We start from the raw sequence: 540,651 nt of genomic DNA, 5'->3' as shown, positions 1-540,651 counted from the left end.
GCCTCAGGGCTGTTCCCCCGTGTCCCCTGTGCCTCTGCCCCGCCACGGTGCCTGTGCCACCATGTCCCCCTGTGCCCTCTATGTGCTTCAGGGCCCTGCCATGTCCCCTTGTCCCCCTGTGCCTCAGGGCTGCTCCCCCATGTCTCCTGTGCCACAGGGCCCCGCCATGTCCCCCTGTGCCTCAGGCTGCCGTGTCCCGCAGGTACCTCAGGGCCCCGCCATGTCCCCGTTTGCCCCGGGGCTGAGTCACGGGCCTGTGTCCCGCCGGCCCCTCGGGGCTGAGCCGTGTCCCCACATGCCTGGCAGCCCTGCTGCGTCCTCCTGTGCCCCAGGATCCCGCCACGGGGCTGAGCTGTGTCCCCACGTACCGCGGGGCTGAGCTGTGTCCCCACGTACCACGGGGCTCCACCGTGGCCCCAGGTGACCCCACACGCCTCAGGCCCACCCTGTGTCCCCATCTCCCCCCAGTGCACCTCATGGCCCTGACGTATTCCCAAGGCACCTGGTGTGCCTTAGGGCCCTGCCATGTTCTCCTGTCGCTCTGTGTTCCTCAGGTCATCACCATGTTCCCGGGCCACCGCTGCGTCCCCCTTGCTCCCCAGTCACTGCCAGTGACCCCAGGTCCCTGCCGAACCCCCTGGGCTCCCATCGCCACAGCGGTCCCAGCGGGTTCCTCCCTGCCACCCCAGCATCTGGGCACTGGTGTTGCTGGGCCACTGGCTGCCACGTGCTGGGACACAGAGAGGCTCAGGGACAACGGCCTCTCCCACACCTGACTCTTTTTAACAGGCTTGACACAGTTTCGTCTGCTTTTTGGGATAATGTCAGTGGAGATGAGTTCTTCCCTGGGGTCGTCCATACGGCCACAGACATAGGGCTACAAACAAGCCAAAGCAAGAAAAGGCAAGTGGGAAACTCTCTGGAGCAGGAGGAAAGAAAGGAGGGAAAACGCTGGTTGAGGGAAAGGTTTGTTCAGAGGAGATTTTCAATGCACCAGGTGAAAATATAGCCAGAGTGTTAGACTAGTGGCCAGCTGGACAGACCTACCCAGTCTCTGGGTGCAGAGTAGATGGACATTTGGAAGATACTGCTTAAGAGCAAATGATAGAACGTTGCTCTGCTCCAGAAAGCAGGAATGCTTGGTGTTGGCTAATCCTGTCGTCCTTACAATCAATCTTTCTGTCTCCTGTGAAGAATTTTTGCTCATATTTTGCAGTGTGAGCAAACATAAATGAGTTTTCGATTTCATGTCTTTATGGTCTGTTGAGTGGTTCTTTTGTGCTGTGAGGCAAGGAGAGGTACAGCCCCTGGTATGTCTTCAGTAAATTGCTCGTTGCTTTATTGATTTCTTATCATTTCTCCTCATTTGTGTCTTCTAAGTCTTATTTAGAGTAATCTTTTCAGGGTCCCCTTTTCCAGACATCCAGCTGTGCAATGGAGCCATGCAACACGTCATACCTAAGTGAGGCAGTGCAACAACAACAAAATATTCCATATTTTCTCCATTGCACTCCTGAGACACCATCGGCCCCACTTTGAGTGAGGCAGAGGGCGAAGAATGCTCCTGTGAAAGCAGCTGTGTTTACAATTCCCATGACACACCTCCGCAGGGAGCAGCACCCCTGCCCCTTGTGTTGGTGGAGAGTCGAGGAGCTGCAGCAGAGTTTGCTGCTCTGGTGCAGGAGAGCAGATTTCTGCTAGTGAGGTTATGAACGGCCTTCTTGTGGCTGCCTGGGAAAACATACTGGGCAGCCCTGTGTGTGCTCTGGCTGAGCGTGGGGCTGGGAGGTCAAAAGGGTGTTCCTGTTTCATCAAGGAAATGTGGCAAGAGGTTTCCCTTTAGGAGTATCTTTGGAGTGTGCCTGCTCCTGTAGGACACATCCATAGTACTAAATGAAGCAGCTCCTGGGGACACTGCTGGGTACAAGAATGTCATCATGTGTCACTACAAACTGCCAGGACAGTCCTTGGCCAAGGCTTGGGGTAGAGAATCCATCATGTTCCCCAGGGGCCGTTCCCAGGCAGGAAACATGGTGGGAATGTCCCAGGGGCTGCTCCCAGGACACATCAGGATGCTGTGTGCCCAGAGATTTTACCAGCAGGGATGTGCCCGGGAGCAAAGGACTCTGTACCCAGCAACAGGGCCAGGGGACTTTGGGACAGAAGGATGGAGGGGCTGAGATGAACCAAGGAAACTTGGATAAGGAAAGAGGTTGGACTGAGGCATGAGAAAAGAAGGGGCTGGGGCTGTATCATGGATCTGGAAAGCTCTGAAGTGGGCTGAGCATAGAACTGGGAGCTCTGGGAGAGGAAGGAAGGACTCCAGGTGAGGGTGGAGGCCTCTGGGGCAACAGAGCTGGGGTGCAAGGGGCTCCCCCCATGGAAATGGCAGCTACTAGCAGGAGTCACAAGCCCTGAGCAAGGCTGGAAATACAAGTGCAGGACTGGGCCTTGACATGTCCCTGCTACAGAGCCTGTCTGGATATGCTGCTCCTCTGCAGTTCAGCACAGACATGTTCTCCCTCCAGGGCACCACAGGGCTCCCAAAGCCATCCTGCCAGGCTGCCCCATCCCCAGTGAGCTCAGGTGGAGCTGGAGCACCTGCCTCTGGTGATGCACACACCTGGGAGTAGCTACAACAGGTATGGGTGAGGGTTGGATGTGTGACAGCGCTCAGGGCACCCTGCCCTGGAGCAGGGATGTGTGCTCCCAGCAGTGTCCTTCACTCCTGCCCGTGGCCAGAGCTGCTCTTGTCCACGTTACATCCTGCCAAAAGCAAACAGGAATGACAGGAGTAGGGGGCTGAGTATGGCAGGAAACACTGGACTTCATGCAACAGGCTGTGATGGTCTGGTTTGTGCTTAGCTCATCCAAGCCACCAGGTCTGAAATGGATCTTCGGTGGTTGCACTGGTTTCAGCTGTCACTGTCTGGCTTGGATGTTGGTCGATGGTGGCCTCTGTAGCTCCGGCAGTACCACACACCTCAGCTTGCTGTCCCCATGCCACGTGCAACAAGAAAACTCACCCTTTAAGACTCAGGGATGAGTTATTTTGTATTGAAGGCATCTCCAGATAGATTTTGCTGGCCCAGTTCGTTCTGACAGATCCTGTTCCCCCCACACCAGCTCTCTGCAGGGCACTGCCAGCACCCCCAGCAGTTCCCGGGGCAGGTCCCATTGGGGTTTCAGGTCTGGGTGTCTGAGAACTGCAGGGCACTGGCTCCTTGGGTCCTGCTCAGATCCCGTCTCTGCTGCCCTCTCCTGATGCCTCTGGGACACGCTGGGCTGTGGGAAAGCCCTTCACCGCCGAGCTCACAACCACCTAGGAAAAATGTCACCACCACCATTGTTAGACCTTTTTCTTTCCAGCGATCTTGGCAGTTTCACAAAACTCTGCGTTCGGTTATTGCTTGTGATTGCAGGTCTGCCCCTGCCTACACAAGGGGTGTGGGGACCCTCTGAAGGTCCTATCCTGGACCACCACTCACACAAGACATGTCCCAGCTGCTCCTTAGGCCAGAGGGTTCCATGGCAGTTCATGGGCAGATTGCTTGTGTTGTTCAGTAGAAATTAAGTAGCTGAATTCTGTTAGTGATTCAGCTTTTTTCACTTTTTGGAGATAAGCAGCTCTCTGTAATTCTGGGGGCTGCAGCTGCCTGGTCTCCTCAGTTTGGGCCCGTAGTGCCACACTTGGCTTTTCCACACCTCTCCTGCAGTCACTGCATGTGTGATCCAGCTTCCTTCCATCCCTGGGTCACACCCAGCTGCTTCAGGTCACTATAAAGCAGTTGAGTTCTGCTCTTATCAGGGCCAGAGGAACTCATTGCTGTTGTTGTGAGCAGTCTTGCTTCCTGAGACACATGGCTGAGCAGCAGCTGGCTGGCATGACGTGGAAAAGATCTGAATTAAGTCCTAAGCAAGTGAAAGAGGCCAAGGAGGTGGTGAGGTCTCCATGCTTGGAGATTTTAAAAGTTGGGTTGGACACAGCCCTGAGCAACCTGGCCAAAGCTTGAAGTTGCTGTGCAGAGTGGAAGGTCAGACTGGAGACCTGAAGGGCAAAGCTGGGGACTGCAAAGGCACAATGTGGCCTTTTGGGACTGACCCTCATGGGAAGGAGCTCTGATACATGAGGTACGTGAGCACAGAGCACGGGCCATGGCTTGGGGGAGGTTTTCCAAGTGTCCTTTCCCCAGGCACGTTCTTCACAGAGTGCTGGGCTGGGGAAATCCCGGGCAAAGTTACTCAGACTCCTCAGGATGCCTAAATTAGGACAGCTGGATTCCAGCCTCAGGGGCTGGCTGGTAAGACAGCCCAGGAAATCCAATAAGATCAAAAGATCATCCACTGAATATCCTGGACTGTGTGTTTCCCGTAAGGAGCCATGAGTGGCTCTGTGCAATAAGCCCCATGGCTGGACAAGGAGCAGATGCAGGTCCTGAGCCAGATGTCTTCATTCCTGACTCGTGCAGCCTGCTCGTGTCTGGGAGGCAGCAGCTCCACTCCCAGCACCTTGCCATGTAGCCCCCAGACACCATCGCCTTCCCTCTCTTCAACAACACCTACAGACACACTGCCCTGCACCAGTGGCAAATCCCATCTTTCATGCACAGAATCACCAAGTGCTGCTGATCTCCAGAAACCCCCTGAGATACATAGAAATGGCAGAAGCACTGGGCAGCAGGGACCACTGCTGATGTCTAGTTCAGCCTCCCCCTTGACCAACCCTCCTTCCCAGCCTGTCCCATGGTTTCCTTTAGGGGCCTCCCAGCTTTTTCCCAAGAAGATATCTTAGCCCAGTGCTGTGGTGTGTCCCATCCCATGCCTGACCAAGGTCTGTGAACCCTCTCCTCGTGCTGGGCACCAGGGTCCTGGTGTCCAGGTCCTGCTGTGGCCCTGACCCCGCTATTCTTGCTGGTTGGACAGTTTTATTTCCCCAGGACAGTCAGCACTTTCCAGCATGCAGCAGAGCAGCAAACATTCATTTTAAAACCATCTCAGATGAAACATGTAGTGAAAGTCTGATCTTAGCAGTTTTATTCTTACAGTGCTACAGGGGAAGGAAAGAGGAGAAGGTCTTTGCAGTGTCTTCAGTTCAAAACCTGAGTTGCTTTCTTCTAATTTCTGAGAACTGACAGTAAATTACAACATGCAAACGGAGGCACTGAGAAAGGTTATGCAACAGTGACAGGTAGGTTAGCACAGTACAAACCCGAGCCAAGAGAGCAAATCTAATTCCTGCAGCTTTTTGTTCCAGCTCTTGGAAACCCTGATCTCTCATCACAGTCACAAATGAATCAGCACAGCTCTTGCTGCAGCCCTGGGCTTTCTTCAGTGCTTCTTCTGGCTGCTCCTGGCCCCATGTCACCCTGCAGAGTCCTCGTGTCCCCTCAGAGGGGTGCAGGAGTTCACAGGCCACCTCTGCTGCTGATGGTGCTCCAGCAGCTGATGTCCAAGAGCAGGAGGAGGAGGACAGCTGCTCACACAGTTCAGTGCTCTGCACGGGAGAAGCTGGTCAAGCACTGCCTGCAGGAGGCCTGGGGTTGTCTCCTTGCGGGTTGTGGCACATCTGCCGTGGTTTGCACGAGGGGCTGGTGCTCATCAGCTGATGAGACAACGATTGCCAGGGTCTCAGACACAGCTGTGCCTTCTCTGGAGCTGTTCCCTGCAGCCCCGAGCTGTGCAGCCAGCAGGGCTGCTGGAGCACAGGGCAGCTGCTCTCCAGGGCTGCCTCCCCCAGCCGCTCTCTCCTGCTCAGGAGTCTCAGTTAGGACCTGCATGAGGATCATGCCAGCAAAGAAAAGCAGCCACCGCTTGACTAGGTCTTTCTCCTGACGTGGCAAATATCTTCTCACCTGGGCTGGGTACAGCACCTTCCTGGCTTTCCTGGTTCTCTTGGTTGGAAGGCCTGGAGATCTCCCGACAGATCCGACAGCAAACATCGGCCCGGGCAGACTTTCTGAATTGTTTTTCAGCAGGTCTGTGCTGGAGAAAAGATTGTCTCCAGTGTGAGAGAGCATGTCCTCAGCAGCCTGCTGGGGTAGCTCTGAAAGCTGGGAGAACTCTATGGAAACAGCTCCTTGCTCGGAGGTGCTTTTCATTCAAAAAGCAGGCTGATCAAATCATACTAAGAAATATTAGCAGTAACAACAGCAATTTTATTCATTCTCCTTACAGCAAAAACTGCAGAACCCCAGAGCTGAACTCTTGGAGTGATTTATGCATCTTTCTGGGCAGCTCTTCTTTGATTTCTCTCTCTACTCCTACCTGTGCTATAAATACTTGCTTCGATGAGTGAAGTTGTGCTGGGAGGAGCTCGGCTGACTCACAAACGGCTCTGGAATGTCTCTACCCCCAGCACCAATTATCTGCCCACAGGCACTGGCTGCTAACAGGAGTGTAAGACCATGCTCCAACTTTTCTCCTCCCCACTTCTGTTCTCTTTTGTTAGAGCTGTCTATCACAAGACTTTGCCTCCGGACATTTCAGTGCTTTTGAGAGTGTATCCTTCATTAAAATTCACCCTCTCTGCCACACAGAACAGAAATGGGGGCTGAGGACACAGGCATCCTCTCACCCTCCTCCCCTGCCTTCCCATCCCATCTGCCAGTATCTCTGGCCTTGAGCTGGAGGTGGGAGACCCCAGTTTCTGACACTCTGCAATCTCAGCACTTATGCCCCAGAAAACCAGCAAGCTCAGCACTTGCTCTGGCAAGCTCAATCTCAGATATGCCCAGAAAAGGAAAAAAAAGCAACACTCACGTTCAAATTCTTTGTGTCTTATGATGACTAAACAGAGCCTGAAAGGGCTGAGTGCCCACAAACCTGCTGAAGGCATCTCCAGCTTTCTGGGATCTGTGTCACGGACTTAGAAGATTTAGCTGCAAATTCCATGTATTTTTGTCAATATGGGGCAGCTCACCCCCCCACCCAGCAGCTGGGAGGGAGAGATGGACTTCTGTAAAAAGGCCTTGGCCAACCAGCTCTGGATGGCTAATGTAAAATCAAATATCACCTGTTATCTCCTAAGTCTTCTCAGGCAGACTTCATCAACTACAAAGCAGCAAAGGGCAAAAATTAAATTTTAGAACTATTCTTTGACCTCTCCTCCTGCCCTTTGGGCTCCATAACTGTCAATTCTTGGAAGAAAAAGATTGTGTTGGCTTTAAGTCACGAGGCATCCAAGTACTTTCAGCACTGTGAATCACCATCATGTCACCTGCTGTCATGACCTGAAATCTCTCAGCCATCAGGCTTATCCCCCTGGAAACTTAAGTCTTGTGCAAAACCCAAAATGTAGCTACTAACACAGTGACTATGATACAAGGAGTCCCCACTTCTAGGTATGTACCACCCAGCACCTCCAAGGTCGTCAGTTCCATGTGGCAACACTGCTTGTGGCTTTTGCAATCCTCCCTCATCCCCATTTCAACCAAGCTTCACCTCAAGACACTCCCTGCTGAAAAACACCTTCCTCAGGGCAGTCCCTTACGCTGCCCAGGTGGGTGTTTAAACCTGAGCCACAACCAGGGCTTGAAGACACAACTTCAGAGGTGTTTGGTCATCTTCTATCCCCCCCCTACAAGGCTAAGTCCAGAAGAGGGTTGGGAAACCAACTGCTGCTTCCAAAATCATTGGCAACACATGGCAACTCGTAAAATGTCAGGGATTGGGTCAGTTGGCCACCTTAGCCACCAGAAGCTGGTCAGAGTGGGGTAGAATGGCTTGTCCCTCCACTCTGATGGCTGAAGCTGTGCTGGGTGGCAATGTCCTCCCTGCCAGGCACCCACCTCCCACGGCTGCTTCAGGCAGCTCTTAAATCACACACGAGGGCTGTGAAAGCAGCACATGATAGGAGAGTAATTTCAGGTGGGTTGGTGTTGCTGGATCCTGTGAGCCCCCAGGCCCACCCTGGTCCCAGCACACAAATGAGTCAGGCTGGGGATTAGTAACAAATCCTCCCCCTTGCAGGCCATGGGGCTCAGGGCAGCTTGGCCCTGCTCAGAGGAGAAAGTGCCCCCCACACACAGGCACTGCCCACGTGGACACCAGATGTGTTGGATGTTGAGTGAATGGTGGATGCTGAAGGCCAAAAATCAAACATTCAGCTGTTCCCTTTCCTCCAACCAGGATCATATCCAAGGAGAGGGACAGAAAAATCAGGTTGCTGGGGCATGTCCAGAGAAGGGCAACAGGGCTGGGGAAGGGGCTGGAGCACAAGTCTGAGCTGAGAGAGCTGGGGGTGTCCAACCTGGAGACAAGGAGCTGAGGGGAGACCTGCTGGCTCTGCAGCTGCCTGAGAGGAGGTTGGAGCCAGGGGGGTTGGTCTCTGCTCCCCAGGAACAAGTGATAGAACAAGAGGAAATGGCCTCAAGTTGTGCCAGGGGAGGTTTAGATTGGATCTTGGGAGGAACTTCTTCCCTTAAAGGGTTGTCAGGCCCTAGCACAGGCTGCCCAGGACAGGGGTGGAGTCCCCATCCCTTAGAGGTGTTAAAAAACCATGTGGATGTGGCCCACTGGGACAGGGTTTAGTGGGCACGGTGGTGTTGGGTTGGCAGTTGGACTCGATGATCTTAGAGGTCTTTTCCAACCAAAAATGATTCTATGAATTTACCATCTTCCAGCTGTCCCGTGAGCTGTGTTGGCCTCAGTGCAGTTAGCAAGTAGCTCCCCTTGGACAGGATCTCAGCCTGCCCAGAAATGGACTCCAGCCCTGGCACCAGTGGCCTTAATCACACAGAGGTTTCTCAGCCAAGTTCCACCTAACCCATCTCATTGGATTGCCCAACACCCAGCTGTAGGGAGGCAAATAATAACCCAGCTTCACAAGGAGCCCTAGGAAGAGGGGTCTCTACCTGTAGGGACAAATCTGGTTCTCACTGGCAATCATTGTTACCCATTAGCTTATTGTCATGTGAGTATTACACAGGGATGTATTTATAACTCCCAGGTGAGCTTGTCCGAGCAGGTCACTGGATCCTCCTCAAGTGTAAAGAACTATGATGAATCAGCACTGCAAGAAGCAGATTCTTCTGCCCACCAGGTGCAAGCAGAGGGAAAACAATTTCTGTTGAGCTGGATCCAACAAACTGAATTTCATCAGCCCCCTCTAGCCCAGAGACTTCAGTGCATTTCACCAATGGATCACTGAGGCTAAAAAACTGAGCCTTGGATGCAGCAGCATTCAGAGGTGGAGGTGCTGGATCTTTGGCCTAAGGGTGCAACCTGAAGGGCCTTGGCATGGGCCATGGGAGTAAAAGAACCAGCATGGAGTGGCTTTTGCAGCTGAAGATGAGAGAGGCCACAGCACTGACGGGGCTGAGGACGCTGGGTCGCGTCAGGACGTGGTGCTCTGCAACACTCAGTACCTGCTCTGACCTCCAGGCATCCCAGAACCCCCGTGCAGTTTGTGCTGAAGTCTGCAGGGAGGGGCAGAAAGGCTCATGACATCATCTGAAATAGCTGGAGCAAACCCAAGGCTCACAAGCCCTTTTCCACCCTGCAGAGAGAAGCAACAGCCTTGAGGCCAAGGACCAGCTTATGCTCAAAGCAAATGTCAGAGCTGACTTTCCAAGGCCCAGCAGCAGCCAGGGAGATGGCAGGACCTGCTCGAAGGCAAAGCAAGCCTGGGACTCAGAAACCTTGATCCCACACATGAAGTCATCTCAGGAAGAGCTGGGAAGTTTGCTGTGACATAGCAGAAGCAGCATGCAAGAGCCATGCCAAGTGGTGCCAGCTAAGAGGGGTATGTCAGTCTCCAGTTAAAGCCTTGGAAAAGCTACTGGGAAACTGAGAGCCGAGTTGTGAAACTGTGGAAGCAGGAGAGGGCTGGGTGGGAGCAGCACCAGACTCCCTGACTTCAGAGAATTGTGTCTGCAGCTCCTCTTGTACCTGCACACAGCTGGTGTTGGGCAGCTGAGGTCTGGAAGGAAACAGGGCAGCAGGATGGTGGGGTGGGATGCACCAGTGGGAGCTCCATCAGTGGGAGCTCCATCAGTGGGAGCCTCCAGCATCCCAGGGCACAGAGCTGCAAGGGGCTGGAATAACCTGGGGGCTACACAGGTACCCCCTGGCCCTGGGGGTCTGACCCTGCCCTGGGAGCCCAGAGCATGAGCCAGGCCTGAGGAAAGGTTTTCCAAGCAGTCTTTTCCCAGGCCTGTATCCCCAGGCAGGGTCTTTTCCAGCAGGCAGGGTTGGGGAAGTCCCAGGAAGGCTTACTCAGACTTCCTCAGGATGCTGAAATCAGGGCAGGTGAATCACAGCCCAAGGGATCAGTTGATAAAACAGCCCAGGAAGAACAAAGTGCCAGTGAACTCAAAACAGCATCCACAGAAGATCCTGGGCTGTGTGCATCCTGCACCGAGCTGTGAGGGGCTCTTTGCAGTGATCTCCAGAGCTGGGGCAGAGCAGCTGATGCCAAGTCCCACACTGCAGAGATCTCCCACACAGTGACCTGCAGAGCAACCAACCAGCTCCACACCTGTAGCTTCCTGGAGGTGGCTACAAGTCCTTTGAGGTAGCTCTAGACATAGATCCTAAAATCATAGCCAATATCTATTAAACCCTAAATTAATATCTAATATTGTGGTGGTTTGGCTTGGCAGGCTTTTTGGTGGTGGTGAAGAGTCCCCAGAGGTGGCTTTTGTAAGAAGCTACTAAAAGCTCCCCCAGCTCAAGTGGCCAAGGCATTAGACACATAATAGATGTGCCTCCACAATGAACATGTGAAGGAACTGATGGAAGACCTGAGAGAGCAAGGAAGAAGAGCTGAGCTGGAGAGGAGAGAGCAGTGCCAGAGTGGAGAACCTGAGGTTGGTGAGGAAGGAGAGGCAGAAGGTGCCCAAGCAGAAGTTTCCCTGCAGCCCGTGGGGAGATGGCAGCTGTGCCCCTGCACTTGTGGAGGAACATGGTGGGACATTCCCTGGAGGCACCAGGAGGGGTGAATGTGGATTTGTAGCCTGTGGACTTGGAACTGCAGCTGTGGAAGCCCCCAGGCCAGGGGAGGTGCCTGTTCCCAAAGCAGGGCAGGACTGTCAGGAATCCTTCTCCCTGAGGAGGAAGGAGCAGCAGGAACCACCAGCCTGGGAACTGACTCTAAACCCCATCCCCACCCCCTGTGCTGGGGTGAAGGAGGGAAAGAAATGGGGAGCAAAGTGATTTGAGCCCAGGAATAAGGGAGAGGTGGGGTAACGTGTGAGCCCTGCTCTGGTGTCTGTGTCCTGTGGGCACCAATTAGTGTGAAATTAAATTACTGGTTTTCCCCAAATTGAGTCTGTTTTGCCCAGGATTGTAGATGGTGAGTGGGTGAACCCTCCTTGTTCTTGTCTCAACCCACAAGCTTCTCCTTGGCCTTTGTCCTCCCCATCCCACGGTGTAGGGGGGTGAGGGGGCGTGAGTGGCCACGTGGCTGCTTCTTTGTCATGTCAGACCCAAACCAGGACATACCTGTTAATAAACTGAATCAATAAGGGAAGTGTCAAAGGGAAGTAGTCAGGGTTCTAGGTTAGTTCAGTTATATGATTATCTCTCCTGCATACTCTAGTTTCAGTTCTGACTGATTCCTTTGTCCTCTCACCCACCCCACCCAGGGAAACCATCCGTCTGGATCTCACAGCACCTCCCAGGTTTTCAGGTGCAGGTGTCTGAAACCTCACAGCTAAATCCAAGTATTTTGAGTAATTGAAACAAATCCATTCCAGAGGAAAAATGTTACCCTGGTGAGATCTCTGCGAGTAAGCACTGCAAGGAAGGCCAGCTGTGTGCTGGGCAGGAGAAAGCTACAGCTGCACCCTTGACAGCACCAGGGGGTGACAGAAGACAGGCACCCTCGTGAGACCCCTCAGCTCTGGCTGACCCATCCTCCTCTGTCCCCAGGCTCAGCAGCAGCAATTCCACAGCCACTCTAATCAACCCGTTTCAGGGCTCCACTTCTGCAGCAGTTTTCCTGAAGCTGAACCTAAATCTCACTCCCCAGAGCCAGCTCCACACCCTGCCCCAGGAAGGGCTGAGCCAGCCCAGCACCACCACCTCCCTCCTGCCAGTCTTTTGCATATTTGAAAACCTCTTATCATGCTTCACCTGAAACTTCCCCGGGCTGCACGAACCCCCCTGGCTGGCTCTTGCAGGAGGGGGGGCTGGTGCAGGTGGGCACCCCGGGCTCCCTCCCCAGCAGGGTGCCCAAATAAGGCCAGAGCGGCACCGCGCGCAGCCCCGCATGACTTCATCCCTCGTACATGCAACACACCTATCCACACATTGCAATGGGACTGCTGCCTCTCACAGCCCCGTGGGATTGTTCCTCGTGCAGAACATGAGCGCTGTGATCCCCCCCCCAGGCTTGTTTTCCTTCCAGCCCTTCAGCCTCCCAGTCCTGGAACGTGTGTTTGCCCAGTCCCACCCCCTGCAGCTCCTTCTTCCAGACCTTTCCTCCAGTTTATGCTGCTGGTTCCCAAGCCTGGCTTCTGCACACTTCCCAGCTCCCCATCCCTTCCAAATTCAATGGGCAAACTCCCACCTCCGTCCTCCCCACCATTTGGGGAATATTGAATTTCCCCAGCTCTGGAAAACTCTTTCCAGTTCATCCCAGTAACTATTAACAGCCCTTATTTTAATATCCTGTCAGAGGATGAAATTACAGTCCCCATGTAACTTGAAAATGCTGGATGTTATTTCTCCCATCTCTTCTACACCCACAAGTAATGGATTTGCTCTGGTGTGTGCCTGTAGCTTCCTCCTCCTTTCAAGGGAGGAGGTGCTTTTCTTCCCTTCACCTCTTCAGAGACTCACCCCATCTCCCTGTGGTCTGAGAAGCCACTGCAGAGAGTTCCCTCTGCACCCTGGGATGAACTGCACAGTTCCCAGCTATTGGGAAAGCTCTAACTTACCCCTGCTGCCCTTGCTCTTTTCTCCCCTGCTGCAGCCCATGATCTTCCCCTGCCATCACTGATCTTAAGATTTGCCTTCCTGGTTGCACCTCATCTGCTCAGTGAAGGTCATGGGAGATGGAAAGAACACAACAAAGCACTTCACTTTGGAGGGTTCAGCAGCAGCTTCCTCGCCCTGTAAGGAGATATCATCAGTGTACATGGAGATGGGCCCATGGTCACCCCTGCACATGCTGCCTGGATTTGCATCTGCCTGCAAACACTGCTCAGGTGCCCTGGACCCATGTCGTGCATCCTCTGCGAGTCCTGGTACAGCCTTCATGGCCAGAGAGGACAAGGTCCTGCCACAGGGCACCCTGCAGCAGGAGCAGCTCCAGCAGCACTTGGGGCCCAGGCAAGCCCAGCAAGGCTGGCACGATGCTGGGGTGTGGAACAGAGCAGCTCTGGGCCAGAACTGTGCCAGCACTGGAGCATCTTCCCGCAGCAGAAAGAAATCCCAGGCCTCACAGCCAGGCTGGCCGTTCCAGCCCTTTCTGGAGGTGGCTCTGGACAGGCTCACCTTGATTAATGGAGACAGCTGGAATTAGCTCCTTTTTAGGAACACTTGAATGCAAACCTCATTTCCTGGAGGCAGCTGAAGTTGGCCAGAGCTCATGCAGGACGTTTGCGTGCACCTGCCTGCAGCAGGGGCTGCATGATGTTCATGGTGTGGGATATAGTTCTCCTGGCCAGCTGGGCTCAGCTGCCCTGAGTTTTGCTCCTCTGAGCTTCAGCACCTGGCTCACTCAGACCTGCTGGATCCCTCTGGAAAACCCCACACCATGGCTGGCCACCAGCTGAACCAAAGCGTCCTCGGCTGCGGTCTCTGACAGAACAGGGTTCTCAAGCACTGCAGCTCCCCTGAGCAGACCATCGACTATAGTTCTGTCCCAGGGAAACCAGGACAACCACATCCATGGGGAAACACAGGACGTGCCCCATGTTTCCCTCTGGATTCCAGTCCAACCTGGATGGCACAGGGCAGGCAGGGGCAGGGCTGCAGCAGCATGCTGGGCTGCACACCCACCTGGGGACACCCCCACCAACACCTTCCCCAGCCAGGCTGGTCCTTTCCCTGGGCAGCTCCAACAACAGGTGCTTTGAAAGGGAAGGGGGTGCAGGTGTTGGGAACCTCAGGTCACCCAGCTCAGGGGGGCTCTCCTGGTGCCACGGGAGGGTTTGGCCAGCACAGGTCAGGCCCTGGCCACAGCTGGCACTAAAGGGAGGAATGCCACCTTCCACTCTAGCTTTGGACACCCATGGGGAGGTGACAGGGTTCTCTTCAGTGTTCAGCATCAGCTGCCCCCTTGGCCTGATGGCCTTTCTAGGCCCCCCACACCAAGATGGCCCCAGCAAGAGCAGGGCTGCCCCTGCAGGGAGGAGGGAGTTAGAGGCATCCCAGGTCCAGCAGAGCCCATGCCACAGTACCTGCATGGAAGAGCAGGCAGGTCCAGCCAAGAGTCCAGAGCAACCCAGAAGTCCAGATCCAGCAACACCATGGGAGTGAGATGGGTCCAGTGTGAAGCCAAGAAGAGAAGCCACAGATCAGGGCCACATCCACAAATGGCCAGGTAGGTCCATGGTGATGGTGCAAGAAAAAAATATCAGGCTACAGGCTGGGGTCTGTGGATCAGCAGGGACTGTGGGCCAGGCACAGATGAGGAAAACTGGACACCAGCTCCTCCAACACAGCTCCCACAGGCACTGATGCCTCCAGCTGAGCTTAAATAGGATTTCTGAGCATGCTTAGAAAATTCTTCCCCCGCAGGGAAAGGTCCTGGGTGTCAGGAGCTGCCAGGTGAGCCTGATGTGGGGAAGATTAATAATTAGGGCCTTCAGAGCTGGAGATAATTGGTGCACCTTCTGTATTGGGAGGTATCTGTATCTGGAGGAGGCTCAGCTGCTCTGTCCCAGATATGAGAAGACAAGTGATGGGAACATAGTTCATCATGAGACCCAAGACCAAAGTGGTCACAAATTGTTCACAAATATGGCCACAAATTCTACGAAGCATCATTTCCTACTGCCTGGTGCCCCCCTCTAGCAGTGCTGTGCTCCCGTGGGCACCACCAGCACAGCCCCACTGCCCCCTCTCCAGAGTCACTCTGCTCTTTCCCCAGGTCAACACAGAAAGAGCATCTGGCCCCAGCACCCCTCTGGCTTTGGGATGCTGTTGTGGGGTGCAGAGAACCTGCTGGTGTCCCCGTCAGCCCCCACCCACCCGTGACACTCACCCCAGTGCTGCTTCCCTGGTGGAACCGGCCCGAGGCAGAAGGTGGTGCCATGGCCACACTGGGGTGGGAGCTCCAAGCAGGACAGGATGGTGTTCCTGACTCAGGAAGAGCTCTTGCCAACCAAGGAAGCCTCCCCAGTGCCACCTGCAGCCACCTCGACAGCAGGTCCCACACCCCAGGCAACCCCATTCACCTGGGACCCAGAGGGGCTGGGGGAAGGCACAGGACACGTGCAGCCCCAGCAGTTCTTTCCACCCCTGGCAGTATCTCCTGCAAGGTCCTGTGCCTGGAGCTTTCGATTCCAAAGCAGTTATGAAGAGCAAGGAAGGGCTGAAGGGACCCCTTAGAGATGGGTGAGGCTATGGGGGGTACCCTCTGCCGTCCCCCTGCTCTGTTGGGTGTTGAGCCCACTCCTGAGGGCACGGAGGGAAGAGCTGGCAACAGGAGGGTGGCCCAACCTGGTGACTTGGACCTAGCTGTCCCAGCATCCTGGGACACCCGTGGCCCAGTGCTACTGGAAGAACCTGAGCCAGGAGAAGGGAGCTGACAGGGCAGGGACGGGGGTCTGGGCTGCCCACCAGCCTTACAGTGCCCAACTTGGCTCTGCAGGGCAAGAGCAGGACCAGGAGTCCCAGTGCCCCAGCCCAGGGGTCCTCTCCTTACTTCAGCTTCAATCCCATCCTCCAGCTCCACCTGCATTTTCCCTAGAAAAAGCAATGGGGTAAATAAATCCGTGTCAGGCTGAGGAGGATGGAGTCCATGGTGAAGGCACACACGTGGCATCTCAGCCAGCCCCACCGAGTAAAAGCCCTCCAGGAGAGCCTCAGGTCCTGTGCCAGGAGTGTTGGAGCCTGCAAGAGACAGAGTGGGACCAAGGACAAGCCACTGAGCTCTTTGTGTTTTGGTCCCCAAATTCCAGCCTTGGACAAGCCGCAGGAGGAGCTGTTGACTTCTCCATCAGCCTGAGCTGTGAGCTTGGCCAGGCATGTGTGGGAGCAGCTGTGGTGATGAGCAGCTCCTCAGAGAGGTTCTCCTGGCTCTGAGCCAGCATGACAGTGCTCCTGTGCCCAGCAGAGGAGGAGAACTTCAGCAGTCCTGGCACAGCCACCGTGGGCAACAATGAGCACTGAGAAATGAGCCCTTGGTCTCCTGGTGCTCAGCCCCTGTGCCAGCTCCACAGCCTTGAAAGCTCCTGGCTGGGCTGGTGGCTTTGCAAGAGGATCTCAGGGCAGCTTGGGGACCCAGGACAGAATGGACAGATATCTAAGCTGGGATCCTGGGGGAGACTGGGGTTTGGGACCACCTGAAGAGCCATTTGAGCTGCAGTCCAAGTCCTGGGGCAAGTTGGCAACGGGGACAATGTGGCCAATCATCCTCATCTTCTGGCAGGGAAAGTCCTCTCCATGGCCTGGAGGCTCCTGTGCTTTCTGATTAAGGCCTCCAGAGGTACAACATGCCATGTGGGCTGGGAGCATGGGAAGGACTGGCACGTCCTCAGCACTGGCCAGCTTGTCCGCTCCAGCACTGGCCGAGAGCTGAGGAGGTGTTCTTCTGGGACCTGCTTCTTAGCACTGAGAGGAGCTCTGTGGGAGGCAAAGACCTCAGCAGGTTTTCAGGGTGCACAGGGCACCTGTGCACCCCCCATGCCCTTCACAAAGTGCTTGGGACAGCTTTCCTTTGGGTTGAAGCTGATGTGTAGAAGCGTGGTGAGATGGAAGGGGAGGTGAGACAAAGGGATATATCCCTGAGCAGAGGCATGAGAGACCTTGTGCTGCTGAGCCTGAGGGTGCTGAGCTGCTCAGGATGAGCCCAGAGCCACGCAGGGTGCAGCTTGGGGGACACACAAAGGCATGGGCTGGTGCCTCAGCAAAGCTCAGGCAGGTCACTTGGGGCAGGGTTGGGACCCCTGGTTTAGGGCAGGTGAACGTTGGAGGGATGAAGAGTCCCTGAAGAGGGACTTTTGACAAGGGCATGGAGTGATAGGACAAGGGAGGCATGGCTTTAAACTGGAAGAGGGGAGATTTAGGTGAGACATCAGGAAGAAGTTCTTCACTCTGAGGGTGGTGAGACCCTGGCCCAGGTTGCCCAGGGAAGCTGTGGCTGCCCCATCCCTGGCAGTGTTGAAGGGCAGGTTGGATGGGGCTTGGAGCAGCCTGGGCTGGTGGGAGGTGTCCCTGCCCATGCAGGGGGTTGGAACTGGGTGATCTTTAAGGTTCCTTCCAACCCAAACCAGTCTGAGATTCTATAACAAGCTCTGCAGATGCTCACTCCACTCCAAGTCCCCCTCCCCTCTCGCATGGGATGATGGTTGGTGCAGAGGCACCCAGGGGCCTCCAGCACAACTGAACACCCTGTGGATGCAAATGCAGACAGCCAAAACCAAGCCTAAATCCCCATGGAATCCCAGTCTCTTATCCAGAACAAAAACATGCTAACTGTGCTGGTAGCAGAGTCTCACTACGCTGTGGAAACCAGCTCATACATGTCTCTTTTTGCAGACACTTGCATCTAGAAGTTGACTTAGTTTCATTCAGAGCCTTTCCATGCAGGCAGCTCTTCCTGCTCTCTGCCCAGCTGCTCTCGTGGGCTCTTCTGCCAGAGAAAAACATTCTCTACTGGATGATTTCAAGAGGAGAAACCATGGCCAGGCTTTCCAGCATCATCTCGGCCAAGGACACACTTCCCAGTCTCCAGCCTAGTCTCTGCTGTGCAGCTCTGGGGGACAGAGGAGCCAAGTGGCACAGAGATCTTGGCTCTGCTGCACTGGGTGGGCTTTGGGCCATGGGCACATCCCAAGGAGCTGCACACACATGGAGGTGGCCTGAAAAAAACATGCAGCAAACCTGAAGGCCTTGTTCCCTATCCAAGTCACCGGGAAGCACAGGCGTGGTGCAGCTATACCAGCCCAGAAGAGAAACTGGGGAAGAAATCCACATTTCAATCAGATCAAAGAAATGCACTTTGAATTATTTTATTCAGGATAGTTTGGTTTTATTCCTGACAACAGCTCTGGAAGCAGGAGTTCGTGATGGAATTCTTTGGAGCCCAACAGGTAGAAAGAGGCAAATCAAACCACCAGTGTAACCATCCACAGGATGACGTCCCTGATAATTCACAGCAAATTGTAGACAGGGATTTAGGCCCAAAACCAAAACCTGAAAAAGCATCATCATAAATACCTGCTGAGTTTGCCTGTTCCACATGAGGACGTGTGCTTTTCCTGAGGTGCTTCCAGGCAGCATCAGAGCACGCCAGGGTCTCAAGGACTGAGAACCTCACTGGACTGGGAACAAGCCCAGGATTCCCACTGCGCTCAGCCCAGACAGCCCAAACTGTCTTCTCCAGTGTGTGTTGCTTAACATCATGTCAGTTGCTATTTTGGGCCTTCTAGATAAGGAGCATGGTGAAGTGTACCCAGAAGCAAAAAGCAGAAGAGCTCTCAGGACGAGTTGCCACCACCAGACCTGAAACAACCTGGCAGTTATTTCTGCACCAGCTGGCACAGCCAAGCAGTCTTCAAGACGAGCCCAAACAGACTTGCAGGGCAGAAATCATGCTGGAGGTGCCAAAGGTGAGCTCAGGTATGAGCTCAGAAGAGCAGCAGCTCAGGAGCAGGTCCAAAAGCAGCCTCCGGAGCACGTGGCCAGGGGAGAGCAGAGCTCTGACTGCCCGAGCATGTGGGGTGAGGAGCCACCAACCCTCACAGTCCTCCCAGGTGTCCAGCAGGGCCTCTGCTCTGCCCCCCACCAGCCAGGACCAAGAAAAGCCAAGAGCTGAAGACTGCGAGCCTGGAGAAGGAGTGAGACACGGCTACGTGTCCTGCAAGGACAGTGACCCAGTTCCTGTCTCCTCCTCCTGTTCACATCCCGCAGCGTCTGTTCTCATCTCATAACTCCTCAATGACAAGGATCCCAAACGAGCCTGTGAGGAACAAAGCACCTCACAATTAATGGGAGGATGCCTGGGCTTTGCTGCCTGTGACTTATTCACAAGTGAAGCATCTGGAGGAGAACAGAGACCACGTTGCAGAGGAGCCTGGGCTGCTGTCCCTCTACCTTGACCAGGACAGAGTCAGTGCAGGGCTGGGAAAGGACACCTTGACCACAGCCTGCTCCTCCCTAAGCCCAGAATTTTGCAAATCCTGAGAGCAGGACTTGGTACTGCAGTCAGTCACTACAGCAGGTTGACTTTGGCCACAACCTGCTTACAGCCCATCCTGGAGTACTGCTTGTCCCCTGTAGTGTAGTAACTGAGCTGACCCGCTAAATTTTCAATGTGCTTCTGGTCAGGATACAGCCCTTCCCTCCTCATCTCCTCCAGGAAGCAGTTTATGACATGAGTCTTCTCCAGAAGAACAAATGGGACGATGTCTGCAGATTTCCAGAGAGGGTGGACATTGATCAGTACAGGCTGGATGATGCTCAGCAGTTCTTCAGCTCCCCTTTGCTGATGCAGAAGCTCAGCAGACGCGTTCTGGATAACGAACTTGGTGATTTCACCACCTCCTATGTTGCTTATTAAAATGTAGATGGCATTGAGGAACTCGTTGGTTTGGTTGGGCTCGAAGAATCGGCTGAGAGTATCCAGCAGGACCGGAGACATGAGTTCAACCTCATCCAGAATGAAGAGTGGTATCTTCTCCTCTATTTCAGCTCTTGTAACCATTTCAGAAATCTTCTTGGACAGATCTATTTCACAGGTAAGAGGTGCCACCCCTTTGGGGCAGTGATGCATAACAAAGTACTGAAGCACAAAGTCATTGTCCATGACGGAACGAAAGTGTTTGGCCAGCAGCCAGCCAACGTGACTCTTCCCAACTCCTGTCGGGCCATTTAAAGAGATCACTAGAGGCTTGTTGTGTATGTGGGTAGCCAGGTAGTCTTTCAGCAACTCCATCATACTTTCCACAGCGACCTTCTGCCCAAAGACTTCCCGGTGCATTGTTTTCTCCAAACCATCTAGGTCGTATTTTTGGAGGTTATCGTCCAGGTTCTCTATAGCATTGAGGATCTGGAAGAAGATAATAACAACGAGCAAGAGGAGGCAGCGTTTTGCCTTGCTCTTCTCCTCCGTTGGAAGGTACCTCTTTGTTTTATCCGGGTACAGCACTACCCGAGATTTCCTTCGGTTCTTTTTCCGCCTGCATTTTTTCATGGCGTGTTGCTCCACAGATGTGTCAAAGGTGAAGTACTGGGAAGTTTCCAAGCTGGTCTGGTTAAAGAAGGACATGGGTGGGCCGTACAGGCTAGTTCTGTTCAGGGAAAGCTGCCTTTGGAGCAGCCTGGTATGGACCAGCTCTGCAGGCTTTTCTCGAGGGAGCTCCAAGTGCAGACGGCTTTTCTTCTGCACCCGGTACCGCCGCCGCAGGCGGATGATGGCCCGCAAGGGGGAGGAGAGGGAGGACATCTTCTTGGAAGCAGCAGGGATTTCAGTGTCTGGTGCCTCTTCCCCATCACTCTCGTAGCAAGACGCCTCCTCTCCCTTCGCGTCGCTCTCGGCACAGGGCGTCTCCCCTTCCCCGTCGCTGTCAGTCCCAGGAATCTCTCCTTCCTGGCTGCTCCCAGCACAAGGTGCTGCTACTTTCCTGCTGCTCTCAGCAAGGGGCATCTCTGCCTCCATGTCACTCTCAGCACAGGACATGTCTCCTCCCAGATCCTCCGTGGCAGAGGACTCTTCTTCATCCACCTTCGTGGGCAGCTCTCGGTCCATCTCTGGTTCCTACAGCCCATTCACATCATCTTCTTCCTTAAAAACAAGGCAACGTAAAATTAATCATTGCAAGATAAAGAAGTGACCGACAACAGCCAAATGAGGCAGATATCCCATTTCTAAGGGGTAATGATCACCTGTAGCAATCAGCAATTTCAGACCTTCTGGAAGACACTCCAGACACACAAAACTACAGATGAAATCCAGTGTAAATAAATGCAGATGGATACCACAAAACCAGCCCTGCCTTCCCATCTGGAGGGAGAGCTCAGATCCTGCTGGAGCCAAGCAGGGGCTCTGCCTCGTGCTGCTGGGAGCCAGGGGCAGGACACCAGGCAGGGAGTCCCACAGTCCCACCAGGAGCTGCCCAGTCCTGTTTCCTCACACTGGCTGAATAAAAGCAAGGCACAAAACCCCACCTCTGCCCTGCGTGTGCTCACACCCACGTACACACCCACAGGAACCCGTCACTGCCCACCCACCGAGGCCCTTCAGAGTGTCTGGGATGTTTAGGGGAGTGACTTGCTGTGGGCACACTGGTGTGGCACAGGTTGTGGTAGCATGGCATCTCCTCGGGGGAGGAGGGATTTCTCCTGCCTGTGCCAATGGGAATACCACTGGCAGTCCAGCCAGCGCACGGCTCCCCGGCTGCCCTGGATGGGGAGGGCTCAGACAGGTTGCAGAGAACTGACGTGGTTGTGACTGAGCCTGCCAGCAGCACGTGGCTGTGGGAGAGGAGTGGGGCTGCCCCACAGCACCCCGGCCCCCTGGCACAGCCCTCCCTGCCCCCTGTGCCCACACACTCACATCCCTGGACCTGCAGTGGCCGCTGCAGGTGAAAGTCACCTGAAGTGACCTTCCCATGGGAGACCCCAGAGCCGCGCAGGAGCCCGAGCATCCCTGGGAATAACTGCATGGAGAACACATGAACACCTTTGGTTGGTGAACAAGGAGGAAGAGGAGAGGACACACTCTGGCAGTGGGATGCAATGCCAAGAGGCACAGAACCAGCAGGAAAACCCTGGGGAGGAAACATCTCTCCAGGCTTGGCTGCAGCCATGCGGCAGGACCCCACTCCACGGCCACCCCCACATGCTGCAGCCCTGGGCTGGCTCCAGCCCCCAGCACCAAGCTGGTGGTGCAGAAGAAGCTGTGTCATGGTGGGAGGGCATTTCCTCCCTGCCTCCAGAGCAGAGCGGCGCTGACGCAAGAGGCCAACTTGCCCTGGTGACATTGCCAACCCCTGGAGCAGGAACCCGGCACCGGCAGGACCAGGAAAGCCGCGTTCATGGACCTCCCGGAAAAACCAACCCTTGGTTTTGCCACAAGCATCACGTCTCCGGGGAGGAGGTTCCCCCAAGGATTTGTTATTAACTGGCTTCAGCTCAGCACGCAGCTGCCAACCTGCAGAGTGTCACGCTCTGCTGGCACTGCCCCGGGGCGGGTGACGCAGGTGGCGAGCGAGGGGGCGGCTGCGCAGGGACCCACGGGTGCTGGGAAGCACGTCCAGCTCCCACCTGCTCCACCCTGCTCCTTTCCCAGCTCCCCCAAAATGCCAGGACACCCCGAGTGAAACCTTCACTGCTGTTGCTGCAGGGGCAGGTTGGTTCCTGCACCACGTGCCGGCAGCCGCCTCGTCACGGGAACCAAGCCAGGGCGAGCGGATCCTCAGCCCTGGGATCAGCTGGGCAGCAATTAGCCCAGAGTGCTAATTACTGACTTGCGTGCAGGGCTTGGCCATGCCCAGAGCAAAACCAGCCAGACAAGATTCGGGCAGGAGGGCTGGAGGCCACTGGGAGGGATGCCAGTGGGGACTCCGGGCTGTCCCCGTGCCACCCTGGGGTCACACCCTTGCTTGTCCCCATCTCACACGCTGTGCCTTGCTCACACAATGCCTGGAGGTCCCCGACAGGGTGGCTGTCCCCAAAGCACAGACCAGCATGGGCTGCAGTCCCCAGGGAGTGGGGACACTGCAGAGCCCAGCCTGGGGTGATCCTGGGGTGATGCCATAACACGCATCAACAAACACAGGGGAACTTCCTCAGCCCCAAGCTGGTGCATATGTGGAGGGGGTTGATTAAATGCCAGAAGAACTGTGGGAATTTACAGGAAAAGGTTTCGGGAGCAGGTGGATGCTGGCAGGGAAAGATGAGCCATCCCAAACACTTCCCCAGAGATGCTGCTGTGCCCCCAACCCTGCCCTGAGCCCCAGCTGAAGCATGAAGCCATCCAGCTCCTCACAGCCTGGAGCAGATCCTCCTGCCACAAGGTCCCTGCGAGGCCAATGGCAACAGGCAAAGACTGAGTGTTCATTAGCTGGAAGATGCTCCAGACCCTCTTTCCCAAAAGCCAAGGGCCCAAACAGCACATCCAGCCCACCAGGATGGGATGCCCAGCCCTCCAGATGAGCAGGTTGGAGAGACCAAATCCCATCTCAGCAAGAAATCTGTCCAGTCACACATTTAATAATGCCATTAATATCATGACTCAGTTCCTAATACCTGCTGGTGTTTACCTAGGACTCACATTTTGTAAGAGCAGCCCCACCTCGCTCAAGGTCATGATTGGTGCCAGGGCCAGTGTCTGCCAGGCTGCAGAGATGGGCTTTCAGCAACTTAATTAGCTGTTTGGTGAAAACGATAGGAAAAAATAGGCAGCAATTAGGTCTGCAGCATCACGAGTGCTCGTGTAAACACCGTTAGTCACTGCTCTGCGCCAAGTCCGGCTGCACCACGGGAAGACTTGCCCTTAGCTCTTGGAAACCCTCCTGAGAAACCTCCTGTTTTCCTCCGTTAGATTTTCCCCTCATGTTTGCACTCGTGTGTCACCCTGCTCCTGCCAAAATAAGGTTTCCACAGCAGACCAGCCTGCGTGGGCAGCCAGGCCAGGAGGGGAGTGGGCTGGGGACAGCCCCTGGGCAGACAGCACCCGTGGGCAGAAAATTCTCAGTTTGTGGACATTCCAGCCCAATGCCAGCCAAAGAGACGTGTCCCAGGTTAAAGTGCTGGCTGCTGAACCCCAAGGACAGCATCGGAGAGGAGGGAGCTGCACCCCAAACTTTGGGCTAGCTAAGCTGGTGGGACATGGGAACAACTGAGAAATCCCAAAGGCTGATCCTGGGGCTGAAAGCCAACCCCTCTGTCTATACTGAGTGTTTTCAGGGGGATAAGCAGAGCAAAAGGGCCCCTGGCAGTGAGGGGCTGTGGATTGTAGGATTTCAGTAGCTGGGAGTGGAAGCCCTGGATCCCAAAGGCCAGCACAGCTCCAGCACCCCGAGTTCCAGCTCCCCGAGTTCCAGCTCCCCGGAGGCACCACTTGGAAACCAGCTGGGAAGCAGGGTTTGCTTCAAGGCTCTAGCTCAGGGGGTGCAGGTGTTCACCCTCCCCACAAACACAGCTGGAGGGGGGCAGCCAGGGCCGTGCAAACCCACCCGTACCCCCCAGCAGCCTCTGCCCCCCCCCCCCGCCCAGCCCTTCCACTGAGCCCCAAAGACCGAGAGAGCCGGGAAGGGCAGCAAAGCAGAAGGGAAGAGCCGCGAGTGGAAGAAGAAGGTTCCCACAAAACCAGGGCAGTTTTGGGAGGGAAGGGACCAGTGGGGATGAGCAGGAGGTGGGGATGGAGCGGGACGGGGGGGGCCGGACCGAGCGCAGTTACCAGCAGCGTCTCCCCGGGACCGGCCGCTGCTGCTCCCTCCGGCCGCCGAGCTGGGCCGGGCCGGCTGCTCCTCTGCCCCTTTCTCATCCGCATAAAAACCCGCCCGTGGAGAGGAAATGGCGAGGAGGAGTGGCCCGGGGTGGCACTTCCTTCTCAGGACAAGCCGCCGGCCGCTTTCCTCTCTCCCCCCCGCCCCCCGTTGCTCCGAACCCCCCCGGGCTGCTGCGCCCATCGCGCCGAGAGCCGCGGATCCCGGCGGGCCGGGCAGCGGGATCAGCTCATCCCCTGCGTGGCCTCCCGAGCCCCGAGTTTGGGTAAAACATCCCCACCCTCCGGGCTGTCATTTGCCTGGAGCCCGACACCGGCAAAGGTCAAAGCCGGGATGATGTGGAGCGGTTACCGGGGCTTGACCCGGCCCTGGGGGGGGAACAGGGAGAGCAGAAAATAAGAGTGAACCTGGGGAAAAAAAAACAAAACAGCGAGTCCACCAAAAAAAAAAATAGCGAGTCTGGGGGGGAAATAAAATAAATTTGAAAAATAGCAAGTCCAGAGGTGTTGGTTTGTCTGTCCGTGGGCAGGGTCCTGCTCCCCAGCAGCTCCTGCCCCTGCCCCCGGCCGCCCAGACCCGGCCGAGGCTTCTGGGGACATGGGGACATGGGGACATGGGGACATGGGGACAGCAGCTGCGGGACCAGCCTCTGGAAAACACGCTGTGACCGCCCCGAGCCCCCGCTGCACAAAAACTCCCCTGGGGAAAAAAAACAAAACGCTTTTGCCATCGGTTGCAGAAAGAGAGAAGGAAGCAGCGAGGTTTTTCCGCACCTTCCTCCTCACCCCACCTGCAGCTCAACTTTCCTGCAGCCCCACCCGCCCCGACACCCCCCTCCTCTCACCACAACCCGGCCCAGGCTTCCTCCCCCTCCCCAAAACAAGCCCATTTGGCAAAGCCAGAGCAGCCCCTGGACAGCCAAGCTCCTGGTTCTGGAGGAACCCCCGGCTGGAACCTGCTGTGCAGGACCAAACATGGGGAGGTGGGGAGGGGCAGGGAACAATTTGGGGTGTTTTGGAGCATCACAGCTCAGATCCCACCCTGGCTGTGATGCACACGAAGGTCCCTGCATCTCCCTAGGGAGGAGATAGTCTGAGCAGGGTCCCCCCAACCCGGACCCACAGTCTCCCCGACCCGGTGCTGGGCAGATGGACGAATCTCCTCTGTGGCCCGGGGGGGGACGGCAGGGATTTGACTAACAAATCCTTGCAAATGTGGGGATTTCTGTGTCACGAAGGTGCAGGAGCTCAGCCGGGGCAGGGGCACGGGCACGGAGTGGCTGGGAACTGCTCCCAGGATCGGGAAGCCCAGCAGTGCTGGCCCCAAACTGAAGGTCCCCTCTAGAGGAGCCCATGCAGGAGTTTGGGGAGCAACCATGAAAAGAGATGTTTTCCTGGCTAACTGAGGTTTTTGCAAAAGAAGAGGGAAGAGCTGCCCCCCGAGCAGCACGGTTGAAAACCATTTAAAAAAAAAAAAAAAGGCAGCAATGCCCCCCACACCCCGACAAACCCTGCAAGAAGGAGTGAGAGGAGCAAGAAGTTCACAGCCACCACCCGAGGGCTGTTAGCAAACCTCAACAGTCCAGAAAAAAACATCTTGCTGTAATGGAGAAGGAGGGGGATCTGTCCCCAGTGCCCAGGGAACACGGGGGGGCAGGAAGCCTCTGAACATCATCAGGAAGCCAAGGGCGGGTGGAAGCTGAGCTCGAAGTGCCCGGGGGATGCTCACCCGGCTCTTGAAATGGGGTTTCTGAACCTTCCCGGGCTGCAAGGACAGAGACGGCAGGGCCACAGAGCAGAGGGTGACAAGCTCCCGGCTATGGTGAGGAGGTGGGACCGACCTGCGTGGGACCCCTGCGGTGCTGGGAACCTGTTGGTGCATGGGGAAGGGGACAGGAGTGGGGCAGTGTGGCCACCAGCAGCCCCTGCCCAGCCCCAGGGCTGTGCCGGTGACAGTGTGAGGCAGGGCTGGCACTCACAGCTGGGGACGTGGTCACAGTGTCACCCCTGACCAGCCTCCGGAATCGTTCGCTCCGTCTGGGGCAGCTGCCGAAAGAGCCGGGGGGGACCCCAGGGGGGAGCAGGAGGCCGGGCAGGGGCACCGCTGCCACCAAGAGGTGCCTCACAGGGGGACCTCCCTCCGGTGTGTCCACCGGGGACAGAGGGGACATGGAAAACAGCCCCTGATCGTGTTCCTGGCTGAAATGTCACCTCGTGCTGCTGCGGGCACTGCCACAGCCCTGCCGTGGGGGCTGCGTCCCCCCGAGGGGCTTTGAGGACCCCCAGCACCCCAAAACAGGGGATCAGGCTGCCATGCCACCAAGTGCCGTGGGAGGGGACATCCTGGGACACACACACAAGCAGGTGTGTGTGGGGGGCATATGTGGGAGGCAATGTGATGGGGTGGGGACTGCACTGGGGGGCAGGGCAATGGGGGGGCTGGACATTGGGGTGGCCCCCATGTGCAATGGGGAGGGTTGTATACAGGGGGGCTGTGCCATGGGGGAAGCAGGCACGGGCATTGGGGGAGTGCATTGGGGGAGCTGGGGGGGCAGGCATTGGGGGACAGACAGGGGGAACGTGTGTTTGGGGGTGCAGTGCAGCTGTGGGGCCGTGCACTGGGGGGGGGGGGGGGCTGGACACATGCAATGGGGCAGGGCAAAGGGGCTCTTAGGCATGGAGGGGGGGGTCCAGGGCAGGGGGGGATTTAGCAGAGGGGTGGCTGGTGTGCACTGGAGCCAACCCTCTCTCCCCTGCCCCTCACCTCGGGGCCACAAGCCCTGTTCCCTGTGTCCCTGCTGAGGCCAGACCCCCCCGGCTGGGCCCCACGTGAGGAGGAAACTGTGTCTGGGCTGGGAGGGAAGGCGGCTGCGGCTGCCACGGCCCTTTCCTGCAGAGCCACGAATGCAAATCCTGCACAAACACGGCCTCTGCCGTGGCTCTGGCACACCACGGGGCACCCTGGGGGGAAAAGGGGCAAGAAAACACCACGGGACAGGGGGACAGTGACCTCTGAGCCCAGATTTTGGAAACAATCTCTGCTCAGTACCCACTGGTCTGGGTACTCGCAGGCAATGGGCAGCCCCCGGTTTTGGTACCCACCAGAAGGCAGCACTGGAGGTCACAGTGGCCACAAGACCCCTTGCTGCTGGTCACTGACTTCTATGGCAATTTTAGGGTATTTTTTTCCCCCTCTATTTTTTGGCGTGGTGCTTGTTTAACCAAAACACCTCCAGGGCTGATCAGCAGCATCTGCACCCCGGACACATCCCAGCCCCTCCACTCCCCCAGGAAGGCAGAATAAGGCAAGTGAACCCCTGGGGCTGGTGGGTCCTTCTGGGGTTTAGGGTGAACCCTGGCAGCACTGAGCCAGGGGGTCCCATACCCACAGCACCAGCCTCCCCTGGAACAACTCTGCAAAAAAAAGGGGGGGGGAAAAGAAGCTACAGAAGGCTGAGAAGGGCCTGGAGCCACCAGGAAAGTGGATGTAGAGACCAGAACTACGCACCGTGGATGCAGAGCCTGGAGCCCAGAAACAGAAAGTGAGAGCCCACCAGTGGAGAAGGGGAAATGGCTGCGGGGTGGGGAGACACAAACCTCAGGGCAGCCCCACGGGCCCTGACCTCAGAGCCAGCCCCTCCTACGGCCTCAAAAAGGGAAGAATAAGAAGACAACAGAGTCATTGGATCCACGGTGGGAAGCAGCTCCCTCAGCGTGGGGCTGCTCAAGCAGACGGGAACAGCAGCCCCTGGCAGGCAGCGTGGGCAGGAGCTGGGATCACTCACAGCCCCACAGACCCTGTTTCCAAGCCCTTCGTGCAGCTCCACCACCCACTCCCAACCCTGTGGCCGCCTCAGCGACCTCTTGGGTTGTTGGGTGGGGTGTTTTTTTCTTTATGTATCATCCAGGCATCACCCACTTTTCTTTATGTATCACCCACCTTACGTTGATCATCCCTGAACTTCTGCCACTGCTCCAGCCCACTTCCAGCGGTCTCTCTGCTCCATCACCCCTCCTGCATTTCAACCAAGCAGCAGAAACAGCAGCAAACTCAGTGTAAAACCAGCTCGGTGACTCCGCGGGCAGGATGGGACCCCGTGCTCTTCCCACTCTCACTCTTAGCAAAGATTTCCAACCTCTGTGAGCAACTCTGCTCCAACGCATCCCAAATAACCCAAACAGTTTACCCGTGGGCCGGGGAATGTCCCCTGCAGGGACCCGCATCCTGCTTGGGTTATCATGGCCCTTCTAAACAGTTTATAAATAGACCAAGGTAAACGAGGCGACCGCTCAGTTCGAAGGCAAACAAGGGGGGGATGTTCATTTCTTTCTTTAAAGCCATTCAAGGAGCACCAGCCCTGACTTCTGCTCCTAAATCCCTCTCTAAATCCGTTGCTTCCTCCTCCTCCAGGTGACCTCCATCCCCACACCTCACTAAAACACTAAAAAGAGGGGAAAAAAGACAGAGAACTGGGTTTGTTTGGCAGCTTCGTCCCCTTCACGTGCCGGCGGCGTCACGGGGACACCAGGGAGGTCACGGTTGTGCCATGAGGTGCCTGCTGGGCCCAGAGCCAGGACACACCAACAGGGCCAGTGTGGGCACTGGGGGAGGGCAGGGACCAGCAGCAGGGTCCTTGGGGAGGGATTTGGGGGCCAAACTGCTTTGGGGAAACAAAAAAACAAAGAAAGAGGCATATTGGGGGAAAAACTGGGAAAGTTCAGAAATGACTTGAAGATGGAGAGCAGCAAGTGCCTGCAGCTGCTCCTCTGGCAGCTGTGGGGACAGTCACCAACGCAGTGTCCTGCCACCAGCGTCCCCCCCAGCGCCATCAAGACCAACTTGTTCCACCAGTAGCAACTGGAGAAGATCCTTGGAACACTTTCCCACATAACAGAGCACTTAAAGGGTTCACAACGCACAGCAATGGTGTCTGCAAAGCTCGGGGGGAACTGAAGCCTCATCCAAGCACCTAAGGAGTAAAGAAATGGGATTTTACTGCCATTTCGAGCTATCAATTTTTTTTTCTCTTTGCTGCAAAAGTGGAAGTGATTTGCAAAGACAAGGGACCTGGGATGGGGCTCCATGGCAAACCATGCAGGGAAGAGCCCAAAGCCCTTCTTTTTTTTTTTTCCCCAGCTTCCTCCATTCAGGCTGAAAAACTGCATTTCCAGCTTGTTTCAATTAATTTTAGGACTTTCACATTCCATAAAAGCTGAAGCACTCATTAAACCAGAGTTTTTCCTATTATAACACTTTGAAACAACCACACTACAAGGCAGCTGGTGGCTCTGGCTCAGCCGCTCAGGGACCTCCCACGAGGAGAGAACTGGCTCCAGGTCCCCTCAGCAACACTCACCCCCCCAGCTCAAGATGGACAAACTCATCACAGCCCTGGGTCCATCCTATGGCTGGAGCTTCAGGGCAGCTGGGAAAGATCAGAGCAGGAAAGATGCGGGTCCTGTGCCCTTCCCCATAGCAGCAACCGTGGCTTTGGGCTGGATGGCTCCCTGGTTGTGCCACTGCCAAGATGGGGCACAGCTGGGGCATGATCCCTTCCCCACAGCACCCTGCCTTGAGGGGTGAGGAAGCACCACTAGTACATCCATCTGCATCCATAAATACATAACTAAATGAGTATCCTGGCCTCTATATGATTTTTGCATCCATAAGTGAAGCAGAACCAGCTGGGTCCTGGAGTCACTTGCAGCCGCGTTCCTCGCCAGCCAGCCCTGCCTCCCTCGGTGGCTGGGACAGCCCCTGCTGCAGAGCTGCAAAAAGCTGGAGGTTTCTTTGATCTCAAAAGATCAAAACGAGCCATTTCCCCACCCTGAGGCAGCTGCAGCCCTGCCCAGACGTTGGATGGTCAGCCATGAAGCACAGAGCAGGACGTGCTGGGGCACATCCCAGGCAGCTCTGGCTCCCGGGGTGCAGACATTGGCTCTGCTGCCCCACAGCTGCCTGCCTTTCCAGACCCTTCCACGTGCTCAAACAACGTTATCTCCTGAAAAAATTAAACTAAATAGTAGAAGCTATTAGAGGCAGCCGTGGGGCTCTGCACCTGCAGGGCATACAGCAAAGAGGTGTCCTCGAGGATGTCCACGCCCACTTCTTGCTCCCTCACCCTCCCAGGGCACGTGGAGTTTGGATGAAGCCCAGACACTTGTGGCTGCTTTGATTTACTCAGTGGTGGGTGAGCATCTGAGCAAGAGCTGAGCAAGGAGAGGAGGAGCTGAGGAGCCTGTGAAGGAATAGGGAGAAGCCCCAGGAGGTGTTTTCTGCAGGGTAACCCCCCAGGCCCTGCTGCAGGAGCACCGAGCGGGCAGCCGAGACCTCTGCCTGGGGTTCAAGGAGCTGCAATTCAACAAGGTTCTGTGTCTCATGTCCTCGATACATGGGTCCCAGGTGTGGCTCCCAGGGATGTCCCCAGCCACATCCCAAGCTGGGCACAGCAATGACAAGGCCACTGCCATGTCCTGGCCACCTCACCGAACCTCAAATGACAACAGATCCAGCTGGGTGTCCCACCAGGGTCTGATGAGGCTCCTCGAGTGTCCAGGCATGGATTTCCCTCCTCTGCCTGCTGTGACTCAGGGTTAGCTGCTGTTCCTCCGTCCTGGCTTCACCTGGCGTAATATCCTACACAGACTGGGGATTATGTAGTTATTACCAGAGCCCCTACAGCACAAGGGACCTTCTTAAGCTTCACAACAGAACACACCAACCAGCTCCTAGTGCTGCATAAAGGATGCCCAGTGTGGGACCCATGGGCCTTTAGACACCAAAAAATGAGGTTAGATGTTAAAGACAGGTGGTTTTCCATGTTCCACGAGTCTCTCATGCACCTGGATGCACAGCCAGGGTTGCTCTGATGGTTTAAGTGTGGCCCTTTGGCACCTCAATTCCACCTGCTGCAGTGCTCACAGCCTGGGATAGAAAATTCAGCAGATGAAGGGAAACTTCTTTGCTTCACAGAGAGGAAATGTTCAGTAAAAGCCAGATTTCCCCAGCATATTCCTCCTGGTGAGCAAAACCCACCCAGAAAGGAGCGAGGAACCCTGAGTGCTATGGAGACAGAGCACAATCCTGAAGCCACTGTTTGATACCCAGGTTGGGAGCACAATGTTTAAGCAAGAGAGCTCAGGGATCTCATCCAACTGCCTGGCTGACCCCAGCAGTGCCAAGAGCTCTGAAGCTCACCAAGACAACACACGTCCAGGGCACCCACTGTGCTGCTGGAAGTGAGACGTGTTTGTGCCATAGTAACAACCCTACCAGTGCCTGGATGATCCTGAACAACTGCTACATCTCATCCATCTAAAGCATTCTTCATCCCACAGTAAAATTATTCCACACAGTCCCAACAAAGGGTAAGTGAACCTTGGAGTCTTCCCCTCAGGGAAGCCAAAGGAGCTGGTGTGAACATGGCTTTTGTGCAGGGTCCCACACATCAGAGCCAGCTGCAAGATGGTGCTTCAGCCACACACAGAGACCCAGACAGCAACAGGAGCCAACAGCCCCCTCCCAAAACTTCCCCAGGCTATGGATGGAGACCCAAGGGAAGGGAGACAGTGCCCAGCAGCCTGGGCAGTTTCCTGCCTGCCCTTTTGGCGTGGGAAGGCTGATGCCAGGAGTGAGCTGCTGAGAGGAAAGAAAAGACTTGGTATGGTCTGAAAAAGCAGACTGCTGTTTTTTATTAAGCAGAGAAGTGGGCCCAGACACTCATGTATGGGAGGGGAAGCAAGGGGGGAGCAGGCCCAGACCCAGAAGTTGTGGGGTGCATGGCTCAGGCTGCTGCTGAGCTGCCTGCAGGTGGAAAGGACACTCATCTGGGGAGGAGAGCCCAGCAGCCCCCCAGCACAGCTACCCAGGAGGACACAAGAGAGCTGGGCAGCACTGGAGGCCTGAGCACAGGCACAGAGCACTGAGGCAGAGGAGGCACAGGGATGCTCACAGTCTAGTTGCAGTTCTTGGGCAGGCGATAGACACCTCCAGAGTAGAAGAGCTGCTGGTCCTGGACCTTCTTCTGGAGGAAACCCTGCAGCTCTTGTATATCAATCTCTGTAACCACCGGGCCAGTCATCACAAACATCTTCAGCATGCTGTGAATCCTCTCCAAGGACAGGCTCTCCAGGTTGGTCAGCATGGCCTGGATGTACGTCCAGAAGAGCTGCAGAGAGGGACACACAGGCAGCAGTAAATCACACTGGCATCTATAGCATGAAGACAAGTGTGCATCAGCATCCCAGAGCCCAGACACACAGCAAAGCTGTGGGTGGCTGCAAGTTCTGCCTCAGCCATGAGCATGTGGTCTTCAACCAGGAAACATCCCAGAACAGCACCAGGCATTGGGACACACAGCTAGAAAGCAGGATCAGACGTGCAGTACATGCATGACCCTCAGTGGATAAACACCAGTATGACAAGTGTGTTGCACAGTGGCACAACACACACCACACCACAAGGGTAGGAAAAGCAATGGAAGTGTCCAGGAACCACAACAGAGAGCAGGCAGAGGTCCAGCTGTTAGAACTGGGTAAGCCTTTTGGGCAGTCTAAGTGCCAAAATGAGCTGTTTGGGTGAATCTGAACAGTTATGACTGTTTTCAATTATGAAATCATGTCTCATTTTTTTTTTTACTTTTTTTTTTAACTGAAAAACCAGATTTAGAGATATCCAAGTGGTTGCCTGGCTCAGCAGCTGGCACTTTTCTGGAGGGAAGGCAGGGATTCAGCATCTGCACCAGCAAGCACCAACCAAGAGAGACTCACTTCAGAACACCCTCATGCTGGACTTCGCCAAGGCAGTGAAAAATGCAAATCCAAAGTGCAAAGTGAACCCATCATCTTCATCAGATTCCCCAAAGTGAAAAGCACAGGATGTGACATGGTCCTGCCAGCCCCACAAGCAGCCGAGACACATGGAGAGGTACCTGCAGCTCCTCCTCCTTCTGGTCAGCCTGGGATGCCATGGCCGAGTCCCCCTCCTCATCACTGTCTATCAGCACCACCTTCTCCACCTGGTCCTTTTGCTCCTCCTCAATCACAGTGAAGGTGCCCTGGGGCTCCTCACGCAGCACTCCCTGCTGCAGCCACAGCGTCATCTTGCGCTTCAGCGACGTCACCGGCACCTTGAGCACCTCACTCAGCTCTGTCAGTGTCCACGTACCTGTGGAGACCATGGGTATCAAAGGAGAGAACAGGACAGTTGCCCACCTCTACTGCCAGGAGCTAGCAGCCATGTGCAGCAACTGCCAGAAGGCAGAGCTGTGGTCTTGCTGGGCGCTGCCTGCTAGGAGAGCTGGAGACCTGGCTGAGCCCTGTGGTAGAGCCAAGCCCATGAACCATGTCTTGGTTCTGCTTCCAGAGCTTTCAGAAACTTCAGCCACTCAAGCAAGGTGGCCTTCCCACCCATGGTAAGCCCACAGACATGGTGGTAATGCCAAGTCCCTGCCCTGGCACTCACTCTTGGTCTGGAAGTGCAGGATGATGGCAGCATGCACAGGAGAGACCGACAGCGAGAGGGTGCGATCTGCCAGCTCCACGTCCAAGCTCACCAGGCCCAGGTGGTACTTCCAGTTCAGGGTCCTCATGGCCTGGAAAAGGGGGAAACAGCTGCTCACAGCAGATTTTCTACCAGGAACCACCAAGTGCTGCGTTATTGCAAGCACCCCTGCACCACCAGGGCCAGCTGCACTCCATCCACCTCTGCCAGACACAAATGCTGCTCCACTCCCGAGTCGCCCAGCACTGCCACCACCCAACTGTCCCCTACTCCTCACAACAAACATACTCCTTGGCCCAAGCTGTTGTGCAGCCCTTGCCCAAGATCAATGTCAGCTCTCTGGTGGGGTAAGCACAGGTTGAGGAAACACTGAAAAACCAACTGAGCTGCTCAGGACAAACTCCTACCAGCAAATCAACAGTCACCAGGGGCAGGATTCCCTCAGAAGAGGAGCAGTCTCTTCTGATACTGGTGTGAAAAGAGCACTGCTTGCTTGGAAGGCTGAGGATGCTCAAGGAGGCTGCTCCCTCCTTGCATCCCCTCCTGCATTCTCTCCTAACTACCTTTTGGCAGGCAGAGGACTCAGCTGGCACCCACACCTGGCACAGAGCTGCAGAAGGAGAGACAGGATCTAGAGCCATGAGCTGCCTGGTCTCGTGGCATGTGTCACCTGTTGTAGAGGTTCAAGAAAGGATATAGAAAACCAAGCCTCAAGTGAAGTCAGAGCACATCTGCATGGAGGAACATCTGCATGGAGGAACATCTGCACGAGACACCGACCTGTGTTCAGGTTGGCTGCAAAGACCCATCTGTGTGTGCACACAGACACTAGACAGTGTGTGACATGACAGCTAGACCTGGATCATCCATGCTCCAGGTGTGTGCTCTGCACTCCACCAGGTAAGAAGCTGCTAGTTGAGAAAGCCAAGACCATAGCTCTGGAAGTGACCTAGATCTCTCCTTGACTTCCAGACACGTGCTCCTGCTTCCAACCCATTCTGTGTGTGCAAAGCAAGATGCACCTCAGCTTTCTCTAACTGACTGCCATGGTCAAGTGCCTGGAGAACAGAAGAACATTGCATGGTTCCTTACGTTTGCCCTGTGTGCCTCCCTTCCATCATTCCATGCTGGTTTTAAAGTCATGGATTCAGTTCTTGTCTGAGCCACAACCAAACTGACCAAAAACCTTGCACCACAAGTCTCTCCCATGGAGTTAAGGGACCCTCCAGAAATTAATGAAACAACCCAGGAGAAACCACGGACAGAAGCAGCAACTTTCACCTCCAGGCTAACAGTGAAACTGGACCTGAGACCATGTTAAAAGAGCTTCTTTTCAGGAGGACAAGCAGGGGAGGAGAGTGCCAGAAGAAGAGAGGCTCAACAGGAACAGGATGCCACTCTTACTAGTGCAGAACTCAAGCTTAGAACAGACTTCAGATGCAGAACTCCCACCTCAGCACCGTTTACTGAACAGACACTGGGAAACTCTCTTCCCTAACAGCAACCACCACAATGAGGCACCCATGGAGACAGACCCTTCTTTTGGCAATGGCCAAGCCAAAAGCTTCCAATTCCGACTGAAAGCTGAAGGACTCTGGGATTCCACCATCACAGCATGGATGTCCCAGCAGCTAAAATTTCAGGCAGGTTAAGGAGGGCTTTGCAAAAACCATGCTCTGTAACAGTCTGGACAGCACACCCTGTTTTTTATGGAGGGTTAAGGTTGCCTCACCTTTAATTTCTCATACTTTTTGGAATAGGCTTCCATGGCTTCCTTGACCTGCTCTGGAAGCTCTAGCTTCTCCTCCTTCAGTGGTGGCCAGAACTCACTTGACAGGATAACAGCAACGAGGTTGAATGGAGGCCTCTCCTCCTCTGGGAGCTTCTCCTCCTCATCACGAATGTTGGCGTTGATGCGTCGCGAGTCAGCCATGTCCTGGGAAAGGCAGAGGAAGCTAAGGCAGCTCCTTCTCTCCCAGGTCAGTGCTAACCCTTAGTAAAGGAGAAGCTTGACAAGGTGACTAATGTTGTCTCCAAATGTGTGTCCACCAGAAAGTCTGCTACATACTCAGAAATATTTCTGGGGAGGTTGAGGAAGGGCTTACAACTCAACACCAGCCTACTCTGGAGCCCTTCCAGACCCGTATTCTTCCCACAGTGCTCCAAGGGAATTCAACTCCAGAGTTCCCAACCCTAGGGGAGCTGGAAGAGCCCAGCTCTTCAATGCCAGAATTCTACACTGCAGGAAGGGCAGGAGAGACAACAGCACCAGAGCAACCATCCCCCAGAGGTGATAACCCAACCTGCAGGGCTTGAGAAACAGACACGATTTTGATTGCGCTTCTGCCTGTCACAAATCGGCCCCTTCACTGCGATTCTGGGAACTCCACTTTCCTAAAAGATCCTTTTTTTGGGTCACTCAAGTCCCTCCCCCTCCCAATGAGCTCCAACACCCAAGGCTTGAATTTTTCTTTAAAGAAACAAACATTACTTTTAACATGACTTCACAATAGTGCATCTGAGCTTCCCCAAAGCGCAGCTTCAGCAGCTCCACGTTCCGGATCTCCCTGGTAAGAGAAACAACAGCTCAGACACGGGGCCCTGAGACAGAGAAGCCTGGTCTGATCTCCACGCCAGGCAGCACAGCTGGAAAAGGTAGTCCCTGGCACAAGGGTGCTCTCCCAAGGCTCAGGATCTGAACAGGATGCCTCCTAGCAGCTAAGTAAGGAACAGTCTCGTTCTCTGCAGCCCAGCAGCTTTTCATAGTAGTATTATAGTACCCTTCTGGTTGGAAAAGACCTTCAAGATCATCAAGTCCAACCACCACCCTAACTCTGCCACGTCCACCACTAAACCCTGTCCCCTGGCACCACATCTGTCTGTTTAGGTGTCTCCAGGGATGGTGGCTTAACCACCTCCTCAGACAGCCTGGGTCACCAAGTCCAGCTCCTGCCCCAGAACAGGACAACCCCAAAGTTCACACCATGTCCCTGAGGGCCTTGCCCAAGTGTTTCTTGAATATTGTCAGGCCTGGTGCCATTACTGCTCCCCTGGGGAGCCCACTCCAGTGCCCCCCCCACCCTCTGGGTGAAGAATCCCTTCCTAATGTCCAACCTAAATGTCCTAATGTCTCCTGCACATCTTCCCACCATTCCCTCGGGTCCTATTGTTGGTCATCAGAGAGGTCAGTGCCTACTCCTCCTCCTTCCCTAGTGAGGAAGCAGTGGCTGCCATGAGATCTCCCCTTCTTTCTGAAGACCTTCCCATCCCATTCCCGTCCCACAGACAAGCACAGCACTTCACCACGATGACATGGTGCCACCTCAGCATTCCCCAGCCACCTGCCTGAGATGGCCCCTCCCAGACCTGGCTCCCATGAGCTGCATTTCACAGCAGGGAAAACCACTGCAACTGCTGAACACAGATACAGTTGGGTTGCAACTGAGGTCTCCTGGTGCTTCATCCCTTTTTTCTGTACTTCGACACTTCCTGCTGACCCTAAGCAGCCTGTGTAGGTTGTGAAGGCCACCAGAACACATGGGATGGAGCTAAGAGGGTCTCAGTGCCTCCAGTTTCCTACATGCTACCCTACTAGTGTGAGACAAGGGCAGGACTGAGCAGGACGCCGCCTGAGAAGAGATGAGCACAGGGAATTCTAGATGCAAACCCAAAGCTGCCAAGGAAATGACCAGAAAGAGCTGTTCACAGGAGCAAGGCTGAAGCACATCTTTTTCAGGTGATGTCAGCATGGAGAGCTCTGGGGTCGGGCACTTGGAGCTCACCTCTCAGCACTGTAGTTGAACTGATGCAGCAGCCGGTCAGCCAGCAGCGTGCGGTACTCGTTGATGAACAGGTCCTTGCTGCCATAGATGCTCACCAGCAGGCTGATGATGTCTGAGGACCGACGCTTGGAACTGGATTTTCCTAGTGAAATCCAGCAGATGACAGAGTGAGGTTAACAGAGAACTGCCCCAGCTCTGTACTGGGAGGGTAACAGGGCCCTGGGACAGGCTGCCCCGAGAGGCCGTGAAGTCTCCTTTTCTGGAGACATTCCAAACACATCTGGATGTGTTCTTGTGGGATCTGCAGTAGGTGACACTGCTCTAGCAGGGAGGCTGGACTAGATGATTTTCAGAGGTCAATTCCAACCCCACCCACTAGAGACAGAGGACCAGCAGATGAGCTGCTCAAGAATCCAGCCCACCAGGGAGAAGGGTGGGCTGCCAAGGGTCTTGGCCTCTAACCTGGATCTGCATCAACCGGGTCAGGAACCCAGTCCCCTGGTTCTGAGATGTCATCGTCACTCTCCTGGCCATTCTCCAGGGTCACTGGGTCAGCTTTTGAGAGCTCATTTGCCAGATCACTGGAGCCCTCAGCATCTCCCGTGAGACCGGCCACGATTTGCCGCACCGTGTCCTCCCGAGTCCTGCCAACAGGCAAGAGGAACAGAGTGAGCGAGGGGAAGGGCTGGAAGGGGATGCCTAAGACTGCCCCCCAAGCCTCCTACCTCAGGTACTTCCTGATGGGCTCACAGGCGACCTCCAGGATAACCATGGAAGGGTCAAGCTCCCGCAAGGCTTTGATGGCCGAGATGTAGAGAGTGATGATGTCGGATGTGTTCACTCCTACAGGAGGGGCAGAGGGAGTCCAGAGTCCCAGAGCACAGACTAAGGGCTTGGCTGCAAGGAGCTGGATGCTCCAAGCCCTCTATCTGTGGAGCTGGAGGGTCAGGGCTTGCTGCCCTATTGTCTCAGCTGAAGGGAGAGATTTGATCTGTGTGACTAAGAAACCAGTTGCAACTGGGAACTCAGGCTCAGAGACTGCTATAGTCCAGTTGAGCCCAGATTCTGTATTAGGAGCTCAGACCACACACAGCAGAGAAGCCTCCACCCTCCTGGAACAAAGTTAAACATCTAACTTAGCTCCTCACCATGTCATAAAAATGAGGCAAGTAGGGACCGGGACACAATCAACTACTAATGGCCAAGGACACTCCAGCCCTGAGAGCACAGAACATGCACAGCCCAGCTCATCCAGTGTGAATCCAGATGATGCTCCCAGCAGATCCCCCCACTCAAGTCCAGGCTCCTCACCATGTCATGACACAGACAGGGATGTAACACCCACCAGGATGCAGAAGTCGCATTTCCAGGGCACTTTTCAGGGAGCTGAGCAGCTGCTGCCTCTGATTGGTCCTTTCCAGGCAGAACTTGAGGTCCTCCACAGCAGGCTTCGACTCTGGGAAATCTACAAACCAAGCAGTGGTTAGGAACAGTGCCATGCTCTGTGGGATGGCAAGAGGTGACAGCATGGCAGCCCAGGAGGTGGGAACAGATCTGTCAGTGATCCAGTCCAAGAGTGAATGAGCAGGTGACACCCACCTCGAATGATGCTGAAGAGCTCCTCGATGCGCATGCTGGCGTAGATGCGGTAGAAGAACCTCTGGACGTGGCACCGCCAGCGCTTCAAGGTGCTGCTGGCTTCTGGAGAGGACTGTGCCAAGGGACCATCTTGCAGAAACACCCTGCTGAGCCAGCCAATCACCTTCTCGATCCACTGCACAAGGAGAGGGAAGGGACAGAGACGGTGAAGAGCACAGCTGGATGCACAGCCATGTCCCGCGCTCAGCCCGTCGCCAGGCAGCCCCACGAGCAGCACCACCTCCAGCTCCTCTCCTGGGTTACAGCTGGGGAAAGGCCCACAGAAAGAACATGGACTTGAACTAAAGAGACCAGCTCTGCAGACACGTCTGAGAAGATCAGGGGTGACTGAGGACTGTGCATAGGTGCTGGGCTCCAAACAGGACAGGGTTTCATCAAAAACTTGCAGCCTGTTCTACTCTTGCAGAATTCCATTCCATCCTGTGCTCACAGAACCTTTCTCTTTTAGAGAACACCAGCAAATCCCCATCCCACCACCCTTGGCCCAAAATGTCTTGTTCCTGAAATCATGGAAGAGCAAGTCAACCATTCCAAGGACTCACAGACATACCAACCAAACTCAGGGCACTTGAAACCAAGACCTCAGATACCAGCCTAGGCCCTGAATAATAAAATAAAAACATGAACAGAGAGCATCAGAAGGTTAACTTTTTATATCTGAGATTTGGTTTTCTATAGAGAAACGTGTAATTGTCAAATTTCAAAGGTACTCAACTACAATATCCAGAAATTCAAAATAAATGTGGTTTTTTTAAATTTTTCCTTTAAGGTGGCAAAGGCACAGCCCCTCCTAAAACAGTACTTGAGCATTAATAGCTACTAAATAATAGTATTTTTGATGACCAGATTCCAGCAGCCTGAAACAAAAGCACTAAGTCAAGGTCTGGTTTGCTGATCCTGAATTTTAATTATCTACTCCACTGAGAAAGCACTGAAGGAAAGCACAAGTTCTGCTCATGACAAGACAGGATGACCCTGAGAACTACAGAACACCTGGACATTGACCTGGGCAAAAATGTGGAAAAGCTGATAAAGACATTTCCTAAAGGACAAAAGGAAAGGACTAGACCTGAAGCAAAGCAACTCAACTTTCAAGAATACTACCATTATCAAACCAGCCTGTTTTACCCCATGGGTTTATCTTCTCTGAGTGCTCTTATCCCAGCCTGAGCAGGGACTGATACTCCTGACCACTGCTGATGTGTCTGACCAGGGGGTTTGTTGTCAGCACCTGTACTTTCAACAAGCTGTTCCTCTGACTTCTCCTATTTTACCTTTTAAATTTGTTAATTTCCTTTAAATATCTTCCCAATAATTGTTTCTTCCTAATTCTGACACACTCCAATATTCCATACTGGCCTTTCTGAAGAGGTGGGAGCAAGGGGACCTTCTGCAGGGACTGACCAGGGGAATGCAGCTGCATTTTCTCTGGTGCCCTTAAAATATCCTTGATCAATCTCCAGGTCATCCAAAAGCATTTCACACTAAGTCCAGTAAAGAAAGTGTTGCACAGCAACTAAAGGGAAGTAAACATAAAATGAGTGATGACGTCTGCAGACAACAAAAGGGCTGGTGTGGCAACCAGCAAGGAAACTGGGGCAACCAGAGAGGAGTCTGGTTTGCATGGCAACCTGACTTCACTCATTGTTCTTCCAGCCAGGCAAGGGCAAGGTCATGCTTCAAGGAACAAAGAACTCAGGGCAAGCCTGCAGAGCCAGGACCGTACCCGGAAAAGAATTTTATTTGGATTATATTGGGTAAACAGCCCAACATGAACTCTGTTTAAGGCAGCAGGAAAACAACTGGGAAGGTGCAAGGAAAGATCTTCATGTGGCCCAGTGGTGAGATCAATACCAGAGTTATCACCTCCCATCCTCACCTCCCATTTTAAAGGGATGCTGAGAAACTGGAAAGAAGGAAGAGAACAGCCCCACAAATTCAAACTAGGGGCCCACGTACAGAGAGGGAGGGCTCTCTGCAGCCCAGGTGGCACCACCTGTTCCTGCACTTTGTGAAACTGAACCACAGGAATTCCCTCATCGTGAACTTCCCCAGGTGAAATATAATGGTCCATTACACCCAGGTCAGAACCTTCCCCTCTAGCATTCCATCACCATGGAGAGTTTTAACCACCTCTTCTGCCAGAGATGGTGGGAGTCACAGCCCAGGACCAGGTGTTTTCCACTAGAATTTGCTTTTAGCCCGAACCGCTCAAGCAGACACAGGAGCAGCCACCCATCCCCAAAGGAAGGGCCCTCATGGCCTGCAGGGGCTTCCCTACCTCCTGGAACTCGTTCAGGAAGGAGTGCTCATACTCCCCCCTGCATCGCTGCTCCATCCTCTCCTCAATCATCCTGTGCAGGATGGTGGTGACGGCCTCGGCGCTCACCCTCTCCAGCAAGTTCAGCCGGCGGCTGCAGACACAGACAGCGCCCAGGTCAGAGCACATGGAAGCAAAGGAACCAGCACCTCAAGACCATCAGACTGCCCGAAGGCACCTTCCTCCCCCTGTGCTCCACAGATGCAGGCAGAGCTCCTAGTTTAAATGCTCTGATAGCTGCATAGGTGCCCTACATGGATAACACATGACTCAACTCCTATCCCCTCTTCCTTAGAAACAGCATTTTCTGGCCATCAAAAGCTTCTTCATTTAGAAGTTTGCTTTTTTATGGACAGAAGGCCTTAGAGCAAGAGAGATATTGTCATAGCCAGGGAGAGGAACTTGTCTCCAGAGATCTGCTCTAGTTCTGTCACCCACTGGCAACCAGCTGCAGAACCCTGTGTCAAGCTCTCTAACCAGTATCACAATCACAGAGTGGTCAGGACTGGGCAGCAACTGGTTGGTCTGAAAACCTTCTAGTCCAACTCCCCTGCTCCATCAGGATCACCTACAGCAGATCACACAGCAACACACTCAGACCCATTCTGAGTGACTCCAGAGGAGGAGACTCCACAGCCTCTCAGTACCATGACACCTCTGGACCTCACACAACTCCTCCCATTTTCAGGTATTACAAAAACCTGCTGCCCCCCCTGCGGACGCCCCGCTGGCTCTGAGCGACACCCACCACCCCGTCACCTGCGTACAGAATGTCATTGAGCTGCTGGAACTGCTCCATGGCTTTGGGGCACCAGCACTGCTCCCTCCTGCTGCTGCAGCCAGCACACAGAGGGCCCTCTCCTCCACCCTCCTCCGTGTCGCTCTCCTGCTCAGTCTCACTCGTGCTGCTCTCACACTCGTTGGTTCCATCTCCTCCTTTCTTCCACTGCCGCATGTAGATCCTGAAAGTGCGGCTGTAGAACTGCTGGATCATTTCCTGGAAGGACTTGGTAGTGGAGAAGAAAAGGATCGCTTTGAACATGGTGTAGACCTTTTCTTGCAGCATCTGAGCACCTGTCCCCAGGAGCAAGCCTGCCTTGGTCCACCTCTCCAGAAGTTCCAGGCTGTTCAGGTAGGGGTCCAGGCGGCACTTGAGAAGACTGAACGCGTCCAGGAGGAGCAAGGAGCACTGGGGCTCCTCGGCTGTGTTCTCATACTGGCCGATGCAGTTCCAGAACTCAGGAGCTATGTTGGCCTGCAGGTCTGTCTGCAGCACCTCGATGAACCACTCCTCCAGGACAGAGTGCAGGCCATAGCAGCGCAGCACCTCCAGGGCTGCCCGCAGCTCCGCGTCCCTCAGCGGCCCCGCGGGGTCGGACCTTGGAGCTGCCTGAAAAGCAGAGGGGACACCAAGTTACGCACAGAAAAGGACTCCTCCAGGAGGATCTGCAGCAGAAGAGACCGCTCATCCCAAAGAGCAGGGTCCAAATGCCCACAGGCCCTGCTGTCGAGCTGCAGCAGGGGGATATCACCCCTTGCTGGGGTCTCAGCCTGTGCCCACCCCCAGCACTAACCCCCAAACACCACCGGCCCTGCTGCAGGGAGCAGCTGCGGGGAGGCACCCAGCTCTGCCGACGGCAGGGCCCCCAGCCACCCTCAGGCCCCCAGAACGAGTGGCTCCGGGGCAAGCCCGTCCTTGGCCGGGCCAGCTGCCTCGGGGAGCGGGCAGGGCCGCGGCAGGCAGGGGAAGCAGCACATCCTCCTGGCATTTACGCTTTCCTGGCCAGCGGGATGAGGAGCGGGGGGATGGCTGGAGCCCCCCGGCCCTTCCCTGACAGCCCCCCGGGCCGGCACAGGCCCCGCCGGCTCCCCCTCCCCAGCCACCGGCTCCAGCCCTTTCTCCCCCCCAGCCCCGGCCTTAAAAACTCTCCCCAGGAGCGGCAGGGCCCGGCCGGGCCGGGGATCAGCCCGGAGCCACCAGCGCGGCGGGGTCGGGCCTGCCCCGCCTTGCCGAGGAGGCCGAACCCGCCAGGGCCCCGAGACGCGAGGGCGGCAGCGTGAGGCGAGCGGGGCGGCCTGGCCGGGCCCCGCAGCCCCCGGGCCTGCCCGGGCCTCCCGCAGCCCCCGGGCCTGCCCGGGCCTCCCGCAGCCCCCCGGGCCCCGCAGCCCCCCGGGCCTCCCGCAGCCCCCCGGGCCTCCCGCAGCCCCCCGGGCCCCGCAGCCCCCCGGGCCCCGCAGCCCCCGGGCCCCGCAGCCCCCGGCCCCGCAGCCCCCGGCCCGCTCACCAGCCCCAGCGCGGCGGGCGGCACCAGGGCGCTGCTCAGCGTGTGCCAGGCGGCCGAGAGCCCCGCGCCCGCCCGCGGCTCCATCGGGCCGGGCCGCTCGGGAGGGCGGAGCGAGGGACGCGGGGCCCGCGCGATGAGCGAGGCCGGGGCCGCGCTGCGGGGCTACAGCGCGGAGCTGCGGGACGGTGAGCGGGGCCGGGCCGGGAGCGGGGCCGGGAGCGGGGCCGGGAGCGGGGCTGAGGGTCCGGGGCTGAGGGTCCCCCGCGCAGGGCTGTCCGAGCTCCGCGCCCGGCGGGAGGAGCTGAACGGGCGGATCCGGGAGGAGGAGGCGGAGCGGACGCGGCTGCAGGGGCAGGTCTGGGCGCTGAGCGAGCGGCTGGCCCGCACCAGCGAGAGCCTGGCCCGGCACCTGGCCGCGCGCAGCGAGCTGGACCGGACCATCGCCGAGACCGAGGCGACCTACGGGCAGGTACCGGCGGGCAGGGGCGGGGGGCTCGGGCGGGTCGCGGTGCCCGGGGCGGGGGGGGAAGCGGGAGCATCCCCGGGTGCGCCCTGGGACCCCCCGTCCGGTGAAGAGCATCTCACAAACCATCCCTGGGGGGGGGAGGAGGAAGCCAGAGGCCTGTGGACCCCGGAGGCTGCAGTTACAGAGGCAGCGAGGAGCTGGTGGAGGAGCTGCTGGGGCTGCCGAGCGCCCTGCCCTGCCTGGTAACGCCTCCCGGCGTTAGCGCCGTTAAACCAGCCGTGTCCGACCAGTGGAGGGGTGGGAAGGAGGCCGGCGGTGCCAGGGCTGTCGCTGTCATCTCAGCTCCTGGGAGGTCTCTACCCTTTCACCTTTCCTGTGTCTGTCAGCTGCCGGGGGCTGCTGGATCCTGGGTACAGGGTGACAGCTGAATCCGATCCTGAGTTACACACCTATCAGGATTTTTGAAAAGTAAAAGAATCTTTCCAGCCCCCTTTCCGATCAGCCATGATCTGCCCTCTAACCAGAGGCTGGCAGTTGAAGAGCACCCCCTCTCCTCTTCACTGCTGCCCAAGTTCTCCTTTCCCTGTTTGTTTTTTTTTAATGTGATCAACTGCTCTGTGTCAGATCCCCTCCCAAAGTCAGTACCTTCCCATGACCATTACTTTTCAGATAAGGCTGGAGCCGTTTTCTCAGCCTGCTTCAAAGCCCTCATTGTTTGGGGTGAAGTGGGGTGGCAAACCCACATCAACATTTCACAGCTGAAGCGTTTTGTGTTGTGAAGCTGCACAAACAAACAGCACCTTTCAAAAAAAACCTTCCCTGAGATACAAGGCACAACCCCCCAGCCTACAAATGAATTAATGTTTATTGAAACGGAAAAAAAAAACACTCGCAGGAGGTGAAAAACAGAAGTGGTTAGAGAGGAAATGAGGCATCTTCTTCCACAGACAAGGTCCCACCAACACATTCTGCCGGTGTCTCATCCTACAGGGACACTTACCTTCATCTCTGACCACTCTGAATTCCACACCCTCACAGCAACATAAGTGATCTTTGGGAATACAGCCCTATTGTCACATTTTGTTTCAATTTTCCACCATGTTAAAACTTTGAAGTGGTGAGATGGACAGGCAGGAAGATCTCCTAAACCTGGTGGAGCTTTGCTTCCTAGAGCATAGTAAGTGGGAGTGTCAGGTTATGTGCAACATAAGGTAGAAATGAGAAAACTAATATAAGACTTAGGCCAACTTAAGGTCATTGGTGGAGCTGAGTTAGTCTTGAAGCAAGAAACCTGAAGTGTGCTGTTCAACAGTGGAAGGCAGTTGAAACAGGGTCAGCTGAGCACAATTTAATACTGATTTTAAAAGCCCCAGGTACCAACATCCCCCTTAAAAAAAAAACAACAACAAAAACCAACAAAATCCAAACATTCACCCCACAGCCTGCTTCAGGAGCTGCTCTGCCTCGTGCTCCAAGACAGATAAATTGCTTGAGGTGTTTCTTATTCTGGTTGTGGGCACGAACCAGAGAAGTTTTTCCACAGAAGTTCCCACAGTGAGATAGGATGATGAGCCACCAAGAATCAGATGTTGGAAGGGCTGGAGAATTCCTCTTGCTGCAAGGTAATTCGAAAGGGAGCTCATAAGAGAAACAGTTTATGTAAAAGTAAGCTCTTTTTATTTCTTTCCCAGATTCTGGAGAGTTCTCAGACATTGCTAGATGCCCTAAAGAAAGGAATTGAGAATGCTGGCAAAGCCAGTGAGCCACAAAGCACTTCAAAAGAAAAAGAAGAAGCAGCACATGGACAAAAGCATTACTGAACTTGTTCTTCAACCTGGAAAGTCCTGTTGGTCTGGGACAGCTGCTGTTCTGTTACATTAATGCCACATTTAATAAAAGTCTTTGTTTTGCAGAAGTAGATTTTCCTTTCAGATAAACTTTGGTTTAGAGATCTCCTAAAGTTAATCCTGAAATCCTAAAGATCAGAGTAGGTATCTGATTAAAAAATACACACTATTTTGAGCACCATGATACTGAAGCACATCCCAGGAGGTGGTTGATCAGCTAATGCTTCTGCCCTCAAAGCAGCATTCACCTTGCTCTGCCAAGCTAAGAGTTCAGCTGGCACAGGCAGGGATTAGAGCACAAAGCTGGGAAGTGCAGAGGCAGCACTTGGCAAATCACAGCTACAAGGTAGAGCAGGAGAACTGGAAGGAGTAGAGAAGCCAGCACCACAACAGGGCAGGCTGAGCTCCTCTGGAGGAGCACACTCTGCACTCCCACACCTCCACTGAGCCTCTCCTGAGCAGGGAAGTTGTAGGCACAGAGCTAATCACCGAGAACACAAAGTACCAGAGCTGCAGTTTAGCATGGAACAAGCTGCAGGATGTTGCTGGCATTAGCATTTCTCGTTGGTCCCCAGCAGAACAGAGTCAGGGCTAGTTCAGACACCTGGTCCCTAACTTTAATTACAAGCAGCTTTTGCTTTGCCACCTGCAGTTTTGTTGAGTTGCAAATCTAGAGGCAGAGCTGCCTTAAACTGGCCTGAGCCTTCCCACAGGGCAAGATGCTCCCTGGGACCTTTTCTGCTACAAAAGCTGTGCATAATCTTTGCTTCAAATACAGTCCCTGATCTCTGGCTCCCTGCACAGCTACTGGCTGTGGGCACTGCCCAGTGTTTAACTCCACACGTTTGATAACTTACTCCTCCCTTAAATCTATCAGTCACTAGCAGCCCTGTATTTTTCCTCATTCCACCCCAGTCAGCTTCTCCTCCTGAAACATTTCATTAGTGGGAGAAGCCTTAAGACATGCTGTTCCAACAGAACTTGTGTCATGTCAGGCAGATGTGCTGCCAGCCACACACTGCTCCTGGGAGGTCCCACAAGGAGCAGATCTTGAGTTACCCTGAAAAGGACAAGCCATAGAAGTACAAGAAGGTGGAAAGTGTTCCCTTGTGGCCCCTCCAGCCAACAACTAACAAGCTGCTGAGTACCTAATTTTTTTTGCATTATCTTTCCAGAAATATTTAGGCACCCAGGGCAGAAGAACCAGAAGTATGTCTTAACTTGCAGTCTGTATTTTTCAGCAGGAACACCTTCCTCCTGCTGCTACAACATACACCCAAACAAGTGCAAGGTATGCAGAGCACTTGCAGTTCATAAACCAGTGTCAGCTTGACTAGATGTTCATCGTGTGTGTGTATATATAAAATAGACAAACCAATGAAAGTATCAAATTTAATCAGCCTGTTCCTTTGGACAGAGCTGCACGCTGGGGTCCCCCTCATTTCATAAAGCCCAAGGAGGCCATTCTCTATTCCAACTGCATCTCTTTTAATCCCAGAAGTACAAATCACATTAGCAGCAGCGTTCTGTCTTCTCCAGAGTGCAATTTTGACCCTGAGTTTACAGTAGTAGAAAACGTAAATGGAACAGTCTAGCAGATTCCTTTGCATATTGGCTGCATTAAACAATTACAACAGAACTATAAAAATCCTAGAAAAAAAAAATACTATATTCCTTGTTCAAGTTCTGCAGAAGAAAGGAGTGAAATGGCCCTCCTGTGCTTTGCATGAGAGGAGCAGAGCGAGTGTGGCCTGAAGGAAGCCTCCCTGCCAACCAAGACAGGGAAATCTTGGTCCTGGCCACCATCAGATGCTGGAACGAAGCCACAGGAGGAACTGGCAAACTGAAGCACAACCAGCAGAGACCCAATGCCAGGACTGGGGATGGACACATCAAAGCTATGGCCAATGTTTGGGAAACTTCAAGAGGATCAAGCCAGTCTGGACAACTCTGTTTAAAGATCAGTGCAAAAATGACACCTAAAGCTAAAGGCATGTGTTTCCCTCCCACCCCTCACACAGTGGGTTCAGCTTCCTTCACAAGAACTTAACTGGCACACCCATGATGGTTCAGTGAAACTAGACCCAGAAACATGCTGAGAACAAACCACAAACCACAACAGTCCAAAATGACACCCAATCTAGCTGTCAAATCACAACCACCTCTGGGAATCCAGCTGACTGCACAGATACTCCCAGTGCTCCAACTCCAGAGCTGTTCTTCACTGGGGCTTCTGGTGGGAGAGGAGTTACAGAAGCTGTCCAGACCCTGCCGAGTACCTGGATGAGTGGACTCAGACAAGCACTGAGAGAATCTACCTCCATCCCAGGATTACAGATCCATTCTTATGATGCTTGCCTCATCAGCAGCTGATCTTGAACAAGGAATATATAAGGCCACAGGCAGAATAAAAACCATATATGCCTTAAAACTAGTAGTCAGGTCCCAGAATCCAGTGCAAATATTCTCCGAAGATGCCCAATAGCATCTAGTCCATCCTTGGCATCAGGATCCAATGAAAACCGTGGTGAGGGAGGGACCCAGAAGCTTCTTTCTGTGGAGCTTGCAGGGAGGTTGGGAAGCTGCACTGTCACATCCCGCCCAGCAGCTGCTGCTGCAGACCAGGGGATGGAGCATCAGAAGTAGAGAGCGGGTTCGCTGCTGAAATCAGAGAGCCCGCCCTTCTCGGCTGGGGTGAGCTGTGGAGAAAGCAGAGGGGAGATGGAGGTGGCATCAAATCCAAAGCAAATGAGTGCCCACACCTTTGGAGGGTGAAGGCTGCGTTGGCACCTTGCCTGGGGCTAGCCAGCACATTTAGTTTCCCCCCCTCCAAACCCTGGGGTAGGAAGGTGTCCCAGCTGCCTCCCGGGGAGAGGCAGGTTGTGCTGGGATCAGACACGGGCTCCAGGGTGAGAAGCAGTGGAATCGTTTATTATGGGAAAATGCTCCCTTATGTACTTTTACAGTGGGAACTGAGAATAAGCAACTGGGGTAGAGAGTGCAAACAGCACTCACACCTGCTCCTTGGCACATACACAGACTTGGGGCTCCCAGGATGTAGCCAACCACACACCGAGCACATGATAAACACTGTTCTGATTTTTGTCAACCTTCACCCTGCTGCTCACAGCCAGCCCTGGCCCTTAGCTGGTTTCATATTGTTGTGTCTACTTCTTTACAGACAGAGGAGGCCCTTTTTCTTTTCCCATGGCTATTCTCCACAGTGGGTCTGCCAGTGCCACCAGGACCTTGTGTCCCACTTCAGTGGCACAGCTTGAACAGCCACCCTGGGCAGCCAGCACAGCCACAGGTGTTCAGAGGAAGGCACATCCCGTCCCATCCACTACCCAGACCCACCCAAGCACCAGATAAGAGCACAGCAGGACACAGCCAAGCCCTGCTTATTTCAAGTCTCACCATCTCTTGGTTCCCATGGGAATCAGCTTCCTTTGGGAGGGATCCCTCCACAGCAGGCATCTCCTCATACTTCTGCTCCTGCCACTCACTGAACTTCACAGAGTGCTTTGGGGTGTAGCTGGATAAATCTGTTGGAAGGACAAAGCTGACGTGAGTATTTCTCATTGCCCCAAAATGAAACAGGATCAGGATCCTGGCCAGGAGAGCACGGAAGCTGCCCACCTGCAGTTCCCTGTTCTGGTTGGGGCCCTGTCCCCACCAGGCCCCAGTTCTGCTCTCAGCTGGCAGAAGTCACCTCCATTGTCATTTCCAGTTCTGTGGAGCCCTGTAAGGGGCTGCAGGGAACATGGACAGTGTCAGACACCACCAGTAACTCCCCAGTGCCACCACAGTGCCTCGCTCACCTGAGTTAGGTGTACTGGGATGCAAAGTGCTATTTGGACGCGGAATGTAAAAGGTGCGAGATTTGTCCTCCTCTGTTTCAGAAGCATGTCCTTCCTCTTCCTCTTCTGCCAGCGAGCTCTCTGATGGATATTCAAACATGGTCTGCAAACTTGTCTCATTGAAAGAGATCTTCATCTAGACAACAGCAAAGGAGAATTATTAGAAAGCAGCACAAGAAATCCAACACTTGCTCTGACAATGGCCACCTCCCACCCCAGGTTTCACCCTGGTTTAAGGGAGCCATTGCATGTCCCCCCACCTTTCCCCACATGCCTTGTCAAACCTCTTACTGTGCTGAGAGAAACCACAAAGGCAGGTAGCCAAAGGGATGGGATGGAGTCAGGAGGCTGAGAGCTCCAGAGTACCTCTGGATTTTTGCCCCAGCACACACCTGGCCATCACCTAACATGGATGCCCAGCAGCCAAGAGGAGCTGCTGGCATGACCCTCAAGAGGGATCAGGGTTGCCAAGGAGGACAGGAAAGCATCCACATGGTGGAAAGGTGACATTGCTAATGCCTGCCAACTTGTGTACCCCTGCTCTAGAGTACACAAACATCAGCAATCAGGACTGCATCTCTGGGAGGACATCCTGGCAAAAAGCTATTGAAGCTAAATAAAAACAGGGTTTAACACCACAAGTGAGAAGATGGAAGCAGCTAAAGGAGAGATGGTGACAGGTGACAGTAGAGGGAGAACACTGGAAAAGTGGAAGGTACCTAAAGGTTCTGTTTTGAGAAGGGTTTTATTTAGTACTCTCACTAATGACTTTTGAACAATAACAGAGAGATGGAGAATGACAATGACTCCAACATGGGAGTTCACCACAGAAAAAAACAGATTTTTATGGGTCATTCAGAAAACTGGAGAGCAAGAACACTAGAAATGAGACAATGTTTAACTTTGCTCTACAAGAAACTCACCACCTGTGAATAACTGAGAAAATCTGGATTGGCTACAGGAGTGTAATCATCATATTAAGGAGTAAGGACTGCCTGGCTCCATCCTCCCTGTAACACCCAGCAGGCAGTGGAAGGCAGCAACTGGACTCCCCCATTCTCTCCTCCAGGCTGAACAAACCAGTTCCCTCAGCTTCTCCTCATATGCCATTACCCCCAGCCCCAGGAGCTCTTTGGTAGCCTCTGCTGGACTTGCTCCAGTTTTTCCACCTATCCTGCAGCAGGATGCCCAAACCCAGACACAGTAACTCCAGATGTGCTCTTCAGAGTGAAAGCTGAGGGAAGGGGTTGTTCCTCTGCAGCTTTACATGTCCTAATCATTATCTACTGTTCTGCTGAGAAGCTCTGTTACAAGTCATCTCAACAGGTGGAGAGCAGATTCAGCCTGTTCAGAGTAAAAATGAAGGCTGAGAAAGAGCACAACAGCTCTTTGTAAGTACACCAAGAAAACAAACACCAAGGAGCAGAGGAGAACAGCTGATGCCAGCACACAACAGACAAACAAGGGGGATGAGCTTGCCAGGAATTAGTTTATGCCAGAAGTAGGGAAGTATGTAGCCAATGTGGATCAAGGTTCAGGAGCCTCAAAGGGTGTTGTGATCCCTTTACTTCTAACTACAATTAACATTGAGCTACTAGGGTTCTGAACAGAATTAAAAGGGCATGGTTGCTGGTGATAGGAGAAGGAAAGATGGAAATAGCATCCAGAGAGGGCAACAAGCTGCCTTTCCCCATTCCCTGCCCCAGCCTGAGCCACTCTCATCTTCTCCAGAGGACCCATAGCGAGAGGAATGATTACATTCCAGAGAAAAGGGGTTGGAATAAAAAGGCCCTAAAGATCAGAGCATCCCAATTGCTGTTCCCTGAAGTTCTCACCCTTGCTGCTGACCTAGATGCTCCCTGATCCGAGCCAAGCAGTGACTGCTCACAATGTGGAGCCTGTGCTGTGGGGATGAGCCAGCCTGCCAGGCACCAAGGCCACGAGGGCTGAGCTGCCCAGAGCTCCTGGAAGCTCAGAAGCTACCCCAGAACACAGCTCTCCACTGCACACGGGCTGCTTACCAGTGCTGGCAACTGTGCTGGTGGGCAAAAAGTACGTGGCCAAACACAAAAAATAAAAGGGATAAGGAGAGATGTGCCCTGTTTTTAAAATTTAAGACTGGGAGATGGAACTAGGTTTTTGCTGGATTTCTGGTATCAGGAGGAAATCTGTAAGGAAAGTTACTTTGAGTCCAATTTGGACCAAAGCTGTGTGTAGTGCAAGAAGAGAAAACTGCCCTTCCAGGGAGTAAAACCAAAGTAAGCAGCAGAAATTACCAGGAGACACTCCCCCATGCAGAGCCCAGAGGAAACCTGCCAGCAGCCCAGCCCAAGGGCTGAGCCAAGGCAGCTCCACGTGCCCACAGCCACGCTTGCTCCCTGGAGCAGGGCTGGGTGTCCTGCAGAACGCTCTGCCACCAGGGTTGGTGGGGTTGCAGAGAGGCCCCAGCGCTGCAGGAGGCCAGGCTGGAGCCATTCAGACCAGTAATCATTAACCAGAGCAGTGCCAGCCCCAGGCACCCAGGGCCCCAGCTCAGGACAAGACAACCTGCTGCTTCAGCAACACCTCCAGCCAGCACTGCCCAGGTGGGGCCTGACACCCTGGCACAACACCACCCCAAAAACCCCACGCTGTCGTGCTCCAGGGTCACATCCTAACCCCCCCCACCCATGTCCTGCTGCCAGGAAGCAGGAGGAGCCCCAGGGCTGCTCCACAGCAGCGTGTCGGGGCGCACCCAGGCAAAGCAAACACCGGGAACAACCCGGTGCTGGCACAGGGTTGGACTCCTGCAGGTGACCCACCTGCCCATGCAAAGCAGAGGGAAAACAGCCCTGGAACCCAGAGCTACAAGCCTGCCAAGAGCTGTGGGCACCACTCAGGTTCCCCACGTGAACTCCCCTCCCCAGATGTGAGGCTTCAGGGGAAGCACAAAGCAGCTCTGAAGTTGGGAGCACAACTTATTCAGGTGGAAAGAGGGGACACATGGGTCGATATGAGCAGCACTGAGGACTGTGAGTAGGGAACACAGGCAGGTTTGGTTCCAAGAAATATCTAAAAGAAAAATCAGGAGCCCAGCAATGACCCAGACAATAGGCCTGCACAGCCAGCCCTTTGCCAGCCCACGCAGACTTCTATGGAAACACAAAAGGCAACAGAGATAATTTCCTTTAAAAGGAAAATGTATCCCAGAAAAGCCAAGCACACTCCAGCCAGAGGACATATTTCATCATGTCTCAGCAGAAGTTCCCCCGCTTCTGCTGCTAGCTGGAGAAATGAGGAATTCTGCACCCTTCAGCTGTGGATGTTTGCAGGGATTTGTCACTATTTGCTCAGCTGAATGCTTCACCCAGAACTGTCACAAAACCAGGGTCCAACCCAAAACCATTTACCTATCTATTAATACCTGCCCAGCAATCAGAAAGAATAGGGCAGGCTTTTCAGGGAATATTGTGCTGTTCAGCCCCCAAATTCCTGTTGCCATAGCAAAGATCATTTCTTTATTTGCTTGGAATTGAACAGTAATGAGTAATGGAGCACCCAGGGGAAACATCATCAACAAGCATAAATACGAGCAGTGATATATGTCTCACTTTGAAAAGCAATATAAATTCAACCTTGTTGCGGGTGACGCAGGCTGGCAGGACCCAGTTTAACCCCAAACAAGTGTGAAAGAGCTCTGTACTAGAACTAAAACAGTTTACAGAAAACAGCTTGTGACAGGAACAATGCAAATCAGCAGTCACCTCACCTCCAGAAGCCAAGGTGGGAAAGTCTACAGGGATAGGGATATCATCATGAGTCTCTGGAGCAAACCATGGGGCTAATCAGCATCCTCAGAAGCAACCTCTCTAATGTGGCTTTGCTCTTCTCCCCGTATCATCATAATTGCTCCCTGGCAGGTGTGGCAAAGCCAAAGTGTAACGTAGGGTGCTTTACACCCTTTCAATAGGGACCCTTTTGGTAGTGCAAATCCTCACCTTGTAATAGTAAGAAAAGAATACTGTTCTAGTATTAGAAGAAAAAAAAGAAGGTGAAAAAAAACCCCATCACATTCCAGCAAGGACAGTCAGGGTCAGCATACTGATCCCCCTTGTAGCAGCCTACCAGAAATTATGGAGCCCATTTCCCCTTCCCTGCAGAGAGATTGCCAACAGCCACCCCCCAAGCCCGTGGCTCTCACAGGGGGCTGGAAGGGACCCCACTGCCATCCCTGCTCAGCACATGGAGCTGAGTGGGGTGACAGGTCATGGAGCACAAGCTGGAGTTTCTCCCTGCTAACACCACAGGGTGCCTGCAGCACTTCCAAACGCTGCTGCAGAGCCTGGAGAAGGGCAGCAGCTGTTTCATGGAGACAAGAGGGGGACAGCAAGTTTTAGGTAATGTGGTTACACTCCCAAGTACTTCACAAGATCCACCAGCTGAGTAGCACCAGGGATCAAGATTTGCTCTTTTCAGGTACTGATTTTCCTCTAATCATCCCCTCTCCCCCAAGTAATATAATGCTGAAATGACAAAAATCAGTGACCGTGCTGCCTCCTGAGGACATGCACCAGCTGCCAACCTGCCAGCGTGCTGCTGGGTGTGATCTAAAGCAGCTGGTTTAACAGCTTGTCACACCTGGTCAGCCAAATGCCTCCTCCCTTCTCAGCAAAGGCAGCAGGAGGGTTTCGGCTGTATCTGCAGGAAGGGTGGACAACAATTCAGCATGAAAACAAAAGAATGTGACTGACATCTCTGACAGGACAAAGCATGGACAAAAAAAAATCAGTGGTTTGAAGAAAGATCACCTTATGCTTCTGTGCAGTCCTTACACTGAGCTTTGTTGCTGCACTAGTTGTCCAGAGATTCGGTCAGTGAGACAAAAACACAAGACCAGGCACCTGAGAACTGCAGCACCCCAAGCTGGGCAGGAAAGCTCCTCAGGCACCAAAGCCCATTTGGTAGGGTGGTGGAGGCTCTGCCCAGCAGAGCTCAGGATCTGTGCTAGGAGGTGGGCCCCTCAACACCTCACACCTCTACCATGGGGTGAGAGGGAAGGTCCCTGCACAGACAAATAACTGCCTGTGAGACTGGACACAGAGGGACCAAGCTGATATTTTACAGTTGCTGAAGTTCCCCAAAGGGTTTACCCTGATCCTTCCATCTGACTCAGCCTGACTGTTCTCACAGGTCAGCAAATTTAGTAAAACAAGGTGGAGGAGGAACTCATAAATCACATCTCTCTGCAGGGACCTTCATTTTTTTTGTTACAACCTGCAGTCAATGATCTGGACAGCTCTCATGAGATGCAGTTTTCTCTATGAAACTTTTAGATAAAGAATTCTGGGGGAAATAAGCCCTTACACAGGAGTTAGTAATCAGGTTATCTGCATGCCTGTACTTGTCCTGACAACACGGTCATGTGTCAGCCCAAATGGCTGAATTAACTCCAGGCACAATCTCTAAGCACAGCAGCCTGGACTAGTACCCTGAGGGCTACAGTATCATCAGCATATTACCAAGACATTTGCTGTCATTCAGGAGCTTTTGTACCATTAAAGCCTTTCCTTGACACAGGAAGAAAGAGTTTTTCCCTGACAGGGACACCTAGGAATGGAAGGGACTTGAGGCTTGGTTCCTGCAAGATTATACCTGCACTGCTCTGGCTGAAGTAGCCTGAGTATGGCCAGGAAATTGCAGATGGCATTGCAGAAATGTACTTTTCTGTCATTCAGTACAGAAAGAAGAGTTCTGGGGCACAGGAATTGGCTGCTCCACTTGATCATACCTTTCCAGGAAGTGTTTCCCAAGAGTAACACTGAGTTTTGCTCAGCCATTAACTTACTCTTGCATCACAAGCCAGAAGCACTACAGATTTACAGCAGTAGCATGTCAAGGGAGCGGGGTGTTGCTGGCAAAGGGGAGTTTGCCTCCAGGACCACATCCCAGCTCCCAAGCCACAAGGCAAAACAAGAAAGTCTCCATTTACAAGGCAACCCACAAAGCCAGCTCTGTGTAATCAATATGCTGAAGCACATGGTAGACAGAGGCAATGCATGGAGATTCGAAATATTAAACTCCTTGTTCAAGACACAGGGAAGTTTCAAATTCCTGATGAGAAGTGACAGGGTAGGGACAGTCCGAAGAGCATGGAAAGGCAGGCAACTCTTAGTTAACTCTTCCCTTGACTCTGTTGGACAAGAAGAGATTCCAGTGCCCAAACAACCACAGGGCAGTTGGAGCCCCAGTCTGACAGGGTACAAAGCAGCAATTCACCCACAGATCCCTTCATTCCTTTGCACATCTGTGGGCAGAGGAGCCAGAGCCTTCCATGGCTTAACAAGCTACTTGCTTGGCCCAAAAGAACTGGTCAGATCTCCCTACATGTATGAAACAGATCTCATCTGAATACACAAAGAGAGCAGGCATAAACAAGACACAACTAGTGCCAAGACTTGGTATCTTCATAAACACCACACAAAACTCCCAAACAGCAGAGGATTCTGATCTCCAGGCAACTCCAAGCCTACATTTGCTGTAGCCTATATGTGGCTACAACGGGTGCAACGCTGGGAGGTGCCACCCACAAACATTTCTGTGCAACCCAGACTGACCAGAGCTGCCCAGACATGTATCTTGGTTTAGTACAAGTGAAGCATCTCCAGCCGGAATGGGACAGAAGGAGCAACGTTTCCCAGGAAATATGGGGAGGGTGGGAACAGAATTACTTCCCACCCTGGCAAGGAGCTCTTTCTAGACGTCAGGACCAAGAGTGACACAAGGCTTCAGTGACACAAACTGTATCAGCCAAGTGAGAGAGTTCATGTCTCTCTTGCCCTTCTTCTGTACTACTGATATGCAAAAGATATTTCCTCGAAGAGAAGTGACTAAGTGCAGCAAGATCCCCACGGGACTTACAGACGTGCCCTCAGACCCACATTTTCACTAGCTGCAAGCTGTGCAATTTCCCTAAGCACAAGCAGTTTGCTCTCATGGTGCCTTTGAAATAGTTTCTTCAGCCTGCTTTTAGTCCAAATGCCTACAAAACAGCAGCTCCATCCTGCCAAGTTCCTAAGATCATCTGAAGGGCACTTCTCAGAAAACACCAGCACCAAGTTCCTCCAGCTCAGACTTTCCCAGGATGTTTGTGAAGTGTCTCTGCATGACACCGATGCCTCACGTGGCTCTTCCTACCCTAACTGTCCAGGCAGAGATATTGTTCCAGCTTCAGGGCATACCCATGTTCCATGCAGGCACAAGGGAGAGTCTGGGTTTATACATTGCCCAGGCTTCACTTGGGAGGGGAGTGAGCTGTGAGCTCTGCCACTGAACCTGGAAATGAAACATTTTCATTTTTCCTACTGTTTCCCACGTCGGACACAGAAAAGCAGGACTTCTGCCCTAGCCAGCCTGAGTGTGTACTTCCTCAGCCCTTCTGAGGAACACCATGGAAAAAACAGAGAGGGAAGGAAAACCCAAACCCAGGACAAGCTGAATACTTGAGATAGAGGGATGTTATAAACCATCTCCAATCTGCTCCACAGATTAAGGAAACCGATTAAGATAATGTTTAACTGTAAGCCCTGTGATCAGAACTCGGAGCACAAAGCACTCCAAATCTCTCAAGCTCTGGAGCAGGCTGAGCTCTGGGCATGTCCTAACCAGCTTCAAGGACAGACTTGTCTCTTATCTGCATAAGAGTTTCTATTTTAGGTCTTCTGTCCCATTCCCTGTGCTGCCCACAGAGGAGGAGGAGAAGAGGGGGAATTTGGGAGCAGCTCAGATTGTCGCTGTGGCACCAGGCGAAGTGTGGGAGCAGCCAGGCCACAGAGAATCTGAGAGAGGCAGAAAATTTCCCACTACAGGGATGAGATAAACATGACTCATCTGCTCTGTTGAGTGCAACAAAGAACCAGCACTCCCAGGAGCTGGCAGGCAGTGGGGCAATAGAAACCAACCAAGCCCCACCAAGCGCCTCAGGTCCAGCTTGCAAGGTGGTTTAAAGCTGAGAACTGCAACAAGATTCTGACTTCTCCAGTCTTCAGCCACCAGCACCATGGGCTAAAAATCCGAATTTAGAGAAGGACAGGGAAATGGCAGTCTGGGTGACACAGCCCTGCTCACATCTGTCAGCTGGTGGAAATCATCTCCGCAGGGCAGGGACCACGCCTGATCACCCCAGACATGGGCTGGACTTGTCACTGCTGACCTCACCTACCAAAAATGCAACACATCCATGTCAGATAAGTCAGCCCCTCCTTAAAGGTGGCAAGTGTCACGCCCCCCAGAGCACAGCCACAAGGCAGGAACCAGAAGGGGAACACACAGCTCTCCAAGAGCTAAACAACACAAATCTTTGCCCTGAGCCCTCCAAAACACAGGGACGGAGGAATCGACGTCAAAAAGGTTTTTGCTTCTATCACCAGGTTACTTTAATGGTGTTATGGTTACCTTATTTGTGTTATACATCACAGAAAAAATACTTCAGGCAGCCACCAGTATTTAGATTCCATGCTGTGCAGACTTGCTCCAAACAGGTCTGGGCAACCGTTGGAGGTGTTGATCCCTGCCAGCATCTGGAGCCTACACCTGGTTCTCACAGGAGACTGAATCCAGCAGAACTGAACAGATGGAAAGCTACAGAGCAAGAAGTTCAGCAGGTTGGACCAACAAAACTGCTGCCCAATCCTGCCCATGATGAAAAGCTGAGGGATGTTTAGAGTAAGTCTTTAACAGACATTTAAGTGGGCACCTGGAAGCCACACTCAGGCATTATGGAGATCAGAATGTTAGAAAATGCAACAGGCTGAAGTCCACGTAAGCTGGAACGTTTGAAGCTAAGCTGAGGCTGAACATCTTTGAAGACAATTCACAAAGAAGCAGGAAACCATTAGACTCCAAGAGTTTGGATCCCACCAGCCTTGCTCTTCTAAGCCTGTTCACACCAGGGTCACCTTCCTGCACTCAAACTGCTGTCTGTGCCAAGCAAAAACCATTAAAAACATCAACAATCCGATGCCTGTTGGCTTGCAAGTCCTGTTATTTACAGGACTTTGGATGACCTGGGCAGAAGTCACCTTTCCTGCAGAATCCCCAGGAGGTTCCAGGTCCTGGGGCAGATAAACATACCAGGACTTGGGATGAACTTCAGGAGTGACAAGACATAAGGAAAGAGCACAGTCAGAGCAAATTCTGTACATGCAGGACCTTGATAGAATCCTTTTGGTTGGAAAAGACCTTTCAGATCACCCAGTCCAACTGTTCACCCAGCACTGCCAAGGCCACCACTAACCCACATTCCTCAGCACCACATCTACACGACTCTGAAATCCCTCCAGGGATGGGGACTCCACCCCTGCCCTGGGCAGCCTGGGCCAGGCCCTGACAACCCCTTCCAGGAAGAAACTGTTCCCAATATCCAATCTAAACCTGCCCGGGGCAACTTGAGGTCACTTCCTCTTGTCCTGTCCCTTGTTCCTGGGGAGCAGAGCCCGACCCCCCTGGCTCCAACCTCCTCTCAGGCAGCTGCAGAGCCAGCAGGTCTCCCCTCAGCCTCCTTTGTTCCAGGCTGAACTCCCCCAGCTCCCTCAGTTACTCCTTGGCAGACTTGTGCTCCAGCCCCTTCCCCAGCCCCGCTGCCCTTCTCTGGACACGCTCCAGCCCCTCCATGTCCTTCTTGCTGTGAGGGGTCAGAGTCCAGACTCCAACAAGATGAGAAGATGAAGTCTGAAGACAGACAGCTACTTCTCAGGCCCCTGCTGCCTCTGCAGTCCTTTCCAGTCCCTCGCTCCAACATGCCAGTCACATGTTTTACAGAAACCTAGATTTCTATATTGCTGACAAGTTTCTTATACATTATCTTGGCAGGTAACCAGATCAAGACTGGTTCTTGTCTGCTCAGCCGATCTAGACTTTATCCTCTGAGATCCCAAAGACCCACATCCTGCAGCAAAGCCTTCCTTTCCTCCTGGGGCTGCTATCAGGCTGAAGTGTCATTACTACTCCGGTAATAACAGAATACAAAGACAAGCAGTGAGCAGAGGTCACCAGCAGTGATCGGCACCCTCTCCCCCACTCCCTGTTTAGAATAAAGGTCAGTAGGTCTCCTTCCACCCCTGCACACGTATCCTGTCCTCACTGGCAGAGCTCACAACCTCTGCCAGCTGCTGCCCAGCACACCCATGCAAAACTGCAAACGTTCACTTGGTTTTCAAACAGAAGTCACACCCCAGTGCTTCATCTGAACGAACTGTGATGCCACTTGGAGAGGTCTCAGCAGAGCCACAGAGCGGGTGAACCACCCTGGAGGGCATCCTAACACCCGTGGGAGGACAGGAGCTCAGACTCCCTGCCCACAAGGGCAGCCTGGTCCCTGTGACACACACAGCTGGGGCTCTGCCCTCCACCTGCAGTTCTTGATCATGTCCCATCACACAAAATCCCACATTCACCTTCACAGCCCTGGGTGAACAGCCGCCCCACCACAGCAGCTCTGGTTGCACAAGAGAGCTGGGAGACCATTTGTTATTCTGACACAGGAACAGCATTTCTCTCTCTCCATCCTCAGCTCAAAATCCAGCTCCAAACCCAAAACAAACAGCTGCTTCACATATTTGAAGTGTCTGGAAGGAGCAATAAAGCTGTTTTTCCTGAAAGGCCTTGAAGACCAGCAGGCCACAGCAAAGTCACAAGTGTAACTGGGTCCTGCAGCCTTGCAGATGAGAGCAGGGGCTGGAGCTTGTCCTGTGCTGAGAGCAGCAGTGCTGGAACCCACCCTCACGCTGCCCTAGCCACCCTCCCACTCCAAAAACCATAGAGCATGTAGCCTGGAGGATGAGGAGCAAGTCACCTCCATCTTGCTGGCATCTCCACCATAGCCACGCAACCGGTGGCCAGACCAAGGGATGGAAAAGGAAGCCTGAATTTCCCCATTTGTAGAAAAACACCATTTGCATCTCACAGAACAAACAGTCTAACTGCCACCACTGCTGCTCTCCCTCCTAATAAATCATTAGTCTGACTGTAAGCACAGGGATCTAGAGGAACGTGGCACTTCCAGGCTGTGCTAGACCTGCACTTTATCTCACCCTGATTCCTGTTGGGCAGCAGCAAGAGGATAAAGTTTTCCAAGTCATGGAAAAGTTTCACTAAACACCACTTTCTTGACCCTGACCCTTCAGCAAATCCAAGGCAAAGTTTGGAAAGGAGGTGGGCTCATCCAACAGGTCTGCCTGGAGAGAATGACCCCAAAAGGCCTGGATAGCTGCTCAACTGACACCAGCATCAGGCTTGATTTTGATAACCCCAAAAGGGAAAGGGACATTGGTTTCACCAAGGAACTGCAGCTTCCAGCTCACAGGAAATGTCTGCTTCTGCCCAATTCAGGCCAAAACCGTTTCTGAAAACCCCGTTGCATCTACAAAACAGAACCCTTGTTTTTGGCCAGTTGCCTTAGCAACACTCAGCAATCTCTTGGGAAGAAACCAAGGAATGCGTCCAATTACTAGCTCCTTCCTTTTCAGGCATCAACACTCAGACTTATTACCCAGAGTAAAAGCCACAAACATCCTCTAGGTTAAGAGTAAACAGAAATCTTTCCATTTGCTCCAGCATCAGCACCTTCTAAACCCTGGCTACAAAGTCCAACTCCACACTTGCCACCCCCAGCAAGAAGGGAACTGAAAGAAAAGCTGCTGTTTCTCCTACTGCATTTAACTCTTCCCAGAAACTTGTGGCTCTTCACTATATCTCCTTAATCCAGATCTTATTTTCCAAAGGGTGCCTATTTGTTCGAGCCTCCTGAGCCCTGCAATGTTACAGGCAGTTCCTCCTTTCCCTTTTAATATCTCCCTTCTCAGAAGCTAGATCTTCAGTCAGGTCCTCACACAGGCCATCCCCCCACACAACTCTCAGCCAACACTGTCACAGTTGTGTGCTCCTCACAGTGTTTAGCACACTTGAGGGTGTCTGCAGAGCGGGGCACTTAATGCTATTAAGAAGATAAGAACAGAAGCAGAGGAGCTACATGACCTGCTCAATGTCACACAAATCCAGCATCAAGCAGACACAACACTGGTAAACAAACTTCTAAGAATCACATGGCATTTTAGGTTGGGAAAGAAACTTTGGAGGTCTTTAACCCAGACTCCTGCTCTAAGCAGGTCCAACCAGATCAGTTGCTCAAGGTTGTCCCCAGGCAAGTTTCAAATACCTCCAAGGATGGAGATGCCACCACTTTTCTGGGTCCCTGTTGTAGCATTTGTTGCTGCACCAGCCTTGTCCTCATCTTCCTTCCTCCTTTTTGTACAGCTTCCACCACACATCACTTAACTGTTTTTGCTTAATTGAGGCTTTATTCTCTCACCAGCATCGCCCGGCCCAGTGAAATGAGCTCCACTGCCTGCACCAGAAGCTGGGCTTATCTAAAGAGTCTGCCCCACAAAGTCTCATGTGTATTTTCTGCTCCATCCTAAGATTACCCCAGAGGTAACACGTCTTCTGGATATTTTCACCATTTATACCACACACCTGACTTGATGAAAATCCAATGAATACCCCAAACTACAGAGAGACAAGAGAACAGCCAGAATGAGTACAATCAGTGAGGTATTTACACAGCAGAACAATTCCAGTCTGATTAAGCACTTCCTTGTAGGAGGACAAGGGGAAAAACACAGGAGCACTGAGCAAGAACCAACCACTCCTGCTTATTTGCTTATTCTGGATCTCATGGCTCTCATGCTCCAGGTCTGCTGCCTGCATTAGTCAATCACACTAACACCCAGGGCGCGTCTCACGGAGGAACCCAACAAGGTTAAGCCACGAGAAGCAGCACTCCCTGCCTCCCTTCTCAGTGAGATACACCCTGTTCAAAGGATTTCCTCAAATTAGAGTGCTCAGTGCCTCAGGCACCCGTGTGGATTCAGTCCATCAAGTATTTAGCTGAATGTAGGTAACGGAATGTCAAACACCTCTTCCCGCTACGGAAACACGTGTCACATCACAGGCCTGGGAACAGGGATGTGTCACCTCAGTGTGTGGCTTTCAGAGCCCAACAATCCGTGCCTGCTCCTTCTCCAGCACAGCAAAATAAACTCCCTCTTCCAGGCTGACTATGTCTTTATCACATCCAGATGCACTTCACCACGCCATACAAAGGCCAATTCTCAATTTAAGGCTCGCAAGGATCCAACTTAGATTCCAAGCAAGTGAGAAAACCTGGCGCTGGCTCCCAAGATCCAAAGTTGGATCCACCAGTGTCTCGTGGTTCGTCAGCCACGCAGCCAGAGCGAGCAGACAGCTGGCACAATCCTCTCCTGGGGAGTTAAGTTGTTGCTGATCTCGTCCTGCCTAATACAGCCCTCATTAATTCCCCAGCCTCTATCAATAGATCACTAATGAGGGGGAAGATGCCCATGCCATGCTGCCCACTACTGAGCCACAGGCTGAGCGTGGAGCTCAGCATGTCCAGCACCCCCAGGCACGGCGGGAAGGGCTGCAGAGGGTTCAAACCACAGAGCTCATTCCCCACCTTCTAAACACTGGGAATATTTTCCTTTCTGTTACCACAGCTCCAAGAAGCTATGTAGGAGAGGCCCTGCAGTTATAGGGCATATCCCACTCCCATCTACTCAGTGGGTCAGAACCCAGTGCCCCCTCCCCCAGGGCAAGCCTGCGGCTCTCAAAAAGGACCAGAAAGACACTGCCCATCATCCCACCCGCGGCCTCTTGGAAAGACAAGCCAGAAGTAGGACTGAGCTACCTCCAGCCGGGCTGTCCAGCACAGAGGTGCCCCAGGCAGTTACCTTCTTGCGGCGGGAGCCCGCCTTGCTCATGCAGGACCTCTCCAGGGACAGGTAGCCCCCAATGACTTCGATCTCATTCACCGTGGGGTAGCGCTTTTTATGGGACATCCCTGCTGGGGGCCCAGCAGCATTCTCCACAGCTTTGCCTTTTCCTTTGCTCTCTTCCTCCTCCTCCTCCTCTTCCTCCCGCTGCAGCCTTCCTCTGGCATCAGCAAGAGTCTGCAGCCCCGAGGGCTTCCTTTTGGGCATGACAGTGAAGGTGCTGCCTCCTCTCTGATGGGGGACAGAGTGTGGTCTGTAGACGGGCACGGAGGAGGTCTCCATGTCCAGGTCAGGTCCAGCTCCTCCAGGCTGATCTGCCAAGCTCCCCGTCCTCGCAGCCGAGCCAGCCCTGGGGGAAAGCTCCCCATTGTCCAGCTCCACAATGTCATCGATGTAAGTCACAGGCACCAGCGGATCCAGAGGTGCTGGCGGGGAGGTGGCAGGCTCTTCCTGCTGCGGGGCAGAAGCCCTCGGGGGCTCCTTCGGTGCCTTCTCCTGCGGGGCAGGTGGCGGGGCCGGCCTGGCGCTGGGGGCCGGGGGCAGAGCCGGGCTGCCCTCCCGGCGGGGCACGAAGAGGAAGGAATTGCGTGAATTCAGGCGCAGCTTGGCCAGGGCCTGGGCTTGCAGGTCATGGGCTGGAATGGCAGCCAAGTCAGGCTTGGGGGCCGGAAGGATCTGGAAGGAGGTCCCAGCCCGGGGGGCTGAGGCGGAGAGCGGCTGGCTGGAGCCGGTGGCACTGGGGGCCAGGCTGGCACTGGGGGCCGGACTGGCACTGGGCTGGGGCAGGGCGGCCGCTTCGGCCTCCTCCAGCTTTGGCCTCCTGGCGCTGGCTCTGGCGTGGGCAGCGCTGGCGGGTGGCACTGGTGGCACTGGGGGCCCCTTGGCCGCCGCGGGGACGGCGCCGGGCTCGGGGAGGCGGCTGCCGGGGGGCAGCCCCCGGGGGGTGACGGTGAAGGAGTTGGAGCCGATCTTGTGGAGAAAGCAGTTGGCCGGGGGGGCTGCGGCCTTGGGGGCGGCCGGGGCTGCCTGGGGGGCTGCGGCCTTGGGGGCAACCGGGGCTGCCTGGGGGGCTGCGGCCTTGGGGGCGGCCGGGGCTGCCTGGGGGGCTGCGGGCTGGGGGGTGGCAGCCCGGGGGAGAGTTGGGGACACGGGCTGGGGCTTGACAGGCTGGGGGGTGACGGGCCGGGGGGGAACCGGGGAAACGGGCCGGGGGGCGACCGGGGACACGGGCCGGGGGGCGACCGGGGACACGGGCCGGGGGGCGGCAGGCTGAGCAGGGGCAGGCTGAGCAGGGGCAGCCCGGGGGGCGGCCGGTGCCGGCTGCGGAGATGCCGGCCTCGCCTTGGGGGCCGAGGCCCGCGGGGAGCCGGGCCGGCGCGGGGGCGCTGCGGCGGCGCGGGGGGAGTCCGGTCCCACCTGCGGAGGGGCAGCCGGCCCGCCGGGCCCGCTCGGGGTGTCCCCGCCGCGGCGTCGACGGCCCCGCGGCCGCTGCCCGAACTTCTCCAGCAGGCGGCTGACGGTGCCGGGCTCGGCGGCCTCGGGCGGCTCGGCCGCCTCGTAGATCACCACCTGGTCGGCGCGGATCTCGGCCAGCGCGGCGCCGCGCCGGGCCAGCAGCTCCCGCAGCGGGTCGGGGCCGGCAGGCGCGTCCCGGCGGCGCCCGGGCAGCGCGGCCCCCTCGGCGAAGCAGGCGGCGGCGTCCGGCTGGGACTCGATGATGAGGATGTTGTCGGCGCGGATGGTGCGGATGCCGGGCACGGCGCTGTACAGCTCCAGCAGCTGCTGCAGCGGCCGCGCCGCCGCGGGGCCGTGCCCGGGCAGCCCCTGCCGCAGCCGCCGCCGCTCGCTCTCCAGCCGCATGAAGGGGTTCTCGCGGAGCGGGCCCAGGCTCTCCGCCACCACCAGCTGCTCCCCGCCCGCCGGCTCCGCCTCGCCGCCCGCCGCCCCGGCCAGCTTCGCCCGCTTGCGCTCCAGGATCTCCCGCTTCCAGGCGGGCTGAGCCCGCGGCCCGGCCCCGAGCGGCGGCTCCGCGCTGCTCATGGCGGCGGCCCCGGGCGCTCTGCGCGGCCCCGCGCCTGCCCCGCCGCACCGCGGCACGGCCCGCCCGCAGCCCGGCCCCGGGGCGGGGCGGCCGCCATGGCCGGCCGGGGAGCCGGAAGCAGAGTGACCCGCACGGCCGCGGTGCTGCCCCCCGCACCGCTGCCCCCCCCCGCACCGCTGCCCCCCCCGCACCGCTGCTGACCCCCGCACCGCTGCTGACCCCCGCACCGCTGCCCCCCCCCGCACCGCTGCTCCCCCCCGCACCGCTGCTGACCCCCGCACCGCTGCCCCCCGCACCGCTGCCCCCCCCCCGCACCGCTGCTCCCCCCCGCACCGCTGCTCCCCGCACCGCTGCCGCCCCCCGCACCGCTGCTCCCCCCCGCACCGCTGCCCCCCCCCCGCACCGCTGCTCCCCCCCCGCACCGCTTCTCCCCCCCGCACCGCTGCTCCCCCCGCACCGCTGCTGCTCCCCGCACACGCAGCCCGCAGGCTCCGGGGTGGCGGCCTCGGGGGTCCCCGAGCGGCCAAGAGCCGCGGAGACCGGCCCCGCTCTCGCCCCCCAGCCCCGAACACCCGCTGCTGGGCTGCGGCTGAGGAAGGGCAGCGGTGCGGGCACGGGCAGCGGTGCGGGCACGGGCAGCCGTGCGGGGCGAGGATCAGGCCGTGGGCACCGGGGAGGGTCCTGCCCGGGCCCCCGGGAGCGCCGAGATCTCTGCGGGGCACACCTGGGGGCTTGCGGGGCACACCTGGGGGTTGCAGGGCACACGTCGGGGTTTGCGGGGCACACCTGGGGGGTTGCAGGGCACACCTGGGGGGTTGCGAGGCACACCTGGGGGTTTGCGGGGCACACCTGGGGGCTTGCGGGGCACACCTGGGGGGTTGCAGGGCACACCTCGGGGTTTGTAGGGCACACCTCGGAGCTTGCGGGGCACACCTGGGGGGTTGCAGGGCACACCTCGGGGTTTGCGGGGCACACCTGGGGGGTTGCAGGGCACACCTCGGGGTTTGCGGGGCACACCTCGGGGCTTGCGGGGCACACCTGGGGGTTTGCGGAGCACGCAGCAGAGCAGGAAAGCGTTTTCCCTGCCAGCTTGAAGGGAAAAGAGCCTCCGTGGAATTGCTTCCAGGCAGAGCCTGTTCCCAGCGGCCAGCAGGTTTCTTTGGGAAGTCCGAGCCACCGGGGAAACAATCACGCGATAGATCAGGACTTTCCACGCCTCCAAATTCCTCGGCCCCGGAGACATGGCAGGCACCCCGTGACGTAAATAACCTTTGGCCAGAAGTTGGGGTGGCCCCAGCCTGCCCGGGAGCTGCACCCCGACACCGGGGTGCTCCAAAGCCTTCCCCCCGCTGCAGCCGGGCTGCAGGAAGCAGGAGTGTTTACGGGAGGGAGCACCATACCCTGCCGATAAAGCTCTTACCTTTGCACTCCTGAGCCGTATCAGAGAGCAGCTGCACCTTCTTCAAATGATAGGTGGAGCTGACACTACTGCAGGTGGTGTTTTGCTGCCAGAGCTGCCCGTGTGCCTGGAGCCGTGGGATGCCCAGATGTGCTGTGTGCCCCGAGGAGCTGCTCAGCTGGAAACCAGAGCTATATGGGATCATAGCATCGTTTGGGCTGGAAGGAGCCTTAAAGATCACCCAGCTCCAACCCCCTGCATGGGCAGGGACACCTCCCACCAGCCCAGGTTGCTCCAAGCCCCATCCAACCTGCCCTTCAGCACTGCCAGGGATGGGGCAGCCACAGCTTCCCTGGGCAACATGTTTAGGGAAGTTGTGAAGAGGAGGCAGCACTTTGCCATCCAGCTTCGATAAAACAAGGGTGATTTAAGGTTTATCCATGACCCAGAGGACTTCTCCCAAGCACAGATCCAGGATGCACCACCCAGGGCCTGCAGTGGGTGCCGGGGGTTGAGGGCAAAGAGGGGAGTGACATTTCCCCGCCTCTGGTGACTCATGGCTCGGGCACGTACAGACCCAACAATGTGCCTTTGTACTCGGTGGATCTCAATGGATTTCTCTTTAGTGGTCTTGTCTGGTTGGCTTTTGAGCCTGTGCAAAGCCCATAAATCCTGAAATAATGAATCCCACAGTTTATCTGCACCTGGTGCAAAGAAAACACTTCACTTTGTGGGGATTGAACTTGACATCTGCCAGCTCTGCTGCAAACCCCCCCTGCCCTTATGACAAAAAAAATAAATCCAGCCATTATTCATCTCCTCCCCTGTCAGTCAAGATTTGAGAGCCTTCTTTCACTTTTGTCAGCTCTTTTCTTTCCTAGGCTGAGTCAGTGGAACAGTGTTAAGGACTGGACAGTGGAACTTGGCAAGTGAGCACTTTGGAGCTAATTGCCTGTGTTGACACCCGGAGCAGTGCCCGAGTGCTGCTCCTCAGAGCCCCCTGGGAACCCCTCTCAGTGCCCATATTTTGGCATAAAACCTGGTGTCCCAGCAGCACCAGGGCACCGCTGGCCTGGCTGTGGAGCCGGCCATGGGACGTGCCCTCCTGACACCTCAGTGCCTGACGTGGCACCACTGCTCATGAGGGAGGCAGGGCTGGCCTGCCTCCTGTCCCAGGAGGACCTGCTGGGACAGCCCAAGTACAGCCAGTGACAAGGGGACAGGAGAGAGCAGGACCCAGCAGGACTCAGAGGCGTGTGATTCCACCTGAAACCCCCATGAGCCATCTCAGTTCCTCACCCTTTTACAGGGCAGAGCAAAACTTCCCCTGCACAGCTCCACTCTGGGTTTGTGTCCTCACACCAGCAGAGCACAAAGGGAGAGAGAGGAAGGCAGTAGGTAAAAATTATCTGCTGTAACTGGGCTTCTGCAGCAAATTTTACTTTGTACCCTACAGTGCTGTTGTAAAAACAGGATGGTGCCAACACAGGATGGCTCCAGGATAAAGAATAAAGAAGGTCTGGCCAACTGGAACTCTGGGCACCAATGATGCTGCAAAACTCTTAGGGAGAAGCGTGGCCAGGTCTGTGCCCAGAAGCTGGGTGTGCAGTAGGTGGCAAGAGATTAGAATGATTTCTGTCATCTGTCACACTGGATACGACCCTGCTGGGGTGGTGGCACATGGAGAAGGATGTCTCCAAACAAGGAGGATGCAAAAATGAAGGCTGAGAGACCCCAGCACTGAAGAAAAAAATGCCTTCAATGACAAAGTTGTGCAGCCTGTTTTTCTCTGCCTCTGCTCTGAGGAGCTGTAGTTACCACACTGAACAGGACATGATCATGCAGGTGTCAGCAGGGAGGGAAAGGGGAAAATTCCAGCTGGGAGTTCAAGCCAGACCTGCTCACTTTGGCAATGAAGTCAATTAGACCTGTGACCAAAAACAAAGGGGCTTATGGCAACTTGATGCCTTCTGCCCTCCTGGGGATGTGCTTTATTTTGGAGCTGGTCTGTTTTCCCCAGAGGGATTACCAGGCCTTTGGCCTCCCTTGGATTTCCCCAGGGCTGTTTCTCAGTGTCAAGGATGGTGCCCAGGGCTTGTCCTTCCAGTGCCTGCTGCTTCGTGAGCTCCTCAGCCCTCCAGCCCATCCTCCCTGAGCTGCAGACACTGCACTGTCCCTGGGTTTGTACCTCTCATGTGCTCCCTCTTCTAAGGCATCAGGAGTTTTTACCTTCCTCCCCTTTTAACTGCACCTCTGGAGCTCTGATCTCCAGTTCTCACCAGCTCCCCTCACTGCTGCTGCCCAGAGCTCAGGTGCCTGTTCCCTCTCCTGCCAGCACAGCAAAGCAGCCACCAAGTGCCAGTTCCTGGGTCTATGAGCTCAGCCAGAAACTAAACACAAAACCCAAACGCTTTCTGCTTTCCCAGAAGCATCTCTTTTTATTAAATCACATCTTCAAACCTAGAAACATTCATGAATTGGAAACCTGGTTATCATACACCAAGCAGCAGATAGTCTGAGAAACATCTTCACAGAGGCAGCAGATGATGGCAGGTGTCTCCAGCGTGGTGGCCACGTTTGCCCCATCCTGGGCAGCAGGCAGCCAGCCAGAAACCACCTCAGAAACCAGGGGGAGTGCTTTGGAGTAATTTCCTTCTAGCTTTTCCAAGGAGCCAGCCTGCTGGCCCAGGGCCCACCAAGACCTTGGAGTTCACCATCTACAAAACTCTCTGATAACTTTCAGGCAGTTGTGGCCCCAGCATGTCTCAGGTTGGGCTCTCTGACCCAGAGGCTCTCTTGGCACCAACATATCAGGCTCCTTACCCACCAGTTCTGCCTTCAGCTTCCTGCTGGGATGAGATGAGCAGCAGAGGGGCCCGAGAGCTGGGACACACACAGTGGATCCAGCCTGACTGAGCAGACAGGTCACCCTGCGCTTGAGTTTGGGTTGGAAAGGAGCAGGATGCTGTCAGCTCCCTCTGAGAGCAAAGGCAGAAACAGACCCCAGAGGGCTTTATCTTCACATGCTGTGTCAAATAATCCATTACTATTCACACTGGGGTGGTCTGGGGTTTTTTACCCCCATTATTTTGACAACTGTGTTTATTTCTTTCTCTCATGTGCATGGAAGTAATTGAAGTGTCTCAGAGTTTAGGAGCACTCCAGGATATAACCTGTCCTGCACTTCACCAGGTCTCTTTCCAAAGCCTGCATCATCACCTTTTCCACTTGTTACTCATGCATTTGTTTTTTTTTTTTCAGAAACCTGGTCCCCTCTCACTAGTGGCTCTGCAGAAGCAAGGGAGGGCTCACAGCTGAGCAAAGGAGCTAAAAAGGAAAACATGTGCCTGAACTTCCCAGGGGAAGCAGTAAAGATCCAAAAAGCACAGACTCCCAGCTTCTGCTGTTGTTTGGCATTGCAACTGAAGCCACCCCAGTTCCAGGAATAGTTTTGCAAAAGAACAGGAAACACACAGCAGAAAAACTACAGCCCCTTCTCGCTCACTCGGGTACAATTCCAGCCTGGTTTCCTGGGATGGGGAACACCAAACTTGCTCAGTTTCTGCAGTCATCCCCATCTTCACACCCAGCAAAAGAACGTCTCATTTACAGGGGGCACGGCCAGCACCGGGGAGCAGGGTCCATACTCAAAGGGCTGTGCTTGGCTGTACTTATCTGTGATGACTTTAGAGCATTTCAAATACAAGGACAAGGACACCTGGCCTTGAATTCCCTGCTCTGCATCAGCTCCGAGTTAACATGACCTTGTCACGGGGACTATATCACTGCCACTGAGTCTTAGCACTCAAGAAATCATTTTAAAAAGAATAATAATCTAATAACCTTACACTTTTTGAGTATCAGCAATGTGCATCTGTGCTGGTCCTGAGCCAAACAGTGTCACCCTGGGACACCCAGGGACAGCAGGGAGGGGGCAGGGGCTGTGCCCACAGGTCACTGCTCCCACACAGGGGGAGTCACAGGAGGGGCCACCCCAGATGGATTTGGGCTCCATCAGCTGCTCAGGGTCTCTATGAACACATTCCCTTTCCTGAGGCTGAGCAAGGGCAGTGGAGAGGCTCCCCTTGCTGAAGGGCTATAGGGCCTGCACTTGTGTGATTAATCACCAGTTCATTTAGGAGATAAGGATAAAGGCTGGAGTGCCCAGTTAATTAGCTAAATACAGCCTGCCCCCCACCACAGCATGTGCACCAGCCCTAGATGGGTCTTATCTATCCTTAAGTGTGCCAACCTAGAGGATGCTCTAAAAGCAAATACAACAATGTGAAAAATTATGAGGCTGTGTTAGTTCTTTAAAATTTAACAAACATTTATGGAAAAATACAACTTAGCTTCCCTTCATTAAATGGGAATCTTAAATGGGATTTTTAAGTGTCCATAACATTTATTCCCTCCAGTCTGAAAGTTTTCCCCACTGATCAGCAGTAGGTTGGGCTGATTTCATTTCTGAGTCAAAGCAGCCACCAGCTCCTGCACAAGCTCAACAGGAGATTGTGAACTGGCACCTCAGGAGAGGCAGCAAACTCTGGTATCTTGGCATTAATTGAGCCAATTACACAGCAGGATTACCTGGGAGTGACAACGATCACAGCCAGGTTCATGGTCACTAAACCACCCGTTCACTCCCTCAGCTCAAGTACACGGTATTATTAGCAGGCAGACTCGTCATCAGGACTGTAACAGTTTCCAGTTGACTTTGGCTTGTGTTTCCACAACTGAGAATTAAAAAACACTCCCAGGGAAGATGCAGAAACCCACGGATACTCTGTGATCAGTGGGACAAAGCACAGGATCACAAACAATGTTTCACAGATGGTGTGGGAAATGCTATTGCTGCTCCCTGTCCCCACTGAGGACGCCTGGGGGAGCATCTCTCAGGAGGGGCTGCCCAGGCCCTCAGCTCCAGAGGTGCAGGGCAAAGCCCAGAGTGACCCAGCTCTACATGTACCTGCAAATCTCTGTCCTGGCACCCTCTGGTGCTCAGATCCAGCAACATGTGCCAATTGACAAGGAAGGACAAGGAATTCTGGAAGGACTTTTCTAATCATACAGCAACGTGCCTTACCCTGCAGCAGCACATCAGCAATATGTGTGACTCAAACAGGGTCGGGATGGGTTGCATGTTTACACTTACACCAAGAGAGAAGAGAAAGCCTGTTGTCCCACCTCCTGTCTGGGCCGGGATGAAGGACACACTCCCACTTCCAGATCCTGCCAGGCTGGCTATTTTAAGTCACCATTTTCCATTCTTTCAACTAACCCCACTGCTGTTGTCTGAAGGTGACAGAGCCACGTTGGCAGCCGTCCTGCCAGCAGAGCCTTGGGAACAGGAACTCCCAGCCACAGGTCACTGACACAGTCACATCCCGAAACAGCAGCAGGTGTTGGTGAGATGGACACGTGCCAGTAGCTGGAGAGATGGTAACACAGGGCGGACAACAGCAGGAACACTGCCTCACACCCTGCTGCACATGGCAAAGCAAGCGCGGGCAGTCGAGAGGGAGCATCCTCCCCAGACCACAGGAAAGAGCCCGTGTGTGAAGAGATGATGTGAACACACATACACACACACTCCTGATGCCCCTGGAGCAGGAAACCCATGCCGAGCTCCAGGCAACAAGTCCAGGCTGAGAAACGAAGAAGAAACTCATTTGCAGAGTCCCCTTGGCAGAGCAGAGGTCCCCACGGGCCACGGGACGTGGCTCAAGCAGCTCTAGAGGCACTGGGAGGAGCAGCAGGTGGGATCCCACGGGTGTGCACAGCAGGGTCCTCACACGGGGCTGGCTGAGTGGGCTGGTTGCCTTTTGCAGTCAGATGTTTTGCTGGAGCTACCAGGATTTTTCTGGTTTTGTTTTGTTTCCAGGAAAGGATTATCTGCTCACTCATCCATTTCCTGTCCCAGGCCTGGAGGTCTTGCTGCAAAGGCAAGTTGGTGGCTGCAGCATGAGGAGAGGTGCAAAGAGATTATTCTCCATTTTCTACCTACTGCAACTTGGAATTTTCTTCTTCCCTCTTCTTGCCAGGCAAACACGAGGAAGAGAGGAAAGCCTCTCTGGAAAACCCTGTGTAAGACACATGCTACAACCAAGAAGACAACCCCCAGGCCTCTACAGCTGAGTGAACATCCTTTGCAGGCAGCAGAGAACATGGTCAGGGGCTGCTCCCAGCACATGAGCCAGGCTGAGGAGCAGCAGACTGGAGAGCTGATGCACTTGCTGCCCACCCTTCTCCTCTCCTGGAGGCTGTACCACAACCAGCAGATGCTGCAGACGTTCCTCACGCCAAGCAAGGTGTTGAGAGGTCACCTCCAATGCTGCTGCGCAGCAAGAGCAGCAGAAACTCCCACACGTGGCTGGGTTGAACAGCCAGGGCTGGCACCCAGTTTAGCCATCCCAGTTTAATCTGCTTCTCTCCAGGGTTAACCAGGTGCCTCTGCTTCTCCTGCCCTTGCTGAAAGCCAATCCAGACCAGGCAGGAGCTGCAGCAGCAGCAGGTCCCTGTTGGGGGGTGGGTGTCACAGTGTGACAGGGCTGCTGATCCTGCAGCAGAGCAGGCAGGACAGGAGCTCAGGTGGGACAGGAGCTCAGGTGGGACAGGAGCTCAGCTGCCCCATCACCCACGTGCTCTGACTGCCCTCCTCAGAGCTGAGCTCCACCAACTAACTCGGGCAGCAATTACCGAGAACAAACTGGTCCCAGGGCTTCAGCAGGCACAGCCCAAGAGCAGGCAGTGGCAGGCTGGGAGGAGCAGGTAGAAAGGGAAGGACAAACTGTCCCGTGCACTCAGCAGCTGCAGCTCCCACGGGCACACCCCAAGGGCCTGTCCTCAGTGGCACCTGCAGAAGGTGCTGCAGAGGCACCTGGGGTGCAAGGGACATCCTGGCTGTGACTGTGCCGGTGGCGAGCAGAGGTCACCCTTCCCAGGCTGCTCCAACTGAGGAAGTCACAGGCTCTATTTTTAACTCTGAAGTTACATAATTACAATTTATTTAATTTCTTTTGCACCCTATCCTCTGCTGATCCCTTCCTTTCCCAGCAGCTACTTGAAAAATTCAACCAGTTAAAAAGGGGAAGAAACTTGTTTTCCTCTTTCAGAAATGAATCACAGAATGTTGGGGTTGGAAGGGACCTCCAAAGATCATCCAGTCCAACCCCCCTGCCAGAGCAGGACCCAAACCAGGGCAGGTCACTCAGAAAGGCATCCAGACAGGTCTGGAAAGTCTCCAGAGAAGGAGACTCCACAGCCTCTCTGGGCAGCCTGTCCCAGGGCTCTGTCACCCTCACAGAAAGAAGTTCTTCCCCACATTCAGGTGGAACTTCCTGGGCTCCAGTTTGGATCCATTGCCCCCCATCCTGTCCCAGGGCACAAGTGAAACATTTAACTTCAACGACGCTATTTGCACAAAGGACTTTAAACATCAAAACTCTGTTGTCTTTCCAGTCACAGCTTTTAGAGCATTTCATCTCTTTAGTCAAAATGAATGCCACAAAGGAAAGGATACGCTCGTGTCATAAACATCACAAAGTATGAGGAATAGAGGTCTTTGGAAAAGAGAGAAAAGCATTAATTGTTTGTCATGACACTGAACTAGAGTCAACTGCACCAGTAAAACAGTCTGTAAGGATCATTCAAACACACATCCTCCTACACAAGTTATGCAACTGTACAATCTACCTTCCTACTTGGCACCCCTAGTTCTACAAGTGGTCAGTGAGGATAGATATACAACAGTTCTACAGAGAAATCACTGAAGTGGATACAGAAATGGGCCTTTTTGGAGTGAAGTAAGTTTTTCAATAGTTACACAATGCTACATTCATGCTACCAAGTTCACTGAATTGGGAAGTTACTTTAGAAAAGAGAAAGGAAGAACAGTTTGTCTGTCTCCAGTTAGGAGTTTAACCACAGGAGGTAAAAGAGTCAGAAAGGGAGAGAGTTTTGTGTCAGCATTTTAATCCTGCCACTGCCATTTCCTTCTCCAAACAACACACGACCTCATGCTTCCATCACCCCTACAGCTCCCACCTCTCCCAGGCACAGCTGCTGGAACCTGCCATGCAAAATAATAGAGAATTGGCAGACATTCTGTTTTTCTTTTTTACAGCTGGCATTTTGTTCCACAGGATACAGACCAGTACCTATTATCCCCTTCCTTACAAGTCTGGAAAACACGACTGAGTCAAGAGGACAAGAGTCCAGCCAGGGATGAGGAACAGCCACCAAACCTCCTGAGGCCAGGACAGCTCAGCAGGGCAGTTCCCAACAGCTCCCAACCAGAGGGGGAGGCAACAGCCCAAACCTTTTGGTTCAATATGTTCCTTTCAGTGACTTTAAACCATCTTCCTCCACCTATTCCTCTCCCTACTTGCTGTATGTACATTATTTCTTTTTACTTTTGCTATAAAACTGCTATAAATGTACAGGGTTCAGCAGCCAGAGGCCTGCTCTCCAAAATTACAACCACAGATATGTCACAGGGGAAGGAAAACTCTACAGATCAGAACAACTAGTTCTTTTTGTAAGCATTTGAAAGAAGATTTGCACATAGATTTTCCTTCACTTCACAACCAACTGATTTTAGATACAAGGAAATCAAGGTGATCATTCCCTGTTACTTCTCCAGTATATTTTACTTAAGAAAGGAATAACTTGTATCACCTCCCAGAATTGTCAGAGTGACCTACACCACCTGTAAGTAGTTATTTCTCCTCTGAACAGGAGTAGAAGATGAAAAAAAGCCTTCCCAAAACAAAAAAGCAACCCCTCAACATAAACAAAGAGAAAGTACCTATATTCCAAAACATATCTTCAAAGATCAAGTACAGATCTGGGTTCTCAACCCAGGGCTGCTCTGACAAAGCTCAGGGTTTACTCTGTCCTACACAGGAGGGGCCATGAGCAGCACAGACCAACAAACAGGTCATTTTAGCACTGGGAAGGAGGTGGTGTTTGCACAAACAACTGGCAATCAAGTGAACAGAGGGAAGATTCCAAGTCATGCTACAAACCCGTGCTGTGTCCCTCCAGAAGCTTTTCTTCCCAACACCTCAGTGAACAGTCTCCTTGGAGGATTCCTGAAGGTGGTGTGACCACACTGCTCCACACAGCAGGATACAGAGAGAACTCATCTCTGGACACACAGCAAAACACTGGCATGAACAAGTAATTACCATGGCTATCAATTTCTAATTCATTTTTATACCAATAGTGAACCTGACAGAAGTTCCTCAGCCAGGTACCCCGTTTTCTAACCTAAAATACTTCAGCAAAACTAAAGTCCCATAGTTTTGCAAGCAGCAAAATAGAAAGTTAACAAAGTTGTGTCTAATTGGAGGAGAAATATACATTAGTGAGAGCACGTCCAATTAGTGCAACAAGCTACTCTGAAAGTAATGAACCAAACTGGATTAATCAATGCAGCAGACATGCAGGGTCTGCTAAAGTTATGTTAAAACCATGTTTGCTGGTGATTAAATATTGTCTACAGAAGATATATTACCATTCTGAATATATTTTCAAGCAGACCAAAAATACCTCATCTATTGGTTACTGGTGTGTTATTTTTAACTAATTAAATACTGGGAGGGATTTTACCCCCCCTCACTATAAAAATTGCACTTATTTTCTATGAAACAAAACAAAACAAAAAAACACCCAGATTTTGATTCTAATATTCCAGTATATATTCACATTGAAACTGGATCCTCTTAATCTAAGCTTGCAGGAGTAGGTGTAGCAGTCCTTGCTCTCCAAGCTCCCCAGCACAGCAGGTCCCACAGTACCAACCCCTCCTTCCTCTGTGCTCTGGGCACTTCTTCACTGTAGTGCACGGGTAGTGGATTGGATTTTTTATTATTATTTTTTTTTTAATGTAAGAAAACCTGAGCTTCAAAAGTCTTTAAAAGGACCTGGAATCAAATCTGGCCCGTTCTGACCCAAAACAGCTCAGTTCTGCAAGGAACTCCATCCTGTCCTCGGTTCACACAGCTCCTCCTGAGACACCACGGCTCTGACCTGGGGCGACTGAGGTGTCAAACCCTCTCCCTCCAGTCTCTCGTGACCCAGGAGACCTTCCTCCCGACACACTTCCGAGGGCTCCTTCCTCCCTCCCTTTAGCACTGCTGCCTCCCACTGGGCTCCCTGTGCCAAGAAAAAAAGTCTCTCTGCAACAAGCATGACTTCTTGGGCACCGGTGATCAGCTTCCTCTTGCAAAGTCTTCTCCAGCTCATAAAATGTCGTCGTAGTCCAACAGCTTCGAGTGCTGGCGGGTCTTCCAGAGGCGGTAAAGGCGAAAATCAAAGTAAGTCTCAATCATTTGCTTACCTGGGAGAAGAGAAAGGAAGCAGAGGGGTTACACCCTGCAGCACAGCCAGAGATGTGAGAGGCTGCAGCAGCAAAAAGCCCCAACCCTCCCATAGGTAAAGGTAGAGGAGAACCCAACGGAATGCTTCATTTGGTGAGGAGCACATGAAGGTGCCTCTGAGAAGCAAACACCTTTATAGAGCTCCTCACACCATGGAAGGCTCCATCATCATCATCCCCTGGCAGGGTTTGTCCATGGGAGTGGGAATTGAGCACAGAGTCTGACTCCAGACTTTGATCTCTCTGCAGGGCCTGCAGGAGGGGAGGCTGCAGAGGATCAGACAACAGCTCCAACAGCCTGCATGGAGCAACCCAGCCCAGGGGCTTCAGAAAAGCACCAATCAAGAGTGAACTCTTTGTGAAGAGTCATGGGAAACATCACAAATAATTAACATTGGAAGTTCAAGACATGTTTTGGTTTTAATTTAACGTTAACAGATTGTCTCTGTCCTGCAGAGCTGGCTCTTCTCACAGCAATGAGCTCAACAGGACACACCAGTGCAAGTTCTGCCCCCCTGAAAGGGCTGGGGGGTCTCAAGAGGCCACCACGGAGCGAGCACTGTGTGCAGGAGGCAGCAACTGCCTTTGTAAATACAAGGACAAACAACCCTGGGCTCTGAAGCAGGGCTCAAGGAGGGGATTTTCACTTTGGAGGGCTGCTCAAGATTAGTTTCCGATGACTTTGCAAAGGATTAGAGAGGTTACACTCTCAGTGCATCCCAGATTGATCCAGGGGATAAATCCAGGTGTATCCTTCAGCCCAACCTCCTGGAAGATCAACTAGCTCAGTGAATGTGCACAGAACCTGGTGCCTTGCCTGCCAAACTCCACATCAACCCAGGGATTTCCCTGCAAGTTGCTTCTTGCAGGGTCTCTCCTTCCACATAACCAGTGATAGGACGAGAGGAAATTTCCTCAAGTTGTGTCAGGGCAGGTTCAGATTGGATATTAGGAACAATTTCTTTACTGAAAGAGTGGTCAGACATTGACACAGGCTGCCCAGGGCAGTGCTGGAGACACCATCCCTGGTTAAAAAAAAAACACAAATGTGTGGACATAGTACTTGAGGCTTAGTGGGCATGATGGTGTTGGGTTGACATTTGGACTTGATGATCTTAGAGCTCTTTTCCAAGCTTAATGACCCTGTGACTCCCTGATTCTAGGCACACACACACGAGCACGTTCACTGGGGGGTCTGTGCACACTCTGTATAAAGCTGGGCCCAAACCTCAGCACAGAAAACCCCGTGCAGCTGGGATGTGCTCAACTCCTAAGCATTCCTGTGGAGGTAAAGGAGGAGGTAAAAATAACCCAGCAGGGCCCATGGCAGCTGTGAGCAGCAAAGGAAGTACCCAGAGGGCTTCCAGCCTAATGCTCCACGTTGTTACCTTCCAGGAGAACCAGTACCAAGGACTACAGCACAGATAACACAGCAAGGGCAGATTCAGACTTTGTGCACTCACAGTTACTTACACTGGCCAAAAACCAGGAAAAAAAATCCATAGCCCCTTGAAACATCTTAAGCTACAGGCAGAAAAAGCAAAGTGTGCTGAGATGTGAAATGGCTCTAATGGGTGACATCCCAATTTCTTGTTGATGACACAACTTGGGACCAAGAGATCCCTGCACACTTGGTTACAGAAAAGGTTCTGCTCCCATGGGCATTTCTCCCATGGACTTCACATGTCCTAGTAATGTGACAAATCTCCTAAACACAGGCTGGAAAGCTGCCTATTCTCCAGGCAACCTTGATAGTGCCAGAAGCCTGGGAGAGGGCTCTGCAGCTTCAGGCACAACAATCAGGAGAGCTGAAATGTGAACGTGGGGGAATTGCCAGGGAAAACCCAGGGTCAGCAAGAGAACTACACGAGGCTGTGACCAGCAAAAGAATGAGCAGAGCAGGGCCTAAGGGAGCTCAGAATTGCTTTTTCATGAAGATGCCCACTGAAGGAGGCAGGCTGATGAAGAAGACATGTTTCTTTGCATAGAAAATAAATTACCTTGAGCTGATAGTTCAAGTGGAGACTCAAAGGCAACCCTATAAGGATTCATTAAGTTTTTCAGATTCTGAAATAGCTGGAAGGAAAACATATCAAGAGTTAGCAGCTGAAAACAAAGGTGAACTCCAGGACACTCAAAATTACCCATCTTTGTTCCCTACCTCTAGAAATCTTTCCACTCATGTCCTTTAAAACATCTAGTTCATTAGTAAATAAATAAAGTGCTCTGAATGAGCATTCTCCTCAAAGGCTTCAGCATTTGTCCTGCATGTCACTTCTCCTTCCTTCTGTGCCCTCTGGGGGGGCACAATCCACAGGGTGGTTCACCCAGTCACAGCCACTCCTGGAACAGGAGGGTAGCACGTTCCCACAGAGCAGAAGAGGAAGGTTTAAACTTCACAGTGTGACTGTTGCTTCCCTGGGCTTGGTGCTACTCAGCAGACAATCCCAGAGAGGTGACCCAGGAAGCTCTTACCTTCTCCCCATTGGGGTTTCCAAGAACATAGCAGCCCATGATGTGAATGATATTTGGTTCAGGATTGACTTTACTCATCAGCCGGCTCAACCTCTTCCAGAAGCTGGGAGAAACAGGAAAAAGCAGAATACATAGTTTTAAAAAGGTCTATCTCCTCATATGCAGGAGTGATCACCTGGATGTGTGTGCACACGCTGCTCAGAAGGGGCCTGAGGAACAAGCTGCTCAGGAAGAGCCATTGGTTCTCAGACAAGGAAGAGCACGGGCAGGGCAAGGGTCTGAGGAGCAGGTCCAAGTCATGTGGTAGAGAGGGAGGAACAGCCCATCAAGCCAAGGAAGCTCCAAGGTGAAGAGAAGGGAGCAAAGTCCACCAGGTCTGCTGTTAGACTGTTTAACTAAGCATCCTCTTCTTGTAGCAGTTCCCTCCAATGTCCTCCCTCCCATCTCTATCAACAATTGCCCTTTCTAAAGGGCATTATCAGAGCACTGGTTCATTCCCACCCATTCCATCAGCAGAGAGCAGCTGGAGAGGTGGTTCTTCTACATAGCCAGAGAGACAACACCAAGCCAGGCTGCTTCATGTTAGGCAGCACTTGGTGCTGCCCACCAGTCAGTCCCACTTCACATTTTGTGACCACTGACCAGGCACACTGTGCCCAGGGACACGAAGGACAGCCACTTCCCCTGGGCAGCAGCTGGAGCAGCCTCCTGGTGGGCTCCAAGGCCCAGCAGGTCCTCTGTGGGGTCTGCAATCAGGCTGAGCTTTTCTCAGGACTGTCTCCCAGGCACCTACAGGTTGGATACAAACCTTCACTTCCAGGCATCCCAGTTTTCAGCTGTGTGTTTCTGAGCATCCCTGAATTACCAGCTTCAGACCAGCTAGGCCTGGCATGTGCTCAGAGCGCGTACACACGTGCCGCAGAACTTTACTGACAGTGTTTGTGCCAGAGCACAAGAGCCCTGAACAGATGTTGATTTTAATACTCAGTTCTCATGCCAACAAAAAGTTGTGTAGAAGCAGGCTGGTGTGCATCCTTTCCCCAGCACTGGTGGCCAAGTAAGATTGAGTCAGCACAAGTGAGCAGGCAGCAAAACAGGCAAAGCTTAACTCTGCAAGGAGAAGCAAAATTGCCTCAGCAGCCCTGGCTGACAGGCTGGCATCTCAGTGAAAAACCTGCTGGACTCTGAGCAGGCTTTGCAGAGACTAATTTAATTCCCCCCTGCAATTAGGAGGGCAGTTGCCAAAGTCAGCTCTGGGGGAAAGGTTTGCATTCCTGCCACTAGTTGCCCGCATGGAAATGCCATCTCAGCCACTTCTGAGCAACAGAGGCACAAGGTGCACGTTCTGGTTTCTGGTCAGCAAAGGAGAGGAAATATCTCTTTCCCCCTAGTCCAGACAGACACTAAGCAGCAGATAAAAGCACACTTTCTGGTGACCTGTCCCAGGGCTGCACCACCCCAGGGATGAGCTCAGCTCTGTCACCTTTGCAGCTCCCCCTGAAGGAGCTGTAAGCTGCTATTATGTCCCACTCAGCCTTCTCTGCCCCTGACCAGGCCACCCCAGATCCCTCAACCTCTCCTACTAGGGCACATGCCACAAACACTGAGCAAACCAAGCAGAAAAATACCATGCAAGTCCAGAACATAACACAGCCACTCACAGGATCATATCTTCCTCCTTCTCCACTTTGGCGAAAGTGGCAACTTTGTTCTTTAACAAGTACAAGTGCCCAGGACCTCCCTGCAAGAGAGAGACAGGCAGATGCAAACCACTGTGCACAGGCCCTGAAGAAACAACCCCAGGATGTTTCTTGTCCTGCACAGCCATTCCCAGACATGCCACAAGGAAGCAGAGCAGACACACCAGGCTGCCATGGCTGCTGCAACCTCCATCGCAGCCACTGGCTCAGGAAAGTAAAAAATTATCCCTTTTTTCCTGTTCTAAGCCCACCTCACTCTATAAAAGCACAGTAACAGACAAAAGTCTTCATTGTGGGTGGCTGGAGAGTAACAGGGAAGAGAAGAAAGTCCCTTTTATTTAGGGATGTGAGGAGACTTGCTGTCATAGGCAGATGGGAAGCTGAGCAAAGCCGGGATAAGCAGGCAAGACGTCAGTGTAGGAGACCTGGACTTTGGCAGGAACAGGCATAAAACAGTTGAGCACAACATCAGGAAGATTAAGAACTGCCATCTGCAGGTCAGCCTGCTGCAGACTCTGTTATTTTGCAGCATTAGGCACGTGGGAGGGAGTTCAAGTTAGGTTACTGCCTCACTTCTCATGGCAAGGTTGCTTGCACAGCTGCTGGGGAACCCCAAAGCTGACCATGCTGAGGAACAAGAGGCTTGGGAAGGAAATCCCCAGCAAGCCCAGATCCAGCAGGGCCTGAATCTCCCCCCCCCTCCAGCTCCAAGCTGTGCCATCTGCCAGTCTGATCCACAACCCCTGCCACTGTCATAACAAGGCTGTATGAAAACTACAGCCATCCCCTCACAAGTGCTTGGTCCTGTCTCTGCAACACCCCTCTGAGGTCTGTGCTAATGCTGTTTTGCCTGAATTTCCTTGAAAGCAGCCCAGCTCTGGACTTGGCCACACTAAATCAGATTTTATTTCCTGCTGTGTCAGCAACTTGAGGCTGTTCTTTGTCTGGGAAACGAGAAGTGAAAGCCTTACACATCTGACAAAACCTGACTTTGGAGTATTGGTTCCTCTGTGTTATTTTCTCTGCAGAAAAAGACAAATTTCTAGCAAACCACCCAAGTGCTCAACAACTTTCACATACCTGGCAAAATATCAGCATCTTCCAGATTTTGCAGCCTTTCCGATAAATGTTAAGCTTCTTCTCTATTTCCTCTGTAAAAAACATGTTGGAAAAGATGAACCATGGAGGAAGTTAAAAATTAATCTTATTTCTTCTCAGGTTAGTCCTGAAGGCAGGAGGCTGAGCTGTGAGACTGACACCATCCCCACGGATGACACAGCAAACCCTTTGCTTCTGTGCTGTGGAAGGCAAGAAACCCCAAGAGATCCCAGGCAGAGAAGGCAGGTGCAGCACCAGACCCTGCTCTGCAGTGACCACAGCACTGGACCAGCCCCAGCTCTCCTGACCTTCTGCTAGAGCTCCTGCTCACCTACAAGGGTACAACGAGCAGGGATCTTTGCTGCCCCATGCCTCAGCTTCCCCTTCATACACCAGAAGCTTGGCATAGAAAATGGGCCACAGAAGTGAAGTGTTACAACTGCAGCATATCCCACAGCAGCTGACTGACTGTCAGGTGTCACTGGGGTGACAAAACCACCTTTGTGAGTGGCAGCTCAGGCACAGGGCAGTGCAGTGACTTTAATGTATTGATCAGTTACATTTGCCACAGGCAAGAGTTAAGGAAATAACACTCACGTACCTAGGATGTCATCAAAGGTGGCATGTTCATGGTCCTGGAAACCAAGAGAGGACACATATCAAGGTTCACTGTCACTACGTCAGCCTTCCATGACATTATTATAGTCTCTAACACTGCACACAATCCCACTCCCAGGCAAAAAGCACAATTAAACCAACTTACGGCTTCTGGTTTCATCACTGAATGGTCTATGAAGACCAAATCTATCCAAAGGCTTGAAGATGAATCCAGCAGACACGTTCAAACCACATTTGCCTCTTAGGCCATGTTTTGTAGTCAGGCTCTGGCCTCACACGTGTCCAAGCTGGCTACAAACAGCCACACACCCAACACCCAGCAGGGTCATCAGGACAACCATACAATTCCCAGAGGACGAGAGAGGCAGCAGAGCTAAACCTCCCAGCAGCACTACCTGCTTCATCTGGAGACTGAGTTTTCTAGGCTGTCAGTCCCACCCTTCCCTTCCAATGGAAGTGAATATAAAGTGATTAGGAAAAAGAGACCCATGACTCCTTGCTGGTGTTCCAGACACCTGCTCAGGCAGGACTTCTCGTGAAAACCAAGGTGAAATTAATGACTGGGAGGGAGGCAGCACTGGACATAAGGGGATGGTGCTCACAGTCCACAGCAGAGCTCTGAGGTGCTGCTCATCCTGTCTAAGGATGAGCACAAGGAGGAGCCCTATGCCTGGCAACACGCAGCTCTGTTGTGTGCTCAGGCCTGCCCTGCCTTCCCTCCTTCACCTCCCCCTGCTGCCTGGCTGTGCCTGCATGGCCTGGCAGCCCATATGTGCAATTTTCACCCCACCTTACTCTTCCACCTAGACCTGAGCTCTCACAAAGCTACCCCAGGCCCCAAATCTGGGTTCAGCACACCCCCAGCCCATCCTGACAGCTTTTCCAAATCACGTCAGTGTTTCAGAATCACCGTAACAGGAGCAGAGACAGACAAAAATAAATAAATACATTAAATTCTCTGTATGAAGCCTGCTCCCACACACCCAGACACAGCAAAACTGATACACTTACGTAGAGAATGGGGATGATAGAGGGGTCGTCCCTGCGGATGATTGTCGGGACATACTCTGCTTTGGGCACCTTGGAAGAAATGAGCTGGAAAGGGAAAAAACAAGTGCAACAGCATGAGGAGAAGCCAGTTGAATCTGGACAGAAGCACAAAGGGCATGATAATGGCACCCTGTTTAGTTGCTCTCATATATCACCAAAACTAGCAGCTAATCCATCCTATCTGCATCTCTTTGGAAGGTCCTCCAAGCCTTTGGTCCACCAGAGAGCACCCTGAGGCCTGCCAGGTACCCCATGTGTCACAGCCTCCTTGACCCTCAAAAAATGAGCAACAGCTCTGCCTAAAAGGCAGTACTGAGCCTGAGGTAACAGTCTGTAAAGGGGAGACCAATGTGCAGAGGATGGAGAGGTCTGTGCATCACCACAGATGGCTGAGTCCCATGAGGATCCCTTTGAGCCTCCCCCTGTGTGAGGGTCTGTTCCTCTGCTGCCCAGGGCTGTTCAGGCTGGCCTGGTGGTGGGACAGCTGCACATCTGACCAGGAACCAGTCAAGGGGTGAAATGGCATCAGGCACAGGTAGGCACACACAAGGTGTCAGGCTGCCTGACAACTGGCTGAAGGTTCAGCTGGCTCCATCAGCAGGACAGCCTGAGAGGATGGGCCTGCCCTCAGCACAAGCCCAGGGCTATAGGAACACAGGAAATTTGGCTGTGCTGGGGCTTCAGGCACCTCTCTCCAATGCTGTGACAGTGGAGCAGGCAGTGGTGCTGGTGGGCATGTAAGTGCAGCCTGGGTTCCAGCCTGGGCTGCAGTCAAAGCTCTCCCTTCTGGCAGGCAGCACATCCCTGACAGCCACATGGGAGATAATGCAAAGTGTCTGAGAAGTCACAATATACTGAGTTCAGGGATGGACACTCCTCACCTACACCACCTGGGAGACACATGGGGGCACCAAGGGCTTAGCAAACCAAGAGCTGGGCTCCTTATGTTTGGGTGTCAGCTGATCACTTTGCCCTTACAGTGCTTTGGGCTGAGACTGCACAGACAGCCTGGGAACATACATAAAATCAGATTGTCTCCATGTTCTTTGCTCTTCTCAAGCCCTAGCAGGACCCATCCAAACAGTACTTCTGTGCTGAACTGGCAGTGGTGCCCTGAGAAGAAGCTAGAAGCTCAAGACCCCATTTTGGCTCATACTCGTGCGTTTGGCCAAGGAAGGGATGTGTCGGAACGTGGTTGTGTCTGCCAAACCCCACAGAGCAGAACAGGGGAGCACCAAGGAATGATAACAGAGCAGGAAGCATCCCAAGGGATGACTTATGGCTCCAAAGCAAACCAGGCAGGTAACAACAAGGAGGAGGAACTGCTGGGCCTGGGGACTCAGGTCCCTATTGTCAGGGTTATGGAGACTGAGACTAACTCGATTCAGTGCTGGTGACAGACCTGCTCTGATCTGGGGTTGGACTACAGGCCCTTCTAGTTTTCTTTCAACCCATCATCCCCAGTGATACCAGATGCTGAAGACACGTCATGTCTTGGCTGATCTCTGAGTGACCCTCACATACCCCTGAAGAGCCAGCTATACAAAAGTCCTGCCTCTTCCCATTAAGATCCTGAACTTGGCAGCTCTGAAAGGACAGACAGAGCCTGAGTAGAGACAGGCAGCTGAGCTGGAAACACTCACCATTATTTTTGGTGGAATAAAGTCTTCTCCATCACATGCCATGGCTTCAAGTTCCTTTTCTGCTTCCCAGTTCAGGTCAAAGTCACCATCCAAAGTGCCGCAGGAATCCTGAAGGTCATGGCCTGCCAGAACACAGTGTGCATTACAAGGGCAGGACAGTTTGCTTTCCCCACATGCTCCTGCCTGGTAGCTACCTGACCAGATGTCCCACAGGCCATGAGACCTGTGCCCCTCCTTTCCTCCACAGAGCAACAGATGCCACACTTTGGGGCTGGCACCTCTACACAGACAAACACTTAACGAATGACGAGCGCGCACACGGAGCCTGGTGCCACGTACCACGGACACTTCATCACTCTCACAGTCACCAAGATCAGCTGTCAAATGCTAACTCACAACAGTCACCCTGTCATTCCAGAAACAGAGGAGACAGAACGCAGACACTTTAACACTGCCAAGCTGATGAGCAAGTCCAAAGGCTTCGAAGCTTGTCTCCTTGTAATAATTACTGCTCTGTGTCTTCTGAGCGGTTATAAAAATCTCTGCCTTGCTGGTCAAACTGGTCCTGGCAGAAAAGTCCCAGAGGATGAGGGCAGCCGTAGCAAACAAGTAGTATTGCAACAGTGGACTTGAACTTGTTCTCCACTGAACTGACCTTACCTGTTGGCCTTCAGTGCCTCCTGGGGAAAAAAACATCTGGAAGGAATATAATTGACTGTTAAAGACTAAAATCAGAGATGGTTCCCTGAAGCCAGGGACTGCAGAAGGAGAACAGAGGTGCCTCTGTTTGTGCCTTTTGGGATGTCCGGGTGGCACTGGGCAGGGCCCAGCCTGTCTGAACCAGGTCTTTTCCATTCGCCTCTGAGCCAGCTGAGGGAGCAGGGAGAATCAGACTGCAAAGGAACAATCGGGTCATGTTTTGAACCTGGCCTTTCATACATCCCCCTCTGCAACCTGGTACCTTGTCTTCTACAGCTAGGAGGGCTGATGAGCTTACCTGATTGCTCAATTCATGTCATTAGTGACATTCATTTACCATACAACCCATTTCAACATGGGCAAAGCCATATCCACTAAGTCCCCTGCCTAGAGGATTGCAATGAAATCTGGGCAAATCAGCCATTCCCTTTATAAAAAGACAGTGGGAAGATGCTGGCATTTCCTCCTGTAAATTAACACAACAGCATCTCCGTCCCCACAAGAACACCACAGCATTACTGGGGATTCCCAGAGGAATTCCTGGCAGCCCAAACAAAGATCAGATTGCCCCAAGCTATCATCTGTGCAGCCAGCATGGCCAGGAAATCAAAGCTACACCTCCTGCTCATGCAGCTCTCTGCTGTAGCTGTGCTCTTGAGCTATTCTAGCCTAGGAAGGAGCTCAGAAGGGGCTCCTGCACGGGAAGCCAGGCAGGTTAGCCCCACTATGGTGAGTGTAGCCTTGGACTGGTGTGCTTCCAGGCAGGTTTTTTGGTCCCAAGTGAATAAGGGTGATGGGAACAGAAGGCTATAAGAGCTGTAGCACTGGGTGTCCTTTGAAACTGCACAATAATGAGGTTAGAACAGGTACACACAGATGAACAGGTGCAACGCCTGGAGTGTTACTTGCTCAGAGCTCATGAAACTAGAAAGATCACAGATAGGACAAAAGGGCACAGAGGAGTTCCTCCAGTGGAGCTCCATTCAACACCTCTGCTGGAGGGCCTGGCCACAGGAGGAAGCTCAAAGGACTCAGAACTCACTTTCTCGAGAGTCATGGAAGGAATCGGCTTTGATGGGAGTCGGGTCACTCCAGGACCTGCTGAAGCTCCTCTCACGCCGTTCGGCAAATGCTAGGATAGAACCAGAGCACGACATTAACAGACTCCAAAGCCACCTCTGTTGCTGCCAGCAAAACAAAACATCCAGCAGAACTCCACCAAAGCCACACATCATGGACTCCCCTGTGCTTGTTCTTCAACTCGCCAAACGTGAGTCCTTTCCACACAGCAAACAAGGGTCTGTCTTCCAGACAGACAAAGTGCCCACCTTCTGAGCAGGACCATCATGGGGTATGTAACACAGGAACAGGAGGACACTTGATGGTCTCTCCTCAAATGCACACTGCTCAAACCTCAGTGTAACCATGGGTATTCCAATTTCCCAGTGTAAATGCTCTGACTCAAAGGATCACGAGAAGATGCACTTGACAGCTACGGACACATACATGAGCAGAAGAAGGCAGCAGTTCTCCAGTCACTCCTTCCTTCATATTCTAGTGACATCCCAATCAGAGCCAGACCAGAGGGAGGCCTCTGAGAAGCTCATGCTTTCTAAATTTTGTTGCAAAAGAGGAAATCCTTCCATTTTTGCTTGCCTGTACTCTTGTGAGGACACTCCTCCAGCGCTTTTTTTTTTCCCCATTTTTTCTTCCAAAAGGCATTATATTGTTTGTACCAGCATTTCCCAAGCAGAATCCAGGGAGCTTGGCCCAGCTGGCTGCACTGCAGGCAAATTCCTGGGAACTGCCAACCCCAATGTCTGACTTGGCAAGCTCATGTGAGAGCCATTATGCCTAGACTAACAGCCACTTATAGCCACTACTACCTATTTCTGGTAGCAGACAGAGCCAGTTTGCTGCAGTGTATCTAGTAACAGCATCTTGTGTCAGCAGCACAGGAATTCACTGTAGATCTGCACTACGAGACCTGAGAAGCAACATGTCCTCTGCTGCAGTGTGTCCAAGTGTGGGAGTCCAGGGAGAAAAATGACACAGGAAGTTCTTCAGGTGATCTCTATCCTTAACTTTCATTTCAAACCAGGAATTTAGCTATTGTGCACAGGAAGAAAGCCTCAAAAACATGACCCGAGAGTTACCAAGGCAGAGAGACATGCCTGAACTTCAGACAGCTGGAGGGGGAGGTGAGCCCTGTTCATTTCAGGCAGTGCTAACTCAGATGCCATTAAAGACACTTCAAAGGGCAACGCTGTTTGCTGATCACTTCCCACAGCACATGTAAAAGGAGAGGAGAGAATGCAAATCCAGCTCAGCAAGGCTTTGCTGTGGGCAGTCTGTACATGATGCCTGGCCAGGGGGTGGGAAGAACAAGCTGTTTCCTCTTCTGGAGCAATCCTCAGCTCTCAGGAGCTAGCTACACCATTCTCAGCCCACTCCACAGCGATGAGGGAGCTGCCCCAACCAAGTTATAGAGGAATGTTGCCTTTCTTAGGGAAAGGGAACTGCTGTTTCCCAGGCCTAAGAGGTGATTTCTTCCTCAGTGAGATGTACCAGGCCCTTATTTCCCCCTTGCTCGAATCTCTTCCCTGTTCCTCTTCTTCCTCCCTTCCAGAGTCCTCTCAGCTTTCAGCAGGCAACTTTCCCCCAGGTCCTGCTGCAGAGATGGCAATGGGACAGAGGAGGAGAAAAGAGAAAGCCACCAGTCCATGGAGCACATGAAGCACCAACTCTCTGCAGGAGCCATAGCTGGTCCACAGCTTCAGGCAGCCCTGGCCAGCTCTGCTGAGCTCCCAGCTCTGGTTCTCCTCACCTCTGCACCAGTGTTCAATGAAAACAACATGCACATGGGACAAGGATGTTGCAGCTCCTTCCACTCGTTGTGCTGAGGCCACAGAGAACTCTCACAGCCAAGGCAGAGGGTCCTTGGGAACAGCTTACAGGCTGCTTGCAGATACCCATGTGTCCTGGAGACCTGCAACAACCTGGTTTTCTTTTTGCAGGGTAAAATGGCATCAGCAGGTCAAGTCCTTTCTCCAGCCCAACGCAAGGTCCTCTCTACCCACATCTGCACACAACCCAGGGTTCCCTGTGTCCCAGGCACAAACCCCAGCTCCTCACAGCCACATCCCACAGGTGCTCACTTACTTTGTGCTTTAACCCTTCGGCTCCCCACCATGCGGAGGTGCTTCCGAAAATTCCTGAAAGAGAGGCCAAACAAAACCTCTGAGAAAGGTAATACAAAGTGATACCTGGGCCCAGCAGGACTGAAAAAACTGGGAGGAAGAAAAAATGAAATTGGGAAGACAGCATATTTCCTTCTGGGTGTTCAAAAGCTGGAGACCAGGTTCCCAGCCTGCACCTATTCAGTTACATCTGTCAAGAGTGTGGCTTTCTTCTGAAGTCCCTGGGCTGGTGGCACAGGGCAAGGGAGGTCCTACATGGCAGTCCTCTTCTCACAGCCTGTTTTCTCTTTCTGATGAATACGGCACCTGTGCCGTGACTCTGCTGAAGACACTGCCCTGCCCAGGCAGTTCTGAGTGCAAGGAACCTGCTTCCCTTAGTTTCTCATCACTCACCTAGACAGGAACCAAACAGGACAGGAACCAAACAGGACACCAGAGGAGACACAGGGAAGAAGCAGCAGGTGGACTAGCAAGAGATGTGCCACTCCTCTGTGAACTTTACTCAGGGTGCCTTCACCCTGCCCTGCAGCCCCCATGGCCCCCAGGGATATGAGAGAGCCCATGTACCAGAGGTCTGCATGGAGTGTGGGAGCCTTCCTAGAGTCCCTCCTTCCCCACCAACACACACCAGGGACATCAAGCAACAGAGACTGCTGGTGGTGAAAGAGGTTAAATGACAACTCGTCTGGCTCACACACACATTAGTGGGATGAGTAAGGACATGTTACAACCATGCAGATGCTTCAGCAAGCTAACTGGACTAGAAGATACTTCCAGCACCAACAACAAGTTGTTCAGAGCAAGTCAGATACATTTACTCTAGTACAGAGAGCTCAGCCCAAATACAGCCCCCATGGGAGGGACAGCACTTAAACCACACCACCTCCTGCTCTGGCCCCCCTCTGGTCCCCATGGCATCATCAGGATCCAAATTCAGCAACTCAAGAAAGAAAACTAGCACCTGGGTAGTGAAGCTGGGAGCAACATTATTCCACAACAAATTTCCACCTGCACTCAGGCTATTAATGTTCTTCTACAAAGCTTTATTTTAGCTCTACTTGCTTATGTGAAGATTCACTGCTGTGGATCAGACAAATGCCCCTGTTGGACAAGGAACAAAACCAATTTGCCTCAGTAACACGTGCTGGACTGGCTCCACGTACAAAGCCCTCTGAGGTGTGGGATGACAGGTAATGGGGGCTGTCCTGCACATTAGATTCAAATCCAAATACAGTATTTTAATTTTAATACAATATTTTAAGGGAATGAGGGTTATTATTTTCACAGAAAGACCTTAAACAAATATTGTAACTCATCAGAAAGAAAATCTTTATGGTCTATTGGGAGAGCAAGATCACACCAGACACTATATTAATTGCCAAGGCCACTGTTATATCCTTTGGGCTTTTGGAATTTTGGGGTAAAATCTATTTCTCTGTTAAATGCTCAGCTGTCCTCTCCACAGAGAAGTTTCTTCAGACCCTGGGGGGAAGGGGTTAAAGCAGTCTTTGCCATAGAGCTGCTCTCAGCTGCCTAGACAGCTTGGTCTCTCTTCTGCATGTGGGTTGAGGGCATCCATCTAGATACACCTCCTAAATACTCCCAAGAGCAGTTCCAGGAAGAACCCAGCTGCTCAAGACTAACCATCACACTAAATGCTCAGAGAATGAGATGAAGGTATTTTTCCCTCCTCAGCTCTTCTAGAAAAAAAGCACTTTGGAAAGGAGTCGTGAGCCTGGACTGCCCTTAATGGGGCATCTCTTAGCCACCTAGATCCTTCTGAGGGCTTTTTGCATATGTCTTGGTCCTCAGGCCCCTCTGTGCTTGCATGTTGGCATGAAAGGACTAGCACAGAACCCCTGGGGGAGCTGCAGTCTGCTCTGAGCAGTGGGGCTACACACACCTGCCCAGCTCCTACCCGGAAACCCAGCATTACTCACTAGCAAATCTCTTCACCCATCAAAGTTCAACAAGCATCCCTCAAGTGACAGGGATAAAACCTCCCTATTACTCCCTTTCCTGAACAGAGCTCCTCCTCCTCACTGGCTGCAGCTTGCCACATGGTCTGCACAACCCTAGGACACCTCCGTGGTGTCCATCAAGGCCGAGGGTCCCCCAGACCCTGCAGCAGCTCATTCACACTCTGCAGAGGAGCCTTTCCATACCCAACCAGAGGCCAACAACAGAATTACTGAGATAAGTCAGTGCTCTGCAGAACCTCCAGGAGCACCTCTCATGTTCTCCTCCCCAGCTCCTGCCTGCAGCATCACAGAATGTCCCTGGCTGGAAGAGACCTCCAAGCTCATCCAGTCCAGCCTTAGACCCAACACCACAAGCTCACCACTAAAACAAGTCCCTAAGCACCAGGTCCACATGCCATTTGAATGCCTCCGGAGATGGTGACTCCATCACTGCTCTGAGCAAACTATTTCAAAGCTTGACAACCCTTTCAGTGAAGAAATGCTGCCTAAAGCATCCCCAAATCACAAGGTTCAGCAAAGCACTGGGCATCGCTCACTCTTGAGGCAACAACATCCATTACCCCAGCACACGTGCTGTGCCACACAGACCAGCCTCCCTGGGCACCAGACACGCAGGGCCAAGTGCTGAAGGGGCTGTGTGATAGCAACTGACCTTCTGAAGTGCCTGAGGCCACGAGGGGCTGCACAGTAAGCTGGGAAAGGGGGGCTGGGGCCCTCCTCACCCCCTGGAGAAGAGAGCTGAGCACTAGCTGCCAGCAATCCTTGCAGCTGGCCAGGGTCTGCCTGCCCGGCACAGCCAAATCCCACCACTGCTGTCCTGGCTCCTCTTTATGACAAGATAAATGCAGATGAGCTCCCACTGTACAACCCTGCCTAGACCTTCAGTGCCCACAGGAGGTGAGAGGACACGTTGGCCACTCAACACAAGGATGACATGACTCTGTCCTCAATCCTGACTACACAGCACCGAGGACTCCTGTGCCCACAGCCACAGGAACAAGCCTTTTTCTTACAAAGAGTTGCCTCTGTTTAGCAAATCCTGAGAACTCTCTTTCTTTTTAAAGATACACTGTCTATTTATTTACAGCTTCATTAGTTTTGATTCTTATTTATCTTCACTATTGATGAAAAAAACCACTACCCTTAAGTTGCTAAAAAAATATTTATCTTCCTGGCAAATTCCCAGTTAAGAAAACCTGATGTTTTTCTCCCACTTTGTTTTGAATAGTGCTCAAGTGATCAAGGCAGCTTTTAACCAATGACACAAATGCTGTGTTATCCTTCTTAGGAGGCTGCCAAAACACATGAGCCTTGGCACATTTACAAAACCAAAACAGTTCTGATTTTACCACAGTGGCTTAAGTGATGTGCCCTGTGAAGCTAGCAGAGGGAAATCAGGGCCCTTCTGTAATACCCAGAAAAGGAATCTGTCTCCATCCCCTTTTCTTTCCTTTCAGTTTTTTAAAATAAAAAAATAAAATAAAAATTCTGGTCACTAAAGATGTTAATTTTGCCTAGTGAGATTACTGAGGTGTTTGTAGATGCAGCAATAGTACATGGAAGCATTCAACTCATCTCAAACAAATTCCAAGTACTTGGGAGAGGGCTGGGGAAATGTTATCTTTGATTTTTTTTATATCTATATTATACATTTTTCTGCCCAAGACACAGATCCTGTGTCTTGTATCTGGAAGCTTAAAAGAAACTTGACAGTGTTCCTTTAAGAAGATGGAGCTCACCTATCCTGAGCACCACAGCACCATTCACCTCCACCATTCCAGCACAGCTACTGCTAGTGTCCCTACAAAGAGCAACACAGACAGGGACAGCCACGTTCAACGTTGCCAAGGGTCACTACTGACACCCAGAGGGCCCATGCAACACCAGGCAGGGTTATGGCTATGGCAGAAAACAGGCCCTACCTCTGTATAACAGCTGCAGAATCATTCTCTCGTTTCCGTCTCTTCCTCTCTGCGTAGCCCCTGAACGCCCTGGGAAACCATTTCAAGCCATTAAGCAACCACACAGCTTGGAACTGGAGAGGACAGGACACACAGACAGGAAAGCTCTCAGCAGACAACGGAGAGAGACTAGGCTGACCCAGGAAGACATCCAGCCTGTGCAGGACTGCGTGTGAGTCAGGGGTCAGGCAGAAGACTCACCCAACCAAAGGTCCTCACTCCCTAGGGCAGGAGGCTGGACAAGCAGTTGTTCCTAAAGCCAGGAGTGGCCAGAGCCCAGAGCACAGAGGTGAGCAGCCATCATCCCTGCTACGGAGGAATGGACCTAGGAGACTGCAGACACAAAACCTCTGTGCACCAGGATCAAGAGGGGCAAAAGCATGCTAGAACTGTAGCCTCCAGTCCAAAGCTGAGGATGGTCACAGTGGAATTCCTGTTGGCCTACAAGGTGTAGCCATCTAACCTCTTGCCAGCTGACAAACAGCCCTAGCATAGGGAAAGCATGAGTGAAAATGAAGGAGAGGAGAGTTTGTCCAGGACACCAACAAACAAGGAAATAAATAAAAATATGAAGATTATACTTACGAGATGCTAGAGATTCCAGGAGATGCAGGAAAAAGAAAGAGAAGAGGAATTCATTAGTACTCAGCTCCAACCAGCTTTCTGAGGGAATTCTCATTCCAGAAGGAATATTTCTCGTTAGGTAGAAGGAAACAGCTTTTTAAATTAAGTATTTCTCAGTGGTGAGACTCCTACTTGATCGAGTTAAATGCTCCTTGGGGCAGAGTGGCTTGTGGCATGTGGCTTGGATGCAAACTAAGCTCCATGTAGACCCAGAGAACACGTAGATGTACAACAGACAGCCGAGTGTGGCCCATGAGGCTACAGCAGGAGCTCAGCACCATGGGCTTCTGGAACAAGGAGACCTTCTCCCACACTGACACAAGACTTGTGAAGCGAGCTCACGCTGGCTGGTCTCAGAGACCAAGAGGACAGGGGCACCTGGGGGAGCCACCCCAAGCAGCTCAGGGAACTGCCCTGAACTTCTGAAGAAGTCCCAATGCAACTTCTAGAGGCAGCACAGAATCTCCAAAAATATGAACTGAGGAGCTACCTTAGCCAAGGGAGCTGTGCTCCTCAAGGGTTTCCTTAGGGCAATCCCACCTTAGTCTTCAAGCCCTGTGAGCCCTGCCATGGGCCATCATCTGGCCAAACCCCTGTGGCCAGCAGAGACAACTTCAGATAGCAAAGAATCTGTCTGAAGGCAAAGGACACGTGGCTGTGCAGGGTTTCGTGTGTCAGATGAGACCTGTGAAATACCATTCCCTGTTACAAGCCAACATCTCTAAAGAGCAAAGCAGCTGCCCCAGTGCCCTCAGGCTGCCCACGGGCCCTGCCAGCCTGGTGCCCTGCAGTGCTGCCCACCCAGAGCCACCAGATCTATAGTCCCTGAAGAGAAGGCAGAAGGACACAGGAGTGAGGCAAGAGAAGCAGCACTAGGGCAATGCAGAGAGAGCAACCCAAGGAGCTCAAGAAGGTAAAACCAAACAAGGGGGAGTAGTAGGAAAGAGAACTAATAAGTGCAAAAAATAAATCAGTAAGAGAAAAGGTTCTCTCTCACCCCCAGAATACGGTGCCAAACACACAAATCACTTACTCCAGGCTCTCAGATACAGCTCTGAGTGTGCCACAAACTTTCAGCTACACAATAAAAGCTATGGCAGAAGCTTCACTTACGCTTGCATAGTTGTAGTAGCAGTTTGAAAACTGAAGAGGTTCTCTTTTGGGAACCAGGTTCGTATGGGGACATCATCTGGAAGAGACAGAAAAATCTTATAATCCAGCAGGCAGAGACAACATTCAGACAGCAAGACTTTCCCAGTCTCTCTCAGTACTTTCTTTCAGCATCCTGCCCTGCACCAAACAGGAGAGTCTCATCCTTCTCACATATATGCTCACTACCACTAAGTGCTGTCTAAGTTTGTACTAAGCCCATCTATCAAGCTGCTAAATACAGAATGAAAGCTTTATCCTAAGCATGGAAGATTAGAATAATCCAGGAATTACAGAAGAGGCATTTGAACAAGAAAAAAAAAAACAAAACAGGGGAAAGAAACAATTTTAATCAAAAGCATTTTCCAGCCTCTGCCTTTTCCTTAGTACTATCTGTTTGAAATGTGCCATTGATCCAGTTCTTTCTGTAGAAGACAGACTTCTACCTCCTGTAGAAGACAAAAAGCATTCACCTTTCTCTCTTCACAACTGTAAGCCTGAGATAGACTGTCTTTTTCTAACATTGAAATTACAATAAATCCCTCTAATCTGCTCCTGACAACCTGGCCTGGTGAGTTATTCTGTTGTTAGAAGCCGAACCCCACACCAGCTGTACAACCTGCAGGTAATTCTGCCCTGACTTGGACCCCCAGGTTTGTAAACTCCCCTGCCTGAGCCAGCTGTGGACTCTTGCCTAAGGCAGCTGCCTTAAGACACCACATCATCTTTGTGTGATGTCCACTGAGACAAAAGAGCAGGCAGCAAAGTAAGTCACTAATGACACGTGTGGGATGGTGGTGAGGGAATCAGAGGTGTATTAATATCTGCTGACACTAGATGGGAGAAATCTCAGTGGACTGGATCCCTGGGGTTTGGGGCTATCTGATCTTTCCTCTTCCTTAACATCCAATTTGTGGCTTGTTTAATGCCTTGCCACATGTTGCTGATCATGCATCTTCCTCCCCTCATTCAAGTCTGAAGATGATTAGCAATTACAGCACCTCAGCCATTAATATGCTGGCATTGTCAAGAGGTTTTTTTTCTTCACTTTCATTGGCCAAAACCCAATCAAACCCTGCATACCTACTGCAGACATAATTACTACAGCCCAGATACCTTACCAAATGTTTTGTGCAGCTCATTATCTACTACACACTGATCCTGCTGTTCCCTGGAAGTACAAATAGTGGCTGCAATTACAGGTGGGAAAAAAATGCTAAATACAACTGGGGAGGCTTCCTTTAGGGTGAAGCTTCCAACAAATCATATAGAAAGCTGTATGAGACATTCCTCAGCTAATCATTCCTCAGTTTGTGGCAAGCCTGGTATAAAAGCATGCTCACCTCCAAAAAACAGAAAGAGAAGAAATGCAAACCAGCTCAGACTGTAAATGAATTACTTGTTTGAAGCTTTGACCTTACTACAGTGGTGAAGGAGGAGAGGTTATACAAATTCCTTCTTAGCCAACAATTCTGTACAGACCACTCAGGGACTACATCTCAAAGGACTGACCATCTCTTAATATATTTCACTTTTTTTAATGTAAAGTTTTTAAGCCAGTAGCTTTGATTCAAAGCAGAGCTTATGAACAACAGCTAACATTCTTATGAGGCTTTGCCTGGACAATTGCTGGAAGCCTCCTCTCCTTTTCCAGTTAGACAGAAGCCAGTGTAGGCAAGCCATCAGTCCCCTACCACAGCACCCAATGGAGAAGAAAGGATTTGTGACTCTTTACCAGCCAGAGGTAGAACACAGCTGGGGACTAGGAAGCACAGCTCAGCTCCACAGCTCACCCACTCAATTAAAACTCTGAATCTGAGTAAAGCTGTTTTGCTTCCAGGAGCAGGCAGCACACTCCTTTTTACTCAGGCAGAGCATTTTGTTCTCCTTTCTTGTTACCATCAATTGCGACCAAACAGTCAAGGAACCCTGGGCTAGGCAAGACTGCAGGACACGACCACCACATTCAGCATCGTGCCAGGCTGCATGAAAATCTCAGCACCTCTGTCCGTGAGTGGATGTGCTTGTGTCAGATGCTGGGAGCAGCACAGGAGGCAACAGCTTGTGCTTCTCTGGAATGGTGTTAGGCATCATAAACTCAGCATCAAAATCCATATTCAATTATGCCAATCTGGCCTTACTGCCATGAGTATTGGTTTGCAGCAGCAACACGGCATGTAAATCCAGTCAGGGAAAGCAGCACTGTCAAGTGAACCTCTGGGGAAATCAGTCTCTCATCTCTGTTCATCTCTGCTGTTTCCCTCCTAGCCATGCACAAAGGACATTCCAAAAGACACTCCTTGCAGCCTTTGGCAGCTGTGCCACTTGATTCTTGCCTTTCCTCTGAGTAACAACACTTGGACAGACCAAGCTGAGCAACCTTTCATTCCATGGTGCCTGTGCTAGGATGGGATTGGGTCCCAGAGGCACAGCACTGCCTGCAAGCAGCTTGGGAGCTTGAGACAGGCACCCAGGGCAGCTGCTGCCTGCTTGTATGAAACACCAGATACTCACAAAGCATCTGCAGGTTCAGGGCGGTCCAGTTTGCTCCCATTTAAGGAGCAGTATATTCTCAGAAAGGCCAATGGCCATTTCCCATTGGTAACTAGCCTAAACAAAAACTGCTGCCTAGTTGAAAATAAAATTACAGACTCATGGAAGGGACCTCTGAAGATTATCAAGTCCAACCCCCCTGCTGCAGCAGGAGCACCCAGGGCAGATCACAGAGGAACGTGTCCAGATGAGTCTTGAAAGTCTCCAGAGAAGGAGACTCCACAGCCTCTCTGGGCAGCCTGTCCCAGGGCTCTGTTACCCTCACAGGAAAGAAGCTTCTCCTCATATTGAGGTGGAACTTCATGTGTTGGCACTTGGTGCCATTTCCCCTCATCCTGTCACAGGCACCACTGAACAGAGACTGGCCCCACCCTGCAGATATTTACAGACATTAATGAGATTCCCTCTCAGTCTTCTCTACTCCAGACTAAACAGCTCCACGTTTCTCAGCCTTTCATAGTATGACAGATGTTCCAGTCCCTTAATCATACTTGTAGCCTCCACTGGACTCTTTCCAGCATATCCCTGTCCCTCTTGAACTGGGGAGCCCAGAACTGGACACAATACTCCAGATGTGATCTTACTAGGGCAGAGAACACACATTAGAAATCCCAAGGTGCAGAAACAGATGATGGCATCTATCTATAGCATTTGCTAGGACATGTTTTGCAGCACAGAGGCATTTAGTTCCAGCTCTGAGGAGTTCAACTCTTCCATTAGTGATCTGGAGCTTTGCTCTGGTTCTGTATCAAGTCCCACAGTACATAGGCACAATCTTTATTTGTTCAGGAAAGCTTTTAGCATAAACCCATCAGCATTAGAACAGGAAATCTTCACTTTCTTAATTCCATAAACATCATGAGGCTGCAAGCAATTCAACTCAGCACCCTGATCTCCCCATGACCAAGCTCCTGGGGTCAGTGATCTCCTTTTCTGAAAGCCTGGGACTGGAAGGGCTTTCTTTTGTATATTCACTCAAGCTTTCTGGCTGTGTCATCATACGCAGGGCCATCTTTTAGCAGGTAAAACACATATCATCATAAAACAATAAAAGGTTTCCATACAGGAAAGCTGGTTCTTACTCCTTTTCTTGCACTCTAAGTCTAAACTTGTACATGCAGTGTCTGATGTGAATCCCAAAAATCACAGCAACAAACTGAGAAACAACGGTTAGAAACTCTGCACAGGAATTAGTGGGACTGTGGGTGTTCTGCACACACTTGACAATCAATTATTTTCTAATAATTATTCTTTGGTATTAGTCCATGTATCAATTTAGTCACAGAATTTCAATTATCTAGGAATTAATACATGGTCTAGAACCCAACCTTTCCGTGATTTTACCTGCAGTAAATATCACTATAATATTTACTAGAAAACTATGAACCCAATAAAGATGTATAGTTTGATCTCCACATTTAAATTCAAGGAGAAAGCTTTGACCTTGCCTGGCTGGACATTCCACTCTAAAACCCTTGATGTGTGTTTACAAAAAAAAAAAAATCAGATAAATTAGGTCAGACTCTTTGCAAGCCAGATAAAGAGCTGACAGGCAAAGATGGACTCTGTACTGTCTTATAATTCAAAGCACACAGGTCATGATATATATTTGATTAATATTTAAGTTTTTTTCAGGCAACTGGGATTTTTTTAATGTTATTGTATAATTACAAGCCCTATTCCCTGAAAATATTGAGTGAATGGATATAGTGAGAGGGGAAGACAGTTCAATATTGTGTTGTTTGCCAGTATATGTGAGGTGAGGTGGCACTAAGTGAGGGATCCTGCTAAAAAGCTTCCAGCCACTCAGATGAGCATTTTGGGGACAGAACACTGTAGGTAAGCTGAGCTGCTCCCTTGGAGCACCCTGGCAGGTTCACAAAGATTTCACCTGTCTCAGCCCCAAAATCACAGAATCATAAAATTACAGAATGTCAGGGGTTGGAAGGGACCTCTGAAGATCATCGAGTCCAACCCCCCTGCCAGAGCAGGACCAAAAACTAGGGCAGGTCACTCAGAAAGGCAGCCAGACAGGTCTGGAAAGTCTCCAGAGAAGGAGAGGGTCCTGCTCTGAACTGCCTCCTGGCTGAGCATAAACACGGGTGCTTTGACACCATCCCTGCTCCCTTGCTCTTTCTTCAACAGAAAGAGATCAACCACACTAAGGTACATGAACCTGGCATGAAAACCACCCAAGACATTTGCTGCTGACAAGCCAGAAGGAGAAACAGTGGGGCTTGGATCAACAGGCCTCAAACTAAACTCAGCTCATTTTACACTGCCCCTCTGACATTCCCCCTCCACGGATGCTGGTGCCAGGTACCAGCAGGTGCCAAAGAGGAAACACTACAGGATCAGATTCAAGGCACACAGCAACGAAACCTCCACGCTGGGCTAAGATGGGTGTCACCATTCAACCCGGACTCAACCAGTCCCTTTGCGTCCTTCCAGCACCCAACGCTCACCCTGACTTACCAGACACTCTGTCAACACTGTACATCCTCTCCAGCCTCTTTCTCTGCCAGCCCACCTCTCCGGATTGCTGCTGCTCCAGCTCAAAGGAATGCTGGGAGGGGGCAGCCAGGCGGGAGCAGCCTGGGCACTCCTTGGAGCCCTGCCGGCTGCCGGGCCAGCCCTTGCAGTGCCTGCTGACGCCGTGCGAGCCGCCAGCGCCGTGCAGGTGGTGGCCGTGGTGGCATTCCTCTTGGGCAGCCCCCTTCATCACCACCAGCTCCATACTTTCGTTCTCGTGGTCCGACAGCATCGGCCTCTCGCCGGAGATGGTGTAGACGCGCGGCTTCGGCCCCTCGCTTGCCATCTTCTCTGCCTGCTCCTCAGAGAAGCTCCTCTCAAATTTGCCGTCGGAGATGACGGAGAGCCTGCGCTTGTTCTGAGCCGCCTGCTGCATCTCGGGGGAGTCCTCCTGTCCGATGTAGGACTCTGCTAACAGGTGATCTGAAACACAGGACACACTTCCCTTAAAACCAAAGCACCCCAGACGCCAACAAATTCCAGAGGCTGGTCGTGACTGCTGCAGAAAGTCGAAGCGAGAGACAGAGGTGGGAGGTTCCCCCGGGAACCTTCTCAGGTGCCCACAGTCTGGTGAACCTCCAGAGCTAGTGCTGAAATGAGAGACATTTCTCACACACATGCCCAATATTTTAAGGGTGCAGGTGGCCACCAAACGAGGCTGGAAGGAAATGCACAGCCTGAAAATGTCTGTGCACAGCAGCCCTTGTTGAGCTGCACAGTCCTGCTGCAGCAGGTGTAGCCACACAAGGGCTACTGAGCTGCTGAACCTTTGCAGGGCAGGGAGCAGCACTGACTCCTCTAAGTGACAAACTGTGAGTGTTCTGTGCAACAAGTTGTTATTTTTTAGAGCTAAAGGAAACAGGCAAACCAGCAGGGTTTGTTCCTAACCTTCCCGGCCCCCCCAAATATTCTGCCAATGGGTTTGACACAATAGAAAAGCAGAAAGGCTTGAGCTGAGAGCTGCAGCACAGTGTCCTGCTCCCTGCAGCACCCGTGGCTCACAGGGTGACAGAGGGTGACAGCACAGCCTGAGGAACCTGTCCTGAAGGGAAATACAGCTGCTCCCTCTGTAGGATAGGAAGATGGAGAGAGGCCCATGAGTGCAACTATCTTTGGAGCCCACACACTGGATGAAGTGCCACGAAATCTCAGCATTTCCATGGCAATTCCATGCATGAACTCAACAGTAGCTCCCACCCACCTGCTAATCCTTTTTTCAAGTGGCTGTTAATTACCTCTTACACTTCCCTTCAGTTGGGAAGCAGCTAGGGGACTGTTAAAAAGGCTCAGCCGGGAATGCATTATTCATGTGCCTATTACCCCAGAAAAAATAAAATCATTAGTGTCCAGCACAGACAGCAGCATTTTGAACAGAGGCAGAAAGTGAACCCAAGCCTTTACTTCATCACATATTTAATGAACATCTTTCCTTTAGCTACTGAGCCATGGCCTGGAAGAACTCAGAATGAGGAGCACCTCGCTGATACTGTCCATGTAGAATATGAAAGGTGGGCAGTGCTCTACTTCATCCATGGTCTCCTGCACAGAGCATGGACATCTGCACCTCCCCCAGGAAGACAGATTGATGGACAATAGGGCTATCACCAGAACCACTGCAAGCCCTTCAAGTGGAAGAGCTGCTCCACCAGCTGTCATCCAACAGCTCATCCACCAAGTCCTACCAGCTGCAGGACACAGTATCATGGACCAACCAGTGCAGAAAACATTTACAAGCTCTGAAGTCTCTCCAACCACTTATGACCCCTCAAGAGGCAGCAGGCCACCACATCTGTTCTCCAGCAACTCAGACTCTCTCCAGTTCCAAGACTAGAGTGGGCATATCTTGGGAAAACACCACCAAATGATTCTTGAAGGTCTGCCAAGATCTGTGCTGGCTAATAGTGCCAAGCACACTATTTTTTAAATTAAAAACAACGGCCAGTTCTAAACACTCAGCTTGTCAAACTTACTAATCTGTGTGGGCACAATGACACTACATATTTCTTAAGACACCACAAAATAGTGGCTGACAGCTGCCCCTGCTGCTCCTGAAATGAATACTTCTATGGAAGATGTTCAGTCTCCTCAGAGCAAACAGTCAGGATTGGGCACCTTTACCCACGCACTGACAGCACCACAACCCAGAGATCTGAGAACTCCTGAACTCTGTGGCTAAAGGGAAAAAACGAAGTGCTCAAAGTATGTCTGAAAATGCTGATGATCACAAGCACAGAAAAACCCAGTTCCAGTCTGTTTTATAAGCACTGAGGTCTGTTCAGCTCCATAAAATTTACCAACAGGTAAGTAAGACATGAGTGGTCAACTTTTTACTGAAATCATGGCAGGGTTACAGTTCTTGACTGGATAGATTGACATAAAATACCTGTCTGATCTAGCACGCAAAATGCAAGGATAATCCTTTCTTTCTACCTTCCCTGTCCCTTACTCAAGGTGTTTTCACTTGTACCTATCTAGGAGTTTTCATGGTGTGCACTACTAAGGTCTGTCACCACACCAATGTGCTTGCTCTTTGTCAAACAATTGGATCATTATTTCCTTTCATTCCATTTAGCACCTTGAGTAACTACACACTGGAGAAGACCTTCATATGGAAAGGGCACGTGAAGCTTTATCCAAGACTTCCAGGTAATAAAGAATTTATCTAAAGAAAAAAATAACAGTATGAAGATTCAAACACCCATTACAATGAATTATTTACTTCTAAAAATGAACTCTCACCATTTCAGGAAGCAAGTCTGTGCTGGCAGTCACACAGGTGCTCATGTATACCAGCAGCACTGAGATGTCACCAGGGACTGGTTCCCTTGTCTGTGCTTGCAGTGAACTGGATTCAGGTGCCAAAGCACTGCACCTGCTTCCACCATGGCATTCCAGGTTAGTAGTTTGCTTCTGCTAGGAAAGAAATCAAGCTGGTCCAGAAATCAGTGCTGAATTACATCTGAGCCACAGGGATGTTCAGTGAAGAGAACCCAGAACCAGTAAGAGGGGACTTCAGCAGTAAATGGATTGCCTCCTGAGCCAGCTGAAGCAGACTGCTGTTAACACCCTCTGCCTGCTCACTGCTGCTCCCTTTCATTTCATTCTCATGTTGCTCTTGCTACCACTCCCACACCCAGCTGCTCCATCAAACAGCCACATCAGCCCAGGACAGTGTGACTTGGGCAGCCTGGCCTGGCACTCTCCTCTCCAGCCACACCAATGGAGCTGATTTGGTAACTACTCTGCTCCCCCACTTGCTTCCATCACCAACACCTTGGTGTCACACAGCTGCAGAGTAACCTGGGAACAGACAAATCAGGTCCCTCCAACTGACTTATTTTCATCTAGAGTTGTGCTCTACATGGATTTGTTGTGCCTGAGACACTTAACAGGAAGATAAAGGGAAGAAGACCCACGTGCTTGGTCTGTAGATCGTGTGTCTCTTGGTAACAGAAACATTCACATCATATTTTCATCATTTCTCTGTTGACCCCAAGCCTGGGGCTCAACAGCCCAGTCTGGAGAGCCAATCCACTTCCCACCCCCCTTGTTATTTACTTGAACATGTCTCTTTGGCTTCACTTACTCCTTGCTGATATTTCTCTCTCGACCTTCCATGCAGCACTGCCCAACACTTGTTAGGGCACGTGTATCACACAACCACTGACAGCAACTATCATCTGTACTGGTTGATTTGTGGTATCTTAGAAAAGAAAGAACCCACAGTCTCAGTCCATACAGTTCCTGATAATTAGGCCCTCATTAGTATCAGATACCTACAATACATTCTCTCATCCAGTAACTCTTAACTTGAGCACTTACTCTGACCCATGTCACTAATCCTGAAAGGACTTCCACATTTTCTTTTGCTGTCACAGGGTTTCTCCAGAGGAGGGAACATGCTGGGATAAGCCTCAGCTGACTGATGCCCATTCACAGCAGTGGAGGGACTCACCAAGCCAAACTTATTTCTGATGCAGACTGCCTTCTAACCCCATGGGATGAGAGGTTTATAAATCAAGGCAAAAAAATAGCCACAAGGCATAGACAGGAGCTTAAAAAAGGTCCCAAATTTATTACTGTATTTAGCAGCCAAACTGATGATTAAAGCACCTTAGATTTAAAACCTCAGGTCCAAGATCAGAAGCAAAGTGGCAAAGGGGAATGCTGATAAAACCTTTTAAAAACCTATTAAAACAACATCTGTCACCTCAGAAAAACAGAGAAACAGTTGTGTCCTCCCTGCTCCATGTCAGCTGGACCTCTCTGAACCTGGTGTTTATGGTACTAACCTGGAAGAACTGCCTTGGCCACTGAAAATGAATGGAAACACTTCAGATTTACATCATACGGACTCACTGCATTGTTTGTAGTAGCAGGAATGAAGTTAATGCTTGTTTTGTTTTACACCAGGAGTCCAGGTGATACTCTCAATGAGGAGGGCAGATGGGTGCCCTGGCTAGAGCCAGCACTGCAAAAATAGTAACATCTTCCCAAACAGCACAGCTGAGTGGCTTCTCTTGCAACTTCAGCTCTGAGACGTCCCATATGCTTGTCACAGCCCCTCAGGTGTGCTAAGAGGCTGTCAGGTCCTGTTCTCCTCTGCTCCCTCTCTGAGCACACATCAGAGCCACGATGCCAAGCTCCCTCCCCTGTCAGCTCCATCCCTCCCAACACCACCGTTCCACAGAGAGCACAGGGCTCCTGCCTCCAGTGGGGCTGGCACCAACCTCGCTGGGCTGTGGGGTGGAAATGTTGTCAAGAAATAGGCACGGTAAAAACCAGGAAACTTGTTCAAAATACTGCAGCATGAGGCAGGGAGATAAAAATGGAGAGACAGGAATTTAAGCAAAGGTCACGGTGGCATTTCAGCCAAGCAAGTAGCTTCAGAGTCAAGAGAGCAAATGACACACACAACATTGGCTGTGGGATTACCCAGAGCCTGACCAAGCCTGCCCTGTCATGACTTTAATGGGCACCCTGACCCTGCAGCTCCCAAGGAAGGCATGTCACAAGCTTCTCTGCAAAGCCCCCGAGCAAAGGAAGGGCCTCTTTGGTACAGGAGCTGCTCTAAGAAAAGAGAAGGTCACTCAGCTCTGACAAAATGGTCCCCATTAGTCCTCTGTGCTGAAACGGGCCTAGAAAACAAACTCAGTGCTGACATCATGCCCCACAGATGAGTAACCTTTTCATTTGGCCTGTAACATTAATGTGAACAGATGAAATTGCTCCTGGGAGACATGACCCAAAGGAGCAAGTGGCAGCTCCACCACTGGCCTTGGCATTTCCATGGTAACAGCTTGATCTACATTTTTATTAACTTTCTAAGCAAACAACATACTCCACAGCAAATTTTAGGATACACCCACACTGTACCTGTGCTGGCTGGTCCTGGAAAAGCCTGACACCCTCAGAGATGAGATTTCACATCCCTGCTGTGCCCTGGACTCAGGTTGCCTACGGCCCCCTCCAAAGCCAGGGCTTTTTCTAGAAAGCCACCTCCATTGCTGAAGGCCAGTCACCCCACGTCAGCACAGGGACAGACTGACCGAGCAGGGCCAGACACACTGCTGGGGCTGTCCTGGGGATGGGGTAAACATCCTCTGGAGAAAAAGGCAGATTTGGTGCTTACTCCAAATCAGGCTCCACTGGCAACTTCCTGGTCTGAACACTGGCAAACTGAAGGTCCCCCTTAGAACACTGGATAGCTGCAGCCTCACTGCGTGGCTCCATCAAAAGCACAGCTCGCAGCTCACCTGCTTGGGCTGAAGCACCTGCAAAGCCTCATGCTGGAGTTTCTCAGGCCCCAGGTCAGCTCCTGGCAGGGTCAGGAGCCTCCTCTGGCTGCTGCTCTGCAGACACACTCACACCCTCTCCTGAAGCAGCAGTTCAGGGTGCAGACTCCAGTGGCTGCTTCGGTGCAGTCCCTGCCCGTGGCACAGCAGTCTTGGCAAACACATTTCTCCTGCCACCACCACCTGCTGCTGTTTGGCTTGGAGAAGCTCACAGGTGCCCTCTTCTCCTCACACACTCAATGCTTTCACTGATTGCTGAAACTTCATGCACAAAGGAAAGAAGCATAGATGACTTCTTTTGAGCTTCACCAGAAGTTCCTTACAGATTCAGGTAACAACAATTCCCTTTGGTTTGTCCTGATGCACACCTGTCAGGGTAGCCACGCTGTTCCAGCAGTCTTTGGGTCAAGACCTGGCAGGCAGCTCTGGCCCAAGGCCCATCATCTCTGCAGCACCAAGCCCACCTTACACTTGCTGGGATCTTTCCCTCTCTCCTGCTTCCAGGAGCTTGCACCTGCAGCTTGCCCAGAGCAGCCAGCCTGCAGCAGGCAGCCCAAGCTCCATCCCACAGCCCCAGCACTCCTCCAGCAGGAGCTGCTCCAAATAACCTGAGTGAAACAGAAAATGCCCGAGAAAGAATTACCAGGAAAAAAATCCCAGCATACCCACCTGCCCTTCCTCAACAAAGGATCCTTGCATCTCAATCCCATCTAACCAGGATGCATCACTGCTTCCCCAGACAGAAGAAAGTTTCTCAGATGACTTGCTGTCATTTTTAACTTCACTGTCCCATGCCCTGGGTAGCTTTTTCCTCTCCTAGTTCCAATACACCTAAAGCAGTATCTCGGTTGGGGTCTCTGACACCTAAGGTGGGGGAATCGGACTCTGGAAATGTCCAAAACTCTCTATCCCACAAGCACTGGTGAGGGTCAGTGACTATTACTTCTACATTTCCCTTTCACAACATTTCAATCCTTTTCCCTGTTTCCTAGATCTGTCCCAAGGGACACTCACTCCTACACTATAACCATGTCACAGACAAGATGGAAAGTCTTCAGAAGGTACCAGAAAGCTACAAGAGTCAGCCAGGACTCCAGCAACAGCCCTGCAGTCAGAATGAATGCTGAACTTGGAAGTGTGCTCTTCCTGGGAACCTTCCCAGACCTCCAGCCTGCATGAATAAGCCAGCAATGAACAGAGGCAGGAAGAGAGCAGGAGATGCATCACCACCTCAGCACCAGCTCCCTTAACAGATCTGACTCTTGCCAGCTGCAGCAGAGTCTAACTCCCCTTCTTCTAATTCCTCAGCACATCTCAAAGATCAGGAGAAAAAAAAACAACTGAGTGATCCCAAGAGGACGAGCCCTTCATCCTCTGCCAGCAACTCATATCCAGTCACAGCTTCCCTGTACTGAAAGCGAACCAAAGAGAAGAAAAATTTGTCTTGCCATCATACCTGCTGTAACTTCACAGAACATGGTCAAAGCACTCAGAGCCAGGCCAGAAAGGTGAGGTAAATGTCCCCAGTCACCTGGAAAAGCCTCCTCCAAAGCAAGACACCAAAGAGCTGCACAGGGACAGTCACACAATATTTCCAAGCCATTAAATTCTCAGGCCTCACAACACAAAGAATCAGAAGTTGTGATCAACAACAAACACCCTCTCTCGCTTCACCTTTCTCTCACAACATCTACCCTGCAATCCTCTCTACTTCCTGCTGATGTTCAGTTCCATACCCACTGCCCTAGTGAGGCAAGCAGAGCATGGACAGACTGCAATTTTCTGGAAAACAGAAGGTAAACAAAGCCTTGCAAATAACTCACCCCTCATTAAAACATGGCAGCTGGCCCGTCCTGCTGACAGACAAATCTCTCTGTAGTTCTTCATTACCACTCCTCCATTTCTCAAAGTCATTCTGCCACACACATCCACACAAGCTCTGCAGGAGGAGCCACCAGAAATAGACTGAGGTGTGAAAGTTACCATCAAAGAGCAAGCTCTTTGATCAGTTGTAGAATGTGAAGAGGTGGGATGCAGAAGCTGTTATACCACCTCCTTTCCTTGGAGCCAAGGGGCTCTGAAGATAAAAAAATGTCAAACCAAAATGGATGATCCCCAGAGAATAAAGTGCAGCAGCAACGAAGTTGAGGCAGTCTCTACATACTTGGCATCTCCACCCAGTCAGTGGGATCTCCTGGGTCTGCTGGGGAGTTACAGAGCTCCACCCTTCTGCTGAGGAGTTCAATTACCAGGTAAAGCAACAAGAGAAATGGCAACCCAAAGATTCCATCCACCTCCTTTTCTGCATGAGGATTGTCCTCTGCAGGGAGACAAGAGAGTTCTAGCTCCTGGATCTGCAGAAAAGGAGGATCCTGCCTTTCACTCCTCCTTTTAGGTCTCTGCTGTCCCAGTGATAGCTCTGCCACACATGCTCCTCACAGAACACAATCCTCTTCTCTCACTGTATTCACCAATTACTTTAAACCTTTCTTAAACCTTATTTCTTTCTGGTCAATAAGCTGAACTCCAGGCCTGCCTCCTCCCATCCACATTTAGAGCTTTAATCCCAGCTGCAGTCTGCTGGCAGTGCAGGCAGCACCCCCTATAGAGCTGGGGCTATTCTAGGAGGAAGCAGGCCTGTCCCTCCAGGTGAAGATACTCTGGTGAAAGCCCAGAGTGCTCTGAACAGAGACAGATGCACCAAAGACTCAGTTCTTCAGTGTGCTGAGCTTTCTGGACCTAAGCCACCAACACACACAAGTAGGAATTTAACTAGAGGCCACCGGTGGGCTGGGACAGCCACAGCACTGCCTCTCCCTGCTCCTTTAGCCAGGCAGATGCCTTGGAGCAGATTCAAACACTTCTATATTTCAGCTACATCTTCAGCTTATGCAGAAGAGGCCCTTCATTTGTTTCACTGGAGTCCCTGGATGAGAGCTAATCACACAGCTCCAGCTCTGCTGAGCCAAAGGCGAAGTGCCCAGAAACTTGGAAAAGCAATTCTGAGATACACAGAATTTCTGCAGAAGTGTTGACTTCTCTGTTATTGGACTACTGAGATGAACACAAGGGAGCCAAATTTTCTCCTCTTAACATTTTCACAGGATAGCAACCTTCCTACCATGGTTATTTATAAAGAAATGTTACAGACTGTGTTAAATTATACCCTGCAGAATTTCAGATTACTTAAAAATGATTATTCTTTTTTTTCCTCTTCTCTAAACATTTAGAGTAATTTCTAGGGAAATGTATTTATTTCCAAGTCAATACTTAAGGATTCCATAAGGATTGTGGTATATCCACGTGTACTTCTTGCTGCTTGATTCTTATCTGCTGCAGCAACTAAATTGGTTTGGATTCCAATATGATGTCAAGCCTGATGCACCAAGGGGGCAGTGGGTATGGGAAGGCTTCCCTGGAGAGCTTTCAGGTACATTACAAGCACAGAGAGGGCCCAAGAGCTGCTCTGGGGAGACCAACAGTGGGACATTATCCAGGAGTCACATCAGCTCCATTCCCATGGACTTCTTATCTATAGTAAGAGAAGAACAAGCAACCACGAGCACCCATGAGGCTGAGTAAAACAACAGCTTTGTACGTGCACACGAGAGAGGCTCCTACTCCTTGGCTTTGGCCAGGACACCCCAGGGCTCAGGCACCTGCAGAGATCTGCCCTTTCCCCACCTCCACCAGAGATTCTCCTTGGCCTGAACATGACCCCAGGGGACTATGAGGGCTACAAAGTGATCAGGAGACAACACATGTCCCTGTAGGAAGCTGGGGTCGGGGACTGCAGCAAAGACTCCAGCTGACAGAAGCAGCTGCAGAAATGGCCATAATAGAGGGGATGGTTTTGCCATTCTGGGAAGCCTCCTCAGTTCTGTCTCACTGGAGCTTCTCAGGCCTGAAAAAAATCAAAGAAAATGGCAGTACAATGTTTGAAAGCCTCTCCATTCACAAACTTAGCACAATTCAGCCAAGGACAACTTCAAGGTCACTAGAGCAGATCCAAGAAAAATGGCAAGGACTCATTCAGCAACTGTCAAAGACTAGTGTGGTTGGGCCAGCAAGAGGCATTTCCTGCCTGTAGAGGTTTAAACACACACACACAGTTTGCCTAAAATGATAACATCGCTCCATGTCACATTCTATTCAATAACTTTATCCCCTGCAAAACAGTTCAATGCTACAGAACAACCTGCCAGTTGTTCACACAGCTTCTTCTGTGGATTCCACAGAATTTTCTACAGTTTTTTAAGTGAATTTATTGCCTGCAGAACGTTTTCTTTCCTCACAGAGAAGGCACAGCCCTGTTAGAAGTCAAGTGAGTTCCTCTTGTGCTCTCTTGCCCATCAAGCTGAACTCCCCATAAGCTGACAGGAAGAATATCTGCTTTTTAAAAAAACAACTCATTAGCTAGCACATGCTGGTCTCCTGAACTACACAAGGCAAATCTCATTTTAACTCCTGTTGAACTAAACTCTGGGAATAAATCCAGAGGTTACTTTTGCCAGCAAAGACAGATTGCTGCATGTACTCCAAGATACCAGTTAACACTCAGTAACTCAGCTCTTTTTATTCCCCAGCAAAAGCAAGTCCTGGGAGGGACACACCAGTGCAGAAGGCCTGTGCAGTGCAGTTCTTCACTTCCCAGCTGAAACTTCTTCCAAGGACATCAGCTCTAGAGGTGAATTTATGACAGGACACTTGTCCACTAAAACTGAACTTGTTCCCACAACCCACCCAACCCTGGAGCCACCAAACTGACTTTTGTCCTCAAGGGCTTTACAGGTCTAGATGGTGACTCCTCCTGCCTCTCTGCTTCTGAGGGCTTACACTAACCTTTCATACGATAAATAAACTCACTTTTAGTCTAAGGCCTCTCAACAACTAAGCTCATGCACACACAGATACAAACAAGGTATGTTGATGCTCTTACCTGAGCCATTTCTGCCTTCAGGATGATTTTGTGAAAGATACTCTCCAAAAGCCCTTGCAGCTCTGCATATCCAAGCATCACATGCGGCAGCAAAGGAGAGAAAGAGATGGGTACTGGTTAAACATCATGGAAAGGAGGAACAGTTCAGTGTCCTGCTGCTTTCCTGCTGTTGCCCTTCCCTAATCTTTTGGTTACACCAGTTTAAACACACTGTGACAGCACTGGGGCTTCCTAGTTAACATGCCACAGTTCTTCCTTGGCCAACGGGGAAAACAGAGTGGGACTACAAGCCTGGGACTAGTTTGGTCTTTAGCTTCTCCAGTAAAACTGAAAAAATAAACAAAAAACCAAAACATTGAAATGCATCCGCACTTGTGGCCCCGTTTCTGTGACATGCATAGGGTGGTTAGAGACAGTGATGCAGTTCCTAAGTTAAACACCTTCTGGCAGCCCAGGGAAGAAGGCATCTCCAGCCCAGTTCCAGCAATCACCCCAACTTTCTACTGTGGTTCTGGTTCCTCTACTACCTATGAGCTATCACAGCTCAGACATTAAACACTAACACCCATTTCACCTACCTTAACCCTATGTTCTCAAGCACCAGCTATGTCAGTATTTGGATTACTGGACAACCTTGCTTCAGAGATCCCCACACCACCCCACACAAGCAGTTCCTGGTTCTGTGATGGATTCAGGTCCTGTGGGTGACTGAGATTTTACTGAACTATATTAAGAATCAACCAGGCAGGGTGAGCTCAAGCCTTATCACACATCAAGGCCCACATAGGAGAGCAAACCTATGAATATTCCAACCAGGGAAAAGCTTTCTGCTTGCAACCCACATAGGAAAGGAAATCTTGGTCAAGGCACAAATTCCCTCCCATACAGTAAACACAGCCTCCTATTGCCAGGACATTTGTAACATCCTGCTGCCATGCTTGTTCTTCTGTTTCCTATTGGAAGCACACCAGATTTTCCATGCCAAGGCATCATGTCCATGGTCCTCCTCCTTCAGAGGTGCTCAGCCTCAGAACATTCCTTTCCAGCTCCAGGTGTCACAAAAAGCCACTCTCCTAACAGCCATTAAACATCTAAGTGCAAAAGACTTTGACCTCCAAAACAACCTTCTGCTTTGCAGCACCATATCCCAACCTGTTTAGCCAGGATTTTCCCTCACTGCTTTTATACAGCTCCTCCCAAAGAGGAAAAGATTAACAAAACCAGAGCGTACCTGCCAGAGAGACTAGAGCTGCAAGGAGTGGGAAGTCCATTTGTCAGCCACAGCCAGCAACAGGAGATCAATATGAACAATGAAGAAAGAGTAATTTAATCTCCTTGAGACTAAATTTCAGCACAGCCAAATGCAAACTGCTTTGCAGCAGAGCAGCTGGAGCTGTGCAAGAAGCAAGATTTAACATTCTGTGTTATCACAGACTAAGACAAAGTGCTGAGGTTTCTTCTGTTTCCAGACTCTTGCCCATCTAGTACCAGGCTGCACCTTTAGACACTAGCCTGGGGTGGCAGTTGCCCAAACTGTGCCTAAGCACCCCCAGACAGTTCAACAGAGGCTCTGTCACAGGGGGAAGCTGTACAATTAGCACACAATCCTCACTGTGAAGAGCAAAGGGATGACTTTGTGGTTCATCCACCCAGGAGAACATGCACTTTATGGATGTTCCTTGCACCCACTACCTTTCTGTCTGGGTAGAAAGCAGGACTTGGTCTCAGGGCAACACACAAGAGTAAAGTTGAAAGCAGGAGTGTGGCAACTTCAGGGAAGTGGTGGAGTCCCCATCCCTGAAGGTATTTAAAAGACATGTAGATATGGCACTTTGGGACACGGTTTAGTGGTGGGCTTAGCAGTATTAGGTATTGGTCTTCTCCAACCTAAATGATTCTATGATTCTATAATTCTAATGTCAGGCTACACAGCTGCAAGAGCACTCCTGAGCTGCTCCATCTTAGAGGTGATGAAGGCTCAGCCAAAGCAACAGCTAATCTCATGCAGCACTGCCAACAGCCTCACTTTGAGATGATGGGTTTGAGACTTCCAAGATCTCTCACCATGACTTCTGAGACTCCAAGGCTTCCCATGGAAATGCCTGTCCTTGCAAGGCATCATCAACATCACTCACCAACAAGGCACTTACACCTTCAGGAAAGGCTTAGAAGCTTTTGTTGTGCATCAGCAGTCATTCCATGTAGAAAAAACAGCAAGTAAGTTCTCAGGTGAATTATCAGCGAAAGAACATGGTGAATTACACCAAAAAATGCTGAAATACAACAATTAAATTTAGTCTGTAACTAAGTCAATAGCTCCAAGAGTTAGTACATGTTAGTTCATCTGTCATGAACTGAAGCTGACCTGTCTGCCCTAAAATCTGAACCCATGCTTCACCCTTACCTTGCAAACCACAGGCTCAAAAAATCAGTACCGAGCACTTCTAAGACCCAAAGTGCCAATGGCTCACCTGGAGCCAGAGGAGCAGTGCTGCCCTCCATCCCACCTTGCTCCACGGTGAAAACAGTGTCGCTCAGAATAAGAGACTGGCTTTAAAGGTGCTGTAGTGTCTCTATCTCACTCTCCTGCTTCCCCGAGCAGATGAGATAAGAAGATAAAATCCCACATGCTGCCAGAGAACAGGAGATGCCTGGATCTCTCCTCGCAGGGCAGACTCAGGGCTGAGGAGCATAGAGCTGCTAAGAACTACTGCTGCTGCCCAGCCCAGGCCAAACCTGCAGCTCTGCCACTGCCATTCCACCCCCACTGCTCTCAGAGCTGCAGGACAACCTCAGAGCAAACTAACATGGACACTGGATCACAGCTCCCTAGTGACAGCTAATGAGGCAACGACGCATTCACCAGGCAACGTGCGACGGGGTTTTCCAGCCAATTACACCGCCAGCTTCACACTCATTCTTTTGCTCATTATCTCAGTGGTTCCTTTCTACATTCCTGCTTCCCAAGTGCCACCAGCTTTCCCTTGGCTGTGCCTCAGCTCATCTCCCACAGATGTCTGCACGTGCCCTTTGCCAAGGGGACTGGGCTGGCCATGCTGGCTCCTTATGCCCCGTCTCCCCTTGCCAAGCCTTTTGTGTTCATGCTCTGCCCTCACTGTGCTCACAGTCACCCCAGTTTACCAGCACCTGCCCGTATCATTAATGTGCCATCAACCCCCTCTCCTTGCCTGCCCACTGACTCGATCAAAATAAAGTCAGAGCAAAATTCACACAGATGCCTCCTCCTCTATTCATCCCATTCTTTTCTATTCCTTTTATCAACACACTGTATTGATACGAGTCACACAACTGTACTTTTCTCTCAGCACAGTTTTGTCTCAACTATCACAGGCAATGTAGTTAAAATCCCATCGAGCCTTCTGAAGGCCTTGGACAGAAAACCCTTCAACTGGTCTGAGCAGGAGACACTCCAGGATAATTTAACAGGCAAAAGCTAAAAAAGGAAACTTGTTTCACATAAATGAGATGAAGTACAAGGTGCCTTACAGACACACGGGCCCATAAGCTACAGCCCTGAGTGTGACACTGCAAAAGCTGCATACAAATGAGCAGGTAGCACTGAGAGATAAGCAGCTGATGACATGACAAGTTTAGGCCTGACTCATCTAGAGAGAGGTTTTCATTTTAGCAGCAGATCATACCTGCATGTTAAACTGTCAGCACAGCTAGATTTAACAAAAGGACATCAACCAGGGATCATCGCCCTGCTACACTGCCCAGTCTGACCAGTAAGGACAAGACTGCTGCGACCTCAGACAGACCACCACCATCTTCTTCAGCTTCTTCTCCATCAGAATGACTTCACGAGTGCAGAGGGTGGGATGGGGTAGCACAACACAGGCAGCAAATGCCCTTCTGAGGGCATTTTTCAGTATTCACTGGGCATTAGATGCCAAAGCTGGACTCTGGTCTGGAAGAGAACCTTAAATTTTGGGAAAAAGCACAGAGGGTCTAGACGTACATTTGCTAGAAGGAGGAAAGCTGCCAAATAATGAAGATCTCAACTGCAGTGTGATGAGCATGGAATAGCCTTCATGTCTCCGAAATAATCACATCATTAGGTTAAAGGGGGACTTAATTGCATACTAGCAGCTCCAAGAAATTGATGCACACAAGTTTGTGCAATTCACCAAACTGAGACTGAACTGAGTGAAGAAATGTGTATTGAAACACTCAGAAATACATGAAAGGCCCGAGATAACTCCATTTAGAGCACAGCAGCAAGCTGAACAAAGCCTGGATTATTCAGGAGTATTACATGGAAAAATAAAGAACACACCCACCACCTCCCCTTTTCCTTCAGAAGTAATGCCCAAAGGAGTTGCAGCAGGAATCTGTTGTGACAGCCTCTGACAGTGCTGCACCTCAGGAGAACAGGAGAGAAGAGACCTCCTGCATCATCAGGACCTACGTCCCCCTACAGCAGCAATTCTGCTCCTGTCACTAAGGAGAGAGGGGAACACCACCAGCATATCCACAGTTAACAGCTCAGCTTGGTTGACACCTACATTGTTTAAATCTAATAGTAACAATACCCTGACAAATATTAGTTTTCTGAAAAATCTACGTAGGGAGATGGTAGCTGGAAAACTTTAAATTCTCAATTTTAAAAATTTAAATTCTCACTCTTGAGAAAGAGAAATTGGATGCCAGCAATGATCTTAAAGTCAAAGATGCCACAGTCCTGGAGGAGTTTATAGTCACAAAGCCTGGGCAGAAGGAGAAAGGACAGAGCAGAAAGACGTTAAAAGAACAAGATAATCAAAGCTTGGAGAATTCATACCACTCAGAAAAATTCACAAGCAGAATAAAGAGGAGTCTAGACCCCATGAAGAATCCTGATCTAAGCCAAAAATTGCCCACAGTAAGAAGCCCTCACTCGAGGGGGAGTGAGACAGAATTCTTATCACTCTGTGGGGTATCTTAGACTAGACACCAAAGTCCTGAAATTGGGCAAGACAAATCACATGTGGACTCAAATCAAGTAGAGAAGTTTCTGGAACACCCAGCAAAAGTCTCATGTCTGTTTGCTTGTACTATCACACCCTCCCAAAGAAAAGCTGTAGCCAGAGTAACATAAAGCTAAGCTGCAGAAAAAAACTTAATTTATTGTCACATTTGGGGTGACAGAATTGCTCTGTAGGCGTCAAGGCAGCAAGGACAAAGAGAGCCCATTTCTAAAGGCTTTGGCTCGTCTGTGCCCTTGGAAGTGTGTTGAGGAGGCCAAGGAGCGTGTGTCAGACACCAGGGGCAGAACCCTGAAGAGAACCTGCCCAAGCCCAAGCAGCAGAGCCAAGGAGCTGCCAGTGGAGGGACAGCACCAAGGTCACAACTCAAGGACAAGTGCGTCATCCCTGCCTTCAGCACTTGTGCCCCAGGGAGCTGCAAGGCAATAAAAAGCAGATGTGGGAAGGAAACACAGTAAGACAGTGAGACCTCACACACAAGCTCTTCAGATCGGGCCAACGCCACAGCACCAAGCCATGGTCACCTCCTGGGGGATGGACACAGAATCCATACACAGTTCACTGCAACTCTCCCAGGAGAAGACAAGATTACAGAGACCAAAGCTGTCAGTGTCCTGGATGCTCTCAACAACACTAGCACAGAGCAACTACACCATTATGTTGTAAGAAGCTATTTCAAAGACCCAGCACACAATGAGCTGCATAGAGCTTAATTAATTCTTCTGGGACAGGAGGGTCCCCTGAGTCGCTCTGCAGAGATGTTAATTTAAGAATCTGGGGAGCTTGCACCTTCTGCTTAGATCACGTTGCTCACGACAGCAAACAAATGATGCTCCCTGCTCAGTAAGAAAGACAAAAGCACACACACACACTCCAGCCACACGTAATAAATATACATCAGTGGCCACTTGGACTTGCAGTAAATTTCAGGAAATTATTTTTCTCTCTAAAAGAAAAGTTAGGAGAAATAGGAACAGGGCAGAGCTTAGGAGGCACAGAGAAACAATCCCAAGGCATCTCCTTTTGCTGCATGAGAACAGGATTCCACAGCTGCCTACATGAAAATGCAGGGGACCTGATCATTGCAGCAATGATCCAACTCCCCAGCCCTCCTGGAAAGGACAAAATAGTCCATCTGTGTAGCTTTATCTGCTGTCCTACAGAGTCGTCTTCTCTAGATAAGGAAGATAAGGACACAGGAGGTACACGGAGGAGGACCCAGGACAGAGCAGAGGAGCTGTGTGCAATGTGTTCTGGGAAGCCTGAAGGAAACCCTTCAGCAGGTGGGTCATCACCCTGCAGAAATTCTGAAGGTGGCAGAGACCTCACAAGGCAGAGACCGAGACATGCCTGCGCGTGCCAGGATGGAGGCACAATAGCAACACTTGCCCTCCCCAGCATCTTCTTCATGCAAAGAGGCAATGGAGGGAGCTCCTCAACAAGTTCTCTGCCCTCCCCAAAGGCTTTTTCAATTAGGCACTTCTAGCACAGGGCAGACACACGAGAGCACCTGTCCTGTGCCATGGTCTACGTGACCAGACACTCGTGAAGGACTTCATGTTCCGCAGCCCAAGTCCAGTCAGTTAACTCTTCTGGTTAAACTACCACAATTCACATCACTGAGAAACATCTTACAGCTCCCACACAGCAGCAGCAGCCGCTTTCCAGTAGTTACAGCAGGTATATATCAAACCAGGATCCAGAGACACCTCCTGGACTCTACACAGTCAATCCTACTTGAGTAGCATCTGCCCACCCTGGTGAGGGCTAACAAGCCCTTGCATTCCAAACATGTTAGTTGCTCCCAAACACCCACATCACCATTTGAAATTTCACCATTACCAAATCCATTGTGTGACTTGCTGTCTAATCCTACTCCCAGAGCCCCGTTACAACAACTACAGAGCATTTTGTGTCACTTCTGTATAAACACCTGGCTGACACCTGCCAAAAAGAATCCCACTTCCAGATCTTTGAACACCAGTGAGAGCGCTCGCGTTGGTGTTACTGGTTATGAATGGGATGCACCAGAGAGTGGGGAAAAGTTCCAGGTCCTGCCCAGACAGCTTTCTCCAGAGGCACTCCAGACTTTGAAGGATGGATTTCTTTACGGTGTAACTAGACATCTTTGGATCTCTTCACTTCAAGCTGTAAGACTACCCTTCCTCCTGGCACAGCAGAGATGCCATGATGCTGAGCTACAGTCCCAGAGAGGTGACAGATCTCTCAGCAGCACAGCTCCAGCCCTCCACACGACTCCAGGTTATTCTAATGCACTTTTGTCTAACACAAAGGAGATGTTACATAATGCAGCTGGAAAGTTTATTTCTCCCCCCCCCTTTTTTTTTTTTTTCCCCAGCAGCAAAGAGCTAGTCTGGATGTAGCAGAGACACTGACAGACCTACCCCTTTACACAACGGTGCTGTAGGTGCAGCTAAAAAGCTGCACCAATGTCCCCAGAGAGACACCAGCTGCTTGCTCTGACACTTGCACTGCAGCGAGGGAGACGGGTCATTTCCATCTCCCCAGGCAAAGGGCACTCTAGCAAAGCTCATCTGCTTTCCTAAAACCTAGGTACAGTCAAACCACATGCATGTTTTCTAGGATCTCACATGCTTTATGCTAAAAGGCACTAGGACCTGAGAGCAAGTGGAATTCTACGCTGCAGGACAAGCAATATAAAAATGTAACAGGCACAGAATAGAACCCAAATCTTTTAACTGGTCAATGTACTGGGCTTGGGATACTGCTGGAAAAGGGCAGATGTGGTGGGTCCGGATTTCCAGGCAATAGGTTTTCCATTCCAAGGAGCAAGACCCCTTGAAAGCTGCTGACTTCGCCCTCGGACACGCAGATGCTGTTTCAGCAGACAAGGAACCACCCAGCAAACTGACCGCGCTTCTAGTTCCCCAAGAACAGAAAGATCCAGCCCTGACAAACCCACTTCTAACCCGCTCCAGTGAATAAAACCTGCGGACGAGGTCAGCCGAGACGGCAGCAAGGAGCAGGGACAGCTCTGGAGACAAACCAGCTCTCCCCGGGCAGTGCCCGCGGGCTGCGGGGGCACCGGCCGCTCTGTCCTGCGGGCACACGTCGGGGCTCCCTCCAGGCTCCGCTCCTGCCCCGGGCGGCCGTTCCCAGCCCCGAGCGGGAGCACCCCGGGATCCAAGCCCCGGGTGGTGCCAGCCCGAGGGGCTCGGGGCCTCCCCCCTGCCCGGCGGGCCGTGCCCCCGGCACCGCGGGGCTCCCCTGAAGGAGCAGCCCGGAACGGGCTCCCGCTTCCCCGGCACCCACCTCACTTTAGCCGCCACCGACGACATGGCCTCATTCCTCAGCGTCTTCCTTTTGGACACGGCTGTGCCCATATTCGCGCGGGGGGAAACGGCCGGGGGAGCGCTCATCGCAGCACCCCGCGGCTGCCCATGGCGCTGGGCTGCGGGGTGCCGGGCTGCGGGGTCCGGGCTGCGGGGTCCGGGGTGCCGGGTCCCTGGGGTGCCGGGTCCCTGGGCTGCGGGGTGCCGGGCTGCGGGGTGCGGGGTGCCGGAGCGTTCGGGTGCCGGGGCCCTGGGGTGCTGAGGTGCCGGGGCGCTGGGCTGCGGGGTGCCGGATCCCTGGGGTGCCGAGGTGCGGGGTGCCGAGGCGCCGGGGTGCGGGGTGCCGGGGCGCTCAGGTGCCGAGGTGCGGGGTGCCGGGGTCGTGAGGTGCGGGGTGCCGGATCCCTGGGGTGCTGAGGTGCCGGGTCCCTGGGGTGCCGGGGCGCCGGCCGCCCCTCGCTGCGCGCGCTCCCCTCAGCGCCCCGCCATGCCGCCGCCCCGCCGCGCCGCGCTGCCCCCGGCCGGCGCAGGGCTCCGCTGCCTCCTCATGGACTGCGGCAGGAGGGAGGGGAGGCGGGAGGGGAGGCGGGCAGGGAGGGCCGGGGCGGGCCCGCCCGCCCAGGAACCGCCGCCCCGCTCACTGCCTCCCCCGCCTCCCCAGGCTGACATCATGGCGGGCGGGCCGGGGGGCGCGGGGAGACCCGCCGCGCTCCCCTCAGGAGACAGCCGTGCAGCAAGAGCAGTAGTGTTGATCTCCAGCTGCCGCCCGCCCTTGGTGGAAGCGGTGAAAGGCTTCAGGCGCGGCGTGTTTCCCCGCGCGGGACGCGGGGCGGGCGCTGCGGCCCCGCACGGTCAGCAGGGCCGAGCGGGCGGCTCTGGAAGGCGGCAGCTCTGAAGGGCCGGCACAGGTGGCCGCGGTTCCCCGCTGGCTTTGTCCCCTCGGGGCTCTCCTCCCCGCGCCCGGGGCTGCCTGGGGGGAGGCGGCGCCGTGAGGAGCAGCCGGGTGCGCAGGGACCTCGCCCCCCGAGTCTCCTGCCAGAGCAAAACACCTTCTGTGCTGGAAAACGAGCCCGGTGCGGGGAGCCGAGCGGCCCCTCCGCAGCCAGGCCTGGGGGGGTTCGCTTCACAGGGTCACAGAGCTGCGTGTGCTGGAAGGGACCCCCCCGGGTGGGACAGCCGGACCCACCACGGCAGCAGGTCGCTCCCAGCCCCTCCAGCCCGGCCTCGGACACCTCCGGTCGTGGGACATCCCATCCAGGATCTCACCACCCTCATAAAAAACACCTTCTTTACGTGCCACGTAAATCTACCCGTGCCCTTTGTCTTGACGCCACACGATGTGGTAAAAAGTCTGTCTCCATCATTCTGATAAGCCCCCTTTATACATGGAAAGGCTGCAAGAAGGTCATCCCAGAGCCTTGTCCATCTGAACAGCCCCAGCTCCTTCATCCTTTCTTCCCAGCAGAGGGGTTCTAGCCCTCAGGTAAACTTCATGGATGAAGTTTGGGAAAAGCAGTAGTCTTCTCTCTCCGTAGTAAAATCTGCAAGAAGACACGTGAGGATTTAAGTAAATTAAGCCCAACTATTCCGTCTATTAATCTACAAATTGAAAAATAAAGTAATTCATGTTGCGAGCAAAATAAAAGATTAACAAGGTACCCAGCTCCCCCGGGGTGTGTTGGCACAAGGAGAGGGGTGTAACTGCCTCATCAACTGGAATTTTATCATACTCTGGGGAACTCACTGTCAATCACAAACTTCCAGAAATGTATCTTAGACCTAAGCTGTGAGCAGAAGTGCCGTGTGTGTAAAATAAAGATATCAGCCTGCTTTTATAGCTTGGAGCAGCTGACAGAAGGAGAGGTGCTAAGTGACATCAGCTGCTCCAACACTGCCACGAGTGAGCTGGTCCCCGTGTCCCACAGAGCTGCTCTTGCTGGTGAGTGGCTCCTCTTCCCCTGGGGTTTTGTATCTCAAACAGGGTAGGATGAGGGGCAATGGATCCAAACTGGAGCCCAGCAAGTTCCACCTCAAGATGAGAAGAACTTCTTTCCTGTGAGGGTGACAGAGGCCTGGGACAGGCTGCCCAGAGAGGCTGTGGAGTCTCCTTCTCTGGAGACTTTCCAGACCTGTCTGGATGCCTTTCTGAGTGACCTGCCCTGGTTTGGGTCCTGCTCTGGCAGGGGGGTTGGACTTGATGATCTTCAGAGGTCCCTTCCAACCCCAACATTCTGTGATTGTGTGGCACAGCTCTGCTCCTGCTCAGCGCTGACTGAGAGGCCTTTAAACCTTGTGGTCTTGTGCTGGTTTGGCAGGATTTTTGGTAGGGGGAAGGGCCCCAGGGTGGCTCTGGTAAGAAGCTGAGAAGCTCCCCCTGCTCCAAACCAGCCAAGGAGCCATCAGAGGGACAAGAGATGAACCTCTGCCATGAACATACGAAAGGACTGAGGGAAGAGCTGAGCAGAGAGCAGCTAAGAAAGAAGAGCTGAGCTGGAGAAGGGAAAGGGAAAGGCAGTGCTGGGGTGAAGATCCTGGTGGTTGGTGAGAAGAAGGGGCAGAACAGAAGGTGCCCAAGCAGAATTTTCCCTGCAGCCCGTGGGGAGATGGCAGCTGTGCCCCTGCACTCATGGAGGAACGTGGTGGAACATTCCCTGGAGGCACCAGGAGGGGTGAATGTGGATTTGCAGCCTGTGGACTTGGAACTGCAGCTGTGGAAGCCCCCAGGCCAGGGGAGGTGACTGTTCCCAAAGCAGGGCAGGACTGTCAGGAATCTTTCTCCCTGAGGAGGAAGGAGCAGCAGGAACCACCAGCCTGGGAACTGACTCTAAACCCCATCCCCATCCCCTGTGCTGGGGGGAAGGAGGGAGAGAAATGGGGAGCAAAGTGATTTGGCAGGAAGAAGGGGAGAGGTGGGGTAACGTGTGGGAGCCCTGCTCTGGTGTCTGTGTCCTGTGGGCACTGGTTAGTGTGAAATTAAATTGTTGTTTTTCCTCAAGTTGAGTCTGTTTTGCCCGGGACCTTAATGGGTGAAGAGCTCTCCTTGTCCTTGGTCTCGACCCGTGAGGTTCTGGTTGGGTTTGTCCTCATCCCAGAGTGTGAGGGGAGCTGAGTGAGCAGCCACGGGCTGGTTCTTTGTTGTGTTGGGCCCAAACCAGGACAGGTCTCCATCCCAGGAGCTAATACTGGTGAACAGATTTTAGGACAGGTAGGTCTCAGTCCTGCGTGATGGAGCCAAGTGTGGTGCAGCTCAGGTGTGCTCAGCCCAGCCATGCTTCATGCTTCTAGAAAGACAAGAGATTTGAAGGTGCACACACAGTCAAAAGAAGGGAGAAAAGATAAATACATGGGAACATTTAAAAAATAAGGTCAGCCTGAGCCTTTTGACTGCACTTTCCCCCCCTTTCTGTCCTGCATAATTAGAGGGGGAAACACACTCTTCCTTTCTGTGTTTAGATCTTTTGTCAGCCGTGGCAAATGCTGTTTTTAAAAATATCCCCAACAAAACTGACAGACAGGTGTACTCTATCCCTGATATAATCCCCACCAGATCTACCTGGAAACACCCCAAAGTTGCTCACAGTGACATTTTACAGGTGCAAAACAAAATCCAGAGTCAGTGTGTCGGATCTGCCCACAGAAGATGACTCCCACTAAACTTCTACTCATGACTGTTCCACCCTCCCTCTAGTTTTTGTTGTACAGTCATGTCACCAAAGAGCTTCTACAGCAGAAAACAAGAGAAAATCCATCTGTTTTTAGGGAACACCTTAAAGAAACTGCAGAGAACTGGAGCCACTCAAGCAGTGAGAGACTCAGTGAAGCAGTCTCCAGTACTGTTAATTCCTGAAGCTAAAAAGCAGGAATACCTCCACCTTCATCCTATTTTCAGACCACTCCCTGCCATGTTTGTGCCCCTTGGAGCTCTCTCAAGCTCTCACTTGCCCATTATTTGGCAAAGTCTCACCCTTTGAGGCTGGAAACGTTCCAGCCCAGTGTAGGGCTGATGTCCAAGGGACATTGGCTACTCAGGGCTTGGCCAGATGGATTTTTTAAGACCTCCAAGGATGGAGGTGCCACCACTGCTCTGGTCCATGTGCCAGGGCTGCATTACTTTCACAGAAAAAGGTTATTTTCCACATATTTAATGGGAATTTTCCTTTTCAGGTGCCTGGTGCCTGTTGACCTGTGCACACTTGAGAAGCACCCAGCTCCATCACTCCACCAGCACTGGTCCATCTCCCTGCAGTTTCCCCCTTGCTCCCTGCTCCCTTCCCTACCTTCATTTAGGATTTCTCCCTCCCTTTGGGTTTCTCCCAGGTAGCTGGGGGTCTGGGTTACCCTGGTGTGGCACAGAAGAGGAAGCAGCAGGCCTCTGGCTCATGGCAGCTGGAGAGATGCCTCTGCTTCCTGCTAGGAAAAAAAAGCCAGGCTGTTCTCCATCGCTTCTCCATGGCAACAGGCCTTCCAGACACAGGGATGTAGGCAGCCAGGCCGAGGAGGCAGGGAGGGATCACCTGCACCTCCACTTATGGGGCTCTCTCACATCATCCTAGGGGAGCAGACCCCAAAACAGCTTCCAGGATAATCACTGCTGGTCAGAGAATAGCTTCCCTCCTCCCACCAGTAAAGATGCAAGATCCTGAAGCCCAAGGCAGGCAAATCAGATTCATCCAGGCTGGTGGGGATTTTTTGTCCATATAAATGTGTCACTTTAAAAATCTGGTATCTCAGCATCCTGCCACACCAAACAGCACGTCTCTAACTAGTGGGAAACCCAGAGCTTTAGACCTGGTTAGGTCTTAGATCAGGCTGAGATGGCCTGATGATTCTCAAACTTTAGGGATACAGCCTCTTTTGTGTTTAGAAAAGGGTTTTTCTGTCTAAACAAGCAAAAGAATGTGTATCCTGGCAATTTGGATGTGAAAGGAAAAAATAAGACAAGACAAAACCACTTATAGGAACAACCTGCAAAAGGCAAAGCCAAATAGTAATAAATACTTCTTCAAACACATCCATCCCAGAAAGCCTGTTGGAGTCTGGAGAGGCAGATTTTGGCCACAGTGCAAGAGGAGCATTGGTAGGAGGTAAGGTCAGAACAGAAGAACAATGAATCTTTTGCGTCTGCAGGCAGTGAGGAAAAGCTCAGGGAAGTTCCTGTGCCAAAAGTCAGCTTTATATGGACATGGCATTGGATTTGATTCATATCTAAGTGTCAGCAGAAGAAGCTGTGCAATAAATAGCCAAACCAAAGAGTACAAATTCACCAGATGGAGACAGTTCACCTAAGTGCTGAGGAACGCAGAACTGAAACAGTTTAGTTACTTAATTGTAGCATCTAATCACTGTGCAAACAGCCTTGGTGTCTGAGAGCTTCAGGGTGACAAATGAGAAGGATTTGTTATTATTACAGACCATGAAGTCACAGAATCACAGAGTGTCAGGGGTTGGAAGGGACCTCTGGAGATCATTGAGTCCAACCCCCCTGCCAGAGCAGGGCCAGAACCAGGGCAGGTCACTCAGAAAGGCATCCAGACAGGTCTGGAAAGTCTCCAGAGAAGGAGACTCCACAGCCTCTCTGGGCAGCCTGTCCCAGGGCTCTGTCACCCTCACAGGAAAGAAGTTCTTCCTCATCTTGAGGTGGAACTTCCTGGGCTCCAGTTTGGATCCATTGCCCCTCACAGGGCACAAGTGACACAAGGTTGTCCCTGTCTTCTTGACCTCCAGCCCTCACCTATTTATACACAATAATTAGATCCCCTCTCAGTCTTCTCCCCTCCAGACTTCAAAGCCCCAGATCTCTCAGCCTTTCCCAAGTCTGAGGTCCCTCCTGGTCAAACTGATTGAGATTGTAATAACAAATACAATCAGTGCATAGTTGGATCCATGTAAAATCCTGGAAAGGAAAAAAAAAAAGAGAGAAGATACTTTTCCTTGAATAAAGGAATGCTCCATAAATCTATCACAGTTCTTTAAAGGAGTTGATAAACCTGTGGCATAGTCTGCCTGGATTCCCCAAGGTCTGTTGCAGGAGTTTGTTACAGAAACACAGATACCATGGGATTACCAGGAAAGGCTAGAAATGGATAAATAACTGGTTAAAGGATTCTCAAAGGGGAGCTGTCAGCAGGCAGGCTCCTGACTGGAGGCAGGACTTGCCTGGAGCCACCAGGGACCTGTCCTGGGACCTGCTCACTTCAGCATATTCAGAAATAATCTTGAAAAGTGATTGGAAACAGGGGTGACAGAGTTTGCTGCTGATGCTTGGGTGTTCAGGGTCATAAACACATGAGCTGCAGTAAGGAGTTATACAAGGACCTCATGACAGTAAATAACTAGGTAATAAAATGGCTCAGGACATCCAGAGCAGATAATTACACAGATACACACGCAGGAGAAAACCAGTCCCAGCTTCAGCAGCACAGCACTGGGCTCTGCACTGCTCCTCATCCTCAGGAGGGGTCTCTTTTTCTCCCAGGTTCTTCAGAGCGTTGTCCCCACCCACGCTGTGTGTTCCTCACACACTGGTCCCTGGCTTTGGAGGGAGGACAGAGCCAGGAGGTACCAGGAAGGGACTCAGCAGGGGGCAAAGCCTAAAAACAGGGCAGAGCAGGATGTCTGACTGGCCATGGGAGGTGACTGCAGCTTCTTTGGTCCAAACTGAGAGCAGGATCATTGGTGGGCTCTGCAGGTAAGGCAGGTAGGGAGTCCCTGGGAAGGGCAGAAGAGCAGGGTTAGCAGTGCTGGGGGAGGTGTGGGACCCTCCCCAGGGCTGTGTCACCACAGTGTGTCCCAGGGGCAGGATGTGGGGAGGGGACAGGCTGAGGCTGGGGTGACTGTAGCCCCCTGCTCTCTGCTCCCATCCTTCTCCACAAAACAGCACTGGTAACGGACAGGCCAAGCACCGGGCTGCAAAGAGAAGACAAAGGGCTGTGCCCGTTGTCCCTAAGCCCAGCATCTCAGTTCAGCTCTTCTGGCAAGTCACAGCAGCCCTGAGAGATGGTGATCAGTCCAAGGTGGGGGAGGAGCTGTTGGGTTCATCTGCATGGCACTGCTTGGAAAAAGTGTGAGGACAACAGTTATGACCCACTGCACCGGGAAGCTCAGGGTCTCCCAGATACCAGGAGGTCACTCCAGTATCATCTGGCCACCTTCTCACTTGGCCAGGTTAGTCCCTTTGAGACGTCCTTTTGAATTCACCAATTAGAAACTTCACTCTAATGAGACACTGTAAGAAAATAACTTCCCCAACACTGGCATAATTAAAACCAGGCAATACATCCCAGAAGCCACATCGATAGCTAAGGAGTTGGAGTTGGCCAAGAATTATGGGTTTGTTTTGAGGGGATTCATTTGGAAAGAGCTGTGCTTAAATGGCCAAGCATTTGACACCAGATAAATAAGAGCTTGTTCAAACAGAGTCCCAAAGACAGCCCTGAGCTCTGGATGGAGAGCTCTTCTGAACCAGCTGGGATATGGAGCACTCAGACCCAGTGTTAGGGCAACTCACCCCCAGCTCATTTTAATAAAAGACCTCATCAGTAATTAGCAGGATGGCTGCAGCTTTCTTTTTGCTCCTGACATGTACCAGCCCCAACGTGCTGATGAGAGCAGCCTTGGAGGAGGGGAATCCAGACCCCTCAGGCCCTGATCAGTTACCTGTGCTGCAAGATTAAACCCTCTCCTCCACCTTCCCACATCACCTTGCTTTCCCAAATCTTCTCATTTTGTCAGCATTGTGAAGGAGGAAAATCCTGTCTTGCATAATCTGTCTGCTCCTGCAGAAGGCAGCAGGGTCCCCAGCAGGGCAGGGCAGAAGCAGCCCTAGTCCAAAGGGGCAGAGGAAATGGAAAAGTAGAACCTTTCTATTCCAAATTTGGAAAAAAACACCACTATAAAGGGCCTTAGAGCTTCACTTCCCGTGCACAGCTCTGGTTTGGAGGGGATCTGGGGGCTGGTGCACCCTCCTGGGATGGGAGCAGCAGCCCCTGGCAGCACGTGCTGCCCACGCTAGCAGGGCTGCTCGTGCCGGGGGGACCCAGGCACAGAGGGTCAGGCTGCTTCCCTCCAGCTCCAGCTGCTTCAGCAGCCTCCACTGACCTTCCAGGCTGGCTCAGGTGCTGACTCAGAGCAGAAGCTCTTCCCAGCCAGGTCCGGGGGCATCCTGGCTTCCCGCTGCCGGGCGCCCGGCGCGGCGCTGGATCCACCGGCTCCACCCAGCTCTGCCAGCACAACCCGACCTACCCTGGCTGTGTTTGCCCTTCAGAGAGACGGGCGGCCGGTGAGGCTGTGGGGTTTTTTGGGGGGTACCTTCTTGCCAAGACCAGTGCCAGAGCCTGAGCAGCCATTAGAGATGGGGAGGATGAGCCTGTCACTGCCACACCACAGCCCCTCTGCCCGGCTGCAGCAGCAGCCCTGGCACAGCCCGGCCCCAGGGGGAGGCATCACACTGCTTCAAGAAAATCACGTTGCTGGCCTTTTCATTATGTTGCCCAGCAAATGTTCCCATGAAATATAGGCCTAATTATCTACCCACATTCAGATTACTCGGAGATGCAATTTCCTTCTCCTCTGCGGAGTTTGCCTTCCTTCTGTGGATCTGATGATTGAAATACACTCAATTAGCTACCACTCTGCTGGCTGAAACCTTGAGCTGCCTTCCCAGCAGCTGCTCCGACCAGGTCTCACCACAGCCAGGTGGCACAAGCTCACATGCAAGCCACCAAGAGGTCTCACCACTCAGCCATGCCTATTGTTTATCAGATTTGTGTTGCAAACAGAAACCCTAGTCAGAATTGAGGGCTTGGAATGGGAAAAATTGAACAAACCTGCCTTAAAACATGGCCCCAGAAGGCTGTAGTAATTTTCTAGGTGCAAGTCATGCTTTGTGCCAGGTAGGCTGGAGCCAGGCAGACCCAGTCCTGTGCATAGCCTTGTTAATATGCATGTACACCAGCTCATAAAGTAATAACAGTAATAGTAATAATAATAATAATTATTATTATACCATTCAGCCACCTAAGGGAGGACAGGAGCACAACCAACCCCACCACCCATGTAGACCCTCTGTCCTCTCCCAGACTCCACCTTGAACACTGCGAATTTTGCATCACTCCTTCTCACCCCCTGCACTCCCAGCCATGCAGTCCCCTCCTCCAACTCCTGCCTCCCCTCCTGTCCTCCTTGCTGCCCAGCCAGTTTTCTGGCCTTTTCCTGAGCCCAAGAGCACCTGAGCACCAACACTGGGCACCTGTGCCCAGGGTCTGTCATGTTCCAAACCAGCACAGGCACGTGGAGCTGCCAAAGAGCCTGAGCAAAGGAAACGGAACCAGCAGGGGGGATTGCTGTGATCTGTGTCCCCTCCTGTGTGGGATCATATCAAAACCATGCTCCTAAATCCCTGGAAGTCACTCTGTCCAGGAGATAAAGTCTCAGGATGAGACACCAGGTTTCTGAGGCAGGAGAGCTGGCAGGAAAGGGGGAATTTCTACAGCAACACAGTATTATTTTCCTCCTCTTAAAATGATGCAGCAGGTGGAGAGAAACAAAGGCCCCTGACAGTCAGAGGAGCATTGGCTACAGCAGGAGGGAGGATTTGAGCAGGATGTAACATCACCTCACTCCTGGTGCCTAAATCAGTGGCATCACACTGATGTAAGCCAGGCCCTCAGAACAAACAGCAGTGAATAAAACCAGTCGATGTAACAAAGGGAACAACAATGTGGATATTTCATACAGGGAAAGGATTCCTTGACTTCTCCAGGGAAACGTGGAGGCACTGGTGTGAAGGCTCTCTGCAGGTCTGTGGTTGCAGCAGAGCTGTCACCTACCCCAGAGCAACTTTGCTTGGCCATGTTGTGACTCGCTGGATGGTGATCCCCTTCCCACGGAGACATGTTCCTGGACCACACCACCCTCCTGGTGAAGGGAAACTGATTTTGCACCTACCAGAGACAGGTAGACACCTACCAGAGCCTCCCAGGGTCTCCAGCAGCAGCAGGAACCATTTAGCAGCTCTGGAGGTGCAGTCCTTGGCCCGTACAATGGAGGTTCCTTAAGGTCGGGATTCCCGAAACTGCTTCAGGAACAGATCTGATGGGAATTGATTGCTCAGTGATTCAGTGATTACTCAGTTATCACACCTCAGTATTTAATTGTTTGGCAAAATAACAGCCTGCCTTTGTCCTGACATTGGCACCATGCAGCAGAAGAGGAGCTGAAGTTTGGAGTGAGTCACAGGGAGCGGATGGGTTGGAAGGGACCCCTGGAGATCATCTAACCCAAGCTCCTGCCAGAGCAGGGTCACTTGCCCTCAGCAGTAAGTAGGTTTTTCCTTAGATTTAACTTGACCCTCCTGTGCTCCAGTTTATGCTCATTGCCCTTTGTCCTGTCACTGGACATGGATGAAAGGAGACTGGTTCCACCCCCCTCCTGACACCCCCTGGAGATATTGAGCAGCACTGATCAGATCCCCCCTCAGCCTCCTCCTCTCCAGCTGAGCAGCCCCGGCTCTCCCAGCCTCTCCTCACAGGGCAGATGCTCCAGTCCTCTAATCATCCTTGTGGCCCCTGCTGGACTCTCTCCAGCAGTTCCTGATCCTTCATGAACTGGGGAGCCCAGGACTGGTTCCATCTGTGCCCTCCTACCAGTGACTGTGTTATATTTGAGATGGAAGAGATAACATTGCTGCAAAGGAAGGTTGTGTGAACGTGTCCCTATAAACATCTCACTCCTGAAGCTCTGCTCCAACCCTGCCCTGCATCATGGTTGTGGCAGAAAGAGAGAGAAGCCGAAAGGGAGGTGAGGAAAAGAAGAGCTGGGCTTTTCTATCCACATGCTCTGCAGGGCTTCCCGTGGCTCCTGACTCTGCCCTGAAGCACATCCCTGTGCCTGTGCTGGTGACAAGAAGCAGCACAGGGCAGCACACACACCAGGGCCACCAGCAGCTCCTGGCCATGGTGAGGGTGTTGCAGAACAGGTGCCACCTGCTTCAGCTGGGGCATCGCATGAAGGTGCAGGCAGGAAGGAGCCTCTAGGTTAGACCCTGTTGGCAAGAACAACAAATTCCACAGTTGCAAATAAAACAGCCTGAGGCACAGACACGGAGCGGCTGCAGGGGGGTGCAGCAGGGAGGTTATCTGTTCTCATGTCCTTGCCCATGCCTCACTTCTGAGCTGTCCTGCAGGGAGAACCAGGAGCAGCCCCCAGAGGCTCCTGGTGAGATCAGATGGGTGCTGAGGGAGATTCAGCAGGGAGCTTGGGGTGGGCAGCAGCTGAATCTGTCACCATTCTGCAGGAAAGGGCCTGGCTGCTGCTGCAGATCTGCAGCTGGACCTGAGCCAACAGTGCTGTGCTTATGAGGAGAAGGTGAACATCATGGCACGAGAAATAGAATCACAGAACCATTCAGGTTGGAAAAGCCCCCTAAGATCACCCAGTCCAACCATCATCTCTACAAAGTTGTCCCCTAAACCATCTCCACCAACACCACACCCAAACAACCCTTGGACACATCCATGGATGGTGACTCCACCACCTCCCTGGGCAGCCTGTTCCAGTGTCTGACCACTCTTGCTGTGAAAATTGTTCCTACTGTCCAGTCTGAACCTGCCCTGGTGCAGCTTGAAGCCCTTCCCTCTTGTTCTGTCACTAATGACCTGTGAGAAGAGACCAGCACCAACCTCTCTACAATGACCTTTCAGGCAGCTGTAGAGACTGATGAGGTCTCCTCTCAGCCTCCTCTTCCTCACACTAAACATTCCCAGCTCCTTCAAGTGTTCCTCATCAGGTTTTTACCCAGTGACCTGTCATCACAAGAGGTCTGGTACGAGGGCCAGAGGTCCTGGTCCAGCCCTGGCTGTGGTGTTCAGAGCAGAGCTGGGCTGGTTGGAGAGAGCTCAGAGGGGGCACAGGAAGGGTTGGATGGTGCCAAAGTGCAGCTCATGAGCTGAGGCTGAAAGCAGGATGGATTCACCCCAGAGAAGTAAAGACTTGGAAGGAACCACCTCAACATGCTCCAGTTCTGTACGAGGCTGAAGGCAGGACAGGGCAAGAAGCAATGGGACCAAACTGTGGTGGGGAATTTGGGGTTAGACCTAAAGAAAAGCTGTCTAAGGATAGTGAAGCAGTGGAACAGACTGCCAAGGAGAGCAGAGATGCTCCAGCGTGGGAAGAGCAGCTCAGGTGCTGCTGGTGTGACCAGCTGGAGCAGAATCTCCCTGTGGCACCAGGTTGGATGGGATGGCCTTGGCCACACTGCTCCAGCTCTCCCCTAGTGTCTTAGTGGTCTTTTCATCCCTCATGGAACCAGCAGCTTCACAGACTTCTTGGAGATGGTGACAATCATGAGGAAAATAGAAGGGGGGAAAAAAAACAGCCCAGAGAGTGGGAAATCAGCAGCTCCTTGAGCAGAGCTTGCAACGGGGCAGAAAAGTGAACACTGAAGAGTCAAGAAAAACTAACTTTGGCTGAAAGCCCATCCTGTAAGTTGGTAACCTGAAAGCAGCAACTGGAAGCAAAATGACAATGTGTGACAATGAAGAGGAGGAAAGTAACAGATACTAATTAATATGCATCAATCACCACGAGGAGCTGTGATGCAGGGGTACTGAGAGAGGAGGGGAAGCAAGAAAATCCATGCCTGGCAAAGCCATGACCAGGAAGTTGTTGTTCACTAAGTATATCAGAAACAAAAGAAACATGAATGTTGGTGCAGGTTCATTTCATAGGATTAGAGAAGCATAAAAAGATCTTGACCAGGGGAACCTCAGGTGTTTCGAGTCCAACCTCCTGCTCGGGGCAGGACTGATGCCACAGCAAGAAGGGACCAGCAGGGGATCCCCAGCTGGGTTCTGAAAGTCTCCAAGCACAGGGAATCAGGGCATTTCTGGAGGAGGAGGAACATTGCTAGTGACAAGCCCCCCAGTGAGTCTCTTCTGCGTTTGGACAGGATGGGGATGCAAGGCATGAGGATGGTGAGACACTCCCTGGTCTGTAAGGACTGAGAGCACCTCGGGTGGCAGCTCTGAGGTTTCTGAGCCAGCAGCTCCACAGGATCTGCACCGCAGGGCCCTCCAGCAGCAGGCCCAGCTGAGCTGTGCTCACTCCCTGCGGGAAATATCTAAGCCTTGGAGCTGCCAAGGGGGGCAGGGGCTGAGGTGGGGCTCAGCAGGTGCCCTGGTTCACAGCGGGTCTGTCCAGCGCGACAGACTGAAGGATGGAGAGGACACAGAGGATTCGATTAATACAGAATCCAGGGATTAAAAATACACCCATCAGCCTGGTGTGATGGAAAATGCCTTGTCAGACGAGCCTCATTTCATCCTTTGGGAAAATTACAACGTTGTAGATAAAGGTTACCATGTAGCCATTATCTGCTTAGCTTCTGGCAACATGTTTGACTTAATCTCATATGACACCCTAATTACAAATTTAGTGCTATACAATCCCAATAAAGCCCACAGCCAATGGATGGAGGGCTGCAAACCCCTCTCCAAAACAAGGAGCCATCAGTGAACAGAGATGATTTAGAGGGATTCTGCAGGAGTTGGTCCCAGCCTGACACTAATCAATGTTTTCATCATTGATTGAGAAATGAGCACAAAACACAGCTGATTAATGACACAGCTGATTAATGACACAGCTGCTGGAAGCAGGAGGACTGGCAGGGAATAGTTGTGACAAAGGAGCTCTACAGAGCAACTGGGATCTTTTCTGTGCACAAACCCTTTTTCCCTTGGCAGCATTAAAATAGGGCAGCCCTCAAACAGGACTGAAGGAGATGGTGCAAAGATGGGGTGCAAAAAAAATCTCAGTATCATCAGGGGAGGGCTGAGTCAGAAGAGTTTTGCAGCACTTCAGCAAGGTGCTAAAAACTGCCTCACTTTGGAGGCAGAGGATGAGAAAAGCAGGGCTGTCCTGGCTGTGCTTTTCTGCCGTGCGTGGAGCTGTGGCCAGAGGTGGGACGTCCGAGGGCCCAAAGGAGAGAGATGAAGTCCCATAGAAGAGATAAATAAAGTCCCATAGAAGAGATAAACACAGTCCCTGAGCTGCAGGCACCCAGGGGTGCAAGCCATGGGGCTGGGGACAGGCTCCAGCTCACAACCTCCTGCCAGCCCCACCACACAGCAGTGCAGGGACCTGGCCACACTCATCCATATCCCCTTGGTGCCCTCCAAAAGTGACACTGGAATGAAAACATCATCTTTCCTAAGAGGAAAAAAAAAAAAAAGGCTTGCTGAGTTCTTGCATCAGGCCTGGGTTTCACTCCTCCTGGCTTGATTTTCTACCACTTACAGTTTACATTTATAATAAAGAGAAGCTGAGGTGGTTTTCTGAGGTGGCTGGAGATGAGACATCCAAGGCTCATGGGAGGGTCTCTGCGAGGAGCAGGGACCAGCTGCAAGTAGCATCTCAGGGATGCATTCACACTGGTAGAGAGGGTGTCACTGTCTTGGGCAGATTCTGGACCTGCAGCCCCACGGGGCCCTTTTCAGCTCCTGCTCCTCCTTCACCCCCAGCAGCCCAAGGGCCCCGGTGACCCTCCTGGATGGGGCCAGGATTGGGGCACCTCACAGTCAAAGTTCAACCCAGCTTCAGAGCTGCCAGGGAAGCACTGGGCTCCACTGGTATTTTTAGCTCTGCCCACAGCAGCGCCCGAGCTCACGGCCCGACCTAGTTTGGAAGGTGAAGAGCTCACCCCGCTGAGCCCTGGGCTGGGGAGGACCCTGAGGGCTCCAGGAACAGCTCCCTGGGCTCCGTGGCCCCAGCACATCGTGCACTCTGCCTCCCTGGGGCACTGTGAGCCTGGCACTCTGTGCTCTGCCTCCCTGAGGATCAGCTCAGCTGACCCGGGAGCAGATTTTGGGGAGGAGAAGAAAGGTCCCACAGTTCCCAGGGTTGCCCACTGTGGGGACTCACCTGCCTCCTGTTGGGACTCTGAGCTTCCACTTTGTTTGTGCCTCGAGTGCAAAAGCAGCAGCTCCCAGGCTGATGCAGGTGCAGCCTGGATTTGGGTCCCCAAGGAGTTGCCTTCAGCAGCCCAGCTGTCCAAGCTGTGTAGCCAGCCTGGCTGGTCCCCTGTGGAGCCCCATCCAGCTGGACTCTGCTGATGGGCAGTGGGGCTGCTCAGGCTCTGGTGTCCACCCTGCCCATGGCTCCAGCAGGGAGAAGGATCAGCCCCAACATCCCTCAGCAGCTGGTCCCTCTGCCTTGACCTTCTGGAGATCCTCCCCAGCTGCCACTGTGCTGAGACCTCCATGGCAGGCTCAGCTCCACAGCTCTGGCTGCAACCAACCCCACCAGAGAGGTGCTATTTGAAGTCATCCACCCCCTGCCAGCACTTTAAAAACCCCACTGGCCATCCTGGTTTTACTGCAAGGGACAGAGTGGAAGCACTCTTCTGGTGCCACCCAGCTGGCACCAAGGAATGGCTGCAGCACAGATACCATCTCCAGGATTGTTGGAAGCTCTTGGGCACTCAGAAAACATCTTTCCTGACACTTGGAGTGCACTGGAAGGTTCATTGCCCTTGGGAGAGGAGCCCCAGCAAGAGGCATGCTCATCCCAACTACTTCTGTGGGGCTCAGCTTTCCCCTTTGCTTTCAGGGACCAACATCTCCTTCACCACTGGGTACGTGTCCCAGCAGGAGCCTCAAAGCAGCCCATGCCTGGCTGGGCTGTGCTGGCTCTTTCCCACCTCATTACCCCAGAAATCCCAGGGGGGCTCTGCTTCACCAGCCCTGCTCTAAAAGCTTTTCCAGCCTTTGCTTTGGTAAAAAACCTTTCTATTTCCAGCAGGCAGGAAGCAGAGGGGAGGGATTTGACAGCCCAGGGTGACTTGGTGCTGCAGCTGAGCAGCAGGTTGAGGGATGGCCCAAGCCAGGCTGGTGTCCCCCAGCTCTGCAGCAGGGTGAGAAGTCACCCACCTAACTCAGTGCCCAATTGAGGGGCAGCAGCAACAGGCTGGTCACACGCTGGAGGAGCAGACCCACGTAGTCCTGGAGGGGGGAAAAGCACCAGGGTGGGACTGAGCACGATGAAGCCAAGGACAGCAGGGCTGGCACCAGGGTCCTTCCCCACAACAACCACCACACAAGAGCCAAGACACTGCACAGCCCAGGCAAACTCTCACTCAAAGAGCAGAAAAAAAACCAATCCCAGCACCAGCAGCAACGGGCTGGAAACTGCCCCCAAGGCCTTGAAGCAGCACCAGGCCCTGCAGGAAGAGTTCTGCAGCTCAGCCCCTGAAGAGGAGAATGAACACGCACCTGAAACAGAGTGGAAAAAAAAAGATTGCGTTGGTTGTGGAGGCAGCTGCAGATCCAGGCAGTGCCAAAAAGCACCTGCTGTGCCTCCCTGAGCCCAGCAGGGTCGGAGCACCCTGGCAGCCCCTGCATTGAGGGCCACCTCCAACCAGCCCCTGGTGCTGCAGGAGGGGCACAGCTCAGAGCTGTGGGCGGGTCAGGGCTGCTGGAGGGAGGCACCAGCCTTTCTCAACACGTTCCTGCAGGGCTGTGCATCACGCCTGATGTGTCTTCCTCCAGGGAAATGTGTCATTTATGGTGCATTTAAAATGAATGTGCATTTGTTGTTCTCCCCGAGCCCAGCTAAGACACCATGAGTGCTCCAAGGTGGAGCTGTGCTGGTCCCTGGCACCACTGCTGGACACAGGAGGTCCCAACATAACTATCTCCAGCAGCATCACTAGTGTTTGTACCTCATGGGTGCCAACTCCTGCCTGGTGCCAGGGGTGTCCTGTGCCAGCCAGGGGGGTTGGGCTCAGCACAGCTCTGTGTCAAGGCCACCAAACTGTCACTCCTCACTGCCAGACCTCTGCGTTTCCAGAGCTGGAGGCTGCTCCATGGTGGGAAGCACCTTCCTGCCCATAACCCCTGAGGCTGTGAGGATCCATGAAGAGTCTCTGCTGGTGGCAGGTGGGTCCCCAAGGAGTTGCCTTCAACAGCCCAGCTTCCCCTGTGGAGCCCCATCCAGCTGGACTCTGCTGGTGGGCAGGGGGGCTGCCCTGCTGCCCAGGCTCTGGTGTCCATCATCATCCTTCATCAGATGCCCTCAGGGGCATTTCCAGCACTCAGAACACTGCCCAGGGCTGCTCCTGCAGCAAGAAACATGTCTCCAGGTACAATCTCAACACACAATTGTATAGATTTTTGGTATATTCACTTCTAAAACCAGGATGAACATTAACACCATTTTGGTTTTACTTTTCCTAATTATTTTTTTAAATAACAGGCAAATAAAAGGCTTTTAAATAAAAGGCTTCCCTGGCTTTTGCTGGTGCCAGTTTTCCCCAGAAGCCTTGATTTCAGTAAGGGAAGGGGGTTTGGCAGAGCTGACTTCCCCACGTGGGTGTCCCCAGGCTGTGACAAACCAGCCCTGCTGGCACCTCCCAGCCTTCCCAGCCGGGGCCAGCAGGGAGCCCTGCCCCATCCCTGTTTCCCGAGGCAGATCCCAGGCACAGGATGCCAGCACGGGTGCCCTGCCAGCTCCCAGTGCCTTTTGCAGCACCACTGAATGCAAATTCAGGCTATTGGGGAAAACCAGGGTCATAGCCACTGTGACAGAGGAAGGGATGGGGACAGGAGCACGGACACAAACCTCACCAGACCCAGCAGAAGTGGAACAAGCCACCAGCCAGGAAGGGACAGCTGATGGCAGCTTGTGTCCTGGTGCCAGCTAAAGCCACATGATAAAATCATGTTCATCAAACAACATCTTGAACAACCCCAGGGGCTCCTGTGGGAAGCCACGATCCTGCAGCATCCCGTGGCGTGTTCCAGTGGGGGCAGCAGGGACCAGGCTGACCCCACCAGCACCTGAGGGAAAGAGCTGCTGCATTTGTCATTTGCTGATTTTATCTCTGGCTCTTCTGACAGCAGCAGTGAATTCATCCCAGGGGAGCAGTAAAGGCCCCAACTGTGACAGCTCCAACACTGCCCTCGGGAACCACGCAGGAAAATCCCACCTCGGAGGAGGCGAGGGGAGCACGAGTGAAAAAAGATCAGATGAATTGTGGAACAAGATGCAGTGACAGTGACATCTGGCAGGGAAGGAGCATGGCTGGGTCCTGCCACGGCCCTGGCTGCTCAGAGCAAAGCCTGGAGGGGCTGCCCAGACACAAGTGGCCCAGCGAGGGAGAGGCCGGAGGAGCCGCCGCAGGAGCCGGAGCTCACGGGAGGGAAGTTTTGCTCCTGCCTGGATGAGGCTTCCCAGGGATTTGGGACAGGTGATTCCACGTGCCACGTGGGCAACAGTGGTTCATTCTTCTTCCTAAACCCTACCAGAGCTGTCTCTAAGCTGAACAGCTCATAAGGCCTCGTTAACAAAGCGACTAAGTTATTCCTTGCACGGAGCCATTTGGCACAGGGCAGAGCCACGGGGCTGCTCCGTGGGGCAGGAGGCCTGGAGAGCCCAGCTCTGGTGTCCCTTGGCCAGGCAGGGATGGCAGCTGCACCATCAGCCCTCCCTGCAGGGACTGGGGATCAAGTTATAGAATCCCAGACTGGTTTATATTGGAAGTGACCTTAAAGATCACCCAGCTCCAACCCCCTGCATGGACAGGGACACCTCCCACCAGCCCAGGTTGCTCCAAGCCCCATCCAACCTGCCCTTCAACACTGCCAGGGATGGGGCAGCCACAGCTTCCCTGGGCAACCTGGGCCAGGCTCTCACCACCCTCACAGCAAAGAGTTTCTTCCCAATATCCAACCTCAATCTCCCTCTTCCAGTTTTCATCCATTCCCCCTCATCCCATCCCTCCCTGCCCTTGTCCCAAGTCCCTCCCCAGCTTTCCTGGAGCCCCTTCAGGCACTGGAAGGTGCTCTAAGGTCTCCCTGGAGCCTTCTCTTCTCCAGGCTGAACACCCCAACTCTCCCAGCCTGTCTCCAGAGCTGCTCCAGCCCTGGGATCATCTCCATGCAGCCCCTCCTCAGCCCAGGGCAAGCAGGCAGGGACGGATTAAAACCTCCAAACATGGAATTGCACACACGACCACAGGACCATTTGGATGCAGGATGGAGCTGAACCAGCAACAGGACCCTGCATCACCCAGCTGGGCAGACCACAGCCAGAAGCAGAGCAAGCTGGAAAAACAGTTTGTTTTTAGGAGTTGTCCCAATTGTTTCACACTCCTCTACACAGAAGACAAGATGTTTTAACGTCCAGGGCTCAGCTCTGGAGAACACGGCCAGGGAGGAAAGTTGTGATCCATTATTTAGAAGAGACTTTTAGTCTCACGTCAAATATTTCTTTTCCATCTTCATACATCTGAACTAAGTGCCACTTCCCCATGGAACAGGGCACAAAGCAAACAGAGGCTCTACTTAGCACACCCAGCAGGCCCATGTTTTTCTGGTTTTTGCTACTTCTTCAACCTATGCAGCCACCAGCCCAGCAGCTCACCCAGCTCCAGGAGCTAGTTTAGCTGCCAGGAAGTTCAGTGTTAGAAAACCCAACCTGGAAATCAATTACCTGTTTGATCAGAGGGAAGTTCTCCTACAACAGCACAGAGCAATACAAGAGCAGCTGTGATCAGGCTGACAGACCCATCATCCCTCTGGAAAATCACCCATGGTGCTTGTCCTGCCCTGGACCACTGGGCAGCTGGGGCAGAGGGAGCAGGCAGGACTGGTTGCTGCTCTGGGAAATGCAACACACGTGTTTGATAAATGACAATCCAACAATCCATCATCGTCAGGTTTGATCCAGCATCTGCTGAAGGAATTTTTGGTTTTAAACACACCCTTGGAAGGCTGAAGACCACCAGCCAAGGATGGGCTCAGCCAGAGGACTTTGGCCATCCCTGGGATTAGCCCTATTCCTCATCTTCCAGGGAAAGGTTCCTGTACTGTAACCACCTGTAAAGCAGATGTTGAAGGGACTCACAGCTGGTTTATGCCCCCTCCTCAGAACACCACAGAGCTCTAAACTGTGCTGCTGGTGCTGCTGAAGGAGACACTCCTGCTCTGTTGGCTCTGAGCCCCTCTGCAGGAGCAGAGCCCCCATGGGGAGCTCTCGCCTCCGCTCGCTCCCAGGCTGGGACCCCCTCATGAACCTCCTGGTGACACTGACCCCAACCCCCTGCAACCAATCTCAACAGAAATTAAATCTCTCCAGCCCAACAGGCAGCCTGTGCCTTCACAGCAGCCCCTGGCTGCTCTTCTTCCACCTCAGAAACCACCTTTTATGTTTTCTTTACAAGAATTCTCCTCAATAGCAGGGAACAACTCCAGCACCTGCAGCATTTTCTGAACAACTGAATTAACCAAAACCTGCATCAATGGAAGAAAACATGATGGTAGGGAAGAGAAGCCTGTGCCACGAGGAAGTGCCTGGGAGAGGAGGATAAATGCAGAGAACAGGCCACACTTGCAGCCACCACACTCCTCACTGGTGCCACCAAACACTTTTCTGGCCTCGAGTCAGGCTGCTCAGCTCTGGCCACGCCTGGAGGCTTCACCACTGGCTGCTGCTGGATTTCACATCTGAGAAACAGGAGAGCTCAGCACGGGAGGCAGCTTGGAGGAATATTTTTGGTGCTCTGCTCAGATGACAAATCCCCTCAAGGCAACAGCACCTAGAGCCAGAGCTGAGCAGAAGAGTTCACATAACTCAAGAATCAGGTTGATTATCCAGCCCAGCGGAGCCGACGGCAGCGACAGATGTGAGACAAGAGCAGCAAGCACCAGGGGACCTCTGAACATGCTCCAACTCACCCCAACTGCTGCAGCCCTGAGGGCAGAGCATGGGAGGTTTCTTTCCAATGCTTAACAACACCTGGGGTGACTCCTGCACTGAAAACCACACGACTTTGCAAGTCTGATATAAGCAGAGGCACGTTGGGCTCTCGGTTACCAACGTTCTCTCTGTGGGATCCAACACAAAGAACCACACAGCCATTTCAAGCCAGAAAAATAGATTTATTTCACAGGGCAAATACAGCCAAGGAATCATTCCAGAGTTGCCCAGCAAGTGTCAGCTCCATGATCAGTAAGTGTTGTGCTGATGGCTTGAGGACACAGGCTCTAGAGCCACGTGACTTGATTTCTTAGGTTTAGATTTCAAGTGAAATACATTCAGCCCTGCTCCTGTCAGAGCTCACAAGCAGGTGGTTGGAAGTCACTGAGGAGTTAATCACACAGTTACCTGATTCATATGAAGCAAGGCTGCTTGACCCACAAACCCCTCCTTCTCTCTAGTGCTGCTGCTTGGAGCCTTCTCAGCAACGGCAGGAGAACATCCCAACCCTTCCTGGGGCCTTCACAGTGAAAACAGCGACTAGAACACACAGCAGCAAAAATCAAGGCAGACTCAACTGCACGTTCCCAGCATGTTTCCCCTCTGCCAGTCTCAGAATGATTAATAACCAGCTGCTCCTGCTGGCACCTGTGTAAAGGTGGCACATGGCAGGAGGTGGCACGTGGCAGCCACCCCTCATGGAGGGTCCAAAGGGACTCAAGTGTGATGCAGCTGCTTGTGCTCAGGGCTGGCTGCTGAATGCCCCACGCCCTGCCAGGAGGGGGAAAGTTTCCTTAATTGCAACTTTTGCTTTTAAAAATATATATTTAATAAATAAATATGGCTGCTGTCAGCAGGGGCGGGGCAGAGCTCTCAGCCAGCAAGACCCTTCTGAGCCCTAGCCTGGCTCTCCTGTGCTGCCTGCCAGGCCGTCCACCCTGGGGAGATTCCTGCGCTTCCTGATCTGCACATCTTCATCCTGAAGGAGAACAAAAGAACAAAGCACAGATTCATTCTTCAGCATCCTCTCTCAGCTGGATAAACCCTGTCCTCTCCTCCTCGCCCTTTCTTTGTCCACCAACCATCACCCATAGGAAACCAGCCCAGCACACAACATCTTTACACCAGCTCCTCACTCAAAGCACTGAATCCATCTTATGTCCTCAGGTGGGCACCTTCCCAAACTGCTCATGTGCCCCCACCCAGAAACTCTTCATGTCCAACACAATGGGCTCCCTCACCTTTTAAACCTGCAGGACACCCTAGGCAGAGTAAGAAGAGCTGGGATTTGACCCTTCCAAGCTTTGCTTCCCAGGCTGTGGGCCACACTGTGTGAAGTCTGGCCTCAAGGTGCAGGATTTCCTCAGGGTGGACCTGAGGTCCCACAGAATCAAACAACTTTGGTTGGAAGGGACCTCTGGGAGGGCACAGTACAAAACTCTGCTGTAAGCAGGGCTAACACTAATGCTGCATCTGGTTCTTCAGAGCAATCTATTTGCTTTTCAAGTATCTGCAAGGCTGGAGATTCCACCACCTCCCTGCACAGCCTGTTGTGGGTCTCAGCCAGACCTCCCGGGAAGCATCTGCCCCTGTACCCAGTCAGGATTTCCTTTAGCTCAAGTTGTACCTGTCACCTCTTGTCTCTTTGCTGCACATCTCTGCTGCTGTCTTCTCTGCAATCAGATGGCACTCAGATCCTCTCTTTGTCTCTTCTCCTCCAAGCTGGAGGAAGCAGCTCCCTCAGCCTCTCCTGGTGCTCTCCAGCCCTGACCCACCCTGCAAGCTGCTTGGACAGGTTCTGCCACCCATGGTAGATACCTGACATGAGCAGGGTGAGCAGACCTCATGCAGTGTCTGCACTACATGAAAAACAAGCTTAGCTCTGCACAGTCCTCCTCAGCAAGTCCCTTCCAGGTGCTTCTCCCAGGATCCTTCCTGACCCCTCCAGCTCACACAGGACCCAGCACCACTCCCTGTGCCCAGGGCAGTTCCTACCGAGTCAGAATCCTCCTCAGCCTGGTTGCTCACAAAATCAATATAATCATCCTTCTGGTTGTCCAGAATTTCTTCCTCATATTCAGTCTGGTAGTCTGATTCATCTAAGGAGAGAGGAGAGAAAAGCTCATGGGTGTCAGGTCTTCAGAGGGGCACAGAAAAGGGGAAGAAGAACAATCTCTGAGTCTGCAGAGCAGTGGAGCAGGGCAGGGTGACTGCTGCCCAGCTCTGCAGCTCAGGGAACTGGGCCTACTCAAACCAGCAGATCACAAAATAAACCATGTCCTGTATGTGAACAGGTGTCCTGGAGCCCTCTGGAAGCTGAAGAGCCTGGAGCAGAGCAGTGAGATACAAACTGTGTTACCCTGGTGGTGCCAGCTGCCCGGCCCAATGGGACACAAAGGCTGGCAAAGGGGAGATGCTCCCATGTCCTTGTGACTCCTCTTCCCAAAGAAGTTGTTGTTTCCCACCCATCCATCCAGACAAGGCCTGTGGAACCCCTTCACCAGACATGTCTGTGAGCCAGTCCAAACCCCCTGGACACACTGGTCACAGACTCACTGGAAACTGGGACTTCCAGACATAGGGTGAGCTCTTCCTGGTGCAGAGATGACAGTGACATGTCCCAACACCTCTGGTCCACAGGGGACAGTGACATTTACACTCCCATCCTCTCCACAGGGGACAATCACCTGCTCTCTCCAGTAATCCAGCAGATTCAGAAACCTCAAAATTAAAATAGCAGAAAAGCTGCTTTTTTAATATACATAAACACACAAGGTTTTCCACCACTTCCATGAGTTCATCCAAGTGTGCTTTGAGTTGCTGAGCAATCCCTGGTTTCCAGCCCACTAGTGAAGAAAGTGGCTCGTGTTAAACTGGATTCTTGATTAAGTATTTCTTTTGGGAACAGTCAGTAGCATCTGCTCCACTCTGAGGACAACAGCACAGTCTGTTCCACAGCATTTTCTTCTAACACAGTAACTACAACCAACTGCCAGAACATTAGGATTAAAGGCATTTGGTCTTTTTTTAAAAAATTATTTTAAAAATTATTTTAAAATATTTTTTACTATGGATCAGAGAATTGTCATTAGTTTGTACTAAAAACACAACTGATAATCTTTGATAAAATGCACCAGAGAAATTTGAAACCCATTTGAAGAGCAACACCAGCACAAACAGTAGTTTGCAGTTTACAGCTTCACCAAAGCTGCCAGCAGAACCAAAGCCCCTGGATTTCCAAGCAATATTCAGCATTTAACAGCTATAGATCTATACATACAGACATATATAGAGATCATATAGCTATATATATATACATGTAATAAAAAACAAGATAAGGTGTCCCTTGTCACACCCTTCACACAGCAGCTCCAGGTGCTGGAGGACTAGAGGGGGAAAAGGAAGACAGAAGGTGGTCCTGCTGGCCCTGAACACCCTCTTCCATTGCCCCCCTTGAGTCACAGAAACACAGACTGGTTTGGGTTGGAAGGGACATCTAAGGTTATCTAGATCCAACCCCCTGCATGGGCAGGGACACCTCCCACCAGCCCAGGCTGCTCCAAGCCCCATCCAACCTGCCCTTCAACACTGCCAGGGATGGGGCAGCCACAGCTTCCCTGGGCAACCTGGGCCAGGCTCTCACCACCCTCACAGCAAAGAATTTCCTCCTCATGTCTCACCTAAATTTCCCCTCTTCCAGTTTTCATCCATCACTCCTTGTCCCATCCCTCCCTGCCCTTGTCCCAAGCCCCTCCCCAGCTTTCCTGGAGCCCCTTCAGGCACTGGAAGGTGCTCTAAGGTCTCCCTGGAGCCTTTTCTTCTCCAGGCTGAACACCCCAACTCTCCCAGCCTGGCTCCAGAGATCAAGGTGCAACTGCTCCTTTCCAGCACAGAACCTTTCAGGAGCATCCACAGCAGGACCGAGACCTCACTGTCCTGCTTGAGACACAACACCCAAACTCTGCTGTTGGAAAGTGAGCCAGCTCAGAGATGACATCTTTAAGATGACACCTTAAAGGTACCTTTATCAGGGGCAGTGTGGCCACAGCAGAAAGGACACGCAGCCACTTCTGGAGCTTTCAGCATTTCTTTCATACGTGCCTGATTCCTGCAGGGCACACATCACATGAGGAAAATCAGCTTGCTCCTTCAAGAATACTGATGGGCTTTGCTGTAAATCAGGGAATCTGGTCACTCCCCACAGCCTGAGGTGCTTTAGGGCTTCTTGATAAAAGTACTTTTTAAAGCAGCAAAGATGCAGAGGGTGACCTAGTGCCCAACAACTGTGGCCCTTGGGAGGTTTTGGAATGTTTCCTGCTTCAGCTGTGCTGCAAAACCAGGCTTTTCACACCCTAACCATGTTCCTCTCTCAAAGGGCTGTTGCTACAGCTGCTCTGCTACCTGATTTCATCTCCTTCAGCCACCAGGTGCAGCGAGTGTGCTACCTCACCTCACACCATGAGACCTGGCCAAGGGGACAGCCTGAAGCATCACTGCTTTGAAAAATGGGACAAGAAACTGCTGTGGGAAATGACCAAAGAGCCTGTGGGCTTGGGTTCTCAGAAACCCCTGAGAGGGACATGGCTGAGCCACCCCTGGATGGCATCTGTGCAGCCCTCACCACAGCTGTGCAGAACACAGTGACAGGTGAGCAAAGGCAGAAAGTCCCACGGGAGGAGGTGCTGGATGCAGGACAGACACTGCCACGAGCACTGCAGTGGCTCAGCTGTGGAAACCAGCTCCTGTTCTGCAGACACTTCCCCCCTGCTCACCAGCACCACTGGTACCCTGGGGCCTGCACAGACCTTCACCCAGCTCCTCCCTGCTCAGCAGCCTCCCCTTTGCTTTGTTTTTTATGGTTTCAATCATTGCTCTCAGTTTGCTCAAGAGTGGAGAAGAAACATGACTACCTTCTGTCCCCAAGGAAGATCTGGGTCTGCCCTGGGGGCCTCCACCCATCAGGGCCTCTCCCCCTTTGTGCTGACACTTCCCCCTCCTCTCAGTCAAGAAGAACGTGATCACTGGCATTTTTGTCCTCCCTCACAAAACTGTTGACACCATTTCTCCACCCAGCCTGACACTTGTTATACACTGTCAGGACAGGCAGAGCTTTTCCAAACCCCTGCAGTCCAAGGTCTCGCTCAGGAAGGGATTTCCAGGGGGAAGAAAGGTTTCACCCTCTTTGACAGTGCCCTTTCCCAGCCAGGCTTCCAAGCAGCATCCTGACTTCTTACTGACATGGGACAAAAGCAGTCAGACCATCTTCACCACCATCTCTAGCAGACAAACCCCAATGCTCACCAGCACAGGAACCATCTGAAAGCCACCCTGGGGAGGTGTCACCCTCCATCTGAGCTCACCTTGGCACAGCTTGCTACCCTCAGTAGCTCCAGAGACCTCATTAGCCAAAGCGATGCCACCCTGGAGGCACCAAGGAGATGCTGCATGCAGAGGAAAGCTTTTACAGCCCCCACCCACCAAAACCAGGCTAGGTCCCTGCAGGCAGTGTGTGGAGTCACCCACAACACGAATCTAAGAGGTCCTTCAAGACACAACACCCACATGCATGACTCTCCTACCACCCTCTTCTCTCCTCTGGGGTCTCCACAATCAACAGCTTCCAGAACCCATGAGGAGCATGTGGCACTTGCCCATCCCACCCCAAGTGCCCCCCACACAGCCCCTCCTTAGCCCAAAATCTGCCATATCTACTTTCTGAAAGACATACACTCCTTCCCTGCTGTTCATGGCCTCACCCAGCAGAAAGCAGGTCCTCCTAACAGAGACAAACCATTGGCAACTATATAAGGCAGAAAGATCTGTCCCAGTTCACTGGTTACATCTGAGCAGGTCTCCATGCTCATGTCTTAAATAACTATGAGACATGAACCCTTCATTCTTACTCACAATGGCTGCTTCAACCACATTTGATTAATATTTTCTTGGTAAGGCATATGATTGCAATTAGCATTTCAAATTACCACAGGGACATCTCTCCAAACAGTCACAGATGGGAGGACAGCTAACTTTAGATCTCCCTCTGCCAGAAGAAGAAATGGGGAGGAGGGGAGAGACTGTTTATGAAGAGCTCCAGCACTGGTGAAAAGCTGTGAGGTTTCAGAGCCACAAAGCTCTGATCCTGTTTGTTGCAGGAGCTTTGGTCACAGCACGAAGGGAACAGCCCTGCAGGGACAGGGCACTGAGGGGACCTTCGTGTGGAGGTGCAGGAGTCCTGACCTGCTCCTCCTCAGTTCACTGGTGTTCCCTGTTGCAGGAATGTAAATGGAGCCATAAGCCAGTGAGTCACTCCAGATCCTGCTCACAACAGCAAGGAAAAAATCCTTCAGTCCCAGCTTTCCATCAGCCTCCTCCTGTCTCAAGAGGACAGGGAGCAAAGAGTGAAGTCATCACAAGGACAGGGACCTGCACCAGGGGAACGACAGCCTGTCTGGGCAGAGTCACCACAGTTACCTCACTCAGATGAGGCTAAGGTGGGCAGGAATTATTCCCACCAGGAAACCACACCAGTTGGGCTGGCAGCAGATGTCTCCCTGCAGCAGGAACACCCGACTCCCACCCTGCTGAGTGGGACATGGAGGCTCTGGCCTGGGACAAGCTGGGGCTCACCTGTGGGCAGGGGGACACCAGAGCCAGCCCTGAACTGCCACCGCTTGCAGCACGGGCTGTGACAAGAAGGCAGTGAGACACAGCAGGCAGAGGAGGGAGCAGCCACCCCTCCTCCCTGCCCTTCCCAACACCTCCCCAGCCCCACAGGGTCCCCCCCCACTCACCATCTGCCAGGGGGGCCTTCACAGGCTCAATCCTGGACACGATTTCTGCCAGGTCCGTGAAAGAGGTGGTGGGACAGGTCATGTTCTGAAACACAGCCACGAGTTTTAAGTATGTTAACAAACAGACACCAAAAAATCCAAACAAGTCAAGACTCTATAAAAATGATCTTGAACAGACAAAGCTCCAGACACACTAATTCTCCACAACTGCCCCCTCAAAAGCCATTAGTCATTAATGAGTAATTCTCAGAGCAACTCCTCTGCTGCAGGTCTGCTGGCAGAGATGGGATTCCCAAGAGAAACAATGGGACAATCCCTCATGGCTCCTCCATCCATGCAACAAGAAGCCTTATTAAAAATTTAGCAAGCTATAGAAAAGACCACAAAGACAAGAACTGGGGGGCTCTGAGCTCCATGACAAACTGTGTTCATTTTACATGTTTGTCTTCCATCATTGTTCCCTTAGAAGCAGGACCAGCCAGGCCAGGTGCAGCCCACAGGGAGCTTTCATCTTCCCTTGGAAGAAGGAGGAGGGGCCCCAGTGCCCAGGTGGGACAGACACCACAGGTGGGACAGCCCTGAGCCTGCAGAGCAATGCCATGGGATGCTCCACAGGCAGGTGGGCACCAGCAGAGGCACCAGGGTGACCAGGACCCAGCCAGGGACACCCCAAAAAGCCATGAGGCTGGTGGTGCTGCAGCAAACAAGAGGGGTACATGGTCCACCCACAAGGAGAAATATTTCCCACTGTAATTCCTCTTTTCACTAAACCCTTTCTCTTGTTACTCTGTCTCACCCAAGCAGTGGGTTGAGTGTTCTCACTGTGAGAAGTTCTCTGCTCCAGTTTCTCCTCTATTAAAGCTCAATTTTGGCATCTAAGAGCCATTTTGGTCTCTTTGCGCCCCATGTCTTGGGCAGCCTGACCTGCCTCCTGGGGGCCAAGCACAAGGTCACCAGATGGAAACCTGAACATCCCTGGCCTTTTTTTAAAAGCAGAGATTTGAATGAGTGCAACAACAGACCCCCCAGGGGGACAGAGACGGGGAAAAGCTGCAGGGGACACGTTACGGGCACTGGGCTGCCAGGAACTGCTGCGACATGAGTCTGGCGAAACACCCAGACCCATCCACGTGCTTCCAGACAGGGCAGTTTCCTACCACAGGGGTTTTATTAGCAATTCTTTGCTCTTTTGGCAAGAACACCAATACTATGACTCATACAACCCCCGTGGGGGTCACAGCAGAAGGCCATTAGAGCTGCAGCAGGTTGCTCTCTGCTGACCTTTAATCCGTAACGAACTTTTGATGTAACGTGGCATGGCTGAAGCAAGGTGCAGATCCAGGACAAATAGCTGGTGGGGAGCAGGGCACAGAGAAAAGCCCAGAGGGAATTAAAAAATATCTGTATGAAATGAAACAGCAGTAGCTAAGGACACACAGTGTAAAATATACAGAAGTTGGGAAGCTCAGAAGCTCAGTTTGAACATTAAGGAACCGTCAGGAAGGGTGAGTCAGTCCAGTCTCCTTTTGAACATCTGACCTGGACAGTCCCAGTGAAGCAGATGCATCAGGCTCTTCTTCCCCAGGACAGGAAAAAGAGCAGCTCTGCTTTGTGCCGGATGACTAATTGAGGAGATGTGCAGACTGGCCACCCAGCAGACACAGCAAACGTTCCACTCAAACACCCACAGCTGCAGAGCAGCCCCGGGGGCTGCGCCAGCACCCCCAGACAGGCTGTCCCTGGGAGCACAGAGCAGGCAGGGACCAGCTCTAGGGGGACAAGAGCCCAGGGCACTGTATGAGCAGCTGAACAAAATCCTTGCAGCTGCCAAAAGGTGCTTCAGGAAAGCCAGCAGCAGCTCAGGTGCTCCTGCCAGGACAGGTGAGTACGAGGCATCTCAAGTGCAGCATCTCTGGGGGACAAGGAGGGTCCCGCGTGTCCCTGTCTGGGGACACGTGCGGAGGAGCTGCACCCTAAAGTCTCAGCACTGAGACTGGAATGTGACTTGTGGGAAACCAGGTGTCCTCCCACACTCATCTGATGCTTTGCAACCAGGAATTTAATGTTTAAACACCTCCTCTTGCTACTTTTAAGGACAAAACCGCACTCCCATCAGTTAACACCAGGCAAAGCAGTGTCTCTGATTCATTTGAAACCTTACCTAAAACCTTCCTGCTCAGGTTTTTTTTTTCCCCAAGGAGGCAAGAATTCTCTTTGGCACAATCTTTATTAAAGAAATTAGAAGAGAAAGACAGTTACTATTGTAGTCTGCCAGATTATATTTAGCTTTGACTATGAATAACACTTCAGTAGACAAAACTTCCCTGAGGAGATCCAATTAACAGCACAGCATTATTCTGTGCTGGGGAAGAGTAAGGGTTGTTCAGTGAAATTTATGCAAGGTTCCTATTGATGGTGGCTTCAGTATTTGCATTTTGAGACAGGATAAACAGTGATTGAATGATGAAAGCAAAGGAGAAGTATCTAAATTATTCAATATCTGGAGTTTTAAAAGTAAAAATTCAATGCTTACGACACGGCAACAAGGTGGTAAGAAACAGTGCTCAGCTCTGAGATTTTGAACACTCCAGAAATAGCTAAAGAACTAAAACATCAAACCTCACTAATGAAAGGCAAGTTCAAAATATCAGCTGTTATCCTTGGAAGATAACTGAGCTAAAGGACTTAACGGACTGAGAAAAAATAAAAGACAAACACCCCAGCAGGAGACAGCAATACTTGTTATTTTGTAGAAAGAAATGTACTAAAACAAAGGTCAGATGAAAAATATCTTGGTTTTTACCAAATTCCAGAGTTTTCAAGCTAGAAGACAGACCTCCTAGGTCCTGGGAAGAACAGCCTGGAGCTGAGCCTTGGCAGCAGTTTGGGGGAATGCATCAAGCTGATGGTTCCTGCTCCATAACCTGGGCAATTTGTTGAGTCACTCTCCTGAGCTCATTATTTCCACACTCTTGGCATCTCAGCAATCAGCACTTTCTGCCTCATTATCAGGAGCACACACAGAAATGCAGTGACAGGCTGTGTCCACAATGAGTACGTGACAGACCTGATCTCCGGGGCAGTGGAAAGGCCAAAAAAAACCCAGGCAGATTGTGATAAATGTGCCACATGCTGCTTGATGCACAGCTGTACCATGATGATTTCACTGAAATATTAGCCTGAATATCATGGGCAATTTTAAAAGAAGTCTTCTTAAAAAGAAGCATTTGTTACAGCAATGAATATGTTTGAATTTGTTACCAGTTTGGTACAGAAATCAGAGGATGAAAAAGGACCTACAACCATTTGAGACACACACAGATCTCTCCCCTCACTCCTTCTCATGACTATTACAACATACAAACACACCAGCTTGTAATCAGGCTGAACACAGGGAGTCAGACCCATCTTCTGCAGCTCAGACTAGCGTATCTCCAAGGCCAGTAAGAAATGTCAAGCTGGTGGATGAGTTTTGGGGCTCCTCAGATCACCAGTTCCTTTCCCATAACGCCTGGTCCCACGTGTTCCTCTGTAGCCACCCTCCCTGCCAGGCAGCGTGGGTGGGATCCACCTGATGACAAGAAGCCATCAGCACTAGTCTTCCTGGCTTCCTTCATGTGCCCTGAGCCACAGGTGCCACTCATCTTACCCCAGTGGAGCCATTTCCATTTCATCAAGGGACTCACCCCCATGGACCTCACCTCAGGTGACAAATGGGGGTCCAGGGCAACCAGCTCAGATGTGGGCAGCATCCACCCCTCCCTGCTGAGCTAATACCCATCCCTGCCCTTCTTCTGCCCTTGCTCACACCACCTCCCTCCCAGCCAAAGTGTTCTACCACCAACCTCTGGGAGAGCTGCAAATCCTCCATGTCATTTTTCACCTCCATTGACCTTCTTCGTGAGGCTCACGACAGTTACGCTACATTTTTGCCATCACTGAAAACGTTACTGCTCATTTCCCTGCCTCTAAAAGATGATAAAGATGAATCACTGGGTAAAACATGAAGCCTTTGGAGCACCTGAGTTTTAAATCAGAGGAATTCAAAGGAGGGTCAGGATAACAAGCCAATATATTATACTATTGTACCCCAGCTCTCAAAAAGGTGATAACTGTTTCTTAAAAACAAATGAAACTTCCCCAGCAAGAAATTCAGTCCATCACTGAGTTCCTGAACCTCTAGAAGCTGAACTCAGTCCTTGAACTGTAAACCCAGGAGATTTGTACCCTGCTTTTGAGTAGAAACCTGACAAGGACTGTAAGCACACACAGCACGGTGCAGCCTGTGGATTTGTCAGCATCAGGCATTTACCAAACTGCACATTAACTGCTCAGATGTGGCAGCAGAACGAGGTGTGTGACCCCAGTGCCCAGGCCAGGCCTCAGTGATGGCTCCAAAAATGTCTGTTCTAAGAGAGGAGGGAGGATGAAAAGCAACAAAGGAAGAAACCTATGGCTTTGCAGAGATTTTAGCCCTTGGCTAGAATCACATCTACAGCAAGGGTTTAATTCAGGTTTTTTGGAAGCATCTGAGAACCCTTTGAGTCACACCCTGAAAACCACCAATGGCAGAGATCAGTGCCAGCAACCCTGATTCATGTCCCCTGCAAGGAGCACTGGGCAGCTGGTGGGAGAGCCCCTGTCCTAGGGCAGCTTCTAGTAGCAACAATATCCAGGTACCACCTAAAGTTTGTGGCACAAGAATGAATGAAAAATAATTCATAGAAGGTTACTCTGGGTTCTTATCCAGCATCACTCAGGGATACAGTCCATGCACACGTTCAAGGGATGGATACAAATGTGGCCCATCCCCTGAAACCATGGAACATCCTGTCTCCCAAGACCTAAGGGCACGGTCACAGCCTCCCCTCCAACAGCATTTGGTGCCCTGAAGACCTGCTGACACACACGGAGAAAGAGGAGGGAAAAGTGGGCCCATAAATGTGTACACATCAGCTACATGTCAGAAAATGCTGGTTTCTGGTGAGCATCCTGCCTTCCTTCAAGGGGATTTGTGTTGGCAATGATTCCAGGTCACAGAGTACCAATAACCTGCTGGAACGAAGCAGCAGCAGATCTGTCTGCAGAGTGCTGGGTCAGTGCCCGGGGTTACTGAGACCGTGTTGGATTTGCTCAAGATCTCAGAATCCCAGACTGGTTTAGGTTGGAAGGGACCTTAAAGATCATCCAGTCCCACCCCCTGCATGGGCAGGGACACCTCCCAGCAGCCCAGGCTGCTCCAAGCCCCATCCAACCTGCCCTTCAACACTGCCAGGGATGGGGCAGCCACAGCTTCCCTGGGCAACCTGGGCCAGGCTCTCACCACCCTCACACTGAAGAGTTTCCTCCTAATGTCCAACCAAAATCTCCCCTCTTCCAATTTAAAGCCATTCCCTCTTGTCCTATCACTCCATGTTCTGTAAAAAGTCCCTCCCCAGCTTTCCTGTAGCCCCTTCATGCACTGGAAGGTGCTCTAAGGTCTATCCAAGGATAGGGATGGATCTCCACATGGGCACACAGCTGATACCAGAGATGGACAGGCAGACATTGGAGCTTGGGCTCTGGCAGAGCACACTCAGCCCCAAGAAGTTACTGAAAAACTGATAATACTTTTTCTTGCCTAAAATAAACATTTTAAACCAACACACGTGTGCTCACAAGAAGGACTTGAGGTGATGGATCGTTCTCCTTCCTAGCCCTGCCTAGTTCTGGCTGCATCAGGTACCTCCTGCAGGATGGTGCCTTTCAACAAACACTTACCTCAGTTTTGGATTTGCAAGTCTCTTGTCTGTCTGTCAGCATCTTGTCAAGGACTCCACTCCTGCACCAGACATTAAATACTGTTTTCCCATGCTGATATCCCACTTCCTGAAAAACAGAGTTGGGGGAAAAGAAGAAATGAAGGCTAAAAACACCACTATGTCACATCTTCTGCAAATCAGTAGGAAATCTCTGGGTCTGTCCCACAGCCAGGTCTTTCTGCTGCCTTCCAGCCTCAGCTACAGAACCTGCTCAGCCTAGGAACTAGGGCAACAATTAAGCAAACAAGGTGCTCCTTTAAGTCCAAATGCTGACCTGACTTTTGACCCCACAGCACGCAACGAAAAGTGCCACCTGGCACAAGTATTTTTACAGCAGTGGCTCCAAGGAGGCTGCTCACAGAATTATACCACATTAAAGAGAAGCTTAGGATGGATAAGTGCATGCCCTTCCAGTACTGGCTCATTCTTTGGAAGAAGGTAACACCACAAATTCACTTGTCTTCTCTCTTCTTGACTCAAGAATAGCCAAGAAAAGTTTTCTAGCAAAGAAAAGTTACTGTGGGACACCTGGTTCCAAGATCTCTTGCAATGAGTTACAACAGACTGTGCTGAGTATGAAAGTCTCTGTTTGCTGGAGCAGAAAGGATGGCCCATGGACAACACCAAACCCATGAGCTCCACATTCCTCTCATTTGGAAATATAAAGTAATTTGCAATTGGAATAACACCAAAGCATTACACCATCACCTGGAAACAACCGGAAAAAACTCCACTGACTGCTCCGAGTTCTACTCTTATTTCTAAGAAGACAATAAAAATAGTGTTGAAAAAATCAAATCGAAAGGACAGGGCAACAGGTGCCAGAAGTCCTGGATCCTGTTCCCAGCTGGCAGCACACACTAGACCTCAGGCTTGTGTGGCTGCCCCGAGGGCTGGAGCAGCCCTGGCTGAGCTGCTCCTGCCTCTCCTCTGGCTTTTGACCTGGGGTTCAAGGCATAGGAGGCCCTCAGGCTGGAATTCACCCCTGGTCATCTATGGTGGCTCCTCAGGCCAGGGTGGATGTGTTTACTCAGGAGGATAAGGGACTTGATAGATCTACACCTGGCTGGGTCAGGTTGATCCAGCATAACCAAGGACCTGAGCTTTGGTGAAGGACTCGTGGCTCCAGGCTGATACAGGAGAGGACTTCTGACAAGAAGAGGGGATTTTTGTTCTTTTGAAGGTGCTGACAGGCTACGTGGTGCCCATTTCCATTTGCTGTAGATGCAAGGTAGACAGCTGAAATAAACCCCCACTGCTTCACAGGCCATAAGGGTAAAAGAATGCCAAGGATGCCCTTTCCTTTAAGGTCAGCGTGGTTTAAAGCTTCCCTGTGGGCAAAAGTTACCTGGCTACACTGCAGGGAGAGAAAGTCCAAGGGGTGCTGCCCCTCCACACCTGCAGGGTCTCATGCCAAGAACCTGCCCACAGAGCAGTGCCTTTGAGAACCCACACTTTGCAGAAGTTCTGTGCCACTGAGAAAAAGGTGCCTGGTGCCTTTAAGTCTCTTCAATGACACCAAATCAGTCAGATACAGCAGAATGATTTGACAACTTATTGTCTGTCACTGTGATGAACTACCAGACCATTCACCAAGGTTTTCAAAACAGCCAGGGAATTCCACCTAGAGAAGATTATTATTTGTCTTCAATCCACCCCCAGCAGACAGCACTGTTTGCCCAAGAGCTACTCTCATCCTTGAGAAAATATTTATCCTGGGGAAATCAGCTGGTGGTTTGGAAGAGCTGCAGTCCTAAGGACTCCCTCAAATGTGAGTCTGCAGGGCTTAATGGTATTACTGGGTTTGGTTAGTATTTATATGACAGCACCACAGGAATCAACCTGCAGCCTACTGACTATGGTAGGTTCTTACTATATCTGTAAAGGAGACCAGCTGAGAGGAAAATTCATTGTGGGTTGTTTTGTTGTTTGTTTTTTTTTCCCAGCCTTGATAAAGAGCAAATCTGGGCAGAAACACCTGAAGCTGGAAGATGGTTGCACGGCTGAAGCAGGCAAAGAATGGACAGGCAGTAAAATAATTTCCTTGCCAAGAGGCACTGAGCCAGAACTGGGATCATAACCTCAGCCTGGGCTGAGATGGTTTTGTTGGGAATGCTGAACTATGTCACTAAGGCAATTCAGCTGCACATCTGGAGTCAGTTCTTGCCATGCTGGTTTCTCCCATGTAAACAAACAAAACTAGATCCCAGAGACATGTAACCTGGTACTACCCTTTTGTAACCTGGTTCCACCCTTTTTACAATGTCCTTGCACTGACATTGGTGCCATTTTCCTGATACTCTTATCAGATGTAGAGGAATTGTGGATGATATGTTCTATTAATACAAGTGTTGAAATGTTAACTGAGCCAGGTATTTTTGCCTTCCACTCCAGGGATTCACAGCCTCCCCTGCAGACTTCTTCAAATCTTTCATGTAACAACAAGCTACATAATGCAGAGAAATGACATCATTTGACAAACCCCAACTGCCCAAAGCAGCTCAGACACCCAAGAGTTTTTACCAAGCAGCTGAGCAACAATTGTCATGAAACAAAGCAAGGCGACTGATCTGTTCACAGGTCATCATATAAACAAGATTATGAACTTGATTTCTGCTGTTAATCCAATCTCAGAGTCATGATATCATTCCACAGCATTATTTAGTGTCAATTAGTCACCCTGTGCCAGCTGACTCCTCTTACTCTCAACAGCTTAGGCACTAAGCAGCACCACAAGCCAGCAGATTTCACAGAATCACAGAATGGTTGGGGCTGGAAGGGACCTCTGGAGATCATCTGGTCCAACCCCCTGCCAGAGCAGGATCCCCTAGAGCAGATCCCACAGGAACACGTCCAGGTGGGTTTGGAATGTCTCCAGGGATGGAGACTCCACAGCCTCTCTGGGCAGCCTGTCCCAGGGCTCTGTCACCCTCAGGGTAAAGAAGTATTTTCTCACATTTAGGCTAAACCTCCTGTGCTCCAGTTTGTGCCCATTGCCCCTTGTCCTGTCACTGGGCACTGCTGGGAAGGGTCCGGCCCCATCCTCCTGACACCCCCCGGAGATATTCATAAGCGTTAATGAGATCCCCCCTCAGCATCCAGGCTGAGCAGCCCCAGCTCTCCCAGCCTTTCCTCACAGGCAGATGTTCCAGCCCCTTCAGCATCTCAGTGCCCTGTGCTGGACTCTCTCCAGTAGCTCCTTGTCCTTCTGGAACTGGGGAGCCCAGAACTGCCCCAGGGCTCCAGCTGAGGCCTCACCAGGGCAGAGCAGAGGGGCAGGAGACCTTGACCTGCCACAGCAACACGGGGGAACTGCCTTCCCCAGGAGGCACTTACACAGATTTCATCGAACTTGCCGAAGTCCAGGGTGCGGTAGCGGTCGATGGGCGGGCGGATGTACTCGCAGTAGTCGCTGCTCTTCACCATCTCCAGCTGCCTGACGCAGCACACGTACGCCAGCCGCGTCTGGATCTCCGCCATGTTCAGCACCTGCAGCAGGGCCAGACACACCAACCACCTCAGAAATGGCACTGCAGAACAAGTTCTGGTTTCATCATGGAGAAAAAGGCAGTTATCTGTCCTTGGCTTTTCTGCTCCAAGAGCACAGAGGAGGCTGCTGAAGCCTCCACACGTCAGCACCTCCATCTGTTTCCCAGGCAGAGTGGACAGGCCACCAAGGAGTCTCCATCATCCACAGCAGAAAGGAAATTGCTTTCCCATGTATCTCATAGAAGGATAGAATAATTTCTGCAGCTCAAGGTTGAACTGACCCTTTCATCTCAGCATAGAGAGAGATCTGTGCTGAGCTGAGAGGGGTACAGTGACCCTTCAAGGCAGAAATAAGTCATGTTCTCTAGAGGACCAGGGCAGAGATCCTGACACAGGCAGGCTCAGCTGGGACAATTTGTCCAAGACCATGTCCAGTGGAGTTCTGACTGTCTCCACAGATGAAGACTCTGCACTCTCTCTGGCTGGCGTTTCACCACCCCCAGCACAAAAAGCACTTTCAGGTGCTCAGCAGGAATCCCATGTTCTCACGTGTGCCCACTGCTCTCTGGGCAGTTCATATTTCACTGGGCACTCCTGAGCAGGGTAAGGGGCTTCCATTCTCCCTCACCAAACACTCCCACTACGTGCTGGGAGCAGGATGGTCACAGCAGGGCACTCCACAGCTGCACCAGCTCCATAAGGCCCCTCCTCAAGGAGATGAGACCTTTTCTAGGGAAAGGAGTTGTTAGTTGTTTAGGGAAAGGAGGAAAAACTTTAGATTCCAGAGCAGCACCCACAGCTTGTATTTGTATTGTAGTATTTTCCCTAACTTTAGGAAGCACAAAGAAGTATTTTACTTCCAATTCCAACAGGGGAACATATTAATTGTAGTTGGAAGGGAAGAATTAAAACCAGCGCTCACTTGGGGGACAGCTGCAGAGCCAGATAATTTAGGAAATGCAGAAGGTAACAGAGCTGGCCTGACTGCATGCAACAAGAAAAAAAGTCATCATACTCTGCAGCCCAGTGTTTATCAGGAGCAGGAATGTTAATTACTGCCTGGTGCCAAAATCTCCCTAAATCAATAGTTTGGAGACATAGGATAGAAACACTCCATTGCTTTTATTGGTAAAATTTGCAATTCTGACTTTATTAAAACTTACTGCACCTCCAAGAAAAGGTTTCATTGCTCTAACAATTCTACCATCCCCTTCCCAGACTGAGGCTCTACACTCTCCCACTTCACTGTCCTTCTCAATGTCCTTTGGGATCAGGCTACAGCCCAGTTTGTTTTCTAAGAGCTGAAAGCAAAGGAACAAGATGGGCTGTCACCAGGCTCACACCCTGGATGGACAAGGGGAGGCTTCCAGCTCTGTACATGGAACTAGCTGCCATTATAGCACAGTCTGCAATACCTTGACTTTCTCGGCCAGTGGATTCCACTTCTTCCAGAGCAGCCACCAGCCAGACAAGCAGTCCCCATAGTTGGTGAGGTCTGTCTCGTCCCGGCTCCCCACGTCGATGGCGATCACCACCTTTGCGCCCATGGACTTGGCAACGTCAGCTGGTGGTAAAGAAGGTGGAGTCAGCACCCATGCTGCCAACCCTGCTGCTGCTCTCCAGGCCTCAGCAGTACACAACCTCACCTCGGACCCACCACAAGTTCTCTGAACAGCCTCAGACATCACCACTGGCAGCAACTCTGCCAAGAGACCATTTCCCCAGGGAGGCTCCTGCCCCACCTGCTCCATTTCAACAGAGACACCCCAGGGTGCTGCCAGCTCTGTACCACGATTCCTATTTGGAAGTGGGAGAGAAATGAGGTAACACTTGAAGGCCAACAAAAGGACTAGGTGCAGGCTTTGGGTATGGGAGAGGATTGAGGGAAGTGCCAAGAGAGGGAAAGGCAGGACATACACCTCACACAATGAATTTATACTTCTTCCCCGCCCCCGGAGTCCAAGATAGTTGCAGTTGCCAGAATAGTTATGCGTAGGAAAACCACAGCTCTGAAGAGCCAATTTAGATGCTTAATTTAGACACTTATTTAAATCAGATCTGTTCTGTAACTGGGGTTTATATTTCTGGGCTCCTTCAGGCTCTTGTATCTTTTTCACCCAGTGTCACCCACATGTCTGCTCTCTGCACCCTCCAGGTGTGCAGGTGAAAGAGGTGCCCTGGTTTGCAATTCATACTTTGCCTGACAGACACAAACAGGGAGTGTCAGATGAAGATTTTGGGGGTCCACTTTGTGTTATTTCCATTTCTGGTTTTTAGGCAACTACCCTGATGGAAATACATAGCCTGGGTTTGTCTTGAACATGTCAGTTATTTTGGTTGCTCAGATGTGGAATCTCTAGCTTAGATTCCTTCCTCTTCATTTGTACAGTTTTAGTCACAAACTGCAATGACACCACATGTCTCTCCTCTATCTTGGCCACCCTCCTGAGCTACCCACCTTCCAATGCCTTCTGACTAGAATAACATCTCTGACATAAAACACTTCCCAAAAACACACAAGTGAATTCCAACACCTGGGACTCTTCTGGGATCAGTCCTCACAACACCCTAGACTCCACATCACTCTTTATAGCACCACATCCTTCCACCTCTGCCATGTGCAAGCAGCCAACCAAGACACCAGTGTCTGCCAGATGAACATATCAGGCTCTGGGTGACACCAGTTTGAACAATGAAGAGTTAATGCTGTTGCTTTCTCAGAATTATTTCTTATTCAACTGACACTTTTTGAAAAGAAACTCAAAGACTGACTACATCTTTGCACTTCAATTTCTGCTCTCTCCTTTCCACTAAAATCAATTCAAAATTAGCTTGGAATTAGATGTTCAGAATATGTCCATTAGAAAATACTTCAAAACAAACAAAAAAAAATCATCTTAATAAACCATGATCAAGCTGAGGAAACTGAGACCATTGACTCTCAGTAACCAGGTGTCTGCAATATTTCTCCTCATCTCTTTTTTTTTTTTTTTGGGAAAAAATCCAACAAGAGGACAATGTTTTGCAGCTGTAATCTCAGTAGCTTCTTCCCCAACAGATCTGTGCACCTACCAGGAAGATTGTTGATATAACCTCCATCCATCAGAAGATGCCCATCCTTTGGGTCACAGAGAGGAGGCATATACCCAGAGAGGGACATGCTGGCACGGACATACCTCCACAGGGAGCCTGCAGGAACCAGAGGGAGGGAATGGCAAGAGTGTTATTTACTGCCAGGGAGGTAGGGAAAGCTTTTGCACTCATTAAGCTAATTGGGAGATAGAGGATCTCCTGAGAATGCCATTGAAAAGTTATTAAAGCAGTTTATTACTTTCTATACCATAATCGTGGCCAAGGGGAAAGAAAGGAAAAAAAAGGCTACTCAGACACCCTATCAGGGAAAGGCCTTAGAAAGCAGAGTTTTAAGGCCATGCCTCATATTTATTGCCTTCAAGAAGATTGCAGCAGATGCCTGACTGCTGGGATCATCTTCAGTGCTTCGTTGAGCTTGCACTGATAAGGAAAGGCAAAGGCTTCTCCTGGGGGCAAAGGGACAGGAACAAGGAGCAGGCTGGAGAGCAGGGAGAGCTGTTTTGTTCTGCAGAGATCCACAAACCCCAGATTTTTAGCAGGAGCTGAACATGAAAAATACATGCTGTGAGGGCCCAAAAATTCTGTTTGCTCTGGAACCAGACATTTTCACTTTTAAAACTAGTGGAAGTGTGTGGTGGAGATCTTAGCTCTTCTTAGGACATTTCTGCTAACCATGATGTAAGAAATGAAGTTATAATCCACTAAGCTGTTAGAAACAGAAGGTTTAATCAAATAGAAATGGATTGGATCTGTTTCCTGTAAAATATTCTGTTGCAAGGCTCCTATTTACTGATTTCTCTCTTAACTTTTGCATCAGCTGAATTGGGAAGACGCTGAATTGGGAAGACGCTGAATTGCCAAGGAGGTCACAAGTCTCCTCTGAGAAGCAAATCTTTAAAATATCAAAAAATAAATCAGACTTGCAGTGTTAGCTCCCTTTTCAATAATTAACTACTTGGCTCTTCAAACAGCAACCCCCTCTAGCAAACTGGGAATTGTTTTTCTTATTTTATTTTTAAAATACATAACAGTTCTGCTTCTAATTATAACCCAGACACTCCTACTGTTCAGCACAGGTCAGTACTGGCAGATCTGGGATTTATTATTAATAGTTTCAGTTGAGATGGAACTTCCACCCAAGAAAAATGCTGACTTCTTGTGTTACAGCCCTCAGATGGAACCAAGATGGGCAACTGCAGCACCTGGGAACTTTCTTCCTCTCCTTTCAGTGAATTCTGGACCATAACTATTTTCCAGCTGTTTTCTATGCTTATATTAAACTTCCATGGGGACAAGCAGCTGGATGGAGTGAGACTCCTGAGAGAAACTGGCTGAACCTGCTGCAGGACAGGATTACAAAGCCTCAGAGGAAGGTTGATCGTTTGTCTTCTTGTTTAGCTCCCTTGGTTGTCTTTGGTCAACAAAGTCCAGTATCATCTAGGGGTTCTGTAACCCAGGGCCTAGCACCAGGGCTGGAGAGCCTCAACTGTGCCAGCTCAAACTACAAATCACCAGAGACATAGCAGCAAAGAGGGTACCTGGGAGGCTTCTGCTCTCTGCACTGCAGCCTGAGTCACTGCTCTGTCACCCCAAACAAACACAAGCTAAATCAAGTGTCCTCCAGGGCTGCCAGCACGTTCTGCCAGCAGAGCAGGCAGCTCAGATCCATCTCCCCTGGTCAGTCAGTAAAGCACATCACAGTTTTCCACCAGAGAAATAAAGAGGACTGAGCACAAATGAGACCCTAACCCAGCTTCAGGCACAGGAGTCTCTTTATTGGGAAAACAGCTTCATTTATGGGGACTGTGAATCTTAAAATGCTTTGGTTGCATGAGTTCTGATTTATGGCTAAAGCACCTGCGCTTCTTGGGATGTTTTAGGGAAACAGGAGTGGTGTCACTGGGCCCATTTTCTCTAAACAGTGAATACAACATCTCATTTAATTTCTCCCCAACAGCTCTGCTCCTTGTTATGTGTCCCTCCACAGTTTGGTGCTCAGCAAATAGCAGAGAAGGGAGGAAGAAAGACAAATTTAATGGCAAGGAAAATCCCAGGAACAAGAGGCGACACAAAGTCTCATCATTATTCATGACCTGCCACTGGACAGGCCACCTACACACTCACCATCCGTGTGGACCCTCATGGCTGAGGCAGTGATGTCTGTTGTGATGGTGAAGTAAGGAATCCACAAATCCTGCAACAGAGGAGGTCCCAATTTTACTAAGTTACTGAATGTGTGACCTTGCACTTAAACTGAAACCCATGCCTAACAAAGCAACAACCTCTGTAGACACAAACACCTGCATGGATGGAGAAAAACCCACCAGCCCTGTGCTTAGGTTCACAAATTTTTTTCTTACGCAAACATTTCACGAAGCACCAAGGTGGACAAAAATCCTTCTTCTCTTTTTTAATAGCAAGGAACACTTGTTCCAGAAGACTGCCCAACACAGAGCAGCACAGGAACCTCATCACTCACGTCAGGAGTTCACCTCCTTTCTGATATCTGCTGTTCCTTCAGATGAAGTGTGGGGGTCTGATGATAACTCTCATCTAAAGAGATCCCTGGGCTGCTTCTTGCCCAAGGACAACATAAAGGGAAGGCCCATGTTTATGTATTCAGCTTTCACCTAGTTCACCAAGTACCTGCTGCTTTTGGCCTCCCCTGGAGACATGGCACTAGGCTAGAAAGACTTTTGATGTCACCCAGCATCTTTCATTTCACTCAACTGTTGCCACTCCAGGTGCTGTTCATCCACTACACAGAGCAAGTCCTCCATAATGGCATTCATCATGGATGAGCAGGCAAATACTCAGGTCCTCATGAACCCAACCTAAGACTGTAGCAGGCTTCTTGCCTCAGCTCCCAAGACACCAGTGTCCGAGACAGAGAGGGAAGAACGTGATTCATGGCCTGTTGACTAAATCACTTTCAGTTTGTACCTCATGGTGATGAAACCAGGGGTCATTTCCGCAGGAGATGCAGATGCTACTGGGACCCAAAGCCACCTAGAGACCAAGAGGATAATGCAAAGTTTTGCAGCATTACCTACAGGAACAAGGGGTCCTGCAAGGTAGATCTTCAAGATGACCCCAGAGGTTGCTTGAGATACTACAGAGTAAAACATCAGTGAGGAACCTAATAAGATTCCTACCTAATAAGCAGGATAATATACAAGAAGAATGGCTGAGCTAAGACCTTACAAGTTTACCCAACAGGAGCTACACCAAGCCAACAAGCCCTGCTCCTGGCAGGGAATGTTCTCATTGTTTCAGCCGTGTCTGTTCTCACATCCCAGTAGCTGGAAAAACTGAATGGGAAGGTTACCTTCCAACTGCATTGGAGTTTGTTGGAGAGAGGATAGTTTTGGAAACTCTCCATGGTGCCTACTGAAAGGGCAGCCTGCAGAGGGGAAGGAGGAGGACTTGATTGAATAAACTGAACCTAAGAACAACAGCTGAAAGTTCTCTGTCCATCAGCAAAGCTGAGTCAGGACCCAAGAGTTCCCCGCCAGCCTCTTCAGTCCCAGTGCCTGGGCCTTCCCTAGCATAGCTCTGATGTGCCTTAAAATCAAGCCAAATGTGGTTTATGGCTCCAGCCACCAGGATGAGCTGAGAGACACTCCCTCTGTGGTCAGTCTGGATTTCTGGTGTAAGTTTCTGTGCTGCTCAAGATGAAATTCCAAACTGCCAAGAAGGAGGATTTTTTCTAGCGAGTTTAATCTCTTAAGCAGCTTTGCAAAGATGGTGGAACTGGGGAGGACTAACAGATGCTGCACAAGTATTACAACCCATCTGGTGTAAATGCCAGAGGAGGATGGATGAATCAAGTGTGATTGGAGAGCATTAGGGGGGCCTCTCCATGCTGAAGATATTCTGGTGACTGCAGATCTCAGTGCAGCAGCCACGTTTGAAGCAAAAATAGGGGAGAGGGGAAAGGAAAACGAGTCTACCTGACACTTCCTTTCATATTCATGCAAACACACAAAGGAAACTAAACCCAGACCTGCCAGGCAGTAATAAAGGCTGCATTTCTCAGCTATCATTTCATTTATTTGGGAGACACAACATCACCCAAGTGTGAGACAAGACTCTGAAATGACTTACAAAAGCATTGCTTCTGGAATGGGCAATAAAAATTCCAGCATGTGGTGCTCTCCTAGAAGGACGGGTAATTTCAGAGGAGCAATATAATTGTATTTCTTGAGAAATAGCTTTCAAGTGCCCTACCCTGGATTTCTGCATGTTTTCCTGGAAAAACTTGCACAGGCTGATCTCTGCTGGTGAGGAGCCTTTGGCTGACATCTGCAGCAGCAATCCCGGGGGTTGCTGGTAACCAGGGCTACCCCACAGCAGCACTGCTGGCAGCCAGGAGACACCTACACATGTCACAAGGGCTGGCAGGGAGCACATTTAAGAGAAAATGGAATCCTGCCTTTCAATGTCAGAAATAACAGTTCAACGTAAGTGCTTCTGCTCCCGGGCTCTGATGCAGAGGAGGGATGAGGGTACATGTGGGAAGTGCAAGAGTGAGACCTCACAGCCATAGGTAGTAAAAAGGAGGATTTGGCTCAGTGCTTCCTAATTTTAGTCTTTTCTAGAGACACAAGTTCCAGAACCCACCCTAGGCTCTTGGGTAGGAAGTTCTCAGGTTCTGCTGCCATTGCTGTGGACCCTCCCAGGAACAAGCTGTTGTGACCAAGCACAACCTGTGTTTGTATGACTCTAATCAACTCCTGTTAACATGTATTTCCAGTTGGAAATCACTGCTACCCACCCTCCTCCAAAACTACTCCAAGTACCAAGGCAAGATGGATATTTGCAGTTTGGATCTTTGAAATAATGCTTTAAAAACACAAGGCTTAATGTGCCTCAGTTCAGCTTTTGTTACTTTATATCACCCTTTACACTTAGGTAGCTTTAAATTTCATTCTGTCCAGTGACACCACTAGTTAACCTGTGCTGATCACACGGATTGCATGGAAGGAGTAACTGCCTCATTCCTTGCAGAGCTACACAACTTTTCTCCTTATTTATCTGAAGAAAGCCTTCCAATGTGAGGGAACCCCTGGCACAGATGGAGGGTTTAGCTCAGGACACTCAGCACACGTGCACAAAGGTGACACTGATGTGTGCCTCACAACTGGATTTCCCTTGGACAAAACCTTCCTGTGACTCCAGGGTTAGAACAGACCATCCAACCACAGCTGTTAAAATCATGGGGAGGAACCTGCGGTGTCTGACAGGGAAGCACAACAATCTGATTGCTGAGATCCAAGGCATTGACAGAGCAGGGGAAGCCGAGGCCATCTGAGCTCAGAGGTGATTCTCTTCCATTTAGTCCTTCCCAGAGCTCTGCTCCAGCTGCCCCCTGCAAGGTCTCACCCCCACTTCACACCCAGGGACTCCAAAGCAGCCCAGGCCCTCGGTGCTTTGCAGGAGGCAGCTCCTCCACTACATCAAAGCCAGGGGAGAGGAGCTAATTTAGTCACTGGACAATCTCAGCTTCCCCACCAGGCACTGCTGGGGCCCCAGACAGGAGCTGGAGGGCCCTGGGAAGGGATACACATGATTAAAGAACTGGGAGCACAGCTGGTGCTGCCCAAATAGCCAACAAAGATCATTCCCAGCCTCAGAAAGACTGAGCACTCCAAAACCCATTTGTTCCCAGCAGCATCCACCCTGCCCAGCAAAATGCTCTTTTAAGCCACATGATGATTAATCACTTTTGAACTTGCATTGAAGTAGGGAATATTTTAGATTATTTTAAATATATTTAGAGTACATATCGTGTTAATTTGCTACATAATCTTTCATCATAAGGATTCCAAACCCAGGAATGATTTGGTTAAAACTGCAAATGAGGAAAGACTACAAGACTATGCAAACACTCTCTAAGCTTGGCAATCTAGGAGGACAACCACTGATAAGGTGCTTTACAAATTGCTGCTGCTGAGGGGGGGAGGACAGGTGGGATCCTGAAGGAGCCCATCAGCTCAGGAGGACCACACAACATCCAGCAATTACAAAGGTGACCATCAGCAAACCAGGAAACAACACACTTGGGCATTATTGCACTTTTCAGTGGGCTGTTGATAAAAACTTGCCCTAGCTTCAAAAAGACAACAAATTTTTGAAAGCCAAATGCATTTCTACCTTCTTCAAGACCTTCTGGTGTGCCCCAAAGGTCTCTTAGACCTGATTTGCAGAAAAATAATGATAACACAGTCTCAACAATTATCCTTCAGTGACACAACTTTAACTTCTGATCTCAGACAACAGGATCCCTTTGTCAAACAGAAGTAGCTACAAATAATCTACTCCTTGTGTTCTTTAAATCCACCAAAATGGAAGAATAGGCTCCTTCCTATATTCTTGTAACATGACATTCACTGTTATAACATGTTGTCAGTCATCCCACAGCCCCGTATCTCATATCAGCATGGAAAAAAAAAAAAAAGCTATTTCTGCTACAACAAAATACAGTGATATCATTTACTACACATAAAGTGAACAAACAACCTACCTCTATCTGCTTATCTTTGAAGATGTTGTTGATGCTTTTGTTAAAAGCTGCTCCAGAGAACATAGAGGTTATTGGATATGTCAAGTCTAGAATAGTCTTAAGCACTGAGTTCATAACCTAAAAAGAAAGGAGGAAAAATAAAACATTTCAAAGGCAAATCTATGGAAGGATCCATATTAATGTATGTATTAATATAGGCAATTTGAGAGACATCACATTCCAGGTTCTACAGCCAACAGGTTGGAAGCATTGCTATTTTAAGTACAAAAGTTGTTGTGAGGACAGAAATAAAACTACCAAAACTACAATCAGTGACTCCTTGCACGGTGCTGTACATTTAGAACAAAAAGCAGCCCACTCTGAGGCCAGTGTGCAATTGGGCTATGGAAGAATGTCCATGGGCTTGGCTTCCCTTCTACCCAGAAATCAAAATGGCCCTCAAAAGCAGCATGCACAGGCTTCTGCCTTCACAAGTGCACATGAATGGTACAGTTTAATTCTTGATTATTTTTTTTAGTAACAAGATATTAGTGATCTCCCTTATCACCATCCTTTCCACAGTGCACACGCAGTGCACTGGCATGGAAAGGAAACCTCAAATCTTCATGCATCTGTATCTTATCTGTATCTTAGTGGATCACACCTTATTTTTCTCCCAGTCTTCAATCTCTCAGCTGACCCAGTGCAAGCACTTACAAAAACGTGTGTTATTCTCTGGGACTGCAATGAGGTTCAGTCAGTCCCATGTTAAAGAGCTTTAAACACATTTTCTAGGTATCAATGGCCATTATTTTTTCACTGAGTGACTTGAGTTCCTCACCTGCTGCTTGGTGAAGATTTACATAAAGCACTCAAGACACTACCATGAGCACCCTACACCAGCTGCATAACCCACCCAAATCAAGGTCTCCTAAAGCTCTGTAGATGCCTCTGGCATTACACAGCAGCACCAGGCACTGTCACGTGTCTCCTGTAAACACACAGATACTGTGATGAAGTTTTCATGGATTCTTTTACTATTTTTTTTCCATTTCAAGTTAATTACATCTGTGCACTAACCTACAAGAGAAAACATCTAAGCTATATGGCATTCTGGCCACTGCATTTGTCCTATAACCATTCACTGGTCTCAACCCTAATAAACCCTAACGACATTCAATACCCAATATATTACATCATGCTCAGTAAAAACACAATAGAAGACCAAAAAGCCCCAATTAACTCATTTGCCATTAAGTAAATTTCAAGGGATGAAATCTTTCTATTAGATGCAACATCTCCTCTCTCTACATGTTCTCCATGATTTAACAAACAACAAACAGGGGATTGTGCCCAGGCAGAGACCGATGGCACGAAGCAGCCCCTAAACCTGTTACCTGTTAATAGAGCTATGATCAATATCTGGCCTTTGCTTTACCCCAGCAAAGAGAATGTGTTCAAGTGTGAAAAAAAAAAAAATAATACAATTAAAAACAAACATATAAACCTGGGAGAATGTAGAAGTCTGAGCACAAACCCAATTATGAACTCGTCAGCTTCATTCACATCCTCATTTTAGGTTGTAATGGGGTGAGGACAGTGTGCCAACCTAACTATAGACATGCTGCCCACAGCTTCAGAGTTAAATTGAATTAGTTTTGTACTTAAAATAGGGATTTGGTCTCTGACATTACTTAGAATGATTAAATCAGGGAAAGAGGCATTTACAAAAAGTCCTTTATTTAATACTGAAGAAAAATCTCTCCCACTCAGCACCAAACATCAGGCTGTCCTTGTTGCAAATTACCTTTATAATGCTGAGCCTCCACATTTTCCCTGCAATTAATTCTCGCACTATTCTTACTCAGGAATAAAATACTTCTAATTAACAGTTATTTCTTAGTATTCTCATTTCTTGTAACCAGAAGATGCCCTTTCAGCTGACGCTGAGGGCCAACAGCCTCCCTCAGCCTTCCAAGAATAGCTGCTACCACCTCCCATTCTCAAGATAAATTAAAGATATTGCTTTGGAAATGCAGCCAGAGCCTTTCAACTTCTGCTCCACTTCCCACTTCTCCCCACCAGCGTCTCCAAGAACACCAGAGCTTTGGTGCCCCCCAGCACAGCAATGAGAGGCCCAGCCTTGAGGCACCTCTACCAGTTCTCTCAGGTGAGAGCAGGTATTTTACAGTTCTTCATTAACATCTTGTGCCTTTTCATTTCTAGAGCTCTGCTGCAAGAAGAATGTTATTAATAAGACCTTCAATCCTAAAATTATTTTTAAAAGCTACCCTGTGGCACGTGGAAACTTCAATAGGAAGGGACAAGGTGGTTCTCATAGAGCTGAAGAACAAGAGCAAATGCACATAACGGTGGACAAAAAGAAGCCTGAGTTGTGGTCTCTGGCTATTTTGTTTTGTTATGCAGAATAGTTGTAAACTGGTGTCAAAAAACATTATCCCCTGGGCTCCCCAGTTCATGAAGGATAAGGAACTACGAGAAAGAGTCCAGCAGAGGCCACAAGGATTAGAGGACTGGAGCATCTGCCCTGTGAGGAAAGGCTGGGAGAGCTGGGGCTGCTCAGCTGGAGAGGTTGAGGGCAGATCTCATCAGTGCTGATCAGTATCTCCAGGGGTGTCAGGAGGATGGGCCAGACTCCTCCTGGTGTCTAGTGACAGCAGTGGGCACAAGCAGGAGCACAGGAGGGTCAAGTTAAACATGAGAAACTTCTTTCCTGTGAGGGTGACAGAGCCCTGGGACAGGCTGCCCAGGGAGGCTGTGGAGTCTCCTTCTCTGGAGACGTTCCTGAGCAAACTGCTCTGAATGACCCTGCTCTGGCAGGGGGGTTGGGCTAGATGATCTCCAGAGGTCCCTTCCAAACCCCAACATTCTGTGATTTGTGATTTTTCAATATTCCCAAGCATAACATGAAAGCAGGAGGGTGTGGCAGAATGTGTTGCAAGATCAAAAATTTAAAATAGCAGAACTGATTAAATATTTTTTAAACTACTAGAGACAGCATCCAGAATTGCCTTTAGTGCCTTCTCAGTGTTCACATACAATGCTTCTGTGGAACAAGCAAAGAAATTTACAAAGAAAAAAATGTTAAAACAAGAAGGTAACTCAGGCCTACAGTTCCAGATAAACAGAACTACTGGGATATATCATCCTGGAGGCAGGAATATATATATTTCATATAATGGAAGTTTTGATTTAAAGGTAAACTATTAAGAAAGCTGAGAGTTGAAGAAAATTCAAATCCATTTTAGAAACCATACCCACCTCAGAGCTGGGTAAAGAAGAGAGGCAAGGGGAGTAAATGTAGGGTTAAAATCAGACTCAGATGAGCTGATGGTGAAACATGAACCTGCTGCCTGCCCAGGCTGAGCTGGTCACTGCAGGACAGAAGCAGGATGGTTTGGTGCTCTAACTGGACATTTCAAAACAATAGGCATGTTCTGTGTGTAACTTCTAATCTAAACTTCCCAAGTTGTAACACTTGAAGTCAGGTTAAATTATGACTGAATAATACAATTGAAATGGTAAATATGAACCATCAGGCCTTATCTCTACATGTAAACAGATTTTTCTTGCACCTCTTAATGTAAGAAATGTTAAAGATTTAACAAATACACTCCCAGGATTTTTGTCTTCCATTGTTAATGCTCTCAAACACAGAATTCCATCTGAAAGGCAACCAGAGGGAACATTGCAGCTGGCTCACAAGGGAAAAGCAATCTGGTCTAATTTTTACAAGCTGAGAAGCCTGGTAAATAAACCCTTCCAAACCAGTGAGTGAAGTTTTAAAGCTGCAATTAAAAAGCACCAGACCACAGCAGAGTGCACCTTGGCAGGCTGATGCTGTCCTCAAGCACCAGCAGGCTGGAGGACACCCAAAGCAGGTTCATTCCTGCAGCTTATCAACCCAATTTAAGAGACAAACTATGCACGTTCATTAAGGTGCAATTGGTAACAAACCTGTTACTCACTTAGGATTCACTGTGGGCTTTAAAGCTGCTTTAGCTTGTGTTACACCTTTTGGAGTGCCTGAGATAATATCATAGAAGCCCAGACTGATTCGGGTAGGAAGGGACCTTAAAGATCATCCAGTCCCACCCCTGCATGGGCAGGGACACCTCCCACCAGCCCAGGCTGCTCCAAGCCCCATCCAACCTGCCCTTCAACACTGCCAGGGATGGGGCAGCCACAGCTTCCCTGGGCAGCCTGGGCCAGGGTCTCACCACCCTCACACTGAAGAGTTTCCTCCTAATGTCCAACCAAAATCTCCCCTCTTCCAGTTTTAACCAGGACTGCCTTCACCTGGGGGACTGGGGCCAGTTTATCTTGCCCATCTCCTCCAGTCAGGAGGTGTCTGTCCCATAACATCCTGCCTGCTCTTCATGCCAACCTTGTCTGGCAAGGTATGCCCACTCAGCTCAGCTGTGTTTGTTTGCAGGGATCTGCCCTTGCAGCTGCTGCTGTAGAGAAGATCTGGCACAAGGACAGACTGCACAGTCAGGCTGTAAAGCCCTGGACAAAGCCCTGCCCCTTCCCACCCCACTCTCCCTCTGACCTCCACAGCCAACGGGCCCTGGATGGTCCCCAGCAGGTGGGCATCCCACCAACCCTTCTGTGGTCACACAGGCACCCTGCTCCTCCTCTTTGTGCTCCCCAGGCAACCCTAAACACAGGCACTGTGTGTAGCAGCATCACCCCACAATGGCAGAAAACAGATTATTTTGCCTCAAAACAACAAATGTGATGGATCAAGAAGAGCAGCAGGATCCAGTCTGGTGGCAGCTTGATCTGAGCCAAACTGGGGCTGATGGTTCTGCCCCCCCTGCCTGGGTCCAGCAGCAGGCAGTGCTGGGAGCTGAGCCAGAAACTGCCTGGCAAAAAGAGAAAGTTAAACTTTTGGCCAGATCAGCTCTTTAAACTGCAGAATCTCCCAAAGTGCAAACACTAGAGCAGTGTTAGGGAGAGGCAGAACCTCAAGGCTGGGACCTCAGAACCCCCTATTTATTTCAGCTGTCACAGACTGCAAACCACTGCAGCATCCTACCCAGCAGTTCTTAACTCTCATTGTGGGAAGCCTTTTAACTACACATCTCCACAACCATACTCCCTTCAAAGGCAGAATAGCCCACTCTTTGTGAAATAGTTATATTTTGAAATATTAATTCTCCAGTAAAAAAAACGAACCACAAAACAACAAAAAACAAAACCAAAAAAAAAGAACTAAAAGGAACTAAAACCCCAAGAAAACCCAACAATCTGCAAATAGGAAAGCTCTTGTTTTGCTGGTTAAACAAACACAGGTACAGAAACACGATAAATAATAACCACCCTGATGGGTAATTTTCATACCCCTCTGTATTTTGACAAAAGAGTCATTTATTTTTTGCTGCCTCATTAGGTCCAGGAAACACATCCCATTAACACAGCCCTTCCCTCAGCCCCAAATCTACAATTTGAGAGATGCCACTTTCTAAAAAAAATACCAAAAAGAGAAATAACTGGAGGACAAAACCAGCACTTATTTTGATGGATTAAAGCAATTAATTAAAAAAAAACATCAGAGTTCTCTAATCCATCACACAACAAAGACATTTTTAAAAAAACCCCACAGGCTAAAAAAGCCAGGCTGCAAGGTTTTGTACAAAGAGGACTCAGCAATAACCTTCAGCACCAAAAGCTCCCAGGCTTTGGAGGAGCAGAATCGGCAGCCTGGGTGGCAGGGAATTGATCCAGCCTTTTTGCACAACCTTGGCTCAAGGAAGGACCCCCCCAGCACAACAGTTGCTCCTGCCATGGTCCTCGCCACCAGACACTGCTCCAGAGGACCAAAGGAATGGTCCTGCACCTTTTGGACACTGGGAATTTGGGGCTTATCTGCTGGGTTTGTGTTCTGGTTTGGTGGGTTGATAGCAAGGGAAGGGCCCCAGGGTGGCTCTGGTAAGAAGCTGAGAAGCTCCCCCTGCTCCAAACCAGCCACCAGAGGAACAAGAGATTAACCTCTGCCATTAACATATGAAAGGACTGCTGTTAACACCTGAGCAGAGAAGCACTGGGGGAAAAGAGCTGTGCTGGAGGAGGAGAGCGGTGCTGGTGGTTGGTGAGAAGAAGGGGCAGAAGGTGCCCAAGCAGAAGTTTCCCTGCAGCCCGTGGGGAGATGGCAGCTGTGCCCCTGCGTTCATGGAGGAACGTGGTGGAACATTCCCTGGAGGCACCAGGAGGGGTGAATGTGGATTTGCTGCCCGTGGCCTGGGATGGTGCAGCTGTGGAAGCCCCCGGGCAGGGGAGGTGACTGTTCCCGAAGCCCCCAGGACTCTGCGGGCAGTGCTGGAGCAGCTCCAGGCCTGGTGGGAAGGGCTGATGGAGCAGAGGTTGGTGGAGGACTCTGCCATGGAGGGACCCCATGGGGAGCAGGGCAGGACTGTGAGGAATCCTTCTTCCTGAGGAGGAAGGAGCAGCAGGAACCACCAGCCTGGGAACTGACTCTAAACCCCATCCCCACCCCCTGTGCTGGGGGGAAGGAGGGAGAGAAATGGGGAGCAAAGTGATTTGGGCAGGAAGAAGGGGAGAGGTGGGGTAACGTGTGGGAGCCCTGCTCTGGGTGTCTGTGTCCTGTGGGCACTGGTTAGTGTGAAATTAAATTGTTGTTTTTCCTCAAGTTGAGTCTGTTTTGCCCAGGACCTTAATGGGTGAAGAGCTCTCCTTGTCCTTGGTCTCGACCCGTGAGGTTCTGGTTGGGTTTGTCCTCATCCCAGAGTGTGAGGGGAGCTGAGTGAGCAGCCATGGGGCTGTTCCTTTGTTGTGTTGGGCCCAAACCACAACAGTTTGTCTCCTGCCTCACATTCAGTCCCTTCGGGTGGATCTATGAACCCTCAACAAACCTCCCAGCTCCAGCTCACAGAGCCAGTGCTCAGGGAGCGGAGCCACGCTCCTCGCTCAGCCTGTGGCTGCTGCAACACAATACAAGAAAAAATAACTCAGAATAGCCACTGTTAAAATGATTTATGATCCCTCAAGCTACTTTGTATATTAGCTGTGATCTGAACTTGGAGAGAGGGTTTTCATTGCTTTCTTCGATTTACAGTGCAACCATTTTGCTGGGCTGTTAACAGTGAAAAGGGCTTCAAACAGAGCAGTGTTCTTTTTTCATTCTCAAACCCTTGAACAATTTCTGGTGTGGATGTGGACCTGGCAAGCTTGTCAGAACAAGCATGAAAAACCTCAAGTAAAGCCGTTCTTCATTAGGAGGATGAAATATTTGCTCTAAGAGAGGTCATTAACCTCTCTTCCATCTACTTATCTGCAGATTTCAAGGTACAAAAACCTGCCTTTTCTTTTGTTGAAACATCTTCCAAGCTTTGTAATTTGTGTTCATAAGTTAACCAATAGATTATTTCTTCTCCTCTTGAACTATTTCTGGTAATAGTGTGATTCCAGGTTGGGCTGGTGAGCTCAAGAGCTGCAAAGCTGGAGATGAAGCTGACTTTGATGGGAGCACAGCCCAGAAAACAGCATTTCCAGCTCTACATCACGCCCTGCACAGAGGAGATCTGACAAGTTAACAAACAAGAGATCGTCCTCTGGACAAATGGATGGAGGAAAATTCCATTGCTTCACCCTAACCAAGAGCCATGGAAGGAGAGCAGTGCAGATTGCCAGAAGCCAAGAAAACAGGACAACATTGCAGGGAGGTGTGGCCACACACTTGTCCTGCTCAGATGCTGTCCTGTGAGCATTTGGTAGTGCCCAGTGTGGGAAATAAAGAGCAGAAGGTTAAACACACGTCTGACACGACTCAGTGCAGTTGTTCTGATGTGCTTAATCTCAAGTCTCCTCCATCTTGGTGATTCCAGCAAACTGCTCTGTATCATAAACAGTTTACTGGTGCTTTCCAACCCAGCCAGGCACAGGCAGTTCCTAAATAAAAAGCACAAATTCCACATTCTTCTAGCAAACAGTCTGCCCACCAGGAGAGCATGAACATGCTGGGTCTCAATATGTATTGTAATGCCCCAGACAATCCAGCCTGCAAAGTACCTGGCATGTTACCAAGACACAGATTTCATCTCAAAGCCATGGCAGGTTAGAAGACACTTGGGCAAGGTAAGCAGCACACATGTGGCAACTGCAGGCTGCTATTTTCCCCTAAAATGCAAGATCTAAGCAGACTTAAAGTGCAACCTAATTCAGAATATTCCCCGTGTCACCTCCCTTTCAATAAGAAAACCAACATGAAAATGTGACTTTCATATGAACAACAGGAAGCTGTAATGACCAAACTTCAGAAATAACTCATCTTCACCTTCACTCAGGGTGAACCAGTGTCACCTGGTGCTAGTGTGATTTTTCCCTAGCATCTTCCCAACAAAGGCACCCACAGACGTCACTATTTAAAACAACCTTCTCAGACTTCGGTTTAAGTATGAAAGTATGTTTGGTTTGCATTAAATATCTGAAGTTAAACATTCCTCCTTACCCAGAGCACTTCCACTCTGGAGCTCTCAGGCTACCCCGTGAATGACCCATCCTGTATTTAGTTTAGAGAAGGATTACCTCTGTCAATCAGTTCCACTGAAAAATGACAGCATGTGAGAACGAAAGAGAGAAAATTACACAAAAGAGAAACACATTTGTTGAGATCTGGAAAGGAAACAAGATTCCAGTATATAAAAGCAGAGATAAACACAGGCTAAACACACTTAAACAACATCACTCTCTGTTTATGGTGTGACTAGAATTTGTGCAAAGTCCAGCACTGAGTCCTGCCCCCTCAGTGCTGGTGTTGCCTGCCAGTGTCCCAGCTCACTCCCTGCTGCAGCCCTGCCCGTGGAACAGAAGAAGGCTGTACAGCCCTTGGGTGGCTGCTTGTGCTCTGCTGCCTGCTAGGGCTGGTGGTTAAGCTCCTGCACCCCATCCAAGGAGGGAAATGTGACATTCCCAGTGCTTACCATGGCCCACTGCCTGGCTTTGATCCTCATCTGGTTGTAGCTGCGTTCCTCGGCGTACAAGGCACTCATGAATGCACCAATAGATGTTCCTCCAATCATATCAACAGGGATCCCAGCTTCAATCAGGGCTCTGATAACTCCCACTTGGGAGCATCCCCTGTGCCAAGAAAGGAAAACAAGATATTATCAGACAAAGCCACAAAGAGCACAGAAATGCCACCTTCTAAGAGAACTCGAGTGTGCACCAGCTGAACTGTCAATCTACTGCTAACCCAGCCTCAATGCCAGAAGCAAGCATTATGAATGCAGAAACCTTCCAACAGACTCCCCAAGGATCCTAGGAAATGCAAACCACTCAGCCTGGCTTCAGGATGAAAGGCAGTGATAGAAACACAGCAGCCAAGAATGAAGCCAGTGGATATGAGAGGGAAAAATCAACATGGCTTTAGGGAGCAATGCATCAAAAAATCTACTAGGGTTCTTCCAAAGCAGCCAAGAACAGCTGGATTTCAGAAACCTTCTCACAAGTTCCTTTTCCAGTGATTTTTCAAAGAAACTCAGCCATCCTGGGGTCACAGGATGGGTCACTGCATGGATTAATAATGAATTTGAAGATGGAAAACAAAGGGCAAGAAGAGACAGTGATGAGAAGGTAGAACTTTTGTCTCCACACAGGCCCAAGAAAGGGGCAGATGAGGAGGCAGTGTTTGAGGATGATACAAATTCCTTCAGGACAGCAGGTGTATTTCTTAACTTCAAGAATCACAGAAGGAACTCAGAGCAATGATGGAGTCAACAGATGAACCTCAGTGCTGATGGGACAAGAGAAAAGCAGAAGCAGCAATGCCCCTGCAGCAGGGAGCTCTTCACAACCCCCACTCACACAGAGATTTTGGAACCTCTGTGGATATCCTCTGAAAAATATTCACCAAGTGTTCTGTGGAAAATCAGAAGGCAAACCAAAGAAACCAGAATAAAACAGTCAACACAGGAACACACACCCATGGTGCACCAGCATTTTGAGGACTGCAAGTCAGCTCAGAGTTCTCACTCAAAATAAACAGCAGAGCTAGAAAATGATGAAGAGGCACAGAAGATGCATCACAATATGGAAAGGGATTCACATGAGAAGGAACTAGACTCCAGTCTCTGGCTGGGGAAGATGATGACTGGTGGGAGACAGGCAGGGCCAGCCAGTGATACCATCATGCAAAAAGTTTCATGTAAAGCAAAGAATGTAAAGGAAAGAATCTACACACAAACATCTCTATAAAGCACATATTGGGGAAGCCACCATTACCACATGCTGAAGAGACCAGATCCCACTGGAGCTACACGTGGACTGGTTGAACCCAAGGCACCAGGCTGTCAGTGACTACTAAGCACAAAGAGTCAGAGCTGCAGCCTTGCCCTCAGGAAGCTCAGAGCTGCTAATTGTTCAAGTGCTCATTTCTGAAGCAATCACTACCACCTACCATCAGAAAAGACAGAACACTTGATGTTACCAACAGTGATCCCCTAAAGGGAGAGGGATCCCTGTCCATTCAACAGAGCCACTGCAGAAGGAGAGAAGTCAGCAGTGGAGGCTGATTGCCTCATCAGTAGAAAATTATGTCCTCCAGTTTCAAATCCTTTGTCCAACTAATATCAAGTCAGTCAATAACCTCATTCCACCTGGATGGATGCTTTGCAGTCTAACCCACAGAGCAGTAAAATCCTCTTTTTCCCATTTTCATCCCATTTTTCTGTTCCTGCACAGTTTGCTCTATTTCCATCCTCTTCCCCCTTGCTGTTTACATCCTATAAATACTTACTAACAGCTGCCAAGTCCACCATAGGTGTCATTTGGCCAAGCTATGCTGAACACATTCTTTCCATCTAAATAAATCCCCTCCAGCTGCTGAAGTGCTTTGAGACAGGTTCTCAGTTGTACTGCTGTAAATGACTTCAATGACAAATCTGTGCTGGCGTAATCCAAGAGCAGAAAATGCTTCCTTTAGCTTTCCTCTCCAAATTCTCCTTCCCCTGCTTTGCTATTACTTCTTCTTAAGATGCCTGAAGTTGAAAGAGTTGTATTTTTATCCCTGCCAGAGGAGCCCATTGTTTTTAGGCTCTTAGATCACAGCTATTTTTGCAATCTGCTCCTTGTGCCTGGCACCTACTGCAGCCTTATCCCTGCATGTCCATCCCCAGCTGACACTGAGAGCTTACAGGGTCCAACCTGCTTTCTGGAGAAAGCTCGCATCATGTGGATTTGTTAAGACATTTTAAGTACTGGAAAGCATTTCCTGCTCAGAGGGCAATTTTAAACTGGCCAGGACTAGTTCCAGTCTCCCTTTAACTTCTTCTGAAACTGGATCTTCTCATTCATGTGTTCATTCAACCACAAGAGAGATGTGTTGAGATGACTCCTTGTTTTTATTTTCCTGTGTGATGCCCTTGAATGAATAACAAAAGGTTATGATTACTTCCACTGCCAAGCCATCACCTCTGTGGTGCAGTCCCTGCCAACATCCAGCTGCACGTGTAACAGCCACGGATCCCCAGCAGATGCATTGATTTCAAAGCACTGACCTACGAGATGGGAATGAAAACACTTCTCTTGCTTGGAAAGGGACCTCCTGTGCACTGCCAGTCTAAGTGATGTTTCATTTACACATGACTACAACGCTACTCCCATCATCCTGAACAGGAGCATTTGTGATGGAAGGTATTTGTGCAAACTCCTGAAGAAAGCCCAGTGTGCCACCCCACCCTGTCTTTCCCTGTACCACCCACCCTCCTGAAAGGTACAGTTTTCCTCTCCCTTCCTACAGCTTCAGGCCATCATTACAGGAGCAACATTACGACGTGAAACTTCTCAAGCAGTTGGTTCTCTCTTGGCCACTTCTCCCCAGCTCGGGGTGCACACAAACACGGGCTGGCTGCCCAGGGAAGCCACGTCCCAGGGCCAGGCAGCCCCTCCCCAGCAACCTGCCATGGGCAGCAACTGTGCTGCAAGGGGAGAGGAAGAGGAAGGAAGCCAGGAGCCAAGTCCTTGTTAACAGCATACAAGGATTTAGGTGAGACTTTAGGAAGGAATTCTTCACCATGAGGCTGGTGAGACCCTGGCCCAGGTTGCCCAGGGAAGCTGTGGCTGCCCCATCCCTGGCAGTGTTGAAGGGCAGGTTGGATGGGGCTTGGAGCAGCCTGGGCTGGTGGGAGGTGTCCCTGCCCATGCAGGGGGTTGGATCCAGATGATCTTGAAGGTCCCTTCCAACCCAAAACAGTCTGGGATTCTACAATTCTATGAAACAGGGATTATGCACTTCTTGTAATACCAGGCACAATTTCACAGGGGATCTGTCCCATTTCAGAGTAACATCTTAAAATGCAGGTGTTCAACAAGAGGAGTACAAAGGACAGTGGCTTGTGCCAACACTGTACACACATATCAGTGCCAGAGCACTCCTGTGGAGTGGAGAAGGGATGGGGAAATCGGTTACCTGGCTGACATGGAGCTGAATGTCACTGCACAGGAAAGGAGGAAGGGGGAGGCCACCCAGACCTGAGGAAGGAGCTTCTCAGATGCACAGCACGTTGCTGGAGCTGCACACACTGCTGCCCTTTGCCTAACACCACTGGTGCAGCTGAACGGACCATTTCCCCTGCCAGGACAAGCACCTGTCCCCTGGACAGTGACAGGGACTCCTGGCACCAAAGACAAATGACTTGGAAGATTGCTTTCAAATAATTTGCACCAGAACCCAAAGATCTGCCTAAGTGCAGAGTCTATCTATTAACAACAACTCTTTTTCATCATGTATCACTCCCTAGGACAGGCCTGATTAATTACTGCCTGTTGAGGAGAGAGAGGAAACAGCACCCACCAGTTTGAGGAAGAACTGGAAATAGAAGCTACGTTCCCCCCAAGCCCCTGCCCACTGCCTCACAACCTGACCTGAGCCAGCAAGTCCTGGGCTGCCCTCGTGCATCAGCTGCCCCAAAGTGCCACTTACTGCCCTGCTCATCACACTCATGCTTAATAGGCTTTAAAAGCCTCCCAAAGCAGTGCTGTACTTCCTGAACTCCAAGCTCCATTTCTTCCTCACTACTAATGGTCAGAAATAGCTGAGTAGGGAAAGGAATTACAGGGTTGAAGACGTGCTTCCTTGAAATAACACAGCACAGCAAGCAGAGAGCACAGACCTTCTGCCAGAAGGTCTCACAGGAAAATTCCTGCTCCTGAAACAAGCCCTTGCTTTCATCCCCCCAGGAAATGCCACTGGCATGTGAGTGTAACACAGAGGCCAGAGCACAACTGATAAAAGGAAAATTCCTCAGTGAGACGTGCATGTGTCTGCTCCACACGTGCCTCCAGAGCTCAGATTAGATCTGACTCTCAGGAAGATGTCAGCAAATGCAGCAGGACAGCTCAGATTAAAGTGTCAGCAGGAATACCTCTGCATTCAGGTCAGGGGGCTGAAGAAAATACAATTAATGCAGAAACAGAGACTGTGCACCAGCTAGGTTTAACATACCAACAGAATGTTGCCTGTCAGTGTTTGGAAGAATAAACATGATACCTGAGCACACAGAGAGGGGACTTTTGTTTTTCAGACTGTGACTACCAGAGCAGCAAGGCAAGGCTCAGCCTGGTCACGCTGCCCACCTCCAAAGTCCACTTGAGTTTCAGAAAGGAACAGAAAATACAGCTCAGGTATTCACCCTCCCCAGCACCCACCTCTGCTAATTGACTCATCAGGATGAAGGAGATCTCTCTGAATGCAATGAAAAGATGTTATTTCCTTTGGTTAAAAACAGGATTAAGGTCATGGCTGCTGCAGAGCTCTGCTGTCTCTCTAACCGAAGCCTCCCTGGGGCAGGACACACAGCTTGCTACATCACTTTCCTGATGTAGTTAAGTGGCAAAGCAAGTAGAAAACCAGAAATTGCCAAGGGGACTTTACTGAGCTCCTCTAGAGCCTAACAAACCTGAATTAAGGCTCCCTCATAACCTTAAAACTCCTGAAGAAGCAAAGCCACATGAATAAAACCAGCTTTTCCTTCATGTAACAGCTTTGATTCAAAGCACATTGCATGCAGTCATTAGATCACCCAGCTTAAGGGGTAAGCACAGATGAGTATGTGTGTACTATCTCCACTTTATAGAGACATGCAGAAGTGGTGTGTTGGCCAACAATTCCCCCAGTGCTGCTTTGAAAGAACCAGAAGTGAACTGAAGGTGACTGAGCTTCAAGCCCACAGGAAGGGACAGTCCAAAACACCACCAGGCAGAGGGGCTGACCTGCACTGCTGGGTCCCAAAACTGGTGCTGGTTATGGAATCAGCAGGTCTCAGACCAACAGGTAAGCTACATCCACTACATGACTGTTCCCTGCATGATACCTTTTGTGGTGGTGGTGGTGGTGGATACCTCCTCAGAGCCACGCTGGGGCTGCTGGTTGCATTGGGGGGAAGACCAGACACTAATGAAATGCAGGGCTCTACAGTGTGGTGCCTAGAGAGGTGAAATAGAAGTTTGTCCTCTATATAAAAAGAAGAATCTTTGGTACATGTGTTGTTGCTGATCCCAACACGGAGTGGCACACTCACTGACTTGGAAATCAAGCAAATCTTCCCCAAGTTGCAACTACGTTATCTCTGATTTGGCACCTTCAATCATCTGCAACAGTACATATAAGGGTCACTTTTAAACCTAATTGCACTTGTATTTTTCCAATAACATTATTTCACAGCTTTCCTGATCATAAAACTTGCCAGTATCATAAATTTGCCAGAACAATTTCAGTGACTAAGCTGTCAGTTCAAGAGGATAACAGAAAGCTGCATTACTTGTGCACTAACAAGGAGGTTTCCAATCAGGACAAGATTAATTAATGAATTAAGCCTCATTTCTAAGCTAAATAAAGGGAATAATCCCACATTTCTGGGTTCTCAACTCAGCTACCCTGAAGAAAGCTTTCTCCTTTCCACTGCCCATTTTTACAACTGTCCTCAGTTACACACATACTGATCCAGAACCCTGAATTCTTCCCATCTTCCCCTCCATTAGCAACAGCCTCGTTTCATCCTCCCACTTCACTTTGCCCTCAGATTCCCACTATCTCCTTAACTCAGAGATAAGGAGCCATTTTTCCTTCAGCCTTGCCATGCTACAGAGATTGCACCTCATCCCTGTGCACTCAGGGAAATGACACCATGTTTGGCAGAAGCACCAACTCCTCTTTATCCCAGTCCCACTGATTTCCTGCAAGAAAATCCAAATACTGTGTTCTTTTAGCACTGATCTTGTTCCTGCTTTATACACTAATTTTAGAACAAGCTTTAAACAAGGAGATTTTTGCCTGACACAGAAGTAAACGAGCAAAAGCTGTTCAGCCCTTCCAGGAAGGCTGTCAGGTCTACCCAGTGCTGGGCTGTGAGGGGATCCACGAGGAAACCACTGGAGGGGAGAAAACAAACAGAGTAAATCAGAAAACACCAAGGTTGCTCTGGTGAGTGCATGCAGAAGGGGGGAAAGGCTAGATAGCAAACTGCACTCCCCATCACTTTCCTCCTGGGGATGGCAAACAAAATCCTGTCTCTTGCTGTGAGCCAAGAAACAACTCAGTTATCTGCAAAGAAGGAATTTCTTTGGAAAACAAATGTATTCTCCTTCCCTCACCTCTTTGAGATTTCTTTGTGAAAAGTCTTTGAATCCATTTTGAGCACAATGTCTGAGAGCTGCAGAAATAAGACAAAAGCACAGAACAGAAGGCTGTGGCTGCTCTGGAAGTGCTGAAGGGCAGGTTGGATGGGGCTTGGAGCAACCTGGGCTGGTGGGAGGTGTCCCTGCCCATGCAGGGGGGTTGGATCTAGATGATCTTGAAGGTCCCTTTCAACCCAAACCATTCTGTATTATATGGTTCTATGATAACTTCACAGAATTTAACTGTGATTTTCCTTCTCCAATCTCCTTTTTCTTAACAGGAGAGCTCCTTGCCCAGATAAGGTCAGACAGAAATTCCTACAAATCACAGCAATGCAAGAGCTTTGCCATCTTCCTGAAAGCACATGGACTTTCAGAACATTGCAAGTGCTATGTGGAAAGTGCTCCCTCAAACTTGCAGCTCTGTAACACAGCACACATTTTTTTTCAGCTGATAAAAAGAGGTGCAAAAGCAGTAACAAGAGTTGAACCACAACTCCACCTTCTCCTTGTTTTATTTCATGTGTATATCCAAGTACAGCTGTGAGTTCGGTGGGCTGAAGACTTGAGATCAGGACAGACCAAATAAATCCTGTGCAATTCATTTTATTCTATTTTTTTTAAGGAGATGGCTCCCAAGCTCCCACTGCTTGGAGGATTTAATAGAAGCCAATCAAATCTTCAGCCTCCATGGGAAATGGGAGCAAATGAGCAATTACATAGGTGCTACAGCTGGAGAAAAGAAAAATCAGATCATTAAGCATTACATGGGTGCCCAACCATATGAAGATGGCTTTTATGTGCACGTGATGACCCAATTATTACACAATTCACCCAACAATTTGCTTTCAGATGTGAAAATTCTGCCTCAAAGTGCAGTTGTCTTAAACATGAGCAGAGCCCTGCACCACCAGGCAGAATTGTGAACAGATGCATAAATATGATTCATCTGGCTGAGCTCTGGGGCTCTACACAAGATGGTCCATCCCTGAAGAAATCAAAGCAAAGCCCCTTAGGAACAATTACCCCGCAGTCTATTACCAACCACTGGCAAACAAAGCCTGAAGCCTTCAGCAAGGTCTCATGAGGTTTTCTCAACAAAAGCAAACACTCAGAACTCACTGTTTTATTTTTAGGACATGTGGGTTTGTTTGTTCAAACAACCTACTCCAGGACTGACCTGGATAAGACTCAAATTAGGTATCCAAACATAAGTTACCATCCTTTCCAAGGTGATCTTTCTCTTTCAGCCTCCACAAACCAGCACCACAAGTAAAACACCAAGTCAAAGGTGTCATTTTATCTTTAAGGATAAAGAGTTCAGACTCTTCTCTGCTACTTTAGCTCCTGGATATTGCCCTGAAATCAAATTTGCTTTTTGAAAGACAAATGGAACCCAGGGACACTGGAATTCAGATTTTGGTTTGATTGATGTGCACATAGCAATGGATGTTCTACCAACAACATGAACACACACAGGCAGGGCACTTCTCCAAAGACCTGTATGAATAATTACAAACTCTGAAGCTCCATTCATCAATCTGAGCTTTAGAAAGGGATATAAGGAAAAAATTACAACTCCACTTTACACTGAGATACAGACATCTATCTACACACAAAAAAAACCCTATTACAATTCTTCAAATTCCTTCCCTTCCTCCAAAATGCAGCTCCCCCAGCAGCAAGCTAAGGGTAGGTGAGGGAGGGTGAAGGCTGCAGGCTGACAAATGCAAAGGGTCACCAGGATTTACCTCGGGACTGCCAATTTTCTGCCCTTACAAATGTCAAAAGACAGATCTGGTCTGCTGTACAAAGGGATCACTTTAAAGAAAGTGACCTGCAGGAAGGGTATTTCAAGTATTCAGTGGTTTTTTTCTTCATGACACAAAGCAGATTCAGCCTCTTTCCTATTATTTTGACAGGTCCATATAATGCAGCAATCTTGCTTCATGCAGCTGCTGGACAGGAAGCTTCATTCCTCTGCTGGAAAGCAAGGAGGGATAATTTTTCAAGTTTCTTTCATATTTTGATTCAATTTCCTGACACCCTTTACAACAATACCAGGATGAGGAATGGGATCCTTGTAGCTCTGCTTATTCCTCAAGACCTGTCTTGCCACAGAACAGGGAAGCAGAGCCCTTGCAGGCCATCTCAGTATCTAGAGCAAGCAACCAGAAATTAAACAGGAATCTCATGGATGCTGCCTTACTGTATCATGGGAGAGAAGAAGAATAAACAGGAATTGCAAACAATCCTCACTCTTATCTTGCATAAGTAGAAAACAGGGAATGGTGTGAACCGAGTGCAGAAGGACCCAACCTGTGCCAGGCTGGCTCTGTGGGGGACTGCCAGACACCAGCCTGGGGACAGGGATCTCAGCCAAACACAAGCAGAACCCAGCAGCACTGACCACTGGTCTCCACACCCCCCTGGCTGCTCACCTGCCTGAGGACAGGCTGAAGCCACCTTAGCCCTGGCAAGGCCACAGATGGAATCACAGAACCACAGATCGTTTGGGTTGAAAAAGACCTTATAGATCATCTAGTTCCAACCTCTAGACCAGGTTGCTCCAGGCCCCATCCAACCTGCCCTTGAACATTATAGAATCATAGAGTGGTTTGGGTTGAAAGGAACCTTAAAAATCATCTAGTCCAACACATCCATATCACATCACCACATCCAGCCATTAACCTGCCCATGACACCAGGAAGGCAAATGCACCCCATCCCCAGGTCCCCAGGACCCCACATCCTACAGAATGGGTTCCAGAGACCACTATTATGGAACCTGTTGGCCTCTTCTACAGAAGCTCTGCACCACGGGAGATGACACCAGAGCTGGTGCTGCCCTGAACTGGCCAGGGACTACATGCTTTGCTTGTGTGGGCTCTTTGCTGCCCAGAACAGGCAAGGATACAGTCAAATCTCAGCAACCCTTGCAAAAATGTTGACCAAATATCTTGACATTGTACTCAGACAACACCAGCAGGGTCACCAGCAGCCTGGTTACTCCTCAGCCACTGCACACTGGAATAAAGAGTTAACTTTATCTTAACAATTGGCCTGGATGTCAGCTTCAAGCAAATTCCCCAGACATCCACTCCATGAGAGGAGAGCAGAAATCCATACACAATTAGAGACATCAATACCCTCCTGAAGCCCCAGGCAATTCCTAGTGCTAATGGTTGATACTTCTCTTCCGTGCAAGTGCTTCAGAGCACCTCACAAAGGATGACCTGCACAGATGCCAAAGCTGAGTTGGCAAATGCCTTGTTTTCCAGAAGGAGAACAAGTTATAAGGATTTAAGTAATTTCCTCAAGCCCACTTGGAGCTCAACCTTATCAGAGTAAAATCCTGACTGCCCACTCCTCCAGCTCAGGGCTGCAGTAACTCACAACACCATGAGCACCAGGAGAGGCTGTTGTTGCTCCTTCACAGCTATCCCAGGCAAGGTCAGAATGAAGAACAATGGTTTTATGATCAATTTTATTTCATCATTTACTTCAGGACAAGTGTTTTACCAGATTATGTTTTCTGAATGCTTCACCATCTAATTTTTACACTTTTCTCAAGCTGTCAGCGCTTGGTTTACTGTGAATTTTAAGCACCGTGTGAGAGATAACAAATGAAGGGCATACCTGTCCCCCACTAGAAATCACCAAGAGCAACCTTAAACACTGCCATCTATAATCTATTTGCCAAATACAGTGTGGTCCTGAAGCTCACTGCATGATCTGGGAATTATCAGCTCCCCCAGGATGGCAGGAGCAGTTGGCAAACTGCATTTTTTTTTTGCAATAGGTGCCTTGAGAGAGCACTTGAAATAAGGAGTGAGAAAGGAACTAAAGGGGAGATATAAAATTGACAAAGAGGAATGGATGTGGAATGAAAATGTGCAAAGAAACTGGATAATCTCAGAAAAGGAAAGTGGAGACTTAACAACCTAACAGAGACATGGCCAGCTGGAAGAAGACAAAGGGTAAATAGATTTCATGTAACATTTGGATAGGAATGGAAGCATGGAGAAGAGGATATTAAGCAAGTTCTCAAGATGAGCATAATTTTTATTCTGCAGCATAAGGACCTGATCATACCAGCACGTTTGGGCTCCAGAGATCCCCATCCCTCCTACCCTGAGGTGCCCCTCATTGGACTCAGTCTGTGTAATGTTTTGAACACAGCAAAGGAGCTGAAAAACATAGCTGTGCTCCAACTCAGGTGAGGAGTATCAAAAGTCCAGGAAATTCCCACAGGATTTTATTTCATCCCTTCTGTAATCTCAATATCGAGTATGTTTAGGATCCCACAGGGAAAAATCCCTGCCCTGTGCCCTGATGACAATATTTTCCCTGCACGCCTTGGGAAGCGGCTTCTGAATTCAGGCAGCAAACTCCTCCCTTCTCCCCCCACACATTCTTTTAGCAGCACATTGTCTGGGTGCTTCTGGTCAAGTTTATTAGTCTAAAAAAGCAACTCCACTCATGCTTCCAGTTACTACCCTGTATTTGAGGTACCATCTCCATTTCAAGCACTGCAGCTCTGCAGTAGCAGCTTTAAGGCAACATCTACGCACACACTTCTCCCTGATGGGAGTAAAAGCCTCGTTTCTTCAGTTATCTATCTTAGTTGAGGAGTAAGGATAAATCTTCCTTTACTGCTGGAACTGAATCCAAAGCACCTGCACCATGAAACTTCACACAGCCTCCCCAGGAGATTCTGTTATTGCCAGAGACTGAACATCAGGGTTTCACGCCGCCGCTATCACCTGCACAGCAGGAGGAGAAGCTACAGCATGGAAAGTGCATGGTCTGCATCCTGTGAGCAAACTGCCCATCCTGAGGACAGCACTTTGTCATTGGAACATTACTTTCACCTCAAATTTCAGCTTTGTTTTCCTCAGATGCTTTATCACACCCTGCAATGCCAGCTCCACCACTGCCCCACCAGCCTGCTCCACCCCATGGTGTCCACACCTCCCATCCTTACCTCTTTCAATACAGCCTAGCAGGCTCCCTGAGCTTAGACATTTTCTCTGCAGTCTTTGCTGCAAGTCTTTGTCCCAGTGCAGACTAAGCACAGATAAGTTCTTTGTGTCTTTTGGATAAACTGCAGTGCCAAGGGATCAGTGTCTGGTGGCAGAGACTGTAAGCAAGACTGATGAGCAGGTTGTTACTCAGACTTGCCTGAATAAATGGGAGCTGCAGCCACAGATAACAAATGCAGCAACAGGAAAACCTCCTTGGTTTATTTTTTGTGGAATCAGGGGTCTTGGAGTCAAACACTGAGGGTGGAGAAGGCAAATGTCATTCCCTGGGAGCAGATAATTATGGGATCTGTCTCAGTCTTTTCCTCGTGGGATAAAGCCATGGAATCAGAAGATAAAGCCAGGCTTTAAAGAGCACAGAGACCCAAGTCAGGCTCAATACAGCCACCCATAAGGGACCAGGTGGTAGATGGACCTGCACATTTGTCCTTCTCTAAAAAAGCAGGGAGTGTGAGCACCTTGCACATGGCACAGGCTGCAGGAGCACAGCAGGCAGGCAAGGCAACAAGTGGGCTCAGCCACGAATATCTCCATAACAAGAAAGGCAAAACTTGCTTCTCCTGCTCTGCTGCTTTTATCCTCCCTTTTCAGAGAGCCAGAGCTGAAAATAAAAAAGAAAACACAGAAAGAGCAAGGTGATGAAACAGGCCAGCTGCCTAAAATGAAAAGGCATGAGTCAGAGTCAAATCCTGAGAGTCAGCAAGAAAGTGCTGGGGGAAAAACACTACTGGATAGATCAAGAGCTGAGGTGAAATAAGTTTGAGGAGAAAACTAAATGGAAAAAGGACAAAAGAAAAGATGCTCTAATGAAATAGGTACAAATATTTCAACAGCAGCTCCTCAGGGAAAGCTTAAATGCTCTGCCTGAAGGAAAGGGCAGTGGAGGGAAGGGAAAAGCAGGGAGTGCTGTAGAGCCCTGTCCACCCTGCACCAGAGAGCAGGGACAGGGCAGCACGTGGGGACTCCCACTCCCTGGGACCATGCACATTCATTCCCAGCATGAGCATGCAACTGATCATTATGCCTTATTTTAGACAGCACACCCAAAAAAGGTAAATAACTTATTTTAACAACAAGTCTTTCCTTCTCAATAAGCGTATCTTATGTGCATCACGTTTTTGTATCCTGTGTCTTACTGCAAATACAGTTTCCTATTAAAAGGGCCAAAGAGGAACAAATCTCTAATGCTTTGTGTTATCCCATTATGCCCATGTGGAACAGGCACCTTGGACTGAATCCACTCCTAGAATAATGACATTAAAATCATCAACAAAGCTTCCCATCACGATTTTCCTTTAGTCTCCTGCAACAGCACGACCCATTTTTTTCCCAAAGCCCTAAGGATTCCCAGCTACTTCTGTATGAATTAGTTACTCCCCACAAATTTTAGTTTTCAAACAGCTTTGCTAAGACAACTATAGAAAACCAAAGAAAGGGTGGGCTGGATGTGGGATGGCTAAAGGTCACGAGAAGGGTTTATGCCTTTGCTGCAGGGCTTGATGTGTCATTACTCTTGCAACTACATTTCAAAGCTATTATTTTTCTAAATGCAAATCCCCTTTCCTTCCCTCAAACTCCACAATGTTTCTAACTGAAATTAAGTTAGCACTTAGAAAAGAAAAACACTATAATTTTAGTACTGTATCACTTCAATTTGTTTTATTTTTTTAGTCATAAGAGAAGGAAAACCTTTAGTTCCTGTGAGCCTTTTGTCATGACAAACCACAAAGATAATTACTAGGAAGCTGCTCTGGTAAAACCTCCCAAACTGACTTGTCACTGGGAAGCCAGACAAATATTCCCAAAATAACAGCTCCATAATTGATCTCACTGGCATCACAGATCATGATACCTCCAACAGAAATACCCCCCAGCCAGCTCCCTGGAACTAGGAACTTTTCTCAGATTTTTGTGCCCAGGATGATTTACTCTTCCAGAACCAGGTGGGAGCTTACTTTGTGTGGTGTATTATCCAGACACCAGATCAAGTGTTTGTGCAGTGACCCATCAAGATGTTTTTAGCTGGGACAGGCTTTAATGACAGGATGATTTTAAATACCTAGTGCACAGTCCCTTGAAGGTGCCTTGTTAATAGAGATGAGGACGTATGGAATCACTTTGACCTCCAAACCTTCCAAAGGCAGATTTTTACAGAGTTCAGGGTGACGTGATGCTCTCTCCAGAGTCTTAATTACAGTTCCACTTCAGAAACAACTTATTTTAAAATCCCAACATTATGCCTAACCCGAGTTTGTGGCACACAAGCACCTCTCCCCTGGAAGCACAATGCTCACACCATTCACATGCCGGGCTGAGCCCCCAGAAAAAGCATTTTAGACCATGACATAAATAAGGTTTCAGAGAAAGAAGAAAGTGATCATATTTATCCATTCCTCCATTTAATTGTCCTGAAGTCCTGCATGTATGCAGAAATGAGCAAATTAATGGCTAATGGGAGACGGTCACATTGCTGAAGGGGTGGTGTGTGTCCAGAGAGCCCAAAGCCCACACAGGAGCAGTGCAGCAGGTCAGCTTTGTGGAGGAGGACAACACAGGACCAAACAACAGACTCAACAATCCTGCTCTTTCTTACCTCTGCTCTTGAGAACCAGCAGGTGGTAGCTTGAAAATTAAGTAGCAGAACAAAACATAAATAGTTTGGCAAAATATTACAGCAGCGTTCACAGAAGGAAGCAAGGAAGGGAATGAGCAAAATGTGCTGCCAGAAATACAGAAGTGCACATATTTTAGCATGACACAGGCTTCAGCAGAGAGAGAGATGCCAGATTACAAGAAACACCCATGAGTGCATCAATCAATTAGAAGCTTCCTGAGATCTCCAGATGAAGCAGAAGCTCCCCTCCTCTGCTTGACTTTGCATATCCCCAGGATAGTGCTGATTTCAGAAATGAAACACTGAAATCATTTGAGGTGAGGAAACTGAAAGCATGGAGGATGGAGGCATCTCTGCAGCCACAGCACTGGCTGCCTCAGCATCAAGTGACTAATCAAGAACAAGCTGTCACAAAGAGCTTTAACCTTTACCACAGTGAATATTCCTTCCAAAGCATGCACAAAAATGTGGTATTTCCACTGATTTAAATAAACAGGCTATGTGCAAATTATATTTTATCCTCAAGTGCAGTATTTTTAAAGAAGGGCTTCAAGAACACGGTGATGAAGATGACAAAGATGGTGCTGTCTGGAGACAAAGTGCTATCAAATTGCCTGTCTGCCTCAACATGGAATTCTCAAAGTAAAAATGGATTCTAAAGAAAAAACATCAGTAGTAATTTCTTGTCAAAGTTCACGCAGAATTCAGATGGAATTCTAATAAAAGTGCTCAGCACACACCTTGCCCCCATGTCTGCAAAAATACAATCTTTCTGTAAAGTAAGGCTGTCAGAAGTGTATGGGTACCTGGGGTTTTGGGTGATTATAAAGAAGAGAACATTCTTCCATCAGAGGACATAATTCCTCTTGCTGCTCAGACTCTGAAAATCCTTGGGGGGCCTCTGAAATATTGTGAACCAGTTTCTCATAGAAGAATCCACAGGGGAAAAAAATATTCATAGTGTAGGCCAACAAAAAGAAAGAAGTGTGGTATTTAGTGCCCTAGTCATCTCCTGGTATTAAGCCCAACTTATGAGAGGTCTCAAGAGGTCACAAACACTCCTGTTCCTTCGGCAGAAATCCAGGCACAGCAGGTTAGGTTTGTGGAACAAAAGCAACTCCTCAATGTCTCCCCCAGACACTGCTCAGCTTACAGGACACCTGATACCCTGGAGCCTCCGTGGCAGCCCAGGGATGGTGGTGCCCTAGGACCTGGCAGCAGGGCAGCAGTGTGCCCAGGACCAGCCACCCACCTCGCTCCGCCGCCCCCGAGCACCAGCGCGATGGCGTTTCCGGTCAGAACACGAGCCAGGCGGGAGAAGTCGGAGTGACGGTCGGGTGGCTTCTGGCAGACGCGCTCGTACATCTCTATCTGCAGAGGGGAGGCAGAAGATGGTCATTCCACAGGCAGGGTAGAATCCACACTGCCAGCTAACAAGTGACTGTTAAGAAATGGACAGGTGTTCTTCAAAGGAAAGGAGGGTTAATGAACTTGCCAGGCGGCTCCAGTGACCACACATGTCCCACTTGTACGGTAGCTGGGAGAGCTGCATCGTAGTGCAGTGTTTTCTCTGGAGCTATTTCACTTTCCTGACAAGGATGTGAAGCTACTGGGAAGCATCCCAAGCCTGCCTCTGCTTTACCTTCAGCATGCTTCCCATGGGGATAGAATCATTGAATCGTTTTCGTTGGAAAAGACCTTGAAGGTCATCAAGTTCATCAGTTAACCCAGCACGCTGCAAAACCCTCCCAATCAGAGGACTCTACTGCAGGTACACACCTATCACTGGGACACTGAGATAGTGCTCAGTGTCTGCAGCCAAGTGTGCATCCATAAAGAGGACAGGAGCCCCTTATCCCTGCTTCCTACAGTACGTTGAGGCCAAACAGATTTAAAGAGAACATCATCTGCGCAACAGTCACACACATCAGAATATCATGTAACAACATGACAGCAGATTAACTCTGATACACAGATCACAAGTAAAGTACTACAGCTGAGGGACCAGCCACCAAAGCAGGAATCTCTTACCAGCTTGGGCAGACTTCTTTTGGAGAAGACTCTGCGTGGACAGCGGAGGTGAAGATGAGCAGAACACCAGCTCCGCATGTTGAGCCATTCCACGGTCCGGGAAGGGAGAGGCCCATCCTCCTTATGGAGCAGGACAAGCTGCTTCTGGGCTCGCACCGCCGTGTTCTCCAGCATCCTCTCCAGCTACAGCACATTAGACACAGCAAAGGAAGGTCAGGTCTGCACTGCTCCAGGGCCAGGTTAGCAGAGCTGCGCTGGGAAACGCAGACATACAGAAACACACCCATGTACCTCTGAGCCCTGCTCCTCTCTGAGCTGGCAGGCAGACCAAGACTGATTTGGGCAACTATGCTGCAAGCTGTGGGCTTAGATGGCACACAGAACTCCAAAATCAGACAAGGATTCACACCTGACTACTTAAAAACGAATGTTTTTTACCTAAAACAAATACCACCAAATGCACAGCACAGACACACACTGTTCATGCAAAAAGGGTTTGCTTCCCAAGCCATGCTTTAGCCTACAGATGTTTAGCATGTTTTGTTCTTTCACTTCCAAACAGATCCCTCTTTTCTCCTTGCATTCCTTGTTTTTATTTTTTTGTTGTGCTAGGCAACTGCTGGAGATTCACTTCACTGAGCTCCTGCCTCCCACACACACTCATGAAGAACCAACACGACACACAAGAACCCTGCAGATGGTACCAGTCCCAGGCCCTTTGGAGGTCAGACTCTGCACTTCACTTAAAACACCACCCATGACCTCATTTTTCAACTTCTTGCAGAATTTATGTGCCTGGTCAAACAACTTTGGTAATAAAATTATCAAAAATAAAAATGTATAGCAAGGGGGAAAACAAACACCCCGCAGCTTATAATCTGTAATAAAATACATTAAAATATTCATACAATACAATTCACAGCTGCTTTTTCCTAAGCATATGCCATGAATTCTATCCAGACAGAAAATAATTTCTTTATCTGGAGATCCTGCAAAGAAATTCTGGACAGAAACACAAAGCTTCAGAGCAATCTGGCTTTTGATCTACCAAAATGACTCTTTAGAAGAACTTAGCTGGAAATACTTCTGTATAAAAGTTGCCATTTCAGAGGATCCTCATTCAGTTCCCTTTCTATTTATAACACACATTTCTCAGGAATGTTGCATTATTTATGCTTCACTGGGTATTAAACCCGGGAAAACTCATGAGCATGAAAGAACCTTCTCTGATCTGGAGTGCTACCACTGCCAAGAGCAGAAGGAGCCATTTCCACACCTCTCCCACAGTGGGCTCCTGGTCTCCCAGCCCCACGATGAGGATGCAGTCGGCCTGGCGGATGCAGCGCTGGGTCCAGGGGGTGAGGCTGCTGTCTGCCTGGTACAGCACGATGCGGTGGATGTCCTCCTGCTGCCCCAGCCAGCTGGTCAGCCGGTACTCGTGGGTACTGGGGATGAGCAGAGGGGAAAAAACATCACAACAGAATCACAGAAGGTCAGGGGTTGGAAGAGACCTCTGAAGATCAGCGAGTCCAACCCCCCTGCCAGAGCAGGACCAAAACCAGGGCAGGTCACACAGGAACACATCCAGACAGGTCTGGAAAGTCTCCAGAGAAGGAGACTCCACAACATCTCTGGGCAGCCTGTCCCAGGGCTCTGTCACCCTCACAGGAAAGAAGTTCTTCCTCATCTTGAGGTGGAACTTCCTGGGCTCCAGCTTGGATCCATTGCCCCTCATCCTATCTCAGGGCACAAGTGACAAGAGCTTGTCCCTGCCTTCTCGATGCCCTCATGTATTTAGAGACATCAATTAGATTCCCCCCTCAGTCTTCTCCTCTCTAGACTGAACAGCCCCAGATCTCTCAGCCTTTCCTCATCAGGCAGGTGTTCCAGTCCCTTCATCATCCTTGTAGCCTCCCTTGGACTCTCCCCAGTAGATCCCTGTCCCTCTGGAACTGGGGAGCCCAGAACTGGACACAACACTCCAAGTGAGGTCTCACCAGGGCCAAGTAGAGGGGTAGTTAAACAGTTTTATATCACAGTTTCTGACAGACTAGAGAGAAATCTTACATGTCAAGCACAAAATCTGGAGGGTGTCAGGGACCTGCACCTCTTGCTCATCCAGCCAAAGAACCTGCCCACATTTCCAGGGTCATGCTCCCTTTATTTCTCTGTTATTTATACTGTTATATACACACACAGAGGAAAGCAGAGGCAGTGATGGGTAATTTCAGTAAGACTCCCACGCATCCCTCAGAATGAGAGAACTGGTTTTGTTCAGCCTTGAGAGACTCCTCCTTTGGGGAGACCTTATTACCATGTACCAGAACCTAAAGGGTGGCTACGAAGAAGATGGAGACTCTCTTTTTACAAGGAGTCACATGGAAAAGATGAGCGGTAATAGGCACAAGTTGCTCCTGGGGAGATTCCAATTGGACACAAGAGGGAAAATTTTCACCATGAGGACAGTCAGACATTGGAATAATCTCCCAAGGGAAGATTACATTGGACAGTTTTAAGACTCAGCTTGACAGGGTGCTGGGCCATCTCATTTAAACTGTATTATTACCTAGAAAGGTTGGATCAAATGATCCTTGAGGTCCCTTCCAACCTGGTATCCTATGGTTCTATGAGTACACAATAAATACCCACTTGGAGCAGCTCAGCTTTTCCAAGTGCACAAGTGAGAAAGCAACAATGGAAAAACCCACCCCTATTTGAGCCAGACACTCCTGAAGCACTGCTGTCTCAAATGCCTTGATGAGAAAGCACAATGTATGCTAGAACACAGGATTTTATTCCCAAACACACTATTTCTAAGACCAGCAGAGCATCTTCCTGCGTTTTTCCTAAGTGCCACTGAGGCCGGTACCTGTCCAGCGCAGCAGAGCCGAGGCGCTGTTTGATGTTGTCACTGGTGAGCAGCAGAGCAGGACCTGGAAGAACAAGAAGTTTCACACGTGAACACCTGCCATTCAGCTCCTGACAAACTGGAGAACATGCAGCTGTAACAAATGCAGTTCTGGCAATCTGCACTGAAGACGGTGACAGATCAGCATAGTGAGCAGAGCTGTTGTGGAATAGAGCTGGCACAGAGTCCTCAGGCTTATCTACAACATCTCCCCATTCTCCACATCCCCTGAGCTCTGTTCCTGCATTAGGCTCAGCCTACAAACTCCTCTATCACATCCCTCACTGTCACATAGCGTGACAGTTCCCACTGCAGCCTCACAAACACTGCATGCAGAACATATATTCCAACCACAGAAAGCCCAGGAATCCAGCTGGAGACAAGAGCCATTTTGCTGACCTATGAAATAGGTAATGCATTCATCCTGCACCAAACCAACTCCCCAGATGGATCCTAAAGCTCCCCACAGCAGTACAATTTCTTACTCAACATACCCACAGGAGCCCATCCTTGGAGGATGAGGAGCAGAAAGAGACTCCTAAATCTGCAAGACACAGTCTGACCCACTGCTCAGACAGGCACACACACCTGCCTACAACATTATATACAAGATGAATTTTGGTGCACAGAGAGTGTCTTGCAGGCACTTCAGTTCCTTTTCCTTATTAGCAATTCTGTTCCATCAGCAGCAATACATGTTACATGTGGTGGAGGCTGCAGAGTAACTGCAGCTAAATACAAAAAAAGCAAAGCAAACTTAAGGGATTAGCCTCATAAGAAAAGAAAACAGCAGCTGTCTCATTTTGAGAGAGAAATTCACATTTACACAACATGAAAGAGCAGTTGCTTGGTGTTAACGTTTTCATAATGTAATCCTTCATTTTTTTCATTAATAAAAGAACTGAAATGTATGTACCAAATAACAAAACACTTAATGATGTGAGGTCTCTCAAGGCATTAATAAAGCAGCAGGGCTTAATGTGTTTAGCAAAAATCAAGGAACCGTGAAAGAGCAAGTTGATAAAAGGCTGCAATTCCACACTTAGATGCTCCAAGAGCAAAAACCACAAGCCCAGCAACTGGAGCCAGACCTCCTGGCCTTCAGGGCCAACTCGTTTTCCCCACAATCCTCGATTCCCCCCACGAAGGCTTCACTCTATTTTAACATACTTCAGAGTTAGACTTGAAACAAACCCAGAGTGTGATTTTTCATCTCGTATTTTCAAGCATCCAAATAACCTTTGCTCTTTGTTATACTGATGAGGAAGGAAAAGCAAATAAAAATGGAGAAAAATATCCCTTAAGTTGAGACCAAATGCTAGAAAGTAGAGGCTAGGGAGAAGGCACAGAAAAGAGGATGACTTGAAAGTAGAAATTAGCTTCCTCATCCTCCAAGGAAGTTTATGGGAGTTGGCTCCTCTGAAAGGATCAAAGGCAAAGCAGAGGGAATTAGCTACAGGTGGGGTAGCACAACTCTAGATGGGATAAAAGGATTAAGAGAGGTCTCCCAGAAAAGATGAAGACAGCAAGGGAGAGAGGACAGGTAAGCTTTGAAACAGCACCTAACAGCAGAGTTATAGTTTGTCTTCACTAATGTGTCAAAGTTCTCAGCAAAGCAGAAATGATATGCAGTCCAAATATTCTTCCAGGATCATAGAATCATAGAATCCTAGGGGTTGGAAGGGACCTCGAAAGATCATCTAGTCCAACCCCCCTGCCAGAGCAGGGTCATCTAGAGTGCATCACACAGGAACGTGTCCAGGGGGGTTTTGAATGTCTCCAGTGAAGGAGACTCCACAGCCTCTCTGGGCAGCCTGTCCCAGGGCTCTGTCACTCTCACAGGAAAAAAAAATTTCTGATATTCACCTTAAACCTCCTATGCTCCAATTTGCATCCCTTACCCCTTGTCCTATCACTGGTCATCACTGAAAAAAGCTTAACTCCATCCTCCTGACACTCACCCTTTACGTATTTGTAAACACTGCTGAGGTCACCTCTCAGTCTCCTCTTCTCCAAGCTCAAGAGACCCAGCTCCCTCAGCCTTTCCTCATCAGGGAGATGTTCCACTCCCTTCAGCATCTCTGTAGCTCTGCCCTGGACTCTTTCCAGCAGTTCCCTGTCCTTCTTGAACTGAGGGGCCCAGAACTGGACACACTACTCCAGATGCGGCCTCACCAAGGCAGAATAGAGGGGGAGGAGAACCTCTCTTGACCTACTAACCACACCCTTTCTAATGCACCCCAGGATGCCATTGGCCTTCTTGGCCACAAGGGCACATTGCTGGCTCATGGTCATCCTCCTGTCCACCAGGACCCCCAGGTCTCTTTCTCCTGCACTGCTCTCCAGCAGGTCAGCCCAGGATACGTGGCTTACAGAGCTTTACAACAGTGGTGGAAGTTTAGCAGGCAAAGATGAACAGCCAGGAATGCAAAATGAGATGAAGAATGTGATAAAAATATTAAGAGACACGAACAACGAGATGGACACAGTTTGTTCCACCTCTGCATTTGCCTCTCACCTCCCTGCACTTGATCACTGAGATCCAAGAACATCATTGAGGGATCTTGGAGGGCACCACCCTGACCTGAGGCACTGGGGCACCTGTCCTAAGGGGAAACCATTAAACCCAGTGATCCAGCAGCCACAACACCTTTTACACAGGTGAGGCAGACATCATAGAACTGAGTGCAGCTTTACCTTAGTCAAGGTGATGACTACTTCACCCACAGATAACCTGAATGGGGACAACACATCCCCATGAAGCATCAAAAGACGCTTGGAGAAGCATATGACTCCAGAAATCATGTCCTCTCACCTCACCCATGTATTTGGAAAAGCAGCAGTCGGCAGGACATGACACAGACACGTATGCATGGGCAGACAGGCCTGTTCCAGGAGGAGCCTGCCCAGCATCCTCTGGCACACCAGCAGCACGGGACCATAGCGCCCAGACCCCCCACTCATGTCCAGCACAGAAGATAATGATGCTTCAGCCAAACCAATTCTGCTTTGCTTCAGAAATAACAACATCTGCTCTACCTCTTCCAATTTCTACCAAGTTCCCCATTAATCAATCATTAAATAACCCTCTATTAACATGATGAGCAACACCAACATATGTGTTCTCAAATGCATAAAACAGAATGACAAAAAGTTTATTTGACCTGAACTGATGAGAGGAAGCAAGAAATAAAAATTATTCTCAAGTACCCCTCAAACAGCCACACCAGCAGGCAGTAATCATGGAAACACAGACTGGTCTGAGTTGGAAGGGACCTTAAAAGATCATCCAGTTCCAACCCCTTGCATGGGCAGGGACACCTCCCACCAGCCCAGGCTGCTCCAAGCCCCATCCAACCTGCCCTTCAACACTGCCAGGGATGGGGCAGCCACAGCTTCCCTGGGCAGCCTGGGCCAGGGTCTCACCACCCTCACAGCAAAGAATTCCCTCCTAATGTCTCACCTACATCTCCCTGCTCCCAGTTTGAAGCCATTACCCCTCATCCCTTCACTCATTAAATATTCCTAAGCCCACAGTGCCTTCTCTGACTGCAACCAGCAGATTGCTGGGGAAGAGTATTAGAGCAAGGAGACCTTAATGATGCTCTTCAAGCCCCCAGAAATTTGCAGCTCATTAATTCCTCAAGCCAGAGGTGCAACTTTTAGTAGCCCCCAGGGGATTTTTCTTTCAGTGAACCCACTGGGATTCTGAATCCCTGCTTTCATGTGCTTTAGGCCAGAAAACAGGCAGGGCAGCAGTCTTACCCCCAGGCACAGAGGATCATGATTCATGGGGAAACCTCATTGGAGCATCTAAATTGGTACTCCAGAGCCTCTGCTTTTCAGTACAGAACTACAAGTCCATGAAAGAGAAATGAGGAGAAAAAAATGCTGGCAAACACCAGAGCGCAGTTCATTTTATCTTTTAAAGAACATAAGGCACTCAAGGAAAGGTTGAGACAGCCCCTCAGGGAGGCTTCCAGCTCAGATCCTGCCCCAGTAAAGAGACAGAAGTATCACAAAAGAGACATAACTCTTGCTTTCTTTCCAAAGATGAGCATGGTACTCACTTCTGTAATTTTTTACTTCCCTGTAACACCAGTTTCCTAAAATGTGAAGGAGTGTGAATCCAGTTACCCTAGCTGTAAGTCTAATAAAACATGGTCAAAAAGTTGCTCAAAGAAATCACAGAATCCTAGGGGTTGGAAGGGACCTCAGAAGATCACCCAGTCCAACCCCCCTGCCAGAGCAGGGTCACCCAGAGTACATCACACAGGAACATGTCCAGGGGGGTTTGAATGTCTCCAGCCAAGGAGACTCCACAGCCTCTCTGGGCAGCCTGTTCCAGGGCTCTGTCACTCTCACAGGAAAGAAGTTTTTTCTGATGGAATCTCCCATGCTCCAGCTTGCACACATTGCCCCTTGTCCCATCACTGGACACCACTGAACAAAGCCTGGCTCCATCCTCCTGACACTGCCCTGAATGTGTTTGTAAACACTGATGAGGTCACCCTTCAGTCTCCTCCAAGCTCAAGAGACTTAGCTCCCTCAGCCTTTCCTCATCAGGGAGATGTTCCACTCCCTTCAGCATCTTTGTGGCTCTGTGCTGGGCTCTCTCAAGCACTTCCCTGTCCTTCTTGAACTGAGGGGCCCAGAACTGGACACAATATTCCAGATGTGGCCTCACCAAGGCAGAATAGAGGGGGAAGAGAACCTCTCTTGACCTACTAACCACCCCCTTTCTAGCCCACCCCAGGAGGCCACTGGCCTTCTTAGCCACAAGGGCACATTGCTGGCTCATGGTCATCCTCCTGCCCACCAGGACCCCCAGGTCCCTTTCTCCTACCCTGCTCTCCAGCAGGTCAGCCCCCAACCTGTACTGGTACCTGGGGTTGACTGATCTCTGATGGCCGTGAAATGGCTGTAAATCTACCTGGCCTGGAAAAAAATACACAAGAAGCTACTGCCCAGTATAAAATGCACTGTGGGAAAAGTGTTAGCACACCAAACTTACTTGCCTGGACTTAATAAAATAAGAATTTTTATTTGGCCTAATGAAAATCTACAAAATTATGTGTCAAAGAGACAGAACTGATGGATGAGTTGGATGCCTCAGTGCCAGAAGATCTTGGCCAGCAAAAAACACCAAGTTGTGCCAAGGTCCAGGCACTACATGAAACAGTTTGCATTTCAATCTAATCTGGGTGTAAAGGGAAATTCAGGCAGAACTAAAATAAATTTTAAAATATCTCCAGTAATTTATTAATATATTTCAGTCAGCTTTCCAATACATTCTACATTTTTAGATATTAAAATAAAGCTTGTGTTTTAAAGGGCAGAAAGGAAGGAGAGAGACACATATGTTGGATTTGAATCCCTCTCTACTTCAGTTTGAAATCATACACGACCAGAGGGCTCCCACATATACCCAGGATCTGCACAGCCATGTGGTATCACTTAGCTGCTCTTGGTAGAAGAACAAAAACAAAACAAAAGTCAGGCAAATAATTTTTAAAAATCTGAATAGTGCAGAAAAGCTTTTTGATGAGAGATGCTCTCAGCTCTGCCAGGATTAAGGGGAAAAAAATACTAAGAATAATAATATCAAACACCATGAACCTTGACATTAGCATTCATTAGCATGGTTATCCCAACCTGAAACTTCACAGCAGTAGGAAGTGTCCACGTTCATTTCACCCCAGTTCAGAAGTGGAACAATCTGTCCCTTCTTTTTAGAAGTTCTCTATCCTACACCCTCCTTCTTTGGAGACTCAAAGCCCAAGATTCAAAGAAAGGGTTTTACACCAAAGCACCAGCAAAAGAAGCAGTGACAGAGCTTCTGGCTCACCATGCTCTGCACCTCAATGCTTAGATCTTCTTTTACATCCGTACCTGGCTCAAGATGAAGGCAGATTTATGTCAATTTATTGCTGCCAGATACCAAGGAACTGCTTCACCATCCAGCTTTTAAGAGAGCAAATGCCATGGAAACATGAACATCCCTCAGAATTTAACTGGGACACAGTCACTGTCCAGAAACAGTATCTGAATGTTCATAAGCCATAGAAACACCCAGTCTCAAAGAAGGCAGCACCAACGTGCTGGGTAAAGCAGTGGGTGGTACCACCCATGGGTGCTCCCTGCGTGCTGAACACAGCACAACTGTCCAGCCCAGCATGGAGATCAGTCTGGGCAGGTGAGGGGTTCTCATTGCAAATTGGGGGAAAAAAAAAAAAAAAAATATATATATATATATATATAATTAACCTCACACAAAAGAATCAAGCAAGCAGACCAACATGTCCTGCCTCATTACAGGCAAAAGTGTTTTGGGGAAGAAAAATAAATTCTAAACAATTTTCCAACTTCTATATATATTAATTCATGGTGTTAAGAAGCTTCCACTGTCAGACTGAGATATTCTGCCACTATTTTTATACCCCTTTAATAAGATGGAAGCAGTTAAAAATTACACACAAAACCCCCCAGCTTAACCCACAACCAGCTCCAGCTCCCAGCACTGACAACAGCCTCACGATGCCAGCTCCACAAAGGGAAAAGCCAACTTCAAATCTCTTTTGTAGGCTGTGTGGCAGCCCAGTCTGAATCCCAAGGCACAGACCCCAGGAACTGCAGGAGATGGTACCTCACGATGGTTCTTGCCACCACCTCACGTCTACTCCCAATTTCTTCTATCCTCTTGTCTCCAACCTACAGCAAGGGGATTCTAGGTGTCACTGCAATATTCATCTAAGTTAATATTAACAGGAAGAGCAAGGCATGTTCTAAAATAACATACGAAGTTGCAACAGAAAGCTAAATCCAACTGATTTAGCCTCACAGAAGGTCAGAGGCACCAAGGCTGCTCTCCACCAGTCTGGAACAGATTTCAAGCCCAGAGCAATGAAACAATATGGATCAAATGTGAAGTCAAGTGTTAAATGGCAACATCTGATAACAATTTACAATTAAACAACAAGTTTATCCTAGAAAAACCAAAAGGATAAACAACAAAAATAAGCCAACAGCAGCAAAACTAAACCACAACCCCCCTTCCTGTCAAAATTAGGAAAATATGTACTGAAAGAGACTTCTTTAAGAGACAGATTTTCAATTAAGCCTTCTCCAGCATGTTAAATAACCCCTCTCATTTCCATAAACACATGTAAAGTCCAATTGTAGCTCACACCCAAACCCCAGGTGCCCATCAGCCAATCTGGCAGCCAGAAGCAGGCTCACCAAAACCCCAGTGCAGAGCTGCTCGTGTAATGTTTCCATCTCCCACATGGAAGTGGACACAGTACTAATGGTCAGAGGAATACTAAGACAATCCAAAAATAATGTGAAATTTTGCTTCACAATGCTGACTTTATTACTCATTCCATTTTTTAATGTAAGAAGAGGACCCAAGGGCTGGAGCAGCTCTGCTCTGGAGCCAGGCTGGGAGAGTTGGGGTGTTCAGCCTGGAGAAGAGAAGGCTCCAGGGAGACCTTAGAGCAGCTTCCAGTGCCTGAAAGGGCTACAGGAAAGCTGGGGAGGGACTTGTATAGCAAGAGGACATGGGGGAACGGATTAAAACTTGAAGAGGGGAAATTTAGATTAGACATTAGGAGGGAATTCTTCCCTGTGAGGGTGGTGAGGCCCTGGCCCAGGTTGCCCAGGGAAGCTGTGGCTGCCCCATCCCTGGCAGTGTTGAAGGGCAGGTTGGATGGGGCTTGGAGCAACCTGGGCTGGTGGGAGGTGTCCCTGCCCATGCAGGGGGTTGGAACTGGATGATCTTTAAAGTCCCTTCCAACCCAAACCAGTCTGTGATTCTATAAAAAGTCCAAAGAAGAATCATTCCAAAGAAACAGCCTCTTTCCTCATCACAAAGCACCACCAAGCATGGGCACATTTTGCCATGCACCAATAAGGAACACCCAAAGAATGTACAGTCATAGGATGAAGGAGACAATACAAAAGTTACCAGAAAAAAAGAAAAAGAGAACACTGCTTCTGTTAAAAAAAAAATTGGAAAAAAAAATATAATAATAATAAAAAATAATTAAAACATTTAATAATAAAAGTACCGGCAAAAAGGTACCAGTAAAAACAAAGCCTGCACAAAAAGCCCCCCAGGGCTGCCCAGCACACACCCAGACAGTGCAGAACATTAACTCCCCACTGTCCCTGAGGGCTGAGGGGCTGGCTGAGCAGCAGGCCACCCTCCAGGCCAGCACACCAGGCCTGCCAGCTGTGTTTTGCACCAGATGGGTGGCTGTGTTGTCACACAACACTTTCCTCTTCCCACTGCAGCCATCTGCTCCATTTTGGCAAGGACTTCAGGTGCCAAGGTTGCACAGTACCATCCTGAGCTGCCAAGCACTACACAGACATCAGCTGAGGAAAAGGGAAGGGTAAGCAAGGAAAGGCCCAGTGATTGTAACAAAACCCCTCGTTTGTTATATTCACTATCTTTCAACTAATATGGTTATTTTTACTCTGAACAGTCCATCTACGTAGTTCAGTTGTTGTTTGTTTTATTTACAGGCTCCAAGTGCTGTCACACATCAAAACAGGCTGGCAGCAATCCATAAGCAGCACCCATCAGCAGCACAGAGATCTGTGCTCCATTAGGGATGTACAATTTCTCTATCTCAAAATAAGAGGAATTTTCAAACACCCACAAATTAGTACTCCTTGTAACACATCTCCACCATTAAGCTGCATACAAATTCATATTTCAAAGAGTTCAAGGATGAACAGCTTTTTCCTGTGCCTGCTCACATAGAACATTTTTTTAAGCAGTATAATAAAGGCCAGCTCCAGAAGTGGTTCTACCTCAAGCATCATGTAACCTGTACTTTTCAAAATAATAAGCCATGAGACAGCAGACTAACAATTCATCAAAGGACAACAGGAGATATACTTGAGAGATCTGTGATGGTGTATGAGGATGAGAAGAGGATGTTCAGGAAATGTCAAACCACAGAACTGAGCGTGAACTGAATTGGGAATTGAATATATGTTTCTGTGAGCAACTGGAGCTCACACACACAACTTCAGCAATTAATGACTCAACTGTGAGCTGAATACATGGTTTTGTGAGCATCAGACAGACAAACAAGCTGGCAACAAATGAGACAAAAGATTTAAGACTTAAGTTTAGACTTGCAGTGCCAGCCCAGATCTCTTCCACAAACCTCTTCCATCAAGTCTTACACTCACCACTCCCTGCACTACCTCAACAAAAGAAAACGGCATCAGAAATCCTTTGCTGGACAAAGCTGTACAACTGAGGAAGCCTGAAAGACCTACACACATGACAGAGAGAATCAGACTCAGGCACAGTGGGAATGGTCCACTGTGGTGGGATTGTCCCATGGAGCACCCACAGCCTTAGGAGTGCTGATGGCAGCCAGGGCGAGAGGCCAGAGCCTGGCTAATAATTCTGAGTCATTAAGGCCACAGAGGTTTTCACTAAAATTAAATGCATGTAAGGGATGGAAACAGAAGCAATAGGCAATGAAAAAGCTTGAAACTGAGCACTGCTACCCCCTGTGCAGAATGAATCCACCCCTGCTCATGACCTGGCCATGGCTCTCTCAGAAAATAAGAGGCCTTGATCCCCCTGTGCAGCACCACGTACACAATTCTTACCCACGGCACTGAGCGCGTGCTTGAGCTCCAGAGTAAAAGCTGTAAGTGGCACCTCTTCAGACACTGGCATAATAGCCACTGTGGAGAGATTGCTGGCAGGATTTCCAGCATCCCACTTGCTGCTGGAGCTATGTAATCCAAGAGGGTGACCTGGTTGAAAAGAAAAAACTTGCCGTCAGCCAACCCGGACAGCTCGGTGTCAGCTCCTTGCTTTCAATCATCAGGCAGCAAGCAAAGAGTCACTGAATTGCTTAACCTAAGATAAATATACCATCCTCTATATCCTATAAAAGGGAAGAGCTCCCACATATTTCATCCATAAGAGGAAGAAGATAAATTTCCATCATTTTTGGCTGCTGAAACCAGCAGGTGCAGGTAAAAGTCAGGGAATGTTAATAATAACTGGGTGTCTGGAGCAGGTTAAACACAATCTGCACTTACCTGACCTGTTAAGATGAAAAGGTGCTTTGAATGGCCACAACTTTGGAATTGATTTAGGCCACAAGAGGAGTTAGCTTAAATAACAGAACTCCAAAACCTGTTGTCAGTATCAAAATATTCCAAAAATTGTCATTCACTTTTTATGGTATTCCTAATCAAGGGAAAAAAAATCCATTTTCAACAGAGTTTTGATAGGGAATGTGCATCTCCACTTATTTTCTCTCCAAGATGGGAAAAGGTGGAGCTTTACAGATATGTGCTTAAAGTATTGAAATAAAATATGGAGCCTCTGAAGTAACTGTGGAAGGATCCCCAATATAACATGGTAAGCTGAGTAAGGACAATGACTGTGGGTAGAGGAAAACATTTTTTGACAGAAGCATGAGATTAAGATCTTCCTAGACACCTTAAACAGGGAAAAATCATGGATAGAGGTGTTCTATAAACTGCCCATTTTATTTTGGTGCTATTTCTGCTCTCTTTAAGCCTTCTCAGAGAACCTTATTTTGCTGCTAATGCCTACCACCTCAGCTCTAAGGACACAATAAACTTATCGTCATCTAAGTTAAGATTTAATGCTTATCTTATTTCACCCAGCAAGGGCCGTTAAGATGAATTCTTGAGATGGACATATGGAATTACTTGATTTACCACATGAAAACTCAAAGTCTATATGCAAGAGCAACAGCACCCTGCAGGCCACAAAGAAATATCGGATAAACATTTTTCAAATATATTCAGCAACTGAGTTATTCATTTCAAGTCTTCTAAAATAGCTCAGCACAGAACATTAGACAGTTTCGTCACTCTTTTAGAGATCTTCAAGAAGGTATTTGTAGGTTCAAACAAGTTACACACCACTGCTCAACTCCTTCATCTCCCCCAGTCCTTCCTTCCTCAGAACTTCAATGGCAATTCTGTGATTCAACTCCTACTCCTCTCCTTAATTCTTCTCCTGTTTTCTCCAGATCACACAGTGTCCTGTTTCCCAAGCAGTGCAGACTCTGCCCCAGGCCACAAGGACATTTCAGCTTATGCAAACCTTTCACTACAGTTTTCACCAGGGACTCAACTGACTGTGCACAGAAAGCTGAGCATGGAAAAGAAAGAATGGACTTGGAGATTTCCTCCCCAAGTCTGATCCAAAACATGGGAGTTGGCCACCTCATTTCCAAAGTCTCCTGGGAATATTGCATACACAGCAGTAAAAGTAATTTAAACAGCCCAAACAATCAAAAAAATCAAGCAACACACAGAGCAAAGTGCTCCACAACACCTCAGTTAACATGCATCTGTATTCTTTTAAAAGCTGCTCAAAAAGATTTGGAAAATTTCCTCCTCCTCACTTCAGTCAGTAAATACACTTTTGTTTGGCCTCTGCCACACACTCAAAGCATACCAACCATCCCAGAGCAGACCATTTCCTCTCAGCCAATTCATTAAGATAATGCAAATGCAGACACATTAAGTCAGTCTACATGCAAGATGCCACTCAGCATGACTATCTGATTCAAGGCTATTACAGCTGCTATTTCCAGTGCTCCCTTGGAGCTCTTCTCTTGCAAGAAATTTCACTGCACATATGCAGCCATACTTTTCTATCTCCACTGCAAAACATCTCATTCCCACACTTAATTAGCTATGCTCTGCCAAAAAACCCCAACAAACTATACATATATGGATCATAAAATCACCATTCACTCTTGACAACATCTAAAATATTTAGTGACAAATTCTCTTTTCAAGTATGTGCTTTCTGTTTTCAGATTTAAGGCTGTAAATCTGGCTCCAAGGAAGCACCAGCATCAATGGGAACAGTCCAGGAATGAGTCTTACCTCCCTGCTGAAGACTGCCAAGAATCTTTTCCCCCAGTAAGTGAATAAGTCTAGTCACAACCTGGCAATGGGAGAGAAAAAGCAAAGAAACAAACATTCAGGCAGATTATACTAAAAACAGTGCATTGAAAGAGATACTTTCAAAATTTGGCAAGATGTTATCTCAAGCTGAACCACCCACTGACAGGGTTTTATAACCAGGGCTTCTTTCCTGGCTGTAACGTCTGGTCACTGATTATTGGTCTTGATTTCTGTTACCTTATTTTACTCTAATCTAGAAAACCAAACCAAGCAAGGCAGCATTTAATGTGAACAACAACAACAAAAAATCCCATTATTTTGGGAAACATGTCCAACTGCATTTTCAGTTCTCCTCTTTTCTCCCTGCAGTGCACCTGCACCTCGAGGTCACCCTCCCTGCCCCGTGGCTGTTGCACATCTCCACCTTCTGCAGGTACTGGCAGCTCACATAGGTGCAAGCCCCTTCTCAAACAGATCCTCCATCTCCATCCACAATCTTCTTTCCACCTGACCCCCTGGGAATTAGCCAATGTTTACAGTAGCCCATTTAAGACACCTTGAATAAAACAGAGAAATACACACTCCAAACTCCTGTAGAATCAGAGCAAACTATCTAAGAAATGGCTTTTCCTCTCAAGTCATGTTCAATGTGGTACCTAGGAAGGGACAGATTTATTTTTTCCCCTGCTTTTTTTCAAGAGAACTTACATTAATATAAATCAACATTCAAATAGCCAAGCACATCTGACAACTAACAAGTTTCTCTGTGCCATTAACTATCAATAATTCACAAGTGGTGTAGCACAAGACTAATAATTGCGATACCAAGGAGTGGCAGACTCGGAAAATGCATAATTTATTCTGGAAAGGAAAAGAGATAATTCTTCATGCATTAAGTCCTAATAGAGCAATCCTTAGATATTCTCCCCCAGATAAATAATTCAAGGTCAAAATAACCCTAATCTTCAGGAGGACATAAAAAAAAACCTAAAAATCACAACAACAAAAGTTCTCCAAACTCTGAATAAGCTAAACAAGCAGCAGCAAATGACTACGTTGGGTTTTGGACAAAGAAGGACACACTGTTCCTGTAAGAGCAAATACTTTGGGATGCATCTTTCAAATAGAAGACCATGCAAGCATCAAGCCAGGCTGGCATGCCTACCAGACTCATTTATGTATTCTGCTAAAACCAATAAAATTAAAAAGCAATAGCCTTAGACCATGAAACTCCACAGCAGTAATAAGCACCAATATGTTCTGGGCTTCTGGAGGAGGGAGGGAGAAGGGCAAACCGGTGCTTCCACTGCAGTGGAGTGGAACAAGGAGTAAGAGCTCAGCAGTTATCTGAGCAATTTCTATCCCATAGCCAGAACTGCAAGTTCTTAAAGATGTCACATAAACCACCTCCTCAGTGATCCAAGATCAACTTCCTTGACCTCTCCCTTCTTTGCACCAGCAGGGGACACAATCACCCGCAGCCGTTTGCAGAGAGACGGGAACCAGGGCAGCTCCCAACAGCAGCTCCCAGCCTCCTTCCTCACCTGGAACCTCAAACAGCCTCCAAAACGCTGCCATTTATGCCAAGGACAACAAGAGCTGCTGGTCATCCAGCCAACTCATCACCCCTTCAGTAACACCAAGATCTGCAGTGCTGGGATTCAATTAACAGCGCTGGGCGTAGCTGCAGAGAATTGTCCCAACTACTGAGAGCAGGGAGGGAAAGAGGGAATTCTTGACACAAATTATCCAACTGATTGGTGTTCCTAGCCTCTCAAGAGCCTTCACTATGCCCAGCTCACATACCTGATAAGCTGTACCTGCACACTAGGACTTTTCTTAAGCAGTTCTGGTAGGTGTTATGTACATTTTACACTTCTGAACCACTTCAAATGTCAAAATTTGAATTACTTACTAAACCCATCTCCCGATTTATAACCTTTTCTGCTTTACAGACAGTCAAGGAGAGCTCCAGCTAAGGTAAAAAAAAATAAAATGTCCAAGGTTAATGACAGAACTAAGAATAGAACGGATTGATCTCATTTTCCAGTTGGCTGCTCCTATTACCAGGAAATATTATTTGCCTTGTTTGCTAGAGGAAACCTTACAGCCTTGGTACATATAGATATGGAAACATTATTTCCCCAGTGACTTTGTAAGACAAGCAAATTGCTAACCATAACAGGATGAGTCACTGTGCTGCAGTCATGGCAATGTTGAAGGAACATCAATTTAGGATCAGAGCTAAGAACTGGTCTGAAATTTCCTTGGAGCTCCATACCACATACAAAGAATCTTCTTTCACAAAACAGCAGTGTTTTCCTTTATAAGAAACTTGTCCATCTGTCTGAGGGAGAAGTCAATATAAATGACATCTCTTCACTGATAACAGACCCAAACTTCAGTGATCCACCTACACCCTTCACTCTGCAGGGCAGCCAGAGCAGCTCTCACCAAGTTCAGTACAACTGAGGAGAACAAAAGAAAACAACAGGCAAAAATATAGCCTTCAGGTTTCCAAACCCCTTTATTCTACCCCCTAAAGTAACAAGGCACAAGAAGGAGGAGCAGAACAGCCCAAGGGACTATGACAAGGGATACAGGGAATCCGGGAGAAGATGTGGGGTGGGATGGAGGGGGCTGGCTTAGCTTGGAGAAAGGAGGAAGCAGCAAGCAGAAATGAGCCCTTGGGATGGGAGGTCTCAGGGATTGAAGGGAGACAAGTTATTCCAAGAGTTCATGGAGGTGGTGGAGGCAGGAGAATGGCAGGTACCAGGACACTGGCAGGCAGGTACCTCGGTGCAGACAGCTGAGCACTTATTCAGCATCACTTATTCCCACCCTACCTATCAAGCTTATTTTGTTGGAAAAGCTCTGGGAACTGGCAGTGAGGGTTCAGGCAGGAACTCTGGCAGCACTGCTGGGAAAACCAGATTGACCTAGAAGAAACAGTGTTTCCAATGCACTGGAGGAGCAGAGTGCCACTACAGCCCTGGGGCACAGACGGGCCAGGGACCAACTGGGCCCTGGTTTTCCAAAAACCTGCAAGAATTCTATCCCCCCTCCCCTGCAAATGCCAAGTCTTTCCCAAATGCAATGCCAGCAGAGCACAGAGCACTTCCCAGACATCTGTACCTGCAAAATTGTCTGATCTCCACGGTCACTGTCACCCAGGGCTAGACAGCCCTCACAGCACAGTTGGAAGTGTCTGGAGCACTCAACCCTACGGTGCAGCCAGGATTTTACAGCCTCTTCCAGCACCCATCCCTGCAAACACCTCCTGCTCCACAGACACCTGGTCACAGCCCAACCTGCTGGCACAGAACCTTTGGGTTTCAGGTTTGAAGAAAAATCTGCACTGCAAAAAGGCAGCGAGTCGGAATCCAGACTCACCCAAGAACACCAGGAGGTTTCTAAATTAGGCAAGAATCATTAATTGCCTGCAAAGTAAAAGAAACTTTTGGACCTCTTGTGCTAGGGGAAGAGCCAAATTTGTTCCAGCTTGTGAGGAAGCTGAATTTATCATTCCTCATGAGAAGCCACGCTAGCAGTGAGCAGATCCTACTCAGTTAACCACAGTTAATCACTGCAACCCATAATAAGAGGCAGAGCCATGGGTCGGACACCTCTGCCATGGGCCAGGTGTGACCAGAGTGCCACTGGAACTGCCACAGTGCAGGTCACACTCGTCCTTGTGACATAGAGAGCACTGTCCTACCTGCTGCTGCCATCTCAAGCTGTGAAGTGATGCAGAGGCCACAAGGCTTTGGCAGACACTCAGACATACACCCACGGGGGCTCCCAGTGCCGGGCTGGGCTCTGGAGCTGTGAGCCTGCCTGGGTTGTACAGACAAATAGGTCAACTTTCAAAAAAACCCAAACAAACCCAAAGCTCAGGATGTTGAGTTTGCTTACGCAAAAGAAAAACGACTCACAGGGCTAAAATTCTGAGTATTTCTCCAGCTTAAAAAACTACTCAAGATTCCAGGCGCATCAGCACCCTTCTCCAAAAGCCTCCAAGCCTCTCCTGCTCCCCCAGGCACCACTGCCACTGTAAATTCCTAAAACCTATCCCAGAGCAGGACATTCAGTCAAGACACATTTTGCAAGGAAAATTAAATGTTGCTGTTCCTCTTTCCATCTACTTACCTTTTCAGATTAACTCACCAGAACACTTTTGTGCAGGGCAAGACAGAACAGAGTCTCTCTCTCTCTCTCAAATGGCATCAGAGAGCACTTTCCTCCGCACAATTCCACCTCTCTGACTCCACCTGCCACTTACCCACTCACCTGCCTAGAAACACGTTGCCTGTTTCTGAATCAGCTCCATCCCGCTAAGTCCCACTCGAGCTCTCTCCAATCCTTCCAGCTCCCTCATAACAAACATCAACCTCTGCTTCTGCATCTGGTACAGAGCAGGCTCTGGGGAACCATTCATTTTTCTTCCCTCCACTTAACTAACATCAAATTACTCAACAGACCTGCAGCCTCTGCATTGCAGGGCAAGGACTAAACTTCCCATTCCCAAGGGGACTGACTGCACTTGTCTACTTTAGGAGGACTAATTTCAGTTTCTAAACTAATGTCCCTTGGTGACGGGGCCAGGCAGAATTCCAGCTCTGCATCCCCTGCCCTGCTGCACACACACACAGCTTATTGCTCCATCCATCCCAGGTCTCAGGTGCTATCCTGAGCACCACTTGCCTCACACCCACTGTAATTCCCACACCAAGTGGTAAAGGTCACTCTGCAGCATTGTGCTTCCTATAATCCTTTTAAATATTTCAACCTATTGTCCACACCTACCTAATCTGCCAAGGGTAAGTTCTAGGTAAAGCTTTTGTTCCTGTTCAGCTGTAAAACTTCAGAGTTGTTCTACAATAAGCCCTTTTGATTGTGATTTTCATGAGAATTCAGTTGTAAAATACTTTCCTGTGGATATTTATTTCATTCTGTGAAGAGCATGGATTGCCTGGCAAATTCACTATCTGCTAATAAATAATGATGGTACCAAACAAAGCTTTCCCCATCTGAGCTAACTTTCAACACAGCTGATTTAAGAAATCACAGGAAAATTCCACAGTATCTACGCCAATATCTGAACTCACACTAACAAGTAACTGATGTAAAAGGTACAGTGTGATACAAATCCATCCTTACCAGAAAAGAAGGACTGTAAGAACAAAAACCAAAGAATTCATCAGCTCTTCTCCCTGCTGCACTAAGGCCCAGGGTTATTTTAAACTCAGCAACAAAGGAGCTGTGCAAGGAACCCAAGGGCCAGTCCCAGGGAGGGCAGTGCCATGCCCTGGCAAGTGGTGTCTTCTTACATGTCCCTGGTTTAGGAAGCCAGCCTTGGCTAAAGCAGGCAGGGAGCAAGCCTGGCATGCCAGTTTGGATCCTGTTCAACTGACATACAGCCCTACAAGTCTGACTCTGGTTTTCCTCCCAAGGCTGTTCTGACACTCTCTAGTGGATCCTCTACCACCAGCCCAACCCAAAAGCCCAGCATTCTGACAGTGAACAAGATGGTTTGCAGGTGAGCTGAGGACTTTCTCTGGTGACTTTGAAGTTTAAATATAAGATACTTGACAGTTAAGCCTCTAAAACATCAAATCAGTCAAAACGCCACCTTTATATTAAATATGTTAAATAACAATTTATTAGTGCCTTCACAGCAGGGTATTATAGACCTTCACTTACATGTGGGATTTAGTTAAAGGACACACAAAAGGGCTTTCTACCACACAGGCACCCACTGTGAATAAGCCAGCACGGAAACAGGTCTGCCAAGGTTTTCTGTTCTACAAAGTAAAGGCAACTGGGGTAAAATTGTAATAACAGCCACTTTATCTCTACAGATTCACATGACAGCAGGTTCCTTTCTGTGGAGCTCTTCCCAGGAACTGAGTTTATTCACTACCAGCTTTCTTAAGGGTTATTTTGAGAGACAAGGGAGGAGGAGAGGTAAGCTAGATCATCAACTTGAATAAACCCACGGTGTTGCTGAAGCTTTACATGGCCCCAGGGCAGATAAAACACTTTGCTTCTCACGGAGTCAGGGAGCTTAGCAAGGGGTCTCTGATTAAAACTTCCAACGGTTTGAGAACAGCCGCGAAAAGGAAAACTTAAATGCAACAACTCCTGGCACCTTTACAAACGCTGCTACAGCACACAGGGGAACTGGAGCTTTATCCTGTGGCTGTTTGAGCTTCTAACACTTGTGATCAATTGTGTCTTGAAGAAAAACGTCAGTCTCACATCACTGCTATGACTAAGCACCCGCTCCTGCCTCACGCCGGGCAGCTACAGTCGGTGATCACGCTTCCGCTGAACGTTTTTCTTCTTTTCACATCCACTTCTCCTGCAGTCCAGGAAAACTTATTTTAATGGGCCATGAGAACAAACACAGAAAAATCTAGAAGCTTGGCCTCTCCTGACCTACTCCACAGTGCCACATCAAGCTTAAATAATGTGATGCACAATATACAAATGCCTGAGGGAGGTGTTTTGAAAAGAGGGCACATTACTGAGCTCTCTGGGGAGGCAGATAACCCTGGGGAAGGCTCCAGCCACTTCAGAAAAGCTGTGGTTAAAACACACACGCAAAGATAGCAAGACTTTCTGTTCAAGATGGGCTCTGAATACATTTAAACCCCGAGGGCAGACTTGGAGAATTTAAAGATGCAGAAAACTCTCTATTTTCTAGCATGCAGAAGGTTGTCTCATGGTTAACCCCTCCACAGCTCCTAGGCAGCTCCATCAGCTACAGCAGGGCTACATTTCAAGTTAGAATTATAAAAAGTCTCAGCTCAGCAGAGGCAAAGATAATCTATGAAATGCGAGCCAAGTTATGCACTGATGTTAGAACATCTCTGTAGCCTGTTCACAAATTCTGGGTTCTTGCTACTGCTTCGAAACCGCTTTGCGGTGCCAAAACTCGTGAGCTGATTCTCTGTCCTACTTTGCAGAACCGAAGGCAGTGATGAAAATAGAAAGAATCAATTCTCTTGCACTCCTGCAACTCTGAAAAGCTTCAAGCAGCACCAGAAGCCAGCACTGAGGCTGTTGGAGGAACAGATGCTCTGGCTGGCTGAGTGCCCTGACGCTGTGCTGGAGAGCTGTGGCCCTCAGGCAGGAGGTCCTGAGAAGACAAAGGAGAAGCTTTGCACTGTGGACCACCTTCAATTGGGAATGTCCAGGGTGTCACAGCCAGTGTGAGTCAAGGTTGGGATGCTTTCCTGAGAAGCTAGAAAATGTAGATTTGTCTTCCACAGACTGAGCAGGACCTAGAAGTCAACATCTGTCATTTCTGGGCACATACTCTGAAATTGTGGCTGTTACTTATAACTGAGCTGACACTGCCCACGCTCACCCACCTGCTTCATCCATCAGAGAAACAGCAGCTACAGCGGGTCACACCAAGGATCCCAGCAGACCAGTATACTGTCTCCAACAGGACCAAAGCAGATGCCCATGGGAGAAGACAAAACAGAGGGCAAGCATATGGTGCTTCCCTGAGCATCAGCTGTGCAATTTTTCCAGACTGTACATCACAGCTCAAGGAACTTGAATTACTGTATGGCCAAAAAGGCCTGATTACCATCATCTGGCAGTGTTTTCATCAGCAAGCCCCACCCATATTTACAGTTTTCTTACCCATCAGGTAAGAGTTGGATCCTTTTCTGGATCTACAAACACATGACTGGTGAAAAGTATGTAGGATGAAGTCCCTCCACTACCTCCTAGAATTGAAGGGTTCTTCACCCTTTACATGAAAAAGTAAAGCTGAAGGGTAACTAATGGAAAGAGTAACTCAGTGTCAGGAACTGCCCCATTCTTGGCTATTAAAATATTTTGGCTCTACAGGGGCTGCCAGGATGGACAAGAAAAAAAAGCAACTCTCCTTAGTGTGGCATTCCTCTTCAGGGGATGAGCACCAATGTTTGATCCCTATTCCATCGAGCAAGACTCAGGGTAACTTAACCTCCCCAGTCAGCAAGGGAGCATGAGTTTGATGGAGGCAGAGCTGCTTCTTTTGTGTAAAATATGGTTTTCTGCTTTGCAGAGAACAAAGAGGGAAAGGCCCCCCACACACACTGCTGGATCACAAGCTAGCTCTTGCTACCTGGTCAATTATTTCAGATCTACTGCACCTGCTATCCTTTCATGAATTTATTACTTCTGCTTGGATGGGGAAAACAACATCAAATCCTGAGTTTAAATCACTCTACTAGAATAACAGGAAAGAAATGAGAAGAGATAATTTATTTGGCCCATCCCTCTGATCAGCACTAAGCAACACCTCAAACATCATTTTTTAAGAGGTTATAAGCCTTTCTAGGGAGCAGAATCAGCTTTTTCTTACTATCCAGCTGCTACAGTTTCAGTACAGGACCACATGCTTGAGCCCAATAAGGAAAGTAGCTTATGCCCTTTTCATCAGAAGACATCATCATACATTTGAAAATAGCTACTGTGTTTTCACTTAACCTTTCAGTGTTTTTTGCCTTTATAGGTTAATATTTATAGACAACAGTTAGCCTCCTTTTTGTCCTCTACACTCTATTTGGTCTGTCTGTTCCTTCAAATGTGCTGTGACAGGCTGGTACTGAAGCTTTTCCAACATCATGAAGACTCCCCTTTTGTAAGGGCATGTAGAGCTAGGACAAGGGGGAACAGATTTAAACTGGAAGAGGAAAGATTTGGGTTAGACATTAGGCAGAAATTCTTTCCTGTGAAAGAAGCTGTGGCTGCCCCATCCCTGGAAGGGCAGACTGGATGGGGCTTGGAGCAACCTGGGCTGGTGGGAGGTGTCCCTGCCCATGCAGGGGGTTGGATCTAGATGATCTTTAAGGTCCCTTCCAACCCAGACTAGTCTGGGATCCTAAGATTCTAAGAACACAAGGATCTCTCCACTCAAAAAATAATTTTGCTAACATAGTTATTTTTTACACAGCTGCATGACATTGTTCAGGCCTGGTCAGCTTTCCATCCTCTAGTGCCTGGATACTTTTCCCAAGAAACAGCCACCCAGACCCTTCTCTTTGTATGCAACTTACTAGCTTCCAGCTCAAAACCTTCTCTCTCCAGTATACTCCTTTATAGTTGAATTTGTACTTTCTACTTGACTTCAAACATTCTACCCTTTTGTTTTCCTCCATCACTTCAATTCCCTCTCATTTCTGTCCCCTTCCTCTTTTATCTGATGGACATAACAGACAAACAGAAGACACAAGAACTTTCAGATCATATACAGAATACTGCCTATTAGGTTCTTAAGACTGTCTGAAGGCATTAACTGCATAAATCACCTATTTCAAATCTACCTTACAGACCTCTACCACTAATACTTGTTCTAAAATAATCCAATAGTAAAAAAGCTGTCACATTTTTTATACCAGTTGAACATCTCTTTAGAATCTGGAGATCTCAAGCAGCAGCAAGAATGTGTTTCTCTAACAACCTTTTTTACAGCACATTTCCTTAAGAAAAATAAATCTATTTTAGAATTTTGTTTCATTGTAACTAATTAGCCAAACTATATGCAAGTCTGGAGAAAACTGATTCCATATTCAAAAAGCTCAGAGATTTGAGGGGGATAGGCTGCACTCATTAGACATGGGAAGACATGTGGATTCTATTACAGAGAAATGTTTTGAGTTGTACTATAAATGTAACACTCGAGCTCAACTTGAACTGCAAAGCATAAAGATTTGCATCTCCACAGAGAGCACTTTTTAGGGGAAAACAACCCTGCCAACTGAGAGAATAGAAGAAGGGAAGAGAGAGAAAAGAGACACTTTGAGCTGACCAGACTCAAGGCATTCCTAACTCATAAAACAGTTTGGGTTGGAAGGGACCTTAAAGATCATCCAGTTCCAACCCCCTGCATGGGCAGGGACACCTCCCACCAGCCCAGGTTGCTCCAAGCCCCATCCAACCTGCCCTTCAACACTGCCAGGGATGGGGCAGCCACAGCTTCTCTGGGCAACCTGGGCCAGGGTCTCACCAGACTCATGGTGAAGAATTTCTTCCTAGTAGCTAACCTAAATCTCCCCTCTTCCAGTTTAAAACCATAACCCCTTGTCCTATCATTACACACCCTCATAAAAAGTCCCTCCCCAGCTTTCCTGTAGGCCCCCTTCAGATACTGGAATAAATACTACATTTTCAGTGCTTACTAGTAATATACAGTTTAAACATTTACTACTAACATTTAAAAGCTTCCCCTCTGCAAGGAGAAAGGTGGTTTTAAATTCCACCGAGCTCATTTCCTCACTTCTTAATCAGTCAGGAGGAGGTGATACTGAAAAGGGCAACTGGAAGCAGGAGGTCGTGCTGTCAGTGCCCAGCTGGTGGCTCCTGGGATACACAAGTACCATGTTTCTACCAGTTCATACATCTAGGCAGGAATTCTGCTCCATCAGACAAAGAACAAGAATTCAGAGGACTATTCAAGAGCAGGAGTGCCTGAAGAACCCACAACAGAAGTTCCAAAACACTTCAGCAGAAGTAATGCTTACAGGGAACCCAAGAAGATTATTTTTCATTGCTGTAACTCCTGAACACCGACTGCAGCTGCAAAATTCTCCCAGCAATAATACAAACTCTCCCCAATTACTGTAACATGAGAATGCATTAATACAGGCTTTATATTTCACAGCTAAAAAAAAAAATACATCATAAACATTATTATGGCTCCTAGGAAAGCAAAAGAACACAAGCATTTTAATTAGGTTTATTATTTTTGCAGGGTTTTTTTAAGAAATCTGGTAAAGTATATACCTTAAAGACAGCAATAAGAAAAATCAGAAATAATTCAAAGTAACAGCATTAAAGAATTACCTCTAAGGCCAGTGCAATGATTTAGTGCTTAGTATAATTTCCCTGATGCACTTAGGGACAAAAGAATTAAATTTCAAGTCCGTCAGTCTCCAGATTTACAGGAGAGAGGTATAATGTCAAGTGAATCAAAGAAGATAGATGAGTTGATGGATTCAAAAAGAGCAATCACAGACTTCAGGACACAGATCTGGCAGTTGCAGAATGAGGAGTGACAGCCCAAAATGCAAATAAGATTAAACCCCCAACTATCAATGCTCTGGAAATAAAACCCATAACCAAAAGTTGACTTTGAGTCTCAGTGAGCAAGACAAACACATAACATTTTAAAGTGATTTTAGAAGTCAGACTTTCATTTACTATCAATAGCACTAAGTGATTTCCACTTTGCTAAATATGCAGGTCTTGCATTTAGCATTAACTTCTTTCAGGGACACAAAACAGCCCTGCAATAAAACACAACATAATTGAATAGAAGATAAAAGAAAGAGACTCTGGTGAAGTCTGGTAGAGATCAGAGCAGGCAGGCAAAGAAAAGAAACCATCTCCTCGGTATGCATGAATCACACAGAAGCCCAGAGGACCTGGTGGCAATGGAGAGTCTTAGCTCCACAGAAATCTTCTGAGACAGACAGAAAATACTTGTAATTTTCTCACCTGGGGGAACTTGCGTTTGATGGATGTCAGGGCTCCCTCGGGGAGCTTGGCCAGCTCGGAGTCTCGCACCGCGTGTACGGTTGTGGCTCGAGGCTGACGGGTTAGAGCCTCTACCTGAAAGAGCACAGAGCCAGAACATGAGAGAGAAACCAAACGTCAGGATGAAGACACAGGACAATTCCCAAGAACCAGCCTGTGACAACTGTTGCTCACACACATCCAAAATAAAATGCCTCCCAAGGGCTTTACATAAGGCCCATCCAGCTGCATCCATCCAATCCCAAACTCTGGGCACGTGCTCTGCTGTCAGACAGTGGCAGTTTGCACAGAACTAGAACCTGTAGCACCAGATGGATGGTGGGACATGGGAAAGTTCAGGGTGAGCTTCTGCAAGCTCTCCCACAAGCTGCCTCTCCAGAGTGAGGAGGGGAACAGCTCTTAGGCCTTGCCAGGACAGCAACCAGAGGCACACAGCGTGCTCACTTATCACAACAACATTTAATCCATCACTTTCAATTGTGATAAAACCACCTAAGAAAAAAAACAAAACAAAACACTTCTCTACTGCTCTGCCTTTCTTCTTTTTTTCCCACCCTGAAATACTTCCATTTTCCTCTCAGAAGCAGAATACCAGCAACCTTGGAATCATCAAGGCTTCCCAAAGATTCAAGAAAGGGATGAGGAGCAGATCAGCACATTTTGGCCAGAAGGGAGCTTTGCTTTCTGTTATGTTTTGTTGTGGTTTTTTTGTTTGGTTTGGGTTGTTTTTTCCCTATGTGCCATGTGAACAGGAAAATGTGTCAGTGCACACCCACTTGAACACTGCCCAGTTATTTCACCTGGAAACATTCCTTTTTTTGAGAGGAGAAATGTAAAGATGAAAACTATCACACAATGAAAATTAACACAGAGATGTTCTCCTTTACAGGGAGAACCTGACACAATATGAACAAAACCAGGTTCTAAAAGCCTCCTCTGCACAAAGCAGCAGTTCCCCCAGTCCCCACCCCCACCATCTGCAGAGCCCAGCCCAGAGTTTGCTTTGAAATTCAGAAATCAAATTCCCTGGTGAAATATCTTCACAGGCTTCATGAGTGAGCCTGCCAGGGAGATGCTGCCACGTGGAGCCCAGTTAATTGCTTAGGAACAGCCTGGCTTGGCAAGCTTGGGCAACAGGCAATGTTCACTGGGGTTAAAAATCCAACAATCAGGCATTTCAGGAAGAATGGTTACTAAGCTTCAGACACACCAAAAATCCTCCTTGTAACTGCAATTCATGGATGCAGAAGGCCAATTGGATTATTCAGTTTGGAGAAGAGGAGGCTGAGGGGTGACCTCATGGCAGTCTGTGGCTTCCTCAGGAGGGGAAGAGATGGGGCAGGTGCTGATGTCTTCACTTCTGTGACCAATGACAGGACTGGGGGAAATGGCAGGAAGCTGAACCAGGGGAGGTTTAGGTTGGGTATCAGGAGGTTTTTCACCCAGAGGGTGGTTGAGCACTGGAACCAGCTCACCAGGGCAGGGGTCACAGCACCGAGGCTGCCTGAGCTCAAGATGCATTTGGATGATGCTCTCAGGCCCATGGGGTGATTCTTGGGGTGCCCTACACAGGGACAGGAGTTGGACTCTATGATCCTGATGGGTCCCTTCCAACTCAGCTGATTTTATGATTCTATGATTTTCATTCTGAGTTTTCCAGCAGAGAAACAGATGCTGTATCACCTTGTAATTGCTTTGTTAATGGGTCATTTTTGGTTTTTTTGCAGGGGTTGGTTTATTTGCTTGCTTTTTGGATTTTATTTTTATCAGAATCTGTTCCAAAGCTTGTACCTACAGCCAGTGCCACCACAAACAATGCCTTCATGACAGAACTTGGGGCTCAGACACACAGAAAGTTAATGGAATGTATAGAATGCCCCACAGAGCAGCTGAGCGGTGCCAGGTGCCCAGCAGGTACTGCTGCCCTCAGCACCACAAAACTAATGTGAAACATGCAACTCTGTGACCCCACTTCTAACAAGAGTGCTTTCCTGGAAGAGTACATGTGCACAAAATGGATAATTCAGCCAGCCAGAACATCTAGATCTCAAAACTTGCAATTAGTCCAGAAAGCTGAGATCAGCCTGCTGATATTAACTCTAGCTGGTACAGAAGAGCTTCCTCAACACCAACTGCTCTGTATGAAAAACTGCACAAGGAAATTCAAATTAACTGCATTCTGCAAGACCCAGCCTTTGTTTTTTGCTCAGATGCCAGGAGTATTTTGTTAAGTGATCAATTTTAAACTATATAGAAGGGGAGAAAAGCTCATGCCATGTTTGTACACACATTCACAGAGAACCAAATCCCCTTCAGGTTCCCCATATGGGTCTTCTGGTTTATCCTGCTCCCACATTATCAGCTTTTTATCAGTGTTTTTGGCTCTGTAATTTAGTTTCTTTATCCTGGAAGCAGGTTAAGGGCTTCAATTGTTAAAATAAAACCTTTCCTCTCAGCCAGTCATCACCCGATTGAGGTTAATTTCTATAAAGAAGGAAAACACTCAAGCTGTCTAACACCCTTTTCCACTCACTCTGTGATATATGAGTGCATGAAATTAATTGTGCTCCAAAGGGCTCACGAGTCTTCTAGAAAAAATGAGATCTGTAAAAAAAAAGACTTAAATTTTAACTTTAAAACAAAGCCTCAGGGATTTTTTATTCTCCAAATCATGACTTTGTCTTTTCCAATCGTTCCCTTGGCAGATCAGAGGGGAGATGGAGACCTTTTCCAAACCATTTCCATTCAAATCTCCCGAGCACGTGGCACCTGCAACACCACAAGTGTTAAAAAACCCCACAGGGAATTTGTTAAATGTGATTCCCAACAGAAATTGTGTCTTTTACTACCCCTGCATACAGATACTATAGAAGTCTTGCCACCAGCTTTGGTATTTTCATACACCTTGCTATTCCAGCATGGAAGCCTCCAGGTCTGAGATACAGTAAAAGAAATTCAAATTTTGCTTTCCCCTTGGATAATATCTCAGTTCCCAACCTTTATTTTCATTAGTTCTCACAAACTATTAATAAAATATTTTCTCTTTACTGAACATAAGAGGGTCCTCACTGAACATTTGGTCCATGGGCAGAATTATTCTCAATCTTCACTACATTCTCACCTCTCCCCTCTTCACACCCTGTGGTTAAAAAGCATTCTTTGCACTAGTTTTAGATCTTCTGCACCTGGGAATCTGCCAAATCAAACAGATATTTGGCTATTCTCACTTTTTTCGAGATTAAAAACATATTCTAACACTGAGTCATAGTTCTCCCCTCTAAGTTATACTTTTCTTCTTTGTATTTATCCTTAATAAACAGTTTGAGATGTCATCTATTCATTTTTTTTCTTCTTGCTTAGAAAAAAAGAAGTTTCATGCAACCTGAGCACTTAAAAATCATTTCTATCTTTAAAGTACATTCAAATCCTTGAGCTCCTTATCCAGTGACCCTTTTGAACAGGTTTTCCTATTCTTCCAGGTTTGTAAATAGTCCAAGACTTAGAGATCTAGCTCAAACCTTAATATGCATAAAATCCACCTGCCATCAGATCAACTCATGAGATTATCTCCTTGGTTATAAAAAAGGGACATTTTGATCACCCACCATGGCTGCAGCAAGCAACACAAAGACACCTCCACAGTAAACTCCAAATCTCGTTCAACCTGACTGAGGGTGCTGAAAAACACTAGAGGTGTGAGAATGTTCCGAGAGCAGCTTTTCCCTTCAAGGGGTAAGGGGGCACCTATTTGTGTATATCACCCCAGGTTTTTTGAAGCTCCTTCCCAGGCTACCACTGTCATCATGCAGCCATGCGAGCAGGAACACAGCTATAGCATTTCCTCCAGTGCAAGAATCAATCATCTCTTTCCCACTTCTTTTCAAATTCAGGTCAACATGAGATATTTGGATTGAGGCTACAGTACATCTGGTTCTTCTCCCATAACATTCCTTCCTTTGCCTCAGTAACAGCCTCCAAACAAGCCTCACCACCCATTTCTGGTCTTCTCTTTTAATTTTTAATTCACCCATATGCCATCTCTGCTCCTTCTCTCTCTCACAATCTTCCAGTTTTCCTGGAGTTCACTGAAGGTGTGATCCCATCAGCTCTTCTGCTCTACCTGGACTGAGTACTCTGCTCTTTCACAATTACCTATTGTTGTTCACTTCTCCCTCATGTTGTAAACTTGGCAAATGTACATTACAGTACTAGTTCCACTTTGAAATCCATCTCTCTGGAATCCAGCTGCTATGCCTTATTTTAGCAGTCATGCAAAACTACAAAATGTTCTGTTCATTGCTCACCTGTCCCAGAGCTCCAGCCCTTGGCAGTGTGCATCAACATCTCTTCTCTACCTCCACTCTATTCTAAAGAATCTGTCTGTCCATCATTGCCTTCACTTCCCTTTCCCCCAAAAGCTGCATGGAGCAATGCCTGAATGCTAGTAATAATTTGCATCCAGGAACACGTATCAATTTAGGGTGTGATGTCCTCTGTGGTTCTTGTAGTTGATCATGAATATTAACCATGGGTGATGGTCCCTCCTGCCCTGTTGCAGTTCTGTTATCCCTAACATCAAGAAAAAACCCACCCAACTATGAACAGACTTGTGCTCTTTTCACTGTTTCAGCTCATTCTGACAGGTTTCTAAGAGCTCCTCCAAGCACTGTATTAAATAGTGACAAAAACATGCACGATGCATCCATCATTTACCATGCACATGATTCACAACCCTGGCTAACAAGTTCTTTACAAAGAAAAAGTGTCGCTGTAAATCTTTTAAAAGGAGGGGAAAGAGCAATTTATGTTCTCAAGACCTCTTTTGACTCTATTTTCAACACTCAGCCCCTGACAGTTCTTCTTACAGCTTTCCAAATTACACTGTTGGAAAGTAAAACGTAGCAAGTGTCTGCTGCAAGTTGGTCTCATTACTCCAGATCCCTTTTTGAGCTTGATCCAACAAATCCCATGGAATATTTGCTGGAGTGTGTGCATGGCCCCACTGCCATGACCACAGCTGTTCTCATGCTTAGCACCTCAGAGATGTCATGGAGGACCTAACCAAGCCTGGGGCTGGTTTCTGTTAGTCTAGTTACTGGCCCAATAAATAAACATTGCTTCTCCATCCAAACTCAGTCTCACTAACAAATTATAGGGTGACTTTTCTGACAGTCAGGAAATAGTAAACCACCCGAAATTTTAAAATACGGCTTCTTGTGCAGATTATTTCTTTCCAAAGGAGTGTTCAAGTTTCAGTGCAACAGCAGACAGGTCCAGTCTGAATCAGGGATGCTAATCAGCAGGATCATCTTTATGCTCACAGGTCCATCCTCCCTAACCATCAACCACAGCACAGGGATATGCTCCCAGGGCTCTTCCTGTGATCTCCCTTCCCATCCAGTTCATCACATGCTGCTTTCTGTTCTCTTCATTAAGGCAAGTATTCCACCTGAGAATCTTTAATCCTCTCATACATCACATTTCCTTCTCTCATGTGAATCTTTTCCTTGCTACCAGCTCACAAAAAGCAGTCATTTTTCCACACCATGTGTGCCCTGCATTTCAGCCCTTGCACTGCCAGTCCCTGGGCATGAAGCAGCAGGAGGGAACAGCAGCCACAGAAATGAAAGCATCAGGGATAAGGAGACCCTGGAGAGAAGGTCAGACCTCCAAGGGTTATCAAATTAGGTAGCTTAAACTCTTCATCTCCCAAATCCTCACTTGTGAAAGCCACAATCACCGCCCATCCATTAGTCTGGTAGTTGTAGCTTCGAGTTTTCATGTTCACACAAGGTGCTTTGGCAAGAGCCAGCAGCCCCCAACACACCCCCCCTCCTACAAGGACCATGGCAGGAGATGGGCCAGGACACATCCAGCCTCCTTCCAAGAGAGCAGCATCACACCTAGCAACACAAAGTGAGAACTCTGATAAGACACTACAGAGTAAAAAGGCTTTTTCTTCTCTTCAGCACAAATGTAGCCTCCAGCAGCAGCACCAAGGCTGAGGGCACAGACTGCCCTGTGCAGGGGGCAGCATTTTGGACAGACACCTCGCACACAGCAGCAGTGCCGGGGCACAGACCCTGCATGGACACCCCAGCTCCCCATGGAAGAGACACATGGCTCAGAGGTTCTTTTGGCACAACTGCCTCCTCACTCTCTCCTCACATAATGACCATCCCAAACACAAACCCAACAGTTCACCCAAAGGAACTGAGGAAGCACCCTCATAAGACAGCAGGAAACACAAGGGACAGGATGAACTACACAGTGCAAGGAAGGACAGATGCACCCAGGGAGGCACTAGAAGAAGAAATATCAACACTGACAACTGCTCAGGAGGCTCAAGGAAAGGGGTGGACAACAGGCAGGTCACACACCAGTATCTCAATGGCCACACCAGCACTGCAGCAGCACAGACACAAACCAGCCACACACAGGTGGATTTTCAGAGCAGTGGTGCTGCTGGAGTAGGGCAGGAGATGCTGCTGCAACTGGGGAGACAGATCATCAATGCCACATGAAGGGCAACCACACACTTCTGGTTTAAACAAGCTGCTCACAAACCCTTTGCACCTGAAGCAGCAAACAGAGGATACTAATCTCCAAGGTGTTTCCTCCAGCCATCAGTTCAGAAGAACCTGAAACATTCGTATCAAAAAAGGACAAAGGAGGAGACACTGCTGGAAACAACGAAGGAGTGAGAAGAGCAACCAGACAAGCTGCAAATTGCTGGTGCTTGTGGGAGCAGAGCCAGAGGATGAGCGCAGTACACCATGTACTCTTGGAAGTTGTTCTAACAACCACCTCCTGCAAGCTCTCCTGTGCCAAGCTAACCCTGCCACTGAGGACACCAACACTTCTGCCGTTCAGAGAGAAGAATCCAACCCATCCTTTCTGATTTTATATATATAAATATATATATGCATATAAAAGACTTGCATATAACCACTCACACGTGGAAGTCTTACTCTGTATACCTAGATGTGTGTGTGCAAGTGTACATATAAAATATACATAAAAATTAAATCAGACTGAGCTTGCTACCCAGTGTAATTAAGGCAGTGGGAGTCAAGCTCCTGATTCTCCTGAGAGGACTGAGCCTGCACTTAGGAGCAGTGCAATGCCAGCTCTGCTGCAACAGTGAGTGGAGTTGAGGGACAGATAAGGAAAAAATTATAGAATCACAGAAGATGCTGAGTAGGAAGGGACCCATCAGGATCACACGGTACAACTCCTGTCCCTGTGTAAGGCACTCCAAGAGTCACACCATGTGCCTGAGAGCCTGTCCCTTAAATATACATCACCAAAAATCCTAGGTGAAATGGTCCAAAACTGGAATTGTCAAATTGAATAAAATTACACTGCAGTTATTTGTTATGTCTGGGCTGAGCTGCGGAAGGGAGCTGATAACAGCCCTACCTAGCACATTTCAGTTCCACTCCTTATTTACATGTGGCTTTAGAAAAGAAGGGAATTTGCAGGCAGTTTTGCTCCCCTGGTCCGACATTACAGTCAAAATAAAACCCAAAAATATACCAAAAGTTCTCTGAAGCACAACACCCAAAATAAAATCCATCCAATTCACCCAGGCTGCTTGAAGAGCACCCACAAGCACAACATCACCAGCAGGCATGCAGCATGGTCCTCTTAGAGTGAAATTATACCTGAAATTCAACAATTCCAACACAAAAATCTCTTTGAAGAGGAGATAACAGAACATAATGAACTGCTCAAATACTTTCCCACAAGAGAGAGATCTGATTGCCTTTGACTCAGCTTCACAACACAAAAACACTGAACCTGGCTGGAACTTCAGCAACATCCTTTACCATCCTTCACTGCTGACCCTCTGCTGGGCTCTGCCTCCCACTGCTCCCTCCGAGCATTTTCATGGTGATGAAAAGGATCACACTTCAGTGGCTCTTACTAAATGATACTTGCCAAAGAAAACCATTAAATGGAAAGTTATTGAAAAAAAAAAAAAAAACCTCTCTTGCTAACAACTTCCTTGTGCATTCTGCAGAGGTCCAAGGGCTGCAGCACTAACTCCTGCCACTCACAAGGCAGCCTAGTTCAATGCCACATTTCTCAAAACGGAAGGGAAAAAGGAGCAGAAAACAAGGGAGGTGCAAGATGGCCCTGAAGGGGGATCAGAAACTGTATCAAGAGTCAGTTGATAGGACACCAGCAATGGTATTATCACAAGGAAGTCCAGCTGGAAGCAGGAGGGAGACCCAAAATGGCTTATGGAATGACATTCTGACACATGAAATCACCTGTATGAAACCCAGCAGGTCACAACTTTATCTCTATCTCTCATCAAAAATCCTAATACTCTAAAAAGAATCTGGCTGGGGAGATAAAGCTCTCTGCAGGTTTATCTGTGGTACCTACAAAGCCGAATTCCTTACCCATGGAACATTAATGCCAGGTAATTTATTGCCCCATGCTGTAGTTTCCCCAGTCAGCAATGAGACCATTAAACAATATTCAGTTATGAATGGCCTCTTTCATCAGCTGTTTAGAACTTGAAGCAAATAAAGATAAAAGATAATCGTTAAGGACAAAAGAATAAATTATTGTAGAGAAAAGAATCAGAAAAACAGTACTTAGCAACTCACACTCTAAGTAGGAAACAGGTTCAGATGGCTCAGATTTCAGCCAAAACACCCTCAAGATGGTTTTGGAAATCAGGACAGTGAGCTGCTAATTTCAGCCTGACACTAGTTCAGCTGATCAAATGTGAACACATTTCCCAGAGCTTCTTCTGTCTCACCTCACTGCTGGTAAATACTGAGGGGTTTTGCCTTTGGCTTTTGTTTGGTTGTTTGGGGTTTTTGGCTGGTTGGTTCCACATTTGTCTTGGTTTGGGTTATTTAAATACCATTTCACCCTTAAGGTGCTGGTAGACTAATAATAATTTTTAGTAACCTATTATCAAAGACAGATGGCAGAAGACATGAGAACATCTTCTTCCAGAACCAAATCCTCCTGCTCAGTTCTTGGACCTCACTCTCCTCCCATCTCCAGATAAAGGCTGTGCACAGAGTGTGCCTGAGGTGCCACTAACCTGGATTAATCCAAAATGTATTTTTTAGTAACTTAAAGCTTTAGCAAATGGAGTAGTCATGGTCTGGAAAAAAAAACACATGCAAGTAATCAGCAAAAAAAACTCTACCATCAACACACTTAAAAATGACAAAGTAAACCAGCCTTAGCAGAGGAGAACTTGTCCAATGTTAGCATGGCTGGTGAGGGTACAGTGATAGTCAGCTGGCCTGGACAGTGTTAAAAGACAGTGATGTATTATAACATCCATCCTGATAAAGAACAAAAGCCTGACAAGTATAATCCTGATATTGGTGTGTTTCCTTTGAGGATTACTCAGCAATCAAATATTTCTAACAGTATTACATTTCAAAAGGACAATGCTCCAAACCCCTAAGGAAATCCTAAGCCATTTACAGATTCTTCTTCGTTTTCAACTTTCTGCAGAAGGAAAAAAGCCATGCAGATGTAACTGTATTAATGAGATTAACAGCTTAATATCTAAAAATTACTTAAAAGAGCCATTCTTTCCAGAATGGAAAGCATTATTTTCTCCACAGCAGAGCTGGTATGCTGCAGCACTGGCAAATGAAGATTCTTTTCTGCAATTTATCACTCGTGCTGCCCCGTGTTAGAAGAAAGGGTTACTGCACAAATGCTCCTCTGCACTTATTTTGCTATTTCACTACCCAAAATTGACTGGCTATAGTCCTACTAATAAAAAGGGGCATTCTGGCTGCTAAAGAGAAGCAGAAGGGGTCTTGAATTAACCAAAACATTGCGGCAGCTTTCCCACTCAGCAGAGCATTTTTGAAAGCCACCTGGTTTGCCTGTAAGACTCTGCAGACAGCAGCTTCAAGGCAGGTGGCTCCAGTAGCTGTACACTATGTGAGACCTCAGCTTTTAAAATACTGCAAGGCCAACAGCTGTCACTGAGGCCCCAGGAACTGCCTGGCATCCAGTCATCTCACCAACACGGCAGCCGTGCTGAAGGAACCCAAATAAGAAAGGTTCTATCACACATACCTGACGGAAGAAGGAAGGATTCAAGTAACTTTTATTCAGCAGAAGATTACTCTGCAAGATAACCCTGTTGGGTTTTTTTTCCCCCCTTCTCCTCACCCACTAGTGTCCTACCAAGAATGCAAAAAGCAAATAACCCCATCTCAAGAGATGCTGGAGCTGTGATCCTGTAGCCCCTCTGGGACAATGTATTTGCAGGTTGTAAAAAATTAATCAGTCTCATCAGCTGTGCCAGGGGCAATACAACATGTCAAAGCCTGGCCCAGTTTGCTTGATACCAACAGGCATAACAAATAAATGAAAAGGAATCCCCTTCTTTAGACATCAATGTGTTAATGAGGTCAAGGTAACCAGTAAAAACTACAATTTGCAGCCGTTAACCAAGAGCAGCACTAAAACAGCTACATCAAGGAGAAAAACGAGAGGCTAATACAAGCATTTTAAACAAATAACTTAGGAAAGAGAAGCTCTTTCACTTTATGAACATACAAAGGGCTTTTCTGACTTCCTCTGGGCTCACCTGGGCATGGTAGAAACATCACTAGAAGAGTAGTTCATGTAATGGTTTAAGAAAATAAACATTTCAACAGTTTTCCACAAGTACATCTGTAGCAACAGAACTAACAAATGAAAAATTCCCCCTAAAATGGGTCAAATCATGGTCACTAGACAACAGGACTTCTGTGAACTCTATTTCAAATGCAAGGGAATTCTCTAACAGATTCTTCATCGCCCTTTTAAAACTGCCTGGAAGATCTTCAGTCAAGTTTTGATTTGATTTGAGCAGGAACAGCAGCTGGAGCTGCCCCTCAACAGGATCACCAGCAGTGAGCACGAGGCAGTGTCCCTCCAAAAAGGCTCCCAGGGAGCAGGGATCATTTTCCCCCAACATAACTGTCCTTGTCAGCTCCTCAAGTTCCTCCACAGGGAAGGCAAACCTTAGCTTCTAATCCCTATTCTTCTCCCTCTGAATTGACAGACCTCAGAAACAGATGCCATTGAGTCAGCTTAAGGAAGCAAACAGCTCAAGTCACAAGTTTAGCCTCGGGAGCATGTTTGAAAATGAACATCTTGTCTGAAATCCTTCATTTTCCAGTGCTTTCCTTCTGAAAGCAGAGATGGCAGATACTCAGCTCTTACGTATGTGACACGTGGCATTTTTAATGTTCTGAGATAAAGGTAATAAGCAAAAACACACCAAATACAAGACTCCTGCCTTCTGTTTGTGCCCACAGGTCTGAATGACATGGGGGGTCTTGGAAGGGTTTCAAGGAATAACGCACCCCCAGATGACCAAAATACTAATTACCAACACCAGCCACTAATTTCATTCCCTGCAAGCACCTGGAACCCTCCAATTACTTTCTTTTCAGGGAAAAAAACCCAACCCTTCAGCAGGCTTAAAGGTTTATAAGAGATCCTGCAAAAGGGGATAAACAAATCTCTTTAAAAGGAAAAATGTCATTTTACTAATGCCCTCTGCAAAGCACAGCTCCATTCATCTTGGCAATCCTTACAGATCCTCCCCCATGTTTTCAAAAGCGAGCCAGAGCATCGAGATTTGTTCAACAAATGGCAGCATGAGTCAGTGGGCCTGTTGTTGTGGGTTGGAAGAGTGGATGACGTCCATGGAGCCACAGAAGTCTTCACAATAATAAATGTCATAACATGGATTCAGAGAAGTGACTTATGGTTCAGACATAACCCCTATGGTATTTCTGTATCCGAGCCCAGGGACTCACCAGTAAACACATCTCAGTCCAGCCACCAAAGCAACCTCCCTCTCCTCACCAGATAAATGGTTGAGCTAGAGGGAAATGTTATCACAGAATTGTAGAATGGTTTGAGTTTGAAGGGACCTTAAAAATCATCTAGATCCAACCCTCCTGCTTGGGAAGGGACACCTACCACCAGCCCAGGTTGCCCCAAGCCCCATCCAACCTGCCCTTCAACACTGCCAGGGATGGGGGCAGCCACAGCTTCCCTGGGCAACCTGGGCCAGGGTCTCACGACCCTCATGGTGAAGAATTTCTTCCTAATGTCCAACCTAAATCTCCCTTCTTCCAGTTTTAATCCATTCCCCCTCATCCCATCCCTCCCTGCCCTTGTCCAAAGTCTCTCCCCAGCTTTCCTGGAGCCCCTTCAGGCACTGGAAAGCCAAAACGAGTATTAGTGATTGTACAGGGGGTCAGGTTTAGACCTTATACTTCACTGTCACGTAAAACAACTTTGAGAAAGTAGAACAGCTCTGTTGTTTTAACCTGGGAGCTCTGCAAAACTCCAGAGACTTGACAGTGGAGCTGCAGATCACTGCTGGTATAAGAAAGCACAGAAATGAGCAGAAAAATGCTTGTAGGTCTCAAAATTGACAAACCCTTATTCACATCCTATAAGGCCTCACACCAGCATGATTAGCTACAAAAGAGGTCAGCTTTTGCTCCTGCTCCTCCTTCCTCTTTGATGAGGTATCACTAGAGATCACTCAAAAACAAAAACCAAAATCTCAGAGTGTGCCTAGAGGTTGGAATAGAGCTGCTTCCCCAATCACAGTCCCAAGCCAACAAAACTCCTTAACCAGAAGTAGCACTGCTGATCTTGGGAAGATATCCTTAAATACTGTCCTTGTATAAATCAATTAATATGGTGCAGTCACCAGTCCAGAACACCTCTGTCTTCTGCTGGGATGATCACCAGAAGTGCCTCTTGGGCTCTAGTGCAGTCACTTCTGAGCAACAGACAATTGGTATTAAAGTTACAAGGCAAGTGACAATGAGCTGTGAATACACACTGAAAAGGTCCAGAGAATTCACCCTCCTTACAAGAAAACCTTTCACTTCTCTCAAGAGAACCAACTCAGATGTTTGGTCAGTTCTCAGCCTCACTCAGTGCACAAGCTGCTACAACTCCACCACCCAGATCCTGGTCTGTGACCCACCTGCCAGCAGGGACCAGCAGGTCCCACTTGCTGGTGCTGCGTTTCTGCCCCAGCTCCAGAGCTGGACTCCTCCACTACAGACAGAGCCCAGGCCCAAGGGCAGCAGGCACAATACCAGAGGAGAACCTCAACTGCTGGATCACGGCACACTCAAAAATACCACCTTTTGCAATCAGCACCATCTTGGATCAGCTCTCTAGAGGGAAACACCCTTCTCATCTTCCTTCCTCTTCCTTTTGTTCTCTTTAAAGCTCTTATAGTGCTAACACTAACTTGTGTTACCTGTATTCAGAGGTATGCTGCTTCTGGCTATAAGCAGATATACAATAATGTTTAGTTTTCAGCTCAGAAGGCAGAAGAGGGCCTGAACAACAGTCTTGGAACTTCAGAAACCTTTTAAGAATCAAACAAGCCGTGCATATTTACAATGTACAACTCCTACTTCAGTTGTAACAAGGTCTAATAAAGAAAACATGAACGCAGCAGAGAAATTAAACAGGGACACTACAATTTTGAAATCAAAAGGTGCTTTAAGAGCTTTTATAACTACACATTCCCTGAACAATCTGATGCTGCTTTGAAGTCTGCTCTAACTCAGAGGAGTCTGGACTAGATATTTCCAGGGGGACCCAATCAAACAGAACTTTCCATGTTACTCAATTTATTGTACCCACCATTTACTGCTCACTCCTGCAGTTCTTCCTTAACTACCCTAACAGGCTGTGCTCCTCTCAGTGTCAAAGAAAGGAAACCACGTCAGAAAAGAGCAGTTTGCAGGGCTTCTTGGTTTGATTGCGACTTTAAGTCTTTCTTTTAAAATCAAATATAATAATCCCATTAATTTACTATTACATAAAGTTTCCAGCTAGGAGGGAGTTTCCACCTTTTCAACTGCGAAAGCACTTAATTAACTGACAAAAGCAAAACTTGGTTTAGTGTGGAGTCAAGAGCAATTTCTCAGCTGAACATCTCATTTTCCAGCTGGCTCTTACCACTCCAATCAAGTCTCCTCGCCCATATTCCCCAGTCAGGTGCTTTTTTCCATCATCCATTCGTATGACTGAGCGAAGTCGACCGTTCAACACGATGTAAGTGCAGTCGGACTTGTCACCCTGCCTGGGGAAAGAATCATCAATGACAAGGATTAGCAAAGCATCTTTGCTCAGCAAATGCATCTAGAGTCTTTTTAAGAAGTTGATCACCTTTCCCTACCTGGCTGAGAGGACTTAAGAAAACGTTTACAATTAAACACAATAAGCAAGCAAGAAACTGAACAGGCATCTTCTAAAAGGTGAGCAGATGATCCAAGGGCTGGAGCAGCTCTGGAGACAGGCTGGGAGAGTTGGGGTGTTCAGCCTGGAGAAGAGAAGGCTCCAGGGAGACCTTAGAGCACCTTCCAGTGCCTGAAGGGGCTCCAGGAAAGCTGGGGAGGGACTTGGGACAAGGGCAGGGAGGGAAAGGAAAAGGGGGAATGGTTTTAAATTTGAAGAAGGGAGATTTAGGTTGGATATTAGTAGGAAATTCTTTCCTGTGAGGGTGGTGAGACCCTGGCCCAGGTTGCCCAGGGAAGCTGTGGCTGCCCCATCCCTGGCAGTGTTGAAGGGCAGGTTGGATGGGGCTTGGAGCAACCTGGGCTGGTGGGAGGTGTCCCTGCCCATGCAGGGGGGTTGGATCTAGATGATTTTTAAGGTCTCTCCAATCCAAACCATTCTATGCTATGATTCCATGACCTGGGAATGTGCAATGTTTAAATGTAGAGGCTTTGCTCAGCTGGTTAACATTAGGCCTGGAGGCAGATGACCAGGGCACAACTGGCTCACCAGGCTCACCATAAGCTCCAGCAGGAGGTTGTTGGCATTGCAAGGGCAATATGGATGCAGAGAGAAATCCTCTAGGTCAGACACAAAAACCCAGAGTGGCTCAGGATTTGGATTCCTCTTGGTGCACACATCTCAGCATATCTGGAAGGTTTTGCTGTATCCAGGGTTCAAGGTAAGAGTGCTGTTTGCTGTGCAGATTCCTGCATAACTCAGCACATGGACAAAGTGCCATGCTTTTCTGGTAGTGGAGTTAAAACTAACATAAGGAATTCCAAAAGATTTTAAGAGGTAATCCAAAATTTCCATTAAAATTAGAGGTGCAGGTATAGATATAAAAATTAAAATTATATAGAACATATACTAAATTAGACCTTTATTCTCCCACCAATGCAGCAACCATATAAAGGCTCAAGTGCATCCTAGTACCAAAAAAACCCATAAAACTAAGTGTTCCCAAGGATAACTCCTGTCCCATAAATGAAGTGCAGTGCCTGTTCTCAATTTACTACTGAATAAGCCTGATTTACCTTTGAGTTTTGTTGTTTATTTCAGAAAGGCTGAAAAACCCTTTCAGCAATAGCTGCTCAACGCAGAAACTATCACCAGAACATACAGCTGTCTGTGTCTTCACCAATTATGTTACTTAAAAAGCTTGCCAAGACAACAGAAAGGATGAGGAATAGCACGAAAGAATTTTAATAATGCCAGGAGACAAGAGACTGAAGCAATGTTGAAGGGTACTGCAGCAAGAAAATAATCTCAAAATAGGCCAAACCTGATGGAATGGTTGAAAAATTTACTCCAATTAGTTTCTTATTTTATATATCACCACGGAAGACCAGCTCCTTAACTCTAAAAACTTCAATACTCATCAGACAGCACACAGTTTTGTGTGTCTCACCTGTAAACAGCTCGTCCAGCCTCAACCTCCATCCAATCCAGGGCAAAGTCAATTTGCCTGACAAAGGGGGACATTCTCTTGACAACAGTGTGGGCCACACCCAGAACTACACTGGGCTGCTCCCGCATTATCCTGGAAGGAAAAAAAAAGTGTTGTTGAAGTACTTCTCCAAACTAGGAGTGGGTACAGACAGACAGACACAACATCCCAAAGCAGCTGTTACCACTGTGAAGGGGCAGAAACACTGGCACTAATTCAGAATTTAGCACAAGCCCACACACACACACTCCCACCATCACCACAACCACACCACATCAGTGATAATTTGACAAGTGGTCTGGTCAGCCTGTTGACTTAACCCAAAATAAACATCACTTCAAGATGACCCTGTCATAGTAGCAGTAGGACCAGGCTACTGACTCCTTGCTAGTCCTGCTGCCTGACTCAATTCCCTTCTTCAAGTGAGCAGGGGGGTGGGTAGGAGCCATGCTAGCTCTTGTTTATGAGCCACCCTCCAAACCTCCCCTTCATCCAGATCTCTTATAACTCAGGAAAATGTTTGTACTGTCCAGAAGATTGTCCCTCCCTGCCATTCTGCACCTCTCAGTCCCTCACACATACATGTGCCTACGGCTTCCTCTGGATTTTATTCCAGGTCCTACACATGAAGTCTGATGCTTTCAAAGTAAGTGACCTGCTCTGTATTACAAATGTCTCCTTTTTCCCTTTCGCAAAGACCAAAAAGAACTGAAACATCTTCTAATAAAGCTTCTCATCTTCATGCTGGTTTTTTTTTTTTTTGAAGAAGTTTTTAACAGTAAAGTTAAAGTTTTTAACAGTAAAGACACCATGTCATTCAGTACTTCTCCCAAACTGAAAAACTTTGAGAATGTTCTGCCAGTGATTAACTGCAAACTCAACACTGACTGCAAGGCCCGAGGTCAACGTCTTATTTCTCATTCCTTCCTGCTTGAAGATCATTGTGTCCTGTTCCCTTGGGAGTGAGCACTCCAGTTCTCACTGAAGCACTACTCCACAGGACTAAGCTGATCACACACATCTCTTAAATCGTGTAGCTGCCAGGACATCTGTTCCTGTGCAGCATCAAGAACAATTGATGGCTGACTGAAAGATTAGGTATTTCACACAAGGCAGCACAATTCAGAAAGAGTTAAGTGTGTGCAGAGCCAGTGTGTGAACCACAGGCAGAGACCAGGGAGCTACATGACAGACACACATGGGCAGAAACAAAGCAAATGAGAAGCACTTGGTATGTTTTCTGCTTCCTGTTCCTTTTACAGTGAAAATACCAGACAATCTGCTCAGGAGACCCTGTGTATCAGGGTACTCTTACTAAGCATAAATCATGGAAGCTCTGGATCTAACCTTGCACCCTAAAAAATAAGGAGGAGGAAAGAAAGGCATGGAAAGAGTATTGTCAGTCTTTGTTCCCTAACTGAATTAGGGTTCCTTGGGGATCACTGCAACCTGGCAGAAATGAGAGGAAGTCTGAGAGAGATCCATGATCCTAGAACGTAGTAACAAAAGCAGACTCAGCAGGAGCCTGGATGAAGCACAGATACTGCCCTGAAGTTCCCAAAACATCAGAGGTCTCACTCCTTAGTCCTAAAGCTGCAGCCAGAGACCCAGAGCTGACAGTAACTCGGGGTCAAGTGCAGCACACAGGGCACCCCAGGGAGCTCTCATGTTTATCTTCTCTCCTTACCCAATGCCTCAAATTACTACTTTTCACAATAATGAAGCTTATTGTTTCTTCAGCCAAAATCCCCGAAATTGGAAAAGCAGAGATTCCTAGGCGTATATCCCTGTTCCACACTGAGCTCTTCATAGTTCTCCCCCTGCACTCATCTGTGCCATTAGTAGGTTAAAGTGAACACCAGCTCTTGCACTGAGCACTGCCTCAAACCCAGCCATCAAAGCAGGACTAGGAAAAAGCAGGCCAGCTTTCCTCTTCTGTCCCTCTCCTCTTGCCTTGAGGTTTCCATGCCCCCATCTCTCACCCAAGATGCCCACAGACCACCTTGGGTTTCATAAGCTGCCCATGAAAACAACACATTATCTTATGGAAACTGTACCACACTGATGGAACTTGAAGCACAGACCAAAGGAGGTGGAGAAAGCAGACCAGGATAAACCCTGATAAACAAACAATCCTAATTCCTCAAAACACATAATGCACCCATCCCTCTTCTCAGCTGATCTGAAGGTTAAAGAAATCCCCCCAAAACTCCTGAATGGAGTAAAAGCTCATTGCTTTTATTCTACTTGCTTCTTTAGCCCTCAAGGTCTCCTCCCACACAGGCTGTCTGCTGTGCCATTTTACTCCTTTTCCTCCCTCAAGACATGTATCTTAATACTTAATGCGTTCAAAATTTAAGCCACTAACAGACTGCTTTTATTTCCATCTGGAGCCCTCTGTTATTTCACTAAGCACTCTACAAGAGTATTAGCATTAGTAAAAGCCACTCTGATGCACAAGAAGAAAAAAAAGTAGATTTTTGTCTCCATTATCAGCCAGGTTTCCTTCCTCTTACTTGGGCATTTTCATCTTGACAAACACCTTGAACTGGGAAAAATAAAAACCACAACTCTGTACTACAGAAATCTGTTCTGGAGGGATTCTCAGGATTCTTTATTAGAAAGCTCACCAAATACAGTGATGAAAAGGCTAAACTAGTGTCTGTGAAAGCCTGGGACTTAAGCAGCTTGGCTGGCAATACAAAATAAAAATCAAAGCCTTCCTGCTATTCTGGCAAGAACACACGATTGAGACTCCAAGCTGTGAAATTCACTAAAGCAGAAAATGTGACAGAGCCCCCAGTACTTCAGAACCTGAACATATTCCCTCAAGAAAGTCTGGTGACAACTTGATTACCCTGTTTCTCAGGAGACCCCAACAGTTGCAGTGTAGGCACTGCACACTGGCTACAGGAGATCAGCAAAACAGCAAAGCATTTCAGCAGTGTGCTATATGATTAGCTTGTGTCACCCCTAGATTCAAGGCTACTTTTAGAGATACTGAGTCGTGGTAGCACCACATAAAAGGCTCCTGCACCAAAGTTTCAGTGAAAAGGGTTTAACCTGTTGTCTGACTTCCAACATCCAGATCTAAATCCCAGGCTCCTTCCATTACTGTGCTCTTTGCCCAGTGGCCACTACTGACCACGTTCTTCCTGCTTTGCCCTCTTGTAATTCTGAAGAACCACATACAAAGGTTCCAGGGCAGCTCAGAGAAAAAGAGTCACATATTTGACAAGAAAGGAATTTTGGAGAATAATGGAGGTTCTTGTCAAATTTCTTCTGGTCAGTAAGATAAGAGCTCCTTCCCTCTCATTCCCCCCATTCCCCAAAAAAATTAATTCCTATGATATTCTGAGTGAAGGAGAAATCCTAACATTGCAGGACCAGGAGCACAGAATTGACACAAGAAGTGGAAAAACAAAACTTATTTCTAATTTTATCAAGAAGTTATTACTTATCATAGAGTTCAAAGCAAAACTGAACAAACTTAAAGAATCCTCATGCTTTTCAAAGACTTTCTACAATTATACCTGTAAATATGGGAACAGGAGTTGGAAAGGATCTAAAACTTGTGTTTCATGAGAAATTGTGAAGATGAACTCTGGAAGATTACAGTGATGGTAAAAGGCAGAGAACTGGCAATGAACTTTCAGAGGAGAAAAAGAAAGACTTGCACGGGTCCCAGAAATGATGAAGAGGTGACAGTGATAGGCCTGAGATCACTGACTGGTAAGGAGTTAATGGAAGCAAAAATCTAAGTTGGGATAAACAAGAGAGAAGTCAATTTTCAAGAGAGAAAATTCAGAAAAATGAATTCAAGCAAATGAGTCAGTCCAGGACTAAATATCAAAAACGAAGAAGAGGAGGAAAAGGTAAGATCTGACTGGTTGGCTGAGTCAACAACATGAAATTTGAAGTAAAAAACAAATGAGAAAACAGCAGCAGAAAAAGAAAGAAAGAAAAAGCAGGAGTTCAGATCCAATAGCACATGGAATGACACAAGTGGGGAGCATCCATCAGAAACCAGGTCAGGGAGCTGACATCCACCACATGGACTTGGAAACACAGCTCATCAACCAAGCACACTGATGAGAACAGCAGGTGCCCTTTTCCAGCATCCAGCCTTTGCCTGAGGTGGAAAAGACAAAAAAAACCCTGAACCTTCTTCTGGAGAGTGGATTAGGAATATGAACAGTTGGAATTATCAGGACAGTAAGAAGTACACAGAAATATACAACATAATAGTGGCCTAGAAAACCCAACCTCTAAAAGCCTTACACAGAATCCAGGACTGAGGGCACATGCAAGAGAAGTTGAAAAGGAAATAGAGGTATTTGACCCAAATTGTGTGTGTGAACTAACTGTAAATCTAAATAATAGGATCATGGAATAAATTAAGAGCATTAATCATTAATATTGGACAATAAGGCTAACCACAGTCATCATACAGGGCTGGGTGTGTGCTTTTTAGTTAAGAAATACCTATAGCCCCCCTTGAGCATTAAGTCACAAGTCATGTACTACTTCCAAGGTCCAGAAAGGACCTTGGGCATTTTCCCATGCACAGAGGCATTTTCCTTTGACATATTTTATTAGTGAGCATTGAAAACCTGCAGTCAGGCCAGGACCAACCATTCATAACACATCCAACAGCCTGGGCTGTGTTTGGAAATGGAACTGGGGTGCTTCTCCAGCAAAAAGGAATAATGAATTGAAGAGAAAGGGCCTGGCAAAGAAGCACAAACCCAGCAAAGCTCAGGTGCTGGCCAGACTTTCTTATTTGGATTACGAAGTATAAGAGTCTTGGATCATAAATCAACCCACCAGGTTAAGTGCTCTATAAACCTGGAACAAAGGAGGTACCTCCATTTAATACTGCCATGCTCCCTGCATTACCTCTTGCTGGAAATAAAGGTGTCTGATAGATGGGGCAGAGCTCACCTGGGCACTTGAAACCACCATGTAAGATACCTGGGTTGCTACAGGAGGTGCTGTAGCAGTACTTGCAAATATCTACAGGGAGTGGGATCAGACCCTTTTCACTGGTGTCTAGTGACAGGACAAGGGGTAATGGGCACAAACAAGAACACAAGAGGTTCAACCTAAACATAAGGAAGAACTACTTTACTGCAAGGGTTACAGATCCCTTGGACAGGCTGCCCAAAGAGGGTGTGAAGGCTCCATCTCTGGAGACATCCCAAAGTAGCCTGGATGCCATCCTGTGCAACCTGCTCTGGGTGAACTTGCTCTGGCTGAGGGGTTGGACTAGATCACAGAATCACAGAATGTTGGGGTTGGAAGGGACCTCCAAAGATCAGCAACTCCAACCCCCCTGCCAGAGCAGGACCAAAACCAGGGCAGGTCACTCAGAAAGGCATCCAGATAGGTCTGGAAAGTCTCCAGAGAAGGAGACTCCAAAACCTCTCTGGGCAGCCTGTCCCAGGGCTCTGTCACCCTCACAGGAAAGAAGTTCTTTCCCATCTTGAGGGGGAACTTCCTAGGCTCCAGTTTGGATCCATTGCCCCTCATCCTGTCCCAGGGCACAAGTGACAAGAGCTTGTCCCTGCCTTCTTGATGCCCTCATGTATTTAGAGACATCAATTAGATTCCCCCCTCAGTCTTCTCCTTTCCAGACTGAACAGCCCCAGGTCTCTCAGCATTTCCTCATCAGGCAGGTGTTCCAGTCCCTTCATCATCCTCGTAGCCTCCCTTGGACTCTCTCCAGTAGATCCCTGTCCCTCTGGAACTGAGGAGCCCAGAACTGGACACAACACTCCAAGTGAGGTCTCACTAGGGCTGAGTAGATGATCTCCAGAGCCCCCTACCAACCCCCACCACTCTGTCATACTGCACCACGTGTCCATCCACCACTCCCACTTGTTCAAAAGGGTCATTCAAAATAAAAAATAAATCAAGATTTATTTCCATGGCAGAACTCACTGATAGAAATGGGACTTGGAGATAGACAGGAAGCTGCAGTCACGATTGGCCTTGATGGTGAAAATCAGTGGTTCCCCAGTCAGGACAGCAAGCTGGCCTACAAGTTCTCCTGGATGGGTGATGAAGAGGCAGGTGTCCTCCTCCGAGTCGATCTTCCGCTGGTACACGTGGAGCATCCCCGAGACCACAAAGCAAACATTAACATCCTGGAGAAGATGGAAAAAAGAGCTCAATACAATCCCCAAAGACTTTAAAAGCAATTATCACAGTGACAGTGCTATCACGACCAATCTGTTTTCCAGAAAGCTCTCCCTAGTTTTTGAACAATTAGGTGATAAAATAAGACAACAGTGAATTATTAAAAGCGGGTTATGAATATTTAAAAATAAGCAGCCACAATATTGAAAAATGTGTTTCTCTTTTGTATGGTCATGAAAAATGAAGGTTGCATCTGTAAAAGCTCTGAGAAATAACAACAGAATTGCAAATGCAGGTAATGGGGTAATCACAGCAGCATGATGAGGGCCACTGCAGCTCAGCAGAGCGGAATACAGCAGCACTGTATTGCAGCTGCCCCTCAGCTGCTTTGCATAAGCTGGTCTATTTACACAGTATTATTATAAATGAATCTCTATATCCTAATTGACTTTGCTAAAACAAGTAACACTGGATTTCTAGAGGGAGGGGAAAGAAATACTTTACTGCAACAGAGTGACCTCAGCAAAAGCCCGCAGTGCAGGGCATGGAAAAGAGCTGCCTGGTGTCCACGCCTCCTCAGGAAGGACAGAAGTGAGATGATGCTCCACACCCCCTCATGAAGGGATGTAAGAGCTGGACACAGACAGGTACCAGATTGCTGCTACTCTGTGCACAGAAAGGCTGAGAGCTGGGACCACCTCACCTGCAGCTGAGAAGGTCTGAGAGGGGTCAGGGGGAATTTTGTATTTATCATCAATGTGTATAAATAACTCATAGTGGGGGGCAAAGACTGAGCCAGACTCACTTTCCTTCTGCTCCCAGGTCACTCACTCACCTGATCCCCTTGCCTTGACAGCACAGTCCCAGCAGTTACCTGGTGCAGGGTCACTTTGCCATTCAACAACGAAGGATCCTGGAGAAGAAAGGAGCAGGGGGCAGAATTAATGGTCTGTGCACGTGTGAACATCCAAGGGTATCAGGCAGCATTGAAGTAAAGCACATGAGAATAGTAATTGCTAAAGAGGATAAGTACTTGACTCTCTAAAACATGGTGCAAGATTTTTGTATTGCTCTACCCAACAAACATTTCTTCCAGAAGGAAAAAGGTTTAATTAGCTTCAGGTGATCACACCCAGATTCTTAAGGATTTTATATTTGACCTCAGACTCTTTTAAGGGTCTATAACCAAGAGACCTATATTAGCTGGCATGAAAATCATGAAATATGAAGTTATTTTCAAAGGAAAGTGAAACCAGAGGAGAGTGTCTACATCATGGAGGAACTGGACAAGATGACCCAACAGTTGCTTTATCCCAGCCCTTCCCAGGTCCCACAGCTCAGCTGTGCTCTGCACATGAAGCAGATTTTCATACACACTGTGGAACAAGAGCTTCCCCAAAGTAATACATTCTTGTGTGCATTCACACATGGATTGCACAGAAGAGTAGGAATTTTCCTCCTGACTGAAGAGCTCCAGGGAGGGAGGGTCTTTCCAAAAACCTGCCTTGGTTTGGGCTCACCCCCAAACCCTTGCAGTGGCTGATCTGATTAAGTGTATAAGCTGCTGCCTCCCCAGCTCCAAAGCTGGTCACCATCACAACCCAAGTACATGACAGAACCAGCAAGCCTGGAGAGAGCTTTCCACCATCTCAAAGAGCTGCCCATACCACTGGGAGTCCCACATGCAGGCAGCACCAAACCCTAACACTTTAGGCCACCTTTGCTTTCAAAGAACTTTTGCCCAAACCAGCAAATCTCCAGAAGCTCAACATTTTATCATCATCACCCAAAAGGGCAGGGGTAGGAAACACAAGCACAGTTGTGTGTGATTCTTGCATTATGCCAGAGGGACAGTGCAGTCCGGGTGTCTGGCAGCTTCACCTTTGCAAGGCAAAGCTGGACATTCCTGTGTGTTGGTAGGACGTGGTAGAACCACTAAAAGCAAGAGAGCTACCCACCCAGCAAGAGACAATTCAGCAGCAGAGCAGAATCTGCCCATCATCCATGAGGTTTCCCTCATGGCAGCAGGAAAACAATATAGCAGAGATGTAAACATTTCACCATTGTAAATGATATGCCAAGGCTTTTTTCTTTTCATTTTTGGTTGAAAAAAAATAAAGCCCATGAAACCATCAGAATTATTCTTTATACCTACAGCTGATAAAAAGAACAGATTTTCATCAAAAACTAGTTTTATTGACACCAAACTGTTCCACGGGAGCATATCGAGAGCAAAGAACCTGACAAGCACTTGTCAAAATATTTCAGTTCAGCAATATCAATTCAACTAATTTATATATTTTTTATATATATATACACATTTCTGATTGTGTATTATGACTTACACTTAAAGACAAAGTTTTAGGTATGAAAGCATCTCACGGTAAGGGAATACAAGCTCCCTAATGAGCTCTACCTATCAATGGATTTTTTTTGGCTGCATTAGCTCTAAAAAATGGTTGCAAGTATTTTCCTCATGTTTAAGACTGCTGAAGTATTGGGATAGATTGTACACAAAGCTCTGAAGTCCTCATCATTGGAGATATTTAAGAACAGCTTAGATAAAAACCTGCCAGAAATGACTTAGTAATATTTGATTCTGCCTCGGGCATGAAAAGACTGAGTGACCTCCAAGCAGTCCTTGAAATCCTCCTTTTCTGTGCTATTACTGCCCTCATTGAGCAGCAAATGAGTTGACAAACAAGATCACAGACAAGATCCATCCTATTATCTTCTTAAACTTATGTTTAGTTTGGAGGAGGCTGAGGGGAGACCTCATTGCTCTCTACAATGACCTGAAAGGAGGTTGTAGGGAGGTGGGAATTGGGCTCTTGTCTCAAGTGAATAACGACAGAACCAGAGGAGATGGCCTGAAGCTGCACCAGGGGAGGGTTAGACTGGATATTAGGAAGAATTTCTGTACTGAAAGAGTGGTTGGACACTGGAACAGCTGCCCAGAGAGGTGGCTGAGTCACCATACTTGGAGGTATTAAAGAAACATGTGGATGTGGCACTTCAGGGCACGCTCTATTGGGTTTTCTTCTGTGGGTGTTATTTGGTGGAGTGTGGGGGGTGTTTGTGCTTGTTTGGGGGTTTTGTTGGGGGGGAGTTTGGTGGTGTGTTTTGTGGTGCTTTTTTGTGATGATGGTTGGATTCAGTGACCTCAGAGATCCCTTCCAACCATGACCGTTCTGTGATTCTCACTCGAAAAGGCAAGACCAGCAAACCTGAATCCACCTTGCAGAGTTGCAGGGTTAGAGCTAAATAACTGCACTGATCCCCTCCAACCTCCTCCACCTGTTAGGAAAAGTTGCTAGCACAACAAAATCCATTTTACAGCAAGTTTGTCTTTCTTTGTGTTACTAGAATAAATAATAACTTAGCAGAGCTTGATGCACAAGTGAAAGCACAAACCACTTATTAACAACAAACCAAGGCACTTATTAATTGGGACAAATGATTTTTTGTGTCAAAGGAAGAGACTCAATTATTTTACAACTCAGAGGGAAGAAATGCCCTGCAACATAGTTCAACTCTTGTGTGCCATAACTACTGATAAAGCTGCAAACACCTAGAAGTTGTATGAGGCTGAAAACAATTTGTGGCAGAGGCTCAAGAAATTCAAATTATTTAGAACAAAAGAAAAAGAAAATACCAATTCTGAAGTCAGAGATCTAGAGGCCATTTGAAATACTCCTGCCTCTCTCCTATAGCAGATTATCCCCTTCTCTCTCTCTCTCTTACAGCCTCATGAAAAAAAAAACACAGCTACCAAACATCCAAAAAACAACACACCACCATCTGTCATCAAAACATCCTGATTTTATCCACACCAATTGACTGCTCTGAAAAATAACATCTTAAAATGCCTCCAGCCAGCTAATAAAAAGATCTGAGCTCATTTTCTTTTTAAGAGAAGAGCTTTCAAAACTCATTTTCTTCCTTGGTGTAAGTAGTATTGAACATAAATATTTTAAACACAATAAGATTTTTCTTATATTGCCTGTAGAAGAATCAACTTCTGCCAGCCTGCATCGAAAAATTTAACACTGAACTTTAAATGACCAAGATTTCTAGCATTTGGATACATTCCATCAGATTCCTAATCACTTGTGAAAAACTGAGGTGCTGTAAGATCAAAGTCTGTCAAGCCTTCCTTATTTCATTAGTATTTAGGTCTTCATGTTACAAACACCAATTTGTAACATGAAGATCTGCGTTTTAAGGTGCTGAATTTTAAGAATGTTGTTGCAATTCACCTCAACTCCCATCTTGTTACTTGTTAATTACTGAGAAATTTATTCTGGATTTTTTTTAAAAAAACAAAAGTGCTACAATCAGTAGCTTCAGTGATCTGGGAATGTGTCCTTGTGGTCTGATAGGTCTAAAAAGGAAGCCATCAGTGGATGTTGGATACCAGCTTTCCCCACAAGCTGTGTCTGAGGCCACTCTTATCAGGAACTGGAGGTTGAACAGAGCAGGCAAAAGTATCTAGTCCTATTTCACTCCATCTGTAACAAGAATTTCTTCTAAAACAGTCTTTGTGTAAGCAGGGGAGTGACTTTTGTCAAGGGCAGGAGTGATAGATTAAAACTGGCAGAGGGGAGATTTAAGTGAGACATTAGGAGGAAATTCTTGAGTCTGAGGGTGGTGAGACCTTGGCCCAGGTTGCCCAGGGAAGCTGTGGCTGCCCCATCCCTGGAAGTGTTCTATAGGGATATAGATGCCTGCAAAAACTGAAAATGACATAATTGGACAGTTCAGTCTCCTGCAGAACAACAGCCAGTATCACAGCCCTCAGCCAAAGCAGCCACCAGGTACAGAGGTATCTCCACTCTCACTGAAAGATCACACCCGAGATTTTCAAGTTGCAAGGGGAAAGTCAGTAGGGAATGTTAAAGTTCAAAAGTAAAATCTTTTAAGCCCTACTGTCATTCAGAGAGATCTCTTAAAGCAGAGGCTGCAGCAGCTCAATACTGACTGTGAGCACACGTGGAACAGATGTGTCCCTCAGGTATGAAATGCACTCACAGCCAGTGGCCAAACACAGATTCAATTCCGAAAATCAAACAAGGCACTCAGATGCTGTGCCAAGGGGATGAATAGGTTCAGCAGTCACCTGAACACCTTTACTTAACTCCTTCACCCAGAATGTGAGAGCAATGGAATCACAAGGCAGCAGAAAATGCACGTTCACTTCTCAATGGGTAACTCTGTGCACAGAGAGCAAAGGTTCATGCATTTCACTGGGGCCTTTGCAAGTGGCTGAATAATTTAGATTTACTTCAGGCCTGCTAATAACTTCAACAGCCTAGAGAACAAGACATTCAGCTAATCTACAGTGTGTTAAGGAGACAATTTCCCTTTTAGTGCCTGACAGAATGAGATGAAAAGCAAAAAGAAAGCCAGTTTTTCCTGCATTAACTTACATCAAGTTTCATCAGGGTTGAGAGGTCTTTCTTGGCTGCTTCAACAATGGCATCAATATGTTTGCTGTTACAGGAATCCTGCACAGCACTGTAGTGGAAAACTGCTGAAGGAGTTTCTGTCACTGTCACAGTCTTCTTCAGTATGGACTGCAAAGCACAGATACACAAGGATTGGTTTAGATGTTATAATTGGCACCTACCCAGCAAAAACCTGCCCTATCATCTGTGTTCTCTACCCACTGCAACTGGTGGCCTGAAAAAAAAAAAAAAAGAGGTAGGTTTCCAGAAAAGCAACAGCTTGTTAACTTCATTATCCTTGTATTTTTCTGCAGAGCTAGACACTGAAGTCAAACAAAGTTACTCAGCACAGCTTGAGAAAGGGAAGAACAAGGGACTTCCCACAAACTGGGCAGCTGCCAACTTGATAGAACCAAAACTTGATCAACACCATTATACAAAGATAGAGGAAAAGAGAAAATGACCACCAAGGTCTCACTGAGCCAGAGTTTCTGTCCACATTTTGGTTTGCAGTTTTAGAATTTGAGAGCGTATTTGTGCTCTTCACTTCCAGGCGAGTCTTCCTAAAAAGCAGACCACAAAAAGAAAAAAAGGTTCACAATGACTGAAAACCTACAGGAAGTTCACAGGTTTTTTATTCCTTGCAAAACAGTTCTTACAAATGAAGTATGGTCTGAAAAATTTCTTTTTCCCAATAATGCTTTTCATGAGTCAGAGGAAGATAATACACCTATAATCAAGCAGATGCTTTCCCATTAATTGCCAAGAAAATCTCCTCAGAATTTCAATATCTTCCCTCACCAAAATCCACTTTAACAACTGAGAGTTAAACACACACCAGTACAAGCCCATCAAATAGCACCTGTGGAGAGATGAATACATGCAAGGGTGTGCTTTTGAAGTAAGGAAGAAAACATTTCTATAACTCCAAGAACAAAGATGAGTAAGTAAACAGTGCAAGGAACAAGCAAGAAACACCCAGAGATGACCTACCTTGCCCACCACAGGGCTGCTGGCAGTGTCCTCAGAGCCAAAGTGCACCCGGGCTCTCTCATAGGCCATGTCCATGTCTGTCTTGGCACTGCTGGAATTAGCTACAAGCAATATAAAACCCCTTCTTTAGGCATCTCCTTTATGACAGCTTCTCAGAAATAGCAGATAGTACCCAAAGTTCTGCAGCTTTTTTTTTTTGCTTGTTTTATCATTTCTGAAACAAAGTGGCACCCTCATATTCTCATTTCCAAGTCTCTTTTGACCTGAAAGGTCTGATGGAAACTTAAATCTTTTCATCTGAGCTCATACATGCTCTATGTCCCAAAATTCCCACATCCACTCTTGTATGGAGCACAATAATTACTTTGGGGTAGACAAAACAAAGCCATTCAAATCTGAAGATTATCTGGAAGAGGCAAATCCACCAAACAAGATTTTCCTCTGTGTTTTCTTATTAACCTTTTCTCCACTAAATGAAAAAACTTTCACTGTGCCTGATACATTACAAGAGCTTTCCTAGGGAGAATATTATGATCAGCAACATCTTAAAGTCTGTCCATAAAAAGCATTTCCCTCAGTGCCTAAAATAATTTCAAATCTTTTCTACAATTTGTCCAAACTTTCAGTGCACTTTCAGTAAGGAACTCCCTACCATGTCTCATTGATTTAATTACTTAATTTGAAGTCATTAACAACTTCTGTTCCTTACCTCCCAATTTTAATATATGTCTTAATTATATGAGCTCCTTGGCTGCCCCACCCACTTTCCAGGAACTTAGAGACAATCAATAATGCAAACATATCAGGGAAACACTTCCTACTTAATTACCTTGCATAGGATGCCTACACATCAGCCTGATGATTTACAGAAGAGTTTAAAAAAGATGCAGAGATTTCAAGCTCCTTTAACAAATAAACCTACAATAATTTCTATCATATTTCTATGTATAAAATATCTCAAAAATACACTGCATTCAGAAAAGTTTAACTTTCCTCCCCTGTCTTTTTCCTCTGTTACAACATTGCTCTTGTACTTTTATTTTTTAACTACAAGTTGCTGCTCAAAAATAGGATGAGCCTTTAAGAAGAATGATTGCCTTTCCTGACTGTCGAATTTGGTTACCAAATAGACTCTGAAAGGGCTCAAAAATGTTAATTCTGAATTCCTTCCCCACTTCTACACACACGTGAGTTTTTCTACAATTTCCCTGATACTTGGAAAATTTACTTTTGAAAAATGGAGCTGCCCTATATTTACACCCTAGTTCAACAGGATCATATGCAAAGATTACCTTCCCATGAACAGCTCATTATACATTTATTTAAAAAAAAAAAAATAAATTATTCTATTTCTGGAGGAGCTTGACCCCTATCTCCACCCCAGCTCAGACAAGGAAGGAAATCCTATTGTCCCAAAGACTCGGATCTACCTCAGAGTACTCTTTCCCATGTTATCTACAAGTTATCTACTTTGCATGTAGTAAATCCACACCAGCTCCTGAGGCCATAACATCATGTTTTGATCAGCCTCCAAACAAGAAACCAATCAAGTCGACCCAAAGATTGTTATCAGCAAAACTTACAAACCGTAAGACCAAAAAAACGAGCTGTTGGTGCTGGATTCCATACACACTGCAACGTTAAAGACCCTAAATTACTTATAAACACAAAAAGCTGGGATACTAGAAATAGCAGCATGGAACTCCATATGGGCTGATTTGCCTACCTGTCAATTATACTGCCCCTCAAATCACAGTGTCAGCATCATTACTAAGCCCCAATACACCAAGTGCATTTTAAATCTAAACACACATTTCTCAGGTTAAACCTAAATCATCTGATGAGGGGCATGTAGGCATGAAAAGCATTCTCTATATAGCTCTGCATGTTAAAAAAACAGTGAGGAAAAAGAGGAGGCATTCTAAGAGTGAAAGCTTGTGTCTACCAGGCTTCTATTCAAAGTAGAAGTCTTCATCTCAGTCGTAGATCTAAGCTTCCCACACAGTGATTAATTAAACTGTCTTGTTGCTCAAACGGGAGTTAGAGAGGATGCATCAGAACAAGCTTTAACTAGAACTGTTGAGTCAAGGGAACAGAAGGCAGTGGGAAACTCAAGTGTGGAATGCAATCCTGTTTGATGAACACATGCCTGCTGGTATCCCACACACGGCTGGGATGGAAGGCGCTGCAAGAAACAATGGCAACTGCCTGAGTCCCTGGCAGTGTTCCAGCTGCCTCTTCCCTTCCCAGTCCCCACTCGCTGAGCTCCCTGCTCTTGCTAAGGCAGCAGGTCCTGTGCTCCTGGGTATGCTGGAGAGTCAGGGCCTCAGCTCTGAAGATGGAAAAGTAGCTCCTCTTAGCTCTTGAGAAAAAAATCCCAACAAACAGATAAGCTACCTGTTACTTAACCTTAAAAAAAAACAACTTGGGAACACTTACTTCCAGGAACAACAAAACTGACGAAGTTATCACATACTAAAGATCCTGTGGTTTAGATTATTTCATTCATCTAATTCTTCTGTCCAGATACTTAATTACTGTCCACATGACTTAATTACATCTCTTTCTCCACAGAAAGGGTTAGTGCAGTTAAAAAGCAGACTAAGCCCAAGTTGGCAGGATCATATTCCTGATCTACACAACTGCTACACTCCATGTTGGGCAGCTGTACAAAAACCAGAGAAGAAATGACAGCCCAAACCCATGAGCAACTGAGGCAAAAATGTCTCCCCCAAAGTAATTTTCAGTAGTTTTGGTTAATTCTAAGGAGCCAAGCAAGCAAGCAAATCAGAGAGACCGAGATAACAGCACCTGGATGAGCCTAATAACAGCCAGTTCTCTTTTCTCTGAATCAATATTACACATAACCACTATTCCCAAGGAGTGTGAACACACAGCAAGGCAGTAGAACAGAATACGAAGCAACATCTTGATCTTTTCATTACAGACATCAAGATAGTTTCTGTGCAAGTTAAACAGCAACTGTAACCTCAGTGCAGTGAGCAGAAATCAGCTCCATTAACTGAGACAAATCATAATTACCCAATTAGAAACACTCCTTCTGTCAGTAAAAATTAATTCTCTCTCTCTCTCTGCTAAGCTCTGTGTACCATGACAACTCTTAGGAGACTTAAAAGGTGAAAGGAAGGACAAATGGACACACAGGGGCCCTTCCACAAGCTTCTAGGAGCACGGATGGACTCTCCATCTACAGTGGAGATGAGTGGAGTTCCCTGAAACAAATACCGCAGCATCAAAACAGCTCAGCCTCATCAATGTCTCATCAGAGCACTCAATGATAAATTACCTCTATTACCCACTCAAAAAACATTCCTCTAAAAGCAACAAAGCCATGTGATGAGCTCTTTGGGACAATCAGCCAGGCAAGAACCGTGTGTCATCTTTTGCATGAAAGATGACAGGGTATCATCAGAACTCATTTTATTTCAGTTATATCAATTAATAAAGCTCTTCATTTGCAGGTCTCTCAGTAGCCAAATTACTGTACTGTTCTCAATTGCAAATAAAGACAGCAAGGGAATGTTCTCTTAGATAACAGTCCATTTGTTACTTCAGAAAACATTTTTGACAAATGAGTTAGGAAGCAGTTCTACTGCAAGATGATTATCTAACATTAACAGGAAGATTATCTAGCCCAGTGCTCCAGGCAGCATGTTCCTTCCCCCATATGATTAAACACATTGCACATGTCTCACATTTTTGCCAAGCACTTACTAAAAGATTCTGGAGACCCTGCATAGGGGGGTGAAGAAAGGCTTCTTCTGAAAACATGCTCAGAGTTTTCTGTACCAGGAATCTTCAATGTATCTGAAATTTAGAAACAAGAATTACACAAATGTAAACACAAGGGATTCTCAAATAAAAGAACATTTCCTTGACAGCAAGAACCTCTTGCTACTCACTTCCCAAACTTCTTAAAGGCTGTGCTAAAGGTTTTGAAACTCCAGTGTTAACTGCTTGTGATTTAATTTAAAAAAAATCAGGTTCAGAGGCCAAATTCAACTTAATCTATTTTGCCAGGCTCAGATTCCATACTGACACAGCCCAAAAGCCTTCACATACCCAGCAATTCTTTTGCTAGTATCCGGAGTGCAGAATTTCCACAGCTCCTCCTATGAAGTTAACATTAGGAGCCACTTTTTTTTCCTGTCCCCTTCAGCATCCTTAACAGCACAGCAATAAATTCCTAATAAAGCTAAGGACTAATCAAAAAAACTTCAAACCTGAAACTGATTTAAGACAATCTTTAACTACTCTCATCAAATAAAAATCCTCTGATGAATAGCACAACAGTTCAAGAATGTCACAAAGGACAGTTCCTACACACCTCCACAAGCTGCACCTATTTCCAGAGCTTCCCCAGCTTTTTCAAACTTCTCTCCACGATCTTCTTCAGATATGTTGGACACTTGTCTTTTTACTGCTTTGCTTGAACTTCCTCCAGATGTTACACTTGCCACAGAGATGAGCGGGATGGCTTGGCTCTGCTGCAAGCAGCAAGGTGAAAAGGCAAACATAAACCTCAGACACCAAACAGGACAGGACCCAGTACTGGCCCCTGGAATACTTCCCAGTCACAGTGACCACAGACAGTCAAGAGGCCTTGCAAGTGAATTCTGCCAGCTCCCTTGGCACTCCGAGGTGCAAACCCCATGGCCTATGTGTGTCCAATTTGCTTAACTATTCCCTGACCTGATCATCTTCCACCAAGGAGGCAACACCCCTAGAACTGTTCTAGGTAGAAGTGACTCAATGTCATTAACAGGTCAGGACTTGCTGACACACAGTGATGCATGTGCACCACCCTGCAGCAATCCCCTTCTTTTAAGCTTCCACACTTCTCCCCAACCCCCCAGGCAGACTTTATGGGCTGGTTATAGCAAGAACTTACTTCTCGAGTACTGTCACTATTAAATGAATATGTAACAATTGCTTTATGATCTTCTGCAGGAAGGAAAACCTCTGTGCCAAGGCATGGACAGGCTGCACAGGAAAAGCAGATAAAACGTACACCAAACTTACACAATTGAAGAGCTCAGTAGTCAGCCCAAGGTAGTTGTGCAAAGCAAGGAATGTCACTCTCTGCAGCCTCACCATGATGATCTAGAAGCAACAACATTGGCACTTAGCATCTCCCACACGAGTTCTTACATTTAAATATATATCATTTAGTTACCAGAACACCTGAAGTCTGCACCCTAAGCTGAAATTCCTTTTTACAGCTGATAAATTGAGACAGACAGATTCAAGTGATTTACCAAAGACTTCATCATCATTTGATGGCACAAGAATCCAATGATTTTTTGCTTTCTGTAAATGTTCATAAGAAGTATGCATTTAAATAAATGCATTTGCTTCTGGTTTTCTCCCCTCATTAAAAATATTATCCCAGCTTTCCCCATGCTGAGCCTGTGCTCTGCAAACACTCTCAACCAGCATGAGACATGGTTGCCATCTGACCTTCCTCTGCCCTGGCAGCTTATTCCCACTCTTTACCCATCCTCCCTTTTGTATCAGCTCTCACAGAGCCAATTAAATTGGCATAATGTTCTCCTCAACCATCATTATTAGGAGGCTCATGTGTCATAAATCACTCATAAGTAATCCAGATACCAGAACAGTTTGCAAGGACAAAAAGATTTAGAAGTGATAGTAAAACCAAAGGGCAGAGCAGAATGACTGATCAGATCCCATGCACACATTAGACTATAGTACCTGTGGGACCATGTGCTGCTCTGCAAACTCTCCAAACTGACAACATTAATTCCCGAGGCCCTGCACTAACTTCCACCTGCAGGATGTACAAGACATTTTTACAGTGCTCACTTGAGAGCTAAGCTCCTGCAAAGCAAGGGAAGGTGAACTTACAGCTAACACAAAGCACAGCTCTTTCCTCAGATACTGACAACTGCTCCTGACGTGGAAATTCACCTGTCAGTCTGAATTTTGTGAGTTACAAAGCACTACCCCTCAACAAACAGCTCCCAAGGGTACACCAGTCCTTTTTCAGAATGTGTGACAGGCTTTTCCATTCTCAAAGCCCTTCTGAAGCCTTGTTGGTGCATAATCATGGTGCAGAGCCCATGCCAACACATTCTACTCCACCAGAACCAAAGAGCTCACAGTGCAGGTCAGGCTGATTTGAGACGCTATCACACACAGAAGCTGATTCAATGTATATATACATGAATTATTTCTTCCTGTACATGATTAATGCTAAGTCTGAGAGTAAGAGAATAGCAGAAATAGTAAAAATAAAAGCTATATTGAACAGTTCTGTGTCTGCATGAGGATGCAGATGTTTGCTGAACTTCAAGACGTCTTCCTTGTTACCTGGAAATTAGAGTGATCAATTTTTTCCCCCCCCCCTTCAATTCTACTTAACAACAAAGCTTACCTGTACCACCCTAACAAGAGTTTCAGGGTATTTCTGGAAGACATCTTGAAAGGCACTTGCTGGAAGTCTCAGTATAGTGGATGGAATGGCTGCTCGGGCTGAGACTGTCTTGTAAGGAGCAGGATGACCCTAAGAGAAAGTTTCAGAGACACAACATTAATCCACCAATTATCTGACTCAGCTCTTCCCAATTGCTTCCCAAATTTCTCCTTTGATATTGTTTGTGCTTGACAGACATCATCTGACCACAAAAAGAACCTGAACTTCTGCTCCATGACCTGCCAGGGGTGTAATGAGGGCAGCATGGTCAGGTGAATTCACACTGGCATTAAACACAGAGGCACAGAAATAAGAGCTACAAGAAGGAGTATCAGGTTAAGGGGAACTGACTAGTTTATCAGCTCTGTTACAGTTTTATTACAGACAAAGCCAGACTTCCCAAGTGTTTCGACTTCCAGCTATTCAAGACTGCAGAGAAAAGACTTTTTGTTGATTTTATTATCTGTATTGACAACCAAGCTATTTGCTGCAATAATCACAGGCTCACACAGTGAGCAAAAAATACAGCAAAACTGTACAGTAATCACACACACGATGGAATAAGACAAAAAACAGGCAGACTTATTGTGTTCTAAGATATAAACATATAAGCATCTTCATATATATGCATAAATATATGAAATATTCCAAATGACAAAAGCAAACAGCTTCTCTTTACTTGAGATGAAGTGGGCTTAGACTATCCCTGATTGCTTAAAGAACAGATGGAGAATTAACAAGCCAAAGAAGAGTAATAGCACAGAATACAGATTTTTGCACTGGAAGGCAAGACTCTGGTTTAGGATTTTCCCTCTTGAATCAAAATAGATCTCAGCAAAAACCCACTTCTGAGCACTTGGATGACAAACTCCAGACAAAACCCCTTCCACCCTGTTAGCACATGTTGAAATATCTATAAAAGTATCTATTAATTAATTTACCAATTCCTGAAACATTGATTTAGCCAACATTTCTAAGATAAAAGGAGGCCTGTTGTGGTACAGAGCAGGAGCTAAGGAAGGAAAGGAGTTTTTACTTCAACACAGTCACCTCACAGCCTTGAAGTTTTCATTCCTCCTCAGCAGCAGAAGGGAAATTTTTCCACATGCTAAACACACAGATGCTAAATGCTGATTAAAAACTAAAAACTTGCAAATCCTCCAGAGCATCAGCAAGTTAAACACAATCCCTGCAAAGATTTTCTGCCCAAAGAACATAGCAAAAGCAAACAAGATACATTCTGTACAACTATAACCACCCTGGAGAAATAAAGCTCCAGCTCTGTCTGCCTTTCTGGTCTGGAAGTCACGATGTAGCAGATTCTAAAATTAAATTAAATTAATTGGAACCAATTCCTTAATTACACCAACTTCTGCTGACCTTTTTATAAAATCTGAGGATGATATTCATAGCTTTGATTTTCAAGTTCCTGAGGGATTTGAAATTTTAAACATCTCTTTGACCCACTGTGCAAAGTAACCAGGCGTTCTCAGTCTCCCTGAGTTTCCTTTAATTAAGTAAAGAAACAAATCACATTTCAGTGTCTTTTGCTGCACCAAAAATAAATGCAACATTCCTCTTTTACACATCAGTTTAACGCTTGGCTTCAGAAAGAGAAGTAGTTTGGAATTCTCCTTATACTGAAAAGTACTTAGTGTGCTTTTAAGTACATATATTATGTTCTTGTCACCGACTTATTTCCAATCAATTTCTATACCAAATATATAGTGAAAAACTATAGAAATGTATTAGATCTTTAGTTGCTGGACAAAGGATAAGAATTAATTGTAGCTGTTCCATAATAGTTATTCTAAAGGACAAAGAGGCACTGCACATCACACTGATCTGCTCTACAACCTATCCAGTGAAGTGGTTGCTGTTTTTCCTGAGCAGTGTTTGGGGACAGACCAGCACCAACAGTCTCAAAAAACCCATTTGAGGATAATCAGCCTTTTTCTCCAAACAACAACTTAACCCTCCAGTTTTTCAGGATATAGTTGTTTCCCTTTTGAAATCCCTGCTGTGGAAGGGCAAAGCCACTGTGTCCAGTTGGGTTGGAACATGCTAAAAGCTGACAGAGGAACACAGAGAGGAAATGTTCCCATAATTGTCAGTTCCCTCACATATCATGTAATCAGCTGCACATGGAGAATATCACATTTAAATTATAATATTTTACAGTCACACATTGAGGTCACAAGGAACAGTTAAGTTATAATCAGTTATGAACTGGAGGTTTCTCAAGAGAGAACTTGTTCTCAACACAGGTAACTATTTACTTCTGTCTTGCTCTAAGAGCTGGGGAATAATTAAAGATTGTAGGTGACAAATGTCACAGCTAAAGTAGTAGTTGAATGCAGATTACAGCCACTGGTAAAATCCAAATGAATTTGGTTAAGAAATCTGCTAGAAGAGGCATAGGTGTCTTACATTCTCCCACCTGGAGTGGTAACACCTTTTGTCTCCCAAAATCTGGCACATTCTCTCTATTCCCCTTGCTTGGATTTCATCCTTCTCTACACTACACTGACACTGGTGCAACTCCAAGTTCTGGCAGCAATCAATTGTTGTTTATAACCTCATCTGTCTTGTCCACTGTCATTTGAACAGACTTGAGCTCTGCAGGCTCACCTTTATCCAAGTGCTTTTCCAACTGCTCTAATCCTCACTTTAAATTTTTAGCCCTCAGGCCCTGCCAGATCAATATTCCTCCCAGTCTCTTCTGGTTCATTCCAGCTATGCCACCTGCTCACAGTTCTCCAAATACCATCTCTACACAGAGGACAAAGGAAAACTAAACCCCAAAGCTCTAGCAATCAGCCTCAAACACCTTCTCCATTTGTCCCATTTAACTCTGAATGAAAATTTCCCACTGAGGAAACAGCTCTGACTGCACACGGGAGCAGTGAGCAGGTCTCTTATGCCACAGCTGGTATCTTTGTATCTCATAGATCTAAGGGGACTTTTCAATTTAAAAAAAAATGGAAAAGTAAATTAGAAGAGCACCTCTTGTGTGACCTCTCTTTAGGATCCATCAACAAACACTCCTTGCAGCAACCTCAATTTTCTTGCACTTCTCTCAACCAAGTGGGGAACTGGCTTGAGCCCATGTGTTGCAAAATCAGTCCAAGGGATCACAAATCCAGCTCAGCCAACTCAAATCCTCTCTGAATGCATTTCCTTTCTCATGTCAGACCCATGTATTCATTGGTATTTAAAGTGAAAATTAAGGCTTTGCTACCTGCAGGAAGTTCCAAGACTCATTCACTAATTTGGAATGTCACTCAGAAGTCTCCTCTATTTTGACCAATGCTGCTTTCACCCTCCTTGCCCATTTCATGCTACTCCTATACCTAAAGTCTTATACCTAAAGGACTGAAGAGGAAAAGCAGAAATTATACAACTAATGGCAACCACCCTTTAACAAAACAAAGCCAAAGAAGGATTGCTTCTTGTTTATTCAAAAATAATATTGGAAAATAACATGACTAGTAATCACATTCCTGTACAATGGTCCTGCTCTTTAGAATATTGTCATGAAGAAAAATTACTGGTGGAAGTAACAAGGGCAAAGATACCCCTTGATCTGCTATTAATATGGGTTTGACAGCAGGACCTAGACTTGTACAGCCCAAGTTATTCACATTCCATTACCTACTACAGGAGAAAGTGTGACCAAGCTTAAAAATGTTTTATCACTTTCGGTAGGTTTTATGGAAATTATATATATATGCTCTATCTGCTTGCAACTAGAAGTGGCAAAGAATAATTCACAGAATCATTAAAACTACTTACACATGGAATAACAGTACCTTCTAATGACAGGAGACAGCCAAGCACAAGAGAAACACAAGACAAGGTCAAATCCAAACAACTTATTGATTAGATTATCTTCACCCTCTCAATTACCAGAATCCTTCAAGTGCTGCAAATTATTGAAGATGATTAATTCACCTCCTTCTGTTCATGTATATCTATTAAATAGATGCCCTGTGACACTGTCAGCAAAACCACCACTGTCATTCCAACTGAAACAAAATCCACCCCACCAATTGGTGCAGTAAATAGGACCAGGCAGCATTTAGCTCATCTTGTTGCCTGCCAAGGAGCACAGCCTTCAGATAGGCACCAGCAACATTAACAGACTAGGAAAAAATTAAATCCATCAACTGATTTCACAGTACAATTACAATAGTAACTGTCAGATTTATTTTCATTAGACTCAATAAAAATAAACTCATTAAGTAACAAAAAGCTTGGACTTCTGGGCCTTAACCTGGTCCTCTTCCTGACTGCTTTGTGACATCGAGCACATCAAACCCTATTCACTTTTTCAGCCATGAAAGAATAATTCAGATCCTCCTGCTTATCAGAAATAGCCCATTACATTGTCAAGCACACACATCTCACAACCAACTTAGATACCACAGAGCTAAGTTTAGAGCTGTTAAGGCCTGGGAAGAGGAAAAGAACTGGTCAAAGAAACATTTTCCATTCTGATTCTTCCCAAGCAATATTCTAAGCCTCCTCCACTCCACAGGCTCTGTGACACAAAGCAGCACTGCAGAAAACCTGCAGGTCCAGGAACTCACCGTGATAACATCAAGAATGCTGAGAAGGCTGTGGACACTGTCTCCTGCCAGCACCTCCTTAACAACCACTTCTGTTCCATCCTGCAAGGGTAGAACAAAGATCACTGCAGACTCAGCACTGGGCACAGGGCAGATACAGAGCATTTCAGAAAGCTTCACTTGCTCTCACTCTCCCAGTACTCTGAGCAGCCCCAAAACAAATGGTCCCCCATTAGAACTTGGATGTTTTTTTTCTCTCTGCTCTGATGGAAATACAGTAATTCAAGCCACCAAAGTTTTAAAACACCACTTCAAAAATGGTAAGTTAAAAGAAACTACAAGCCAGTTTTGTCTAGAGGGGAGATGTGACCTGCTTGTCTTTGCTGTGTAACAACCAATTCAAAAAAGCTTCCTTCACCGAGATAGAATCAGCTCCCCTTGCTGAGGAATTACATGTCAAGGGGCAGTATAAAACAAAGAGCAGCAAAATACAAAAATACACAGAAATCAGCAGATTTGGCATAACTCACAAACACAAACCCCCTGCATTTTCAGCCATCAGAAAACTGTTCACATGTCCAAGCTGAACTCAAAGTTCAGTCAGGAAGGAGGAAAAAATAAAATCTGAATAGGCAGATGGGCTCACAAGGGCTGGCACTCAACATTTTCACATGTCCTCCCATGAAAAACCATAATTTCTTTCCCCTGCCTACCCAGAAGTGAATCTGACTCTTCCACCTCCCAGGTGAATCCACTAACTACCACACAGGAATATTACGGAATGCAGTGTACCTGATCTCTCCTGCTCTGCACACTGAACTAGTTGATATCACTGCCATCCAAAAGGAGAATGTTTCCACTGCCCATGATGCTCCTGTCCCCTCCACAACTATGCAACTAGAGGACATTTCAGAACACCTGCTCAGCACTGTGTTTCACTGTCATCTAAGACATGGGGGACCCACAGCTCCAAACCTCGATCTTTACAAATATCACGGCCCTGAAGAGTTGTAAGCAATCCTTTCTAAATCACTATGATTCCAAAGTCTAAGTTTAATCAGTGCTTAATGATTGATGCCAACCTATGTGCTATGCCAACAGATTTCATCTCCAGAACCACAGAGCAGTTTATTCTTACACTTTCTTGAATGCAAACTTCCAGCCTGCCATCCTGCACAACGTAGATGCTGTTGTCTGGCTGCCCAGGACGAAAGATGTATTCACCTTCATGCAGCTGCACAAAAAACATGTGTTTGCACAGTTCCAGGAAAAGAGGTTTCTCAAAGTGGCCAAGAACCCTGCAGGAAAGAAAGAGGTTATCAGCTTTTTTTTTTTTTTTTCCTTTTCTGCAAAGAGAAACTTAAAATTCTCACTGCCTTTGGAAAATCCTTCCTGAACTAGCAAAGCCCCCAGGCTCTAACAGCAGAGGAAGCTCAGGGTCAGTGGATGCCCAGCAGTCCAACAGTGTGGCAGAAGGAGCAGAACTCCAAGAGAAGTGCAAGAGTGCTGGGAAACACTGGAAACTGTACATACTGGAGCTCCTTTTCAAGTAGCACTCTGGGTAATGCCAGCAGGCTTAGACAGAAGGATAGCCAGTCTGTCACAAGCAAACATCAGGATGGCTTTTGAAGAGGAAGAAATACAAAAACCTGATTCACCCATTGCATGAGAAATGTCACCCGTTTGAACTTCCCCTTTTAGTACAGCCACCCTATCCATGTAACCAGAGTGCACGAGGGGTACTGAAAGCAGAGGAGAAAACCCCTGTCATCTGCACATCCCTGTGAGTTTGGAATATTCCATCTCCTGCAGGTAACCTGCAACTGACTCATCCAGAACTGAAACTAGTCAGTCACTACCAGGCAGACAGAAACATTCACTTAAACCTGATAATTCTGTGCACAGCACCAGAAGGGCCCTTAACACAGCTCCATTAGCTCACATTTAACAAGATCAATCAATCAAATTCTGCTGCAACATCAATTAGTCACAGGAGACCATAATTCCACAGTAGAAAGCTTAGATGACTTAAGCAGCAGTTTTATTACAGTATGTGTGACCTTCAGGACTAAATCGTATCATAACTGGGAGAAAAATGAACATACACAAAGAAAATAATACAGGTCTGAAGATCTCATCCCATCCTCTTTGCTGTGTCTGCAAAGCCAACACTTGACTGAACAGGCACAAAGACCATCCCCCTCTTCTTCTCAACCCACCAAAGAGCTGTGAGGATTAAGTTGACTTTGATTCTGTTTGCAGCCTTTTTACCCAGGGAAATAAAAGATTCTGCAGTTTAAAGAGTTGTCAATAATATGGCATCCAATTAACATTTATCAATTATGATGCCTTTCTGTACCAAAGAATTGTCTGTTAGAATCTAAAGGGAACCTGAAAAATGTACAAAGAGAAATCCGGTCACGTTAGAAAAGCTTTATTATCATTACCCCCAAATTTAGGACACTTATCGATGTCCTTTTGTTAACAGTTATTTTCTTAATGTTTCTAGAAAATAAGAAAAGATTTATTCTTTCCTAATGCTCAGATGAGCTTTCAGTCAACTGCTTCAAGATTCTGACCAGGCCTTTAAGACTTGACACAAACTGCCAAGTACTTAGATCACTGGAACATCCATCAAAAACAAAATCCAAAGTCATCTTTCCATTTAACGTACCTAACATTTTTAAGCATGTATAGGACTTCTGATGGCAAATGGGAATTCTTCACATCAAATTCAGTCAGATCTGCCTCTAGCAAAGAGGGAGGTGGTTCTTTAGGCTGGAGAGTTGGACATTCCTTCTTAATACGCAGAATCCTACAAAGGAAAACACAAAGTCAGAAGGTTCAAGACACCTAGCTCATCTCAGGCTTGGGCTGTGTACCAACCCCATGGGATGGCTAAATGCACATCATGCCAAGGCACACGTTAGCAGGCAGGGACAGAATAGCAGGTTCCACCCTCCTGCCTTTCCTCAGCAAAGCTCCAGCCCGTGCTGCGTGCACAAATCGCTCCCTTCCAGCACAATTCCCAGCCTAATGCCAGGTGCTGCACAGCTGGCAGGGCTGTGAAAAAACAGCAGCTGCAGAAAAGGGCTAAGGTAGGGACAGGCTCCACACCACAGGCAAAAAAAACCCCACCAAACCAGCCTCCATGGCATGACTTCACCCCCTCCCAGAAGCCCAAGTACCTTTTAGCCAAAGATAAAACTTTTGCCCGCTTCCGCATCCGCTGGCGAGGCACAGTGTTCCCAACCAGAGAGTTGGGGAGAGTGGTAACCTGAGAGGAAGCAATGAAAACAAATATAAAAACCCAAATAAAGAACAAAACAAACAACAAAACCCCAACCCACCAGTTCCAACCATGGGAAGGCTCCGACTCATCTAAAAAGTCATGAGAACATGAGCAGAGTGAAGCACTTACACAAGGTCTTGGAGGGCAGGAACAACATCTACAGCAGGATAGAAGTGGAGCAGAAAGCAAGTGGAGTTTCCTAGGATTTGTAGTAGCAGCTACTACAGGAGTAGTGGATGGTAGAGGGGAAAGAACCCTTTGCTGCACAGGTCTCATTCAGGAGCACTCAAGATGGGGCAGACAGGTAACATTTTAAGCTCTGCTGCTCCTGTGGCAGCCTGTGATGCTGAGAAGCTGGGGACGGATGCACTCGAGCTGCTGGCAACCGGCAGCACAGCCGGGCTGCAGGGCTTGTAGCTACGTTTTAACAGTTACCAAGTGCCACCGGCTGGACAAACGCAAAAACTGCAAGACCAAGTAAACGCCTCGTGAGTGACTTTCAAAACATTGCTAGTTCTCTGCTTCTTTCTCAAGGAGTTGAATCATAGAATCGTTTTGGTTGGAAAAGACCTTTCAGATCACCCAGTCCACCCATTCCCCCAGCACTGCCAAGGCCACCACTGCCCCATGTCCCTCAGCACCACATCTACATGGCTTTGAAACCCCTCCAGGGATGGGGACTCCACCCCTGCCCTGGGCAGCCTGGCTAGGGTCTGACAATCATTTCCATGAAGAAGTTGTTCCCAATATCCAACCTAAACCTCACCTGGGCAAGTTGAGGCCATTTCCTCTTGTTCTATCACTTGTTCCTTGGGAGCAGAGACCAACTCCCCTGGCTCCAACCTCCTCTCAGGCAGCTGCAGAGCCAGCAGGTCTCCCCTCAGCCTCCTTGTCTCCAGGCTGGACACCCCCAGCTCCCTCAGCTGCTTCTCATAAGAGTTGTGCTCAACCCCTTCCCCCATTCCACTGTGCTTCTCTGGACATGCTCCAGCCCATTAATGTCCTTCTTGTAGGGGCCATAGTCCTGCCTCCAAAAAGATGAGACTAGAAAGCTTGAACCCCAGGAACAAGTTTCTCTCACAAAAGAAAATTTTAGTCTCACTCTTTTTTTTTTAGAAAGTAAAATCACAGTATTTTATCAAAAGCACATCAAGTACAACCAGCAGCAGTTGGTTTGTAATATTCTATGTCTTATTCAGAAACACAAGCAAAAAGGAATGCCTAAAACTCCAAACCAAAAATTACCTGAAGTGATTTTACCATTCAGTATTCTAAGCTTTCTTTATTTACGTGTGTTACATACAAACAACTGCATTCAAGAATATCAGAATTAAGAAGCTGCTGGGAACATGCACTTTTTCACTGGAGACTTTCTTGACCAAGTTCTACATGAAGCCTGATCTGCAAGGGAAGGCAAGGCTAAGGAAGGAATCTCCTCTCTCCACAATGAAAGAGCTCTGGAACTGAGTATTAAAGCCAGCACAATGTCTAATTAAGCCCAGGTATTTGAATTCAACTCAGTGAAGTTCAGCAGTGAGGCAGAAGGCTGTGGCAGCTCATAAGAGGAAGTGTTCCTCAACAAGCAGTGACTAACCAAGCAAGTTTACTTACCTGTAAGTTGTTTTTCTACAGATCTTGTTTTTCAGTGCCCTGGTAATGTGAGTGCACACCTGGACTCTGGCAGGTTATCCTACAGGACATGGCAGGGACAGCCCACACTGTGGTCCCAGAAGGTGCCAGTCCCATTCCTGCCTCACAGCTCCCCTGGGTCAGGGAGCCCCCCAGACTGCACCTTGGTTCAGACCCTATGAACAGCAGGCAGGGGGCACTCATGGCAGCCAGGATTAAACAGCCTTCTTCCTTGATCAACCATGGATATTTACCATCTTAGGTGACTTCAAGCAAGAAATCACCATTTGTTATTCTAAAGAGATGTCAGAGTTCCCACCTGAGCAAGAAGCAGCTTTATCAGTAGCACCATGTGTATAAAACTGCACAGAGCTCCAAGAAGATGCTACATAGATTTTGGCAAGGGGAGAGTTGAGTAAATAAATCTCCTCAACCTCCAGGACCAACTGCAAAATCTCTGTGCTGACACAGCCACTCCTGACACCTCTGAGAAGATGAGTTATTTTGACCACAGTGGCACTGCCAGTCAGAAAAAATTATTCTCACATTCCACATAGACTAAGTAGCTTGAAGGGAAGCATTATTCTGAGATGAAAAGAAGGAACATTAATCTCCTCAGTGTGATTCTGTGAACTGAAATCCAGGCAATCAGTGGTGAACACCTAGCATGCCTGCTAAGGGTCACCTCACCCATTAAAGGAAAAGTGTCTTCTTCAGATTTCCTCAAGCCTTCTTGTTGCCATTTCCCAAGAAAAGCCACTTGTAAAGACAGAAGTAAAAACCAAACAAAAAGCAGAACTAAATATCAAACAGGCAGCCACAGACCTGAAGGATTTAACCAACTGATGCAGAAACAGATTCCTGACTGATGGAAAATTCTTGAGGAGACCTTCCACAATAACAGGACAGGAACAACATTGGAAGAGGAACCTGATCACACAAGTGGTCTTCCTTGTGACAGACCAAGGTCAAGAGGTCAATGTTGGGATAAATCTCTCTTGAACAGTCTCTAATGAGACAGTCTGACAAGTTCTACTTGCAATTCAGCCCAAGAAATCCAGGGCTCAGATGGTGAGGCACTCAGTGCTTTGCAGAGACAGGCTGCAGAGGATCTGCTCCACAGGCAGACTCACATGGGAAAAAAAGGTGTCAGCTTTGAATGTGATGGCAGTACTGGAAGTCATTATCTGAAAGGGACTTATCTGTAAGGGACCATCCTGAGGCCCCGAATATCTTTAATATAATCCTAAATACCAAGAAAGATAGGTTACTAAAAAAACATCAACTCCATAGTCGAGTTAGATTTACCCCTACCCTCTTAGTTTGCAAACATTCTTGAGAGAGGTGGGGTTTGACCAGGAGAAGCTATTGCTGTTCCATCAGCAATTCAGGCAGAATTCAAGGAGCTCTGCAGCATCCTCAAAATTCCAGTGAAATTCTACAGGTTGAAGGCCCCAGGCCAAGCCAAGCAAGTGAAGCATTGCAAAGTTTACACCATCTCCCAGTCTGAATTCAGTCTTTCCTTCCCTGCCCCCAAGCCACCCTTACCTTTCTCATGATCTTCCTCCCATAGAACATCACCTTGTCTCGCTTGCGAAACCTGTACTGGGGCACGTGTGGCTGGAGTTGTCCTGAAAAAGAGCAGCACCACCTCAGAAACCATCTGCAGCTCCATGCTGAGAGACACAAAGCAGAGCACAGGCTGCCAGGTCTGCTACCTCTGTACAGCCATGGCTCCTGTCCACTGAGCAGCGGGCTCTTGTGGCCAGCTTTTGGCACTGAACCCAACACACGAAACCACATTACCCAAGCCTGGTTAGCCAGGCCAGACTGGGGAAGAGCTGGCTTGAGGCTCTGCCCAGCCACTGGAGGAGATCAAAAGGCCCTCTAAACAGACAAAAGGATCAGGTGATTTTAATCTCACTAAGGAAACCTCTAATTCACCTGATTCTCATTACTGTAACACTGAAATTGCAGCAGGGTTGATATTATTTGCATGCCAGCTGAAACCAAGGCTGTCCCACAGGGGAGAAATCAAACCCCCCAGCATCCTGCAGTTCTGGATCCCACCTTCAGAGCCAAGGGAGTGAATCCACACAAGTTCCTCATCCTTTTGAAGCTGTTTTCCTGCACTACCTTCACAGCAAGCAATTAATACAAATTGGCACAAAATCTACCACCTATTGTTACACAAATACTGAAGATCACTGAGAAAACTGCTTTTAAACCAGGCACAGTCACCCAGTACTTACTAGATTGTTTCACTCTTCTGTAAACAACAAACACAACCACAGCTATAAATAAGAGTGCAACTGCAGCTCCAATTGCAATCCCAGTCAGCTGTGAAAGGAATTGAGGGGGAAAGAAGTTAGTAACTTCCAGAGTTGAAATTTTTAATTAAAACCTCACACATGCAAGAGTTTGAATTTAAATTACATTTAGTGTCTCACTCACAAGCTCACAATGCAAAACATCCAGCATTTTCACACACTCATGTGCAAAATATTCAGCATTTCTTCCCCCCCAAGATCTGTGAGTTGATCAGCTCCATGCACACGGGGTGCAATCACAGGAATTGAGTCCTGCCTCATGCACAGCAACAGCAAAGAAACCAACACTCAGACCCTGACTGGGACTTATCCAAGAAACTACTTAAGCACACATCACCTTTCATCCAGCTGATTAAAACCATACATTACCATAGTTGTCTGTATTCTGTCTTCTACAAACTGAATAATTGGTGTTCCACCTGCTGGTAACACAGCCTAGCAACAAAAGGAAGGTGAAATTAGTTTCCCACACTGGCAAAAAGCCATAAAAACACCTCAGTGCCTGATGTGGCACATACAACTGAACTTCACTGCATTTTCCAGCCTCTTTCACTCCCAGCCCTTTTTGCAAACACAAGGTGCTCAGTTCTACATCAGGGGCTGTTCAACACATTCCTAAGTAGTCCTGAAACAGGGTCAACCAGTGAGGTGATGAACTTACCGGATTATTCCTAATTACTCAGAGTGACAAGGATGAGAACTGAATGTAAAGGATGAGACTGAGAAAATAAGTCATAAAACAGCAGAATGAAGCCACCGTAAAAAGAAAACTATGTACACAGGAAAAACTTCCACCCTCAGGTGTACAGTTCTGGGACCTGTGCTGAGTGTTGTTATTCAGGAAAAAATCCTGGCAGTTAAAATAAACTCACAAACACCAGCTCAAAACATACCAGAACAGGGAGAGAAAAGCAAACCAAATGTTAGGATCAAGTAGGAAACAACCTGAGCCCAAGGACAGATAAGCAAGTCCTGTAAGTCTTGAGCCTCACAAGTACTTGAATCTGAAGTGCTACAGGCTGTTCTGGTCCCAGTGTTTGCCCTCAGGTCCAGATCTGGATGGTCTCTTAGTTTAGCTTTGCCACCAAGAGGAAAATTAAAATGCACTATGAGTCACCAGACGTGTCTCTCGTGAAGTTTGCTGCAGTTCTACCAACTCCTGCCTGACCAGGCAGCACAAACACATCCCTGGCTTCAGTTTGCCTTCTTCAGCTGCTCTAACTCAGCACATCCCTTCCCTAGTCAAACTAACTCTACCACTATTATTATCCCACTATCATTATTAATGGGATTGTAGTGGAAGGTCACAAGAATTTTAAAAAACAAAAAAAGTTGAAAATATGTTAGCAATAAATACATCCTGGCAAAAACCAGTGAGTTACTGGTATAAATCTACTGTGATCATTTAATGTATTTCCCCTTGACATGGCAGGGACACACAAGGTTCTGCCACTGTCCAGGCCTGCAGGATCTCAAATAACATCAGAAATAGTAGTTGCCAACTGCCAGTCACGTTGCTGCTACAGGGGGAGAAGAAACACACTTGTGAGCAAAAGAATAAAACACAGAAATGCACAGACTGAGCCCTCATGCCTCAACCCAGAAAAACACTGAGGGAGAGAAGAAATTCAGGCCTCCAAGAAAAACTGAGAGGTTCCTGACAGGTTTCTCACAACCACCAGGAAAATACTGTTCCGCTTTTCAGGCAGAGGAAGCAAGCAGACAGGTTGCAAGCATAGGGAGGCTGGAGACAGGGAGCAGAGACTGTGAGAGCACCTGGGGGAGGTTTGAGGTCATGGCTAAGTCACCAGCTCTCCAGGGCCCTTCCAGCAGCCCAGGCCTGCAGGACCTCTCTCAGGAGGGCTACAGCAGAATCAAAATTTAGGGACTTCCCACGTGCCTTCCACAGCCTCAAACAACCCTTGGAGACAATACAGAGGTGGGACACCCCTGAGAAGACCCTCACTCCATCAGAAATGGAGCAGGGACACGCCAAGTGCATGGATTGCCATGAACTGCACTAACCTGCTTCTGCCAATGATGTTTAAATTTCATTAAGAAAATGAGAATGAGCAGTAATTAACAAAAATATACTGCTGCATAAATCATGCTCACACTCATCCCAAGCACGGAAGGAGCAGCTTGACTGAGAGTTTAACAGCTCCACACAACCATCCAAGGCAAACAATGAGACACATCCCACTGAGGGAGGGGTGGAAACACCTACCAGCACCAAGAGCAGAGCCTTCAGATTAGTCTTGCCCAGAAGATGAAACTTTATCCTGAGCACAGAGGACATGCCCATGGACTGATCACAAACACAGGACTTTCAGAAACCCATTTTAACTACACAGGAGTAGGCTGTGTGCATTTTTTTGTTCTGAGAAGAACTATTTGCTACCACGAGCCTTGTCTTTCATTACTATGAAAAGCACCACGTGCCTTGTTGGACTATGAGTTGAGTGTTTATCATGAAGAACAAACACAGGCAGAGTGAACTGCCACAGAGCGCTGCAACTCTTCCATCTTTAGGCTAAAAAGGTCCCGTTGAAGCAAAAGCTACCTAAGTTGTGTCACTTTAACATCACTAACAGCTTCAAATATGAAGCAGAGTGAGAACTGTTTGCAATTAAATACAAAACAAAAAAGTCACCACAGAATCACAGAATTGTAGAATTGTTTTGGTTGGCAAAGACCTTTAAGAACATCTAGTCCAACCATTCACCCAACACTACCAAGGCCACCACATCTACAAACACACACACAGAGATAGAAGTGGGACCAATCTTGAAACATTTGGTAGGACAACAGTCTTATCAGGAAAGGTTCTTTTCAAGTAAAAGATTTGCATCTGAAGACATTACACAGAAGTTATCAAATCAGGCACAGTGGCTTTCAGCTTCTGGAAATACTAACATGGAAATGAACATGTCCAAAAAGAAGAGCAAGGCACCTCATACCTCAAGGCTGGTGTTGTTGCCTTCTTCATCCATGTCTGGAGGAGCAGCAGGAGCAACAGTTAAAAAAAAAAAAAAGAGAGAAGACAGAGTCAGGAGTTGACCAGACTCCCTAATCCAAACTCTAACCCAGCCGTGCAGAGTGTGCCCTTCCAGCTGGGCAGAACACAGCAACTCGAGGGAACAACACCGGCGTGGCGAGGCTGCCCTTTTCTCCAGGTTGAGCAAACAAAACCCCACGAGGAAAAGCTGAGCCAGCAGCATCGACAGCTCCCGAGCCCTCCGGGAAGGGGCAACACGCTCCGAGCCTCAGCTTTCTGCTCGCTGCAAACCAAACCTGCCCGCAGGGACGGGCACCAGAAACACCCCCCGGAAGGACGACGGGCCCCCCAGCGCCGCGAGGTCACGGCAGCCTCAGCAAAAAGCCAGCACCGGGGCACTCACCGACACCCGCCGCCCGGGGAAGAGCCTCCCGGGAACCACCCGCAGCCCGGCCAGCAGCTCCGGACAGACCGGGATCGCTGCCGCCCCGCAGGCCCGGCCCGGCCCCGCCTCCCTCCTCCTCTTCGAATCAGCCGGGGAACGCGGACGTGAACACCGGGGCAGAGGGCAGCGGCCCCTCCCGCGCTGCCCGGCCCGGCCCGGCCCTGCCCCGCGCCCCGGGCCCCGCCCCGCACCCCCAGGCCCCGCACCCCGGGCCCCGCGGCGGGGGCGGAGGGAGCGCCCCGGGCTGAGGCCAGGCCCCGCCCCCCGGAACGCTGGCTGCTGATTGGCGGGGAGGCCCCAGCGCCGCGCCGCGGATTGGCTGGCGCGCTGCGGCCAATGGGAGCGGGCGGTGTTGGGGGGTGCGGCGGTGGCGGCGCGGGGCGGCGCGCGGCTCTCGGCGGGCTGGGCCGTGCGGGGCCGGGGTGTGCGGGGCCGTGCGGCGGGGCTGCCCCCGGTGCAGCCTCCCGGGGTGCCCGGCATGGGGCTGCTGACTGACCTGGCCCGCGGGCTGGTGCGCGGCGCCGACCGCATGTCCCCGTTCACCAGCAAGCGCGGCCCCCGCAGCCACAACAAGGGCCGAGGCGCCAAGAAGCTGGGCGTGCTGACCTCCAGCAGGAAGTTCATCCTCGTCAAGGAGATGGTGCCCGAGTTCGTCGTCCCCAACCTGGAGGGCTTCAAGCTCAAGCCCTACGTCTCGTACCGCGCCCCCGAGGGCTCGGAGCCCCCCGTGACGGCCCAGCAGCTCTTCACGCAGCTGGTGGCCCCCCGCATCGAGAAGGACGTGAAGGACGGCACGTTTGACCCCGGCAACCTGGAGAAGTACGGCTTCGAGCCCACGCAGGAGGGCAAGCTCTTCCAGCTCTTCCCCAAGAACTACGTGCGGTAGGAGGCGGCGGGAGCAGCGCCCGCGCGGGGGACACGGCCTGCAGCAGCAGCCTCGGGACGGCTCCTGGCACGGCTATTAAAACCAAATCCTCCCGTTTTGCCTTTCTGCAGTGTCTGATTGAAGGGGCTGTGGGGAAATGGGTGGTTAATGTCCCGTCCCTGGCTGCGTTGGTGCAGCTCTGGGGTGTGAGCTGCTGGTGTCCTGGCCGGGCACTGAGCCTTAGCAGAGGGCACTTGCTCTCCAGGCTGCTGAAACGTCATTCCTTCCTTCTGAGAAGGAATTCCTGTCTTCTGGGAACAAGAAAGGATGAGTCTTATCTCCATGGGAGCCTTCCCTGAGGGCGCTGCCACTCCCGGCCCCGAGGGAGGGGTTTAACCCCAGCCCCAGGGAGGGGCTCCACTAACCCAGGGGTGAGACCTCCAACAGGCAGAGCCCAGCCCAGCCCTGAGCTCCTTCTCTGAGGAGAGCACTGCAGCTCATACCGAATGCCACCGTTCTTCCAGACTTCCCCAAGCCTTAAAACCACACCTTCTTTTAGAGTCAATCAAGATGCAGTTGGTTGGTAGGTCCGTGTCATGTCTGTCCCTCAGCGGTGCAGCTGCCTGAAGTTGCAAGATAACTTCAAATCTGAAACATTATCTCAAGAATTGTTACTTTTGGATTTATTCCTCCAAGAGCTGCCTTGTTGGTCATCAAATTAAATGGATACAAGTGACACCAGTTGTGCAATTGTTTTAAAGTGGAAATCCTAAATTCTAAATGTGTTGGGAAATAATGTATTTTCTCTCACACCCAAGTGCTGGAGTCTTTGAGAAAATGGTGCTTGGGATTGGTTTGGGGGTTTCGTTTTCATAAGGTTTTCCAAATCCAAAGTATTTCAAACCTTAGGCATTAAAGAACTAAATTACAATTAAAATGTTCACTTCTGGCTACAGGAAGCATGTTTAGTATGTTCTCAGTGAGCAGCTGGTCTGTAACAAGGACTGACAGGTAACTCCTTAAACTGTTGTTAAAAGTCATAGAATGGTTTGGGTTGGAAGGGATGTTAAAGATCATCCAGTCCCACCTCCTGCATGGGCAGGGACACCTCCCACCAGCCCAGGCTGCTCCAAGCCCCATCCAACCTGCCCTTCAACACTGCCAGGGATGGAGCAGCCACAGCTTTGTTTTCAGGGCTGGACAGGAACAAGGACAGGCTGCCCTGGCTTCTGCAAACGAAGCAGGTAGCACACTTGGGCACAGAAGGTTCAAGAATCACATCCACCTTGAGGGTGAGGGAAGGCACAGTTTTTCTAACTAATTAAATGGTTCCTCTTCATCTCACACAGCAATAAAAGAGCATTACAACCTTTTAAGACCAAGTCATAGGCAAGAGCCTGTTGCTGCAGGGACACACCCTGGGTGTCCTCACTCAGGTGTGAGGGAACTGGAGCCAGAAAACACCCAACAGCACCAAGAGCCACCACAGGACAAGACAGAGGGTCTTCACACAGACCAGCCATGAAGGATTCTTAAAACCACAATGACCCAGAAAGATAAATCACTTATACTGATTTTATTTTAGAAACATCCAAAAATAGGGTGATTTTTTTTTTTTTTTAACAAAAGCTCTTGTTCACAATACTAATATGAATCTTCATGTAGCAGTGCTTAAGAACATTCTCTAAAATACAGTCACCTTGAAAAAAGGAGTTTCAGAGCAGCACAATTCTGATCTGTACCTCACTTCAGGTGAGCACTGTCATGGATAGAGAGAGATCCCTGGTGCTGGTGTTTCTTTCCCCCCAGACAACTAATTCCTTAGGACCCTCAAAGAGAAACCATGCAAGTTACAAGTTCCTTACCTCATTTAAGCTGTATTTTTGTTTCTGGGAAGATAATAGTTAAAGTATTCCAGAAACATTGTTTTGCTGATATTTCACAGTGAAAAAAGAAAGCTAATGAAGCAACCATGAGAAATCCTGCAGCCATCCCTGGAGGTAGTTAGGGCAATGTTGGTAAGATTTTGGTTTCTGTACTTACTTATTTTGAACTTAAAAGATGTCAAGAAACACTGCATGTACTTTTTGGAGGTTTTGATCTTAAAGCTGTTCACCTTTACGAAACTGAAAGTATCTTGACTTTGGACCTAAGTGTATGACTTGCTGTGGAGAGCAGAAAACCCAAGTCTGAAGGCAAGAGGCCATGGCACTGGAACAGGGCAGGGCTGCCACGCAGCTTCTGCTCACCCACGTGCTGAGCTTGGAGTGATAAAGTGAGGCTGCAACAAGGAGCTGAGTCTGATGTAAAATGAGGCTGAGACACACCAGAACCCTCACAAGAAAGGCCCTGCTGGGAACAGAGCTTCCCGTGGCTGAACTGCTGTCTGTTGTACCCCTCAGGCTGGATTTCCTTCTAAAATATGATTCCTCTCTCCTAAAGATCACCATGAGCTCATGGCTGTGTCAGTATCTGTCTTGGAGCATCCTCTCCAGGTCCAGGCTGGTTTGCAGATCACAAAGCTGCTACAGACACAACTGACCCTCTATTCCTGGGCTTTTCCAAGACATTCAGGGGAACCTCTGGCCACATCCTGTGGGTCTGTCTACACGGAGCAGCACTGACAAGTTTGGTTTGTGATGGGAGGAGAACGGGCTCCAGAGATCAATGGTACAAAGGCAAACCAGCCTCCAAGGGGTGCAGGTGTAAGGTACAACAAGCAGCCTCCGAGAGGAAGGTTCTCCTTTAACTAGAACACGAAGGGAAAACTAAATAAGTGTGTCTGTGTTTGACCATGTGCCTCAAAGCAAAGGCTTTTCTCAGTGGAAATAAACCACTAGTAATTCCATCACTATCAGCCTTAAAGGACTCACAAGCTCAACAATAAAACTGGAAAAGCCCAAAAGAGATTAGACAGGGCATAGGCTCAGCTCTGGATGGCAGTACAGGAGTTTCCTACCCCTCTCCCTGGGGACTGGTCAATGCAAACCTTCAGCTGTCCTTTCGCCTGGAAACGTTGCACCTGGCGTCTCCGAAGGGGTCGCCAGGCTCATCTCCCACTTCCAGACATGAAGGATATTGTCATAGAAAGAACAAGTGGCTACAATGCTCATTTCCTTCGGGCCATCTAGAGACCTGGCTGAATCGCTGCGTCCATCCAGGCCCCTTCCATTGGCTCTCCTAGCTCCCAGGTCAGCACTGCTGCCTGACTCAGGCTGTGCCCCCTGGGCAGACCCCCCAGCCAAAGCTAAACCCCCCTTGAGACCCGAGCCCCTCAGCAGGGCAGGATCCCCAGGCAGCTCAGGGCCCTGCTCTGCTCCGAGCGGCGGGGCAGGGCCTTCGCTCTCCTCATCCAGGATGACATCAAAAGTGGCTGTAGGAGACTCATAAATTATCTTCAGGTTTTGGACCTGCAAATTCAGTCTCTCATCTCTTTCCTCCGATCTCCCCTCAGGCTCCTCTGAAGACTGGCAGGCAGCAGCAGAGTCCTGGGTTGCACTCCAGGAATCCCTCGGACACAGCCTTGACCAGTCAGCCCCGTAGGCCAAGGAGTTGTGCAAGACATAGGAGGACAGGATGATACATTCCTCCGTGTTTTCCGCTTTAAAACAAAAAAAGAAATGAGCAGAAATCAAGTTGTGAAACAGCTTGATGCAGAGTGCTCCCAAGCCATCCTAGCATTGTGTCCTACAGAAGAGCTCTCTGGTTATTGCCTTCTCCACAGCAGGGTTAAGCACTCTGAGAGAAACAAGGTTCTGCCTCTCCTGGCAGTTTCTGAGCCACCTCTCATTAGCCTTGATTTTCTACAGTTCAATAAGCAGACAGGAAAGGAGGGTTTAAGATGCATGAGGTTTAAGAGCCTTATTATTCAAAACACCTAAAAAGGCTCAAGAGAGGGCAGATCACACAGTGATCCCCACTAAGCCAGAAACACAACTGCTGAGATTGCCAGAGCAGGTTCTGGTTATTAATAAATTGGAGATGTTTTCTTCCTGGGAGCTTTCAGAGTCCAGTGCTTCCTCTGATACTAAATGAACATCAAGCTCCTCCCTTCTCTGTACAGCAGAAATGTTATCCTTATTTCACAAGCCATGGATCTGCCCAAGGCCAGCAGAAACCCAGGAAGGCAACCATTTCATACAAGCCTGTATTTGTACTGTAAAAGCAAACAGCTTTTGTTCATGTAAATACCCTCTGATTCATATGGAGAGCTTATTCATGTCATTCCAGATGAACCAGCCTGCACAGCACTTCCCAGCTGAGGCAATAACCAGATCACCAGCAGGTCAGTGACTTCTGCTGACAGCGAAGCATCACCTGACATTTGGAAGAACCTCTTTGAACCATCAAGGTGAACACAAACCAGAATGGTCAGGTCAACAGGTAATGCCTTCCCACCAAGACAAACAGGTTTTCTTTCCGGGAAAAGAAGTCAGGAGACTTGCAGGTGAATAATGACAGACCCATCAGGTCTGGAAGAGTTACTTCAAGTCGGAGTGAAAGCCTGTGGCTACTAACACCACCTCGATCTTTTGAGCAAGCTCTGAGCTGGAGCTCCCCGGGAGGCCGGGAAGGGGAGCAGCAGCTCAGGAGCATCCCTCTTTCCCTTCAGCACTCACCCAGGCTGCCGCGGCAGTCGAGGATTTTGAAGCCGCTCTGCATGCAGGCGGCCAGCAGCACGAACTCGTGGCTCGGGTGCCACTTCAGCCGCCAGACCCCTCCTTCCACGGGGGTGTCCGCCAGCGGCTGCTCCATGTTCCTGGTGTCCCACAGCAGCACGTGCTCGTCGTAGCTGGAGACGTACCACAAATAAGACACCCAGACAAGCAGCAGAGCTGATTCAGTGCAACGGGTACAGAAGAAAAAGAGGAAGGACTGCGTGCTCGCTTTTCAGGGCCGCTGCATGTGGAGACGGCGCCGGGAGCAGAGGCAGCGCGGCCAGAGCAACAGGAGGGGCAGCAGGGAGCTGGACACACCAGCCAGCAGCTGCTGGGGGGGTTTACCTGCCAGTAGCCAGAAGATTCTCCCGGTGGGGACTGCACTGAATGCTGCACACGCCCATTGAGTGTCTGCAAAAGAACAGCACACAGCAGAGGGAAGAGACAGCAATGAGAAGAGACAATTTGAGAAGAGACTTTTTTTCCTTGAATTTCAGGGATTTTGGGCCCGTGTGACCAGGTGTCTCAGGAAAGGAGAGCAAGGTGAACTTAAATGAAACACACAAGCTGTTCCACAGTCCAACAGCCTTTCTTAGGCAAAATTTCTACTCACACAGTTTCTTAGCACAAGTATTTTCTGATGATACTTGTACCATAAACTGCTGGATGATAGGGTAACCAAATTTAACACACACAGAAATTTCCCAAAATAAAAGTGGAAATGAGGATCCTTCCTTTAGAAAGGAGATACCACTGTTTTCATGTGTGGAAGTGAGCTGTTGGTTTATTATACTGAAGGACACAGAGAAGTTTCAGCCCAAAGTTGTCCTGAAGAAAAAAAATAATCTAATGGCTGCCAATTTCCCAAGGGACACAGAAGGAGGCCTCTACTGTCACAGAATCACCTTGGTTGGAAAACACCTTCAAGATCATCAATCCAACCATTAAACTGACAAGTCCTTAACCAAATCCTATCCCTAACATCACTTCTATACAACTCTGAAATCCCTCCAGGGATGGTGACTCCACCCCTGCCCTGGGCAGCCTGTTCCAAGGCCTGGCAACCCCTTCAGTGAAGAAATTCTTCCTAACACCGAATCTGAACCTCCCCTGTCACTGCACATCTCTGAATTCAGTGGCTTGGGAATGGACAGGGTGGCACCAGATGTTCCCACAGGACAGGTTAAGGGCCCAGGGATGATGTGGCTTTCTTACCTCCTGCTGGTGAACATAGGAGCCTCAGGACTGCACCTGGTGTCCCAGCCCTTCAGCAGGCTGTCATCTCCTCCTGCACAATGAGAAGACATCATTACCCTGAGCACCTTCCAAACGACCAGTGCAGGGCACTGCTTCAACAGGGTAACACCCAGCTGAGGCTTTCCAGCCCTGGGATCTCACAGCATTGAAGGGCACACCAAAGGTCACCTGAGGCTCACAGGACTCAGCACCACAGAACAGACCTGCACGAGCAACACCCTCCCTCTGCTAAGCAAAAACCTTTGAAGAAAAAAAGAGACTGGACTCCAGAAGGTCCCTGAGCTCTTTTGCACACCACAGGAGATTAACATATTTTTGCCAACAGTCAGCCAAAGTACAAGTGAAAAGGTAGAGCTTCTCCTCAGTAACTCCAACCACTTCCCACCAGCAAGAAGCCTTTTACCACCAGCAGAGACCCCAACTCTTACAAGCAGTGTGATGCAAGCAGCAGACCTAACCCTGGACTGTAAAATCCCAAGGAAAAGACTTCCCTAAACAAGGTGCCCCCTCCCCAACACCTCCAGATGAGATTCCCAGCCCTTACAGACCTGAATACACAATATCAGTGTCCCAGTAATTAAAAGCAGCAATCCAGGCCTCAAATTTGTGAGCTTCCCACTGGTTCAGGACATGCACAGATGGAGCAGATTCATCTATGGAGAAAAGATTCAGCTTCCCCTCTGAATCACTGCTGATCACTCTCAAAGGACAACCACTACAGTGAAATACACAGAAAACATCAGAAATTACTGAAACCTGTGTCCTAAGAAGCTGTTAAGAGTAAAAAGTAGCAGCCAAAGATAACTTAATATAATACTATATATGATTGAACTGAACATTGATAGAAACCAGCAGAAGAGTGGCAGGAATGCACCCATTTATGCAGCTCTTTTTAACTTCAGCTCATCCCATCTTAAGATCCTTGATGATCCCCCTCCCCTGATCTCAGAGGGGGAGCACACCCTGTATGCTTGTTCCTGAACCCTACTGAACCTCCTGAATTCCCACACAAGGGATATGGGGTCACCCCCTTCCTACAGAACTGCACGTATGGCTTCTAGAAGAAGTTTTTTGTCCCTCAGGTGACAACAGTGACAGGCTTTAAAAGCACTTTCCATCATGGCAACAATCTTTTATCTTGAAGGGCAGAGACAAGGGGAAGAAGGAATGTAAGGAAGAAGAAAGCATAACTGGGAATTCTACTTATTCATTAAACAGCATGCACAGAAACAGCTTTAATTAGCAAGAGCTACTAAATATTTGCCTTGCAGCACTGAGCACACAACTGCCTGATCCCCTCAGTTTCCAGCCTCACAACAAAGGCACCACTCTCCTATTTGCACTTCACTTCCAGAAAACATTTCCCCACCTCTTTCAAGGCACAGTTCATTCTCCTTACTCCGTGCAGTGATGCCACTGCTGAAATTAAATCTGTGAGCATTGGAGAGAGGGAGGAGCCACTTCCAAACCAATTCTCTCCTGTTTCTCACAAACCCACATTTCAACTTCCTACATGTGCTATTTTGGCAGTTCTTAAGCAGAACTTCACATGAAAATTGCAGCCATTCTAAGAGCAGAGTTGGAACCAGTGGATCCATCTGCATCTTTCCTTTTAGCAAAGGCAGCAGCAGACATGTCCCTGGCTCACCTGTCCCCATTTACCATGGCATAACCTCACATTTGTTGTTGGTTCAGTCACTGTTACAGTGGCCATGGAACATGTTCTTGTTCCTTTGTTACCCTTGCTCTGGAAATAGTAACTTCTAGAGGAGGTGCAGGGAGACCCACCTGGGACCAGCAAAGTCTTAAACCACTTCACAAAAAGCCACTAAAGGTTCATTCATCAAAGTCCTCAACTTATGCCTGAAAACTGCCACACACACAACACCCTGCAGCACCAGCCTCTGCCTCCCACCCTCACCATTGCTCTCGTCCTGTGGACCAGTCCAGAGACAAGGCCAGGCGCTGCGCCCCGAGATCCACCCTGAAGCAGGGCTCCAACATGCAGCTCTTCTTCTACTGGAAAGAAAAGGAATGGGTTAAGACTGGGAAGACAGCAGGGGTATGACAGCAGGGATACTGCTCACACCCACAGCAGGTGTTTTCCAGAGACCAACAAGCATATCAGGGTTCTGCACTACTGAAAAGTCCCACAGCAACATATAATTGCTCAGCACTCGCTGAGGGGCAAACACGTGCACTCCCTGGATCCCCCCACTTCTGCCCCCCATCTCCCACCCAATTCCCCTTAAACTTTGCTTCCTCCCAGTGAGTGATGAAATGCAGAAGATATGACCTGACTGCTGAATTCCCTCCGAGACTGGCTCCTGCTTCCCTGGCTCTGTGGGAATAGCACTCATGATTACTCCCTTCTCTCACCAACGAAAAGACACCTCCCTCCAATTTTTTTCCCTGTTTTTAACAACTTGGCACCTTCTGCTGTGTTTACCAGTTACTCTGTGTTCTCAAGTCACAGTTTCCAGGGTTTGCTTCTGCTCCCCTCCTGCCTCTCATCTCCCACACTCTGCAAGTGGGTAGAGCCCAGGCAGTTTATCTGGTGCCAGGAACAAATTTGTGGGATTTATGACAAACATTATCAGAAGACAAAAAGAAGTGCTCGAAAAGCTAAGCACACTGAGTGAGCCATGGAAACCATACAGCTCTCCTACAACTCTCTGAACACTGCTAATAAATCCAGAGATGTATTAAATCAGGGCTAAGCCCAGCCCCAGCAGCAGCAGGTGTCACAGCCACCTACCTCGCTCCCAGTCAGGTGGCAAAACTCCACAGCACCCATCGAGTTTGCAATGCCAACCATGGGATGTTCTGCAACAGGAACGTGGCACCTACAACAGCAAAACAAGTCTTGAGTGACCTTCTTGCTTGTATTTAAGGAGGAAAAAAAAAAAAAAAAAGTCAAAACTTTAATTCCAGGATGTACAGGAAGGTACAATAAAATAAATCTTATGAAGGAAATCTAAGGCTCCTCAGGCTCCCACAAACCTGCGTGGTGGGGATAATACATCAGGCATAACCTACTGTAAATTACTATAAAAAGGGGTCCAGCTGTTCAAAGAGCACAACAGAAATGGGCACAGCCTTTCCTCACTGAAGCAAACCGGGGAACACTTCTCCCCGAGGAGGCAGGGACACTGGTGGGTCAGCAGGACTGCAGCTCCCGGCCCTACCACTTGATGTCCAGGATGGCGGCGGTGTCAACCCTCTGGATTTCTGTCAGCGGGATGTGAGGCTGCTCCTCGTTGTAGTGATAGAGGTAGAGGCGCCCGGTGCGGTCACAGAGCCCGTTGCTCCCTCGGGAGTCAGTCTGCACCCAAAACCGGGGAGGAAAGCGGCTGAGCGAGTGGTTCTCCCTTCCCGCCACCCCTCCCCGCCCGACAGCTCTGCGGGAGCAGGGCTGAGGCTCCCGGCTCCCGGCGCCTGCCCCGAGGGATGAAGCCCCGCAGCTCCCGCACAGCCTCCCGCGCTCGCCCCGCACCTCAGGGCCGGCGGGAGCGGGGCCCGCGCGGGGCTGCGGCGGCGCTCAGGGAAAGGGCGGGAAAGCCCCGCGGTGCGGGGCGGTGCGGGGCGGTGCGGGGCGGTGCGGTGCGGGGCGGGCGGGCTCACCGCGGCGGGCGGGCGCAGGTGGTAGGTCCCGCAGGCCAGGATGCTGTGCCAGCCCTCCACCGGGCACCACTCCACCGCGTCCGCGCTGAACTCCGTGTCCAGCACCTGCAGCGTGCGGGTCCGGCACGGCGCCGCCATCTCTGCGGGGCGGGCCCCGCACGGCGGAACCGCCGCCCGTCTGCTTCCCGGTCAGGGGCGGGACGGGGCGGGCCCGGCTCGGCCCGGCGGGCGGTGCTGCCCCTGCCCCGGGGGCCCGATCCGGGCTTGTCGGCACCAGCCGGGGACCTGCCGAGCCGCCCTCGGAGGAGGCTTTTCCAGCCAAGCTCTTTCCAGTCTTCCAGCACCACCGCGTCCTGCAGCTCGGCCGCCGGTCACGGGAGGGCTGTGCTCGGCTCTGAGCCAGCGGCTGCCCGGGAGAGAGGAGACCAGCACCCCTCGGCACCCCCTCTGCCGCTCCCCAGACCTTCCCCACCTCCCGGGCACTCACCGCTCTCCCAAACGAGAGGCGCGGCTGCCGCAGCGGCGCTGCGGGAGGAGCCGCTGGGACCGCGGGGGGAGGGATCCCGCTCCCTGCCCGCAGCCTTTCCCGAGCCCCGCAGCCCTGCCCGGCGCGCAGCGTGAGAGCTGCGGGTGAGAGCTGCGGGCTCAGGCTGCGGCACCGCACAGTGCGTGCTGTGCTGCTCCCTGCTCTCCCCTCCTTCCCTGGAGCTTGGTTTGCTGCTGCTCCCCAGCAGACGGTGTCACAACCCGAAGGGTTCATCCCGCCTCGCTGAGTGAAACTGTCAGCAGGCTCTGCTGGTGAGGTGTTCCCATCAGCAACACTTCGCTTATTGACACTGGGTTTCACCCACCAGTCTCGTAAGATCCTTCTGCAATCCTTGACTCAACCTTTATTACGTTATTATTACACCGAATAATTTAATCAGTGGGTGTTGTCACCTCCCTGATTCATTAGTTTTTCCCAGTTATTTTTTTATATTTTAGCCACCCAACTGTTGGCCTCTCTCCACCAAAACAACCTCCCTTTAACTCTCCCTTTCCCATCTTTTAAACAGTTGTTTTTGCCTGTGCCCCAAAGCAGCCTTTTTTTTTTTTTTTTTTTAATGTTCCTTGATTAAAGTCATGACCAAGTGTGTTTTGGAAGTTCAAGCAACTGTCCCCTGCTTGTTATTGCCATTAAATCAATTCCAGTAGAGCTCTGAAGCACAACTTCCCTGCACAGGAACCATCATGACCCCTCCCCAGTATCAAGCCACGGATGCTGCATCATTGCCTCGATGGATTTGCTAAGTGCAAGTGCTGTGCTCACCTCTCTATTCTTTGCCACATCTGCCCTGACACCCGTTTCAGAAGCTGCTGTCACGTTTGCTGTGGGTACTGAGGGAGATGTCACCATTAGCTTATTTATCCTTGAGCTCCCTTGGAGCCACAGGTGGCACCATCTGGTCCTGGCATCTCGTCCCTCAGCTCTTCCACAGCAAACGTTTTTCTGCAGGGACAGAAGGTCCAGACCTCCAGGTCAGACCTTCCCTTTATTGTGCATCAAGTTTACTGGCTCTGGCAGGTTCCCTGCTCCTGTTCTGTTTCTGGTTTTTTTTGTTTTCAAAAATATTTGTGCAAGTTTTATGACTTGCATCTTCTTCATATTCCATTTTAATTCTTTTGGGGTTTGATTTTTTTTCCACACTCCACCTGCCAAATCTTACTCTTTCCATCTCCTACATTTGGACACCAGATTACAAAGGATTTCTCCCTACCCTGCAAGCATCCCTCATGCTGCTTTTAATCACACCCAACCCCTTTTGACCTCTCAATTCTGTTTCAGTGGGTGGTACACCCTTGCTTCTGGCCCCACCCTGCTGGCTTACATGGAATCTGTGCCACCTGCAAGCATTTCAGTCTTGTAGCTGCCTCTCTTACTTTCCCTAGATGCATTTAAAATTAAATCACCACCAGGAAAACTTGAAAATATAAATCTGTGGGTGTATTAAAAGCTCAAATTGCTCAAAAGGCAAACACTGAGCCCTGCAATACATTGAATTCCAATGTTGTGTTCCTTAAGCCAGCCATTATTTTTATCAGTTTGAATTGTGACTTTTGCATGTTTGGGGTGGGTAATATCACTACTTTGCCATGAAGGAGAGTACCTGGGGGGAAGGTGTCAACATTTGATGGCTCATGTGGCATGTGCACCCCTGATACAGCCAGCACCAGTCACACTGCAGGTTCCTGACATCAGCTGGATTTGCCACTTTGCAGCTGTGGCAGAAATCTTTCTCCAGACTCTCCCAAAGGGTCTGGAAGCCCATGAGGTCCTCCTGGAACTGGCTGGCACCAGACAGATGTTCACCCACTGCTGGTGACTCCAGACCAACTTGCTGTGACCCAGCAGCAGGAACGTTCATCCTCAGCTGCACGAGGCACCAGGTGTGTTCGCAAGGACACGGCAGGTGACAAACCCAAGCCAGCAGGACTGCACAGGCCTGAGCAGCCAAATTCTGTCTCCCAAAAGCAGACCAGCAGATCCCCAAGCAGCTTGCCAGACATCACAGCTCAGAGGTAGATGGCTGTACAACAGGCTGTTTATGAAGAATACCCTGATCCTAACCCACTGCTCTCATTTTCTCTCTCCCTCCCTCTCCCCTTCTCTCTCTCAGAAGTCCTCTGGATCTCCTCTTCTAAACAGATGTTCCTACCTAGGAAACCTGACTCATTAAGCCTTGTTTTGGTCCACAGGTGAACCAAGGGTGTGTACAAAGAGTACCCCATGCTTCAGAGAACCAAGGAATAAAATATAGAGATGCAGTTTGGGTTTTTTTCCCCTGCAGGAAACCTCTTAGATAAAGAGCATCTCCATCAGGGAAAATCCTTGAAAAGCCAGCTCATTTACCAGTACTGCACAGACCTGCTCCAAGATAAATGACCATGGACTCTTGCCCTGTGCTTCTTAAATACTTGCCCACCTGAGGATATCCACCTAGTTTCTTTAGGAGGAGAAAAGGAGGTCCTCCATGAGAGCTTCATTCTTTGAAAAACCATATAGGCTGTATGAAGGGGAGTTGCCATGTTCCGGTGTGATTAGTTCCTTTCTGACACACCTCACAGAAAGGGAAGATCTCTGGCAGATGATCTTGGTGGCTGACAGAATTGTTGCTCACATCACTTCCCACACTAATTGGGAAAAGCTGCTCTGCAGGCAGGGACATGCTCACTGCTGCCCCAGGGACCTTCCCGAGGTCCTCAGTCAGAATCCTCGCTTCCCTGCCCTGACAGAGACAGCCTGGAGTCCAAGGTCACACACTGAAGTCAGAACCAGTGTTATTTCACCAAGCCCTTTCAGGATGTCCAGGCAACTTGTTACTTTCCATTAGTCGATGATCACCCCCCTAACCTAGTGAGAATCTTCCCTCCCCATCCGCTTCACCCCTTCCCTTCCACAGTCACTGGGATGGGGATTGCCCCAAGCACCCTCCATTCTAGTTTTACAGACACTTTAGCTCAAGTCTCACCCTACCTTCATTCCCTTCCTCTGCTGCTCAAGAGGAACCTACATGTTGCCCCACCAGGGCTCCCTCTGCAGTCCAGCTCGGTCCTCCCTGCAACCACTTCACAAACATTAGGACTAACTGTGGCCATTTCCCCTGCTCGGTGCTGCACGTGTGATTAGATGCCCTAAGACACCACTTCAGTTTGCTCAACATGGTAACACAACAGAAAACTGCTGTCACAAAAAGCAGCCTTTGAACCAGGCAAGGAAAAAAACCCTCAATACTTCTGCCCTTTTCAGTGGATTACCTCAAATTAAAAAAAAATATATATTCCTTTTGTCCCATTTTATATTCATCCCAAGCTGTACAGTTCATGTAAACCAAATAATTGAATGGTTCTTCAAAAACCAAAAGTATCACCCATTCTAGGAAAAGTCCTGCTTGACTTCTTCCCACCAAAGGGCATTTTAGGCTGCCTGAACAGAAAAGTTACAGTATAACCATGAATTAAAGAGTTGCAACTTGACAGTGTGCCTACCCAGGGAACCTCCAGCAGGAAACTTCAGATATTTGTTATTTCCCCAAGAAGCTTAAAGTCAAAGTACAACCCCCCCCCCCCCCAAATACTCATCATTAAGAACTTCCTGTGCAGATATTAGAAACATAATGTAATATTGGAAGTCCACAGCAGTTCAGTTTTTCTAACAAATTGAATACAAGCAAGACCAACATTGCAACATGAAGTGGCAAAGTGAATCCTGATTGAAAAATTAAATTCTTAATGGCTTTTACAAAAAAAAAAAAATAAATACCTATTTCACTAAGCACTCCAAGAAAGGCTCTGTATTAAACATTCAGCAGCTCACATTCTACTGTGAAGTAAGACTAACACCTGGCACTAAATCATCCCTTTAGTTCTTCAGGAAACTCAGCTGATACTCCTTGTATTTCTAAGGCAAAAATGGAAAAGAAAAATCTTTCAGATTATACATTAAAAAGTGTCTGAATGGAATAACAGGTGTGCACTCTTCAAGCCAAATCCTCACCCCATACTATTTTTACTCATTACTACATTGCAAAAAAATAATACAAAAGTGTTTCTTGGATTGATGGCATCTCTTCAGTGAATAAATAACTCAAATTACCAAATATTAGGTCACTTCAACATCTCTGCAGGTCACTGGGGTGTTTACTCTGCTTACGAGAGCCACGAGGGCCCCCACATCCACACACCTGCCTGAGCTTCCCGACAGCTTCTTGAGCCACAAAAGGTTATTTCACAAGAAGAAAGCTAACTCAGGTTTCCCAGGATTGCTGGGGCAGGCTCTCCAGCAGCCCATGCTCAGCCTGCCTGCACAGACCCCAGGGGCTTCCCCACCCTCTGCTCCAGCTCCTGCTGCTCTGCTTCCCACCTAGCAGGGATTTCCAGCCTCCTCGTGTGGCTGCTCTGAGAGCAGCTGGAAGGGAATGGGAGAAAGCTAAAGAGCAGACACCATTTCATTCTGACTTTTACTTTGTTTGCCCCTATTTTTTGTTGGGTTTTTTTGGTTTTTTTTAAGTATAACTTCCATGCAGAGTCCTGCTGATGTTGGAGCCTCCTGCCCTGGCACTGCCACAGACACCTCTAGCCACACAGGAGGAAAAGCTTTTGCTACATTACTTTTTTTGTTTGTTTTTTTGTTAAACTTTCAGGCCAACAACGTGTTCTCATCTGAACGTTACAGTTAATGAGTCCTATCAAGAATTTCTAACAAAAACTGTACATGAGTTTACAAATGTATTAACATATAAATAATGAGAAGCTTCCTGCCTGGAGCCTCCACAGTAGTCTTTTTGCTTGAGAATATAATACTGGAAGGGTAGACCCAATCCCTTTCCACAGCACCAGTCAGAGCTGGCTTAGTCCAGTCAGCCATTCTGCTCAAGCATCACAGGGTTGGTTGGTTTTTTTTAATTCTTCAGTGCCTCTGGCTTCACTAAGCAGTCTGTCATTACTGTGCAAAAGCAAGAGTCCAATGCCTTTGAGAAGGAATCCTGCTGCTAAGAGGCCTCTGCCACCCGGTCATCGTTCTGGTCCGAGCTCTTGCTGGAAGGTCCTTTTCTTCTCCCGACAGTGCTTCTTGTGAGCAGGCCAGTCCTTCTGCTGGCACTGGGACCCACAGTACCTGGCGACCTGGCAGCGGCCACAGATGTTGAACTCACGTAACTAGGAAGAAGACAAGACACCACCAGTGAGCCCCTCAGCACCGTCTCCCCAGGAGGCCGTTATCACAGCTACCAACACCCCACCAGGAGAGTCAGAGGGTTTGAAGCGACAACATTTGTTTGGTTTTGCTGCTGCTCTCACACAACAGGTTTTCTAAGCAACACTTTGGAGCGATTCACGTTTTTTTCTCATGCTGCTCCTGTTTTGCCACCTTCAGTTCTGTTTGCAGCTACACGCACCTTCGCGTTCAGAACTGACTGCATGAGCCCAGCCACTGCCAAACCTGGTTATCCAGGAAGCTTTCCTGTGCAGACCCCAATGAAAGGAAATGCTCACTCTTTTTCCAAATAGAGGGCATTTGGGACAGTTTTTGCAAACATTCCTTTCCCTAAAGGAAAAAGTGGAACGCATCAATTTAAGCCTACTCAGCACTTGTTCTCCCAGGAAAAGCCCTTCCTACCCCTAGGTAAGGACACCTGACAAAGCAGCACAGCCCTTCAACATCTCATTCCCTGACTATATACACCTACAAAATTTTTTTTACTGTGAGAGTGACAGAGCCCTGGAACAGGCTGCCCAGAGAGGCTGTGGAGTCTCCTTCTCTGGAGACATTCAAACCCCCCTGGACACGTTCCTGTGTGATGTGCTCTGGGTGACCCTGCTCTGGCAGGGGGGTTGGGCTGAGTGATCTTTCGAGGTCCCTTCCAACCCCTAGGATTCTATGATTCTATGATTCTACAGCAAACTGGCTTTCCTCCCAGTTGCCCCCCAGATAGCAGTGGCTTTACTCGTTCACCCCCTGCTCATGAAATGTCAAGCATGTTATTTTTTTCACTCCACGACTGCCCCAAACCAGCTACAATATGTTCTCCTGTCTTACCCAGCTGCTTGCTCATCCCCACACATGTTCCCTAGAGGAACACCTCCACACCTGGCTTTTCATACATCTGCAGAAATCACACTCCTCCCTGTAAACCACTAGGTCATTTACTGCCCCAAGTCAAAACCACATTCTCTGAGACTGAAAATTATTGCAGAGTCTGAGGATTCAGGCCGACAAAAACCTGAGTTAAACCCCACAGTTAAAAATACGGGTTTTACCAACTATATGGCACGTCTAAACTTTCCATTTTAAGGAACAAATCCCCAGGCACACAGGGCAGCCAAGCACACTTCCAACTCTTGGACACACCTGCTTCTCAATCATTGTGCACGGGGGGTAGTGACATTCATAGTATGTGCACGAGTTCTCCTCCTCCTCCACAACGTCCCCGTTAGCGTTGTAATACCGGGTCACATTCAGCACTGGAAACTGCTCCTCTATAGGGTCTGTGGGAAGCTGCTGGATTGCCAGCCAATACAGGCTTTGTTCCCTGTAAAAAAAAAAAAAAAAAAAAAGGACAAATTTGGTCCATAAATTCGTAACAAGCATATAAGGAAAACTGATTCCAAACTAACTAATCAAGTAAGTAGGGTTAACATTGTATTGCGCCTGCTAAGCCTCAAACTACTCATGCTCCTCACATATTGGATCTTTTTTGGGCTATTTTTGCCTAAGTTAAAATCAAGTTTTAAAGTACCTATGCAGAAGCAGTTCCATCAAGCAAAATGATGTCTGTGCACACAGCCTGATGTCTGCTTCTTGTTCTTGAGCTCCCAGAACCACTGGGAGCATCGTTGCAGCATCACTGCCACTCACTGCACCTTCTCAAAACCAGGTTATTCAGCTCTAAACTGTCTCATGGGTGCTGCAAGTGTTTCAAGAGAAGTGTCTAGAGTGAAGTGAAGTCTCTGGGTCTCCTGCCAAAACCAAGGATGCCCATGTTACATCGTAGATGAACTAAATCCACCCTGACATTAGAGTTCAACATGCTCTCAACTCTTAGCTCAATTAGTGCAACATGGCAGGCAGGGAGTTCCCCCAATCTACTAGTGAAAGGCAATGGAAGCTGAACCCTGCTTTGGTTTAAACTCAAATAGAGGATCACAAGTGGCAGCATTTTGCAGCTGCTGGCTTCTGCAGGTTGTGCTGGAATTTCTGTGCCCAAGGATGAGAGCCACAAGCCAGTAAAATCTGCAGGGCTGAATTCAGTGTGTCCAGATGCCATCACCCCAGTGGAAGGGACCCAGGCTTCCTGCCTCACTGTGGTGACACCACCTGGCACAGCAGGACCTCTGCATAGGAACACCATGGGGTTAGAGGTCCCTTTGCAGCCAGCATGAACCATGAACATTAACTCAGCTCCCCAGGAAGCTAAGACACACAGTGAGGTGTGAGCAGCCCAAGGACAAATAAAAAAAGGGATCATACTAGACTAAAATCACTAAAGGAGGGAGAATCAACAACTTTTTTGATGGCAACCCTCTGCCAAACATCAACACACCTTTGTTTACTAGAGATTTCTTCAGCTTTGGGTTTCCAACCCCAAGGAACCAGGCGCAGATTGTCTAGGCGGTTGTCCACAGTGACTGAATTCAGATGCACCACCTGAAATCCAGGAGCAATCCCTCCCCGGTGTCTTTCCCTGGAGGAGACAAAACCAACTGAAAGGTCAGTGATGAACCAGACCTCATGGCTCCAATGTGAAGAACCACACTAATGCCAGAAGGTTCCAGCCTGCTGTCCCTGAAACAGTCGCAGCAAAACTCAGGCTGCCAACAGACTGCAGTGGCTACTTCTGCTCTATCAACCCCAGAAGAAAGAGACTTCTTCCAGGAGGTTATTTCCATTATAAATGAGTTTACTCAAAAGACAATCATGGTATATTTGAACTGGAAGCATACTGCAAAGAAAGTTCTGGAGACTACTGCTCCAGTTACTGCAAGAGCACCCCTGTAATTATCGTGTTCCACAGGGTAGGCTTGGAAGGTGCCAATACTGCTTTGTAATTTTAACAGGAAACTCTATCAGACACATTCTTGCAGGCCTGGCAAAGGCAGAGTTTGGTATTTATGAAGAAATGTCTCTTAAAAAGTGACAGGACAGTGGTTTCACCAAGTATGCAAAGGCTTTTTAGACTCTAATTGTGTGTAACACACAGCAAGGGGCTCCTTGGCTGACCAGGGGGCATCTCCTGAACCTTGTCAGACCAAGGAGAACTATTAGCAAGGGGATGGCTGCACATTACATCCTACTGGGATTCTTCCCTGTTCCCTTCTCACCATTCTCATTTCCCATTCCACCTTCCTTTCATCTCTCCTTCCTCTATTTCATGAAGGTCACTATCAAGCACCCTTACTCCTGGATGAGTTTCCATACCACTTCTTGCAGGAATTCCCATCCCACCTGAAATGCAGGCTTGGACAGAAATCATGTCAGCTGTGCCAGGATTCATTTCACATCACAGAGAACACACTGGCAGCATCAAGAAGGACAATGAAGAACTGACAGGGCTGTCCCAGGGTTACCCAACATTTCCTTCTAGGAGACCCTTCCAAGAGCTACTTAAAACTTCACCCAAGCCTGGTTTGGCTGCTGCTTCCAGCTCAGTGTCCACTGAACATTCCAGTTCAAGCAGCTCACCCAATTTTGAAGAGATATAATGTGTCCAAGATAAAAAAAAAAAAAAATCCCACTTTTTTTTTTTTTCCTTTAACAAGGCATTATCCACCAGAACAGGGGAAATTCACTTAAAAGTGACTGACAAAGTGAAATGTAGTGTTTTGTTTTCTTTGTCAAAATCCATCCAGATATGGTGAAATTACATACCTGGGGGAAAGAAAAACACTTGCAATTCACAAATGCCCCAAACTTCCTAGAATTTAATGAGTAAAACTCCCTTGGAGAGGCTACAAGCAGCAGCCCAGCAGGAGGACAGAGCATGGAACCTCCTGCCTGGGAATCCTTTGGGCCTCCACAGAGCAGGGAGAAGCTTCTCCCTTTGAAAGTAAAAGGGGTAAAATCCTCCTTTTTTTGGGAAAAAAAAAAGCTCAAAATAAACCACACAAAAGGAAACTACAGAAAGGAGTCTGCTGAAATGCCCTAAGGCAGGAAAAGCTACTTTTGTGGTGTTGAAGGCTACCAGAGGGTTGGTGAAGGAAATGAGGAACCCTGAGGGCTACAAGCAGGAACCCAGGAGGTGCAGGGGCCCAAGTGGATGAAGGGGAGAACTGGTCAGAAATGGAGACAGGGAAGGAGTTAAGGTTCTTAGACTAAGACCAGGACAAAGTGCCAGCAAGAGAGATGGGATAGATATGAAAGAGGAATCTGGGAGGAGGAGACTGAAGTTCAGAGCAAGAACAAACCAGCCATGGGGGGGAAAGGGAGGAGGTGAGTCTAAGACAAATTGAGAATTATTTTTTAAATTTATTAGATGATAAGGTTAAGAATGGTTGGACTTGGGGAAAGAAGAAGGATTACAAGAGTCTGTGACACCAGGAAGTCCCAGCAGTGGCAGATGCCAACCACTGCTCCCAGAGCCCAGCTCTGCACCCACAGCTCCCCATGAGCAAACCCTGACAAAACCCAACAGCACAGGGAGCTCCCCTGTCCCCAACACCTACAGAGATGTACAGTGAAGGAATCTGCCTTCTCCTTGCAGAAGGGGACAGAGAACAGTCACAGAATCACAGAATAGTAGAATATTAGGAGCTGGAAGGGACCCCCCAAGATCATCGAGTCCAACCCCCCTGCCAGAGCAGGACCAAAACCAGGGCAGGTCACTCAGAAAGGCATCCAGACAGGTCTGGAAAGTCTCCAGAGAAGGAGACTCCACAGCCTCTCTGGGCAGCCTGTCCCAGGGCTCTGTCACCCTCACAGGAAAGAAGTCCTTCCTCATCTTGAGGTGGAACTTCCTGGGCTCCAGTTTGAATCCACTGCCCCCTGTACTGTCCCAGGGCACAAGTGACAAGAGCTTGTCCCTGCCTTCTTGATGCCCTCTTGTATTTATAGACATTAACTAGATCCCCCCTCAGTCTTCTCCTCTCCAGACTGAACAGCCCCAGGTCTCTCAGCCTCTCCTCATCAGGCAGGTGTTCCAGTCCCTTCCAGCCTGGGTAACGCAGCCAATGTTCCAGCAGAGCAGCAGCTTCTGCCTCCCCCAGCACCCCTGAGTCCCTGTGAGATGACAGGCTAAATGCTTCACCCAGAACATCTCAGAGAATTAACTGGACACTGTTCTGTTTGTATTTTAAAAGCTAAATTGAGAAGTGAGGCCCCATGGTTGAAGTGCCAAGTGCAGCCAGCAGCAATTCCAGCCAACAGGAGCCATCCCTGAGCAGGGAATAGGCAGTGTGATGGGAACTGCTCTAAAAAAAACGTAAGAAAAAGGAAAATCAGGTCTTAGATGTCTTTTTGAACCACACACTTAGTGATACTTATGACTAATCTGATGCTGCTATTCCCCAGGGAACATCACTACACTCTTCCAAAACACAGCAGCTGGGATCTACACAGGGAACAGGGCAAGAAGATGACAGAGTCCTTCTGCAGGTCCCCAGCCAGAGGCTTTCAAACCCTGCTTTGGAGGAGCCAACAGTCCACCCTGAGAACACAGCAAGAGGCTGCAGGAAGTTCCTCCTAAAGAGCATTTGCAGCAAACGTGGGTATTTTTCAGCTGGTGGTTCCCAAGCAGCTCATGCTCTGCAGAGGTCCAGGGGAGGGCTTTGGGGGGAGAGTGGGAGAAGGTCCCTGTCATCACTGCAGCTTTGGTGGCCACCAACTTCCTATCCTGAGGTCCATATTATGTGAACAAAGATGCCTGTTTAACTAAATTAAAAAAAAATTATTAAAAATCTGCTTTATTTGCAGTAGCACCCAACACAGGCCTACTGACTTAAACCAGAAGCAAACCATCCAGCTAGTTTTTTCAGTGAGAAGACTTCTCTGGGCTATGTTTGGGGGAGAACAGTTAAACTACTCTCCTGTACCTGCAGTAAATCAAGTTCTTTGCTTTTAATTCACCCAAGCAGCAAGGCTGACACCAGAGAGGACTGGCTGTACTGCCCATCTCTCCTGTCCTCCAAAGGCTTCCAAAGGCAGAGGCCACCAAGCACCTGCAGCCAAAAGGCTTTCTGAGGACACCAGGAGACCCAGCCCCAGAGGTGTGCTGACCTGCAGGGTGCTTGCTTGTCATTAAAGATCACAGGAAAATCTACACCCTCAAAGGGATCAAACTCAATCCACACAAAGAGCTGAAATACTTTGCATCTTCTAGTCAAAGAATTTGACTTGCCAACTTCAGAATTGCAGCTCCACCTGCCTGACAGCTCACACCTCATCTCTGAGACTTTCAAAAAAACACTAGTACACAAATAATCTGTTTTGTTGGGTTTTTTTTAACACCAGTGCATGCTGGAGTGACACAATCTGAATTACCTAACTGAACACGTTAGAATTATTTCCTAATTTAGGTAAAACAAGCCAGAAGAGGCAATGACTGAGCTGTGTAATAAGCAAGTGGCTGCACTGTCATCATCTACAGCCTTTTATAGTCAGCTGGAATAATTTTAAGGTGCTATATTAATGCTACTTACAACAATTATTACTGTATGAGGTTCACAGTTAGCAGTAGCTGACAGTGATTTATATACTGTAGCCAACTTTGTAGTAATTTTCAAAGTTATAGTTGCAACAAGATTAAACATTAACAGGTGCAGGTTAAAATCCATATTTTATGAGCAGATTGTAAATAATAATAGTCTTGGATATGCTTCCTGTCTGCCTCCTCTTGTACAGGGATTACTTTGGTGATTAAAAAGTAACCTGGAACAAAAGCACATGGAACAAGAAGCTGTATCCTGAGTATTGTGACTGCTAAGTCTAGTTTATGGAACTGAATAGAAAACATACTTAATTTCTCAAATAATGCTTTTAAAAGAGGTAAGAGCTCTCATCAGCATACCCTGGCTTTCCTACAAACCCATGAGCAACACATTAGCTCCCTGCCTCAGCTAATCTCTCACAAGCCAGTAAATTCACTTCTGAATCTAAACTGGCAGCTACAAAGGGTAACCAGAAACGGCTCTTGGAATATAGAAAATAAGACGTAGCAGCTGATAGGAAGGATCATCAGCACCACTTGAGGCAGCTTTCCAGAGCCAAACAAAAAAACTTTGAAGTTATCAGAGGTTCTATCTCTCTCCAGTGCTCTGCCAGTTCTCCCTGGTGCCAAGAAGACATACCCGACTATCATGCGACCAAAAAAAAAAAAGCCTCACAAGGTCAGTCTTCACCTATCAAGTGGAGCCAGTCCCCTGCTCCCCCAGCCCTGCACCGAAGTGTTAGGAGCACTTCTCAGATTGAAACAGCCTCTCCTAGAATGATACTCACCCATCCCTGTTTTCCCTGGGAATAAGGCTTTTCTGGAGACTCAGCTGTTGGGAGGCTGAGTGCAAAACCAAACCCTAACAACACCTATGGGCAAACCTGTGCTGGGTTCCCAGCTGCAAGCCTCCTGAAAGGCTTCAAATACTGCAGGCAGAGAAATAAACAACAGACAAGTGGGTGGCAGCAAACCTCCACCTCAGTGAGCCCCTGAAGTTTCAGCTCTCCTCCTGATACCCACCAGAGCAGCTCATGCAGCAGGCGCCCGGATCCCCTGCCGCGGTTTTTGTCGAACGCGTAAGCAAATATTTTAGCACCATTTCCATCAGCATCTACCTCCATCCGAGCCTAGGGAAAAGGGAAAGGCTGTGAGAACATCCAACAGGGAGCAGCAGGGCACGTGCTGCACTGGGACACAAGGAGGACCCAACACTGAACACTTGTCTCCTAGAGATCTCTTGACCTCCATGGGATTTGTTTCCTCTGAGGGGACCCAACCAGCTCTGCTCTTGTGGTTCACAGAATCACCATGGCTGGAAAAGACCTTTAAGATCATCAAATCCAGCCTTCCTGAAGATGGGAAGAAGGAGGCTGTGCACAGCAGGAGCCCCACTGAGGCAACGAGTAGCAACAACCCAGCTGTGAGCCTGTGGGGCCAGGACCTGTGCTCTGTGCTGAGCAGATGTTCTGTCCAGCCACCCAGGCTTGGTTTTCAGCTTCACACCAGCCCAAGGGGGGACCCTGCCCCCTTCCCCACCCCAGAGCTTTGTGCTGGCACCAACGCTCAGGGACTGCACCAGGGACCAGACAAACCCAGGATACTCACAGCTTGTTACTGCTCCCCATGACCTCACACTGGGCCACCAGAAGGGAGGGATGGGCAACAAGGGTGTCTGCTGGCAGCAGCTCTGCCACAGCACCTGAGCCCCAACTGCAGCTCTGCCACAGCACCTGAACCCCAACTGCAGCTCTGCCACAGCACCTGAGCCCCAACTGCAGCTCTGCCACAGCACCTGCTGCAGGCACTGAGCAGGATATGGTCCCACCTCCAAGAAATCCCCTGTTTTAGAAGATCTTGGAAATAAGGATTCTCTCCCTATCAAAGCCCTGCTGGAGCCCCCCCCCCCTTTCAGGGCACGTTAAGAACAAACCTGTTTTCTAGTCCCAGACTGAGTTACAACAAAAGAAGTTTTTCTCACTCACAACGATGTGCAGAGAGAAGATGATTTTAAAGTTTCCCAAACCAGGGAAGACAAATTATAACTTCTCCAAAGGCACACGAATATAAAAGCTCACTATTAAAACAACCGTCTGTTTTAAACTAACACTGCTTTAAAAGGAGAAAAAACCCCCAGTTTTCCTGTCGGGAAACGCTGATGTTGGTGCGGGGGTGAATTCAAACCTCCCCCCCCAGGAGCAGGGCAGAGCAGGGTCCTGTCCCAGAAAAGACCCCCCCAAACCTTCAGCACCGGACGGGAACTCCCTCCAGCCCCGGAGCGCCCGGCCCGGCCCCACGGCAAAACCCCCGCGGGCCCCGGGGGCAGCGGGGCCGGGAGAAGGGGGCGCGAGGAACCGGCCCGGGGGGCGCGGGGCCGGAGGGGCTCGGGCATCGGGGGGGAAGGGACCTGCAAAAGCAGGCGGGGAGCGCGGGCGGGACGAGGCCGGCCCGGGGCGGGGAGGAGCGGCACCGGGGACACGGGGGACGCGGCGGGGGGAGGGGGGGGGGCGGGGAGGGGTCACCGGCGGGAAACGGGGGGGGGGGGGTGTGACCGGCGGGGGGCGGCCCCTCACCTCGAAGGAGTAGCTCTCCACCAGCGGGATGTCCTGCTCGTCGATCAGCGTGTACTTGGTCTGCAACACACGAGCGGCGGGGATCAGCGGGGCCCCCCGCGCTGCCCCCGGCCCCGCCGCCAACACCGCCCCCCGCCCCGCTCGGCCCGGCCCGGGGCCGCTCACCTTGCCGGCCCCCCGGCCCCGCTCGGCCCGGCCCGGCCCGGGGCCGCTCACCTTGCCGGCCACCCGGCCCAGCCGCACGATCCCCAGCTTGAAGTCGGTCATGGCGGGGCCCGCGCTCCCTCCGCGCCCGCCGCTGCCACGCGCCGCCGCCTCGCGCACACCCGGGGAGGGGGCGGGGCGCGCACCACCGCCCACCAACGCTCCCGGCCAATGAGAGCCCGCGCCGCCGCCGCGTCACCATGACGACACCGCCGGCTCGGCCAATGGGAGGGCGGCGCGGCGCGGGGTCACGCGGGGAAATGGGGAGGGGAGGGAGGGGGGGGGGGCGGCCGCGCGCGGGCGCGGGCTGGAGCGGGAGGCGCGGGCGGTGACGTCACGTTCGCGGGAAGCTTTGTGGCACCGGCGCCGGGGGGCGGGGCTTAAAGGGGCCGCGCGGGACCGGGACCGGGACCGGGACCGGGATCCTTCGGGAGCGGGACCCCCGGGCCCAGCCCGCCCCGCGCCCCCTCAGCGCCCGCTCCCGTGGGCGGTGCGACACCCCCCCCGCAGCCCCCGGGCCTCCCCCCCCGGCGGGCAGCGCTGCTCGGTGCCCGGCGGCCCGGGGCGGGGGCTCTGTCCGCCAGCAGATCGGGCCCTGGGCTGGGGAACGGCGGCGGGGAAGCCGAGTTTGGGGCAAAACGCGCTGTTTGGCGGGGACACCCACGTCCCGTGTGTGTGTGTGTCCCCGCATGGCGCGGGTGCGTGGCTCCGCCGGGATCAGCCCCGGCCCCGGCGAGACCCGCGGGGCGGGAGGACGGCCCCGCAGCTCCCGGCCCAGCCCCGCAGCTCCCGGCCCAGCCCCGCTCCCGGGGGCTTCGCTGCTTCCCCAACCACCGAGCGGGGCAGCGGGACGTCAGTCCTGGCTTCACGCGGTGCAGGGACGTGCAGAGCTCATCCCTGAGCATCCCTGGGGAGCTGCCGGCTGCAGCCGGGGCTCGGGAGGCGGAGCAGAGGGAATTCCGAGCGCAAGGAAACGGACAAACCGGGCGAGAAGAGCTGGGGCAGCAGCGTCCTGCCTGCAAAGCCACGGGTCCCCAGCTGTGTCCCGGGGAAGGCGGGTTTAACCTGGTCTGAGGAGCATCTAAACGAGACAAAGGGTCCGTCAGGATGGGGCTTGGAGAACTTTTCTGAGTCTTTAACCCCTACACAGGAGGGAGGTGCTGGGGGCTGTGATGGAGGGCCAAGGAAACGAAGCACACGAAGCCATTCGGAGCCTTCCATCATTAGCAGGTTGCCCCGCAGGGAGTACCTGATTCTGCAGGCTCTGCAGCCACGGCCTGGGCACCCACCCAGCTCCTCATGACAGCAAACCAGGCAGGCCAACCCTCCCAGCACGGGAGCCAAAAATAATCGTGCTTAATGAGAAAGCTGATCCCAGCCGGTGAGTTTGAGACGAAACACCCACGTGGTGAACAATGCTCTGCTTTGTGAAGAATTTGTAAGAAGGGAAAATAAAATCTCTAATAAAGGGTTAATTGGAAAAAAAGAAGATGCAGTGAGTTAATGAACGTGCACGCTGGCTCATCAGGGGTGGCTTCGTTTTGATGATTGGAAAGAAGAAAGAAAACCCAGAGCCCACAGAGCCACCACTGCCCAAATCCAGCAGGTGGTGTTGGCACTGGGCCTGGGAAGAGCTGTGGTTCCCCATGGATCTGCTCTTCCATAGAATCATTGTGGTTGGAGAAGACCCTGAAGATCATCAAGCCCAACTGTTAACCCAGCCCTGCCAAGGCCACCACTAAACCATGTCCCTTACGCCCACTAAACTTGTCAAGAGGATCCCAGGGCTGGAGCAGCTCTGCTCTGGAGCCAGGCTGGGAGAGTTAGGGTGTTCAGCCTGGAGAAGAGAAGGCTCCAGGGAGACCTTAGAGCACCTTCCAGTGCCTGAAGGGGCTCCAGGAAAGCTGGGGAGGGGCTTGGGACAAGGGCAGGGAGGGATGGGATGAGGGGGAGGGATTAAATCTTGAAAAGCAGAGATTTAGGTGAGACATGAGGAAGAAATTCTTTGCTGTGAGGCTGGTGAGACCCTGGCCCAGGTTGCCCAGAGAAGCTGTGGCTGCCCCATCCCTGGCAGTGTTGAAGGGCAGGTTGGATGGGGCTTGGAGCAGCCTGGGCTGGTGGGAGGTGTCCCTGCCCATGCAGGGGGTGGGATTGGATGATCTGTAAGGTCTGTTTCAACCCAAACCAGTCTGTGTCTCACATAGTTTGAAGACACACTGAGCAGAAATTGGGGGTTTCTTATTCTGTGGATGGGGAGAAGAAAATGGTCTGGGCAGGGAGAAACTCAGAGGTGCTGATGTGCTTTGAGGTTTTCCTGGGGGCAGAGAAGGCGACCTCAGGGGTGGGCTGTGGTGGGAGACCTGGAGGACCCACAGACCTCACAAGTGGCTGCTGTGAGGTCACCCCCCCCTGTGCAGGGCCCATGTTCTTTGAGAGGTGGGGAAGGAGGCAGGTTACAGAGGCACTGGCAGCCCCTCCAGCACCAGGGACATTCCGGGCTGGCCACACGGGGCCATCACAGCAATTTGGGTAGATTATTTCAGCCCAGGGGATTCTCTGCATCTTTCCTCCCCCAGCAGCCCCACAGGATTTGTAGGATTACCTCCAATTTGGAAGTTTCCTGTCAGTGCTGCTTGCATTTAGCCCCTGCAGGGACAGCAGTGTGCCCAGCTCCTGGGAAGGACCATGAAGCCCCAGGATGAAGGTGAGCCACGGGGCTGAGCTGCCCAAGCCCTGTGTCCAGCCAGGGCTTCTCCCTGCAGCTCCTCCAGAAAGCAGGTTCCTCCCTGCCTTTATGCCAGAAAAAAACCTCCCTTTCCTATTTGGGCCTTTTTTCCCCTTTTGACACACTCTGTACTTCCCACGTCACCCGCCCAGAGTCAGAAACAGCAGAGGAGCCCTCACTGGTGGTTCCCACCCCACCGTGCTGCTCCCGAGCTCAGACAGGACCCACACCCCAGAGCACCCCCAACGCCTCCCACCCTCCAGGGCTGGGTTTAGCTCTTCCTTTCCCCTGTGCCCACAGTAAATGTAAAACCCACATTCCAGCACCTGCTGTGGGTGGGTGGGGGGCACTGGCCCCGTGGCCTGTGGCACCCAAAAGCTATAACAGAATCCAGATTTTTCTACCCTAACATTTCATAGCACAGGCAGACATGAATCCCAAACATTTGCCTTTTCAGGGCCTGTTCTGTCTCAGGGAAAGGAGAAGGCTCCTTCTCCTCAAAGCACACAAACCTCTTATGCCACCAGAGCCAAGGTCTCAGCACTTCTCAGTGTTCCTTTCCCTCTTTTCTCCTGAAGGTGCAGGTCACCAGAGTGAGAAGAAATCCTCACCTCAGGGCACAACCCAAGTTGTGAAGGAGATGGATTCTAAATGTGAACTTCATGTAGGTTGTTACTATCTTTAACAAGCCCTTCGCCTCCTTTTTAAGGAGCCTGGTTTGGATAAAATGAGTTATTGGCAGGGCAGAACCCGCCTGCCAAGCTTCCACCAGAGCACGTGCCCTGAGGTAGCCTGGGAAAGGCTCTGCATCCTGCCTCAGGGGAACTGCCCTCCAGCCAAAGAAACCACTTTTCCAATTATTTCCAGCACTGCCAAGTGGGGGGAAACCCCCAGTGTGTGTGTGTGTGTGCACAGAGGACAGCCCCAGGCACCCAGAAGACTGATGGCTCTTGAGGTTCACACCAAAGTGAAGGGGTCTTCTAACACCAGGATCAACAAATACTTTAAGTTTTAAGATTGCTGCTGAAAGGGTGCTGCAGTCCTCTGCCAGGCTGCCCTGCCTCAGGCAGTGTGAGCATTCATGCAGCTTGTCATGGAATGGCTGCAGAACTTCAGCTGGAAGGGAGCCAGGCATCTGCCCAACAGGCAGTCAGGACAGCATCAGCTGAGTTTTGTGGATGGAGACCCCACCACATCCCCATCACGGCCTCTGCCCACTCACAGAAGGGTTTTTCCCCCCCTGTACCTTATCAGAATTCATTGCAACCCATGTTCTTTGAGAGGTGGGGAAGGAGGCAGGTTCCAGAGCACGGGGAACTGCACCTGACCCTGGTTCAGAGCATCCAAGCAATGTTCCAGGCCTGACACGTGGTCAAATCCAAGCCAAGGAATTAAAGATGACACCTGTCTGGGTTTTCATCCATGCTTCTGCTTTATTCCCTGGTGGCCTTAGAAAAAGGCCCTACAAACAGCAGGCGAAAAAGCAAAGAGCAAAGCCACAAACTCTCCTGCTTTCTGCTCCTGCCAGCTGAGGAGGCTGCACAAAATCTCAGCTGCCTTTGTGCAGAGCTGGGGCAGGTGGGAGCTGAGAGGCCAGCGAGGGCCTGGACCAGGGGCAGAGCTGCCCAAGACACAAACCCTGCTGGGAAGGAACAGACCAACCCGTGACAGTTTGTGGGCAAAACTTCCTGGGTCCTGCAGGGAACTGCAGTTTCTGGGGGCAGCTGGGCCAGGCCCTGGTCTCTTTTGCTTTAGGAATAAGGAGGGCCCAGCTCCCCCCTCTACACCAGGAATCACAGGTTGGGAGGTACAGGTTGGTGTCTGCCGTGGCTGCTTGATGTGATACAAGCTGATTTATTTTTGTTTATGCCTTTCTTTCACTACAGCACATCTTCAAATTCAGTAGCCCTCAAAATACCAGAGCAGTGTACCCATATTGTGTCAGAGAACAAAGGACAATGGATCTTCTCAGCCACAGACAGCCTGGTCAGCCCTGACCCCTCCACCATCCCCTCTACCCTCCCCTCCATCCCCCTCCACCAACCTGCCAGCCCAGCCTTTCCCCAAGGATCCTGGCAGCTCCCTGCTGCCCCTGAGCTCACCACAGGATTATGGAGCTGCTGCTTCATTAAACGTGTCAGACAGCAGGATCATGGTGGGAAATGGAGGTGATCTGGGCAGCCTTGATGCTGACCTGGCATTTTGGATCATGCAAGGACAGGCTGGCAGCCTGCTCCTGTCCCCAGGGCCACCCTGCTGAGCTGTGACCTGCTTCACCTGTCAGTACTTCACCAGAAGCAGGTAGGAAATGGAAGTCCTGTCAAAGCAGCAGTTTGTTGTCACATCACGTGCAGGATCAGGTGAATTCCGACCATCCCCCTGACACGAGGTGCATTTCATGCCTCACAAGCAGCACAAGATGCCACGGGCACAGCTCTGCTGTGTGCCAGGAGGCAGCACTGGGGGCTCAGCCCAAGCCCCATTCCTGGCTTAACCTGGGGCAAAGACAAAGGTTGAGCTTCACCAAACCAGCTCAGATCTCTCAGTCTCTGAGCAGCCTCCAACTACAGCTGCTCAGGAGCTGCAGTGCCCGGTATCCTGAGCAGGAACACCTTGTGTTTACTTCAGAAATTAATGTTCCTGCAGGTGCTCACCTCCTCCCACCTGTTTGGGATGGAATTTATTTGGAGACCCGAGTTTTCCTATCAGCAGAGGCTCCAGCTCTTTCAGCATCTGGTGTGCCCAACAGCAGCAGGTCCCCACCACAGCCAACTTCACTCTCCTGCTGCAGCCTCTTCCTGCACAGGCCTCAGGCAGATCCTGGCAAAGAATCCAGATCCCATTCCACAGATTTTAGCAGCCCAGCTTCACAGAACACCACACTCTCTCCTATACACCTTCAGAAGCAGCAGAACAATTTTTCCCTCCCTGAATTCCTGCAACATACATTGCTTCAAATCCTGCTCCTATGATTGCTCCAGTCAGCAAGTTTTCCCCTGGAGCTGGAAGTGCCCTGTAGCCACCATTTTGAGAGGTCCTTGCAAAACTGGAGACACCAGCAAGAAAAAGGTTGATCAAGTATTGTCAACACTTAGGAAAACCTACCTTGCAGGGAATTCTTCTGAGTCAAGGCTCATGCAGCTCAGCCTCTTGGGAGGAATTTGATTCCCTTTCCCTTTGGATAGACAGCCCAACATTAAGACTCATGCCTTTGCCTTCCAGGAGGCTGTTAGCCCTGCAGTGATGGTGCTGCTGCTAAAAGGGCTTTTAGGGGCACCTTAGTCAGCTAAAGCATCATCACCAGGATGATTTCCCTTCTAACAGAGCTTTCCACAGCCTGGAAGGCCACAGGTCATCCCTGTGCCACCTCGAGGGAAAATCCAGCCTTTGCTGAAACCAGAACAAGGTTTCCCCTGGATGTCTCTGGTTCTTCCCGCACCTCCAGCTGTGCCAGGGTAACAGCTGGACAGCTGCCAGGGGTGAGAACCAAGGGTAAAAACTGTCAGGTGAAACAATTTCAAGCCCAATACACACAGAACCTCCCCTGAGGTTAGATAAGTGTGCTTTGATAAATGAGCTTTGGCTCCCAACTGGATCCTCTCTGAATGAGATCCCCACCCTGGTGTTTGCACAGCCCTCAAACAGCTCACCTTGAGCAAGCAAGGCTAAACCTTTTGCTCTTCCCCCACTGTTCAACAGCTGTACTTGCATCCTCACCCCAACCAGGCCAGGGAGGGCACAGACTGGTGGTGTCTCCTGTCAGCAAGTTCCCTTCAGGGAGATGCTTTTGTCTGAGCAGCAGCTCCACAGCAGCAGGATGTCAGCACTCCTGCAAGGTGCAGCCACCAGCAGGAACACCCAGAACATTCACTGCTGGACACTGGTTTCATGGCTCAGACAGCTTTTAGGACCCATTTCTTGACAAGCAAGGGGAAACACCAGCACTGAAACTGTTTTTTCTTTCAGAGGGCACCCCAGGACCTGGAACATACGACGTGGACAGCGGCTACAGGGCGTGCTTACCCCGCTCCCCCAGCATCACCATCCAAGGGATCAGGAGACCCAAGAGACACGAGACTGGGCCCTTTCTCACTCTCTAAGGCTGAGAACCACAGGACTCCACCCACCATCACCACTTGCTCCTCTTCAGCAATAAAATAAAGCACAGAAATTGAACTTGAGAACTAGAATATACTTGTCCTGGTCACCAGAAGAAATGCAGCTCTCTCCTCTGCTTCAAGGCAGGAAAAAAAGCAGAGAAAAAAAACCTGATTTGCTAAACCACAGAATGATAGAATGGGCTGGAAGGGACCTTAAAGATCATCTAGTTCCAACTCCCGTGTGCCACCTAGACCAGAGGTTCCTCCTAATAATAGGCTAGAGGCAGAGGGAAACTGACCCTGTCCCTGCTCCTCAGGATCATCAAACAGCCACACCTTGGATTTCCTTCCCAACACCCACCCCACAAGCCCTAGGGAAGGCCAGCAGCCCAGAGCTGTTCTCCTGCCTGCCTGTGTTTGTGTCCTGGCTGCAGTGGCTCAGGGAACACCAGACCTGTCACTACAGCCCACCCTGATGAGAGGCAGCACCCACTGCTCTCAAGAGCTGTACAATGGCCCTGGCAAGGGCTCCCAAGGCTCTGCACAGGCCACATCAATAATCTTTGCCCTGGCTTGAGGCAGCTCCTCTTAGCTCAGTGTTGCTGCAGTTTAATGAAACAAATGGGTGTACAAACCATCAGCCTGCCCAATGCACAGGGCAGGTGGTCCCCTGCTCAACCCCCCTCTGTGGGGTGTGGGACAAGGACAAATGGAGGCAGCAACTCTGCAGACAGCTGGGTCTTTTATTAAGTATTTAAGGTGCTACAAAAAACTTCAGGAGCCTTCATATGGCAACTTCTTTTTTGCAGTCTTAGCTCTGTTGGAAGGAGGAAATAGAGCTCATGAGTGGAGTCTTTAAGCAAACAGCCCAGAACAGCAGTTTCAGAGAGGGATACTTACAGCTGGGCACTCAATGGCACCATTATTGATGTCATCAATGATATCATGGGGGTGCCTGCCATCAATGCTGCAGCCCACAGACTGGGCAGTTCCAAGAATCTCCTTGATGGTCCCTGCAGTGGGAAGATGCAGCTCATCAGTGCTTTACCACAGGAGAAACTTGGAAGAACACAAAGAACTTGATTCCTCACCCAACTGTCCCTCTCCCACTCCAGGGTTTGCAGGCTGTAGCCACAGGGCTCACCAGGGATAGCACACCACTTAACCCTCATCTAACATACTTGCTTCCAGGGAATCCACCCAAGAGCACCACACCCCTGCCACATCCCTTTCACCCTGCACTGCCTGGACAGGGTGAGGCTGGCTGCTCACAGCCTGTGCAGTGCTCCTCCTGGGGCACTCTGTGCCCAAGCCACACGAGGGGCTCCATCCACCACCACAGCCCCTCCAGGCCCTATCCCAGAGCCTGGGAGGACCCTGCACCCAGGACGTACCCGAGAGCTCCCGGGCCAGGGAGCGGTGCCGCATCTGCCGCGCGATGTTCACGATCTCATCGAAGCTGACGCTGCCGCTGTGCTTGACTGGGGAGGGAAGGAGCAGCACCCTGACCTCCTGCAGGCACAGGCTCTGCCAGGGAACCACCATGCCCAGCACTTGGACCACAACAGAGAGTCTACCATCCCAGCAGGGCTGTGATCCACCCGCCTGTTCCCAGACTCGGGCACAAAGTTACCCACAAGAGCAACTGTTTCCTAAGCTGGTGTCTCCCCTCAACTCGCTGCTGGTCTCACTAGGCACACACGGGTGAAGTGGCAGGTGATTCTGCCACCCCATCATCTGGTGGTGCACAAGCTGCTGCCTGGTCCCTGACACTGCCCAAGACACAGCCCCACAGCATTTGCCCACCCTTCATGCTGTGTGACCCAGACACAGGCAGCCCTTCCCCTCTGAGCACCCACCCCTCACATTCACAACTAAAGCCAGATGGGAACTTACTGTTCTTCTGCTTCTTCCTGTCACGGGGGGGCTCCTTCAGAGCTTTGATAATCAGAGCAGAGGCAGAAGGAACAACCTCTATCTAAATGGAAAGAGATTAATTGCTCCTCTTCTCCAAGCAGGCTCAGACAGCTAAGGAGGGCAGTGCCTGGAGAGCCACCTGCCAGGCCACTGAGCCCTTGTTAGGCTGTGGGTACACAAAGGGTTATTTTGTGATGCAGAAACTTGTTCCCAGCCTTTCGGCACAGGCCTCCCCACAAGCAGGAGAGGACTGCTTCCTGGGCTGGGGCTTCCTCTCAGCTCACCACTGGAATATACCAGCCACAGAATGCAGGACAGGTATAGTGGCGGGTGGCTACAGCACCAGCTGAAGAGGTGGAGGTTTTTTGTGTGTGTAATTTCTATGTTGCTTGAAACAGGTGTATTTCCTGGTCAGGTGTTCTGTAGAAGGCACAATTTACCTGCACCAGGTTAAAAGATCAGCTTCTCTACATGAGCAGCTCTCCTCCCGTTGCCCAGGGGCTGGGGAGCCCCAGGCTGCACACACCAACCCACCCCCCCTGCCAGGCTCCAGCCAGGGGCCCTCAGAAGCTCAGGCAGGTGTTTAAGGTCTTTCCCAGAAGACCCCCACACATCCACTGTGTGGAACTCATTTTATCCACCTCGGAAGGATGAAGGGCTGAGTCGACCCTGCCGGGATTGGAGCTCATGGTGGGAGCAAGCAGAGCTGGTCCGTGCTGGACGCCTGCACCCCTGAGCCATCCCCTCTGGCGTTCAGTACCTGCGCTTGCCTGTTCTGGATGGTGAGTTTCACCGTGATCCTCAGCCCCTTCCAGTCACCCGTGGCCTTGGCGATGTCATCACCCACCTTCTTGGGGGACTAAGGAGAAAGGACACAACACATCACCGGGGCTGCCCCGTGCTAACCCCCCCCACACACACGCCACAGGCCCTTTCGCTGCCATGTAACATTCCGACAACCTCTCCTCCCAGCCGCAGCGGGACGGGCACGGCCGCCCCAGGCCCCCCCGGCGCTCCCAGCCCCAGGGGGTCTCCCGCACGCTCCCCCCAAGCCCGTCGCCGCAGCCCCGGGAACCTCCAGCCCCCCCGGGCCCCGAACCCTGCCCGATGCCGCGCTACGTACCAGACCGAGAGGGCCGATCTTAGGGGCCAGAGCGGAGGTGGCGCCGACCTCCCCGCCGGTGCAGCGCAGGTACACTGCGGGCACAGAGGGCGCGTCAGCCCCGCGCGGCCGGGCCCGGCTGCCCCTCACGGGCCGGGCCCGCCTCCCCACGCCCGCTCCCCATCATCCTCCTTCTCCCGCCGCCCTCCGGCACCTACCGACTTTGATCTCGTTGGGGTCGAACTTGGGCGGCATGGCGGCGGCGCGGGAGGCGGATGGCGGCGGATGGCGGGGACTGCGGCCTGGCGGGGCGGCGGAGAGGGCGGGCGGGCCGCGCGGGACCTTTATATAGCCACCCGCCGAGGTCTCGCGAGAGGTCAGTGTGGGCGGAGCGGGGGCAGTCCGCCGAGCCGCCAGGGGGCGGGGGGCGAGGCGCGGAGGCGCTCTGGGCCGCGCTCGTCGGTGGCGGTGGCGGCGGGCGGGAGGTGTCGCGGGATGGCGGCGGGAGCGGTGAGAGGGGCCGGGCCTGGCCGGGCCGGGGGGGCTTCGCTCCGGGACGGGGGGGGCTCGGCTCCGGGACGGGGGGCTCGGCTCCGGGATGGAGGGGGTCGGCTCCGGGCCGGGGGGGCTTCGCTCCGGGACGGGGGGGGGTCGGCTCCGGGACGGGGGGCTCGGCTCCGGGATGGAGGGGCTCGGCTCCGGGACGGGGGGCTTCGCTCCGGGATGGAGGGGCTCGGCTCCGGGACGGGGGGCTTCGCTCCGGGACGGGGGGGCTCGGCTCCGGGGCTCTCCGCGCGGAACCGGGTGTGGTGCGGGCCGGTGGCGGGGCCGGTGGCGGGTTTTGCCCCTGCCGCGGTCCGAGCGGCCGTGCCCCCCCGGCCGTGCCCCCCCGGCCGTGCCCCCCAGGCCGCGGGCAGCCCCGCGGGCCCGGGGCAGGCGGCGGCCCGAGCTGCGGGTGTTGGAGCAGGCGCTGCCCTCCCGCACCTTCCCGCGGGGGCAGCGCTCGGGCCTGCGGGCGGGGAACGGCCCCGTCCGGGCCCAGAAACGGTGCCGAGGAGCGGGAGCGAGAGAGAGACAGAGAGACAGTCTTTGGAAGCTGTGTGAGAGCTGGGAGGGGGATCCTGCAGGGAGTCCCCAGAGGGAAGGAGAGATGCGTGACAGTGAGGGAAGGAAAGGGCCGAGAGGCGGAGCGGGAGCTGGGGGAGAGGAGATTCGTGCCGGGCGTTGCCAGGGAAGGGCCCGGCTGGGACCGACCGCAGCCTGGCTGTTCGGGGGGGGTATCGCTCCTGGAGCCCTGCGGCTGCTGCTGGGAGAGCGAGCGGGGCGGCTGCGGGGCGGGGATGCTGCGGGGTGAGGAAGCTGCGGGGCGGGGATGCTGCGGGGCGAGGATGCTGCGGGGCGAGGATGCTGCGGGGCGAGGATGCTGCGGGGCGAGGATGCTGCGGGGCGAGGATGCTGCGGGGCGAGGATGCTGCGGGGTGAGGAAGCTGCGGGGTGAGGAAGCTGCAGGGTGAGGAAGCTGCAGACCGCCCCCAGCGGGGCGGCAGGCCTGGCTGCTGCTGCTGCTGGCTGGGCGAGCTGCCCGAGGGAGCAGGACCTGCCCTTCCTGACCGGGCAGCATCTCCGCAGCAGCCCCCTGCAGATCCGGACTGGCTCCCTGCTGCATCCCTGGGCTCTTGAGCGTGTTTTCCCGGAGAATAAAATCTCTCTTCCTTCCAGACCCCCATCTTCTCCGTGACAGTCCCGTGCCACGTTTATGGTGTCCAAAATGTTTTAAAAGCTGACGTTTGGTTTGAGTCTTTGGGGGATGTGGCTGTTTCATGTGGTTACATTGGTTTGTCAAAGCAGCATTTTGTTTTTGTTTTTTTTGTTTTACTCCCGACATCCAAACAGCTGCAGACTTAGCACTCAGTGGGCATTCCCCTGCTGCCTGGGCAGGCAGAGCTGGGGCCTGCAGGGACACAGGGTTTGCAAGTCGTGGGTGCTCACTTACTGCAGGCTGGGTGCTGGCCCAGGCACTTACAGCTAGTTCTTTCAATAACTAACTAAATAAAAATGACATCATACAGGATCTGGCCACATGCCAAGGGGCCTTCTCATCACTGGCTGCTGAATCCCAAAAGCCAGTGATGGGCAGCAGGGCACACAGTGAGGTCACAGGGGAACAGCTTTGCAGTTGCAGGTTTGACATGGCTTTTCATGAAGGGAAGTTTGGACACGTGAAGGCTGTTACATCCATTTAACAAATCTGATCCTTCATCTTTTGCCCCCTGAGATGGTTCCTTCCCTGCTCAGTTGTCTCTCCCTCAGCCTTCATGCCTTTCTCTGTTTTCTTGGGTGAGATTTTAATGACTTCTGTTATCTACATGACTAATAAAGTCAGCTGTAACAGAGGAAGGTAAGACATACAAGGAGATGTGTAAATCCTCAGCAAAGAGTTGAGCATGTTCAGCAAACACTGATCCTTTGCCACAGGCACCTCTGTCCTGGTTTCTCATCTTTACATTTCCTTCTTTTGTCTGTGAGGTCTGACCCTTGCTGGTTGCTTTCCTGTGTTTCCAAACAGGAGCTCCTCACAAGGAACTTCCCTTCTTGTTTCATCTTCTGAATTTTTGCTCTTGCCTCCCCTCCTGTGGGCAGATCATCCCGAGGGGCATTTCAGTAGCCTGAGCTTGTTCAAAAGACAGCAAAGTGGGGTGGCAGGGAAGAGCTGTGACACTGCTCAGGTTTGATTCTGATGCACAGCAGTGCCCAGTGACAGGACAAGGGGCAACGGGCACAAGCTGGAGGACAGGAGAGTCAAGCTAAACATGAGGAAAAACTTCTGTGTTGTGAGGGTGACAGAGCCCTGGGACAGGCTGCCCAGAGAGGCTGTGGAGTCTCCTCTGCAGACATTCCAAACCCACCTGGATGTGTTCCTGTGGGATCTGCAGTAGGTGACCCTGCTCTAGCAGGGGGTTGGACTGGGTGTTCTGCAGAGGTCCCTTCCAGCCCCAAGCACTTTGTGATTCTGTGTGACTTACAGGAGTTTGTAGCCACTTGCTGCATCTCGTAGCTTGTTCAGCAGTGGTGGAACAGCAGCAAAGCAGAGCAGGACACCTTTGCCTCCTTGTGTCTGGAGTGAAATGAAGGGTAGTTGCTTGGATGTATTTCGACTGAAGTTGCGTTTTGGTTTGACACTCAGGATTTATCTATCATAAAGTTGTGTTTGATTTTTGGCAGGGATCTCCGTGCACAGGGAACTGTATCCTGAGCTCTACAGTGTAGTGTGGGACCAGTTTGTAGGCACTGCAGAGAACCATCCCAGTGTGCAGCCCAGCAGCTTCACTGCACGCTGCCTTCACTGTGTTGTCTAGGACTCTTGTATTGGTTTTAAAGTTCCTTATTCAAACAATGTTTCAAAAAGTCATTGCAAAGTGAAACTCCCAGCACAAGTTCACAGCCTGTAGCTGGGGCTGGCCTTTGAGCAGCTGAAGCTCCTGCCTGGGTCCACTCTTCACGTGCAGTGCTGGTCATGGCTCCTCAAGTTCCTCCTGGCCCCTGAGGCTTCTTGTCCCACCAGTTCCAGTCTCCCCGTTTTGGGGTTGCTGCTGCACTTCTGCTCCTCTCTCATCTTGTCCCAGGCTTGTCACCAGGGTTCAGTCCCACCTGCATCAGCTCCTTTGGGAGCCCTTGATCACCAGCAGCCTCAGTTCGGACTCTTTCATCATGGCCAGTTTTTGCCCCCTGCTCTCCTGCAGCATCAGGCAAACCCCTTTTCCTCCTTGATTTTATGGCTGAGCCAGTCCCCATCTCTTTTCCCAGCATCCCGACCGGTACCCATCTAATTACCAGCTGGTCTCCCCATTGTCCATCCTTAGCTCTGTGCCCATCCCACAAAATCCACCACTACATTTTTTGTTCTCCCCTGCTGATTCCTCTTCCAGAACTGACTCTGGATTCTGTTACCCAATTTTCCATGCACAGTTCTGATTTCAGCAGGCATCTTTCTGTGATCTGCTCTGTCCTCTCTCTGCTTCAGCTTCTCTTCCCTTTACACTGGAATCAGCTGGTGTCTTTGCACACAGTCCAGTGGAATTACCAGAAAAACATTCTCCAGCTCAATCCTGTGGTGAACCAGAACAACCAGTTTGGAGAAGCTCTGAGATTCCAGGATGGAATGTGGCAATCTGACCTGGACAGACAGCCTGGGACAGCTCCTAGGTGCCCAGGAGGACTGGGGCAGCAGGGATCTGTTCTGGGGTGCAGGCTATTTTCCTGCAGTTCCTGTAGCTTTGCAAGCAGTTATTAGGCTATTGGAAACTGATTTGCTTTTATAAACCTATCAAATACCTGACTTCAAGCTATTTAAGCAGAATCTTTCCATCTCACCATGTGACTAAAATGAGGAAAGTATTTCTGTGTGACTCTGCTTCTGCCTGGAAAGCAAATGTATCAAGTCTTGTTAACCCCTAAAGCTGAGAAGCAACGTTTAGCTTGGGCCTCCTGGGTCTGGGGTCCCTGTGGTGTCCTGGGAAGCAGCTGGGATGGGCTGTGTGACCAGCCAGGGAGGCCCTGCTCTGCTCACTAGTCAAGTCCCTTGCAAACAGTTATCTGTGTTTTGAACTGCATCAAGCTCTGGTTTACCCTCACCTGCCTTGGAAGGGAGAGGCAGCTGTGTAGCTCTCAGGATTAGATATTTTTCATGTTTCTAGCCTAGCTTTATTCCCAAACATCCTTATTACTGTTCCAGAATGGACTTCAAGTAGTTTGGGTTTTGTCCCTGCTGCTTGATCTCGTGACAGTTACAGCTTTTCTAGTTTCTCCCCTGCAGTGGAGCTGCATTTTACTGATCACTCACTGGCCTTTCCCTCTACATGTTCCAGCTTGTGTCTTGCACAGGGATGACCAGGTCAACCATCCTGTCTCAGACACACAGCAGGGCTTTTGTGCCTTGCCTTAACACTTCCACTGTGGGATGTGCTGGAATCTGCCTCTTTGCTCAAACCCGAGATGGGTTTAAACAACGATAAATGCTGAGACAGTGATTTTTTTTCTTTTTTTATCCCCCCACTTACTAGAGCACAGATCTGTCATCCAGGCTCCCCAGCAAACACATCCTGCAGGATCCCTCTGCCTTTATTTATGCTGATCACTCGTGCCACTGGGACTGAGCTCCAGTCAGAGCTGAAGATGCCACTTTTCTTCCGGAAGAAGAAGCCCAGCGATGATGCTCGGAAGCGCCTTGAATACCAGATGTGCCTGGTAAGCAGTGCTGAGCTCTGCCCTGTTCCCTGGGCCCTGTCTTGCCTGCCAGGTGACCTGGTACATCCCCTGCCTTACCAGCAATCCTGTTACTGAGCTCACCAAGTCAGCAGATTGTGTCCTAAAGTACTTCAGAGAATTCCTGCTTTCCATGTCTCCCCTTGCCCTCCCATCCACGTGTCCCCTTCCTGCCACTTCCATCCCTCTCTGCTGCTGTGGTTCTACCCCACCCCACCTGCCAACCTGCATCTGGGACCCCATCCTCTTCATTCTTACAGATCTCCCAGTTGGTTTTTCCTGCCAAGGAACCTGTGACATCCCCTTTCCCATCGTGCCTGGCTTTCCTCATGCTCCTCTTTTGCTTCTTGTTATTTCTTTTCTTCCTGTCACTCAGAGGATTAACTTGCTCAATGTTGCTGTTTGTTTTCCTCAACTAGGATTGAGCCAGGATCCTCTGGGTGGATCCTCAGCAGGTTGCTGTGGTGCCAGCAAGGTCAGCAGAACCACCTGCCTTAGAGCAGGCCTGGGAAGCAATCTGCTTTTTAATTGTTTCACTTACTCTGCCCTATGAGCAGTGCTGGCATCAGGGATCTGCTGTGCTCTGCCCCAGAGGCACCTGCGTTTCAAAAATGACAAAATGGTGCCTGTTGGATGCCTGGGAAGTATTTTGGAAAGGAAAGCGTGTGTTGTACCAATAATGAAGCCAGTTTTACTGAATTTATTCAGCTGGAGGGTTTCTGTTCAGCTCCTGTAGGGCTGGGGAGGGATAGCTCAGCCTGTCCTTTCCAGGATTAGTTCTTTATTGCAGGTGCTTAATTTAGGGTCAGGATATCCAGTTCTGAAGACTTGGCAGAGGCACTAGCACAAGCAGGTTTTGATGCCCCATGCAGTACCTTTTATCTTAGAAAAAAATCCCAGAGATGTGGTGCTGCTCACAGGTTGTCCAGTTTTATTGCTGTTGGATTGGATGTAGTTGATTAAAACATGGAAAACCACTTTGGCACAGGAGCAGCGAGTCCTTGCTCCTTTCTTTCCACAGCAGAGCTGGCTCTGCAGGTCCCACAGAAGCAAAAAGGCAACAGTAATTAATGTTGGTTTCTGTGTACAGTTCAGAAGAAGGTCTGTGTGCTGGGTGAGAGGAGGCAGTGACAGCAGTTCTTCATGGGCTGGGGTGACTCTGCTGTTGTTCCCAAGAAGTGCCTCACTGGTGCTAGAGAACCTGTTACTTCCCTTCCATATCCTTTCACTTAAAATTGCAGAATTAGGATGTGCTTTGGTTCTTCATGCAGGAATTAATGTATTGCTCTGAAAGGTTTTATCCTGCAGGATGTTTTCCTGGTTGCTCCTGCTCGCTGCAGCTGCAGCAGCACAGCCTCAGCTTCTGGCATGGTCATTAGGTTAGAGAGCTGGGGCAGGGAACTGTAGTTGCATTTCTGGAAAGGGGCCACTTGAGCAGTTTAGTCAATATGCAGCATGAGGTCAGGTAATTCTGCACAGTCCAATCCTCTGGATGTGTATCTTCTCTCTCCAGGCAAAAGAAGCTGGTGCTGATGACACTCTTGACATATCCAAATGTGAACTCTCCGAGGTATGTTCTCCACAACTTCCAGCAGTAACTCACAGGCCTGATTCCTCTGTCTGCTTCTTGTTATCAGCTGTCAGATCCAGTACCATGTCTAAGAGCCTTGAGACAGAAAAGGCTTGTTATGAGTCCACTAATTGTATCATCAATCCTGTGACCAGCAGGAGCAGGGGGGTGATCCTGCCCCTGTACTTGGCCTTGGTGAGGCTGCACGTGTGCAGCTTTGGGCACTGCAGGATAGCAAGGACATGGAGGTGCTGGAGAGGGTGCAGGGAAGGGCAACCAGGCTGATCAGGGGTCTGGAGAACAGGTCTTAAGAGGAGAGGCTGAGGCAGCTGGGGCTGTTCAGCCTGGAGAGGAGGAGGCTGAGGGGAGACCTCATTGCTGGCTCTAACTACCTGAGAGGAGGTTGTGATGAGGTGGGTGTTGGGCTCTTCTCCCTGGTGACGAGTGATGGGACAAGAGGAAATGGGGTCAAGCTGCACCAGGGGAGGTTCAGAGTGGATATTAGGAACAATTTCTTCACAGCAAGAGGGGTGAGGCCTTGGAACAGGCTGCCCAGGGAGGTGGTAGAGGCACCGTCCCTGGAATTGTTAAAAAAATGGGCAGACGTGGTGCTGAGGGAGTAGGTTTAATGGTCACAGGGCTGAGGGTTGGACTTGATGATCTTGAACATCTTTTCCAGCCTTGATGGTTCTATGATATTAGAGGTCTTTTCCAACCATGACAATTCTGTGATTCTTCCTTTGTCTGCTGAGCTCTGGCTTTCAGGTGGGGGCTTCTTCCCCTTTTTGTTTGTGGAAGATTGTCTGTCCTACCTGATGCTTCCACAATATTTCTGTCCTGGGAATCCTTTTTCATTTGACAAGATGGGAAGGACAGAGTGGCCTCATACCATCCACCACTGCCTTGGTAGGACCCTAGTTTGGGACCTCATGGCCTAATTTTGCAAGTCATAAAGGGAATTTGGTAGCCAAGGACCGACCGTTTCTAATCTCAGAGCTGCAAAGTCTGCCACCTGCTCTTATTTTTCTGTGTAAGTGAAAATCCCTGATTGCAGGCTGCTGGTTAAGGATGGAAGTCTCACTTCCAGCTTGGCTTCTCTTCTGGCAGCCACCTAACATAGAAACAAGCTGTCTGCAGGAGTGTGAGTGGTTAGTGCCAGACTGCCAGACTGCCAGGCTTTCCAAGCAGGCACAGCTTTTCAGTCTGGCAGCCAGGCCATCCTGTTAGGCAGGAGCCTGTTTCTATTTCACTTCTAGTTTTTATTAATTTTCCAGTGTTTCTAAAACAGGTTGGTGCCTGTGTCACCCTTTGTCCCAGGATGCCTTTGCCAAACCAGCTAATAGATCACAGGATCACTCTGGTTGGAAAAGCCCTTCAAGATCATTGAGTCCAACCACTACCCTAACTCTGCCACATCCACCACTAAAGCCTGTCCCCTGGCACCACATCTGTCTGTTTAGGTGTCTCCAGGGATGGTGGCTTAACCACCTCCTCAGACAGCCTGAATCACCAAGTCCAGCTCCTGCCCCAGAACAGGACAACCCCAAAGTTCGCACCATGTCCCTGAGGGCCTTGCCCAAGTGTTTCTTGAATATTGTCAGGCCTGGTGCCATTCCTGCTCCCCTGGGGAGCCCACTCCAGTGCCCCCCCACCCTCTGGGTGAAGAATCCCTTCCTAATGTCCAACCTAAACCTCCCCCTGCACATCTTCCTGCCATTCCCTCAGGTCCTATTTAGGTCACCAGAGAGATACTGCACTGCTCTTTGGGGAGAGAACTGGGACCATCCTGGAGTGGACAGCTGCCTGCTGTGCAGTCTGAAGAGGTTTTGTTGAGACTTTGGGGTGTTTTGTTCCAAGATCAGAAGCCAAAAGCATCTTGTGTGTGGGTTTGTGAGCTGAGTGGGACTGTCTGGGAGCCAGTGGGGGTAGCAGGGTGGCAGACAGAGGATGCACTGAGCCAGCTCCATTCGTAGCCACAGCTGCTCTTGGATCCCCAGTAGCTCCTTTTGGATTGGTACCATAAAACTCTCTCTTGCTGTTTCTTTAGCCTTTGTAGTTTTGACAAATAAACAAGGTGTCAGCTTGGTCTTAAAGTTGACATGGAGAAGAGTTTGGCTGATGCTGATTCCATGCTGCAGGGCAGGGCATGATTTGCTGGCATAGCCCCTCTGAGTGCCCCTCTCCTGCACAGCCTGGCACACAGGAGGACACTCCTGCCTGTTGCTCACCTTTCTCATTTAGCCACCTAGAGTGTCCAAGACAAGAAAGACATGGATCTACTGGAGCAGGTCAAGAGGAGGGCCAGAAAAATGGTAATAGGGCTGGGACACCTCTCTGTGAAGAAAGCATGAGTGAGTTGGGGTTCTTCAGCCTGGAGAAGATAAGGCTGAGGACACCTTCTTGCAGCCTTTCAATGTAAAGGAGGCTTCTAAGAAAGGTGGAGAGAGAGTTTTTACCAGGGCCTGTAGAGGCAGGATGAGGGGCAATAGTTTTAGACAGAAAGGGGATAGATTAAGATTGGACATAATGAAGAAATTCTGTACAATGAAGGTGCTGAGACACTGGAACTGGTTTCCCAGGCAAGTTGTAGTGTCCCCATCCCTGGCAGTGTTCAAGGTCATGTTGGACAGGACTTGGAGCTGCCTGATCTACCTAAAGATGTCCCTGCCCATGCGGGGGGTTGGTCTAGATGATTTTTAAAGTCCTTTCCAACCCAAACCACTCTGTGATTCTGTGTTTGCCGAGGCTGCAAAGGCCAGAGAATCCATTTGTGTGATGACTCAGAAAATGTGCCTGAACTTCTGAGTCATCAGCACCTTGGATATCAAATCGTGCAAGACCTGAACTTCTGCCTAAACCTGAGTCTGCTCTGTGCTCAGCAGAACACTGTCAAGTTGTGGAGAGGCTGGTTAAATGGAAGCTCACTGGGAAGTACTGGCATCCTGGGCCAAAACCAGGGGCCAGTAATTTTAAGTATCAGTTGTGTTTTCATTAAAGTTAGTTATTCACACTTGGCAGGTGGTGCTGTAGACGTGCTTATGAAGATAGTATCTTAAGAAGTCTGACACAACTATTTTTCAATTGTTTTTAGGTTCCTTATGGGGCCTTTGCAACTTGTAAAGTCCTGCAAAAAAAGGTAATGTTGCAATAAGAAATTACTGGATAATTCTGTTGTTATGCTTGAGTATTATTGCTGTGTTTGAAATGACTGTGTGGGGTTGTTTCTGTGTTGCTTCAGAAGAAGTTTGCTTGTAATGAGTTTGGTGACTTGTACAATACTACACAGAGAGCAACTTGAGCAGGACTAACCCTCTCTGTGTGCTCTAGAGCTAACTTCTGTCGTGGAGGATGAGGTGCTTGTGTCTGTTTTAGCTTATCTAATGATGTTCGTCATGTAAAGAACTAGGCTCTTCTTCAGATCTCATGTTAAAGGTTTGACCTTCTATGAAAATCCATTTGCTGTTTTAGTAATTGATGTGATACTGAATAAGATATCAAGCTCATATATAACCCCTGCAGTTAAATCTCAACAAATGTGCTTGTTGTAGACAGCAGTGTCTCTTGTCTTCATGTTTCAGTGAGGTTTTTCCTCCTCAGGTGCTGATTATTCATACAAATAATCTGACAGCTTTAGTTCCAAAGTCCTGCAGCCTCCTGAGTCTCATAACTGTGAAGGTAATTGTGATTCCTAACAGTTCATCTGCAGCCTGTTTTCCTTCCATTCTAGCTGCATCAAAACACACAAGCCCAAATAAATCCCTTCTGTCTGACTTGTCTTCACCAAGAATCAGTTGACAGGGTGTGAAACCTGCCATTCCAGCAGCTTGCTTCTCCTTGTGGAGGGAGGTCTCCAGTCCTGCCCTCTCCTGGTGCCAGAGCTGGTGTTGGAGCAGTTCAGCTCCCAGGCAGCAGTTCAGCTCCCGTGCAGCAGATCAGCTCACTGACCCTGCAGAAAATGTTTTTCTGCCAGGCTGGCTCCATGGAGATGATTTATCCAGTTGGCTTATCCAGTGCTGTGGAACAGCTCCCTTGGTGTCACCCCCCTCCCTGGTCCTCTGTTTATTGATGTAGAGAGGCTTGAGTTTTCAAAAGACCTACAAGAATTAAGTGCCTGTATCTCCTTGAAACCTTAAACTGCTTTTCAAAGCCCCATTGAAAGGGCAGTACTTGCTAGGTGATTCATGACCTTTTGTTCTTGCACCATGACTTCTTTTCCCAACCTTTATAGTGAAATCATCTACTCTTCCAGGTTCTAGATCTGCACAACAACCAGCTGGCATCACTTCCTGCTGAGATTGGTCAGCTGGCATCTCTGCAGGTAAAGGATTTGCAGCTGCATCCCCAGTGTCTGTAGAGGGCACGTTACAGGACAGTATGATATGAGGTTACTGCTCTTTGTTTTTAATTAATCATGACTTTAACGATGGTCCTCAGTGTGTCAGATCCATCTCATTGACTTGACTGTTGCTGTTGAATTGGCTTGTTGGAGAGGGAGAGCAGGAGGAGAACAGGAGGAGCCCAGGCATGCTGGGTTATACAGACCCAGCTTAGTGCAAGGGCTTCCAGCCCAAAGGGCTCACCCTGCCACCAAGAGCTGTGAGCAGCCAGAGCTGGAGCTCCCAGTCCCCTTGATCTCCCAACACCCTCAGGTTTTACCACTGTCCCTGGTGGGATTGTGTTGATAACACAGTGCAGCGTGTTGGGGTGCAGGCTGAGGGTGTGCACCCTCTGCTTGGGGTGCAGCCTGGGGCTCAGTCCCTGCTCCCTGTGCCAGCTGGGCAGGGAACACTGCCCTGGAGGGGAGGACTCTGCTGCCCAGCTCCTGCTTCTGGCTCCAGCACCTGCTGCTGCTGTTGGTTGTGAACAGGGTTTCTCACTGCATGTGGCAGTGAGACAGACCCCGTATCTGGAAAATATTTCCCCCTTTTTAACCCAATTTTAAGTTGTCCTTTTGGGCCTGAAAGTTGTCCCAACAGCACAGATGTGTAGAAGACCTGAGACTTGTATAAAGAATACATTGAATATCTTTTCTGCTAATACCTTAGGTCCTAAACCTTGAAAGGAATCTTTTAACAAGTCTTCCACAATCTATAGGAGACCTTGCCCAGCTCCAGATGCTCAATGTGAAAGGTATGGCACATGTTCCTTGTGGGTGTCTGGGCAAAGCGTTGTTTATTATCTGGGTCATGTTGAGCTGTTGTAGTAATTATTGCTTTCCACCACGGCAAGGACCACATGATTTACACCATGGATGCTAAGGAAGAACACAGGAAATATTTGAATTCAAGTAGCTGGCAAGGCAGGAGAAACCATCTAAGCAGAAAATGGGTCAGACTTTGTCTGTATGATGATTTCATGTAGCCCGTTGCCTTTTCCCAAAGGAGAGGTTATTTATTCAGTCATTGTGCCTGATCTCAACAGCTGAGAGTTGTGTGTGCCTGCTGATGGCCAGCATTCCAGAGCCCCAGCTCCCCATTCCTGTGGCCAGGAGTGCTGGAAGGGCTGGAGGCACATGTGTCTTCCTCCAGGAGCACGAGACCCACCTCGAGCTGGGAGTGTGTGTGTGCCCTGCAAGAGGAGTCTGGGCCAGGGCTTGTCCCCCTCTGGATAAGGATTTAGATCAACCTCAGGAATCTGTCTGCAGATTCAAATGTAAGAAAATTAGCAGGTCTTTGTTGGAAGCAGCTCAGTAAATCAAGCAGAGCTGTCAGCCTGGATAAACCAGTTACAGTTGATTCCACTGACACCTGGAGCTGGGTCCTGTGAGCCTGTGTAGCCCCACCAGGTTTGCACAGCCCTAACACACAGGTCACTCCATACCCCTTTTCAAGATTCCTGGGCATTTTCCAGATATGCAGTGCCATGTGGGAGAAAAAGGAGACTGTTACTGGGAACTATTGCTGAAATGGGAGGAAATGAGAGTGAAGAACTTGAAAGTGCAGCTCAGTTTGTTGTTCAGCTCAGTTCATGTCAGCAGACCTGGCCTCTGAGCCCCAGATGTGCAGTCCCACGCTCAGTCCCCTTTCTCCTATCTCTGGTACTTGCACCCAAGGGATGACAACTCCATGTGGTTAACATTCTCCTGCTAAAGAGCACAGGTCCAGCCTGCAGCACTGACCTCCCCTGAGAAGGTCATTTTGTCATGAGGCACCACCGTGGGGCCTGTGGCGCAGGATGGAAAATGGATCATACCTGTGCTCAGGGCTTGGGGTTCCAGCAGATGACTTGTTGGGTTCTGCTTTGGAAAGGTTGCGTGACCCTGGATGGCTTTTCTGTCCCTGCAGGTAACAAGCTGAGGGAGCTGCCAGCTGCCCTGGGGGGGCTGCGGAGCCTGCGCGCCCTGGACGTCCGGGAGAACCCGCTGCGGGCGCTGCCGCGCGCGCTGGCCCACGTCCGCACGCTGGAGGTGCACAGCCCTGCCTGCCCCTTCACAGCCTGGCTCCCTCCTGCTGGCCCAGTACAACAAGAAATTTAGCCTAGGAAGTGAATTTTTAGGGCTTGGGCAGGAGCTGCTGCAGGGGATTGGAAGAAAGCCGTGTGTTCATGGTGCTGATGGGCTCTTGGTGTCCAAACCAGCTTCCCCGTGCCCCTCCTGCTTTGCTCTTTTCTGATCACTTTTGCTGTGGTTTAATCAGGACAAAAGCAACCCACAGACTCTAGGTTTGGCCTGCCAGGGCTGCCTCTGAGAGCCTGAGCTGTGCCCATGGGCTGAGGCTGACTCAGCCACTTTCCTCCAAGGCTGATGCCAGATGAGCAGATGGGTTATTTCTAATGAGGCTTTTGCCACGAGAGGATCTTTGACTCCTTGTCAGCCCCTTTGGGTTTCTGGCTCCCTGGAGTGCATGTTCAGAATGGGACAAGCATCAAGATTTTTATGGCTGTGTCACCTTCTGGCTGCCAAACTTGTCAGGACTAAATGGTGTGAATGTCAGACACCAGGGCTGACTCAGACACCAGCATGGAGGATGCCAAGAAATGCTCTCCTGCCTTGAACACACATTAGGCTTCACTTCTCATGTGGGCAGTCTCTGAGATGAGGGATCTGTGCAGCTTGTTCCGCTGGGCTTGCTAAAGTGGTTCCTTTCTAGGCCTTCCTAAAAAGCCTTTCTCTACAGGAGGAAAAAATCAGGTCCTTTTGGTGGCCACAGTAGGACAAACCAGCCAGTGGTCCTTCCACTCCTTCTTTCTGGTACCCCTTTGTGTCCCCATCCCTTCCATCCATCGTGCTTAATGGCTCCAGCACACTGAAATGTAGTAGAAAATGTCTGTAGTTGAGAAGTGTTGTCCCCTCTTGTACTTAAACACAAAGTAGACATGTCTGCATGAGGGGGAGCTCGCAATTAAGGGACAGCAGAGTCACCTCTGAATGGTATCAAACACCCAGCAGAAATGCAATATAGCCTCAAATTTATGTCAGGGTTTAAAGTAACATGAAAGTATAACTCCAGAAGTGGAATTTTGGGGAGCTGCAAGGATAACTGCAGTGGGACCCTGGCTGGGCCATCAGAATAACCTGGAGTTCTGTGTGTTCTCTTTTGGAGACGCTGGCCCTGGATGCCTCTTCCATGACCTACCCATCACCTGATGTTTGCAGTGCAGGTACAGAGGCCATTCAGCAGTTTCTCTGCAAAGGTGAGTGAGCAGAGTCTGTGGATGATTAGGGGTCTGCACTGTGCTCTGACTGGGTGCTGTGGGGTGTCCAAAGATTACATTCACCAAGGACAAACATGGGGTTGGCTCTGCTTGGGGTGGTTCCTGGTGCTCTGCACCCATGGCAGGCTGGGCAGTGAGGGATGTGGCAACCAGCAAAGCAGGAGCCCTTGCTTTGAGACTTGCTTCTTGGTGCCACACTGAAATTTGTAATGGCTTGGTTAAAACATCATAATAGCTGGGTCAGAGACTGAGGGACCCTAAGGAGTCACTGCATCTCCCTGGGGTTTTGTTTTCTCGTTTGCATTTTCTCCAGTGGGAGGATTGAGCATTGTCCAGATACCATTGTCCAGAAACCTGCCTTGGGACAACAGGATGGGCTCAGTAGTCACTTGAGGTCCCTTCTACCCTCATTTCCTATGAGGAAGGACCTGGGGCCTGCAGACTAGTGGGCTTTTAAGAGAAAGATGAAACCAGATGGAAAAGTCAGAGGACAAAGATAACATGCTGTGAGTTTGTAAACAGACAGGGAGGGTTGGTAGAGGTTTTATACAGGGGAAGAGCTTTGCCAGATTTTGGGCTAATTGCTGAAATAAAAGGGCAGTCAGAACTTCTTTTGGTGTGGGCAGTAATATTTGCAGCCCTTCAGAAGCCAGCAGGTCTGTACTAGTGTGCAGGAAATGTTTCTCTCCTAGCACGTTGGCTTTGATTGTCTTCCTGGTGGGAATGGACCAACCCTGTCCCCTCTCAGAGCTTGGAGTTGTCAGCTTGAGCTGAAGGAGCTTTTGGGCCCTCATCTGTGTGTGGTGAGAGGGAGCACAGTTGGAAGCAGTCTCACACACCAGCCAAGGAAATCTCTAAGCACCAAATGTTCTTGTTTTGTGTCTGGTACCTTTCAGAGTCTGGAATTGTGTACTACCCCCCCTCACAGAGTCCGCTCCCCACGCTGGAGAGTGATGGAGGAGGAACAGCAGTGGATGGGGTGGACAGGGCAGTGCAGAAGTACTTGGAGGAGGAGAGTGAGTGGCAGGTGAAGCTCCACTGTGTGTCAGCTTGTGTGAGAGGGTTTGGGACTTGTCTCTCCGCTCCATCAGTGGATCTCACAGCACTTGGCACATCATCCCTCAACACCTTCCCCCCATGAGACGTGTCTTTTGGGATCAAGAGAACATCAGTGCCCAGAACCAGGCATAACACTGTGGGTGTGGGTGGCTCATTCCCTTCCTGGGGGCTGGGGGTGGTGATACCACTGCTGATGCCTGGAAGACACAAAGAACTGTCTCCATCCTAGAAAGCAATTATATTGTCAAGGGACAAGAGGGACAATGTGACATGGTGTGTGGGGTGTGGTAACACATGTATCTGGGGGGACAGCAAACTGCAGAAGAACCTGGTGTTTCCCAGCCAAGTTCAGCCTTGCCAGGGGGAGGTGAGACTGGGCCTGGCACTGGGGTGAGGCTGGGCCTGGCACTGGGATAGGCTGTGCTCATTCCTGTGCTTTTTGTAAAGAACAGAGTAAATTTCTCTGTCCCTGGAGAAGCATGAGTGACTGGGCTTTGTGCCTTTGGTTGATGTCAGGGGAATACAGAATGTGGGCTAATAATATCTACCAAAAATTGCTCCTGGGAGTAAAAGTCTACTGGCATTGCTTGTTTTTCAGAACAAATTCTTGGATTATGAGAAGAGGAAGGTAAGGATGAATGCCTGGGAATGCTCTGTCTGCAGCTTAGGTTCTGATTCTTGTTTTCCATCCTTTTATTTGGTTATTCAGCCAAAGCTGAATGATTTCAGGGCTGAGTTCTTGCAGAAACCCCCCAAAGCTGCTCACTCATCCCTGCAGGAGACAAGGGGGAGTTGGGGCAGCCTGTGACTGACTGTCAGACACACAGAGGAGGAGCTCCCCTCTCTCGTGAGCCAGCAGTTCCAGTGTAAACCAGTCCATGTTTGCAGAATTGGATCCAGGGCTTCCACACCAGGTGGCGTTTTCTTTGCCTCTCTGTGCTGAAAGCTCAGTTTGTTTGTCACACAAGGTGGGCAGAGGTACATGAGCAATCCATGCACAAACTGCTCAGAATGTCCCTGCCCCAAACTCCAGCCCCTCTTTGACTCCTACCTTGGCCCTTTGGCTCATGGGGCCACTGGTCCCCCTCTTTCCTGGCATTCCTTGTTTCTGTCCTCCATTCTTCTCCCCTGGCTGCATGTTTAGTTTGCTCTTCTTTTTATTTCACTGGTGTTTATCTCTTCCCCTCTGCAAGGCTCACTTTTGAAATAGTCAGAAGCTTCTGTCATGAAGGTCACCTCTCCCTTTGGGTAGAGCTGCTCTTGGCTGGAACAGGTTGCCCAGGGAAGCTGTGGCTGCCCCATCCCTGGCAGTGTTGAAGGGCAGGTTGGATGGGGCTTGGAGCAGCCTGGGCTGGTGGGAGGTGTCCCTACCCATGCAGGGGGTTGGATCTATGTGATCTTTAAGGTCCCTTCCAACCCAAGCCAGTCTATGACTCTATGATTAGCTGGCTGCTTCCTTCACTCTGTTGTCTTCAGAGAAGGGAGTCCCCTTGCCATCAAGAACAGAACACAACCTTAATTTTGGGGTTCTCTCTGGGTTGTTCATTGGCTGTTTTAGTTATGTGGGTTGATGCCCAGGAACTTTGGCTTTGTGGCTATGAAATGAGTTGTGAAGAGTTTGGAGACTGTCATAAAGAAAGCAGCAGCTTCTGCTTCACAGTTTTGGGCTCCTAAGAAGAGAAATTTCCACCCCCTCGTCAAGCCTCCTGTTTGCCATTTGGCTTGCTTTCTTGTCACCAAGGGGATTGCTGTGCCTTGTTTTACATTTTTTGCAGAATTTGTTCTTGATGGGAAGCAGCAGAGCTAGCAGTCTATTGATGTCTGGCATTCATCCATCTTCTTCTTCCTCTCAGGAACAGAAAATGCAGGAGAAGTTGGAATTTGAGCGGCGCCTGAACATGGGGCAAAGAGAACAAGCTCTGCTTGTTCAGCAGGTCAACACTCAGAAAGATGAGATGCTTCAGACAGTAAGAGAGGTAGGTCTCCTCTGGGCAGGCCCTGTTACAGGATACTGCCTTTCCCAAACTGACCACTTTGTTTCTCTCTTGCCTGGGCCCAGGACCAGATGAGGCTGGAGGAGGGTCTGACCAAGCACCAGTGCTGCGTGGAGGAGGAGCACCTGAAGCTGCTGCAGCAGCTGAAGGAGGCAGAGCAGGGTGTTGCCACTCGCATCCAGAAGCTGCTGGAGGACAACCAGAGGTGGGGTCCCAGGATATCCTGCAGTGATCTCTGTCCCTCAGGGGCTGTTGTTGCTTTGTCCCGTTCTGAGCCGTTCGTTTTGCGTTACAGAACTGGTCAGGATCAGTGTCTGTAGGAGGTTCCTTACTTGTTGAACCATCCAAGTTCCAGTTAAAGGAAGTGGAATTAGACACCTTACAAAATTGTGCTTCACACCTATGTGTGCTGTTGCTGTTGGAGTTTGCAGTGCTATGGAAAAAATGCAGATTCCTTGTGGAAGGTGCATATTTGAAGTATTTGAAAGTACCACTGCCTAGATCTGCTGGGTCTCCTGCTGGGCTGGTGCTGACACAAGTTCCCAGCCTGCTTGAAGTTGCTTTTCCATGCATTTCCTGCCCTCTGGGGGAGTGGGACATCCTGCTCAGCTTGATGGAAACCTCTTCTTTTATTTTAGGCAGAAACAAAGTTCAGACATTCTGAAATCCTTGGAGAATGACCGGTGAGTCTCCTTCAAATAAGCTCTTCTAGAAAAGGGGCAAGAAGCTGGGAAGAGGGCTGAGACCCTTCTCTCAGATCCACCAGCCCAGTGAGTCCACCTTAGGTCAGGGGAGGTTCATCTCATACCTGCAGCTGATTCTGGTCACTGTTGGAGGCAAGACTCTGGACTAGAGGTGCCTGAGTGTACCCAGTCTGGAAAACCCTATGAGATAATGATTTAACCTCTTTTCCATCTCAAAGTGGTCCTTGCTGAGGAGTTTGGGAACAAATCCCTGTGTTCCAGTATCCAGGACTGACAGAAATCTGGTATCTGTTGGAAAGCAAGGCATTTGTGAAGGTGGTCCAGTAGTGTGTCCAGGCTGGCAGGAACACTGCCACTCAGCCAGCATCTGAGGTGGCTTTTCCACCCAAAGGGGTTGTCCCCAAGTCTCCCCTGCCTTGATACTGCCCCCTCTCTGCAGGCAGCTGTGCTGGGGCACAGCAAACTGGATGGGGACACTGACCTGGCTGCAAATAATCCCTGAAAACAATCCCTGTCAGTTAGTTTTTCACCAATTCCTGATCTGTTCAGGGGTGATGTGTTTTTTTGTGCTGGGACAAGGACTCGGGGGGTGGGACTGGAGGCCAGGCTGCTGCTGCCAGTGGCACTGCTCACTTGGTCAGCTGTAAAGTGCTCATCAAGCCTGAAGAGAAAGGAAAGCAGCAGAAGGGTTGGTGAGAGTGTGTGCACGTTGCATAGATGTCCTGTTTCTCAGAAGGATCAGCTTTTCAGTTCCCACAAAGGTCAGCTTTCCAGCCCCCAAAGCAATTGTCCCCCTGGTTTTCAGCAAGATTTTTGTTGTCTCCTTTAGATTTAGAGGTTACTTACCAAGAAATCACTGAGAGTTTTGTGTCTCTGATAAGCACGTGGCTTTCCTGAGCCAGTGGATCTGCCCAGGGTCCATGCTCTGAGCTGGGTGGGTGGAGGAGGACTGAGGAGGAGTGGCTGAGTTGTTCTTGTTTGCTTGGCAGAATAAGGATGGAGCAGCTGATGGCCATAACACAGGAGGAGACGGAGCATCTGCGCAGAAAGGAGGTGGCCTGTAAGTCCAGACAACCTTTTTGGGGGTGGGAAAGTACAAGAAAGACCTGGTTCCTCTGGAGATGCACCGAGTAGGTCACAACCACGTGGGAGATGCTCTGTCACACACCTTCTTGCTGCCTTGCTTGGCGTGGTGGGGCAGGGCTGCACGTGCACCAGAGCTGATCCACTGCTCCCACCCTCAGCTCCCTGCCAGCTCTCCTGGAGCTGTGAGCTGCACTGGTGTGCATGTCACACCAGTCCTGGGGAGACTGGGCAGAGGCACAAAGTATTCATGTTTCAGTGGTGCCAAACAGAGGGGAACTGATCAGGGTCACGAGGCAGGAGGTGTGTGGTAAACAGGAGCAGTGCCAGGAGCCCTTCCTGCTCCTGGTGACCATGGACAGGTCTGCTAGGCTGGCAAGGGAAATGGGGTGTGTGGTGTCAGCCCAGGGATGGGCTGCTGGCAGTGGGATGGGCAGAGCTGCAGCTCTGAGGGTCAGTGGGCAGGGACTGGGCTTCTCCAAGGGCAGAGCAAGGGCAGGGTGGAGTTTGCTCAGCTCTTGTCCTGATAAACAGCCACGATTTTTGCAGCTGAATGAGCCTGCTCTGAAGTAATGAAACGGAAAAAAGCAAGAGGGGGTTGGAAAGGAGGGAGGGGGCACTATTAATTATAAGTGGTTGTAGCAGCAGGAATAGAGGGGTGCCTGTTGTAGACACCTGCTTCTGGCACAGACTGACAGCCCCTCTGTCTCCCAGCTGCCATGCAGCAGATGCTGGCTGAGAGCTACAAGAACAAGCTGATCCAAATGACCTACGAGTCCCGTCGGCAAGACCTTGTCAACCAGGCCTGCTCCAGGTACAGGGGGAGCTCTGAGGCTGGCACTGCTCTTGTAAAGCCCCTTTCCAGCAGTCCCTGGTGTAATTCCCATATACCCAGCCAGGAACTTCTGCAGCTGCTGGAATGCAGCAGGACAGCTGGGTGAGAGCAGGTGACAAGGCAGTTTAATGAAACTGTCAGACTTGGATTAACTGATCCAGCTTCTCACCACAAGGACAGGCACATTAATCACACTTTGGGTGAGCTATCACTTTTTTACACTGTTGATTTTACTTTATACATTCTGCTAAATATGGAGGATGAAATTAGGCTGCTTTGAATCCCGTTTTGTTGGCCAGTTCAGTGGTGAACTCAAGCACAGGACTCCTTCCCTCCCCTCCCAGGCCGTCTGGGGATGCTGTTGGTGTGTAGGCAGGGCTGGTTGTGTTGCTGTGGCTACAGAGACTGGTCTGGCTCTTGGTGTTGACAAGAAGGTGAGAAATTTTAATCTGGCAACATCTGGCACTGAACAGAAACAACCTTTTGTGCCTGTGAGCTGCCCAAGAGAGGACAGTGGGCAGACACAGTCCTGCCTGCAGGTGCAGGCAATATGTGCCACGTTGTCCTGGTCTCCTTCATCAGCACACCCCTTTCCACTGCAGAATTCCAACAGGCAAATCCTGGGTTCTTACCAGGGCAGCAGCAGCCCTGGACTCTGAGTTGTGCACCTGCATGCACTGTGCTTCTGCTCTGGCCTGGGCTGTGCTGCAGGTTTGGTTGTAGGGAAGGAAGTTTTCAATCACTCAGCCTTCAGGAACCCTTGTCCAGTAACAAATTTCTCCATTCCTGGATGCCCTGTTGCCTGCTTTTCCTCTTGTTTGCATTGAGATTCCCAGACCCAGCAGTAACTCCATGACAAATCCATCTTCTTGCAGCCTAGCAGAGATGGATGAGAAATTCCAGCAAATCCTGGCTTGGCAACAGCTGGACCAGAACAAAGCTGTTAGTCAGATCCTGCAGCAGGTAGGCAAGGGAGCAGACTGCCTGGGGGGGATCCAGGGAAAGCAGGATTGAGCTGGAGCTCTGGAGCACTGGTGGCTGGGCTGGGCTGCATGCAGAACTCATTTTATTTAACTCTACTTGCTAAACTTTGAGAACCTCTGGAATTCTAACAAACTGACTTGGGTGGCTGAAAGAAAAATGTGTTTCTTTTTGAACTAGGCAGCAAATCTTCAGAAAGGACAGCAGCACAGCCCATGGGGAGCAAAACTGCTCTGATGATTAATTGAGAGGATTTAGTGAGAGGAGTCTGGTCTTTCTGGCAGGTTTCCTGGGTGACTTGGGGCCAGCTGCCTACAGGAGGCATTTTCAAAGCCTCTGCTCCCCTTGAACACCTCCTTTGAACCTGAGGTCTCTGCAGCTCCTGTTTCAGAAGTGCTGGGCAGCCCTGCCCTATTGGCACTCAGTGCTGCTGCAAATGAGAGGTGGGGATCACACAGAGCCTTCAAAATGTGTGTCTGAAGACCAGGAGTGTAGCTTCTGAGTCTGTCTGTCAAATGGGTTGTACCTTTGGGGCTGTGGGATCTAAGCCATGGTGTGATCAGGAGACTGTTGCCCAGAGCAGGCTCTGCTCAGGTGCTTGTACACTGGTCACTGCAGGGGAACAGGGTTTCTCAGCCTGTTTGCAGCAGCAGCCTCACTCAGCAGGGTTTTGCCTGTCCCTTAGATTGAGATGCAGAAAGCTGCCTTTGAAGCTCTCCAAGTGAAGAAGGACCTTATGCACAGGCAGATCAGGAACCAGGTGAGTCAGCAACAGAGGAAAGAGCAACCAGCTACTCAGCTGACAGAGCCTGCCATGAGACACTGCTGAGGAGGCTCAAAGCTGTGTGAGCACAGAGCAGGGGCTGGAGGAACTGAAGGTTCTTGTGCTCTGAGGGCTCTGCAGCCAGGCGTGGGGCAGTGCTGGTTACAGCCCCAGAGGTGGGAGTGTCACCAGGGCATGTTTTAGGTTCCTGCAAGCTGTCGCATTGCCAGGGCTGCAGTCCCCTCAGCACTGGTGTGGATGAAGTGCTGAGAGTGGTCACTAGAGGCCAGACCTGCCTTGGCTCTGTGGGCTGGTCTGCAACTGCAGCTCTGGTTTCCTTCAAGCTGTCTACTTAGCAGGGCTGCTGTTTCCACGAGTCCATCTCCATCCAGCACATCAGAACTGCACCTCCAGCCATCAGTTCACCTTTTCCTTCCCATTCTCAGCCTGCCTTTCTGAGCTGCATCCTGCAGACAGTGCCTTGGTCAGGGGGGAGAGCAAGAGCTGATGCAGAAAGTAATGGTGGTTGGTGCACAAAGATAGATGGGTGGCTGGTTTCTGACAAGGTTCCAGAACCTTTCCTCTCCCAATCTGACACTAGCAGGAAAGTCTCAGGTCAGGAGTTGGTGGATAAGCTTAAGAATCATAGAATCAGAGATTCATAGAATCCTTTTGGTTGGAAAAGATCTTTAAGATCATCAAATCTGACCATCAACTCTACTGAGCCCAGTGCTAAACCATGTCCGTCAGCACCACATCTACACAGCTTTTAAACACCTCCAGGAATGGTGATTCAACCACCTCCCAGGGCAGCCTGTGCCAGTGTTTGATAAACCTGTCAGTGAAGGTCTTCACTGAAAGTCACTCAGTGACCAGTCTTTGCTAGAACCCTATGGATTGTGCATGGACAATCCAGGAGAGGACTCCAACAACTCCCCATTGCTAGAGTTCAGGAATAGGAGCCCTGCAGTTTGCTCCTACTTGCTCTGTAACAAAGGGAGCTTGTTCCTTGATACCATGGCTGGACCTTTCACTGCTGAAATCCACCCCACCCCACCAGCCTCCCTCACAGGCAGCACTTGGGCAGGAGCCTTGGGTCCTGCCTGCTGCAGAGCCCTGGTGTGGCAGGGATCAGGTGGTTGGTGGCACAGGTTCAGCAGAGTGGCCTGGGGATGGTAGGTGGCCTGTCAGGTGAACTGGGCTCTCATCATGGCTTTGCTATGGGATCTTGGGCAACTCACTTCACCTCTCTGTGTCTCAGTTGCCCCACCTGAAAGAGCAGGTATCACTGGGGGGTTTGCTGGAGCATCGAGAAACCAGGACCCTGCCCCAGTCAATCTGCAGTTTGAGCAGCGGTGCCAGAAGGGCTTTCACAATCAGCTGCTGCATCCAGAGTGTCTGCAGAAGGTTTGGCTGAGCAAACTGATTGCAAGGTGCTGCCAGACTTGACCAGAAGGTGTTTAGAGAGACAATTAGAGAGGGGGGACACAGCTCCTCAGGTGAGAGATGAAGAGCGACCCTGAGAGCCTCCCAGAAGAACATTAGCAGGTCCCCCAAACTAGTGGGCAGCTCTGCAGTGCCTTCCCTCACCAGGCAGCACTTAGACCTCACTTTAAAAGAGCATAAATCAAAGTCATTTCAAATGTCAGTAAAAAAATGTTTCATCTTCTGTTTAGATTAAATTAATAGAAAGAGAGTTATTGCAGCTGACACAGCTGGAGTTAAAGAGGCAAGAACTGGACACAGAGACGCTGCAGGTATGTAGGGCTCTGGGGCTGCCCCACCACCCCTCTCTGCTCTGGGATCACAAAAGCTGCACTTGCTTCTTTTGCTCCTCACAGTTTCCAGAGGGTTTGATGCTTAATCAGAGGGGTGTTTACCCACAGGACACCACAACCCCCGTAGCATGGGGACACTGCTGCTGCTCCTCAACATCTCGGCACATCTTCAGGGGGGAGACAGCCAGGCTGGGCCTGGTAGCAATGGGCAGTTCCAGGTCTGCTGGGTGTGGAAGGACTCGGTGATGAGGTTGCTTGCTGTCCCAGGAGCATGTCCTGCTGTGTTGTGTTTTGGTTTGGAGTACCTGCCAGAGGTGGCTGACAGCTCTCCCCTTCTGTCTCTGAGCCGTGTCTCCCAGGCTGCTCTGCCCCACCATCCACCATCCCATGGGCTGATTCATCTGCAGTCACACAGTGAGGAAGCTCAAGTTTGGCTTCAGCAGCTTGGCCTGACATGTTGTTGTTATGCCTTTGCATCAGTTGTTTTCCTGTGTGTGCTGTTTGCCAGAGTAGGTCACCTGTTTAATCAGCCCGAAACCAGTAGCAGCCACCACGCAGCTCCCAAGAGCCCAGCACCCTGCTGGCTGTGGCAGCTGGAGCAAGACAGGTGTGAGGTTTGGGCTCTGCTGCCTTAACTTATCCAGCTCCTCTGCATAACATGGCAGTGGTGGAGGCCTGATGGTGGGGAACTGCCCAAAGCCCATGTGGGGAAGACCAAGGAACCCCAGGCAGATGTAGCTGAAATGACACAGGACTTGGGGGAGTCCTGCCACATGTGACCACAGGAACTCCAGGGAGTGCAGGAATTGAGGCTCTGCCCTGGGTCCCTCCTGCAGTGCAGCACCTTTGCAACTTCATCACTGGGCACAAGGAGATGAGGTGTTCAGACAGTTTCATCTCTCTGGATCCCACCCAGCTGTTGGGCAGCCTGCAGCCCAAAGGGTTCCTGCCCTGGTGGAGCCCCCATCATGGGGCAGTGCCCAAAAAGGGCTTTGGCAGAAGCTTGGTACCTCCTGTGCAGCTGATGAGTGTTTCCTGCCCCAGTGTGTGGGCACTTCAGTGATGAACTTGATAAATCATTGGAAAGTGGGAAGGACCAAAACCACCCTGAGAAAGGGAGCTGTTTGCACAGGTCTCTTGCAAGGTCAGTCTGGGGGAGAGCGATCCCGGTGGGGTGTCCAGCTGCCCTCAAGGTGAGCTGAAGCTGCCTGGCTCTCGTCTGGAGCAGCTCCCATGTGGCATTAGAGGTCCCTGTCATCTCTGCAAGGTCCTGACACAGCAGAACTTTCCTGCCTCTGTCAGGGCAAAGCATCTCTGGCCTGATGGTGGGTTTGGCATTCCCTTCTGCTTCCACAGAGGACCTTGTCCCTGCGTAGGGTCCCAATGCTGATCAACAAAGGTTTCCCCCTCCTTTAGGAGGTCAGCTTTCTAACAGCATCCTTGTCCCTTTGTCCATGGACATCTGAAGTCCTTGTGGCCAATGACTACTGGCCTCTGCTCTGTTAATGATCCTCCCAGCAGGTATGAGCTAATGGGCTGAACCATGCAGAGATGCCACATGGCCTGAGGTTCCTGAGACAATTAACTGCTCCTCACCTGCCTGTGGTGTAGCTGCAGGGGCTTGCCTTGTTCCAGGACACAGTGGTGCTTGGTGTGAGGCCCCAGTGAAAGCAAATGTCCCAAAGGCACGGGGAGGTTGCTGCCTTACCTGTCCTGCACACCTGCAGGCTGCTACACCTAGTTCCAGGTGGACCTTCTCAGTTAGGGAGAGGGACCATGGACCATTTCCCACAGACCATGAACACGTGATGCCATTGACTGAACTTCTGGTGCAGTGTTCATAGAATCACAGACTGGTCTGAGTTGGAAGGAACCTTAAAGATCATCTAGATCCAACCCCCCTGCCATGGGCAGGGACACCTCCCACCAGCCCAGGTTGCTCCAAGCCCCATCCAACCTGCCCTTCAGCACTGCCAGGGATGGGGCTTCCACAACTTTCCTGGACAACCTGATGAAGAGCTGCCACAGGCCAATGTGGTGGGGGCTGCTGGGGGTGTGCAGGGGGCCAGACCCACCATCTGATGGTCACTGCAGGACCTGTAGAAGCTGGTGCAGCCCAGGTTTGCTGTGCCAGCTTCTGGAAGAAGGTTCAGGCTGTCAGCTCAGCCAGGCTGAGGGCCTGTGGAGCACAGGGTGTCCACGTCTGCTGAGGCTGGTTTGGGTGAGGCTGGTTGGGTGCAGGTAAAGGGTGCAGAGGTGTGGGTGCCAGAGGCCTTCTGTTGCAGGGGGTGATCACAGAGCAACGCCAGGCACTCAGCTACCTGCTGCAGCAGCTGCTCAAGGACAAGAAGCAAAGGGAAGAGGAGCTGCGACAAATACTGGTAATGAAGGCCCCTAATTAGGTGCTGTAGATAAGGATGCACATGGGCTGGCCAGGGAGAGAGCCCGGGGGTCAGCACAGGGATAAAGGGGAGGGGAGGAGGGCTCAGGTCCATATCCAGAGACTCATTTAGCTTCAGGAAGTGCTGATGGGAACTCTTGGGGCAGCGTTACCACCTGGTACAGCATGAGGCACCATCATCATCAGTCTCCCCTGCCAGGACAGGGAGCCATTGGGGGGGTGAGCACAGTCTCACGAGGTCTTTGCATGTAGCCTTGTGATCCTGAAGACCTCCAGGCTCTTCTGAGCTTCAGGAGACCAAATCCAGCCTCTGGGGCAAAGTGCCTGGAGGGATGCCCAACCCTAGACTGGACATGGGGGTCCAAGTGGGGCCATCCTGCAGAAGACCAGGAATGTCCACAGCTGTGTCTGTCTCAGTGCTCTGAGCTGACTGCACAGCCCAGGCTGGTGGCCTCCCCATACAAATCCAACTTAGGCTGCCCTAAGTACTGATGGCAACGTTACCTCAGGCTGATGAATGATTTTGTTTTTCAGCTAGAACTGGAGCTGAAGAGTGAAACCAAACAGGAGAACTACTGGCTGATCCAGTACCAGCGCCTGCAGAGCCAGAAGCCCCTCTCCCTGAAACTCCAGGTTGGTGCTGCAATTCCTGCTTTCTCTGCAGCTTTGCTCTGCTCTTGAGGATGTGGGGGGAGCAGGGGCAGCCCTGCCTGGACCCAGGGATTCAGCTAAGGCAGGGCAGGGGGCACAGACCCCTGGCACAGGCTGACAGCCCCGGGCTGTCCTGCATTTATCCATCGTGCCCTGAGCGGGGCTGCCCAGGAGCCTCCCTCATTCCTCTGCCTTGGAGGCTGTGGAGCTGCCCATGGAAGAGCTGCCACCTCCGCTGTCTGCCAGCAGGAGCTCCCATCCCACCCTCAAACTGCTTGCCAGGAGCAGAGGACTCTGAGCACCCTCCAGGAAGGGCTTTTTGTTCCAGCTAATCCCCCAAACGGCTCCGCTGGGCTCCCCAAATTCCCGTGCAAATCCATCTGCATGCAGCAGCCTCTGTCCCTTCCTTCCCCAACGTGTTGAACTGGGGACTTTGTGCTGGTGAAACATCTGTGGGGGTTGCCAGGGAGGGATGGAGCTGAGCTCTGCCCCTGCTGCCTGTGTGCTGGACTTAGCACAGCAGGTGCTGTTGCAGACACTGGCTGCCCGAATCATAGAATCCTAGGGGTTGGAAAGGACCTCAAAAGATCATCCAGTCCAACCCCCCTGCCAGAGCAGGGTCACCCAGAGCACATCACACAGGAAGGCATCCAGGTGGGTTTGAATGTCTCCAGAGAAGGAGACTCCACAGCCTCTCTGGGCAGCCTGTCCCAGGGCTCTGTCACTCTCACAGTAAAAAAATTTTTCCGAATATTCACCTTGAACCTCCTGTGCTCCAATTTGATCCCATTACCCCTTGTCCTATCACTGGTCAACACTGAGAAAAGCCTAACTCCATCCCCTGACACTCACCCCTTACATATTTGTAAACATTGATGAGGTCACCCCTCAGTCTCCTTTTCTCCAAGCTAAAGAGACCCAGCTCCCTCAGCCTTTCCTCATCAGGGAGATGATCCACTCTCTTAATCATCTTGGTAGCTCTGCGCTGGACTCTTTCCAGCAGTTCCCTGTCCTTGAACTGAGGGGGGAATGGTTTTGTTTCATTTCTCCCCAGAACACTGTGCTTGGGATTGTGCTCACAGCTGGGGCCAGAGCTCCTCCAGCTGCTGGGCTTCCCAGCTGTGGTGTCTTTGGGATGCAGAATGCCTGGAGCAGGGGAGAGGGCAGGAATGGGCAGGCTGCCCACCCCTGCTGCCAGCCTTGCCCAGAGCCAAGTCTGGGAGCCCCGCTGGTGTTTTGCAGGAGGAGGGTCTGGAGCGGCAGCTGGTGACGCTGCTGATGGAACTGTCTGCAGAACACTACGTGCCTGTCTTTGCCCACCACCGGCTCTCCCTGCGGGCGCTCAGCACCATGACTGCCAGTGACCTGGAAAAGGTACCAGACAGCAGATCCGCAGGGCAACACCCCCTGCAGCTGCTCGTGGCTCTGCCCGTGGCGGGTCTGGCAGCGGGAGGGCAGGAGGGTGGGCGGGGGCTGCGTTCCCTCCCAGCAGGGAGGGGGGCCGCGCTGCCCTCTGCCCTGGCCCGGGAGCGGTGCAGCTCAGCTCTGCCCTTCAGCACCCTCCAGACGCTCTTCGTAGGAATATCACCGGGACAAGTCCCTTATCTGGCTTTGACACCCAATGGAGGTGCTTCCCTTGGCAAGACCGGGTCTTGCCAGCGAGGCCCAAGAGTCTGCAGTGTCCTCTTTGGGCCACGGGTGTCCTGTCCCCTCGGGGAGCTAACAGCCCTCCTCTTCACTGCAGATGGGCGTGCTGGAGGCTGGGCTGCAGCGAGCCATCCCCAGGCGAGCTCAGGAGATCCTGGCTGTGGCCAAGACCATCCCAGGTACCACCAGTTCTTTTCTGCCTGGCCTCTCACATGCTGACCACTCGCAGCGGGTGCCTGAGCCTGAAACGGGGAGACCTGCAGGGCCAGGTGCCTCCTGTTGAGGAGCAGAGCCATGGAAGCTGGTGTGTGAGCAGAAGAGGCAGGGAGCACTGGCAGAGGCCAGGCTGCACTGTCAGGCTGGTCCCACCAACTTTCCTCTTCATGGGAGCCCTGAGCTCCCATCTGCTGGCAGCCATTCTGATGTGTGCTGGGTGGGTGGAAGACGGGCAGCTCTCCTGGTGCTCAGACCTCCTGCTTGTGCTTTGCAGAGCTGCTGAGGACAGTGGACACCGAGGTCCCTGCAGCCCCAGAGCCCAGTGCTCCCTTCGAGGAGCTTCCCAGCCCGGTGGTCCCAACAGCTCCACTGCTGCAGTGGGATGAGAAGAAGTCTGAGTGTGTCGTCTGCATGGAGCAAGAGGTGAGACCCCGGCACACGCCTGGTGCTGGAACAGGGCCTGGAGTGAGGGCAGCATCCAGCACATCCCCGTGTCTGTGTCCCCAGCCTGGCCCTGGGCTGCCACGCTGCAGCCGGGAGCTCGTCCCTGCAGCTCCGCAGCACAGCAGGGAGGGAAGGCAGCACAGCAGGGAGGGAGGGCAGCACAGCAGGGAGGGAGGGCAGCACAGCAGGGAGGGAGGGCAGCACAGCAGGGAGGGAGGGCAGCACAGCAGGGAGGGAGGGCAGCACAGCAGGGAGGGAGGGCAGCACAGCAGGGAGGGAGGGCAGCACAGCAGGGAGGGAGGGCAGCACAGCAGGGAGGAGGGCAGCACAGCAGGGAGGGAAGGCAGCACAGCAGGGAGGGAGAGCAGCACAGCAGGGAGGAGGGCTGCCCGGGGCTCCCTGCGGGCTGGGAAGGAGCTGGCTGGGCTGCTGGGCGGGTCTGTCTGCAGCCCTGCCAGCTCGGTCCAGCCCTGACCTGTGTCCTTCCCTCGGGCCTGTTACGCTCCTGCCCTCAGCACAGCCCAGACCCTCCTGGCCACACAGCGCTGGGGATGGAGATCGGGGTGCAGGGCTCTGCTCCCCACGCTGGGACATCCCCAGGTCATCCTCATCTCCTCCAGCCCCATTTCCTGCCGAGCTGGAGCGCGGTGGCGCTGGGATGGGCGTTAGGGGACAGCAACACTTTCCATGTCCTCTCTCCTCCCCAGACCCAGATGGTTTTCCTGCCCTGTGGCCACGTCTGCTGCTGCCAGACCTGCTGCCAGCGGCTGCAGACGTGTCCCCTGTGCCGCAAGGACATCGCGCAGCGCATCCGCATCTTCCAGAGCGGCTAGACGGGGCGGGGAGGAGCGGCCTGCCCGGCACCGCCTCCCTCACCCCCCGGGGCCTCCTGCCTCGGCTGCCCCGTCTCGGTATTAAAAGACACCCGCACAGCATGGCCAGCGCACCCAGGAGCCTCCGCATCCACCACGGATCCCCAGTGACTTCTCAGCCTCTGCCTTGGGTTCCCTCTTCACCTGTGTCCCCTCTGCCTGTCTGCTCAGCCAGTGTCCTCTTGTCTGGGAGCACGGGGTGATGGAACCGGGTGCACTTCTGCCCCCTCCTCTCTGGCTAATGTGTTTGCCTTCAGAAGTGCCCCTCGCTCAGCAGGGACACAGTTAGTGCCACCTTTGAAGCCACCATGACCTTGCAGCTCCACTGGGGTGGCCAGAGCTGTTGCCCAGAGGGGGGTGACTCTCCCATGGGAGGACTCAGCCAGGGCCAGCAATGTTCTGGGGTGCTGGCACTGCCAGCTCCTGTGTCATGCCAAAGCCTGGGGGCTCTGCTCTGGCCACCCACAGGAGGGTGTTGGGGGCACTGCTGGGCTGCAGCCATGGGCAGGAGATGCCAGGACAGCATGAGGAGCTCCATGGCCCCTAACCAGCCCTTGTGGCTGCCCCATCCCTGGCAGTGTTGAAGAGCAGGTTGGATGGGGCTTGGAGCAACCTGGGCTGGTGGGAGGTGTCCCTGCCCATGCAGGGGGTTGGAACAAGATGATCTTTAAGGTTCCTTCCAACTCAGACCAGTCTGTAATTCTATGATAATTCATCTCCTGTTGTAGGGGAGAGCCTGCAATGGCCCCAGATCCAGGACTTGACAGAGCTGCTCTGGCCAGAGGAGCCCAGTGAGATTCCTCAGCCAAAACAGGCTGGGAGCAGGGGGTGTTGCTGCTGCCACCCCCCAGCCAGCACCAGGCCAGGGTGGGCTGGGCACTGGTGAGCAGGCAGCTCTGCATCCTCATTAATCAGTAACCCTCCCAGTTGGTCTTTTGTCTCTTGCCCTTAAAGTATAAACACAGAGATAAGCCCGGTCCCTCCACAGCCCTTCCCCCAGGAGAAGCTATTAAAAAGCAGCTGGTTTCTGCCCACGGTTGGTTGCTGCCTTTTTCCTCTGGAGGGGCAGGACACGAGAGCCGGGGTGTGGAGCAGCAGCACAGCTGCCACGTGCCCAGCCCTCCCAGTGTCACCTCCTGCTCTCCCAGTGTCACCTCCTGTTCTCCCACATCAAAGGGTCTGAGGGCCTTGGGCTCCTCCAAGGGCATCACTGGCTGCAGAGCAGCCCCGGGACTGCCAGGCAGGAGAGCTCGGCCCCTCCACTGGTGCCACCTCGTGTGCTGTGCCCGGGCCCCAGGAGCCCACCAGCCCTCCCAGGAGATGTGTCACAGCCCCAGGGCCAGGCTGGGTCTGCACAGCCCTGGCTGAGCCCTTTGGGGATGGACCTGGGGTCTTTCCCAGGCTGCAGCTTCTGCCCTGGTGTTGAGCTGCTGCTGCACCTCAGAGCTGGTGGCTCCCACCAAGGACTTGCTGGGTGCTTGGGTTGGGATGTGGCAAGGGGAACACATGGGAGCAGCTGGAGACCAGGGTGCAGTGAGGGGACCCAGGGAGGCTCTCGGAGGGGCTTCCCTTGCTGTTCTGGGGTGCAGGCAGCAGAGGTGCTCAGCATTCCCTGGGATCAGGGAGGAGGAAGGAGCCAGGTGCCAGGGGATGAAGCTCTGTGAGGCAGCTGGGAGGGTGGCAGGTCCCAAGCCACCCTCTGCCAAAGCCCTACCCTGCACCCCACACCCCCAGGGCAGCTGGGGACAAGGCCGGGACTCCCATGTGTCTGGATGGAGAGGGAGGAGAGAGATCCTGGCTCTGCCAGCTGCCTGAGCCCTGCTCTGCAGGTGCTGCAACCTGTCCCCTCCATCCACGGGCCAGAGGCCAGTGATTGCTGGTTGCCTTCATGCCCCCTGGGCCGTGCTGGGGGGTGGTAATGAGTGACAGGAGCTCAGGGCAAGGTTCCCTGCTTGCCTGTAAATAAGTGCCAGTCTCTCCAGCAGCACTGGCAGTGCTGGGCTGTCCCTCGTCCCCAGGGCCACCACAGCCACACGTGGCTTCAGGCCCAGCCCTGCCCGACAGGGACAGCTGGAGGAGCATCACCCGGGGACTGCCAGCCTGTCCTCGCCAGGCAATACTCTGTGCCATTCCAGACTGGGCGTTTTCAGAGACCGGGGGGGTGGGTAAAAAAGAAAAAATAATAATAAAAGATGCATCCTTGCTGCAGTTCTCAGCACGATGCTCTCGGGGTTCAGGTGGGCAGGCAGGGATGTACCATTGGCACCTTCCCCTGGACCCCGAGGTGGTTGTGCCAGTTGCTGGCACAGATTTGGTGTGAGATGAACGCACCAGGGGGGCTGTTGCCTCCTGCTGGGGAGCTCCTCCTGAAAATAACACCCATCGAACCTCGCCCCCCCTGTTTGGGGCAATATCATGGGTTTATGAAGGGAAAAGGGGGCGGAGGGGAGGGAAAAGGGGCCTTTCCCAGGCAGGGGGAGGAGGAACGTGCTGGTTCAGTGCCTGCCAAGCACCCCAGGGCTGGGCTGAAGTTCAGGGAGGGGGCGGCCGCCCCAGCCCCCCCGGCACGGCCATCGCCGCCTCCCGCCTTCAAAAGCGGGAGCGCCCGGGCCGTGCCCCCCGGGACACCATGTCGGCAGGGCCAGAGAGCGGGGGGGAGTGCGGGATCTGCTACGAGGCCTATCGGGGGGCCTGGGGGGGCCGGGCCCCCCAGCTGCTGCCCTGCCGCCATTCCCTCTGCCTCAGCTGCCTGCGCAGGCTGGTCTGTCGCGCCGCCACCGTCGCCTTCGTCAGCTGCCCCTTCTGCAGGACCGTGACGCTGGTGCCCGAGCTGGCTCTGGGTGGGCTCGGGGCAACGTCGGCCTTGGGGACCCTGCGTGGGGAGGAGGAGGAAGGCAGCAGTGTCCCCCCGGCCGCCCGCCAGGCCTCGCCGCGCTCCGTGGACGTGGCGTGCGCGGGTCACGGTCCCGTCTTCGCGGTGAGCGGCCTCGTGTCCCCATGCGGCCCCTCCGAGGCACCCGGGGCCTTCGTGCTGGGGCTGCCGGGGCGGGGGCTGCTGCTGGACACGCAGCCCCCCTTGGCCTCCATGGAGAACCTGCGCCTGGGCTTCGCTGCCGGCATCCTCGTCCTCATCGTCTCCACCTTCTTCCTGCTCGTCTTCCTCAAGTAGGTCGGGATGTGGGAGAGGGGCTCCCGTCCCGCAGCCCCCGCTGCCTCCCTGGGCAGCCAGGACGGACCCAGAGGCGGGGCAGGGACCGCAGGGCATGGAAGGCTCGGGGGGCAGGGAGAGGGACCCCCAGGATCCAGCCTCAGGACGCTCGGCTGCCCCGCACACGAGCCCCGGGGCATCAAGACTTTAAAAATTAACTTATTGCAGATTTTTCCTCCTCCCCCCCCCCCGGGGTCTGGCTGCGCTCCCGCTGTGTTTCCAACATCCCCAGCCCCTCCGGACCCTGCGGCTTCAGCTCTGCAGGAGCCGCCCCTGGGGCCACACAGCCTGGCGTGGCCATCCCAGGAGCTCCCCCGCTGCGCTGGAAGAGTCTTCCTGCTTTCCTGTGGGTGAAACTGTTCCAAAGGGATTCAGAAAGCCCTCTTTCCCCCCCAGGAAGGCAGCCTGGGGAGGCAGCTGGGGAAGGGCACAGCCCCGCAGAGACATTAAACAGCTCCTGGCCCAGCACCGTCTCCAATGGTTTTTCCATCTTCCAAGAGTTCTGCACAGAGAACAAGGCTCCGCTGCCCACACAGGCTGGGTGTGATAACCAGGTCCAGGTGGGATAAGCAGGGGCCAGGGAGGGTGGGGGCTCCTTGCCTGCCCCTTGGGGACACGGGTGTGATCCCCATCTCTACACCCAGCAACACACCCTCGGGCACATGCTCAGCAAGGTCCTTCCCTCCGTGGCTCACCCCCCTCCTGGCCCCAAACTGCACCCAGAAACAGGACCAGCCCCTTCACAGCCCCCCAGGAGCATCTGATGCCTCCTCAGGATGGGGCCTGCCCATCACTCCCAGAGCCTGATGCCCCCCAGGGAGGCCAGAGCTTTCTCATGTTTACCCTTGCACCTGGGCACTGAGGACAAACATGGTTTATTTTAGGTCCTGAGGCTGAGCCAGAAAAAATGGGGAGCAAGAGGCCTGGGCAGAGGGGGAGGGCAAGGGGGGGAAGTGGCTGTTCCCTGCTGTGCCTGCTTTTGGAGGGACAAGTCTCAGATCTCAGCTCCCACACCCCAATCCATGCCCAGAGCACAGGCAGAGCAGAGCTGCCATTAGCTGGGACAGTTCCTGAGCAGGAACCCTCCTGCACCCACAGACCCACCTCAGACCAGGCTGCAGAGCCCTGGGGGATCCCCCGGGTCACCCCTGCCCACAAGACAATCATCTTTTGCACTACAGCTTCTCACACCAACACCCTCCGAGGTGACAACCTGAGCCACAGTCACTTCACAAAGGGACTGTCTCTCCTTTCCCAGGAGAGGGGGTTAACAGCAAGAATGCTCCCAGAAGAGCTAGATCAAATTATTCCCACTTGGAGTCACAACTGAGTCAGTTTTCAAGTGCAAGTTTTAAAGTAAAACCCGTCCAAGCAAAAAATACAGGTTTAATTGCACTTTATTTTTTAAGAAGTGAAACTCAAACCCCTCAGGTTGCCTATCTGTAACAGGAAACAAGACGTGGAATTTGTTAGTATTAGCAACGACCTCCACAGGACACTGGGTGGGGTCCAGAGGCCAGGCCAGGGCACCCACCCTCAGAGCAGCCCAGGGGAGCCCCGGGAGATCAGGGTTCACCCACCATCAAAACTCAGCACTGAGTAACCACTTGATGCTTGGACCTCTGGAGCAGCTCCCCAGGAAAGCCCAGTTGAGCTCCCCCTGAGGGACCAGCTCTGCAGCTCAGCAGCAGGTCAGCTCTGTCCCAGGCTTCAGTCTCACCCACAATTTTGGCTGCATGTGGCAATTTGTCCACCGAGTGGGCAGGGAACTGTCACTACAGGAATGCCTAGTGCTTCACCTCCCCCACCTCCCCAGAAAACCCCATTTAGGAGGACACAGATGAAATTCAGCTCAGATACATTAGGAGGCAGTTGTAGAAAACTCAATTATGGCGCAATAATTTTAAGCACTTCCTCGGTATTAACTAAAGGAGGGGCTGGGGTTTGTTTTGAGATCCTAAGAACTGCTCATACTTTCAAGTTGTGTTAGTGCCAGTCCGGGCAGAAGCAGGAGGGCTATAAGCAATCCAGGGGGTTGCCCAGCTGTCCCTCCTCACAGCTTCCCCTTTTGGTCCACTTAGCCTGAAAAGTGACACCCCAAGCCCCTGGGTGCCTGGCAGAGCCCTGGTGAGGACAGGCTGTATCTACCCCCCCCCCATCACTAAGTGGTGCTTCAAGCAGCAGCAGAGACCAGGGCACAGGAGAGGGGTGTGGCTGCCCCCAGCTGTGTAGAGACAAGGAGCACACAGCACATCTGCACTGCTCACACCTGCACTGCTGCTTTCCCTGCCACTGAAGCACAACCCAGCAAAACCCCCAAGACCTCAGACCTGTGTGTGAAGAGAGGAGCTGGCAGCACAGTGCAAACATTTCTGTGAGGCCTCCATCAGCCTCGGGGTCCTGCAGGAAGCCCAGCTGGGGATTTGGCTTCTCCCAGCAGCAATGACTGGGTGCTCCACCTGGGCTTGGAGCCTGGCCTGGCAGTGCTGCTGGGGGGGGGCAGCCAGCACCACAGGTCTAAACACGCAGGGGCACCCACCCCACCCCACAGCCCTGGGGGTCCCCCAAGCTGCCTGTGCCCCCACTGGCTCACAGGAAACACCTGCCAGGGCCTCTTGGTCCACTCTCCCATTGCATGTGCTAATACCTGCTGACAAGCCAGTGAAGAGCCCCTGGGAACTACCAGGAATCTTCACTGGGAAAGGAGAGATATTCTAGTCTGTTTTTTGCACCCTCCCCCCCTTTTTTTTTAATGTAGTTACCTACTGCAGGGTCCTGCCAGACTTGTTGTTCTGAAGCACTTGACAAAGTTCTTATTTGCATAAAGTTTCAGATTAATGAATCAAGGGTTTCACAGAAGGGCAGTGATACAAACGTGCAGTCAGACTGGCTGGTTCCTTCAGCTCATCCCCAACCTCTGCACATGGTGTCAGGTCAGAGCAATGGGTCTGAGTGCCCATGAGTGCAAAAAGAGCCACTTGCTCTCAGGGCCTGTCAGTCCACAGCACGAGAGCCTGGGAAGTCCCTGGTTGTTCCCAACTGTCCCATGTGGGCAGCTCGTTAAGTGCTGAGTGCCCAGGAAAGGGCCATGCCCAGAGGAGAGGCCTCTCAAGCTCACCAGGCAACTCTTCATCCCAGCCAGTCCAGATCATCATCGTCATCATCACCGAAGAGCGGCGCCGGGGGGGGGACGCCCCTTCATGCTCTGCAAGGCAAACCAGTGGAAACTTGTCACTCTTCACAGCTTCCCAGTGTTCAGGAACTGCTACAGAGTCCCAGATTTCCACCACCTTTAGGGAGATGGCATCAAGGAGCCTCCTTACTGATGAGTTTGTACTTTGCACATGATGGCTGCATGTTCCAGGAGATGCTCACAGGCTAGAAGGGATGGGAGAGGGGCAAGACACTAAAACCCTTCACCTGGCACATCTCACTCACTTCAGGCCAGCACGAGTTTGTCATCTCCACCTCAGCCCAGGCAACCCCTCCAAGTGCACCAAGAAACAAACCCAGACACTCCTGATTTATACAGAGAATGTCCAGGAAGCTCTGAGCTCAGCTGGCAGGAGCCAGGCAGGTCTCCTGGGAAGGATTTCAGACAAGCTATGGGGTTAACACCTGAACCAGATTAGTAGAAAAATACCAACACATACCACTTCCTCCTCATCCTCCTCTTCAGAGGGAACTCGAGGCTTCAGAGGTTTAGGAGATGCTGTTTCAAAGAAGTTGTCATCCTCAAAGAGGCTAGAAGAGATAAAGAGTGAAAAGTTTGCATGCAGGTGATGGGATGTTGGTTTTCTAAGTTCTGTTAAAGAATGATGGAAAAGTTTTGCTGCTGAGGTAAACTCCTAAGGCAGGAGCTCTTCACCACTAAGGAACATTTCAGTGCAGAGACCTGGCAGCCACCAGGGTCAGATCCTAGAGAAGGTGCACGCTCCCCTCTGCACACAGCTGGGAACCCTTCACCTGGGATCAGGGTGCCACAGAATGGTCATGGTTGGAAAGGACCTCTGAGATCACCCAGTCCAACCATCAACACAGAAGAAAAACAAAACAACCAACCACCACAAACATACACTCCACCAGAAGAAACACTCCAAAAAACAAACCCAGAACCTCAGTCACTGGAGCGTGCCCTGAAGTGCCACATCTACACGTTTGTTGAACACCTCAAGGGATGGTGACTCCACCTCCCTGGGCAGCTGTTCCAGGACCTGACCACTCTTTCAGTAAAGAAATTCTTCCTAATGTCCAATCTGAAGGTCCCCTACTGCCTCCCCCCAGACTCACAGAATCGTTGGGGTTGGAAGGCACCTCTAGAGATCATCTAGTCCAACCTCCTGCTAAAGCAGGATTGCCTGGAGCACATTCCACAGGGCTGCATCCAGGTGGGTTTGGAGTATCTCCAGAGGAGACTCCACAACCTCCCTGGGCAGCCTGTCCCAGTGCTTTGTCACCCTCCTAATAAAAAAGTTTTTCCTTATGTTCAGCTGAAACTTCTGTGCTCCAGCTTGTGTCCATTGCCCCTTGTCCTGTCACCAGCCACTACTGAAGGGTCTGGCTCCATCCTCCTGACCCCCACCCAGACCCCAGCCTGTCCAGCTCCAGGGGAGCTGGCCATAGAAAGCCTGCTCAGCATCTGGCTCACCCTGCCCACCTTACTGGTGTGAGGTGCCCTACAGTGGTGGCACAGCCCACCCAGCCCCGGGGTGTGCTGCTGGAGCAGGCTGAGCTTCTGAGCAGGAAAGCAGGACCGTGGCTAACCCAGCACTCACTCCTGACCTGGAATCTTTTTCCCTGGGGGTGGAGCCCAGTCCCTGCTGTCCTGGTGTCTCTCCAATGATGGCTGAGCTCTGCTCTGCTGTGCTGGATACTGAAGCAGGCTCCTCCTGGGAGGTGGCTCCATCTGATGGGTCTGTGCAGTGTCCCCCCTCACCGTTTAAGGGAGGGGGCTCTAAAGCTCCCACAGGCTCCTCTGTCTTCTGCTCCACAGCTGGCTTTCCTGGAAGCACTGCCACATCTGCTTCTCCTGCCTTGGCTTCTAGAACAGAAGGTTCTGTGACTTCTGCCTGCAAAGATACTCTGAAGGGACTGTGTTCAGTCTCAGCTTTCCTGATGGGACTGCTCTCCTGCTCAGCTGGGACAAGGTCCTCATCCACCCCAGGAACAGGATGTCCTGCAAGCACAGGCCCCTTATCAGGATCCAGGCAAGAGTCAGCTCCGGAAGAGAGATGCTCTTTCTTGACCTTCTCATCTTCTAACAACCCACTGCTCTGTGTCTCCTGCTCTTCCTCAGGAGTTCTGGGCCTGTCAGACAGAGGAGTAGACGGGTCTTCCTGGTCAGACACCACGGAGCCTGTGGTCACTGCCCCAGAATCCGCTGGGAATGCAATGCTCTGTGCTGGGCTGGGTTCTTTGTGGTCTTCCTTTGTTCCAGGTGATCCCTCTTGTCTCACTGCTCCTGTTCCAGATTCCTCCTTTTTACTGTCATGATCTGGTTTCTCCTGCTGCCTGTTCAGTAGCTGCAGTGTTACAGTCTAAATAAACAATTTAGTAGAGAACACAGGTTACACCCTAAACATAAAACATCAGGGATCCCTTCTACTACTGGGCTGCTTTCCCCCCCCCAGCAAATTTCTGCTTCAGTTATTTCAGACTCACAACACAAATGTGTGTTTTTAGCCCAAGACTGGCTCTCTCACATCATCACCTTGTATCTCATCATTGTTGTACCTTAATGGTGTTCATGACAACACTCAGAACTGTCCTGCCACTGTAGGTCTCTTCCAGCTCAAATTCACCCCGAAGAGACTGAAACACACTGTTCATTATCTTCTTTACCTGGAAAAGAGACAGGAAACAAAGATACAATTAATCAACACACGTGAAGCACTGGACTCAAGATCAGACACTTCTCCAGGGGAAGGAACAATAACTCCAAACACGTGGTTTTCAAGGAATCCACTTTTCAAATCAGAAATTCATGTAAGGAAGCAGAAAACCTCATTCCATCCAAACCCATCCCTTCAAAACTGAGGCAGGTGCACAGACCCAAAGCAGATGGACACTTAATTCTTACTAGTCTTTCAGTTTATAAATCTAAACTTGAAATTTTAAGTTTTAATCTAAATAAATAAATCAAACAACAATGTGAGCAGCAGCAAGATAATATCCTTTCTTGCTCTGTAGAGTCTGCGACTAGAAACACAGAGCTTCTGTGGGGAAAATGTCTTCCCTTCTTAGCTCAGCTCAAAGGGAAATTACTCATAGCAAACAGATTTGCTTAGTAAGGAGCAATACTGGATAGTCAAGCTCACTTCTTCTGTGAAGTCTGCAGGTGAAGATCCATCCTGATCCCTCTGCAGGCCTCTGATGCGCTCCTCATAGTGAGCCCTCAGCACCCCCAGCTCTGCCTGCAGGGCTGAACACTGCAAAGGGGAACCACAGGTGAGAGGAGCTCCACAGACACATGAACCTCACATGGGGTGGGTCCTCTCTCAACAGTTTTCAGTGAGGGGTATGTTGCTGAGTGCAGCTCTAAGCAGGGCTTTGATAGAGTTGCAAGAGACTTAGCTGAAAGTAACAGCACCAAAATCAAGATACCCAGCCAAGCCAGAACCTTGCAGACCCACGACTGTGTCAGTAGCTCAAGTTCCACCAAGAATAGGCATTACTGTGCAACGAGGGCTGGGTCTCATCACTGCACCTGTTCTGGTTTGCTGGAAGTTTTCCCTTCCCTCTCACATTCCAGAACTCGTGTTCTTTGTTTCTCTGGACATGAGTAGCCTGATGATCAAGTGATCAAGGGCAGGTTGGATGGGGCTCTGAACAGCCTGCTCCAGTGGGAGGTGTCTCTGCCCATGCAGGGGGGTTGGAACTGGATGATCTTGAAGGTCCCCTCCAACCCAACCCATTCTATGATTACTGCACTCTAGCTCACATTCAGCTCCTGTGTTATTCTCTTTACCTTCTCTTGGATAGGCTCCAGTTGCTCCAAACGTTGCTGAAACTCAGACAATTTCTGTTCCTCTGCTTTTTTTGAGTGTTTCAGAACTGCAAGCTGGAAGACAAGAACTAGAACCCATCAGTTTATTGCACCTTTCAGTGTCACCCAATTTAAACCAGTTTCTGCACAAAACCAGTCCCTCAGAACACTGCAGACACACAAAGGAGATAGCAGCTGTGGCTTCAGTCTGAGACTGACAGCATCTTGGCTGTCTCTCACTCAGAGCTGCAGTAGCAAATCCACCACCCCACCAACCCAACAGATGCAAGTACAGACACACTCCATGGCCAAGACCAAATCCCATAACAGCCAATCAATTAAAAGGTCAAGCCAGAGTCAGGTGGGAGAGGACTGCTGGTTAGTTACTGGTTATTTGGCATTGCATTTCAGCAATAAACACAGTCTTTACCTTCTCTTCCAGCTGGGACACCTGTTGCTGCAGGGAATCCCTCTGCTCACACACCTCCTGGTACTGTCTAACGTGCTGCTCCTCGGCCGAGGCAACTGCACGTTCACACTTGGCTTCCCACTGGGATTCCAGCTCTGCCTGGAGGAGGGACAGCTGCCCACCATGGAAGAGAGACCATCAGGAACACACACAAACAGAACCTGGATTTGCACAAGTGGCTGAAAGCTTGGGCCTGGATAACATCACCTGCCCTGGGCAGGAACACTCCTGTGCAGGTGGCAGCCCTGTGGCAGCCACCAGCTCCTGCCCACACCTTGGAGGTCAATTCCAGCCACAATTCCTCAGGCTGACATGAAGATCTGGCTCAGATTTCAGAATTCTTGGCACATTTCTAAGCAGTCTTTCACTGCCCAGCAGTCCTGCGTCCTTCTCTCTGCTATGAGCTTCACCTGGTGCCTCTCCTTTCCTCAGTCTCTCCAACACTAACCCTGATGCGACCTGCCAGCCTGCATTGGGGTGGGACTAAAGCCTTGTAGCCACATCAGTGGCCTGTGATTGCAGTCAGAGAACCACTGGGACTAGCAGCCTTCCTGCACTTCCTTAGTGAGACATCAGTGTAAATCCTGAGGTCAGAAGCAGGGCCAACTAAAACCAGAAAAGATTTTTTACAAAGACAAAGTGAATCCCTAAAATCAAGCAGAGAACGTTTTCATTCTTCCACTACCTGAGCATTTCATGACTCTTTCCTTGCTGTAGGTTCCCACCAGCCATCCAGACACTTGCTGGAGAAGCTCCCATGACTCCTCACCTGCTCTGCTGCTGCCTGGTCAGTTGAAGTCCGTGCCTTTTTCAGCAATTGTCTGAGCTTGTCCAGCTCCTGCTGGTAAGATCTGCGTGTTTCTTCCATCTCCTCCTCCGCCTGAGCTCGCTCCGACAGGGATTTCTTCTTCCTCTCTGCAAGATTCTACAATACAGAACAGGACATAAAATAGGCCAGACTGCACCAAAGCAGCTTCTCTTCCTCATGCAGAAAGAGCTTCTCTAAGCAGAGAATCTTATTACTTTAAAAACAAGCTGAGATTATTTTAGAGGTAGGAAAGTTAACGTATTAGTGGCTGAGACATTTTTTAAAAAATAAAGAATCCCATGAGCACAAAGGATCCCCCAGCACAGGGATGAGTCAAGATTTACTTCACTTGCATATTTACAAGGAAGAACTTTGGGTTAAATTTCAGCAAGCAACTGAATCCCTGCACCCTTCTGTGATGCTGCCACAGGACACACCTTTTCCAGAGTCTCCTTTTCCACTTTGAGGTCAGTCAGCTCTTCTTCCAGTGCTGCAATCTTCATGTCCAGCTGCTTGCGGCTCTGCTTCTCAGCTTTGAACCTAGTCTGAGTGTCCTCAGAGGCTTCTTGGAGCTCTGCAAAAATACACTTGATTGTGGGTGTCAGCATGCTGTGCATTTCAGGTTAGCACATTGGGGGGCTGATGGGAAGGAACAGACTCTCTTGCACAATGAAATCAGCAACACTGCTTGCACTTGCAGTGGGAACTAGAATTTATCAAGAGCTTCTCCTGTGAAATGGCACTGCTTACACCTCAGCTCTTAACTTTTCAACCCCTGGAACATCTCTGGGTCCTGTAGAGGATGCTAGACTGCAATGCTAAGAGACTGTTGCCACAGGAGACACCCTGTGGCAGGATGACTTTGTTCACTGATTTTCCATTTTCCCTTTAGCGGATGCACACCCCCTCCAGCCATTTCAGTGCATCAGTAACTTTCTTTGGTACTCTTGTGGCTGAAACTAGGGAAACCAGGAATAGACACCCCAAAGGAAGGAAAAACCTATGATTTACAGAAGAGGAAAAAGAACGACACGAAGGAGCTCTGGTGGAAGAGGCACAAGAAGCCCTACCTGCTAACTGCGCCTGCAGCCGGTTGAGCTGCGCCTCGTGCCGCTCCGCCTCCTGCAAGGCAGCAGAAAGCTGCTTCCGTAGCTCCATCTCTTTCTTCTGGTGGGCAGTCAGCTCCAGCTGCAGCTGGGAAACCTGTGCTGTGGCACCTGCCAACTCCTCTGCAACTTTGGCCTGAATCACAAAATGGAGCAGGGAAAAGGGAGCAGAAAAAAAAAAAAGGACATGCGAGTGTGAGGAGGTGCCAGAACTGTTCTCACTGAGACCTCATCAGGGAAGTGCTGGGATCCAGCACATCACACGTCTCCAAACTGAAGAGGCAACAATGACTTTTTTGCCACGTTACTGTGAGTTCTTTGGCTGTAACCTCTCCAGACTGACTAAAAAGTTGCACAAGGCCACCAACAACTTCCTCACCACATCTGTTCAACTCGGTGAGTTTTCCTGAAAAGCTTAAATGTGTTAAAAGACTAATAAATAATACCAGTGCCCGGTGGCTCTGCTCAGAGTTTTCAGGCTATGACAACATCTGTTCAAGTAAAAGCCTGGGCTCCAACATCAAAGTATCATCAATGAGCTTACAAATCACTAAAAAGCCACACAAAACACAGGCCTGTTCCAGCCAAAAGAGCTCCTTCCCTCCAGTGCACACAGCACAGTCACTCTGAGGTGCCCCCACAGGCAAGGCTGCCCTGAGGAGTGTAGTTCTCACAGTTGTTGACCTGTTTAGATTAAGTATTGCTCAAAGTCAGGGACTCATGTAAAACCAGGTACTAATACAGCTTGTAAATGACACATCAGGAAAGGTTCAAGGCATCAAGACAAAAGACACAAAGTCACATTCCCAACCTTGCAGCATGACACACAGCATCCAGAGGATGCTCTGCAGGAACTGCCCCATGCCTGTCAGAAAACCTCACTTGCTGCAGAAAACACCTCAACAGCTTCAGTATCTCTGCCTGCATCCAGATTCCTAACTGGGTTTCACGTTCTTGTAACTGGTAAATTCAGGAGAACTGGGAGTTTCCCTCTGCTTTATCCCCACAAGAGAACTAAAGCATTTCTCTTCAGCTTAGGACCATCACCTCCTGGCAGAGAAGAGCTGTGAGCAAAATTGTTCCAACTATGGTGAGGAGAATGAAATACATGCTGACGTTCAGGGACAGGGACACCACACCATTAGTTTTAGAGGGGAGGAGGCAGCATTTGACAGAGTCTGGCTAATAATAAAAAAAAAACCCCAAAAAACCAGCTCTGCTTCCCTCTTATATTTCCATAAATGTACCACTGCAGTTCAAGATACTAACTCCTAGTAATGCTAAAAACAAACCCAAACCTCATGGGGTATCTCAAGGTTATTTCAATATTTGCCTTAAGTCTTTCATGGCAAATAAAGAAAAATAAAAAGAAAATAATGTGCCAGGAACCGACTTAAATTTCTGCAGTGAATGCTTTCTATCTCTACTATCTCAGCTCCAGTCTCCAGCTTTCAGGTGCCAAGAATCTTACATGACCTGTATTTGCTCTGACAATACATGACCTATTTCTCCCAGAAACGGGCAGCAATGTCCCCAAGTTCTTTGAAAGGGCTCCCCAGGAAGGAAGGGCCAGGGGCTACGCTGGCAGTTACCAAGTCCTTTTCCAAGTTGAAGATCCATGCTAAATCAAGGGCAGGTCTTTCCAGGCCAATCATTTCTGTCTAGCTCAAGAGGAAGCTGGGCTGGCATTGTTGAGGGCACAGTTATCTGTCACCTACACAGTCAGCAGACACTGCCTCACCTGGTCCCAGCCCCGATCCACTGGCAGCATGCGCTAGGAAGAGAAAGCAGTGACAGGAAAGAGGGAGAGTTAAGAACACAACTTGAAAGGCAGAGGCAGTAATCATCATCAGAAAAGCAAAATGCTTCATTACAGGAGCCTGCAGCATGCCAGGGAAGCCTTGAAATTATCCCAAGAACTGTAAAAGCTTAGAAAGAAAAAGGTTGTGAAGCCTGGCTTGAAAAGGAGGCTCGAGGTGTCCTTCCAGGCCCAGCACGGGGCAGGAGCAGCCCTACAGCTGACTGATGTTTCCCTGCCTGGGCAGTGTGGGGTGTTACTTGTCCTTGTGCTACCTGGTGTCTCTGTGCTACCTGTGATGTGCTCTGCCAGGGTCAAAGATCTAGCACCCAGAAACAGGCAGTTACTGACACCTCTTCTCAGTACTCCGGAGTCCAGATGCTTGGCCCGTATCACAAAACAAAGGGCAAGTCCCTACTTTTAAGCAAAGAACAGATGAAATAGCTTAAAATTCTCTTCCCTGATTCTGTCCATAGCAATCCCAGCAGCTGTGGGCATGGAGCAAGCTAGGTCAGATAAAAGGAAAAGGAAGGAACACCAGCCTTCAGATCTCCAGTCAACACTGCCACAAAACTAGGGAAAATCTTCTCCAGGGCAGGTCATGGCTTTTCTGGTCTAGCCCAAAGTCTGTATCACACTGTTATCACCTGGGCAGCAACTGCTGGATCAAGTGGAGTCCTACTGAAGATGAGGCCCAAAAGATTCCTGAAGATCGTATCTTATCTTTCAAAAAATATGCTTTCTCATCAAGTTACTTACCACACAAGCTGGATGTTTGGCTCACAGAGAAAGGAATTTATTTATTATTTCAAGCTGACTTATTCTTGGTCAGAATTTCTCACACTCCCTACATATTATGGGCTCTCAGTGGAAAAATACATCTCTCCTTCATTGTCTGCTCACACCAGCACACAGTTATCAGCCAGACATTGCTGTGCTCCTTAGGCATACTTAGGAAAGCTGCAGCTTCTGCTGGTTTTAGGTGCACCAAGTTATGGTGGTTCTCATGCAGAGCAAGCACATCTCATCTCACTTCTGAACTGGAGAGCTACACAGCTCAGCAGGGGAGCAGGGCACAAGACTGACCTTGGTGTAATTCATGAAACCAGTGCTTGAGGAAGCAGAGAAGACATCATGCAACCACAGACCTCAGAGCCAGCCTCCTTGGGCTAGGCTGCCATAAGCAGACATGACAGGATATGCAGCCATGCATGTGATGGGTTTGAAAGCTATTTCCCAACAGCCCCTTCCACAAAAAGCACAATACATTATTGGTAGAAACAACCAGCTTTTGATTAGTATTAAAAGGGTAAAAGTGCACTGAAGAAACTGGAATAGGATTTATTTTTCTTACAGCTCTGTTCACTGTGTCAGTTAAATAGGAGTAAAACTTCTCTGAAGCTGCCAGTGCAACTAAATAAGATGTATTTTCAACCTGACAAAGCCCTGTGATATACACAATTCCTCAACATGTTGGCTTTATGCCTGCAAGATACGAATAATCAAGCCCTGACAGCATAAAGATCTACATTTATACCCTCTGTGCTGCTTTTGTCATGAAAGCCAAAAAAACATTCCATTTTTTTCTCAAAAGAAGCTTTCAAACCATCAGTTCAGAACTGCAGCTGTCTCGTAAGAGAACTGACTTAAGCCTTGACTAACAAGGCTTCTGCAATGAGTCCCTGTCCTGGCTGCAGCCAGAGGTCCATATCTCCATTACCTTCTCCTGTTCTGCATGCAACACTCTTGCCTGTGTGTTCTCATTTGTTGTTTGCAGCGAATGGTTCCTCTGCTCCATCAGCAAGTTACTTTGCTCAACATACCTGTGAAGAGGGCAGGTCTGCATCAGCATTTAGGTAAATTTTGGAGTAAAAGGCTCAGACAGAAAAGGTGGTATCTCCAAGCAGTTTTCTTCATGACCCATCTGAAACAATTTTGCACCAAGTCCTGAACTAAGAGGAGCCTGATCTCAAAAGAGTGGGATGGGTGTGCCTGACACACCAGATTGTATCAGTCTGGGTAAGTGCTTTACCTCTTTGCAACACACCTGATGTTCCTATCACACAGCCAGGAGTTTTGATAACCTGGTACCTGCTGGCCTTTGCATTTCCTTAAACAAGTTATTCCTCTTCTTCACCTGAATGGAGCACACACCCAGCAGTGGAACTAGGGACACCACATCCCCTACAATTTCTTCCACCTTACTAAAAAGCTAGCAGAGGTAAAGTAACTCCCAGAGCAGGAGTGCTCAAATGAGATGGCATGAGGGGTTTTTTCCCCTTTCTGCACATTCACATTTACTGTAAACCATAGTTTTGGAGATCTGTCCTGCAGAGAGCAGAGGGAAACCCCACACTTTTGATGCCTTAAAAAAAATAATTAAAAATACCAGAACATGTGTTTATCCTAAAGAAAACCTTTCCTAATTGCACCTAATCAAGTGTAAACTAGGAAGCCTTTGCAGGTGCAGAGGCTGTGCCCCCAGCTCCTTACCTCTGATTCCTCTCAATCAACTCGCTGATCTTCTCATTCTGCTCCTCAATCCGACTGCTCTTCTCAAATATCTCTTGCTTCAGCCTCTCATTCTCCTAATGCATAACCCAGCATGAGTATTCATCTTACTCCAACATCCTTCCAGCAGTGGCTAAACCTCTGTTTTCTAGATGCTGGACAAGGGTGAGATTATCCCCTTCCCCCGGGGATAAGTCACAGGCAGGCACTGTGCTACAATTAGCATGAATCCTGCATGGGACTGTGGTTGCCCAAACACATCCTAGAGAAAAGTGTCTTGTTGACTTTTTCACCCACAAAACCCAAGATTGTTAACACTGCTGCCTAGAAAAACTACAAAGCCCAAGTCTAAGCAGAGAAAACCAGAAGTGGGTGGTTTCTGCAGCAGGTACTTCAGCTGTGAAACTCCATTCTGCAGGGTGTTGTGGGTTAAGTCCTTAACAGTTTAAGAGGCTGAATTTCTCCCACGTGAACCTTTTCCAAGCCTATTAAATTCCAAGATATCAGCTCTGCCCCAGAAAGTACCCACCCCACCAACTGTTGAGAAGACCTTCTGGCAGGGAGGACAGGGCAGAAATCATGTGTATCTCATGCTTTTGCCTTTGGACAAGCTAAAACAGAACACATGGGCGGATGGACACTTGGGCCAAGCCAGTACAGCTATTCTCTTAAGGAGTAACACAGTTCCTTATGGAAGCAGTCAAATAAGACCCCATGCTCACCTGGATTATGCGCTGGATATTGCTCATGATCATGGAGGCTTCCATAGTAACAGAGGAGATACCAGGCAGCAGGGAGCTGTTACCAGTGCTTTGTTTCCTCAACTCCTCCACCTGCAGGGATAAACCACCTTAAGCAAGATGAAATTAATTTAGGGGTGTAGGTTAAGAGCCAGACATCTGCCACGATCCATAGCACTGTTCCATCTGATCAGGTGTAGGGAAGATGCTGCTGTATCAGCTGTGACACCTCCTGCAGGACAGTGAATCTCTCCCAACAGACAACACCCTCCCCCAGCCAGGCTCAGCTTTTACACAGTAGCTGAACTGCTCCCATTTCAAGGTCTGATCATATCAGCATTTCACTAAGTTAGCACATCCCTTACAATCCTAATGAAGGCATTTAAATCGAGCCAAGCCCTCAGACTCCATCTGGAAAGCAAACAGCAGCAATGCCATGAACAAACCCAGCCAGGCCATACATCACCTTGGCAGCCAGATGATCCATTTTATCTACTACTTTGCTCACAGCCATTCGGATCTCAGTGTTGTGCTGCCGAGCTTCTGTCATCAAAAAAGAAGTAACATCCCCGGGTGCTTGAATGGAAAGGAGAGAGATTATAGTAGAACATCTGCACTCAGACACACCTGAAGCAATTATTAGCAGTTTGAAGCCTGTCAGACAGGACAGCCACTCTTTTTCCAGAATCAAAAGCAACATGTTAACTGGAATAACTAATAACACAGTTATTTTCCAAGGAACATGAACAGCCAGGTTTGTGACCACAGGAAATTCTTGAGCCACGTGACAGCACTTAGGTCAACAAGAGGGAAACCCCCAGACACATCAGAACAGAACACAACAAGGTGATCAAACAACAGGAACCAAGGTTGGCTTCTTAAACTTTGAACTGAAAAAAATATGCTCCGAGAAAGGTTCAGATGTACTCAAATCTTCACTAACAGGGACTACCTAAATGGTTCTTTAAATGCCTCTAAGTCCTTCTCAGGTTTGCTTTTTTTTGGGCTATGTCCTCCTACTTAGCAAAGGCCTCTCTCTCTCTCTATATATATATAGATATGCTTAAATTCTTTCCCTGGCTGGCAGGACAGCCCTTTACTACTCCAGTTACATTTGTACATTTGTAACTGGAAGCATCAGCTATAAAATACACATATTTTTCATATATATAAATTACATATGTTTTATACATATATATTTATATATAAAATACATTAATTTCATATACAAAATATATTACATATATTTTATATATAAAATATAGATGTATATAAAATATATAATTTCATATACAAAATATATAATGCACAGCCTTGGGAATACAACTAGAAATTCCCTCCACGTTCATACTTCAGAAAGTTTCTTAAGGTAAGAAAAAGATGGATATTTATTGGGGAATGTTTGCCTCTATTTGGTACCAAAACCCAGCAACTTACGAAACAGCACAGCATCACAAACAGGAGGTGTATGTTACCACTCCTACCTAAAGCATCATTATAAACAGTTTAGGGCAGGTTTTGCAGCCTTGTTGTACTTGTTTAAACATACCTTGGTAAGGTGCAGGATACATCTGTCCCACAGGCTGGAGCTGAGAAGCAGATGCAGCAGTTTGGGGATAAGCAAATGCCACTCCTGGATACGCCTGGCACAACAAGTTCAACAGATTACAGTATGTTTTGGTATTTCCCCCCTCCTCACTTCAGTGGTTTTCATGTTTTTTAGCCCCAAGAAGCCCTCAGTGGGCAGAAAATTAGCCCTTTATGATTAAAATTAAAGGGGAACTGATGGAAAGCTGAGAATGCCAAAGAAAAGTCAAAAGAAGAAGCCCAGGATTCTCATCCTTACATGCTGCTGTGAGGTCCTTGCTCCCAGCACTGGAGCAGACAGCAAGATTTATGAGAAAGGACAGAAATGCCAATATACTCCTTGATATTATTTTGGTACCTGAAAGCCCTGTGATCCTCCAGGCAGAGCTGAGTGGGGCTGGATTGTTGCAGGGATTAAAGCAGCAGAAGATACTGGAGGTGCAGAACCAGATGCCTGAGGTACTGAAAGGGAAGAAAGCAATTCAGCAAACCATAAAGCAGCTTGAAAGAATTAAACTCACCCAGTGTGAAATGGCCAAAAAAAAGCTAAGTAGACAAAAATTTAGCACTGCTTGTCTGCAGTCTTGTGAAAATTAAATCCAGTAAAACAAGTGATAAAAGGTCAAGAAAATAGTACAGCTTCACAGAAACTTGACTTCTGGCTACATTTAGACCACCTCTTTCCACTCAAAGGTGGCTTTGTTTACTGACACAAAATGTTCCTCAGACTGACTCTAAAGGCTGCTCAGCAGATCAGCAGCTGACACAGCTGTTCCATCATGGGATGACAAGTGGTCAATCCCACTCCAGAGCTGCCAGCTCTCTGATGTCCTTTGCTATTATTTCCATCATTTTCAAACAAAAATTTCTCTGCACTGGGGAAGGATTTTTGTAGCAGTTCCATTTACAAATACAAATCACATGCCCTAGAAATCTCAGTGCCTCAGAGCACACACAACGACAGAACAGCCCCTGCACTGTGGCTTCTCCTCCTCAAGCTGCAATGCCTGCACAAGATCACAAGGAGGACACACTCTAAGGACTTCAGCTTTCTAGCATTAGGCTACCTTTGGATCAGCAAGCATTGCTAGAAGCTATCAGAATAATCTTCCATTCATACAGCCCTTGCACTTGAAGCCTGCTAAGTGAGATGTCTCTGCAGCCACTTTACCTTGTGCTGACACCGTGGGCAGCACAGCATGAGCTGGCTGGGATGGTCTCATGGAAGATGAAGACACTGGTTGTGCTGTCCCTCTCAGTGTATTTGGATCCTGAAAAAAAATTCTGATTACAATGAATGCTAAAGAATGAGTGAACAGCTTGAACCCAAGATCACTTGAGACTAAGTGTTCCCCAATTAACCCAGACAGGAACAGTGGAATCGTTAAACCCTTTTGCCACAGCAACAGAGAATGCTTTCCCTGTATGAAGGGAGATCTGTTGCTCAGATCCCACTTTCAAGGATTCACAGTGTAGAAAAAGCATCAGGAAGAGACACACTTGTGTGATGAGGGATGTACCTCTATTTCTGAGTCACTGGAGTCAAGCTGCCCACCCGCTGTCCCGGCGAGGAAAGGCAGCATGGGCTGCCCCATCTTAGCCATCCGAGAAATCAGCTTTGCCTTGGCTACATCTGGGTTCTAGAAGAAATGTCTGCAGTTACTCTTCTTTTATCTCTCAGCCCAGGCTTTTCAGACATTGCAGAGACATCTGTTAGAATCAGACTCTTCTAAATCACTGACTTAATTCTGGTTCTTCCGGTTTTTCAAGGACTGTGTAAAAAGCTAATTTTCAAACACACAAGATAACACTGGATTTGTTCATCTGGCTGGCTTTACATACTGTCCTTCTGGGATGACATGGCTGTTATGACAGACTATCTATCCCTGCACAAAACACAGTAATAAGAATAAAATGTGTGAATTAAGGAAGCTGCTTAGCAGCTTTTTCTGTCCTGAGGCACATACAAAAAGTCTTGTGTAGCTATAAAAAACTTACACTGAATGTCCCAGTTCCTCTTTGTTATCCGTTTAAATGTGTTCATTTATCCAAGAAAACAACAACTAGCCTTGTGATTATCCACATGGTCAACATAACTTTGCATTTAAAGGTAGAAAGTGGGACTGAGGTTCCTCATGTTCTGTTAATCCCTACGAGGCCCTAATCTGAACCTTTTTCTTGCATGATGTTCACCTGATCTTCAGCAACACTGAATGCAGAGGAGAGCCAAGCTTCCCTACTTAAGGCTTCAAATGAGTTAGGAAAAAACACCAGCACTTACTGCTAGCTGTTCACTGATGGAGTTTGACTTGGCCCGAACAGCTGGCTCCCTGGAAAGCCAATGGGGTATGTGGATGTCAGAGATTAACAAAGATTACATTCAGGATCCAATATTCTGCATTTCTTAAAATAAAACTCCCTCTAGGAAAACCATTTTCCTATACCACGAGCATTTCTTTTAGCTTACTTCTGGAAGATTGTTTGCTACAAATCTGTAGATTTCAGACCATCATTATGGGCAATTTCCATGGCTGTGGAACAGCTGATTCCAGAAAGATGATTTTGCTGGTTGCTGTAATGGCCACATTCTGGTACAATTTTAAACAAGTCCAGTAACAAACTACTTATGGCAACAAAAAGAACACTTAGACTAACGCCTCAAGAAGGATGACTGACCTATTTAGTTAAATGACAAATGACAGTGTAAAATCTGCAACTAATCATACCAGCCATTCCTGAAGACAACACTGTCACCTGAGATGAGAAAGCTGCTGCAGCAGCACCCATGCAGCCCAATCACACCAGACCTCAGCAATGCTGTAATGACTTCTTCCATCTGTGCCCATTTCAATTTCTAGAAAACTGAAAGCCAGCACTCAAGCTGGAAATTCCCTGCACATCTTGTTAGCAAACATTCCTCTGCCAAGGGGAGCAGAGGGCACCAAGATGGCACACACAGCACCCACATTTACCACATGATGTGCTACTGCAGCATGGTGCCAGATGTTTATCAGCACTGGCATCTCTTTAATATAGTGAGTTGTTTCAACTGTGCTGCTTCTCACCCAGGCTTTGGAGGTATGGTAGTTGGAGGCAATAAACCAGTGTCTGCAGAGAAGCCATCTGAACTGGGTACTGGAGAAGGTGCAGGAGAATCCCTTGAGCTAACACTCTGTCCATCAGATCCAGAACATTCCTTTAACAGCTTCACCTTAAAAAGCACATAAGAAGAGAAGATGTTTTTCTGGGTTCCCAAAAAAGAGTTTCCAGCAACTTGTTGACTTTTGCTGACTACTCCTTTGTCAAGCTCATACACTTCAAAAGTAAAAGCATACAACTGATTCAGAACCAGAGAAGCAGTCTTTAGATCCTGACAGTCCTCACTAGGAGTATTTTGTTTTCCCAAGTGATTCACAAAGAAGACAATGAAAAGATCCCAAGACAGTTAGAACAGACATGTCTTAGTAAGCAGCCTAGAGGGATTTTTTCGGGTGAGGGTTTTGTGTACTTTTTAAATTAAAGATATGCATCTTCCCGAGGTATTTGGTTTATAACTGTTTCAGATCTGCAGTTCTCATGCCAACAGCAGGTTCTCACCATGCAGACAGACACTGCCACCCAACAGCCACAGAAAAGATGTTAACTAAAGGCTTGGCAGGAGACACTCACCCTCCTCACCTCCACCTCAAACACTAGAGTTGAGTCTGGGGGGACACGACCAGTCACACCTTGAGCCCCATAGGCCCAGGCTGGAGGGATGATCAGGAACCTTCGGCCTCCTTTCTTCATCCCTTGCATTCCTTCTTCCCAGCCCTTTGGTTTTCAGAGACACAACCAAAGAGAAAGCAAACAGTTTGATCAGTGATATTACAGTTTCTTTTAATTACACTAATTAAGAGTGCTTCAGGCACCAGTTCAAGAAGATTCCAGGACACATTTAGAGGTTCTTGCAAAATCTTATTAATTTTCAGTCTTCAGCAGTAAATCTTTGTCTTACAAGTCATAAAGGCCAATCATAAATTGCAACATTAACTTATGAATAAAGATGCAGCTCCTGACATGTTCATAATGAACTCAAACAGGTATCAACAATACCTAGCATGAAGGTTGGAGGCATCCAGGTCTCTGTATGGTTACAGACACCTAGTTCAAGTTTTAAATATTGTAACCTCAGCAGCTATCACAGATCACACTGACATCCTGGAGAAAAGAACTGCTTGCTGTGCTGTGTGCAGAAATTCTGAGAGATCATTTCTGAATTGCTTTGGTTGGATTTACCAAGCACCCACAGAAAACAGTTGTAGTGAAGGAGATTTAAAAACCAGGGCAATGCCAACTGTCATATGGATGCCAGCATTTAACAGGATGACTACAACACCCAGGCAACACCAGCAAGAAGATACAGGTCAAAAAAATAAAGTAGAAAAATAGTGTATCTTCAGTAAGGGACAAATTATAACATGTCAGGTATGAATTACTCAGAGAATGGCAGTGAGCTGAACAAAAGCACCTCTGATCCACAACCTGATTTTATGGGATAACATAATGGAATACAACACCACCTAAACTGATAAATTCTTACAGTCAAAGCCCTCACAACTTGACTTGAGAGTAAAACCCCTTCAGGCAGCAGTACTCTCTTTTATCAGACCATTCTAAAAGTTGTCAGTGCTCTCTCCTCCCAGGTGTTGCATCAGAGCTACCTGATGCTCTGCTGCTGAGGCACAAGTGGGGAGGAACCTGAAGTTCTTCTCAAATCAAAATCTTTCTTTAGGGTTCCCTGAGAACAAGGTAATGGACTAAGTGACTTCCAGAAAAGCAAAGACAAAAAACCCAGAAAGCCCAGTTCTTTAAACAGGAAGCCTCCCTTCTACCAAACAGGACAATTTCCTTCTAACACTGCCACCGAGTAGACCTGGCTACACTGCACAAATTAAGATGTAATAAAGCTTGAGTGAGTGACTGTTAGACAGTGTTTTCTGTCAAATGAAACATGTAGCAGAGATAGGATATATGAACCCTGAACATCTTCAGTAATTGAAAGCTCTGAGACTTCAATGATTATAATAAGTGTCAGAAGTTCTACCTTGATGACCTTTCCAGATCCCAGCTTTAGCCGCAACAGCTTGTCTTTGTTAACATTTGAGTCAAACACCTGCAGAGTTGGACAGAAAACACAAAACACATGGATTTCCCAACTGTTTCAGGATTCTGAATGCTACTTTACATATCCCATAAACTCTTGCAATCTCTTATGTGCTACTCCCCATTCTGCTACTTCCAAAATTAATTCTCAACAGACTTCAGACTGAGCATGGCTACAGTTTCTGGCCCAGTGCCCGGTGCTAGTTCAAGTGAATAAGAGCTGGAGGCTCAAGACCAAAACTGCCTTGAGCTTGAGGGTCAGGACAGGATTGGGCCAAGTACACCACTAGACAACAGGCCTATATCAAGCAGCAAATAGCTGTCTGGAAGTTTTGTACATTAAACTAAGTCATATGCAGCTGAACAACTCTGCCAGGAGATTGGAAGTAGACTCTGGTTTGCACCATTGGCACAGAGAGAGAGGAGGATGCCAGGCAGAACAGGAAACAAAAAATCCCCTGAAGATGAAAAAACAGAAGGCCCTTTTTTATAGTAAAAAGATTCAACTGCAGATGGATGCAAAACTTTTTCCCATTCATTACACTAACAGTAAAACCAGCAGAAGTGTGTGAAAGGTAATGCTTGGAAACATGAAAGCATTTCTTCTGCTTATTAGCAAATTGGATCAGTGGCAGCTGTAGAGGATGAACCATTTGAAGATACATTTTGTGTCAGACAAGGCCCTTCTTATTCTTATCACTTCCTCAAGCCACTTCCAAAGGATCATAGCTACCTTCATTGTCTGTTCTCACCATTTCCAATAAACATTGGACAAGATGATCCCCAAGATCCCTTCCAACCTGGCATTCTATGTTTGATGTGTGAGAGAGCCTATGGAAGTTAAAAGCATCTCACTTGCTTTCTCCTGAACAGCAACAGAATCCCTTATTATTCTACAGGTAAAACATAGGACCTCACTTATGGTGCCATAAGTGCCTGCAAACACAGCTTTAACACCAGCACCAACACTGTGCTAGATGTGGCAGGTCCCTCCCAGGGACTATCACCCTCACTCAGTACTAGGAGGCAGCAGAAATGTCTTTACCTGCCCAAGCCCGTGGTTCTGGAACAGCCAGCCCGTATAGGCGATCTCCAGAGAGTCTCCTCCTTCTACTCCCTGCCCTTCTCCAAGCAGGAGATCCTGGCAGAGGACAGACTCAAGCACTGGGGAGCTGTTGCATTTGGCAATGCACACCTGCAGGGGGAAAGCCCATCAGTGTCTCTGGCCACTAAACAGAGTGGGAAGTTCCACTGTGATTCACCACAGATCTGACCCATTTCCTACTGATCAAGTCCAGGACACAGATACACTGAAGAGGTGCTCCATGTTTCCTTGTGCTGAAGTTTGCTGAGCTATGTAAGAAGTAAATACCTTCTGCTCTGCAGAACAGTTGGTCTCTCAATACTGGAGAGCCTGGGTTAGAAATGCCAGCAGAAGTGACAGTATACAGAGGCCTGTACCTCATAAACAACACTCAGCCAGGCTGAGCACAGATCTGCCTCAGATCTGTGATGCAGATTCTCAGACCTGAACTTCAGTGACAAAGCAGGTCCCTGCTCACTGCAGGGGGGTTGGACTAGGTGACCTCTGAAGGTCCCTTCCAACCCAAACCATTCTGATGCTATGACTGACTTACAACTTTTTAGCAATCAGGTGCTCTCAGAGATACATCCCAAAGTGCCTGTTGCCCTATAAAGGGCCAGCAGGTCCCACCTGGCATGGATTAAGTACTTACCTGTTTACTGAAATCCATTGCTGCCTTTTCTGACTCAAACATGATGGACCAGTTTTGTCTCTGATCATCATAGAACGTACTGTAATTGTTGGGTTGAACCTGTGGGAAAGGAAATCAGTTCTTATACAGTAAAAGATGCATTCAGCTAAAATAAAACAAATCCATACCCAAAAGCAGCTTAAACTAAGAGCTACTGAAAATAAGCAGGGGAAGCATCCTGCTGTATTACTACCCAAATTCAGAATGCAAAAGTTTGCTTTTCTTTATGCGCTCATTAATGTGGCAGAATTATTATAACTCAAATACTTGAGCAAACATTAAGTTATTTACAGATGCTGCAGCTTTCACAGGCTTCTTTGAAGCTACGTTCTGTAGTATATACTGAGATTTTTAAGTGCAAGTGATCTCCTTTTCACAAGTATTGATTACATATAGACTTCCAGAATCAACTGGAGGAGTCACTCCCTTCCCACTTCTAAAAATCCATGTCACCACCAGCTGAGGACATAACCCATTTATCTCTCAAGATGTGCTTATAAAACTAAAGAAGCAGTCAGCAGAAATTTGTACTGAAACTCTACTAATTCAGAATAGCCTTCCTATCAAATAAAGACATTTTGTGTCACCTGGTGACAAACTAAGAGAAGCAAATCAACACACTTAATTTTCTGCAAAGCTGGCAAAACCAGAACTTCCTGAGAGATCCCATTTTAGGGCTTAAAATGCTCCAGATTGTTTGTATCAGCATGAAAATGCTGAGTGTCAAATTTCTGAGAGAAAACATTTCCTTGCCACGGTTTCCTTCTGCTTGCTCAGTTGTATTCTCTCAGTCACTTCACTACTAATTATTAGCAAGAGGAATTTTGTTCTGTTTCTCTCCACTGCAGGATTGCAAAACTTCAAACATCTCCCTGTGATCCAGAGGTAATAATGCACCTCCTGCAGTGCACGAGCTCACATCAGATCCCCTGATGAAGTGCTCTGCAAAAGGCAGGTGGAACAGCCTCTCATGCAACACACAGCAGGAAGAGGAGTCCCTGTGCCACTTCTGCTGTGTCAGTCAGGGGTCTGATCTCAAAGGCTGTCATCAAAGACTTGGAAGAATATCAGTCAAGTCCTTTTTTGCTGTGAATGACACAGATCACTGGAAACTTCCTCACCCAGAGTCTTACCGTGAGCATGAAGCCTGGATGGATCCTGGCAGTTGCAATCTGTTGCTGCTGGCTGATGTAAAGGAGGATCCTGTACTGGATTCCACAAGGAATTGGGCAGGGAAGAAGAACAAACAGCAGAAACTCAAAACATCTTCAATTTTTATGTGCTTTGGCAAATTCTGAGCCTAAGGCTACAGTATTTATTTGCCAAACACACCTTGCAGCAAAATCCTGTACACAGTTTTGTAACACCTATTAAAAGCCCTTGAAAATATACAAGTTTTATTTAGCTACAGGAATCAAGCAACTCAAATGAATTATTTTGCAAGAAGCCAGTTGTTTTAACCAATTCCACCTTTTTGGCAGTTCAGTGTAAAAAGATGGTGCACTGACTCTTCAATGCATAGAACTCATAAAACATGGCAGACAGGCATAAAACCATGTAAATTACTGAATATTAACAAGGTGAAGGGAGCTTTTCAAGTACCAAACAATGCTGCTATAACATTTTATTGACACATGTGACTCTGCTAGACATGATCTAGTGAGGAAAAGAGCTTTTCTTCATGTACCTGGAGCAACAGCTTCTTCACTCAACACAGGTGGGGGGCAAACTGGGAGCAACTGTCCCCCCTGTGCTATGACAGGCAGCCTGAGGAAGGCTCTGTCACCTCTCCTTTGCCAGCTTTGTCCTTCCCTGCTCCCCCCAGTGCCACACCTGTGCACTTCTCAGATCCCTGAGTCAGGAGTTAGTTTGCTCAACTACTATTTTTGTTTGTTCTTGCCATCTTGGTAAGACAACAGGGATTAGGGGACACAAAACCCCACACATACCAACATCAAGGGCAGATAAGAGTATTCAAAGTATCTTAAACACACCAATTTAGTGGGCACCCCAGTGCTGTGCTCTTAGACAAGTACTTGGGAAGGAGGGAGAGGTATTTTTGATATCAAATTAACAAAACTTAAGCAAAGCATCTCTGTACTACTGGACAAAATTTTGCTTTATCTTGATTTCCATATGCACAGATTTGTGATCCAGTCGTCAAAGACATTCTGGATAAATACTAAAATCACTTCCAGAAACATCAGAAAAAGTGCAGTGCCTGAAACAATGCAAAACATTTCAAGCAGAAGTTGTAAGAGATCCTACAATCCTGTGGATTGCAGAAGAGAAGTCACTAAGGGAAAAGGCTGAGCCATGAGTAAAGCCAGGAGGGCAGGAAGGCACAAGCAGTGGTGGAACTGAGACCTCCAACATCCAAAGCAAAGGCATCCTGAGTTGCTCAGGGAAACTGCCTTGTACAAGCACCTGTTCAGCATCAAAATGTTAAAACAGGGAAGGGTTTCTCACCTCTTTAGTGGCATGGTTCCCCACTACAGCTGCTCCATACTTGCCTTGCTTCAAGTACTGCCCATTTGTACTGGAAGACAAACAAGATACTCAGCTGCAGAACTGTCCCTGCCTCAGATTTCTTTCTACTGATGCTGAGTTTTTCTCCTTTAGCCTTCAGGTCCCTTTCCTCATGCCTAACACGTTAGGAAGCCTTTCTCAGCTTAAAGAAACCACAGCTTCCTTGTGTGGTCACAGATTACGGATCCATTACGGAGTCTGAGTTGAAAGCTGCTCTTTTCACAGCCCCTGGGTGAGTTTTTCCACAGTGGCAGTACCACCAGGAGGGAGTTCTACTGGTGTCACTCTGTGCTCATGCCTCAGTTCTCCATGAGGGATCCTCTGAGACACAATCACCTGACAGAGCTGCCTGGAAAAAGTGCAAATGTCAAGCCAGGACACAGCTCCCTGTAACACCCAAACCTGATTTACTTGACAATGTAACCCCAAAGTGCACCACAATAACCAACACTTTTTTTTGAGCAGAAACACTGTACCATGCAGGCACTTGTCTGCAAGCAATGGTCTCTTCACACTCATCCAGAGATACCTTTCCTCTATGGTTAGGTCTTAAGCCCCCAGAGCCACAGGCTCTAACAGGAGGAACCTGCTGCACTTACTATCTGTAGGCATGAACCGCAGTGGCCACGAACACCGAGGGTGCTCCTGAAGCTGCAGGAGCCTTCTGGGCTGCTGGACCTGCCAGAGAACAAACAGCAGGAAGAGCTGGCAGTGACAGAGCTGCCAGACCACTGGCCAGAGACAGTGCCCCAACAGACTCCTTCCCCCAAGGAAACATATCTCCAGAAGATTAAAAAAACAAAGAAGGATGTTCCAAAGTCACCGGTGGCCACTAGAGCAACCAGAGAGGGGACAGGAGAATAATCATAGAACCACAGTCTGGTCTGGGTTGGAAGGGACCTTCAAGATCATCCAGTCCCACCCCCTGCATGGGCAGGGACACCTCCCACCAGCCCAGGCTGCTCCAAGCCCCATCCAACCTGCCCTTCAACACTGCCAGGGATGGGGCAGCCACAGCTTCCCTGGGCAACCTGGGCCAGGGTCTCACCACCCTCACAGCAAAGAATTTCTTCCTCATGTCTCATCTAAATCTCTGCTTTTCAAGATTTAATCCATTCCCCCTTGCCCTCCCCCTCCCTGCCCTTGTCCCAAGCCCCTCCCCAGCTTTCCTGGAGCCCCTTCAGGCACTGGAAGCTGCTCTCAGGTCTCCCTGGAGCCTTCTCTTCTCCAGGCTGAACACCCCAACTCTCCCAGCCTGTCTCCAGAGCAGAGCTGCTCCAGCCCTCCCATCATCTCTGTGGTGTCCTCTGGAGCTTTTCTCATTAAAGAACAGCTGAGTGAGTTACTTGCACTGCTGCCCTTCACAAAGACCCTCCTTCTCCCAGCAAGACACGTGCTGTAGTTTCCCCCCCACCCAGTTACATACCAGCTGCTGTTTGACCCTTCTTAGGCTGCTTTGGTGCTGTGTACTGGAAGAATTCATTTCCATGGCTTGAGACTGTTTGATCCAGACCAAAGAGAGAAGCCAATCTGGCACTAGAAAGAGAAACTAATTAATTCACCTTATTTAACATGGGCTTTAAAGATAAAACCTGCCATTAATTGTACATTTTTGTAATTTCATTTATATGTTTTATGAAATATAAAGTGTTTATCATCCCTGTAGAGATAAATAAAGGGAGGCCTCTTCAGCAGCTCTACACTAATTACCCATTTAATTTAGAATAAGCAGAACTTTCAGATTAAGAGGCTGAGGTGATACAATTGTGTTTCATTTCCTCAAAAGCAAGGAACAAACAAGAACTGAAGACACACCAAAAAAAAAAGTTACTTTAAAGCAATGACAGGGTTACCCTCTTTTGAAATAGCTGATTTTTACAATACTGAAATTAAGGATGGGACAACAGAGAACCACCATCCAGCACTAGGATTCTTCTTCTTGAAACATGCAGGAAACTCCTTGTCCCACTAGGTTTTAAAACCAGCAGAGTGTCTCCTGTCAAAGGGCAGAAGGTTTAATGCTGCAGGCCAGCAGTGACTCCTACAAGGTCCCCTGTTTCCAGCTTTTCTGCTTTAAGCCCATTTAAGATCATTTACTGCTGGCATCACAGGGCAGGGGACTGATTCAAACAAGGAAGCAGAACCTAAAAAAGGACACCCCCCCCACCCCCACCCGGGGATCTGCAGCATTTTGCAAGGGGTGTTCTTAAGAAATAACCACTTGCTAAAAAGAGAGAGGGTTAGTTTGCAAGTCTTGTTAACTCGGAGCTCCTTGAACAGGGTGGGGAGGGGGCACAGTGGGGGGGGGGGGGCGGCACAGCTCGGGGGGGGGGGCACCGCTCGGGGTTGGGGGGGGGGGGTTGCACAGCTCGGGGGGGGGGGGCACAGCTCGGGGGGTCTCCACCTGCCCAGGGATGTTCAGACGGCAACAAACCACACAAGGTAAGGAAACCCGAGGGTGCCACGCAGGGAAACGGCAGCAAGACAAGTTGGGAAACCTGCAGCCGCCGCCCCCGGGTACAAACCCCCCGCCAGCACCTTCGGGACCCCGGTTACACCCGCACCGGGGTGAAAGCCCCGGTTCCCGCCCCGGGCCCGTCTCGAGCCGCCAGATCCGAGCGGTCGCTCCCCAGGGAAGCTCCGGGGGTCCCCGGCGCCCCCCGCCGCCCGGCACGGCGGGGGCCCGGCGGCAGCCCGTCCCCGGGACACAGGGCTCATCCCGGGGACACCGGGCTCGGCCCCCGGCACCGCCGGGGCAGGACCCGGGGGCTCAGCCCGGTGACGGGAGGGCGGCCCCGCGCCCCGGGGAGGGCCCCGCAGCCCCGGGCCCGCCCGCCGCTCCCCGCAGGCCCAGCCCCAGGCCGCACACGGGCGACCCGACCGTCCCCGCGGAAACGCTTCACGGGGGCAGCTTCCCCGGGGCTGTTCCACAGGCCCCGCGGCCTGCCCGGGCAGCCCCCCCCTCGGGGCGGCGGGGCGGGGAGGGGTGTCCCGGCCGGGCCCGCTCACCCGCTGGCGGGGGACAGGAAATCGGCGTCGTCCTCCTCGGCCGCCGTCCCGAACATGGCGGCGGCCCCGCCGCCCGCCCGCGCTGTCGTAAACGCGGCACCGGGAGCGCGGCGCTTTGCGGCGGCGGGGCGGGGCATGAGGGGGGCGGGACCGGGAACGGAAGGGGCGGGGCCTGAGGGATGACAAGGCGGGGGGCGGGGCTGGAGGGGGGCGGGGCCGGGAACGGGGAGGGGCGGGGCCTGAGGGGCGACACGGCGGAGGAGCCGAGGGGCTCTGGGGGGGGCGGGGCTCTGAGGGGGCGGGGCTCTGAGGGGGGCGGGGCTATGAGGGGGCGTGGCTCTGAGGGGGGGCGGGGCTCTAAGGGAGCGGGGCCGGCGGAGGAGCCGTCTCGTGGCGGTCGCGCGGTGAGTGACGCGCGCGCCGGGGGGTCTCGCGCCCGCCGCCCCCGGGCCCCGCGGGGACGCGCCTCGGGCGGGAACGGGCCGTGCCGGGCCGAGCTGGGCTGAGCTGAGCCGGGCTGGGCCGGTCTGGCAGCGCGGGGGCGCGGGCAGCTGCGGGCCCGCGGCCTAGGGCAGCCCCGGCGGGCCCTCCCTGAGGCGGGCCGGGCGGGCTGAGGTGCGGAGGGCACCGGCAGCGGGGCCTGGGGCGCGGGGAGAGGCTCCCGGGGCAGCGGGCGGCCTGGCTTGGCCGGCGGGAGCGTGTTTCTTCCCAAGGTGACAGCGGGGACCCTGGCCCGCTCTCTGCTGTCTCTGCTGGTCCCTCCTGATCTGCCCCGGACCCCCGCGGATCTCCCGAGGGCCCCTCGGGGACCGGCCCGGCCCCCGGGGGTGGTTTGGGCTCTGCTGGTTTCACCGCTCTGCTTGGTGGTGCCCCTCAGAGCTGGGGTGGGCAGGTGAGGGACACCTGGGCCAGGTGTGGCTCTTAAGTTACGGAGGGGCCACTAGTGCCGTGTGATCCACTTTGTCCTTAGTGCCCAGAGTGGCTTATTGGTTTTAAAAACACCTGAGCACCCGTTAAGCAGCTTCCCACCTTTACCTTGCAGCGTGTAGCTTTGCCTTGTAGCTCAATACACCCGTTTTGTGATTTGTTGGAGGGATTTGGGTTTAGTTCGTTGTGTTGTTTGTTGGGATGTTTGGGGTTTTTCCCCCCCCCCCCCTCTTGAAAAGCAGGTGCCTCCGGGTGCTTTGTGAGACCCTCTGCCTTGTCTTTGAAATCAGCTCTTCAGAACGGAGTGAGGTTGAAATGCAGCAAATCTGAACGTGGGGGAGAACAATAAGGGCTGAGTAATTCCTTTGGCTCTGGATACCTTCTGGCACTGACTGGAAACTCATAATAATAGTTACTTCTAAGATTTTTGAGTCTGAGCAGGAAGTTGCCACATCTGTTGTAGCAGTTATTTGCAGTAATTTGGGAGTTTTATTGAGACAATATGGCATGGCTGGGAAATCAGGGATTTCAAATCTAAAGGGAACAGATTAGGGGGAGTATTCAGTAGCTTTTTTCATTGTGGAATGTGTGATCATTTCAGAATGAAACCTCAAAATGGTCAAAAGCCTTGTTTCTGTTTAAAAAAAAAATCACACACAAAAATGCATACACACAATGTATTTACAATAGTTTGACATGAACTGCAAATAGGAGGTGTGGTTCTTGGGCTCCTTAGATGAAGAAATAGAGTTTGTTTCTTTGCCTCCTTCCATATTTCTATCACTAGCCCTCAAGACCTGGTTTTTAAACAGTGAAGACCTATGTGGCTAAGTCCTAGTGTTGCACTTGAATTTAAGCTTTTTTGGGTACAGGTTCTGTGATGTCTGCACCCAGTGTGTTGGGTATTTTTTAGTACAAAGTCTAACTGGGACTTTTGGAAGCAGAAACTGTGCAGTTCTGGTACAACCAAGGATTCTCACCCTGTGAACAACCTCTCAGTGAGAATCCAGCACTGGCAAGGCGTGATGAGGGTGCAGTGGAAGGAGTATGAGCTGCCCCACCAGGGCAAGCATCACATCTCAGCCCTGTCTTACCCTGCTTCATTTTTTTTTAAAATTTTATCTTCATCTCCCTCTTCTCCATTGGAGTTTGCAGTGGGTTTGAGGCTCCACACCTGTTCCCAGACATAGACCAATTTTTCCTGCTTGTGCTTGAATTCCAAGCTTCAGAATGCTTGTGTGGCATTCTGTACAGAGGTGGATTGAACACTCTTCACAGGCATTTATTAAATGTAGTTTTGATCTGTTTGATCTTAACTTGCCTCTGCTTGAGCCTGAGGTAAATGAAGCTTTTGCAGTATTTTTCATGAGTAACAATATGTGGCTTTATAGCCTAAGTTAGTGTTCAGCTTAATGATCCCAGTTCATCTCATTTATGAAGTAATATTTCCTAAGGCCTTCATCTAGCTTTGGATTATGAATCACTTTTTGTTCCCATCCTTCATTAAAAAGGGGGCACTGGAAATAACGTGTGAATATTGCACTTAAAATGCAGGTTGGCTTCCTAACTGGGGGGGTGTTGGTGAAGCTGCCTCTGGCTGCCCTGCTGCACGATAGAGATCTGAAAGGGTGATTCTTGCTACAAAACGTTTTTTGCTCTAAGCAAGTTTATTTTTTCTTCCACTCACTCTCCTCCACCAAAAAAAGAAAAGAAAAAAAGGATTGAAAGCAATAAAACTAGCAGAAGTTGCAGGCTCCCACACAGCTTCCTATTGAGAACTAACAAGTTTTGCATGGCTGCTTTCTACAGAGATTTTTTGCTGCTTGTTGGAAGGTACAGAGAATTATTTTGATTTCTTATTGGATTTCTAAGCTAGAGCAGCTTTTGAACTAGGCTGAAAATAAGAATAACTTCTGCCAGAAGAGAGGAGGAATGAAACAAGCTTTCCTTGTGACTTTTGCATGCTTGCTTTTTTTTGTTGGAAAGGTGCAGTCCCACTTTGACTTGCAGTGGTGGGAGGACAAGAAGGTTTGTGTTTTCTTTATTTTTTCTTTCTTTTTAGAAAAGAGGCTTGGGAGGGTTCTTCTCTCACCCCTTTACAGTGTAACTTCAGTATTTGGATCAGTGAGACACTCTGTCCTGAGACAGAAACTTAATGCTTGAGAGGGGAAGGTGTTGAGAACACTGATCTTTAAGAGACCAGATCTGTCCTATCCACACAGTGGCTTTTGAGTCAGGGCCCTCAGGACCTTCCTGTCTTGTTTTCCAGTCTGATGTTAGGCCAGAGAAAAGACAGAACTTTTTGTTCTTTGAACCAAAATGTCATATTTTCTCCTTTCCTTTTTGGTTTCTGTATTTGCTGCAAAGACCCCTCTAGCCAGCAGGAAACCTGCCTTGGCTGAAGGTCACCTGGCAGCTGCAGTCATCTCCACCAGAATTTTGTGAAGTTGAGCTGGAGGAGACTGCCAGCATTACCAGGAAATCACTGGGAGTCTTGGCAATTTTTTCTTAGGGAAGGATAAAAAAGAGTCCATCTAGTTTATGTTGCTTTTCTATGGGAAATCCAATCTTGGTTAATCTACTTCATTGCCTTGTGTTTCAATCTAATTTGCTGGAAATGTTCCCAATCAAGTCCTGGGGAACTTGAGGACTGGTAGTTTTTTTCACTAACCTGTTTTTCAGCTGAAAGCTGGAATCTGCTAATTCAGAGAATAATGGGACTAGTTATTGTAAGCAAATTAATTGCTGTTTTGCTGCACTACAGATTAACTTTCTAAAGCTTTTAATTTGTTGGTCCTGGAATTAGACTTTTCTGGTTTAGAAGCCAATCTAGAAGCGGGAGGTTGTGATGAAATCCCTCCTTTTTGTCCTTCTCTGTTTCTACAGTCTTTCATGTTATCTTCCTAACATAGGTTTCTGAACATAATTTCTTCCCTCTGTCTCACCAGTCCGTATCTGCAAGGGTCCTGTTGGTCTCCAGTGGCATTTGAACAGCCATGATTGCCAGCTAGAACACTTGTGGAAAATAGATTTTCTTTCATGTATTTCATATTAGAAGAGCCCATGGGCACCATCGTGCCACAGGTGTGAATGTCATTTATAACCTGTTTAAAAAATGCATGCATATAATCTCTTCCCTCTGATGATCTAAATTAGTAGAGCAGACTTGTGGTAGCTCTGCATCATGGGCTGGAATGGAAGTGATGGAGCAGCTTCTATTCTCACTGGATGCTCAGCACACCCTTAGGCTGAGAAGCTGGGAGAGAGAACAGCTTATCTGTCCTGAAAGTCAGAGTGAGTGCATCAGGTTCTCTCCTGAGACTTTGTGAGTGCTACTTCCCTTTAGCAAAGCCTTCTTTTCCCACATATGCTCATTAGTTATCAAGGATTCCAGTCATTCCTCTGATGAAGGTACATGAGCTTGGAGTATGAACTTTGTGATACATTTAGTTGATCTTTTGACCAACCTGGCCAAGAGGAAGCTGGACACATGTCTTTCTTTTTTTTTAAATCTTTTTTGAAACACTTAACTCATCTCTTCCTGGAGCGTTTGTGGTAAATACACTTTCTGGCTTTTTCTCACTTTGGAGATAATTTAATTGGACTTGGATCTGCAGGATTAGAAAGTGCTTTCCTTCAAGGCCACCTTCAAGGTGCGGTGCAATGCTGAGCTTACAAGCTAGTGCTTGTTATCCAGCTGGCTAGCCTGCTCTGTTGTGAGCCTGGAAAAGCAGTTCCTTGAAAGGCTTCAGCCTCCTGATGGAGATGCTCATCCCTGTGTCCCAGCCTGCTCCTTGTCTGATTTCTTTCCAGTGGTGAGCATTCCCTCTGTCTGGGACCAGGGGAGCAACCCTGTGCAGCCTGGGGTGAGCTGTGCCTGGCCCCTAGTGCCAGTGCTCCCTGCAGCTCCTGGCTGGGCTCCTCCATCCTGTGTCCACAGGCTGCTGGGAGCCAGGGATCTGATTAATCAGTTACTGTCTCACTTAACTTTTCCTGCTCTGGAAGGCGTTGTACTAAAAAGACTTGACTGTGTGTTGTCACAGCTTGACAACATTTCCAAGCTTGCATCCTTTACTGGGTAAGAAAAACACAACTGTGGAGCAGACTTAGAGCCAAGGCTCCCAGCGGGCAGATGATCCCTGTTCATTCTGCTTCAGCCCTGGGGAAGTGACCCCAGCAGCTGCTGGCAGTGCAGAGCTCCCTGGGAGGGCAGCAAGATACCATGAGTGTTTCCGAGACCATGAGTCAGCCCATGTACATCAAAGTGATATGGGAAGTAGGAGCAGAAGCTCCTGAGGAACACACCCAGCCTTGAAACACTGTGGAAGTGAAAAGCAACTCACACTGTTGGTCAGGTTTTCTCAGTTGCCTCTTTTATGGTCCCCTTGTTTGTCTGAGCTCCACGTCTAACGGACTTGACAAGAGACTTGAGTCATGATTTCTGGATTCTCTGCCAGGAGAGTCTTATACAAATCAAGTTACTGTTGGCTTTGATGCCCTCCGTTAACTTGGGATAAGGCATTATCTCACAAGGATGTACTGAACCTTAATGCCTAAGGTGGTGTAAGGTGAGACTGAAGGATGCTGGAGGAAAAATGTTACAGACATTGTCAAACTGGAGCCTAAACTATGTAAAAGGAAGATAGTTGGGAGTTTTACAGCTGCCCTCGTGTTCCTGCTACAGGTTTGGTTGTACTGGTAAAGCCATTTTTGTGCTGCTCTTTTCATACAGGACATAAACACAGGGTAGTGTCCCTGGTTATAAAATGTACTCCTGTATGGTTAGTAAAATCTAATATTCTGACTTTGGTAAGAGAGGTTTAAAAACCTTTTGGCAGTAACATGACTTTCCTTAATTTGCTGAATTCTTTTAAGTAAAACCCTCCAGTACATCACGATAGGAGGGTCATGTGCAGTGCTTGTCAGTTGATGCCTTTTTGTGCAGCTCTTGCTTTTGATCTTGCATGAAACCACTGCCCCTGCCACGAGGGCACTTGCACTGCAGAGCACAGAACCCCCAAACTTCTTGCACTTTTCTTCTTCATCACATTTTTTCTTCCATGGCAATTGCTGACGCCAGCTTTCTGGTGAGAGGGGTCAGAGGGCCAGCTACCCTGACAGGATTTGTCTTGTACCATTCCCTCAAGCTTCTAAAAGCTGACCTATAGCTTTGAAAATGTCACATTTCTTCATTATGGGGTAGATAGTAAAGAAAAATAAGCTTGCTTTGTTACAATAACCACAAGCAAGCAAACCACTGATTTCTCTAACAGAGGATGTTTGAAATGTGTTTTGTGTGATGTGTTTGAAAGTCATCTCTGCAACACATTTAATCTGGTCAAGAAGTTCCAAGAGCAAAGAGCAAAATCTCTTTGCATTTCTGCAAAGGTCTTAGGAGGAGGGCTCAGGAGTTGCTTTTACTATGACGTGGAGCTTTCTGTGAGCATCCCAGTCCTTGGGCTGCTCCTGACATCATTGGCTTATGGCTCCAATGGGCTGCATAACCCAAGCAGTCAATATTTATCTTGGGTCATAGGAAGTCTTTGGCTGTAACAAAAAGGATTGTTGCAATTTTGGGAGAGATGGCTTCACTCCAAGTAGAATGTAGCAGCAGTCCCTGCTGCTTCAGTCCTTTTCCCCATTATGCACAGCTGAGTGTATTTCCTACTGACCACATTGCAAGTCATGGCTCTGGTTTGAAATGGGCTGCAGGGCAGGCAATAGATAGGCTTAAAGAGGAGTAAAAGTGATTTATAGTTAAATCCCAGCAGTAGTTAATGATTAGCCTTTGATATCTATAACCATACGTGTTCTGATCTGGAAGTTTAGAAACTTTGATCTGTCTCAGACTTGTTGCCTGTTTGGAGAGGACTGCTCTCCTGGAGGCAGTAGATGGAAAACCTGTCCCTGGGATAGTAACTACTCAGATTTTTTTAACTCTGAATAATTTCTGCTTTGGATTAACAGCTCTGTGGCAGTCCCAGCATTTGAAAGCTAGATGAGAAAGGCAGCTTTCAAAGCTTTTTCCAGAGGGGTTTATTATCACTCGTAATTAAAAAAACAAAAACAACATGTGTTGATCACTGTATGTTGTTGCTTTCCATGCCCTAGAGGTAGTCCTGTCAGAAGAGTGTCATGAGACAAAGCTCTTGCAAAGGCAAATTCCTTCCCAGAGGGTGGCTTGGTTTGATTGTCCTTCCCTCTTCTTGATATTGCAGGAGATCTACCTTGCTGAGTTGACAAAGAGTGAAGGTGGGATCATGTTTTTGCATTTCCCAGAGTGCAAACATAGAGGTGCTCTGTTCTGTGGACTAGGGTTATGATTTTTTTCTCCAAACTCTTACAAGTCTTTGTGCTACTGCCTGGAAGCCATTTGTATGTCACATGTTCCATCCTCTTGCTGTTATTTGAGATCATGGAGCAAGAGTAGGAAAGTGCCTCTGGTGAAACCATCTGCTGAAACATTCCTGGGCCAACTAAAAACACAGTGGAATGGATTTTGCTGATGATGACTTATGTTCTGCTTTGCATTTTGCTTAGAAACAGCTTCAGGCTTCTCAAAACAACAGGTGTTTGGAACAATTGAAGCACAAAAGAATTTGATTATTGGCTGTGGTAGAACAAGCTTTTGTTTTGAAGGAGAGTCATAGATGGTGACGCAAAATGAAATGAACACGCTTGCATCTCCCTTTTGCCAGCAGGGAAAATGTAGGTATTTTTCTAAAAGTCAGTCTTGCAGACTATGAGGTCTTTAGTGCAAAGCCTACATTTAAAAGGTGACCCTGACATGACAGAGTAGGAGTTGGAAGTTCCAGCATGTTCCCATAAGAGCTGATATCAACATGTGGCAGTTGCGGCAATGTCTGGCACAGACTGGAAGGTGACAGCTCCAGGGAAGGTGAATGGTTGAGTGGCCACCTTAAAATCCTTCATCTGCCCATGGACACACATCTATGTGGCAATTGTAGACAAACAACTACTTAACCAGGAAAGAAAGGAGTGAAATGGGATTGTTAATCAAGGAAGCTTTTACACATTCTGGAAGCTGCTGAACGCAGAAAGACGTATGTAACTTGCTTAACCCAGTACTTCTCATGTCATATGTGTGGAATGGATTCCTAAAACTTAATAAGGAGTTCTGGAGGGTGCTTTCCTGTCCAGATTCTCAGAACTAGTACAAATTGTCTTTTCTGAACTAAGCCTGGTTATGATGTTGAAAAACAGCCGGAGGGGAAAAATAAGCTTGGTTTCCTCATGTGCAGGTTGGTGTAAAAGGTGGGGTTGTTACCAGCTGATCTGTTAACTAAAAACTCTCTTTGTTACCAGTGTGGTGCCTCAGGCATTGGCTGAGTTCACTGGAGGGAACATTCCTCTGGAATGTCAAGAACAGAAAACCATTTCAGTTCAGCTGCAGTGTCTGCATTTGGATCTATGAATGATGGCCTTGCTCTCCAGAACATAGAGCAGCTCCTCACCACCTCTGCAAGAAATGACAAGTCCTTGACCTGTATAGGTTGTCAAAACCACGTGTGCAGTCGTCATGCTCAGGAGGTTATAGGGTGCTGACTGGGCAGCCTGTTCCACCTGAGTCTTCTTGAGCCAGGAAGTTGGTCTAGGTGACCTCAGGAGGTCTCTTAAACCTCATCCGTTCTGTTGCTGACGCAGAACCACAAGTTCTCCTCTGGTGACATGTGGAACAAGGGCAAGTAGGATGAGATCTGGGAATCTTCTGCGAGTCTTCTGAATCACCTGTGTTGATGGACTTTAGGCTCTCTTTTATGAGGCCTGTAAAAAGCCAATGCCATTCATTTTATTACCCTCAGCATTAGTTTTATCTGCATGAGACAAAGGTATTTATGATGTTGCTAGATAGCACCTGTAATCCTGCACCTGCATTGCAGGCCAGGTGATGCACTTTTAGAGCACACAGAGTCACATTGCATTTTTACAGCTGAGGAAACTTTTGCTTGCTTACTTGGGAATGCACTTGCTGACTCCTGGTTTCATTTTGTGTCTCCCGAGACTATTTTACAATCTTCCAGGGCTTTAAGGGTGGGAGGCACCATTATAGTCAAACCTGGTCAGAGCTGTTGATACTGTTTAGCCTGGTATGTGTCCCTCCCACATGGGAGGGAGTCAATGGTTTTTCAGATACTGACTTGCAAGTATTACCCTGTCTTGCCTCCTGCCATACCCAGCATTCCTGATACATGGAATGCTTCTGCATGTGGCACTGAATGGTCCCAAACAATAATACAGCTCGTTGGTCTCTGGGCAAAGACACTCTTCTTGTATGAGACAGGCTGGCTTCTTTTCATACATAGAACCATAGAATCAGTTTGGTTGGAAAAGACCTTTAACATCATCAAGTCCATTCACTAAGCTCTGCCAAGGCCACCTCTAACCCATGTCCCTCAGCACCATATCTACATGGCTTTGAAATCCTTTCAGGGATATGGACTCCAACGCTGCCCTGGGCAGCCTGGGCCGGGGCCTGACAACCCTTTTGGGGAATAAGTTGTTCCTAATATCCAATCTAAACCTCCCCTGGCACAACTTGAGGCCATTTCCTCTGGTTCTAATACTTGATCCTTGGGAGCAGAGACCCTCCCTGTCTTCATCCTCCTTTCCAGTGCTATGGGTGGTGTGAACCTGCAGGAATCTAGGTGATGGATTAGTAGCATGATGGTGAATCTTGTGTGCAAAAGGCTTTTTTCATGTTAAGTTTCAAAAAATTCTGATTTAGGTAGAAGAATGCAGGCCAGGAGCTGTTCTTGATTAGGGCATAAAATACAGGAAGATAAATTCTTCACTAGGCCTGGATTTTCTAGGGAAGCAGAAGTTGTCTCAGATACAGTTGCAAATATGAATTGTTTTTTAGATTAAAAAGTTTTTGAAGAGTATTGCAGGATTTGTTCCTCAGCATGTGATGAGACCCTGGGATGTGTCCTGTTCTCCCTGGCCATACGGATCACATCTCCCTGGTTGCTGTTTCTGTGCTCAGTTGTGTAATGTCTGTGCAGAAACTCTTGTTGAGGATAAGGAAGTATCTTATTTGTTCAAGAAGTTGCATAATCTTGGAAAATATGTCTCACGTGGCACTTCTTTGTGTCTCCTCTTCCCCACTGCTGTCCCATTTCTCTCCATGGGTAAGGAGGAGGCCTGGGCAGCTTTCTCCAGCTGACCAGCGAGCACTGGGTGGTTTTTGGTGAGAGGATCCTGGGGTGATTCCTGACCCAACGTTGTGCATGGTAAGCAGGTTGCACTCTGCTATTCTGGCATCCCAAAATCCCTGCTAAGCCACTGGGATTTAAGCCATTCTGCTTTATCTCTGCTGACACTCAGCATGGTCTCTGGGGGGAAGGGGAGGTCTTCGAGTTTCTCCTCCCTGGATGCTGAGTGATTGGTGACACGGGTACATATTGCTGTGACACTGTTTCATACCCTTGATGCTCAGAGAGAGAGAGATGAAGCTGGGATAAAGTGTCCTGCCAGACTGTGGTCCTGGGGGAATTGCTTCAGAAGGCTTTGATATGCAGTGACTGCTGAAGAGGTTCTTCTGTAGATGCTTCCTGGGAATTCCTGTTGATGAAAACATGTTAGTACTGGCTCTGAGTTCACACTGGCACTGGCTATGAGGAATTTTGGTGCCTGACCTGCTCTTGTAGGAGCCCGTTAGGACACTTTATGAAGAAATTGTAATCTAGCATCCTCTGTCAGTACTGACATCTCTAATGCCAGACTTTTCTCTCCAGACAAGTGCTTGAGTCAGCTTTTCTGTGGCATCTTCTCTGCTTTGGGGGTGGTGGGACTGGCCTTCACTCCCCAGGTCTTTCATTTCCTGAGGTGCCTCAGTTCTGCTGCTCTCCAGAAGCTTTTGTGCTCTTGTGTGTCAGAAAAGGTGGATGAGTCCTCAACTGGCTGGACAGAAAGGAGGACAACAGAGAGAAAATGCAGGATCTGGTAGATGAACAGGGAGGGGAGAAATATTGCACATGTACAGAATGGAAGAAATTGTGCTCATGATGGTCTTGAGCATGTCAGTCCTGAGTGCAGAAGTCCCAGAACTGATCTGCTTGGCCTTTGGCACCAACATGACACTTGCATGTCCTTGTTTTCTGTGCCCAGCTAGAAGAGCTGGCTGGAGGTGGGGGCTGTTCTGTTGGAGCTGGAGCAGTAATGTGAAGAGGGAGCAGGGTTTGTGACACTCAGAGATGAGCAGGCAAACTTTGAACTATCAAAGTGATCCTGATTGCCTTTGAACTGGTACCACCTCTGTCACTGTTCAAGTTCACTGTCTGCTGTTGGAGCATCTCACCTTTCTGAATGCTGACCACAGTGTTTATATTGACATTTGTTAGTAAAAAAAACCAACTTTCAGTTGACGTGTCTGTTCCTGGCCTTCTGCTTCTGGTCAGTGGGTGGGTGGCTGGGGGCCAAGTGAGCTGTGCTTTGTTCCTTGAACTACACTTTTGATTTGCTCAGGTTATAATAGTCCCACTGGCTGGGGCTGTCAAAGATGGCCAAGGGTGGAATGTGCTCAGACCTCTGGTGTCCCACTGGGGACCTCAGGTTAATTTGGGCTTACCTATTTCAAAGTCCCTTTTTCTTAGTCAAGATGGTAGCAGGTTATTGGTGGTGTAGTAGAATACTTAAGTTCACATCACTTTTGACATCTGTTTCTCCACAGTTTATTTGCTGTGTCCCCAGATTTGGTCCAAGAGTTGGAGACATGGATTGGTCTCTGATTGCAGCCCTTCTTTCAAATGAAAACGTTCACTAGTCTGTGTGGGACTGTATCCAGGATTCTCTTGTAGATGTGGGGGTTTCCACTGATTCCTGGGCTGATGTAGCCCTCCCTGCATTGCTGACCTAGAGTTTGTGAGAAAAAGAGACAAACCAAGGAGTGACAGCAATGGTTCTGTTACCTCCTCAAGGTCAATGTGGCCATTGTGGAAGTCATCTTACCTGCTCTACTGAGGCAAGGATTGAGAGGTGGCCAGCACACATGGAGGAGGTGTTATAGGGTAGGATGGGATAGTTAAGTTGGAGGAGACCTTCAGCAATCATCTAGTCTAACTGCCAGGTTGTAGTTTGATGGAGTTTGGGAGCCTTTGTGAGACAGGGGATCACTCTTGGATCTCAGTGCAAAGCTCTGTGTGTGTTCCAGGTGGGACTGTATCAGACTAGCAGAAATGAGGTTACAGCCAGGAAAACCTTGGCAAGAACACCTCAGTTTTGCTGTGCTTCTCATGAATATCCTTCATTTATTGCTTTTCCATCTCCTGCAGTTTCAGTATGGTTGAGCAAACAGCTTGTCAGCAGAGGAGCCTGTCTGTTGCTCAGCCTACCAAACTCACCATTATTTTCTCCATCTGCACATCTCTTGCCAGCATTTCTCAGCCTTTCCTCCAGTGTTACCAGTCTTACAGCCATAGGTTTTCTGCTCTGCGGGATTGTTTTCTGCTCCTTTCACTTCACTGGGCCTGCTGGAGGTGACATGGGCTGGCGTGATGCTCTGCTTCATGAAGCTCAGTGCATTGTCCCTTAAAGAACAGTCTGTCCTTAGTTGTGTGTTTTTTTTCTTGTTCAAAGATTTAGAGATTTCCTGAGAAGTCTGCAGAAACTGGAAGATTAGGAATGACATTCCCCTTCTAGGGAAGCAGATCAAGCAGGGTCTCTAACAGAAGGTGACCAGACAAGTTTGTTATGAAAATAAACTCCATCAAAGGGACATGGTTGAAGCCATGCTGAGAGGAAGAGCTCTGGCCCCTCTTCTAGAAACGATTGTGCTGAGGGAACGTGACCAGCTTTGCCTTAGTTGTGTAGGTGAGTGTTGCTTTGGTTCAGAGCAAAGGACAAGGCCTTAAGGGTTGAACCAATGCTGATATTTTATCAAATTATTTTAATCCTCATTTTAATTAAAAGTTGATTTATATATAAATAACTGCACCAAGCTGCCAAATAATGTTGTGCAGCTCCAGGAAGCCTGTGTGAGCCAGCATCTTAGCCTGAAGTGGGACTCCTTTTTAATTTTTCTGCTGTGTCCATGACTGTGATGTGATAGTTGCATGAGGAGGGTCCAGCCTGTCTCTTAGGGGCAGAGCTGCCCTATAATGAGAGGGACAAACGTGTGCAATACGGGGAAAAAAACAGGGTGGTGAATCTAGGTCATCTTTAAGGTCCCTTCCAACCCAAACCATTCTGTGATTCTATTATTTGGTAAAAATAAAATAAGGAAAGACTGGCAGCCAGGAGCCCTGAAGGATAGAGGTTTGCAGCTTAGGTAAGTGTGAAAAAACCAGCAAAATTACTCATAGTATGGTAGTATCATAGTATTGGTTGGAAAAGCCCTTCAAGATCATTGAGTCCAACCACTACCCTAACTCTGCCACGTCTACCACTAAACCCTGTCCCCTGGCACCACATCTGTCTGTTTAGGTGTCTCCAAGGATGGTGGCTTAACCACCTCCTCAGACAACCTGGGTCACCAAGTCCAGCTCCTGCCCCAGAACAGGACAACCCCAAAGTTCACACCATGTCCCTGAGGGCCTTGCCCAAGTGTTTCTTGAATATTGTCAGGCCTGGTGCCATTCCTGCTCCCCTGGGGAGCCCACTCCAGTGCCCCCCCACCCTCTGGGTGAAGAATCTCTTCCTAATGTCCAACCTAAACCTCTCTCTGCACATCTTCCCACCATTCCCTTAGGTCCTATCAATGGTCACCAGAGAGAAGAGGTCAGCTCCTACTCCTCCTCCTTCCCTAATGAGGAAGCAGGAGCTGCCATGAGGTCTCCCCTCAGTCTCCTCTTCTGCAGGCTGAACAGACCAAGTTCCTTTAGGTGCTCCTCATATGGCTTCCCCTCTAAACCCTGCACCAAGGGTGAAGGGACTTCACTTGGCAGGGCTTTCTTGTGATCTCTGCAAAGCCCCTGTGAGACCCCCCTGGCACTGAGGCAGTGGCAGGTACTCCCAGATCGTGATTATTGGCCCTAACTGACTGATCTGGCTGTGCTGTGGGGAACCTGACTGAACCCTGCCTTAATCCTCCACCCCCAAACCTGTTGCATGGGTGGCATGAGGCCTTGTTCCTCTCTCTCCCCATGTCTAGCCTTCCTCAGGTTGCCTTAAGAAAGGGTCTGTCTCAGTGGTGGGCACAGCTCCTGAACAATGAAGCAGTGTTGATGTGCCAGTTTCTCTGCTGTCACCTTCACATCCATAACTTGATGTAAAGCCTTGATGGAGGTGATGAGGGAGGAACAGTTCTTTTGTGTGGCTTCCTCCCCTCATGAAAAACTAACAGCCCTGTAGGTTATTTTTAAAAGCCCCTTCTCCTGCCTGTATTGGGCATGATTGCTGCCAAAGAGCTGGTCTCTACATGCCACCAGCCTGGCTGTGTCTCACTTCTAATGTCCCTGCTGAATCCCTCTATCTCTGCATCTCACAATTTGCCCAGACAAATGTCTGTGCCCAGACATTTGTCCAAAACTGAACACACAATGTTGTTTTTTGATGCTCAGCTGTTTTTTTGCCCATCATTCTCCACTCCCTGCACTCCACCCTCTGGCCTTCCAAGCTGGACATCCTCCAGAGAACCCGTCTTTTTTCTGCTAAAGCTTCTGAAACCAGATGAACTGGAGCCTGTATTTCTGTATAAATAGCTTGGCTGTATCCCTTGTGCTTACAGGTGGTGGTGGAGAATGTGCCCTCTGTCACACTGGGTGTTTTTCCACTTAACTCCACTCATCTGGCTTGAATCGATTTGCAAGCTCCTCTGGTCACGGACAAAACCCAGGAAATACAAACTAATGCAGCCTGACAGCCTGGCCCTCAGAATGTACTGGAGCTCCTCTCCAGAGCTGCTCCCTTCCTTACTTTTTATCTGAACCCCTTGCAGTGTGTTGAGCTTTTAGGAAGCCTTCGACTTCTGGGACAGGCTTTTAGCTGTGACTCTAAGGTGGTGACACAGGACCAGACCAAGCCACACAGTTCTGCGGTGACCTTGCAAACATGCCTTAAATTCTTAATATAGCACTAAGAGCTCCTTTTTCAGGACTTGTGCAAGGGCAAAGCAGAGGTGTGCAATTAAGAGGTGTGCTGGGCACAGCACAGTCCCTCCTTGTGTGTCTTGATTTCCAGCCTGAGGTCACTGAAGCTGCTTGGGAGAGCTCTAGGGGAGTTTCAGTGTTGGAGAACAACAGTGTCTGTAAACACGTTATGTTACTTTGTTGAAGAACCATCTATTTGTTCCTCCTATCTCTAAAAAGTGTTCATATAGACCCAGGAGGGCTCTGGCTGCCATTGCTGGATACTCCTGCAGAATGTCCAGGCAGAACTGGTCTGTCCCTCAGCTGTGCCTTTAAGCAGCTCTGGAGCTAAGCCTGGGATCCTGGAGGAGCCACGGAGAGTCCACCCGTTTGGGAAGGAAGCAGTTAAAGTTGTCAAAGTTGGCCAGGAAATTAAATAAAGTAGAAGCAGTGCTTAAGTCTCATGATGAGTAGCTCAGAGCATTCAGAGGAGACCACAGTTAGAGGCAGTGAACAAGTGCTGCAGTGTCTGCAGCCTCCCTGCTTCCCCTCCTGCCTCCATTTACAGCACTTCAAAAATAAAAAAAAAAATAAAAAGGATTGGGCTTGAGACCACAAGCTCAGAGCCAGTGGAGCTCAAATAGACTGCCAGCTGGACTGTGTAAGTAAAGCACTGATAACTTTTGCTTGCCTTTTCCATTACTTCTGTGTTTCATACGTAGCATTCCTTTGTGTCATGCAGGACTGAGATGTAGGAGATGCAAGCAGGAGATCCTTGCCTTTCCAACTTGCTATTTTTAACCTTTTTCCCTTGGATTTCTCTCAGGAGCTTTTGTTTTTAATTCACAGTAAATCTTACCAGGTCTTGTTTTATTTCTTTGGGAGAAGAGAGGGACCTCCTGACCCTGTTCTTTCGACCAGCAGCATTGGTAGAGAGACCCTAGGTAGGAACCTCTCCAGCTGTGTTGAGACAGAAGTTTGGAGGCTCCTGTGCAGGATCCAGCCCTGTTGGCATGGCTGGTGTGCCTGCTGCAGCAAGCACTGTCTCTCTAGAACAAATAACTAGTGTAAAGGAGACTGGAGAGGTGTTTTTTAAGGCTGTGCTTCTTTTGGGCAAAGCCAGTGGAATTAATTTTCTTTCTTGCTGTTTTCAGAGCTGGCATGGGAAAGATGAGGCACTGTTCTGAAGGGGGGGATTTAGGGCTCTTGTTAATCCTGTCAGACTGCTGAGTTGGAACTGTGCTTCATGTTGGAATGGGACTTTAAGGAAGCTCTGTTTGCATTCTGTGATTCAGACTGAGCTGACTTGTAAAGTACTTTCTGGGAGCTTGGCAGATCCATCCCATAACCTGTCCTGTTTCTGCATGTCCTGTGTTTCTGCATTAAGGGTGTATCTCCCTTGGGTGTCTGGAAAGCTGTTTGCCCCAGGAAGAACTCCGTGATTTACTGTGGAGTGGCAGGACTCTGAATTAGCTGTTTCCAGGGCAGAAGCAATAGATTGGGAAGCTAGTGGAGGCTGTGTTAACAGCAGTCATCTTATGGCTGAGACCTGACAAGACAGCTTTGTGTTTGGCATCTCCCCAGGTCTGGGTCGTTGACCTGTTGCTTCTGCTGGGCTCTGCCACAAGATACCCATTCAGGTCTCAGGTCTTTCCTCCCTTTCCTGGTGCCCTGGAGTTGTGTACGTGGCCTCCTCTTGTGTGTGAGGTGACGCAGCACTGGCTAAATGTTGGTGGAGCGTGCAAGTCCTAGTGCTGAGCTTGAGCTAACAGTTTGTTGTCAGATCTGCTCCTGGCTGCACAGGTCCCCCAACCAGCTGGGCCAGCTGAGCGGCCAGGGTGGCACTGGAGGGAAGGGGCAGGAACCTCTATCTGCACAGAGCCTGCCTGTGTGCCCGGCTTGGTCCTGCTCCAAGGTGATGCTGTGAAGGAAGCAAAGTCCTGTGTGTGGCTCAGAGTCTTGCTGTTTTCCTTAAGAATTTGAGGAGTTGTGGAATGAATGCTGGGGCTCCTCTGACCTGTGGTGACAGCATGAGAGGGAAAGAAACAAGCCCTGGAGGGAATGTCCTCAGTCCTCCCTCCTGTCCCACCCTGTTTACTTTCTTAGGCTACTCAAAAGAATGTAGTGCAGCACCCAGGCGGGTGCACGGTGATGTCTGTGCCCTCCAGGTGTGTACATGCCTTGAAATACCTGAGCCTACCTGAGCCTGCTGCAGCCATGGTCTGTTCCAGCTCCCGACTCTGCAGGGAGTCCTCAGGAATCTGCTCCAGTGCTCCACTCTCTGTGCAAACATGTAGGGCAGGCAGCACTCACCCATTCAGACAAAAACACCTGCTGCTGAAGTGCTGGGTTTGTACAAGGCTAAACCTATTTAAAGAACTGCCTATAATAGAAACTTGTGTGTGTGGGTTTCTTCTTGTCACACACACAGCTCCGTGTCAGTCAGCTTGTCTCTTGAGAGTCTGTGCAGCAGAGCAGAGATTTGCAGCTTAAAACATTACATACACAGCCATTAACTGGTTGCTGCTGCTGCCCTAGGTACTGGTTTTTACACCAAGGCACAGGCAGAGACCTCAGAAGTTGTACCTCAGAGACTGGAAGTACTGAGGTGTTCCACTGGAAGTGATTTATTTTTAAAGAGAAATTTATCCACATGTTGGTTACATCTAGTAACACAAAAGACTGCTGTAGTCAGTCTAGGTTATTTCCTCTTATGCTGCTTAATATCCCAACCTTTTCAGGATCCCATTAAGTGTCTTTCCATGGTGGGTACCAGCAGTGAGGGTTGGATTTGGTGTTGGAGCACTAATACAGCAGGGTGGGAAGGAGCTGCATGGGTTAGCATCAGGCTCTCCCTAACCTACACCAGGACCCTGCCCATCCAGGTGCAGCCACTTGTGATGGTATATTAGTGAGAAGTTGGATACAACTCAACCACAAAGGGAGTTTTTAATCTGGTAAACATCCAGGGCTTCTGTGGAGCTTATTGGAACCTGTGGAGTTTGGCAAGAGCATGAAATCCTAAAACGAATAAATAATTTAATTGGGCAGTAATCACTAGCCAGAATGTTGCATCCAGAGCAAAAGCAATGTACCAGTGCGCTGAAAGAAGAGGAGGGAGGAGACAAGATTTTGGCTGGGAAGGTTCTTACATGACTCCTTTCCTCATGCAGCACACTTACCTTTGATCCCATGGTGTAAAGCACTTCTTCCTTCCCTTCTGCAAAAGACAATTTGAAGGTTGTGTGTCTTGGCAGAGGATTCCTTTCCCAAGTGTTTGTATCTGGGGACTTCAGTTTTAACCCTTGGAACGTTTCATCTCTGGAACAGTGTCCTTGAAAGCCCCACTGTATGAAAACCAGCATTTGGTCTGCAGGAAGGCTTTGGGAATGCTTTGCTGTGTCAGGGGAGCTGCTGCTCACATGAGGCTCTTTTTTTGACTCCCCCTGAACACTTTTTTGAGCTGTTTTTCTGGTACTAATATTTAAGCACAAATTGGGGGCAGGGTGAGCTAAAGAATTGTAGCAGAAATATGGGCAGAGAATGAATGCATTCAGCTTTAGGCCAGTGCCATTAGATGACAACTTTCCAGGGGTGTTATTGTGAAGTTGTCTAATGCAGTAAGAGATTGGCTGCAAACTCTGTCTGCGCAGAGATGCAGAGAATACCTGAGCTGTGTGCTGCTGGTGTAGCTTCTACCAGCTGCCTTGGGTGCAGGCAGGTGCTTACTTGCATTGCTTAATTTCGTGGTTGTGGGGTGTATTCATCCTTTCTCTTGAGTTCATCCCCAGGGCTGCTGACTTCATTTCCTTGTCTTCCCCAAATCTTTAACTTCTCTCATTGCTCTCTTTAATTAATCTCCAAAGCCTTTTGAGCTCACCCCCTGTCATTGGTGCTCTGTAAGGCTGCTCTGGCTGTCATAGAATCATAGAACCATCAAAGCTGGAAAAGACCCTCAATATCATGAGGTCCAACCCTGAGCTCTACACCCCTGTGACCACTAGACCTACTCCCTCAGCACCACGTCCACCTGTTTTGAACATCTCCAGGGATGGTGCCTCCACACCTCCCTGGGCAGCCTGTTCCAAGGCCTCACCACTCTTTCTGTGAAGAAATTGTTCCTAATATCCACTCTGAACCTCCCCTGGTGCAGCTTGACCCCATTTCCTCTTGTCCCATCACTCGTCACCAGGGAGAAGAGCCCAACACCCACCTCATCACAACCTCCTCTCAGGTAGTTAGAGCCAGCAATGAGGTCTCCCCTCAGCCTCCTCCTCTCCAGGCTGAACAGCCCCAGCTGCCTCAGCCTCTCCTCTTAAGACCTGTTCTCCAGACCCCTGATCAGCCTGGTTGCCCTTCCCTGCACCCTCTCCAGCACCTCCATGTCCTTGCTATCCTGCAGTGCCCAAAGCTGCACACGTGCAGCCTCACCAAGGCCAAGTACAGGGGCAGGATCACCCCCCTGCTCCTGCTGGTCTCACTATTCCTGATGCAGGCCAGGATGCTGTTGGCCTTCTTGGCCACCTGGGCACACTGCTGGCTCATGTTCTGCCATGTCCTGGGCAACCAGGGTTTCCTGCACAGCTCTGCCATAAGGTCACTGTCACAACCTGAGCGAGCTCCACCCTCAGCTGGTTGCCATCAGGAGTTTTGTTTGCTAGTGCTGCTTTCAGTTTATAAAACTCTTGTAGAGTTTAATTTCCTCTTTCCAACCGTAAGTATATTCATACATATCTCTTTTAGCTTAACACCCACTTTTTTACCGGTTGAAAACACTGCTGATGATTTATCTGGAAGGAAAAGTGTATTTTTAAAATTTTTTAAAATTTTTTTTTATAAAGTGTCTGCAGTTTGGTTTCTATTTCACTTTGTTTTACTTGAGCCCTGGACTGGACCAGCAGGGCACACACTATTCCAGACAGGGTGGTGTTGGTACTTGAGGATCTTCTCACCTGTGCTGTGCTGGGCTTGCCTTTGCCTGGCTCTGTCCCACTGACTGGTGCTCTTCACAGAATCACGGAATGTTGGGGTTGGAAGGGACCTCTGGAGATCATCAAGTCCAACCCCCCTGCCAGAGCAGGACCAAAACTAGGGCAGGTCACTCAGAAAGGCATCCAGACAGGTCTGGAAAGTCTCCAGAGAAGGAGACTCCACAACATCTCTGGGCAGCCTGGCCCAGGGCTCTGTCACCCTCACAGGAAAGAAGTTCTTCCTCATCCTGAGGTGGAACTTCCTGGGCTCCAGTTTGAATCCATTGCCCCTCTTGTTCTAGGACTGACTGGTATTCCCAGGTTGTTTTCTCTCCTGTTGCTGCTTCTATCTAGTGACTTCATTTCACACCAGAAACTGTCCCAGGTTCCATCCCAGGCTGTGCTGGGGTACAGAAGCCATGTCCACATCTAACCACGAGGTGTGCTTGGATTTTTAACATAGTGTGTCCAGACGTACCTGCTTTGCAGTAACCGGATTAGGGGTTTGGACTGGCAGCCTTTGGACTGTTTCTGTCATTGTGTGTAATGTGATTAGAGGGGAAGATGTGACAGTGTGAAGCTCATGGAAATGAAGCTGGATTGCCTGTGGCTGTTGCAGACCTTTGCCTGGTAACAGGCCTTGTACCACCTAATGTAATTTCTTTGTTAAACATGTTCCCAATAAAATGCATAACTGTCAATTAAGAGAAATATTGTCATCTGATCCTTTAGTATATGCAATTTAAAATGGAGCTTGAGATGTTTTAGCCTTTTGCATGACTGCAATGGAGAAAAGACTTGGGTTTTTTCCTCTTACAGATAAGAAATGTTCCTTTATGCCGAGCACTCCCCATGTGCTACCTCAATCGGATTAGGCTGCCTTTCTGGCAGGAATGTTTAGGATGGGACAGCGATACAATGATGTAAAGCTCAGAGGGACACACCTCCTTTAAATTGTCCTGCTCACTTTGCTGCTACCTTTGTAGTCAGAGTGCTGGACCATGAGGATGCTCCAGAAGTTTATCCAGAGGCAGTGGTGCTCAGGGGCTTAAGAGTATTTTCTCTTGCAGTAGCAACAGAGAAACCATCTTCTGTTTAGAAAACTGCTTCTTAGTATTTTTTCATTTGTTTGTTTTTCAGGGTCCCACTTTTCTGCGTGCCTTTTGGAATATCTCTGTAGTAAAGATGTCTCAGATGGCTCATGATCACCCCATGAACAGCTCCATGTTGCAACCCACACATCCTCCTGAACATCACCATTTAACAGCAGCCCCGGGACATGGACATGGAGGATCTGGCATGATGATGATGGTAAGTGGAAAAGTCATAATTAACCAGAGAGCTTTTCCTTGTCTGTGGTTCAGAATAACTTGTCATCTGAAAGACTATTCTCTTGATAATGAGAACTTAGCCTTAGAAGACATGAATCAATCCAGATAAAACCCAGACCATGTTGTGGCTCTCCTGGGGTGAAGGAGCGACATGAGGTGATAGGCAACATGAAATGTATTTCAGAGCTGGAAAACCTGTGGCAAAATCTTACAAGCAGCCAGCCTGGTGTCTGTTGTCTGGCCAGCTAAAGGCAGCAAGGCAAAGTAAGCATTTTCCTGCAGGAGATGGATGGGGTTCTCCAGGATTGTTAGTGTTGGGTAAAGCCTTAACCAGCAGCAAAAAGGGTTGTGCCCTGTTACGATGGATTGTGCTGACCTGCAGGTGACCAACCCCTGTGCCTTTTTCCTCCTGGACTTCAAGTACAGGCTTGGTTTGGGCAGCAAAGTGCTGCCAGGGCTCTTTGCCACACTGGCATTAGTTGGTCCTGAATCCTGCTGCTTGAGTTAGCTTTGATTTAATCACACAAGTTCAGACTTGTCCACGCTGGCATCACTGAAGTTTGTAGAGATCCTGGCCAGAGTTTCCATGGAGATGACTCTAGGATCTGTGTTGCTGTGTGTAGCCAGTTCTAGGGACTTCTTCAGCTTCTTCTCCCTTTTCTAAATACTGTTGGAGTTTCAGATTATTAAAATATGACTCTTGCTGTTTAAAATTTGAAAGGAAGGGAGAGAGAGTACACTTCCATTTCAGAGGAGAATATACTCAGGAGTGTATTTTACAAGCCTTCAGGTAAAATTTGCCTGCCAGCCACATGGCCCAAAGAAAGAATCAAGAATTACTGCATCTGCTTAGATTGCAAACAGTATCATAGCAGGAAAGGAGAGGACATGAGCAGCCTTCCCCTTTCTGAACAAAACCCAGTAGTTCTGGTGAAACTTGAAGTCCAACATTGTCACTGATGTCCCAGGGAAGCTCTTCATATAATCTAACTGCTGAATATTGGCATCCTCTGATCTGTTACCTTCCATATAAATGCCATTTCTTTCAAGTGTCAGGAGCTCAGTGGATAGTTACAGAACCCTGCCTTGCCCTGCAACTGAAAACTCTGATGAATTGCAGAAGATTTTGAATTAACCTTGCATGTAAAACTGTCAGGGAAGGTAGCAAATAGGAAGAGCATCTCATGGCACAGACTGAACACATTTTCAAGTATGCATGTTCCCTTCCCTCACTTGCACCAGGTAACAGGCTCTGTTCCAGCTGTGGTTCATGGAACTGGGCTGTAAAGCTCTTTGGTTTGTGCAGGTTTTGTTTTAGATGTAAAAATGTTAAATTAATTAAAGAAATGGAAGTACTCTCTAAAAGATGTTTTATAGTAATTGCTGTTCTGGGGCTAATGAATGTCAGCTGGTTCTGATGGATGCTGAAATTAATAATAATTGTGATCTTCAGCACATAACCTTAATTAAGGAATGAGGGGAGTTCAAAAATAAGCTCCTCTAGCTCAGTGAGTACCTTACATGTGAAAACACTGTGCACAGCTGTGGTCAGGGTGTGCTAAACTACAGTGTATTTGCCTGGATGGGAAGATTATCTGAACTCCAGCTGGCTGGAGCATCACTGGTGTCTCCCCTTCCCACAGCATTGACTCTGCAGGCTCAGGAGCCCTTATCTTTACCCACAGGAACCTGTGGTTCTGGTTTAGATATTATAGTCCTTGTTGTACCTGTATTTAAGCTTCTACTTCCCAGAGGATATTCAGAGGTTCTGCAGGGAGACAGTAGTCCACTGGTACAGTGTGGGGTGGGACTAGAGGGTTCAGCTTGACAAGCCTTTGTCCGTGTGAGCTTAAATCAGGTCCAGGTGGGAAGGAGAAAGGGACCTGTACCCCAGCCCATGAGTAGACAGGCAGAGGCAAGGATGAGCTCCACAGAGATAACCCAAATCCCCGACTGCTTCTGATGCTGAGGAGAAAAGGAGCTCCAAAAGGAAGGAGAAAGCACTTTTCTGTAGCAGGTGCTGTGAAGAAATCCAGAGGAGGCCACGAAAATGATCCAAGGGCTGGAGCAGCTCTGCTCTGGAGCCAGGCTGGGAGAGTTGGGATGTTCAGCCTGGAGAAGAGAAGGCTCCAGGTGACCTTAGAGCACCTTCCAGTGCCTGAAGGGCTCCAGGAAAGCTGGGGAGGTTCTTTGGACAAGGGCAGGGAGTGAGAGGATGAGAGGGAATGGATTAAAACTTAAAAAGCAGAGATTTAGGTGCGACATTAGGAAATGAGAAGGAGAAACTACAGGGGTGATGAGACCCTGGCCCAGGTTGCCCAGGGAAGCTGTGGCTGCCCCATCCCTGGCAGTGTTGAAGGGCAGGTTGGATGGGGCTTGGAGCAGCCTGGGCTGGTGGGAGGTGTCCCTGCCCATGCAGGGGGTTGGATTGAGATGATCTGTAAGGTCCCTTCCAACCCAGACAGTCTGTGCTTCTATGATTTTGGCCAGGGGCACTGCTTAAAAGAGCTGCTCACTAGAATTGGAACCTGGAGCATCTTTAGCTTGTGTATGTTACACTAGATTTACTGAAGAGATTCTTTGAGTCTATCTGGTGACCAGCTGAAATGATCTAAGTTCTTGTCAACACACAACTCTTGCTAAATCGTGTTGTGAGCTCCAGCTCAGGATGAGCTATTCAGGCTCATCTTGGTGTTCTTTGTTTTGGGCAGGCAATGACTTTCCACTTCAGCTATGAGAATGTGCCATTGCTGTTTTCTGGACTTATAATCAATACTCCTGGAGGTTAGTAAAACTGTCTTGTCCAGTCCAAACAAAAAGTTTGCAATTGATCAATGTTTCTTGCTATTTATGCCAAGAACATGCAGGCACACTGCGTTGAATCTGGTTTAAATGGCATCTGTGGGGTGAAAGAAAAAGGGAGATGTTGGTGGAGTTTGAGAATTTGACCAATCTTGCTAGCAAAAGTGATTGCTGGTTTCACTTCATGGGCAAAATTCCAATTTGTATATGGATTAAAGTCACATTTACCCTCTGTCCCTGCGTGCACACAGTGCCCAGCCACAGCCTGTGCAGTTGTTGAATCACAGTGTCTCTTCTGACGTGTTTCAAAGCAAATGCCTTTTGTTGCACAGATACAAAAATGATTCCTCTTTTTGTCAGAAATGGCTGGTGCTTTTGTGGCTGTCTTCTTCCTGGCCATGTTTTATGAAGGCCTTAAGATTGCCCGAGAGTGTTTGCTCCGTAAATCCCAAGTCAGCATTCGCTACAACTCCATGCCAGTGCCAGGGCCCAATGGCACCATCTTGATGGAGACACACAAAACTGTTGGGTAAGAATTCCACTTCATTCTAAGACACATTTCTTCAGCAGCTGACAGAGGTGAAAACTGGGACAGAGAACACTTTATGCAGCCAGCATTACTCTCTGCGAAGTATATTGATTCCAGACTGGAACTCTGTGCTTGAGTCACTTGGCCACCCTTTAGGATGGGGGACAAAAGCAGGAAGGCAGCAAGGAGTTAGATAAGCTTGGTTTTGTTCCAGAGTAGTAATAAACACATTTGGGGAGCTCCCCAGAACACAATTTGGGTTTTATAGCCAGTGACCCTGACAGAAGATACTTAGGATGCTTCTGCAGACAGGCAGCCAAAGCCTCTGCTCAGAAAAGCTGTTCTGCTTCTTGGGTGTGTGGGTCAAACAAGCTTGTAAAAGTCTCTTTCTCAGCTAAAAGTTTTGCCCTCCCAGCAAGTAGCTTGCTTCCTTTGCTATCAGTCAGCTCTGTGGGGATGAACAGTGACTGGTGCATGCAGAAGTCTATGTCCAGCCTGCTTCTCTGCCATTTCATGCCCACCTGGGCATCCTGTCAGCCTCAGAGCTGCGTTTCCTCTCCGGCTTTGTGTGTTTTCCCGTGTCTCAGGGATGCTGACTGTCCTCTGGGTTTTGTGTTCTCAGACAGCAGATGCTGAGCTTCCCCCACCTCCTGCAGACTGTGCTGCACATCATCCAAGTGGTGGTCAGTTACTTCCTCATGCTGATCTTCATGACCTACAACGGGTACCTCTGCATAGCCGTGGCAGCAGGGGCAGGGACGGGCTATTTCTTCTTCAGCTGGAAAAAGGCGGTTGTTGTGGACATCACGGAGCACTGCCATTAACCCTGGCTGGGCAAGCAGCCTCTCCACCCCACTGCTCTCTTGAAGTGCAGCCATCACGAGGACTGGATCCATTGCTAAGCTGAAAGAGAAAAAAAACCACAAGAAAATCAAGGGGAGTTCACCACGAGTTCCTAGCTGGGGTGCAGGGATGTGAGGAGCTGGGGTGTGCTGCTCCCCCTTGCTGCGGGCTGGCAGCAGGGCTGGCTCTTGAGGGCCCCCTGGGAGCCATTCTTGGCTAGGATTTGCTTTCTTTTTAGATTATGCTGTGATTGAAATTAGTTGGCTGACAGAAATATAGAAATTATTCTTTAAAAAAAAATATATTTTAAATTGTAGATGCTCATCTGTGAGGGTTCTATGAACAGTAGCTAAAGATCAGAGTTGCCAATGGAGACTGTGTGTGTGAATGGCTATTTTAATTTTACTGGTTGTTGGTTTGTTTTTTTTTTTTTTTTTTCAATATGTACATAGTGCCAGGGGAGGAGATCTCCCTGACATTGTGGCTTTTGGGGCCAATGATGCCTTCTGTTGCAGAAGGACTCAGCCTCTGAGGAAGACTTGGTGCTGCACATCAGACGCGCTCAGGAGTCCTGGCAAGGGAGTACTTCAACATAAGTATGTGACCCATCTGCTTCAGGGGGTCTGGATAAGTCTGTCCTCTGAACCCTTCAGAGCATGATCAATGTTGTTAATCATCTGAGTACCCAACAGCTTTACTCAGCTTCATGGAACAATGTTTTGATTTGGCTGCTTTCACTTCCCAATCACGGAATCACCAAGTAGATGCAGAACAACAATTGCATATTAACAGGGAAAAAATATGTTAAATAAACCATTGAACCTGCATTTACTTCATGTTGAATTGGACCTGGATGGATCTAGAGCTAGGTTTTGGGTTTACTAAAACTAGTTCTGTAAATGAGGCAAGAGCTAAATAATCATTTTGTGACACTAAAGTTTAAAATGTCTGAAGGGGGCATTCCTTGGTTGAGGTGAAGGAATTAAAACAACTGTGTTCCTGTAAAGGAGAGATCTGGGGAAGAGAAGAAAGATAAGAATACAGCAGCCTTCAGTCTCTTAAGTGAAGTTTGGGAGCTGATGGGCTTGAGGTGATTAAAAAGTATTCCTGACCCAGATGACTCCTCTTTGTCTTTATAATTATGCTGTGACCTTGCTAGCGTGGAGTTGCAAGGGTTATCAGGGCCAGTGGTGGGCAAGTGTTGTACGGCAGTAAAGAACTTCCCCTTCAGTTCTGAGCTCTGCACATTTCACAGGCAAGACAGGCTGTGACAGGCAGGAACAGCTTCCTGCCTGCCTGGTGCCCAGGGCATGCTCTGGTTTTCTGGAGAGGAGCTTTGGTTTAGCACTTCCTTACTAAACCACTTCTTGTCATAGGGAATGTTGTGCAGAGTTATGAGGCAAAGCTGGAGTCATCATTCTGCCCAGGATGTCCAGTTTATGCCAGTAATTGGTTGAAGGGGAAGATGGTGGAATTTTCAGAAGGGCACTGAAAAACAGGCACCACCTTCAGAGTAGGACTGATTTCAGGGAATCCTTTTGAGATGAAAGGAGCAGGGCACATGCAGTAACAGTGTTTTCTCCAAAGGTACTACTCCCACAAACCCTTTTGGAAAGGCAGTGGGAAATCTGTTATTGCCACAGCCAGGATCTGGAATTGCACCTCTGAAATCAACCATCTTGATGTTAAGTGTTTATTCGGACATCTTGTTCTCTTTGGGCAGTGCAAATACAGAATAAAAGGAGAGGACTTAAAAGCAGGCTCAGGCTTCCAAAGAGCTCCATTCTCTAGCAAATTTGCATGTGATGAAAGAGGCAAAGTTATTCTCGTGGAACAATTCTAGCCACCTCCTGATGAGAGATAGGAGAAGCTCTTCCCCAGTCTGGATCTTTGAAGGAAGTTGTGTCTGTCACAGGTTGCAGAAGGATGCACTGATGCCCTCTCTGCATCTGTCATGAAGGTAACCACCTTTTGTGCCCTCAAGCAATCATGTCTCTCTGTGAGAGCAGAAACCAGACCCTTCCAACCCCCGTGTGAGAGCTGTGAGGAAGTCATGGTGCTTGTCAGAGAAAGCTGAAGCAGTGAAGTGCTGGAGGTGGTTGATGTTTTGAGAACTTTACACTGCAGGGGCTTGATCCCTGCAGGAGTTTGGAGCCAGCTTTGCCCACACTGCTGGAATCTGATTCTCCTGAAGGTGCTGTGGTTGCTGCTGTGGCCAGATGTCTGGTTACAGGGCAGTCATGAATGGCTTTGCATGATGACAACAATTTCTTCATACACCTCTTGCTGTGTCTTTCTCTAAAATAGAACCTCTGCTTGGCCTGATCTTTTTGCTGTTACCTTTTGGCCACCTTTGATTCAAGTGATCAGAGGTGGGTGACCTGGGGATCAGATGATAGCTGTGCCTCTTGCCACACAAATTTGGTTCTTATGTGAGCTTTTCTGCCTCACACTATGTGTAGCACCTGTCCCCTGGAAATTGTTTCCCCCCTGAGGATGAGAACCTCAGTCTTCAAAGGGTCTTCTCCTGCCCACGCTGACACAGAAATGGGCACCCAGCTTTCTCCAGTGTGCAGAGAGGGAAGTGGTGCTGACCTAGCAGTGGTTGGCTGGGATGCAGGAACCTGGGCAGAAGCCTCCTAAGGTTCCCTCCAGTGCCCAGCAGCCTGTGAGGGCAATGGTTGGAGCACTGGGCAGCACTCCAGTTATAAATGGGAGCCCAGGCTGGGCTTTGGGGAGGAGTGTGTGAGGGAAGGTCTGAAGGGCAGGTGGTTAAGGAGAGAAAGGAACCTTTCCAGTCTGTGTCTCCCTGCCAGCTCTGGCCAAGCTTTCTTTTGGTTCAATGTTGACAATCCAGAGATGTCACCTACCTCCCTGTGTCCCAGCCCCCCCTGGTCCACCAGATGCTGCCATGTTGTTGGCCCAGGTTGCTGTTTGCTGTGCCAGAGTCTGAGCAAAACCTGGCCTCACCATTCATGTCTTCTGCCTGCTTTGGGTGCAGCCCCAGCCTTTCTGCTGGCTCTGTGCAAAGTTGTCCTGGTAACACTAAACTCACTCTAAGTAGAGCCTGGAGGGAGGTGAAGACTCTAAAAATTACAAGACTTGAGTAAATGAAGTTTGTCTGTCAACACACATGTAGCATGCTTGGAATGTGATGTCCTGCATCTTTGTATCCTGCTGTTTGGTCTCCACACACTGTGCCTCTGGATTATCATCTTGAAGAAGTGGACAAACTATCTGGGCTGTGTTCATCAGCTGGCTTGCTGGTTTTCTCCGAGTGCCTTTTCAGTTTGTCTGGAGCCAGTCCCACCAAATCCAGCAGGATTTCTAGTTCTGTTTACAGTGGACTGTCATTTTTGGTTTTACTCTTGCTCTTTGTGGAGGTAACTTGTCTAATGTTACTGTGAATGTCAAGAATCCCCTGTATATAATTAACCAATAAAATCGATTGCATTTTACTGTGGTGGATGTGAGTTCTGGAATTTCACATTTGTAAACTTTGCTTACAGAAGAGAAGTGGAAGAACAGTTTTAGGGAGCTGCAGTAATTACTGAGCCCCCTGTGCAGCAGGGAATACCTGTCTCCCTCACAGAGTTTTACTCTGGATTGTCATCATCTGTGCGAGAGAAACAAGGGGCTGGGTTGGGTTTTCATCTCTGTGCCACCAAAGGATGTCTGGAACCTCCTGAGGATGTTTCCCTGTCAAGACTTGGAGCATTCTCTGCCTCAATAGCAGAACAACCCCTGGGAAGTTTGTGGTGTTGGAGCAGCAGCACTGCTCTAGGCCAGACTGTTCTGTGCATCTCCCCTGGCCTGGAATTTGATGCACCCACAACACGTGAAGTGTTAATTTAACATGTCTAGTTTGGAGCATTGCCTGAGACACTGAAAACTGCACCTGCTGGCTGTGCTGGGAGGTGGCAGAAGAGCCCCAGCAGGAGCAGAGATCTTGGAGTTCCCTGCAGGTGTGCTGGCCCCTGCTCTGCCTCCTTCCCCAGTGGAGGGAGCAGCTTCTGAAACCAAAAAACTGCATGTTTTTATACCCTGCTTCCTTCAGGCCACCTGCCTGCACACCTGAGCCCTCCTTTTTGGGGCTCTGCCCTGTCTCACCTTGTGTTACGTGTCTGGGCAGCTGGCGGTGGCACCTGCTGTCAATCCTGGTATAGTCAGGAATTGATCCACCTTTCTGCTCCTTCTGTGACACCATCTATTAAGAAATCCAAGGAATAAACATTGCCAGCAGCCACCTGAAACCCCATCTCAGGGTGACAAACCAGCGCAGCTGGGGAGATGTGCTCCCCGGGGCTGAACGGAAGCACAACAGGTAAAGGAAAAACTGCTCAGACAAAACTGTGGGATGTTGTTCCCAGTCTGCTCCACTCTCTGCAGGTTTGCAGCCAGTCCCTGCTGAGGGCCCAGTCCCCATCCCAGCTGTGACACTGACGAGCAGCTGTGTGGCCATCCCTGTGATATGTTTGGGACTGGGGGATTTTAGCAGAGCTGGGAGCTGTCCCTGGGCTGCAGGAGGGGCTGGGGCAGCCCTGCCCGTCACCCAGAGCTGGGGCACTGCTGCCTGCCTTCACAGGCTGGCACAGCGCGGAGCAGATGCCTCCCAGCACCTCCTCAGTGGGGTCACCAGCTTGTGGGGCTGGAGGTTTAAACGAACACGTTGCACTGGCACCATTTTTCGAGGCACATCACGAGACCCTCTCAAAGACCCTGCTGCAGGGGCACTTCTACCTCCTGGCTGTATCGGGGCACATGCAGGTGCAGGAAACACCCCCTGGTGCTTCCACCCCGCCCCGCACGGTCTCCCCAGCCACATAAAGCACCTCGTGTTATCATTTGGTTTTTTTAAAATAAAAAAAACAAAACAACCCCACATTTATTGAAAACAAAACACTTGGCCAAGGGGCATTCACGGGCGTGTTAACCACACTTAAAAAAACCCCAAAACAACAAACAAACATGACAAGAGGAGGCGGGGATGGCTCGTCCCGCCCGCCTCGGGGCCCTCCCGGCTGCGGGTCCCCGGTCTCCGGTTCCCGGTCTCCGGTTCCCGGTCAGCCGGTCCCTGGCCCCGGTTCCCGGTTCCCGGCCCGGTCCCCGGTTCCCGGGGCCGCCGCTAGAACTCGAAGGAGCCGAAGTGCGCGGCGCGGCTGCCGGCCTTGGGCTGCGGTTTGTAGCCGATGCGGTCGCTGATGATCTGCTCCCGGCTCTTGTGCTCGGCGCCCAGCGCCATCCCCGCCGCCTCCTCCCCCGCCGCCTCCGCCTCCTCCCGCTGCTTCTTGCGGCCCTACGGGGCAAAACGCGGCGGCCTGAGGGAGGGCGCGCCCGGCCGGGCGGGAACCATCCCCGGGGGCGGCCCCGCTCGCACCTCCAGGTCCTTGCGGACGCTCTCGAACTCCTCGATGTCGTCCAGCTTCAGCTCCAGGCGCGTCGGCTTCCGCCGCAGCATCGCGACCCGCCGCCGCCCCGCACTTGCCGCCCCGCACTTGCCGTCCCGCACTTCCCGCCACTTCCCGCCCCGCCCCGCACTTCCCGCCCCGCACTTCCCGCCCCGCACTTCCCGCTCCGCACTTCCCGCCCCGCCCCTCATTCCCCGCCCCGCCCCTCATTCCCCGCCCCGCACTCCCCGGCACTTCCCGCCCCGCACTCCCCGCCCCGCACTCCCCGCCCCGCCCCGCACTTCCCGCCCCGCCCCGCGTGCCCCGGAAGCCGTTGATCAGGCGGCGGGCACCGCGCGGCCTTCGCATCCCTCCGGTCCCCGCACCCGCCGCCTCCCGCACCGCCATGGCCTCCCCGCGGGCAGCCCGGCCCCCCGCGCGGGCCCCCGCGCCGGCAGAGGTGCGTGTCGGGGTGCGGGGGGGGGGGGGTTGGTGCGGCGGGGGCTGCCCCGGGGCCGCTTGCGGGGCCCGGCGGGTGTTCGCTCGGTGCTCCCCGCGACGCGGGGTCTGGGGTCTCCTCGGGAAGGGTCTGGGGTCTCCTCGGGATGGGCCTGGGGTCTTCTCGGGAAGGTCTGGGGGTCTCCTCGGGATGGGTCTGGGGTCTCCTCGGAAGGGTCTGGGGGTCTCCTCGGGATGGGTCTGGGGTCTCCTCGGGATGGGTCTGGGGGTCTCCTCGGAAAGGTCTGGGGGTCTCCTCGGGATGGGTCTGGGGTCTCCTCGGGATGGGTCTAGTGTCTCCTCGGGAAGGTTTGGGGGTCTCCTCGGGAAGGTTTGGGGGTCTCCTCGGGAAGGGTCTGGGGTCTCCTCGGGAAGGTTTGGGGGTCTCCTCGGGAAGGGTCTGGGGGTCTCCTCGGGAAGGGTCTGGGGGTCTCCTCGGGAAGGTCTGGGTGTCTCCTTGGGATGGGTCTGGGGGTCTCCTCGGGAAGGGTCTGGGGGTCTCCTCGGGAAGGGTCTGGGGGTCTCCTCGGGAAGGTCTGGGTGTCTCCTTGGGATGGGTCTGGGGGTCTCCTCGGGAAGGTCTGGGGGTCTCCTCGGGAAGGTCTGGGGGTCTCCTCGGGAAGGTCTGGGGGTCTCCTCGGGCTCCGCCAGCCCCTCGCCTGCTCTGACCAGCACTGACCGTTCTGCCTTTGCCTCCCAGGCCACAAAGACCAAGCCCGCCGAGGAGGGCGAAGCTCCCCCGCCCAAGAGAGCCCCCATCTTCTACGGCAGTTTGGAGGAGAAGGAGAGGGAGCGGCTGGCCAAGGGGGAGGCGGGGCTGCTGGGGAAGGAGGCGATGAAGGCTGCGCTGGAGGCCGGGAACATCAACATCAGCAGTGGTGAGGGTCACAGAGACCTGCCCTGGGTGGGGAGGGACCTGGAAGGGTCAGCTGGTCCAGCCCCCCTGCACAGGGACCTGTGGAACTGGCTCAGGTTCACCTCCTGAAGGCTGGCCCTGAGTGTCTCCAGGGATGGGGCCTCCACCACCTCTTTGGGCCGCCTGTTCCAGAGCTTCACCACCCTCGTAAAGAACTTCTTCCTCATATCTAACCTAAATCTACCCTGATCTACTTGGAGGCCATCACCCTTTGTCCTCTCCCTCCCTGCCCTTGTCCCAAGTCCCTCCCCAGCTTTCCTGGAGCCCCTTCAGGCACTGGAAGCTGCTCTAAGGTCTCCCTGGAGCCTTCTCTTCTCCAGGCTGAACAACCCCAGTTTTCTCAACCAGTCTTTGTAGGAGAGGTGCTCGAGCCCTCAGATCATTTTTGTGGCCCTTCTCTGGACTTGTTCCAACAGGTCCATGTCCCTCTTTTGTTGGGGGCTCCAGAGCTGGACACATTACTCCAGGTGGGGTCTCACAGGAGCAGAGCAGAGGGGCAGAGTCACCTCCCTGGCCCTGCTGGTCACGCTGCTTTTGATGCAGCCCAGGATGCAATTGGCCCTCTGGGCTGCACGTGCACATTGTGTGCTCATGTCCAGCTGTTCCTCCACCAGTACCCCCAGTCTACAGAGCTGCTGTCTGTCATCTCGTCCCCCAGCCTGTACTGATGATGATCAGGATTGCTCCTACCCAGGTGCAGGACCCTTGGCCTTGCCTTGCTCTGGAATGTGACACTTTCAAAAGTCTCTGAATTTTCATAGAATTGTCAGAGTTGGAAGGGACCTCTAGAGATCATCCAGTCCAACTCCCCCACTAAAGCAGGATCCCCTGGAGCACGTTACCTGGGACTGCATCCAGGTGGGTCTTGACTATCTCCAGAGAAGGAAACTCCACACTCTCCCAGGGCAGCCTGTCCCCGGGCTCTGTCACTCTCACTGTAAAGAAGTTTTTCATCATATTTCCATGTCACTTCCCATGTTCCAACTTGTGCCTGTTGCACCTCGTCCTGTCCCTGGGCACTGCTGAGCAGAGTCTGGCTCCATCCTTCTGCACCCACCCTGAGATACCTGGAGGCATTGATAAGGTCTGTCCTCAGCCTTCTCTCCAGGCTGAACAGTCCCAGCTCTCTCAGCCTTTACTCATCAGGGAGATGCTCCAACCCCCTCAGTCATCTTTGTTGCCCTCCCCTGGACTCTCTCCAGCAGTTCCCTGTCTCTCTTGAACTGGGGAGCCCAGAACTTGTCCCAGTTCTCCAGCTGTGGCCTCACCAGGGCAGAGTAGAGGGGCAGGATGACCTCTCTTTTGGCCACAAGGGCACATTCCTGGCTCATGGATCATTTCCTCTCTACCAGGACTCCCAGATCCTTCTCAGAACTGCTTTCCAGCAGTTCCACCCCTAACCTATCTTGGTGCCTGGGGTTCTTCCTCCCCAGGTGCAGGACCCTACACTTGCCCTTGTTGAACCTCATCAGATTCCTCTCTGCCCAGCTCTCCAGCCTGTCCAGGTCACCCTGGATGGCAGCACATCCCTCTGGATTGTCACCACCCCTCCTGGTTTGGTGTTGTCAGTGTACTTGCTGAGGTCACACTCTGTACCCTTGGTCCAGGTCATTGATGAAGATACTGAACAAAACTGGACCAAGTATTGACCCCTGGGGGACACCACTGGCTACTGGCCTTCACCTCGACCCTGCTTCATTGATCACAACCCTCTGAGCTCTCGATCCACCTTTCTGTCCAACCATCCAGCCCACACTCCCTCAGTTTCCTAATGAGGTTGTTATGGGAGACAGTGTTAAAAGCCCTGCTGAAGTCAAGGTAGATGACATCAGGTGCTCTCCCCTCATCCAGTTATGTCATCAGAGAAGGCTACCAGATGGGTCAAGCATGATTTACCATTGGTAAATCCATGTTGACCACTCCCAATAAGTTCCTGTTTGTCAATGTCTTTAGAGATGACATCCAGAACGAGTTGCTCCATCATCTTCCCAGGGACAGAGGTGAGACTAACCAGCCTGTAGTTCCCTGGGTCCTCCTTCTTGCCCTTTTTTGAAGACTAGTGATACTGGCCTTTCTCCAGTCCTCAGGCACCTTCTCCATGACCTTTCAAAGATGATGGAGAGTGGCCCAGAAATAACATCTGCCAGCTCTCTCAGCACTTACTGGTGCATCCCATCAGGACTTGTGGATGTCCAGTTCGGCCAAGTGGTCTGTAACCTGGTCCTCCTCTACTGAGGAGAAGTCCTCTCCAGACATTTCCCTTTGCCTCCAGGATCTGCAGTCCATGCTTTAGCAGTGAAGATTCAAGCAAAGAAGGCATCAGTAACTGCCTTCTCTGTGTCTTCCACCACTAGGGTGCCCACCTCGTTCACCAGTGGACCAACATTGCCCCTGGCCTTCCTTTTTCTATTGATAGACTGAAAAAACCTTTTCTCGTTCTCTTTAACTACAGTGGTCAGGTTGACTTCTGCTTGAGCCTTGGCCCTTCTCATTTCCCCCTGCAGAGCTTCACTACATCTTGGTATTCCTCATAAGTTGCCAACCCCCTTTTCCAAAGGCCGTCAACTTTCCTTTTGTTCCTGAGGTCCAACCAGAGCTCTCTGTTCAGCCAGGCTGGTCTTAAGGGTCCTGGGGATGGGCTTCTCTGCCCTCTTAAGAGTTCCTCCTTGGAGTATGATCAGCCTTCCTGGGCTCCTTTGCCCTTCAGGACTGTCCCCCAAGAGATACTCACAGTCTCACAGTATCCTGGTTGGAAAAGGCCTTGAAGATCATCAAGTCCAACCACCACCCTAACTCTGCCATGTCCACCCCTAAACCCTGTCCCCTGGCACCACATCTGTCTGTTTAGGTGTCTCCAGGGATGGTGGCTCAGCCACCTCCTCAGACAGCCTGGGCCACCAAGTCCAACTCCTGCCCCAGAACAGGACAACCCCGAAGTTCACACCACCCTGAACCACTCTCAGCCATGCTCTGAAGCAGGCCAGAGCCTTCCCTGTGAAGTCCAAGGTGCCATTTCTGCTGCCTCCCCTTGGAGCGTCACTTAAAAACGTGCGGCCGTTGCCGGCACTGCCGCCCCTTTGGGTCTTCCTCTCTGAGGGGGATCTCTCATCCCGCTGCTGCTGGTCCACTTGGCTGCTTCCAATCTCTGGCTGTGCTTTTTCGTCCAGGTGAGGTCTTTGACCTGGAGGACCACATGAGCGAGCGGCAGGCCGAGGTGCTGGCGGAGTTCGAGCGCAGGAAGAGAGCGCGGCAGATCAACGTCTCCACGGACGACTCGGAAGTCAAGGCCTGTCTGCGCGCGCTCGGGGAGCCCATCACGCTCTTCGGAGAGGGGCCTGCAGAGAGGAGGGAGAGGTGCTGTGTCTGCCAGCAGGGAGCTGGGGTTGGCCTTGGAGGTGGAGGTGCAGGGAGTGCTGGCAGGCAGAGAGGAGAGGGGTCTTGAGGTTTTTTTTTCTTAACTTTTCCAAGTCAAATTCAGGTCTTTCTAAGCTTGCCTCCATTGGATTTCATTGAATAGAATCCCAGACTGGTTTGGGTTGGAAGGGACCTTCAAGATCATCTAGTTCCAACCCCCTGCCATGGGCAGGGACACCTCCCACCAGCCCAGGCTGCTCCAAGCCCCATCCAGCCTGCCCTTCAACACTGCCAGGGATGGGGCAGCCACAACCTCCCTGGGCAACCTGGGCCAAGGTCTCACCAACGTCACACCAAAGAAGTTTTTCCTGATGTCCAACCTGAATCTTCCCCTCTTTAAGCTTCAGACCATTGCCCCTTGTCCTCTCACTACACACCTGTGTAAAAAGCCCTACCCCAGCTTTCTTGTAGGCCCCCTTCAGATATTGGGAAGTTGCTATAAAGTCACGAGGGAGCCTCCTCTTCTCTGGGCTGAACAGTTTCAGTAGTTAAAGCAGCAGAATTGAGACCAAGGTAAAAAAGGAAGCATGAACTTCAGTTCTTTTAAGTGGTATCTGTGTAACATTTGGGGGGCAGCAGAGGAGGTGCTGATCTCTGTCTGGTGACTGGTCATAGGGCATGAGAAAATGGAATGTAGCTGAATCAGGGGTAGTTCAGAATGGACGTTGGGGAAAGATTCTTCACTGAGAGGGTGGTTGGTCCCTGGAACAGGCTCCCTGGGGAAATGGTCATGGATCCAAGCCTGTCAGAGTTCAAGGAGCATCTGAATGATGCTCTTACTCATGTGGTTTAGTTTTAGGGAACCCTGCAAGGAGCAGGGATTTGGACTTGAGGATCCTTATGGGTCCCTTCCAACTTGAGAGATTCTGTGTTTCTAAAAACGCTGAGGAGGAAAGAAAGGCAGAGAGTGATGATTTGTCAGGTTACCCGAGAATTCAGAGTGAATTAATTAACACAACTTCATGTGTTTCTTTCCAGGCTGAGAAATATCCTTTCAGTGGTTGGCACAGATGCATTGAAAAAGACCAGGAAAGATGATGACAGGTCCAAAAAATCCAAGGAAGAGGTAACGGTCCTTCCTGTTCCCCCAGTATGAGGGAGATGGATACGACACCCTCTGAGATGCCTTACTTTGATGGTCTCTTCTATGTTCAGGATTCTTCTTTTTTCTCTTTCCAGAGGCCATCTTTTCTGTATTATTTTAGAGGCTTGCTGTAAGGACAGTTTCTGCAGCTCTGGGCTTTCTTTTTACTGGTGGGAGCTGTACATCATGAAGTAAAATGAGTTGGTGTTCAATGGGAATGTTCTTGACGTGGCAGCACATCAGGATCTGAGCTGTAGGACAAAGACTTTGACTTATCTCTTTTAATCCCTCTTTCTGGAGCTTATAGTTATACAAGAGGCCCTTGGAAAGAGGCCTTAACACAGCAAGGTGTGAGAGCAGATGCTGTGGTGGCTCTTCTATACTAAGGAGATTATCTAAGGTAGTGGGATGGAAGAGCAGGATCACAGCAGCTTTTTCTTCAGTTGTGTTCTGTTCCCTACAGTATCAGCAAACCTGGTACCACGAAGGACCACGCAGTCTGAAGACAGCAAGGCTGTGGTTGGCCAACTACTCACTCCCCAGGTGAGGAAAAATGGCACCAATGGAGGAGGGAGATGAGACCTTCTGTAAAATCCAGCAGCTCATCCTGCAGCGGGTGGAGCGGGACACGAGATCAAAGGAGTGGGGAGCACACACTGGTAGACAAGTCCACTGAGCTCAGAGCTTGAGTTCTCAGTGAGTGGCTGTGGTTTTAGCCCAGGCTGGGGGAAGCAGGGGGGGCAGCAGCTGGGCAGGGATGTAGGGGCTTGTGACTCCACCTTTGCTCTCCACAGGGCAGCGAAGCGGCTGGAGGAAGCTCGTCTGCTCAAGGAGATCCCGGAGGCAACCAGGACATCACAGAAACAGGAGCTGCACAAATCCCTGCGAGTAGGTTGGGCAGCTGCTCAGCTGCTGAATTCACAACTTGTTTGCTGATCCTCCATGGAGGTCAGGAAGGGATCAGCTGCCCAGAGATGCTCTCCAGATACCTGTTGTTTTCTGTGCTGTCATCTGCTGAAAAGCTCTGCTTTCTGCCTTTCCCTGGGTTCTGTGGTTCAGAGATGTACTTCCACTGTTCCCTTGCACAGCAGAGGGCTGAGGACACATCCCTGCATTGCCTTGTCACTGGCCTGTAAAGCTGAAGAAATTTATTCCTGGCTCTGTCGCAGGTGTAGCTGGCTAGGAAGGGACTGCCTCCTTTCTTCTTCCTCTGCAATGGTCACGAGTGCATAAAACCAAGGGAATAACAACCAACACAGTAGCACAGCTCATGTTATGGGTGACTCTGAGACACCCTTTTCCAGCACCTCAAGGCAGATTCCCAGCTCAGCCCAGGAGTGAGACACGAGCACACACTGTGCTGCTGCTCCAGTCCTGGTTACACTCAGAGGCATTACCTGCCTCTCCCCCAGCACAGCCTGCTGCCTGCCCTGCTCTCTCTGCTTGCATCCCTGGGTGAGCTGTAGAGAGACCAAAGCTACAGTGAGTTCTGGCAGAGCCACGGTCACAAAGCAAGCCTGTGGGCAGTGGGTGGCTGAGCTGTGCCCCAGCACTGAGCTGGCTCCCATGGCCAGCCTGGCTCCATGGCCCTCCTGCTGGCGGCTGGACTGTTTCCAAGGCAGCTCCTCCCTTTGAAAGTGACTTTCCAAAGGCCTCTGCTGCCTCCTGTGTTCATTTACCTCCTTCAGCTCAGTCTTTGGCCAGGGCTTTTCCTGGGTTGTTTGTACTTTCTGAATTAATTTTAATTTGTGCTTGGTTACAGTCCTTGAATAACTTCTGCAGCCAGATTGGAGACGATCGCCCGCTGTCCTACTGCCACTTCAGCCCCAATTCCAAACTCCTTGCTACAGCCTGTTGGTAAGTTGTGTTTTACAGCACTGGGGGCTGGGAGAGCAGGGCAGGAGTGATGGAGAGGGATGCTAGCAGAGGCCTGTGAGTCGTGAGAGTTCAGAAATGCTTTTTCTTCCTACTCTGAACTCTCTCCTCACCCTGTTTTAGAGCTTAGCAGAGATTTCACTCTGAGCCCACTAGTCCCTGTGGCTGGTTGCTCAGTGTGTGTTGGTCTTTGAGCCACTGGAGACCCCCTGGGCTGTTTTTGCAGCTCTGTGTTTGAGTTGTTCCTTGATGATCCTGTCTCCACTGACATCTGCATCTTGTCTTCAACAGGAGTGGCCTGTGCAAGCTCTGGTCTGTGCCTGACTGCAACCTTGTTCACACCTTACGAGGTAGAGCCACTTTCACTGAGACTGCTTAGTTTTTTTGTTCCTCTCTGAGTTGAGTTCCCATATTTTAATTGCTTTGTGACTCGAATGTCATGTTCTCTGGGCAGGTTTTATTCTGCTGGGAGCATCGCTCAGGCTTGCAGAGCATGGGCATGTGTCTCATAATCAAGAGGAAGTCCTGGCATTTCTCTTAGAGCTAACACCCAAGCTGGCTGTTTCTGTTTCTGAATAGTCCTGTGTTTTGAATCCTGGTTGGAGTTATTTTGAACCAAATACCAGCTTTTTTAGGCAACTCACTTAGCAGTGAAGTTCATTGAAGAGCGGGTCACAACTTTGACTAAATACAAACATCAGGACAAATCTCTTGATTCATATGTTGAATTTTCCCTACATTTGGAGGGTTCCAAACCTTGGTGTTTGATGCTCTGAAGTGGGTGCTGCTGGAAGCACAGGATGGATGTGTTTGGTAGTTACTGCAGAAGTTACTGCAGCTTCACCCAATGTGGGAGGACACTGAAAGTGTTCACTGGTCCCTGGCTAATTAGTAACAGAGAAATGCTGCTTTTCTGAAGAATTGGCCAGGATGACATGGCAGGTTATGAATGTTGATTTTCCTTTCTCTTAAGGACATAGCACCAATGTAGGAGCAATAGTGTTCCACCCCAAAGCCACTGTCTCCATAGAGAAGAAGGATGTCAACCTGGCCTCGTGTGCTGCTGATGGATCCGTCAAACTCTGGAGCCTGGAAAGGTCAGAATGAGACCAGACATGCACAGCTGCAGCAGTGTGCTTTTGGGGTTTATTTTGTGTTACTAAACATTGGATATTTACCATCCTCCTGCAAATATAACCTTTTATTGTAGTGTTAGCAGTGCAATTCCTGGCCTCAGTATGTGCCACCTTCTTCAGAAGGAAAAGAGATCACCCTGATTAGGGGAATCAAGGTGAGGGGAAGTTGTCTGAAAAGAATCAAGTCAGAATTGCTGCTGGGCATTGGTAAACTGCTGTGGGTCATGGATGAAAGATCTGGAGATTGTTTCATTCTAACCTTTCATTTAGGATAAAATTTCCCCTCTTGGCTATTAACAAATCAACTTTAGAGTTACTGGGAAGCACCAGAGTTCAGAGAGGGACTAACCAAGTACATGACCACACTCAAAATTCAGCCTGTCATGAAAACAAGGGGCTCTGTTGTTGCACAGTGTGGTTTTGGGAGGTGGGCAGCATCTCTCTCGATCTGTGAAGAGGAGAATGGTGTCAAATCCCAGCCCAAGCATCAGCTGGGTTGGAGAAGTGGGGCCCTGCAGTGCACCTGGGGCGATGCGGCAGCTCTGAGCCCCTGGGCTGTCCAAGCCCCTGTTCCTAAGGGCAGCAACCTGGTGTGCTGAGGGATGGGCTGTTCATTGGTGTGACCATATCTCTTTGGCTGGCCTGTCAGAGGGAGACTCTAAATGCTGTCCATGTCCTCTGCTGAAGGCTACAGACCTGCTGCCTGTAATTCTGGGAGAATAAATACCCGCTCTGTCCTGCCTGCCCTGCGGTTCCTCAGCACAGCAGGGTTTGCTGTGGGTGGGGGTGTCTTCAGTGTAGTCACAGAAAAGCTTCCTGCTGCCCAGGGGTCTGTGCTTCCTTTCTGCTGTTACAGAGTCACAGAGTGGTTGGGGTTGGAAGGGACCTGTGAAGATCATCTAGTCCAGCCCTGTGCTAGAGCAGGGTCACCTACAGTAGATCCCACAGGAACACATCCAGATGGGTTTGGAATGTCTGCAGAGAAGGAGACTCCACCACCTCCCTGGGCAGCCTGTCCCAGGCTCTGTTACTACTCTGTTATTACTTTCCATGTGCTGTTAACAAGGCCCTCATTAACTTTCAGGAAATATTTATCCCAGGAGAGCTTTACAACCAACATGAGAGTGGATAAAGGGGTTCCACTTGGAGCTTTAGCTGTGTGAACAAAAGGTAGAATTCAGAGTCATTAGTTAAAACTATGATCATCCATTCTGGCTGGTGTTTAATTAGCAGCTCTTGCTGTGATCAGTTTTGGCAAAGCCTGGCTAGAGCAAACCACTTCTGATGATTGTCCTTTCTGTTTTTCAGTGATGAACCAGTGGCAGATATTGAAGGACACAGCATGAGAGTGTCACGTGTGATGTGGCACCCATCTGGGAGGTTCCTGGGCACGACCTGGTATGGAGACTGGTGGCTGCTTTCAGACATGCATGACCATCAGCCAGCTGGCTGGTAGCCCAGTGGGTACCAGTGCTTACCCACAGCAGAGCCCAGCATGGGCAAGGGTTGGCTGTTCCTGGCAGAGGCTGGGCTATTGCCATGTAAATAACAGCAGGTCGCTGGGGTTCCTTTCTCTGCCCCTCATGTGAGACCCTGTTTGTCTCCAGCTATAATAAAATGCCTCCAGAGTCAGAGAAATACCCAGAGACTCCCCCTGGAGACACAGGGAGCTGGACAGATGCTTTGTTTTCACAGCTACGATCACTCGTGGCGCCTGTGGGACCTGGAAGCTCAGGAAGAGATTCTCCACCAGGAGGGGCACAGCAAAGGGGTCTATGACATTGCCTTTCACACCGACGGGTCTCTGGCCGGGACGGGGTGAGTTTGCTTTGCCTCAGGACTGGATGTGAAATATCAGGGGTTTGTTGCTGACTGATGCCAAGTGCCCCACTGATGGCTGCTGGTGAGGCCCAGGGTAGCCCAGCAGTTGCTGAGGACTCCAGAGGGTGACACTCAGCTTCTCTCTTCCCAGAGGTCTGGATGCTTTTGGCCGGGTGTGGGACTTGCGCACGGGGCGCTGTATCATGTTTCTGGAAGGCCACCTGAAGGAGATCTACGGGATCAACTTCTCCCCAAATGGGTAAGGAAAGAACTCGCCTGCTTTATGTAGAAGCTCTGGGTACAAGCCCCAGCTCCCAACAGCGTGTTCTTCCTCCACCCTTGGGCAGGTACCACGTTGCAACTGGCAGTGGTGACAACACGTGCAAGGTGTGGGACCTCCGCCAGAGGAGGTGCATCTACACCATTCCTGCCCATCAGAACCTGGTGACCGGGGTGAAATTTGAGCGTAAGTCCCTCCTGTCCCACCTTCCTTGTCCCTGCTGAGCTGGGAGGGGATGGGGCAGCTCAAAAACCACACGTGGAGGTCAAGAAGCAGAGAACGCTTGTCATTTGTTTATTCTCACATCTCACTTTTTCCCCCTTTCTCATCCTCCACAGCCAATCACGGGAACTTCCTGCTCACGGGCGCCTACGACAACACGGCCAAGATCTGGACTCACCCCGGCTGGTCCCCCCTGAAAACCCTGGCTGGTCACGAGGGGAAGGTGATGGGACTGGACATCTCCCTTGATGGCCAGCTGATAGCAACCTGCTCCTATGACAGAACCTTCAAGCTGTGGACAGCAGAGTAGCTGGGAGGTGCAGCTGCGGAACTGGAAGGGTCTGTGGCTTTCAACTCAGACTTGCTTTTTTTTATATTAAAGAACAAAAAGGAATGGGCTGTTGGAAGGGGCATTTCAGCAGCTGGCATCACTGGCAGGTCTTGGGTCGAGGTGGTTTGGAAACACTTGTGTTTGCCAGGGCTTGGTTGGAGTCAAATCTTGGGTGATTTTTTTTCCTTTTTTAGGACTTTGTTTTTATACCATGGGTGTGCAGCTGCAGTTTTTGTACTGCTCTCTGTGGTCAGGTGGAGATGATCCACCTGCTTCCACCCTCCCTCCCACATTAAGCTCACAGTTTTTCCTCAATCTGTTGTAAATATCTGTAGGGAGCCACACAGCCCCTGTGTGTTAAGCAGCCTGTGTTAACACCCTTCTTGCCTGCTGTTTTCCAGGAGCCTTTGGGAGGAGTCTGGCTTCAAACTTGATCTTCAGTTAAAGAAGGGAAAGCTGTCAGGGTTAGAGGAACACAGCACCTGCCTCCCCTGCACCTGCAGAGGTGGTCTGTGGCTGTAGGGGTCTGCACCCCCTTGTGTTCCCTCACAGTGGGTAGTAAAGGCCAGGAATGTTGATCTTTTCCATGTACCACCTCAGACCTCTCCTGTCCCAGCTCCTTCAGCTGTCTCATGAGCTGGGTGTTTGAAGTCCAGGTTGGCATCTCCTGGTTAGGGTTTTGGCTGTCTCACCTGGGATGATATGAAGGCAGCTCTTTCATGGTAGGGTTGTCTTGTTCTAACACCGTGAGGAGCTTTCTCATGTGTTCTATATTGTTTAAACTGAGATTTTGCAATTGTTGTGTTCTGGAAAATCAAAGCCTGTTTTGGACCTGCACCCTGGCCTCTGGGTCTGACTGAGGAATGGAGAAATGACAGGTACTGCCCAGCACAGTCTGGTTTGTTTGCTGTCATGAAAACCTTCAGGAGAAAAGAGCCATTCACCTGCCCTGTGTCAGCTGGGGAGCAGCTGGTGTCCTTGTCCTGGGGAGTGAGCACAGCTCAGCTCAGCACTGGCAGTGCAGCTGAAGAGGGTTTTGTAAGAAAAAGAAAAACTCAAACCCACTCAAGTTATTTTTCTTCTAGCAGAATGTTGTGGGCTTTCTCCTTCCAGGTGGTGACGGTGGCATCTGCCACGGGGTGCCTGCCAGCTCCTGCTTATTCCCAAGGGAAAGACAGGAGGCCAGCAACCAGCACAGGAAAATCTTTATTTCAGTCTCCTCTTGTACAAGCCTAGACCCCTGTGGGGCTCCGCTGGGTTCTGAATTTTGGACACCAGTGAATGGTCTGCATTTACACTCGTGTTCCTGGGTTACTCCCAGTGCTGGGTTCCTAACCCCCTGCTCAGCTCCACGTGAGTGAGGGCAGGAGCCCCAGTGTTTCCTGCCTTGGTCCCCCTCAGTGCTGCCCCACAGCTTATCACAGAGTCACAGATGGTTTGGGTTGGAAGGACCTTAAAGATCATCTACTTCTACCCTCTGCATGGGCAGGGACACCTCCCACCAGCCCAGGCTGCTCCAAGCCCCATCCAACCTGCCCTTCAACACTGCCAGGGATGGGGCAGCCACAGCTTCCCTGGGCAACCTGAGCACACATCAGGCACCATCCCTCCTGCTGCTGCAGATGCAGGGGGAGCTCTCAGGGAGTTGTGTCCCCCACGTGGGGCTGTGTCTGCCCAGAGGTTACGATGCTCAAAACGCTGCCACCTCCCGCAGCACCCGCTCCGCGCCGTCGCTGAGCTGGAGTAGGTGAATTCCCGAGTTGGAGCTGGCACAGAGCAGCATGGAGCTGGCACAGGCGGCCAGTGAGGCCAGTTGTCCCGCTCCCTCCAGGCACAAAGTGGCCAGGCAGGCTGAGGAGGGGACAGGGAAGTCACTCAGGACACCCGGTTTGCTGCGGGGAGACATGACCACACCGACCTCCGGGCTGCACGTGTCCCTCTGCTCGCTGCACCCTCCCAGTCCTGCAGCTCCATGTCCAATGGAAGAGAGCCCCCCCCGCCTCCCCCTCTAATTCCCAGGGGATCTGTGCCTTGCCCCGTGGCCAGCTGAAGGACCTGGGCTGAGGGCAGGGGCTGCCCTTCCCTGGAGAGGAAGCAGGGATGGACAGACAGACCCCCTGGGCAGAGCTGCACAGCTCACGTGGAGACATTCCCAGAGGGTTTTTTCCCTCCCACATTGCTCATGGTCCAGAACAAATTATTCCCAAGGGCTGTGCTGCACTCACATGCAGTTTTGATAAGCCTCCAAAATGGAAAGAAAATATTTAAGAGTATCCAGCACCACACCAGTCCTCTGTGTGTGTGTGTCTGCTTCTAAAAAGCCCTGAGCAGGATTTGTGCAGAGACACTGACCCCCTGCTGAGCTGCTAAGAGCTGGGTTGACATGGCCATAGAGGCAACTCCTGGCGACTGACACCCTTCCAAGAGCACCCAAATTAAGGCTGAGGGCTGTGAAGGTCACCCAGCTGTGATGGCAACAGGATCAGAACAAAACTTGCTGCCAACCCTGCGGCCACCTCAGTGTGCACGGGCACAGGGTGAAGGAAGAGGGGAGTGAAACAGGTGGTGAGAGTTCTCTGTGGGAGATCAGCAGTTCCTATTTTCATCCTCAGTTCAATAAGTGCATTTGGAGAGGTGCTGAGCCACAGGGAGTGTCTGATGCTGATAACTTCTGCATTTGGGGCCCATCTGTGAACCTGAGCAGCTTCCCAAGAGGTCTCTGCCTCCTGTTGAAGACGTTGCTCAGCAGGGCTGGCAGGTGAACAGCCTGTGTCCAGCTCGGGGAGGACTTAACCCTCACCCCAGCAAAGAGGGTGAATCTCAAAACACCCGTGATTCCCCTTCAAGAGGATGACCAAAGTAAGGGGAACTGCTGACCAGCCACCCACCCTCCAGCACAACTTCTTTCTGCTGTGGAAGGCCCTGGAGTTCCCCTGTTCTTTTGGACTTTTATCATTGCCCCTTCATTGCTGAATTTGGATGTACCTTTAAAAACCAGCTTGTCATCACTTTCAGTTTAGGAAGGACACCCCTAACCTCCAGCTTTACAAACCAAACACCCTCCTTTGCTGGAGGGCAAGCAGCAGCCCCTGGGCCACATCTCCACCCTGCCCTGTGGCTGGATTTGAGTAAAATCCAGAGGATTCAGGCTCCATCAGGCTACTGGGAGAGAGAAATGAAGGAGGTGGTTTTGTTCCCCCCAGGGTAAGGCTCATGGAGTGGGCAGGACCCTCCCCTACCTCCAGTGTCTCTGTCCCAGACCTTCACGGTGCTGTCATGGGAGGAGGTGGCGAGGCTGGGGGCACGGGCCGGGCCCCCCGGCAGGAACACGCAGGAGCTGGTGGTCTGGAGGTGCCCCTGGTACTCACACAGGTGCCTCCTGCTCTGCCGCAGGTCCCACAGCTGCAAGGCAAGGGGCAGCAGCTCAGGGCCTGTCACTGGCCCCTGCCAACACGGAGCTGTTCTACAAGGGCAGGAGGACGGTTCTGGATAACGAGCCCCTTGTCAGTCCTCAGGGTACAGCTCCTGCCTTTGTTCCCTGCTCATGCTCACAGCCCTGGAGAACTTCAAATCCTGAAGGGATTTTCACCATTGGTGACTAAGTGAGGGTGTGCCCACACCCCTGAGAGTGACAGGCTCAGACTGTGTGGGCAGGGAACCACATCTCCAGCCTGCTTCTGTCCCCAGCCCTGCTCTCCCAGGGATGGGATGGGCTCACCCTTTGGATGCTCACATACCAGGCTGGGAACCTGCAGGACTGAATCCCTGGTTTGGAAACACCTCAAGTGTGGGGTCCCTCACAGGCTTTCTGCAAGAACCTTGTGCTCCTCAGTGCTGTTACAGAAACAGAATCCAAGTGCTCTGGCCAGGCAGGGTTCCTGCTCAGATACTCTCTAAGCAGAAGGCCCACCAAAGGGACCAGCAGGAAGGCACCAATGCCCTGGCTGGTGAGACCAGTGTAAGGCTGGCACAGCAGGAGCAAATGGATCCTTGGAGCTCTGATCTCATAGAATCATAGAATGGTTAAGGTTGGAAGGGACCTTAAATATCATGTTCCAACCTCCCTGCCATGAGCAGGGACACCTCCCACCAGACCAGGCTGCACAAGCCTCATCCAACCTGGCCTTGAACACCTCCAGGGAGGGGGCAGCCACAACCTCCTTGGCCAACCTCGCTTCATGGTGAAGAATTTCTGCCTAATATCTAACCTAAATCTCCCCTCTCAGTTTAAAACCATGACCCCTTGTCCTATCATTGCCCTTTCCAGACGGAAAGCCCCTCCCCAGCTTTCCTGGAGCCCCTTCAGGTACTGGAAGGTGCTCTAAGGTCTCCCTGGAACCTTCTCTTCTCCAGGCTGAACACCCCAACTCTCCCAGCCTGTCTCCAGAGCAGAGCTGCTCCAGCCCTCCCATCATCTCTGTGGCCTCCTCTGGGCTTTCTCCAAAGGGTCCAGGTCCTTCCTGAGCTGAGGGCTCCAGAGCTGAACCCAGCACTCCAGGTGGGGTCTCAGCCGTGCAGAGCAGAGGGGCAGAATTCCCTCCCTCCCCCGCCCTGAACAGGATCGGCTTTCTGGGCTGCAGCCCCCGCCGCGGACACGGGGGGGAGGGCACCCCGAGGCAGGACACCCCGAGGCAGGACACCCCGAGGCAGGACTCGCTGCCCAGCAAACTCACGGTGGCCTCGGCGCCCTCCCCGGCGCAGCCGCTGCTGCTGCTGAGGCAGAACCGCCCGTCGGGGCTCACGTCGCAGCAGGTCTGGATGTGCCGCTTGGCCGGGAAGGCGAGTGCCACCCGCAGCTCCCGGCTGTCCCACACCCTGCAAGGAACACCAGCGGGCAAGGGGGGCTTCGGCCACAGCCGCCACCCCGGGCTCCCTCCCGCTGGGTCCCACCGGGTCCCGTCCGTGGGGCAGGTCCCTCTCTCCCTCCCCAGGCTCCCGCTGCATCCTCCTGCTGCCCCGGCCTGGGCGGAGCTCCAGCCAGAGCAGCTCTGCTGAGCTTTCTCTTTCATGAATTCTTCTTTCCTGCCCTCCCCTGGCGAGTGACTTGAAGAGGCCGGCGAGCAGGCAGGTGGCTCGGAGCCACCCCAGCAGGGCGCGGGGGACCAGGTGGTCACGGCAAACAGCTAACGAGCCCCTCGTGCTCTGGCCTCTTCCACAGGCCCCATGTACCATCCCTCCCTTCTCCGCGGCCACAGAACTTACCTGACGGTTTTATCCTCCGAGGTCTGGACCACGTAAGGCTCCCCAGGGACCCAGCACAGATGTGTCACCTGCAGAGAGCAGAGGACGAGCTGAAGCCCAGGCCTGCGGGCACACAGCCACCCACCCTCTCCCCCCTGCTGCTGGGTGAGGAGCAGGAACTGTTGGAGGAAGTTTTCTCTCTGCTTCCCACCAGTGCTGCTCCCCTACAGGATCTGGTCCCAGCGTGGTGACTGGGGGTTGGGTGCAGGCAGGGAGGTGCCAACAGCTCAACAGGACACAGAGCCATGGGAACAGGGACACCATGGCCACCAGACAACTGTGCCCACACCAGTTCCTCTGCCGGGCTGGTACAGCCCCCACTGTGCTTCCAAGAGCTGGAGCACTAATCCATTGCTGTCTCTCCCTTGGTGTCTCTGTGCTCCTGGGCTTGTTGTTGCCTGGAGAACAGAGTCACCAGCCCCAGGGCTTGATGTCTCCAGATGCACAGGCAGCCTGCACAGCTGCTTCAAGGGCTTCTTGTAGCACCAAGCTCAGAGTGAACTCACTCTGTGTGGCTTTACGTGTGAAATGACCGAGCTGGCAGTGATGGGCTGTGACAGGACACAAGGAACCGGCTGCTCCTACCAGATTCCTGGAGATAGTGGCTCGGGCCAGGCACTCTCCAGTCTCTATGTCCCACTTGCACACCGTGTTGTCTCGTGAACCCGTGCACAGCTGGGAGGCATCTGCAACCACAAGTTGATGTGCAAAAATTGCCAAGAAAAGTTGTCAAGGAATCCCTGGGGAATGGGAGCGTGTTGGTCCTCACCCGGGCTCACAGCCAGCCCAGTAACAACCAGGTCGTGCCCTGGGAAGTGCTGGCTTGGCCCTGAACTCCTGTGGAGCTCCCACATCATCACTGTCTTGTCCCGGGATGCGCTGAAGACTCTGCTTGAGTCAGAGGCAGAGGTGACCTGCCAAGGATAAGATGGAGAAGCTGGTCAGCCCCCCCAGTTTCTGACAGGTAACACTCAGGAGACCCCACCACACGTGGGCAGTTGTCACTCACCTTGGTGACCTCCCGCTGGTGGCCGATGAAGCGGTGCAGCTCAGCCCCAGACCTCCAGCTGCAGACAGCCACGCTCTGCAGGGACAGGACAGGCCATCAGCAGGGCTGGCAGGATGGGGGGGAGGACTATGCACCTGCTTGGCTATGGTACACTGAGCCCTGTGCATGGTCCATGCTTGGAGAGGGAACAGGTTCTGCTGGTTTAGAGCTCCTACAGCATTTACCACTGACTTTAGAGCCTGACCAGGTAACAAGAGAAGGGCCAGTCCAGGGTTTCCAAGCCTGGGTGAGGGCATCTAAGAACAAATCCTTCCCTGTGAGGGTGGTGAGACCCTGGCCAAGGTTGCCCAGGGAGGCTGTGGCTGCCCCATCCCTGGCAGTGTTGAAGGGCAGGTTGGATGGGGCTTGGAGCAACCTGGGCTGGTGGGAGGTGTCCCTGCCCATGGCAGGTTACAAAATCAAGGTGCTGCACTGAGCACCCTCACTCCAAGCTCTTATTTCTGAATTCAGGAACTCACCAAGTTGTTACCCCTCAGGGAAATGTTTGACGCTCCCATTTAAACCTCCCTTTCCCAACCTGTCCATGCACTTCCCCACCTGTAACTGTGCTTTGTGCCCCATGCTGGGGGGTACCTCACCTTGTCCCTTCCTCCCCACACACACAGGTCTGGCTGGAGAGCAGCCACCGAGGTGACAGCCTGGGAGGTGACAGCCTGGGAGGTGACAGCCTGGGAGGTGACAGCCTGGCCGCGCTGCTGGCTGGCTCGGCAGGGTCCCAGCTCTCCTGCGGAGCCATCGGCCCTGCAAGGGGCAGAGAGACAGTGGTGGGACATGCAGGGCATTTCGAGGCCAAGTCAGGATGATGTTCCCCATGGAGGCCAAGGTCTGGGAGGCGGCACCACCGGCTGGGCTGCAGAAGGACAACACCTGCCTTTGGAGAGCTGAAGAGGAGCTGTGAGTGGACAAATGCTCGCCTGGGATGGAGTAGAACCATTTCACTTCTAGAGCTGCTAAATACTTTGGTGCTCACTCACTCCACACTGCTACAAAGAACAGAACGAAGCTGTATTTTGACCTTTCCAGCCTCCTCTTCAACTAGAACCTCTCAGGCTCTGCTGCTCTCCTTTGCTCTGACACCAGCCTTGCTGAGCACATGGTGTCCCACCCTGTGCTTTCAGCTGATCTCCAGGCAGAGACTGCCCACCTTGCTGCCAAAGACCCAGTTATTTCACCCTGCTGATGAAAGCTGATGACACTCTCTGCAGAGACAGTGAAACAGTTTGGATATTTGGGCCCAACAGCCACCCCTGGTGCCTTAGCCACCACAGGGCATGACCACGGGCCACGTGCACATGCTCGGCTGCTCCTGTGAGCTACATTCTGGATTTCAGTCCCTCAAAGAAGCAGAGCAGTATTTAGAAGCAAGAGTCAAAAATCAAAACCTGATTCATACATTCAATGAAACTAACCCTGTGTGCTTGCTATGTTCTGTCTCCGTTTGCTGTTCTCTACTAACTCTCAGAGGTGGTTTAAATTAAGATGCTCATCTGGTGTTGCCTTACCTGTATTTGGTGGCTGTGAAGCTGTTTTTACTCTGCAGTTTCCCCATGGCCTTGTCAACCAGCACAGCTCCACTACAGCAGCAGCACCTCAGGCACCTGAGACATCACCTGTGGGACAGGAGACATGGCATTACTGGAATCCAGGGCAGGCTCTGCTTGTAACATGTTGGATAAAGTGCTGAGAACACATTGTCTACATCTTAACTTCATTTAGAATCAGAAGAAACCCCTCAGAGGGGGGCAGAGCTGGAGCTCGTGAGGCAAACCTTTTGTTTAGAGCAGAGCCAGCTCCAGAGATGAAATTACTGGGACGTCCCAGCTGAGCTTTAAAAAACACACAAGCTTGGTGAGGCCACAACAGAAAAGGAGTTGCTGCCTGTAATTCTAGAGCCTTGTGCCTGCTCTTACTCCTGTGCCTGCTCTTGGCTTCCATATTTCCCAGAGATCCCAATCTCCAGCCTGGTGAATGCAAACACCTTCAGCCTGCAGGTTGTACAGCTGGATGGTGGGACCAAGACAACCAGAGCCACAGCACTTGCTTGGCATGGTCTTCCTGCAGGGACTCCTGGGGAACACCAGCTATGCCCAAACCCAAGGTCCAGGCCAGACAACACCATCTTGCTAACCCAGGTGTACTCAGCAAAGGAAGACACCCTGCCCAGGTGACACCCACCTGCCCTGTCCCAGGGTGTCCCTCTGAACAGCCTGTCCCATGGGAGCACCCAGCTGGGTGCAGGAGCCTCCATCAGAGCAGGGCTTGGGCCAGGACAGCGTCTCTGCCTCTTCTCCTCACAGTCACAGACCAAGCAGAGACCAGTTTCAATGACAGGGAATTGTCACATACAGTAATTGGCTGCTCCTTGGCTCAACACCCACTCCCTGGATCCAGGCTGTGCCAGGGGTACCTTAGCATTCCCATCTCCTGAGTCAACAGTGTTTTGCCAATAAAAATCAGGAAAAAAAAACCCACCTGCTTGTTCCAGCAACAAAAACCTGTCCCTGAAGGCTCTGCCCACAAGAACTTGAGAATAAAAGACTTGAAGCACTGAGCAGAGGGGTTGGGTTTCTACAAAACATCCCCTTTCTATTTTTACCCTGGGCAGCTTTTCTGATTAGCAGTTAGTAATACCCAGCTCATCTCCACCTGTTCCACCCCTGAGTTTGCAGGTTCAAGTGATGTGAAGAGCAATGAATCTCACAGCTGAGGGTCAGTGATAATTGGGCAATTTACTTCTTCAAAACAGACCAAGCATCCAAATAATTCCAATACATTAGAAACAAACATAACGTTTGTGGTTTTGTGTTTGTTTGTTTGTTTATTTACAATGGGACAACTCAGGGAGTTGTTTCTCCTGCAAAACAGATTCTAGGAAAAAGCTAAGAGGTAAATTCTGATTTATTATTTATTTAAATTACAAGGGTTACACTGTTTCCCAACCAGCAGTTAAGTTTCCCCACTCCTGGCTAATGTGCACTTGGCATGGTTCCTGCCTGCAGCCCAGCTCCAACCAAGCTGGATGAAGGCAAAAAGCTGCCTGTGACCAGGGGAGGCTGCAAGGAAAGCAGGAGGTCTCTCTGGGGTCCAACCACCTTCTGCCTCTTGCCCACGGAAAAAAAAAAAAAAAGAAGATATATTTTTCTGCAACCTAACCAGGAGCAGCAGGTGCTCAGGCAGGATGTTGATCTGAGGTTTTCCTGTCTGCCAGGGAGGAGAGGAGGATAAACCTCCCTCCACGGGGTTTGTCAGGAGCCTGCTCCATCACAAAGCTCTGCAGCAACACAGGGATCCTGCTGCAAAGCATCCGTACAAAGCTACACCCGCCAGGAGGTGGAATTTCGTGCTAGATGATCTCCTGCCCTCCCCCCCCAAATTAACAGAAATAAAACCCATCTTTTTACTAAATTGTTCTTAAAAAATAGCCCAGGCTGCTGCCTCAGCCCCTCCAGGTGCTTCAGTGAGACCCACGCCGGGGAACAAGGGAACGCCCATTTCCACAGCAGAGGCACAGGAACCTCAGCAGAGCCCTCGCCCCGTTGTCCTGGGGCGTTACATCCTCCAGAACCAGCTTGGGACAGGGCTGGCCCCAGGGTGACGGTGCAGGTCCCTGTAGCCGGGGGCGGCCCTGGGGGGGGAGCACAGGGTGCACCCCGGGTCCCTGCAGGGGGGGGGGAGCCCTGTGGGTGCCACAGGGGGGTAGTGCAGGTCCCTACAGTGCGGGCAGCCTCTGGGAGGGGACAACATGGGTCCCTAGAGCTGGGGAAACCCCATAGCAAGCCTGTGGGGCAGCCCCTTGGACGGGCAGGGGGGCAAGAAGGGTCCCCGTAGCTCCCTGGACAAGGGCACTGGGACCAGCACCCGGCTGGGGAAGCCCGCGGGGAGGGCCCGGGCAGCCCTGGGGGAAGCTGTGCGGGCAAAACGGGGACAATGTCCGCACAGAAGCGGGGCAGCCCAGCCCGGTGCCGCGCACTCACCAGGGCCGCGCCCGCGCTCCCGTCCCCTCCCGTTCCGTTCCGTTCCGTTCCCTCCCGCTCCCGGGCGGGGCGCGGGGCGGGGCCGCCCGGGCAGGTGCGGGCTCAGGATGGCCCAGCGGGGCCGGGGGCTGCCCGAGCGGGCGGCGGAGCTGCGGGTGAGCGCGGGGCCGGCCCCGCACCGCGCCGGCCTTGGGGCTGCGGCGGGGGGGCCGGGGTCGTCTGGGGAGTTCCCGGCGGGGCGTGGGGCGGTGGGTTCCCTGTGAGGTCCCCTGTGAGGATGGGGCTCTCTGTGGGGCTGGGGAGGGGGAGGTCCCTGGTGGGGTGCGGAGCCGGACAGGAGGTCCTTCGCGGGGAGGGGGTTTGGTGTGGGGCCATGTGAGGGGTCCCCGTGGGGAGGAGGGTTTCCTTTGGGGTTCCGGGCGGCGTGTGGGGCTGTGGGCCGGCCCTGGTGGGAGGTGGGGCTGTGTTGAGGGGTGCCCCGAGGGGAGAGGGGCTCTTTGTAGGGCTCCACGTGGGGCGTGGGGCCATGTGATGGGTGGCCCGTGGGAAGGGGGGCTCTTTGCGGGGCCGCTGGTGGGGTGTGGGGCTGCTGGGCAGGCTGAGCGGGGGGTCTCGGGGCTGCCATCAGCCCCCCAGGCCCACACGCTGCTCCACGTTCCAGAACAGGATCGTGGACCGGTGTGAGCAGCTGCAGCTGCAGAGCGCGGCCATCGCCCGGCACCTGGAGCAGGTGCTGCCCTCCAAGGACCAGGGCGTCCTGGTGAGTCCCTGGTCCCAGGGTGTCCTGGGGGGTCCCTGCCCCTGGTCCCAGCACGGAGTGGGGCTGCCTCCCCCCCATGCACATCATGCCTGTCGGAGGTGCTGAGCTCTTGGGAGGCTCATCTGTGTGTGTGGTTTGTCCCCCTCCTGCCCCACAGCTGGTGCCAGCAGAGTGCTCTGTCATTGCTGCTTCATCTGCCTGACAAATGCACGCAAACCATAAATGTGTTGGTGTTGGTGTACAGCCAGCCAGCATCCCACCAGGACCAGTCTTAACCATTCCTGGTTTTATTTGTGTCTTGCTGTCACCAAGGGCAAAAGGTGGTTCTCGTGGTAGCTCTGTTACTTGCTAACAGCGAACCCTGGGAGATCTGCTGCAGCCTGGGACTCTGGTTCCTCACAGGTTGTTACTCCAGTCCTTAGGGCTAGGCCAGAAGGCAGAAGACAGGTTTGGGATTGGTTGTCTCATTTACCTCTGCCTGCATCATGATGATTATCATGGCTTGGGCTCAGTTAACGTGGTCTGAACAGCTGAGCCCGCGGGTGCTCCTGTTGGGGTTGGAGCAAGGCTGACGGGTCTCCTCCCTCCTGGCTGGGGCAGAGCGCGGCCAACGCGGCGCGGGAGCTGGTGATCCAGAGGCTGATCTTCGTGGGGAAGGCCTGTGAGGATGAAGAGCAGCGGTTGCTGGAGAAGGTGCAGGTGGAGGAGGAGCGGGCGCAGCAGAGCATCCTGAGCCAGCGGGCGCACTGGGCGGAGGCTCTGCAGAAGCTGGCTGCCCTCCGCACCTACCTGGTGGACATGATCACCCAGCTGGATGACCAGGGCCTGGTGGTGAGTCCTGCTCCTTGTACCAAGGGATGGGTCAGCCAGCCCAGGAGTGACCAGGACTTTTTATGGGTATTAAATATGGCCTTCAGCCACTTGCTGCACTGACAGCAAGGAGGCAGAGTTGGACAGGTCCTGTGTTTGCAGGTCTAGCTCAGGGAAGCTCCTTCACCTGGTCCTGACAAGCCCTTGTAGTACTTAAGTGGTTCCTAGAGCATCTGCTCTGCCCCGTGCTGCTCTGGTGTGCAGTGAGGTTCAGAACTGCCCACTCAGGTCTCTGAGCTCTTGGCTTGAAGCTGCCAGCTCAGGACAGCTGTGGTGAGAGCTGCTCTAACAGCAGTTAGCTTGGGCCACTGGTTTTCTCATGTTCTGTCTAGTTTCAAACAAAATGTCACCCCTGGGAGCACCTGTAGCTCCTCTTGAAGGTCTGCCTGGCACACTCTGTTGGGGATATTCACCAAGCAGCCCAGGTTGCCTTTGCTCAGTTCCTTTGCTGCCCACCTCATGGTCTCAGTTTACCCGGTGATTCCTCTCGCAGAGGGAGCAGGAGCGTTGTACCCCTTGGCCTCTGCTCACCACACCTAACGTGGTGAAGAGGGGGCAGCAGCTCTGCTTGGGAAACAGAACCAGCCCCATGGACGGAAGGTCAATGGTGGGATCAGCAGCTCCTGTCCTGCCCCAGCAGCTCAGCAGGCTGGGCTGGGAAGGGAGATCCAGCAGGTGCCCAGGGCAGAAAACAGTGGGACCCTCAGCTTATGCTTTTGCCACGTAGTGCAGGGAAAACAGGGGTAGTGTGTTCTCCACCTTGGTTCATTGGTGTTGGGATTTGTGTGTGTCAGGTGTGTGTTTCACAGGAAAGGGAGGGGCACACAGAGCACCCTGCAGCTCGTACCTGAGCAGGGGTCAAGTCTTTTCCTACCACTTTGCTAATTGGGCTGTGCCTTGAGAATGGACCATTCCCAGCAGGTGCAGAAACAAGGGTGACGGATCCCAAGGTTACCTGACTCTTGGCTTAGGTCCTGTGCAGCACCACCCCTTACTGAAAGCTTTGGGGGTTGGTTGCTGCAAGCAGAGAATGTTCTTGCAGTGTGTCCCAGCAGCGTGGGGAGACCTCGTGGCTGGGGTCTCTGGGCAAGGCAGGGTGCAGTGGTGGGACCTTCCAGATGCAGACAGGCTGGTGTCTACCAGAGGGTGCAGAGTATGAGCTGGTTCTTTGTGGGCCCAGGACTTTCCAGGTGTCTCAGCTCTCCCATGTGTTTCCCTTGTGCCAGGCCCCACTGAGGATCTCTGCCCTCACACACAGCAGAAGGTGGCAGCTCTGTCCAGGTGCTCCCGTGCCCTTCTGGAGCTATTTGTCACCCAGCCACCTGGTCCCACTGGGGCAGCAGACACTACCTCTAGCTAGATGTAGAAGATGTGTCGCCCACAGTCATTCCCACTCATTTTCTGAGGCAGGGAGTGGGAGGTGCTGGAGCGGAGGACAAGGGATGGTGGACACTCCCCAGGGCCAGGGTTGGGGTGAGGAGTGGTTCCTCTGGGTCAGGAAGGAGAACTGTTCTCCCTGGGTCCTGGGTTTGCTGTGCTTGGGATGTTATCTGTGGGAATTTCAGCTGTGATGACTCTTTCTCTCCTTGTCCCCAGCACGCACAACAAGAGATCTTTGAGAGGTGAGTACCTGGCTGGTCCTGGTCCTTTCCCTGTCCCCTGCACCCTCTGTGGCTCCTGCTGTGAGCAGCATGGCATTCCTCAGGCAGCAGGTGACACCCCCTCTTTCCATCCTCTTGCTGCTTTTGTGGAGGACAAGGACACAGGTGCCAGCAAGGCCTCTTGTCTCTGCTTCACGTGCTGTGCTGCAGCTCCAGACAGAGAATGTCTCCCCAGAGGCATTGCCAGATGGGCTGGCCCTGGCTTACTGGATTAACAGAATCCCAGACTGGTTTGGGTTGGAAGGACCTTAAAGATCATCTAGTTCCAACCCCCTGCACGGGCAGGGACACCTCCCACCAGCCCAGGCTGCTCCAAGCCCCATCCAACCTGCCCTTCAACACTGCCAGGGATGGGGCAGCCACAGCTTCCCTGGGCAACCTGGGCCAGGGTCTCACCACCCTCACAGCAAAGAATTTCCTCCTCATGTCTCCTCTAAATCTCTCCTCTTCCAGTTTTAAGCCATTATCCTTTGTTCTCTCCCTCCCTGCCCTTGTCCAAAGTCCCTCCCCAGCTTTCCTGGAGCACCATCAGGTACTGGGAGACCTCCAGCTCCTATAAACTCCCCAGGGCTTCTGGGGAGATGGAGCCTGTCCCTGTCAGGTTGGCAGGAGGGAGGATTGTCCACCTGGAGAGCTTGCTGCTCTGTACCTGGGGGCTGCTGGCACTGCACTGCCCGGGGGACATCACGCTCAAGCTCCACACCTTTGGGGGCTGCCAGCATTCCTGACAGCCACCACTGGTAACACTGGGCAGCTCTTCCTTGAGAAGGCAGCGTTTTCACTGCTCTTTGTTTCCCTGCTGCTGCAGGGGTGCTGGCTGGCACTGGATGGACTTCCAGGGATATCTTTGCCTGGATCCTGCCTGTACAGAGTCAGAAACCAGCCCCAGCGCATCAGCAGCGCTCGGTGCCGGAGCCTTCAGGCACAGCCATGAGCTCTGTGTGTGCTGCAGGCCATGGACACAGCAAAGCCTCCCCAGAGCCCCCTCCCTCTGCCTTGTTCCCCTGGGCTCTGCAGCCGGGCTGTGCTGGTAAGAGGGGGATGTGGCTCTCCCTGCAGCCTCTGGCTCTGCCCCTCGCTGGCCGCTCCCAGGCGTGTTTAATCTGCCTCTCCTGAGCAAGGAGGCTGTTGACTCAGGCTGCTGGGATGGGATTGTGAAACACTTGAAGTCCTTTCAGAAGGGACTGTAATCAAAGCCAACCGAAAGTATCACTCGGGAGGAGAGTTTGCCCAGAACCTCCTGGTGTGGTTTCCCTGCAGCCAATGCTCCTCTTGCCGCTGCTCCAGCTCAGATTTCTTACACGTCCCCAGTGCTGTTCAATAAATCATTGTGTTTCTGAATAACTCTTGTGTTCCCTTGCTAGGACAGAGGTGGCGGAGGGAATCTTGGAGCCACAGGAGTCCCCAAAGTTAAACTTTAACCAGACGTGTGTCCAGAGTCCACTGCTGCAGCGCCTGTGGGCCTCTGCTGTTCTCTGCTGCCTGGCAGGTCAGTGTCTCGCTCAGGTCTCGTGCTCTCTGGGCATTCCTGCACCCTCACTCGTGTTGTTCCCAAAGAAACACCCTGATGCTGCGTCGAAACATCCTGATGCTGTGTTCTGGCCAGGACCTGGGGCATCCTGCCCTCCTCTGCTGTCCCAGCCCTGCCCGTTCCTTGGAGCCCCCAGCCAGGGTGGCAGCAGCAGCTGCAGGAGGTTTGGGAGGTTCAGGAGTGGGGACAGTGGCTTGAAGCAGCTGGTTGTGGCTGAGAGGAGAAGTGGCTTGAACAGACTGTGTCTTGTATCAGCTCTGTTGCTTAACCTCACTTGTTATTTTTTTCCATTTCCTGGGTCACTTGGTGACAGCTGTAAAGCTGATGCTGCCAGAGGAGCCTCAGCCACAGAAATCCCTCTTTGCTGCCTTTAGTTAGCACTGCCCTGCTGGTGGTTTTAGAAGAGGGTGAACTCACCCACGTGGCATCTGTGAGACGCTCTGACGTGCTGGATCGAGGAGTAAATGCAGTAGTTTTCTGATCATGGGCTGAGATTGTGGCTCTGCACAAGTGGGTGGTTTGTCAGAGATGGTTGTGATCTGGCTCAGCCCTTGCTGTGCAGCTGAGGTGGCACTGGAGGCCTTGGTCAGGCCAGAGACCTGCCCTGGGTACAGCTTTACCAGGCTTGGCTCTGCTGAGCAGGGAGGGATGTTTTTCTGGCTGTGATCTGCTTGAGTTGCTGATAGAGAAATGTTTGCTTTTACTCTTGCTTTCAGGCCATCACTGGAGCATTTCAAATGTATTCTTTGTCCCTCAAAGCTGGCAGTATCCTTCACAACTTGAGAACATTTGTCCCATGTGCCACCTCAGGAACAATCCCTGAGATCATCTTCCCAGAGCTTTTGCATTAACCTTTGATTTTTTCTCATCTCACTCTTCATGCTGCTGAGTGATTCACAGCTCTTCCCTGTTCCCAGGCCCTTCTCCAAGGTGTGCACTTGGGGCTTTTATTGCTCTCCTGTTTTCCAGAAGTAGCTTGAGAACCTGTTCGTGTCAGACACCACCAACATTTGTCTCTTTTGCTGCAGACTCCAGTGTTGTTCTTCCTTGGTGATGAATTTCCCTCTGTTTTGAGTCTCTGAGTGCTGGCAGCCATGCAGGCTCCCGCAGTTGTAGGTTGGCCAAGTTGTGCAGCAGGTTCTCAGCAGATGTCCAGAGCTGTCAAGCCATGCAGGAAACCTTTCCCTAATTCTCTTTGTTGTGACCTGGATTTTTTTTATGGATTCCTTTCCCAATAGTGTCCTTGTCAAATGTCAGAACTCTTGATGCTTTTGATCCTAGTAGTGAGTCCTTAGGGGCTGTTATTGCACTCTGGTTTGGGTTTCTTTGGGGTATTTTTGGGTGGTTACATTTCACATGCCATTATTGCATGCTGAGGATCCCTGCCATATCCTTGCTTATCTCCCTAATCCACAGGCCACCCTGAGAAATCCAACTGCACTGCTCCTAACTTTCAGTAAGACCCAGTCATGTCTTGTTTCCCTTGGTCCCTCCTCCCAGAGGCAGCTGAGCTGGAAATCTTGTTTATTTGCTTGAAAACAGTAAACTAGCCATGACAGCTTATCCCATCACCTCTCAAAAACGTGGAAACCAGCAGGCAGAAAACTCATAATTTCACCCTTAAAAATAAATACTATTCCTTTGATGTCTTCACTTAGCATCCAAGCTTCTGTATGGCCTGTAACTGGGGTTGGGAGCTTCCTCCTTAACCCAAGAGATGATCTAAATCTCTGGGTGCTGTTCTGAAAAGGTTCTGGCTTCATGGCCAGCCAGGTCAGTCCTGTTGGGGTAAGGGTGATGCTGACTGCAGACCTGGTGGAGGAGCCTCTGCAGGGGTGGCACAGAGGGACACTGTCCCACCTGGCTGGGGTACTGGGCTGCTCATGGTGACCTTCTGCTTCAGGGACCAAGCTGGGTCTGGATTCCAGCTTGGTGCCTAAACTAAGCTGTGAGGATTTTCATTTCAGATGTGTCAGCTTGGAAAGGGGAAGTTGGGGTTTTAAAAGTAGTCAGACATGCTGCAGCTAACCCATGGGTCCTTGATGGAGCCACTCTGATGGGTGCTGCACACAGGGAAACCAGATTTTTGGGGTGAGATGAGCTCCCACTGCAATTGTTCATCAGAGCACACAGGGATACCCAGAGGGCAGATTTCATCATGACAAAACACTTGTCTGTGTGGGAGAGTTTGCTGATCTGAATTACTCTGCTGTTACTCTGCCAGCACTTCCCCTCCCTCAGCTGCTCCCCTGGGATCATGGTTCCACAGTGAAGCTCCATGGGTGTCACCAGGGTGGTATTTCCTCATGCAGATGATCCCTGCATGAGAACACCAGAATGCAGCCCCGTACCTAGGGAAGGTGGGTGTTGCACAACATGAGGTTTAATGTCAGAGGAAGATAAAGTCTCACACTGCTCCGTTTTCTATGAATTCATCACAGTGTTTGGCTTCCTGGAAAGGCAACTCACAGACTGGCAGCGTGGCCAAACCCAACTGCAGGGACCTTTGCAGGGCACAGCGTGGCTGGCAGGCACACTGCAAAGTGTTTGGCTGCTGCTCGGTGGAAGAAATGGTCAAACAAACAAGGCTGTCTGCTTCAGCTGGAAGGGGATGCTGTCCTCAGCCCCTCTTTCTGCTCACTGCTGCCCACAAAAGCTTCCACCTGAGGTGCAGGCCAGAGTGGCACTTCCACCCTGTGCAAACTGGTAATTCAGCCTCGGTTCATATTCCGGGGAGAACCAGGGCAGGTGCAGCCCAGGAAACCTCACTGGTTGCAGGGTTGCTGCCCTGGGGCCGTGGAGGTGCTGGAGCTCATCAGGCTCTGGGATGACCCTGCTCAGCTGCAGTGCAATGGTTGGATTCTTTAAGGGCCTCATCCTGCCACGTGCTGGATGCTGAGCAGAGAGTGACTGGGAGATGGCAGCAGCTGGTGTGATCTGGTGGAGCTTTGCTGAGGAGAGCAAAGGACTGCCCTGCTCCAGCTTTGTTTTAAGACCTAAAATGAACGATGTGAGGGTGGGGGAGGGCAGGGCAAGGAGAGGCACCCTTGAGTAGAAACTCCCCGGGAGCAGCTGAGTCAGCTGGGCATCAGCCTCCTCTCCTTGCTTAGCCAATGTACAGATTTGCAGGTATCTCTGATACCTGGTGCCATCTCACTCCACTGCTTCAGCCCCCTCCAGGTGGCTTGATTCATGACTTGGGCTTTGCAGGAGGAAAGGGATTTTCCCTGCCCAGCCCTCTCCATTCCTCCTCCTTCCTGTACTACTGGCTCTGCAGGTTCTCTGCAAACAGCCCTGCCTCTTGGCTCACCCTGCAGAGAAGTCTGGTCCTGCTCGCCCATAGTGGGGATGGGAAGGGGCAGGGCTGAGATTTGGATCTCTCCCCAAAGCAGGATGAACCAAAGCTGCTGAGTTCTGTTTTGTGGGGTTCAGAACAGGGTCAGTGTAAGATAAGCAGCATCTTCCCCATGTGCTGGGCACTGGTGAGGCTGCACCTCAAATCCTGGGGTCAGTTTTAGCTCCATCACTATAAGAAGGACATGGAGGGGCTGAAGCATGTCCAGAGAAGGGCAAGGGAGCAGGGAAGGGGCTGGAGCACAAGTCTGAGCAGGAGCAGCTGAGGGAGCTGGGGGTGTCCAGCCTGGAGACAAGGAGCTGAGGGGAGACCTGCTGGCTCTGCAGCTGCCTGAGAGGAGGTTGGAGCCAGGGGGGTTGGTCTCTGCTACCCAGGAACAAGTGATAGAGCAGGAGGAAATGGCCTTAAGTTGCCTGAGGAGGTTTAGATTGGATATTGGGAACAATTTCTTCCTGGAGAGGGTTGTCAGGGCCTGGCCCAGGCTGCCCAGGCCAGGGGTGGAGTCCCCATCCCTGGAGGGATTTCAAAACCATGTAGATGTGGTGCTGAGGGATGTGGGGCAGTGGTGGCCTTGGCAGGGCTGGGTTGATGGTTGGACTTGATCATAAAGCTCTTTTCCAATCAAAACAGTTCTATGATTCTATGATCTTCTCTGACTCTGCAGGACTTTAGTGCAAGGGTGGAGAGGTGTCTGGTGAAGTCTGAGCTGTGATGAGTCTCTGTGATGAGGCGGGGAAGCTGTGGGTTGGGGGTCTGGCCACCGGGCTGAGCCCCCAGCACCGTGTCCCCCCGGGAGCAGGACGTGCCTCCGACGGCCGTCACTCCTTTGGGCAGCTCAGGCAGAGCCCACCAGGCTGGAGCTCGTTGCGTGGCTTCTCTTGCAGGCTCACAGGAGGTTCACATCGATGAGAAAACCGTCAGCCCCCAGCTCAGCCTGTCGGAAGACAAGAAAACCCTGACCTTCAGCCCCAAGAAAGCCAAGGTGGAGGAGGGCTGCCCCGAGCGCTTTGACCACTGGCCCAACGCTTTGGCTACCGCGCCTTTCCGCTCGGGAGTCTGCGCGTGGAGGGTCAGCGTGGAGAAGAGCTGTGCCTACAAGCTGGGGGTTTGCTACAGCTCCCTGCCACGCCGGGGGGCTGGCAACGAAGCCCGCCTGGGTTTCAACGCGGCCTCCTGGGTCTTCTCGCGCTACGACAAGGAGTTCCGGTTCCTGCACGCCGGGCAGGCGCGGCCGGTGCCGCTGCTCCGCTCCCCGGCCGAGATCGGGGTGCTGCTTGACTTTGGGGGAGGGGAGCTGCTCTTTTACGACCCCGATTCCTGCACCATCCTCTTCTCCCACAGGGAGCCCTTTGGCGAGCCCCTCTACCCCGTCTTTGCTGTGGCCCACGAGAGCATCTCGCTGGTGCGCTGAGCTGGGGTGTCTGCGGGGACGGTGTGCGCCCCGCGGCGCCTTCGGGGGGGAAGGGAGCCCAGGGGCTGCGGGCTGTGTACAGCAGAGCTTGGACAACACCTGCCTTCAGCCTGTCTGTTCTTCACTCCTCGTTAGGGGCCTTCCAGTCCCTGAAGGGGCTGCAGGAAAGCTGGGGAGGGACTTGGGACAAGGGCAGGGAGGGAGAGGACAAGACGGATGGTTTAAAACTGGAAGAGGGGAGATTGAGGTGAGACACCAGGAAGAAATTCTTCACTCTGAGAGTGGTGAGACCCTGGCCCAGGTTGCCCAGGGAAGCTGTGGCTGCCCCATCCCTGGCAGTGTTGAAGGGCAGGTTGGATGGGGCTTGGAGCAACCTGGGCTGGTGGGAGGTGTCCCTGCCCATGCAGGGGGTTGGATCTAAATTATCTTTAAGGTCCTTCCAACCCAAACCAGTCTGGGATTCTATGGTTATCAGGACACACTTTTGGGAGCAGCAGCCCTGTACTAGCACAGGGACGGCACCAGGGGCTGTCACCTTGAGAGGTCACCCCTGAGGGGCTGTGGCTCATGGAGAAGCCCATGTCTGAGCAGAGGGGTGGGAAGCAAGGAGCAGAGAGACCCCCATCTGAGCTGTTCCTCGTCACAGGGAGGGGGAGTTGAGTCTGACATGGTGAAAATGTGAGGAGCTGATGTTGGGCAACGAGAGAGATGTGGAATGGAGTTGAGCCAGGGAATCTTTATTTCTCAATACACAAATCAATAATTTGGCAATATATTAAATTACACAAACTTGCCCAGCTCCCAGCTGTTTTGCCCACAGCAGGAGGGCTGCAACTGCTGCCTGGCCGCCCCTGCTGGGAAGAGGAGGGGATGCTGGTGAGGTGGTGGCACTGAAGGGTGCAGGGGCACCCAGGGTGCTCTGTGTGGACAGACCTTCCCTGGATGGGACCAGCATCAGCTCTGCTGTGGTGCCTGCACGGGGGGGGGGGATGCTTGATCCTCACCCGGGGGTGACCGAGCAGGGATAAACCTCAGTGTCCCTCTCCATCCCTCCTGCCAGGATGAGCCTGTGCAGCTTGACCCAGCTCCACTAGGGGAAGACACCCCCGCTGACCCTCTTCCGTAGTGTTTTCAGGGCGATGAAAGACATCAGCAGCAACGCTGAATGTGTCAGATCCATTTTACTGCATCAACACCCCTCCTCCTGCTCCGCGCCTGCTCCCGGCGCTCAGAACCACTCATTTCATTTCCCTTCCCAAGGGACAGTGAGAAATCCCACGCCAGGACGGGTTCCCCACCCCACGGGGGTGTGGGTCCTCCTCTGAAACGCAGCTATCCCTTCTCGATCCGAGCCAGGAGGTGGCCGAGCGTGGGCAGGACGTGTTCGGGGGGCACGTGGGGCTCCGGGCCCTGCCCGGCAGGCCGCAGCAGGAAGCCGTGCATGCCCACGGCGCGGGCTGCCCTGTAATCCCGCTCGTAGTCGTCCCCGACGTGAGCAGCCTGCTCCGGGGGGACCCCGCCGAGGCGCAGGGCTTGCTCAAACACCCTCCTGTCTGGCTTGGCAAAACCTGCCTCCTCGGAGGTGAGGATGAAGTCGAAGTGGCGCCGCAGGTTGCACTGGGAGAGGATGCTTTCCAGCCTGTTGTCGAAGTTGGAGACGACTCCCATGCGGAGCCCGAGCCGGCAGCAGCGGCTCAGGGTCTCGCTGGCTCCCGGCAGCACCTCCCAGTTGTGGGCACTGCAGAAGTCGTGGTACAGGTTCTCTGCCATCAGGGTGAGGACCTGGTCTTCGTGAACGCCCGCCAGCCTGAAGGTCTGCTTCACGACGTCCAGCCACCAGCGGCGGGAGCTCAGCCCCTGGCTGCAGCCGTAGTTGGGGAGGAGCCGGCTCTGGGCGCCGTAGGCCTCCCGGAACGCGCGGCTCAGGGCTGCCGGCGGCACCCGCAGCCCGTGGGCGCGGGCCTGGGCCGCGTAGCTCTCGCCCACCGGCTGCCGCAGCCGCAGCAGCGTGTCCTTCACGTCCCAGGTCAGCAGGCGCAGCCGCAGCATGGCAGAGGGAGCCGAGGGCTCTGCGCAGGGAGCTGCTGCTGCTCCCGCTGGGATCAGAGGGGTGAGGGCCCCAGCCCCGTGCCCACCTCACGCCCACTGGTGTCAGTGACCCCCGTGGGAGGCTCGGGCCCCTCTGGGGTCTGTGTCATGATACGGTGGAGGAGAAGGCTCAGCTGGGAGGCCCAGGGTGTCAGAGCCCCCGGGGCGGGGTGGCTGTACCCGCCGGGGGGGTATGGGGACACCCGGAGCTGCACCCACGGTGTGGGGTAGGGGTGCGGGGCAGCCGGGGGGCACAGAGGGGCACCCGGGCTTGTACCCAAGGTGTTTGGGGGAGGGGGGGGGTACGGGAGGGCACTTGGGACTTAATCCACGGTGTGGGGTAGGGGTGCGGGGGCAGCCGGGGCTGTACCCGGGGTGCTGGGGGGGACGGGGGGCTCCCCAGGCTGCACACACCGCGCGTGGGGTGCGGTACAAGGGCGCCGGGGGCTGAACCCGGGCTGTGCGGGGGAGTGCGGGTTATACAGAGAGGCACCCGGGGCTGCACCCGCCGTGGGGCAGCCGAGCTGTTTGCGGGAGGGTGCACGGGCGGGGCCGGGGTCCGGGCGGGCCACGCGGGCTGGCCCGGGGGGGCTCGCCGTGGGGTGGGGGGGAGGGAGGGACGGGGCGGCAGCAGCGGAGCACGCGCGACCCCGGGGCCCACGGGTCACCCCCGCCCCGCACCCACCTGCGGCGGCCCCGGAAGCTGCGGCCCGGCCCGGCCCCCGCTCCGCCCCCGCATCCCGCCCCGTTCCGCCCTCAGCCCCGCCCCCGCATCCCGCCCCGCTCCGTCCCTCCCCGAGCCCCCGCCCCCCGCCTCCGCATCCCGCCCCCGGCTCAGCCCCGCCCCGCATCCCGCTCAGCCCCGCATCCCGCATCCCGCCCCGCATCCCGCTCAGCCCCCGCATCACTCCCCGCATCCCGCCCAACCCCGCCCCGCCCCGCATCCCGCCCAACCCCGCATGCCGCTCAGCCCCGCCCCGGCTCCTCCCGCAGCCACCGCAGCAGCTGCGGCACGAAGTAGGTGATGACGACGTCAGCGCCTGCGGAGAGAGGGAGCGATGGAGCCGCCGCCGGGCCGGGCGCGGGGAGCCGGGGCCGGGGGGGACCCCAGAGCCTCACCTGCGCGCCTGAAGGCCGCCATGGCCTCCCTGACGGCCGCCTCCAGGCCGAAGGCGCCGGCCTGCGCCCCGTGCCACAGCATGGCGAACTCCCCCGAGACGTGGTAGACGGCCAGCGGGTGCGTGGGGTGCTGGGGCGCGGCGGGAGGGAGGGAGGTCAGGCGGCGGGGGACACCCCTTGTCTGGCACCCCCTCCCCGCTGCACCCCCCGGTACTCCCACCGGTGCCCCCCGCAACAAGAGACCGGCAGTTGCGGTTTGGGTGCCCAAACTGGCCGCCCCGAACCCGCGCCTCTCCTGCCCCCCGGCCCTGGGGACACCCCGCGTCCCCGCTGGCGCAGAAGGGGCTTACTCGGGCCTTGACGTCCCTCACGAGGTCCAGGTAGGGCATCCCCGGCTTCACCATCAGCATGTCTGCTCCCTCCTGCACGTCCCGGTCCTGTCGGGAACGCAGCTCCAGGTAGAACATCTTCCAGCAATTCCCTGGTTGGTTTGCCCCAGTTTTGCCCCGGGGGGTTGGTTTTCCCAGGCGGGCTGGCAGAGGGGCCTGGTGACCCCCCAGTGGCCACAGGAGCCCAGGGAGCTGACGCTGCTTGGCAGACGCACAGTGCCCCAGGAAAGCTGGTGGCTGCGTGTCCCTGGACACCACAAGTTGCAGCAGGGCACAGAATCACCCACTCGGTGACTCCCAGGGCACAGCCCAGCTCTCCAGCGAGCTGATGGGCATCCCTCCTCTCACTCCAGAGGGAAGAGCCTTGGCAAGGCTGGCTGGCGTGGCTCCTGCCTCCAGCAGCCCTGCGCTCACTCTCCCCAACCCCAGCTCACTCACCACGGCACGCATGGCCAGGCCCCTGGCACCCGGGGGCAGCTGGTAGCATCGCCTGTCTCCAAAGGCGGGTTTGGATAGAGCAGCATCCCTGGTGATGGGCAGAGGGCAGGGGATGAGGACCAGGACAGTTCCTCATGCCTCCTGCCCCACAAAGCTTCAGAAACCTGAGGACAGACTGAGGACAAGCACCTGAGCCAGTTGGGCCAGGAAAAGGCGAGGGCTCTCCCAACCCAACTCAGCACCCCAGGATCACTCTGAGGGGTCTGACAGGTCCAGGTTGGCCCACTGCCCTTCCCATGCCCAGAGTATGGGGTAAAAATCATGCCAGACATTTTCCTTTTGCTCTTGTCCAAGGCAGGTCCCTCACGGGTACTCTGTTGGGGTCAGGCTGTTCTTGGGATGAGGTCCAATAGGTGACTGAGATGAGATTTGTCCCTGAAGCCACCCTTTGGGGCAACACCATGACATCCAGTGACATCCCTTTGCACTGCTCCTGGCAGCTGCAGCTCCCTGCCTGCCTGCCTTGCTACCAGCACCCAGGATGAGCAGGTGAAGGGCTGGGATGGACCTTCCCCCCTCAGCCAGCCTCTCCTGGGCAAGGTACATCTGTCTCTGGTTTGCACCGGAAAGCAGGAGGAGATTCCAAAGTGACCAGCGTGGCCCCAGCTGCAGCCCAGGCTCTGGCTGAGCCCACTTCCCAAGTAACTACCCAGGGAGGAAACTCCTGGTGCCAGGTGGGGACACGCTGGCTGAGGGACAGACCCACCTGAAGGGACCATAGAAGCAGGAAGCAAACTTGGCGCTGTAGCTCATCACCGAGACCTACAGAGGAGAGCAGAGCTGTCAGCGCCAGCAGCTCGGAGCTGCATCCCCACACCGGGGCAGTAGTGATTCCCTCCCACGGCTTTCATGCTCTGTGCCACATCCTCCTTCCCTGCCAGAGCCCTGGCACCTCACTGTCCCTGTGTCCAGCCAAGAACATTCCCTTCCTGTGTGCACCAGGGCAGGGAAATGCCTGCAGCTCGTCCTGGGTTTTGCTCCTCCCCAGCGCTTGCCCAGGTCCCGGCATGGAGCACTTCCCCTCTGGACATCACTCCTGCCTTTGGCACACGCAGAGCCCCAGCCCACCTTGTTGCCAAAGTCATTGGAGATCAGGGCCTTCTTCATGGCCGCGACGCGCCCGTCCATCATGTCTGAGGGGGCAACGATGTGGCAGCCTGCAGGGAAAGACCAGAGACGGCAGGAAGTGCCGTGACTGCCGGGAGGAGAAGGTGACCCTCGCTGTCCAAGGAGGTGGCTGAGCCACCATCCCTGGAGACATCTAAACAGACAGATGTGGTGCCAGGGGACAGGGTTTAGTGGTGGACATAGCAGAGTTAGGGTAGTGGTTGGACTTGATCTTGAAGGTCTTTTCCAACCAGAAGGGTACTGTGAGGCTGTGACCCAGGAGCTGGTGCTCCCAGCTTCCCCTGGCTCTGAGCAAAACCACTCCCAGCTGGAACCAAGCCTGGTTTGCTTCTGGGGCTGCTGAAAGTGAGAGGGGAACAAATCTGCAAGACTGGAAGTGCCAGGAGGGTTCCCACCTGCTCTGGCGTAGGCCAGCGCCACTTCTGCCAGCCGCCGGCAGCTCAGCTCGTTCTGGATGGTGCCGTCCTCACGCAGGATGCCTAGGAGGCAAACCCAGGGTCAGGTGAGGGGCCAGCTGGCCAGGGGCCTCAATCCCCAGGGTGGGAGCACGGCCCTCGCCATAGAGATGCTCAGAGCAGTAGCTGGGAATGTGTTGAGCAAGCTGGATAAGGACCAGGAGACCAGTAATGCAGCCCTCCAAGGGACTGGACACAGCACATGGATGCTGCAGGGACGGGAAGGCAGTGATGGGGGGACACAGATGGGTGCTCAGACAGATTCAGATGGCCAGGAGTGGGTGCCTTACCCAACCGTGCCTCCCACCCTGCTCTCAAAACCCAGGAGAGGTCTCCCAAGCTCAACTGCACCAGTTCTGGAAAGCCAAGACTTGTAGCAGGAGCCAGCCAGGCCCCACCAGCACCTGGAGATCCTCAGCTGAAAAGGACAAACCCCTGGAGACTCCCAGTGGCAGGAAAATGCCCGAAGGGCAGCCCAGGAGCCCAGGCTGTGCCCTCACCACAGTGCCCATGGGAGGTGTAAGGGCACAAGCAGACATCACAGGCTATGAGCAGCTCTGGGAAGATGGAGCGGATCTTCTGGATGGCCTGGATGGCAGGTGTGTTCTCAGCATCAGCAGCAGAGCCTCTCTCGTCCTGTGAGGAAAAAAATGCCTCAGCACCCAGAGCCAAGGCCTTCCCACCAGCTCCTCCATGGCAGCAGTTCTGCCCAGGAAACCTTGTCTGAACCATGAGACCCTGTAACGCAGAGCGATGTGATCACTAACGATGGTCTCAGGGCCACCTGCATAGAATCATAGAATCACAGGGGTTGGAAGGGACCTCAAAAGATCATCTAGTCCAACCCCCCCTGCCAGAGCAGGGTCACCTAGAGCACATCACACAGGAAGGCGTCCAGGCGGGTTTTGAATGTCTCCAGTGAAGGAGACTCCACAACCTCTCTGGGCAGCCTGTCCCAGGGCTCTGTCACTCTCACAGTAAAAAAAATTTTTCTGATATTCACCTTAAACCTCCTATGCTCCAATTTTTATCCATTACTCCTTGTCCTATCACTGGTCATCACTGAAAAAAGCTTAACTCCATCGTCTTGACACTCACCCTTTACGTATTTGTAAACATTGATGAGGTCACCCCTCAGTCTCCTTTTCTCCAAGCTCAAGAGACCCAGCTCCCTCAGCCTTTCCTCATCAGGGAGATGTTCCTCTCCCTTAATCATCTTTGTGGCAAGAGCTCTGGGAGCTTTCTGGGTGTCCCTACAGTCTCACATCCCCCTCCTCCTCTGCTGAGCTGGGTGCAAGCACACTCAGAGACCCCAAACTGGCCCTGTTTGATCAGGAGACCCTCTCCAGCCCCCACGCTGCTCTCACACAGCCCTGTGGCCACCCCAAGCTCCCTGCTGACCTTGTGTCCACACTGACCTTGTGGAGCTTGCTGGGCACCCCGAAGATGAGCACACACTTCAGGCCGTCCTCAACGAGGGGACGCAGCATCCCCTCCAGCTTGTTGACTCCATACCTAAGAAGAGCAAAGTGAAGGGGGCTGCCAGGGCCCCAGACCTGCTCCCTTGGGCAAGCTGCTCCATGACCTGGATGCTGCTCCACAAGCATCCACACCAAGCAGCAGCTTGGAGGTACAAGAAAGTGTTGCCTGAACACTGGGAGGAACAATCCAGGACCTTATCTGGGGCTACACAAGTGTTATCTACCCAGCATGGACACTCTGCTCTGAAAGGACAAGCATGCCCTGCCCTTGGATCCCTTATCTTGGTGTCCCTGTTGCAGATCCATCCCACCTCCTTACAGGACCACCCCCCTGGAGTCTCTCTGACCACAGCCCTGCTACTGTGGCAGCAGATGAAGATGGGAGCAGCCAGCCCAGCAAGATCTAATGCAGGACCAGAGCCCATGTCCTTGGCCAGGTTTTTGAGCTGCTGCTGGAAAACCCATTTGCTTCCAACGTCCCTGTGTGCCCAGGCCACACAACATGCCAGTGCTCTGGGATGTGCTGACACCCTGGCACTATTGCTGCCAGTGTTGGTACTTTCCCAACATCTTCAGTATGATTTCTTCCACTCCCTTTGGCAGACAAATGCTCCTGCCCTACCCGATACGCTGGAGGATCCCCAGGGGAGGGACCACAGAGGGCTGGAAGTGTCACCCCTGGCCCATGCTCATCTCAGGCCACCCATGAACCCTGCTCAGGCACAGGGCATGGCAGTGAGGGGCACACAGCTTGGTGGGGCTGGGCTCTTACCTGGCTTGTCCAGGGAGGCTGGGGATGGGCTCCACGGCATCAGGGCTGTCACTGCAGGAGGTGGAGGGGACAGAGATGTGAGGACTTGGTGTGAGAGGGAGGCCCCTACCCCAGGCTTGTCCACAGCAAACCTATTGGGGTGTCTGAACCTATCCAAGAGCTCAGGTCAGTCAACATGAGCTTGGTCCACCCCTAATGCAGAGATTCAGGGCACACTCACGTGACAAAAATGGGGTAGATGAGGTTGGAGGCATCAAAGGTGGTTGCTGTGCACTGCCAGGAGCGAAGCACTGGGTGGAAGTAGCCACTGTGGAGAAGGGAGTTTGCCTGCATCTCGGGCTGTGGAAGGAGACTCTGAAACACCTACAGAAATCAGCCAGCTGGTTATGGTGGTGTCCGGGGGGGGGCTGAGATCCAGGCAGCAACTGTGGGACCAGCCCTGCCCTGCTCCCAGCCAGCTCCAGCCCCACTGACACTGCCCAGCGTGGGGGGTGCTGCAGGACCCAGGGGTGATGCCAGCTCCTCCCACACAACCTCCCACTTCTGGGTGTGGAACCACGATTTTACAGCCCCTGGCACCCTCCTGCAGCAGAACCACCTTCACACGGGTCAGCACTACCACCCTCATCAGGCTCTGGTTTAGCTTGTGGAGCTGCTTTCTTATGGTGAGATGGTAATTGCTTAATTTGATTCACTTTTTCTTAACGCTGTGTGATTGTGTAATACAGCTTTTGTATCCAGAGCAGCCCAAAGCTGCTCTGTGTGGCACAAAGTGTTTCTGGGCACAGTGTAAAGGTGCAGTTATGGAAGAGCATGGGCACTGGATCAGAGAGGGGGCAGGATCGTCCTGAAGACACTAGGGCTTTAAACCCTGTGGTCACACAGCTCCAGTGGTCACTTACTGCTGGACAAAAAAACAACAACTGGGGAGTTGGACAAAATTGGTCTCAAGGGCAACAAAGAGCAGTTACTCAACATACATAAATCAAGTGTCAGCCACGTTATTGTTGAAACTTTTTCTGTAGCAATATTTTCTTCTTCTGTAGTAGTTAGATCAAGTAATAATCCTTCAATTAGCCCATTAAGATTTAAATTTCCAGTAGTGTTAAATTCTCTCCATGAATGGTAAGAACACAACGAAAGGGGCTGGAGGAAAGTGGCTGCCCTGGGATGAGGGATTTGGCAGCAGCACAGAAGACAGCAGCTGTGACAGCCCTGGGAAGCAGTTTGAGCAGCGACTGCTTGGACAGAGCAGCTTCAGGGACTCCTGCTGGCTGCAGACACGGGGCTGCATCCCACAGAAGGCCTGTACAGAGGAGCTGGGTGTGTCCCGGGAGACAAACAGCCAAGTCCCTACTGGACACAACAGATTTTGTTTGGAGAGCTGAAACCTGAGGGAGGCAGGTGTGGAGGAGAGCTGGAGATGGTCTCCTGAAAGAGCATGTGGGATTCCTCCACTGGCACCCCCAGGGGGACAGAGTGGACATGAGGATGGGGCCTGTCTTGGGGAGCAGCTCTGTGGTCCCCAGTCCCATCCCAGGAAGGACTTCCCAGCAATAAACCTGGCTGCCCTGGCTCTCTTCAGAGAACAGACCTGGCTCACAGCACCCCAGGACACAGCCCAGGGGGGAAGCTCTCCCTCAGCACCCACAACAGCAATCAGCAATGGAGCTGGGCAAGAGATGGCTCCAGTCTTCTGGAAAACCTTTAATCTGAGGTGTTCATCTATTTCACACACTCAGAAAAGACCCTTCAGATATTCTAATGCTGAGCCAGATTCTCAGGCCAGCCCAGTGCAAAGGGCACTGGTAGAACAGGGGCACTGTGTTCAGCCCAGGGCTTGCACTGACCCTCGTACTCCCAGCAGTTGCCTCTGATGGGTGGGCAAAAAGGCCCCTCTCAGCTACCTACAGGCTTACATGTATAAATACAGCGTATAAAAAACCAGGACAGTGCTTGCAGGGATGCAGACCAGCTGACGGGCACACTGGCAGTGTCACGGTGCCACTTGGCAAGTAATTTTTAGCCTTGGAAAGCTGCCACTCCAGTCCCTGCACAGAGGGAAGGGGCAGCCCTGGGATGAACCCAGGGGCAGCCCCAGCTGGGCTGCAGGCAGGGCTGCAGGCAGGGCTGCAGGCAGGCAGAGAACAAAGGGCTCAGTGAGCAAAACCCACCTCGAGAATCCAAAAAATGCTTTAACAGCTAATCCCTGAGGAGGAAGGGGAGGGGGATGGGGTGGAACCAGAGGCACCTGACTCTGTATGGGCCAGATAGAGGCCCCGGCTCCAGAAAGGGCTCTCTCTGGGGACAGAGGAGATGGGCACCCGGCAGAGTTGCAGAGGGGAGATAACAGCCAGTATGGGTGGGCCGTGGTGGGGCACTCGTCTGCTGTGAGGACAGGGGAGCTGGGCCCTCCTCTCCAGCCCCCCGTGCAGGAGAAGGTGCCACCAGCTGAGAGGTGCAGCCCCCTACCCAGGGCACCCGCTCACGGCACCGGGCTCTGGCAGCCACCAGACCCCGCAGCTGGGGAAGAGCAGCAGGGATGCACAGGCTGTGAGGGTGCCACGAGGGGATGGTGGAACACATACCCCTGTGCCCTGGCACGGGCCTGTTTCCCCCCCGAGACCCCTTAGGGGCTCCCCGCAGAGCACAGGAACCTCTTTCTCCAACGCTAACCGGTCAAATCTGTGTTTCTAAGCTCCCCACTTCACGCACGCCAGGGCATCAGCACGGAGGAGTTCGGAGCAGCCCCGCAGCTCCCTCTGCGGTGACTCCGCAGCCGGGTGGTTTCACCTTTGCTCTTCCAACCCGGGACTGCTCAGGGACCTGCCCAAAGCTGCAGCACCCAAACCCACACCTTGGCCCAGCCCGGGCCTTCCACAGTGCCCGCTGAATTCCAGGAGGGGGAAGCGCCTGCGGAACCGCAGAGCCACGCACAGGTCAGCGCCTCGTTTGCACCAAGACAGATTAAACTTCATGGAGGGGCTGAGGCCGGACCCGACACACGAGGGCGGGTGCGGGGGTTTGCTCGGGCTGCTGACAGCCCCGCCGGGCCCCCGCTGCCCCCTCGCCCCGCCGAGACCCCGGGAAGCGGCTTCCCAGCATTTCGGGACACAGCAACAGGCGCGGCCTCATCCCGCACCGCACAACTACGGACCTGAAAACCTGCAGGCGGGGCCAGCTCCCCAAACACCCCAGGAGCGGAGACGGGTTAGAGCGTCCTACGAGCAGCGGAGGAGAGGATGGAGCTGCGGGTTAATTAACTAACGGTCGCTAACAAAGGTCAAGATGTTCCAGAAGATTTCATCTTCCAGGTGGGATCTGGGAATGCTCAGGGGATGCTGCGGGGGGGGGGGGGGGGGTGTCTGTAATTACACCGCAGGATGAGCGGGGCGGGGAGATGGGGGGTCAGGACGGGTGTCAGCCTGCCCGGTGGGGCTCGGCGGAGGAGAGCACCGGCCGCCCCCGCCGCCGGCACCCGAGCGCTTCCTCCCTGCCCGGCCCTGCCGCTGCAGCCGCCACCACCGCCGGGCAGCCCGACGGGAGGCCGGGGACGGGCGACTGCCCCGGCTCCGGGGGCTCCGACCCTCAGGTCCCCCCCGGGTCCCCGACCCCGGCCGCCCCCGCACTCACCTCCCGCCGCCGCCGCGTTCCGCTCCGGCCGGCCGCGTGATTTGCATAGACACGCCCCCAAATTAGCATAGGGACCGCCCCCCGCCTCGCGGGAAGTCTCGCGCGGCGGGAGCGCGGGAAAAGGCGGGAGGTGGCGGGAAGTTGGGGGGGGGCGGGAAGGAAAGGGGGGTTTGGGGTCCTGGGGGAGGGTGTGGGACAGGTCCTTGGGGTGCTGTGGGGCAAAGGGGCAGGGCTGGGGGTCATGGGGCAGGGTTTTGTGGGGCTGGGGGGGATCTGGAGCAGGGGTTTGGGGTGCTGAGGGGGCACGGAGCGGGGTTTTGTGGGGCTGGGGGGGATCTGGAGCAGGGGTTTGGGGTGCTGAGGGGGCATGGAGCAGGGTTTTGTGGGGCTGGGGCAGGTCTGGGGTGCTGGAGAGGTCTGGAGCACGGGTTTGGGGTGCCTGGAACAGCTCTTTGGGGTGTTCTGAGGGGAAGGAGCAGGACCGAGGGTCAGGAACAGGGCTTTGGGGTGCTGGAGGGGGCTGGAGCATGGGTTGGGGTGCTGTGGAGCCATGCGGACAGGTTTTGGGGTGCTGCAGGTACCTAGAGCAGGTCCTTGGGGTGCTATGGGTAACAGAAGCAGGGCTGGGAAGGGCATAGTGACAGGTTTTGGGGTGTTGTTTGGGGTCTGGAGCAGGCTTTGGGGTGCTGTGGGCTTCTGCCAGGCCAAGGGAGGCTGGAGCCAGGCTGCAGACCCGGCAGCAGGACACCCAGAACATGCCATGTTCTCTGTCTCATCAGAGGACACAGGGTTCAGTTTATCTCCTGGTGTTCAGCAGCTCCCACACGGTGACGTCCCCTCCTGGGCACGCTGGCCCTGACCCCACAGCTCTGCTCCCCTTCCCTCAGCTTCGTGCTCTCGGTGGGAGCTGAAAGCTCCTTCCACCAGGGACACACACCTCTCAGAGCTGCTCCCTAAGTGACTTCACAACAAGTTCACTTCTGCCTTCCCTGCACGCGCAGCCACCGTCCGTGCAACCACAACCAGCTCCTCATCACTGACAGGAAGGAGAGACTCCCATGTTTGTAAAAAAATCTGGCTTTTATTTAGATACTGTTCCATATGCACCCCAGGGATGTATGAGAAGAGGACAAAGGGGAGAAAAAAAAAAGAGGAAAAGGAGCAAGAAGGCAGGCCTGTTTTTACTGGAGCTCTTGGGAAGATGTTGGCTGTTGATATGTTCCTGACTGCATGCCAGTAGAAACTAGACAGCAGAAAATCTCTGTTGATTCAGTTCTTTTCAGGAGTTGGGCTTCTGTCTGTGAAAATCCATCGTGCCATAAAAGCCCAAGGGCAGGGTAGCTCATGTGGGTAGCTCTGCATCAATTTTTTGGTGGGAAGGACACCCTAGTCCTCACAAGTGCTTTTTTAAAACTGCACATCAGCAGAACCTGTGGGTTTTACTTAAACATTCCTAAACCCTTCCTCAAGTTTCCTTCACCAGGTCTCAGTTGAATTCAAATATTAGGTTTCTAAGTCTTCAAAAGACCAGTCAAATAATAGTTGGGGTTTTTTTCCCCAAAAAGGAACTTCATCTGATAGATAATTTCTCAAGAGAAAGGCATCAAAACTAGGAACTGAAGTGTAAAAGAACAAAACTTTATGAGTACTAGGAATGCAAACAGCTTGTTTCAGCCCATCTTTCTTGAAGGAGCCATTTTAAACCCCACAGGCTTGAGGCTGGCCTGCCTAGACAGGGGTGTCCTGTCCTCACTGCCCTCCTGGAGCTCCCAGCACTGGGAGGCAACTGCACCTCTGGAACCTGTCGAGGGCTACAGAGGGACTCATGTCATTAGTCCAGTACAGCTGGATAAAAACTCAACTCACCAAGATCCACCACTGTGTTCTACTACATCGGACTTGGTGATCCTAAAGGTGTTCTCCAACCAAAATGATTTAAACTCACTGCAGTCACCAAGCCTGCCAAGGCACCGCTGACCTTTGCTGTCCTGATACATGTTTTAGCCATTGATTTTGCTTCAGGTTTTTCATGCAATTCCTCTGGGTCTCCCAGGGCTTTAATGACACAAACCAAGCACTTCTGGCATTTAGTGCTGATTTTGTTATTTAGGTTGATTTGGGGGAGAAAATCAGCAGAGTGGACCCCAGGTCCTTGTGCAGTTGTGTTGCAGCTTATGACTGGTGAGGTGGAAAGACAGTATGACTGTTACCATCACAGCAGGAAGAGAAGGCACAACCAGAATGCAAGAAAATGAAGGAAAAATCCAGAACAGTTGTATGAAAAGCTCAAATGTTTAACTTCCTGACATAGATTCAAAACTCCAAAGGGTTAATGATCTCTTTGGTTCAACCTGTGACTTGGTTTAAGGAGCTCATTCAACAGCCTCTCAAGTTCTCCTGGCCAGCTTCTCTACTGAGCATCCAACATCTCTTTTTTCCTCTCTTTAAGAGCCAGGCAAGCATGGGCACAGGGAGGAGTGGTTCTTCCAGGAAAAAAGCTTTAGCAGAAGTCCTTTATGTACAAGTTAAAGCCAAAAAGGGACGGGCTGCAGAGGATCAGTACAAAGCTCTACTGGAAACAAGAGGGGAACAGCAAGGTTGATTTACAGCGTTCACATCCCTCTGAACAAAGCCCAACCCATGCACACATCTTGTCAGCCAGCTCAGTTGTCCACCTCCTCCTCATCATTTTGCTCTTCTTCCTCCATCCTTTCATCATCGTCATCATTCTCTTCCTCTCGGCTCTTATCTTGCTCCTCTGAGTCTGCCTTCTTGTCTTTATCTTTCCTTGCTTCTTTCTTCCCTTTCTGCTCACGCCTGTAAACTGAATCAGAAAAAGAGAACACTGAGAAATTGCAAGCCAGCATTCCCATGGGGTGAGCAGTACAAGAGCTGAAGCCCAACATCCACTTGCTCTCCAGGCTTGCACGGGGAGCAGTGAACTCACAGCAGCAACTCACCCCAGTGTCTGAGCTGTGCTGACCAGCTCCATAGGGAATCTGGTTAAGTGTCAGCAGAAAAATGCTAAAAGGATGCAGGAGTTCACATTTACAGGCAGCACCTAAGGCCTCCCTTAGATAAACATAAGAGGGGAGATGAGACTTTGTCAATCCTCATCAGTTGTGAAATAATGTTATCCCAGTCCCGTTAAGGTGCACATTATCTACTCCCCAGGCAAACTGCAGTGTAGGATGCTGGGCAAAGAGAAGAGAAACAAGACAGGCCATAAGTGTTGCTTGTCCAGCCTTTGAGGAAAACAGGACTTGGTGCTGCTTAGACTCCCTCGACATGACCTCAGGATGATACCTTCCAGGGATTCTTTCAGAGGGGCTACAAATCTCTGGAACTCCATTTCCTCCATGGCAGAGAGAACATCACCAGCATTCAGTGTTTTCCTCTTCCCCTTCATGGCAAAGTTATTTGCACTAGTCGAAGACAAGAAGGAAAACAGAGTTAATTGGTACCATATCAATTCAGTCTGGTTTATTACATTCAGAAGACACTTAGAAAAACCCCAAGCCACCTCCTAAACATTCAGGGCTTTTTTTAATTCCTTACTATAAGTAGTTCCAGATACCTTCTTGTTTACATTGGCCGTGGTGCTTTCATCTAGTTGCATTGCTTTTCTACATTAGTTTTCTACTGGCATGGAGAACCAGGGAGAAAGTCTGAACATTTGCTGTAAGGTGACAATTCCACAAAGTTGTGTGAGCACCTGCCACCAGACGTGACTGCCTGCAGAGCACGTTCTGAGCCATCCCACAGACCTTCCTATGTCCCCCTGTGCCAGCCTCTGAGGCTGCCTGGGCTGGCTCACGCTGGCTCTAATGCAGCCACACGGTGAGCAGCCTGGAGTGAGCAAAGGGCTCCTGCCCTTGGCAGGAAAAGCCCCGCAGCCACATTTGAAGGCCCAGGGCAACCTGGGCCCCCTCTTGTCCCTGGTGGGGCAGAGGATCTCTGTGTACAGAGCCAAGCTGCCTCCCCACGGGCTGCTAAGGGCCACCCAAACCCAACCCCTGCAGCCTGGCAGACTGGGCTGCACTGGAGATTATTTTATCTGTATAAACAGACAATACAGACACAAACCCTGGGGAAAAAAAATCTCCAGGGCAGCCAGCAGAGAGGTGAACTACAGATCAACTGTACCGCTCGTCTGCTGTGGCAAAGCCTTACCATGATGTTGCATAAAGCACAAAGACACTTGCTGCGCGTGATATCGCGCTCCGAGCCTCTTTGGAAATATTCACCCCATCAGGAAGCTGGAAAAGAAATTTGCTGCTATCAGCGGCTGCTGGCAATGACTTGAGCCGGCACAATAACCCCTAGAGGTCCCTTCCGACCCTGACAATTCCACGGTAATTCACGTGTCAGTGCCGCCGAGGCGCCCAGGCACGGGGGCAGCCCAGGCTGGGCCGGGACGCTGCGACAGGAGCGCCGGCGGCAGCTGAAGCCCCCGGGCAGGATCCCGCAGCCCCTGGGCGGGACCCCGCAGCCCCCGGGCAGGATCCCGCAGCTCCCGGGCGGGACCCCGCAGCCCCCGGGCAGGACCCCGCAGCTCCCGGGCGGGACCCCGCAGCCCCCGGGCGGGACCCCGCAGCCCCCGGGCAAGATCCCGCAGCCCCCGGGCAGGACCCCGCAGCCCCCGGGCAAGATCCCGCAGCCCCCGGGCAGGGCCCCGCAGCCCCCGGGCAGGGCTGGCTCCGGGGCACTGCGGCCCACGCGGCACGTTCCTGCCACGGACCGAGCTCCCGCCGGACCCAACGCCACGTTCGGTGAACGACCGGGAGGCAGGAGGGGTTTTACGGAGACGGGATGGCTGCCGCCCCGGGAGCTGGTTCGGCCCGTCCCGCTGCCCCCCGGCCCCAGCGCCGCGGGCCCGGCCCGCACCGGGGATGTTCTCCCCGCGGGAGGCCCCGCCACCCGCCCCGGGAGGGCCCCGGGCCCGGCCCCGGGCAGCGCAGCCGCCCCGGGGGGCAGAGCCCGCGGCAGGGCCTGCCCGGCACCCACCGCCTCCTTGATGATGCGGGTGATGACGGCGTTGGGCAGGTTCAGGTCCTCGGGCCTCTCCGCCATCCTGGGCCTCCTGCGGGGGCAGCGGGAGGGGCGGGTCCCGCAGCGCGGCCGCGCGGGGCCGAGGAGCCCGCGGGCCCGACCTGCTCCCGGCGTGCAGCGCGGCGCGGGCGGGGCTGGGGGCGGGGCTGTGCGGGGCTGGGGGCGGGGCTGTGCGGGGCACCCGGGCTGTGTGGGGCTGGGGGCGGGGCACCGGGCTGTGTGCGGGGCACCGGGGCTGTGCGGGGCTGTGTGCGGGGCACCGGGGCTGTGCGGGGCTAGGGGCGGGGCTGTGCGGGGCACCCGGGCTGTGCGGGGCTGTGTGTGGGGCACCGGGGCTGTGCGGGGCTGGGGGCGGGGCTGAGGGCGGGGCACCGGGCTGTGTGCAGGGCACCGGGGCTGTGCGGGGCTGTGTGCGGGGCTGTGCGGGGCACCGGGGCTGTGCGGGGCTGTGCGGGGCACCGGGGCTGTGCGGGGCTGGGGGCGGGGCTGTGTGCGGGACACCGGGGCTGTGCGGGGCACCGGGGCTGTGTGCGGCGCTGTGCGGGGCAGTGCGGGGCTGTGCGGCGCACCGGGGCTGAGGGGACGGGGCTGTGCGGGGTTGTGTGCGGGGCACCGGAGCTATGCGGGGCAGTGCGGGACACCGGGGCTCTGCGGGGCACCGGGGCTGAGGAGAGGGGGCTGTGCAGGGCACCGGGGATGAGGGGAGGGGGCTGTGTGCGGGGCACCGGGGCTGCACGGGGCTGTGTGCGGGGCGGTGCGGAGCTGTATGGGGAGGGGGCTGTGTGCGGGGCACCGGGGCTGAGGGGACGGGGCTGTGCGGGGCTGTGTGCGGGACACCGGGGCTGTGCGGGGCACCAGGGCTTTGTGCGGGGGCTGGGGGTGCGGGCAGCGTGTGCCGCGGCAGCCTGAGCCGGGGAGGCGAGCCCGGGGAGCGAGCTGATGGGAGCTGTGCGGGCCGGGCCTGTGCGGTGCCCCGCGGGGCTCCCGCAGCCCTGCCCCCCGCCCCGGCTGGGCTCCTGAGGGTAATTCACGTCAGGTCAGAGTGAAAGCAGGGAGCAGATTATCTGCTGCTTCGTCACAGAGGATGCTGGAAACTGAGGCTCGCGATGAGCAGCCCTGCTTGTCTCCGCGTGGAGCGTTTCCCAGTCGCACTGTTGTTGTGACAGGGGCAGCTCCCAGGCCTTGGTGAGACAGTCTAAGGGTAAAGGTTGTTGTTGGTGTCAGGCGTGATGGTCTGCTGGGGACAGCACCCAGCCTTTGGGGCTTGCAGGGTCGGACCTGGAGAAAGGCTCGTGTGCATGAGAGCTTGATGATGGCTCCAGCTCCAGCGACTGGATTAATGGAACTGTCACTGCCCGTACAAATCATGTCTCTCGAGTCTCATTTTTAGCTCCTACTCATGTCTTCTGTTCTTAACTCCGTGGTCTCTTTATGGCTCTCAGAGGTGAGGTGCTGCAGCGGGCGCTGCGTTACTGATGGCAGCAGATCCATCAGGAGATGATCCACGGGCAGCGGATCCATCAGGAGATGATCCACGGGCAGCGGATCCATCAGGAGATGATCCATGGGCAGCGGATCCATCAGGAGATGGTCCATGGGCAGTGGATCCATCAGGAGATGATCCACGGGCAGCGGATCCATCAGGAGATGATCCATGGGCAGTGGATCCATCAGGAGCCCCCAGGGATGGTGCTGATGATCTTTTGGGGCAGCTGTGGCTCGGGGTGATTGGGGGACCTCTCAGAAGCTGCTGCAGCTGGTTTTGTTTTCTGTTTTGCCAGAGGGTGAGGTTGTTTGGAACGTGATTTGAGAACACAGTGGGGCAGGGTCGGGTCACTGTCTGGTGAAGGGGGTAGGAGGCAGGAACCAAGGTGATGAACCCAAATCCTGCTCACCAGCAGACCAGGTGTTTGCTGTTGACTCCTGTGTATCTTCCTGATAGGACAGACTCTCTTCTTTCTTGGATGCTTTGGTCACTAGTATAAAAACAAGGAAGATAATTTGTGCTTTTTTTTTTTAATGAGAGATCTGGAGGCTTGAAGTACATCTAGTAAAGTATTAATTTGTGTTTTCATCAGGTGCAGGAGGACAATGTTGCCTCGTGCATCTTGCGCTCCCGCTCAGGCTGGCTCAGCCAAGCCCTGCTCCTGTCTCCCTGGGTTCATACCTGTGCTGCCAACAGCAGGCTCTTTGTACCGCTGTGAAACGTGACTTGCAGTAGCAAGCTTGACCACTGCAAGTCACACTTGACATGTTTCATGTTTTACAGCTAAATGGGACTAGAAAGCTGGTTTAGTATAAAAGCTCTGGAGCTACAGGATCTAAGGCCAGGTTGTCAGACCTGTGACCTCAGCTGTACCTGTACCTGAAGGCAACCTGATTCCCCCACAGCTTTGTTCTGTTAACTTTATTTCACACTGTATCTATTCTCCTTTCTGCTGAGTTAATTGGCTCAAATCTTCTGTTTTGCAGAGTATTCAATGAGATGAGAGCACAATTCCTCCTCTGCCTTCTGGAGTGGTTGTAAAGGTGATGACTGCAGGTGTGAGCCAGTGGGATGACACTGTGGGTGGTGTGGTTGTTTGTCAACAGCCACAGAGCTGGGATACACTAAAGAGAACTGAGGAGGGACACCCTTGGATCTGTTTAGCAAACTCTTTCGATTTTTAGAGCCTTTTTGGATTGGGAATGTAAAGTTATGGTGTGATTTTGATTTTCACTAAAGAAGGGAAGCAAGGATTCTTAGTCTTGAGATAAGTTGGAGTCCTAGTGAAGTTCAGGCAGTTTTTGGATTTCACAGGAGGCAGCAGGTCAAGTTGAACACAGATATTTATTCACAGATACTCAGATTTTTAAACCTGGAAGTGATCATTAGGTTGTCTAGTCTGAGCTGTATATTCACCAGATTCACCAGAATTTTTCTCAGTAGTTTGTTCTAATAAAGCCTCTCTTCTCTCAAGTAATTCAGCTTGGAAGACTGACATCAAGACAGAATGTGGTATTTTTCTTGGCAGGTGGTTTCAGTGGCTTGTTAAATTTAGGTGCTCAATTGCCAACATGATTTTTTCCTCATGTTTGCATAAACCCCCACCCACTAATGGTTTTATTCCACCTCTGGACCTCAGCCACCTGCTGTAGTTAAGTCCTTATAAGTGAGGTTTGTGTATCAGCTGCCTGGAGCTTGCTTTCTGTACCCATTGATGACTTCTTTCTAGCCTGTAGGTGTGAGCTCCTGTTTAACCAAGTGATTAATCAGTACTAGACAAATCTTGCAGTTCTGTCCTTAATGGGTTTTCTGCTGGCTGTCAACAAGAACTGGATCCCTCTGGACAGATAATTAAGAAGAAAGAATGGTTATCCTTGCTTTCGTAGAACTTCAAGGTCCACAGGAGTCTGGCCACATGCCCTTCTCTCCTGTAGCTGTTGAGAGCCCTTCAGCTGTGACCAGCAAAGTGGCCATCGTGGTGTCCTTCGTGTGTCCCTCGGGGCCTCAGCAGGAAGGGTTGAGGCTCTGCAGGTCCCACACACAGCCTGACAAGCACTGGTGTGGGAGATGCGTGTGTGGGACTTGGGCCCTGGGAGTGTGGTCTGCATATGGGAGAACCTGCAGCTGCTCCGAGGTACCTTCTTGTTTGCTCAGCTCTCAGCTCTGGCTGTGAAGCGGAGCCGCCGTGGCAGCGCGCCCTGCGCTGCCTCCTGCATTGCTTTACTTTTCCCAGATGACTTTCCAGCACTGACTATAGTAACCATCTTCCCCCAGCCCCTCTTCAGGGTGGTAGATGAGATGTTCCTGGTGTCAACCAGACTGCTTCCACCTCTGCAGCACCTTCTCTTCTATGTTCTCTGATTCAAGGAAGCTCAGGAGAAGGTACTGACATCAGGGTTGCACCAAGGCCTGTCAGTAAGGGTGGACACTCTGATGGTTGTTTTTCTCAAGATTTTGCAAAACTGTTATGTTTCTGGTCCAGCTGAGGTGGACGTGGAGCTGACCAAGCAGGGTTTGTGCTGTGCAGAACACACTGTTAGCACAGATGGGTTTGAATCTTTCATAACTTCTGTGACAACGATACTGCAGAGTCACTGAGGTATTGATGGTTGGACTTGGTGATCTCAGAGGTCCTTTCCAGCCATGACAATTCTGTAATCATCATGACCAATAAAATAATAATTAAAAGTAGAGGTTATTCCTGCAGTCACTGTGGGACACTTGCATTGTTTCCATCATTCCTGAAGGTGTGTTGTGATGGGTGATACCAGTCCTGCAGTAATGAGGCTGTTGCTGCAAGAGGTTAAAACTCTTCTTCTACAGATGGGGGAGGAAGCATGCCAGAAGGTGGTACACATGCAAATTGATGTTCTGAGCTGCAAAACCTCCATTCTGGGCACGAACAACAATCCTGTGGGATCTGCTGGGAAAGCTCTGGGGTTGCAAGAGTAAACGTGGACATAAGGCTCTGCAAGGCCTTCAGCCTGCAAACTGTGAAGTGTGCTCCTAACCCCTGCAGCCTGTGAGGCACTTCACACCTCTGCCCCCTCATTCCTGCTCCCTGGATCCACCCTGAGCTGCTCCTGGGAGCAAGTCATGGCTGGAGGTGAGTCAGAGGGAGCAGCCAAGTGCTCCAGGCCTGTGCCCCATTAGCCACCAGTGTTTGTAGCACCACAGGAAGAGACTGAATGTTCACAAAGCTGAAGGCAAGGACACAGCTCGAGTTGGGGTGGCTCCTGAGCTGGGGGGTGTTGTTACAGGTCTGGCATTTGCCAGTTTAAATTTGTCTGGGAGACTGTCCATGGCAGCCCTGCTTGTTTTGTTGTTTGTTTTGTGTTCTTTGTTACAGAAGAAGAATGATTTTTAAGCACTCAATGGTATCCTTTTAAAATGGAAAGAAGCTTTTGCTTTTTCGTTATATTTTCTAAATTTTCAAGTGTATCTGCCCTCAAACTTAGCTCTGCTCTCTGGAATAATTACTTCTTTCCTCTCCCTTAAGACAAAACAGGCCCTGTGGCAAGAAACCCAGTTCCCAGTGGAGTTTGCTACCATGTAGATGTCACTCACACTCTTCCTACCTCGGGTCTTCTCAGGTCAGATCATCTCTGACTAAGGCCTCCAAATACAGCAGTTTTGTCATCAAAACATCTCCCTGGGGTCCTTTTTTTACCATAAACTAATTCAGCAGTTTTGACTATCAAAAAAATTGCCAGCCTAAAATTCTGCTGATGGAGTGGACTTTCCTACCTGACCTAAGAAAGGTACTTGGACAAATTGTTTGTACCAGTTAAGGAGCTATTTTCAGCTGTGTTGACTGACTATTAAATTAATGTTAACTTTGCTAATTCACTTTGGAAAGTGCTTTTGAAAAGGAAACCTGTAGGGTAACCTCTGCTTTGACTTTCATACTGTTCATTTGCATTTGTTTCACTATAAATCTTGCTTCTATTTGTATTGTGGTTCAGAAAAAGCCATTTTTCCAGGCCTGAACTCTGCAGCAGGGTCAGACATGATCTCACCTGGACAGATGAACCTCATGCTCTCTAATAACATTGTAAAAATGAGACCTTCAGCTTGGAGAGGGGAGAGCCTTTCTAATTACAGAGAATAAAATAATTGTGCAGCAATATATGCAGTATAATCAGGCTCTGCTAATTGATTTAGAATGTAAATTAATCCACAGAGATGGCTTAAAGTGGCCACATTAAGGCTGAACTAAGGATGTGTCACCACCCAAATGGGATCCAGCTCCTTCTATAGCTGTAAAATATACAGTAAAGTCAAGTTGACCCTATTGTAGTGGAAAGTCCCTGAATTTAAAATAGTTAGGGGCTGGGCAACTGCTTTGGGGGAATGTCTCATGTGCCTGCTCTATTCTGGTGCTCTCCCTGAGGCATCACGTTCTGGCCACTGTCAGGAGCAGGATCCTGAGCTGCACAGACCTTTGTCTGGCCCAGGATGTCTGCTGGGGTTCTCCTTACATTTTCTTAAGTTCTCCTGGGAAGAGGTTCCTCACCGAGGGGGTGACTGGTCCCTGGAACAGGCCCCCTGGGGAAGTGGTTGTGGCACCAAACCTGTCAGAGTTCAGGGTGCATCTGGGCAGTGATATGATTTAATTGTAGGTCATCTTGTGAGGAGCAGGGAGTTGGACCCAATGATCCTTAGCAATCCGTTCCAACTTGAGAGATTCTGTGTTCCTGCTTGTGCAAAAGAGGGGAGTGGGGATCATACAGTTGTGGGGAGAGGAAGGAGGCAGCTGCCCTTTGAGCTGCAGCCTTCCTTGAAATTAGCTTGATCTGACCACAAAAGTGCAGGAGAACCTTGATATGTTTTACTTTGTGCAGACTAGAAGCAGGGCTAGGCCAGATGATGGAGAGCTCTGCCAAGAAGAAAGGCAACTTACCTCTTTCCTTGGTGCCATTTGCTGCATTTGAGCTCCATCTCCCCCCTTCACCTGCCCTGCCAATTTGCTTTGCTGTGCCAGTGCCAGAAAGAGTTGACTTTCTGCTAAATTAGTGAACTAAACTGGCTCCCTAAGAGGTTGAATATGGCCAGACCCTGGGTGAAGGCCTGGAAAGCAGTGCCCAGGTGTGTGGTGCCAGCTGGTAGAGCAGCTCAGCTGTTCCAAGTGGCTTCAGACCCTGCACAGTTCAGCTCAGGTGACAGGCAATAACTTTTTAAGCTGTTATAACTTAATTACTTTGATCCACGAGACCATACTAAGGCAAAAATAATGATTCCCAAGAGCTCTTTTGGTATCTTGAGACCCATTTTTTATGAGAAGTGTCATTACAATTTTTAAAGAGCCAGCTTGATTATTATATTTTTTTTAATTGCATTAAAATAAATCAGCAATGGCTTAATACTTAGCATTTGTCAGAATCCAGTGATCCACAGCAGCACTGCAGGCTCAGAAGAGCATCCCTCTTGAAGTGCCTCATGGTTCCCTGTCTGTAGTTGGCTTCTAAGCAGGATTACTGTTCAGATAGTGGAAATCTGGTTGTTAAGTTGGTCTCAAACATCAAAAGTACCAACAGCCTGGGCAGGGGTGTCAGAGTAAGTAACGTGCTGGGGTTAAGAGCTGATCCTGCAGTGTTGGGTCCCAGCTCTGGGAGAGGCAGCAGGAGCTGAGAGAAGGGACTGGGCATCCCAAGCCCAGGGATCAGACAGCCCCAGGGGGTCTGAGTGGCAGCAGCTGCTCCAGGTAATCCCAGTTGTTCCCTTGTGCTGGGCACTGGTGAGGCCACAGATCAAGTACTGTGTTCAGTTCTGGGCCCCTCACAGCAAGAAGGACATGGAGGGGCTGGAGCGTGTCCAGGGAAGGGCAGGGGAGCTGGGGAAGGGGCTGGAGCACAAGGGTGAGGAGGAGCAGCTGAGGGAGTTGGGGGTTCAGCCTGGACACAAGGAGCTGAGGGGAGACCTGCTGGCTCTGCAGCTGCCTGAGAGGAGGTTGGAGCCAGGGGGGTCGGGCTCTGCTCCCCAGGAACAAGTGATAGAACAAGAGGAAATGGCCTCAAGTTGCCCTGGGGAGGTTTAGATTGGATGTTAGAATAAATTTATTCTCTGACAGGGTAATTAAACACTGGCCCAGGCTGCCCAGGAAGGTGGTTGAATCACTATCCCTGGAGGTGTTTAAGAGACCTGTAGATGTGGTGCTTGGGAACATGGTTTAAGCACTGGGCTTGGTACAGTTGGGTTTATGGTTGGACTCAATGATTTTAAAGGTCTTCTCCAACCAGAATGATTTTGTGATTCCGTGATCCTCACCCAGGAAGGCTGTACCTCATCACTTGATCCTGAACTTTTTGCTGTACTTCCACTGTGTTTATTTTTGTGTGTTTCTGCTTGGCCTGGGTTGTCCTCTTGATCAGTTGTGATGGGCCCCAGGGCTGCTGCAAAAGGACAACGGGATGTTCAGACCAGATGTCCTCTAAGAGGCCTGTAATGTCTCACTGTGCTGCTCCTCACCACTGCAACTGAGGGAAAGTCTTATGGGGAGAGGCTGAGGGAGCTGGGCTTGTTTACCCTGGAGAAGACTCAGGGGGGACCTTCTCACTCTTACAACTACCTGAAGGGAGGTTGTGCTCAGGTGGGGTTGGGCTCTTCTCCCAGGCAACCAGTGACAGGACCAGAGGGCCTGGCCTGAAGCTGCTCCAGGGGAGGTTTAGGTTGGATATCAGGAAGCACTTCCTCATGGAGAGGGTGATCAGACACTGGAATGGGCTGCCCAGGGAAGTGGTGGAGGCACCATCCCTGGAGGTGCTCCAGGAAAGGCTGGAGATGGCACTTAGTGCCATGGGATGGAGATGTGGTGATGCTGGTCATAGGCTGGACTTGATGATCCCAGAGGTCTTTTCCAGCTGCAGTAATTCTGGGATTCTGTGTTTGGAGCTCCTGGGGAAGAAGGACATCATGAGTCATGTAGTGCTGTAATGAGCTGGACTTCCACTTAGTTCAAAGCCTGTAGGACAGGTGTATGTGTTAAAGGCCTTGCCTGGGAAGATGTGGAAAGCCAAGGACAAGGTGTTGACAACAGGCTGTGAGGTGTCTGTGCAGTGCTGCTCAGGAGGGCTGTGCCCAGCCCCTGCTCTTCAAATGCCACCGGGGGAAAAGGAAAAAGAATAATGGTTGTGACCTGCTGGTGCTGCAGGGTCAGGATCTGCTCTCAGCCTTCTGAGAGTGAGTTCAGACACTGCTGGGCACCTGGGGAGAGCCCAGGGGCTGCTCTGAGTGCCAGTGTCCTCTGTGGCTGCTGCCAGGCTGTGAAGGGTGGCAGTGGGGGATCTGCCAGCCCTTGCAGGAGGGGTTTAGTACAGGACATCTCTGGAGTGATGCTGAGGCATCACTGTGCTGCAAAGGGATCCCTTTGGGGTTCACCTGGGATGTCTCCCCTGCAGCCAGTGGGGTGGGTGAGGGAAGCAGCCAGGCAGTTTGTGCAACCACAGAACGATCAAGACAGCTGAAAAATCTTGTGAGAGCTGAAAACAGACGAAGAGCTTTTCACTCTCCCCCCTGTTTCTCTGTATTGTCTCCTAGAGAGGAGCTGATCTATGGAGCAACTCCAACACAACCCACAGCCCAGTCGTAGCCGCCTTACTCTGAACAGTTTCAGCCTGAATAATAGAAAGGGGTGAGGGACAAGATGAACTGTTTTCAGAGTTCAGCAAGACTGGTCCTGCTAAAAGATGGGCACAGGAACAAGTAGCTGTGCATGCAGGCTGTTCTGTGCTCTGCATTCCTTGTGAGTAGCTGGGGAGGTTTGTAACAGCTCCTGCTCACGTGGAATTTGTGACAGATCCTTTTTTGCCTGCCCTAGAAGTACGTGTGCTTTCACCTTCCTGAGAGCACTCGGGCACCCTGAGCTCTTGTGGCAACGCCTCAGCAGGGCAGCAGCCAGTCAGCAGTGGGAGTTAGTCCCTTTGTGCATTCCAGCTGGTGATTTCCTGGGGAAGGGACAGACAGATTTAGAGAAGGGATCAGCCGAGGAAGTTTGTTACCCAAAGATGTAGGTGTAAAAAGCCAAACATGTCAAGTCCTATAAAGGTACTAGGGCAAAGGTCTAAGACTCTGGACATGGCAGAGATCCTGCTACCTCAGCAAGGCACCAGAGTGACCCAGATGCTGTGCTGGCTGTGGGAGACCCTGCAGAAGGGGATGGACGGATGCCTGGGGCAGGAGCAGCTCGTGAGGTGTTTGCTAACACTGGGTCAGTGCCAGCTGAATCCCTGGAGCAACATTTTTTCCCCCCAGCAGGTGCCATTCTGCAGGAGTGTGGAGTCCCAGGCAGATTTGGGCTCCATCAGGACATGCAGGCTCTGGGATGAGCAGAGCAGGTGTGCTGTTTCCAAAGAGATCTTTGCAACGGGGAAACCTTTCTTGGGTTCCTAATTGGAAAGGGATTTAGTGATTGATCTTGCATCCCTGTTGGGTTCCTCATTGGCATTTTTCAGGGAATCACAGAATATGCTGAGTTGGAAGGGACCCATCAGGATCATCGAGTCCAACTCCTGTCCCTGTGTAGGGCACCCCAAGAATCACCCCATGGGCCTGAGAGCATCATCCAAATGCATCTTGAGCTCAGGCAGCCTCGGTGCTGTGACCCCTGCCCTGGGGAGCTGGTTCCAGTGCTCAGCCACCCTCTGGGTGAAAAACCTTCTCCTGATACCCAACCTAAACCTCCCCTGGTTCAGCTTCCTGCCAGGGGACTTACCCAGTCCTGTCATTGGTCCCAGGAGTGAAGAGGTCAGGACCTGCCAATGGTTCAGCTGTGCCTGCTGAGGGTGTGGGGGACAGGAGCACCCCAGCTGTGCCCTGTACTCAGTGCTTGCTGTAGGGCCTGGGGCAGAGGGGCTGCAGTAACCCCACCCCTGGGAAAGAGCTGAGGTCTGTGACTCTGCCCTGTGCAGCACTTTGCTAATCCCACAAATCTGCCCTCAGGACTGCCCAGAAACAGCCCAACCCCTTTCTATTCCCATCCTATATCGTCTGGGAAGCCAGGTAATTTTTCTCAGTCTGATTTAGTTTCCTTAGTTTCAAGGCCAGCTTCAACCTTGTGGGTTTTCTGTGTGGGTACGTTGCCCTGTTGCCTGGAATAACTGTCTAAGCACGTGTTTGGTTTTGAATATCCAGCCAAAGGCAGCTCCTGGTGCTGCAAACTGAAAGTTGTGTCGGGGAACTGTGTTAAATTTTAAAGGAAAGTCATTAACTCCCAAGCCAACCAGCTGAGTGTGCAGTTTGCTGGGAACTCTAATAGAAATGCAGGGTAAGGTCAGTCCCCAGGGGTTTGAATGTTAGGAGGGAAGACCTGGAACGTTGCTGTTGGGAACCAGTAGGGAAGGGGCACACGCCACCACCACCACCTCTTCCTGGCATGCCGTTTAATTTGTAACTTCCTAGTACTGGAGCTCTGCTCCCTTGAGGTGTTTTTCCCCCCATTCTTTGCAGTGGTGCCAAGGTCAAGGGCTGGTGGCAGCTTGAGCCTGGGACGCTGGTGCTTGGACGTTGCTGGAGCGAGTTCCTGTCCTGCCATGGAGCAGCTGGAAGTGCCCGGGCTGACCTGTGAGTGCTCAACCTTCCCTTGGTTTGCAGGGCTGCTCTGTCTCCTGGGTGAAGGGCAGGTTATGGCTGTGCAGGTGCTGGGTTATCACCACTCAGCCAGATCCTGGTGCTTGGAGGAGGCAAGGGGCTGGATCTCCCAGCCCAGCTCTGGCCCTGGGGCTCTGCTGGTGCCTTGTGCTGGGGGATGGGACAGACTGGAAGCTGCTGGCTTTGAGAGTTAGGAGTGGGTTTTGCAGCCAGTCAGCTCCAAGCCCCTTGGGAGCAGAGTGTGTAGGACTCCTGTGAACCTGGAGTCCAACAGAGACTCTTCTTGACCTTTTCTATTAGTTTTTAAAAAAATTTAGTTGGAAAATCCCTGTCTAATGGGAGTTTCTGACCCAAACTTGTGAGGCTGGCTGCATTAGAGAGACTGTGAGTTTTATTACTGTCCTGTTTGTCTTTCCTTTTCCCTCTTGAGAGCATTTTGCAATAAAGACACAGAGGGGAGGCTTTGTGTGAGCCTGGGGAGCTCCTAGGAGACAGGGTGGCATGTAAGGCTCCTCTTGCCATGTGTGCTCAGGAGAGCTGCAGGCTTGGCACTGCTGGAAAGGAACAGCATGAGCCATGGTCCTGAGAAGTGGCTGAAGGAACTGGGGGAGTCCAGCCTGGAGACAAGGAGGTGAAGGGAGACCTTCTGGCTCTGCAGCTGCCTGAGAGGAGGTTGAAGCCAGGGGAGGTTGTCTCTTCTCCCAAGGAAAAAAACACAGGACAAGAGCAAATGGCCTCAACTTGTGCCAGGAGAGGCTTAGATTGGATATTGGGAACAATTTATTTTTTTCATAAGCCTGATGGGAGGAACATTTTGAAGTGCCTTAGGACTTACCCTGTATCCCAGAGCAGTGCTCATCCCACCTGTGTGCTGGTTCCTGGTTGTCCAGGATGGAGCTTTGACACCACTTACCTGTGTCTGATGCTCAGGCAACAACTGGGCCTCTGGGGGATGTGGTGAGGAATAGATGGATGTTGGGGATGGCTGTGACCCCAGGCAGCCCAGGGCCCCTCTTCTAGGGACCTCCACCTGCAATCTGGCTGTAGGACAGAGCTGTGAGAGGGGTTTTGAGCCTCTGTGAAGCTTCTCTGCAGACCCCGGGGCTGGGATGATGAGGGTCCCCAAGACCCTCCCTATGGGGAGGAAGAGAAAGCTCTTGTATAAACACATGTGGCTCAGTTCCTCTCCCAGATTTGTTGCTGGTGCTGCCTGTGAGGACAGGGGAGGAAGGTGAGGATGGGATGAAGGTGTTCACCCCCCCAGCTCGGTGTCCAGGGTTCTCTTGCATGTCAGTGGATGGAGCTGGGACACGGTAGAGGATATGACACCTCTAGTTTCAGCTCGTTACAATTTGGATGATCTCTGATCTGAGGGGGACAGCCTCTTCTCCCTGGTGTCGTGTGGTAGGACCAGAGGGAATGGTTGCAGGCTGTGCCAGGGGAGGGTTAGGTTAGGTATTAGCAAGCATTTTTTCACTGAAGGGGTTGTCAGGCATTGGAATAGTTTACCCAGGGTGGTGATGGAGTCACCATCTCTGGAGGCATTCAAATGGCATGTGGACCTGGTGCTTAGGGACTTGTTTTAGTGGTGAGCTTGTGGTGTTGGGTCTAAGGCTGGACCGGATGAGCTTGGAGGTCTCTTCCAGCCAGGGACATTCTGTGATGCTGTGATGTTGGTGAGCTCTGCCGCAGCTGAAGGCTTTGCTGGTGGCATCCATGAGGATGGATCTTGGGGGCTTCCCTGAAGGTGAAGGAAGGTGACTCTTGCAGCCCAAGGCCTTTTTTGCTCCGACAATCACTGAGCTACGTATCGTGCACCTCGCGTCCCAGCTTGTGCCTCACACCCACACTGTGTGGAGAAGGGATAAAGGAGGCACCTGGCTACTTTGCACCATGGAGCAGGAGCTTGGTGTGGGAGCTGCCAGCAGGAAGTCTTGCTAGGCCTTCACAGGCTCCAAATACCTTCGGAGACAAGTACCCCAGCGAGTGGCATTAGCTGGCTGCTTGGCTGGGCCCCTTCTCAAGGCCCCTGTGGGTTGCCAAGGTTAGGGCAGAGCACAGTGGGCCAGGCAGCCCAGACAGAGCCCAGCTCTTTGCCTGGAGCCTATGGAGGCTGCTGGGTCATTATCTGTCTGTCCAGCCCCCAAAGGGGCTGTGATTTATGGCAGTGGTACAATAGGTGCCTGTTGGCAGCGATGGATTGGGCTGTCCAGAGAGCATCCCTCCCTCCTTCCCTCCCGTGCTCACTCCATGTCCCTTCTGTTGCTTTTCCTGCAGTTTCAGGCAGTTTTACTGGTGTAAATTCAGCTGAATCAAACCAGCACCCCTGCCAGAGAATGCGCCAAACTTTTGGGGGAAATGCAGCTTTTCCAGCAATCAAACAACCTTTCCATGTTGCCTGCCTGTCTGTGCCAGGCCCCTGAGCTGGGGGCTGTGAAGATGGAGCTGGGGGGCCATGTTGGGGTACCTGAGGGGCTGGGCAGTGTGTGAGGTGACATCTCCTGGTACACGCTGCCATGTCATGGGGCTGAGTGGCACGTCCTGGCTCTGGGGGGCTCAATCTTGCACTGAGATCACAGGTCAGGCTCTTCTGCTTTTGTGGGCAGGGTCTGTGTGTGACATGGCCCTTTCATGGGAGGGGGGACACTGCTCTGTCCCACAGCCCCCCCGGGGAATTAACCAGTGACTGCCCTGTGGGGGTCTGCATAAGGGCTGCACTAATCCTGCTCACCTCTGTGGAAGAAGTCTGGGGAGATCTTTCTGATCCTGAAGAGTTACTGGGCTGTGCTGGTGCCTCAGTGCTGTGGATGGGAGATGCCTCTCCATCAAGACTCCCATTTCTGGGTCTCTGCACTTCTGTCTCTGTCCTGTGGCAGGTTCCTGGGTGGTGGTTTGATGGCTGTGGGCGAGGAGGGGCAGGCTGAGGCTGATGTGCTGTCTGTGGGGTGCTGGCCACAGGGAAACCATCTGAATCCTTGTGCAGAGCCTCCCTGCTGCTCTGAGCCAGAGCACTTGAGCAGGTGGTGGGCTGGGAACTGTGTCTGAGCCTTGCAAGACTGTCCTGGACACCCAGCAGTGGCAGGGCAGCACCTCCAGTGTCCTGTAGAGCTGCTTATGGGCTAATGAAGCCCTGATGGAGCTGCCCGTCTGTTTAAAACACAACAGTGTTGAGCAGAGCCCTTGGAGTGTGTCATGTAAAGGGCCATGGCTGTGTCTGAGCCGTGTGCCAGACCCTCTGGAGATGGCTCTGTGCTGTGGTGAGTTGCCATCACTCCTGTCCTCTCTGCACACAGGAAGGGCTGGGCAGTGGGGGGGTGGCCTGGGACAGATGTGCCACACTGCTAGCACGTGCCACATCTGTGCAGGGCTGCCCAGGGGAAGCTCTGTGCAGGAGACCTGGCAGTGTGGTATTATGGGGAAGGCTGGGGCAAGGTGGAGACGTGCCCCCATGGCAGGTAAACCCAAGGGTACTGTGGAGCCTGTGTTGTCCCCCATGTCCCAGCTCCCCATCCTGCCGTGTCCTGTGCTCATCTCCTCTTTTCTCCAGCAGGGACAGGGCAGAGTCCCTTGTTGCTGGAGCACCTGCCAGCCCTGATGAAAGGGCAGTGTGGGGCTGTACTATCCTCCCCACGGAAGCAGAGGGGACCATCTAGGAGCAGGAGGAAGATCAGCCACGCACGAGTGAAGGGGAAAGGTAAGTGATGGGGCTGGGAGGGGCTGTGGGGCAGCTGGGCCTCTGCCCTGGCAGGGGTGTGGGGAGGATGGCAGGGCTGTGTGTCCAGCACTGTACAGATCTTGTGTTTTTTCATCCCAGAGAGGTCAGTGATGTTTATATTTCATATCACTTCAGCTGGACTTGGGCTGGGAAATGGAGGTGCCTGCACAGCAGTGACAGTAGCTGTCTGTGCTGGCAGCACATCTGCTCAGAGCCTGCTCTGGGCTGTACCCCTGTCTGTCCTGACCTTCATTTGTCAGGGCTGACCTCTCCCAGTGCCCACCCCTGCCTGGGCCCAGGGTGGCAGGGCCTGGGAATTGGCTGCTTTTGTCCAGAAATCCCCTGTGGGGCAGATCCAGGCACACCCCAGCCCCCCCCAAACACTGTCACGGACCCTGCAGGCTCACAGCAGTGCCCCAAGGAACTGACCTCATGGAGGGTGGCATCTCCTGCAGCATGTGGGGGTGGGAGCAGGTCCACTCTGCTGGAGGTCAGTCCCCCGTGGGGTCCTGCATGGATCCACGGGTGGGAAACGGAGCACTGGGACAGCCCAGCCTTTGGGGAGGGGGTTCTCTTTGGGGGTTCTCTGTCATTCCTCCACACTCCGTGCTCAGCTCCGGGTCCCTCCCGGTGAGCTGTGGGGCTGGTGGGACCCTGCCCAGCTCCTGGCAGCGGGAAGGGCTGCTCCGGGGTCACGCAGAGCGACCCTGGGGGCTGTGCCCCTCTTCCCTTGTCACGGCAGAGCCAAGCAGGGAACCCGTGCCCTGCCATCCCTCCTTTCCTGGTCTCACCCAGGCCAATCCTCCCGCAGCCTTTCCTTGCCTGCAGCCGTTTCCCGAAGAGCCGCGGGCGCTGCTGCTCCGCCTTCCTGCGGCGGGACGGTCCCCGAGGGCAGCGGCGGGCAGGGGGCAGCGGCGGGCAGGGGGCACCGGCAGCCGGGCGCGCTGCGGGGGAGAGGAGCCCGGACACGTTTTCCTCTTTTCCCAGGACCTCGTTCCCGGTGCCCTGGCGGGGCGGCCCGGGGGGCAGAGCTGGGGCCGGGGTCCGCAGAGCTGGGCCGGGGCAGGAGCGATTCCCGGAGCAGGAGCGATTCCCGGGGCCGTTCCCGGGGCAGGAGCGATTCCTGGGGCCGTTCCCGGGGCAGGAGCAGTTCCCGGGGCAGGAGCGGTTCCCGGGGCCGTTCCCGGAGCAGGAGTGATTCCCGGGGCCGGGGCTGTTCCCGGGGCAGGAGCGATTCCTGGGGCCGTTCCCGGAGCAGGAGTGATTCCCGGGGCCGGGGCTGTTCCCGGGGCCGGGGCTGTTCCCGGGGCCGGGGCTGTTCCCGGGGCAGGAGCGATTCCCGGGGCCGGGGCTGTTCCCGGGGCAGGAGCGATTCCCGGAGCAGGAGCGATTCCCGGGCCAGGAGCGATTCCCGGGGCAGGAGCGATTCCCGGCGGGGCGATGGGAACCGCGCCGTTCAAACGCGGGGCGGTTGGACGCGTGTCCCGTGGAAACCCGGCGGCGATCCCGCCTGCCCGCCCTGCTCGGCATTCCCGGGCAGGGAGCGCTGCCCTCAGCGCTGCTAATTAGAGGTGTCCTAATTGCTCCAGCGCCGTGGAGCCGGGCAGCGTGCGCGGGGCCCCGCTCTGCACCCGCCGGGCTCCCCCCGGGGGCTGCTTTCTGCCTCCGCACGTTCGGGGAGAGCTGAGGGTGCCTGGGGGGTGTGGGGGCTCACGGGGTGTCCCGGGGGCTGTGGGGGCTCACGGGGTGCCCCGGGGGCTGTAGGGGTTCACAGGTTGCCCCGGGAGGTGTGGGGGTTCACAGGGTGCCTGGGGGGGGGGGGGTTTGGGGATTCATAAAGAACCCAGGAGGTTTGGGGGTTCCCAGGAGGTTTGGGGCTTCCCAAGAGGTTTGGGGGTTCCCAGGAGCTGTCTCTGAGGTCGGTGTGACGCGGGGGGTGCAGGGGGTCGTGGCCAAAGGCTGGAGCAGCGGGAAGGGGTGGGAGAGCTGCTCCCCGAGGGCACTGACAGCCTCAAAGCTTCTGCCTCGCTGAGCCAGAATAGTACGTGGCTCCGTGGAGCTGGGGGTGCCCTGGGACCAGGCTGTGGCCTCCAGGGCCTGAGGCAGACACAGCAACATTCCCAGTAACCCGGTTGGCGTTGTTCCCCCAGGGTGGGCACGAGCTGGGATTGCTGTGTAGGGCATGATCCCAGGGCTGGAGCAGCTCTGCTCTGGAGCCAGGCTGGGAGAGTTGGGGTGTTCAGCCTGGAGAAGAGAAGGCTCCAGGGAGACCTGAGAGCACCTTCCAGTGCCTGAAGGGGCTCCAGGAAAGCTGGGGAGGGGCTTGGGACAAGGGCAGGGAGGGAGAGGACAAGGGGGGATGGATGAAAACTGGAAGAGGGAGTTTGAGGTTGGACATGAGGAGGAAATTCTTTCTTGTGAGGGTGGTGAGAGCCTGGCCCAGGTTGCCCAGGGAAGCTGTGGCTGCCCCATCCCTGGCAGTGTTGAAGGGCAGGTTGGATGGGGCTTGGAGCAGCCTGGGCTGGTGGGAGGTGTCCCTGCCCATGCAGGGGGTGGGACTGGATGATCTTGAAGGTCCCTTCCAACCCAAACCAGTCTGTGATTGTTATCTCAGGGTGCTCTGCCATGTGCCCGTGAGGACTCCCCACCCAGGAAGTTACCTGTCACTGCTGGTCAGAATTCCCCTGCTGTATGTGCTGATGATTCTTGGCTGTCCCAGCCAGGACAAAACCTGCATTTTCCCAAAATAAAACGGAAAAGTGTTTAAGGAGGAGAAAGCCAAATTTTTCATTTACCAGAGACCAGCAGCAGGGAACAGATTTTCCTGCCTGCTGAGTCTGTTCCCAAGGGACACCATTCAAGCATCCCCACCCTTAGCCTGGCAGACCTCTCTCAAGGGTGGGAACCTGTCTGATTACCAGCTTGTGCTTGTTCATACCCATGTTTCCCTTGTCCAGCTTTGCCCTCCTTGTGCCAGCTTTGTTCATCAGCTTGAATCACCCCTCCTGGCCCTCTGGGGTCTAGATGATGGGGCCTGGTGCCCTCTCTGCAGAGGGACCCCAGCAGAGCACTGCTCAGTGATGTGGTGTGCACCCAGGAGTGTGCGTGGGTCCTGTTGTGAGAAGAACCCTCAGCTCTTTTGCCTCCCTCTGGCCTTTCTCTGCACCTGTTTTAATTTATATTAACCTTTACTGAACACAGGTGAGCTGGACAAACTGTGTCAGGGCCTTGATGTTTCCCTTAGTTCATGGTAGGGATGTGTCAAAGAGATGTGAGAGTTGGGGTGTTCAGCCTGGAGAAGAGAAGGCTCCAGGGAGACCTTAGAGCACCTTCCAGTGCCTGAAGGGGCTCCAGGAAAGCTGGGGAGGGACTTGGGACAAGGGTTGGCAGTGATGGGACAAGGGGGAAGAGTTTAAAGTTTAAAGAGGGGAGATAGAGATCAAATAGGAAGAAATTCTTTCCTGTGAGGGTGGTGAGACACTGGCAGAGGTTGCCCAGGAGATAATGCTGCTTTGACCCCATCTCTGCTCTTGGACCAAGGTGGAAATCCAGCCCAAGAACTTGCCTGGATTGGGGTTGTGTTTCTGCCCATCCAGATCTGGAGGAAGGTTGTTGCTCCATGTATCTGAGAAAATGTACCTGCTGTCACAATTGTCCGAGTGCAGGTGTGGGTGCAGCACATCTCTTCCACCAGCTCAGGCTGGACTGGCTCTTTCCAGCAGCAGCTTCCACCTCTGATCCCAACCCCACAGGGAAACTGAAATTGTACCAAACCAGTGACTGCATCCCTGGCATGAGTGGGCTTGGGGCCCTTTGGTGTGGGCCATTGTGGGGTGTGATTGGTCCCACCATATGCTTTGGAGACACTTGGGAGTTCAGTGAGAGAGACATGTCATCAGTTCCTCATGGGAAGGAGAAGACCTTTTCCACCAATCCTTTCTACCAGGGGTCAGTTTGTGGTGCTTCTGAAACAGGCAGAACTGCCCATTTTCTCCCACCTCTCTTTGGCTCTGGTGTAGCCTGTGGCAGAGGGGCTGGGGGCACTGGTCCTGCACCAGCACCAGCACATGGAGGGTGAGGTCCCATCTGAGCCAGACCCTCCCCGTGCAGGAGCTTTTTCCACATGGTCTGCCCTGGGAGCTGAGTGGCCCCAGCTGTCCCCAGGCCAGTGCTGGGTGTAGCGCTTCCTCTCCCCAGTCACCCAGCACAAAAGCTGCTTTTCTCCTCCCCCGGGCCCAGTCATTACTGGGCTGACTCCTCATCAAGCCTGGCTGGACTGGGGCGTTTTGCTTCCCTGTTGTAGCAGTTGTTACATGGTCATGGTGGAACAGCAAGAGGGTTCCCACAGCATCAGAGATCTGGAGATGGCCAGAGGGTTAAAGTCTCGGTCCAAAAGGGGTGGCATGATGAAAGGGGGACAATGTTCTCACAGCTGTAGATCAGTACCAGCTTCAACAGCTGCGTTCCCTGTCTCACTGCACCCGGCTCTTGGCGTAACGTCCTCACCTGGCTCTCCCTGCACACGAAACCTGCATTTCCACACCTGCACACACACGTGCTCCAGACATGCAGATGCACACATGGGCACACGTGAGCTGGAGAGAGAGATTTCAACATTGTCTGTCAGTGGTTTGTTTTTTGAGTGAAGAATGAGATCTGAGTTCTGAGTTGCTTCAGGTTAAACAATCCCCTAAGGTATCCCTGCCCCTTCCAACCTAAGCCTGGGGTGATCTTTTGCAAGATGAGGTGCTAATTTGAAAGATGTTTAGAAGTCTGTAAAGGATGTTTACAAGTTTATTATGTTGTGTTTTGTAAGCAGGAAAACCGGTGAAAATGGGATATTTTGCTTTGGACTAAACGAAACATTGTGCTAATGATGCTTTCAGTCTTTTAATTCTCCAGGAGCACTGGGAATTGTTCTGTATTGGGTGGGTCCAGAACAATTACACAGATTTCAGACCTGTGGTTCCCTGGGGACCCCCTTGGGAAGGAGATCAGTGGGGCAGAGCCCTCCATGCCTGAGCCCCCTGCTCGCTGGCAGCTGCTCTGTGCCCCAGGAATGTTTCACCAGACCCTGGCAAACACCATCAGCTGAGTCTTGGTGCCAGTCTTGGTACAGTGGGTGAATTTTAGGGCTTGTGCAGAGTCACTAGTTTGTGGGAAAGCAAGTGTGTAGGGAACTCAGCTGGCAGAGCAGAACCCAGGGACCTGTGTCGTGGCTCAGAGGGGGTTTACAGGTGTGGTTCTCCTGGGCACTGGCTCCTGCACAGGGGCTGTCACCAGTTGGGTTTTCAATGCTGGGAATCAGTAGCTGGCAGGCAGGTCAGGGCAGTGCTAAAAATCACAAATTGCAGCTCCAGAGAAGAGGTGGGAGCTCAGGGATCTGGCACAGGCTTTTCAAAAGGCAGTGGGAACTGCAGGTTGGGTTTGGAGCTGTGTGAGAGCTGGGTTTTGTTCTCAGCTCTGCTTCAAAGCAGGCTGTGAGCAGTGCACTCTCCTGCTGCTGTGGACACTGTGTTTGCAGGTGGTGACTGCCTGTCACCAGCCACAGGTGTGTTTGGGATGCTCTTTCCTTCTTTCTTTGGAGATGATCTTCCCTTGTGCCTCTGCAGGGTGGTTTCTGGGTTCAGAAGCCTGTCTGAGCTCCCATGGCCGTTGTGCGTGGGTTTCAGCTGCCTCTGTCCTGAGCAGACAAACTCCTGAGCACAAAAGTTGGACCTGCTCACAGAGTCCACACTGAGAGCAATTCCCCAGGAGGATGTTAAGGCTGAGCTGAGTTTCTCTGGTCTGTTCCCTGAGGAACCCTGTCTGAAACTTCCCTGGCTCCATCCTTCCCACCTCCTCTCTGTGCTTCCAGTCCTCCCTTCCTCGGGCAGCCTGAAGGGCACTGATGGGCAGGAGTGTTGCCTGCTGGGCTGCCCTGGGTTACAGGTGGGCTCTGCACACCTGTGGAGGGTTGCTGGGTCCCACGGTGGGCTCTGGCTGCTGTGCCAATCCACCTGGGCAAAGTCTCCTCCTTGAGGGCTGCCTGTGGAGTGGGGCAGGTCCTGGGTCCTCCTTTCATAAGTCAGGTCTATCTCCTGCTCCAAGAAAGATTTGGTGCTCCAGGCACCAAATCATGGCACGTTGAGCTCTGTTTCTCTTCTGTTTTATTCCTTGCCCTGTTGAGGGGCAGAACTGGGCTCCCCTGTGCTGTTGATAAGTTCTGCTCTTTTGGCTTGTTGGTGGCTTTGATCTCTTGGCTGTGCTCCTGGCACTGCTCGTGGTGGTGATGGGCAGCAGGTCCCCTGCAAGGCTTGGCAGGCCTGGCAGAGGGGACCCAGGCACCCCAGGCAGGCAGGTCTGGCCTCCTGGATGGTGGATTCTGTGGGTAAGCCAGTGCAAGGGGGATCTCCATCCAGACCTGCTCCAAAGTCATGTTTTTTTCTGGATAGCTCCTCAGGGCTCTCCCCTACCACCACCTCCTCAATCAGAAGCTCTGGGTGCTGTTGTGCTGGGAGCCAGGCACTGCCCTGGAGGTGCTGTGTTTCTGGGAGCCAGGGATCCCACTTGGTCCAAGCTTCCCATGGCTCTGCAGCAGGGGGACTGCAGGGTGGTGGAGCATTGCTCTTCCCTGGGGGTTGGCTGCTCCTGGCCTTGTTGGCCACCTGACAGTTATTCAGTGTCAAAACATGACTGAAACTGTTCTTCCTTAATCTTAGGTTAAGGCAAGCATTGACTGCTGGCTTTGGGAGGCTGCATGTCTGCTCAGCAGCCCACACTGCCTGGGATCCCCAGGAAGGGCAGGAGGCTCTGGGTGGGCTCTGGCCCCAGGTTGGTTCCTGAGGCTGGGTCTGTGCTGTGAGCAGCGCTGGGTCCTCGTTGCTGCGTCTTCTCTGCTCGGTGGTGCCAGGGATAACAAACTGTTGCTGGATGTGACAGTCAGAGAAAGGGTTTCAAGGCTTTCCTGTGTCCCTAAAACTACTCTGGGCAGATGAGACCTGCAGTGGGGCAGGTGGGAAGGAGGTGAGAGTGGTCCCACAGCAGCAGGTGGCTGAAAGTGGCTCAGTGTCATGGCCCTGGTCTCCCCAGCAGGACCAGCCTAGGCTGACCCTGTGCCAGTAGGATCCTGCCACCAAAGGCACTGGTTGTCCTTGACCTTCACCCAGGTTGTCTGCAGCTTGGCCCACTGTCCCCTTCTGACAGCCCCTTGCCCACACAGAAGCTCAGGGGAGAGGCAGAGGGGAAGCTGAGGCTGGGCCAGGATTTGAGCTCTCCCCATCCCTCTGTCAGACAAGGGCTGGTCCATCCATGGCAGCCCTTTCATCTTGGGGCTCCCACCTCCCCTCTGCCCGGGGCTCCTGCCTTTGCCACCAGAGCTGACTCTGTGCCAAGGTATTTGGGTTTTCCTGGAATGTTTTTTCACACCTGGAGCTGTAACACTTTGTTGGTAGCAGAAGATGTTTCCTCTTTCCCCTTGGCTCCCTCAGCCATACCCCTGTTCCCGGGCTGGGGATGCAGGGTGGGGTTGCCCCATGCAAGCCTCAGGGCTGTGGGGTCCCTGCTCTGCTGAGTGCTGGGGATGGTGTGTGAGCCCTGTCACCTTCATTGTCTCTCTTCTCCTTCCCTCCAGGCCAGCTGAAACTGTCCATCGAGGTGCAGGGCAGGACCTTGGTGCTGCATGGTGAGTACCAGCATGGGCTGTGTGGTGAGGTGGCCCCAGAGCCATGGTGGGGACAGCACTTCCATGCCCTTTGGTCAAGCTGCTCTTTTGGAACGGCTCTGTGGTAGAGCAGTACAACTGGGGGCTCTTTGAGGCCATTTCTGGGTGACCACAGTGTGTGTTGTGTCCACTCGTACATTTTTTTTCTTTAACTCTCTGTGAAGAGAAAAAAGACTCTCTCTACATATTTTCCAAATGTAATTTGGAAAAGGAAATCTGAAATGCTCAGTCCCCTCTGAAATGTCTTTTGCATTGGCCAAAAGCTTTTGAGAGCTTTGCCAGGATTTCCAAATGGTTCAGGTACCTCCAAATGTTGCATTTTTTGTAACACCAGAAATGCAACATAAGCATTTCACCTGGCCCAGGCTGGGGTTGTTGTCCCTCACATCATGGCATGTTCCACTGGAGACTCTGACCTGGCCCCTGCTGCAGGGAAGCGATGGAGCACCTGGGAAATGGGCTCCATTGCACCACGAGGCAGGTCCTTAGGAAACAGCTCTGCAGCTTTGTTGTGTTTAGAAAGTGTTAGAACCAGCTCTTTTCTTCAGGGAAAACCTGTCTGGAGATGGGAACAGCCCTTAGGATTGTTTCTGCAGCAAAGATGTGTGTGTTTGGGTCTCCTGGCACAGAGCTCTTTCTACCAGAGCTCTTTTGTCTAAGTCAGTGATTAAAGAATCAAGGAAAGAGCAAAGAGTTTGAAATGGTCAGAGTAACAATTCCTGTGGGCAGATCCATCTTTATTTTGCCATTCTCCACCCCAACATCTTGCAGCAGGTCTGGCTGGAGCAGGAAGCTCTCAGTGGAGCCTGTTGTGGAGGAACCTTGTGAACTGCTCTGTGAAGTACCAGGGGGGCTTGAAGAACCCCTTTCCTCTCGTGCACTGGGGTGTCTGTCAGACTGACCATGGTTTTTAGGAACATGTATCTGGACCTGACAAAGGGAAGGTCACTGCTGCCTTGCTGGGTGTGTTGAGAGCAAGCTCAGCCTGGCTCTGACAGCCCATCTGGGGTGATCCAGACTCCACAGTGCAGGCACTGTCTCCATCCCTGCAGCTGGAAGAGCACGGATCCCAGCTGTTGGAAGTGGTGCAGTGCCAGGTTCTGCTGCACTGCTGCCATCAGGATGTGGCCCTTCCTTCATAACTTGATGACAAGTTTGGCTCCAGGGCAGGGAGTGTGGTGCTGTGGGAAGTCAGGCAAGTGAAACATGATTTGCCACCCAGATGCTGAGCTGCATCTGCCACCAGCTTCACCCACAGCTGCTTGTGTTTATAGCAGTCTGGAGTTAAAGGAAAGAATCACAATAAATGCCTTCACCTGGTTGTGGGTGCCCAGGGAGACCAGGCTACTGGGGAAGGGTGAGCATGATCCTGTGGGGTTGGAGATGAGTTTGTCCCCCCCAGGGATGGTACACCCCGTGTTCTGCAGTGTAGGAAGGTGCCTCCTTCTGTGCTGCTTTGGGGCTTGACTGTTTTGTTTCTTTTCCAGTCATGGAAGCAAAAGGTTTGATAGGAAAGGAGTATCAGACCTGCGACTCCTATGTGAAGGTAGGTTCTCCTGGGGCTTTTCTCAGGGAGCTTTGGTTTCCTTGGGGTTTTCAGATTTACTTTTCCAAGCGTGCTTCAATCTTCCTTTTCATTCCCTTCCCTCCTCTGTCGTGCTCTGGCTGAGCACCCATATCTTGCAAGGAGGTGGTTGGTCTCTTGCCCAGTCCTGGAGGACTCACAGGTCTTCTCAGCACAGTGTCTGCATGGAGCCAGGAAAGCAGAGGGACAGGGCCCTGCTAAGGGCTGTGTCAACCATCCCCTGCAAGAGCATCCCACTGGGTGCCCAAGGGCTGGTGGGGAGCAGTGTGTGGTCAGCACAGTGTGGCTCCAGGCTCTCCTGGGGGTCACCTTTGCAGGATGCTCCCACCATGGTGTGCACAGCACAGGAAGCATCTCCCCTATGAGGGGACTGGATGTCAGAGACCAGCCAGTGACATTTGTGTGCATCAGCCCTTGGTTTTCCTGCTCTTCTCCTTCCCTCCCCTGCCCCAAGGAGCTTTGTAATGTGGTAACTTGACACAGACAGGGTGAAGTGATCTAAATGACCCGTTAGCTCAGGCTCAGCTGGATCTCTGAGGTTTAACCATCCATGAAAGTGGCTGTCCCAGCCTCCTGCCCCCGCGGCGGCAGGGGTGGCAGCTGGGTGCCAGGGCTTGTGCTGACACAGGGTTTGTTTTCTTCCATCAAGATGTCGATTGTGCCCGATGCTGACTGGAAATGCAGGCAGAAGACCAAGACTGTGCCAGACAGCAAAAACCCTGTCTTCCACGAGCACTTTCTCTTGTGAGTAGGACAGGGCAGAGGTAGCTCTGACCCATCCCTCAGCTCCGTGCCCACCCTGAGCAGGAGCTGTCCTGGGGCACCCTCTGGAAGCCCAGACCCCGTGTTTGCTTTGGCTTGATGATCTGTGATGAACACACAGCACGCATGAGCAGGTCTGCTGCTGGGATGAGGAGTGACAGACATTATTCTGCTGGCTTTTTTTTGCAGCTGAAATGCCTTGAGCTGTTGGGCAGAGCCCTGCGGGGGCTCCCAGAGCTGCCAGCACGCGGCACCGGCGCTCCCGCCTGGTTGGACTTTCCTGCTGGGTGAACATGCTCCATTTCCTAGGCCTTGTGCCCACAATAGTGTGGGTACCAGTATGAGTGAGGAAGGGAAAAGGATTTCCTGTAGCTACAGCATGCATGGGAAAGGAGCTGTGCAGCTTGTGCTTTGGTAGAGGTTGTCACTGCTGGCTAACCCATCCGTGTCAGACCTCTGTCCCCAGGCAGCGTTTGGTCTGGAACAGGAGGGTTGTTTCAGAGCATGAAATGGAGCTTGTTCCTTGCATTTACCTTTTGATGTTGGATGTGTGTCTTTCTGCAAGATGATTTTTCTCTTTAAACTCCCCAGGCACTGTCCCCAGGCAGAGGTCACATCCCTTTGCAGTTGTCTGTCAGGAATGAGCAAATTAGTGCTACTGTGGCTCGTTTGAGGAGGTTTGGGGTGATGCTGCAGTGCTCTGTGTAGGGAACAGAGGAGAAGAGCTGGCTCTGAGGAGGGTGAGGGGGTCTCTGGCTGTGAGGGCAGCCTTTGCTGAGGGAAAATTGATGCTCATGGACTGTCCCCTCTGCTTGTTACAGCCCAGTGCAAGAGGAGGATGAGCAGAAACGTCTCCTGGTCACAGTCTGGAACCGAGAGAGGAATTTCAGGTGAGGGGCTGCCAGCCTGCCATATGATCCCTTCCTGATGGGGCTGGTGTGACAGAGAACCTGCCATCTGCTCTGGCCACCCCAGTGAACCTGCCATCTGCTCTGGCCACCCCCTGTGGCCCTGGGCATGGAGGGCTGCCTGTGACACCAGGGATGCTCTGCACACAGGCTGTGGGCAGTGGGGCAAGGGACGGAGCAATTGGTGGGGACTGGGACCTGCTGGTGGGGTCATTTTCATGGGCAGCCTTGCTGGTGGGCACCAGCAGGCTGGTGGGGTGGAAGCCCTGCCCCTGTTGCTCTCTGTCCATGTTGCTGTTGCTCAGTAGCCACCAGCCAGCCAGGCCAGTGGTTAAAAATGCTGCAGCTGTTCATGCCTGCACTGCTGGCTGAAGCCAAGGAGGGCTGGAGCATGGCTCTGGGCTGGGGACCTCCCCTACCTCTGGGGACAATGCAGTGAGGAGGAAAGCCCAGCAACAAGGGGTCTGGCACCTCAAAGGCTCTTTTGTCTTCTCAGGCAAGTGGGATCTGCCTCTTTGACCAAGCTCCTGCCAGCACCAGGTGGTGAGCAGGCTGGTTCAGCCCAGCTCCTCTGTGCCTTCAAAGCATGGACAGGGAGGCCCATCCTGGGCCCTGCCTGACTCCTGGTGTGCACAGGGGTGTTTGTGGGGTCCCTGTGGGTGGGGAGCTGCTCTCCAGGGAATCTTCAGCAAGCATGTGCTGACAGCTCCCACCTCTCCCACAGGCAGAGCCAGATGATCGGCTGCATGAGCTTTGGTGTGAAGTCCCTCCTGACCCTCAACAAGGTATCTCCATGCCAGAGGGCAGCGTGTGGGACTCATGGGTGGGTGGGTGTAGGGCACCCTTGGGGCAGCAGCAGGCTTCTCCCACCGTGGGACAAAGATGCTCTAAAGGTGCCCAGGCAGTTCCCTGGTCCCATTCCCAGCTTGGATGGTCACTGAGACTGGTGTTGGTGTGGCTGCTGAAGGCAGGGATGGGGATTCTGTTAGAGGAAGGACAGTCAGGGGACTGTCATTCCCTTCTGCAGGGACACAGAGTAGCAGCAGTTGAGGGTGCAGAAGGTGACCCCAGCTAGTGCTGCCTGCCTTACTTGCAGCAGGGCTGCCTGGGGGACAGAAGATGGGGCCAGCCCTGCTGAGCCTGCTGGCATGTGTCACACCAGACAGGGTGGCCCGGGTGTGATGGTGGGAACATGCTTCTGCTCCGGGGATTAGCCTGGTTCCTTGTGCTCAGCAGCCAGAGCTTCACCAGTTGAGCTGGTGGTGGGGAGGGGACAGTTGGAGAGGTCTGGCGCTGGTCCTGGAGGGACAGAGCTGCCAGGCTCCGTGTTTGGTCACAGTGCTGCTGCCCCAGCCTGGCTGCTGCTGGCTAATACAGTGTTCACATCAGCTGGGTTTGCCTCCCTGAAGAAACTACTGCTCACCATGGATATAAACCACTCATTTTTTAATGGACCCTGGGAATGTGGTTTGTGCAACCCCATCCAACTGCTGGGCTGGGGCCAGGATGGTTGGCCCCTCTGGCTTCTCCTGTCTGCCTGGGCAGTGATAGGAGATAGTGACGGCTCCCTGGAAGAGAGGTGAGGGATCACCAAGGCCAGCTCTGTCCTCCTGGCTGCCCCAGCCACCTGGGCACAGGAGCACTGAGGAGGACCTGGTGCCTGCTGCCTGGTTTGGGCACCCTCCCCTGATGGTAAGGCTGGAGGCTGCTGCAAGCACCATATGGGCAGTTTTACTGGAGATTGGCTTTTGTTCTGCACCTTGTCTCCCTCTAAAGACCTAGAATGGTTTAGGTTGGAAGGGACCTTAAACATCATCTGGCTTCAACCCCCCTGCATGGGCAGGGACACCTCCCACCAGCCCAGGCCCATCCAACCTGCCCTTCAACACTGCCAGGGATGGGGCAGCCACAGCTTCCCTGGGCAACCTGGGCCAGGGTCTCACCACCCTCACAGGAAAGAACTTTTTCCTAGTGTCCAACCTGAATCTCCCCTCTTTCAGCTTCAAACCATTGCCCCTTGTCCTCTCATTATGCACCCATGTAAAAGAAGCTTGTTACTCCAGTGTTGTTTCTTGTAGTGGGGTGGAGTTCAACTGTTGCTTTGTCCTAAGAGAAGGGCTCCAGGGTGGGCCTCGGTGTGTCAGTATGTCTGGGCAGCCCATGTGTGCTGACCTGGGGCAGCTCCTGCAACAGGACCCTCGGGGGCTACAGGCACCCAAAATGAGTTGAATGAGGTGAGCATCTGCCCCTGCATCAACATCTTCTTTCCTCCCACCCAGGAGATCAGTGGCTGGTACTATCTCCTTGGGGAGGACCTGGGCAGGACCAAGCACCTGAAGGTGGCCACGAGGCGGCTGAAGCAGAGCAGAGGTGGGTCTCCCCACTGGATATCCCAGGGAGTGTTGGCAAAGTTTGGAAGAGGAGTCAACCTCATGTCTGTCCCCAGCCTCATGGCACTGATGCCCCCAGGAGCATCTCTCAGCCCTGGGATACTCAATGAGCACCAGGATCCCAAAAGATCAGTGTGGGGCAGGTCCTGGCTGGTTCAGCAGGCTCTGCACAGTCACCCAGCTCTCCCCTTCAGTCCTGCTTACCTGGGGCTCTCTGGGGACCCCAACATTGCAGCCGTGTCTCACCCTCTTGCTGGCCCTTTTGTCCTGCTGATTCTTGCCTTTCAGACTTGGGGTTGATCCCATGGCCTGACCATTTGGCTCCAGGGGTCTGTGCAGGATGGTGGCCAGCTTCTTCTCCTGCATTGGTCTTGCTGTGCTGCCAGGGTGTGTGGGTGTGGAGGACAGGCTGGCACAGGGCAGGGTGAGACAGCAAAGCCTGTCCAGATGTGCAGCCAGCCCACAGCTGCTGTCCCAGCCTGGAGATGTTCTGAGGGCATGTAAAGACTTTGCATACAGTGTGTAACGCAGCGTGGAGGGAGAGGGGTGGTCAGGACACGTGTGCTGTTGGGCTCAGACGGCCTCTCCCTTTTTTCCTTTCAGAGCTGATGCTGGGCAGTCAGGGAGCAGTGCAGCAAAGCCAGGATGCTGCCACCATGAAGGAGCTGGAGGTAGGTGTGCCAGGGCTGTGCCCCAGCAGGGTGTGAAGGCGTGGGGAGCTGGCAGTGCAGCCTGTGGGAGGCCGAGACGTGGGCTGTTAGCGAGGGGGCTGCTCAGCTGGGAGCTCTGTCGGTCTCCCTGTCCACACCGTGGCTTTTATAGGCAGTTAGTTATCCTGCTCGAGCACTGATTGAGTGATCATAGAATCATAGAATCCCAGGGGTTGGAAGGGACCTCGAAAGATCATCTAGTCCAACCCCCCCACCAGAGCAGGGTCACCCAGAGCACATCACACAGGAACGTGTCCAGGCGGGTTTTGAATGTCTCCAGAGAAGGAGACTCCACAACCTCTCTGGGCAGCCTGGCCCAGGGCTCTGTCACTCTCACAGTAAAAAAAAAATTTCTGATATTCACCTTAAACCTCCTATGCTCCAATTTGTATCCACTACTCCTTGTCCTATCACTGGTCATCACTGAAAAAAGCTTAACTCCATCTTCTTGACACTCACCCTTTACGTATTTGTAAACATTGATGAGGTCACCCCTCAGTCTCCTTTTCTCCAGACTAAAGAGACCCAGCTCCCTCAGCCTTTCCTCATCAGGGAGATGTTCCACTCCCTTCATCATCTCTGTAGCTCTGCCCTGGACTCTTTCCAGCACTTCCCTGTCCTTCTGGAACTGAGGGGCCCAGAACTGGACACAATACTCCAGGTGCGGCCTCACCAATGCAGAATAGAGGGGGAGGAGACCCTCTCTTGACCTACTAACCACACCCTTTCTAATGCTCCCCAGGATGCTGTACGTAGGAACAATTCCCACTGCCATACAGAGAGCTCCTGTTGCTCCAGCATATTGCCACAGACGGGCTGGGAGCGGTGGGGAGGGGGCTGGCTGGCTGCCGCGCGGCATCGCTCCCTGGCCGGCGCCGCGTCGCCGTGGACGGGTGGGTCTGCTCCCCTCCTCCTTCCAGGGCTGCTCGCTCTGGGAAGGGAAAGGCCCACGGTGGAGCCTTGGTGATTTATGGGAAAAGCAAGGATGGGAAATGGGAACGCAAACACGCGGCCTGCATCGGAAATGGGGCTCGGCCGGCCCCGTGATTTATCTGTGCCGAATTCCGCCGCGCGCTTCCCTCAGCTGCGTTTTCAGTTATTTGTTTGAAAGCGTCGGGTTGAGCAAGACAAACAAAGCCAGCGCCCCTCTCCTCCCTTCCTCCCGGGCAGTCACTGCTGACTTGAAAGGTGGTGGCTGGGAAGGACGATGGGTCCTCCTTCCAGCTGCAGCCCGGCGGGCTGGGACAATGCGCCTGGAGCGGCCCCGGGAAGCTCCTCTGATGGCCCCACCACACCGATGGGTCCCCTGGGAATGCTGGGGCTCCTGGTTCTCCCTCCCCTGGCCCTGCCACCCCAGCTCTAACAGAGCCTGGGCTTGGGTTCCCTTGAGCCTTTCCTATCTTTTCCATCCCCGTGTAGGAGCATGGAAGGTGCTTCCTCTGTGGCACCCCATCTCCAAGGGGCTGTGCTGCAGCGCTGGCAGCTGGGGCTGCCTGGTGCAGACTCAGTGGGTCCTGCCCTGTGCCCTGTGCTGGCTGGGTTAAGAGTTTCTCTTTGTCTTGAATTCCCGAATTACACCACGGGTGCAATTCACTTGACCTCCCTGCTTCCCCCTCCGTGACTCTGCGGGCACAAACCATCGGGACGCGCGTATCCTCTGGGCTTGTGCTTTGAAAAACAAACTCTGCTTTTTCTTTCTTTTTTTTTTTTTAAAAAAAAAAAAACCCCAAAAACCAAAAAACCAACAAATAATAACCCCCCCTTATCCTTTAGGACCTAACTCCCTCTTTAATGGAGTGAAGCTCACGCAGCCGGTGCCTGTGAAACGCCGCTTAAACATCCTCAAAGTGTTTGTGAGAACGTTGCAATAACAAAGTGCTCCGGGCGGCTGAAGAATGCCGAGGGAACAAAAGCCACATCAACAGAGCAGGGACTAGGGAATACTAACTAGTTGACAGGAATTTTAATATAAAACTCTCTCCCTTCCTTGTCGGCGAGGGTTCTCAGGAAGCCCTCTGGCTTATCGTAAAGCGGCATACAGCCCAGGCAGGGGCCGGGGAGGTGAAAGGTGGCTTCCTGCCATTCTTCTCTGGAGCTGGGTTCCCATGGGCGGTCATGCCAGTTTGACTGTGGTTTGTTCCACACTCGTGTGATACGAGGAGACTGGGATTACAGCTGTGCTGCAGGGACTGGATTTTCATGGGCTCCCGGCGAGTTCAGGGTTTGCAGCCATGAACCGCTTCAATGGACTCTGCAAGGTGTGCTCGGAGCGGAGGTACCGGCAGGTCTGTATCTCCTGGGAGAGGGTAACCCCTCTGCATTGCTGCAAGTCTTGGAGAAGTTTTTGGGTATCTGTGGGCTTTCTTGCCATTTCTGGGCTGCGTGTTGTTTCTAGGGTGCTGATTTGCTGTCGTTATCATTTGTAGATGATGATATTGGGAATACAAGGAGAGTGTCTTCAGGCCGGTGTCTCTGGCTGATCTCTGGCTGTTCCTGCAGAGTGGGAACATGTGCTGTGCAGACTGGCCATGGGAGCACTGAGCTGTGAGGTGGTGTCTCAATTTACCACTCACTAGAGGAGAGGCAGGCACAGCAGGCACCTACGTTTTTGCCAGGCTACTGCTATTGGAAAAATGTTAACATGAGTGTGTCTAGGAATTAAGTGTTGCTTGAAGCTGGTTTCAACCAACAGCGACCTGCTCCAGGAGAAGCAGGTGGATGTGCTCTGTAGAGCCAGTGCCAGTTCTCTTGGACCTGCTCGGTGTGTGATGCCAGGTGCTGGTTTCATTTGCACAAGTCCCAGTCTCCTGCAATTTCAATCTTAGTTTTCCACCCATGGTCTGGATTGATGCTCCCAGCCCATGCTCACCTTTTCCCTGCACTCCTTCTGCTCAGCTTCCATGTCATGTTAAAGCTGCCATGGGGGGCAGTGGACAGTGGGAATTGCACAAAAAACCCAGTTTATCTAAAAATGCCCACTTCTGGTCAGGGCTGTAGTGACTTGTCACAGGCAGGAATGCTGCTCTGCTTTGTATTAATGACAACTGACTGTGATTTGTGTCTTAGGCCTCCTCGGTTCTTTATTTTGACAATTTATTCTGCTTCTTTTTTTTTTTTTCTTTAAAAAAAAAAAAGAAAAAGTTATGGGTACAAGAAGCCACTGCCGTGTTGGAGTCTCTCACCTCCCACCTTCCAGCTTGTGTCAGATGCTTGTATTAGTTCTGTGCACAGTGGCAAAATTGGATGCTCAGCTGCCTGTAATGGCTGTGGTGGTGGGAGAGACAAATACTCAGTGTAGTGGGACTGAACCTACTTTTTGATCCTGCCAGGGAAAGGCAGTTTCTCTTTTGAAGCCTGATTTTATGCTGAGCAATCAAGCTTAAGGTGGAGAGAAATGAAAACTTGCTGTGTTTGCCCTCCTGTGGTAAAGGAATGTGGATTCAGTTCCCCTCCTTGGCAGCTTCTGCTGAATTCCTCATCTTCTTTCTGACTGTTTGTTCACAAAATAATACAGGTCAGATGTTGGGGTTTTATCTTTTCTTTTCTTTGTTGGTAAAGAAAAGATCTTGAAAATTGTCTTGGGGGATAATCAGGTATTTACACAAACTGTCATGCTGAGCTGCTGCTGGAAGCCAACATCAAAAAAGAAATATAATTTTATTAATGAGCTCAATGCTGCCTGAATCAGGAGGAGAAATGAGCCTAAATCAACACAGCATCCAGCCTCTCCAAACCCAGTGAGGGAAAACACACTCACCCCAGCTCACGGGGTGGTGCACACAGAGCCTGCTCCTGTGTGGATGCCTGGCAGGCAGGAGTGTCCTGACCCTCGTGGCTTCCTCAGGAGCAGGGATGCTGCTACTCCTGTGCTGCCCAACTGGAAATGAAATGTTTAAGTTGACTTGCTTAGAGAAGCTGTGTCAGGAGTCGGCGTCAGAGGCAGGAGCCCAGGTTTTCCTTTCCAGTGGCTTATCAGACCTTTTCTTACACTTGCAAGAGTCATGATTGGAGATGTGTGTACGCTCAGTAAAGTCTTGGTTTGTGGCTTTCCTCTCTGTCCATCCTTGGCTGGAATTTGTGTTGCTTTTCAGCACCTTCTCCACCCTCCTTTGGCAGCAGCGGGGGGAGACCTGTTGTCCGCGGGGCTCCCGGGGGGACAGCGCTCGCTGCCACGCTCCCTGTGGCTGCTCCCAGCCCCGCCGTGTGTCTGTGCCCCCGAGGGCTGTGGGGTGCAGGGGGTGCTGGCTGAGCACACCCTGTGGCTGCTCCCCCACTGACCAGGCTGCTCCCTGTCTCCTCAGATCACCATCCCTCGAGGAAGCGACGGGTTTGGCTTCACCATCTGCTGCGACTCCCCGGTCCGTGTGCAGGCAGTGGACTCTGGTGAGTGAGCCCATCATCTTTATCCCTCCTGAGTGAACAGCTCTGCTCCTTTTTTGCTGCCCAGAGCATGTGGTGATTCAGAAGCTCCCATGTCATTGCCTCTGGTTACCTCCAAGAAGCTTCACTTCATTCTGTAGCCCCCGCAGAGGTCAGAGGCCCCTGGGTTGGTGCTGGGTCACTCTTTTGGCAGCATTGCAGTGATTTGCAGATATTTTTTTTCCCCTTTCCTCTCCAACCTTAGAATTGTCTGGCTGGTGGGGAGGCCCACAGAAGGCATCTGTAAGGGGGTGTCAGACAGGGGCACAGAGGATGGTGGGAGCCCTCAGTTGCCTGAGTAGATCCTCTTGCTGTGGATGTGTGGAGTGAGCTTAGAGTCTCTGTTGTACCTGGTGCTCCCTGCTGTGCACTAGGAGACATGAGAAGTTCCTGCAGTAGCTCTGAGAGAGCATTTATGACTTCATGCCAAGCACTCTGCCTGCATGCATGTTGGAAGGTGAAGGTCCTCCCTGGCTGGCCCCATGTCATTTTCAGGTGTGGGTGTTAGAGGAAACATGTTGGGCTGGGAGGAGAGAGTGAAGCTGTGAGGCTATTTGGGTGTCTCAAGCTCCAGGGCTTCTCCTCTGCCCCATACTCTCAGCTCCCTGCCCAGCAGGTGAGTGGCATTTGTCTCCTCTCTCTGTAGGTGGCCCAGCAGAAAAGGCTGGTCTGCAGCAGCTCGACACAGTGCTGCAGCTGAACGAGCAGCCTGTGGAGCACTGGAAATGTGTGGATCTGGCACACGAAATCCGGTGAGTTTTCACCCCAAGCATCAGTGCAGGACTCTGGGAGAGATGTTTGAGGCAGCCCAGGGCAGGGCAGCAGGAGCTCTGAGGGGCTGTGGGAAGGGAAAGGCTTTGAGGTGTGCAGGAGACTGGGAAAAGGACTCTCTGGAGTGGAAGAAGAAAGGATGCAGGGGCTGGGGAGGGCAGGACAGGGACAGAGGCATTAAGGGAGGAAGGACTGCAGGGCTCATGGCTGCCTGAATGATCAGATAATCATTTTGGTTGGAAAAGACCTTTAAGATCATCAAGCCCATCAACCCAGCCCTGCCAAGGTCACCACTAATCCATGTCCCTCAGCACCACATCTCCAGGTCTCTTAAACACTTCCAGGGATAGGGACTCCAGCTGGGCAGCCTGGGCCAGGGCCTGAAAACCCTTTCCAGGAAGAAATTGTTCCCAATATCCAATCTAAACCTGCTCGGGGCAACTTGAGGCCATTTCCTCTTGTCCCATCACTTGATCCTTGGGAGCAGAGCCTGACCCCCCTGGCTCCAACCTCCTCTCAGGCAGCTGCAGAGCCAGCAGGTCTCCCCTCACCTCCTGGTCTCCAGGCTGAACCCCCAGCTCCCTCAGCTGCTCCTGCTCACACTTGTGCTCCAGCCCCTTCCCCAGCTCCCCTGCCCTTCCCTGGACACGCTCCAGCCCCTCCGTGTCCCTCACGTGTTGATGCCTCCCTCCCTGCTGCTCCACCTCCCACTTACCCCCACGCCATCTCTCTTCAGCAACTGCCCCACCGAGATCATCCTGCTGGTCTGGAGGCTGGTCCCGCAGGTGAAGCCAGGACAGGAAGGGATGATCCGCAGGTCCTCCTGCAAATCTGCCTACGACCTGCAGTCCCCGCCCAACAAGCGGGAGAAGAACAGCCCCGCGGCGCGGCCCGAGCAGCGCCGGAGCTGCCACGTCCTGTGCGACGGCAGCGACGGGCTGGTGCTGGGCGGCTGGGAGAGGTACACGGAGCTGGGCAAGCGGGGCCAGCACACCATGCCTGCCCTGTCCCGCGTCCCCTCCTCTGCGGACCAGAACTACATCCTCTTGGCGCCTGTGAACCCCGGGAGCCAGGTAGGGCTGCTGGCAGCTGCAGGGCTGTGCTCTGCTCTGGGCATCCCCCCGTGTCAAACATCAGCTCTCGGGGTGTGCTGGAGCCCAGGCTGGGTTTCCAAGCAAGACCTGTGTCCCTTGGGGGAGCTTTCATTATTTTCCTGACGCACCCAGCACTGGGATTGTGGAGCTGGGGTGAGGGACCTGCTGCCTCCTCCCAGGGCTCACTGGGGGGGGAAGGAGATGGGCAGTGTTTCCACTGCACTGCTCACAGTCCAGGGCATGGCTCTCCCTTGCTGTTGGCAATAGAGCACAAATACTTTGGCTTTGCTGGGTTGGGCATGCTCAGTTTTTCAGCTGGTAGTTACAGAAGTCTATCTCAAGCCTACTCCAGATGACTGTGTCCTTCCTGGGTTGTGTCTTACAGCTGCTGAGGCCTGTCTATCAAGAGGACAACACTACTGTGGGTAAGTTGTGCCACAGAGATGCTGAAGGGAGTGGAACATCTCCCTGATGAGGAAAGGCTGAGGGAGCTGGGTCTCTTGAGCTTGGAGAAGAGGAGACTGAGGGGTGACCTCATCAATGTTTACAAATACGTTCAGGGCAGTGTCAGGAGGACAGAGCCAGGCTTTGTTCAGTGGTGTCCAGTGAGAGGACAAGGGGCAATGGGTGCAAACTGGAGCACAGGAGGTTCTGTGTGAATATCAGGAAGAACTTCTTTCCTCTGAGAGTGACAGAGCACTGGAACAGGCTGCCCAGAGAGGTTGTAGAGTCTCATTCACTGGAGACATTCAAACCCCCCTGGACACGTTCCTGTGTGATGTGCTCTGGGTGACCCTGCTCTGGCAGGGGGGTTGGACTGGGTGATCTTCTGAGGTCCCTTCCAACCCCTAGGATTCTGTGATTCTGTGAATATGCTGCTCAGAGCACCCAGCAGAGCTAAACATGGTTATTCTAGCACTATTTCATCCTTGCCCTTAGCCCTGCAGTGCCTCAGTGGAGTCCCTCATGTTTGGGAACAGTAGCAGAATCTGGGGCTCTTGGGTTAGGACTGTCTTTCCACTTTGGGTCAAACATAAAACCCTACCCCCAAGCCCAGAGGAGAGCACAGCTGCAGGTGTCACTGTTGAGCCTGGTGGTGAGAAAGTTGCTGTGGGATGTGGCAGTGTGGCTGAAGGTGGCAGGGACTTTCCATCAGGGACACAGTGAAAGCAAGAGGTGGGAAAAGTGCTGAGCATTTTTTGTGGTGGTTCTGCAGTTGTGTCCATGGGCCTGTCTGTGACTTTTTTCCCTTCTCATGCATGATGCCTTGATGGAGGGTGTTCATACCCCTGCTCTGAGGTTCATTTTATCCCTGAGGGAGTGAGGATGACCATGGTTTGGATTGGTGCAAACAGTAGAGCAGGCTGATGTCCCAGATTTGGGCAATATTCATTCCTGGGTGGGTGCAAGGTCTCTGGCAGGCTCTGGACCAGCTCTCCTCAAAAACTCTTGAAAACGTAAACTCATTTTCTGCAGCAGGTATCCTGGATCTTCCTGGAGAGCTGGGCATGGATGGGCTTGTGGGAAGAATGGGATGAAGTGTGCAGCAGGGCTAGGGGCTGCAGGAATCAGGTCCATGCAGAAGTACCTGCTGCCTACTTGTTGATTTGGGAGCTCTGGGAGGCTGTGCTGGCACCCAGGTCTGTTGGGATGCCCCGAGGATGAGCTGCATGTCCTTGGGATGAGCTGCGTGTCCTTGGGATGAGCTGCGTGTCCTTAGGAGAGCTTGTCCTCCTCAATATGATCTTGTCCCTCCCTGGTGTGGGCACAGCTAGGAAGCTGTGTGATCCCTGTGAAGGTGGGTGTCCATGGAAGGCCACATGTGGGGCTGGCAAAGCCATGGTGGGGATGCTGGGGAGCAGGAGGAAACAGTTTGGGTCCAAGGCCCCTCTGTCTTGTGTGCTCCCAGTCCTGGAGCTCTGCAGCCAGAAGAGTTTTCCACAGCTCAACTGCAGGTGGGTGTTTTGTGCTGTGGATAACTGCAGCTCCTTCCTGCTGCTGGAGGATCCTGTGAAAAGAGGAGCTGGACTGTGGGGACTTGTTCTTACAGCAGGGTGACATTTGAATGACCCTGGGCTTCTCCCTGTAACAGTTTTTAGTGATTGTTTTCAGTTTTTTAAGTCTTCAGGGGAAGAATCCACTGGTTAACCTGAGCAAGGATTAAGTGTGGTGGTGTGGAGCTGGCCACCAGTCACAGGGTGACAGGAGGTGACACTTTGTGCAGGCTGGATGCATTTCTGTGCCAGTGTGCAGAAACCAGGGCTTGTGCAGGTGATGAGTTCCTCTGCTAAAATGGGGTGATTTAGGGATAAGAGGAAAAGCAGATCCTGAACAGCCTAGACAGATTGTATCTCTCCTGCTTTGAGCTGTCTCTGGTGTTTTGATTTTTATCTGGCAGTGCAACTATGAGAAAGGGAAAAGAGAAAATGTCAGGGTGATTGCACTTAGAGATAGAAACAGCCTCTTAGGTCACGAGGGCCACCCCCCCTGCCAAGGCAGGCTGTGGAAGTGAGCAGTAAACAGCAGGTTTGGATTGCCAACAGAGCATGGCCTGGCTCTGCTGGCCTTTATCTGAAGGTAAATGTGCTATTTCCTAATACTTAATGGAATATGTAATGCTGGGTAGGTTTGTATGTTTGCTTTGGACGAGGCCTTATCTGCTCCCAGCCATGGTCGGAAGTGTTTTGGCTCGTTTCTGCTTGGAAGGTTGTGTGTGTCTGTTCCAGGGCAAGGGCAGAAGCCACTGCACAGAAAGCTGCTGTGGTGGCCTGGGGCTGGAGAAGGGACGCTGGGGGGGTCTCTGCTGGGACACCCCTCCAGCAGGGGCTGCAGGGCTCACACATGGTCCTGAGACCGTGCTGGGCTGATGCTGTAGTTTCTCACCTGGATGTGTTACAGTGCCAGGGAGGTGCCTGGACCCCAGCTGGTCTGGTTCATCAGCTCCAGGGGGCAGCAAGAAAATAGTTCAGCTTTTCGTGGGGCTTCTCTTGAAGAAGGCACGAATTTTTGGGTAGAGATGTGTGCAGTTCCTGTTGGATTTCTTGTCTGCAAATTTTAGGACAGAGCACAGGTGGTTGGTGCCCAGCAGGGCATGGCCTGAGGTTCAGGGCTCTCGGGGAACATGAACCTGTCTCACCTGCTGAGACACTGGTGGGGTGGTGCTGCTGTCATGGGAGTTTGTGGCAGGAGAGATGTGCACTGTGAGCCTAGGGACATCAGGGGTGGCCAGAACTCTATGCTAGGGTCACAAGAGAATGCTGAAGTCCCTTGCCCTAATGGATTAATGTCATTAATGGGAATTTTTTCCCAGCTGTTCCCTGCTCCCAGCACACCTGAGAGCAGAGCAGCCCAATGGACAGGAGCTCCTTTCTGGTTCTGGTCCCCTGTGTTGGTCTCAACCTGGCTCTGTGTGATGGGTCTGGGAGGAGAATGCAGAGAATGACAGAGCCATAGAATTGTTTGGGTTGGAGGGACCTGAAACAGCATCCAGTCCCACCCCCTGCATGGGCAGAGACACTTCCCACCAGCCCAGGCTGCTCCAAGCCCCATCCAACCTGCCCTTCAACACTGCCAGGGATGGGGCAGCCACAGCTTCTCTGGGCAGCCTGGGCCAGGCTCTCACCACCCTCACAGGAAAGAATTTCTTCCTAATATTCAATCTCAATCTAAATCTCCCCTCCTTCAGCTTAAAACCCTTCCCTCTCTTCCCATCCCTCCCTGCCCTTGTCCCAAGCCCCTCCCCAGCTTTCCTGGAGCCCCTTCAGGCACTGGAAGATGCTCTCAGGTCTCCCTGGAGCCTTCTCTTCTCCAGGCTGAACACCCCAACTCTCCAGGCTGTCTCCAGAGCAGAGCTGCTCCAGCTCTGGGATCATCTCTGTGGCCTCCTATGGACTCACATGAAGCCCTCCTTAGCACTGCTGCCTCCCACATCCCCCACCAAACCAGGCAGTGGCTCCCAGCCTGTTGTGGGAACAGTCACCATCTCCCTGGTCTGTGATGCTCTCACTTTCTTGTGCTGGTGCAGACAAAATGGTATTTTCTAGCCAGGCAAAGCATTCTCAGAGCACCCTGTGCCTGTGCTAGTGAGACAAAATGCTGGTGGGATCTCCCTGGGTGTGTTCAAAGGCACCACTGGATGTTGGCTTTTTGGGAACAGTCCTAGCTCTGCTGGACCACTCGAGGTGGGAATCTGCACAGGAAAGCTGCTGTGTAATCCCTCCTTTGCAACAGGATAACAGCTTTCTGCCATGAAGAGGGACAGAGCAAACCAGTCAGGCTGCTGGAGCTTTTTCCAGCAGCAAGATGTAATGCTGAAAAGAAGTGGGTGATGTTGTACCAGCCTCGTGCAAAATGAGGTCATCCTTTATAAATACACACCATGTCTGAGTAACCATCACATCCCTGGGAGCAATTTGGAAAAGCATGAATTGATCCCGTGTGCATGAATGTGTTTATCACTGCTGTTCCTTTTTCTGTCACCTCCAGTCTTCTAAAAACTGTGATTAATCCAGTGTCTGATGATGTGGAATTCCTGCACTTGCTGACTCCCATGCCTAGAATCCAGAGCAGGAAGGACTTGTGTGGATAAAAATGTCCCAAGGTTTACATTTCCAGTGGTTTTCCCCTCCACCCTGGGTTAGTCACAGATGGTTTTCCCCTCCCTGGAAAGGGAAGGCTCAGAGGTACAGGCAGATATTCCCCCATGGTGGGAACTTCCTTGGTGCTCCTGTGACTCAAGAATGACCATTTGAAGTCATGTTTGGGGCTGTGTTGTGTGTCTTATTTTGTACCTGCAGCACTGGATGGGAAGGTGCATGGAACAGTACCAGATCTCTTCCTCCAAAGCACCATGGCCACAACCTGTGCAGAAGGCAGCAGAAATGCCAGGGGACATCTCATTTTGTGTTAGGAAAAATGAAGTCCGTGCTGTTATTTCATGAATCTCTGGGAAACTTTGCTGTCAGAGTGATGAATGTCCCAGCAGCTCTTGGCTCCAGTGATTCCCTGCAGGCTCCAGAGCAGGAGCCGAGCCGGCAGAGTGGGAACTCTCTCCTGATTCTCTGTTCCCTCTGCTTTGGTCTAGGAGATGGGTGTAAAGGGAAATCACACACAGGGTCTGGGAGAAAATCCAGGCTGATGAAGACAGTGCAGACTATGAAGAACTATGGGAACTACCAGAACTGCACCATTGTGAGGCCACACATCCCGCACTCCAGCTACGGCACGTACGTGACGCTGGCTCCCAAGGTGCTGGTCTTCCCTGTCTTTGTGCAGGTAAGTGCAGCTGGAAGTGAGATTTTAGGGATCAAATGCAGTCATAGAATCACTGACTGATTTGGGTTGGAAGGGACATCTAAGGTTATCTAGATCCAGCCCCCCTGCCATGGGCAGGGACACCTCCCACCAGCCCAGGTTGCTCCAAGCCCCATCCAACCTGCCCTTCAACACTGCCAGGGATGGGGCAGCCACAGCTTCCCTGGGCAGCCTGGGCCAGGGTCTCACCACCCTCACACTGAAGAGTTTCTTCCTAATATCTCATCTAGATCTCCCCCCTTTCAGTTTAAAGCCATCACCCCTTGTCCTATCCCTCCATGCCCTTGTCAAAAGTCCCTCCCCAGCTTTCTTCATCAGTGCCCAGCACCAGGGGTCATGGCAAAGCCTGCTGCTGTGGGCTGGTCCAGGCTGTCACACAAGGTAGATGTTTCCCAGCAGAATCCATGGATCTCCTGTCACCCTCTGCTCTCTCCTCTGGAGCTGGCTCAGCACAGGGCTGGGTACTTTCTGAAAGGGAATTGTGTCCTGCTCAGGTGTTTCTCTGTTGGAGATTTTTCCCTTTCTAGCTTTCAGATCTGTTCCTCAGGTGCTTACATAAGTCAGATGGTGTCCTGACTCCTGAGCTTCAGCAACCAGCTTTGTGTGATTGAAAATCAATTTCTTCTCATGGGTTCTTTGTGCTGTTAATGATAGTGTGGAAAGGTGGTGGTTTTTTTTGCTTTTTATTGCATTAGCTGGTGGCAGCACTAAAATCACAAACAAGGATCCAGAGCAGTAATGACCTGACAGAGGATTTGCCTGTGTAATAAATAATTTTCTTAACGCTGAGCCCTGAATTTGGTGGTAGTACCTCTACCTACCTCCACATCTTCTGTTTTGTCCTTCCTATGGCCAGGATCCCACAAAACCTCATCTGATCCTATGTACTTAAGTACATGACTGATGAATACCTTCATCTTTGAGGCTGTGGGGAACCCTCCATCCTGCCCTGCCAGCAGCAGTGCCACTGCCACGTCACTTCAGCTCACTGTGGGAACAATCCCTAACACCATGTACCAGCAGACTCTGCTCTGAGGGCCGTGAGAACCCAACATGTCACTGTTGTGGTTGTGTTTCCTGCTAAGAAGCACCAGGACCGGCCTGCAGGGTGCAGAGCAGGTGACAGGCGGGGAGACCAGGGGCAGGTTGTCGTTTTATGGCCGGGCCTGACGTAAGTGTTAAGTGGCAGGTTTTCTTTGCAAGTGGCAGGTTTTCTTTGCAAGTGGCAGGTTTCCTTTGTAAGGTTCTCTCCTTGTCACCCCCCTGGCCTGCAGGCCGGCGCTGTGGGGCAGCTTCTCCCTCAGTGAGTTGCAGCTCAACATGAAGACAAAGCGGGTTGGGTGGGCGGAAAGTTTTTCTGGCAAACCACACTTCCAGTGGAAGGTTTGACTGTTTCTTTCTTTTTCTTTTTTTCTTTTCTTTTTTTTTTTTTTGGTTGTTTTTCCTTTCAAATGTAGCCCCTAGATCTTTGCAACCCAGCCCGGACTCTGCTTCTGTCAGAGGAGCTGTTTCTCCACGAGAGCAGAAACAGGACTCTACAGGTAAGGCTTCCCACCCTCTCTGAGCTTTCTAAAGATGCTCTTCTGCAATCTTCTCTAGTAGATTGAGAAGGGAAGTGTTTTGTTGTGCAATACTTGTGTTAATATGATTCCTGGGAAAGCTTGCAGTCAGTTTAGTGTGGGATACACCAGTCACAGCCCCACAGGTGAGGCCACTGGTGGATTCAGGAAGAGGGAGTTAAAGAGTTTTTCTTCCAGGTTAAAAAACTAGACAGGGACCTGGTTACTGGGGTTTCCAGAAATGTAGTTCAGGTCACACATCCCAATTCCTCTGTTTTCACTTACTTCAGCTTCTTTTCTGCAATGTTATCTGAGGGCTGTTAAGGGTCTGGGGGAGCAGCTAAGCTTGGCTACGTGCTCAGCCCGTGTCTGTGGCAGCTGTCACCATCCAAACTGGCAGAGCTGAAGCGTTCATTCCACTTGCTGCTGGTTTCACTTGCACCCAGCTGGGAATTCTGCAAAGCCCCAGGGTGTGGGACAGAGGAACGGGAGCTGGGAGAGCCCCTGCCTGCACTTTGAGGCTGGATGATCTTACCGGTCTTTTCCAATCTGAATGATTCTAGTGCTGAAGGGAACTGCCCTTCTGTTTTGGGGCATTTTCAGAGAATCTCACCATTGTACAGAATAATTTTGGTTCAAGTTTAGTTGGAGTGAACAATGTGTCATCTTCACAGAGCTTCACAGACTTTTTACTTGACTCATCTGAGTTTTTGGGTAACACCTTCTGGATGTAACAGCAGAATATGAGACACATCATCTCCCTGGCAGTACAGACCAGCACGGGGTTGTGTTACATTAAGTGACTCCTTTCATTTTCAACATGTAATTCATCCCTTGCTTTGGCTTGAATAACTTTATTTTCTTTCTTTCTGCCAAAGTACAATAAAAAATTGCATGATCCATTAGGAAACTCGTTACTGATTTGTCAGTGAAACTCTTCCCCTGTCCTGCTTTTCTTTGCTACTCAGGGTCTTCTGGGCCACCTGCATGAGTGAAGATCAGGTAGACACGTGGCTGTGTAGCACAGATATGGAAATGTGGTGGCCAGCTTGAAGTCAGGATGCTTCTGGGTGGTTTGGAGTTGCTTGTGTTCAGATCAGACTTAGAAGTCTGTAGGAGCAACCAAATGTGGAGTAATGATGAGTAACTGATGTGGTTTGCAGCCTGGGTGGGGCATGTGTGCATAGGGGGGTGTTTGTATTAAATGCTGGAGAGCCCCAGGACAGGCATGTTTGGAGATGTGCTGCTCTGGCTCCAGATGGCCATGGGAGCCATTTCAGAGACCCAGCTGTGGACAGGGTCAGGAGGAGGATGTCTTAGGGTAAGGACACTGCTTATGATGCCCTGAGGATGAGTGTGAGGCTGGAAGAGGATTTCCCGGTTGGAGCTGCTGCCAGGAAAGGGCAGGATGCTGTAGGCTGGCCAGGAACATGAGGCAACGTGGGAGAATGATGGTGCCTTGAGGCCATGATGTGTGTGTAAGCCTGGCACAGGGGCAAGGAGGGGACTGGGATAAGCCAAGTGACAAGACAGAAGCAGGGAATGGGAACAGCGTGTGGAAGGCAGGAGTGAATCGAGGGGTGAACCCAGGTGTGGTGCAGAGCCCCGTGTTGCTGGGAGCTGACAGCTGGAGGTAGCAACACTGAGACATCAGCTGTGCCCCTGGGAAGGGCTTTCACAGGCCTGCAGGGTGTCACAGGGTCATGGCAGGCTTTGCAGAGCTGCAGGGTGAAAGTCTGTCTGGAAAGCCAGAGACCCCTCTTCTCCAGTGGAGCAAGGGATCTGCTTGGGTCCTGAGGGGCTATGAGATAAGGGAACATAAACTGTCAAATCCGGGAGGCATGGGAGGTGTCCCAACCTGTGCAGGAGGTTGGAACTAGGTGGTGTTTAAGGTCCCTTCCAACCCAATTGTTTATGATTCTAAGATCTACAGTGGCCTGGACACAACAGGGTTTCCCCTGGTGCAGAATGTCCCTGACTCCTCTTTTTGCTGGACCTGAGCTCACTCTCCCCGAGCAGAGACTGTCTTGTTTCCAGCCAGTCCTTTCTTCCTTGCTCCCTGTGGTTTTCCATCTTCCCCCTGCTCCTCCCACCCAGTCTCTCTCAAACTGGACCACTGCTCCTGTGCTTTGTAAGACTGTTTTCTGCTTGTTGTTCTGCTTTGGTGATAATGGCTCAAGAGAGGAGAGCCCAGGTGCAGGGGCTGGAGATGAAGGTCCTATTTAATTTATACTTTTAAAACCCAGAATCCTTTCCCCTGGGCAGCTGCACATCAGGCTCTGTATCCTCGTCGCTGGACAAACTCTCTCCCATCTCCTGAAGGACTCAAACCGGTCTCTCTGGAGGCTTGCCAGGATCTGTCCTTTCCCTGACCTTACCTCTGGGCAATCCTTATGCAGGCCTTAATCACATCCTGTCTAGACTTGGTTTCAATTCCCATTTTTATGCTCTTCTGAAGTCCCTCCAGCCCGTGGAGTTGCCAGAGGAACCAGCGTGATGGGAGCGATTGTGCACAAGGTGTTGAACATGGGCCTTGTCCTTTTTGGTCAGTCCCTAAAGTACCTGAAATCAACTTCCTAGAGCCCAGAGGTGCCTTCTCAGCTCTTTTTTTGCCATCCCTGCAGGGTCTGCAGATCAGGATGCTGCTCCCTTGAACTCTGAGAGCCCCCAGCTCTGCCAGGGGTCTGGAGGACACGGACTGGCACACCCAAGTTTTATGCTCTTCTCTGCAGGGCAGGAGGCTTCTCAGTCTCATCCCAAGTGTAGCCCTGCATGTTCCTGGCATTCCTGGCCCAGCACAGGGCTGCCAGCTCCCTGCTTCAGTGTGTGGCTGAGTTTGGCCAACACAGTAGGTTGAGCAAAACCCTACTCCCTAGCACAGGTGTTTCAAGATCAGAATCACAGGTGGCCAGGTTGGAGGAGACCTCCAGGATCATCTGGTACAACATCTCTAGGTAATGTTTTCAGCCTTTTTTTAGACACTTCCATGTGGGTGAGGATACCAGAAACCTGCACTTACGTCCTCCCTCCACTACACTAGTCCTACTTACTCTGTCCCTTCTTCTCCACTGCCTCTTAATATCCTTCTCTTCCTTGTTTTTTACACCATTTCCCCATCTGCACTGTGCTAGTGTTGGAGTGGCTGCATGACCCCTTGAGGTCTTCAGTGCCTGCTCTCCCCTGATGTTCATGGTAGAAGGATAATGAATTCAGGAGAGGTGAGGTTCCAGGTTGGCAGCCAAAGCCTTCACCATGGACCTCTTGTTTGGCAAGCATGGTGGTGTCTTCATCAACGTCTAGCTGAGCATGGAGACTTCTGGAGTGTATGAATTCCTTCCTAATAATCTTGGCAGAAAAAAATGTGTGAGGTGGTGAAAGAGGGTAGATGTGCTGTGGGCTGCTGAGGAGTCTTGGAGAACATGGATAGATGCAGAAGTAAGAACCCAGGAGGCCAGACTGCTGCTCTGAGCCCGGGACTCAGCTGACTGGGAGGGTAATGTATGAAGCTGTGGTAACTGGATTACTTTTAATCACGTTCTGTTGCTCTGGTCTCTGTGAAAACTGAGTAACTGTGGTTGCAAAGCTGTAGCCAGGGGAATCAGGGGAGCACTGAATGGAAGTGGGGGGTACGTGGGGAGCTGTGTCATGCCTGGTCTGAGGATCCAGCAGTGATGTCTCTGCTTCATAGAGGGTACTGAGAGTTTGGATGGGCTACAAGGACAAGTCAAGATCTGAAAACATTGAGGAAGAGTAAAGAAAGCTTCATCCAATGTAGGTCAACTGAATGGATGGGGACAGATGAAATTTGCAGATACAACCCTCATCCTGGTGTTACTGGACTTTCTCTTTGAGGTTGCACCCAATTCTTCTGGAGAAGAATCCAGTAAGGGTAAATGAAAAACATGGGTGGCTCAGGGTGGATCCCAGTCTCAAGAGCTCCCCACCAAGGACTGCAGGGGCTCTCTCACCAGCTGCAGCCAATGTAGGGGGTCATCACCATGTTCTCCTTTGGCATCAGAAGCTCTATTACAGAAGACCTGTGTCTGATTCACTCTGCCTCCTCAGCTCCCTCTGTGTTGCAGGAATGTTGCTGGAGAAGGGGAGATGTCTTGGAGCATCCCCCAGCTTGGGGAGGTGCAAGGCAGGGTTCACACTGTCCATCCTGCAGGGCATCTCCTCTCTGCCCAAACCTGGGCGCTCTGTGCAGGTGAGCAGGAGAGGGCAGGGCAGGAGAGTTAACTACTCTTAAGCCCCAATGTGCTCTGGCTGCAGGGCTTTGTTTCTCGGCACCTTTTCATCATGTTTTTGTCACCAAACTTTGCTTGACAAGGGGTGGTTATTGCTTCCTCCTTCCTGCAGTGGCCCTGCAGCAGGCCCAGCTCCTGTTCTCCTCCTGGGGAAGCAACACTAACCCACTGCTTCCCACCCTCCCTCTTGGCTTTCCTTTCCTCTTGCTTTCTTTTAGGAAGCACTTAAAATCTGCCCCATCCTTCTGTAACAATGTTCTTCCCATTCTTTTCTGTTGTTAGTCAACTCTATCAGCACAGGAGTAATTCTCTGTGGTGCAGAGCACACCCAGATGAACAGTGTCCAAGACATCAGTGCAAGACTCTACAAACATTTTTTTCCCCCTCTGTAAAATTTAGTCACAACCCCCTAGAAGGTCTGTGTGACAACTGCCATGTGGCCTTGGGCACGACAGTAGTAGCACAATGTGCCTGGCTCTGTCTTCAGAGGAGCCCTTACATCATGTCAGTTGTTTAATTTCTGATTTTGGGGGAAGGAAATCAGTTCTGGGGAATGCCCAAAGATGCTCTGACTCTCCCAGGAGCAGCTCTGGTGGATTCTCTCTCACCTGGATGAATTCAGACTCTGGGTTTCTCTTTGCTTTGCTCTTGTGTTTTTATGAGCCTTGCCATTTTCTGTGGTACATCCTAGAGCTGTTTGCAAAGGGCTGGTAGAGACGTGTTGCAGCTTGTCCATGCTGTGCTGGCAACCAGGCTGCTCACCCACCCCTCCCCTCTTATTCCTGCTGGCTGCTGCCTTGGAGTCATCCATGATTTGAGTTTCCTGAGCTAGGAGGGTAAGTGCTCTGCTCGCCCCTCTGTGAGCAGGGTCTGCTGGAGCCCTGGGCCTCACCCTCTTTTTCTTTCCCCAGCAACTCAGAGGAGCAGAAGAGCCTCTGTAAACCCTTTTGTGTGGAGCTGCTCTAAAATCAAGTGGCTTCCTGGCAGCAGCATCTAATAGAGATGCTTTTACGTAACCCCCACTGGCTGCGCTTTTATCTTTGCTGCATCCTGAATTCAATCAGTTCCCATAAAAGCACAATGTTACCTAGAAATACTTTTTGTGTGTTTCTGTTTCCATGATTCCCTATTAAAATCTCCTTAGTTTTGAAGTGATTTTTCATTTTTTTCCCCCTGTTGATCCTTCTAATCATTTTTTTCTACCGTTTGAACTTCCTTGTGTGTTAGGTCTTTTCTTTCCTCCCTTTCCAGCATGACCCTTCTTTGCTGATCATGCTTTTATCTCCTTCACTTTGCCAAGTTGCTGCTCTCAAGATTCCTGAACGTCTCTTCTTTCAGGCTGTGTGACCTCGGATGGCACCAGACACATCCCAGAAAAGTTACCTTTTGGAACAAGATAGGCATGGGAGAAAGTTTATAGTGCAGTTTGTACTTTGTTATTCCTTGGGTTAATAATAAGGTCAGAAGTAATGAAGAGGGTGAATGTGGGCACTAGGCCAGTGGTGTGTTTGAGAGCAGAGGAAGGGATTTTCCAAATAATACAGAGAGAAACAGACACTCCCTGGGTTCATTGTCAATTAAAGCAAGGCCAGCAGCTTTGTGCTTGTTCAGAATCCCACAAAAAATGGGTTTGCGCAGCAAGGGGAGATCTTGTGGCAAGGGCTTGGGTTTGGTTTCACAGCCAGATGCTGCTGCCCTGACATGGGACTCACCACCTCGTGATGAACTGTTCCCCAGCTTGTCCTCCTGACATGTCTGTCAGCCACCGGGCAGGGAGACAAACTGTGCTGGCACCGTGTCCCTGTCAACAGTGACTCAGTCCTGTCCGGAGCAAAGTCACCTTCCCCAGGGTGACTTGGTGGTGGCAGCAGTGCCAGCTCCCAGAGAGCCCCTGGGATGCTGGGCTCTTTGCTGCTCTTGCCAAAGGGTTGCTGGAAGGCCACCAAACCTCCATTGCTGTTGCTCAGTGTTGCAGAGCAGTGTTCCTTCTGCTCCAGGGGGTTTTTGGGAGCATCCCCAGGAGCGGTGGAAGCAGCCAGGTGCTCCCGTGCAGCCCTGTGCTGGGAGCAGTGGGGGGCTTGGGAGTGTGCAGGGGGGCTGGCGTCCAGGGTGCCCACAGGAATATTGCAGCTGCTTCCTGGTGTCTTCTAAGTGTTGTTGCTGACTTCTGCAGGAGAGCAGGACAGGCTCAAAGCTTGGCTGATGGCACCAAGCCACTCACCCCCAGCAGGCTTCTGGGTCAGGGATCTCCAGTCCAGTGCAGAAGCTCTTTCTTCTTCTTTTAAAGATCACACTGATGGTACTGACGGATCTAGGGACCTCAGGCAAGAGCCAGAAGCAGAACAAAACCTACCTTTTGAGTTGTGAGCACTCTCCAGTGCTCTGGTGCAGCTTCCAGGACACCTGAGTCACTGCTCAGGCACGGAGCTGGGCAGGCACTGGGTTCAGTGTTTGCTTTCCACCCGTCAGTGTGGTTTGGAGGTGTCAGGTTTGTTCCTGCAGCTGCTCTTGTGGGTTCTGCCCTCGTAAAAGCCAAACTGCTGTTTTCTCAAAGGGAGCAAAACGGGGCATGCAAAGGCTGAGAACAAGGAGAAACTCCTTCCTGAGTGTGCTCAGGGAGGTCACTTTTGCTTTTAGGTTGCAACTTTTACAGCCTGCTGGGATTAGTTGGCAGCTTATTCCCTCCTCCTGCTCCTCTGATTTATAACGTATGTAAATGGGAAGTGACACAGGAGAGCAGAGAGGGTGTGTTTGCCTGGCCTTAAACTGTCAGGCAGGTTTATCCCTCTTGTCACGGGGCTCCACAAGCCTTGGTAGGTGGCTGCCAAGCTGGAGTAGCCTCATCTGAAGTTTGCTGGGAGCACCCTGAGGGGTGTAGCAGCAACCAGCCCCTCTGGGAAGGGGGGCTTGGGCTGTCACGGTTGGTGTCTCTCCCCAGGGTAGAGGACCTTTCCCAGGACACTGTCTCAGTGTCAAGAGATTAATAGCTACTTCTTTGCTGCTCTTGTGCTTCCAGGTGACCCTCTTTGTCTACTCTGACCTGCTGCTCTTCACCAAGGAGGACGAGCCTGGGCGCTGCAACGTGCTGAGGAACCCTCTCTACCTGCAGAGTGTCAAGCTCCAGGAGGGTGAGTGTCTGCAGCAGCAGCTGGAGACTTGTGGGGCATTTTCTGGGCTGCTACCTATACAGGCAGCTGGCCAGCAGCAGGGAAGAACCTCACTGAACCATTGCTTCCAGCATGTAACAGTAACGTCCAACTGGTGCTGCCAGGTCATCTTTCCTTGAGGTGCAGGGCCAGCATCAGCCTTCCCACCCCTGCATTACCCCAGCCTTTGGGAGCTCCATCTCCTGGGACACCTCAGGGGCACTCAGGCCAGCTCTTTGGGCCTGTGTCTCAGAGCTGGGCTGGCATTCCCCAGGTCTTGCTGTGCTGGGCTGTTCCCCCTGGCTGGTGTGATACTGCCCACAGCAGGGGCTTGCTGAGGCTGAGAAAGGGAAGTGGAGTTTTGAGGTTTCCCCCGTGGTGTCTCGAGAGAGCTCAGAGGTTGTCTCCAAGTGAGTCTGGCTAAGCCCTACTGACCTTTGCTACTTCTGTCTCCAGCCGCCCACGGCTTCCCGCTGCACCAGCATCCCTCCCCCTGCCCCCCGGGCTGAGGAAGGAGAACACTCCAGCCATGGGTGGAGGCTGTGGACCATGTCCTTACTCTCTTCACCTTGGCTGGGCTTTCATGTCCAGCTGAGAGCTCAGAGAGGGCTTCTAGGGCTGGAGGATGATTTGAAATCAGTTACTTCAAGTTGAAGCGCTGAGGCCGCGCAGGAGATGGCCTTGAGCTACTCAGGGTCAAAAAAGGAACAAACAAATTGCTCTGCCACATCCTATTTGCTGTGGTGGAGCCCCTTCTTGGCCCTGGGCCCAGTTCAACCTCGTTCCTTCTTCGGTGCAGTCAGTTTTTGGGTACAGGTTCGTTTTGTGTGTGGTCACCCCTCTGCAGCAGCGTGGGGCTGGTGCCCCAGCTCCTCCTCGAGCTGGACCAGGACCTGTCGTGGGAAACTGGGAACAGATGTAAGGAAAAACTTCCCTCTGGTGAGGTTGGTCAAATATCAGTACCTGAAAGGGGCCTACAGGAAAGCTGGGGAGGGACTTTTTATAAGGGCATATTGTGATTGGACAAGGAGTAATGGATCTAAACTGGGGGAGGGGAGATTTAGGTGAGACATTAGGAAGAAATTCTTGGGTGTGAGGGAGGTGAGACCCTGGCCCAGGTTGCCCAGGGAAGCTGTGGCTGCCCCATCCCTGGCAGTGTTGAAGGGCAGGTTGGATGGGGCTTGGAGCAACCTGGGCTGGTGGGAAGTGTCCCTGCCCATGCAGGGGGTTGGATCTAGATGGTCTTTAAGGTCTCTGTGGGATGTCCATCCCTGGAGACTCAACTGGGCAAGGCTGTGAGCTCCCTGGTCTGGGTGCTTTGGGTGGGGCTTGGACTAGAGATCACTCAAGGGGCCCCTTCCAGCCCAGCTCACCCTGTAGCTGCATGAGCTGACACCTCCATTCAGCCCTGTGGCCCTGACCAGAAGGGATTAATCCAGATCTGTGCTGCTTCTCCAGAGGGATCATTTTCTGGATGAATTTTGCCACATCCCATGACTTCCCCAGCTGAGCTGTGAGCTCTGTGGATGAGCTGCATCCCTCCATGTGCCACACCTTGTTGTGAGCCTCACTGGTGGGGATCTGCAGGGCTGTGCTGGACACCACGTGCTGCCTGTCAGTTGTCATTTCCCAGTTCCAACAACGTTTCTGCTCCCGGATTAATTCATTGATCTCTCTGGTGGGGGCAGAAACACGGTGAAGGAGACAGGGCACCATGGCATGAGCTGGTTAGAAAAACCAGTGAAGCTTCACTGGGGTTTGGTGAGTTTGTTCTCAGTGCTGCTGATTTCTAAGAACCAGACAAAAGGAATTGTTCCTCCTTGGAGAGCTTGTTGGTCAGCATCTGCTCCTGGGGCTGGGCGTGTGCCACCCCAGGCTGCTCTCAAAGGCTGGTGAATAACCCTGCTCTTGGTCACATCCATGAAGGAATCAGCTCTCCTGGTGCTGCTCCCAGCTCCATGCATGCAGGTCTGTTTGCAGCTCGGCACAGGAAGGTGCCTCCTGACCTCAGGCAAGGCAGGTGGATTTCTTCAGTGCTTTTTCTGCCACTTACTTCCTTGTTGCCATAATAACTGGAGCAGCTCTGCTCTGGAGCCAGGCTGGGAGAGTTGGGGTGTTCAGCCTGGAGAAGAGAAGGCTCCAGGGAGACCTTAGAGCACCTTCCAGTGCCTGAAGGGGCTCCAGGAAAGCTGGGGAGGGGCTTGGGACAAGGGCAGGGAGAGAAAAGACAAGAGGTAATGGATTAAAACTGAAAAGGGGGTAGATTTAAATGGGACATTGGGAGGAAATTCTTTGCTGTGAGGGTGGTGAGAGCCTGGCCCAGGTTGCCCAGGGAAGCTGTGGCTGCCCCATCCCTGGCAGTGTTGAAGGGCAGGTTGGATGGGGCTTGGAGCAGCCTGGGCTGGTGGGAGGTGTCCCTGTCCATGCAGGGGGGGGTTGGATCTAGATGGTCTTTAAGGTTCTTCCAGCCCAAACCATTCAGCAAGCCTCTCTGAGGGGCACGTCTGTCTCTGCAGCACCCAACCTTCCCCCATTGCACCAGGGATCCAGCACTGGGGCTTTTCAGGCACTTCACCCTCTGGTTTGGGCACGGCTGCTTCCAAGGGAAGAGCAGGGAATTTCTGTTGCTCTCCTGACTAACTGAATGGCACATGAATAGGAACAGGCGTATTGCTGAGTATAACAATTGGGACATCTCCGGTGCTGCTGCAGACCATTGTGATGTTTCCTGTTTCTGCTGCTCGCTGCCCTGTGCGAAAGCAAATCAGTCTAATCTGCTTTACAATGCTCAGCCTTCCTGCTTTAGAAGCCCAGCATGGCTGATGAGCACCACGCTGGCCAAGGTTTCCAGTGTGACAGGGCTGGCTTCCTCACTGGATACTGTGGGAATTTCCACGCGGAGGTGGCTGCCTCGCTGGGAACCTGCCCCGCTGGGTGGGTGTGCTCAGCTCTGGGGACAGAGAGGAGAGCTCCTGGTTTTCAGCTTGGGTGAGGATCTCCTGGCTGTCATCCCCATCCCCAGCTGGGATCCTGCAGAGAAGGACAACCCAGTCCCATCTCAACACGTCAGGAAGAAACTGAAGTATCTTCAAGTGAGGTTTCCCCCGCCCCGGCTCCTTTTCCCTTGGGTTTGCCTGGCAGCCTGTGCTGCTCAGCTGGCAGGAAAGGTGCAGCAGCAGCACCGTGTGTGGCACAGAGCCCTGGGTCAGCCTGGGTGGCTGGTTGCCATCTCCCTGGTCCCCTCCCCTTGTCTTCCATGGCCCCGTGGCCCGTGGTGCAGGAGGTGAGCAGCACACGTTGCACCAGGCCACAGCAGGCACTGGCACACCAGCCTGACCCTTTGGAGACTGGAAAGAACTCCAGTGGAAGAAGATCCCATCAAACCTGGTGTGTGCTGAAATCCATGCTCAGGTCTGCCCCTCTAGCTCTGCTGTCCCTCTCCTGCTTCCCCTTGAACCTCACCTTCCCGTTTATTTTCTCTCTAAAGGCCATTACTGGTAGAAAATGGGATGTAAGCAGTTCCTGGGGTGGCTCCCTGCTCTGTGTGTCCCAGCCCTGAGCATCAGAGGGACAAGGGGACAGGAGCTGCTGCTGGTGGGGGCTGCTAATGCCAAGACTCAACTGAGCAGAGAGGAATCCCAGAATCCCAGGCTGGTTTGGGTTGGAAGAGACCTTAAAAAACCATCTAGATCCAACCCCCCTGCCATGGATGGGGACACCTCCCACTAAACCAGGTTGCTCCAAGCCCCATCCAACCTGTCCTTCAACACTGCCAGGGAAGGGTCAAAATAATTTGGAAGGGAACTTAGTTCAGATGGTTTTGGGCTTTGTCGGGGTCACTTGTCATTGCAAAAGAGGCTCAAAAGAAGCTGGGTCATTCCCCTGGCTGTTACACTCTGATGTCACCTTCCTTTGCTGAGGGTTCCTGTCTCCAGAGGATGACTTGTTCCTCAGATCAGCTGGGAAAGCTTGGCTAGAGCTCCTGAGGGAAAGATGATGGTCTTCTGATGGTCTTCTGCAACCTGCTTTGCCAGGTAGCCTGGAGACCTTTGGTTGTGGTGCAGGGAGGAGCAGAGAGCCCAGCTGAGAAGGTGAGGTGGGTTTTGTGCTGCTGACCACTTGGGAAGCAGAAGCAGCAGAAGGGGTTGATGGCCTCATGGTGTGCCAGCAGCAGGCTCAGATTCTATTTCCAAACCCTCCCTGAAGGGAACACTGGCTGAGGGACTTGCATGGGAGACTGTGTCTTAGCAAAGGAAAATGCTCCCTGATGGTCCTGCAGGGATTTATGGAAGAGGGTGCTGGGAGAGCTCAAGTGGAGTGTTGTAGAGCACTGAATTCTGGGGCTGAGGTGCAGAGGTGAGACATGGGCTCCCATCCAGGAGTTCAGTGGGTGCTGTCAGGGCTCAGCATTGCTCCTCTTGTGGGAGTGAAGATTTGGAAAAGCAGCACTGGAGCCCTGGGGCCAGGTGGGAGCAGACTAAAGCTTATGAAAACAGTCCAGGGCTCACCAACCAAGAGGTCCACAGCATTGCTCCCAGTGGTGCTGGGCTCCAGCAGCTGCTGTGGCACTGTGTCCTGGTGTCCCTGCAGTGATGTTCCAGCCCTTATCCTGCATTAGAAGTGAAGCTGGGGAGGGACAGGCCTGTGATCCCTCAAAGGGCAGCTGGAAGAGACATCCAGCAAATGGCTCCAGGCCATGAAACTCCTTCATGAGTTTTGCATTGCCCATGGAGTGACTCAGGAGGCATCTCCATGGGTCACAGCTCTTATCTTGAGCTGTTTGAGCTGCTGCCTGTGGCAGAGGAATTGCTTTCCCCTGGGGAACAGGGTGTTGCCAGCACTGTGCTCAGCCTGTTCCCGTCATTATCACAGCTCGGGCTGCTGAAATGAAGCAGAGCTGGTGCTGACACTGCTTTGGCTGTGAGCTCATGGCAGCTCTGATCTCATGGCACAGATAATGTCATTAAAAGGGTTACGAGGCTGCAGCCCAGTGGTGCTTTGTGCTGCCAGGGGCAGAGCTGGTGCCGGGCACGCTGGCCTGAGGGAGCCAGCCAGCTCCAGGAGGTGGGATGTTCTGCTCCAGAGCTGAGGTGACCCTGTCCTGTGGCAGTTTCATGTCCTCGGGACACTGTGTCTCATCAGCAGGGAGCAAAGACCAGGGCAAATCTTCAGGAATGCCTTTTTGTGGGGGACGGGGGACACTAGGCCTGCAGGAACCAGCCTGGTGGAGCAGCTGGAGCACAACCCATCCCCTGGGACAGCTGACAGCAGGACAGCAAGCTGAGCAGATTGAGCAGGATGAGCTCTTCCCCCTGCCCCATGTCACCTGCTTCCCGTGCCCAGGGATTTGGCTCTACCTCCTTTAAGAGGCACCAACCCCAGCCCCTGGGACAGGCAGCACCAGACAGAGCTGCCACCAGCCCTGCCAAGGATTCAGGGCAAGAAGCTGGGAATGGGCAAGGATGTAGGAAAGGAGCTGCTCAGATTGATCCTCCTGCTGCTAGCAAAGTGTCCATGAAAGTAAGATGGGAAAGACCTGACCTGGTGCCCAGGACAGCTGGGTGGGCACTGTGGGGCCCCCACAGCCCCCGGGAAGGGATGGGGCTGCATGTGCCATGGTAGGTTGGGTGGAAGAGCCTGTGTGTCGCCTCTGAATGAAGCAAACCTTTTTCCACAAGGACACACCCCAAGGAGACTCCGTGATAGTGCAGTGAGTCCACCCAAGCTGCCCCGTGGTGCAGCCTGCCCAGATGCAGCATACATCAGCCCCAGATCACAGCCTGGCACCGCAGGGTGACAACAATCAAGAGGCATGCAGCGCTGCCTCGCAGCCAGTTCCTCTGCCTGTGTCCCTGTGTGCAGAAATGCAGTTATAGCTGAATTCTGATCCTGGTTTTTCCCTCTCTCTAGGGTCAGAAGATCGGAAGTTCTGCCTCCTCTACCTGGCAGAGGTGAGTGTTGCTCATTTCCAAATTAACTCTCTCGTGGGAGCTGCACACGTACTAACGACTCTGGTCCCTTCTGCTGGGGCAAGGAGCACTCAGGGCACTCATCTTAACTTCCTTTTTAATTCATTCATTTGCCAAGGTCTGGAAGGGAAGCCTAGTGACTGTAGCCAGAATATACCAGTCAGAAGCTGCTGAAAAGAGCAGCAGCACCAGGGCAGGTTTGCTTTTCCCCTTTCCCCCTGCCCAGCAGGTGGATCTTCCTCCACACATCTCACTCTTGCTTTATCCTGAGATCCTTTCTCTGGGGAACAGATTTCCTTGCTGACGGTTTTGTCTGTATTTTTTAGGCATCTTGCTTTTCTTGCCTTCAAGCAGGTTTGAAGCCCTCAAATCCGAGAAGGCAGCTCAGTCTAAAAGACACCCAGTTGTAGCTCTGAAGTGCTCTGAGCAGATTTGCAGTCACTCAGACACTGGCACCGTTACGTGTGTGTCGTGGAGGAGGCAGCAAAATGGGTCCCTTTGCTGTCTTCCTGGTTTCAAGGCCTTGTATTTTCAGGGCTGGAAGTTTGGAGCTGGGCAAGATCCCCAGGGTGCAGGGGAGCCAGGCAAACTTTGCTCAGCAGCACCGGGGAGTAATGAGCTATTGTGGGAGCTGGATGTGGATGTTTGGAATGAAGTGTTCACCTTGGGCAGCTGGGACCTGGGCCAAAGTAGAACTTGCTGTGTAACCCTGGGCTGATGAGCTCATTCTCACATTTCCATCTTATTCCTTCCTTCTTTTCTCTTTCTCCTCCTGGGATGGTTGGGCAGGAGCTGCCTCCTCATCTGCCCTGTGAGGACAGGCTGGGAGAGCTGGGGCTGTTCAGCTGGAGAGGAGGAGGCTGAGGGGGGATCTCATCAGTGCTGCTCAATATCTACAGGGGGTGTCAGGAGGATGGGGCCAGACTGTTTTCCATAGTGTCCAGTGACAGGACACAGGGCAGTGGGCACAAACTGGAGCACAGGAGGTTCAAGTAACACATAAGGAGAAACTTCTCTTCTGTGAGGGTGACAGAGCCCTGGGACAGGCTGCCCAGAGAGGCTGTGGAGTCTCCTTCTCTGGAGACTTTCCCAACCCACCTGGACGTGTTCCTGTGGGATCTGCTGTAGGTGACCCTGCTCTAGCAGGGGGTTGAACTAGATGATCTTCAGAGGTCCCTTCCAGCCCCAACCACTCTGTGACTCAGGGGTTTTCTGGGTGTGTGTCCCAGTGTAACCTCAGACCTTGGTGTGGTCTCCCAACCTGGCTAATCCCGTGCTGTGACCTGGGGAGGCTGTGGTGGGTGTCAGTGACACCCTGACAGCAGGACAGGGTGCTTCTGCATTTTCTCATACATTTGGAAAAATGCATTTGGAGCCTGACATTTCATTTCAAAGTCGAAGTGACTGAAAGAGAACTGGCCACGTTTCATGAGATTTGGGATGGGAAGACTCATCTTTGTCAGGGTGAAATGAAGTGCTTAACTTTCTTGCTTTGAGACTGGTGGTCTGCACTGAGCTGATGGCTGACATGAGATCTGCAGGTGGGGAGGTGGTTCTCCAGCTGTGGGGTTTGGCTGGGCCTTTCTGCAAGGAAGGGAGAAGGTGGCTTTTCTGTGTCCCACCATAAGTGCACCATCATGGGGAGACACAGCTGGCTTCAAGTTTAGGGGGACAGTGTGCTTCCAGACTGTCCAACATTGAGCAGTTTTGGTTCAAAAGGGGAAGGGGAATGTGCCTGTGAGTCAGCCCAGGCAGGATGGTGTCCTCCTGACTTCCACATGTGAGCTCTTCTGGGAACTAGTGACCTGCCATCCTGAGATGGTGGGCAGGTGGCAAGGAGGTGGGCTGGTGGTCAGAGAGCAGAAACCCCTCACTTTTGCAGTGTGGGGGTGGTGTGGCTCAGTGGACCATCCTTGGTGGAGGGGGACCCCAGGCTAAGGGCTGGCCTTGAGCCCTGGGCTGCTGGTGGGAGCAGTTCAGCATCGTCCTGCAGGGAAGCCAAGAAGAGAGTCACCTGCAGGTCACCCCTCTTTTCTTCTTTGCATTCACTTCTCAGGAGCAAAGCTTCAGATACAGGGTGGGGGGGTGTTATGGTTTGTGGGGGTGTCCCATGGGAGGGAGGGGATGGTTCCCTCCAAAGGGGTTCCTGCAGGCTGGCTGCTCAGAGGCACTGGGGGTGCCTCCCGGGGCTGCTGGCACTGCCACTTCCTGGTGCTCATGTTATTTTTGCAGTGGGAGGGCCAAGGCACAGCTCGTGGAGGTGAAAGCTGGGATCTGGGCCCAGTGAAGTGGTCCTGCTGGGTTGCAGTGGCACCTGGAGCCAGGATGGGGCTCTCTGGGCACCTTTGGACATCTCTGGCAGGGTGCTGGCTCTGCCCCTCTCCTGGCACCCCTGGGGTCCCACCAGTGTGGTGTGGCAGGTCCTGCAGGCAGTGACTCCCATTGTCCACCCCTGCTGCTGCTTGTGGCATCTCAAAGCTTTCCATAAGGATGCAGAAGGGCAGGATGCTTGTGTGGATGTGGCTTTTTTGTCTCCTGTCACCCTGAGGGGTCTCTCCCCATCCCTGCTCTGTGCAGCACGTGCTCCCTCCCTGGGCTGGTGGCAGGAGCCTTTGGCTGGCTCAGCTCTGCTGGCTGCTGCTCTCAGGGGATGGTGATGGGTCTGGGGGGCTTGGGGTCCTTACCTGAGCTCTTCAGACACCTCCTTTGTGCTGCCATGACAGGGGCTGGGAGGCTGGGAGAAGCTCTCATGCTGCTGTTTCTTACCCACACATTTGCAATGAACAGTAACGTGTTTAGTGCTGCTGTGAGTGGAAAAGGAGCCCATGGGGCTGGGCTGACTCCGTGTTTGCTGCAGGAGCAGCTCTTTGCCAAGGCCTCGAGCTGTCATCCCCTGCTCCTCCTCATCTGGAAGGTCTCTGAGCAATGTTCTGACCCAGAAGGTCACATTTTTGCATTCGGATCTGACGTGATCCAAAATAAAAGGATGTTTCCATGTCTGCCAGTTGCTTAATTTATTTTAAACAAGACAGAAAATTCCACACTTCAGGGGAACTGGAGTGTCATAAAAAGCTGCTGCGAGTCATCCTGTCTAATCACATGTAAATAAATCACTCCCAGGAGTTTAAATCCTGTGTGTGATGGTTATTTACAGTCAGTGATCTTTATAGCCCGGGGTAGGTTGCAGCAGAAGGGGTGTTTATTTTGCAGGCTCTTCAATGTGTGAGTTGTAGTGCTTGAGGGTCCCAAGTGCAGGTGGCCCTGGTGGGACACGTGGGCCTACATGGACACGTAGGGAAGGGCTAAATATTGGTTGGTGTTGGAAAGAATGCAGAAAGAGAGGAAGGTTCTTCTCTGAGCTGTCCATTCCTGGTGGTTTTGCTCCTCGTGGTGGTCGTGGGGCAGCTGTAATAGTTCCAGCACATGAGCAAGGCAGGGTTTTGGAAGTGAAGGTGGTGCCTTTGGATCTGAGGAATGCTGGGCATCCCTGGAAGCTTGTCTGTTTTTTTTTGTTTGCCAGCTGCAATGTGAAAAAGTCCTGCCAATGCATGCAAGCCTGGCCTGGCATGTGTTGCATCTCAGTGTTTGAAATCCCAATGAAACAGTTTAAAGTAAGTTGAACAGACCTCACCTGTGAAGGCTTTGGGCTGATTCCCTGTGGATCTGTGTTTCTGCACCCTAGGGAATTCGGAGTGGGGGAGTTTGGCCCATTCCCCCCTGCCCAGGTTGGGCACACACCCCTCCTGTCACCGCCTGTAAAACCTGTCGGGAGAAAAGGTTCAGAGCCTGGTGGGGCTGGGCAGCCTCACAGGGAGCTGGGCTAGAGATGTGAGTGTGATCCAGGGCTGTACTCACACCCCTCCCTGCTCCAGAAACATCCTGCTGATACTGCAGGAACCTGCAGATCAGTGTTTTATTGCAGAGTTAGAAGGTTTTTGATTTGAACCCAACACACTCAGACCGAATTGACTGAAAATCAAATAGCTCGGTGCGTTTCTCATTTAAAAAGCACCAGCAAAATTGATCTTTTCCTCTGGAAGTTTTCACTGGCAGACACCAGATCATCCCTTGGGAAACTGCTCCAACAGAAAAATCTTTCCAGGAGCAACTTGTTGCTCTGCTGTGATGAGCACAGTTACAGACCCGAGCAAATGACTGCTGCAGGTTTGTGCTTGATCTTGTTTTGCCTTGGAGATGCACATTGCAACCTGCACAAGAGATCCTCTAGACAAGGGTCAGAAGTGCCACTGTCTCCCCTTGTCCCCCCACCCTGTGCCCTGCTGTCTGTACAGGGCACAGGGTCCCTGTTTGCATCCTCAAACTGTCCCAGCTGCTGGCAGGGGTTCCCTTTGCACAATGCTCTGAAAACTGTAGTGAGGGGCAATACTGGAGCTTCTTTAAATGTCCTTAACCCCACAGTCTGGAGAAGTCCCACCTTGGTCCATAGGAGAACTGATCTCCCAAAGTGAGATGTGGCATTGCCCATTTCTGTCCTGCAGGAAGGAGCAAGGAGACCTGAGGTTCCCATCTCAACACAGGGAGTCTGAGCACTGGAGAAGCACTTTACTGGTGGTGCAGAGGACTTGAAGGCTCAGGGACACCCTGTGACATGGCAGATATCGTTTGTCTGGGTGGTGGACATGTCATCAGAAGAGTTCACAAGAGTTGTTTTGGGTGCTGCCCTGGCAGATCTAGAGGACACTTGGTTTGGTGACAGGGAAAAGGGCTGGACCAGGGGTCACACCAAACCTGTGCAACCAACTGAACAGCTGAGGTGGATTTGTTTAGTAAAGAGCTTTAAAAGTAATTATTATTGAAAGAGAGATAAAGAGTACAGATGGAGCACAACTAGAGCAGATGTCCTCACAGGCACTAGGTTTGATAGGACACAACACTTGGCCTGAAAACTTAGAAAGGCAGGAAGTTGCTGTGGTACTTCTTAAATAGTTAAAAACTCTGGTCTGCAACTTCAGTGTCATCATCCGTGGGCATCACTGTGCCAGGGGCTTGGGAAGCCTGGCTCCTGCCTGATTGCAAACCATCATCTTGGACATGGTAGAAAAGAGCAAATCCTGCCTGGTAAAGTGTGCACATGACTTGAAAAATTGGGGAAGTAGGAGATGATAAGGAGGAAAGTTCAGCACCAGAGCAGCAGGGGTTAGTTGTGAAGGTGGGTGAAAGCTGGTGATGTGTTTTCATGTGGTCATGGGGAAAAGAGAACTGTACACATGGACCTGTGAGGGTGAGAGGAACTGATAACAGCTTGTTGAGGGAAGGACAATTGGCAACCACAGAATCACAGAATGTTGGGGTTGGAAGGGACCTCTGGAGATCATCAAGTCCAACCCCCCTGCCAGAGCAGGACCAAAACCAGGGCAGGTCACTCAGAAAGGCATCCAGACAGGTCTGGAAAGTCTCCAGAGAAGGAGACTCCACGGCCTCTCTGGGCAGCCTGTCCCAGGGCTCTGTCACCCTCCCAGGAAAGAAGTTCTTCTCATCTTGAGGTGGAACTTCCTGGGCTCCAGTTTGAATCCATTGCCCCTCATCCTGTCCCAGGGCACAAGTGACAAGAGCTTGTCCCTGCCTTCTTGATGCCCTCATGTATTTATAGACATTCATTAGATCCCCCCTCAGGCTTCTCCTCTCCAGACTGAACAGCCCCAGGTCTCTCAGCCTTTCCTCATCAGGCAGGTGTTCCAGCCCCTTCATCATCCTCATAGCCTCCTTTGGACTCTCTCCAGTAGATCCCTGTCCCTCTGGAACTGGGGAGCCCAGAACTGGGCAGCCATGAGCTCCTGCTGCAGAAAGGTGGCATCAGTCATGATAAAAGTTTGAGCTTCAGTCAACTTGCCCATTCCTCTGTTGTCTGACCCCATTGATGGCCAGAAGACTTGTGGTTTGGGCTGAATTTGTTTCCAGCTGAAATGGGATGGTTCTGGCAGGGAACCAAAGCAAAGGACATTGGTTTCCTTTTCCTTCTTCCCTGCATTATGGAGGGTCTGGTGCCCTGGGTTGAGCTCTGCTCTTGTGGTTTCTCTCCATCCTGGTGACTCTGCTCCTTGGTGGGGTTTGAGCCCCCTTTGCAAATGCTTCTTCTATACTTTAGAAGTGCAAGAAAATACCCACAAAATGTGATGACAGAAAGGCCAGTTTAGAGACATGAGCTCAGAAAACCTCAAGGCTGCAAATGAGACACGGAGCCAAGGAGGGTTTTAAGCATAATAAAGAGCAATGATTTAGGAGTCCCTCAGCCTTGCCTGGACACAGAATCCAGAACTCTCTGCTGTGACAGTCACCCTGCAGATGCCAGAGCACTGTAGAGTGGAGATAGAGTGGGTTTAAATTCCTGCTAAGAGAAAATCCAGTGTGAGCTGATATCAGGTGCTGTGTGCAGGGTGGGAGAAGAAGAGGGAGAAGGTGAACATTTGTCTCTGTGCCCTGCTGAAATTGTGTCTCAGTTTCCTCTGATTCGTAACAGGAGAAGGGCTGGTGTCTGTCGGATTTGTGGACTGCTGTTTGTCTGATGGTCTGTTGTCCTGCAGCAAGGTGAAGGATCCCTGGGTGGGGTAGAGGTGGTGGGGTCAGTCGTAGCAAGGACTTCAAGTAGAGGGAACCCAGTGACACTCCTCGCTTCCTGCTCCCAGATTTGTTATGTGAATTTGAAGCACACTGAGAGACCACAAAGGTCTCTCTATCCCTCTGCCTTCCTCCTGCTCCCAGACCTTTTCAGTGTAAGAGAGGAGTCCTCCAGCTGCCCTGCTGGTGTTGCTCAGGAGATGTTGCCAAATGAAAAATCCCTTCCTGCTCTCTGATATTTCCTTTCCTTCCTGCGTGTCTCGGAGGCAGCGGCTCATCTCTGGGATGCTGGAGATGTTCACCAAGCAGGGCTGGGTCCTGCCCTGCTTCACCTGGAGTCATCCAGCTCCAGTGAGAGCTGCACGCTCAGTCTGCCCTGGCTGGGCCCCTCTGCCATGTCACACCTACAGCAACAGCTTCACTCTCCCCTGAGTCTCCATGTTCCTCCATCCCAAGGACGATGGGTCCCAGCTCCGGGGTTTCTCTGCATGTGATGCTGACAAGATGCAGCTGCAGCACCACAGGTGCAGAGGGATAACACCAGACCACGACTGCCCACGTCGTGACAAGGGCTTCTGAAGGATGTTGGGACACGAACCCATGTGCAGATTACCCCAAATGCTGAGGCATTCCTGAATTCCAGCCCTACCCTGCCATCCCCATGGCATGTCCTGAATTTCAGCTGCAACTGACGTGTTCACCTGGTCCAAGGCAGTGCTCTCCTGGCACACACTGGAGCAGAGGATGAGGAGCAGTGGCTGTGGGACTGGTGGCCAGGCTGCTCCTCTCTGAAGACAGATCCCTGGGCTCTGTTTCCTCTGCCAGTGCCCATTTACCTGGGCTAGATGATGTGGAGTGGCACTGGTAGCAGAAGTCCCAGGTTGGCCTAAGCCATGGCTTGGGGTTTGCCCAGGGCAGCTCCTGGGCAGTGGCAACTCCAAGCTTGGGTCTCTCCAAGCAGAGCAGGGACTGCTCGTGTCCCAGATGGAGAAGCAGGTGAACTAGGACACTCTGCTTCCCTGGCTTTGTGAATCTTTACACAGTTCGACCCGAATCTCAGTTTTGAGATGACCTCAACATGTGCTTTTTGGAGCAGAAGTTCTTAATTTTTTGCCCCAGCTTGAATTCCGTGGTTGTGTTTCCCAGATGTTGGCAAAAAGAAGAGCTGATGAGATGCAGTCACAGCACTGGAGAGGTTTGGAAAAGGCCCAGGCAGCAGTGGGTGATTTTGGAGGGGAACTGCAGTTGCCTGGGCTGGCTGCACAGGTTGGATCTCAGTGTCTTCGGGGCAGTGTTTGCAGGGGTGGGTGAGCTCAGTGTTGCTGGGGCTGCTGGGCTCTGAGCTCCTCGCCCGAGAGGAGAAGGTGTTTGCAGAATGGCAGGTGTTGGACCTGTTCTCTGTGCCAGGGGTGTTTGCATGGGGAGCTCCCTGCCTGCCTGGTCCTCAGGGCTTGGGGATTCCCATGAGTGTTGTTACCTGATGAGCCACTTAAGGACAACCTGCTGGCCTGCAAAAAACAGACCAAGCCCTGTGTCCTCGTTGGCTGCTCCAAAGTGGGTGGAAAAGGTTCTTCAGGCTTTTCTTCCTGGACGTGTGGTGTCCTCCAGGCTGTGCTGTGATGTTGTGCTCCTGTGGCATCACTCCTCTGTCTTCTTCCTCCTTAGCAGCAGCATCTCAGTGCAACAGGGTCTGACTGGCCTGGGCTGAGCTGGAGCCACTGGTGTCTGCACCATGAGGTAGCTGGTGCACTTTGATGTCTTGGTGCCTTTCCTGGTCCATGGGTGGATGTAGGACAGTGAAGATCCATTTCCTAAGAGCCAGCCCTTGGTGTCAAAAGGAACGATGGGCACATCTATCCCTCACCTTCATCTGTGGAGCCTTCCTGGCCTGAAAACAAGCCACACAGCAACGAGCCACCCTTCTCTGCAGAGTGCTGTGCCCTGCAAAGGGCAGCTCCACACACATCATTGTCCCTTCAAGCACCATGAGATCCTGGCACATTTGGCCATCTCAGCTTTCAATAGGGCCCCTGCTGCTGCTGCCAAGGTTTGTTTTCTGGGCACCACCAGTGTGCCCAGCAGTCCAAAAACCACAGGAAGAGCCATGGTTCCCCCCCCCCCCCCCCAGCACAGCTTAGCACGGCAGCAAACTGAACTTTCTCATCAGACCCAGCTCCATGGGTCATGAAATACCCAGCCAGCAGTTGTCCACGTTTTGTGCACAGGATATTCCCAGGGCTTGCTGTTTTGCCCGTGGAAGGTTTGCTCTGCAATTTAAAAGCTATTGTAGTCTGGAGCCCGTTTCCGAGGTACTTCCCCTCTGGGATCTCTGCTGGGTTTGGCTACAGACCAAGGCTGTGAATGCTGGAGGCCTGAGCTGAGCTGGGCTGCAGGTCCTGTCCCTGATCCACTCTGCCATGGACCCTGCAGAGGAGAGCAGCCCGGGAAGGGAGCAGAAGCACATCCCTCTTGAGCTGCTCCAGGAGCAACAAGCATGCCCCTGGGGACAGTGTCTGCAGCACGAGCTGGGGGAGGTGGTGGTGGGATGAGAGGAGCCTGGGGCAAGGCTGGTCACCCAGGTCAGGGTGTTGGAGGTGTCAGGCTGAGCCTGGCTCCCTGGTATTGTTACATCTTAGCTTTGCTGGAACTAGATGATCTTTAAGGTCCCTTCCAACCCGAACCGTCCTGTGATGCACAGCCACACTGGTGCACTAGGTGCTGTTATGCTGGGCCCTGCAGAGAGGGGCACATCTGCAGTGGGGGTCTTGGTGCCTCGAGTCCAGGGGCCCTTCCTGCCCTGTGGTGCTGTTCTCCAGGAGCTCCTTGGCTGATTGAGGGGCTGCAGAGCCAAGAGTCCCTCTTGGCTTGGTGTCTGCTGGGGTTACTAGGAGCTCTCAGCCTGGCCAGACCCCTCACCTGTCATCTCCTGGGTGCTGTGGGGCTGGGGCACAGCTTGGAGGAGCATCCACAGGGTTGAGCTTTTTCCTTGGAGCAGAGAGACCTTTTCCTGCTCTAACAGGACCCATTTGGGACTTGTGTTGGCTGGTCTGGGTCCTTCTCTGCCGTGTGTTCTCCTCCTGCTCTCCCACGGGCAGTGCTGGGAGAGGGGTCTTGTGCTGGGGTGGGAGTCCCAGGGCCGGTGCAGGGTCTGGTGCTGACGCTGGGGCTGGGGGCTCCCCAGAGGTTCATGCCAACCACCACACACCACCTTCAATAACATGTTTTGGAGAGGCTGGGGCTGGAGGCAGGCAGAAAGCCACGGGCAGCCACCTCACTTTGTGGCTTTATCTGGTTGCAGACGCCCCCTTTGCACCATCTGCATCCTCCTTTCCCAGCACTGGGAGATTAAACTCTGTTTTCTCTTTGTAGCTGTTGGCAGGGAGCAGGGCAGCCTCCCCCAGTGAAAACAATAGCAGGGAGGCTGGTTCCCAGAGCCAGCCTGGGGAGGGCAGAGGGCCGGGCTCTGGGGACATGTGCCACCCACAGAGCTTGATCCCCTGGGACAGTCAGTCCTTCCCAACTCTGCCCTGCATCTCGCTGGGGTCCTGAGGGACTCTGCAAGGAGGATCCTGTGCTTCCGAGGCAGCTGGGGGTGCTCAGCCCCCAGGGGCTGGGCTGGCTCTTCCCCCAGCGTGGTTTCACGTTGGTTTGGGGAAGAAGATGTTGGCAGAAGGAGAAGTGGAGCTCTTCCCATGGGAAATGTGTGTTGGAGAGGTTAAATAGCACTGTGGGAGAATAAAGTGCTGAGATCTTGCTGCTGTAGCACAGAAATGATAGTAAAATAAGTGCAGAAGGGGTAGTTGTTATTTTGGCTGTTCCTGTTCCCCCTTGCCCACAATGCCCAGGACACATGTCGAGGTGGTGACTTTCTCCTGTGCTCCATCTTCTCTCCTGGCTTTAATATTCCCAGGCTACTGGGGCCAGGGGGTCTTCCCAGCTGGCTGTGGGTCAGCAGGAGGGAGGGCAGCACCTTGCTCTCAGCAGCCCGTGGCTGAGTGTGGTTTTATGCTAAATTCAAAGAGATGGGCTTGGAATTGAATCAGCAAGGAGCTGTGGAGCAAGGGCAGGTGAGCTTGGGTTTGTCACATGCAAGGGGATAGAAGGTGACCTTGGAGCTGCTTTAAGCCTCACTCCGGGGGCATTGCAGCCTTGGTGGGGCTGTGCAGTAGATGCAGCATCAATGTGGGCCCTGGGCTCCTTGCTGCTGCCCTGGTGACTTTGAGACTCGCTCAGTCCTTGCTGTCCTTCCCTTCTGGCCCTGAGTGTGGGGTGGGGAAATGCCAGCCCAGATTCCAGCTGGGCTGACAGGCACCCATCCATTCCCACTTGGGAAGCAGGAGCAATGAGGTCCCTTCCTAGGCACAGCACAGTGGTGCAGCCTGGTGATCTGCTGGTGTGGGACTGGGAGAGACTGGGGTGTCTGTGCTGGGGAAGGGTGCTGTGCTGCTCCAGGGGATGCTTGGAGCATCCCTGCAGCTCAGGGTCTGGGGAGGGGGAGAGACCCACGACCTCCTGTCCCAGAATCACAAACCCCTATTTCATTTTGATAGTGCTCAGTAAGCCTGAGTGTGCATTTTAAAACCTAAGCAGGCATTTTTAAGCCCATTTCTGCTTTGGGAAGAGATGTGGTGATGTCCAAGATGTAAGAAAGATCTGATTATCTCCTTCCTGGAAGTCTCCTTGGAAGGGCAAAGGACTGAGCTATAGAGACCTCTTATCCTGGAGGTGACGTGGCAGGTTGAGTTATTTGCTGCTTTAGCACGGATTTTGGATTAAATGTGGATGAATTAGCATCCAAGGAAAACAGTGTTTTAAATGGTGTGACTGAAAAGCATTTCCCCTTGTGCTTGTGTTGTGTCTCTGGAGTCACGAAGCTGCAAGCTCCTTACTTCTCTCTGACCTTTCTGGGAAAAACAGGCTGTTGGAGACCTGCCCTCCTGGAAGTAAATCCTAGGGGGAAATGAAAAGGCCTTTTTTGTGCTCTGCAGTGGAAGACTTTTTTCTTTCTTTGTGATTCTGTCCTGAAGTTCTGTTTTGATTTTTTATTTTCATGTCTGGCCACAGGAGATGATGCAACCATGGGCATTTCTGGACCATTTTTAAAGCATAACCTGCAAAGTCCCAGTAGGAAGCAAGTGTCATTAATTCTTAATTTTTAGTGCAAGTGATGAGCAGTTAAAAGAGCTGGGAGACACTTGCTGAGAGAACTTGCTCAGAAGGTTTCTTAAATGAGTGGGATTTGGCCTGAAGAAAACCTATCCAAGAAGAACAGGTTCCTATCAAAAAGGATGCATGCAGGGAAGGGGTTAGGGCATGAGGAGGGGTGGGCTCACCTGGGATGAATTCCTGTTTCTCTTAATTCCTTCCTCACTGCATGTTGCTGACAGTGTGTGACCAGAGCTGGAGCATCACCCTGTAACTGGTGTGTGCTGGGTGTGAGGAGCAGGACGGGAGAGCTGGTCTGGAGCTTCTCCAGAGCTCTGCCTTCCCTCAGCCCCACCCAGCCTGAGGATGTTTGCTTCCATCAGCTCACACTACGGTGCCTCACTACTGTTTGCATACAGCAAAGAGCCATCTCCACCTGCTAGATGAGCTTCACAGACACGGCTCCACTCTGGTGGCACAGGGTGCAGAGTGCCTGGTGCTCTGCCCGTGCCCCACCACGCTGTTCCCCCTCGTTAAAGCAGAAGCCAGCAGCTCTGCAAGGCAACAGATTCCCACCCCTTGCTTGGGAGGAAATGCTGCTGGGAAGCTGATTTCTCATCTGCTTTGCTTTCTCCTGCCCTGAGCACAGGACCCTGGTGCGGGCGTTACGCTCACGTTCGTTGGATCCAGTGTGTTGAGAGCAAGTAGTTTGCAAACAAAGCCAGGGCCTGCGACACAGCTAATGACCTGCTCTCTGCCTGTGTTTCCTTTACGTCAGAAGTCGGAGTGCTTATTAAGTTTGGAGGCTTACTCCCAGGAGCAGAAGAAGAGGATCTGCTGGTGTCTGGCTGAGAACATCACCAAGCAGCAACATCCGGCGTCGGCTCCGACGGAGAACAAGGTAAGGGACCCGCGCGGTGGCTCTGCCTGGGGCAGGGGCTTTGCCCCAGTGGTGCTCCTGCCAGGCAAGCTGCTCCAAAGGCTGGTTTTTTTTGGCAGGTGAGGAGCAAGTTTGCATACAGGCAGTGCTGTGTCTGCAGCTTCCTGCCCTGCTCGGGGAAGCAGTTATTGCATTTCCACCCGGGAGCGGAGCCGGCTGCTCCGGATGCCTCCCGGCATCTGTATTTGGACAGCTGAGGCCAGGCAACCTGGTGTCCAGCCTTCCCCAGAGCTTGGCTCCAGGGCGGGACTGAAACTGGAGGAAAAGGTTCAGGCCATGATCTCTGGGTCCTGATGGAGAGGCTGAGGTCATGGGAGCAGTGGTGCAGAGGTTGTCCCTCGCTGTGCACTCAGATGGGCTCAAGCGTTTGATCTGGGCCCTGCAGGTGGCCTCAAAGCACAGAAAGGTCATTTGATGGGTGCTGGTTTTCATACCTAACAAGGCAGCAGCAGCACTTTTCCCACACTGAAAAGCTTCAACCTGGCCCCAGAGCATTGTCTGAGCAGCTCCAGCAAGAGGAATGTGTATGTGGAGCAGGTTTGGAGCTCTGTGTGGATGTGGTTAACACCTCCAGTCTGCCTGGCTTCAGGGCTGGGGCTGCCACCACGGGCTTGTTTGGGACAGTGAAAGTCTGGGCTGGGGTCAAAGATGATAGACCAGATGATCCTGGAAGTCCCTTCCATCCTCACATTCTATGATATTGTGCCCTGCAGTTGGGTTTGGACCACGGGTGGGTGACCCGCTGCTCTGGGACAAGAGAATCACCCTGTGCTGAGCATGCAAAGAGCTTTAAGCAAGGCATGGGAGGATCTCAGGGGTAAAACCACCCAAGTCCCTCCCCTTGGCTGGTGTGGGGTGGTGGAGCAGGTCCTACCCCTCCTCCAGGTGTGGATATACTTTGGTGCAGGGTCTGGTCTGGCTTGGATGACTCTCTCCCACCATATGGGTGGGCAGGGGCAGGAGCAGGGGTAGGGGCAGGGGGAGGAGAAAGGGTAGGGGCAGGGGCAGGAGCAGGAGCAAGGGTAGGGGCAGGGGCAGGAGCAGGAGCAAGGGTAGGCAGCTGCACTGCTGCCCAGGTCTGGAGCAGAGCAACGTGGCTTTGGCTCTGCAGTGTCCCAAACTGGGTCAGCACAAACATCTCCACAGGAGACAAAGCCTCCAGATTCTTCTTCCTGCACGTTTTGGATGTTACTAAAATAGCAACACCACACAAAGCCTGAGAAACAACATACCAACCAAACTTCCAGATGCGCAATTAGCCCAGGGCAGCTAATGCAACGGGGGGACAAGGCTCTGCCATGTCTCTGGTGTTCCTGCCATGTATCTCCCTGGCCTGGGCAGGGGGCCCAGGGGGCTTGGCAGGGGGGGTCCATGCCATGGGGTCTTGCTGTGGGGGGCTTGGCATGGCTCTGCTCTCAGCTGGGTGCCATCCAGCCACGGGCAGGGGGATCCTACAGGGACCCGTTCAAATCTGAGCATCTCAAATAGATCCTAAAAGGGGGGATCTTGGCAGCTCTTCATCACAACATGTACTCTGGGACTGTTTGGGTTTTTGGGTGGTAGTGCTGTTGGCCCTTCCCACCCCTGTGTCCGTGGCAGGGTGTGGGATTACCCCCTGACTTTTGGCTCTCCACTACACCTACAAGCCCTGTTGTTGCTCAGAACAAAGCCCTGAAGAGTGTCTGCTCCCTGGGGTATTGAACTGACCTGGCTACTGGACAGGAGAAAGAATCCTCTTGGAAGACAGCACAAACCTTTCTAAGGCTTTTCTGCACCTCAGTGGGCAGGAGACAGCTCCGTTTGTGCAGGGGAGAGTGACTGTGTGCTCTCCAAGGTTGTGACAAGGGGGTTTTGGCTGGGGTTGCCAAAGCTGCTGGAAATCCCCTGCTTCAGCAGCTGGGCTGGACGAGATCATCTCCAGAGGTTCCTTCCAACTCTGACAATTCTGTGATTCTGTGAAATCCCACTGGTGGGATATGGGGTTGGGAGGGAGAAAGGGAGTGTGAGAGCACCTGGGGGGCACTTCACTGAGTTCATAGCAATGTTTCCCTTCCCAGCAAGGTATAAATTGCCCAGGCTGCAATTTTCAAGCAAGCCTGATCCTGAACTACAAGAGGAAGGGTGGGGAAGGAGGAGCAGCCCTGTGTGAGGCTGCAGCTCTCAAGAGGGCAGGCAAGGATGCTGGGAGGGCTGGGATGCTGGTGGGAGCCTGGCACAGCTGCACTGGGGGCTGAGTGACCAATTGGCACCACGGCTGGTTTGTTGGGGCAGATTTCCCCTGGGACATGGGGCACTGGGAGGAGGGAGCTGGGAGAGTCAGTCGCTTCTTGCAAGGGAGAAGTGATCCATTAGCTTAGGTTAGTGCTCACAAGTCATTTGATACTGGGGCTATTTAAAGAAACAGGACAGTGTCTGTGCTCTGTGAACAGGCAAATTAAGCTGAAAAAATCAGTCTCTGGATGGCTGATTTCTGCTCTGAACAGGAATCTGATTGGCAAAGCTTTCCAAATGGGCAAGAGGCTCCAACTGGGCAAGAGGCAGCTCATCCCTCTGGAGCCCAGCCCAGGGGACGTGGGCTTTGCCCTGTGATGGGAGCAAAGGGCCAGTGTGGCCCTGGTGCCAGGCAGGGATGTGCCATGTGCCAGCTGTGCCCTGGAGAAAGGGGACACTGTCTGAGCAGAGAGCAGCTCCTCAGCAGCCTCTGTGGCTGCTGTGCCAGCTTGTGAGCTGGGAACCACCCTCCCTCTGGCATGTTAGCACTGCTGCTGGTGCCCTCTCTGAGTCCTTCCCAGAATGGATGGCTGTGATGGGACAGAGGATCCCCAGTGGGATGGGCACAACTGGAAAGGAGGGGCTGGACTGGCTGAACTGATGGAGGAAAATTGTGTGGTGTCAACTTCTTGGAGCTGTGGGAAATCAGGAAAATTTTGGGCTTTGGGGTGGCACCTCTTGTTTTTCAAGGCTCCCTGAGCCATGCTGTAGGAGCAGGAAGGTCCTTCTGGCTCAGGGACATGGCTTTCCAGAGCTGTCACCTCCAGGAACATCTCCTGGGAGGATGGTGTCAAGCCTGGAGGATGCACTGTGCTGGGTGGGGTTTGTGTTGGCACTGCTGCTACTTTTGGAGCAGCTGGTTTTAGAGGAAAGAGACACAAGCATATGGTGTGTGTAGCATCCACTGCTGGGGCTGTAGGAAGAGGAATCAGTGAGGGATACAGATGTGGGTCCAGCTGTGCTCCCAGTGGGCTTTTCCTGCCACAGTCAGTGCAGGAAGAGCTCTGGGGATACCCTTGGCTGTCAGTGGGGTCCAGCTCTCCAGCCTGCTGTCCAGGAGACACGGTGGCACTGAGGCTCTGGTGGCTTCTCTGCTGCCCCTGTAAGACTTGGCTGAAGTTCTCTGGGCGATGAACCCGTCCTGCTGGTGGCAGCAGGTCACAGGAGTTGTCCTGGGGTGGCTGCTCCTTGCCCTTGGCTGTGAGGAGCAAGGATCTGTAAAACACATCACCAGGGTGACCCGGCTTGGCGATAAATGTCCCCAAGCAGGGAGGAGGTGGGCTGGGGCTGGGAGGAACCACAGTGGCAGCAATGAGATTATGGCAAGAGCAGCTTTCTAAATTAATCGAGTTACAGAGGCTGCTTCCCTGGGCCCAGGAACGACCTTCTGTGCAGAGCTCAGGGCTTTTTTTAACCTCTCACCCTCCACTGGTCCCGTTCCCAGCCCAGCCCTGCACCCAGTTGCACCAGCAGGAGGGAAGGGATGGCAAACTGCAGAGCAGGGCTGAGGTGCCAGGGGCTGGAGCAGCTCCAGCTGCTTTTGCTGCCAGGGCAAAAATGAGTGGCACGACAACCCTGTGCATAACGAACCTGCTACCACCGTCCCCTTCTCACTGCTTGTTTCTTTGTGTCTTCCACACTCAGAACGGCTGATTGCTCTTCCTCCTGACTCCGTGACCTGAGATAACCTCGGAGAGGATGGCTGGCTGTGTCTGAAAGATGTAGATTATCCCTAAGCTAAATAATTACGGACACTCTGGTGTGGACTTTGGGCCGTGGGAGTCCAGGACGGGCACTCTGCTGGTTTCCCGTGGGAGGTGGTGGATCCTCAGCACTTTTCCAAGCCTGGCCACCAGTGTCTGTCCCGGGGCTGCTGATGGTGTGAGCAGGCGTGGACTGATCCTGCGCCCGGACTGATTCGGGTGCTGGGAATGAGCTGCCTGGGGGGGCGGGACTGGCCGGCCCCTTCCTGGCCATTCCTGGGGTCAGGAAGGGCAGGGCTGTTTCTCTCACTATTTACAACGTGCTTGACAAGTGCAAGTAAATGTTCTGTCAACAAGAGCAAACAGTGTGTGATGGAGGGCTGATTGAAGCCAGGGCTGGTGCTGGGAGGGCTCTGCTGTGACCGAGCTGCAGCCTGGGGAAGGGGCAGCCTGGATGACCCTTCTGCTCTCCCCTGCCTTGTCCTCACCCTGGCCTGGCCCCAGCACCCACCCTGCTCTGCACCCACATCCTTCCACGATCGTGCTCCCCAGTACCTGCCTGCCTTCCCCAGCATCCTTTCTCTTTACCCTGGGGCATTTCCCAGTTGGGTGGGGGCTGTGTACTGCCCTGGGGTGGCTGGGACAAGCACTGGGGTGGCTGTGACAAGCACTGGGGTTGGGGACAACTGGGGTCATCCACTGTCTCTCTGAGCCAGTGTCCAGGGGGTGTTTCGCTCGGTGGGAGTGTCGTCGAGTGTGATCAGCTGTTTGATGGGAAGGAGGGGAGGAATTTGCACCTTCTCAGTTTGTTTTTGGCCCAAAGTCCTTTCATTTTGGGCTGGGAACCTGCTGCCCTGTCTGTGCCAGCTCTGCTCCAGAGGGTCCCGCTCACCTGCTGCTGTGGGACAGACTGGGCAGGACATGGTCAAGGGTGCAGGAAGCCTGGAGCTTCACCAGAGGTTGCTTTTTTTTCTGGGATGCCAGTCTGGCAGGCTGGGCAGGGCTAAGCACATCACAACAGCACCCAGAGGGCCAGCCTGGCCCTGGACACCCACCCTCCCAGCACCTTGCTCCTGATTTTGGGGTGCTCAGATGGAGAAGAAGACCTGGAGGTTTATTCTGACCCAACAAGGGTTAAAGCATCAACTGGCAGAGCTTACAAGCCAGCTTACAAAAGGAAAGCAAATAAGTGTGTTATTCCACATCAGTGAGCACAGCCCAGCTCTGGGCTCTGGCCTTGGGCTGGAAAAAGCTCATTACTGAGGAGAGCCAGAGGTTGCTTCCATAAGGCCAGGGATTTGGGAGGCTGTGGGAGCAGAGATCCTGTGCCCCAGTGAGCCAGGCTCCTGGTGAGTTCCCTCCACTCAAATCTCTGGAGGAAACTGTCCCTGACAGAGGTCCCAGTGCCATCAGAGTGAATGAGACTCATGAATCCACATTGGTGACCTCCATACATGGTGGCATGCGGACCCTCCTGTCAGCACTGCTGGGCCAAGAGAAGGACCATGTGTTGACTTGAATTCAGGGGTTCATGATGTAGCAGTAGGTGTGAAGCCAACTGCAGACATGAAAGAAGCAGATGTGGCTTGAGCTGTCCCAGGTTGATCCATCCTGAGCCATGTTCCTGCTGGGTTTGTAGCCCTCTTGCTCAGGAACAAGCCCCAAATGCAGCCAGGGCAGCAAAGGCTGCTGGAGCAGGGGGGAGGTTTTTACAGCTCCTTTCAGGCTTCCAAGCACATCTCAAATGTCCCTTCCTGCTGCCATGCAGCAGCCTGGCCGTTCACTCCCTGCAGTGCAGGTCAGCCTGATGGGGTCCTGGGGCTGATCTTTCACCTCGCCAGTCCTCATCACTTGGCTTTCAGTCCTAAGCACAGGCACACAGCACAGAGGCTGGGGATGCTGGGATTCACCTGGGCTGGCTGGGATGCTGGGATTCACCTGGCTGTTCTTGTGGGGCTGGCTGGGATGCTGGGATTCACCTGGCTGTTCCTGTGGGGCTGGCTGGGATGCTAGGATTCACCTGGGATGCTGGGATTCACCTGGCTGTTCCTGTGGGGCTGGCTGGGATGCTAGGATTCACCTGGGATGCTGGGATTCACCTGGCTGTTCCTGTGGGGCTGGCTGGGATGCTGGGATTCACCTGGGCTGGCTGGGATGCTGGGTTGGAGCACCGGATGTTTTAACATCTCCGCTGCATCGAGCCCCGGCTCCGTTCAGCTCGGTTTCCAGCCCCTGCCGGCTCCTGGTGCTGGCCGGGAGGGTCCTGGGGCTGCCAGCCCGGGAGCAGCCGCTCGCTCAGCCCCGGGGCCGCTGGCTCCCGGGAGCAGCAGGGCCCGGGAGCCGCGTCCCCGCTTCCCCCTCCTGCGCTGACCCGCAGCCCTTGGGCGCGCCGGGCTCTCCCCGGACACCGGCTCCTGTTCCCCCGCGCTGGGCGATGTTCCCGGGGCCACATCCAGCGGCCGGGATCATCCTTCCCAGCGCGGGGAGGGCTCGGGGCTGCAGGGGCCGCTCCGGTGACTCCCGAGGGGCTGGGAAGAGCAGCGGGCGGCGCCGGCGGCGCGGGGGGGCCGAGCCGGCTGAGATCACTGGCACGGGGGGGCAGGGGCTCCGACTAAGTGGTTCAAGCCAAGGCTGCTGTGATTTAATGAAGCTGCTGGGAGTGCTTTTCATGGGGCTGCCTGTGAAGGGAGGAATGCAGCCTGTGCCGGGTGGGGCTGTGCCCAGACGAGCCCTCCGGGAGCTGCCTGTGCTGGTGGGGCTGGGGGCGGGGGGGGCTGGCAGCCCCTGGTGGGGCAGCCCCTGGTGGGGCAGGCGCTGAAGCCGAGTTCAAGTAACTCCTTGCAAAAGTTACTCGAACCCTGACATCTTTGGTTCCAAATTCCAGGGGACTTTGGGTGGTGATGCCTGGAGTGACGTTGGTGTGGGTGGCCTGGCTGCATCCTGCCCCCCCCACGGGGGTCCCCTGGCCCTCTGAATGACCCTTCCTGATGGGGTGGCAGGGCAAGGCTGGACAGAGCGGTGGCAGGAGGGCTGCCTTTGGCTTTGGAGCCACCAGTGTGGGTTTTGGTACTGCTTGGGATTCCTCCGTGGAGTGTGTGGCTCTGGCCATGGCCCTGCTGGTGCCATTCACAGCTGCTCTGCCAGGTCCTCTTCTCTCAGAGCTTGTTTCCTTACCGTGATCTGTGCTGGCAGCACCAAAGGCTTCCACTGCTGACCTCATGGTCCTGTTGTAAGTGATGCTGGGATGAGATCTTCAGAAAGGCTCTGCAGTGGCTGAAAATGTCAGCTCAGGCTCCTGCTGTCGCCTCCTCATGCACAGGGTACAATGCTCTGCCCCTGCAGAGAGGTTTCCCCCCCTGACCAGCACCTTGTTTCCCTCAGCAGGGAAAGGACACTGAAGGCTGGGGGCTCAGAGCCAACAAGATTCATTCCTTCCTCCCCCTTTTCCACTCACTGGCTTTTTAACTGCCAGGGATATTTATGACCTGGACATCATCTCACTGGCCTTCAGCACCAGGTCCCACCACACTCTTCCTGTGGAGCTAGGCTGCCCAGGCTGAGGAGGATTGTAGGAGATAGCTGGTGCTCAGCTTGGGCAAACTGGGGCTGCACCCCCCAAAGGATGGGCAGTGGGGTGGGTTTGGGTGCTGGCTGGGTTTGCTCCTGGCTGAGAGGGGCCAGGGCCCCTGGGCTGGGGATGCTCGGGGTCTCAGATCAGTTGGGCCCTCCTCTGTGGTGACATTCCTGGACTGTGCATGTGCCCATGTCCCACAGCCCTGCAGCCAGCCAGGTGGCATCACAGAGGGATCTGGCACAAAACCCACCGGGCGCAGCCTCCTTGGCCAGTGCAGGCAGGAGAGGTGCTGACCACAGCTTCTGGGTGGCCTTGCCATGTCACTGCTGCTGGTGGTGCCATCGTGTCCCTGAGCTCAGCTCCGTGCCCACTGGCTGCAAGTGAGGGAGTTTTCATGTTGTCCGTACAGCTGCAAAGCTGTGCCTGCCTGCAAGGAGGAGGAGGCAGCAGGTTTCTCCTGCTCCCTCTCAGGAGCATCCTTGAGCTTGCTGGGGGCAGGGGGACACGGGTGTACCCAGTCTGAGCTGGGGGAGAGCCGAGCACAGCATGAAGGGTGGCTATGGTGCAGATGACCACTGGCAAACAACTGTGGCACTGGCTGTGCCCACACCCCACCGTGTTTGCTCCACAGCCATCAGGGCACCTCCCCTGGCTTGGTGAACAAAGCGGGAATACCGGGAGGAGACACAAGGCAGCCGGGTTCCTGGCCCAGTGTGTGTGGGGGTGTCACGGGAAGGCCCTGGCGGGAGGGGGGAAGGGGTGGGTGGTTGTGCATGGGCTGTCCCCCAGATAGTGACCCTACACCTCCTGTGTGTTTTTCTCCCTGTCCCTGCCCGTTTGGGCAGAGCTGCTCCTAGGGGATTGCAGTGCAGAGGGCAAAGTGCTGCAGAGCATCTCCCACCTCAGGGCTGTCCCTTTGCCGCAGGAGGGAGTTTGGGGATAATAACCCAGCTGTGAACCCGCCACGGAGGTTTTAGCAGGAAGCACCAGAATTGGTGTTGCTCGGGGGTAGGACAGGGCAGGAGAAGGGGAGCCTGCGAGTGTGGGTGTCAGGGTGATCCATGGCTCTTCCTCAGGGCAGCGTGATCGTCTACATCCATCAGCAGGTACCAGTGCCTCCAGGGATTGCTGGTGGAGCCGTAAATAGCACGAGGGGCACGAGGGAGTGGTGTCTGGGAGAGGCTGGGGCGGCTCCAGCTGCTGCTCGACACGGACATTCAGTAACTGCAGCGGCAGAGCCGAGCGCTGCACCAGCATCTGCCGAACCGCGGCTGCGGGACGTGCGGGGCCGGGGCTGTCGGAGGGAGATCCGCTCGCTCAGCCCCTGCCGCGGGGATGCAGCTGAGAGCCCGGGTTTGGTAGGTTTTGCTTTCCGAGGTGGCGGCCCGGGGGTTGTGCCCGTGGCGGGGCAGGATGCGGGGCAGGATGCGGGGCAGGATGCGGGGCAGGATGCGGGGCAGGATGCGGCGCGGGCCGGGGAAGCAGCGCGGAGCCGTCGGGAGCACCGATGTCCTGCTGGATCAAAGGCAGCAGGTCCCTGCTGTCTCCTGGGAAACCTGTGGCTTCCTTGCCTGCCGGGCGGGGCTTGAAGGGTTGGTACCGAGCAGCATCGGGGGGAACGAAGGGTGTTTGGAGCCACGGGGACTTTTGGAGGATCAAACCGGGGCAGGAGCGGCACCGCGGGGCTTCCTGCTCCGGGGCTCTGCAGCCTCCTGGGTACCCTCCCTACCCCTTCGGATACTGGCGCTGGGGACGAGCCAGCAAATTCAGCCCTTGCCACGGAAATCAGAGCTGTGTGTGTGCTCGTAGCCTCGGTGGGGATGGAGGCGCTGGGGGCAGGTTGGGGTCCGGAGCTGGAACGGCGGGGATGGTGGCAGGTCGGGGTGGTGGCAGCAGCAAGTCCCTGTGATCTCCAGCTGCTTGGCTTGGGGAGGGTTTGTCCCGGCTGTTTGCTGACACCTTCAGCAGGTATTTGCACTGGCAGTGGGTTGGGCCCTGGCTCCTGCTCAGCACTGTCTGCAGGGACAGAGACGCAGCATCGGGGCTGGGCGATCGGCGCTCAGGGCCCGCTTGCAGAGCAGTCCATTAGGGAGGACAGTAACGAGGTAATGGGATTAGTGCAGGCTGCTGCCATGGGGTCAGTTCCTCCTGCAGAGGAGGACTTCTCCATCCCAGGCTCCGAGACCTTTCCATCCCAGGGATTTTTGGGTGGTGCCTGTGCTTTGGGTGCTCACATCACCCCCATCACGAGCACACGTCCTGCCCTGCCCCTCCTGGGTCCTGCTCTTTGGGTTTATGCATCTGTGCTTGCTTTTGCTGCTACAGTAATTGCTCTGTATCAATTATTAATTGGTTCAGTAATGAAGCAGGGAGTGGGTAGGACACCCTGCTGTGCAACAAGCTCTGGCTCTGGCTGGCCCTACAGGGCCACCACGGAGGGCAAGGAGAGGATCTGCCCAGCGAATCTCCTGGTGAGCACTTTCAAAATAACTCCCATGAGCATTTTATCAACTTTGGATAGTTCTGCTTTGCATTTCTGGCTTAGTTTTCTTCCTTTTAGCCCTGTGCTGTGTATTAGATGCTGCTTCCTGCAGCCATGTGCTTACTTGGGTCTTAATGGTCACTTTTTACATCTCAAGGTGCTCATCATCAACAGTCTGTGTTGTTTCAGAGGGCCAGGTAGAACCTTCTCTTCTGATAGATCTGGGCACAATTTGTCCCATGTTAAAAACCTGAAATTGTATATTTTTTTCCATTTTTGGGAAAAACCTGCTTTGGCAATGTTGGTGTTTCCCTGGGTGATGGAGGTGCTGTTTTCCTCACATCCCATCTGCCAGGGGTGTTACCTGTGCACAGGGAACTCACTGCTGGCAGCAAAGCTGGCTGTGTTCTCTCCAAAATCTCCCTGGGGAGGGGCTTAGTCTCATTCTCATGGGATTAAATGCTTTTGGGGCAGGAGAGGCAGCTTTGAGCAAAGGCAGATTTAAGGAGCAGGCTGCCCAGGGCAGTGGTGGAGTCCCCATCCCTGAAGGGATTTCAAAGCCATGTAGATGTGGTGCTGAGGGACATGGGTTAGAGATGGCCTTGGCAGTGCTGGGGGAATGGTTGGATTTGATGATCTTAAAGGTCTTTTCCAATTAAAAGTATTCTGTGATTCTAAGGTGAGCAGGAGCCAGAGAGGTTCCTCCATGGGATGCAGGGAGGATGGGGCTGCCATGGTCTGGGAATGGTCCATGAGAGCAGCTCTTCCAGCAGTGTCTCATGATGTCTCTAAACCCCTCCTGAGGTGAGAGCACAGTGAGAGCAGTGAGTCCTTTGCCCCCCTGCTCAATGTCCTACAGTCTGATACCTGCAGGGACTTTACTGCTTTTCCTAATCCTTGGTTTTGGCTGAGGAGAAAATCTCTCTTACTGCAACAGAAAGAACATAAAATCGTTTTGGTTGGAAAAGACCTTAAAGATCATCAAGTCCAACTGTTAACCCAGCACTGCCCACCCCCTGTGCGTTGCAAAACCTGAGCACCCATGTCAGGAGCCAGAAAGGCTGAATTCAGTTTCCTGGTGTCCAGGCTTTGCTTGAGCTGCAGCAGCTCCATGAGTGCCAGGAGCAGAGGTTTTGAAACAAGAAGCTGGAGAACCTCAAAAAAACCCAACCCTGACCTCCCAGGGCTGGGGATTGAAGGGAAAGCCACACACCATGGCACTTCTGGCAGCAGCAGGGGGAGGCCAGTGCAGGCTCAGCTCACAGCTCTGCTGTCTCTGGGGCTGGTGTTTTCCCAGCTGGAAGCCCCAGCCATGGGCCACCAGAAAGAGCTCATTATTTAAAGAAGTGCTGGAGAAGTTGAGGCCACGCTGACAAACCCACACCTGTTGGTTGGAATTTGCTCTGCTGGCATCAGAGCAGCAGTGACCAGAAGAAACCCAGCCACATTCCAGACAGAGGAGCAGCGGGTTTGCAGGGCATCTGCCCCTTGTGGTTTCAAGAAAACTTTTGAGTCAGTGAGAGATGCTCAAAGGCAGAGGGGGTCCAGGCAGTGGGTTGCAGGTGCAGAAGTTGAGGATGCTGGAACAGGCAGGGCAGTGTTTGGCTTTTTTGGGGTGTGTTGTGGCTTGTTTAACGGGGAGATGGGCATGAGGAACTCTGTTGCTGCTGCAGACCAATCAGACCACTCTTTCTCCTTCCCTAAAATTACCCCTGACAGCTGCCTGGGGGCTTGGAGGCAGCTCGCTCTTCTGCTTTCTCTTCCCTTTCTTGGGACATTCTGCCTTGGCCACTTAGTCTGAGATAGAAACTGGGACAGTGAAGTGTAAGGTCCTCCATGGTGGATGTAGTAAAGCTCCAAGGCCTTTCTGGTTCAGGACAGGGAGACGCAGGTGTTGAGAATGGGAAAACCAACATATTGAGGACAGGAAAGACACAGATATTGCAGGTGCTGAGAACAGGGAAGCCCACATATTGAGGATAGAGACACCCAGGTGTTGAGGGCAAGGAGACTTGGATGTTGAAAGCCATGAGACCAGTGTGTTGGGGATGAGGAGATCCAGATGTTGGCCACTGGCTCCTGAGCTGTTTTTGCTGGCCAAGGGAGAGGAGCCCAGTGAGACCATGGCATGTTTTGGATGAGTCCTTGTGGTGGAAGGACAGATGTCCCCTGCAGCGCCCTGCTCAGCCAGCAGCAGCACTGCCTCCACCTGTCACCTCCTCCAGCAGCCCCTTGGCCATGATGATGGTGAGAAGGAAACCTGGTCACATCTCTGTCCTCACTGGCCCAAATCAGCTTTGCACAGCAAGGTGGTTCTTGGCTCCGTGCTGGTGAGGTCCGTGGTGGCTCCAGCCACCAGCAGGCTTGTTGGCTGTCCCTGGTGGCATTGCTGCCCTGTCTGTCCCCACCATCAGGTGACACTGAGCAGAGCTCAGACCCTTTCTGGGAGGACAGGATTTCACAGCCCCACCCGAGATGGAAACCTCACCCAGCAGAGAGGCTCCTGCTCAGATCCTCCGTGCCACTGAAGAGCAGCAGGCTCCGATTGAATTAGTGTGTGGATTTAATTTAATCCCCAAATGTCTCTCATTTTAAAGGAGCCTGTTCATTTCCTTCTAGGGCCTTATCTGATGCAGGCAACCAGCAATATTAAGCAGAAGGACTGGACAGATAGGGAGCTGCTGGGGCGGGGGGGGGGGGGGGGGGGGGGGGGGTGGGGAGGGGAGGTTGCAGGGAATGGTTTGAGGGCTGTGTGGGTTTTTCCTCTAATTATTTCATGAAATAATGATGACAGTGATTGCAATACAAATAAACAGCATCATTAAAACACACACTGGTGCAAACAGCATCCCTGCACAGCAAGGCTGGAAACCTTCCCCTTTTGCAAGAGCTTGCCATGGGGGGAGAGAAGCAGCCCCAAGGATGGGGTACACTGAGCCTTTGCTTTGTGCTTCCCCCCGGTCCAGCTGTTTGGGGGCTGAGGCAGATGGTGCTGGTGGGGCTGAGGACAGAGACTCTGGATTTTAGTCTTCAGGCTGTCTGGGCAGTTCAGGTGATGGTGCTGAGTCGCTGCCAGTGCCGTGTCGGGCTGGCAGGGGACAGGGTGGGTTCTCCCTGTCCCCACAGGTGTAAGGGGGTCCTTTGCGATGGTAAACCAGGACTGGGCACTGGCAGAGCTGGGTGAGCTGCCCTGGAGGCAGGTGGCCACGGTGCTGAGCCCAACCATGTTTTTGGAGATCTGGCTGGCTTGTTGGAGCTGTTGGCTCCTGCGGGTGCCACATGGTCTCTGTGCTGTCCCCTCTGTGCAGAGCAGGCTGTGCTGTAGCTGGGGCTTGGGCACCTCTGGGGGGTTTCCTGGGGATGGCAGCAGCTTTTGCAGCCTGACTTCTGTGTCCAGCTCCTGGTGGTAACTGGTGGTGGGTTATAATCCATGTCCACTGGCTCTGCAGGGGGAGGAGGTGTGTACCAGCAGGTTGGCTGTCCCAGGAGGGGCTCATTGGGGTCTGCTCTCACAAGCTGGGACCACCACAGGGATACAGCCCCTGTCTGCTCCATGGGTACCTCTTTCCAATGGGATGTGAGGCTGGATGGGTGGATTCCTGGGGCTGCTGCTCTGTTTTGAAGCTGAACTCAACCCATTTTATATAGAGCTGGTGGCTTTGTTAACTCCAGCTTTCTGGTTGCCATTGGGCTTGTGAAAATGCTTGGATCTTAACTGGGGACACAGTGGCAAGTGGGTGACTTGTTAGCTGGGGCTGGTTCAGAATCATAATCCCTGTCCCAGCCCTGCAGGATCTGCTTAGATGGGAATTGCTTCCTGGAGGGAGGATTTTTCTCTGCTTTGGTCTTTCTCCCCTGCTGAGCTGGTTTTGCCCTGTTGCCTTTGGCAGGCTTTGGGCAATGGAGGGTTTTTCCCTTGGGCTACTGCTGGCTTTTCTCTTTGGAAGGGCAGAGCTTGCTCAGGCCTCTCCCAGCTGCAGAAGAAAGCTGGCAAAAAAACAGGCTCCATCCCACTCCTGCCCTGTAGCCACCAGCTCACTGCTGGTGGGGAACACAGTGCTCCAGGGCTCAGGACCAGGACTGGGTGCTGTGGGAGTGATGGGTGATGTGGGGAGGATGCTGTCCCACCCCAGCGGGGCGCCATTAGGGCTGTACAAATTGATGCCAGCCTTGTGGCTGGGATGTTAGGAGCTGAGAAGGCTCCTCAGGAAAATGGCCAGAGAGAGATCTAGGGTGTTTATGCCTTTGTCTTCTCTTATGGGCAGATGCTGGAGACGGACGCTGAGAAGCCAGGGCAGATGCACTCAGAGGATGGGAAGGCACCAGCGAGTGCTGCTCCTCTGGCTGCAGAGGCACCAGCTCTGGCCGAGCCCTGGGAGGCTCTGGGAGCCACCCAGGGTCCTCTCCTGCTGGAAAAGCAGCCAGTAGCCACCATGAAGGGAGAGGAGCAGCCCAACTCCCTGCCAGCCTTTGTCATCCCGGAGCTGCGGCTCGACAGCACCTTCAGCCAGAGCGCGGCAGGCCCGGCCGGCAGCCCCACCGATGGCGAGGAGGAGGAGGAGGAGGAGGAGGAGGAAGATGAAGAGGAAGATGAGGAGGACGAGGAGGAGGACAGCGACGAGCACTACTTGGAGAGGAACGAGGCCAAGCGCAGCAGCATGATCGAGACGTCAGGCTGCCAGCCCGTCCTCACGCTGAGCGTGCAGAGCTCCCTGCGGCGCCGCACGCACAGCGAGGGCAGCCTGCTGCAGGAGGCCAAGAGCCACTGCTTCACCTCCGACACCACCCTCAACTGCTCCGACAGCCAGGGCACCAAGGGCCACTGGGCCCTGCCCTCCCCCAGGACCCTCAAGAAGGAGCTTGTCAAAAACGGTGGCTCCATCCACCAGCTCACCCTGCTGTTCTCTGGCCACAGGAAGGTACGTGGGGATGGGGGAGTTCTGCAGTGGAAGTGTCCTGGCATGGGGCCTTCCTCTCAATGGGCACAGCAAAGCTGGCATCTGAGGGGCTCTGAAGGTCCCTGCCACTGGCAGTCAGGTCTGGGAGATGTTTAGCACCCAGAGCCAGCACGCTGGTGGCTGGGCATCTGCCACCAATGTGTCCAGATCCTACAGGATCCCATGTTATAGAATCCCAGACTGGTTTGGGTTGGAAGGAACTTTAAAGATCATGCAGTTCCAACCCCATGCCATGGCCAGGGACACCTCCCACCAGCCCAGGTTGCTCCAAGCCCCATCCAACCTGCCCTTCAACACTGTCAGGGATGGGGCAGCCACAACTTCCTTGGCCAACCAGTTCCAGTGTCTCACCACGCTCACACTAAAGAATTTTTTCCAAGGGCATCCTGGAGAGCGGCTTCTGCTGAGACAGGAGGGAGAGGTGCACCTGTGTGTCTGCACTTGCAGAGAGAGCTGCTCTCCGTGGCGGGCACTGGGAGAGGCTGGGCCCTGAGGGCCTCCAGTGACTGTGTCCCTGCTGTGCTGGGGGATGCCAGCAGCAGGGTGGTCTCTGCCTGTGCCAGCCTCTGCAGGGCTCAGGCTGTTGTGCAGGGCCCATCTCAGCAGACGATGCCGGCAGGGATGCAGAGGAGCCCGGGGCCCCTGCAGCAGCAGCTCTGCACTGAGCTGGCCGTGCTGCGGGGCTGCCTGTTGCGGTGTTCCCGCTGCCCCGGGGGAGAGCTGGCCTCGCCTGGGCTTCTGATGTTCACAGAAAACCACGTCCCATTGCAGAGACCGTGGGGGAGAAGTGCTGCGTGCCCCGGGCACTCTGCTCTGCCCAGCCAGGCTCCTGCCGAGCTGCAGCTCTGCCGGGGCTGTGGCTGCTGCTCTGCTTGCCTCAGGAGCACGGCTCGTGGCTCAGGAGCACGGGACGAGGCTCAGGAGCACGGGACGAGGCTCAGGAGCACGGGACGAGGCTCAGGACCATGTCACGCTGCCGGGCAGCACCTTGCAGAGCACAGGACCAGACTTCGTGCTGCTCCCCAGTGGCTGGTACAGAGCCCTGCGTGTCCGCAGTCTGGGCAGCGGGTGCTGTGAAACCCGTGATGGGCTTAACCCTCTCCCTGTCAGGCTCTTGCTGCTTCAAAAGCTACCTCTGGTGTTGTCTCCTGGAGCACTTTTTGTGCTCAGGGCCCCCCGCCAGCTGGTGAGAGCTCTTAAAAATCTGACAGGCCGGTCAGATGGGGTGGCTGTGCAAAAGGGTGGTACAAAACCTCTTGGGGGCTGGTGCCAGCAATTGTGGGCTGGGGAGGTTCAGAGCCTTCCCAGATCCTATCAAGAAGGAGCATCTTTTGGCAGGGACACCCAGACTGCTCAGTGGGGGTGCAGGGGAGATGGTGGCAGTGTCAGTGTCTGGCAACAGTGTCTCGTTAGGGCTGCCAGTGAGGAAGGAGGCTCCTGGGAGGATGTTTCCCAGTTCCAGAGACAGGGAGAGAATCTTTCTGCTGCTGGGGAGAAACTAGGCCCTGCTCCTGCCCCCAAGACCCCCCCCACCTGTGCTCTCTGGGCTGATCTGGGAGGATGTTTTTCAGAGGGGGCAAACCAAGCTCCTGGATTAAACTGCGCTGGTGGACATGAGGCAGGTTTTTCTGGAGCAGGACCCAGGGCAGCTGGTGGTGAGGGCAGGGTGGCTGCAGGACCTCCTGGTGCCCCTGCTTCCAGCCCTACAGCAGTTCTGTCTGGCCTTAACCCCCTGGGGCACCCCATCCCTGCTCCCATGGCACCCTGTGCTGCTTCCACAGCACCCCATACTGCTTCCATGGCTCTGCCTCTCCAGCTGCCCATGGAGGTTGGTCCAAGGCTGCTGGGGAGCCTCAGGGGAGCTGGGCATGGGGCTGGTCTACAACATGTGCAGGTTTTTTGGGCTGTTGCCATCCCCTGCTCACCTTTTGGAAGGACTTTAGTTGGGCTGTGCCTTTCACCTAGTCTGATGAAACCCTCCAGGATTTCTGGAGCAGGACACTGATGTACAATTCCCCTATGGATCCCACCAAACTGCCAAGAACTGGAGATACCTCCACCCAGTGGCCTCTACAGCAGGGCCACAGTGTCCATCACAGAAACACAGAACCACAGACTGGTTTGGGTTCTCCCATTAGACCAGGTTGCTCCAAGCTCCATCCAGCTGGGCCTTGGACACTTCCAGGGATGGGGCAGCCACAGCTTTGCTGGGCAACCTGAGTCAATGCCAAAGTACTTGTTGGGTTTTTTTGTCTCCTCCGGGAGCCTCCCATTTTGTTGGCCCTTTTAACACTGTGGTGCCCAGCATCCCTCCCTGCTCCCTCCTTTCCCTGGTGGGAGCTGCGAGGTGGTTGTTTTACGACCAGTTGGTGGCCAGGAGCACTGGGACTGCCTTTTGTCCCCGAGCTCGGTGGAGCCTCCCTGGACAATGGCAGGAAACGCGCTCCGGCTGCGCGTCGCCCTGGCCAGCCCACCCGCCGGCCGAGCTGCTGGGGAAGGTGCTTTGCAGGGCCTGCATTGTTTGGGGCCCATAAACTCCGGAAACCTGGGCGCAGAATGGAAGGAAGTGTCCAAAGCCCAGAGCCTGGGGCCTCGGGGCTGCCGAGTGGGTTCCCACGGCACAGCCGCATGGCAGCCCCCGCTGGGCTTGGCAGGGGGTCCCGCTGGATCATGGAATCACTGACTGGTTTGGGTTGGAAGGACCTTAAAGATCATCCAGTTCCAGCTCTCCTGCATGAGCAGGGACACCTCCCACTAGACCAGGTTGCTCCAAGCCCCATCCCATCTGACCTGGAACACGTCCAGGGATGGGGCAGCCACAGCTTCTCTGGGCCCCTGGATGCTGGGCCAGCTGTGAGCAGCTTCCAGTCTCATTCAGGAATGGATGAATTACTACAGCCCTCTGAGATATGGGGGTCCCCATGCCTGGCCCTAGGCTGCATGGCTCTGGGGCTGGCCCCAGGTCTCAGTGCCTTCAAGGTCCACTTGATTTGTTCATATTGCTCTAGGGTGATGGTCACCCTCTGGGTGCTCCTCAGACTTGAAAGCTGCTGTGATATGATTCCATTATGGCTGAACTGCTCTGATTTTTCCTGCTTGGGGACTCCTGTGGGACCTCTGATTGATTTTGGGTGCCCAGTCTGGTTCTGGGGGTGCAAGGTTCTCTGCAGGTGTGGAATGGGTCCTTGTGCCCACCTGAGACTGCAGGAATAGAAGCATCAGGGATGGGGATGCGAGTGTCCTCTCTATCGGAGGTCCCACTGTCAGTGTCTTGGACCTAGAGGGGCAGCTGAGCCACCAGCCATGGTGTCTTTAGATGCTCCAGAGATACCATGGGCTGGAGGTGGCATGGGATGAGTGGTAGGAGGCCAGAGCTTGTCCTACTTCACTGCCACAGGGGCTGTGGGGAAGGAGCCCTGTGGAGGTCATGGCTCTGGGCTGTGTGGGTGCAGGGACTGCGGGGGGTGCACACTGGTTGGTGACACTTGGAGTCAGGATGATCCAGACACTGTTTTTCTGTCCCCCCCAGCTGAGCGGAGCCGATGGCGAGTGCAGCTGTGACGAAGGGGACGAGACCTCCCTCAAGAAGCGGAGCAGGAGCCTGTAAGTGTCACATCCTGGTGGCATCAGGGTGTGCCAGGTCTGTTTGCCATGGCCAGACACCTCAGCTGAGCCCCACTGGTCCAGGCAACACTTGGGGCTCCATGTCATGTTCCCCCAAGCTTTGCTGGGCAGGAAGCAGCCAAGACAGATGTGGACCCCGGGTCCCACTTCTGGTGGGGAGTTACGGTTTTTGGGCAGGGGAGGGACATGGCACAGCCCGGCTGGGAGCAGCCCCTGTTTGCCTTGCTCTGACAGAGGAGGTGAAGGAGCTGGTGGTGCAGGGAAGAACCTTCCCTGGTGCCAGCAAAGCTCTGCTCCAGCAGCACCGGGTTCAGGCAGAGGACATGCAAGGGGTGAAACGTGAGCTGGGGCCTCCTTTCTGCTGGCCCCATGCTGGGGGGAGGAGTGGGGAGGTTTGGGGGAGGTTTGGGGAGGAATGGGGAGGTTTCCCACCATGGCAGCACATTGCAGTTTGGAGCACCAAGCGTGGGGATGGTGAAGGACATTTGCAGCCCCTCCATCTCCCCCGATGAGGTTTTGGGAATGTCAGAAAGTGGGTCTGGACAAGGCCGAGGTGGCCGTGGCCTTCACCTCCCAGCGGTGCAGCTGCAGCTGGGTGGGAGCAGCAGCAGGGCCGATCCCGGGGGTGCTGGAAGGAGCCCCCCACAGCACTGGCCGCAGTGGGGTGCTGGGATGGGTCCTTCCCTGCTCCACGTGTCTCGGGGCAGGTGGAGAAGCCGCGGGTGGCCGCGTGTGCAGCCTCGAGGGCGGGAGAGGCTCTGCTGCCCCGCACGCCTCCCGCCCAGCTGCGTGCTCTTAGCTCTCTTTTCTTCTTTCCCCCTCCCCGCGCAACGCTGGAAATTAAAACGAATCCCTGATGATCTGACGTTCCCCCCAGCCCCGCTGCACTGGGGGGGCGGGGAGGGAGGGTGCTCAGCCGTGTGTGCCGGGTCAGGGGCGGGTGCGGGGAGGGGTTTTCTCCTCACCTTGAGGCAGCGGCGGATGCGCCGGGAGCCGCTCGGCACCGCACCCGCCGGCCATTGGCTGCGCTGCGGGGCTGCGGGTATTTATGGTGCGAGGGGCCGGGGCTGGGCACTCGCCTTCCCTCCCGGCACTGCCCCATGCACCGCGCCATGGTGGACTTCTCCGAAAAATACCTGGAAAGGTAGGACTCGAGCTCCCTGCGGGGACCGGTGCTGTGCGTTTGCAGGGGATGGTTTGGGAGCAGCGCAGGGTGATGGGACTAGACGTGGGCACAGGGCCCCGGTCACCTTAGAGTGTGGCTTTAGAAGGGGTGGCAGAAACGAGCAGTTTTTTATGAAACATTGTTTTTGAAGTGGCATTTTATATTGCAGATCAGCTGTGACTGGGGGCTGCGTGTGTGTGTCCATGGGGCTGGGGGCTGCGTGTGTGTGCCCATGGGGCTGGGGGCTGTGTGTCCCGTGGCTAGAGGCTCTGTGTGCCCACAGCTGCCCCAGTCTGGTTTTGTGCCCCTTGCTATTCATTTCCAAGTGTGTGCAAGAGGAGCAGCGGGTTTTAAGTTGGGGAACATCCTTAGGTGCTGCTTGCTGCTGTTACAGCCCGCGAGCCTGTCACCTGCCAGCCCCAGAGCCTGGTGTGCAGCAGAGCTGCTCCCTGCAGCTGGCTGGCGTTGTGCACGTGTGCTGGGCACACACACGGGGCTGGCAGAGCTGCACGGCTGCCTTGCTGAGCTGGGAACACTGCTAGAATTGTGGCTGGGGGCTGCGTGAGGTGGCCCATCCTTGGCTGCCAGCATTGCCGGCAGCGTGGTGATGGGAGGCAGATGGTGTTTGGAGCCTGAGGCTCCGTGTTTGGATCCTCTTTTCCCACGTTAGTGCAGAGCCAGTACCTGGCAGCTGGCAGCACAGGGACCTGTGTCCTGCTGGAACCACAGGCCAGATGATGTAAAGGCAGCAAAACTGCCTGAGCCCCCCATGAGGGTGCAGACAGCACAGGGAACTGGGGGGCAGTTGCTCTCTGAAACCCGTCCATAGCTCAGGGTGCTCATCACCTTGCAGGACTGAGCCCTGGTATTGCTGCAGCTATTTTTTATTTCCAGTGGGTTGCTGTAGGCTGCCCAGGGCAGTGGTGGAGTCCCCATCCCTGCAGGGCTTTGCAAGCCGTGTAGATGTGGTGCTGAGGGACATGTTTAGTGGTGGCCTTGGCAGCGTGGAGTTAACTGTTGGACTTGATGATCTCAAAGGTGTTTTCCAACCAAAATGATTCTGTGATTCTATGATTTTACCCTCCTGGGACTGGGGAGAGCTGTGGGTCCAGGCAGCATCACTCAGGGTGGGGACACCCTTGCCTGGCATCCCTCTAATGTCCTGGGCATGGCTTGGTCAGGCAGAGGTGGCTCCTACAAGCGTCCTCGTGTAGACCCACAGGTGTGGGACCATGTGAGGTAGCAGGGGGTGGCTTTGCCGTGTCACCCTGGAGTCCTGGTGGCACCTCCAGCCGGGGTGCAGGACGAGCATCCCGTGCCGTGCTGCGTTGTCACGCAAGGGCCACGAGGGGGCAGCATTGTCCGCGCCGCGCCCGGCCCCCCTGGCCCCGGGACCCCCTGCCAGGCGGGGCTGGGCTGGGGGGTCCCGCTGTCCCTGGCACTTGCCAAAAACCCGTGCCTGCCCTTGTCCTGGTGGCAGATTTCTGGGGGAGCCGGGAGCCCTGTGTCTGGGTGTATGTCATCCTCTCTGTGCAAGGACAGTGGAGCGGGGAGCCGTGCAAGGGGACAGCACGAGGGGTCTGTGCCCCAGCACCCCTCTGTGCCACGTTCTGCCTGTCCCCCCCCCGCCTCCCCTGCCATGCACATGTCCCCATGGCTGTCCTGGGCTGGTACCAGGGGAGTGTGAGCACCAGCAGGTCACGCGTGGGCTCCAGCCCTGTCCCGGGGGGGGGGATGCTGTGACACGCTGCTGTCCCTCTCAGCTCCCAGCCCCTCTCGGCCCTTCTGCCGCCCCCGCTGCCTTCCCCGGACGCCTGCGCTCTAAAAATAGCCTCTTAAATCCCCGCTGCGGTTATTTTCTCCACCACGATTATTTTCCCTCAGTCTCCTGAAAGGCCCCACTATCCGCCCTCGGCGTTGATTTTTCCACCTTTCCTCGAGTTTCCCCAGCAACGCCGGAGCTGTCCGGCCTGGCGGCGGGGCTGACACAGCCCTTCCTCACTCTCGCCTCCTTCTCCCCGCTCCGCATTTAAAACCTCCTCCGAAGCCCGACCCTCCCACTTCCGCGCCGGGCGGGAGCGTGGGACGGAGCGGGCGCCAGAGCTCCCTGAGCCTCTGGCCCCGCCGGCGGCTGCTCCCGGGCTGTCCCAGCAGACATGCCCTTTTTCCGGGACCTTTCCAAGCCCCAGCCTCTGGAGTTTCACGCCGAGATGCTGCTGGGTGTCCAGAGACCCCACAACGGCAGCTTGCAGCGCCGGCACACCATGAAGGAGTAGGTGACGGGATGAGGCTGCTGGAGGGTCCCCTGGGTGCTGGGGGGGGATCCTTCCCCCGAGCCCCTCGCCCGCCTGCTCAAACTTGCTTTTCCCTCTAGAGCTAAGGACATGAAGAACCGGCTGGGGATTTTTCGGCGGCGAAATGAGTCCCCCGGGGTCAACCCCTCCAGCAAGCTGGACAAAGTCCTCAAATCGCTCAAGTAGGTGCCGCGAGCGGGTGGTGCGGGGCTGGGGGGGCTTGGGGACCAGCTGCGGGGGGGGCTGAGAGTCCCCTCCGGGGAGGCTGGGGACGCCCCGCTGGGGGAAGCTGTGAACAAACAGTTTTTGTAGCTGCAGGAGAAGGAGAAACATTTGTTTTTCCTGAAAATTGCTCCTTCCCCGTGGGTGGGAGGGAGGTCCGTGCCCTGGAGGCAGCACAGTGGGGGTCCAGGCTGGAAATTTCCCCCGGTGCTGCTTTCTCCCAGTGCCTGGATGGGAAACTTAGGCTGCCTGGACGATGGTTTGAAAAACCACTTGGCTCTGGAGATGCTCCAGCAGCCAGAGATCAGCCCTCCCAGCTCTCATGCCCAGCGGCTTATCCCGCTGCTTGAGCCAGGCAGCTGGAATCCCACTGTCCCGCAGCCTCCCAGGCATTTCCCAGAGCTTTCCCAGTTCTTGCTCAGACACCCCGAGTGGCAGCACTGCCCGCACAGCCCTTTTTGTATTGGAATTTCTTCCTGCCTGCCTAAAGGCAGAAGTTTCCTTCCAGCAGAGCCACCGTGGTGCTGCCTGGCTCTGCCCACGGGTGCTCTGGTGATGCTGGTGCTGATGTGGGAGCCGCCCCGGCTGGGGCACATGGAATTCCTTTATCATCTGGGAATGTTTTGCTCCTGCTGCATCCTGGCAGGCAGCGAGTGCGGATTTGGCAGCTGGGCTTTGCCAACACGCTGTCCCTTCTCCTGCAGGCCCACTCCTGAGGAAGCTCTCAAGTGGGGGGACTCCCTGGAGAAGCTGCTGCTGCACAAATGTAAGTGTTTTCCTGTCCCTTCCGCCTCCGTTCGCTGCCGGGGGAACGTCCTGACACGTGCATGGATAAAGCTGGGATTTCCTATGTTAATCCTTTCCTGTGTTTGGGGGTAGACAATGAGAAATGTGGCTGCCCCTTGTCTGCAGCCTGTCTGCTCCTGCCTGGCCCAGGGGGGGAGTTTTGGGATAGGGAGCAGGGAGGAAAAGGCAGGGATTCATGCCTGAGCAGGGCAGTGGATCCATGAAGCAGGAGCTGCTTTAGCCCATTGCACTTCTCGTGTGTCACAGCTGGGGTGCCCCATGTTGTGATCATCTCCCCATTGCTGCCCCTGCTCCAATCCCAGCCTCCCTTTCCCAGCTCCTCATGCATGCAGCTGGGCTGAGAACTGTGGATTCAGCACATGGATGGCTCACATTGCTGTGCCTCTGCTGGCAACACTGTCACTGCCTGCTTGGCACAAGGGCTCTCGGGGGTTTTTTAGGGGACAGGGCTGGGAAGTAGTTTAGGTGCCATCTTTGCAAGGTTGCTGGGCTGAGGGTCTCATGGGGCTGTTCCCCACTGGTGAGCTGAGAGTAGAGACGTGTGTCTGTCCCTGCAGATGGACTCGCTGCCTTCAGGGCCTTCCTGCGCACTGAGTTCAGCGAGGAGAACCTGGAGTTCTGGCTGGCCTGTGAGGAGTTCAAGAAGATCAAATCCCAGTCCAAGATGGTCTCCAAAGCCAAGAAGATCTTTGCTGAGTACATTGCTATCCAGTCCTGCAAGGAGGTGAGGGCTGTTTCCCCTGCAGGTGTGGGGCTCTGGGGCATGGCAGCTGCCCGTGGAGCCTCTCACCGGCGCTGGTCTCTCCACCCACAGGTCAACCTGGACTCCTACACGCGGGAACACACCAAGGAGAACCTGCAGAACATCACCCGCGGCTGCTTCGACCTGGCGCAGAAGAGGATTTATGGGCTCATGGAGAAGGACTCCTACCCCCGCTTCCTGCGCTCTGACTTGTACTTGGACATAATCAACCAGAAGAAGGCCAGCTCCCCGCTGTAGACCCAAGGGCTCTCTCGGGGCAGGCTGGGAACTGTGTGTTTACATGAAACGGGGCGGCAGAGGGGCCGGGGGGAGCACGCCTTCCTGCTGCCCTCCGTGCCCCCGAGCCAGGTTCTTGCAGCCGAAGGGTGTGGGGCAGCTGGTGGCACCGAGCACGAGGCTGAGGGGACCAACAAGCCAAGCAGTCTGGTACTGCTCCATCGCCCCGTCTCGCCATCGCTGGTACGACGCCTCCGGGGTGGCTCTGGCGTGGGTTTGAGCCAGGAGGGAAGCCCCCACGAGACTACTGTGAAGCATGAGCTGTGAGTGGTGCTGGGAAGGCAACGAGTGATCCCGACCCGGCCAGGAGGACTTTTGTGCAGGGCTCCTGCAAGGGGACAACATCAACATCTTCCCTGGAATAAAAGACTTGGGAACTGGACCAGCCCCACGATGCTGCTGTGCTGCCCCGTGCCGGCGATGCCTCCCAGCTCCCCCCAGCAGCTTTCCCGCGGGATCCCGGCTCTTCCTTCGCTCGTGGCGAGCGCCGGGTCCCTCCCCAGAGGCCTGCAAAGCCTCCTGCTCCCACCCCTGGTTTATTTATTGACCTCCTGTAGCTGGACGCCTTGCCATGTAATAGGAAATCCTCGTGTCCTTTCCCGAAATTACAAGTGCAATATTTTGCGTGTCGCGGCAGAGCTCTGACCGAGTGGATGCCTTTTATTTTTTTTTTCTTGCCGAGTGTGTTTGACATTTTCTAAGTTAGCAGGTTTTATCTGATGAAAACCCATCCCCCGGCAGCGGGGCCGCTGGGGGAGCCGGGGGGTGTGTCATGCCCTGACGACGGAGAGTTTGGTGATGGAGAAGAGCAGCTCCGTGAATCAGACGCTCTCCTTACTCTGGAGAACCATGGTGTGTTTTGAGAGGTGGGGGTTGTTGCTGACCCTGGCTGAGCTGGATGGACGCGCTGCCTCCAGCTGACGGTGCCAAGCATCTCTGCAGCTAGCAAAAATACATTGTCATGGTCGTAGGTAAATAAAAGGAGAATATCATTCCTTGTAGCTGCCTTTCCTTCCTGGCATGTTTCTCGGCGCCGGTGGAGCTGAGCTTCACCCGGGAGCCTGAAATCCTGTGGCTGCACAACTAGAGATGAGAAAATCTGGTTGTGCAAATTTCTGAGCTGTGTTTTGTGAGGGAGCAGTTGCCAGGTGCTCCTGAGGTCAGCCCTGGGTGTAGTCCTGCGGGAACACAGAGAGTTTTGCCCCAAATGAGGCTGGTCCCAGGGAGAGTGTTCACTGCTTGAACACAGTGGGGCCTCTGAGCATGGAGATGCCCAGAAGCATGAGTGACCTCGTGTAGCTCTGGGTGCCTGTGGGAACACACCAAAAGAAGCCACTGAAAGCCCAGTGGTGATGGTTCAGGTCCTGGCTGTGTGGCTTGGTGGGGTGGCTACTCCCCCAGCAGCTCCTGGGGCTGGTGAAAACCTTTTGTAAAGGCCCTTCATGGTGTGGCTGGGAGCTGAAATGTCTTGTGCCTGTCACCTGCTTGTGGTCAGCCTTGGGTGGCTCAGATGTGCATTGTCAGGGGCTGCTGTGACCCTGTCACTGTCCCTGGGACCCAGTGAGTGGGTGCAGCCTCCCTGCGAGCGCTGGTTCCCAGCTGGCTCATCCAGGGCAGAGCCTTCTCTTTCTCCCAGCACTGCAGAGAGTCTTCATCTGGAGTCACCATCCCTGGAGGTGTTCAAAAAACATGTAGATGTAGCACTTTGGGTCATGGCTTGGTGGGCATGGTGGTGTTGGGTTGACAGTTGGACTTGGATGATCTTGGAGGTCTTTTCCAGCCTTAGTGATTCTACGACTCTGTGATCTCCTCCCCTTCCCACTCTGGACAGTTTCCCTTCATATCTGCCCCCGACACAGATTTTCTTGCCCTTCCTCCCCTCTCTCCATCACCCCTGTCCTCTTGACCTCCCCTCAGTCTCAACCATCACTGCTGGGAAACTGTCATTGCAGGATCACTTGGTTGTGCTCCCACTCCTCCCAGGGCAGCACACTGGGGAGACACAGGTCAGGGCCTTCCTCAACACCTTCTCTGTGCCCTGAATGTCAGGCCCAGTGAGTCCTGCTGTAGCCATTGGTGATGCCCAGGAGCATCCAAACGCTTGCACTTTTCTTCTGTGAACAATCTGAGCTTGTCTGGCAGCAAAGGCTGGAGCTTCTGGGGGACACACAGTGCAGGAATCTGGTGCACAACTTGGAATAACCACCACTGACCTGCCTGGGGATGGTCCCTGCAGGGGACAGAGGCACTGGTGGGTGTGAGAGGCAGAGAAATGGGGACCTGGGGGGACTCCCTGGAGAAAACGGGAATAGCCCTGTGGGAGAGGCAGAAATCTGGTTATGGCTGTAAGAGAATTTATTGCCACAGGCCAGGTTAGTGTGAGTCACTCTGCAAACACCATCCCCAAGTTCCTGGGAGGAGCTGGACTGCTGGGAGAGGCAGGGCTGGGGTGGGAGCTGGAAATGCCAGGTGCTTGTCCCATGTTTTGCTAGGATGGTCAGTCCCTCTGCAACAGGACAGGTCTCATCATGGACCCTGCAATGGACACCACAGCTTTGTTCCCTCTGTACCATCATCTCCAAGACTTTGTGCTGCAGAATGAAGGGTGTGAGAAACTTGGGAGCACCTGGATGGGAACTGGATGGGGATGCCAGCTCACGGAGGGGGTTTGGTGTGTGGGGACATTGGTCAGACTGGAGATACAGTCCCACTGTCCTGAGCAGCTCCTTTTCCAGGGGGGATCAGGGGACAGGGAGCTGCTGGGGCTGTTCTGGGGTCACTGAGCTTACAGGATGAGCAGAAGGGGGACAGAAATGTCATTTAGCACAAGATCAGATGCCAAGGTGAAACCAAATCAGGCTGCAAGGGATCTGAAGACATCGAGTTGTTGATGCCAACGTGATGAGCACTGAGCCTGGGAACTGGGTGTTCCTAATTCCTAGTTTGAGGCACAGCCTCAGACCAACCTGAATTGCTGGCAGCTGGAGGGATGCTCCCAGATAGCCCTGGGGAGGGAGAAGTGGCCTTTTGCAGAGGATAAAGCCATTACCTGCACCCAAGCCACCAGCACCCAAGCCGTGAAGGCGATGGGTGGCACAGGGTGGTGGCAGCAGGAGCCACCACCTGTGTCAGGCTCACCCTGAAGCCCGTTTCCCACTGTGACCAGAGACAATTTCCCAATGCTGGAACTGGTGCCTTCCAAAGAGGGCAGGACACAGCAGCAGCCCTTATCTCAGCAGATAACAAGGACTGATCCCAAAGCTAAAAATTCATGGTTGCTGAGTTGCAAGTGGTCACAACTCAGCCATGTTTGCTATGAGCAAACAGGGTAAAGTCCAGCCAGACACAGGTGCTCTCAGGTCAGTCGTGGGATGAAGCTCACCATGCTGAGGGCAAAGTTCCCCGGGGAAGGGATTGAAACTTGGGAATAATCACCAGAAAGTGCTGAGTGCTTTAGTAGGTTCCAAAAAATGCCATGACCCCATAGGTGAAAAAGGCTGCTGGGAAAAATGTCTTGAGGTCCTGAGTTTTGCCACTCCCTCAGGGATGAGGAGGCTGGGTTGAATCAAAAGGTCTTGGGGAGGCTGGTAAATCACTTACCTGTCCCAGGTGATGAGCCTTGACCCTGCAAGTGCCATCAGCTCAGGGTTTCACCAGCTTCTGAGCGTGGCAGCCAGAGCATTGGGGTCATCTGTGATTGACCACAGCAAAGTAAAGTTCTGAAAATAGCAGCTACAGGAAAATACTGCCCAAGCTGCCAAGCAGCTCTTGGCTGGAGACATCCTGGGAGAAGCTGATGAGCAGTGTGGGTGTCCCTCACTATGTCCTTGGGCCAGCACTGCTCCTCAGCCACAGCATCCAGGGAAGTGTTGTGGATGCTCCAGCAATGCACAGCCTGTGCTGGGCTTCTCCACAGCACCCAGCCCACAGGATAAACTTATCCAAATAAACATAACTTTCTACTGAGAAAAAGAATTCCTTGGACCCCTGATTAGACAAATGCTCTCAGAATAGCAACAAGGCTACTTTATAGCCACAGACTAAACATGGCTCAACAGTGAGATACTGAAACTGCAGCCACAGGAATTCCCCGGCCCTGGTGGAACAGCTGATCTGCTGTTTGGGTTGCTCAACCCTGCTCTGAAAGTTATTAAGACTCCTCAGGGGGACACTGACCTCCTCAGGAGGTGGCCAAGAAGCACAGAAGCCACCACCCACCCCAGGGCCCTGCCATGGGAACACCAGCCTGCACGGCGGGGCTGGAGATTGGGGTTGGTTTGAGCTTGTTTGGGGACTTTGTCCTTCGGGCTTGATGAGGACCAGGAGGGTGCAGAGATATCTT

General features: G+C 51.3%; 21 protein-coding genes and 1 non-coding gene across 39 annotated transcripts; 7 read left to right on the top strand and 15 right to left on the bottom strand.

Moving 5' to 3' along the window:
• Positions 1–18,116: 18,116 nt before the first annotated feature.
• Positions 18,117–24,584, bottom strand: TOR4A (torsin family 4 member A). Of its 3 annotated transcripts, XM_051636539.1 has the most exons (3): positions 24,518–24,569; positions 23,390–23,486; positions 18,117–20,899 (listed from the first exon to the last, which is right to left on the bottom strand). In XM_051636539.1, exon 3 carries the CDS (start codon positions 20,861–20,863, stop codon positions 19,328–19,330), a length of 1,536 nt encoding a protein of 511 aa, XP_051492499.1. In that variant the 5' UTR covers positions 20,864–20,899; positions 23,390–23,486; positions 24,518–24,569; the 3' UTR covers positions 18,117–19,327. The 3 variants fall into 3 exon arrangements, with proteins under 3 accessions (XP_051492499.1, XP_051492501.1, XP_051492502.1); XM_051636541.1 differs by lacking the exon at positions 23,390–23,486 and having other exon boundaries at positions 24,518–24,584; XM_051636542.1 differs by lacking the exon at positions 24,518–24,569 and having other exon boundaries at positions 23,411–23,468.
• Positions 24,585–32,234: 7,650 nt separating this feature from the next.
• ANAPC2 (anaphase promoting complex subunit 2) lies at positions 32,235–44,402 on the bottom strand. The gene is made up of 13 exons (XM_051636493.1): positions 44,114–44,402; positions 42,596–43,218; positions 41,790–41,922; positions 39,449–39,623; positions 39,195–39,314; positions 38,575–38,692; positions 38,312–38,493; positions 37,850–37,991; positions 36,559–36,634; positions 35,800–36,003; positions 34,029–34,158; positions 33,496–33,731; positions 32,235–32,733 (listed from the first exon to the last, which is right to left on the bottom strand). Exons 1-13 carry the CDS (start codon positions 44,195–44,197, stop codon positions 32,521–32,523), a joined length of 2,436 nt encoding a protein of 811 aa, XP_051492453.1. The 5' UTR covers positions 44,198–44,402; the 3' UTR covers positions 32,235–32,520.
• Positions 44,247–46,494, top strand: LOC127392519 (microtubule nucleation factor SSNA1-like). The gene is made up of 3 exons (XM_051636568.1): positions 44,247–44,298; positions 44,383–44,582; positions 46,271–46,494. The coding sequence occupies exons 1-3, from the start codon at positions 44,247–44,249 to the stop codon at positions 46,397–46,399; spliced, it is 381 nt and encodes a 126-aa protein (XP_051492528.1). The 3' UTR covers positions 46,400–46,494.
• A 1,396-nt stretch (positions 46,495–47,890) lies between these two features.
• Positions 47,891–66,186, bottom strand: TPRN (taperin). The gene is made up of 5 exons (XM_051636572.1): positions 65,412–66,186; positions 64,071–65,279; positions 50,248–50,422; positions 49,844–49,971; positions 47,891–49,125 (listed from the first exon to the last, which is right to left on the bottom strand). Exons 1-5 carry the CDS (start codon positions 66,150–66,152, stop codon positions 49,063–49,065), a joined length of 2,316 nt encoding a protein of 771 aa, XP_051492532.1. The 5' UTR covers positions 66,153–66,186; the 3' UTR covers positions 47,891–49,062.
• Positions 66,187–74,966: 8,780 nt separating this feature from the next.
• Positions 74,967–120,781, bottom strand: NSMF (NMDA receptor synaptonuclear signaling and neuronal migration factor). 5 transcript variants are annotated; one of them, XM_051636537.1, is made up of 16 exons: positions 120,237–120,781; positions 111,955–112,016; positions 101,164–101,643; positions 96,100–96,175; positions 94,948–94,953; positions 94,324–94,392; positions 90,382–90,434; positions 88,262–88,351; positions 86,521–86,642; positions 84,839–84,922; positions 83,811–83,844; positions 83,192–83,262; positions 82,073–82,152; positions 80,412–80,514; positions 79,937–80,012; positions 74,967–77,897 (listed from the first exon to the last, which is right to left on the bottom strand). In XM_051636537.1, the coding sequence occupies exons 1-16, from the start codon at positions 120,341–120,343 to the stop codon at positions 77,800–77,802; spliced, it is 1,611 nt and encodes a 536-aa protein (XP_051492497.1). In that variant the 5' UTR covers positions 120,344–120,781; the 3' UTR covers positions 74,967–77,799. The 5 variants fall into 5 exon arrangements, with proteins under 5 accessions (XP_051492497.1, XP_051492498.1, XP_051492494.1 ...); XM_051636538.1 differs by lacking the exon at positions 88,262–88,351; XM_051636534.1 differs by lacking the exons at positions 94,324–94,392; positions 94,948–94,953 and having other exon boundaries at positions 120,237–120,780.
• Positions 120,782–141,168: 20,387 nt separating this feature from the next.
• On the bottom strand, positions 141,169–268,651 carry PNPLA7 (patatin like phospholipase domain containing 7). Its single transcript, XM_051636457.1, has 36 exons — positions 268,446–268,651; positions 268,005–268,039; positions 265,414–265,479; positions 264,967–265,054; positions 264,263–264,345; positions 260,982–261,070; positions 260,468–260,608; positions 258,932–259,091; positions 257,815–257,895; positions 253,184–253,312; positions 251,809–251,889; positions 251,114–251,273; positions 250,501–250,593; positions 246,766–246,866; positions 245,755–245,901; positions 241,161–241,238; positions 240,128–240,333; positions 234,146–234,277; positions 232,417–232,540; positions 218,377–218,490; positions 206,854–206,914; positions 204,577–204,726; positions 194,899–194,962; positions 193,306–193,474; positions 192,030–192,212; positions 191,251–191,369; positions 175,650–175,806; positions 166,708–166,824; positions 162,306–162,375; positions 160,161–160,277; positions 158,504–158,652; positions 156,936–157,088; positions 153,559–153,666; positions 147,799–147,883; positions 143,003–143,106; positions 141,169–141,986 (listed from the first exon to the last, which is right to left on the bottom strand). The coding sequence occupies exons 2-36, from the start codon at positions 268,035–268,037 to the stop codon at positions 141,906–141,908; spliced, it is 3,993 nt and encodes a 1,330-aa protein (XP_051492417.1). The 5' UTR covers positions 268,038–268,039; positions 268,446–268,651; the 3' UTR covers positions 141,169–141,905.
• Positions 268,652–268,857: 206 nt separating this feature from the next.
• Positions 268,858–269,470, top strand: MRPL41 (mitochondrial ribosomal protein L41). Its single transcript, XM_051636567.1, has one exon. The coding sequence runs from the start codon at positions 268,966–268,968 to the stop codon at positions 269,371–269,373; it is 408 nt and encodes a 135-aa protein (XP_051492527.1). The 5' UTR covers positions 268,858–268,965; the 3' UTR covers positions 269,374–269,470.
• Positions 269,471–270,913: 1,443 nt separating this feature from the next.
• DPH7 (diphthamide biosynthesis 7) lies at positions 270,914–279,043 on the bottom strand. Its single transcript, XM_051636533.1, has 9 exons — positions 278,892–279,043; positions 278,456–278,592; positions 278,026–278,113; positions 277,189–277,283; positions 275,816–275,982; positions 275,226–275,298; positions 274,356–274,421; positions 273,972–274,144; positions 270,914–272,953 (listed from the first exon to the last, which is right to left on the bottom strand). The coding sequence occupies exons 1-9, from the start codon at positions 279,027–279,029 to the stop codon at positions 272,331–272,333; spliced, it is 1,560 nt and encodes a 519-aa protein (XP_051492493.1). The 5' UTR covers positions 279,030–279,043; the 3' UTR covers positions 270,914–272,330.
• A 3,983-nt stretch (positions 279,044–283,026) lies between these two features.
• Positions 283,027–293,965, bottom strand: ZMYND19 (zinc finger MYND-type containing 19). Its single transcript, XM_051636560.1, has 6 exons — positions 293,857–293,965; positions 293,641–293,700; positions 292,091–292,197; positions 286,970–287,110; positions 285,778–285,958; positions 283,027–284,585 (listed from the first exon to the last, which is right to left on the bottom strand). Exons 1-6 carry the CDS (start codon positions 293,905–293,907, stop codon positions 284,442–284,444), a joined length of 684 nt encoding a protein of 227 aa, XP_051492520.1. The 5' UTR covers positions 293,908–293,965; the 3' UTR covers positions 283,027–284,441.
• Positions 293,966–301,392: 7,427 nt separating this feature from the next.
• RPL12 (ribosomal protein L12) lies at positions 301,393–304,009 on the bottom strand. Its single transcript, XM_051636563.1, has 7 exons — positions 303,907–304,009; positions 303,710–303,783; positions 303,347–303,445; positions 302,566–302,647; positions 302,064–302,150; positions 301,570–301,682; positions 301,393–301,486 (listed from the first exon to the last, which is right to left on the bottom strand). Exons 1-7 carry the CDS (start codon positions 303,941–303,943, stop codon positions 301,481–301,483), a joined length of 498 nt encoding a protein of 165 aa, XP_051492523.1. The 5' UTR covers positions 303,944–304,009; the 3' UTR covers positions 301,393–301,480.
• On the bottom strand, positions 302,789–302,917 carry LOC127392745 (small nucleolar RNA SNORA65). The gene has a single exon (XR_007891332.1). It is a non-coding gene; the product is annotated as a small nucleolar RNA SNORA65 (small nucleolar RNA).
• A 99-nt stretch (positions 304,010–304,108) lies between the features above and the next one.
• LRSAM1 (leucine rich repeat and sterile alpha motif containing 1) lies at positions 304,109–334,635 on the top strand. 5 transcript variants are annotated; one of them, XM_051636506.1, is made up of 25 exons: positions 304,109–304,198; positions 308,749–308,932; positions 310,464–310,520; positions 313,612–313,656; positions 314,118–314,195; positions 314,770–314,838; positions 315,566–315,650; positions 316,805–316,926; positions 318,062–318,152; positions 319,070–319,200; positions 319,831–319,860; positions 321,086–321,208; positions 321,292–321,431; positions 321,865–321,909; positions 322,920–322,990; positions 323,728–323,827; positions 324,724–324,811; positions 325,515–325,589; positions 327,269–327,349; positions 329,656–329,751; positions 330,306–330,404; positions 331,665–331,796; positions 332,167–332,248; positions 332,560–332,708; positions 333,437–334,635. In XM_051636506.1, exons 2-25 carry the CDS (start codon positions 308,813–308,815, stop codon positions 333,560–333,562), a joined length of 2,235 nt encoding a protein of 744 aa, XP_051492466.1. In that variant the 5' UTR covers positions 304,109–304,198; positions 308,749–308,812; the 3' UTR covers positions 333,563–334,635. The 5 variants fall into 5 exon arrangements, with proteins under 5 accessions (XP_051492466.1, XP_051492467.1, XP_051492468.1 ...); XM_051636507.1 differs by lacking the exon at positions 319,831–319,860 and having other exon boundaries at positions 304,111–304,198; XM_051636508.1 differs by lacking the exon at positions 327,269–327,349 and having other exon boundaries at positions 304,111–304,198.
• A 3,553-nt stretch (positions 334,636–338,188) lies between these two features.
• Positions 338,189–365,399, bottom strand: FKBP15 (FKBP prolyl isomerase family member 15). The gene is given in 31 exon segments (XM_051636458.1): positions 338,189–339,998; positions 340,000–340,014; positions 340,463–340,553; positions 341,592–342,346; positions 342,543–342,650; positions 343,127–343,237; positions 343,777–343,869; positions 344,225–344,377; positions 345,033–345,188; positions 345,509–345,645; positions 346,142–346,313; positions 347,919–347,951; positions 349,696–349,798; positions 350,469–350,563; positions 351,209–351,319; positions 351,693–351,802; positions 352,776–352,869; positions 353,172–353,275; positions 353,985–354,084; positions 354,334–354,453; positions 355,095–355,143; positions 355,879–356,024; positions 356,483–356,626; positions 357,900–357,968; positions 359,004–359,153; positions 359,695–359,793; positions 360,867–360,941; positions 362,203–362,272; positions 362,862–362,940; positions 363,689–363,798; positions 365,272–365,399. Coding segments are annotated over 31 exon segments (3,768 nt in total). The 5' UTR covers positions 365,328–365,399; the 3' UTR covers positions 338,189–339,938.
• A 243-nt stretch (positions 365,400–365,642) lies between these two features.
• SLC31A1 (solute carrier family 31 member 1) lies at positions 365,643–394,160 on the top strand. 2 transcript variants are annotated; one of them, XM_051636562.1, is made up of 5 exons: positions 365,643–365,675; positions 386,333–386,503; positions 389,235–389,307; positions 389,686–389,854; positions 390,477–394,160. In XM_051636562.1, exons 2-5 carry the CDS (start codon positions 386,378–386,380, stop codon positions 390,676–390,678), a joined length of 570 nt encoding a protein of 189 aa, XP_051492522.1. In that variant the 5' UTR covers positions 365,643–365,675; positions 386,333–386,377; the 3' UTR covers positions 390,679–394,160. The 2 variants fall into 2 exon arrangements, with proteins under 2 accessions (XP_051492522.1, XP_051492521.1); XM_051636561.1 differs by lacking the exon at positions 365,643–365,675 and adding an exon at positions 380,787–380,883.
• Positions 394,161–395,789: 1,629 nt separating this feature from the next.
• On the bottom strand, positions 395,790–396,192 carry CDC26 (cell division cycle 26). Its single transcript, XM_051636570.1, has 2 exons — positions 396,075–396,192; positions 395,790–395,993 (listed from the first exon to the last, which is right to left on the bottom strand). Exons 1-2 carry the CDS (start codon positions 396,153–396,155, stop codon positions 395,823–395,825), a joined length of 252 nt encoding a protein of 83 aa, XP_051492530.1. The 5' UTR covers positions 396,156–396,192; the 3' UTR covers positions 395,790–395,822.
• Positions 396,193–396,401: 209 nt separating this feature from the next.
• On the top strand, positions 396,402–408,498 carry PRPF4 (pre-mRNA processing factor 4). Of its 2 annotated transcripts, XM_051636532.1 has the most exons (15): positions 396,402–396,544; positions 397,283–397,460; positions 400,666–400,852; positions 401,891–401,978; positions 402,460–402,539; positions 402,791–402,884; positions 403,759–403,853; positions 404,163–404,221; positions 404,845–404,968; positions 406,316–406,405; positions 406,703–406,825; positions 406,980–407,087; positions 407,176–407,294; positions 407,447–407,669; positions 408,063–408,498. In XM_051636532.1, the coding sequence occupies exons 1-14, from the start codon at positions 396,491–396,493 to the stop codon at positions 407,638–407,640; spliced, it is 1,593 nt and encodes a 530-aa protein (XP_051492492.1). In that variant the 5' UTR covers positions 396,402–396,490; the 3' UTR covers positions 407,641–407,669; positions 408,063–408,498. The 2 variants fall into 2 exon arrangements, with proteins under 2 accessions (XP_051492492.1, XP_051492490.1); XM_051636530.1 differs by lacking the exon at positions 408,063–408,498 and having other exon boundaries at positions 407,447–407,767.
• A 45-nt stretch (positions 408,499–408,543) lies between these two features.
• Positions 408,544–417,972, bottom strand: WDR31 (WD repeat domain 31). Its single transcript, XM_051636552.1, has 10 exons — positions 417,946–417,972; positions 415,474–415,581; positions 414,550–414,712; positions 413,912–413,986; positions 413,672–413,816; positions 413,488–413,588; positions 412,864–412,931; positions 412,335–412,476; positions 410,901–411,063; positions 408,544–409,512 (listed from the first exon to the last, which is right to left on the bottom strand). The coding sequence occupies exons 2-10, from the start codon at positions 415,518–415,520 to the stop codon at positions 409,352–409,354; spliced, it is 1,065 nt and encodes a 354-aa protein (XP_051492512.1). The 5' UTR covers positions 415,521–415,581; positions 417,946–417,972; the 3' UTR covers positions 408,544–409,351.
• A 20-nt stretch (positions 417,973–417,992) lies between these two features.
• BSPRY (B-box and SPRY domain containing) lies at positions 417,993–427,641 on the top strand. Its single transcript, XM_051636553.1, has 6 exons — positions 417,993–418,100; positions 418,607–418,705; positions 419,306–419,536; positions 421,172–421,197; positions 422,601–422,725; positions 427,007–427,641. The coding sequence occupies exons 1-6, from the start codon at positions 418,053–418,055 to the stop codon at positions 427,531–427,533; spliced, it is 1,056 nt and encodes a 351-aa protein (XP_051492513.1). The 5' UTR covers positions 417,993–418,052; the 3' UTR covers positions 427,534–427,641.
• A 608-nt stretch (positions 427,642–428,249) lies between these two features.
• On the bottom strand, positions 428,250–430,406 carry HDHD3 (haloacid dehalogenase like hydrolase domain containing 3). Its single transcript, XM_051636559.1, has one exon. It carries the CDS (start codon positions 429,580–429,582, stop codon positions 428,866–428,868), a length of 717 nt encoding a protein of 238 aa, XP_051492519.1. The 5' UTR covers positions 429,583–430,406; the 3' UTR covers positions 428,250–428,865.
• A 114-nt stretch (positions 430,407–430,520) lies between these two features.
• On the bottom strand, positions 430,521–439,141 carry ALAD (aminolevulinate dehydratase). The gene is made up of 13 exons (XM_051636555.1): positions 439,097–439,141; positions 435,684–435,826; positions 435,464–435,514; positions 434,629–434,725; positions 433,711–433,846; positions 433,151–433,234; positions 432,696–432,784; positions 432,334–432,389; positions 431,568–431,655; positions 431,091–431,177; positions 430,741–430,870; positions 430,588–430,661; positions 430,521–430,543 (listed from the first exon to the last, which is right to left on the bottom strand). The coding sequence occupies exons 2-12, from the start codon at positions 435,794–435,796 to the stop codon at positions 430,588–430,590; spliced, it is 1,005 nt and encodes a 334-aa protein (XP_051492515.1). The 5' UTR covers positions 435,797–435,826; positions 439,097–439,141; the 3' UTR covers positions 430,521–430,543.
• A 1,016-nt stretch (positions 439,142–440,157) lies between these two features.
• POLE3 (DNA polymerase epsilon 3, accessory subunit) lies at positions 440,158–444,261 on the bottom strand. The gene is made up of 4 exons (XM_051636564.1): positions 444,104–444,261; positions 443,270–443,355; positions 442,403–442,521; positions 440,158–441,920 (listed from the first exon to the last, which is right to left on the bottom strand). Exons 1-4 carry the CDS (start codon positions 444,167–444,169, stop codon positions 441,760–441,762), a joined length of 432 nt encoding a protein of 143 aa, XP_051492524.1. The 5' UTR covers positions 444,170–444,261; the 3' UTR covers positions 440,158–441,759.
• Positions 444,262–454,905: 10,644 nt separating this feature from the next.
• Positions 454,906–537,310, top strand: RGS3 (regulator of G protein signaling 3). 6 transcript variants are annotated; one of them, XM_051636499.1, is made up of 24 exons: positions 454,906–455,192; positions 458,767–458,913; positions 466,547–466,597; positions 468,124–468,182; positions 468,871–468,965; positions 469,805–469,873; positions 470,616–470,676; positions 472,171–472,261; positions 472,885–472,952; positions 477,293–477,374; positions 478,057–478,162; positions 478,918–479,254; positions 479,661–479,700; positions 484,359–484,549; positions 486,046–486,129; positions 493,411–493,522; positions 499,451–499,491; positions 512,009–512,131; positions 526,466–527,119; positions 530,688–530,761; positions 534,322–534,423; positions 535,168–535,229; positions 535,828–535,994; positions 536,085–537,310. In XM_051636499.1, the coding sequence occupies exons 1-24, from the start codon at positions 455,162–455,164 to the stop codon at positions 536,268–536,270; spliced, it is 3,033 nt and encodes a 1,010-aa protein (XP_051492459.1). In that variant the 5' UTR covers positions 454,906–455,161; the 3' UTR covers positions 536,271–537,310. The 6 variants fall into 6 exon arrangements, with proteins under 6 accessions (XP_051492459.1, XP_051492454.1, XP_051492455.1 ...); XM_051636494.1 differs by lacking the exons at positions 454,906–455,192; positions 458,767–458,913; positions 466,547–466,597; ... (4 more) ...; positions 472,171–472,261; positions 472,885–472,952 and adding an exon at positions 475,140–475,276; XM_051636495.1 differs by lacking the exons at positions 454,906–455,192; positions 458,767–458,913; positions 466,547–466,597; ... (8 more) ...; positions 478,918–479,254; positions 479,661–479,700 and adding an exon at positions 481,786–481,852.
• Positions 537,311–540,651: the final 3,341 nt, after the last annotated feature.

Source organism: Apus apus, chromosome 19 (assembly GCF_020740795.1).
Source record: "Apus apus isolate bApuApu2 chromosome 19, bApuApu2.pri.cur, whole genome shotgun sequence".
In the NCBI taxonomy this organism is placed as follows: Eukaryota; Metazoa; Chordata; class Aves; order Apodiformes; family Apodidae; genus Apus; species Apus apus.
Note: the sequence above shows the minus strand (reverse complement) of the source record. Positions and strands in the feature narration are given on the sequence as shown.

Bases quoted from the DNA above. Each gene is read 5' to 3' on its own strand.
- PNPLA7 (XM_051636457.1), bottom strand. From the start codon at position 268,037: ATGGATGAAGAAGGCAACAACACCAGCCTTGAG. The intron at 251,890-253,183 runs GTAAGCTTTGTT...TGTTGCTTCTAG, and splicing joins CTCTTGTTAGGGTGGTACAG to ATCATCATGGTGAGGCTGCA. The intron at 240,334-241,160 runs GTGAGTGAGTGA...CATCTTCTCCAG, and splicing joins TGTCAAGGCAAGGGGATCAG to GATGTTAATGTTTGCTTTGT.
- NSMF (XM_051636537.1), bottom strand. From the start codon at position 120,343: ATGAGCGCTCCCCCGGCCGTTTCCCCCCGCGCGAATATGGGCACAGCC. The intron at 101,644-111,954 runs GTAAGAGCATCA...CCTGTGTTTCAG, and splicing joins TGAAGGCAGAAATGGCTCAG to ATCACCTGTTAGCAGAGTCC. The intron at 86,643-88,261 runs GTGAGTTCTGAG...GTGTTCTGGCAG, and splicing joins CTTCCATGACTCTCGAGAAA to GCCATGACCTTCAGGATTCC.
- DPH7 (XM_051636533.1), bottom strand. From the start codon at position 279,029: ATGGCGGCGCCGTGCCGGACCCGCACGCTGCAGGTGCTGGACACGGAG. The intron at 277,284-278,025 runs GTAGGTGGCTGT...TCTTTCCAGTAG, and splicing joins GCCACCTGACTGGGAGCGAG to AAGAAGAGCTGCATGTTGGA. The intron at 274,145-274,355 runs GTAAACCCCCCC...GTACGTCTCCAG, and splicing joins AATCTTCTGGCTACTGGCAG to CTACGACGAGCACGTGCTGC.
- RGS3 (XM_051636499.1), top strand. From the start codon at position 455,162: ATGGAGCAGCTGGAAGTGCCCGGGCTGACCT. The intron at 455,193-458,766 runs GTGAGTGCTCAA...TCTTTTCTCCAG, and splicing joins GGAAGTGCCCGGGCTGACCT to CAGGGACAGGGCAGAGTCCC. The intron at 472,953-477,292 runs GTAGGTGTGCCA...CTGTCTCCTCAG, and splicing joins CCACCATGAAGGAGCTGGAG to ATCACCATCCCTCGAGGAAG.
- LOC127392519 (XM_051636568.1), top strand. From the start codon at position 44,247: ATGAGCGAGGCCGGGGCCGCGCTGCGGGGCTACAGCGCGGAGCTGCGG. The intron at 44,299-44,382 runs GTGAGCGGGGCC...TCCCCCGCGCAG, and splicing joins CAGCGCGGAGCTGCGGGACG to GGCTGTCCGAGCTCCGCGCC. The intron at 44,583-46,270 runs GTACCGGCGGGC...TTTCTTTCCCAG, and splicing joins CCGAGGCGACCTACGGGCAG to ATTCTGGAGAGTTCTCAGAC.
- POLE3 (XM_051636564.1), bottom strand. From the start codon at position 444,169: ATGGCGGAGAGGCCCGAGGACCTGAACCTGCCCAACGCCGTCATCACC. The intron at 443,356-444,103 runs GTGGGTGCCGGG...TTTCTTTTCCAG, and splicing joins CCCGCATCATCAAGGAGGCG to CTTCCTGATGGGGTGAATAT. The intron at 442,522-443,269 runs GTAAGGCTTTGC...GTCTTCGACTAG, and splicing joins GTGCTTTATGCAACATCATG to TGCAAATAACTTTGCCATGA.
- MRPL41 (XM_051636567.1), top strand. From the start codon at position 268,966: ATGGGGCTGCTGACTGACCTGGCCCGCGGGCTGGTGCGCGGCGCCGAC.
- ZMYND19 (XM_051636560.1), bottom strand. From the start codon at position 293,907: ATGACCGACTTCAAGCTGGGGATCGTGCGGCTGGGCCGGGTGGCCGGC. The intron at 287,111-292,090 runs GTGGGTATCAGG...TGTCTCCTCCAG, and splicing joins CTGCTGCATGAGCTGCTCTG to GGAAAGACACCGGGGAGGGA. The intron at 284,586-285,777 runs GTGTGTCCAAGA...TCTTCTTCCTAG, and splicing joins GCACAATGATTGAGAAGCAG to TTACGTGAGTTCAACATCTG.
- BSPRY (XM_051636553.1), top strand. From the start codon at position 418,053: ATGGCCCAGCGGGGCCGGGGGCTGCCCGAGCGGGCGGCGGAGCTGCGG. The intron at 418,706-419,305 runs GTGAGTCCCTGG...TGGCTGGGGCAG, and splicing joins CCAAGGACCAGGGCGTCCTG to AGCGCGGCCAACGCGGCGCG. The intron at 419,537-421,171 runs GTGAGTCCTGCT...CCTTGTCCCCAG, and splicing joins TGGATGACCAGGGCCTGGTG to CACGCACAACAAGAGATCTT.
- SLC31A1 (XM_051636562.1), top strand. From the start codon at position 386,378: ATGTCTCAGATGGCTCATGATCACCCCATGAACAGCTCCATGTTGCAA. The intron at 386,504-389,234 runs GTAAGTGGAAAA...TGTTTTGGGCAG, and splicing joins GATCTGGCATGATGATGATG to GCAATGACTTTCCACTTCAG. The intron at 389,855-390,476 runs GTAAGAATTCCA...TTGTGTTCTCAG, and splicing joins GAGACACACAAAACTGTTGG to ACAGCAGATGCTGAGCTTCC.
- TPRN (XM_051636572.1), bottom strand. From the start codon at position 66,152: ATGAGCAGCGCGGAGCCGCCGCTCGGGGCCGGGCCGCGGGCTCAGCCC. The intron at 50,423-64,070 runs GTAACTGCCTGG...GCTGTTGTCTAG, and splicing joins CGGGCTCCCGCCGCAAGAAG to ATGAAGATCTCTTTCAATGA. The intron at 49,126-49,843 runs GTGAGACTTGAA...CTTTCTCCACAG, and splicing joins CCCATGGGAACCAAGAGATG to CTCACCCCAGCCGAGAAGGG.
- WDR31 (XM_051636552.1), bottom strand. From the start codon at position 415,520: ATGGGGAAACTGCAGAGTAAAAACAGCTTCACAGCCACCAAATACAG. The intron at 412,477-412,863 runs GTAAGTTCTGTG...TGTTCCTTGCAG, and splicing joins TCGGAGGATAAAACCGTCAG to GGTGTGGGACAGCCGGGAGC. The intron at 409,513-410,900 runs GTAGGGGAGGGT...TCCCCTCCTCAG, and splicing joins CTGGGACAGAGACACTGGAG to CCTGCCTGGCCACTTTGTGC.
- LRSAM1 (XM_051636506.1), top strand. From the start codon at position 308,813: ATGCTGATCACTCGTGCCACTGGGACTGAGCTCCAGTCAGAGCTGAAG. The intron at 314,839-315,565 runs GTAAAGGATTTG...CTAATACCTTAG, and splicing joins GTCAGCTGGCATCTCTGCAG to GTCCTAAACCTTGAAAGGAA. The intron at 315,651-316,804 runs GTATGGCACATG...CTGTCCCTGCAG, and splicing joins CCAGATGCTCAATGTGAAAG to GTAACAAGCTGAGGGAGCTG.
- TOR4A (XM_051636541.1), bottom strand. From the start codon at position 20,863: ATGGACCGAGAGCTGCCCACGAAGGTGGATGAAGAAGAGTCCTCTGCC.
- HDHD3 (XM_051636559.1), bottom strand. From the start codon at position 429,582: ATGCTGCGGCTGCGCCTGCTGACCTGGGACGTGAAGGACACGCTGCTG.
- ANAPC2 (XM_051636493.1), bottom strand. From the start codon at position 44,197: ATGGAGCCGCGGGCGGGCGCGGGGCTCTCGGCCGCCTGGCACACGCTG. The intron at 36,635-37,849 runs GTGAGCTCCAAG...TTCTCTTACCAG, and splicing joins TTCAACTACAGTGCTGAGAG to GGAGATCCGGAACGTGGAGC. The intron at 33,732-34,028 runs GTGAGTGCCAGG...TGGTCTCCACAG, and splicing joins CCTGCACTTCCAGACCAAGA to GTACGTGGACACTGACAGAG.
- PRPF4 (XM_051636532.1), top strand. From the start codon at position 396,491: ATGGCCTCCCCGCGGGCAGCCCGGCCCCCCGCGCGGGCCCCCGCGCCG. The intron at 401,979-402,459 runs GTAACGGTCCTT...TGTTCCCTACAG, and splicing joins CCAAAAAATCCAAGGAAGAG to TATCAGCAAACCTGGTACCA. The intron at 402,540-402,790 runs GTGAGGAAAAAT...TGCTCTCCACAG, and splicing joins GCCAACTACTCACTCCCCAG to GGCAGCGAAGCGGCTGGAGG.
- RPL12 (XM_051636563.1), bottom strand. From the start codon at position 303,943: ATGCCGCCCAAGTTCGACCCCAACGAGATCAAAGTCG. The intron at 302,648-303,346 runs GTACTGAACGCC...CTTTCCATTTAG, and splicing joins TCCAGAACAGGCAAGCGCAG to ATAGAGGTTGTTCCTTCTGC. The intron at 301,683-302,063 runs GTACGTCCTGGG...TTCCCACTGCAG, and splicing joins CCTGGCCCGGGAGCTCTCGG to GGACCATCAAGGAGATTCTT.
- CDC26 (XM_051636570.1), bottom strand. From the start codon at position 396,155: ATGCTGCGGCGGAAGCCGACGCGCCTGGAGCTGAAGCTGGACGACATC. The intron at 395,994-396,074 runs GTGCGAGCGGGG...TTTGCCCCGTAG, and splicing joins GCGTCCGCAAGGACCTGGAG to GGCCGCAAGAAGCAGCGGGA.
- ALAD (XM_051636555.1), bottom strand. From the start codon at position 435,796: ATGCAGGCAAACTCCCTTCTCCACAGTGGCTACTTCCACCCAGTGCTT. The intron at 435,515-435,683 runs GTGAGTGTGCCC...CACCTCCTGCAG, and splicing joins ATCTACCCCATTTTTGTCAC to TGACAGCCCTGATGCCGTGG. The intron at 430,662-430,740 runs GTGAGGCTCTGG...CTCTCTCCGCAG, and splicing joins GGCGGCCTTCAGGCGCGCAG to GCGCTGACGTCGTCATCACC.